This window comes from Anabrus simplex, chromosome 3 (assembly GCF_040414725.1).
Source record: "Anabrus simplex isolate iqAnaSimp1 chromosome 3, ASM4041472v1, whole genome shotgun sequence".
NCBI classification, from domain to species: Eukaryota; Metazoa; Arthropoda; class Insecta; order Orthoptera; family Tettigoniidae; genus Anabrus; species Anabrus simplex.
In genome coordinates this window covers 132,665,748-133,157,372 of record NC_090267.1, presented here as the reverse complement: position 1 = coordinate 133,157,372, position 491,625 = coordinate 132,665,748, and the positions used below count along the sequence as shown (strand labels likewise).

The window sequence follows — 491,625 nt, the reverse complement described above, 5'->3', positions numbered from 1 at the left end:
ATTCGTTATCATTGGATTAATATTAATTCTTTGGTTATGCTTTTTTATTTATTTATTTATTTATTTATTTATTTATTTATTTATTTATTTATTTATTTATTTATTTATTTATTGCTAGTGGTTTAACTTCGCACTAAGGTTTTTGATGACACAAGGAAGGGAAGGTGATAAGACTGTGATGGTAGCGGCTGTGGCCATAATTAAGATACAGCCTCAGTGTTTGCCTGCCGTGAAAATGGGAAACCACGGAAAAACCATCTTTAGGGCTGTCGACGCAAGTGGTGGGATCAAACGCACCATCTCCAGAATGCAAGCTCACAGCTACGCCACCCAAGCCGCGCGGCCAACTTGCTCGATGCTGTTTGTTATTGTATGTATTCTTTGACTTGGGTAGATGTGATGGTGGTAAGAGAAGTTGTGTGTGTTGTTATTCCCCAGTCATTAACTTTTTTTTTTTTTGCTACGGGCTTTACGTCGCACCGACACAGATAAGTCTTATGGCGACGACGGGATAGGAAAGGCCTAGGAGTTGGAAGGAAGCGCCCGTGGCCTTAATTAAGGTACAGTCCCAGCATTCGCCTGGTGTGAAAATGGGAAACCACGGAAAACCATCTTCAGGGCTGCCGACAGTGGGATTCGAACCCACGATCTCCCGGATGCAAGCTCACAGCCGCGCGCCTCTACGCGCACGGCCAACTCGCCCGGTAACATTGTTTTGATACCGAAGTCTGGAAAGCAAGGGAATTTCTCCTACTATTACTAGGGTAAGTTCGGTGAATATGGATACGAAACGTTTTATCTAAAAGGTAAAGGAGCTCTAAAACGAGTTACACCCATTCTCATTCTAACAAAGCATGAACTAACCTCCCACTCATAGTGGTTCATGTACTGTGCAGCTTCGCAGCAGACTCTGCTACCGCCCATATTTGCCAAACTGATAACGTAATACAGGTACATTTGTTGGAATTATGTGCATAAGTTATTAATGATATGATTAGAGCAACTGGCATTGTTAGTCATTTTGTATTGTAACAGGTGTTTGTATTTGACATAGGCCTATATATCTGAAAAAAGAAAAAAAATGTTAATGTAAGTTATATTAAATTTAAACACTGATCATGAACAAATGCTACCAAGGAAATAGAACTAATAACAATTTGTGCTTAACTACACAATGTAATTAACTACACCAAATTATGTGTAACAGGAAAATAATTAATCTAACAGAACTTATCAAATGAGAGCATTCTGAGACCAAACATTGACAAGAGTTTATTCACTACACTCATCATAAGAGAAAAAAGCAATTTATCTGTTTATTCCGCGTGGAACCACTTTGTGCATGAGCAGCATCACCTAACCCATTTCTGCCCTTCATTATTTGTTTCCAATTGGCTTCACGTCGCACCGACACAGATAGGTCTTATAGTGACGATGAAATAGGCAAGGGCTAGGAGTGGGAAGGAAGTGACTGTGGCCTTAATTAAGGTGAATCCCCAGCATTTACCTGGTGTAAAAATGGGAAACCATGGAAAACAATATTCTGGGCTGCCGACAGTGGGTTCGAACCCACTATCTCCCGCATGCAAGCTCACAGCTGCGCGTGACTAAACACACGGCCAGCTCACTCGGTTCTGCCCTTCATTTCCATCATAATAGTTCCCCTTACAAACAGGAGAGATACAGAGAACTGTGCTGCTTCTTACGGCTTTGCGCTTTGTTGCTAAACCTCCTCTCCTACTGGCTCCCGTGGTAGCTGGTTTCTGGGCTGAAGCCAGAATTTCTTCACTTGTAAGTTCTGTTGAAGTACACTTACGTCTTCCCCGATACTGGCCATCGTCTTCACAAATGAATACGATCATTCACACCCTGTCATTTTGATTGCCTTGTTAAATCTGAGATAAGTACCAAGTATTTTCATCAAGTCAAAAGTCAGGAACCTTCGTTCTGTCCTCGTAAGCCGGAACCCAGATTGGTAACGTTCTAACATGGCCTCTGTCTCAATCCCAGCTTCAGCTAAATTTCGGCACCTCGAATTCATCTTTCGATAGATACCGCTGCAAAGGTTGTCTAGTAACATTATAAGTCCTAGATGCTTGTAATTGGCTACAATAATCATTTCTTACAGCTATTACAACACGCGACATATCCTCTTTATCCCGTTTCTGGTGGATACCCGTTCATTCATTCCGATTTTGCTGACAAATGATCTCTCTGTTCTGGGAGACTACTTCCGAAAATGGAGACTTCAACTAAGTACAACTAAGGCCGAAGTTGCATGTTTCCACCTGAACAATAAAATGGTAACAAGGGAATTTGCAGTTTGCTTTAATAACATCCTCCTTCGCCGCAACAGACATCCCAAATATTTGGGTGTAACACTGGACAGAACACTGTCATTCAAAGAACATCTACTGCTAGAACGACTGCTGCTAAATTGAAGACAAGAAACAAAATCCTACGGAAATTATGCGGTACCACTTGGGGTGCCAGTACAACTAGCCTCCGTTGCTTAGCTTTAGATTTAGTTTATTCTGTCGCTGAGTATTGTGCTCCGGTGTGGATAAACAGTCCTCATGTAAGATTAATAGATGTACAACTGAATAACACCATGCGCTTGATTACAGGAACAATTATGTCAATTCCCACACAATGGCTCCCTATTCTTAGCTACATCCCTCCACATCATTTACGGAGATACAACATTCTGATAAGAGAATATCGGAAGATCCAGATTAACAAACAACTACCTATTCATGGTGACGTAACCGATCTACATGTGAAACGATTACGTTCAAGGCATCCACCTATCTGCACAGCGGAGAACCTTGTGGCTAACAAATTCAATCTGGCTTACAGATGGTCTCGTGATTGGAAATTGCTTGCCCCTCCAGACACTTCAGAAATGCCCTGCATAACTGAGGTGACAGGGTTCATTCAACTTAGAAAGATCTGGTCGAAATTAAATACAATTCGGACCAATCACGGTGTATATGAGGATCTGTACAAGTGGAGGAAAAGACCTTCACCATGTTGCATATGTGCCGGCCCCGTGGTGTAGGTGTAGCGTGCCTGCCTCTTACCCGGAGGCCCCGGGTTCGATTCCCGGCCAGGTCAGGAGCTACCTGACGGTGAGATAGCGGCCCCGGTCTATAAAGCCAATAATAACGGCCTAGGGGATTCGTCGTGCTGACCACACGACACCTCGTAACCTGCAGGCCTTCGGGCTGAGCACCGGTCGCTTGGTAGGCCAAGGCCCTTCAGGGGCTGTAGTGCCATGGGGTTTGGTTTGGTTTGGTTTGGTTTGGTTTGGTTTGGTTTGGTTTGGTTTGGTTTGGTTTGGTTTGGTTTGGTTTGGTTTGGTTTGGTTTGGTTTGGTTTGGTTTGGTTTGGTTTGGTTTGGTTTGGTTTGGTTTGGTTTATGTTGCATATGTGGCACTGTAAGACAGACTGCTAGGCACTTAGTTCAAGAATGTCCACCAACATCTTACAGTGGTGAATTAGGAGACTTCTTTCTAGGGACACCACAGGCACTTCAATACATTTGTAATCTTGATGTAGAATAATAAATAATTTTCACGTATGGCATACGATAAATAAATGCGTCATAATCTGGAAAAAATGAGCTTTTGTGAAACAACGATATGGTATAATAATTAAGTAGCATAAAAAAGTAGAGCCGCTGTGGCTCAGGCGGCAGCGCACCGTCCTCTCACCGCTGGGTTCCGCGCTTCAAATCCTGGTCACTCCATGTGAGATTTGTGCTGGACAAAGCGGAGGCGGGACAGGTTTTCTCGGGTACTCCGGTTTCCCCTGTTGTATTTCATTCCAGCAACAATCTCCAGTATCACTTTTATTTCATCTGTCGTTCATAAATCATTGCCCCAGAGGAGTGCGACAGGCTTCGCCAGCCGGCATAATTCATATCCTCGCCGCTAGATGGGGATTTCTTTCATTCCATTCCTGACCCGGTCGAATGACTGGAAACAGGCTGTAGACTCTTATTTTCCATAAAAAAAAGCTATTGTTGTAAACACAATGAATAATAAGTCTTCCACAGAACGTGTGAAGTAAATGAAATGTAATTTGATGATATCCATTTTACGTGCAATGTCACTGCCCATTTTTGTCCTAGTGATACTTTTCAGAAGTTGGAATTACTGGGAAATAACTAACCCGCAAGCGCGTGCCGTCTCACGTCAACATGTGCTACACTAACCTTGAAAGCAGCTCGTAACAAAATTTCTTTAAAAATAAACTTGCTTTTACAATCTGTTTTATGTCGCACCGACAAAGATTGGTCTTATGGCGACGATGGGATAGGGAAGGGATAGATATGGGAAGGAAGCAATCGTGGCCTTAATGAAAGTACAGCCCCAGAATGTGCCCGTTGTGAAAATGGAAAACATAGAAAACCATCTTCAGGGCTGCCGACAGTAGGGTTCGAACCTAGTAGCTTCTACTCGCTACCATTGTGGGAAATATGTGGCCACATTACCTTAGTGTCCATATTTCACAAGTTTACCTTACAGAAAATCGAGGCATTTTCACTGCGCATCGCATTACCGAAAACCGAGCTCGATAGCTGCAGTCGCTTAAGTGCGGCCAGTATCCAGTATTCGGGAAATAGTGGGTTAGAACCCCACTGTCGGCAGTCTGAAAATGGTTTTCCGTGGTTTCCCATGTTCACACCAAGCAAATGCTGGGGCTGTACTTTAATTAAGGCCACGGCTGCTTCCTTCCCACTCCTAGCCCTTCCCTGTCCCATCGTCGCCATAAGACCTATCTGTGTCGTTGCGACGTAAAGCAAGTTGCAAAAAAAAATCATTACTGAAATTCAAAAATGCGAGGAAAGTCCAGCTAGGTTTAGATTACACTGGGCTGAAAGTCCCCTTCACTGCCGTCGTTACTAAGGAGAAGTTTAGAAACTAAAACTATTTCCCACTCTCTAACACCTGCAACCCCCATCCGAGCGTGTGAAAAGAATTTTAAAAAGAAGAAATACCGAAAAGGTTGCTCGTATTCTGAATTTAGTGAACTAGATATCGATCTTCTTCCTGTGAAATGACAGTAAAGAAAACTAATCAAGTTAACGCTGAAGCTTGCAGTGTTAAACACGGATCAAATTGCGTTTGTTCAAAATATAACATGTTAAACAGTGACGTGATCACTTCCTCAATACTGTTATGTAGAAAGTAATTTAAAAAAGGTCTAGTTTTAAATTTGTGACATATAGACTTAATACTGATATAATCACATTATCCTGCACTTGTAGAAATAAACACTAACCTTATCACTTTTGTTCTATATTTATAGTGATAAACACTGATCTTATCACTTTATTCTGAAGCTGAATCGATAAACACTGATCATGTGACTTTTTTTCTAAATGATCGGTGCGAGAGGAACAATTCCTAAGTTCTTCGAAGAATTCCGCTCAAGATTCAAACTATCGGTGTTGTTGGCGAAGAATGTGGTCCTCAAAGCCTTCAAAGGTTCATTATCCATACTGAGAAATCATGTATATAGTCATAAATGTATTTAGTATACTTTGTCCTCATGGGCAACCTCTTTATGGGGGTTGTGATTATTCTCTGAACTTATCACTTTGTTCAGAATTTGTAGTAATGAACATTCGTTTTATGTTTGCAGTGATTAAACACTGATCTAATTTAATTTTGTTTTATATTTTTAGTCATACATGATTTTGCCACTTTTTCTCAATTTTCAATGCCAGGCACTGTGCTTATGGTCCGGCTCCATGGCTAAATGGTTAGCGTGCTGGCCTTTGCTCATAGGGGTCCCGGGTTCGATTCCCGGCAGAGTCGGGAATTTTAACTATCATTGGTTAATTTCGCTGGCACGGGGGCTGGCTGTATGTCTTCACCATCATTTCATTCTCATCACGACGGGCGTCAAATCAAAAGACCTGAACCTGGCGAGCCGAATTTGTCCTCGGACACTCCCGGCACTAAAAGCCATACGCCATTTCATTTCACTGTGTTTATGACTTTAGTTTTATATTTGCAGGCTTAAATTTCTGTGTAATCAGTTATTTTATAATTCAGTAATGTTTAATACTAATCCAATTAGAGCTTTTAAATAAATTTATTGTTCTAATATCGACCTATTCAGTCCTGCACTAAGTCTGTTGAGTTAAATACCGAACTAATCAGCTGTATTCTCTCGACTAGGGACGCTAGGCGTGTTAACCACTGGTCTTCTTTTAAAGAGCCGTCATTCAACCGGAAGTCAGATGGGTTTTGAATCCCACACTCTGTCGTCAAACATTTCAGCTCCAAACAAATTCTGGAATGTTACCCTTCTGCAGACCACGGCTGCTCCCTCCCTTCTTCTGAAAGTCAAAGAAAGCAAAGTCATCTCCATACAAGCTTTGAAGACCCCTGGAGGAATGCCAGGTAAAGGCTTCTTCTATCCGTAATCTTGGAATAGATTGGTCATCTCTTTTGTCCCTAGGAATTAACCTAACTTATTTTCGGTGCAAAATGAGTGAGTACAAATCTCAGAGTTTTGATTTCCTCTCCTTGGATTGTGATTCCTTTTCGAAATTCCGAAACCTCAGGACAAACTGCAGTCCTGCTTTTTCATGGCCTTCGATTCTTTTCACTGCTGACTGATCTTGTAAAGATTGTAGATAATTCTTCTTTCTCCGTATTTGATCCCGATCACCTTCAGAATCTCAAATAGCTTGGTCCAATCAACCTTATAGATGCCTTTTCTAGATCTACAAATGCCATGCACATAGGCTTGTATGTCTTAATTCGATCCTCTACGATCAGACGTAACGTCAGAATTGCTTCACGTGTTCCTACATTTCTTCTGAAGCCAAACTGATCATCTCCTAACACGGCTTCAACTTGTCTTTCCATTTTGCAAAACTGAGATACTAAACTAATAGTGCGGTAGTTTTCACACTTGTCAGCACCCAATTTCTTTGGAATAGGTACAACAACATTCCGTCTAAAACTGGATGGCACTTCACCTGTATCATACATCTCACACACTAAATGGAATAACCTCCCCATGCTGGTTACTTCTATTGTGGTCAGTAATTCTGAGGTTGTGTCATCTGTTCCAGGTGCCTTGTTCCTATTTAGGTCTCTCAAAGCTCTGTCGAATTCTGATCTTAAAACTGGGTCTCCCATTTCATCAGCATCAACAGTTTCTTCTTGTTCAAGTTTTTAATTATTCGAACCTGTCGCTACATCCAGCTTTACAAAGTGATGGAGAGGATTCCATCATTTAGTTTTTAGATAAATAAGACTGGGCTACAAAAATTGATGCAGACGGCGGAAAAGGTTGTTTTTGCTTGTTGCAGTAGTTCGTGACTTCCAATGAAGTTGATATCTCTCGTGACATACTATCTGTTTTCCCTGAATACTTCCCGAAGTTTATCAACTGGTTTAAGAAATTGCTTTCTTGAAGATATTACCCACAAGTTAACATGAACTTAAGACCCCTTTAATATTAAAATTTTGTTTGAATTCACGTTTTCAGAAGAATAAAAAATATTGTGGAACTTACGACAATATGCTGAAGAAGAATTTACTGAGTTTGGTTATCAGTGAACAATATTCAGTATTAAGTGGTAAATCTCAACTAATCTTAATTCCATTTGCGACTCCTTACTGAGGTTTCGGCAGACTTTGTGTTGCAAGAAATAACTTATTTATTTTTGTTTACACTTTGCTTTACGTCGCACTGACACAGGTAGGTCTTAATGGCGACGATGGGACAGGAAAGGGCTAGGAGTGGGAAGGAAGCGATTTGACTGGTGAGAAAAATGGAAGCCACGGAAAGCCATCTTCAGGGAAGACGACAGTGACGTTATAAACACAAGCTGACAGTTACGAGACGCAAACCGAGCAGGCACCACTATCTCCCGAACACAAGCTGACAGTTACGAGACGCAAACCGAGCAGGCACCACTATCTCCCGAACACAAGCTGACAGTTACGTGACGCAAACCGAGCAGGCACCACTATCTCCCGAACACAAGCTGACAGTTACGAGACGCAAACCGAGCAGGCACCACTATCTCCCGAACACAAGCTGACAGTTACGTGACCCAAACCGAGCAGGCACCACTATCTCCCGAACACAAGCTGACAGTTACGAGACGCAAACCGAGCAGGCACCACTATCTCCCGAACACAAGCTGACAGTTACGTGACCCAAACCGAGCAGGCACCACTATCTCCCGAACACAAGCTGACAGTTACGAGACGCAAACCGAGCAGGTACCACTATCTCCCGAACACAAGCTGACAGTTACGTGACCCAAACCGAGCAGGCACCACTATCTCCCGAACACAAGCTGACAGTTACGTGACCCAAACCGAGCAGGCACCACTATCTCCCGAACACAAGCTGACAGTTACGAGACACAAACCGAGCAGGCACCACTATCTCCCGAACACAAGCTGACAGTTACGTGACCCAAACCGAGCAGGCACCACTATCTCCCGAACACAAGCTGACAGTTACGTGACCCAAACCGAGCAGGCACCACTATCTCCCGAACACAAGCTGACAGTTACGAGACACAAACCGAGCAGGCACCACTATCTCCCGAACACAAGCTGACAGTTACGAGACTCAAACCGAGCAGGCACGTGTCTACTTTGATTCTAAGATTCTATGAAGTGTACAATGAACAGTAGATTGACCCACCCCACTAAAAACGATTTATTCATTGAATTATATGATTTTCAAAATATGACGTATTACTCCCACATTTTTGTGAATTTTAAATACATGTTCCAATTATTTTAAACTCCACACACTTAACATACCAAAATAAGTGTAAGCATTGAGGAATGTCAAAAACTTCTCTTACAGTAAATAAATCATGAGCCTGAGAACTCTGCGATTTAGGCGTCTGCATTAAGGGGCTTATAGGTTGCTCTGCTAGCTTATCTAATAAGCGAGCTGCATAGCCAACAGGGGCTTCTCCTGTCAGGAGCCTAGAAGGCCACTGCACCTTTGCTCGAGATGCTAGTTATTGTTGTTTCAAGTGGCAATACCAAGCTATTTATCGGCCCCTAATGGAGAGATATTTTGTTGTGGCATAAGGTGTGTAGTAGCATACCTAACATTCCAAATAAAATAACGAAATAAAATAGCTTGTTCATTTTCTTTTGGCCTCGTATCCTATGGCGCGTTGTATCAATCCAGAAAAGCTGAAGGATAATAAAATGCTGTTCAAATTCGTCTCACCAGTGATTCACCCCTTTTATGGGGTAGTGCAAACAACATAATAAGGAAGTAATTTACAGACAGAAGATGATGACCACGTTGATGTAGAATAATCTAGAACAATCTAAGAAAATCTAGCCTACATTGTTCAGTGACATAAAGTCATCTATATACAGGGCGTGAAGGCCCATGGAGGAGTGAAAGGTAAAAGCTTCCACCAACCGTAACCTAGGCAATAAGTCAGAGTTGTTCGCTGTACGTTCGGCCGTTTTTGTTCACAGGAACTGCTCTGGTACTCATTTCTGGATCACCTCCACAAGTGGAAATGTCGTTTCTTACAAGTGGAAATGTCGTTTCTTAACTTTTCCGAGTTCCTGTCTTGGAATCGAATGCACGCCTGATCACCTCCAGTAGGCAGCCCCTGTTCAATGACCTTCTTCTTCTATCACTTTTTCCACACCTAAGTGGTGTTGCAGGTGCGAACTGTGTCATAAATGTAGACTTGGCCCTGTTTCACGACCAGATGCCCTTCCTGATGCCCATCCTATATGGAGCAATATATTCACTGTTGCTTGATTTTATTGTGATAGGCAGTTTGGTGTGTTGTGTGTACAGTACACAATGAAGAGAACTGTGTTGACACCTTCACTGATACCCAGTCCTCGAGTCAGAGAAATTACCCAGACGCGATTAAAATCTCCGACCCAGCCGGAAATCGAACACGGGACCCTCTACACCGAAGGTCTCAGTTCTGACCATTCAGGCAAGGAGGCCGACTCCTATTCAGTGACATAATATAATTCAGTAATGCAATGAATTTGTTTTCATTTTTTGTTTCCTTTGGCCAGTATCGATACGAGTACAATATCAATACGTAACTGTTACAATAAGGTCACTTAAAAGCTTTTCAGTCTTTCACACTATTAAACAAGGAATGACAAGTTGCGATCTACAAGAACAGCCTCAGATTCCATCCGGAAGACAACGGACTACACTTCGGCAGCTTAGATAAGTACAGAAACATTTAAATAAGTTAATACGGTCATTATTTGTTTATATTTGTTCATATTATCTCCAGACGGTCTATAACTGGCAAGTTTACGCTACGTGAACAATATTGTACATACATACGCATGATTTAAGTGATTCTATGGAATCTGGGGATGTTCTTGTAGAACAAAACATGTCATTCTTTGTTCAATAGTGTGTATATTTTAAAGGTATGTTATAATGTTATATTTTTATTGAACTTGCGTGTTTGCCAGGTCAGATATTTTTACCTAGATCTAAGGACTGGTTCGAGTCCACTCAGCATACGTGATTACTATTGAGGAGCTATCTGACGGTAAGTTGGCGGCGTAAATCTGGAAAGCGAAGAAGACAGACTGAAAAGTTACACTTAACTGAGTCGACACTGAAAAATATGGCTTCCTTCTTAACATGTTACAACAACGGCAGTTATGGTCATTTTAACGTCCTTTGTCCAGCCGGAAGTGTTGTACAATTTGTGTTACCAGACTTCAAAATAAGTAATGAGTATCAAAATTCAATAACATTGATACAGTAGTCATAAAATAATAGTTAAAATCAAATGTTTTGTCTTGTATTTGGCAAAGTGCCCCGTAAGTTCTTTTGTATATAAAAGGTACAGTAAGTAAATCCTGCTTCTACGTCTGCAGTCGCGCAGCGGATTTATACTGTAAGGAAATACGTTGTAGAATTGAGCCAAAAAATCCGTTTTTCTCAAAATCATGTTAATAACACTTGGTTTTCTTTAGCGTAAGACCATCCATTTCACCCTTACTGTATGTTACAAGCTAACACGTTGCCCTTGCATACCATCAATAATTACCGTTCAGCAATCAGCTCTTCCATCGGGTAGCAATGTTTTGCCCCTCCCTCACCAAGTAACCTATATTCGTGTATATCCATCAGCTTCAACAGTAACTCAATTAAATTTATGTTAGCACATCATAGAAACAACCCTCTGCACCATAGCCTTCTGATCTCTTTACATAGGCCTATACGAGGTGGAGGGTAACTGATGCACCAAATTAACACAAGTAATAGATCCTGGGGAAGAGCCTCCGTGGCTCAGGCGGCAGCGCGCCGGCCTCTCACCACTGGATTCCGTGGTTCAAATCCCGGTCACTCCATGTGAGATTTATGCTGGACAAAGTGGAGGCGGAGCAGGTTTTTCCCCGAGTACTTCGGTTTTCCCTGTCATCTTTCATTTCAGCAACACTCTCCAATATAATTTAATTTCATCTGTCATTCATTAATCATTGCCCCAGAGGAGTGCTACAGGCTTCGGCAACCGGCACAATTCCTATCCTCGCCGCTAGATGGGGCTTCATTCATTCTATTCCTGACCCGATCGAATGACTGGAAACAGGCTGTGGATCTCCAATAGATCCTGGGGACAGTATCAGGAAGTCCCAAGTTTCAGGTCTGCATCTTGCACCGTATCGCAAAGAAAGCAGAGTGTAACGAGTTAATGGCTCGAAACTCAAGACGATGGAATGTAGAAAATCCTGGGAATAAGTGTCAGAACAAATGCTTGTTGGTTATTTGTCCTACATCTCGATGTGTTTAGTGGTAAAAAATTAAAATGTTATGACGTGAATGGCAGCAAAGAACATGTTGCAACGTGATGTAGGGGTAGCATGCCTGCCTCTAACCCGGAAGTTCTGGGTTCGACTCCCGGCCAGGTCAGGTAGTTTTACCTATATCTGAGGACTGGTTTGAGTCCACTCAGCCTACGTGATTACAATTGAGGAGCTATCTGATGGTAAGTTGCCGGCGTAAATCTGGAAAGCAAAGAAGAGGATTCATCACACTGACCATGCGTCATCTCATAATCTGGAGGCCTTCGAGCTGAGCAGCGGTCACTTGTTAGGCCCAAGATCCAGTAGCGATGGGGAATTATGTTTATCATGAGTCAGTGCCATTTGAATGTTTTCTGGCTCTGATTTTCCGTTGCCATTGTTCACTGGTTTCTTACTGGATTTCTACTAATATGACACAGATTTGAGTCCCAACCGATCCTCAGTTAGGATTTTCAGCAGAAAAAATCAGAAAGGGCATCCATCTTTGAACTCCGGACCAAACCTCTAAATACCCTCTGTGAATGGAGGTGGTAGAATACACTGACATCCCTTGCCTGAGGTAAGAGGTGACCGAAGTGGACAACCCCTTAGGGCAGAGTTTCCCAAATATTTTGTGTCTGAGGCCCCCTTAATATATCGCATTCCTGTCCAAGGACCCCCTACCACAGAATATAATACTGAACTTAGTGAACAAAAACATAATTTTGTAATGTTACCATGTTTGGTTCAATTCGTATAATTTCAGACTAATTTTACTTTCCTTTAAATTTAAATGTATCTTCATTTACATAAAGATACTTTATATATGCATATAAATTGTAAAACATTGTGACACTTGGCTAATAATTACAACAGTCTGGATCTGGACACTTACTTAAGGAGATTCACTTGGTACAGTTGTTGGATTAATGGAATGGATGGTGTTGTTTTCCAAAGACCAAGCGTTTTACAAGCGTAGTCACCCGAACAGAAGATCATCCTTAATGTTTGCTGCGCTTCCGTACTTCATTTTCATTTGTGTTAGAACACTCACACAGGTATGTTGTCACGAAAAACATTAAACGCAGTATTTTCTTTCTAGAAATTTTAGGATGTAGGGGATGTCATGGACCCAAAAGTCGATCAGAGGCGTGGAGTTGTGATATAAGGTCTTCACAAGATACAAGATACTGCCGACTTGTACCATTTGAAAATCCACGGCCTGTTTCCAGTCATTTGACCGGGTCATGAATGGAATGAATGAAGCCCCATCTAGCGGCGAGGATAGGAAATGTGCTTGTCGTACTCTTCTGGAGCAATGAAAAATGACTGACAGATGAAATGTTAATGGAGAGTGTTGCTGGAATGAAAGATGACAGGGAAAACCGGAGTACACGGAGAAAAACCTGTCCTGCCTCCGCTTTGTCCAGAACAAATCTCACATGGAGTGACCGGGATTTAAACCACGCAATCCAGCGGTGAGAGACCGGCGCGCTGCCACCTGAGCCACGGAGGCTTCAACTTGTACCATTTATCAGCCGAAAATTACATATACTGTATGTAAGTTATACAACAGGGAAGACATTTGTTCCTAAATTTAGAATAATGATCTATGACTTGTCTGTATACAATACAATTTCGCACTTTAAATGCTTACAATTTACATTATTATTGCAGACCCCTTGGATTTCGTAGCGGCATCCCAAGGGCCCGCGGACCACAGTTTGGGAATGACTGCCTTAGGGGAGTTCAATTGCAGGCGTGGGATAGCGACCACAGTACCTCTAGCTGATTCTGACATTGCTTCCAGTTAATTTTGCTAGGCTGCTCACTTTCATCCCCTAGCCGACCTTTCTTGGTCAACTCTTATTCTCTTCCGACACTGACCATATTAGGTTTGGAAGCCTGGAGCGTCTTTCATTTTCAACCCCTCCGTGGCTCTTACCCTCTCTTTTGCCCATACCTCGGTCTTCGGAGGGAAATGCTATACGTTACAATGTCTAGAAATCGAATCGACTTTTCAAACTACTTTCTTCTTATATCCCAACTATAGTAGTACTGAATATTCTGGTGAGAGAATTGTATAAATACTGTACTTGCATTGGTTTTAATGTTAATAATTAAAAAAGCAGTCCCTGGAAGGTTATTGTGTTAATACAATTCTGAGAAAAATGTAATCACTCATTTGACGCAAACTACGTGTTTCAAATCTCATAACTTCTAAACTGTGCGCCATAATTTAAAAATTTTCCCTTCTATTCTTAGGTATAATCATTTCTTTTTTATCTGCCGGTACACAGTACCTGCACCTTCTAACCCAAGTTAAAAAAAGAACTGCAATTTATTATAAATGTTAAAGCGCTTGGTACGATTTTGGGTGTTCACGAATTGAATTTTCAGTTTCGATTCTCGCAAGTTGGTACCATGCTTGTATGTTTCAAAGGCTTCGTAGTAGATTGGTATCGCAGCCGGAAACAGGAAGTTATATTCACTTCCGTATTTCTAATGACAGACTATTAGTTCTATATCCTCTCTGCAACATGCACGTGTTCACGTGATTTTTAAGTAAATCTACTCTAAGTTAAATCAGTGCAAACGTTCTTTCTTTCTTTCTTTCTTTCTTTCTTTCTTTCTTTCTTTCTTTCTTTCTTTCTTAATCTGTTTACCCTCGAGGGTTTTCTTTCCTTTGGACTCAGCGAGGGATCGCACCTCTACCGCCTCAAGGGCACTGTCCTGGAGCGTGAGACATTCGGTCGGGGATACAACTAGGGAGTATGACCAGTATCTCGCACATGCGGCCTCACCTGTTATGCTGAACAGGGGCCTTGTGTGGGGATGGGAAGATTGGAAGGAATAGACAAGGAAGAGGGAAGGAAGCGGCCGTGGTCTTAAGTTAGGTACTACCCCTTCATTTGCCTGGGGGAGAAGTGGGAAACCACGGAAAACCACTTAAACGAGGCTGAAGTGGGAATCAAACCCACCTCTACTCAGTTTACCTCCCGAGGCTGAGTGGACCCCGTTCCAGCCATCGAACCACTTATCAAATTTCGTGGCAGAGCCGGGCGTCGAACCCGCGCCTCCTGGGGTGACAACTAATCACGCTAACAACTACACCACAGAGGCGGACTACTTTTAGCCAGTGAGCAAAATAAGGAAGACTTAAGAAGTAAAAATTGTCAAATCTACTTGTGATCCTGTAAAACACATAAGTAGTGCCGAAACTATACGTGATGACGAGGATCACAAAACTTAGACCGGATATTCACGGGGTCTAAAGGAAATAGACTCTGATAATAACTGGCCACACCATTGGACGCTTGAGAAAGGGGGAAAATGATTCTGTAAGAAAAAGGAGTGAAAATGAAATAGCGTATGGCTTAGTGCCGGGAGTGTCCGTGGACATGTTCGGCTCGCCAGGTGCAGCTTTTTGATTTGACACCCGCAAGCGACCTGCGCATCGTGGTGAGCCTGAAATAATGGTGAAGACGACACACACACACACACACACACACACACACACAGCCCCCGTACCAGTGGAATTAACCAATAATGGTTAAAATTCCCGACCCTGCTGGGAATCGAGCCCGGGAATTCTGTAGCCAAAGGCCAGCACGCTAACCATTTAGCCATGGAACCGGACAAAGAAACGAGTGGGGGATGGTGACGAAGTGGCATATCGGAGTGTGTGTCAGAAGTGCGGAAGTTGCTGTAATAGCACCTACTTGGTGAGTACCTATACCTTTTCTCCCAGAAATACAGCGCTGGGTATAATGTTTACAAAACTGATCAGAATCATGAGCCTAATGTTGTTAGTTGGTGGACAAATTGATACAATATGTTTTATTTATTTATTTATTTATTTATTTATTTATTTATTTATTTATTTATTTATTTATTTATTTATTTATTTATTTATTTATTTATTTATTTATTTATTTATTTACCTGGTTACCCTCCAGTTTTTTTAATTACTACTAATGGCGTTAGGCCTCGGAAGACCATGCGGGCAGCATTTCTCGCAAGTTGGTACCATGCTTATATGTTTCAAAGGCTTCGTAGTAGGTTGGTATCGCAGCCGGAAACACCCCCGTATTTCTAATGACAGACTAGTAGTTCTATATCCTCTCTGCAACATGCACGTGTTCACGTGAGTTTTAAGTAAATCTATTCTAAGTTAAATCAGTGCAAACGTTCTTTCTTTCTTTCTTAATCTGTTTACCCTCAAGGGTTGGTTTTTCCCTCGGACTCAACGAGGGATCCCACCTCTGCAGCCTCAAGGGCAGTGTCCTGGAGCGTGAGACTTTGAGTCGGGGGAGATACAGCCGGGGAGGAGGACCAGAATGTCGCCCACGCGTCCTCATCTGCTATGCTGAACAGAAGCCTTGTTTGGGGATGGGAAGATCAAAAGGGATAGACAAGGAAGAGGGAAGGAAGTGGCCGTGGCCTTAAGTTAGGTACCATCCCGGCATTGACCAGGAGGAGGAGTGGGAAACCACGGAAAACCATTTTGAGGATGGCTGAGGTGGGAATCGAGCCGTTTCCCCCTCCCTTCTACTCAGTTGACCTCCCGAGGCTGAGTGGATCCCTTTAAGCCATCGTACCACTTTTCAAATTTCGTGGCAGAGCCGGAAATCGAACCCGGGCCTCCGGGCGTGGCAGCTAATCATACTAACCACTACACCACAGAGGCGGACAGATATGTTTTATTTATTCACAAATTTTGAAAGCATGTAGGTATTTCTGGTAGTGGTCATTTTTTTTTTGTTTTGACTTTAAACAGCAGATTTTTTTTAGAAACAGGCCCAGCTATGGAGGAAACTGTGAATAACAACGCATCAGCAACCACCATTTCGAATAAGTAATTACCCCAGAAGTTATTGAGATAACCTACATCAAACCTGTTTGGGTTACTGATGTCTCGAGCAACAACAATATCCAATATTGTTTCCGTTTAATACATCATCCATTATCCGCCCGGTTTAAAGCGTACAACAGTTGATCAGTCATTAATAAATGTTGGCTCTATCCCATCGGACGAGAACTGGAGCGAGCATCGCCCCTTAATTTACTCCCCGTATGAGATCAGAGGCACTTCAAGTTCTTGCGTCACACAGTACGTAGATCATCTGCCACAGCGACATTAGTCATACAAGTTGAAGCTCATACAACAGTGTATTCCCCGTATATAGCCCGATCTCTCTCGCTACTAAAAATGTTACTCTTTTTTTTATATAACAAAAGGTGAATAATAATGTTATTGGCTTTATGTCCCACAGACTACTTTTACGATTTTCGGAGAGGTCGAGGTGCCAGAATTTAGTCCTGCAGGATATATCAACGAAAATAAAAACAAGAACGGGACTGTTAACATTCTGATCATACCCATGAAAGCTCCAATTTTACATGAAATCTGAATCACAAGGATGTAACTATTCATTCCAAAAATCTAACTTGCATTTCCTGGGACTCGAAACGCAGTCACCTTGGTGTGATACCAGTGACTATATCACTCGTCTAATCCCGACACTTCCATTTTTTAAATGCATTTGCTAATTTTGGTGCAGGCTTGAGTGAACTTCAGGGCCACCTTCCTCTGCAGAAGTCGAATTATCATTGTTAGGTTTTTTGCCTCCGTTAGGGAGAATCGAACCCACGAACAGTTAAGTCCATAGTATGGCATATTTTCAGATAGATAATGGCTATATTAAAGTGTTCAGTTTCAGCAGAAGTATTATTTGACCGGTTTACGAACATTTATCGTAATTTATGAAATTATGCTGTTTGATCACAGCCAGTTTATTCCGTGTTGACAAATACTATTTTATGTACGTTTAATAATGTTATTGATTTTACATGGTTTACGAAGACGCCGAGGTGTCGGAATTTTGTCCCGTAGGAATTACTTTACGTGTCAGTAAATCTACCGACACAAGGCTGGTGTATTTGAGCACCTCCAAATACCACCGGACTGAGCCAGGATCGAACCTGCTAAGATGGGATCAAAAGGCCAGCGCTCTACCGAATGAGCTACTCAGTCCGGCTATGCATGTTTAGTCCTCACTAAAAAAAACTGTTGAGATCCTCAACATTTACACCATGAATTCTACTGTTTTCACGTTAAATGGAACTTTCTTTACTACAGATCGCACGTACTTCTTCCTCTTCATGTTGCTTTTCCCACCCTAGTGGTGGGGTCACGAGTGCAATGTGTTTCGAATATGTGGACCTGTCCCAGTTTTACGGCTGAATAGCCTTTCTGACGTGCATCCTATGTGGGGGGGGGGGGGTGTATTCATTATTGTGTATTTCTGTGCTGGTGGGTAGTGTGATGTGTTGTGTGTGATGAAGCTACAGTTCACACTCATTGATGAAATAAATGTTGTGCTCGATATAAGTGTTATGAACTGGGATGCTAAACGTAAGTCGACCGAGCTCAATAGCTGCAGTCGCTTACGTGCGGCCAGTATCCAATAATCGGGAGATAGTGGGTTCGAGCCCCACTGTCGGCAGCACTGAAGATGGTTTTCCGTGGTTTCCCATTTTCACACCAGGCAAATGCCGGGGCTTACCTTAATTAAGGCCACGGCCGCTTCCTTCCAATTCCTAGGCCTTTCCTATCCCATCGTTGCCGTAAGACATATCTGTGTCGGTGCGACGCAAAAAAAAAAAAAGAAACCGTAAGTCGTACACAGTTTACTGTACTGGTAACAAAACTAAATGTTCTAAAGAATATGGATCGACTTTTCGTGACAAAGCTTGTAACGAACAACTATATTCAAGTTCCTCTGGCATTTTCGTCAACCCCCACTGTTAGTAGCCAAATACAGGACAAATGCGCGTCCTGTATAAACTTTACAGACCATCAAAACAGACTGTGAAATCACTAGACCAGGTTAATGATTTGTTGCAGTCCAAATTATTCTGATGCATGCATGATTTTGTTACAATTAATGTGTTTACACTAATTTAAATACACTGCCTTACAAAACAGTCAATCACCCATAAAGAGTGGTTCAAAGTAAATGAAACTACATATGTTGAAAGATCATGTGGCTTTATTGAAAACAAGCCCGTTGGCAGTTACAGGTCGAATGTTGGCGCCAGGTCAGTAGGGTGTCTTACCTGCCATGGCCGCAGTGAATGCCCTTATGTGGTTCGGAATGGTGCCAAAAACAGCTATTGGATCCTCTCCTGAGGCAAGTTCATCCACAGGTATTGCAGCTATCCTTCTAGATTCCGCAGGTTGGTACTGGGACGGAGTCCCCTTCCAATGTGTCATCCCGCACGTGTTCAGTGATGGAGAGGTCCGGGGATCTTGCTGGCCACGGGAGGACCTCAACATGCTCTAGGCAGTCCATAGTCACACGTGCTGTGTGTGGACGTGCATTATCTTGTTTGAACACTGTCCCAGGGTGCTGTGCCATAAGGACGTGCGGACGCAGAATGTCTGTGACGTATCTCTGTGCCGTCAAAGTCTGCCGAAGCACTATTAGAGATGACCTGAACGCATATCCTATGGCTCCCCCCACCATGATGCCAAGGATTACGCCTGTGTGTCTTTCCACAACATGGGCAGGAACTTCCCTCTGCCCTCGACGCTGCCAAATCCGCACGCGATGGTCATCGAAGGTTATGGAGAAGCGGAATTCATCACCGAACATGATGCGACGCCAGTCGTCCTCTGACTATGCCTCCCGGGCAATGCACCTCTAGAAGTGCAGGCGTTGGTGTTCTGGTGTCAATGACAACCGACTCATGGGGCAGTAGAAACCCTATCCGGCGGATGCGGGTCGTCTAGACATTGTATGGGAACTCACGGTATGTTGTAGAGTCTCTAGTACACGTTCGCGGATGGCGGGAGCCCAAGTTATAGGATCCCGCAATGCTTGGCGCACCATACGACGGTGCTCCCTTGGGGTGGTGTTTCTTGGTCGACCCGAACCTGCACTACGTCATTGGGTGCCCTCATATATCCATTGAGTCCAACATCGGGCCACTGTGACATCTGAATTGCACAATTGCACGATACGACCAACAAGCCTCATGCAGCCCGACAATGCGGCCTCTGTCAAATGCTGTCAGTTGGTTGATAGGCTGTCTAACGCGCCTAGGGGGCATCGCGGGTGCTTCGTACGGAGTCCTCTCTGCACGTCTTGATTAACTGTATGACTCACAGCAGATGACTGGTAACAACTTATCAACAATAGGACGGTGCCATCACGAATGCACTCTGGTGGGCGTTCTACACATTACAGATCCTTGTAAAAAATCCACAGCCTGTTTCCAGTCATTTTACCGAGTCAGGGATGTAATGAATGAAGCATATGCAGGCTATTAGTACGATGGGGTCACCACTCCCAAAGTGATATATATATTAATGACTGATAGATGCTATGAAATGATAATGGAGAGTGTTGTTGGAATGAAAGTTGACAGGGAAACTGGAGTACCTGGAGAAAAACTTGTCTCGCCTCCGCTTTGTCCAGCACAAATAACACATGGAGTTACCGGGATTTGAACCACGCTATCCAGCGGTGAAAGGCCGACGCGCTGAGGTCATTGTGGATGAAACATGGATATATTGCTATACTCCCGAGATCAAACAACAATCTAAACAATGGGTTACCAAGGGGGAATCTGCACCAAAAAAGGCGAAGACCGTTCCTTCGGCCGGAAAGGTTATGGCGAATGTCTTTTGGGATTCACAAGGGATAATCCTCCTCGACTATCTGGAAAAGGGTAAAACTACTACAGGTGCATAGTATTCATCATTATTGGACCGTTTGAAAACCGAGCTGCAAGAAAAACACCCGCGATTGGCCCATAAGAGAGTCCTTTTCCATCACGACAACGCACCAGCAGGTGTGGTCGCAAAATTAGTGGAAATAGGATTCCAACTCGTTTCACATCCCCCCTATTTCCAGATTTAGCTCGCTCGGACTACTATTTGTTCCCCAATTTGAAGAAATGGCTGGCGGGACAAAGATTTTATTCAAACGAGGAGGTGATTGCAAACGCTAATGGATATTTTGCAGACTTGGACAAATCCTATTATTCGGAAGGAATCAATAAACTAGAACATCGTTGGACGAAGTGTATAAGTCTAAAAGGAGACTATGTCGAAAAAAAAGGTTTACCCCAAACACGTAAGTAGTTTTTATTTTAGCACGGACTTTTCAAAAGCCCCTCGTACTTTACTAGCTTACAACCTTTTTTTTCTGCTACGTCGCAGCGCTTCCGTATGTGTTTTGTTTGTCTAACACTTTCGTGTGTGATGTCTTTGCTCACTGAAGTTGTTTGAATTAATTAGGTGTCGTTTTCTTCATGTTGCTCATTCGTTTTGTGTAACTCATTCAGTAAATGATATACAGTATTTATTGGTCCAGGGATCATGCTATTTTGCTGTTTGAACTGCCCGCGCTAGTCATTTGGACAAAGATAATGATAATTCACAGACATAGCACTCCCATTCGTCAGTGCAAGCCCTGGACCTCAAGAAAGAAACAAAAGACGGCACGAGCAGCGGAATACAACATAAAGGAGTCCTGTCTACGGCCCGTAAGTACGTATACACATTTCTCTAGAATTTCTCTAGTAACGACGGTATTTCTTAATTTACCGCGGATTTTCACTTTATTGGTGTAAAAGCAATTATTATGTTCCATTTGGAACAAATATTACAATGACATTTCGTGGACACCTTTGGTCTACATAACCTATCTTATCTTTGAACGAGTATTTACCCCATCTGTTTCCTCTTGAATTCCAACTTTATATTCATATTATGATATTCCCTACTTTTAAAATTTCCACTCAAGCTTATTCGTCTTTTAATGTCAACCCAAGCTTCACTCTATTCATAGCTCCGAACTTAGTCGACCTGTTCGTTTCCTTACTCCGAAGTCTTCCTACTCCAAAGTTTGCAACATTGTCGCAACACTATCCTTGTTTTGGAATACCCAGGACAAATCGACATGTTTTCCTCTGGATCTTTTCCACTTCTCGAATCAAGTAATTTTGATGAAGGGTCCCATGCACTAGAACCATACTCCTACTACTAACATTTGTTAAATAAATCCTCCGTTCTCCAGTGACAGTGACAGTGACCACGTAGATCCAGATTACAGTCGTAAATAAGTGTGCGTGCAATTTGAATATGCAATACAAACATATTTAGTCCGATTCCTTGACTCAATGACCACGGTACTGGCTTTCTGTTCACAGGTCCCCCAGTTCGATTCCCGGCCGGATCGGGGTTTTACCTATGTATGGTTAATTCCTTTGGCTCTAGAACTGGATGTTTGTGTTCGTCTCACTACACTTCTTTTCTTACACATACCAGCCACCACAGCGAATTCATCCCTCTAGATATAGTTGGTGTCAGGAAGGGCATCCATTCGTAAAACTGGGCCAGATCCCCCACTAAGTGTCGACCTCAATAATTTGGAATGAAGTCCAGGAATGAGACTATGAATATAGTAAGAATCACGTAATATTTAAGGTATAAATGAAAATGTGTAATTTGAAGTGAGTCCCTAAGGATCTCAATATATATTTTCTTTTAGCTTGGAAGTTTTAAACCTTTCCTGTGTATTTCGGAGATGAACCTCTGGCTCCAAACAGAAGACCTCTAACGACTCACTGATTAAGAAGAATTTCGTACTTTGCGGAAAGATACGGCAAGCGTGGTGCGTGAATGAATGGCTTGTTTCTCACGATTAACTTCCTCAGCCGGATTCGAGTCCATTTCAAAACGAATGGTAGTGCATACTCGAAATAGCATTACCCTAAGATCCCTTCTACGGACGACTATGATGTCTGTTCTCCACACACAGGTCTTATATAGAGACGCAGTGAACATCTTCAACCACCTCTCACCCACGCTGCCTCACTGAGCAACTTACTCGATGTCGACGATTGTTGCGCAGTACTTCGATCTCCAGCAGAACTCAACACATGGGGCTATCCAAGGGTTTCCGTCTCGCTGTAACCATTTGGGCGGCAATGGGTTGTGTGGAACCGATTTTACTTCTGTAAAGGTATACGGCACTTCACCTTTCCGATAAGTACGAAGATAATAATGACATGTGAGAATTCCAGGAGTTCGCCTGTCGACAATCTGGATCCTCCTCACCCCCTCCCCATAAGGCAATTGATGCCAAGACTGAAAACATCGATCCCTTAATATCTCACGGAGATTTCTTGTTGTGTTCTAAAGCTGATGTTAGCTTCGAAACCATTTTAGACTTCACAATGAGTGGCCATGGGATGAGCTCTGGATCATGATAACTAAGTCATTTACTAAAGAACTGAGTTTTAGGCGACTTCAGTTTTACCACAGATGAAAAAGTTACACTGACTGACAGAGCAAATGCAACACCAAGAAGGAGTGGCCAGAACTTTATGCCAATTGCAGGGTAGACTGACGTTACTGAGGTATGCTCATGATGTGAAATGCGCCGCTGTGCTGCGCACGTAGCGAACGATAAATGGGACAAGGCGTTGGCGAATGGCCCACTTCGTACCGTGATTTCTCAGCCGACAGTCATTGTAGAACGTGTTGTCGTGTGCCACAGGACACGTGTATAGCTAAGAATGCCAGGCCGCCGTCAACGGAGGCATTTCCAGCAGACAGACGACTTTACGAGGGGTATGGTGATCGGGCTGAGAAGGGCAGGTTGGTCGCTTCGTCAAATCGCAGCCGATACCCATAGGGATGTGTCCACGGTGCAGCGCCTGTGGCGAAAATGGTTGGCGCAGGGACATGTGGCACGTGCGAGGGGTCCAGGCGCAGCCCGAGTGACGTCAGCACGCGAGGATCGGCGCATCCGCCGCCAAGCGGTGGCAGCCCCGCACGCCACGTCAACCGCCATTCTTCAGCATGTGCAAGACACCCTGGCTGTTCCAATATCGACCAGAACAATTTCCCATCGATTGGTTGAAGGAGGCCTGCACTCCCGGCGTCCGCTCAGAAGACTACCATTGACTCCACAGCATAGACGTGCACGCCTGGCATGGTGCCGGGCTAGACCGACTTGGATGGGGGAATGGCGGAACGTCGTGTTCTCCGATGAGTCACGCTTCTGTTCTGTCAGTGATAGTCACCGCAGACGAGTGTGGCGTCGGCGTGGAGAAAGGTCAAATCCGGCAGTAACTGTGGAGCACCCTACCGCTAGACAACGCGGCATCATGGTTTGGGGCGCTATTGCGTATGATTCCACGTCACCTCTAGTGCGTATTCAAGGCACGTTAAATGCCCACCGCTACGTGCAGCATGTGCTGCGGCCGGTGGCACTCCCGTACCTTCAGGGGCTGCCCAATGCTCTGTTTCAGCAGGATAATGCCCGCCCACACACTGCTCGCATCTCCCAACAGGCTCTACGAGGTGTACAGATGCTCCCGTGGCCAGCGTACTCTCCGGATCTCTCACCAATCGAACACGTGTGGGATCTCATTGGACGCCGTTTGCAAACTCTGCCCCAGCCTCGTACGGACGACCAACTGTGGCAAATGGTTGACAGAGAATGGAGAACCATCCCTCAGGACACCATCCGCACTCTTATTGACTCTGTACCTCGACGTGTTTCTGCGTGCATCGCCGCTCGCGGTGGTGCTACATCCTACTGAGTCGATGCCGTGCGCATTGTGTAACCTGCATATCGGTTTGAAATAAACATCAATTATTCGTCCGTGCCGTCTCTGTTTTTTCCCCAACTTTCATCCCTTTCGAACCACTCCTTCTTGGCGTTGCATTTGCTCTGTCAGTCAGTGTATATTTTTCCAAGCAAGTAAAAAACAAGTGAACAATCCAGTATAAAATAGGTTCTCAAAGTGTTATAAGAGTGTACCTCTCACTCAGTCATGGCTAAAAGTTCAATGTAACTCCCACGAAAAATCCCTAAATAGTAGGTTTTAAAAATATTTATTTCATTTATTTATTCCCGACTTACATTTGTGGCGAAGTTAGGGCTCACGCCCCTCTCTTACACTTAACCACTTGATACAATAAAATTTAAAAATGTAAGCATGAAAGTAAGATATAGTAATTCTATAAATAAGTAATACTATGGACAAATACACTAAGACTAGGTTACAAATCAGTACGGCAATTAGTGTGACACTACTACTACTACTACTACTATTCTTTTTCTACCGCTTTTCCCATATCTGTGGGGTCGCGGGTGCGAATTGTGTCGCACATATGTGGATTCGGCACTGTTTTTTACTGCCGGGTGCCCTTCTTGACTCCAACCAAATATGGAGGGATATAATCACTATTGCGTGTTTCTGTGGTGGTTAGTAGTATTGTGTATTGTCTGAATATGACAAGGAGAGTGTAGGGACATACACATAAACACAGTCCCCGAGCCAGAAGAATTAATCAGAAGCGATTAAAATCCCCGACCCGGCCGGGAATCGAACCCGAGACCCCTGAACCGAAGAGTAATACGCTGAAAATTCAGCCAACGAGTCGGTGATAATAATAATAATAATAATAATAATAATAATAATAATAATAATAATAATAATAATAATAATTTGCACTAAGAAAACGATGTTCTGAGACCACAACTGGAGCGGCACGTTCCATCTTTGCCGTTAACTGTAATAATAATAATATAGGTTTTAATTTGGGGCCGATGACCTTCGATGTTAGGCCCCTTAAAACAACAAGCATCATCATCAGGTTTTAATGTTCACTAACTACTTTTACGGCGACACCGGGATGCCTGAATTTTGTCCCACAGAGGACTGGTGTATCTGAGCACCTTCAAATAACACCGGTCTGAATAAAGATCGAAGGCGCGAACTTGGGGTCTTCAGTCTGAACTACTCAGGCATCTATCTTGGATATTCTTGAGACGTAGTAGAGCTTAAGTGAACAGAACTCATGTTACAATAAGTTACTTCAAGTTCTAATGATAAGTATCTCAGACTGTGAACAACTGTCAAAGATCCGAATATAGTTTAAGTTTAGGCTTGTATCCCTTCACGTTTTCTACGCCCATAAAAGAAAAATACTAGGTTGACTCCTTGGCTGTATGGTCAGCGTTGAGCCTTCCGTTCAGAGAGTCCCGGGTTCGATTCTCGGCCGGGTGGGGGATTTTAATCGCGTCTGATTAATTCTTCTGACTCGGGGACTTCAAATTCAGACAACACACCACACCACCAACTACCATAGAAACACGCAATAATATTTACATCCCTCCACGTAGGGTTGCGTCAGAAAGAGCACCCGTCCGTAAAACAGGGCCATGTGCTACGCATTTGTCACCCACGACCGCGCAAGTGTGTGAAAAGTGGTGGAAGAAGAAGAATAAAAGAAAACTACTAGAATAGTACGTAAACTCAGTCAACCCAGGTCAGCTTTCTATATTCCTCTTCTTCCACACCATTTTCTAATTACCTGAGGTCGCCACTTTGTACGTATTTGACCCAGTTCTACGGCCGTATACTATTCCTGTGACTAACCCCACGTGGAGGGCGATGACGGCGAAAAGAAAGATTGTAAGTTTAACAAGCAGAAGAAATCATCTCACTTGTAACTACTGTTTTGATGGGGTGACAGTACCTCATAGAAATCACTGTAAGTAAGTAAGGAAAGAAGGAAAGGTGTTGATTAAGGCAATCACACAAACGGGACTATAAGTAAAGGTTACATATCTCTTCTGATGGTTATGAGGATATTTAGGGGTTGTAGTAAGGATGTAAAGGAGAGGGCGTAAAAATCACTGGTATTGTGTTCTAGAGTATGGGACCCTCGCCAGGATTACTTCATAGAAGAACTGAAAAAGGTCCGACAAAAGAATAGTTATGGAAATATTGCAAACTTTGGGCTGGGAGTTTCGAGCTGTCAGTGGACAGATAGATGGCTTGGAATGTCATTAGTAGATGAATAAGCTTGAGTGGAGATTTTTTGGAAGTAGGAAAGGTAATCAAATGAAGAAGATAAAGTAGGAATTCAAATACTCGGAAGAGGTATTAGGGATTGGAAGGATTTATTAAGGGAGATGTCTGATAAATTCCCAACTACTTTGAAATTATTTAAGAACAGACTAGGTAAACTAAGAGGGAATCTGCCACCTGGGAGATAGCCCCAAATGCAGATGAATGGTGATTGATTAATTCACTATTGCTAGTTTCTGTGATGGTTTATAATATGATGTACTATATGCAACTGAAGGCGTGTCTTAAGAGGAACACAAACACTCAGTCAGCGAGCTACAGGAATTAATCAGTCGCGGGAATTAAACCCAGGACCTGCTGAATCGAAAGTCAACACGTTGATCAGTCAGCTAAGGTGACAGCTTTCAATATTGCAGTCCGAAAATCATTACAATAGAATGTACCAGTATACACAGCACAATTGCACAGAACTGGATTACTCACCCACTGTCAGCCCCAGCGAAACTGTGATCGTGCGCCCAAGTCACTGTGTATAGCCCCTATGGGCAGGGGACAGGAAACAACAGACTGACCCAGTGCGGATGTTCATTATAAGTACAGCAAGATAATATTTTACAGTATAGGGCCGCAAAAGTATAAGTTTAGAACAAATAAAGAGCATATGTATCGCCTAAGACAGTAACAAAAAAAAAAAAAAAAAGAAGATAGGACACATAAGCCTAAACTTAATATTGTCTTCAGGCCTTCTTGGTGATATTCTTTTAAAATCCAGAATTATGTGATTTACTGTCATTAGCAATTAATCCCTCTCTAAAGAACCAGAGAAACAAGGAAATGCCATTTGGTCTTTGTTTCAGTGACAGCGAAATCCTGACATTCACCTCCCCGTGGTAGAGAGGGGGCAACGACTGCATATAAAAATAATATTTTATATGCAGACGGCTAACAAGTGAAGGGACCGATTATCTCCCGGTAAAAGGAGATCCCCTATACCAAGTGCCAACAGTCTCTTTGAGAGTGGATAAGCGGGTATGGGTAAGGGCACTCTATTGTCCTGGGGACAAGAAATTGTTCCCAAAGGCGAAGGAACTAGTTTGGTCAACAGCATTAAGATACAGAAGGCAACGGGAAACCACTGCATTAAAGATCCTGAGAGATATTCCAATAAATTCGCATGGCACGGCTGCAACGTCAAGATGAGAGCTGGCCGTGTGGTTCGTCTACCTCCGTTTGGAGACGACGTCGTAAGAAGAAGCAACTAATCAGAAAGGTCTATTATTCGAGAAATACTTCTTGATTTACACTATTTTTATTATAGAAATAAACTGTTCACAAACGTAAGTTATAGCGACATCAATAGAAGAGGCGAATAAACGAAGCTCTGGATACTTATATTTGGACAAAGATTTGAAAATATCAACACTTGTTGTTAAGTCCTTTCATCTAGTTTTCATGGTAACAGCACGTTGTAAAGTTATATAAGCTCAAAGAGAAGGTCTATCCTCACCATCTTCAGAGACATTTCGTGCTCTAAATGTCATTAAGATCTGTGTCCACAATATTAATCTTTAAGAATGTTCAGAGAGAAACATGCAAAACACCACAAGCGGTCGCCAGGAGGCCAGAGAGGGATGGGGGTTAGCAAGCAAGAGAAATATACAGTGAGACAAAATGTAATCATGAGTCACGTCTTCACTAGGGCTGCTCTAAGTGAACGAAGCTGATGACCTTTCTAACTCAGTCCCATAAAATAAACAGCAACAAAAAAAAATTATTTTCTTGAAAATTTCATATGGTTTATTTCCCATTTGACGACATCCACGAAAGTAAGCGGGGACTTCACTAGACTGCGCTGTTATACAACTCCCGGCTAGTATAGCGTCCTCGATGTTTGAAGAATCAACGGCAACACATTTTTGGCGGGAACTTCTCTTTTTGTTTTTTCTTATAGAACATGTTTTTGACTCACCTGTTGAAATACCGGGTCGAAGCTGGGCGGTTGAGTTCTGCAGGATGACTGAAGTAGAGTGTTGATATCTAGCTGCGCGCTGCGGCAAGACGGATTTAGCATCCTTGGTCACGTGATACAAGCCATGAGCTCGGCTCTTTTTTAAGTGTGAATGGAACGAAACTAAATGTTCGGTGTCGCCCTTGCCCGTTGTTAGGTTTCAATGACCTTGATGGTGCGGGTGGAAAGATGCCCAGGGAACTGAATACTTCAGGATTCGTTCTTGTTCAGGCTGCGACAACATTTGCGTCTTCTCACGCCGATATGGAACAGGAAACAGGGAGGCGGTAATTTCTGAAACTGAATGGCCACTATTCTAGGTGAAAAAATGCCATATATCACTCATTCCCAAACTGTGGTTCGCGACCCCTGGAGGAGCGCCATGATAATCCAAGGGATCCGCAGTAATAATGTAAGTTGTAAGTATTAAAGAGCGAAATGTTATTGTACCGGTACAAACACAATTCATAGATCATTATTCTAAATTTCGGAACATATGTCTTCACCGTATGGAAATATACTGTATGTAATTCTTGGTCGATAAATGGTACAAGTTGGCAGTATTTGTGAAGACCTTGTATCACAACTCCACGTCTCTGATCGACTTTTGGGTCCATGACATCCCCTACACCCTAACATTTCTAGAATGAAAATACTGCCTTTAATGCCTGTCATAACAATGTATCTGTGTGAGCGTACCTTTCTGCTCTAACACAAATGAAAACGAAGTGCAGAAACGGAACTGATATTGAGGGTGATCTTCGGTTCGGGTGACTACGCTTGTAAAATACTTGGTCTTTGGAAAAGAGCACCGTCCATCGCATTGATCCAAAACTGTTTTTTTTTTTTTTGCTAGTTGTTTTACGTCGCACCGACTCAGATAGGTCTTACGGCAACGATGGGACAGGAAAGGGCTAGGAGTGGGAAGGAAGCGGCCGTGGCCTTAATTAAGGTACAGCCCCAGCATTTGCTGGTGTGAAAATGGGAAACCACGGAAAACCATTTTCAGGGCTGCCGACAGTGGGGTTCGAACCTACTATCTTCCGAATACTGGATACTGGCCGCACTTAAGCGACTGCAGCTATCGAGCTCGGTGACCCAACAGTTGTACCAAATGAAATTGCTCAAGTAAGTGTTCAGATCCAGACTGTTGTAAAAATTTGCCAAGTGTCACAATGTTTTACTATTTCTATGCATATATAAAGTATCTTTATGTAAATGAAGTTTCACTTAAATTTTGAGGAAAGTAAATATTAGTCCTAAATTATACGAACAATATGCAACCTGGTAACATTTTAAAAATTCTGTTTTTTTTTTTTTTTTTCTTCATTGAATTCAGTATTATATTCTTTGGGTAGAGGGCCCTTGGACATGGGTGCCACCTGCTCAGGGCACCTCAGACACAAAAAGTTTGGCAAACCCTGCCATTCCTTTCTCAACTAGAACATAATTTCTCACTGTATAATTTTATACACAATGATATATTTTTCAGATCCTGAAATGTCTAGTTCATAATAGAACAGCGGCATTCTTCTCCCTCCTGGCCTTTTCCCACGTTCCTGGGGTAGGCACATTACATGAATTTAGGTCAGTTTTACGGCCGGATGCCTTTCCTGACGCCAGCTCTACGAGGAAGGATGTGTTCACTACTACATATTCCTGTGGTGGTTGGCAGTGAGGTGTGCTGAATGTAAATGAAGACGTGCATTAAGATGAACGCAGATACCAAGCCCTCAAGCTGCGGGAATTAACCAGACGCTGTTAAAATCGCCGACCCGTTGGGAATCGAACTCGGGGCCCTCTGAGCCGAAGGCCACTACACTACTACAAGAACCGGATGGTGGAACAATGCCATTCCCACATTTGAAATGACCGACGAAGTGTTAATTTAGTTCTGAATTTCTGTTTCCACAAATTGCATTTTCTTGTTTATTGTATTGAGTTGTTCTTGTCAAAAATGTAAATTTAGATCAAATTTTGATAACTATTAAGTTGTACTTTACAAATTGTTATTTTTTGTTTTCATGTGTGTACTTTTACAATACGTATGTAATATGTAGGAGTAGAAGCAGGAGCGTAACGTTAGGGCCTGTAGGGCTGGCAATGCAGGCGGGCCCGGGTCTTGAAAGGGCCCCGCACACTCCTTGAAAAAATGTATATATGATAATATATAAATTATATAAAAATCATCATCATCATCATCATCTGTTTACCCTCCAGGTTCGGTTTTTCCCTCGGACTTAGCGAGGGATCCCACCTCTACCGCCTCAAGGGCAGTGTCCTGGAGCTTCAGACTCTTGGTCGGGGGATACAACTGGGGAGTATGACCAGTACCTCGCCCAGGCGGCCTCACCTGCTATGCTGAACAGGGCCCTTGTGGAGGGATGGGAAGATTGGAAGGGATAGGCAAGGAAGAGGGAAGGAAGCGGCCGTGGCCTTAAGTTAGGTACCATCCCGGCATTCGCCTGGAGGAGAAGTGGGAAACCACGGAAAACCACTTCCAGGATGGCTGAGGTGGGAATCGAACCCACCTCTACTCAGTTGACCTCCCGAGGCTGAGTGGACCCCGTTCCAGCCCTCGTACCACTTTTCAAATTTCGTGGCAGAGCCGGGAATCGAACCCGGGCCTCCGAGGGTGGCATAAATTATATAAAATAATATATAATTCTGGTGGATTTTATGACTTGATAAATTAGGTGATTCAAGTAAACACTAGCATTGCGCTTGTCCTGCCCTGCCGTGTAGGGTGCAACGCGTCCGCCTGTCACCCGGTGGCCCCGGGTTCGATTCCCGGGCGGGTCAGGATTTTTTTAATTGTAATGATTAATATCCCTGGCCTGGGGACTGGGTGTTTGTGACGTCCTTAATATTCCTTTCCTTACACACAACATTCCACACTACCTCCATTCCAGTTACACGCAGGTTCATACAATATGGTGCCAGTAGGGGCAAAAGATCCACATGGGTCGACGCCCTGAACAAATAGCATTTTAAAATTTTAAAAAAATAAAAAAGCATTGCCCTTCGCGTAATCACGTGGGTGCGTGATGCAGTATATTAATTTCCTTAGTAATAGCATTTGATGGCATGCCCCATTTACACATGCGGAACATGAGTTCAATTTATTTCTGGAAGGCTTATCATAGACCAATCGTCCCACCCAAACACGTCCTGTAAAAAGCCTGTCAGAGAATGGAGATTGGCATTTTTAATTTAATTTCCTTGTGATGTTATTGATGAGTTGTTGACAACATTTTTAATGTTCCGACCAGGACGACATCAACCTTAAGCTCGCAAGACCTATTAAATACTTTTCTTTGAAATCTTACAATAATGAATAATCCCTTTGTTCTAAATTGACAATATATTGCATTACTTGTTCCTTTATGGCGTACGATGTACTATATGAATTATCTCTTCCTTCGAGAGATAATTCATTGCCTCGTCCCAGAACTGCGCGTCCAATCTCTCGACTAGTTGGTGAATCTCTTCTTGTGGTTGACCGCCACGCTGAGTTGAGGGGCATGGTTGCTCCCTGAAGTACACCAGCTAACCATTACAGATGGAGGTCTGGGTGTTATGTCCATCATAAAATATGAAGGTAATGTACAATGCGTAGCATATAAAAACATGAAGATATGTCCGGAAATGTGAATGTAATGTAGAATGTGCAGTAATTATGTCCGGAAATGTGAACGTAATGTAGAATATGCAGCAAATAAAAAGCACATTAATATTATGTTTATGTCTCATTGTGTAGATATACAATAGCCGTGATCATTATAAGACGTAATAATATCCTTCAGACAAAAACTGGACAGCTTTGGACTGCATAACCACAATATAATTATCCGAGAGGTTTCCTTTCGACTAAATAAATAATTGACATTTTCAGCTAAGTGAAATTAAATAACTTCAAAATACAAAAAATGGCATGTTCAGACAAGATGGTTGAGGCATTTTATCTCTCTCAACACATCTGCGCTTGTGTTAAACCACCTCACTCGGTTTATTCGAACATGTATTTTTCAGAAACACGCAAACGAAGCGAAGTAGTTTGAGCCAAGGAGAGACTTACATGTAGATGACGTCATGAACTCAACAACTTCTCAGAGACTATACATTTTTCTGTGCGCAGGAAGGGGTTGAAAAGAGGGAGATACAGTATTCGGGAGATAGTAGGTTCGAACCCCACTATCGGCAGCCTTGAAGATGGTTTTCCGTGGTTTCCCATTTTCACACCAGCCGAATGCTGGGGCTGTACCTTAACTAAGGCCACGGCCGCTTTCTTCCCACTCCTAGCCCTTTCCTGTCGCATCGTCGCCATAAGACCTATCTGTGTCGGTGCGACGTAAAGCAACTAACTTAGCAAAAAAAAGAGGGAGAATGAAACAATGCTCCTAAAAATAAAAATACCTGAACCATTTTGTCTAAACAGCAGTGTATGTTAGCATACCAGCGGTATTTTATTCCCAACTCGACCACTGTCTGTTGCATGTTGACTTTAACGAGAACCAAGGATCTCAACAGCAACCTTATCCGTTAATTTTTGCATCCATTTTTTCCAATGACCATGACATTCGTTGAATTTTTCTGTTGATTTCATTCAATAGCGTAGCCAGGATCGGCCGACAAGGGGGGGGGAGGGGGGGGGGGTGTAGTTATAGTTACGAAATGATGGCAGAACACAATCAAGATGCTTGTGCATGGTGTGCGCATGCAAGACTTGTGATTATAAGAACACTGATATGTTCATACTGAGTCTGACTGGCTCAAACGGTTGAAGCGCTGGCCTTCTGACCACAACTTGGCAGGTTCGATCCTGGCTCAGTCCGGTGGTATTTGAAGGTGCTCAAATACGTTAATCTCGTGTATTCTAATGATTTACTGGCACGTAAAATAACTCCTGTGACAAAAATTTCGGCACCTCGGCGTCTCCGAAAACCGTAAAAGTACTTAGTGGGACGTAAAGCCAAAAAAACTAAACCCCAAGGCACTACAGCCCTTGAAGGGCCTTGGCCTACCAAGCGACCGCTGCTCAGCCCGAAGGCATGCAGATTGCGAGGTGTCGTGTGATCAGCACGACGAATCCTCTCGGCCGTTATTCTTGGCTTTCTAGACCGGGGCCGCTACCTCACCGTCATATAGCTCCTCAATTCTAATCACGTAGGCCGAGTGGACCTCGAACCAGCCCTCAGGTCCAGGTAAAAATCCCTGACCTTGCCGGAAATCGAACCCAGGGCCTCCGGGTAAGAGGCAGCACGCTACCCCTACACCACGGGGCCGGTAAATCATTGTCCCCAGTGTTACAATTATAAAAAATAAAGATGAAGTTTCTCATTTCAGATAAATGTTATCATTCTGTGACACATACTCCCAAGTGCTGTGGCCGCCTGAACCAAGCTTTATCGCACTGATGAGAGAGAATCATTTCCGCTATTTCAATTCCTCTCGCTGTTACAAAACATGCTCTGGGATAAGAGAAGATTTCCTTTGCTTGGTTAGGAATTACGAAATGAATGTTAAAATGGGAAAAAACAAGTAGTAGGGGAGAAATTCTCCAGCTTCCCATTTTAAAATGAACATTGCTTACCTCAAAGTTTCTCGAAAGTTACTGTACTTCTTTAGCTAATATTGTATTTTTTGTAATATGTATCGAAATGTTTCACATGTCGTGCGAACATAACCAAAGTACTGTCTTTCGTTCTTTTCCAGATCGGCCCATATATGTGAAAATTCCCAAACATTTCCTTTACGATTACATCATTTACCCACTCCCGTCTCCCTTTCTGGACTCTTCTTCTCGCTAACAGAGGTTTATCTAATGCATAGAAATCACACAGTCTTCAGGAGACACCATCATCTCACAAATACACCTAGTAAATAACTCGGCCGAATACGCAGCCAAAGGACGACAAAGTACGCACGATTTCGGACGAACAGATTGCGCACAGATTCGTCCGAACTCGCAGTTCGCAGGTTTCCGCTTCCTGTGGACGAGAAGCCTAAACGACACAAACGACGTACATCTCCTGAAGTAGGATTATAGTTACAACACTCCGCAATACTCATTCTCTTTGTTATAAGCTACAAATAGCCTACAGTACGCGCACGTATGTCGTTCTCTCTGCACTATACCGGTACAAAAATTTATACGGTAGTCAGAAATGGAGTGGAGCATGGAGATTACTCTGGAATTAATTAATGATATAATAGAAAGGCCTTATTTGTGGGATGTCTCATCAAAGGAATATAGAGATAAAGGGAAGAAAGCCGACAGTTTCCAGGAACTCGAAATTATCTATAATTGTTCCCGCGAGTGCATCGAAAAAACTAGCGTCCATCGGCTCCCAGTACGGTACAGTCAAGAATTGTAAAAAGTTCAGAAAAGTCGGGGATGGGAGCAGACGAAGTTTATTGCTTTTGAAGCAATGAGCAGGATGAGGGCAGGAAATGTGCCTAATAAAACTGCATTTCTAAATCATAACAAATACAGTATAGTCAATACGCGACAATCCGCAAGATATCGAGAGACAGCTATTAGAGCTCTCTCTAGCGGATTGACCTGAGAACTACTGATTCTGTCATAAGAGCACGTGTATTTGTGTGTGAAGTTTTTGGTGTTATTTATGCGTTTTCAGTGAGTTGGCATAATTAAATAGTAGCGTGTGTCATTTCTTGATATCTTCTCTCAACATGAGGAGAAAGGTATGTGCTGTGTTTGGCTGCAGTAACTATGAAGTAGAGGAGAATGCGCGGTCTTTCTTCCGTTTCCTTCGTGACAAGAAAATGTAAATATTGTGTTTGCATATATATATTTCCAGTGACAAAGAGATTTTTATAGTACTCCATAATATTCTGACCTGCTCGACCCATATTTCAACTGGCTTAAAATATAAAACGCATATTTTATTGTATAGTGCAGCAGTTAACCTTTAATGCCGGTGTGTTGTTGTATGTGTAATCTGTGGGTTTGATTTAATTCAGGAAAATACATATGCATATGAGTGTGGCTGGTTGTGTTACAAGTTACCCCATTTCGAATGCCGTAATGAGTTGTCAAGCACTGAAAAAATACGGGCGATTTAAGAAATGTACATATTTTGTTGAAACAATATGACGATACAAATTTGTTTTACCCTAATGTAATGGCATTATGGAAAGTATTGCTTATAGGTTAAGTTTGAATGTTTTTGAGGCTAAATTTAAAGATTTTCTTTCTGTTAGTATGCTTCAAGTTAAAAGGAAAATTGTCCAGCTCTTAAATGTAAATTCATTGTATCGTGTGTGTAAGGAATGTTCCGATATTTTTGTTGACAAGTGTTTTAATATGATGATACAAAGCTTTTGAATGTGAAAACAGAAAAACTAGCCGTGAACGTTCAGTTTTATCACTACTGATCTGCATTTAGGGCAGTCGCCCAGGTGGCAGATTCCGTATCTGTTGTTTTCCTAGCCCTCTCTTAAATGATTGCAAAGAAATTGGAAATGTATTGAACATCTCCCTTGGTAAGTTATCCCAATCCCTAACTCCCCTTCCTATAAACGAATATTTGCCCCAATTTGTCCTCTTGAATCCCAACTTTATCTTCATATTGTGATCTTTCCTACTTTTAAAGACACCATCTAAACTTATTCTTCTACTGATGTCCTCCCACGCCATCTCTCCACTGACAGCCCGGAGCAGTCGAGCAGATCGTCTCCTTTCTCCCAAGTCTTCCCAGCCCAAACTTTGCAACATTTTTGTAACGCTACTCTTTTGTCGGAAATCGCCCAGAACAAATCGAGCTGCTTTTCTTTGGATTTTTTCCAGTTCTTGAATCAAGTAATCCTGGTAAGGGTCCCAGGCACAAACCATACTCTAGTTGGGGTCTCACCAGAGACAAATATGCTCTCTCATTTTCATCCTTACTACAACCCCTAAATAATCTCATAACCATGTGCAGAGATCTGTACCCTTTATTTACAATCCCATTTATGTGATTACCCCAATGAAGATCTTTCCTTATATTAATACCTAGGTTTTTACAATGATCCCCAAAGGGAACTTTCACCCTACCAACGCAGTAATTAAAACTGAGAGGACTTTTCCTATTTGTGAAACTCACAACCTGACTTTTACCCCGTTTATCATCATACCATTGCCTACTGTCCATCTCACAACATAATCGAGGACTTTTTGCAGTAGCTCACAATCTTGTAACTTATTTACGGCATTACTCTGTACAGAATAACATCTTCTGCAAACAGCCTTATCTCTTATTCCACTTCTTTACGCAAGAAAATATAAAGGTCTAATAATACTGCCTTGAGGAATTCCCCTCTTAATTTTTACAGGGACAGATAAAGCTTCACCTACTCTAATTATCTGAGTTCTATTTTCTAGAAACAGAGCAACCCATTCAGTCACTCTTTTGTCAAGTCCAGTTGCACTCATTTTTGCCAGTAGTCTCCCATGATCTACCCTATTAAATGCCTTAGATAAGTCAATCGCTATACAATCCAATTGATCTCCTGAATCCAGGATATCTGCTATATCTTGCTGGAATCCTACAAGTTGGGCTTCAGTGAAATAACCTTTCCTAAACCCAAACTGCCTTCTATCAAACCAGTTATTCTTGCAAACATGCCTAATATAATCAGAAAGAATGCTTTCCCAAAGCTTACATACAATGCATGCCAAACTGACTGGCATGTAATTTTCAGCTTTATGTTTATCACCCTTTCCTTTATAAACAGGGGCTACTATAGCAACTCTCCATTCATTTGGCAAAGTTCCTTCATGTAAACAATAATCAAACAAGTACTACAGATATGGTACTATATCTCAACCCATTGCCTTTAGTATATCCCCAGAAATCTTATCAATTCCAGCTGCTTTTCTAGTTTTCAACTTGTGTATCTTATTGTAAATATAATTGCTGTCATAGGTAAATTTTAATACTTTAGTATTAGTCACCTCCTCTATCTGGACATTATCCTTGTAACCAACAATCTTTACATACTGCTGACTGAATACTTCTGGCTTTTGAAGATCTTCGCATACACACTCCCCTTGTTCATTAATGATCCCTGGAATGTCCTTCTTGGAACCTGTTTCTGCCTTAAAGTACCTATACATACTCTTCCATTTTTCACTAAAATTAGTGTGGCCACCAATTATGCTTGCCATCATGTTATCCTTAGCTGACTTCTTTGCTAGATTCAATTTCCTAGGAAGTTCCTTCAATTTCTCCTTACTTCCACGGCCATTTCTAACTCTATTCCTTTCCAACCTGCACCTCCTTCTTAGACTCTTTACTTCCCTGTTATAATATACTGGATCTTTACCATTCCTTATCACCTTTAAAGGTACAAACCTATTTTCACATTCCTCAACAATTACTTTAAACCCATCCCAGAGTCTGTTTACATTTTTATTTACCGTTTTCCACCGACCATAGTTATTAAAAACTCCCTCATGCCTGTTTTATCAGCCATATGGTACCGCCTAACAGTCCTACTTATAAGACCTTCCTCTCTTTCACATTTATTTTTAATTACCACAAAAACAGCTTCGTGATCACTAATACCATCTATTACTTCGGTTTCTCTATAGAGCTCATCTGGCTATACCAGCACTACATCCAGAATATTCTTCCCTCTAGTTGGTTCCATCACTTTCTGAATCAGGTGCCCTTCCCAAATTAACTTATTTGCCATTTGTTGGTCATGCTTCCTGTCGTTCGCATTACCTTCCCAATTGACATTTGGTAAATTGAGATCACCCGCTACGATCACGTTCCTTTCCTTATCGTTTTCCACATAGCTGATTATCTTATCAAATAATTTTGAATCAGCATCTGCGCTACCCTTTCCTGGTCTGCACACTCCAAAGACATCAAGTTGTCTATTATCTTTAGAAATGAGCCTTACCCCTAGAATTTCGTGCTTGTCATCTTTAACTTTTTCATAGCTTACAAATTCTTCTTTCACGAGAATGAATACTCCCCCTCCTACCATTCCTATCCCATCTCTACGATACACCCTCCAGTTCCGTGAGAAAGTTTCTGCATCCATTATATCATTTTTCAGCCATGATTCAACTCCTATTACAATATCTGGTAAGTATATATATATATATATGTGTGTATTAAATTACTTAATTCTACTCCTTTCCTTACAATACTTCTACAGTTGAGCACTAACAGTTTTATGCCATCCCTACTTGATTTCCAGTTCCCTGTTCCCTTAACACCGCTCCCTAGCGCACCCTGTTTCCCTGAATGTACCTCCCTATAACCCTTCCAAATAAATTTCCTAACTTATATGTACCACTGCGGTTTAAGTGAGGGCCATCTGAGCGCAGATCCCTATCTCCTACCCACCCATTAGGATATAGAAATTTCACTCCCAGTTTCCCACATACCCACTCCATAGTCTCATTTAAATCCCCAATCACCCTCCAGTCAGTATCCCTCCTACACAGTATTCCACTGATAACAATCTCCGCTTCCTTAAACTTCATCCGTGCTGCATTTTCCAGATCCCACATATCCCCAACTATGTTGGTACTTATACCTGCTTGTCTTACGTTGTTTGTACCAACGTGAAACACTACCAACTTCTCCTTTCCCTCCTCCTTCTCTTCTACTTTCCTCAACATCTGCCTTAACCTAATTCCTGGATAACACTCTATCCTGGTACCCTTTCCTCCACACACTTTCCCGACATGTCTAACGATAGAATCCCCCATGACCAGAGCCTCAACCCTACCCACCTCATTTGATCCCCTCCCCTCCTGGTCAGTCCTATCTTTCCTGACGACTGCAGAAGCTACTTCCTCCTCCCTTTTCTCCAACCCATGACCCTATTCCACCTGTCTTTTCCTATCCACTACTCCACATTTCCCTTTCCTACCTCTTCCCTTTCTCCTACTTCCAAACTTCTCGGCAACAGTTCCCTGTTCCTCATTTTCCCTCGGTTGTTCTACCTGCAGTGACTCGTACCGATTTCTCATCGACACCTGTCCTGAATTTTGATCCTGAATGCAGCCCTTAGCCTGCAATCTCCTTCCCCTTAAAACATTAGACCACCTGTCTTCCACAATTCCCCCATTTCCTTCCAATCGCTCTATTACACCTACTGTATCCTGTACATTGTTTGGAGGCCTACCGTACTTTCCTTCCTGTCCTCTGAGAGAATCCTAATTATCTCCCTCAAGCTCTCCAACTCCTCCCTCATACTCCTTAATGCCTGGCCACACCCACAGTTCCTACACTCGCATTGCTTAGCCATTTTTTATTAAATAATGAAAAGAAAAGGAAAAATAAGATAACTTATTCTGTGCAAAATAAAATTGAAAGGAAAGAAATATTGTCTAGGTTAGTTTATAAAGAACACACGACAGTAAGTTATTTAATATAGGCTACTACTACACTACAGTACTACTTAGTTGTGCTATTTTTATTCCTACAACACGCTAACACGATGAAAATTGCTGTTAATTACTGGAAACACAGAATAATACACAAGAATTACACAATTCTGAACTGCAGTTAATTCTACCCTAATTACAACAGAATTTTAGTAAGAGAGTTACTACAGATACCACAGAAACGGTACTATACTAAACAAATATTTCACAGTAATAGAATAAACACACTACTTTCTAATAAGATGCTATAATACACTACAATAATTTTAAACTACGTTCAGACTAAGTACAGTCAGGAATTCTAAAGCTAAAAAAGTAATGTATAAATGAAAGATCAAGCATTTTCCACAGCAATCCATTTCACATCGTGATTATATGTCTAATTTCAGTCTTTACATAATAACCTATTAAATAATCCTTCATTCATTTATCCAAAATTGCTTTAGCAACTTTGAAGTTAATATCTTAGTAACACTTTCTTTCTAGACGTAATTTATTTATCCATTTCCGTATATACATTTCCATTGATATTTGAATTTAACGCGAATTTTCAGGTCAAGCCACTAGGAGCGCCACTTGCGACTTGTCTCCCATTTTAACAAGGCTAAATCCGGAAGTGTCGGGTATTGTCTCTATTGTATTTGATCATAACAAGAAGCAACAGTGGGAATAACAAAGGCCGAATACTCTTCATCTTTTTTCTTTTTGCTAGTGACTTGACGTCGCGTCGACACAGTTAGGTCTTATGGCGACGACAGGATAGGAAAGGTCGAGGATTTGGAAGGAAGCAACCTTGGTCTTTATTAAGGTACAGCCCCAGCATTTGCCTGGCGTGAAAATGGCAAACTACGAAAAACCTTCTTCAGGGCTCCCGACAGTGCGATTCGTACCCACTATCTCCCGGATGCAAGCTCACATCCGCGTGCCCCTAACCGCATGGCCAACTCGCCCGGTAATCCTCTTCATCTGAGTCCATTGTTCTTGTTTGAAAATACTAGACACCACCTAAAAGTATTACCACAAACTGATATAATGAACTACCTGTACATATAGGGTGATTAATTTAAAAGTTCAGAGCGGAGTGCCGAGGATTAGGCGCGCTGGGAAGCGGAGACAGCGAGCGCAGTGCCCGCAATGACAAGCAGATGTAGTCGGCTCAAAGAAGCGGCATGATTACGCCTATAGAAACTAAACGAAACTGAATTCACCGGCTACATAAATGCTCTGGACAAATAAGTAAATGAATAAACAAATAAATAAATCTACTACGAAATTAAACTGAACTTACCAGTAATAAATAAATAAACAAATAAATAAATCAATCGACTAGGAAATTAAACTGAACTCAACAGTATTTACAGACTATGCTGAAAGTGATCTCCTTCAGCTGCAATGCAAGCTTCACATCTTGTAATGAGATTTCGAAACACACTTTGTAGTTCATGGAAACCGATAGAACGCACTATGTTCCTAATTTCAAATTTAATTCTTCTGCGGTTCGAGGAGTATTCCTGTAAACTTTTCCTTTAAGATTTCTCCATAGATAAAATCTCATGTGCTTAAATCAGGCGAACAAGGGGCCCATAAGCCTTTACTGATGATCTGATCATCATCGAACACTTCCCGTAACCGTCGCATAGAGCTATGCGCCATATGGGCCGATGCACTATCCTGCTGGAAATAGCCGTACCTTTTCTCTTCTTCAGTCAGTTCAGCAAGAAAATGGCTCCAGAGTGTTGTGAATATAACAGTCAGAAGTAATCGTGCCCTGAAAAAATATAGGACCCATAATTTGTCGGGCACTGATAGCGCACCGCACACCGACCTTCACATCATGCAGAGGTCTCAGCTGTAAAATGTACGGGTTGTCTGTATCCCAGATTCTATTGTTCTGTGAATTGACATATCCACTCAAATGAATCCAGGCTTCGTCGCTCATAAAAAAAGTTCGAATCCACAATCCCGTCGTGGACACTATTCATTAGTTTTGCATTGAAATCTGTAGGCAGTATGTTATGGACTGAATGAGTCCGATAAGATCGTAAATGTAACAATTTTGTTGCATTACGTGCTGAAGAAGGTGAAATACCACTTTCCTGAGCTACTCTCCGAACTGACTTATGTGGACTGGCCTGGAGTCTTACCTGTATATCTTCTAACCTCTCCCGTGTGAGAGCTGTTCTCCTTCGCTCCTTTTTTTTTTTTTTTTCTTACGGAATCAGTACTACGCCACTTGTAAATGAGCTGATGCACGTAACGTTTTGATGGTACTGTCCCACTGGGAAATTGTCTACGGAATTTTCGAAGGCACCTTTTAACTGGTTTCTTCTTCTTGTGCAAATACTCTCGACCAAAAATATTATTTACTCCATAGTGTATTTAACCATCGTGATAATAACTAGACCTCGGATTTGAAGGCAAATGCCTATTTCGTTCCTTACGATATAACATGATTTTTAAAATATGTTGACGTTTCATGATAAATCCCTTACATTAATAGAGATTTATGGTGCCTAAAAATGCCTATTTTCTACATTTAAAATAAAATTCAACTTCTGTAATTTTTACAGTCACACAATGGACATTCCTGGAATGAGCAGAACAGCAGAGGGTGGTTTTTGTTTAACAGAAATGTGCTCTTTCCAGACAACTGTCACCAAAGGAATGCTGAGTGAAGGTTGTAGGGTGTAGGTGGAGGAATAGCTCAGAAGAACAACGAGCAGGTAGTAAAGGACGTACAGTGTCGAGTGGCGGGGTGAGTGGGAGGATTATCTAGGAAGAACAAGGAGCAGGTAGTAAGAAGAGACATACTGTGGCAAGTCACCAGTGAAAGAACGTCTGTTTAAGTGAATATAGTTCATCATGCCTAAAACGAAATCATCTAAGAGTGCGCTTATACAACACTGGCTTGTACAATTTCCAGGGATGACTTTTGATGGCAAGATTATTTTCTGCCAGTACTGCAATAAACAGGTATGTGCATATATCTTAAATTTCATATTAATCTAAAACTGTTTTCATATTGGCTCGTCTAATTAATTGTAGAGACCTAGTCCAGGTGACCTGGGTACGATTTCCAGTACCGGCAGTAATTTAGAAATCTATGAGGTCTGGAACGGTGTTGACCCAGCATCGTGAGGACAAATAAGAAGCTACAGTGGGCAGGAGTCACGGAGGCAAGACAATACGGCTGACGGATGTATCGTGCTGACCACACGCCACCCAATATCTGCAGGCCATGAGCTGGGCAGCAACCGTTATTGAAAGCCAAGGCCCTTCGTGGACTGTAGTGTTCTAGTTCGTACTTAACTTTAGAGCAATAATGGCTTAATTTAAATAGTTCAAAATTACAAATTTTATTCAATAGCTCACCTTTTCTATTCCTCATCTTAGTCTCCAATTGGCATCACTTTATTGTGTTTTAGATTTCACATGAGAAAAAATGCCACCTTCAGCAGCATGCAAATACTGCCAGTCACAAAGCGAAAGCAGCCATGAAAAGTAACATTAGACAGACTCTGCTCACACAACTATATCTCCTACAACCCATAATGGTTTCTATGCTGATATGTGTATAGTAGTGATGGGCAACGCTCTCGCTCGAGACTGACGTCGCAGATCTCGAGACTCTCGCGAGAATCCCGAGATCGATCCTCCTGTAGCGCAAGCTGTGCGACGTACCGGTAACTACGACTGTAAACTTGATACCGGTAGTATATCATTGGCAGTTATTGAGTGAAATAACGTTCTCTTATGAAAACGTGTGAGCCAATACATTTTGTTACAAGCCTGGAAAAGTACAGCATGTTCAACTATGAACCCCTTAATACTATTAACTAAAGTGGAAACAGAATGTCAGTATCTTAAACTGTTCACGAGTTATGGTCAGGTGGAGGTTTTAGCTGAATAACTGGTATAATTTGTTAATAATTGTTATTACGATGTAAACCTACCTGGATGCCACACAATCGTTGTCGGCAGGGTAGTTTCTTGTGATTTAGACCGGGCCGGAGGTGTTCTGTGACGATTCCTCTTCATTTATATTATGCGTTTGTAAGTGCCGGATCATCCTAGAAGTATTTTTGCCGATGTATTTTACTTCTTTTGAATAAGCAACACAGTGGGCTGTGGTATGTGACATCTCTTAAAAATAACCGACATCCACGACTTACGTTGCTTTTCGGACATCGTCTTCAAGTTGTCGCGTACAATTCGACACAGTTCACATTCCACCGTCATATATCGAAGTACCTACCTAATTATGACGCGAATACTCTATAGTAATTTAGATTGCACATTCCACTCATGCGTAATGGTGGTTGCATATGCAGCAAGGCGCATCTTGCCTCGTCTCGAGTACGAATAATGCACGCCTCTAGTATCCTGTTACGTGTACCTACAGTAGCCGTCAAGTTCTGTATTTAAACCACTCATTCGTGTACCTACCAGTGCATACAATGCCCGAATGCGTATCCTTTATAATTATGTTATACTGCGTCAAAATTGACCTCCGTATAAATGAACGCACTACTCGCTTGTTGACACGTATTTACGAAAATGAGAAGGCCCGTGGTTGGCTATTCGCATATTCGGAACAAACAACATTCAGCTCCGACTACCTGTAGGCCTACGACACGCTGCTCGCCGCACATTTAGAGGACAACGCTCTCGAGATTTCTCGAAAATTTTTCGCGAGAAATAATGCCTGCGCTAGTCTCGAGAAATCCCGAGAAATCTCGAGACCTCGTCTCAGACTGCCCATCATTAGTGTATAGAGCCCTAGTTGCAGCAAATATCCCCTGGAATGCTGTGCATAATCCGGTTTTCAGATATATTTTTTTTACAGAAATACACCAAGCAGCACATCCCATCAGCATCTACATTAAAGAAAAACTACTTAGATATGTGTTACAGTGAGGTCATTTTGTCAATCAGGGAGGATATTGGGGAGTCTTGCAAATGGTTGTGTGTGGACGAAACCACCGACCCTGTGGGCAGGTACATTGCTAACCTTGTGGTAGGAAAACTGGAACCCAATCATGCATCTACCGCTCACCTTCTTTGCTCTAAACAGCTTGAGAAAGTCAATAGTCAAAGCATTGCATACTTCATCAACAAGGGGTTGCAACTGTTGTATCCTGGGAGTGTTGATGATTCTAAAGCCCCTCTCCTTGTCTCCGATGCTGTTTCCTACATTATTGCTACTGCACCTCTCCTCAAAACTTTATATCCTACTTTTTCATGTTACTTACATGGCCCATACCTTACATAGACTCGCAGAAACAGTTAGGGCCGAGTTTTCTGCAGTAAATACTCTCATGTCAACAATGAAGAAGGTGTTCTGTAAGGCTCCATTAAGAATAGCCATCTTTCGAAAGAAACTTCCCTCTATTCCCCTTCCACTACAGTCAATCATCACCCGTTGGGGTTCCTGGATGGAAGCTGCCCTATATTATGCAGAACATCTTGAGGAAATCACGACTGTGATAGAATATTTGCCTTTAACGGACAACTCTGCATGTGTGTCGCCTGTCAAAGAGCTGTTAAATGATTGTTCCAGTGTTCAGAGAGACATTGCGTATATTCAGACAAATTTTTCATTTCTTCCAGTCACCATTACAAAAATGGAGGGAAAAGGAAACAGTCTCAAACAGCAATTTTCTGTAATTGAGGAAGCTGAGAATAACATACAAAGTGCTAGGGGCAAGGTAGGGGATACATTAAGAGACATGTGGTCTAGTGTACTGCAGAAGAACCCAGGTTATTCAGTGCTGGAAAGGGTTCATCAGGTAATGGATGGGGAAAAGGTAGACTTACCAAGTTAAATTGAATTGAAAAATGTAGGTAAATTTTCCTATGCCCCTCTAACGTCTGTGAGTGTGTGGCGCCCTTTTTCTGCTTTCAAAATGATTTTAACAGACAAAAGACAACCTATGGAAAATTTGGAGAAGATTATTGTTATGTACTGTAAAGCAAACTACGAATGAAAGTACTGTAGGAATGTTCCTCACAAATAATAAACACATACTCCATTCGCGGGGATTCTCTATTGCGGAGCCCCTTTCCAGTCAGTGCAGCATATTGTTCAGGATGGTGGTGGTGATTATTGTTTTAAGAGGAAGTACAACTAGGCAACCATCCTCACATTGTAGAGGAGTGCCCTCTGAGGAAGTATGGTGGACCTACCCAAGATGTCATCAGTGCTACACCCCCCCCCCCTTTTCTTAGAATGGCTACAGCAACTGGACACTGATTTGTAAATGTGAACGCTACCAACATTCTTGTCCTTGTATATAGTGTTAAATTTTCTTTTTCTTTTGTATACTTGCCATACGATAAATAAATAAATAAACTGCATCCTCTACAGCTTCAATGAAACTTTTTCCAGATCAATGGACAACTTGAACCTCCAATTCAAACACAGCAGATTTCTTTTTATAGGGGTATCTGAAAGACAAGGTTACAGTCCCAAGATCAACAGCAATGCAGTACTTCATACCACAATAATGGACGAATTCCTGTGAACGTGTCAAAGGATTTTTGTTAATGTGAAGGTAAGTCGATAAGCGTGTATAGACCACGACAAACACATGGTAGACTATGAAATGTAGCACTAACACAATTCCTGTGATTATTATACACTGTAGTTTTCAATAAATGTAGTAAATGTTTAATTTTTTAAATCGTATATACAGTAAAATACCAGTATAACAAAATTTGGGGGACCTCAAAAATTAATTTGTTATGAAGGAATTTTGTTGTACTGAAATGAAGTCAATTCTTAAGAACTCTCATAGTATTGCTAAACCTGTTGAAGAACCTACGTGATTTCTTTATGAATTTATGAATTTACACGTAAAAAACCTTCATACTGTACTTATTCAATGAGAGGAAAATTAGGATACATATATCTACACGAAGTAATGATATAAAGCACAGGTACTTGCAAGAAGTTTTAATAATAATAGAATTTAATGCAGCCAATCGCTAAGAAATAAATACAATATCGTACATTGCTCATTCACTATAAAATGAGGTCAACGACGTTGTTCTTTCCGTACACTCTCGAATATGGTACCGATCGCATTGTTTCTTGCACAATTTGCAAGTACAGTCATTAGTAGGGTAGTGATGTCTTGTCGCATATTTTGTGATGGAATCCGTGCATAGCGAATAGCGTCATGTCACAGGTCGTAATTTGGACGTTGTCAATCATAGCATCCGTGGTGTAAAACGTGCTCCATATTTCTTTCTTCTTGTCGTGTAGTTCCTTTAACGCACTCTGATACACAGGTATTGAATATAATGGCATCCATTCTCGAAGATCATCTATACAGAGAACCTTTGTCTCGCCAGCTCATATACCAACCGTGAGGGGGAAAATTTAGATACGCTCAGTACTCTTTTGAGATAAATTGCCTTGATCTTTTCCAATTCCAGAAGATTGCTCTTAGAAAGATGGTCCCATATTAGATGTAATTCGTAACTCACAATAGGCGAGATCTTCACTCTGAATACTTTATCGCTGTATCCACTGGGAGGTTCTTTATGCGTAAGATGTCGTGCATTGCTATTGCCGCAGTTGTGACCTTGTCCTTGTGAATGTAGTTCCTGTAGACTGTAGCATCATTCCGAGGTATTTAAAGGATGCGACCGTCGTTAATCTTTCGTTCTTATAATAAATGGTATCATGCGATGCATTTCTTCCCCCTCGTCTGAATGTCGTAACTACTGTCTTATTTGCATTCAGCTGTAGGTCGTTTCTGCTGGCCCATTCTACTAATCTATTGAAGGCTGCTTGCAGATCTGCACGAGATGATAAATTAATTGCCATGTCATCCGCGTAAACATATATTTTTCATTACTGGAACTTACTGTTGTTATTGCGCCCACGGTCGCTATGTTAAACAGGATTGGACTCAATGGGTCCACCTGAAGCACTCCAGTCGTTTGTTCTATTGAAATAGATTTTGTCAGATTGTCCTCAATCTGTACCGTACGTAATTTTCTGCGAGTATGTTTCGTATCAGAACTAAGAGAGGTGTCATCACTTTCCAAGACATGCTCCGGTCTCTCCAACAGTAACATTCTCTTGACTGAGTCAAAGAACTCTGAAAAGTCTATGAAAGCTACATGTAATTTTCCTTTTGGGTTTCTAGTCATTTTCTGTATGTCATCTTGTAGACACTTAACTGCTTGTAGAGTAGATCTTCCCTTGCGAAACCCAAATTGCTCCTCAGGCATTTTACAGTCCACGAGGTCAGTCAATCTATTTATGATAAGCTTTGTCAGTATCCTGAACGGAATGCATTCTATAGCGATACCCCGATAAGCATCTCAAATTTTACCCTGTACGGGTACATTATCTCCTCAGCTTTATTATTTTTAAAAGTCTGATTTTCTTCTGAACACTCCCAGACACTCCCTCATTAAGAGGCACATCTTGTTCTTCCACCTCATCATCACACGGATTCCTATCACTTCTTCAGTGATTTCCTTCTCCACTAACACATCACAGTCCACGTTGACATACTCTGCAAGATTTGCACTTGTTGGCACATCCAAATTTTCACACAAATGCTTCCAGTTCTCCTCCAACTCTTCACTTTCTACAATGTCTTCTCCATAACCTACTCCAGCTTTCCTAAAGCAGTTCTTGATTATCTCTTCTTTCAATGATCTCCATGCAGCACTAATATCTGCATTGCTTCCAATAAGTTGACATTAATGTGTCTCTTCCTCTCTGAGGCAGTGTTGTATGGCATACGCCGGACCACACGAGCTCGGTTATGCTGCTTCGCCACGTTAACTATCTCCTGATCCAGTGGCTGCAGAACTGAGATAGTATTTGGAGGCAAAAATTAAACTTACAATGCTCCAAGTGGCGAGGTACGAAATTGTCTGACGAGAAGAATTCTCCTCTTTTCGGCCTTTATCAGACGTTCCAGGCACAACCACCACTCTTCAAAAATCGTCATCCATGCCTTGCTGTGCTTATATTCACGGGGCAATGGTGTAGTTCCTTGAAGCACCTTGGCTTCCCAAACTTCCCAATTATGAGAGGTTTCAGGCTCAGTTCTTTAGAGCTTCTGCCCACAAAACATTTATTTCTAGTGATGGGCAGTCTGAGACGAGATCTCGAGATTTCCCGAGACTAGCGCAGGCACTATTTCTCACGAGAAATTACGAGAGCGTTGTCCTCGCGTTGTCGTAGGCCTACAAGTAGAGCTAGACGGAGCTGAATGTTGTTGCGCCGAGTATGCGAACAGCAGATATGCCAACTTTCAAAAGTAAAAAAATCAGGAGAAATTTGGCAGCGAATCACGATGCATTTCGACACATCACTGATGGCAGAACATTTACTAATTCATTATAATTCAATACATTAACAATTCCATTTGGCCCACATATATATATTTCATCATTTATATGTGAATACTGGACATACCTGAAGTGTAGGAACATGTGACACCTCATCCTTCACCATGGTGTTCGCATTATGACTGTTGTTTAACACACCCATAGCTGACTTAGCCCTCTTCAGAAACTAGGAACTAAATTTTTGCTCAAAGCACTTGCCTTGGTGAACTGATTTCAAGGTTAAAAGTTTCACCAAAGTTTGTTCAGACAGCAAGGAACTGAACTGTTTTTGTCGTTGTGACTCTGCTAAAAATCCTTTCACATTCTGCATTACTATGTGGAATTGATAAAATAGCAATCATCACCTTAGAAAGCGTCATATTTAAGTACACTACCAACTGATTTCATCTGACATACCAATGTCCCTTGAACATCAATTCTTCCTTTTGCCAGGTCTGTTTCATCGAGTTGAAACAGGTAAGAGTGCAGAATATCAGTTTCTCTAAGTGTACCATTTCACTAATCAGAATGTTTGGGAACTTGATAATGAAAAATATAAGGCTAGAAAATGATGCCTTACTTATAGCAGAAATATTTGCAACTTCTGCATTTATTAAAACCTCATCTTTGAATGGAAATTTGTATACCATGTAGTCACATAATGAATACTTTTCTAACAGACTTCAAAGTGTTCACTAAAACAAACGCCAGAGTTCCCTATCATCCTTTTGATTTGCTGGAGTATGATAATCTACATCAAGGAGAGAAGAGTAGCTTTTAATAACGGGTGGTTTCACAAACCTTGCCATTACATTCTTCAATAGTTCCTCCAAAACTGACCTCAATAAGAGGATCTGCGGCATACTTGACTGAAGATCTATGTTTGGATTCTCAAAGATATCCATAAAGCTTGAGAGAAAAGGTAAAAAGATTTATGTACATTTGATGAAAGGAACACGAACAGTCGTTCCTCATGTGACAATGCATGCCATCAGTATTCATTTTTTTAGTGAAACTGATGACTGGGTTTTCCTTTTAACTGAGGAGTGTGGTGAAATGTTATGACAATGCTTCACCTTTTTAGACAAACAAGACACATCTGCACTTAAACTGTGCTTAGGAATTTTGTAAGTCTTGAAAGTTCCCATATGAGAATCTTTACTCTGCTCCTGAATGAAGTAACCAAAGGGACCCACCGCAGCAAACTCCAATCTATACACCTACTTAGTGATAACTATCGAGTAAGCACATGCTTCAGAATTTTCCTGATCTCTGTGTTGTGTAAAGTATGAAATTCCCTGAACTTATCTTTCCTCTTTGTACTCCTTTACAGATAATAAAATATATCAATTACAAGTTCATTAACATTTACGGACAAGCACACCACACCATTATCTGTAGCAAGGTTAATTAGGTGACAAGAGCAGCCCAAGATGATTATGTTACGACTTACCCGCTTCAAACATCCTGCTACACCATTCTTAAATCCTATCATTACTGGAGCATTATCAGCACCAAGAGCTAGACAGTTGGAAAATTTTTTTTATTGAACATCTCCCTTGGTAAGTTATTCCAATCCCTAACTCCCCATCCTATAATTGAATATTTGCCCCAGTTTGTCCTCTTGAATTCCAACTTTATCTTCATATTGTGATCTTTCCTACTTTTATAAACGCCATTTAAACTTATTCGTCTACTAATGTCATTCCACGCCAACTCTCCGCTGACAGCCCGGAACATACCACTTACATGTAATAAATATCATTTTTGGTCCGTATTGATGATATTTGATTGAAATAACTTAATGTTATTATTTCAATCACATACCACTTAGTCGAGCAGCTCTTCTTTCTCTCAGTCCTTCCCAATCCAAACATTGCAACATTTTTGTAACGCTACTCTTTTGTCGGAAATCACTCGGAACAAATCGAGCTGCTTTTCTTTGGATTTTTTCCAGTTCTTGAATCAGGTAATCCTGGTGAGGGTCCCATACACTGGAACCATACTCTAGTTGGGGTCTTACCAGAGACTTATATGCACTCTCCTTTACATCCTTACTACAACCCCTAAACACCCTCATAACCATGTGCAGAGATTGGTACCCTTTATTTACAATCCCATTTATGTGATTACCCCAATGAAGATCTTTCCTTATATTAACACCTAGATACTTGCAATGATCTCCAAAAGGAACTTTCACCCCATCAACGCAGTAATTAAAACTGAGAGGACTTTTCCTATTTGTGAAACTCACAACCTGACTTTTAACCCCGTTTATCAACATACCATTGCCTGCTGTCCATCTCACAACATTTGAGGTCACATTGCAGTTGCTCACGATCTTTTAACTTATTTATCACTCTATAGAGAATAACATCATCCGCAAAAAGCCTTACCTCCGATTCCAGTCCTTTACTCATATCATTTATATATATAAGAAAACAAAGTTCCGATAACACTGCCCTGAGGAACTCCCCTCTCAACTATTACAGGGTCAGACAAAGCTCCACCCACTCTAACTCTCTGAGATCTATTTTCTAGAAATATAGCAACCCATTCAGTCACTCTTTTGTCTAGTCCAATTGCACTCATTTTTGCCAGTAGTCGCCCATGATCTACCCTATCAAATGCTTTAGACAGGTCAATCGCGATACAGTCCATTTGACCTCCAGAATCCAAGATATCTGCTATATCTTGCTGGAATCCTGTAAGTTGAGCTTCAGTGGAATAACCTTTCCTAAAACCGAATTGCCTTCTATCGAACCAGTTATTAATTTCACAAACATGTCTAATATAATCAGAAAGAATGCCTTCCCAAAGCTTGCATACAATGCGTGACAAACTTACTGGCCCGTAATTCTCAGCTTTACTCTTTCCTTTATACACAGAGGCTACTCTAGAAACTCTCCATTCATTTGGTATACCTCCTTCAACCAAACAATAATCAAATAAGTACTTCAGATATGGTACTATATCCCAACCCATTGTCTTTAGTATATCCCCAGAAATCTGATCAATTCCAGTCGCTTTTCTAGTTTTCAACTTTTGTATCTTATTGTAAATGTCATTGTTATATATAAATTTTATTACTTCTTTGGCCTTAGTCTCCTCCTCTACCTGGACATTATCCTTGTAACCAACAACCTTTACACACTGCCGACTGAATACTTCTGCCTTTTGAAGATCCTCACATACACACTCCCCTTGTTCATTAATTATTCCTGGAATGTCCTTCTTGGAACCTGTTTCTGCCTTAAAATACCTATACATACCCTTCCACTTTTCACTAAAATTTGTATGACTGCCAATTATGCTTGCCATCATGTTATTCTTAGCTGCCTTCTTTGCTAGATTCAATTTTCTAGTAAGTTCCTTCAATTTCTCCTTACTTCGACAGCCATTTCTTTCCAATCTGCACCTCCTTCTTAGTCTCTTTATTTCTCTATTATAATAAGGTGGGTCTTTACCATTCCTTATCACCCTTAAAGGTACAAACCTGTTTTCGCATTCCTCAACAATTTCTTTAAACCCATCCCAGAGTCTGTTTACATTTTTATTTACCGTTTTCCACCGATCATAGTTACTTTTTAGAAACTGCCTCATGCCTGCTTTATCAGCCATATGGTACTGCCTAACAGTCCTACTTTTAAGACCTTCCTTTCTATCACATTTATTTTTAACTACCATAAAAACAGCTTCATGATCACTAATACCATCTATTACTTCAGTTTCCCTATAGAGCTCATCTGGTTTTATTAGCACGACATCCAGGATATTTTTCCCTCTGGTTGGTTCCATCACTTTCTGAATCAGCTGTCCTTCCCATATTAACTTATTTGCCATTTGTTGGTCATGCTTCCTGTCGTTCGCATTTCCTTCCCAATTTACATCTGGCAAATTCAGATCTCCCGCTACAATCACATTTCTTTCCACGTCGTTTCCCACATAGCCGACTATCCTATCAAATAATTCCGAATCCGCATCAGTGCTACCCTTTCCTGATCTGTACACTCCAAATATATCAAGTTGCCTATTATCTTTAGAAATGAGCCTTACACCTAGAATTTCATGTCTCATCTTTAACTTTTTCGTAGCTTACAAATTTTTCTTTCACCAGAATGAACACTCCTCCTCCCACCATTCCTATCCTATCTCTACGATACACACTCCAGTGCTGTGAAAAAATTTCTGCATCCATTATATCATTTCTCAGCCATGATTCAACTCCTATTACAATATCTGGTAAATATATATCTATTAAATTACTTAATTCTATTCCTTTCTTTACAATACTTCTACAGTTCAACACTAACAATTTTATGTCATCCCTTGGAATGCAGAATTCCCGAAAAGTTGAGAGCAAGAGATTGACAATGTTCGTTCAAGTAGCACCCCCTTCTAAATTAGGCACAGAGTAGACAACTCTGAATTTCATTGAGTTCAGGCCTAAAAAAATGTTGCAACAATAGGACATAATTTCAAATTGCTCTTATTGTTACCATCAGTAGCAACAGAAAATGCATTCACCTGCAAATGTGATACAATTTTCGCCCTTTCTTCCATGCACATTTCCGTAATGATAGCCGGTTTTAGTTCTAGCACACCCATATCGTATAGCGATTTCCGTATCAGGAAACATTTTGCAAAACCAAGGTCCCGCGTGATTGGCACAATTTACAGGCAGGATATGTTCTATGATAAATTACTTATATAACGCCTCGGCATTCATCACAGGATTTACATTTTAGTTTTTACATGAAAATTGAAGTTTCTGGTTTCTTTCTACACACTGGACACTCCCCTTGTGTATTTACTCTTTCTTGCTATTTGTTTTACGTCGCACTGGCACAGATAGGTCTTATGGCGACAATGGGATAGGAAAGGCCTAGGAATGGGAAAGAAGTGGCCATGGCCTTAAGGTACAGCCCCAGCATTTACCTGGTGTGAAAATGGGAAACTACGGAAATAACATCTTCAGGGCTGTCGACAATGGGATTCGAACCCACTATCTCCCGGATGCAAGCTCACAGCTGCACGCTAGTAACCGCACGGCCAACTCACCCAATTGTATTTTCTTTTGCATACGCTTCAGTATATCGCACCTCCCACCATGCGCAACTGAAAAATCACACCTATATATAGTACAGAGTGTGAATGTTGGTCCCTTCCTGGATTCACTCAAACATGGAAACTATTCCCTATAAGCACTTTTAAACATGGCATCAAATTTCTGTTTGACATTTTGCCAAAACAAATATTAAGACAACACAAGCATTTCTGCAGGTCCTGGCCCGGGTAGACTACTATGGCGTGCTACTTCTGAGGTTAGGTTACACGCTTGACTCGCTTGCAAAGAGAATGACTGCATCAAAGAGGACTGTATTATAGTCCAAAGAGAAGAAGATGACTAACCATCGTGCCCTGTACTGCCATCTGGTATCATTAACAGAACTACTATCCACCAGCCATATATCGATAGGACAAGGAAATTCACGGGAGTTTAAAATAATATGAAAATTACAGATACTGCTCTGAAAATAGAGAGATCAGTCCCGCCGATTGGGAGAAACAATGAAAAATTGGAGTCTCCCGCTTAAATCAGGAGACTTGGCACGTCTGGAATAGCAAACCACGAACCTTCTCCATTCCGTAAATATGTGCGAACAAGCGACTAGAGCGTTCATTTCTAGCAAGGTCTATTTTTACACAGTACAACAGCGATAAGTACACGAATGAATAGGCTAAATACAGAAACTGATGGCTGCTGTAGGTACACCTACTTGGATACTAAGAGGTGTGCATTATTTGAACTCAAGACTAGTCAAGATGCGCCCTGCTGCATATGCAACCACCATTACACACAAGTGAAATCTGTAATATAACATGCTCGAGTTTGCTCCAATTCTTTAGACACGTAGGCATACATCGTAATCAGACCCCACATCCAATATCATATTATGACCACTGCTTGTGTGTACCGATAAATTGGTGACATAGGAAATAATTCCTTACAATGTTATAGTGTATTCGCATCATATGTACAGTTAACACTACCACTTACAATACTATAGGTTGAACTTTCTACTACCTTAACATTACAACTGATAAAGTGAAGTTAAACCATCACTACTCTACAATAACGACAGAAAATATGACAAGAAATACTACTACTTTAACTTTCTAAATCCAGCATCATTACACACACCCACACACACACACCCTTACGTATTTCCATTAATTAACGCTACGGCTTACAATATGAACTTGCTACTTACTAGCTTAACACTATAAGTGATAAACACAACTACCCAACATAAGTACAATAAGCAATTCCATGGACGGAAAATATTAGAAGAAATACTAGTTTAACATTCTAAATCCAGCAGAAAATAACAAATTCAGTGTCAGTTGTTTACAGCTTTTACTTTTCACTTCATACTAGCACTAGTAATCTTCTGAAACTATTTGATACCGGGGAGGGAATCTATCAAAGACTGCTGCAGGTAATTTATTCCAATCCCTTATGTTCCTTACACTACTGTCAGTGGCCATTGCCACCGGGATATTTCCCACTTGCGATATTTTTGTTAACAATAATTAGATACCTCGATATATGACAGTGCAATGTGTAAGTGTGTCTAGTTGTACAACATGAAGACGATGTCCGAAACGCAACGTAAGTCATGGATGTTGGTTATTTTGAAGAGATGCCCGCTGTTTGTTCACAAGAATATACGTCAGCAGAAATACTTCTGGGATGATCCGACACTTAAGTTATTAACAAATTATACGGGTTATTCAGCTATTAAGTTCACCTGAAATAACTCTAACAGTTTAGGACACTGGCATTCTGTCTTCACTTTTGTTAATGGTATTAAGGAGCTCATAGTTAAACATGCAGTGCTTTCCTAGGCTTTTGACAAAATTTATCGTCACACACGTTTCCATATGAGAACCGCTAATGATAACTATCAAGCTTACACTCGTAGTTACTGGAACGTTGCACAGCTTGCAGCTCATGACAATCTGTCTCAAGAGCGCTGCCCATCACCCCTGCAGAAAGAATTGGAACAAAGTTGGGCATTTGAGATTACACATTCCACTCGTGTAATGGTAGTTGCCTATGTAGCATAGCACATCTTTCCCAGTCTCAAGTTCGAATAATGCACACCTCTAGTATCTACAGTTATTCACAAATTACGCATGGTTAGACAGCTGATGTCCACCCCAAAATGAAGTTTAAAATACCGACACAGTTTTCACTTTCGTTAATGGTATTAAGGGGTTATAGTTGAACATTCAGTACCAGTACTTTTCCAGGCTTTTGAAAAAAATTGTTGGCTCACACGTTTCCACATGAGAACGTTATTTTACGCAATAACTGCTGATTATATACTATCAGTTTACACTCGTTACTGGGAGGTCCCACAGTTCGCGTATAGGAGAATCGGTCTCGAGTCCCGAGGTCTGTGACGTCAGTCTCTAGAGTCTCGAGTGAGAACATCGCTCATCACTACTTCCCTTGAATTCAAGGGTTTCGTTCGACATTAATTTGTAGAATAATGCAGTCTTGTCTGCATTACAAATATCTGCCAGCGAATATTCCTTCAAGGCAGCTGATAGTGTCTCCATCCGCCATGAAGGTGCAACTTCCTTAGGGAGACTGTTTGCTTTACCATTTCTCACTTTGCTGCATCTAGTGTGTTTCATATTTGCTAGAAACACCACAGTATCACTAGCAGGAAGCAGAATCCATGAACACTGGCAATACCTAGTGATGGGCAACGCTCCCGCTCGAGACTGATGTCGCAGATCTCGACACTCTCGCGAGAATCTCGAGACCGATCCTCCTGTAGTGCAAGCTGTGCAACGTACCAGTAACTACAACTGTAAACTTGATAGTATATCATTGGCAGTTGTTGCGTGAAATAACGTTCTGATATGAAAATGTGTAAGCTAATACATTTTGTCAAAAGCCTGGAAAAGTAGGCCTACTGCATGCTCAACTATGAACCCCTTAATACCATTAACGAAAGTGAAAACCGAATGTCAGTATCTTGAACTTTTCACGGCTCATTTGAGGCGGAGATCTTAGCTGAATTACCCTGCATAATTTGTGAATAACTGTAGATAGGATGTACACCTACTTGGATACCAGAGGCGTGCATTATTCGAACTTGAGACGGGGAAGATGTGCTTTGCTACATATGCAACCCCCATTACAAGAGTGGAATGTGTAATCGAAAATGCCCGACTTTGTTCCAATTCTTTCAGCAGGGGTGATGGGCAACGCTCTCGAGACCAATTCTCGTGTGCTGCGAGCTGTGCGACGTCCCAGTAACTACGAGTGTGAGCTTGATAGTTATCAGTTCTCATATGGAAATGTGTGACAATTTTTTTCAAAAGCATAGGAAAGCACTGCATGTTGAACTACGAGCCCCTTAGTACCATTAACGAAAGTGAAGACAGAATGCCAGTATCTTACACGAGTTATGTCAGGTGGACTTAGCTGAATAACCAGTATAATTTGTTAACTGTTATTAGGATGCCTCACATTAGTTGTCGGCAGGGTAGCTTCTTGCGACGCAGACCGCGCCGGAGATGTTTTGCGATTATTCCTCTTCATTTATATTGTGTTTTTAAGTGTCGGACCATCCCAGAAGTATTTCTGCCGACGTATTTTACTTCTTTTGAATAAACAACACAGCGGGCTGTGCTATGTGGCACCCCTTCGAAATAGCCAACATCCACAACTTACGTTGCATTTCGGACATAGTCTTCAAGTTGTCGCGTACAACTAGTACAATTTCACATTGTTCCGTCATATATCGAAGTACCAAATTATGATGGGAATACTCTATAACATTGTAAGGAATTATTTCCTTCGTCACCAAAATATCGGTAAACACTAGCAGTGGTCATATGTTATTGAATGTGGGGTCTGATAACTATGTGCACCTATCTGTCGAAAGAATTGGACCGAGCGAGTTGGCCATGCGGTTAGGAGCGCGCGGCTGTGAGCTTGCATCCGGGAGATAGCGGGTTCGAATCCCACTGTCGGCAGCCCTGAAGATGGTTGTCCGTGGTTTCCCATTCTCATACCAGGCAAATGCTGGGGCTGTACCTTAATTAAGGCCACGGCCGCTTCCTTCCAACTCCTAGGCCTTTCCTATCCCATCGTCGCCATAAGAACTATCCATGTCGGTGCGACGTAAAGCAACTAGCAAAAAGAATTGGAGCAAACTGAAGCATTTTAGATTACACATTCCACTCGTGCGTAATAGTGGTTGCATACACAGTAAGGCACATCTTGCCTCGTCTCGAGTTCGAATAATGCTCGCCTCTAGTATCCAAGTACGTGTACGTACAGGAGCCATCAGGTTCTGCACTGTACTGTACCTACCAGTGCATAAAATGCCAGAATGTGTATCCTTTACAGTTGTTATACTGCGTCAAAATTGACCTCGGTAGAAATGAACGCTCTAGTTGCTTTGTTGACACGTATTTACAAAATGGAGAAGGCCCGTGATTGGCGATTCGCATACTCGGCACAAACAACATTCAGCTCCGACTACATGTAGGCCTACGACATGCTCCTCGCCGCACAATGCGGGGTCAATGCTCTCGAAATTTCTCGCGAGAAATAGTGCCTGCGCTAGTCAAGAAATCTTGAGACCTAGTCTCAGACTGCCCATCACTAGCGATACCGACAGTTGGTGAAAAATCATGGCTCATATAACCAATTAGTACACATTAAACGATGTCAATGCCGATGAAACTGCATTGTTTCTTTTAATGCCAAGACCAAACGGACATGATTTTAAAGGAGAGAAGTATAAGCCGGGAAATCCTACAAGGGTTGGGGTCATTGCACTGTGTTGCAATGCACACTGAAGCGCGAGATTTTATCCCCTTGTCATCAGGAAGTTTGATAAGCCAGAACGTTTTAAGGGCATCGGGCGCTTTCCATGTAAGTATAGGGCAAATAAGGTTAACTGCATGCAGAAAGGGGGACAGAATATTTTGTGATGCAGCAAGGTTTGGCATATCTGAATTACGAGTTGACGGTTAATTCGAAGTACGATTTTAGCATCCCAAGAATTCTGAATCAACAAGACTTTACTGTAAAGACTTTCAGTACTGGTACACCAAAACTGAGCAAGACAATCTTCACGTGCTGTTGTGTAGGCGTTTGCTTACATCCCCCAATTTGTAATAAGGTTCTTTCGCCTGTGTGTTGTACAGTGTGTCATCAATAAGGTTCTTCCGTCTGTGTGTTGTACAGTGTCATCTGGTATTATTTGTATAGAGACATGTGCAAAATACCCAGTGATTAAAACAGAATGAATTTCAATTATGTTTAGAAGAAACAGGTACATTTCAATTCGTTATACTGAAAGTTCGAAATTCATTACAATGAAGTAAGTTAAATGGGGAACTGGCGTTCATTACAATGACATTTTACTGTATAAATATAGGGCCATCTTATAAACACCAAAGTATATTTGACTATACATACCATTCACACCTGTTAAATCTGTTTAATCTCTAACAAACTTAATGAAACAATGAAAAATGATGCTACACAGGCAAGTTATTACAAAACTGCAGCAATTTTTTAGTTTAATGTTATCTGTAAATGAAATTTGCACTTTTTTTACCAGTTTAATGCCTCACTAACACATCGATGAAAGGATGGGACACAGCTAGGATTGGAAAAATAGCAGCAGAGGCCTTAAGGTACAGTTCCAGCATCTGCTTAATGTGAAACCATGGAAAATCATCTTTGGGGCTGATAACTAGATTCGAACTACCTCCCAAATGCAAACTCACAGCTGTGCGACCATAACTGCACAACCAACTCCCTCAGTGCCAATAGGAACAACAACAGTTTATTCAAAAGGCAGAAAATAGTTAAGAAAAGAGTTCAGAAATCTAATAAATTCCAGAAAAATAGGTCAAAACCAATAGTATCCAAGAAGCAAAATAATGAAGTTATGGAAATATAAGAGATAAGTCTGAAACCTTGATATTTTACACAGTCCATAGTTGAACATGCAAAGCAAAATCATTACGACAATCTTATAATAAGAATCGAAGTTGTAAGAATAAACCAGAATTAAGCTTTCGTTATAAGTTTATTGGAATATAATATACAATGTCAAAACCAAATCAACGGTACGACTTCTGGTAGCGAGCACGAGCACCTGGGCCACCAAACTTCTTCGGCTCACATCGTCTAGGATCTGCGACGAGCAGAGTTCGGTCATACTGGATCAATATATCTTTAATCTCCTTCTTGGAAGCTTCATCAACATCTGAAATACAAATATAACACAATAAACAGACCTTGTCCAAAAACCAACCTTTTTAATCTGACTTAATACAATGACAAATGTAACTTCCACACGGCTGGATTTTAGTTTTAAAAACTTATGACCCATGTAGTCAGTCATATTCATTGTTCCAAACCAAACTACCTGTACTTCCATCTCAATAGAAGACAGGAATAGGTGCCTGGTTTTTTCTATAGCAAGCCTCCAAATCGTAACTAACCAGGAAGACAGTAGTCACGAAAGGTTGACTTGCACATGAGCTAACCACTGGAAGTGTCAGGATTATCACAATATAAACACAGGAAAACGTTTTGAAATTTAGGGAGACAATATATAGGAATGAATACCTACCACTACAATGAACAAACATACGTACAAAACTGGTTATAGCAACATCCAAGAAATTGTGTTATTACAAACTAGTGGTGTAACAGAGGTGTACGCTATCAGTCGAGCGAAAAGGAAAATATAATATATAACAAAACTACACCTGTGTCGAATGGGAGGCATTTGGGTCTTGAGAGGCTACGCAGAATGGTCCAACCAAAGGGCTACTAAGCTGTCTTATCTTTCCCACTCAAAAGCGCTGTGCTCCGCAGACAATTTGTGTTACATACCACTTGCGCCAGGTAAAAATATTTCTCCTTAACCCCTTAACTGGGGAATAGTTTCCTAACATCAACCAGCCAGTGGGTAATTATTCAGCGCAACGTGCACTTTTGGAATGGACACAGTAGCGAGCGGCAGATGTAAATACAAAAAACAAAAACAAACCCCATGACACCAAAGCCCTTGAAGGGCCTTGGCCTACCAAGCAATCTCTGCTCAGCCCGAAGGCCTGCAGATTACGAGGTGTCGTGTGGTCAGCAAGACGAATCATCTCGGCCATTATTCTTGGCTTTCGAGACCCTGGCCACTATCTTACCGTCAGATAGCTCCTCAATTCTAACCACATAGGCTGAGTGGACCTCGAACCAGCCCTGAGGTCCAAGTAAAAATCCCTGACCTGCCCCAGAATCGAACCCGGGGCCTCCGGGTAGAAGGCAGGCACGCCACCCCTACACCACGGGCCGGCGTAGATGTAAATACTCAACAGAAAAATATATTTTACTTGATTTATTTATACTGAGTGATATAGTAGAAATTCAATAGCATTATGCTATTACAGTTTTCCTTGTAAACCTGTAAATATATACATAGTGTGTTCATACAAAAGTGTTCCTATCATTATTATGATGACATTTTTCAAGTTTTCAGATATGCATCAATACGTTCTACATACTTTCTGGCTCCTAGGTCATTTAGAAATTGCACACAGTGTGTTAAATACGGAATCAAGGGCAAGCACAAAGGGCCACGTCACATTCCTCACAGTAGAAGACAGTTTCCCGTCGCCTATGGTTTGACAGACACACACACACACACACGCACGTTTTCTTGAGCGATTCCTACATCCGGTCGGCGGATTCTCAGATAATTCAACGTCTTTCCTAACCAAGCCATTATTACGTCACATGGAACAGTTACCATCATATACAGACCAATTTACAAAAAAGTTGTCAGAACATGGACAATGGAGTTCGCAGAATAACTGTATCCTAGTAACGACGACGACAACTCGCAAATTTAGTTATTTCAATGTACATATACACAAATTTTTTACGAAGGAATTGGCGTGGACCGTACGAGGCAACACGAGACAGCTATTGGACTGCCGCCTAGGTGTGAACTACCCGACTGGCGTGAGACTGGATAAAAATGAATAGGACAGCAATAATCACATCTAATATGAATGGAATTTCTTTTAAATTACAATAGTAGATGGCAGAAGCTATTAAGAATAGTCGGACGCCTATAGGAAGCTAACCTTACGTAAGAACACATTTAGAAGTGTACCGGGAGGTACAGCCCAACGCCATGCATTTAAATCTAGCGCCTAAAAGAACTCGACTGGTGAAACTGAACCAACTTAAAAATTTACTCAGAAGATGTCACCACTAAAATATGATGTAATTTTGTTATTGTGAAGTTTCCCGAACTGACTGCATTTCTACTTGTTTTGTTCGCCATTTATCAAGAAGTTTGGACATTCTTCCATAGATGTCACTATTAAAAACTATGATCATGTACCCTGGTGCAAAGTGAAAGAACTTTTGATTTAAAGAGGTTTTGTATAAGTTTTTTTTTACTAATTGACGTTCATTTATTTTTGGGTTGGCAATATTTATCTTTTCTTTCCACCAGTTTTGAATCTAACCAATCAATTTCTGTAATTAATTTTCTACCAATCACAGTCTTCTTCGATTTTGAGTGTAACTTTTAAATTAACAAATAAAATTGAGAGGGTGTGGCTGGTTTATTCGTGAAAGATCTCTAACCTTCCATGAGGGTTTATAAACTGCAGCTTTTCACGTTTCTTGGCCAATTGATCGTCATCTTACCGAGTGTGTGTGTCTCAAAGCAGGAGGCGGGCGGCCTCTTCGTCAGCTGCTAGAACTTCGATGAGGTAATGGCCACGTATCTTTCTTTCTCGCTAGCTCCGCAGTTTAACCCGAGGGAAAGGTCCGTATCGTCAATTATGTAACCTTTTCTAAAATTGTAACTTTCTGCCGGCTAATGTAATAACTTCATAAAATCTTCAACTGTAAATCGGGGATAGTGATGTACCCTCTCGAGCTCCCCTTCATCTTGGATGATGTGCAACGTTTCGTTTCTGCAATGTGTTAAAGTGATTTCCATGCGTGCTACCTCAGTAGTTTGGGAATAGCCCGTTTTGTTTGACAAGCGCCCTATAGATTTTTAAACTTTTTTTGGAGCTGTCTTCGACTCCATTCAAATTGTACTCGGGCCATTTAACCTGTTCTTTTTCACTAAGGCCCTGTAGGTTGAGTACTAGATACCTCTGTGTAATAAGATTTCTATTTGTAAATAGTGCCTTGTAAGACCAGAGATTATTAGAGTTTCATGCTATGTTGCCTTGAGTAGGCTTGGAAAACAGAGCACGTTAGCTCTTTTTCAAGTGTTGTAAAAGTGCCTCTGAGAGGCCTGCCATTGTAATTTAGGGAGCAAGTGCTCCATGTATTGAGGGATTTCTGCCCTTGAGTAAATTTGTGCTCTTTGTAAATTTGAGCTAGGAGCCCAGGAAAAGTGAAGTGAGGGCTTGAAGCCCATGATCTGTTAAAACCACTAATCTTGGTTTTAGTTTCTCAATCTGGCTTAATGTTTGCTACTTGTACCTGTAAAAATGGTGAAGTTTGAAATTGTTGAAAATATAACCTTCAGTTTGTTTTAAATTCAATTCTTGACATTGTAGTTAGACCCATTCATCCCAGCATCTTTCACCTCTGCGATCCACGAAAAACCACGGAACAAGTACAAGAATGCCTAAAGGTGTCAAACCCAGTTAAGGGGTTAATAAACTCAATGGAGACATCTTCCCATTAGATACAGACTATAGATTTATTGTTCATAATTTTAAAACTGACACTGTACGTCCAACCCTCGTCTAGTTTCTCAATGGGTTTGGATATGAAACAAAATGTTTATTTTTTTATTTTTACAATTCGCTTTACGTCGCAGACACAGATAGGTCTTATGGTGACTAGGTAGGAAAGGATAGGAGTGGGAAGTGGCCGTCATTGTACAGTCCCAGCATTTGCCTAGCCTGGTGTGAAAATGGGAAACCATAGGAAAACATTTTCAGGGCGCCGACAGGTGTTAGAGCCCATTATCTCCCGGATGCAAACTCACACTTGCGGCGCCCCTAATCGCACTTTTAACATACTTTGTACTTACAACTCCCCCCAGTCGTACGAAGACCCTACCCGAAGTTTTTAACAGGCCATAAACCGTAATTCAGAGGATAATGGTGGGATTATTTTCATTTGAAAAGCGATGTTTCTCGACCTTGGAATATGCGTGTGCAATGCTTATCAGCGGTGGTTCCTCCACAGCGCACGAAGAAAGAAGCACAGGCAGTGCTGAATCGGACACTGTGCAAGATGGATCTGTCGCACTGTGATTTTCGTGCAACGACTTTTTAACGATTATAAAAAAATATGAAGAGCCGAAGAATGCCATTCTTCTTTGCTGCACGCTTTGGGAGAGGCTTCCCCTTCTACGGCCACAGTTGGAAATTGGTTTTGCTAGTCTTCAAGGGATCGTTAGTCAACTGAAGATGAACCTCAACCTGGTCTCCCAGCAACAGCTGTGACTCGAGAAAACATTGATGCTGTTAGGAAAATGATCAAAGAAGATCTACATCTTACATTTTGCAGCACTGAAGGAACCCTAAATATTGGGTCAACAGCAGCACAGACCATCGTTAATTATTTAGGCCATATCAAGAGATGTGACCATTGGGTGCCACATTCCCTGACGAGAGTGGACCGACGTTTCATGCTAGAAAAATTCAATGGAAGGCAGTCCCAAGGCACCTATAATATCGCAGATGAAACAATGATCTACGATTATGACTCGTAAACGAAGGGATTGTCTTCTGTGTGGTGCTTTCCAGGGGAGGAACCACCCACAAAAGCTTGATGAAATCGGAGCTCTGGAAAGGAGATGGAGGCATATGGAGGTCACAGCACCCGAAGCCCAAGAGTGGGCACCCTCTCCTGCATCATGACAATGCATCTATATGCATAGCACTGCCAGAACAATGGTCTTTTGGAAAAGGAAAGAGTGCCAGCGTTACCCCCTCCCTATTACCCAACATGGCTCCATCCGACTTCTTCCTGTTCCATGAGACTAAGAAAAAAATTAGTAAGCAGCAGTTTTCATCAGACGAGGCCATTGCAGCGCACAAGAGCGCACTAATTGACATCCCAAAAGAACCTTCGACCGAGATGTTTTCTAAGTGGTTTCAGAGAATGGCAGAATGTACATGTGCTATTGGAGTATTTTGAAAAGTTGTAATTGTTTTTTGCAAATATTTTTCTCACTCCGCTAAAAACTTTCGCCATAGCCATGGTAGCAGTTTTTTTAAGACTGGATACCCTTTCTGATGTCAATCTCAGATGAATTGAGATTAAATAAATTGTGACGATAGCAAGAAGGGAAAGTGTGAAACCTGGTGCCAGCATACAGCCTACACCTGTCTAATAGCATCCTCTGGGAAAACGAGACTGCATTCTTCTACAAATTAATACTGAACAAACACTAATTTTATGGAAATAAGTATTTTCGAGGCAAAAGTTCAAAAGAACAGGCAACTGCTCTTTTGTGCAGGAAGTTCATGCAGACAAACTAAAGCCTCTCATAATTTGGAATGCTGGTAAGCCAAAGTGCTTCAAGGAGGTGCAAGATCTGCCCTGTGATTATCTGAACACCAAGGCATGGATGACATCCACGATTTCTGAAGAGTGGTGGTTGTGCCCGAATGTCGGGTGAAGCCCGAAAAGAGGAGATTCTTCCCACAGGCAACGGCTGCTCTCATAATGGTGTGCATCACCATTTGGAGTACATGAATTTTATTCTTGTATCCAAATACCTCTATTCTGCAGCCAATGGAGCAGGGGGATAATTCAAGCAGCATTACCGACCTCTTGTGGTCTGGAGAATGCTGTACAACACTGCAGCTTTCACGGCCAGCGTCATAAATACAGTTGAACCTGCTTTATACGTAACTCTGTTCTGCGTAATTCGTATTTGTACGTAATTTCCTTTAGGTCCCGGCAAAATGTAATTTAAAAGCATGTTAATTATACCTTATTTATACGTAATCCGTTTATACGTAATTCGCTGTTATACGTATTGTCAGTGAAATATAACTGAGTTTTGCGTAAGAGTAATGAGCACGTGCTTTTTTAAAAAGAAACTGCTGTATTTACGAAGTTTCCTCTTTGTCAGCGTAGGTCGAGGTAGACCTGTCAGGTTCCGGTGCTGCAACAGAACACAAAGAGTTTCGCCGAGTGACACTGTTGACCCTTACTTACTGGCGGCATAACACAGACTAACCGAGCGAGTCCCTTTCGCTCTCTATCTCGCTCCTCCTCTACCTTCAGTCGTTTTTTACCTTCACAATGCTGCCAAAGATTAAGATACATTACATTCGGTGCGGAAACAAAAGAAAATACAGTAAATTTGTTTCAATATGAGTATTTCTTTCGTGGGAACAACGGAGAAGTAAAATGTCCACGGTGCCAATATCTGGTGTTTACTGTTGATCAGTACTTTTGTCATTCAGTTTCATTTGATTAGCCATGGAGAACATAAAAAGGAAAAGTTATACCCTAGATGAAAAAATAAAATTTATACGAGAAGTGGACGCTAATTCACACAAAACAAAAACTGAAATTGCTTCAGAATTAGGTATTGCTGATACCACGCTATGCACAGTCATCAGTAAAAGAAACTTTATTTTGGATGCGTTCTTAAAACTGGGTTCAAAATCAGCAAAGCGCAGCCGTCAGCAAGAAGGAAGGTGCGCAGATTTGGAGAAAGCACTTTTCACATGGTTCCAGCAAAAGCGGGCTGCAGTGACATGCTGAAGGCAAAGGCGATAGATTTAGCTAAAATGATGAGTATCACTGCGGTTTTAAGGTTTCATCAGGATGGTTGCAAGGATTTAAAGATCGTCACAGAATCACAGGGAGAACAACTTGCGGTGACTCAAAAGCTGTGAACAACGTTGCGATGCAACACTGGAAAGAAGAGGTTGATTTATTTATGACTGGACGAAGTTCAAAATAATATCTTCTGTTTTAATGTATTTATTATTTGCAAGGATTTACACATGTAGGTCTATTGAACTGGTTCCTCAGTTAAATATGTGATGTATTGTGTAAGTCTGATATCTAAGTAATTCTGAGTTACAAATAGTTTTTTCTCTTCCCCTTGATATACGTGTAAGTCAGGTTCAACTGTAATTTCAGCATTTTCCGGGCTATCTGCCATCGTTCAAGAGCATAGGATGGTCTCAATGCATTTGGCATTTTCACAGGTCCCGACTGACTTCGACGGCTGTGAAGCTAACAGTGGAATGGAGCGATGTTGCAATTCCACCCCCATTATACAGTGCAGGCTACAATGCTCTGCTTGCCTATCCAGGGCACCCACTAGTAACCTGAATCTGTTTTCCCCGTATTAAATGTAGTGAGAGACAGTACATAAGAGTGATGCTTGAGCACATCTATCATACTCTTGAATCATCATCTTGAAACATTTTGCACCAACACTTCCAATGGCGTAAGGAACTCAATTTATCATAAGTCACACCAGCTAGACCTTATAAAGTGCCAATCTATGGAGTAGGTTATCAGTAATCCCATCAATCACAGCCACTACAAACAAATCAATTACTCCTCAAACCAACACTTCTGTTCAGCAGGGACCTTATTCTTGAAGCTGATGAGAGTGAGCTTGCCAGTTTCTAAACACCCATAACAGAAACATATGGATTAGTGTTCAGCAACTCTGAAAGAAGTTCCCAGTTTCTTTAGCAAACGGAAGTGTCGTTCGAATACATATGCTGGTTAGCTAAGATGCACAGAAACAAGCACCACTGAGACATTCCATTCTTTGAAGAATTCTTTTCTGTGATAATCTCGTTTTTCCATAATTTGTTAATATGGAGGCGAAATCTGTAATAATTACGGGCAGTCCATAATAGTTACCAGCTCTACATTATGAAAATTTCATAATTAACTTTTAAAGCACTGTGCGTTTTTAAAAAAAGAACATGAAGATAAGAGTTATTACCTTTTTAATTTATAACACACCTCAAAAAGTTTTGCACCACCCGTATTTTGATTTCATGAAAGATTTTGCTCTAAAAGTTATTGCATGAAAAACAGACATCCGAATGGCTTATAACACTAGTTGTTGGTGGACGTGGAGGTCCAGAAGAGTACACTGTTACTGTCACCTGAGGACACAAGAGCACATTTGTGTCTTGTGCAGTATACAAACATGCCTCAACAAGCAATTATCGCTTGTGACCATACGCGCATAGTGACATTGTGTCAGCAAGGCCTGTCTGAAGGGCAACTGCTGGCCTGGTTAGTGTACAGCACAGCAGTGTTGTCAGTATCAGTTGACAGAAAATGTAGATCGTCCTTGCAGCAGTCATCCAAGGTCAACAAGAGCTGACAACTAACGTGCAAATCCTGGATCACAGGAACCTGGAAGACAAACAGTCTATTCTATAGAGACCACATACACTCAGGAGTTCCTCGACGAGCACCTACACGTACATTCCAACACCGTGGTACCAGGTACAGATGGGTAAGGGAGCACTCAGACTGGATTCTGGAAGAATGGCAGCAGTTCCCCTTCACGGACGAATGCCAAATGTGTCTTCTGATGCTGGATAATCATTTGAGGAGGGTTTTGGAGACTTAGTCCTGCACGCCATCCAACATGCCCATGAGGGGGCGGACCTATCATGTTTTGGGGCGGCACTACAAAGGACGCCATTCATCGACGTAAAGGGCAAAATGACCGGTACACAATACCGGAACAGACTCCTCAGGCCCAATATTCAACCATACCGACAACATTTTGGTGACAGATTCGTGCTGCAAGATAACACACGCCCACATCGATTGGCTGGACTGGTCTACAGTATCTCCGGACATTAGTCTCGAACGTGCCTGGAATATGCTGAAACAGGCAGGCTACAATGAACGAATCCACCTCTCACCTGGCCTGAGTGCTGTCAAAGAGTGGAACAGGATCGACCAGGTCAGCCTCAACTGCCTTGTGGACAGCATGGAACGACGCGTCCAAATCATGCTCCAGGGTGGGGTAACACCATACTGAGAGAGAGAATCGGATTCCTATGCTGATAGGAGGATGCATGCTGATGTGTTGCGCCTGTTGCTTTTTCTTTATACCAATCATGCTATGCTTGACAAAGTGTGTATTTGCATCTCTTAGATTCCCTGGAGCCATCAGCAATCTAGAAACCTGGAACTACAGGCGAAGTAAAAAGTTTGAGTTGTGTAATATAATTTTAAATTTTGGTTTAATGAGAACAAAGCAGTTGCAAATGTAAGGCGCACGACACTAACGCAATACTAGATATGTTGCACGCCTCGTGTACTGCCACCTTTCAGTGGTTAGCGCAAGTACGTCTTTCATACACCCTCCTTCACTACCACACACGTTCACTCTATTTTTCTCTCAAAATACTACCTGTTGCGTAAGACTTGCGCAGCATCTACATATCAGCCTCATTTGAACATGCCATTCCAGTCTTAAATCGGATGCTTAATATTGATGTGACATTTCCTAGCGTTTTCCCAGGGTATTTTCTGCATTTTTATTTTCCTCTATTCTCCCCACGTTTCCATAAAACGGATACTCTGCTATCAGTCTGCCCCAATTGCTGAAATCCAGGACAAGCTGGCCTTGGGACATTGGGCTGCTTATTGCTTCATCATTGGCCGAAGAACAGCCAATCAGCGACCGCCCCTGCAGTATGGCAGACCAATGGGTGAGCAGCACACCGTAGACTACACTATGGGGTGGAATTGCAACACCACTCCAATGTATTGAGCATTTCCCAGCCTTCAAAGTCAGCTCAACCGCCAAATAATCAATGGTCAAAGAGTGTGACCAGAAAACAATGTTTAATAACTAGGGACCTGAAAAAAAAAAACGCAATTCCAATAAATGCGATATTTGAATCTTGCACCGAATCGAAGCCTACAGTCATTCTAATGTGGAATAAAATCATTTTTACGCATAAACAGAAGTGCAACAAAATGCAAATTGTGACCCGAAATGCAAAATTAGTATGAATATGCGATTTTGGTGTGAATTCTGCAAGAAATTGCTATTTTACAGGCGGAAACAACATATTTCGGCAAAATCGTCAGAAATACTCTAAATATGGTGCATAAATCTTCCGACCGTTCCGATTGATGAATAAAAGTAGCCGATCGATTGCTGCTTGCTGACTGATATTTACAATGGGAATAGCACGGGGAATAAGATCTGTATCGATTATTATCAAAATGTAAATCGAACGTCAAAGAAATAACGAGATAGACGCAGCATTGTTTTCCTGTTGTTCAAAATTGAAACTAGTGAAGACTAGAAAGTCGAGCGATTGTTAGGTTATGGGGTGCACGACAAAAACTGCGCACGAAACAGCTCAGCAATATCCAAAGGATGGTTTATATGCCACAGATTCAGCGACAGTGTTTCGCAAGTATTGTAATTACCGAGTTGGGTGGGGTGGAAATAGCATTGTGAAACATGTTAAATATGAAAAAATAAACAACACTTGGGTAAGTGACGCGATAATGAAAGTTCACCCCCTGCTGCCAGTACGTCTCAAAGGAAGCAATCTTCTGTGCTTACACAGATAGTTGTAAACGACGAAAAATTTCCAGAGATAACTTCTCAAAACGCACAGATGAAGTCTTTGCCAAAGCAAATATACCTCTGGAAAAGCTGGAAAGCAAAGACCTAAGAGCCTGGATTACTGAGTTTTCAAATGAAGAGCTGCCATGTGTGAGAAGTCTGCGTGAAGTATATTTACCGGGTAAGTTTTTATTTCATTGATCGGGTACGGTTTAGGTATTACGACATCAAAACCACGCTCAAAACTGAAGGATACTGAATTTGAGTGCGATTTCCATATCAAAGTATCCTACCTGTACCCAACTGATCCAGTAATTTTTAATTATTTTGTTATAATATGATGTCTTTCTTCCTTTCTAGAAGTTGCATCTGACCACCAGAAAAGAACAGCAGAGGCTCTAGTGGGGAAGAACATCAACATACTCTGATGAAACTACAGATAGAATGGGCCGTTGTGTTTTTATCATCATATTCCAAGTCCCAGCTGGATCAATTTTAAGTTAATGGCTATTGAACACTCGGAAATGTACTAATTGTGCAGCTGCAAGAAAATACGGCATAGGCCTAACTAAAGCAAATATTCAGCGTTACCGTGAAGCAAAGGTAGCTTAAAAATGTGTAGCCTACTCGAAGAAAAATGCATTCAGTGGCCCTCAACAAGGAGGCTTTAAAGAAGTCAAAGATGAAATTGTGAGGTATGTGCACAAAAATGCAAAGGTGGAATTGCCATACCGCGGCACTATGAACTCGTTCGTTGATTTTCAATGTACGTGATTGAGACCTATATGTTAATAAACTTAACCATGATAGGTTAATATTGTGTTTGGTCCGTATTGACTGGTCTGAATGTACAATATAACTATTTATTATAGTTTATTTAAATCCGCCTTGATCAATACACTCATTAAATGAAAGAAACATTATTTATTAAACCATACATGTTTCGGGAAATCTCAACCACTGATGAAGGGAATGGTTGAGATTTCCCGAAACATGTATGGTTTAATAAATAATGTTTCTTTCATTTAATGAGTGTATTGATCAAGGCGGATTTAAATAAACTATTATAAATAGTTATATTGTACATTGAGACCTATATATCGCTAGCCGCTGGAGTTGGCCGAATCCGGCAAGCAAGACGTGCGTATAGCAGCAGCCAGTTATATCCGATGCTGAGTGAAAGTAGCGGTTTTATAGTAAGCAAGAATATTTTCCTAATGGACCGTCATATTATACAGACGCGTGGAATGTGTATTGCCAGCAAATTTCAACTAGTTCCCTTCGATGTTATGATGCCAATTTAAGTTAATAGTTATTAAACCCGATAAAATAAAGCATAATTGTACAGCAGCAATAAAAAATACGGCATAACTAAAGCCAATGTTCGACGTCTACAAATGGTCTAAAAATGCGTACTGTATAAGAAAGACATTCATATGATTTTACAGAGCACTTTATAAGCCTCATTAAATTCTTTTGAAGGAAAAAGTGGGGGTCGTCTTGGATTTGGAGAAATATGGTAATATATTTTTTCCAAATGAAATTAAACGCACACTTTTATGTAGAATCGGATTTCGAAAAACAAACAAGTAAGCCGTAGTGTGGATATTATCCGCGAAAACGCAAGTTTTGAACAAACTGATTGCCATCTCATACAGATTTAAATGTGTATGGGGGTTTTACCGATTTTTACAACAACAAAAATCGGATATAACGACAATCCGCTATAGCGAGAAAATTTTTCACCGTTATGAATTCTCGCTATAATGGACTTCTACTGTATTTGAAGTAATTTACTTTTTGGACAGTACGTGATTGCAAGAGGTTAGAAATAGGTACTGTATCATTTCAACGAACTTCATGCATTTTTTAAAGTGTTTTCAAGATTGCTCATCATTTTAAACTCAAGCTCAAATTTAATATAATACTTTGTGTCCAGAAAATCCCTCGCGTTGTTCCTTAGATCCAGACACGTAAGTGGACATCAGTGTCCCCTATCAGCGGCTTGCCACGACGTACTTTTTCATCCTGCTCTCTATGGCCCTTTACGGTTAGATAAAAGCCTATAAAATGTTGTTGGAACGATCTCCATACCAACCTTTCTAACACGTTGCTTTACATCACAGACTCCACACAGGTCATTACAATATCCGTATTCTCGTCAGAACACAAAGTAATGCTATCAAATGAAATGCTCTATCAAATTAAAAATAGTTTCTCACTTTTCACCACCAGTACTATGCTGGCATTCTAGCAATGTCAAGCTGGATTGACCTGGCCACAGACATGAGGTGGAAAAAAAAAAACCACACACACACATTCCAATTAGTGCTTTATAGTAGGGATCAAATGAACCTGTGTCATGTACCAGCAGTTCTTCAGAACATGTACGAACAAGAGGAAGGGTGTGCTAAAAAAAGTTACCTAACTCCAGTCTACTTCCTGCCAACATTCAGGCTGACTGTTCTACTTAAGACACAGCAGTAATCTTATCTATCAAAGATTAGGGACAGCAGAAGAGAGAGCACAAACTATGGTCAATGTACGGTAATTATGTTGATCAATTTTATGGGCTTTCGATATTATAGGCTTCACATTTTGTTTTCTGTCAACCCTGTGATATCAGGGCAGCTAATTAAAAGGGGGAATCCTTCCTCCGTACATGACTCCCTCTAGTATCAAAGCGATTGTTCGTTTACTAAGTCTTGAAGTTAATCATGTTCACAATTTCCCTTGCCGATATGTGCTGATGATCACTTTTCTTCAACTGAAAACAATCACTACAAAAACCACCACCAACAACATTTAATACAATTTAACAATATTTCAATGTTAGTGATGCTCTCAGTGTAAGCAAGTAAGAAATTCAGTCTTTATTAATGTTGATACGGACTAATCAACAAAAGTTAAATTTGTTATTACAGCCAGTGTGGAAAAACTGTACAAGAGGAATGATTGAATGTATTCTCTAATATTTTCATGTAGTGCATCAAAAAGACAAACATTTGAGAATTAAATTTTAAGCCTCCCCCTAAACTACATATTACTGAGCACGGTTAAAATTTAAAGCCTTTTCCTTGTCTTTACATACAAATATTCATTAACTTCTGTTCAGCCATTTTCTAGTGATGGACATATAGAAGAGATGACTGAAAATTAAAAATTGTGTTTCCTTCTTACTGTAAACACGACATACAGAAATACCATTCATATTCAATTTTGAGCAGTGTACAGAAAAATTATTTTATACATATCACTTAACTAATGCAAAATGTCAGGTCTACAAGGGTTAATACAGAGTACCAATATATTCTGCAAGGTAGAGCACATTCACTCCGAGTGGTGGAAGTAATTTCTGTCACATGCTTTCTTGTTTATTGCAGCAAAAGCAGCAGGTGGATCAGTCCCCAGCACATATACCAGATACACTTCCTCTAATCCAAAACTGAATTATGGAAAGAAAGAAAAAGTAACGCCTCATTAACAGGGCACAAGTTCAATACCGACCCCCCTAGCAGAGCGTGTGGGAGACTACACTCCTGTTAGCAGTTATGTAAGCTGCTCCTTGTGGGAAATCACTTGCTGGGGCAATGACAGCCCTCGTCCAGGTAAATCCCACGACAAAGGGGCTCTGAAGGAATAGGCCCACCCAGGTCTACTGCTCAGAACTGGCATCCCAAACTTTCAAACTATGGAGGTCTAGGGGCTTAAACCCTCAGGTTAGTAGGTGTGAAGCAGCTAATGTCCCCTGGGAGCACCCCTTTTTAGGAGCTCTTAAGGTGCTGCAGTTGATAATGACATTAAGAAAGGTTAATGTATCTGTATCAAATTAGGGAATACCATATTGGATTATTCAGACAATAGCAGGGTTCCTTCACCAGTCTACTTCCAAAACCATATTTATTCATACCTTGTTCGGTAACATATTTTACTACAAAAGTAAGGTTACTACTTAGGGCAGAGTGACGAGTTTTCAACGGCTGCAATTAACCCTTCGATCTCTCCTGGACATCATGACAGGATTTTAAAGATTTTCTTTAATGCTAGGTTATACAAGTATATCATGAACTAGTAGAGAACAATGATTTACATTACCAATTCCTGCATGAGAAACAGACCACAAGTGCATAACAAAAATATGATTTATACTTACATTTCTGGTAGTAGGAAACTAATGCTTTTGATATAGCCTGTCGTATGGCATATATCTGCGCTACATGACCACCCCCATTCACTCGAACACGGATGTCAACACCAGAGAATCTTTCCTGAAACATCAAACACACACCATGAGAGAAAACTTTCCTAAATTTACCTTCGAAGAAAATTCCTTCTATACCAATACCAGCTGTGTAACATAACACATTAGCAATGTTCCAGATCAAATTTCCTTACTCTTCATAGTCACGAAGAGCAAGTAATGGGCACCTGGTTGTTGCTATGGCAAGCGGTTGGAATGAAGCTATCAACAACTGTAATAGCCACACTGTGTTCACTTGCAAGACAAGACAGCCATTTTTCCCTTAGTCATCTGCAACAAGCACTGTATCTGGAGGGCACACCCCATTTTCCCACATTTTTATAGCCACAAAAAGGAGGGAGTTCCAATATACGAGAACCTCTCAGTTTTGTGTGCAAAAACACTTAGGCCTACACAACGCTAAATGGTGAACATATGAACATTAGGCATACATACTATACGCGCACTTTTTCTTGAGCCCGGAGCTCCCTAGTGCTGAATCGGTAGACCTCGGTTATCTTCGACATCCATATCGGCAACCTTTGAAACACAAACTATGAATCGCTTATTCATCTCTGTGAGACATCTGGCGTACACTTTGCAAACTAGTACTATTGTTGTTTACACAGCAAAGCCAAACTATATAATTCATGCTAGTAACAAGATTTGCATTGAAAAATGTTATATAATGTTAAATAATGTGTGACACAATTGTTGACATAAGATAATTAATGTTTAGAAAATTCATATCGATCGATCATATTATCGATTCAATTCAGATTTCATTTCCATCCAGTTGGCAGTATAACTGGAACTGGCAGCACTCCCTCCTTGCTCCTCACCCCGTAAAAATCGGGCTCAAGAAAAAGTGCGCATATAGTACCATATGTATTTGTACAAATGACATCTCTGCATAATACATGCATTCCAAGTCTCTTCATGGTGTCAATTTTGTTTTACAATCGGCTTTATCTAGCACCGACACAGATAGGTATTATGGTGACACGGATAGGTAAGGCCCAAGAATGGGAAGGAAGCGGCCGTGGCTTAAGGTACAGTCCCAGCATTTGCCTGGTGAAACCGAGGAAACTACAGAAAACCATCTTCAGGGCTGCCGACCGTCAGGTTCGAACCCACAATCTCCCGGACGTAAGCTCACGGCCGCATGCCCAACTCGCCCAGTTTTCAGGTTGTAAAAATTAAAAAAGGGGGGAGGGGTAAATATCCTGCGATTGATACCAAAGTGCTTAAGTTTGTAACAAAAAAGTGGTTTTGCAGCAACTCTTGAAATTATTGAACTAAAAACATTAGAAGTGGCAAAAGATTTGAATCCAAAGTAGACAACACACGCGTTTTAATTTTACAACACATCTAGTGAGAGTTATGCGAGGAGAAATATGCAGAAGAAAAAAAATCAACATGTTAAAACATGCGAGGGACTCCTTGGAAACAACTTGGCAAACGAAATGGAATTCGATGAGGAGCTATCAATATTAATGGGGCTTATGGAAGAAAGAAGGTAGAGCTGGCTGAGTCAGCAAAGAGGATGCATCTGGATATGCTAGGAGTAAGTGATATTCGGGTAAGGGGAGATAACGAGGAAGAGATAGGAGATTATAAAGTGTACTTGACGGGCGTTAGAAAGGGAAGGGCAGAGTCTGGGGTAGGGCTGTTTATCAGGAATACCATTGCACGTAACAGTTTCTGTTAGGCACATAAATGAGCGACTGATGTGGGTAGATTTGTCAGTTGGAGGAATTAGGACAAGAATTGTGTCCGTGTATTCACCATGTGAGGGTGCAGATGAGGATAAAGTTGACAAGTTTTATGAAGCATTGAGTGACATCGTGGTCAGGGTCAACAGCAAGGATAGAAAAGTGCTAATGGGCGATTTCAATGCGAGAGTTGGGAATAGAACTGAGGGATACGAAAGGGTGATTGGTAAATGTGGAGAAGATATGGAAGCTAATGGGAATGGGAAGCGTTTGCTGGACTTCTGTGCTAGTATGGGTTTAGCTGTTACGAATACATCTTCAAGCATAAAGCTATTCACCGCTACACATGGGAGGCTAGGGGTACCAGATCCATAATAGACTATATCTGAACAGACTTTGAATTCAGAAAATCTGTTAGGAATGTACGAGTTTTTCGCGGATTTTTCGATGATACAGACCACAATCTGATCTGTAGTGAACCAAGTATCTCTAGGCCTAGGGTAGAGAAAGTGAAATCTGTCTGCAAACGAATAAGGGTAGAAAATCTCCAGGACGAGGAAATTAGAAGTACATGGATATGATTAGTGAGAAGTTTCAAACAATAGACAGTAAGCAGGTTCAGGATATAGAAAGTGAATGGGTGGCATACAGAGATGCTGTAGTAGGAACAGCAAGGGAATGATGAAGTGAGAGCAGCCTGTAGATTGGTGATACAAAGCTAGAACAGGTCGATAACTTCAAGTACAGTAGAAGTCCAATATAGCGAGTACGGCATATAACGAGAACTCCGTTATACCGACGACTTTTTTCTGTCCCTTCAAAATTCCTATATTAAACTGTGTATCGTCCTTCGGTTACAGCGAGAACCCTATCACTGGCGCATCCGTTATTACGAGCGATGATGCGTGCGCGCGATTTCCGTTATCGATATTTATGCACCCCAGCGATGATATTGCATGCGATTGATTACCTTCGGCATCATTTCCTCGCTATGTGCACTAGCGATTTCTCTCGTCGACATTCGAAGGCGATGTCAGAGTCGATTAGTAATACCCGTTGACAGTTGTTCCGTAAAGAAAATTTGAAATGAAAGAGAACATATTTTCGTAATAAATGCGTAAATAACGTGTCCGATAATGGTTGTTAACTTGTTAAAAATTAAGGCTGACTAAACGACCGCTTAATTTTGAGGCTAAATACTGCACTTAAGTAAGAATGGGATACACCTCGTGATATGGCAGAGTGCTTAATTGATTTCAGAGGTTAGTTTATATTTTGTCGCATCTGGTTAAATTACGGAAAGGCTATTATGAAAATTTATAGCGAGAAAGTTATAATTTCTCTACTGGCGCGTGAAGTGTGTTTTCATCATACGTATAGTACGGTTAAGTTAGGATACGTGACGCTATTTGAATAAGAAAACTGAAACGTTTGCAACAAAATGCGATCGATCATCTCCGGTACGGTATAGTTTTTTCACTTTGTGCCTTTGCGAGCTCTCTCGTTGACATTCAAAGGCGATGTTGGAGTTTATTAGTAATACTCATAGACTGCTGTTCTCTAAAGAAAACTCGAAATGAAAGAGGATAACATGTTTTCGTAATAAATGCATAAATAACGTGGCCGATAGCAGTTAACTCGTTAAAAATAAAGACTGAAGTAAACGATATCTTAATTTTGATGTTATATACGGAAATTAAGTAAGAATGTGATACACTTCAAGATATGGCAGAGTACATACATTTTTTGCGAGGAGGTTATTTCTCTACATGCATTTCAAATATGTTTTTTATGATAGGCTACATATACGGTTATGTTAAGTGACGCTGTTTGAAGAAGAAAGCTGAGGTGTTTGCCACATAAATCTCTGGAGTGATACCGTATTTTTCCGAATCCAAGACTCCTCAGAATCTCGTGCGAAAACTCAAGGGATGTTGCATTCGCGGCCTAACAGTAAGATAATTGATACCACTAGCAACTACGCGGTGACCACGCTGCTTCTTTTCACACGCGCAGAACTCATTGACAAACGACCGCCTCTTTACTACACATCGCTAGCCGCGACAACCGGTTGTGCAGTGCCTGTGTGTTTCTCAAACCTGCAGGATGGCATCAAAACATGCGACCCTTCGAATTCTTAGAAAAGCCATGGCTACTCAGTGGCAGAGTCATAACGCGTCTATTGTACTTGATGCTTAGTAAAATTAAGGTTTATAGACAGCAGGAATATTTTCGTGATGGATAGTCGTATTGTAAAGATACGTGGAAAAGGTATTGCAGGCAAATTTTCAACGGGTTCTAGTCGATATTATGATGCCAATTTTAAGTTAATGTTTATTAAACACTCGGAAATGTATAATAATTGTGCAGCCGCAAGAAAATATGGCATAGGCCTAACTAAAGCCAATATTTGGCGTTAGCGTGAAAACAAAGAGCTAAAAAAATGCGTACTGCACAAAAAATGCATTCAGTGGTCACAACAAGAACGCTTTAAAGAAGTCGAAGGTGAAATTGTGAGGTATGTGCACGAAAAACGCAAGGGCGGAATGGCCATACCGTGGCGCAATAAACTCGTTCGTTGACTTTCAATGTTCGCGATTAGGCCTATACAACGCTAGCAGCTGAATTTGGCCGGACCCGACAAGCGAGACATGCGTGTAGCGGTAGCCGATTATACCTGAAGCTGCGTAAAAGTTAACCGTTTTATAGATAGCAAGAATAATTTCCTGATGGATCGTTGTATTGTAGAGACGCATGGAATAAGTATTGCCGGAAACTTTTCAACAAGTTCTCTTTGGTATTATGATGCCAATGTTAAGTCAATGGCCCTCAAACCCGCGGAAATAAAGAATAATTGTGCAGCTGCAAAAAAAAAAAAAAAAAAGTGACGAAAGTCAATGTTCGGCATTTAAAAATAGTCTAAAAATGCGTAGGCCTACTGTACAACAAGGCATTCATATGCAGAGGTGCCAACTTTTGAAGCGGGTTGTCAGTAATATCCCCCCTACTGCCACTCCACACACACTATCAGAAAATTTTCGAGTCAAAGTCAAACCATGCTCCTCTCCACTCGATGCCCCTTCTAACAACAATATTTTCTAAATTATATAATGTTTATGCAATAAAATTAGCACATTACCTTTTAATTCTATGATAATACATTCCTTGTAGCTTGTTCCGCACCCGGCAGCTGATTTTTACAGTAGGTTTTCTTGAAGCAGCCTTCCCTTTGTGGTGACATTTTCGTCTTGTGAACAATAAACGATTCCAGTGTAGATGTGCTATGTAGGCTACACTTGACTTGTCTGATTTTCCCAACAACACTGGAAACTCTTCCTGTGGGCGAGTTACTGTCAGGTACACTTAATACTGTAAACATATTACTTGGAGAAGAAAAGAGTAGAGCTCCTTTCATTCACAGTGAATTTCACAACGTTCACGAGTAGCAAAAGGAAGTAACAATTGAACAACTTTAACTCACAGCTCACAAGCAGTGAAACGAGAAGGGTTGAGCAGTAATGCTCGAAAGAACTGTATATTTTTCTTTATTTTCTTTCTATCGTAGAATTAATTTTTTCGTGTTAATGTCACTTTTCCGTAATAATTTCCCCTTTGACCGTAAAGCCATAATCGTGGGATGAAATCCGTAAAAATTACGGACAATCCGTACTAGTTGGCACCTCTGCATATGATTTTATACACTTCTTTTCGAGCCTGATTTAAATTTTTTGAAGGGAAAAGTGGGGTTCATCTTGGATTTGGAGAAATACGCTACTATATTTTTTTCAGAAATAAATTAAACACACACTTTCACCTAGTATCGGATTACGAAAAATAAACACGTAAGCCGTAGTTTGGATATCATTTGCGGAAACGCAAGTTTTGAACAAACTCATTGCCATTTCACACTGATTTTAATGTGCATGAAGGGTTTGCCGACTTTTATACAAAATCGGATGTAACGGCAATCCGTTATAGCGAGTGAATTTTTCGCTGTTGTGAATTCTCACTATAATGGACTTCTACTGTATTTAGGTTGTGTGTTCTCCCAGGATGGTAATATAGTGAGATTGAATCAAGGTGTAGTAAAGCTAATGCAGTGAGCTCGCAGTTGCGATCAGTAGTATTCTGTAAGAAGGAAGTCAGCTCTTAGACGAAACCATCTTTACATCGGTCTGTTTAGACCAACTTTGCTTTACGAGAGCGAAAGCTGGGTGGACTCAGGATATCTTATTCATAAGTTAGAAGTAACAGACATGAAAGTAGCAAGAATGATTGCTGGTACAAACAGATGGGTACAATGGCAGGAGGGTACTCTGAATTAGGAGATAAGGGCTAATTTAGGAATGAACTCTGTGGATGAAGCTGTACGCATAAACCGGCTTCGGTGTGGGGTCATGTGAGGCGAATGGAGGAGGATAGGTTACCTAAAAGAATAATGGACTCCTATGAGGGTAACAGAAGTAGAGGGAGACCAAGACAATGGTTAGACTCGGTTTCTAACGATTTAAAGATAAGAGGTATAGAACTAAATGAGGCCACAACACTAGTTGCAAATCGAGAATTGTGGTGACGTTTAGTAAATTCAGAGGCTTGCAGACCGAACGCTGTAGGGCATAACAAGTCTATAATGATTATGTATGTATGTATGTATGTATGTATGTATGTATGTAAAACATGCACCATCTGTGTAAATTGGCCATTAGCATGAATAGTGATATAGCAAAGCAGTAGTGACTATAAACGTGATGTATTGATGGTCTCCCCAAACCAGTATAAGATCGATTTATAGTTAAGTCATACGTGTAATGAAACGCACAAGGCATACAGCACACTGTGAGTACAGCAGTAATTGTTAGAACAAAACCATTACTAACTAATTTGCTGTGCAAGTTAAATATTTTGAATTTATATGTTTCAATAACACTGATCAACACAGACTACTGGAGTTCCATTAATACTAGCTTGTTAGTAGTTTATCTTGTGTGCTTTAAAAAGAAGCTGTTGATATTGTTTTTCACATACTGCTGTTACAAAACAAAATTGATAACTTCAGTCCATTTCTCACCGGCAATAATTACTACATACACTACTGCACAGTCATTGCCTTACACATATGCAATGGGGAATTTGTATCCTTTGCAGAAACTACAGTATTCTGCACTCAGTTATGCCAACTTTGCATCTTTATTTCAGTTTAATAGTTTTTGGGATAAAGACTGGTACTCATAAATTACACAAGCATTCTTTCCCTCTTATTCTTATGTAGTCCCACATCAATTCCAGAAATAATTTTAAGTTACCGGTATTTGATTTTTACGAAGATATTTCGGTAAGCGTAGACATTTTCTCTTGCTATGCTAGGTCAGAAACTAGCAATACCGGTCTAGAAAGCCAAGAATAATGACCGAGAGGATTTGACCTCTAGTACTGCCTCACCGACCATCGTGCCAACCACACAACACACGTTAACATTGATGCTTTCACTGCCCATAGTTGTAGACATGATATAAGCTTTTGGACTTATGCAGTGTCAAGAAAACAAGATGAAACTCTTGGTTTCGCACAACCTTTACTCTGAGACTTCCAAGAAAATATTGTTCGAAAGGACAACTACCATAATGAGGGTTTGAATTTAAGAATTTTAGTTTGTCGCTGCGGTACGCTTATTCATCGCCAGATAGCACGTATGCAAGCACTAGCATTCCAAATGGGAGCCGACTACACTATTAAGCTCCAATTAAGATGTTCCATCACACCACGTGTGCGTGAGACGTAACAGTTAGGTCAGACAAATGTGATATAAGAAATAAATAGAAAACAAAATAATGAAGTGCTACGAAAGACATCCAGGATAGAAGAGGACAGATGAAGAATGGAAAGAAATTTCATAAAACCAAGATAAGGCATCCGGCCGACCATCTCCAGAATGAATTTAATTGAGGGATGTTGCCGTTATAGGTGGTTTAGAAACAAATTTCCCAGGACCTTCTGTCCATACCACAAATGTGTCAACATACCTCCACCAAATCATAGGTTTGACAGACACTGAAGCAGTAGCCTCCTCAAAAATGAACCCAAAAAAAAATTGGGCACTACTGGAGAAAATGGACTTTCCATAGTCACCCAATCCGTCTGTTCACAAAATTGCCCACCCCACAAGAAATAGCTGGAAGTCATGCAGTGCTGAAACAGCGTGTTCTCAGAACAGCAGCTCAACGAGACATAACGGAGTCGGTACTTTAGTGAACAAAGACTCCACATCGAAACTCACCAGAAGCGCATTAGGTTGACAGGTTATGGTAGACAACTTACTGACAAAATACAGTCCGTAATGTATGATTCAGTACGCCCTACAAGTACCTGAAGTAACTTTCTTAAGTATTTAGCCAAAGATTACACAGTAGGGTTGAGCAGACCGTAAGTTAGTTGTTCTGAAACATTAGGAGCTTGAATGGATTGTTTCCGAACAGTGTGCCAGGATACGGCACTGTAACTGTGCGGTAGAGAGAACTTTGTGAGGCAACATGACATGCTCCGCATCAACATGAATGTGCCTTTACCGGGCGTACTGTGTGTAGTTACAGCCAGCATAAAGCTGCACGGAACATGAAGGAACACTCAAATTAGCGCCCAATAAGCATGTTCAAAGGCTTCTTTTAGGTTAAGATATTTTTGGTCAATATGAAATACACAACACGATAACAATGGCAGTATGGGAGTTTAAAAGTAACTAATCCAAGGATATATCTTTAGCTAATATACTTGAGGCTCTATTAAACTCTACCAGCACTCCCAATAGGTCTCCCAAGCCGTTTAACAGCTCACACACTGGCAGAGCCTCCGGCTGATACAAAATCGACATAGAGTCGAACCTTGTTATCTAAACCCACCATAACTAATTCCTCAGTAGAACCTCGATAATTCGAAATTCAAAGTCAAAATCCTGCCTAATTCGAAGAAGGTCTCGTTCCCGGAAACATGCGATACAGTTTTGCATGTTATTTAAATTGTTTAATTTGAAATACGGATAATTAGTAATTCGAAGTACAATGTCGGCCCCATTACCGAAATTTAGACTTTTAATTCGAAACTGCCTTTACATTTTAAAACAGTAGTATGTTGCAAAGTAATTTCAACTCGAAATTTATCCGCGTCATAATAGAACGCGTGTTCCGGAACGTGGAGTGATACCGTAGCTTTCTGCATTTACACTCACTTCGGTGGACCTAGAGTGCGCTTCATGATTACTAAAGTAGAATGAAATCAGAATTCTTTTGTATTCAAACTTTTAAGGAACGCCGTAATATCACGCAACGGGCAGTGTGTGGGAAAACAGAATCCGCGAACACTGGCAATGCTGACAGTTGACGAAAAAAAAAAAAACGTGGCTCATATAATAAATTCGTAGGCACCGAACAATATTGTCATTGCCGATGAAACTGCATTGCTTTATTTTAATGCGAGCCCAAACGATCATATGGTTTTAAAGGAGAAAGTGCCAGCCGGCGAATCGTACAAGTGTGAGGGATTGCGGTCAGTGTAGTGCGTTGCAATGCACATGGAAGCGAGAAACTTTATCCCCTCGTCATAGGAAAGATCGATAAGCCACAATGTTATGGGCGTCAGGCATTCTCCATGCCAGTACAAAGCATCTGAAAATGCAAACAGTACAGAAATCCAAAAAATAATGCATTAGCACAAGGGAACCAGCATAATTTATCCTCATCTTTGAATTGTGTGATATTTTTCTTTCGTTATGTGAGGTTATGTTTGTAAGTTATTTACCCAAGTGCATTATTTGAACATTGTAAATGCACCTTGTTGGATACATGTTGGAAATAGTTTTTTCCCATGGCATTTGAAAGGTTTAAACCGTGAATCGAGGTGATTGCATGTATTAATGAGTCTTAGAATACTTTGTGGCACGGCAAGTGTTTACATTTCTGAAGTACAAGAGAAGTGCCATGGCGGGAAATCGTACAAGGATAGTCATAGGAAAGTTCAATTTTAAGGACATCAGGCACTTTCTGTGTAAATACAAGGCCATGCAGTAACGGGCCTTAGAATATTTTGTAAAGCAGCGAGGGTTGGTACTTCTGAATTGCGAATTGACGGTTAATTCAAAATCACGTAATTCAAAGTCCGATTTGAGTCCCAACGACTTCGAATTAACGAGGTTTTACTGTATTTCTGTATTGCCCAAAATTAGATCACACAATTTTTTTTATTACTCAAAGCAGAAGTTTACTTCCTAGAAAAAGAAAAACTGTAACTCAAAATTTGAACATTAACTGAGCAGTACAGCATTTGCGTGTCACTGTTCCCAAATGTTGGCCGACCTCCCTGGTGTGCTGACCATAGGCAGCTGAGACAAGAGGTAAAAGTGTGCTAATGCTCCACAGGCCATAACCCTACATTACATCAGTACCAGGAAAACTTCCAGCGCCACTTCAACCAATCATTCGGTGTCTGCTCAGTCCTGCAGGCGTAAAGCATAGAGAAAAAGTGAAATATCTAATTCCCAGATGGAAATTCTCCATCTCAAAAGTTCAGTAACTAAAGAAAATTTAGTTACGTTGCGCATTCCTATCTACGAAATATCACTGTAAAATTTGTCACAAATGGAACATAATAGCTTTTACACAGTTTAAGTCTAAAATCTGCAGTAAATTAAGAAATATTTTTGGAGAATATTTTGTATACCTACTTTACAAGTACTTTTGGTGCTACGCTCACAGTAACACGTATGTCTTTTCAACAATTTTGTATGTTATGTCTGTTCTTAGCTTTCGTTTCGTTGCTTCAGTTGTCAATGACATTTCCTGAATTGTATCGCGATATGCAAGATTTAATAGGCAACAAAAAGCTATGGCCAATGTACGTAAGGAATTCTGTGGATTAGATTTATTGGTCCAGAGATCATGCTATTTTCGTACAAACAAAAATAAAAAATATTTATTGGTCCAGGGATCATGCTATTTTTCTTTCAACAAAAATCATTTTTGTGGTACTTATGATATTTCTCTGCAATGTGCAGCACCAAGTTGTTGAATGCGTCCTTAGTTGTTTTTCTGTAGAGTTTCAGCCACATCACTATAACATGGTCATTTGTCTCATTGAAGAACGAAACAACATCGTGAATGCTGTTGACCTCCATTTTGCTGTTTCAACTGACCGCTCCAGTCATATGGACAAAGATAATGAGAATCCACAGATAAAGCACTCCCATTCCTCGATGCTTGCCCTGGACCTCAAGAAATTAACAAAAAACGGCACCAGCAGCGGAATACGACATAAAGGAGTCCTGTCTACAGGCTTTAAGTATGTATTCATATTTCTCTAATGACAGTATTTCTTAATTTACCGCAGATTTTCACTTCATTTAAGTAAAAGCAATTATGTTCCATTTGTGACAAATTTTACAGTGACCGTAGATAGGAATGCACAATGTAACCAAAAATTTAGCTAGCAGAGTGATACGATATATCGAGTTTCAATACGAATCTGAACTTCATTTCCAAGAGACGTAAGACTATGAAATACAGAAGAGGTTATTCAGAGCATCACACAATATATTTTTCAAGGTTCTATCAATCACCAATGATTTGCAATTAAGGCCATCACCCAGGTGGCAGATTCCCTATCAATTGTTTACCTAGCCCTTTCTTAAAAGTTTCCAAACAATACCCTTCATAAATTATTCCAACTCATTTCTCATTTTATAAACGAGTATTTGCCCCAATCTGTCCTCTTGAATTACACCACCTTCATATTATGATCTTTCCTACTTTTTAGTCTACTGCTGACATTCCTTACCGTTTCTTACCTGACAGCTCAGAACATACTAGTTAGTTGAGCATCTTGTCTCCTTACTCCCAAATCTTCCTAGCCAAAACCTTGCAGCATTTTTGCAAAATGCTCTATTGTCAGAAAATACCAGGAACAAATCGTGTCACTTTCCTTTGGTTTAATTCTACTACAGACAAAGCATTACAGATCAGTTTAATCAAACAAGCAACAGAACAGAATGAAGTGAAAGATGTGATTGAATACCTTTCCCAGGAGAAGAACAGGCTCTTGTAGTTTGTACTGTAGAACTCTAGGTTCTACCATCTCCAAAGGCCTTCCATTGACTCTCAGTGTACCATTACCGCGCTTGCAATAGGCAACAGCTGTAGCACTTTTCTGGAAAAAGAAAAAACTTCAGACAATATTCTACAAACTACTTACAAACATATCAGCAAGTGGACTGTATATCAATAGTAATTTTTTTTCCCTCATTGCTGACCATATTTTCATAAAATTTGTGCAATTAAATCTTAATATAAGTAGCACTAAAGTTTTTGAGTTTCCTCCAAACTCCACTGAAGATTTGTTCATTTTTACTCAAAATATGGACAAATTTCCAAAACCATCAAAAACAGAAATGGAAACACATCTATAATACTTGATTCCTACACAACTTTTCATATATTACAGTCTACCAAATGGCAGAACACTAATCTCCTTGGCAATCTATGGCTGAATTTTAATTATTGTCAGATGAACACCAAATGTATCACCAGAGATCTTTTACATGTCAACATCAAACATGGAATGTCTTAATAGTTTCTCCCCACCCAAAACACCTTACTACCCAGGCAAGTCCCGCAAGTATATGAAGTCATTAGATGTGCTGGCATGCTCTGGCCTTGTTCCAAATGGAAATATTCTTGCCCTTCAAAAATCTAACTACCTCTGCCAGGTTTGAACTTATGATCATGGGACCTGGAGGCTGACACTACCACTGATCTACATAGGGAGCCAACTTGTCTATTGCTGTGCATTCAAAAATGGTACTAAATTGTAAGAGGAACGTAATTTACAATTTATGCTTGCAAATAAAGCATAGACCGTTTAGAGATATAGCAGAAAATTGAATCTTCTGTCATGCTCCTGTCACAAAACACCCAAATACATTTACTGCCATCTGGATTACTAAAACAAGTGTTTTTATAGTCTACTCCAAGATCTTTCCATACTTTTGTGTTCTTCCCACTCAAGTCTCAGACTAAGCCCACCAAGTAGGAATCCTAACGCCTGTACTTCAACAATAATTTTCTTCCCAATAGAAAAAGTCATTGGAGTATCAAAATCATGAAAATACAGGCTATTTCCAGGCTGCGCAAAGTCCACGAACCATCACAACCTGTACCTGTCTGGGGTCCAAGAACTTTGTCCTCTTCTCGGTCATAACAAATGCGAGAATGAACATCATTTCACCAAAACTCAGTATACACACCACCTCCATAGTATTTAAACTTTGCGTAGGTGGTCATTAAATTTAGGACGTCTACCAAAATTCCTGCACGACACTGAAAGGAGTTCAAAACCCATCTCCATAGTTGCCAACGTTTAGAAATCAAAAATAGGAAGATTTTAATTCTTGGATTTCATCACATATCTTGCACCACGGTCTACGTGAAAAAAGGACAGGATAAAAGGCATACAGTTAGTGTGAATTGACCATTACATTTAAAATCTTAAACTAAAAATTAAAAAATGGTTACAAGGAAAAGTACATAAACTCAGTTCTACACGAAAGTAAGTTATATCGAGAAGTTTCTACAAGCGCACAGAATATAAGTTAAACTCAACTGTTGTCACCTAAGACCAATACATGACTTAATCAGAGTTCCAATACGCGCACAGATTATAAGTTCAGCTTGATAGACTCAATGTCCATTATAAAGACTAATACATTAGAGTTCACACGCGCACAATTTATAAGTTCAACACGACTGTCAGAGTTTAAGTCCCACAATAAGACTTCGAATATTCGAAGATAACTTCTGTCAGCACTTCGACGAACACTGAAGCATGGAGAGTCAGGCTGGACAACCAGCTATAACTATGTGATCGGGTCTAGTGATCTCAGCTTATATTCAGTTCGGGGCTCCTACGTCATCATATAACGTGATCTCTTTGAGGCTGATTATCTCATGCATCCCTCGACGGATTTTCTCGATATCCACAATCTGAGACGTTTATATTATCCTCTTCAAAATGACGTATCGCTCAAGTCGCTGCGATTAATATTACATAAGTTTGAAAATTTTTCCACATCGAATGTTCGCGAAGGCGTGACGTTCATATCCAGAACATACCAGGCCATGCAGGCTACACATGGCGTCAGGCGGGTAGTCTATCCTGTCCCTGCAGCTACGTCACACACACACACACACACACACACACACACAGCTGTCGCTGACTCGCCTGCTCGCTCCTCCGAACGTAAACAAACCAAGTTTGCTCAGAACGCCTTGCGTGATGATGGAATACAATTAATATTCAAAAAATACGGCATGTACAGGTCGTAACCGGTACAATATGAATAATAATACAGTCGAACCTCGAACCTCCATTACTCGAATTTTCAGGGGTATCTCGAAATAACTTAAACTTTCCGGCCGTTTGTCATATTATTCACGTGTATTTATTTCTCTATTACTCGAAATTCGGTTACACGAATTTCTCGAAGCAAAAATTTCCTCCACTGAAGCAAAAAATACGTAACTCGAATTTTGTGCAACATGAACTGTGCAATATGGCATTATGGTTTGTGAGGAATAGTTAACAAGAAAGGGGTACAGTGAAGCTGGGAACTAAGATGATGGGAATCTAAAAACTCTAACTTCTAGTGATCGGAAAAACCCAACTGTTTCTCGGGTATCAATTAACGTTACGTAAGAAAACAAGCCCAGAAGTCGCGGATGACCAGCACTATTTATGAAACTCTGCTGCATGGTATTGACGAGAAGTTTCAACGTGACCGCAACAAATAGAAGGACAGTTTTTTTTCAAAGATGTTAACGGAGCTATATTTCTTGTTTCACTTCTGTATCCTGTCTTCTAAAAAGTTACTATAATAACTTATAAAGTGATGCCGTAAAATAAGAGTTCCTTTGCATATTTTAAAGTACTGTTAAGAATAATGTATTCAGTAAAAGCCCGTAGGTACATATGATTCAATTATGTGCTATACGTGCTAAAATACGGTATTATCTATCTCGAAATTTCGATAACTGGAAACAAAATTTATCTCCCGAGTTGATCCGAGATATGGTGGTTCCACTGTATTTATATCACACCGACACACGCAACAAAACACGTATTTATTAGACTGTAAATTGAACGGAAATGTAATTTTTTAGGTACCGGTATCTCTAAACACTTGGAGATAACGTGTGTTATGATTTTTGGCCATAATGTGAAGAGAAAATACCAGAAACAGTTACCGACACAACTTCCTAAAATACATTCAACTCATTAAATTTATGAACTAGGAATGAACAAAAAGGCACTGAAATACGAGAAGCTACCACATACAAAACAGATCGGTATGTCTCATACATTAACATACGACTTTGACACGGGCAAAAGCACAGAAACGCTAGAAAAAACATGTGGCCTACAACTCCAAAGAAATTACGCACAGAAACGATGTTGATAGCGCGCGAACCACATAATGAGAAACTCATTCTTCGCCCCGATTAAGTGAGTCGCGAGCGCGCGCTAGGTTTTTCTAGCCTCTCTTGCTAGTAGGACGAGTGCCATCCCGTATTCCTAACCATAAAGCACACATGCTGCTGTAGCGAGCAGGAAACACGACACACGTAAGCGACGGACAATGCACTCGCGAAATAAAGCATCAATAAGTACAGTTGAAAATGAGGTTGGGTAAATTATAAAGCACATAAGAATTTATCCTAGGGGAAGTGTATTGACCGTACTGGAGGTTATATTCAAAAATAGGAATTAAAAATAAATCGGAAGACGAGTTAAAAAACGGAAAGTTTCCGAGTAAATCGGAAGGGTTGACAGGTATGCATCTCCTTAAAGTTGAGTCCTAGTATAGGAACACCCTGGCACTTCTGTATAATTAAAAATAAAAATTCAAAGAGTCAGTGCTTATATCCTCTTCTGTCCAAAGTAGTTTATTGCTTTCACTGAAGACAGTTGATTTGTATTTTAGTATCTTGGGAAGTGAATAGAATTGAAACCTGAAAATTTCCGTGTTCTTCTACGAGTACAGGTGTACGTTCTGAAATTAAAGACCGTACACTGGGTAGTCACTTTGTTATCACAATGCAAGACTGCCTACTCTCTCAAGTCGATTCTGAGAAATACAGATAACTCACTCTAACCCACACTCTACATTCTCTCATGGCACTGCCTCGCTGACTGACTTGCTTCCTTCCTTAAGGGGCCCATAGACGTGCAGTATTATTGCGCAAAATGGGTTGTACAATATATTGTTAGCTGCCTATAGATGTACAATATTATTGCACAAAAATAGAGTTTGTACAATAAATAATCGTGTGGAGACAATATTGATAGTTGTGCAATGTAATGTGCACAGCGGTCATGACATACAATATGCGTTGCAATATATAGTAGTCAGTCCATGCCGGTATTTTATTTGGTGATTATATTGAGTCACACTGATCTTTGCTGCGTTTTAATCGTCGTGGGCGTACGTGCCAAAAAGAAGCAGAAACGGAAAAGCACAAGGGCCAAACAGTGGTTTCTAGAAAGAGAAAAGTACACTCATGAAAATTTACTCAATGAACTGAGAAAATGGGAACCAAATGATTTTCGAAACTTTCTGCGCATGAATGGTGAATTGTATGAGGAACTCCTCGCTTTGCTCTTGACGTCCCACAGAGCCGGAAGGCCATGGTACACTTCGATAAACTCTAAAATAAACTTTTTCTCCTCCTTTTTGCCTGCCATCACGATACCTTCTCCAACGCTTGTTGATACCAACTGGCGGGAGGGCGGGATATTGCACAATATTGCCAACACACAGCACAGTATTTTGCGATTTGCGCAACATATTTCAAACTTTCTTGATTTCGTAGAATATATTGCACAACCCTTCAATATTAAACACACTACCAATTTTATTGCGCAACGTCTACGGGCCCCTTTACTTCCTTCACCACGGAGTCTAACACTGACTGTGTCTATGTACGTATACTGTTGGACAACCGTCTAGAAATATCTACTTCTGGAAACGTTCTTGCAACACTCTGAACACCCTAAACGAAACTCAAACAAACCACGGCCGACTTGAACAAACATACATGGACAACCGAACGACCGGCCTCTCGATTGGAGTAGATCAAACTCGAATGTTCGACTACCGTACATACGAACAAGTCCATAACATTCCTAATGGTTCTACATGTATCTGGACAATAAATAATTACTGGAAGTTTCCAGAAACCTCCATATGTATCAATGATAGTGGATTATACCCAATATTTGAATATTAGTGTTTTCTACAGTTTCCAACTACACGGATTTTGAGGTTAGACGTATGCACAATACGTATTTGAGGTTATTTACAGTGTATAGCCGTATCAAACCAGTCTATGGACTGATGACTCAACAGTTGTACTTATATTAGCAATAATAGTTGAAGGTTTTACAAGAGTTAGATTATGTGTAGACTGGCGTACATACGACAATTCAATATCAGGAAAGAAGTTGTCGACATTCGCCCCACGGACAAAGGGATTCATCAAGGTCAACGGAAAAGAAACTGCAAACAAGGTCTTAAACATCATAGGCTCAGCGGAACTTTGTTCATCTGTATCTTTTCAGCACCTGCCACAGTCTGTCTTCAATCTTCCACCCCCTCGCAGCTACCTTTTCAGCTGCGTGATTAAAGGGCGTAGAACCGGTCATCTCAGAAGAATCTAAACTCAAACTAAAAACGGATGGTAATTCAGTTCGGAAGGCCATTTTATATTTAAAAAAAAAAACGCTATTGGACCGACATTCATGACGAGTCTCCTACCGCTCACCGCTGACCTGACACAGACTACTCAAACATGGTGTTTTTCCACCGCTCAATGCTGATCTTGACTACTCGAACATAGTGTACACATAATTCGGTAACATCATAGAGTAGAACCTTTGTGTATTCCTCACCTGCAGCCCCTGTGCTGTGGGCACAGCTTACAGTACAACAATCATGACACTACCCAATGTCTAGCAGAGAAACCAAACTGAGGACACTGCAATCAGCCTCACTACATTTTGCAATGCCGCAACAAGCAAGCGCCTCCACAGTGCCACATTTGTGGGTTACATCATACAACTTAAGTCAGTGTAAGGTTTGCCCAACCCCACCACCAGACTGCCCTGACCTCATAGCCCCCATCAGAACAATAGACCACACCACATCAAAGAAAGACTCCTATCCACCCATCCACCACCACATCATCCAATTTTTCACCCTATCTTTGATGAATATCTTTCCATACCACTCACCCCTAATTATTTCCCAACTCCAAGCTGCAGCCTATTTTTTTTTTTTTTTTTTAGCAACAGGTAAACCACCTCTTTTATCTGTCAATTAAACATAATCATATGTTAAATACTCTCAGCCAAGAACTTCACTCTCAGAGCTCCACGGCATCTCCCTGGTATTCTTTACTCTCCGATTCACCTTTCATTCACAACGGCAGCTGATCTCCAACTGAGCATGCAAGTCAAGATGGCGCCATTTTATAACCACAGACTGTGTTACAACTCTGCATGTGACGTCACATATTTAGCACAAAATTTGCCTTAACTTGTGCTATTACATAAAAAAAGTTTCAGATTTGTATGACTGTAAACCATACCAATAATTTAAATGAAGTACAATTTACGTGGTAGAACTAAACAACAAGCATCTCAGGAGACTGCTACAACACACTGCAGACCCTCGTGACTATGTTGTTTTGCTACTAGCAGCTTCATTATATGTGCTGGCTCCAGTCGTGGTTGTGGAGTGAGTGCTATGGTACTAGGACTGAACCAATATAACATGACACATGTAATAAAAGTATACTAGTATGTACAAGTGTTTGAGTAACATATGTGTAGATGATACTCTCTAAAAGAATTTGTGAGGAGTTCATTATATACTGTATCAGCTTAAGCAGAAAATTTGATACTTGGTGTATCAGGTAACAAAGCTATGTTGATATGGCTGCAGGGTTGATTGTTGGAACTGTGCAGACTGAATATGAAGTTTTAGAATTCTTCTGGAGTTGTAAGTAGACACTGTGCATGGTGATATGAATGGGTGGAACTCTCAGTTCATAGCGGAACAAATGGGACATATTAAAATTGAAAATATGGTTGTGGTTGTACAAAACCCACACACATTTTGTAAGAAATGACTACGGATTCAAGAAGTGAACTCGTTGGTTACATGCAATGTGAACCATTTTCTTTAGCTAAGGATTGGAGCAATAATAGTAACACTAAGCTTTACTGTATTGTCACCTGTTTTGTGGCAAAGCTGGAAAAGATAGCTCAGCGTTGTCTGTCCCAGCCTTGGTGGGTGATTGAACGGAACATAATATTGGTAATTTCAAGTTAGTGTTACAAAATATCAATTCAAAATTGCGTAGTGTTCTGTTCCGACAATGCTCTAGTCATGATTGGAAAGCAGAATGGAGTTGCTGCTTTTTTAAGGGAAGCACAGTTATTGTGTTTGTACAGGGTTGCCCATGCCATTTGATTAACTTGGCTGCGGAGAAAGGTGCAAGCAGTTTGCCTGTTAAAGCTGATGAACTGTTAGTCGACATCTTCCATTATTTAGAAAAGTTTTGTAAGAGGAAGGAACGCCTCAAGAAATTCCAAGCGCTTCACAAGGAAACGAAGAAGATACTGAAACATGTTTGCACAAGATGCAGAGATGCCAACTATTATGATTCAGTCGTAATAACTACAAATTACCCATCACAATTCCGCCTTTACGAATCCCACATCACAAATTACGATTTTTTTTGTTGACTTTTAAATCTAAGTGTAAGAAGTGTTTAAAATGATACACAAGGAATGCCATTACAGCTTGATTTCTCAGAATATTATTTTCAGATTTCTTAGTAATAATTTATACCCCCCGTTGAAGAATATTTCGAGTTTTCATGCGCCGAACGCAGTGTGCTTCCAGTACAGGAAAAATAGGCACCTGTGAAGTAGCATATCTTGCGGAGTTGTCTTTGTTTGTCACACCATCAGACTTCCTCGCAAGTATGCAAGTTCTGTCATTGTTTTGGCGACAAAGTGGTGATACTCCGTTTCATTGTGGATACCGTGTGCGTGACTGTTTAAGAAGTATGTATAGCAATTTTTGTTGCCAAATTTACATATATTGCTCTTTTAGGATATATGCAAATCATGTGTAACAAAATTTTGAAATAATGAAGCGATTTCCTGTGTAGGAAAATACACGTGGTGATGTTACAGTGATTAGTGATGCTAGTAATAAACCAAAATTTTAAGGAGGAATACTCAAAAGAATGGCCCCATTTACTGCGTTTCTCAGAATCTCATTCACACGAGTTTTGTAGTGTGTGTAGCCGCGATTTTTCAGTTGCGCATGGTGAGGAAGAACAAGACTAAGTTCCGTGCTAATATGAACACCGAACTGTTAAGTGCTCTGTTAGTGAAGAGGATGCACATGATATCAAAAGGAAAAGCATGTCACCAGTGAATGTTTACCAAACAGCAACTAGAACCTGCTAAGGGAGCAACTACAGTACTCAACAAAAGAAATGATCCTTCAACCTCCACTCAGATATGTACTGCAGATCACCTGTTACTTCAGCACGTAAGAATCATGCACTCTTTATATGCCAGTCTTTGAATAGGTGGTTCATTGATTTTTCAATGATATGTAAGTTAATGAAATTCCAAAAAATATATGTATTTGGCAGCCCCCCACCCCACCCCGGCGCCCAAACAGCTGAATTACGAATTGCCTTTCTTGAAAGTTGGCATCTCTGAAGATGGCTATCATGGCAATCCACTACTTGGTTTCTTTCTTTCAAGATGACGTGCTTGTTAATGCTCAGTGTGCATCAACCACCAGCTTAAAACATCTTTTATAACCCTCAAAGCCGAGCCTGGTAGTTCCAAAGACCACGAAAAGAGGAAAGCTACTGAGTCGTCAGAATTGGTCACCCCAAAAGATTTGCACATATCTCAAAATCTGAGACTCCTGTGCTAAAGAATAAGAACATTATTCAAAATCAAATTTTTTAAAATTTATTTTTTCACCAGCTGTAAATAAGGAATACTGTGCCTTCCCGTATGCTGTCATTCCTTTCTTTGAGAATCTCCGTTCTACACTTCAGATGCCCCCCCTCACATTCATAAACTAATGACGAACCTGTTAAAACAGCTGCTTTCCAGATTTGTTAAACCAAAAGTGATCAAAAGTTCCCTTTTATTAAAAATTGAGAATTAGAGAGACAATGATGAACTAGTCATTGGTGTTGAGACAGTGAACTTGGTGAAGAAACTTAATGATAGAGATAAATCAATGTTCTTTTCATCTGCCTTGGGTTACATCTGCACAGCATTTGATTATATTATTAACAAGTTCCCATTTAGAGCCGTATACACCAGCATCAGTTACTTTTGCTGTTATCTTAGATTTCCAAAACTTGGATGTCATTATGTCGGATAACGCTGACCTCCGTATTCACCACAGAATTTATCATCTCGGTTTTTCCAAAACTAAGTTTTCGTTTCTATAATAATAATGCCAATTGCTTTTACGTCCCACTAACTACTTTTTCGGTCTTCGGTGACGCCGAGGTGTCGGAATTTAGTCCCGCAGGAGTTCTTTTACGTGCCAGTAAATCTACCGACACGAGGCTGACGTATTTGAGCACCTTCAAATACCACCGGACTGAGCCAGGATCGAACCTGCCAAGTTGGGGTCAGAAGGCCAGCGCCTCAACCGTCTGAGCCACTCAGCCCGGCAGTTTTCGTTTCAATCTGAGTTTGAACCGCAAATTGCTCATACTGACATACGGAAAACAAATGACTACGTGCTGCTGCCACTATCGAAATATAAACAAGTTTTTGATTCCATTCGGGATTTGCATATAATTTGCATAAATTATGTCCCCTGTTGAGCAGAAACGAAGAAAGAAGACTAATGACTTTCCAAGAGTGGATTGTTATTTAATTTGGTGGCAGAAAGCATTAACATAGAGACAAAGCCTTCACATTGCATATTTCACTCAAAATATAAGGCAGGATTCCTTAATTCATCATTAAAAGTCACCCAGTCGTGTACTGTACAAGATATAAGCTATAATCGAGAATTCATTTTAGGCCCACCTATGTGCTGGGAATTCCCGATTGTTTGATCATGGATAACACTGACAGTGTCAGCTTTAGATAACCTAAATGTGTCTGAAAATCTGTGTCGCCCTAATCCTCGAAATATGTCGCACATACTTTTATCCACCTAGGATGTTTATTAATTGCATAATAGTGGTCATTTTACTCGTTGCTGCGATTTTCTCTAGCAATTAGATATTCCAGCAAGCTACGAGCAGCCATCTTGGAAGCCTATCTTAGATGTTTAGTTTAATTTTGGCGGTGACATTCATATTGTGACCCGCAAGTTTAAAGTGCAGAAAAAACACTGTGTACAATGTTCCCAGTGTAAAGCAAAAACAGGTGAGCACTCAAGATGTAACTTTGTGTATTTAATTTCAGGAGTGATCATAACATGTATTTGACTTTTATTAGTATTGTTTGTTATCTCCCCCTTGCCATCCTTTTTAACTATGTCTCAAGACTTTGCGATGCATGCATGTGTTGTTAACATTTTTCTGCTTTAGGATCTTCTGGATTTCTCTTTTTGAAAGTTGACAGGTATGAATACGGATAGGTATTATAGCTGTCCCTCGGAAATAGATTGACACAGGCTCTTATTGGAAGGAAATGGTATGCTGCAACCATCTTGAAATTCTGGGATGATTCATTTTTATGTACCAATACCCCTGATGATTTAGACACTTTTGTCAATTGTTGCACGATATATTTTCTAATAACAATAATCAGGGGTAGAAAAAAAATAGAAATAATTCAGTAGCCAGCCTCTTTTTATCAGGAGCCAGGGCTCTGGTAAAGAAGCAGGGGACTGGAAATAATAATATTGCATTGAAAATTATTCACAGGTGTTCAGGACTCCATTTTGAATATTAGGTCCCGAAATGTTGCATTATTAGTGATTTTGTGGGTAATATTGGTGTTAATTGCACATAAGAAGAATGAGGATGTATTCATGATGGCCATCTTTGTTTCCAGAGATGTTGTGGTTAGAGGTGGGGACGGAGCGAGTAGAACTGGAGAGCAACTCGGTTCTTCAGGTTTTCGTGACGTCACAGCAGAGCACCGATTCAACTCGAATACTCCGTATAGCGCTGCGGGTGCTTCAGTAAACCTTCCAGCCAGGCTAGACTCGCAACACCACTGTGCTGTTGTTCAGACTCCTGACTGAGACGTCTGTTCCATTCGTGTTTCCTTATACTTTGTTTAAAGTTGTTGCGTTATATTTTCTACCAATATTTGTAATAAGAAAGAAGCAATAATGCCATGACAGTCAGTATTTTACTAGCAGTCCAGTTAGAAAATCCGCTACTTCTAAAATTTGCAATTAAATCTATTGTACAAGTGGAGGAACGTCAAATTTATGGAATCACATAAAAAGGGCGTATCTTAAGGACATGGTACAAATACAGTTGCACATCGTGAAAGTAATTCCATTCCTAGGTATGGATGAGAAAGTGCAGGAAAAAAAATAAGTTGCAAAGGAGTTTGTCTACTTTTGTATGCGAAGACAAGCAGTCACTGAGGGTTGTAGAGGATAGAGCCAGACCTGTAGCTTAGATCCTTTCCAACAGAGCAAAAAAGAACGAGGCCACCATAGCTCAATTGGTAGAGCTACCAACGCGAACTCGGGAGGTTGTGGGTTCGGATCCCACTGGTGTCCGGTTGGCCTTTTTTTTTTCTTCTGTACTTAACATCTCTTCGACACGCACTAAAAGTATGCATCACGACCTAATAGGTTGAAAGTTGATTTCGGTTACAACGCGGTCGTGAAATTTCAATATTCATTGACCCTTAAGTGAACTTGCTCTTGATTTCTCAGAATATTATTTTCAGATTTCTTAGTAATAATTTATACCCCTCGTTTAAGAACATCTGTGCCCGCATTGGAGGTGTTTTGCATGTGCTGGACAAATTCGTTCAAATTCTGCAAAACGAGCTGAAACTCTGATATTTTTTAATGGAAATTCCTCCTATATAACACCTGTTCCATGCAATACAGAACACTAACGATACTTCCCATACTGTCTGTGTACAACGTATTGTGTCTTGATTTTAATGCTTGTCACAAGATGAAGAATTGAGTTCATTTGTATACTTATTTCCATTACTGATGTTATCTTAACAGATTTTTCATTAAACTCTTTACCACATAGTTATAAATGAAATGTTTGACATTATACGAGTTTAGGCACATTTCAAAGCACTAGATTTCGTTTCGTCAATTATCACATTATGGAATACGGTACGTTTATCCATATGCATTTATATTTATTGTATTTATTTATTAATTTGTATGTTTATTTCTTTATTTATGTCTACTTGATATGCCTCATATTGAGCACAGGGTTGTAATTACACTGTGTTACGTTATCTGTTAAATTTATATTACATTATAAAAATTGTGCAAATAACCAATAACAGATAGTACCACTGATAATAATTGATAATCCTCTTTATGAATGTAAACTGTAGCTTAGAAGGTCAATATAAATTTTAAATTTACCGCTATAATGTTGTACTCGGTTTAACCGAGTAATGACGTCACAGTACTTGCTCCGAACCGAACCACTCCCACCACTAGTTGTGGTATAGACTGGTTTCTTTGACTTTACAGCAAAGCATGGAACTTCAGATAGGTGAGAAAAGCATGGAAGTTACAATGCAAAGATGTTATTCTCATGACAGAGCTTGGCCTGAATTTGCAAAGATAGATTACAGCTACTAAATTAGAGGAGTTGTAACATCCATGCTTTGTAATGTAAATACACTCATTGCAAATATAACTATGTATTGAATAGGTGGAAAACTTTTCTGTTTATAATTTATATGCAATCTGGAAACATTTTCTTAAACAGAGCACCAGCATGATGAGCAGCAGTTAACATGATATTATGTTCAATTAAAAATTAAGTGGACAAGCATTCCATTCTTACTATATCAAGGTCGGCTCCAAAGGTAAAAAACCTAATTAATTTTCTGACTGCCATCCTTAAATTTTGTATTGGAGACGTCATTAACAGAGTTAATGTGATTTACTAATTCTGTCCTTCCTCCATGAGAAACGTTTATATCACACAAGTACATGGAACAGAATGCATATGTTTCGCCTTTCCGTGATCGTATAAGAATGGAAATGCTGCAGAATATGCCTCCCTAAATTACTGATAACCTAGTTTCTTAATTTAACTCACTACGAACACCACTAAAAATACTAATCACTTACAAATTCGTCGCACAATTCCACGAGTTTCAGAACTACTGCCAATATTATTCAAACCCACACACAAACAAAGCCTTTCAACTGCTACAAAGCACGACACAGTTACTCAAGTTGTTATATATAAATTCACAGCCTGCAACTTGTTTGGGAACATCTCAGTGATGAAGTAACATTTGAGGTAGAAAGGTGACAAAAGCACGGCGATAATTAATAATGAGATTACTGATACATTTACCGGATGAATTTCAAACACTGCATCTCGTATTACCAGCTACTATCCAAATTCAAACAAATCCGATTTCACCGCAGAAAGTGAAAACAAGCGCTGACATTGAAAACCCGTACATTTTACGGAAAAACTGGAATACCTGGCAAGCATGTGTATTGAATTCTAGGAACGACACACCATTTTAAAAGATTTACCCAATAGCAATTACTGTTCTAGAAACTGTTGCACAATATATTTTCTAATAATAATCAGAGGTAGAAAAAATAGAAATAATTCAGTAGTCAACCCCTTTTTCGCAAACATGAAAACCACACGTTAGACTAGGATAAAGCTAAGTATTGCTTTAGAAATGTGTCTTCAGTAGTCTAGTCTATCAATTTGTATAAGAATGGAATAAAAACAATTTATATTTTAAGAGCTACTAACCCAAAAGTCACCAGTTGCCTTCACAGTCAGTGTCTTTTCAAATTACACTACATGTCCCTGTTCAATTTCCCACCAAAATACCAACAATCAATACATTTTGTTGCATCAAAGTCTTTTATAGATGGTCCAGAGCAAGCTTGGTTCGCAGTTTGTCGTTAATAATATTCAATACTCACATGATGAGGTCGATACAGAAATTGTTGCCACTATACTGAGGAGCTTTTCCTGAAATCAGAAATCGTCTTTTCACAGTCCTCGATTTTTCAAGTAGAACATTCAGCGGAAAACCTTTCCCAAACTACTTTGAACACGTACCACTCGCTCAGTATGTCTTCTACGTTGTTCTCAATTTGAAGTTGTTTTGAAAAATGAGTGGCAAGAAGCTGTATTCACTGTTGCCATAATATCCCAATGGTTTTCCTGATGGCCAGGAATGTGTGTCAAAAACGCCAGTGGCACTTTGAATATCCATATTTTGAAGAAATGTGTCTTTCAGAAAGTTAATCCCACTTGCCAAAATATGTTCCTTATCACTCGTAAAATTCTTATCAGGCACACCTGATAAATGTATTCCACTGAAAACTCCTGAAAATGTTGTAGCAGAAACAAACTTTTCTCCCATTGAGCTCTTGGTGTTCTGAAGTCGCTGCAATGAATTAATTGCATTATTTACCTGCACTCTTACCTGCCTTAAAATCAGATCATGCCTCTGAAATACAAGCGAAAGTCTTTTGAATATACTCAGAGAAGTGAATTGTGATGACAAATTTAAAGTCCTTTATGTTCTTTAGAACACCTTTAGTCATGATTTCTTCTCCACCTTACCTTTCAGAAATATTCTGTAACTGCACCACCAGACATTCCCAGTCTTTGACAATTACATGCAAAGCATCTAATTTGCTTGACACCCATCTAACTTTGTGAAACTACTGTAATTTTAGATATTTCACATTCCAGCAACTCTTGAAATATTCTTCAGTTCATGAAGTCCTTTTGGCGAATGCCGATAAGACTTATATAGTTTCCTGAGTGTAGAATCAATGATTTTAAGTTCCACATTTTTTTGGTGAGTGAAGAACGATGAGTTGTAGTCGACATGCAACACAGGGAACGTTTTCTAAGTTCTCAAATTTGTCAGATATTTGTTACCAAATCATTACGGACACCAATTATACATGGTGCTCCATAAGTCCCTATACCTATTACCTTTTTACCATTGAACAGTTCCCCCTAACCGAAGCAATTCTGTTTATAGAGGTTCCACATAGCCATCACTTGTTGCATCTTCCAATGACACAATAAAGAAATGTCTCCACCTTATTTTCTTTTAAAACACAAGTGTAAAGTATCAGCTCATCAGATTTATCTGTTGATCCATCAAAGTAAGATAATGACATCTGAACTTTCCTTAATTTCACAGACCAAATCTTCACGAAGATCTGAGGCAATGTATAAAATAAATTCTCCGCATTGCTCATCATTCACATACTTCCCTGCACCAGTAACATTCAACGTGCTTAACGATTCAACCAAACCTTCAAAATCACGATTGAGGCGCTGGCCTTCTGACCCCAACTTGGCAGGATCAATCTTGGCTCAGTCCAGTGGTATTTGAAGGTGCTCAAATATGTCAGCCTCGTGTCAGATTTACTGGCACATAGAAGAACTCCTGCCGGATTAAATTCTGACACCTCGGTGTCCCCGAAAACCGTAAAAGTAGTGGCACGTAAAGCAAATATCATTATTACTGAACCTACAAAATCAGTGCAGGTCTGTTATTTTTTGCAATATGATAAGATGCCATTAATAATGCATTCATATGCTGTAACAATAGCATTCATTTTCTTTATGCACTTAGCTAAAGGTGAACATTCCGGATTTTTCTGAAAACTTTCAGCCTCGTGACACTTCGAGTGAGGATAGGATTTTTCATGGGTTCTTATGTTTCCAGTTTAAATGGTCGTGAAAACTCTAGAATTTTGGTCGGCAATACTAGGAAAGTTACTGCACAATTCACACTTGGCAATTCCTTCTTCACAGCGCAGCCAAAGTAATTCAAACCACAATTGCTGAAATTTCCATGTGACTGATAATTGAAATTTAGATGTATTTTTTAGCGTGGGAGGACTTTCACCTCGCTGCTACTCTGTGCTGCGGGAGAAGAGCACAACAGAGCTTGCTTAGAAGTGCACACCATCACGTAACACGTTATAACAGAGACAAGAAGCATTGGATTTAAACCAAATTTTTACACTTAATGACAAATGTAGCCAGTGATAACATACGTTACTGAAACCATACTATCATATTTTTGAGACCATGTTTACCTTAGAAATTAAACTTGGTGTGGTAAATTTTAAATCATTCCTCTATGCAGATAATAATAATGTTATTTGCTTTACGTCCCACTAACTACTATTTTAAGGTCTTCGGAGACGCCGAGGTGTCAGAATTTAGTCCAGCGGGAGTTCTTTTACGTGCCAGGAAATCTACCGACACGAGGCTGACATATTTGAGCACCTTCAAATACCACCGGACTGAGCCAGGATCGAACCTGCCAAGTTGGGGTCAGAAGGCCAGCGCCTCGACCGTCTGAGCCACTCAGCCCGGCCCTCTATGCAGAGACCAGTTTCGAAGTCTGGGCACCAGTACAGTGATACCTTCCTTTTGCCCTGTTTATAGCACACCACACACCTCTTCTGTGGCCTAGCTTTGTTTGCAGTTAGAGGGATCCTCTGTAAACAGTGCCTTTCAGTGAGACGAGACAGTGTTGTCCACTGAATGATGACCGGAACATTTCTAGTTACATCACTCCCACACCTGGCTAGAATTCCCTCAACTAAATCTAACCTGAACTTCAAGTGGTCAGCCCTGTTGTTCTGGAGGTTACATTTATATATTACAAAAGAGTTGAAAACTGTAACATTTAAAGGCCTCCTAAAACGTTTTATGTACCATTTGCTCATTTTTCTTTTCTTTCTTCAAGTAACTTTGCAGCATTTTATCTTTGAGGTCAACTCCACCCAAGTATTTATTGTAGTCAATTGCACAAACCGGTTTAACGTACAGAAAACAGAAAAGGAAATTACAAAAAAGTGTGAAATTTGCAATACTAATCAAAATAATAGAATAAGCAATCTAATTTCTAATAAGTTACTATAATACATTACAATAATTTTTAAACTGCGTTCAGATCCTAATTACTACGCACAAATAGAAATGAAAATTCCAATTAGGTCTTAAGTTAGAAATTTCAAGAAGTACCGGTACTCAAGGATTACCAACAAAGTTAAACACGTAGACAGCTTAACATTAGTACTACTTTATCCTAGTATGATGTAATAGAAATGAAACCTGCCGTTTGCACAAGAATACACACGAATACAACAGGCAAGGTAAGGTACTATCTAATATACCGTATCTACACTACCATTCTCAACTGAAGTGTGGTTATGATTATTACAGATGATGGATTACTACTGTATTATTCTCCCCACTCCGCAGGACGGAAAATAAGTGTCCTTAAATATGAGGTTTACAATAATTTCTCAAAAGTATTTCCGTGTAAACTACGCCTACGCCGAACAAGGTTGTTTACGCTCTGCATCTAACTGAGAAGCCTAGGTCTTGTACAGAGGAAAAAAAAAAAGGGGGCCTTCACCTTTATAGCCTTCTACTGCTCGACGTACCACAACACTTAAAACTTTAAAGCCTCTGTTATACATCAATTGTATTTAAAAGTTGTTTCTCTATTTAGAGATCCATTTTACTCTGTCACAAGACAACTTCCAAGATTTTAATGTGTATATTTAAGATTTTAAACACAATTAAGACTCAGCATTAAAGGTTGGCTTTCCTCCTCACATCAAGATTAATCAATCATGTCTTAAATACGTCATAACAAGACAAATCATGTTTTTAAACTTTAATGTGGAATTTTTGTCAAGGACTATCTTACTTATAAGTGTTACACTTGTCATTTGTGTGTCATGTGTGAATATTGTATCGTATATTTTGTTCTTTTGCTCTTTTTAATGATCGGCTGTTGACACAGTGTCGAAACATATTAAACATGTTGTGATACATTGCACAATATAATTGTATTGTATTGAAAAGGTGGAACCCTTAAATTCAACTTATTGACATTCTGATATATCAAACTCTAGAACAAAATGTTTTAGACACCATCTAGGTAGAATATATCAGTACATAATGTACCTTATCATGCACAGAACAACCATAAAAGAGTTGTGTACTTGCATTATGAAATAAAAGAATGTTGTAAATACAGTACATTAAATAGAACGTCTTTTAGAATTACAGTAACGCGGTTGTCTACTTCTGGCAGCTCGGTAGCCTTCATAATTCCTGTAATATTTCCTTGTGGTAACTTACAGGAATATGTATAAAATCTGCCATGGTTCACCGCACAGCAAACAGCTGTCACGGAGTGCATGAATGGAGTTGACACCAGAGTCGAGTGCCTTCGCAACACCGTTCACGACACATCCCTACCGATAACTTATGATCTGTAATGGCACTCGATTTTTCATGTCCACATGAAGGGGTACTTGTTTGACAGCTTACGACGATGTGTCTCATGACCGTTAAGACAGCTCTCACGCAGAACTGAAACGTCAAGTTCCAAGGTACAAAGCGCCAATTACAGAATTCAAAACTCTGCCAAAAGTGGTGAAACATACAACTCTCCACCGAGAATACAAGAAAGATCTACATGATTTACTAACCGAAATAATGTAACTTGATATAACTTGGAAAGAATTCTACAACGTGGGTAGGTGAACAAATCATATCCATGACATTTCATTATAATAATTGATTTTACAGCAATTAAGAGTAAAATTAGCGGTAAGTTAATAAATACTGTTATCTACATCAAAATGCTTCAATATGTCTTTTATTTATGTAACAGAGAGTGTGTGTGTGTGTGTGAAAAGTCTTTGCTCACTTAACTTCTTTGAGCTTCTTGGCTTCGCTTTGCTCGATGTTATTCAGTGAGGCAAGTTGTTGAATTGTGCCCATAACTAATTAATGAATATAATTATTTTTCTTTCAAGAAATATTATTTTTGTGTTATTTACGATATACTTTTTTTCACCTTTATTCTCCAGTTTGAACAGCCCGCGTTAGTCATGATGGACAAAGATATTGAGAATTCACAGGCAGCATTCCCATTCGTCGGTGATGCATCATTAATACTGTATATTTATTGGTCCAGGGATCATGCTATTTTTCTTTCAGTAAAACTCACTTTTGTATTACGATACACTTTTCAGCACAACCATAGTCTGCCCCGCAATGTTAGCAACACGAGGCACCACGATGTGGCACACGCGAAGTAACTATCCTTTGTTTAATACTTAGGTTTCCACTAGTAGTGCTGAGATAAGTAGGGTGAACAGAATAGCACTGCTGGGTTTGATATGGCTATATATTTTTTTCTTGTCGTGCAGACAGTATGCACCGCAGCAGAAGAAAAGAGCCTCTCGAAGAGAGTGTCCCCACAAGGGCTACATTTCTCTAGTAATAATGGTATTTAACAATTTACCGCTAATTTTACTGTTGGTTTGTAGTTAAAGCTAATAAATGACCATTTCTTGCCGTAAGCCCTGAAATTAGAGGAGGAATTCAGAAAGTGTAAGGTTACTGCTGTCCAACGGTATGATGCTTCCAAACTTTGCGGCTTTTTCTTTTTTTTCTTCTTTTTTTGGCTTTACGTCGCACCGATACAGATAGGTCTTATGGCAACGATGGGACAGGAAAGGGCTAGGACTGGGAAAGAAGTAGCCTGGTGTGAAAATGGGAAACCATGGAAAACCATAGAACCCACTATCTCCCGAATGCTGGATACTGGCCGCACTTAAGCGACTGCAGCTATCGAGCTCGGTGGCTTTTTCTTTAGCAGTGGTTGGTAACGTCAGCCAATGCCAGTGATACTTGGCAGAAGCAATGGATAATGGTGCCTGGACCACAACTTCAGGTTATAAAAGTAAATATACTTCTAGGGGCGGGTAGGCTGGACCCTGGCAGGCGTACTGAACACATCTGTCCTCCACAATCATTCCTAGATAAGAATAGCAGCAATGAAACTAAAATATTATGTAATAATCCTCGAATGGCAGACTATTTCTACCAACTTTTCACCTCATATTTCCTGTTTGAACTGCCTGTGCTGGACAAAGGTACTGAGAATTCACAGGCAGCACTCCATATGTAGACGGCACGAAGAAGCGGAATGCCACAGAAGTGAGTCATTTCTACAGCAAAAGTCGCTGTAGTTAGTTACGTATCCATCAACGAGCTACTTTTCTCCAGTGATAATGGTATTTATCAGTTTACTGCTAACTTTACTGTTGATTTGTGTGAAAGCAATTTTTTTTTCCATTTAGGTCAAAAATTGCAATTAAATTTCATGGATATAATTCGTTCACATAACCCCCAACTCATAATATATTTATTGGTCCAGGGATCATGCTATTTTCCTTTCAACATGGATCATGTTATTTTGCTGTTTGAACTACCCGCGCTAGTCATATGGACAAAGATAATGAGAATTCACAGACAGCCCTGGACCTCAAAAAAGAAAAAAAAAAGACGATACGAGCAGCGGAATGCAACATAAGGGAGTATGGTCTACAGCCCGCAAGTACATATACATATTTCTCTACTATAAATAACGAAAACCTGTAAAGAAAACAATGGCCAGCCTCACAACCATGGTTTTGGAGTTGGGCAGGTTTGCAAATATTTCTTGGAATTAACTGAGCTGACATGTGCACCACAGGTAGGGCATCTAAAACTAGCCTGAATGAATAAAATTTAACTTGAACCACACAATGATATGTGAATATATAAAAAGAAGCTTGGGAGCAAAGTATTTCCAATTATTTCCCTTTAATGCAATCTAGAATTCTGGAGGCACTTCTTAAGTTCAGTAAATGTTATCCTGCATTCTCAAACTAGTGAAAGTGTACACAAAAATGGCATCAATGGAACTGAACTACCCAAACACATACCGATGTTTCTCCAGTTCTGGACATAAAGGAAAAGCAGAAAAAGATCACAACCTCCCGGAAAAAATGTAACATCTTAGAAATGGTCTAATTTATCAGATTTACATGGTCTCAGTTTTAATTCTTCTATATATGTAAAAATACCTCTGGGATGGGATGGCAGCGAGTCCCTGGCAAGTATAAGGATGGTTATCTATGCTACTCCAGAAATAGGCTAGTTTCAAGCCATTTTCGCATGATTTTTCATCCAGGATTGCTCGACGGTATTACCACCTTCAAGTACATTACCTTACAGAAAATGTACAAACATCCCAATATGAAACCTGAAGACTTCAATGCCCATTAAAATACTAAATTAAAAAAACAGGCTGGGACAGTCAATAAATGAGGATACAACAATCCGAAACTTCAATTTAAGGTAAATTAAACAACGAGCAACACAGAACTGCAATTCCTAAATTATCATGAAACTTCAATTTAAGATTAAACAACGAGCAACACAGCACTGCAATTCCTAAATTACTACCATGCAGTCACCTTCCCTTAAAATTCCCACGGCTAATACCACCTGGCTCAAAGAACTGTCTTAGGATAAACTTTGCAACACACCTCAGGATAAACATTTGTATTCATTCTTATCATGTTCGGGATAATAAGTCATCATAGGTGCGGCAAAGAACTACATATACAGCAAAAAATCAGGGCACATGCAGACTACACAACTAACATATCGCACATTACAACTCGCCACATGTAGCAACAAGCATGGAGAAGTACCAGAGAATTGTTGAGCTCACCTTTCTGCCAAAAACTTGGACTGACTGAATCTGTTCTTTCGGCTGCTGAAATATAAAAAGAGGTGAAATTAAAATAATTGCATCATCACGCACATCCAAAATGTAAATACACACATATTACGCAGCTAACCTTCTGCATTTTTGTGGACATTTCTACTCAAGAATAACGTCGCCCCGCTCACCTCGTGGAAAGGAAACCGATGACACAGGAAGTCTGGAAGTTGCGCTTTCAGAGTGAATGTTTGAATTATCTTCATTTAAAGACGAAAATTCATTTGAATCAAAATAGAAAAATTATATAAATAAACCATTTAAGAAAAATATACGAATTTCTAAAAGTAAACATTTCACGAAAGTTTATGAAGTATCTAATTTGAGTTCGAAGAACAGAGGAAGTGCTACATACTCCACAACGCCGGTTAAAGAAACTTTCAATTCTTGCGTGCTATCAAAGTTAAAATTAAAGATACAATATATCGACGCGTTGCCAGAAAAATGATCTTAACATTTTCTTATCTCTAGAATATCTTTATTAAAATTAATATATTGGTCTACAAACTCGGTAACGTATTGGGGGCGTGATCACCACAAATGGTTTAGCATTTCTCTTATATGATCCTTGGGTTTAGCTGCTGCCTTCACACCCGGGAGGCTGAGATTCGAATCGCGGCCGATCCGGGATCGAGAGTTTCATTTTAAATTTACACTAAAGTACTGTATAGGCTTATTGTTGCTAATATATGAAGGCTTTCGTGGAGCCCTCTGAGGGGTTTTTTACAACTTGCTTTACGTCGCACCAACACAGATAAGTCTTATGGCGACGATGCGAAAGGAAAGGCCTAGGAATGGGAAGGAAGCGGCCGTGGCCTTAATTAAGGTACAGCCCCAGCATTTGCCTGATATGAAAATGGGAAAAGATGGAAAACGATCTTCAGGGCTGTCGAAGGTGGGGTTCGAACCCACTATCTCCCGGATGCAAGCTAACAGCTGCTCGCTCGGTACCGCACGGCCAACTCGCCCGGTACCCTCTGAGGTTGCAGGGTCTGTAAAATATAATATTCACGGTAACCCCTGCTTGTAAGAGGCGGCTAAAAGGGGTCTCTGAGGCTTTCAGCTTGGGAGCGTGGGTTGGCGACCACGAGGCTCTTGGCTGAGTCATGGAATTGCTTCCACTTATTTGTGCCATACTCCAAACTTTCATCAGTCCTGTCTTACCTCTCTTGGTCAACACTTGTTCATTTCCGACCCCGACGGTATTACATCTGTGAATGCTACGAAGTCTTCCATTTTCACGCCCTTTGTGACCCCTGTCTTTCTTTCACCGATTCCTTCATTTGTCGAAGTGTCAGACTTCACCCTGTGATCAGTTTGTTAAGCGTTGATGGTTGCCCAGTTGTATTTTCTCTTAAAGCAATAATCACCACCACCTTCTCACTGTCATGGATAATATAAACAGAAATAGAGATAATTACGAGGTTTGGGTTGAAACGGAGATTAACTAAAGACATCATTTCTAGGGAGATAACCAGCTATACACGAATAATAACTGTGTATTTTATTGTACAATTTTATTATTTGTTGAAAATTGGTATCTAAACGAATCTTCGTTTTACACCAGTAATGAAGTTGCACTGAATTTTAAACATATTATTTGCAGTCATGAAAATATTCTTTTTGTAACAGTAAATAAATATTCTTTATTTACAGAGAATTTTCCAAGGATTATGACTGAAAACACAAAACTAACAGAACAGTTCTAAACAAAATTGTTTTATGATATATTTCCATCCCGCTGAAGTTCAGCATTATGTTTCTGACAAAGTGATATTTAATATCAGATTTATTGTGTATTTTGTATGTATATTTCTGAACAGAAAAAGAACTTCGAATTTTAAAATATATTCAAATTACTTTTAATAATGACTACTGGGGATGATATCATGTCATCATGCATACTACAGTGAATCGTAAGTTATGATCTTCATTTCCGTGTTGACGTTTAACAAATAACATAGAGTTTGAGGAATGTTCCACCATTCAACACATTGCAAAAATATATCAAAGCTTCCATGTCATTATAAGTGTCCGTATTGTGTTTGTATATATTTTCAACCAGCACGTGTAATTCCAGTGTTCCGTGTACTATGAACACAAGACTGTTAGAGCCAGAACTGGGAACTTTCTAAACTCCACGTTCTGCCTGCCACGTGTACATTGAATTTCAATGTAATGTCAGGCAACTCATTGATGTGTTTCCATGCAATAGGCACATGGTTCTTCGTTATGATGATTGTTATCAGATTCTTCTTGATTTAATTTTCACCAAAAACTGATGATGACTCCAAGGGAGACGAAACCGGTCTTCTTATAATTTAATGTATTTTTCCAATGCGTTGAATGGTGAAACATCCCTCAAACGCTATACTACAGTGAAAGTGTATATTTCAGTATTTTCTTCAATGATTACACTAATGCGAGTCCCAGTGTGCGCGCAGCCACTGGCCCCTGCCGGGTGCTAAGACACTATTTCGGATCGGAGCGGTGTCGGCTATGTTCGGCATTGCGTGACGTCACGCGTTGTGCTGGATGGCGGTGAACACTAGTCCTCCCGTGACGACTTCTGCTGGTTGATATGTTCCTACACTACGCGGCGCTGGTGTAGATAGATAGTGACAAGGTCTGTCTAGGGAGGTCTGGTCACGCTACCACAATCCTTTGCGCTTGTGGCCATATTGGATCTTAAATACCGTTGTTATGTGGGCGTGCCCGATGTAATGATGTGAGTTATTACTTGTATTTTGAAGGAAAATGGGACTGCGTCGCACCAAATTGTCAAAATAAGACAACTGACGGAATTAGAGCGTTTCGCTGACCGAGAGATAAACAAAGGTGAGCTCAGTGGGTACAAAACTGTAGGCGTGACAAATGACAACCTACAGATAATTCTGTCTTGTGCGAGGTTCGTGAAGTTATACATTCGTATTATATTCGTATAATATGTTTATATGAACGGTGTTTTATATTTATAGGTCGTATTATGTATTTTCTTCTAGCATCATTTTGAAAAATCGCAATTTGAACTAAAGAGGGCAGATGGACGGAAACTACTCAAGTGGAAATCCATCCCAACAATTTTCAACATCCCTAAACCACCCAAGTCTTTGACATATAATAGGAAAGCTCGCCCCACCCCCCACAAAAAAGAGAATTGTCTATCAAAACAAGCAAGAAAAGTAAGAGGAAATGTGTAATAGTAGTATTGACGTTTATGAAAATGTCCTTTTCATGTGTCCGGCTCCCTGGATAAATGGTTAGCGTGCTAGCCTTTGGTCACAGATCCCGCGTTCGATTCCCGGCAGGGTCAGGAATTTTAACCATAATTGGTTAATTTCGCTGGCACGGGGCCTGGGTTTATGTGTCGTGATCATCATAATTTCATCCTCATCACGACGCGCAGGTGGCCTACGGGAGCCAAATCAAAAGACCTGCACCTGGCGAGCCGAACTTGTCCTCAGGCGCTCCGGGCACTAAAAGCCATACGCCATTTCATTCCATTCCTTTTCACGTAAACTACTGACAGTATCTTTCTAATCCTACAGGCAACGTAGAAATGTTTCACAGATATTTGAAATGCTTGTTCCTGTTCATTTGCCAATTACAATCACAACAAACAATAGGCCTATTACTTCAAAACAACAATTTGTGTCCAGCTTGCCATCATTACAACAATTGTTAATAGCAGTTTTACACGGTATTGTAGTTATTATTTACAGCTAAATTTCATTCATCTTAAATGCTCTCTAGAATACATCATACGGCTGGACAAATACTTAAAGATCACCAACACTCGCTTCACTCTCACTAACCATCTACTGTAATTTAACTACCGTAGTCTAACATAATATCCTAATGTATAACTCAACTTAATAGTGACTGAATTTCTATTTCTTATGGAATCGTGTCTACCAATGGCTTTAATTTTCTTAGGTATTATTATTACACTAGCCTGCAAAAAACCTTTTTTGTGCGGTAGAAACGAAAATAGGTAGATTTTATGAATTTCTTAACGCAGAATTCGATAAAAAAAATAGTTTTGGCGTATCACGTCTGGTTTAGTGGCAATTTTACAAAATGTTATTTTTTCTTACGTAAAATTGTTGATACTTAGTATTGATATTAAATTTGATGCATTAATGTAAATTTCAGCTTGCAAAACGTAATCATATTTTTCATGCATTAAATACACACAAATGCTGCTTTTGTAAGCAAGTAGATGGTTTGTATTATATTTTTAATATATATTGAAATTCGTGAAACTGAAGCATAAAGCGCCTATTTAGTTTGGGCTGTACAGTTGCTTTTAAATTAATATAACCGTACCTTGAATAAAAATTACATGGTTAAACATGCATAGTTTTGTTACTTACATTATGTGCAGGTTAGATTCACACCTCCGTCTGTTCCCGTTTGCCGTTGAATTTCCGGGTTCTTCAAGTTCTTGAATGATCTCTAGAAGGGTCGTCTCGTGCAATAGACCTACAGTAATCGGCCAACATATTCACAACCCAACGTCCCTGATAGCGTCATTCTGCATGTTTGAGATCCTGGTGAAACATTTCACCTTGTTCTTCACTGACAGCTCTTAAATTTGGAGGGAAATGATCCAGATGCGAAGCTAAGAAATGAAGCTTAAACTCATATTACAACCGAGTTCCTTAAACTTTACCAACATTTTCCTCACAATTTCTTTGTATTGAGAGTCCTTAATGTTGCCAAGGAATTTAGTCACTAGGTACATCTTTGAATGCGTTCCATGCCTCTTTCTCAATTTTGGTCATCGTGTCTGTGAAATGGTTATCCTTCATCATTTTACGAATCTGTGGTCCATTAAATACGCCTTCTTTGATTTTTGCATCTGATAATGAGGGAAATTTAGTGGATAAATATTGGAAGCATAGGCTACTTTTATCTGATGCCTTGGCATACTGTTGCATGAATCCTAATTTGATGTGCAATTGCGGAAGTAGAATTTTTTCACGGTCAATAAGACTTATATTCAAGATATTTTTGGATCCTGGTTGTAGTTGTTTCCTTTCTGGCCAATTCACTGTATCCCAGTCCGACGCGTTGGCTGAACGGTCAGCGTACTGGCCTTCGGTTCAGAGGGTCCCGGGTTCGATTCCCGGCCGGGTCGGGGATTTTAACCTTAATCAATGGCACGGGGGCTGGGTGTATGTGTTGTCTTCATCATCATTTCATCCTCATCACGGCGCGCAGGTCGCCTACGGGTGTCAAATAGAAAGACCCAGTGGCGGCTCGTGAAAAAATCAGCCTACGTGCTACAAGAAAACCACTGAATAAGCTTTATTTAAGTCTGCATATTGCCATGATGACCAACATAATTCAAACCTGTTATTAATAATAATAATAATAATAATAATAATAATAATAATAATAATAATAATAATAATAATAATAATAAAGCTTTTCTCACAATTTATAACTCAGAACAAACAAGAACAAAATTACATTGTAATGCAGGAAAACATTTAGGGCCAGTCAAAGATTCTTTGACTCACCAACGAATTCCTTATTTTTGATTCCAAAAGGAAGATGGATATTTTAATAAGCATTGGTTGGTTTCCTTAATAACAACATTATCATTGCGATAGATTGCCTCCACTTACGCTTTACTTTCGAGACTGACGTTGCTTTCAATCCCAGGCGATACTAATCTCTAGTGGCAGAATCGCTAACCACTTACCACGTTCAACGTCAGGGTAGCAGGAAACATCGTGCAATTCTACCCCCCTTGCGGGAGAAAAAGTAACTATTGACGGGATCAGTGAAAGTTGAGCCCGGTTTATGGTATAGTCCACCGGCTACGGCGTGTGTTGCAAGCTTGGCTGCGCCTGCGTATTGCTTCCTTCAGGCTACAAGCCAGAGCTCATTTCAGATGAGCACGGACTAAGTTTCCCGGGAGAAGAGAGCTAGGTGTTCAACAGATCTTGTCCTGATTTTCACCAAACACAAATTCATACCGCACTCAAAACAAAGAAAAGGCACCAGGATAATTGTACTGTACATAAATAATTCCGTACAGTTCCAAGCTACGTGCTGGAGCCCGGTAGCACGTATTGACCGGCCGCCACTGGAAAGACCTGCACCTGGCGAGCCGAACCCGTCCTGGGATATCCCGGCACTAAAAGCCATACGACGTTTGTTTTTTACTGTATCCCAATGCTTATCCCATTCGCATAGGAAACAGGGAAATTTTGCATAGCCTTTTTGTTGTCCCAGCAACAATCCAATGATCTTCAAATCACCGCAAAATTGCCACCCATGCTCGTGAAATTTTTTTCAAGCACGAACTTTAAAGATCTCGTATGTTTCAGACATTTTTGTGGGGTGTGCAAGTGGTACGGATGCCAGAACATTCGTATTACGAAGCAGGACAGCCTTTAAACTTCTTTCGGAAGAGTCGATAAAAACACGCCAGTTACTAGGATCATACTCTTTCTCTCCCAATTGACGTAGAAGATTTGAAACATGCGTACACAATACAAGTTCATCTACTTGAGTATAATACTTTCGGACTGTTATCTTTGTAAGGAAACTGCTTTATCAGTCCTTCATAAACATTGCATAAGGGCTAGGGCTTTTAACACGTCTATTTATTCAAGTGGGCTAAGATGAAAGACAAACGCTCAACTGTCTTATGTTCAATACTACATACCTCGCGGTCTATTGCGTATCTGGGGGGAGTTCGTTATGAATTTACCCGGAAACCTCCAACTACAAAATGAAAATTTAGACAGCAATAAACCTATAATAAAATGCAAACAATAACAAATCAAATCACATAATTGTATTCTAAAAAAGTTGCGCGAGAACATCTCTCAACATTACATCTTATGAATTCATGCAGATACTAAAACACCGAATTGCGTCAAAACTAGACGTGATAGAAAAAATAATAGCATCATTTTCGGAATCAGGGCAGCGATTTCCATAAGAATTACATATTTTCTATTTTACCGCAAAATCATGTTGGCTAGTGTTATTATTATTATTATTATTATTATTATTATTATTATTATTATTATTATTATTAATGTTGTAAATATTTTTATTATTATACGAATGAATGTGTAACAATTTGATGACTACCCATAAACAATAATAAAATATCATCAATAAAATGTATAAATAAATAAATGAATAAATAAAATTGAAATAAAAACTCAATAAAAATTGATCGAAATGTCCGTAGTATGGGCGCATGAGTTCACCAGAATGGATCCCTCAAATTTTGATAGAGCATGATAAACTTTATATGCCAGGGCGTGTGCATAATGCTGCGTACTGGTACATCTGCTGCAGGTCTTACCTAACCTCCTGAAAACGACTAAATAGGTAGGAACTGCACCTAGGTTCATCAATAACTCCACTGATTCTAAAATAGACAACTATATTCTTAACAAAATCCGTGCATGAGCACCTCATCAACACACAAAATTATACATATAATACACACAAAAGATTGCTGGAAGACTGCATATTTACAACAAGAAGAATGAAAACAGTGGGAAAACGAAAGCGAGAACTAAACTACCATTTGTAGATAGTCCGATGAACAATGTACATACATGTAGATAATTACCCTTCACTGTCTCTGTATCAATACTACTTGCCAATTCTCATAATCAGCACTTCTAACATCACACAGATACTGTACCTCGTAATACTGTGTTCACAGACTTTAACACTTGTTGTAAAGATAACATTTGAGCAACACACGCTTATCGATCCTCAACATTAATTATGGAAAGTCTGAGATAGCTTTCACCAACATATAATGCCAGACCGCCACAAGTGCTACAATACTTAATGCGCAAACACTCCACAATCAGCCACTTTCCACGAACATAACAAGACTACGCTCCACGAACGTTTGAAGTCCAGTCCATTTCAGCCGTGTCACTCCAGTACCGTTTATCAGCACCACTTCCTTCCCGTGCAGTGTGTCAGTTGTGGTTGAAGTAGTACGGTAGTGGTTCCTTTCCGCTGTGATGTCGAAGTTTATATAAAGACCTCGGCATTCCCCGTCCTCTCACATGATACGTCTTGATTGGTCCTTGCCAGCCAATCATGAGTGATGCTCATGTCAAGACCATACCCTGAACTTCTTCTTGCTCCCAAGACAATAACAAACTCTGGGGCATATTACATGAGTCATCAAACTTTCCTAGTACCACAACAAGCTCATCTCCTCAGACTGGGATATACAGGGTGTTAGGTGTATACGTGCAGATATTTCTTGTAGCAATAGAGAACGATGTGACGAACCACTATATATCAAACTTTTAGTAATCCGCGGAAGTTATTTTCGAGAGCAAAGTGATATGATGTATTTAGAATAGGTAGTATGCCTCGTTCTGCGAATGAATAGCTTTCCGTTGACAACAGGCAAGTCACGCGCCATCCGTACCAAACTGGTTCTACTGTAACAGCTGAACGCTACCTTTGTAATGCCACGAGATGTTACGTAATATACTGGCCAAACTGGTTTTATGTTTACGAGCATTCTGAACTACGATAACAGCTGAAGGCTGCTACCTGTGTTCACCATGTTACGTTAAATTCTCGCCAGACTGGTTTTGTTGTTAGTATTTAGTTTCCGTCAGACAGCCCTAGTTATCGGTTTCGGACCCTGGAGCTGTATCGAATTGTCAGCGTTAATACTGGTTCATTTGCTGTTACGTCACTTAGGGGATTGGGATATCTGTGGTCGTCAACCCCGTGGTCTAGTGAGTATGGAAATGACCTGAAAACCTATGTCTTTACGCCAACGAAAGCAAGCATGGGATTGAATTGAATTAGGCAAGCACAGCCAACGTTTTACTTCAAACGAATAATGGACATGTTATACAAATAAATAAATTAAACGTACCTACACTTCGTGCCTCCTGTCGGGCTGTGTGGCTCAGAAGGTTGAGGTGCTGGCCTTTTGACTCCAACCTCGCAGGTTCGAACTTGGCCCAGTCCGGTAGTTTTTGAATGTGCTCAAATACGTCACACTCGTGCCGGAAGATTTAGTGGCACGTAAATAGAACCCCTGCGGGACTAAATTCCGGCACCTCATCGTCTCCGAAAACCGTAAACGTAACGCAAATACCATTATTATTATTATTATTATTATTATTATTATTATTATTATTATTATTATTACTGACTACTCGCCAATAATGTCTGCCTAGAAAATACTTCTCATCGTTTATAACTATGGATCTCGACAGTTGTATAATGTCCTAATTATGATGATTTTCAAAATTGGCTTTAAGTCGCACCGACACAGATAGGTCTTATGGCGACGATGGGACAGAAAAAAGGTAGAAGTGAGAAGGAAGCGTTCATGACCTAAATGAGGTTCAGCTCCAGCATTTTCCTGATGTGAAAATGGGAAACTACGGATAACCATCTTCAGGGCTGTCGACAGTGGAGTTCGAACCCAGTATCTTCCCAATGAAAGTTCACAATTTCGCGCCCCTAACCGCACGACCAACGTATTCCAAGCTCTAATGCCGGGCTGAGTACCTCGGACGATAGACCGCTGGTATTCTGATCCCATCTTGGCAGGTTCGATGGAGGCTCAATTCGGGGTTTTTTGAAGGTGCTGAAATACGCCAGTTTCGTGTCTGTAGATTTACTTGCATTAAAAAAAGTCCTGCGATGCAACATTCCAGCACCTCGGCATCTCCAAAACCCGCCAAAGTAGTTATTGGGACGTAAAAAATTACATTATTATTTCGTGCTTGCAAACGAAAAGCATATGTGTAATGATAAAATAAAGCAAAATAAATGTGGCCAGTCTGACTTGCTCAAACGTTTAAAGCACTGGTTTCTTGTTTCCAACTTAGCAGGCTCGATCTTGGGTCCGTCCGGTGGCATTCGAAGGAGCTCGTCAGCCTCGTGTCGGTAGGTTTACTGGCACGTAAAAATAACTCCTGCGGGACTAAATTACAGCGCCTCCAGAAACAGTATGAGTAGTTAGTGGGACGTAAAGCAAATAACATTACCGGTATTATTATGATGATGATGATGATGATGATGATGATTATTATTATTATTATTATTATTATTATTATTATTATTATTATTATTATTCAGTCTTATTATTATTGCTACTACTCAAATTGAACTTCTTCTTATTACTCTTTTTTCTCGTTTGATTATTATTATTGTACCGGCCGGTACACCTCCACGCAGATTATTTAAAATTTGCGCCAGTTGAAACTCCTCTGCTGGAGGAAGTCTGAACTTTATCTACGGTATTAATTTTCTGCTTTCTCAGAAGATGTCACTACCTGGAAATTTTGGAGTTTTTGAACTGTGTCATTTTCGACGTATTTTTGTTTTGCTTGTAGTAAGAAGTGTGAACTTTATCTTCTAGAGGACACTACTGAAGATCAACAATAGTGCACCCTAGTGCGGAGTGAAAGAACTGTTTTTTTGGAGAAAATTTAATTTCAAAAGTTTGTTCTTTGCTAAATTTCTTTCAGTCATTGTTTAAGTTGGCAATATTAACCCTTTCTTTCCCCTTGTTTTGAATTTAGCCAATCCCGAATTTCTTAAATTAATTTTCCACCAATGATGTGTTTCTTCTTCATCTTGTGTAGGGGTTTTCTTTAACCACCAATAAAAGATTGTGGGCGGGTGTTTTCCTTCCTAAAACGCCTCGAACTTTCCGCGAGAGTATATAAACTGCTGATTTTAGGGTCTCTGCGCCACTTCTGTTCAATCTTTTCGTGTGTAAAGTACATAGCAGGGGGCGGGAAGCGCCTCTTTCTTCGGCGGCAGTCAACAACCAGGTAATGGCCGATTAATTACTTCTTTTCTTGCTTGCTCAGCAGTTTAACTCTCGGGGCGGGTCCGAAGTTTTTCCATTATGTAACCTTCCTTAAAATGTAAAGAAACTTGTATCTATTCTATCTTTTAAACTACATATTGGGATAGAGAGTGCTTAACCCTCTCGAGCTCCCACTCATATTGTTTTGAGGTGAACTTATTTTCTCAACCTATTCTTCCTTAACATTATGTAAATTTGTTTCTTTCTAAAGTCACCTCTTTAGTATGGGATTAGCCCTTGCATCAGTGGCCTAGAGCCAAATTAGGTTTTGAAACAAATACATTAGGAGTGCAGATCGCCTCCTCTCAAATTGTTATTTTAGAGGTCATGTAATTATCCTTTTATCGCTTAATAGACCTCAGTAGGTTGGGTATTTTACCCCTGTGCTTACGTCCTTAGAGGACAGTTTGAAAGTAGAGTTAGGTGTGGCCTTGTGATAGGCTTAAAACTTTGAGAGCGGATCGCTCTTTTGCAATTTGTTTCTGCGTGCCTCTAGGAGGTATTACTGTGTTATTCGGAGCAAGTGCTCCTGGGCATGATTGGGGTTTTCTGCCCCTTTGCTAAACCTTATGTACATGTAAATTCGGGCTAACTGCTCGAGAATTGGAAGTTCGGGGCCCGAAGCCCAAAACCTGTAAATACTATTGTTGCTCTTTGTTGACTTGCTACTCTGTACCTGCCATTCTTGTTATTTTTGAGTTTGAAAAGAAAATATAACCTTGTTAAATTTTAAATTAATTTTACTTTCGTAGCTTGAGACCTGTTCACCACCCCGCACCTTCTTTCACCTCTAACTACCACAAAAACACGGTAACAAGTGGTAGCAGAGCGTGGTTGAATGGGTCTCAATTTAGCCCCTTTTGACGGCTAAACATTGTTTTGTTCCGAACTCTAACCATTTTCTCAGTTGCTGGAATTTTCTGATTTTTTCAAAATTGTTCTGTCATCATGCCCGGCCCTCGTGATGTTCTCCATCTTAACTATTTGCGCAAGGAGGAGTTGATCTATGAGTTAACTATCAGAAATGTGCAATCTGGAGGCACGGTTGCGATAGACACCAACAAGCTTAGAGAGTCCCTTGATTTGCCCATTTCCATCCCCAATTTGGGAGAGAAAGAAATTGACGACTCTCTTTCCACGATCGTCGAGAATATTACTGGGCTAGCATCTGTAGTTAGTTTTTTTGATGAAAATGATCCTTCTCCTAATCAGATTAAGCGTGTGCAAGCCAGGCTGTTTCATTTTTCAAATAGAGTTAACGATCTGTTGTCTCTAAAGTTGAATGACGTTCAGAAGAAGGAAGCTAGTACGCTGCTTGAAAATATTTCTGAATTATCTAGCAAGGTCACTCAATTGTTAACTGGGGAGGTTCCTCCCAAAAGCGATCTACCCACCACAGTGAATGTAGGTAGCGAGGAAGAGCCTCCTAAGGGAGAAGTAAATAGGAAAACCATCGCTGCTCAAACAACCTCTGCCCCATTGGACGAGTCTGAACGCCGTAACTCATTAAATAATGTACGTTCTGAATTAAGTTCCTTGCCACTGAAACCTTTACCTACTATGTCACCCGGGTTCAGCAGTTTGCCTCATCCATTGGCAATGTTGCTCAGAGGTATCTCTAAGTTTTCCGTTAATACCACCAGTGAAGTAATTTCCTTTTTAAGATTTTTAGTTGAATTTCAGGATCATGCCCTTGTGTTTTCTCTTTTCCATGTCAAATTTTGCAAATTATCTATCCCTATGCAATTGGCATTCTCTCTGACAAAATAGTAAGAGCCATTGCCGAGCAATCATCTATTGAGGATTTCCACGCCCACTTGCTAGCTAACTTCATCCCGGCTAGGGCCAGGTCCTCCCTTATTCAGAAGTACTATTATCGTGTACAGCGTTTGGATGAAAACTTGGCAGACTTTATCCAAGATATTAAATTCTATACTAGGGTGTTTGCTCTTCATTTTCCTGAAGACCAGATTGTACAGGCTATTGTAGAAGGAATTTCACCATCCTATAGGTCATATTTGTGTTTCGCGGCGTGCCCGCAAACCTTCTCGGAACTTGAAGCATTGGCCGTTTCAGCGGAAGGGGTTAGATACGCCGATTCCTTGCGTGTCGCGAAAGAACCCCCACCTTCCTTTAGTAATACTCGGCCTCCACCTCGCCGATCAGTCACTCCTCGTAAATGTTACGCTTGCGGGTCGCCTGACCATCTGCGGAACAAGTGTCCATTGATCAAATCTAGTAGGGCAAATAATGGAGCTGGTTCATCACAAGGCTGTTTTAAATGTGGGGCTTTCTCACATATCGCCAAGAATTGCCCAAATTCAAATAGCACACCCTCCTGCTCAACTTCTGGTGTAAATTCCACCAATGCCAATAATAAAAAATGACTAGTGGCTTCGGCTAAGTCGACTAATCCTTCTTCCCGAGGCTCAGCCCCTGGTAAACAGGTCGAAAATTCAGGGAACGATCAGTCTTCAAATTCATCTTTTGAATGCCCTAAAGAGTGTCTTAGGATTGCGGCGGATACCCCCGCACCGGTCCCCTTTCTCAAAATTGAGGTAAATAACGAACCAATAACAGCTCTATTAGATTCAGGCAGTGTTTGTTCTATTATTTCGGCCGAATGGTATGCAAAATTGAAATCTGTTTGTAAACTACCTGACTATGACTCATCTCCTGTTCAATATGTTTCGGCTAATTCATCCCCATTAGAAATTCTAGGTTCTTTACAGGTCAAAATTCGTATTTTTAAATTTACATGGAAAATCAAATTGTTTGTGGCCAAGCACTTGTCTTGCCCCATTATATTGGGAGCTGACTTCATTTCCTACACTGGTCTTGTGCTCGATCTCCAGAGTAGGTCGTGCTCTTTCAAATTTGCGTTTAATTGTAAAATCCCATTATTGAAATGTAATTCTGTATCATGTTCATCTATTTCGCCTACCCAGGATGAGATGTTGTTAGACCTTAGACATCTACCTGAGGAGCAGGCTGATAGTATTCGTAAGTTGTGTCAGTCGTTTCCAGAGGTGTTCTCTGATACTCTTGGTGTTACTGACCTTATCGAGTACAAAATTGAGGTCACGGATTCGATTCCTGTCCGTTTTCCACCGTATAGGCTATCTCCACCTAAAATGAAGGCTCTGAAAGAAATCATCGATCAGATGTTGAAGGATGGTATTATTAGGCCCTCTAAGTCGGCGTATTCGTCGCCTATTTTTCTAGTCCCGAAACCCCAGGGGGGCTTCAGGCCTGTCATTGATTATAGGGCTCTCAATCGGAAGGTGGTGTTACAATCTGTGCCCCTTCCCGACCTTCATTCTTGTTTTTCATGGTTCCGTAAGGCCAAGTTCTTCACCATCTTGGACTTGAATCAAGCCTACAATCAAATTCCTCTAGCCGAAGAGTCTAAACATCTTACAGCGTTTGCCACGGACTGGAATTTATACGAATACAACCGCGTGCCTTTCGGGCTCCCCACGGGAGCAGCTGTACTCACTAGGCTGCTAGATAGGGTCTTCTCCGACATCAAATTCGAGTACTTGTACCACTACTTGGATGATGTCGTCGTATTTTCAGAGACTTTTGAAGAACATCTAGATCATCTGCGAGAAGTTCTCGATCGCCTTCGTAAGGCTGGGTTAACTGTCAAGTTGTCCAAGGTTGCCTTTGCTAAGCCCTCTATGTCATTCCTAGGGCATATTGTGTCACATGATGGTGTAGCAGTCGATCATTCGAGAACACAGGCCATCCGTGATTTTAAACCACCTAAGGACATCAAAGGTATCGCCAGGTTCATTGGAATGGTGAATTTCTTCAGGAAGGTCATTCCTAAGTTTGCTAATAGAGCGGCGCCCTTGAACCTTCTTCGTAGGAAAGGCATCAAATTCGAGTGGGGACCTTCCCAACAAGCCGCTTTTGAAGATCTTAAATTAGCTCTCTGTAATGCCCCTGTCCTTGCTATGCCTGATTTCTCAAAGAAATTCATTGTCCAAACCGACGCGTCGTCGTCAGCAGTAGCTGCAGTCCTTCTTCAAGAGACTGAACTAGGGAGGCGACCCATCGCCTATGCATCTAGGACCTTGTCATCTCAAGAAGCCAAGTATTCTATCTATGAGCTCGAAGGTTTGGCAGTCTTATTTGCCTTAGAAAAGTTCCGTCTCTATCTGGAACATGTCAAATTCGACCTGGAGACAGATAATCAAGCCTTAAGCTGGGTTTTAGGTAGGCCGCGTCGTACTGGCCGCATAGCCCGTTGGGCCATCCGTATTTCTGCCTTCCAATTCGATGTCAGGCATATCCGAGGCACCGAAAATGTTGTTGCTGATGGACTCAGCCGAATGTTTTCCAACGACGTCGAGACCCACGAACCGGTCGACAGTTCATCACCTCCCGAGTCCATACTATCTGGTGTTAATGCCATCTTAACAGATGCTCCCATGCTTTTTAGGGATATCGAGAAATACCAACGTGAAGATCCGACGCTGGCTCCGATAATGGAAACCCTTTCTTCTGGGGAACATGTTGTCCCTTATGTTCTGAGGAATGGTGTTCTATGTTGCCCTTCGAGGCATGATAAGATGATGAAGGTTGTCGTTCCATCTGTTCTTGTGCCTATGATCTTCAAATACTATCATGAGCCCCCATTAGGGGGGCATCTTGGAATCTTTAAAACTCGTGAAAAGATTCGTGAAAGGTTCATCTGGAAGGGTATGGACGGTGAAATCCGTGAACGAGTAAAAGCTTGTAAATCTTGTTTGCTTAGTAAACCAACCATGTCCACCAAGGTAGGCCTTCTGTCTTCGCATCAAGCGTCGCGCCCCATGGAACGCCTGTATATTGATTATGTAGGACCCTTCCCCCAGTCAAAGGGAAATGCCAACAAGTTCATCTTTGTATGCGTAGATGGTTTTACAAGATTTTCCTGGTTATTTCCGACTAAGCTGGCTACCGCTCAGTCCACCATTACTTGCTTAAATTCTATTTTTGCCTCTTTTGGTCCGTGCCAATATATTGTGTCTGATAATGCTAAGGCGTTCACATCAAATCTTTTTCGTAAATTCTGTTTTGACTTGTCCATCTCTCATGTAACTACTTCTGCTTATTACCCTCAACCATATCTGGCTGAACGGGTTAACCGTAATCTCAGGTCCGCGCTTATTGCCTATCATCATGAAGATCATTCCAGGTGGGACACGTCCCTGCATTGGTTAGCTTTTGCTTTGAATTCGGCGGTTCATGAATCACATAAATTTACTCCAGCCTCTTTGATGTTCAAGTTTGTTCCCAACACGCCGCTCTCTAACCTCTGGTCCCTGAGTGACATTCTACCTGAGACAATAGATCCGGACAACATTAAAGATCTTTGGAAGAAGGCTAAAGCCAATCTTAAAGTCTCTCATGAAAAAGTTAGGGAAAGATATGATCGTGGACGGAGACCCACCCATTTGAAGGTAGGTGACCAGGTGATGGTCAAGAATTTTTTCCCCGCGGGCAAGCTTGCCCCCAGATTTCACGGGCCGTGTATCATTCTAGATTTCCTTACGCCGGTCACATTATTATTAAGCAATCCAGCCACCGAGAGGATATTTAGGGTTCACCTGTCACAGGTGAAACCGGTGTAATTTCTGGGTTAACTTGCTTCATATAATCGTGAAAGGAATATGAAGGTTTTTTTTTTTTGAGTTTTCACTTTTAAGGCATTCTGCCCCTTCTATAATATTTTGTTTCATATGTAAGTTTTTGTAAACCTTCCCCGCACGGTTAAACTGCCATCCTATCCTTGCCACGGCCATTACCACGCTCCCGTCTCCTGCTCCACTACACACAGTGGCTCGCATCTGAAATGAATTTCTGCACGCCGCTGGCCCCTCAACCGCTCCACAAAGCCTGTGCCCTCAAAAAATGATGATGGTTCAACAATTCTGCCGCCTAGCTTTAATGTTTCAGTGCCCCCGCAGCCGCGCGGCGCCGTGCTGCGACTGGGATAGAGGAAGGGCCCCCTCTTCCCCAGCGAGGACGACATGTGCATGGCGAGCCGGAGCCCTCCTCCCGGCCAAGGCTGATGTGCGGCGCACGACCTGCTACTGGTCCGCAGCCTGTATATGTTCACCGCGGGCGCGGCGTGCTTCAACACCTCTACTCCTCTCATAGTGCGGGCGAGCGGTATCTCAGGGTACTTGAGGGGTCCGAGCGGCCTCCTCTGGACACAATCTGCAGCGGCTGGTCTGGCCATCCAATTTAATTAACTACATGGACAATTACTATCAGCAATTACTACACCTGAGAATTCAAAAACAATATCTGGTGGACTTAGAAAATTTTTCCTCAACTTTAAAACTAAAGTTTTCCTTCTCAATTCAACCTTCTACAAACATTAAGACAGTACTTCCGCTGTTACTACAAGAATTTTTGAAACTGAATCAAACTAAATTTCAACCATTTCGATAAATGCTTCTGCAATCAATCTTCGTATCCACATCATAACTTGGACCTTGTTTTCAAACAAATTTCATGTGTCACCACTGGAGGAACCTTTGGGGGGGGGTCTGTACCGGGCGGTACACCTCCACGCCGCTTATTTAAAATTTGCGCCAGTTGAAACTCCTCTGCTGGAGGAAGTCTGAACTTTATCTACGGTATTAATTTTCTACTTTCTCAGAAGATGTCACTACCTGGAAATTTTGGAGTTTTTGAACTGTGTCATTTTCGACGTATTTTTGTTTTGCTTGTAGTAAGAAGTGTGAACTTTCTCTTCTAGAGGACACTACTGAAGATCAACAATAGTGCACCCTAGTGCGGAGTGAAAGAACTTTTTTTTGGAGAAAATTTAATTTCAAAAGTTTGTTCTTTGCTAAATTTCTTTCAGTCATTGTTTAAGTTGGCAATATTAACCCTTTCTTTCCCCTTGTTTTGAATTTAGCCAATCCCGAATTTCTTAAATTAATTTTCCACCAATGATGTGTTTCTTCTTCATCTTGTGTAGGGGTTTTCTTTAACCACCAATAAAAGATTGTGGGCGGGTGTTTTCCTTCCTAAAACGCCTCGAACTTTCCGCGAGAGTATATAAACTGCTGATTTTAGGGTCTCTGCGCCACTTCTGTTCAATCTTTTCGTGTGTAAAGTACATAGCAGGGGGCGGGAAGCGCCTCTTTCTTCGGCGGCAGTCAACAACCAGGTAATGGCCGATTAATTACTTCTTTTCTTGCTTGCTCAGCAGTTTAACTCTCGGGGCGGGTCCGAAGTTTTTCCATTATGTAACCTTCCTTAAAATGTAAAGAAACTTGTATCTATTCTATCTTTTAAACTACATATTGGGATAGAGAGTGCTTAACCCTCTCGAGCTCCCACTCATATTGTTTTGAGGTGAACTTATTTTCTCAACCTATTCTTCCTTAACATTATGTAAATTTGTTTCTTTCTAAAGTCACCTCTTTAGTATGGGATTAGCCCTTGCATCAGTGGCCTAGAGCCAAATTAGGTTTTGAAACAAATACATTAGGAGTGCAGATCGCCTCCTCTCAAATTGTTATTTTAGAGGTCATGTAATTATCCTTTTATCGCTTAATAGACCTCAGTAGGTTGGGTATTTTACCCCTGTGCTTACGTCCTTAGAGGACAGTTTGAAAGTAGAGTTAGGTGTGGCCTTGTGATAGGCTTAAAACTTTGAGAGCGGATCGCTCTTTTGCAATTTGTTTCTGCGTGCCTCTAGGAGGTATTACTGTGTAATTCGGAGCAAGTGCTCCTGGGCATGATTGGGGTTTTCTGCCCCTTTGCTAAACCTTATGTACATGTAAATTCGGGCTAACTGCTCGAGAATTGGAAGTTCGGGGCCCGAAGCCCAAAACCTGTAAATACTATTGTTGCTCTTTGTTGCCTTGCTACTCTGTACCTGCCACTCTTGTTATTTCTGAGTTTGAAAAGAAAATATAACCTTGTTAAATTTTAAATTAATTTTACTTTCGTAGCTTGAGACCTGTTCACCACCCCGCACCTTCTTTCACCTCTAACTACCACAAAAACACGGTAACAATTATTATTATTATTATTATTATTATTATTATTATTATTATTATTATTATTATTATTATTATTATTATTGTTATTATTATTATTCACCTGTTCATACTTTCGTCTTATTCCTCTTTTTACTCTCCTTTTAAGTCGTATACTTGTTATTCATATTTGATGTTTTGTTATTAATATTATTGTTATTTTTATATTATTATTTTTATTATTTAGTTTAGCTTCATGTGACACAATACTTTTTCCGTCTTTAATTCAACTTTTGTGTAGTGTGCCGGTATACTTCTATGTTTCTGTCCTGTGCTTCAAGACAGTGCTGCAAGATCTGTGTTTGTTTCCCCAGCCCGGGTGTGTTTCGTTTCTCATGTGACAGAGTTACATCTTACGTTCTGTTACATGTTTAAGTTTGGCCTTGTGATAGATCGCCTTTAATATGCTCTGTAGCCTTTAAAAGTGTAGCATGGTCAATGACCTCAGTGCTTGTTTTGTTCACAAATCTGGACTAAGAACTCGTCTCACTCGGCACAGCAAGTTCAAGGCCAACTACTTCTATCTGTTTGTTTGTTTATTTATTTACCCACGTATGTATGTCAACATTTTACTATGTCAACATCGTACCACGAACATTTACTCAATAAACGGGGTGTTTGTGGGGGGGGTCTCTGTCCTGGGTGGTGTGTTCTGCGGGCCTACTCTGGGGTCCGTGTTGTTGCTGCGGTTATCTCTCTGTGCGTTCAGGTATTTACTAACATGTTCAATTCAATTTACTGTATGTACAAGACATACGTCCAACTTGAATTATTTCATCCTCACAACTCTACTTCCTTACTCCATGGCCCAAGAGCTACACGTATAGCTGACGGCCTACCCACCCCTCTACGAGTGTGGGAATGAAATAACTAATTTGATTGAATTTTTTTCATATTTCAGTAGTGATGAATATAAAACAAGCATTTTTTGAATTTTTATACGTGTTAATGATGATGATGATTGCTGTTTTAAGGTCATCGGCCCTTAAAAACGCGAAGTGTCTTCTGTTTTAACTCGAGCTCGATAGCCTCAGTCACTTAAATGCGGCCAGTATCCAGTATTCGGGAGATAGTAGGTTCGAACCCCACTGTCGGCAGCCCTGAAAATGGTTTTCCGTGGTTTCCCATATTCACACCAGGCAAATGGTGGGGCTGTACCTTAATTAAGGCCACGGCCGCTTCCTTCCCACTCCTAGCCCTTTCCTGTCCCATCGTCGCCATAAGACGTATCTGTGTCGGTGCGACGTGAAGCAAGTAGCGAAAAAAAAAAGAAAACAACATGCAGTGTAGGATTGAGCAACTGCCGAAATGCGTTCAAGGTCAATGTCTAGCGTTTTAACAAGCACGTCTTCCGCACTCGCGCATTGAAACTCTCGATTATAATTTTTGTTACCGGTACATAAGTTTCCCTGCTCGGATTTATGAGAATATCGACCTATCGAGACTCAAAATACTATAACGATACTGTACTGTACTCCCAAGCCATTACGTTGCACAAATGGCGTAACATCTGACATACCAAAGTAAAACTCGTAGCAATTGTTCAAAGTGATCACCCTGGGCTTCCCTGCAGGCTTCACTTCTCCGAATCCAGTTGCGACGCATTCGAGCCAAGACACCAGGGTTGTGTCCGACTCGTTGGCTGAACGGTCAGCGTACTGGCCTTCCGTTCAGAGGGTCCCGGGTTCGATTCCCGGCCGGGTCGGGGATTTTAACCTTAACTGGTTAATTCCAATGGCACGGGGGCTGAGTGTATGTGTTGTCTTCATCATTTCATCCTCATCACGACGCGCAGGTCGCCTACGAGAGTCAAATGGAAAGACCTGCACCTGGCGAGCCGAACTCGTCCTGGGATATCGCGGCGCTAAAAGCCATACGACATTTCATTTCATTTCATCTCACCAGGGTTGTTCAGAATATCCTCTGCTGCTTAAACAATACGTTCACGGAAGTCGTCCGAAGTGGGTACTTCAGTTCGATATAGTTTGTGTTTCATGTTCCCCCAGACATTAAAGTCAATTGGAATAAGATCTGGAGATCTGGCTGGCCAATTGATAGTTCCACATCGTCCTGTCCACCGTTGAGGAAATGTCTGCACCATCGTGTAAAATCCACGTGGTTCTGCGTAGTCGAAGCGACACGTCCTCTGAAAGCTCAAGTAACGTACTGTATCTACAGGAGCAAGGTAACATTAATAAAAAAGATGATTAGTCCACGTAACCGACTTCCTACTACACCCATCCAGGTATTAATTCATAACCGGTGCTGGAAATTGCCTTCTCCTACTGAATGGGGATGTTCCACAGCCCATGAGTGGGATATAGTGGGTTCGAACTCCTCTGTCGGCAGCCCTAAAGACGGTTTTCCGTGGTTTGCCATGTTCACACCAGGCAAATGCTGGTGCTGTTCCTTAATTAAGGCCACGGTTGCTTCTTCACCATCCTAGCCCTTTCCTGTCCCGTCGTCGCCGTAAGATCTATCTGTGACGTGGCGACGTACATCAACTCGTAAGAAAATGGTAATCAGCTGTCAAAGACACTGCACCCGTTGAATATGGTCAGGATGCACTAGTTCTTCATGCAGTGTCCTACGTATGGTCAAAGTTGGTACACCAACGGCACGTGTTATACTACGCGTACGGCGCCCGGGATCATCGTTTACTATTGTTAGGATGCCCGGCTCCATGGCAAAACGGTTAGCGTGCTGGCCTTTGGTTACAGAGGTCCCGGGTTCGATTCCCGGCAGGGTCGGTATTTGAACCATCATGGTTATTTTCCCTGGCATGGGGCTGGGTGTATGTGTTGTCTTCATCCTCATTTGATTATCATCAAGGTGCGCAGGTCACCTACGGGAGTCAAACCAAAAGACATGCACCTAGCGAGCCGAACCCGTCCTGGGATCTCCCGGCACTAATATCCATACGCCATTTCATTTCCATTGTCAGGATGTCTTCTTCCGCGTCTAGAATTACACGTGGCCGTTGAGGCCATCGCTTCTGAAAGCGTGATGTAACACAACTTGCATCGCGAATACGCTGCAGTACAGCTAGTATCGTTGCTGGATTCGGCACCCGTCTGTTGGGAAGCCTTTTCCGATAGATTCATGGAGGGCGACCCGTGTTCTGTTCTGCCACACGATACACTAGCAGCATATCATGGTATTCGTGGTATTCATACACTGGAATTATTTAAATACAACGACGTTGCGCAACACATCTGCGCAGCGGTTCATCATATATTCGCGGGCGTTTGACTGTCGCGACCGATCGGACCTTGAAAAAAAAATAGCCCTCGTACTACTACGAAGTAACTCGCGTACTAGTACGGACGATAATTCGCCTCTCTGACAGCTGTTATTCAGATCAAGGTCAGACAGACAGCTCATACCTCTAGTCCGGTGGTTTCATGTAGGGGCGGGAACCCGTCCCACCACACCCCCGTCGCTAGGAACAGCACACGACCAAACCGGCACGTGACAGGTCTAGTGAATTTGTCAAACTGCTTACGTGAAATATTCTCCCACAGTGTGATTTCAATACCATGGATTCTTGGGAGACCAACTCGCCGTATGCAGAAACACCCCGTGTTGACGTGTACGTAAATAAAGTTTCTTACGTAAACGAAAGAATGCGTGGGATAGGATTTCCAAGTGAGTAGTATCAGCATTGAATTGTCAAAGCACATCGAACGTTTTGCTTCATATCAATAAGGGACATGTTATAAAAATAAATTAATTAAACGTATCTCCTCTTCGTGCTTCCAAATGAAAAGAACTTGTTTAATGGTAAATGAAAGCATTCTGCTTTTGCAGTGCCTATTAAACGTATCAAAATAAATGTTGCCAGGCTGAGTGGCTCAGACGGTTCAAGCTCTGGTTTCATGAACTTAGCAGGCTCGATCCTGGCTCAGTCCGCTGGTATTTGAAGGTGCTCAAATACGTCCGCTTCTGATCGGTAGAATTACAGGCACGTAAAGAATACCCGTGGGCAAAATTCCTAAACCGCGCGTCTCCATTGGCGCGTAAACATTTATTATTATTATTATTATTATTATTATTATTATTATTATTATTATTATTACTGAGCGAGTTGGCCGTGTGATTAGGAGCGCGCGGCTGTCAGCTTGCATTCGTCGTAAAGCCACCTACCAATATTATAATAAAAACTGTGTTAGTCCATTATTACTAACTATTACTAAAATAAAAGTTAAACGCCCCACTCAAACTCCGTAGCTGGTAATCTGTCAGAAAACACTACAGAAAACACTGAACTTTTAACAAGTCCGAATTATTATTAATCTTATAATTGCGGACATGTCTCCGGAATTACCGAAACATGTACTTACAAATTGTTTTACGTCGCACCGACACAAGTAGGTCTTACGGCGACGATGGGAGAGAAAAGGGATACAAGTGGGAAGGAAGCGTTCGAGGCCTTAATAAAGGTACAGTCCCAGTATTTCCCTGATGTGAAAATGGGAAATTACGGAAAACCATCTTCCCGGCTGCCGACAGCGGAGTTCGAATCCACTATCACCAAAATGCAAACTCACAGCTGCGCGCCCCTAACCACACGACCAACTTATTCTAACCTCTAATGCCGGACTGAGTAGCTCGGACGATAGAGCGCTGGTCTTCTGATCCCACCTTGGCAGGTTCGATGGCGGCTCAGTTCGGTGGTATTTGAAGGTGCTCAAATAAGCCAGTCTCGTGTCTGTAGATTTACTTGCACTAAAAAACACTGCGGTAAAAAATTCTGGCATTTCAGCGTCTCCGAAAACCGTGAAAATTAGTTAGTGGAACGTAAAGACATTATTATTATTATTATTATTATTATTATTAATAATAATAATAATAATAATAATAATTTTAATGTTATTTGTTTTACGTCCCACTAACTACTTTTTAAGGTCTTCGGAGACGCCATTATTATTATTATTATTATTATTATTAGTAGTAGTAGTAGTAGTAATATTATTATGATTACGGAAGTTCTAATTAAGCGGGCCCCACTGTCGGCAGCCCTGAAGATGGTTTTCCGTGGTTTCCCATTTTCACTCTAGGCAAATGCCGGGGCTGTACCTTAACTAAGGCCACGGCCGCTTCCTTCCAATTCCCAGGCCTTCCCTATCCCATCGTCGCCATAAGACATATCTGTGTCGGTGCGACGTAAAGCAAATAGCAAAAAAAAAAAATTAAGCGGGTCCATTACAGTCATCACTTTACCTATCGGCACTTACTGTCCAGTAATAAGCTTTCTGTCCGCCTGTGTGGTATAGTGGTTAGTGTGATTAGCTGCCACCCCCCGAAGGCCCGGGTTCGATTTCGAGCTCTGACACGAAATTTGAAAAGTGGTACGAAAGTTGGAACGGGGCCCATTATGCCTCGGGAGGTCAAATGAGTAGAGGTGGTTTGATTCGCACCTCAGCCATCCTGAAAGTGGTTTCCCGTAGTTTTCCACTTCTCCAGGCAAATGCCGCGATAGTACCTAGCTTAAGGCCACGGCCGCTTCCTTCCCTCTTCCTTTTCTATCCCTTCCCATCCCCCGCAAGGCCCCTGTTCATCCTAGCAGGTGGGGCCGCTTGGGCGAGGTACTGGTCATTCTCCCCAGTTGTATCCCCGACCAATGTCTCACGCTCCAGGACACTGCCCCTGAGGCGGTAGAGGTGGGATCCCTTGCTGAGTCCCAGCGAAAACCAACCCTGGAGGGTAAACATATTAGGAAAAGGCAGAATAAGCCTTCTATTACAAATGCCCGGCGGCAATTCCACAGTAGCTCTTTTTCCTTCGAGCAATGTTCACGATGGATGAAACTACAGTTTTTGAAATTTGTCTCATTAATAACAATTTCACTGAATACTTATAGTCTTTTCTTTCAGTGCCCACCGTCCTTTCATTGACCTGAAAAGTTTATGAATAAGCATAGACAACTCGCATTGTCTATTGTCAGAAGTTCATCGTAGAGTGTCGCAATAACAGCACAGAAATTTTGCGCCCATTTTTCATTACTTATTAACTATTTCCTTTAATTTTGTCAGCTTGGATCACTGAGTAATGCCAATGACGTCTTATAAATCACACACAACTACACAACACTTGATTCGCATGCATGTGGTGGTACGGATCTTCGACGTCACTGTAAGAATTCTGTGTACTTTTCACACAGACTACCCTAGACCGGTTTTCGAGTACAGCAAGTGGCCAGGCACGTGAGTCAACCTCTCCTACTTGCCAAGCTTTTAGGGGAAGTGCACAACAACATGTGTTGGCCTGCGATAAGAAACAAGTTCAACAAGCCCTATACTCTGCTACTGTACTTCCACTACGCGTGGACAGAATGACGTAACCGGCGTATCCTACTACGGCCGTTCAAAACACATTAGCTCCTGAAATATTTGGCTCAGTTATGGGCAAACTAATAGGACAAGGTAAAAAGTACATAGCATATATTGTGAGATGTATTTTTCTTTGCCGACTAGCTTAATATCTGCACGTATACCTCTAACACCCGGTATACATGACTCATAGAACTTCCCGACAACAAGTACATCTCAACAAACACTGGGATGTCCGCATGAGTCATACAAATTACCAGAGTCCAATATAGCAATGTTTTCCACTCGTGCAAAACAAATTACTCATACCTACATACGTGGATATCTGCCAGCTTACTAAGATAAAAGAAAAAATTTACAAATGAAATAATAATAATAATAATAATAATAATAATAAATCGAATACTGACAATAATATCTCTTTCTACATACAGTGCGAGGGTGTGATATATGCACTATCACAAATGTTAGGACTCAGCAAAGAGCCCCGTGGTCGCCAACCCACGCTCCCTAGTTAGGAGCTCCGGACGCCCCTTTTAGTCGCCTCTTATGACAGGCAGGGGATATAGGGGGTGTTATTCTATTGCCCCACTCACAGGGGGAAATGTATTTTGGGTTGTGACTACGAGTCCCTTAGCTGAGTCTTGACATTGCTTCCACTTACATGTGTCAGGCTCTCACCTATTCTAGCCCATCCGACCACCCCTGGTCAACACTTATTCTTTTCCGACCACGACGACATTAGCGCATTCGAGGCCTAGGAAGTTTATCATTTCCACGCACTTTGTGACCTTAATCTTTCTTCTGCCGATACCTTTATTTTTCGAAGTGTTGGACCCTTCCCATTTGTTTTCATCTGATTAGTGTTTATAGAGGATGGTTGCCCAGTTGTACTTCCTCTTAAAACAATAATCACCACCACCACCACTTTGTACTATATAGCTGCATGGCTTATCAATAAATTAGTGAAGAGTAGCTAAGAACATCACTCTTGCTGCATATGTGCAGGTTTTTTTTGCCTCAGAACCCAAATAAATACCACATGAATAGATAATAACAGTTACCATACATAATTTAATGCACTCAACTCAAGAGGCATTCAGTGTTTGTCAACATACTGGGGTAACCTTTTAGAAACGCAGTATCGGTTATTACTTTCTTACACTTAAGAAAATGGAAATTGCAACACCATGAAGACATTAGTTGTTTGCATTGTTTTTCAAGATATGGAACGATGCCATATAGGTATGTAAACGATCAAAGTTTCAGACCCATTGGATTGTTGCTACAGGTCTCCCCATGTGATTGGTCGCGGAGGAATACGAATACGAATACGAATATACGATTGTATAACTTCAAGAACCTCGCAGAAGACGGAATTATCTGTAGGTTGCCATTTGTGACGCCTACAGTTTTGTACCTACTGAGCTCTCCTTTGCTTATATCTCTCGGGAAGCAAAACTCTCCAATTCCGTCAGTTGTCTTATTTTGACAATTTGGTGCGACACAGTATCCTATTTTCCTTCAAAATACAAGTAATAACACACAGCATTACATCGGGCACGCCCACATAACAACGATATTTAAGACCCAATATGGCCACAGCCGCAAAGGATTGTGGTAGCGTGACCAGGGGCCTGTTCCACGAACGAACTTTGCAACTTTTCAACTTTGCACTTTTCACTTTTCAAATTTTGCAAAGTGCAAAGTCTTTCTGTTCCACCATGGTCTAGGTTGTACTTTTCAGTTTTTTCGCAAAGTGAAAAGTCTTTGCGAATGAGTGATACGATCGAGTTTATTCCATGAGCAAACTGTATAGGCCTAATACTCTACGATTTTAATGCTTTACTTTTCGCGGCGAATTTGACGGTATAATTGTCGTACAGTTTACGTTTTTATCATGGGGAGAAAAGGTTATTACAAGTAGCTGGCTGTGCTGGAAGTTGTCAAGGAGAAACGTGACATACTTTTTCGACAACTTTAAAGATAACCTCTCAAATTATGACACATCAATATTAACGAGAGTAGGCTGCCGTCAACACATTCACACACAGAAGGAAATTCACCCTTCATTAGAAATGCCGTCGCTATATTGAGTGGATTATCAGGCCAACGTACTGTTAGGAAATATTACATTTACTATAACATCTACGACTTTGGTAACAGTTCGCAAATAATTGTTTTGATGTCCCATGCATTGGTGTTACACCGTGCAGCTGGGCACCATTTACTAACCAATGTAAGCATATAAGAATTTGTTCTTTTCCGGAAAGGGATTGACTTCTTTTTGTTACATGTTTCAATAAATGTCCGATCATTTCAAGAATATAGTGAGCCTGTGTTGGGGTAATACGAAATCACTCGCAAAAGTCCGTCGAAGTGAGGTTATGAAAATTAATCTCGTCTTTGTACGTTCTCTTATTTGATTCTTCATTACTGTCCTCACTTGATGCTAATAAAAGCTCACGTCGTAACGTGTTTATATCACTAAACCAAATTCTACGCCGAGAAACTAGTGTACATACTTGTTAATTAACATATGAAAAGGGAATCATCTCTTTGCAAGATTTATGAAAACTTTTCACTTCATTTCTTTGCACTTTGCATTTCTGTACCAATGGAGGAACATAACAGGCTTGAAAAGTGAAAAGATTCCTAACTTTTCACTTTTCACTTTTCACTTTGCAAGTTAAATCTGAAAAGTGATGGTGGAACAAAATCTGAACTGAAAAGTGCAAAGTGAAAAGTTGCAAAGTTCGTTCGTGGAATAGGCACCTCCCTAGACGGACCTTGGATAGTGATCAGATATTGGTGTTCTGTGGTGATCAGCTATCTCGGAACATGTGATTCTTCTTCTCTTCATGAAATATTGTGTTGGTCTCCTTGTGATTTTTCGCCCAGTCAATATTCTTATGGGAGTTATAAAACACTGTATAGATATCTGTATAAATATAAATAAATAAACAAATGGGGGAAAGGAAATGGGTTGGGATATAGTACCATATCTGAAATACATATAACCGAGCTCGATAGCTGCAGTCGCTTAAGTGCGGCCAGTATCCAGTATTCGGGAGATAGTAGGTTCGAACCCCACTGTCGGCAGCCCTGAAAATGGTTTTCCGTGGTTTCCCATTTTCACACCAGGCAAATACTGGGGCTGTACCTTAATTAAGGCCACGGCCGCTTCCTTCCCACTCCTAGCCCTTCCCTGTCCCATCGTCGCCGTAAGACCTATCTGTGTCGCTGCGACGTAAAACAACTAGCTGAAATACTTATATGATTATTGTTTGGTTGAAGGAGCTATGCCAAATGAATGGAGAGTTGCTATAGTAGCCCCTGTGTATAAAGGAAATGGTTATAGACATAAAGCTGAAAATTACAGGCCAGTCAGTTTGACATGCATTGTATGTAAGCTTTGGGAATGCATTCTTTCTGATTATATTAGACATGTTTGCGAAATTAATAACTGGTTTGACAGAAGGCAGTTTGGGTTTAGGAAAGGTTATTCCACTGAAGCTCAGCTTGTAGAATTTCAGCAAGATATAGCAGATATCCTGGATTCAGGAGGCCAAATGGACTGTATTGCGATTGACCTATCTAAGGCATTTGATGGGGTAGATCATGGAAGACTACTGGCAAAAATGAGTGCAACTGGACTAGAAAAAAGAGTGACTGAATGGGTTGTTATATTTCTAGAAAATAGATCTCAGAGAATTAGAGTAGGCGAAGCTTTATCTGACCCTGTAATAATTAAGTAGGGAATTCCTCAAGGCAGTATTATTGGACCTTTATGTTTTCTTATATATATCAATGATATGTGTAAAGAAGTGGAATCAGAGATAAGGCTGTTTGCAGATGATGTTATTCTGTACAGAGTAATAAATAAGTTACAAGATTGTGAGCGGCTGCAGGGTGACCTCGATAGTGTTGTGAGATCGGCGGTGGGCAATGGTATGATGATAAACGGGATTAAAATTCAGGTTGTGAGTTTCACAAATAGGGAAAATCCCCTCAGTTTTAATTACTGCGTTGATGGGGTGAAAGTTCCCTTTGGGGATCATTGCAAATACCTAGGTGTTAATATAAGAAAAGACCTTCATTGTGGTAATCACATAAATATGATTTTTAATAAAGGGTACAGATCTCTGCACATAGTTATGAGGGTTTTTAGGGGTTGTAGTAAAGATGTAAAGGGGAGGACATATGACTATGGTAAGACCCCAACTAGATTATGGTTCCATTGTATGGAACCCTCACCAGAATTACTTGATTCAAGAACGGGAAAAAATCCAAAGAAAAGCAGCTCGATTTGTTCTGGGTGATTTCCGACAAAAGAGTAGCGTTACAAAAATGTTGCAAAGTTTGGGCTGGGAAGACTTGGGAGAAAGGAGACGAGCTGCTCGATTAAGTGGTATGTTCCAAGCTGTCAGTGGAGAGATGGCGTGAGAGGACATCAGTAGACGAATAAGTTTGAGTGGTGTCTTTAAAAGTAGGAAAGATCACAATATGATGATAAAATTGAAATTCAAGAGGACAAATTGGGGCAAATATTCGTTTATATTAAGGGGAGTTAGGGATTGGAATAACTTACCAAGGAAAATGTTCAATAATTTTCAAATTTCTTTGCGATCATTTAAGAAAAGTCTAGGAAAACATCAGATAGGGAAACTACCACCTGGGCGATGCCCTAAATGCAGATCAGTAGTGATTGATAGTGATTGATTGAGCACTGCATTTTACACACGACAGAAAACACAGGATGTTTGAGAAAAAGGAGGTGCGCATGATAGACTTGACTAACTTATAGTGCGGTAACGGTATCATATGCAAGAGATAACATGTGATTCTAAATGAGATCTGATGTGACTTAATTCGTAATTTGTCGTTTTAATAAATGATTTAAAACCGTTTGTTCTTTATTGTGAAATTTCAGGACTGGGCATTCTGTTTAATGACCGACGATTTGGTTTATGCGCGATTTGTGTTTCGTTCAAATTAAAATATAGTATTCCTTGTTTTGAAAGCAATATGTGACAAATACATAGAGGATATAGTATTCCTTGTTTTGAAAGCAATATGTCAATAATACGTAGTGAACATTTTATATTTCAAGCAACGTTTAACAGCTTCACTTTAGAAAATGATTTAATGATATTGGATATTCCAAGAAGCGCTTCATATTTTAAATTTCGTGTGGCTATTTCTAGCCGACTGCAGCCCGTTGTAAGGCAGACCCTCCGATGAGGGTGGGCGGTATCTGCCATGTGTAGGTAACTGCGTCATTTTGTGGCGGAGGATAGTGTTATGTGTGATGTGTGAGTTGCAGGGATGTTGGGGACAGCACAAACACCCAGCCCCCTGGCCATTACAATTAGCCAATGAAGGTTAAAATCCCCGACCCGGCCGGGAATCGAACCCGGGACCCTCTGAACCGCAGGCCAGAACGCTGACCATTCAGCTAACGAGTCGGACTCCAAGAGCGCTGTATTATCTCAATGATAATTCTGTGTGTGTGATACACTTAATAATATAACTTATTGCAGCCAATGGCCATATGTTACAATAAATAAGGAAAAATAACTAGTCGCATAATTCTTTCAAGGACTTCCTCTTCGGGTTCTTATCGAGATGGTATCGCAGTATTATCGCAGAGAGAGCATACACATTTCACGGTAGGTGTATGAAACTTGGTTGTGCGACAAACTTTATGGTGAAAACCATGTACCGCAAATCTAGTAACGAGATGACATAATTCGTAGTTGGAAACTGACCATTCTCTGCTAATCATAGTGTCAGTAGAGTAAAAGTCACTCCAAATCTCGGCTTTCTTCCGATAATGCTCTTGCAGTAGTTCGTGATAAGGCGTCGTTGATGGTAGTGACAGGCTGAATCTCAGATCTTCCAAGAACATTGGTTCTCAACATAATTCATTGACCAGTCGGGATGGCGTCCACTTAGAAACACAAAGCATCCTTTCAGAAAAGTAACCTTAAGATTCTCGATATTTTTTAAATTTGATTTAGTGAAATGTTCCCATATTAACTGAAGTCCATATGTGATTATTGGTTTTATTTTCAACTGAAATAACGCTAGTGCAGTTCTCAGAGATAATTTTTGCAGGTGCTGAATATCATGAATAGCAAGAATCGCTGCCGACAACCTCTCCTTAACATGGATAGTGAAAGTTGTTCCGTGAGTTTGAAACGTTATGCCTAGATATTTAAATTTGATTACTGTCTCCAGCTCTTGACCCTCGTACGTAATGGTCTCGGACCCACTGCGTCTCCCACCTCGTTTGAATGTCATCAATACTGTTTTCTTTTTGTTTATATTCATTTCGTTGGTTCGAGCCCAAACTAGTTACTTGTCGAAGGCTTCCTGAAGTGCATCTCTAGAAGCCGATGCGAGGACCATATCATCAGCATAGATGTAGGTTTAGATAGATAGATAAGAAATGGGTGAGCCCTGTTTTTGCAGAGCTCCACACGTAGGTCTATGAAGACCCTTTGTGCCCTAGATAGATGTAGGTTTGTACTCCATTCGTCTTAATTGCTTGCATCACATCATGGTCGCAATGTTGAATAATATAGGACTCACGGGATCCCCTTTTAATACCTCAATTGTCTGATCAATTCCTGTAGATATTGATGCAGAGTCGTTAATTTGAAGTCTGTTTTCTGCCAAAATGTTATTAATTATACGAACTAAAGGGCTGTTCTCACCCAATAAATTTGTTAATTTATCCATTAGTTTTATTCGGTTAATTGAGTCGAAAGCCTTAGTGTAGTCCACAAACACCGTAATCAACTTTTGTAAACACTGAATTGCATTGAATAGTCGATCGACCTTTTCTGAAGCCAAATTGCTCCTCAGGAAGAAAACTTTCCAATAACTTCCTGTTATAAATTTGGTTAATAGTTTCAAAAGAGTGCATTCCAAGGCGATACCCCTGTAAGCATCAGGATCACAAGGATCCCCTTTCCCTTTGTACAAGAGCTTTAGAGTAGAGGTTCTCCAATGATCCGGAATACAACCCTGCCGTAGGCATTCATTAAACAGAAGTGTCCACGATTCCAGAAGAACAGGAGCCGCACTCTTTATGTGTTCATTCTAAATGTTATCCCGTCCGCAAGCTTTCTTCATATTCAGCCTGTCGATTATATATTTTACTTCGTCTTGTGTGAATAGGAGAGAGTTATCAAATTCCAATATCTTGTCAAATCTCTAAGCAGGTCTTGCATCGTTAGGTCGGAGGACCTTGAAGAAGTGTTCAACCCAAATTTCCATCGGAATGTCGCGAGGGAATTTCCGTATTCTTGGTCTGAGTACACTGTATGGTTGACGTTTAGCGTTTTCAATTTGTTCCTTACCTATTTTCTCATAGTACTCTGCCTTCTTGAGTTTAACGAGATTCTTATATCCCTTTCGTTTCTGAGCATAATCATGACGAGTAACATCTGTTGGGGAATATCTAACAACATGACGGTAGTGTAAGGCCTCCTGTCGAGTTCTGTAGCAGGTAGTATCGAACCATGGATTTGCCTTCCTCCCAGTTTCAACTATCGTCGTTGCATTGTGAATAACTGTCTCCATTTCTTGTGTCGCTATATTAATGTGACCATCTCGTAATAGATTATTAATTGAAATGACTCGTTCTTTATCTGAATTCATGAGGTCCTGGATCTGGAGGTCATATTACAAGGGGTATGTAGAAAAGTCGTTACTACTGGTAGATGTTTCCTCTCAATTCTGTTGAGGATCATTTGATTGACAGACTGCACAGAGTGTACGCTAGACAACACCAGGTCTATTGTGCTGCTTCCGTTGGGACATTTATAAGTTTTCTCTTGTTGTTTGTTTGATACATTTAGTTCCACAAATATTTGTGTTTGGTGTTTGTTTGTAGTAATCTGCGATTATTGGTATTTATTTACCATTTTCACACTGAGTAGTTCCGTAGGCGTTCGCTAGATTGCAACCTGTAATTTAAAACTGCGTGAAAGAAGAAATATCTCTTTTTTAATATTATTATTAAAATATCAGTGGATTTATTGATACAAGTACTTACAAAGACGGGATATTAAAAAGAGTCGTAAAGTCGGCAGCGGTCATAGTCTACTAGTGCCGGCATTTGAGATGGTATTTCAAATAGCAGTTTAACGGTTCCACCTTTCACGAAGGTAATTAAATTCTTTAAACAACGCGATACTGTTGTAATTTCGTTTAAAGAAAGGATTTCATCAGAACATACGGTATTTCACTGGCAAAATAGTTAACAGTCGTTGTATTGTTATTGATATTTGCCGCACTTCGTATTCAAATATTGGCATTGTTGGCTGCAGTCGTGAACAACGGGTGTAGTGTATCAAGAAAATATAAACAAAAATCAGTTGATTCTTCTATTCCGGCCATTTGTAGTTCTGAGTAGGCAGTTAAAGTATCCGTAATGTATATTCGCACCTTCAACCTTTCAGCATTTATGAGCGGTTAGCTAATAAACAAGTTCCTACATTCCAATAATTGCAATTCAAGTCCCTAGCGTAGTTTACACGGAAATACATTTGAGAAATTATTGTAAACAACCTCATATTCTTTACCATTTAAGGACACTTTCATTTTTCGTCCCGCGTAGTGGGGAAAATAATACGGTAGGGTTCCACCATCTGTAATAACACATAATCACACTTCAGTTGAGAATTGTAGTGTAGATACCGTACGGAATATTATATCGTACCATACCTTGCCTGACATATTCGTGTGTATTGTTGTGCAAACGGCAGGTTTCATTTCTATTACAGCATAGTAGGATAAAGTAGTACTAATATTAATCTGTCTACGCGTTTAACTTTGTTGGTAATCCTTGAGTACCGGTACTTCTTGAAATTTCTAAAATACCGGTAAGGCCTAATTGGAATTTTGATTTCTATTTGTGGTTAGTAATAACCTTTTGTAATTAGGATACGTGTGAACGTAGTTTAAAATTTATTGCAGTGTACTATAGTAACTTATTAGAAATTAGACTGCTTATTCTATTATTTTAAGTCGTGTTGCGAATTACAAACTTTATTGTAATTTCCTTTTCTGTTTGTACTTAATAATAACCTGATGTAATTAGAACACGTCTGAACATAGTTTAAAATTATTAGAGTGTATTGCAGTATCTGAACGTAGTTTAAGATAATTGTAGTGTATTATAGTATCTTACCTATTACAAAATAGTGTGTTTTCCATTATTGCGAAATGTATGTGTAGAGTAGTATCTGTGGTATCGGTAGTAACACTCTTACTAGAATTCCGTTGTAGTAATTAGGGTAGACTCTCTGCAGGTTATAATTGTGTAATTCTTGTGTATTATTCTCTGTTTCCAGTAATTAACAGCAATTCTCATCCTGGTAGGGTGTTGTAGGGAAAAATGTACAATTAAGTAGTATTTTAGTGTATATTAGCCAATATTAATTACCTTATTGTCGTGCGATCTTTGTGAACGTTCCTAGATAATATTTCTTTCCTTTCATTTTTATTTTGCACAGAAAAAAGTTATCTTATTTTTCCTTTCCTTTTCATTATTCAGTAAAGAATGGTTAAGGAGTACAAGTGTAGGAACTGTGGTTGTGGCCAGGTATTAAGGAGTATGAGGGGGGAGTTGGAGAGTTTGAGGGAGATAATTAGGATTCAGTTGCCCACAGTCTTGTAACTCATTATTACTCTGTACAGAATAATAGCAGCTGATCTCTGATTCCACTTCTTTACACATATCATTGATATATATAAGAGAATATAAAAGTCCAATAATACTGCCTTGAGGAATTCCCCACTTAATTATTACAGGGACAGATAAAGCTTAGCCTACTCTAACTCTCTCTGAGTTTGATTTTCTAGAAACATAGCAACCCATTCAGTCACTCTTTGGTCAAGTCCAATTGCATACATTTTTGCCAGTAGTCTCCCATGATCCACCCTATCAAATGCCTTAGGTAGGCCAATCCCAATACAGTCCATTTGAGCTCCTGAATCCAAGATATCTGATATATCTTGCTGGAATCTACAAGTTGAGCTTCAGTGGAATAACCTTTCCTAAACCCAAACTGCCTTCTTTCAAACCAGTTAATAATTTCGCAAAATAATATAATCAGAAAGAATGCTTTCCCAAAGCTCACATGCAATGCATGTCCGACTGACTGGCCTGTAATTTTCATCTTTATGTCTATCATAGCTGCTTTTCTAGTTTTTCAACTGTTGTATCTTACTGTAAATGTCCTTGTTCCCACAGGTAAATCTTAATACTTCTTTAGTATTAGTCACCTCCCCTATCTGGACATTATCCTTGTAACCAACAATCTTACTGCTGACTGAATACTTCTGCTTTTGAAGATCCTCACATACACACTCCCCTTCTCCATTCATGATTCCTGGAATGTTCTTTTTGGAACCTGTTTCTGCCTTAAGGTACCTATACATACCCTTCCATTTTTCACTAAAATTTCTATGACTGCCAATTATGGTTGCGATTGTTATCCTTAGCGGACCTTTGCTAGATTCAATTTCCTAGTAAGTTCCTTCAATTTCTCCTTACTTCCACAGCCATTTCCAACTCTATTTCTTTCCAACCTGCACCTCCTTCCTAGTCTCTTTACTTCTCTGTTAAAATATAGCGGATCTTTGCCATTCCTTACCGCATTTAAAAGGACAAACCTATTTTCACATTCCTCAATAATTGCTTTAAACCCATCTCACAGTCTGTTTACATTTTTATTTACCGTTTTCCACCGATCATATTTATTTTTAAAAAATCCCTCATGCCTGTTTTATCAGCCATATAGTTCTGCCTAATAATCCTAATGTTAATACTTTCTTTCTTTCACATTTATTTTAACTACCACAAAAACAGCTTCGTGATGACTAATAACATCTATTACTTCGGTTTCTCTATAGAGCTCATCTGTTTTACCAGGACCACATCCAGGATATTCTTCCTTCTAGTTAGTTCCATCACCGTCCGAATCAGATTTCTTTCCCATATTAACTTGTTTGCCATCTGTTGGTCATGCTTTCTGTCGTTCGCATTTCCTTCCCAATTGACATTTGGTAAATTGAGATCACCTGCTACAATCACGTTCCTTTCTTTATCGCTTCCCGTATAGGTAATTATCTTATCAAATAATTCTGAATCACTTCCTGCGCTACCCTTTCCCGGTCTGTACACTCCAAAGACATCAACTTGCCTATTATCTGAAATGAGCCTTACACCTAGAATTTCATGTTTCTCATCTTTAACTTTTTCGTAGCTTACAAATTCTTCTTTCGCCAGAATGAATACTCCCCCTTCTACCATTCCTATCCTATCCGTACGATGCACAATCCAGTTCCATGAGAAAATTTCTGCCTCCATTATATCTTTTTCATCCTTGATTCAACTCGTATCACAATATCTTGTAAGTATATAAATCTATTAGATTACTTAATTCTACTCCTTTCTTGACAATACTTCTACACTTCAGAACTAACATTTTTATGTCATCCCTACTTGATTTCCAGTTCCCTGTACGCTTACTACCGCTCCCTAGGCCACCCCATTTCCCTGAATGTATCTCCCTATAACCCTTCTACCTAACTTACATGTACCACTGCGGTTTAAGCGAAGGCCATCTGAGCGCAGATCCCTATCTCCTACCCACCCATTAGGATCTAGAAATATCATTCCCAGCTTCCCACATACCCACTCCATAGTCTCATTTAAATCCCCAATCACTTTCCAGTCAGTATCCCTCCTACACAGTATTCCACTGACAACAATCTCCGCTTCTTTAACCTCACCCGTGTTGCATTTACCAGATCCCACACATCCCCAACTATGTTGGTACTTATACCTGCTTGTCTTACGTCGTTAACAACGTGAAACGCTGCCACCTTCTCCTTTCCCTCCTCCTTCTCTTCTACTTTCCTCAACATCTGCATTAGCCTAATTCCTGGATAACATTCTACCGTGGTTCCTTCTCCTCCACACACTTTCTCCAAATGTCTAACAATGGAATCCCCCATGACTAGAGCCACAACCCTACCCTCCTCATTTGATCCCCTTCCCTCCTGGTCAGTCCTATCTTTCCTGACAGCTGCAGAAGTTCCCCTTTCTCCATCCTATGAGCCTGTTCCAACTGTCGTTTCTTATCCACTACTCCACGTTTCCGTTTCCTACCATTTCCCTTCCTCGTACTTCCACACTTTCAGCAACAGTTGCCTGTTCCTCATCTTCCCTCGGTTGTTATACCTACAGTGAGTCGTACAGATTTCTTACAGACACCTGTCCTGAATTCTGATCCTGAATGGAGCCCTTAGCCTGCAATCGCCTTCCCTTTAGAACATAAGACCACCTGTCTCCTGCAATTCCCTCTTTCCTTCCATTCCTCTTTTGCAGCTACTCTTTCCTGTATATTGTTTGAGGCAGGCTTCTTTCCTTCATGTCTTCTGAGAGAATCCTAATTATCTCGTTCAACTCGCAAATTCCTCCCTCTTACTCCTTAATATCTGGCCACACCCAAAGTTCCTACACTTGCACTCCTTAGCCATACTTTACTGAATAATGAAAAGGAAAGGAAAAATAAGATAACAAGTTTTGTGCAAAATCTGCCACATAGGCGACCGTCCTAAATGCAGATCATTGATTGATTGATTGATTGATTGATTGATTGATTGATTGATTGATTGATTGATTGATTAATTGATTGAGCATGCGTTCTAAAAATTCTCCATACTCACAATGTGTTGCTGCTTGTCTTAACCTGTAAGTGAAGCTGACGATCGTCTCCCCTACCCTCTGTATGGCGCTCCGGAATTTTTATGGTCTCTGCAGATTATTGCGACTGGCGTCAAAATGGTCCGTCAATTTCGACGGGATTTCGCTGTATGAGAGAGTTTTCGGATCGACGGGACTTACAAGGAAATTCAAAGCGTCGTTGAGTTCGGCGCCCATGTAAGCAAGTGCGGACTCTGCGTGCTCGTCTTCTGGAACCTTACTCAGACCGACCTCCCAGGTGATCCACTTGAAACAGTCCCCTGTAGTGGACCCGTCGGCGGCGCGGTAAGCTGGCATCGAGAACTCTGGTGGTCGAGGCTGTGCTAGTGACGCTGACTTGTTCCCCGGTGGCACCTAGCGCGCTGGATTTCCTGAGAGCGCTGGCGATCATTCCAGAACGAGCCTGAAGAAGTTCCACGGATACTCCTTCTGCCATGATGAATGAGGATGGTTCACTTGTGCACTGATATACTAACCCGCGTGATGTTGAACTTCTTCGGTAGCACTTGGTCGCGTTGTGGTTAGGTTTCGGACGAGTTTCACTTCACTTTTTCTCGGGTACACGGGACGTTATTTATCAATCCTATTTCTGACACCACATTTGTATTTGTGGATTGATAAATAGTAACCAATCGGATTAGTTATATACCGATATATTTAGAGGACAAGGTTTCAGTTAAGTGCGACAGCGTACAGACCGCGCAGTCGAAACAAAAAGTAGGCGTTGTTAACTGCAGGTCTCTGGTGTGCCTGTAGTATTACAAACCGTTGAGTTTAAAATTACTTTAGAGTATAATTAATTTGTTTCTATGAATGTGAATACACAACACTATTCGATTTCGTATGTCCTGTCACGGTCGCCAAATATTGCGAAAATTATAAATCTGGATGATTATGAATACCTATAACTTTATCAATCATAGTAGCCGACAAAAGGATGGCGAAAATATACATCAAATTGACTCATGTTTTCCACAGATACCATTACTAGCCAAAGAACTGCGAGTATGGATACCACTGTGTCTCACCAAAGAATAAATGAAATGATCAGTCTAGCAGTCCAGTCACTCAGCAAGGTCACACCAGATTATACCACACCAAACTTCGGTCAAGTCCTCATACGTCACTTAATTTAAACAGCATGCAACACCAGAAGGGAAATTATTATGGTGTGATGTATCAACAAGCAACATTCGCCCATATATTCTTCAGCAATTTAGGTACGGTATTCAGATTTCCAGCAACACAATAGTAGGGCACACCCTGGTATTAAGTGGTCAGTAAAATTGATTGCGTCTAGGTTTATTTGGAAAGTGTAAAACAAAATGTTCGTCAGTGGGCAAAATAATGTACAGCGTTCCAAAAGAATGTTGAAAAGTTTGGAATGGGAGGACTTAGGAGAAAGGAGACGAGCTGCTCGACTAAGTGGTATGTTCCGAGCTAACAGTGGAGAGATGGCGTGGAATGACATTAGTAGACGAATAAATTTGAGTGGTGCCTTTAAAAGTAGGAAGGACCACAATATATATACCAGGTGGCTCTCGAACGCCATACGTTCTATTTATAAATGCCCCGCATGCAGGAATGATGAATGGGATATCTACCAAGTGATTTTCACAGGGGAACTACTGCCAGCGGACAGGTTACGTCAGAATATGAACAGATAAGGAACGGAGTGTCGCTCGCAGCATCTTACTCAGCGCTGCTGGTCTAATGCACCCCTTGCATTAGTAAAAATCGTTTTCGACCGCATAGTTCTAGGCTAGTGTATGGTACTGCCGCACTATATTTGTTGTCTGCATATCGGCAATGGCTAGTGTGATCATGAGCGGTGAATACACAGACATTATTTTAAGCTGGACAACCTGGTCGGTGTGTAACGGAAGCTTCAAACAGACGTACGCCTTCTAGACACATATTTCGCCGAACAGTATTAGTTTTTGTTCCATACAATCAACTCTTTTATCGAGTTGAATGTCTATACGTGTATAAATTAATAAGCTATTAGATTTCATTTACTGCATTTTTGGTGTGTCTACTAACAGTAGGCGCGGTAGGGGTGGGATGAGGAGGGACAGTCGTTCCCACCCACACTTTGTAAAGTAAATATTAAATTTTATTCCACTTAAGCCAGCTGGAACTAGGAATTATTTTAAATGAGCTATTTGTACAAGTCTTGTTGCCTTATATGCTAAATCTTCCCATTATTGTATAGCGCTACGGCAAGTAGTTGATACTTTGCATGTGCTGTGAGGAAGGGTAGTAGGGTACATATTTTTTTTGCCGAGAGTAGTATAATTGGATGGTTCTGGCGCCTCCTCCGCCGCCCGCCTCCTCCTCCGCCGCCGCCGCCGCCGCCCGCGGGAAATTTGAATTTTGGCGCGAGATTTGAATTTGAAAACAAAGCCACGTGCTTTTTGACAGCTGTCATCGACAACAACGCATCGCTAACCTCACTGCTGCCATCTTGACGGGCCTAAACCTCACTAGTGCCAACTTAACCTAACTAGCGTGAGGTAAACAAAGCCACGTGTTTTTTTGACAGCCACGTGCTTTTTGACAGACAACAACACATCGCTAACCTCAGTACTGCCATCTTGACGGGCCTAAACCTCAGTAGTGCCAACTTAACCTAACTAGCATGAGGTAAACAAAGCCACGTGTTTTTTGACAGCCACGTGCTTTTTGACAGATTTGTAAACAAAGCCACGTGCTTTTTGACAGACAACAACGCATCGCTAACCTCAGTACTGCCATCTTGACGGGCCTAAACCTTAGTGGTACCAACTTAACCTAACTAGCGCGAGGTAAACAAAGCCACGTGTTTTTTGACAGCCACGTGCTGTTTTGACAGCTGTCATCCGCCATCTTTGAGCACTGTGCTGCCCTCTATATCGCAGTAGATGTAAAATTCGTCACCTGTCATCGGCAGTGCTGCCATCTTGACGGGTCTAAACCTTAGTGCTACCAACTTAACCTAACTAGCATAAGGTAAACAAAGCCACGTGCAGCTGTCATCCGCCATCTTTGAGCACCGTGCTGCCCTCTTTAGCTACTTACCTTTGACAGCTGTCATCCGCCATCTTGCATCGCAAACCTCAGTGCTGCCCTCTATGTGGTGGCGGCAAATTCTAATTGCTTTACAAACCTATGCCCTTTTTGACAGCTGTCATCCGCCATCTTTGAGCACGGTGCTGCCCTCTTTCGTCACCTGTCATCGGCAGTGCTGTCATCTTGGCGGGCCTAAACCTCAGTGCTACCAACTTAACCTCACTAGCTCGAGATAAACAAAGCCACGTGCTTCTGTCATCCGCCATCTTTGAGCATCGTGCTGCCCTCTTTAGCTACTTACCTTTGACAGCTGTCATCCACCATCTTACATCGCAAACCTCAGTGCTGCCCTCTATGTAGACAAATCCACGTGCTTTTTGACAGCCACGTGCAGCTGTCATCCGCCATCTTTGAGCATAGTGCTACCCTCTTTAGCCACTTACCTTTGAAATGTGGTACGTCATCTGCCATCTTGCATCGCGAACCTCAGTGCTGCCCGGTGGCGGGAAATTCTACGTGCTCTACAAATTCACGTGCAGCTATCATCCGCCATCTTGCATCACAAACCTCAGTGCTACACTCTATGTGGTGGCGGCAAATTCTACATGCTCTTGTTTGGAAACAAACCCATGTGCTTTTCTGACAGCTATCATCCGCCATCTTTAATCCAGAGAGAACAGCGCTGCCCTCTATGTGGTGACGGCAAATCCCACGTGCTTTACAAACCTATATGCTTTTCTGACAGCTGTCATCCGCCATCTTTAATCCAGAGAGAACAGAGCTGCCCCGGTGACGGCAAATTCCACGTGCTCTTGTTTGGAAACAAAGCCATGTGCTTTTTTTGACAGCTGTCATCCGCCATCTTTAATCACCGTGCTGCCCTCTATGTGGTGGTGGTAAATTCTACGTGCTTTACAAACCTATATGCTTTTCTGACAGAGCTGTCATCCACCATCTTTAATCACCGTGCTGCCCCGGTGACGGCAAATTCCACGTGCTCTTGTTTGGAAACAATGCCATGTGCTTTTTTGACAGCTGTCATCCGCCATCTTTAATCACCGTGCTGCCCTCTATGTGGTGGCGGTAAATTCTACGTGCTTTACAAACCTATATGCTTTTCTGACAGCTGTCATCCGCCATCTTTAAGCTGTAAATCCCCGATTCTCGTGTTAGAAGTTGTAAAACAGATTCTTAATCCGAGTTGTCAGGAAGGGCAACCGGTCGAAAACAATAGTGTATGATGTGAGAGGCTAGATACTGCTAGTTTTGCATCAGGAAGGGCGACTAGTCTTAAAACAAATTCTTGTGATTTAAAATCCTAGTCAGGAAGGGCATCCGGCAGTAAAACAATAGTTCGTGATTTAAAATCTAAGCTAGCTGTAAATCCCCGATTCTCGACAGATTCTTAATCCGAGTTGTCAGGAAGGGCAACCGGTCGAAAACTATAGTGTAAGAGGCTAGATCCTGACAGTTTTGCGTCAGGAAGGGCGACTAGTCTTAAAACAAATTCTTGCGATTTAAAATCCTAGTCAGGAAGGGCATCCGGCAGTAAAACAATAGTTCGTGATTTAAAATCTAAGCTAGCTGTAAAACCTCCAATTCTCAACAGATTCTTAATCCGAGTTGTCAGGAAGGGCAACCGGTTGAAAACTATAGTGTATGAGGTTAGATACTGCTAGTTTTGCGTCAGGAAGGGTAACTCAACACATTCATGCGATTTAAACACATTTTTATTCCCAAGAGAATCGAACCCGAGACTACTGGGTGAGAGGCATGCACGCTAAACTAAACTGTAGGCTATGGGTTTGTTCTACAGTCCTTGAAGTATCGGCACAGTCATTCTGAGCGAGTTGTGGAATGCGTGTGTTAGCTGAAATTGTACACGTATCTTCCGGCTCAGCCTTGAACGAGGACACGGTGTGTTGATAAGCGGCTTGTAACTCGCGAACGTCTTCTTAGCTGAGTAGCATGTAAGCTCTTAAAACACAGTACCAATTAAGGTTGTAAAATATTCTGAAATAGTCCTCCTCTGTGGTGTAGTAGTTAGTGTGATTAGCTGCTACCCTCGGAGGTCCGAGTTCGATTCCCGGCTCTGCTACGGAATGTGTAGCATTTAGCCTTTGTAAGTTCCTAACGTAAACTATCATGATTGTACGGAGAGGTTGAAACACACACACACACACACACACACACGCACACACACACACATACACACACACACAGTGCGAGCATATAGCACACCCCTATCGAAAGAGCCTGCACGGTGCCGGCATGTAGGCTTCTCCTGATGAAGGAGCCTGCACAAGGTTTAACGCTCCCCCTATCAACAGCCCTTACTTAATGCTGGCTTTCTTGCACACCCCGCCTCTTAGATCATACACCATAGTTTTACGACCGGCTGCCCTTCCTGACTAGGATTTTAAATCGCAGTATACGCGATAAATCTGTTGTAGCGGGTTTTATAACTAGATATCCCTGTACCGACACATAGCCTACTCCCACTGAAGAAGCCTGCACAAGGCTTATTGCCTCCATCCGACAAATGAATCACCGTCAAGTCTTGTACTCAAAAAATCATTTTCGAAGGAGTCTGCACAAGGTTTAACACCCCCTATCAACAGCCCTTACTTATTGCTAGCTTTTTTGCACACCCCGCCTCACACCATAGTTTTATACGACCGGTTGCCCCTCCTGACTAGGATTTTAAATCGATATCCCGACATAGCCTACTCCTACCGAAGAAGCCAGCTTAACACCTCCATCCAACAAATGAATCACCCTCAAACACTCTTCAATCATTCTCGCTACTTCGGAAGATAGCGGGTTCGAACTGGAAGCCGTAAATGTTAGGCGAGGGACCTGCGCGATCGTCATAACATGATCTAGCTAGATGCCCTTCCCGACGGCATAAGTTACCAGGATTTGAATCGCGTACCCCGACTAGAAGAAGCCTGCACATAGCTTAACGCCTCCATCCGACGAATGAATCACCCTCAACACTCTTCAATCATTCTCGCTACTTCAGAAGATAGCGGGTTCGAACTAGAAGCCGTAAATGCTAGGCGAGGGGGGCCCTGCGCGATCATCATTACATGATCTAGTTTTAGCTCGATACCTACAGGTAAGGAATACCGCGGATGTACCCTCGAGAAGTCGAGGATCGCGCGCTAACTTTCCAAGGCTCGAACTCTTAAATTCTGACACCTCGGCATCAACAGGAGGTTCGAATACGTCAGCCTGCAGGACTATAGGTGGGAGCTCTTGTTGCATAAACACTTCGTTCCGACTGTACCGCAGTTGTCAGCGATTTTTTCACATCCGCTTGGTAACAAGCAGAATATTTAGCCGCTGCAGTCTGCGCGAAGTGCTCACAGTTTTCTGTATGCGTTTATTACGTACACACACACATCTCCCGTCTGCTGTGAATATTATTCTTCAGCCTTTATCTTAAGGTAAGGTAGAACTGTTAGTTACTTTTTTTATTTGCAAAGCAACTTCTACGCTAGACATCTACATTGATATATGTTTGTTCTTTTTTAGGTACCGTTCGAAAGTACGCAATTTTATTCATCCCAGTAACAGTCTGCAGCACGTGCATTTTTTTTAAAAGGTATGTTTTCGAACTTTGAGTTGTAAAGATAACTAGGTTAGATGATGCACCCTACACTACATTCATATATGTTTCTTCTTTTTTTAGGTACGACCAGAATATTATCATTCGAGTTTCAGGCTTGAACGCACGCATTTTATACATCCGAGTAACAGTTTGCAGCGCGAAGATTTTAAGGTATGTCTGACCTCTATTCGTTGAAACTTGGTTTCTTCTAAAACATCGTAACTTTAAGCTATTGATAAATAACTGTTCTCTTTAATCCTCACGCTATAGACGAGGTGCGTACATAGCTATGTCTGCCCTCAACAGGCTGAAACTTGGTTTCTTCTAAAACATCATAACTTTAAGCTATTGATAAATAGTCGTTCTCTTTAATCCTCATACTATAGACGTGGTGCGCACATAGCTATGTCTGCCCTCAACTGGCTGAAAATTGGTTTCTTCTAAAACATCGTAACTTTAGTCTATTGATAAATAGTTGTTCTCTTCAACCCTCACGCTATAGACGAGGTATAATTTCAAACACGTACACATAGCTATGTCTGTCCTCAACAGGCTGAAAGTTGGTTTCTTCTAAAACATTGTAACTTTAAGCAATTGATAAATAGTTGTTCTCTTCAATCCTCATACTATAGACGAGGTATAATTTCAAACACGCGCACATAGCTATGACTATCCTCAACAGGCTGAAACTTGGTTTCTTCTAAACATCGTAACTTTAAGCTACTGATAAATAGTTGTTTTCTTCAATCCTCACGCTATAGACGTGGTATAATTCCAAACACGCGCACATAGCTATGTCTGTCCTCAACGGGTTGAAACTTGGTTTCTTCCGAACATCATAACTTTAAGCTATTGATAAATAGTTGTTCTCTTCAACCCGCATACTATAAACGTGGTGCGCACATAGCTATGTCTGCCCTCAACAGGCTGAAACTTGGTTTCTTCTAAAACATCGTAACTTTAGTCTATTGATAAATAGTTGTTCTCTTCAATCCTCATACTATAGACGTGGTATCATTTCAAACACGTGCGCATAGCTATGTCTACCCTCAACAGGCTGAAACTTGGTTTCTTCTAAAACATCGTAACTTTAGTCTATTGATAAATAGTTATTCTCTTTAATCCTCATACTATAGACGAGGTATAATTTCAAACACGCACACATAGCTATGTCTATCCTCAACGGGCTGAAACTTGGTTTCTTCTAAAACATCGTAACTTTAAGCAATTGATAAATAGTTGTTTTCTTCAATCCTCACGCTATAGACGTGGTATAATTTCAAACACGCACACATAGGTATGTCTGCCCTCAACAGGCTGAAACTTGGTTTCTTCTAAAACATCGTAACTTTAGTCTATTGATAAATAGTTGTTCTCTTCAACCCTCACGCTATAGACGAGGTATAATTTCAAACACGTACACATAGCTATGTCTGTCCTCAACAGGCTGAAAGTTGGTTTCTTCTAAAACATTGTAACTTTAAGCAATTGATAAATAGTTGTTCTCTTCAATCCTCATACTATAGACGAGGTATAATTTCAAACACGCGCACATAGCTATGTCTATCCTCAACAGGCTGAAACTTGGTTTCTTCTAAAACATCGTAACTTTAAGCTATTGATAAATAGTTGTTTTCTTCAATCCTCACGCTATAGACGTGGTATAATTCCAAACACGCACACATAGCTATGTCTGCCCTCAACAGGCTGAAACTTGGTTTCTTCTAAAACATCGTAACTTTAGTCTATTGATAAATAGTTATTCTCTTTAATCCTCATACTATAGACGAGGTATAATTTCAAACACGCACACATAGCTATGTCTATCCTCAACGGGCTGAAACTTGGTTTCTTCTAAAACATCGTAACTTTAAGCAATTGATAAATAGTTGTTTTCTTCAATCCTCACGCTATAGACGTGGTATAATTTCAAACACGCACACATAGCTATGTCTACCCTCAACAGGCTGAAACTTGGTTTCTTCTAAAACATCGTAACTTTAGTCTATTGATAAATAGTTGTTCTCTTCAACCCACATACTATAGACGAGGTATAATTTCAAACACATGTACATAGCTATGTCTACCCTCAACAGGCTGAAACTTGGTTTCTTCCGAACATCGTAACTTTAAGCTATTGATAAATAGTTGTTCTCTTCAACCCGCATACTATAGACGAGGTATAATTTCAAACACGTGCACATAGCTATGTCTACCCTCAACAGGCTGAAACTTGGTTTCTTCCGAACATCGTAACTTTAAGCAATTGATAAATAGTTGTTCTTTTCAATCCTCATACTATAGATGTGGTATAATTTCAAACACGTACACATAGCTATGTCTGTCCTCAACGGGCTGAAACTCGGTTTCTTCCGAACATCGTAACTTTAGTCGTTCTCTTCAATCCTCATGCTATAGGCCTAACTCACAGCCATGTCCAACCTCTATACGCTGAAACTTGGTTTCTTCCGTAACTTTCACCTAATCTCTATCGGTCGTTCTCTTTTCAGATGTTCCCCTGCTGCGAGGAATGTAATGTAACATTTGCAAGGCGTGATAACTTCATGCGCCATATGAAATCAAAACACCCTAGCATAACATCTGCTTTATGTAAAGTTTGTAGTGTGTATTTCGCTAACGTAGAGCGATATGAGGATCACTTAGCAGAGGTACATCAAATATCTACTTGCCCTCAGGTAGTAGTAGGGAAAAAGCGTGCAGCTACTGATGTAGCTGTAGAAAGTACTAGTAGTAAAAAACTTAGAAAAAATCATGAACAGATGTTCCCCTGCTGCGAGGAATGTAATGTAACGTTTGCAAGGCGTGATAACTTCATGCGCCATATGAAATCAAAACACCCTAGCATAACATCTGCTTTATGTAAAGTTTGTAGTGTGTATTTCGCTAACGTAGAGCGATATGAGGATCACTTAGCAGAGGTACATCAAATATCTACTTGCCCTCAGGTAGTAGTAGGGAAAAAGCGTGCAGCTACTGATGTAGCTGTAGAAAGTACTAGTAGTAAAAAACCTAGAAAAAATCATGAACTTCAAACTATTCATTGCGAGCACTGTAACACTGATGTTCCATCTTCGCATTTTCAGGGGCACTTACGGAGTAATGCGCATAAAAATAATGCGTGTAGAAGTGGTAGTAACGCAAACATCGAGGAAATTAATACAGCATTTAAAAGTAGGATTGCTAGTTACCGAATTCGCACCAGTCAAAAGTTTCAGTGCACTTCAAACTTTTTAAATTGCGTTCAACCGGATGTACAACAGCTTCTTGCTAAATCTTTGTCCAATCATAATTTATTTAAAGTTAATTTTGAACTTTTCGCCTTGTACATTAAAAGCACGGATGAATCCGAAATAACGGACATTAAATCATTTAATACGAAGAATTTTGTCATAAGTCAGTCGACTAATTTTGGTGATGTACTTAGGGATGTCTCTAACATTATTTCAACTAAGAGCGAGGAATTTCAGGAAAAGGAATCAGGGTGGGCTTTAGTTGAGATAATGTATCTAGAAGTTAACATCAATAAGTACAATCCTATGCGTGGATCTTCGCACATTGAGCTGCCGACATGGATTCAGCAAAGAAAAGCTGTTGTAAACATCCGAAACAATGACGAAGCATGTTTTGCATGGGCGGTGATGTCAGCTTTAAATCCTGTGAAACAGAATGTAGCGAATAGAACATCATCGTATCCACACTATTCAACGCAGCTAAATTTCGATAGTATAGAATTTCCTGTGCAGATAAAGGATATTAAGCGCTTTGAGGAACTAAATAACATTAGTATTAATGTGTATGGTGTAGAGAAAAAGTCTGTAGTAGGTCCTCTGTATTATACATGTCATAAGAAGAGTACTCACGTTAATTTACTCTATATTGAAAACAGTGTGAATAGCCACTTTTGCTGGATTAAAAATCTGAGTAGACTTGTTGGTAGTCAATTGTCAAACAGGTGTAACAAAAAGTGGCTATGTGATGGATGCTTGCAGTATTTCAGAAGTGAAGATCAGTTAACGAAGCATTCCAAGAATGACTGCAATCATGTACGTACAGAGATACCTACTACAGGCAATAATGTTTTAAAATTTACAAATTTTCACAAACAGATGTGGGTACCGTTCGTGATTTATGCAGACTTTGAAGCCATCCTTACGCCATGCAACACATGCTCACCTAATCCTGACAACTCTTTCACTAATACTACGCACATGCATGTCCCGTATAGCTTCGCGTATTACATCAAGTGTAGTTACGATAGTACGCTTAACAAGTTAGAGCTGTATCGAGGACATGATGCTGCTAAAGTATTTTTAGAAAGACTTGAAAGTGATGCAGTTCGTCTCGGTCGTATTCTGAATAGTAATATTCCTATGAAGCCACTCACCGAAATTCAGTTAAATGATCATGAACGTGCTACAAATTGTAGCATTTGTAATGGGGAATTTTCCGAAAATGACCCTAAAGTTTTTGATCATGATCATTTAACTGGTTTCTACAGATGTGCCGCTCATTATAGCTGTAATCTTAAGTATAGAGTTCCTAAATTTATCCCTGTAATTTTTCATAACTTATCTGGTTACGACTCTCATTTCATCATTTCACAATTTGGAGCTTCAGATGAAAAAGTAGATATAATCCCTCAGAATAAAGAGCGGTACATTGCGTTTGCAAAGTCTGTAAAAGTAGATGCTGAGCATTCTATAAAACTGAGATTCCTTGACTCGTTTCGCTTTATGGCGAGTAGCCTCGATAAACTTTCTAGTCATTTACAGCCTGAACAATTTACAGAAATTCGACGCGTTTTCCCTGAAGAAGCGCAGTTTAATTTACTTCGGCGTAAGGGTGTTTTTCGTTATGAATATCTCGACTGCTTAGACCGCCTCGAAGAACGTGCCTTACCATCGAAACAATCCTTTTACAGCTCGCTGAATTCAGCAGATATTAGTGATGATGACTATTTACATGCACAACATATCTGGGAGCAGTTCCACATTCAAACGCTGGGTGAATACTCCGATTTATATTTAAAGACAGATGTACTTTTGTTAGCTGATGTTTTTGAAAATTTTCGCTGTGTTTGCATGAACACCTACAGCCTTGACCCATGTCAGTATTTTACTGCACCTGGGTTAAGTTGGGATGCGATGTTGAAACACACGCATGTGAATTTGGAACTGCTGACCGATATCGATATGGTGCACTTCATAAAATCATCAATTCGAGGAGGTCTGAGTCAGTGCAGCGGGCGGTATTCGAGTGCTAATAATAAGTACATGCCGAGTTTCGATTCCAGTCAGGAATCTCGGTATATCGTTTACCTCGATGCTAATAATCAGTATGGGTGGGCGATGAGTCAGCATCTACCGGTGAGTGGTTTCCGCTGGCTGACGCAGTGCGAAATTGATGCTTTACAGCTACACGCCCTAGGTGATGAAGCTGATAAAGGCTATTTCCTCGAAGTTGACTTACAGTATCCTAAAGAGTTACACACTTCTCATAATGACCTACCGTTCTGCCCTGAAAATATGAAGCCCCCGTACATTGCATCAACGACGAAAATGCTCATTGCTAATTTATGCGATAAATCTAAGTATATCATTCATTACCGAAATTTAAAACAGTGTTTGCAGCATGGTTTGAAGTTTTCCAAAATTCACCGCGTACTAGAATTTAATCAGTCACCGTGGCTAAAGCCGTATATCGATCTGAACAATAATTTAAGAACGAATGCGGTTAACGAGTTTGAAAAAGATTTCTACAAGCTCATGAATAACAGTGTCTTTGGTAAGACTATGGAGAATGTTGACAAACGCGTTGATGTAAAATTGATTACAAACTGGGATAATATTAAGAAAAGGTATGGTGCTAACTATTTAATAACTAAACCAAATTTCCACAGCTGCACCATCATACATGAGAATTTAGTTATTATACAGATGAATCGTGTCAAGGTTAAGTATGACAAACCTACCTACGTCGGCTTTGCAGTACTTGAATTGGCTAAAACACTCATGTATGAATTCCATTACGATTATATGATGAAGAAGTACGCGCATAATGCGCAATTGCTCTACACAGATACCGATTCGTTTATTTATCAAATCAAAACTGATGACTATTACAATGATATAAAGCCGGACTTGGGTAGGTTTGATACGAGTAACTATCCTGCAGATAATCAATATCATCTACCGCTAGTGAACAAAAAGGTTCTAGGTAAAATGAAAGATGAATGTGCTGGGAATATTATCGATTCATTTGTAGGTACTAAATCCAAGTCATATTGTATAAAACTCTTAAATGAATTACAAATAAAGAGATTGAAGGGGGTTAAAAAGAATGTCGTTCAGAATCAGCTAAGTTTTGAAAACTATAACAATTGCATTAAAAGTAATCCGCCTGTTTTGCATAAGCAAATGTCTGTCATTAGAAGCAAGAAGCACCAGTTGTACACTCATTTAATTAGTAAGGTAGCCCTTAATAGCGATTATTGTAAACGGTTTGTCATTCCAAATTCTACCAACACGCTAGCCTGGGGGCATAGTAGTATTGATAGGTACTACTTTACATAAACATTATGCTAGAGGTGTGTGTACTTACGTTACGCTGTCTTACATCACAATTCACTGTAGGGGAGAGGTACGCTGAGAGCGTAGTACGGCAAGTTTAAACTTGTACATTCAAGAATTGCATCGAGAAGTACGCAAACATCACTAGGGTAAAATGATTCGAGATAAAACTTGTACATACAAGATGTAAATAAATAATGTAGAATTAGCATATTCTTTTATTTTAGGTTAGGTATTACCTTCCTCCCGCTCCTTATTTGCAGGATAGAGTTTTTGTTTATTACTCATAGAAGAAAGAAGGTGATGAGCGGATTCGTAAGTATAGTATCGTCTTGTTCGGTAAGTATCTCGAGAGCAGAATTTTTTTTGTCAAAAAAGCACATAGCTTTGTAAAGCATGTGGAATTTGCCGCCACCGGGGCAGCACTGTTCTCTCTGGATTAAAAGCTTTGTACCGGGGCAGCACTGTCCTCTCTGGATTAAAAGCTTTGTTTCCAAACAAGAGCACGTGGAATTTGCCGTCACCGGGGCAGCACTGTTCTCTCTGGATTAAAGATGGCGGATGACAGCTGTCAGAAAAGCATATAGGTTTGTAAAGCACGTGGGATTTGCCGTCACCACATAGAGGGCAGCGCTGTTCTCTCTGGATTAAAGATGGCGGATGATAGCTGTCAGAAAAGCACATGGGTTTGTTTCCAAACAAGAGCATGTAGAATTTGCCGCCACCACATAGAGTGTAGCACTGAGGTTTGTGATGCAAGATGGCGGATGATAGCTGCACGTGAATTTGTAGAGCACGTAGAATTTCCCGCCACCGGGCAGCACTGAGGTTCGCGATGCAAGATGGCAGATGACGTACCACATTTCAAAGGTAAGTGGCTAAAGAGGGTAGCACTATGCTCAAAGATGGCGGATGACAGCTGCACGTGGCTGTCAAAAAGCACGTGGATTTGTCTACATAGAGGGCAGCACTGAGGTTTGCGATGTAAGATGGTGGATGACAGCTGTCAAAGGTAAGTAGCTAAAGAGGGCAGCACGATGCTCAAAGATGGCGGATGACAGAAGCACGTGGCTTTTTTTATCTCGAGCTAGTGAGGTTAAGTTGGTAGCACTGAGGTTTAGGCCCGCCAAGATGACAGCACTGCCGATGACAGGTGACGAAAGAGGGCAGCACCGTGCTCAAAGATGGCGGATGACAGCTGTCAAAAAGGGCATAGGTTTGTAAAGCAATTAGAATTTGCCGCCACCACATAGAGGGCAGCACTGAGGTTTGCGATGCAAGATGGCGGATGACAGCTGTCAAAGGTAAGTAGCTAAAGAGGGCAGCACGGTGCTCAAAGATGGCGGATGACAGCTGCACGTGGCTTTGTTTACCTCATGCTAGTTAGGTTAAGTTGGTAGCACTAAGGTTTAGACCCGTCAAGATGGCAGCACTGCCGATGACAGGTGACGAATTTTACATCTACTGCGATATAGAGGGCAGCACAGTGCTCAAAGATGGCGGATGACAGCTGTCAAAACAGCACGTGGCTGTCAAAAAAACACGTGGCTTTGTTTACCTCGCGCTAGTTAGGTTAAGTTGGTACCACTAAGGTTTAGGCCCGTCAAGATGGCAGTACTGAGGTTAGCGATGCGTTGTTGTCTGTCAAAAAGCACGTGGCTTTGTTTACAAATCTGTCAAAAAGCACGTGGCTGTCAAAAAACACGTGGCTTTGTTTACCTCATGCTAGTTAGGTTAAGTTGGCACTACTGAGATTTAGGCCCGTCAAGATGGCAGTACTGAGGTTAGCGATGCGTTGTTGTCTGTCAAAAAGCACGTGGCTGTCAAAAAACACGTGGCTTTGTTTACCTCACGCTAGTTAGGTTAAGTTGGCACTAGTGAGGTTTAGGTCCGTCAAGATGGCAGCAGTGAGGTTAGCGATGCGTTGTTGTCGATGACAGCTGTCAAAAAGCACGTGGCTTTGTTTACAAATTCAAATCTCGCGCCAAAATTCAAATTTCCCGCCAAAATTCAAATTTCCCGCGGGCGGCGGCGGCGGCGGAGGAGGAGGCGGGCGGCGGAGGAGGCGCCAGAACCATCCAATTATACTACTGCCGAGGTCGTGGTCACTGGGTTGTAATTCACCCGCGTGCCGCGCGCATTCGTCAGTCTGGCAGTCTCTTTAGTGTCTGTTAGTTTCTTAGTGTGTATTCTAATACTAAATTACTTTTAATTGCATAATCATGCCGTACATCTATGTAATTGTACCGGGCGACCTGTCCGTGGGGTTACGGGCGCGCAGCTGTGAGCTTGCACTCGGGAGATAGTGGTTTCGAATCCCACTGTCGACAGCCCTGAAGATGGTTTTCCGTGGTTTCCCATTTTCATACCAGGCAAATGTTGAGAATGTATCTTAATTAAGGCCACGACCGCTTCCTTCCCATAAGTTCTATCTGTGTCAGTGCGACGTAAAGTCAATTGTAAAACAAGATATATTTAATTGTAATTGTGATTTCAGTGCGAGAAAGTACCAACTTTACTTTCTTCTTCCTTAATCTGTTTACCCTCCAGGATTGGCTTTTCTCTCGGACTCAGCGAGGGATCTCACCTCTACCACCTCAAGGGCAGTGTCCTGGAGTGTGAGACGTTGGGTCGGGTGAAACAACTGGGGAGGATGACCAGTGCCTTGCCCAGGCGGCCTCACCTGCTATGCTGTAAAGGGGCCTTGATGGGGGATGGGACGATTGGAAGGGATAGACAAGGAAGGGGGAAGGAAGCGGCCGTGGCCTTAAGTTAGGTACCATCCCGGCATTCGCCTGGAGGAGAAGTGGGAAACCACGGAAAACCACTTCCAGGATGGCTGAGGTGGGAACCGAACCCACCTCTACTCAGTTGACCTCCCGAGGCTGAGTGGACCCTGTTCCAGCCCTCGTACCACTTTTCAAATTTCGTGGCAGAGCCGGGAATCGAACTCGGGCCTCCGAGGGTGGCAGCTAATCACACTGGGTTGTAATTCACCCGCGTGCCGCGCGCATTCGTCAGTCTGGCAGTCTCTTTAGAGGCGGACACCAAAATTTACTTTCACCGGAGTAAATTATTTCGTTTGTATTATGTTATTTTATATGTAAATGTAATTAATCTGCCCCGTGGATTATTAGTAATAATAGTTTTTTGGGATTTTGATTCAATGTTGTATAATAAAATTTTCACCAAGTCTCACAAACATACTATGGGGCATTTACTTAATAAATAACATAACACAAAGAAATAATTTAGGAACGTTGGTATTAGCTCCCGTTGAAATACGATTACACCTGAATATGTTTTTTTACAATTGGCTTTACGTCACACCGACATAGATAGGATTTATGGCGACGATGAGACAGGAAAGGAAGCGACCGTGACTTTAAATAAGGTACAGGCCCAGCACTTGCCTGGTGTGAAAATGGAAAGCCACGGAAAACCATCTTCAGGGCTGCTGACAGTGAGATTCCAAACTACTATCTCCCGAGTGCAAGCTTGGAGCTGCGGGCCGGTAACCCCACGGCCACCTCGCCTGGTATAATTAACTAGTAGTACGACATGATTATGCAATTAAAAATCATTTAGTATTTGAATACTCAGTAAGAAACTAACAGACATTAAAGAAACTGCCGGACTGATGAATGCGCGCGGCGAGTGGGTGAAAAAGTCGGCAAAAAAATATGTACCCCTACTACCCTTCCTCACAGCACATGCAAAGTCTCCACTACTTGCCGTAGTGCTATACAAATTGGTTAGCCGCGACGAACAGCAATTTTTGCGCATTTCCGTCAATAATTATGTTAATAATTAAAGAAAATAAACGAAGGAATTAACAGATAAGATAACAAGGTTTGTACAAACAGCTTTTTTTTTAAAATAATTCCTAGTTCCAGCCGGCTAAAGTGGAATAAAATGTAATGATTACTCCACAATGTGGGGGGGGGGGGCGACTGTCCCTCTTCGCCCCATCCCCTAATCGCCGCTACTGTTTGTAGACACGCCAAAGATGCAGAAAAGTAAATCTAATAACTTATTAATTTATACACGTGTAGACATTCCACTCGATGGAAGAGTTGCTTGTATGAAACAAAAATAACACTGTTCGGTGAAGTACGTGCGTAGAAGGCATACGTCTGTTTGGAACTTCTGTTGCATTCCGACCAGATTGTCCAGATTAAAATAATGTCTGTGTATTCGTCGCTGCTGATCACACTAGCCATTGCTGATATGCAGACAGCGAATATATTGCGGCTGTATCATATACCAGTCTAGAACTATGCGGTCGAAAACGATGTTTACTAATGCAAGGGGTGCATTACCGGTAGCGCTGAGTAACATGCTGCGAGCGACGCTCCGTTTCTTATCTCTTCATATTCTGACGTAACCTGTCCGCTGGCAGTAGTTGCCCTGTGAAAATCAGTTGGTAGACATCCCATTCATCATTTGTGCATGCGGGGCGTTTATAGGTAGAGAGTACGGCGTTCGAGAGCCACCTGGTATAATAAGAGATTTTTCTGCACATTGCTCAAAATTTAAAAAGGGTGGTATTTCTGTATCAGCCGTGCCCACAGTAACAAGGAAATGCACTTTTTAATTTTCCGTAAATTCTGTCGATCAGTATGTATGTATGTATGTATGTATGTATGTATGTATGTATGTATGTATGTATGTATATATGTATGTATGTACACGCATCACGAGAAAACGGCTGAAGAGAATTTAATGAAAATCGGCATGCAAAGTTGGGGAATATGTCGCTTCAATCTAGGCCCAAAATAATTGTGTTCACGCTGAGTGAAATGGTAGTTTAGGGAAGGCCTAAAATATAATTCTCAAATATGTATGTCATTAGCGGTCTGTCTTAATGAAAATCGGTATGCAAAGTCGGGGTAATAAGTAAATTTAATCTAGGCCGTAAATAATTGTATTTACGCTGAGTGAAATGGTAGTTTAGGGAATGCCTAAAATGTAATTCAATCGTCGCCATAAGACATATCTCTGTCGGTGCGACGTTAAGCAAAATAGCAAAAAAATGTAATTCTCAAATATTTATGTTACTAGTGGTCCTATCTTAATGAAAATAAGTAGGCAAAGTCGGGGAATAAGTTGCTACAATTTAGGCAATAAATAATTGTAGTCACGCTGAGAAAATAGTAGTTTAGGGGAAGGCCTAAAATTTAATTCTCAAATATTTATGTTATTAGTGGTCGTATCGATAAATACTACATAACTGAAGTTATATAGTATTTAATTTTCCATCATTTATGTCTTAGACATTGTTACCGTGCCGGCTATGATCACAGAGATATTCATGAATTCGGATTATTTATTGTTACTAACGCCGAGTCACGAGAAAACTGGTTAACAGAATGTAATGAAAATCGGCTTGTAAAGGCGGAGAATAAGGAACTACAGTCTACACTATAAATAATTTTATAAGACGCCCTAATATCATAGAGTCAAAAGAAAACTAAATGTAAAGGCCTACAATATACACTGACTGACAGAGCAAATGCAACACCAAGAAGGAGTGGTCAGAACTTTATGCCAATTGCAGGGTAGACTGACGTCACTGAGGTATGCTCATGATGTGAAATGCGCCGCTGTGCTGCGCACGTAGCGAACGATAAATGGGACACGGCGTTGGCGAATGGCCCACTTTAGAGATGGGTAAGAGTAGTTCACCGGAAGGACTAGTGTCAGAACTGCTCAGTCCCTGAAACGAACAGTTCTTTGGGAGCAGTTCTTTTAGTTCCTTTAGTTCTTTTAGTCACATCGCTCCCAGGCGGCTGGGCTGCCTACAATGGCCCGTGACCAGCATGTGGGTACGTTAAATCTGCTCGCACTTCACACCGTAGCAGCCGAATGTACCTTTAAAAATCATTTTAAAGGGCATAGCAATGAGGATACTGAGAAGAAAATTATTAATGGTTGGATTTTCAATGCATTTTCTTTAAATATATACTGTACAGGAACAATGTTACAATAACTCTGAAATGTGGCCATCAGTCACAAAATACGATCATAAACCACGGTATTAATTAATTACGTTATCATACAGGCTTACGTTAATAGAACAAAATATACCACAAATAAAATCACACGTATGCCGCAATAGGGCCTAGGTCTAAATCCCATTTTGGAACTGATATCAGAAAGAAATAAAAGACTAAGTTAAAATTTAAGTTAAAATTTGTAAAAAAAATTGTAAAACTTGTAAAAAACAAATACACAGTATGAACTATCAAACACTTATTTTTGAGATGTTTGTCCGCGACCAGAATCACAAATTATGGTTCAAAAATAAAATTTGATTGACATTTTTCGATGTCAGTCGATTCCTCCTTTCCGTTACTGTATTGCCGGCTTTGAAGAATATTCGTTCGCAAGGAACTGATGTAGCAGGAATGCAGAGCCTCTTCAGCACAAGACTGTACAGACGCGGATACACCTTCTTTCTTCCATCCCACCACTGCAGCGGGTCATCATCAATCTCCAAAAGTGGCTCGTTCAGGTATTTGTCAAACTCGATGATACTGGCTGATGAATTTGTACTATTGGATGCTCCCCTCAAGGCTGTTGTCTCAGCGATATACTCGTCCCACAAATCGTTTTTTTTTTTCTCTCGTGGCTTTGATGTTTGAAGCGCTGAGTCCACAGTTAAAGCACTGTCAGATGCAATGTTAACAGCATTTAGTTTTCCGATTATTGCTTTCTTCATGTCGTTGAATAACTGTCCATCAGTATCAAAAGCCCTGTTCTTGAATCGCGGATCTAAAAATGCCGCTTGACAAACCAATTCATTTTTTTTCCAACTCCTGAAACGATTATTTAACCCATCAATCATTTTTTCTACCATTGCCTTAACTTCTGATCTGAGTTCTGGGTTACATGCCTGTTTTTCCAGCCGTTTTTAATTATACTAATGAGAACCAAGGTTTTAGACAAAGCCAGTCGCTTTTCAGCACTTACTTCTTCAGTGACATTATAAAATACCTTTAATACATCCACAGCCTGTTGCATCACTGTCCATTCATTGGCAGTGAAAACAAGGTCAGGGTCTAATTGTAAAAGTGCAGTTGCTGAGATAATGGGATTTTTATTCTTCAGAATCCTATCCAGCATATCGAAAGTCGAATTCCATCGTGTGGGAACTTCTTGTTTTAATTTCAATTGAGACATGTTCATTTGGTTCTGGATTTCGTGAAGCTTTTCCATGTCCTTAGAGCTATGTTTAAAGTGTTGCACTAAAGCCTTGGCTTTAACAAGAATGCTGTCAATTGTTTCTAACCCACATCTAACAATGAGATTCAAAGTATGTGCGAAACAACCCAAGTGCCGAAAACCTGCGTCAGCAATTGCTTTTTTCATATTCGCAGCATTATCACTGACTACAGAAGTAACTTTGTTTTCAATACCCCATACCACGCACAAATCAACTATTACTTTTTTAATATTGTCAGCTGTATGAGGGCTTGGAAAACATTCACAAGATAGGAGGTAAGATTTCAAAACAGTTGATGGCTGCACAATGGAATGTGCAGTTACTGCAAGAAAATTAGTATTCTCCACGGAGGTCCAGCAATCTGTCGTTAAAGATACTGCAGTAGCTTCACGCAGTTCACATTTGACTCTATCCTGAACTTCTGAATAAATGACGGGCATCATGCTTCTTGTTAAGGTTTTCCTAGTTGGCAGTTTATACCCTGGACAAAGCATATGTACAAATTGGATAAATTCATCTTCTTCAACAATACTGAAGGGATGATATCTCTTTACAATTAATTTTAGTAACTGCTCATTCAGGGCTCTGGTTTTAGTCACTGGAAGTGGTTTAATTACATCGACGAAACTAGTGATACGTTCTTGAAATTGGGATTGCTGGACAGATTTGTTGGAAGTACTGGGTCCAGGCTGGGGTTCACTTGACTGAGACTGGAGAAGTTGTTGCTGATGAGTGGAATGTGGATATGGGTGGGGAAAGGATGCACTGGGGGCACTGTTAATGTCACATGATACACTGTTGAGGTTTTGAGCGCTAACATTGTTTGTAATACCGGTATATGCACTGTTGTGGATTGTTGGATGTTTATTCTTGAGGTGTCTCGACATGTTACTAATATTTCCTCCTTTCACACTAATTTCTGCTTTGCAGTATCGACATACGCCTTTACTTTCTGCATAGTTGAAATGCAGCCACACAGCACTTCTTCTGTTGGACATCTTCACCTGTGACAAAGAAATAAAGGTCTAAGCTTTGAAACGTATGAGAAGGTTAGGACCCTACTTATTTATTTTTCACCATAAACTGAAAAAAAAAAATCTATTTCTAGAGTCCACTCATTCTTAATGGTATTTTTTTCCTAAGTGGTGGTTTGGAAACCGTGGTGTAGGCTCCGGGTTCGATTCTCGACCAGGTCGGGGATTTTTACCTGCACCTGAGGGCTGGTTCGAGGTCCACTCAGGCTACGTGATTAGAATTGAGGAGCTATCTGACGGTGAGATAGCGGCCCCGGTCTCGAAAGCCAAGAATAACGGCCGAGAGGATTCGTCGTGCTGACCACATGACACCTCGTAATCTGCAGGACTTCGGGCTGAGCAGCGGTCGCTTGGTAGGCCAAGGCCCTTCAAGGGCTGTAGTGCCATGGGGTTTGGGGGTTGGTTTGGGAAAGCATTTGGAAGTAATCAACCATGGCTTTTGAAGAAGGTACTTTTCTAGCATGTTCGTGGAGGGAAATGGAAAACTACGGAAAACCCTTTAAAGAACAGCCGATGGAGAGATTCGAACCCACAGCGCCTCCCGAGTCCGGGTTACAAGCAAGCAGTGCTTACCGTCACGCTACACCGGTCGGTGATAAGCTGTGAGTTCTGTGATTCCATATTATTAATATTTTGATTATGAAACTTGGGCTATGGTTTCAAACCCTCTAAATATCGCATAACGTGCGTTTGAATTATGCCTATTTTAACTTTGAGTACTTTACATCCCGAACACAAAAATGTAAAAAAAAAAAAAAGTGTCGATACTTATATAAATTTTACATTTCACTAGAAACTTCTCTCCGCGCACTCCTGTGAGTCCCGAGCCAACCTTATGGTTAGTCTTACTCTAACTCCTATTCCTAGTCTCATCAGGTCCCGCTCAAATCGCATATAAGACTCTCATTGGTCGGTTGGAACTAAAAGAACTACAGCTCCGTAGCTAGTCTCGTGACACGAAAATGTAAAAGATTATGTCGACACTTACATAAACATACGCCAAGTTTTATGGATTCACAACTGGTATCACATAATACAATCAATCTACACAAGTAAATTTATATTTCACTAGAAAGTTCTCTCCGTGCACTCCTGTAGAAGAGTCCCGGGACAAACTTCTGGTTAGTCTTATTCCAACTCCTACTCCTAGTCCCATCACGTCCCGTTCAAATCGTATACAAGCCTCTCATTGGTCGGTTGGGACTAAAAGAACTACAGCTGCATATCTAGTCCCCCGACAAGAAAATGTACACAAATGATGTCGACATTTAGGGCCTACATAAATATACGCCAAGTTTTATGGTTTCGCAACTGGCATCACACAATACAATCAATCAACACAAGTAAACTTACCTTTCACTGATCACTAGCCAACCTTTATGTTCTGATTAGTCTTACTCATACTCTTAGTTCCACCATGTCCCGCTCATATCGCATGCAAGTGTCTCATTGGTCGGTTGGGACTTAAAAGAACTACAACTCCGTAGCTAGTCCTTCCTTGATACAAGCGTCTCATTGGTCGGTTGGGACTTAAAAGAACTACAACTCCGTAGCTAGTCGTTCCTTGAAGAGTTACTCAACCCGAGGAGCAGTTCTTTAGGAGCAGTTCAGTCAGGAACTACACATCTCTAGCCCACTTCGTACCGTGAATTCTCAGCCGACAGTCATTGTAGAACGTGTTGTCGTGTGCCACAGGACACGTGTATAGCTAAGAATGCCAGGCCGCCATCAACGGAGGCATTTCCAGCAGACAGACGACTTTACGAGGGGTATGGTGATCGGGCTGAGAAGGGCAGGTTGGTCGCTTCGTCAAATCGCAGCCGATACCCATAGGGATGTGTCCACGGTGCAGCGCCTGTGGCGAAGATGGTTGGCGCAGGGACATGTGGCACGTGCGAGGGGTCCAGGCGCAGCCCGAGTGACGTCAGCACGCGAGGATCGGCGCATCCACCGCCAAGCGGTGGCAGCCCCGCACGCCACGTCAACCGCCATTCTTCAGCATGTGCAAGACACCCTGGCTGTTCCAATATCGACCAGAACAATTTCCCGTCGATTGGTTGAAGGAGGCCTGCACTCCCGGCGTCCGCTCAGAAGACTACCATTGACTCCACAGCATAGACGTGCACGCCTGGCATGGTGCCGGGCTAGAGCGACTTGGATGAGGGAATGGCGGAACGTCGTGTTCTCCGATGAGTCACGCTTCTGTTCTGTCAGTGATAGTCACCGCAGACGAGTGTGGCGTCGGCGTGGAGAAAGGTCAAATCCGGCAGTAACTGTGGAGCGCCCTACCGCTAGACAACGCGGCATCATGGTTTGGGGCGCTATTGCGTATGATTCCACGTCACCTCTAGTGCGTATTCAAGGCACGTTAAATGCCCACCGCTACGTGCAGAATGTGCTGCGACCGGTGGCACTCCCGTACCTTCAGGGGCTGCCCAATGCTCTGTTTCAGCAGGATAATGCCTGCCCACACACTGCTCGCATCTCCCAACAGGCTCTACGAGGTGTACAGATGCTTCCGTGGCCAGCGTACTCTCCGGATCTCTCACCAATCGAACACGTGTGGGATCTCATTGGACGCCGTTTGCAAACTCTGCCCCAGCCTCGTACGGACGACCAACTGTGGCAAATGGTTGACAGAGAATGGAGAACCATCCCTCAGGACACCATCCGCACTCTTATTGACTCTGTACCTCGACGTGTTTCTGCGTGCATCGCCGCTCGCGGTGGTCCTACATCCTACTGAGTCGATGCCGTGCGCATTGTGTAACCTGCATATCGGTTTGAAATAAACATCAATTATTCGTCCGTGCCGTCTCTGTTTTTTTCCCCAACTTTCATCCCTTTCGAACCACTCCTTCTTGGTGTTGCATTTGCTCTGTCAGTCAGTGTAGAAAGCTCATAAAATTGATCAACAATAACATTACATTGACCATTGTTTGTTGTGATGTGCTTTTTGTCTTCTGTTGCCACTCATCTCCGACAGATAGGATTACTGCTGTGTATCGAGTTTTTTAAATTTGCTTTACGTCGCACCGACACAGATATGTCTTATGTCGACGATGGGATATAAAAGGGCTAGGAGTGTGAAGGAAGCGGCCTTGGTCTTAATTGAGGTACAGCCCCAGCATTTGCCTGGTGTGAAAATGGGAAACCACGGAATGCCGTCTTCAGAGCTACCGACAGTGGGGTTCGAATCCACCATCTCCCGGATGCAAGCTCATAGCTTCCCTCCCCTAACCATATGGCCAGCTCGCCCGGTCGTACCGAGTGTAACAGCCTGCCTGAATATTGGCGGGAAGTAGCTGGGGAGTTAGATAACTTTCTTCTTTAGCATGCCATTCTTCTGGTTCATAAATTTTCTGATATTACTGGTATGTAACACACGGGTTCATCATATAATTCGAGCTATTTAATCCCTACTCCGAGGCACTAATTGGAATGAGGCGTGTGCATATTAAACGGAATAATGGCAGAGGAGTGTCCACGACAGTCTACGGCCTGTTCATCCAGTTCTGGAACTTTGGACTGTTAGATCGGCACCGTGGTACTGTTCGTTAAAAGTGAGAAAATGTGCGGTTTTTCATTTGATCAAGTATTTTATATGATAACATTGCTTTTAATAGCTGCATTCTTACTGACGTTTTTGTAATGACCTATGTTGGTTTCAGTTAGGAAAACCACAAAGTCAGTCTTTCTGAGAATCCCATAGCGAAGTACGGATACATCAGCTAGTATGAATATAAGGCTGGAATCAAAGAGGACAAATTCGGGCAAATATTCATTTATAGGAAGTGGAGTTAGTTATTGGAATAACTTACCAAGGGAGATGTACAATACATTTCCAATTTCTTTGCAATCATTTATGAAAAGGCTAGAAAAACGACATATAAGGAATCTGCCACCTCAGCGACTGCCCTAAATGAAGGTCAGTATTGATTGATTGATTGATTGATTGATTGATTGATTGATTGATTGATTGATTGATTGATTGATTGATTGATTGATTGATTGATTGATTGATTGATTGATTGATATGAAGCAATGAGTTTTAGTATTGATTTATAGTTCTTTCTGTGTGTATCACTGTGACCGATTGTTTGGTTCTGAAAACAATGTCAAAGTATGTCGAAATATAATTCAGATAAGAAGCTTAAATTAAAGAACTAGGCAACTCCACACTCGTTTTTTGATAGAGCTACTCAGAAATAGACCAGTGGCAGTGTTAATGCAAATTGTCGTAGCAGTGTAAATAGTGTCTATGATCAAAAGTCAATCTATTTATGACGTTAATTTATCAGTAGAAATATTGTAAAATTGTGCAGGGAGTGATATAAATGTACAGGCATCACGAGTGCACCAACCTTTGGCAGGTGGGAGCGGAAAATGTGTTTCTTGCTCCCCTCATTTTGCCCACTATGCATTTTGTTATGTTCTAAACAATCTTTTAAATATATCTATTCAATACTTAAAATTATTTTATTTGGATATGCACTAGCTGCACAGCATGGCGTAGGCTATCTATTCATTGCAATGAAAAGTCGCAATGAGAAGAACAGCTGTTCTCTCCATAGGTTAGAGTATAGATCTCTGTGTCGTTACGCTGATGTTACCAGCGCACTCAATGTTTTCTTTTAAATACACTACAGTCTCCCCCACTTAGAATCGTGTTACACACTGAATTTTAAATAAACACTTTGAAGCTGTGAACTTATCAGATAAGAAATATAGACTAATTAAATGAGAGGGAGAACGGATAAGCTATGGAATTTTGAAAAAGGAACTTCACTTCTCACAGAACAGTCAAGAAGAAAATAGTTATGTATCTGAGTTGGTTCATAAAACAAAATCACGCAACCGCGCAGGCAGTCGAGTATGTCTCGATGATCTACGGACACGTACATTTGCTGGAACATTGTTGGATCAAACTTATCTGTAGTCATCCGAAGATCAATATAAAATCTCTTTTCGTCTCTTCTAAGCTGTTCCAATAATGTAGCCTGTGGTATTCTCCACTAATATGACGCTGTCGATTTATATCATGAACATATTTCTTCTTCTTGTTCCTGAAATTAAATTTTGTATAAATAGTTTAAGAGTATTCACGTAACTCAGGAAAAGAAGTTCAGTAGCATCCATGTCCGGGTTTCTACGTTTATTTTCCAGATAATGAACAACTTTGTCGACAGAAGTGTGATTAGATATTTTCCTTTCTTTTAGAACTTCGTACAAATCGAGTAGCGGTTTGCTGAGTTAAAGTTGACGGAATGCTTTCAAATTAACTAGATATGTTTCCTGTACCCTCATCTTCAGTATCTGAATGAGGTTCTGCGCTCAATTCTTCGTTTTAATTCAGGTCATATTATACCTCTCGTACATGTAGAGGTGTAAGGTTCGTGACTGTTTTAGCGTAGGCAAGAAAAGGTTTAAAATAGTCCATATGTTCCGCCCATCGCCAGTTTTTATAGTTCGCTGCATCCCGCTATGTAGGCGGGAGAGTGACGCTCCGGTGAGAATGGGATTCATATCCCGCTGTACTCATAATAGTTCGCGACGGGATCGCTCCCGCTCCCGCGTCCCGAGTTGCTGTCTGCAGACCTTAAAGGGCTGCATCTATTAAATAAAATGTATCTTTAAAATAATGTTGTGTATAATACGCTCGGAGATTTAAATCGCAGCGTTCTCTTTTGGCATGGTTCCTTTCAGGCCATACTAAATTATCCGTACCGAGCTCGATAGCTGCAGTCGTTTAAGTGCGGCCAGTATCCAGTATTCGGGAGATAGTGGGTTCGAACCCCATTGTCGGCAGTCCTGAAGATGGTTTTCCGTGGTTTCCCATTTTCACACCAGGCAAACCAGGCTGTACCTTAATTAAGGCCACGGACGCTTCCTTCCCAGTCCTAGCCCTTTCCTGTCCCATCGTCGCCATAAGACCTGTCTGTGTCGGTGCGACGTAAAGCCAATAGCAAAAAAAAAAAAAAATCCGTATTATGAACATTGCTCCAAAAGTGTATTACAGACGCAAGGGCTGCCTTAAACCAGTCTTTCTGATTTATAAATGATTTGTATTGAAATCTATGGTCGAACAATGGTGTAAGTCAGGTTTTCACCCTTATGCCTAAGATTATGACTTAAGTCACTTTCATTTTAAATGACTAATATTTTATGTCCCCAGATAAAGTGGTTTAAAAATAATAGATACATAAATTCGAACTCTTTACTGAGGAAATAAACATACGAATGCACTGGCACACAAGCCAGTAAGCCTACATTACTTTAATAAAACTGATGTCAGTATTTTATTCTATGTGTAGGCTACAAAGCGTATTTCCTCTTCATGTAGCGCATCCTCCAATGAACCTATTTCCTCAACAGTATTACTGATAATCAGAGTTTGAAAGTAGGCATGCTATCTAGTTCAGAAAGCTCATCATATCCCTTTTATTTTCCTTTGTCACTGGACGACGAGCTGAGTAAAGGTCGGTTTGTACACCCGTATGAATGGGTACCTGATGTTGGTTATAGTATCTTATTTGTTTGATTTTTGTCTAGACTACTGCAAGGAAGCACTTTCGAAGGATACATCGTCTTTGAGTAGTTTAGAAATGTTCCCTTGAAAGGTTCTTCCCTAACAAATCTTATCCACAGGTTCGGACGTTCTAGTGCATTGAGCTAGAGTAAAGTTATTGAACTTCCCGCAAAAGTTTCAACTCTAACGAATTATTAATTACCGGTAATAGTTCCATAAATTCGATCCAAACTCCCACATAAATGAACTGTACTCTTAGATTCTTCATTACATCACCACACACATTCATACTTTCTTCAGCCTCTCCCAGGTATTTCTGTGGTCACTGGAGCCACCCAGGCTCATTTTAGCCATGGCTAGGGTTTAAGGCCGGATGCTCTTCCTGACCCCATGCGATTTTTAGATGAAATGAAGTGGCGTATGGCTTTTAGTGCCGGGAGTGTCCGAGGACATGTTCGGCTCGCCAGGTGCAGGTCTTTTGATTTGACTCCCGTAGGCGACCAGCGCGTCGTGATGAGGATGAAATGATGATGAAGACGACACATACACCCAGCCCCCGTGGCAGCGAAATTAACCAATGATGATTCAAATTCCCGACCCAGCCGGGAATCGAACCCGGGACCCTTGTGACCAAAGGCCAGCACTCTAACCATTTAGCCATGGAGCCGGACATTTTTAGATGAAATTCTCAATCTAGAATCGACCGGGATTCGAATCTCAGCCTTCCAGGTGGGAAGCCTCTAGTTATGCCACTGAGTTAATCACAGCTCCTATTTATCTCTCTATCTGGTAGTAAAATATTTAATAATGCTCTGTTGGTGTGTTAAAATTGCAGTAATTTAGCTGCTGGTTTTCTGCCCGGACGGTCGAAGCTCTAATCGCCTGCGATCCTGGGTTGTAATATCCCCCCAAAAATCGCATGGTATCAGAAATTAAATGGCGTATGGCTTTTAGTGCCGGGAGTGTCCGAGGACTAGTTCGTCTCGCCAGGTGCAGGTCCTGCACGTCGTGACGAGGATGAAATGATGATGAAGACAACACATAAACCCTGCCCCCGCACTAGAGAAATTAACCAATGATGGTTAAAATTCCCGACCCTGCCGGGAATCGAACCCTGGACCCCTAAGGCCAAAGGCCAGCACGCTAACCATTTCGCCATGGAACCGGACGCATGGTATCAGAAAGTGCATCTGTCTTTAAACTCATCATCATCATCATCATCTGTTTACCCTCCAAGTTCGGCTTTTCCCTCGGACTCAGCGAGGGATCCCACCTCTACCGCCTCAAGGGCAGTGTCCTGGAGCTCCAGACTCTTGGTCGGGGGATACAACTGGGGAGAATGACCAGTAACTCGCCCAGGCGGCCTCACCTGCTATGGTGAACAGGGGCCTTGTAGGGGGATGGGAAGATTGGAAGGGATAGGCAAGGATGAGGGAAGGAAACGGCCGTGGCCTTAAGTTAGGTACCATCCCGGCATTCGCCTGGAGGTGAAGTGGGAAACCACGGAAAACCACTTCGAGAATGGCTGAGGTGGGAATCGAACCCACCTCTACTCAGTTGACCTCCCGAGGCTGAGTGGACCCCGTTCCAGCCCTCGTACCACTTTTCAAATTTCGTGGCAGAGCCGGGAATCGAACCGGACCTCCGGGGGTGGCAGCTAATCACGCTAACCACTACACCACAGAGGCGGACTATCTTTAAACTTCCGGCCAAAACCAAAATTATCCAGGGTAGTTCCGTTGGCCCTAGAAATATCTGGTATACGTCAAAGAAAGTTGTGCTACTAGAATGAAAGAACCCTACAAGCATCAAAAATGAATATAATATTGGTTGATATGTATGTTAGGTATTCAGCCCGATGGCTGGTTGGATCCTCCACAGCTCTGCCAACAGCTGTAATAGATGGCCTAGGCATCACTGAAGGGGCATAAGTAGTATAATAAGCGGGTTCTGCGGCCTCCTCCCGCGGGAAATTTGAATTCTGGCGCGGAAATTTGAATTTTTGGCGGGAAATTTGAATTTTGGCGGGAGATTTAAATTTGTAAACAAAGCCACGTGCTTTTTGACAGCTGTCATCGACAACAACGCATCGCTAACCTCACTGCTGCCATCTTGACGGGCCTAAACCTCAGTGGTACCAACTTAACCTAACTAGCGCGAGGTAAACAAAGCCACGTGTTTTTTGACAGCCACGTGCTTTTTGACAGACAACAACGCATCGCTAACCTCAGTACTGCCATCTTGACGGGCGTAAACCTCAGTGGTACCAACTTAACCTAACTAGCGCGAGATAAACAAAGCCACGTGTTTTTTGACAGCCACGTGCTTTTTGACAGACAACAACGCATCGCTAACCTCAGTACTGCCATCTTGACGGGCGTAAACCTCAGTGGTACCAACTTAACCTAACTAGCGCGAGATAAACAAAGCCACGTGTTTTTTGACAGCCACGTGCTTTTTGACAGACAACAACGCATCGCTAACCTCAGTACTGCCATCTTGACGGGCTTAAACCTCAGTGGTACCAACTTAACCTAACTAGCGCGAGGTAAACAAAGCCACGTGCTTTTTGACAGCCACGTGCTTTTTTGACAGCTGTCATCCGCCATCTTTAAACTACAGAGCACCGTGCTGCCCTCTTTATCGCAGTAACTGCAAATTCGTCACCTGTCATCGGCAGTGCTGCCATCTTGGCGGGCTTAAACCTCAGTGCTACCAACTTAACCTCACTAGCGCGAGATAAACAAATCCACGTGCTTTTTTGACAGCTGTCTTCTTGACGGACCCTAACCTCACATTGAAGGACAATAGAGCGTCGCTAACCTCACTGCTGCCATCTTTACGGCGGTAAACCTCAAGGCTGCCACCTTATGCATGTTATAGCGCGGAATTTAAAATCCAACAACAGAACGTCGCTAACCTCACTCTTGCCATCTTGATGGGCTTAAACCTTACTGTTGCTACCTTGGTTATACGCTTTTGTGTTAGTTTACTGTTAATCGCTAAGCTGTTCGCATCATCGAAGTAGAGAGTAACAAATGTCAAGTAGATTCAAAGAAGAATCTGTTAGCAGAAGATAAAAGTCCGTCATGGAAAAACCTATTTCTAGGTATATTTGCGAAGAGTGTGGAAAAGCATTTTCCCGAAGCTATCACAGGAGACGTCATGAGATATCATGTAGGACAATTTTTCAATGCAAACATTGTAGAAGAGAGTTCAAGAACGCATACAACGCTCAACGTCATGAAGCCGCGTGTAATGTAGCTTCATCGGGAACAAAATACAAAGAGCTCAACCATATTCCAGCGAACACTGATTTATGTTTAAAAAGTACACCTCTGCGAGAGGTTTTTAATTCTCCGTTGTTGTCTAGGCCTGCTGCAAGTTCTGTTACTAAGCACAAACTTCAAGATAAAGAGAGGCAAGATCATGATTATGATAATAAGGATAATGATGTTGATCAAAGCAGTAGTAAAGGGAAGGTAGAAGAAGAAGAAAATCTTAATGTTTCATTACCATTACAGCTTGATGATTTTACTTCATTTCCTAAGCCTACTACACGTTCTGTCGCAGTGCAAACATCTCAAGAAGAGATGCAAGGTAAAGAAGAAGGAAATTTCAACGCTTCATCGCTATCGAAACAAGTTAAGTTTGTACCTAGAAACGCTACTGCTGAAGCACGTATTACATCAAAACAAGTCGCTACACATCAACTGTCTGCATATAGACTCAAAGTTCACAACGAGCCTCTGTTACCCTATGTAGATATAAGCTACTGTAAAGACCCCAACGTACTGGTAAAACGTTTGCAGCTGCTAAGAGCCTATCATGATGCTGGTTACACACAGTACAAAGAAGATATTTTTGAAATAGAGCATGAATTACGTCGTGTAGGTATTATTAAGTAAGCGCTTACCCTCACCTAAGTCATCCATCTGCAGTATATAGTCGATCGAGTAGCTATATTCGTATAGATTATTTCCCAACATTCTCCCTTCCTTAGGGTGTTAACTCCGCCTCTAGTTGTAGAGCCGGTCTCAAGCCCGGATAAAGAGAGGAGAGGCACCCTAGCCCTTTAGCCCATTAGCCCTTTAGCCCTTTTTGCCCATTAGCCCATTAGCCCTTTTTCCCATTAGCCCTTTAGCCTATTAGCCCTAAAAGGAATGTGCGGTAATCTAATCTTCTTAGAACAAAGGTATCCCCTGACATGTTCTAAACACATGTTGTATCGAGTACAGTGTTCTATTTTAGTCTTGATCACTTATTTAGTGTTCTAAACACTTCAATCAATGTTCCGATCACATGATAAAGTTAACGGCATATGTTTTTCTTATGCTATCATGTTCCTGATTCTGCAAACCTAGGTATCAGGTGGAAAATTTTTATCCGTTTTGCTCTACGATGCACCGTTTTCGAGATATTTAACATTTTGCATTTAAGCCCCAAATTTAATGAATCGAACCTGCACGGCACGTTATACTCTCTACCATAGCTAGACCTGATCATGTTACGAAGACTTGCTTCAATACAAACTAAAACAGAGCGAATGCCAAAGGGCCTAAGTAGGAACCGAACCGTTGATCTCATCATTAGACTATGTTTTTCTTGTTCCTCGTACTGCAAACCGAGGTATTGGGCAGAAAATTTTTTGTCCGTTTTGCTCTACGATGCACCGTTTTCGAGATATTTAACATTTTGCATTTAAGCCCCCAAATTTAATGAATCGAACTAGCATGACACGTTAGCCTCTAAGCTAGCTTTCTTCATAAGAGCAGCAGCCATCTTGCGCAAGCACCCTTAAGGCGTCTCATAAGGAGTCGTGTATAGCCGCCATCTTGCGTCCGCCATCTTGCGCAAGCATCCTTAGGGCGTCTCTAGTCATCTTGTGCAAGGACCCTTAAGCCACCTCATAAGAGCAACCGCCATCTTGCGCAACCATCCCAAGGGCGTCTCATAAGAACCTATGTATAGCGGCCATCTTGCGTAAGCACCCTTAAGGAGTCATGTATAGCCACCATCTTGTGTAATTAGCGTCGAGAGATGGCTGCCGTAGAATTTTTCTTTTTAAATTATCCGCCACCATATTTCAAAGGTATGTACCTAAAGAGTGTAGCACTGAGGTTTGCGATGTAAGATGGCGGATGACAGCTGACAAAAAGCGCGTGAGTTTGTTTACTAAACAAGAGCACGTGGAATTTTTCAATTTGCCGCCACCACATTTCAAAGGTATCTAGCTAAATATGGCAGCACGGTGCTCTCTTGATTAAAGATGGCGAATGACAGCTAACAGAACTTTTCAAATTGCCCGCTGCTACATGTCATAAAGAGGGCAGCACGGTGCTCTGTGGATTAAAGATGGCGGATGACAGCTGACGAAATTACCCGCATGATAGCAGCACAGTGCTCTATTGATTAAAGATGGCGGATGACAGCTGTCCAAGAAGCACGTGGCTTTGTTTCCAAACAAGAGCACATAGAATTTTTCAAATTGCCGCCACCACATTTCAAAGGTATCTAGCTAAAGAGTGCAGCACTGAGGTTTGTGACGCAAGATGGCGGATGACAGCTGTCAGAAAAAAGCACGAGAGTTTGTTTCCAAACAAGAGCACGTGGAATTTCCCGTCACCACGAAGAGGGCACCACTGTGCTCAAAGATGGCTGCTGTCACGTAGAATTGTCTGCCACCACAGGTATCTAGCTAAAGAGGGCAGCACGGTGCTCAAAGATGGCTGCTGTCAAAAAGCATTTTTCAAATTACCGCCACCACATTTCAAAGGTAAGTAGCTAAAGAGGGCAGCACTGTGTTCTATAGATTAAAGATGGCGGATGACAGCTGTCAAAAAAGCACGTGGATTTGTTTATCTCGCGCTAGTGAGGTTAAGTTGGTAGCACTAAGGTTTAGATCCGCCAAGATGGCAGCACTGCGGATGACAGGTGGCGAATTTACAGCTACTGCGATAAAGAGGGCAGCACGGTGCTCTGTAGTTTAAAGATGGCGGATGACAGCTGTCAAAAAAGCACGTGGATTTGTTTACAAATTCGACAGCTGTCAAAAAAGCACGTGGATTTGTTTATCTCGCGCTAGTGAGGTTAAGTTGGTAGCACTAAGGTTTAGGCCCGCTAAGATGGCAGCACTGCCGATGACAGGTGACGAATTTTACATCTACTGCGATAAAGAGGGCAGCACAGTGCTCTGTGGTTTAAAGATGGCGGATGACAGCTGTCAAAAAAGCACGTGGCTGTCAAAAAGCACGTGGCTTTGTTTACTACATGCTAGTTAGGTTAAGTTGGTACCACTGAGGTTTAAGCCCGTCAAGATGGCAGTACTGAGGTTAGCGATGCGTTGTTGTCTGTCAAAAAGCACGTGGCTGTCAAAAAACACGTGGCTTTGTTTACCTCGCGCTAGTTAGGTTAAGTTGGTACCACTGAGGTTTAGGCCCGTCAAGATGGCAGCAGTGAGGTTAGCGATGCGTTGTTGTCTGTCAAAAAGCACGTGGCTGTCAAAAAACACGTGGCTTTGTTTATCTCGCGCTAGTTAGGTTAAGTTGGTACCACTGAGGTTTAAGCCCGTCAAGATGACAGTACTGAGGTTAGCGATGCGTTGTTGTCTGTCAAAAAGCACGCGGCTTTGTTTACAAATTCAAATCTCCCGCCAAAATTCAAATTTTCCGCCAAAATTCAAATTTCCCGCCAGAATTCAAATTTCCCGCGGGAGGAGGCCGCAGAACCCGCTTATTATACTACTGGCATACTAGGGAAATGAGGAGTGAGGTAGTTTCCCGTTGCTTTCCTCACTGAGTCAGAAGTTGTTATTACATATCAGTCTGACAAGCCCACTGAAAAGCATGTCCCAACCGACTCTGTGCGTGATATTTTCACACCATTCACAACAGGGACTGGCTGCTTAAGGAATGGTATTACTAAAATTGCTCATGCCTCGGTCACCTTCATATTGTCAAAGCCATGAATGAGACTGACACAGGTTAATGAAATGCGTAGCTTAACTGAACTTTTAAAAAGACTTGCAATAAAGAAAACTATAAAATAGTACTGCCTATTCTCCAGTATATTTTCATATTTCATTTAAAAAGGAATTATGAAGTTGTCTTATAAATTGTTAAGAGTTCTTTTTGAAATCAGTACAATTTAGAGAAAATTGCACCTAAGGAAAAGGCCTTTGAAATGTACCACAGTAGTCTCAAGTCTTATAAATAACCACTTCAAGTTTAGAATCCTCAAAACTTAACAAGATAAATATAGAGTATACCGTAAGTCTTGCACAAAAATAATAGAAATTGAATATATTTTCTATAACATACATTTATTTTTCAAAATATCGACCAAATTCACCATAATATGTAGTGTACACTAGTAAACTACAGCTTAAATAAAATTATTGTTGTTATTGTGCCTTTTAAAAGGCTCATTATAATGTTGTCAATGGCTTGATGTTCCTAAACAAACACAATGGCGCTACAGCCCTGATGGGCCTTGGCCTATCAGCCGACCGTTGCTCAACCCGAAGGCCAGCAGATTACGAGATGGCGACGAATCCTTTCGGCAGATATTCTTTATTTTCTAGACCGCGGCCACTGTCTCTCAGTAAGATAACTCCTTAATGGTTCTCGGGTAAAAGTACGTGACTTGGCCTGGAATCGAACCCAGGGTCTCCCAGCAAGAAGCAGGCTCTTACTTGTTAGTAAGAGTGAATTCTGTCTAATATAACCTGTATGGATGTGCCTGACTGGGACTTGGATTAAGAAGAAAGCGGTTACGTTCTGTACGATGACACCATATTAACATTCACTGGATATGAACAGGGGATAGGACGATGAAAACACTGCAAGGATGACCAAGAATATAAGTTTTCTCATTTGTATTCCCTAGGCTGACTATCCCTCTCCAATCCTTCAGATCAGACTTCAATTAATGACAATTGAATCCAGTCTAGTTTCCGTTTAAAATAATAATAATAATAATAATAATAATAATAATAATAATAATAATAATAATAATAATAATAATAATAATAATAATGCAGTACTTTTGTATCCATCTCTTAGAGCAAAGTGTAGCTCCCAACTAAGTCCCAGTCTCATCTATGGCTGTGACAATATGGAAGGTGCTGGGGTGTGGGTGGTGCTGAGTAATGAGTGCTAATGACATTCGGAGTACGAGCGGTGCATCTGAGTGTTATGAAAGGTTAGTCATGCATAGCACTGTCCTGCCCAGTGAGGAAAGCAATGGCAAACTACCTCACTCCTCATCTTGCCTAGTAAACCTCATTTTGGTACTGCCATTAGTTTTTGTGGTTTTCCTATAACTGTATAGCCTTTGGTGGTCTATTTGAGAATCCAACCAGCCTCCGGGCCGATGACCTAACAGACAGACAATAATACTGATCGATGTAGCTACGTGGTACAGATCATGTAGCTGTAATTTTGTACTCTGGAGATGGTGTGTTCGAACCGCACTGTCGACAGTTCTGAAGGTAGTTTTCTGTGGAAGACAGATCTCCGGCATCGCTGGGTTTTTTCATTATTATTATTATTATTATTATTATTATTATTATTATTATTATTATTATTATTCCGGGGATTCTGTGGAGCGCAGAGGTGTAAGAAGGTGCGGGCGTGAACGGGTGGACAAAGAAAAAGATCAAAGTATAATTTAAAACTCTAAAATTTGAAATTTTATTTCTTTCCTTTTTTCTCTTTTCTTTCAGATTTTAGGCTTTGGTAAACAACAACAAAACAGGAGCTCGTTGGTTCAAATAACAAGAAAGAACAAAGTTCAGGAACACAATAAGTAGTAGAAACGAGCTTGTAGCACATAAGTTACATATTCAAAAGAGCGCCATTGCTCCATTCAATTAATACTCTAGGAGACTACTCTCCAAAACTTATTACAATCAAGCCTCTCCAAGGCACAATCTAAATTTTACACTAGATCATTACACAACAGATGTACTGTTTTACCCACTCGATAGTCTGCGTTACACTTAAATAAGAATAGTTAAAATTGAACAGAGGCAATAAGTGTCCATTCTACATGGCCTTAGTCATCAAAAGAAACAGGTTTAAGAAAACGGCCATAAACAAAATGCTAGGAGGCGAAACACTTTGCACTCCTTTTGAAACACACTTTGAAACACATAAAATCCTATCTGGCTTATGGCCCGAAGTTACAGAGGCTAAGCCTGTACTGCAGAGGTGACTAGATGGTGACAAAATTTAAGTTCCAAAAACAGAGTTCAAATTTAAAGTTTTACAGAATCATAGTCACCCCAATACCAAGTTGAATGGGAATTACAAGAGGGTGAACACTCTCTATTCCCCAAGTTACATCTTGAATAAAGTCCTTAGACTTGTTTGAGAATTTACATTTAAAAGATGAGGAAGACATTTATATTAAGAAAGAATTTCGAAACCTTCCCCTCAAGCCAGCTTTTTGAAACTATCACATAATTAAAAGATGTCTGCCATTACCTTGAGCTGGTGGGCCCTCCGACGACGGGCAAGTCCTTTCACCTGCCTCCACTACGTACGCACTCTAAACCTTTTTGACTGGAGCGATGGAAAAGACAACATGGCCCAAAAAGTCCCAGCTTTTATAGCGTAGGGTAAGGTTCCAGAACTCTCACTAGGCCACTGTACTCTTAGATTCTTCATAACATCACCACACACATTCATACTTTCTTCAGCCTCTCCCAGGTATTTCTGTGGTCACTGGAACCACCCAGGCTCATTTTAGCCTTGGCCTAGGGTTTAAGGCCGGATGCTCTTCCTGACCCCATGCGAAAGCCACTTCTAGGGAAAGAAGACAAAGCAGAACGATGGCAGGAGCATATCCAACAGTTGTATCAAGGTAAAGATGTAGATAATTTGGTTCTGGAACATGAAGAGGCTGTTGATGCTGATGAAATGGGAGACCCAATTTTGAGATCAGAGTTTGACAGAGCTGTGAGTGACCTAAATAGGAACAAGGCACCTGGAATTGATGATATTCCCTCTGAATTACTGACTGCCTTAGGAGAAACCAGCATGGCAAGGTTATTTCATTTAGTGTGCAAGATGTATGAGACAGGAGAAGTCCCATCCGATTTTCGGCAGAATGTTGTTATACCTATTCCCAAGAAAGCCGGTGCTGACATGTGTGAAAACTACCGCACCATTAGTTTAGTATCTCATGTCTGCAAAATTTTAACACGTATTATTTACAGAAGAATGGAAAAACAAGTTGAAGCTGAGTTGGGAGAAGATCAATTTGGCTTCAGAAGAAATGTAGGAACACGTGAAGCAATCCTGACTTTACGTCTGATCTTAGAGGATAGAATCAAGAAGGACAAGCCCACGTACATGGCATTCGTAGATCTAGAAAAGGCATTCAATAATGTTGATTGGACCAAGCTATTTATGATTCTGAAGATGATAGGGATCAGATACCGAGAACGAAGAATTATCTACAATCTGTATACAAATCAGTCTGCAGTGATAAGAATCGAGGGCTTTGAAAAAGAAGCAGCAATCCAGAAAGGAGTGAGGCAAGGCTGCAGTTTGTCCCCTCTCCTTTTCAATGTTTACATAGAACAGGCAGTAAAGGAAATCAAAGAAAAATTTGGAAAGGGAATCACAGTCCAAGGAGAGGAAATCAAAACCTTGAGATTTGCCGATGATATTGTTATTTTATCTGAGACTGCAGAAGATCTCGAGAAGTTGCTGAATGGTATGGATGAAGTCTTGGGTAAGGAGTACAAAATGAAAATAAATAAGTCCAAAACAAAAGTAATGGAGTGCAGTCGAACGAAGGCAGGTGATGCAGGAAATATTAGATTAGGAAATGAAGTCTTAAAGGAAGTAGATGAATATTGTTACTTGGGTAGTAAAATAACTAACGATGGCAGAAGTAAGGAGGACATAAAATGCAGACTAGCACAAGCAAGGAAGAACTTTCTTAAGAAAAGAAATTTGCTCACTTCAAACATTGATATCGGAATTAGAAAGATGTTTTTGAAGACTTTCGTGTGGAGCGTGGCATTGTATGGAAGTGAAACATGGATGATAACTAGCTCAGAAAGAAAGAGAATAGAAGCTTTTGAAATGTGGTGTTACAGAAGAATGCTGAAGGTGAGATGGATAGATCGAATCACGAATGAAGGGATACTTAATCGAATTGGTGAGAGGAGATCGATTTGGCTAAATTTGACGAGAAGAAGAGATAGAATGATAGGACACATCTTAAGACACCCAGGACTTGTTCAGTTGGTTTTTGAAGGAAGTGTAGGTGGTAAGAACGGTAGGGGTAGACCAAGGTATGAATATGACAAGCAGATTAGAGCAGATGTAGGATGCAATAGTTACGTAGAAATGAAAAGGTTAGCACATGATAGGGTGGCATGGAGGGCTGCATCAAACCAGTCTATGGACTGATGACTCAAACACAACGGTTCTAACAGCAAACGCGGTTCCAAGCATCACAGCTCCATTGAGGATTCCTTTTTGCGCTTTGCTCTTGAAAAATCGGTAGCCTTCGGATTCAAAAATCTCTTCATCTGGGTACCTTGTTTCCTGTAGGGCCATTATGGATATCTGATTTTCGTGAAGAGCTTTGGTGAGGGTTTTCAGCTTGCCAGTTTGTGTAAGCGAATTTATGTTGAAAGTTGCTAGGAAGGTTTTTGGCCTGAGTTTTTGACTCTTCGGGGTACACCGAGACGTTCCGACTCGTCTCTTGCATGATGTCGAGTCTCCCCCGGAATCCGAACGAGACTCGTGCGCCGCGGCGTTCACGACGAGGGATTTATCCTAAAGCAGACCCTACACGGTCAGTAATACTGATCAGTAATACTGAGTCAATAATACTGACAGTACGCATCAATATTGTAGCGACCTTACACAATCATTATTACTGTCAATATTTTGGTCAGTACCAGTGCACTAGCTTACCATTGCGGCATTCTCACTTTACAAATAAAGTCAATAACCGTCACTACGGAATGAGATTTATAACATGAAATTGCGGTATTCTATCAAAATGGATCGTAAAAGACGGGCATTTTGTAGCTATCATATTAGTACTGCACGAAACGCAGTTTTAAACGTAAACGATGGGTTAAAGATTGGCTTAGGAAAAGCGAAAAGTATTCTCATATGAAGTGTTGAGGGAAACACAATATACCGAAGCAGAAGATTATCAGAACTATCTCCGAATGCGTGAGGGTACTTTTTCGAAATTACTACGAATGGTAATAAGGCAAAATACAAACATGCGGTGCTGTTTATCGGTGGCAGAGAGATTAGCGGTGACAGTGAGGTATCTTGCAACTGGTATAAATTTTGAAGATTGGTAGAGCCTTTTGTAATAAGGCAAAATACAAACATGCGGTGCTGTTTATCGGTGGCAGAGAGATTAGCGGTGACAGTGAGGTATCTTACAACTGGTATAAATTTTGAAGATTTAAAGTTTTCTGCTATAATGTCACCAGTTTCCATCAGTACAGCAGTTGTGAAAACATGTAAAGTATTGTATTAAGTACGTTTATTCTGGCAGCGTTTCATATAGCTCGATAAACTTTTGCAATAGGCCTGCTTGACGGTTCCACAAGCACCTCTACTTGGCCTTGGTGAGAAACGCATTTGTCGTCCACCGCTGCTCCGTTGATACTGACAGAAATAATGACAAGCGCACTCACACGGTCAGTATAACTGTCAGTATCCCACCACTCTACAGTACTGACGCTCGCAGATCAGGAAATCCGGATCTGCTTCAGTACTGGCCTTCATTCCATCATTCCAGTCCACACGCGATCAGTATTACTGTCAATATTTTTCGGTACTGACAGTATTACTGACCGTGTAGGGTCTGCTTAAGATTTACCCCCAGGGGTATGTTTCTTGAAATGTTGTGCCATCATGCTTTTTGACTTGACTTTGCTTTGGACGGGTATCCATCCCTTTGCAACTAGGGTTGTTAGCCCTAGAGGTTGCCTCAAGATGTTTTCTGGCTTCTGGTCATTTACCAGTCTTCGCCATAACCCTGGGAAGGGACCAGTTTTTTTTTTTTTTTTTTTTTTCACGGTGGTATTTTATTTCCCTACTACCCTCTGACTGCTGGCGGCAGAGCCAGCGAGCTTCCCCAATTCCAATGGGACGCGCCCGATGGAGGTAACCGGTAAATCCCCACACGGGTATTTTTTTTTTTTTTTTTTTTGCTACGGGCTTTACGTCGCACCGACACAGATAGGTCTTATGGCGACGATGGGATAGGAAAGGCCTAGGAGTTGGAAGGAAGCGGCCGTGGCCTTAATTAAGGTTCAGCCCCAGCATTTGCCTGGTGTGAAAATGGGAAACCACGGAAAACCATTTTCAGGGCTGCCGATAGTGGGATTCGAACCTACTATCTCCCGGATGCAAGCTCACAGCCGCGCGCCTCTACGCGCACGGCCAACTCGCCCGGTACGGGTATTATTATTATTATTATTATTATTATTATTATTATTATTATTATTATTATTATTATTATTATTATTATACATTTGCATATGTCCACTCCGGGGCTGAATGCTCAGCGTACTGAGCTTCGTTTCAGAGGGTTCCGGGTTCGATTGCAGGTCGGCTGGGATTTTTGCTAGTATGGTTAATCCCCCTCGCTGAAGAGCTGGGCGTTTGTGTTCGTCTTAATACACCTCTCTTCAACTACAAATAACACACCACAGTAACACGCAGTAATGAATACAACGCTTTACACAAGGTTGGTATTTGAGGATGCTCATATATATCAGCCTCGTGCCCATACATTTGTGGCACGTTAAAGAACTCCTGCGGGACAAAAGTCAGGCACCTTCATGTCTCCGAAAATCGTTAAAATGAAATAGCGTATGGCTTTTAGTGCCGGGAGTGTCCGAGAACAAGTTCGGCTCCCCAGGTGCAGGTCTTTTGATTTGACGCCCTAGGCGACCTGCGCGTTGTGATGAGGATGAAATTATGAAGACGACACATAGGCCTACACACAGTCCCCGTGCCAGTGAAATTAACCAATTATGGTTAAAATTCCCGAACCTGCCGGGAATCGAACCCGGGACCCCTGTGATCCAAGGCCAGCACGCTAACCACTTGCCATGGAGCCGGACTCCGAACATCGTTAAAGTAGTTAGTAGGACGTAAAATTATTCCTTTTTTTTTTTTTTTTTTGCTAGGGGGTTTACGTCGCACCGACACGGATAGGTCTTATGGCGACGATGGGATAGGAAAGGGCCAGGAGTTGGAAGGAATCGGCCGTGGCCTTAATTAAGGTACAGCCCCAGCATTTGCCTGGTGTAAAAATGGGAAACCACGGAAAAAGGGCAAATGGCTGTAAAACTTGTTCAAATCCACATATAGTTCTGATACCAAGAAAGTTGGAAATATGTTAATAATAATAATAATAATAATAATAATAATAATAATAATAATAATAATAGTCCGATTCCTTGGCTGAATGGTTAGCGTTAAGGGCCCCGGATTCGATTCCCCGCCGGGTCGAGGATTGATTTTAATCGCATCTGATTAATTCTTCTGGCTTAGGGACTGGGTATTTGTGTTTGTCCCAGCACTTTTTATATTCAAAAGACACACTACACTGCCAACCACCACAAAAAAAAAAAGCACGCATTAGTGACTGCATCCCTCCATATAGGATTGGCGTTAGGAAGGGTATTTGGCCGTAAAACGGAGCCATATCTACATGTGCGACACAGTTCCTACCCGCGTCCACAAAGGTTGGAAAATCGGTATAATAATAATGATAATAATAATAATAATAATAATAATAATAATAATAATAATAATACCGAGCTCGATAGCTGCAGTCGCTTAAGTGCGGCCAGGATCCAGTATTCGGGAGATCGTGGGTTCGAACTCCATTGTCGGCAGCCCTGAAGATGGTTTTCCGTGATTTCCCATTTTCACACCAGGCAATTGCTGGAGCTGTACCTTAATTAAGGCCACGGCTCCTTCCTTCCCAGTCCTAGCCCTTTTCTGTCTCATCGTCGCCATAAGACCTATCTGTGTCGGTGCGACGTAAAGCCAATAGCAATAATAATAATAATAATAATAATAATAATAATAATAATGACGATGATACAGAGCGACATGTCTACGTGTTACAGATAGCTTAGTTGTTAGTTCGTATTCAGGAGATGGTGTGTCCGAACCCCACTGCCGGCTGTTCTGAAGACAGTTTTCAGTCGATAAGTTTTCGAGGTCGCTGGGTTAGGACAGGGTTTGTCCTAGGAAAGACTCTGCCATGATATTTGATGTGAAGAAGGGAGTTAAAAATAATCTGGCATCGATTATGCTTTTGAAAGCCAAAGGCTTCATTAAAAACGAAAGATGCTACCGCAGCCATTCGAACAATTTAAATCAATCACATTTTTCGGAATTTTGGCGACAATAGGATAGGATAGGATAGGATAGGATAGGATAGGATAGGATAGGATAGGATAGGATAGGATAGGATAGGATAGGATAGGATAGGATAGGATAGGATAGGATAGGGAAAGAAACAGCTGCGGCATTTTCCTGATGTGAGAATGGAAAACAACGGAAAAACCGTCTTCAGGACTATCAACGGTGGGACACAAATCGACTATCTCCCGAATGCAATCTTTCCGTATAAGTACACGCCAGCGAACTGGCATTGTCACTGTGTTATTTGTCTAATAGAAATCGTACCACGACCTAATTTCTTTTCAGAATAATCGCGTTACCACATAATATTTCTCAAAATCGCTGGAAGCATCCAAATTGGCCGCCTTTAAACTGCTCAGAGAAAATTCAAGACTACCTGTGTCCTGTGGTCTACTGTATATCAGTCCGAGCAGTAGCGCTAGAATTTGAATAGGCGAGCATGTTGTAAACTACAGCAATTACGCAATGCTCCATGTGTTGCAACTTGCAGCCAACAGATGGTGTTCAAGCGTCAGGTAGATACTTGCGCCAGCAGTGGAGGGGCAGTGAGCACACCGCGTTTTGACACCTTGTTTGAAGTTTCTGTGGCGGCAAGCAAACACTGGACAGTTCACCGGCGGAAGTGCAAGGGTGCGTGTTTAAAGACGTAAGACGCGGTGTGTTTCAAGTTGTGACAGAGTCGCGAATGGACTATAAACACTGAAGTGACAATATCGTTTGATAGTGTTCCAAGAATTTATGTCACGTACGTTCTCTGAATAGTGAATCATTAAGGAGCGGCGAGTCAGCGTTGGAGAAAGACATTTTATTATTAGTGAATTAAGTTTATTTACATGCATCAACACAACACATGGAACTGAAGGTAAGTTCTATTTATTTTAAATCATGACTACAGTTACCTCTTGCGAAGCATTCTTATGTTATATTGGTCTGAAATGCAATACCTTTTTAAAAATTAATACTGATGATGATGATGATTGTTGTTGTTTAAAGGGGCCTAACATCTAAGGTCAGCGGCCCCTAAAAAAATTAATACTAGAGAGTTTTAAAAATATCTCAGTTATACTTAATAAAGGACATTTAAATTCTACATTTTCCACGGATTATGAACAATTCTCTCGCGGTCCGGTGGTATTATTCTACATCTTTGACGTCTGATAACGCGATTTATTTTTGTTTCCATATCCCTTCGTCTTGGCAGTGGAATTATTTGTATTTTGATTTATATGCAAAGTTTTTTTGCTATTTGTTTTGCGTCGCACCGACACAGGTAGTTCTTATGGAGACGATGGGATAGGAAAGGCCTAGGAATGGGAAGGAAGCGGCCGTGGCCTTAATCAAGGTACAGCCCCAGCATTTGCCTGGTGTGAAAATGGGAAACCACGGAAAACTATCTTTAGGGCTGCCGACAGAGGGGTTCGAACCCACTATCTCCCGGATGCAAGTTCATAGCTGCGCGCTCCTAACCGCATGGCGAACTCTCCCGGTATGCAATGTTTTGTAATGATGATGATGATGATGATGATGATGATGCTTGTTGTTTAAAGGGCTCTGGCGCAATGTTTTAAGAGTTGAAGAGCTTTCAAGAAATAATCGGCTGCGAAAGGGATACACACTTTACCAGGGTTACACTAAATTCGAATTGCTGCACTGAAAATCTAGTATTCTGTGAGTTCGTTCATAAGTCTTGTTCTTTCTGTTATTCTAAACATTCACTTCTTATTGTTCCAGTTTACAAATACAGCAGGTAACTTACAATGTCCTCGTAATTTTACTAATCAAGCAACAACGTAATGTCAAGAAGGATAACTTATCTGTCACTGTGAATCTACTGAAGGTGTAGGTTTTTGTTACCTCCTATATCCTTCTTAGTTTTATCTTTAGCTCTTTCTTCGTTGAACCATCAGGTTTAATCAATTTACAAAAAACATTACTTTCCACCTGAAATAAATGTGTTGGCAATTCGTTTTTAACCTTGTATAAGCGTGATAGCTAATTGATTTATGGATTATTTTATAGATTTATGGAATCGTTTTACTTTCCTCATAGATTCGTAATACACAGCCACAGTAGGTGTGTATTATGTTCAAATAGCAAAGGACAATGATTGGAATACGGACGACAGAGACCCTCCGCTGGTGACACGATTGTGATTTTATTTGTCTGTCTGTATGTCTGTCTCTCTGGTTCTCTCTCCTCGAAAATACAGAATTAGTAACTTTTTTAAAGTTCCGAGACAACTTTCTCAATCCATATCCCACCTAGGAATACACACATTACAGGAGACATCCCGAACTTAGTCCTGCAATAACTACAATGCGCTGCCCATAACACCCACAATGTTTAAAATAGCTAAAGATAAGTGGTACAGCACAATCCTTGCATAGATTGTAAAATGATTTGTAGGTGTACGCAGGCCCCGATTTCAAGTAGTTAGCGCCCTGGGCAAACAATATTTAGCCGCCCGCCCCTTTGCTCGTTCTAAAAAATAATTGTTTACAAATTAAATATTAGAGTTTTCAAGATTATGAGTTTTAAAACAGCACATTATGCAAATACAGTTTATTCTCATAATTAAAGTTATCGAGCCAAATTAAGATAACAGCCAAATAAGAATGAGGCTGTTTTTATTTTTATTTTAAAAGCCGTTGGTTCAGTTTGATAGTTTGTATGTAAGTAAATAATTTTAGAAGTAAGACACGTTTTCTTCATAAAATTTAAATATATAGATTAAATTCAGGTTTTAAAGAATAGTTTAAAGTGTTTTATATAGTTTAATAAAATAATTGGAATAATTTGTGGAATGTAAAAGTAATTTGAGTGTAATGAATTTAAGACGTAATTCACGCAGGCCATAATTACTCGATCCGCCGGCCGCCACCCCTCAAAAACTGGCGCCCTGGGCAAATGCCCAGTCCGCCCATTTGTAAATCGGGGCCTGGGTGTACGTTTAATTGCTGTTGTGGTATGGGAGATTGTTGTTTTAACGATCACTGTAACGATATTATCTGCCCTTCTTTACATAAAGCGACTACCGGAAGAATGGAAATCAAGATTGTTATTTTAGGCGACTCTTGATATCGTGATCATGGTCACGGGACCTCTAGTTTTACGTGGAATCCAAACCACAAGGTCGTGACTTGTCATTTCAACAAGCATTGGATGGTAATCGAAGAATAAAGGTATCGTCTAAAGAAAGGTTTTCTGACGCGGAAAATGGAAGACAACTTAGGCTCCTATATTTTTCAACTAATTTCAGGAATATCTGTGGTCGCTTGGGACATACTGGCTCATTTTGGATTTTAGTTAGTGAGGTGTGAGACCGGATGCCCTTCCTGATGACACTTGTTTCTTTCAGGTGAATATTTCAATCCGGGCTTGAGCATTCTCAGTCCTTTAGGTCTCGAAACCTTCATACTGTGGGAGAAAAAGAACGAGTAAGTACCAAAGGACGTTGGACAGGAAAGTTTAAAGAAAGAAGGCTGGCACAAGAAGATGGACTCAGCTAGGCCCCTGTGGTCGCGTAACAACGTCTAGCTAATTATGAGACTCTTGGTTCTCTGTTGCTGTTGATGATGATGATGATGATGATGATGATGATGATGCTGTCGGTACCGCGAGGTTCTCCGACGTTCCGCACTTTCCGCTAATGTGTTTTATCTGCAATGAGTGACGGGAGACCCTCCAATCAGGATGGTAGCTATCGTATGCCTCGGGAACCGAATTTCGAACCACAGATATGACGCAGGTAGCAAACTCGATGTTTTTGCCTACAGGAAAAGTCAACAGGAGTTCTGTTTCCAAAATAAATATACTATTCGAAAGCCACGCCGACAGTTCAAGATTTTGCGCGTGCGTTGGGTAGACGCTCGTCTTTTGTGCTTGAAGTTGCAGAATCGAAACCCAGTTTATTTGAGAGTGCTGAAGTGGGGGAGACCATGCCATTTAACTTAATAGCAGAAAAACTGCGGCGAATAGTCGTCCATTAAGACCGATAATGGTTGAAGCGATCTTAACTTCTTCATCTTCTTAATTACATCCAAGCTGAGGTGGGTGGCCATTTGAGGGGTTTTAAATGCGATATCTACTTGGAGACGTATAACTGTGAGCTTGAATTCGGGAGATGATGGGTTTGATTCTCACCGTCAACAGCCCTGAAGATATTTTTCCATGGTTTCCCATTTCTACATCTTTCAAATGCCGAGACTGTATCTTAACTAACGCCACGTGCACTGCCTTCCCAAGTCTACCCCTTTACAAATACAGCGTCCCTGAAAATCTATAACATGCGTGAGTGCGACGTTATATAGCCTACCTCCCAGGTGTTGGCTTCCAATACGTTTTAAAACATTCCGACATCCTTGGCTGTCTTTAAATCTGTGGCAATTAAAGAAGAGTTGTCCGGCTCCACGGCTAAATTGTTAGTGTGCTAGCGTTTCGTCCAGGGGTTCCCATGTTCGATTCCCGGCCGGGACTACGTATGTGTGCCATCTTCATTATTAGAAATGAATGTAGGTAGCGCCCCATACTCACAGACGTGTAGGTCGCCTATACGGTGTCAACTCGAAAAAGTTGCACTACGCTTCTTCGGAGTCCACTCGCCATTATTATTATTATTATTATTATTATTATTATTATTATTATTATTATTATTATTATTATTATTATTAATAAACGGTAAAGAAATAAACGGTAATTATTCATATTAGTAGTAGTAGTAATTATTTTACAATTTGCTTTACGTCGTACCGACACAGATAGGTTTTATGGTGACGATATGATAGGAAAGGCCTAGGAGTGGGAAGGAAGCGGCCGTAGCCTTAATTAAGGTACAGCCCCAGCATTTGCCTGGTGTGAAAATGTGAAACCACGGAAAACGATGTTCAGGGCTGCCGACAGTGGGGTTCGAACCCACTATCTCCCGGATGCAAGCTCGCCTGGTAGTAGTAGTAGTAACTTTCCCGTTTATGGGTATATTTACTGAAACTAAACGTGTGACTCAGGGTTATTTGGGAACTACATTACAAGATCATAGATTTTAGTTGGTATGCTTTTCATCTGTTGTCATAGCAACGAATCTGCCTTTATCTGGCTTTAGTCAAAACGACTCATAGTGCAGTGAACAAACCTATATAATCGAGTGAATTAGTCGTGCGGTTAGGGTCGCTGTAAATCTGCATTCGGGAGATGGTGAGATCGAGACCCTTTTCCGTGCTTGCATCGCCAAAATCCTTCTATGTGTTAGTGCGGTGTCAAACCACTAAAAAAGGCCTATATAAAGTGTTTTTAATACTACATTATGTAGTCTTGACCTTCGTTGACCTTAGCAACCTAAGCAATGAGATTATTCATAGCAATGAATGATTAGAAATGGCTGTAATCTTGAGTGCATATTTTAATTCACTGTTAAAACTATTACCGTTAAAGCAAAATTAATTATATCATTTTTCATATAACGAAGCAGACTTCTTTGGAACGAAAAAAAAAATCCACAACCTGTTTCCAGTCATTCGACCGGGTCAGGAATGGAATGAATGAAGCCCCATCTAGCGGCGAGGATAGGAATTGTGCCGGCTGCCTAAGCCTGTCGCAGTCCTCTAGGGCAATGATTAATGAATGGCATATGAAATGAAATGATATTGGAGTGTGTTGCTGGAATGAAATATGACAGGGAAAACCGGGGTACCCGGAGAAAAGCCTGTCCCGCCTCCGCTTTGTCCAGCACAAATCTCACATGGAGTGGCCGGGATTTGAACCACGGAACCCAGTGGTGAGAGGCCGGCGCGCTGCCGGCTGAACCACGGAGGCTACCTCTTGGGAACGAATGAAAAGACAATTTCTAGCATTCAGACAATAGATATTCTAGTATAAATAAATAATTTTGTTTTAAAATGCCCTTCTCCAACGCGTAAGTTACATCCACAAACACATTCAAATGTTTCAGTTTATTTATCCTAAATCTCCTTGTCAATTAGCATTTTAGCCATCGATAAGTACAGACTCCCGTTCGTGCAATGATAAAAGCATATATTTCGTAAAAATAAATATGAATTAAGTTACATAAATATTACTAGTAATGGAAAAAAATTATGTATGTCATAAACATACTTTATGCTCTCGTGGAGACATTGCCTGGGCTGTGATTAAATTCCTCCTTGACTCTCTTATAAGTATAACTTTGCTGGCGTGACCTAGTGTTTACAGTGCACTGTGTCTTCTGATATGAGGTAGGACACAACTGTTACTTTCACTGACCTAACTCAGTCACATCATTGGTTTTGACAATACGAAAGCGACTGAGTTATGACTGATGTTAGTAATGCCATTCCTTAGTTCCTGTTATGAATGGTATCAAAATGTTATACAGGTTATATAGGCAGACTAGTACCTAATATACTACTGGCTCAGTGAGGAAAGGAAGTGCTTATGAGTCGAAGTTGATTTGCAAAGCAAAGCCATCTCCGTCTCCGAACAGGCTTTGAAGGCCCTTGGAGGAGTGGAAGGTAAAGGTTTCCACTAACCGTAATCTTGGCACAATCTTTCTTTATAGTTTCACCCTGTACATAAGGGTGTAGGCTGAGTGAACCCTGAGTGAATCTCAGAGCCATGAACTGTCAGTCATGCGCCGCTCCAGAAATGCACATCTCGTTTCTTAAATTTTTCGATTTCCTATCGGAGAATCGACCCCACGTTCTTTCGGATGAATCGGTTTTTCCGAAGTTAATTTGAAGTAAGCAATGTAAGGTCAATTCAATGAGGTTGAATCGACCTTGTGACCTCCAACATCGAAGTAGTTAAACCACTCACTTACCGGCTGGTAATTTACTGATCAGCAGCAGCCTAGCTATGCTGAAATACCGGATCCGGATTGATATTTGCAATTAAAAGAAGCTCATGGTGTGGGTGATCATATGAAGGAGAGAACATGATTTGCTGGCTTATTGAAAGGAGACTAGAGATCTAGAGGCCTCTTTGGGTGGTTCGGTGAACTTGTTGACTACGGAAGACATACCGTATTTTACAGTAAGCTATTATACTAATTGGAAAGGTAGGTATATACGATTTAATCATTAATATTTTAGACAGTGAGGCTACTATAATTGACTGAAAAACTGCCTACGCATAACAAAGGACGTAGCTAGTATGCAGTATCTATCGTAACATTGCGAACAAAACCTTTACCAATAAATTGACTAAAAGCCTTTTACAGAAGAGGCTATTGATGTGGTGTTCGCAGACTCCGGTTCATTAAAGACCCTATATTTTCTATGCGCATGATCTTCGAAAAGCTTTTGGAATGTAATATGCCTTTAGATTTACGTAGACTGCCAAACAAGCCTTCGACTGCATTAAGGAAAGACAAAGTAAACTACTGACAGGGAATATGCCACCTCGGTGATATCCCTAATTGCAGACCAGTGGTGACCGATGATGACATTCAACTGATGTCATGGCAGAGGTTGGCATCCCGAGCAAATTAATATGATAGACAAAAGAGGCGCTATCAGACCCAGTGAACGGGATTGAAATACAACATTCTTGCGTGTCTTTTCAACTTACAATAGAATCAGGCAATTACTATTTAGTAGCAGTCTGTAAAAGGTCTGTAAGTGTTCAGCCCGGAGGCTGGTTGAATCCTCAGAGTGGTAGTGGTGGTGGTGGTCTAGATTATTGCTTTAAGAGGCAGTACAACTAAGCAACCATCCTCTATATAACACTAATCGGAGAGAAAAATGGAAGGGATACTACACTTCGAAAAATGAAGGTATCGGCCAAAGGAAGACGAGGGCCACGACGGGCATGAAAAGGAAAGACTCCCTAGACCTCGCAACCTAATACCGTCGGGGTCGGTAAAGAACAAAAGATGACCAAGGGAGGTCAGATACGAAAGTGAGGAGCATGGCACAAGTAAGTGGAAGCAATGTCAGCATTCAGCTCAGGGCCCCGTGGTCGCCAACCCACGCTCCCAAGTTGAGAGGCCTTGGGGCCTCTTACGACAGGCAGGGTATACCGTGGGTGTTATTCTACCGTCCCTACCTATAGGGGGATGGAACCTCAGATGGTGCCACCAAACGCTATATGGTTATAGGAAAACCGCATAATGAGGAGTGAAGTAGTTGTTATTCCTCACAGGGCCAGAAACTGATGTTGCAGCATGACAGGCCCTCGACACACTAGTTGTGCTCTGAATGCCATGAATCAGCCATAAGTGAGACCGAGACTTCGATGGAAACTACATTTGGCTCCGGCCTGTGCTGAGAGACAGCCATGCAATAATAGCGTACCCATCAAGAGATAGCAACAGGTGGCCTGTTAAAGATAATAAGAGATATTGTTGTCAACCCCGATGGCTCGATTTTTAATCTGTGAAGCAGTATGCAATGTTGTTCCCGGATAGTTATCTTGAATGAAATGCATAAAAGAACAAATAGAAATTGTAGACACTTTTTATGAGAAATGGGAAGATGATTTACAGTATTGACGGGTAAGGTAACAGTAACCATTCGTTTATGGATAAGTATTATGCTTCAAATATTTAGGCTCTGCAGTTACGCACAAAAATGACGTCACAGTGGAAATAAGGGAAAGAACAGCTTCGGGAAACTAATGTCTGAGTTGTTGTTATTTTGGCTTTCTCTAACGATCTTAACGTCGCACAAATATGCACAAGCACATTCAGGTTTTCGGTGATGCTGGGATGAGGATGAAGCATTACGATACAGGACTCTAACAGCATAGCAATCTCTCTCAGTACGTCTGGTCTCTGAATAATGTCATGGCGGTCAGATACATCTCTAAAGATTTATAAACCATAATCAAGTCCATAGTTTTTTTTTATAGTGAATACCTGATCGAACAGTGAACATCTTAAAAGCATGGGAGAGGAAGATATTAGCTCTGTTTGTTACAAAGATGTAAACAAACAAACAAACAAACAAACAAACAAACAAACAAACACCTTGGCCGTCTGTACAGGATGTGAGTTCAGGTCTTTGGCACCCTGGGCATTCCCTTCCTTAACTTGACCTCTTCTATCTACCAAACTAAAAACCAAAAACGTCTTCAGGCTTTTCAATCGTTCACATCAGCTTGGCAACGGGATTTTCAAATTATAGTTTAATGATCATTATCACGAACATTTTCCGTCAGCTTCTTCGCTTCCAGACCTCACGAATACACTCCTCGGTCTTCGTTTGCTGGTATACTGTATGTTGTAAACACTTACGAACATCCTTAGTCACCAGCTTCCTAAAGTGAAAAAGGAAATGTACAGTTTAACGTGACTGTTGATATATACTTTTATATTTGCCAGTAGTTTAACGTTGCGCCAACTTCCATACTAACGCAAGCTTGCATTCTGGATATGGTTGGGTTCAAATCCCACTACTCGCAGCCTAGAATATGGTTTTCCGTGGTTTCCCGTTGGGGCTGTACCTTAATTAAGACCACGACCACTTCCTTCTAAATCTCAGCCCTTTCCTGTTTCATCGTGATCGAAAAGCCACTAGCAAAAACAGATAATTGTAGGGAAATTAGTTAAAAAATCCTTTTCTACGCAAAATTCCGGCACTGCCCTCTCTCTAAACATCTATAACAATTTAAGAGGCGTTAATTAATTATATGCTTGCAAGGCTAAGGTGTCTTCAATGTTTCAATGTTATTGTCTTCCATAGCCATAAATGGCAGGTAAATAAAAGACCCTATAAATCACGAAAATCTTATACTATAGCGGTCAACAGCTATTGACAAGAAAGATCATAAGATTATTTTTGTATTTGGTGCTGTTGTGGCAATGGAGTTCGTTGTTTTAAGGATGCAAACAACGGGAGTATAGAATAAAATATATTTAGTTTTCTCCTGAAAGATTAAGGCCTCTTTTCCATCTAACCAGAAAATGCAGCATTTACATGTGCAGCATTAAAAGGAATAGACTACAAATGAAACATCTTACAACTACTAAAAATGCAGTTCCGGTATTATAATAAAGAGAAGTACGTTATGATGATGATGATGATGATGATGATGATGATGTCTGGCTCCATGGCTAAATGGTTAGCTTGTTGGCCTTTGGTCACAGGGATCCCGGGTCGATTCTCGGCAGGGTCGGGAATTTTAACCATCATTGGTTAATTCCGCTGGCACGGGGGCTGGGTGTATGTGTCGTCTTCATCTCATTTCATCCTCATCACGACGCGTAGGTCGCCTACGGGAGTCACTTCAAAAGACATGCACCTGGCGAGCCAAACTTGTCCTCGGACACTCCCGGCACCGAAAGCCATACGCCATTTCATTTCATGATGATGTACATAAGTATCGGCTCTTCTTTACGTTAATCAAAGAAAGAAGACTTCCGACTATATGAAGAATGAGAATACCATGCAAAGAAAGAAAATGAGTAAGACACGTAGGGAAATGGAAAAATGGTTAGACCTCACAAAGTTAATACCGTTGGGATGGGAAGTTGATAAAAAAGAGTCAGGCAGGACAGATTGACGAGAGGAGCTTGGCACAAGTATATGGATGCAATTACACACTCAACTGGAGTAATATTGTCTCGCAGGTTGTTAACCAAAGGGGGATTGTAGTGGAGTTTATATGCTCTTAGAAGGAAACGTAATAATGTCGAAGAGGTTGGCCAAGAGTAGATAATGGAGATGAAACAGAGGTCTGGCACAGAGGAATATAAACAAAGTCAGACGCATCTCCTGAACATGTTACCACTCCGTGGTGGAAATGATTTCATCCTACAGTTGCATTCAGACTAAACATGATCATTTATTGCTCGGCTGAGTGGGTAAGACGGTAGGATCTCTGGCCTTCTAAACCCAAGTTGGTGGTTTCGATCCTGGTTCAGTCGAGTGGTGTTTGAAGGTAATCAAAAACATCAACCTCGTGTTGGTAGATTTACCGGAACGTAAAATAACTCCTTCAAGACAAACTTCGCGCACCTTGACGTTTCCGAAAATCGTAACATTAGTTAGTGGGACGTTAAAAACAAATTATTTATTATTATTATTATTATTATTATTATTATTATATCTGACTCCATAGGTGAGTGGTCAGCTTTTTCGACTTCGTTCCTCGGGATCCCGAGTTCGATTCCCGATCAAGTCGAGATATTTTAATATTAAATGGTGTATCACCTTGGCTCGGGGATTGATGTATGTACTGCACCCAACATTACTGCAACTCATACGTCGCACACAACACTCCCTTCTACCACACAAACACTCAGTTTCCTATAGGCGGCAGACACCTCTCACTCCTCATCAGAGGGTCTGCCTTACAAGAGATTATTATTATTATTATTATTATTATTATTATTATTATTATTATTATTATTATTATTATTATTACAAGGCGAGTTGGCCGTGCGGTTAGGGGCGCGCAGCTGTGAGCTTCCATCCGGGAGATAGTGGATTCAAGCCCCACTGTCGACAGCCCTGATTATTGTTTTCCGTGGTTTCCCCATTTTTACACCAGGCAAATGCTGGGGCTGTACCTTAATTAAGGCCACGGTCGTTTCCTTCCCACTCCTAGGCTTTTCCTATCCCATCGTCACCATAAGACCTATCTTTGTCGATGCTACGTAAAGCAAAATGTAAAAAGACTTATTATTATTATTATTATTATTATTATTATTATTATTATTATTATTATTATTTACGTGATCAAAAAGAAAAGAAAACAGCTCTGTGATACCTACGTTAACGTACGGTAATTCTTCCTTGTACGAAATGCATCTAGGAATAGGAATATTTAATGTCTTCTCTTTTGATATTCCGTGCAGCTTCATCTCGCAGCAGAGAAATTGCTGCGTGGGCGTTGCTATCGCAACTCACTGCATCGCTCTCCGGGGGGCCTTGTCTTATCTGAGTGGCGGAGACTGGTATCATCGCTACTACACTGATGTCACCTTAGCCTCCCTCTCTTTCTTTCTCCCATTGTGCTAACACTACATCTCTTCTAAACACTCAACAACCAGAACCGTAGAGGAAAGCAACAGCTCTTATAATAGGACTGTTTGGGTTGGAACTCAGCAGGAAAATCAATTAAGACCTCACAAACTTTATGGTAATAGTTAGGGAAATAATTTTAAGGTGGAAAGTATGGTCAGAAAAGGAGGGGAAAAGTTCTGAAAGTACATACAAAAATGTGCAAGAAAGGTGATGAAATCAGGTTAAGAATCAAACCAGTTACATAAACTTTCCCTCTCCCATTTACTGAATTCTAATAATTAATAAACTTGTTATAGTGGATTACACACCACATTTAATGTTTTTGACAGCAAGTCGCTGGTGCTTTGAGCTCAATAGGTCCTTGTATATAGAGAAACATCTACAGAAACCAATGGAGCATATCTCGTCAGCACTCACAAAGGAAGTCAAAGTTGCAAAGGTTTCACTTCACATCTGGACTATTCTTCAAATTGAATTCAAATTTGTTTTTAGCAAATCCATCAAGGTTCTCCTTAACACTCTTCAACTTCTTCCAAACTCTGAATCACAACTTCTCCTTCTTTTTAACTTTCGGCATGATTTTGATGATGCTTGTTGTTTAAAGGGGCCTAACATCTAGGTCATCGGCCTCTGATGGTATGAAATGAGACGAAATGTAATGACAATTTAACAGTCCAAAATCATCCACTGACCAGAATTCAAAATGTGATGACGAAGAATGAATGGATGGATATGAATTCAAAACAATCAGTTGGATCCAACCGCAATGCCCCACATTCCCAGAAACTAGCGTTAAACAAAAGTATTACTGACCAAGGAACTGTTTCTAAAGCACAATCCTGAATCGATGATGCTTCTAGTCTAAAGGGGTCCAAAATCCAGGTTATCGGCCCCTCAGAATGGTACTTATTGCTAGGAAAGTAGAACCATGGTATTTGTCATGTTGCGGTACTAATCAAAAGTGGCGTAGACTCGTGGTATTCCACACATTATGGTACTACTCACAGGTAATGTGATACTCACATGTAACGCAGACCTATGGTGTTTCTCTCATTGCGGCGCCATGTACAGGCAACGCAAATCTATGGTGTTCTTCACATAGGTGTACTAATCACAGGAACTCGTACTATTTCGTGGTGTTCCTCACATAGTGGGTATTAAACATAGGCAAGGCATGGTGTCACACACCCATGCTGCTCATATAGTGGTACTAATCACAGGTACTGTAAAACTCATCCTGATTCACACACTGTCGCTGCTAATCATAAACTGACTGTGTCCGGCTCCATGGCTAAATGGTTAGCGTGCTGGCCTTTGGTCACAGGGGTCCCGGGTTCGATTCCCGGCAGGGTAGGGAATTTTAACCATCATTGGTTAAGGGGCTGGGATCATTTCATCCTCATCACGACGCGCTGGTCGCCTACGGGAGTCAAATCAAAAGAGCTGCACCTGGCGAACCGAACCCGTCCTGGGATCTCCCGGCACTAAAAGCCATACGCCATTCAATTTTTTTTTCAAACTTATTGTGTTCCTAACATAGTGGTACTACGCACAAGTAAAGGTGACCCATGGTGTTCCTCGCGTGGTGGTACTAGTTACATGTAGCCTCATGGCTCTAATTCGATCATCCCTTGGTCGCCCATTTTAGTCGCCTCTTACGACAGGCAGGGTATACCCACAGGGGGATGTGTGTTTGGTCCGTGAGAGCTATTTTATTTCGCTCAAGTCCACCGGCAAGCCGGTTAGGACCCCCCTATTCGCTACCTGGGACGCGTCACATTGGAGTATCACCTCTCCCCATGCTACGCCAGCGTAGTAGGTTCGAGGTCGGCATGATTTTGTGCTGTGAAAAAATACATTCAGGTTTGGACTGGTAAAACACTAACACGGCCAACAAGAGAGTACACAGTCAATGGGTGGAACCGTTAAATTCATGCCAGTACTAACCGAACTTGGTTTAAACTGTTGCAGCATCATTGTTTAAATTTTAATTTGATTTCATAGCTGCAGGTTGGCCATTCTCGCTGGGATATGAATTACTGGTGGTTACCATAAATTATATTGTAATATTTACTTATTGACAAAATGTAAAAAATCTCTTCAAGAAGAGAAAAAAAGGATTCTGTATAATCTTTTAAAAAATACGCAGATAAGAGAGGGAAGAAAAGGTGCTGAAGCATGAAATAGGAGGGAAAAGGCGGAAAAATGTAATCTCACAATAAAGGTGCAAAAGGTGCAACAAATTGTGTTTATTTCGCTTCATTTCATGTCCCCAAACACATGTATTGACCTGTCTGTGCGAAAATAGCTATACTTTTGCAAAGCCTTAAAAGCCTTTCACCGAGCTCGATACCTGCAGTCGCTTAAGTGCGGCCAGTATCCAGTATTCGGGAGATAGTAGGTTCGAATCCCACTATCGGCAGCCCTGAAAATGGTTTTCCGTGGTTTCCCATTTTCACACCAGGCAAATGCTGGGGCTGTACCTTAATTAAGGCCACGGCCGCTTCCTTCCCACTCCTAGCCCTTTCCTGTCCCATCGTCGCCTTAAGACCTATCTGTGTCGGTGCGACGTAAAACAACTAGAAAAAAAGCCTTTCACTAGTAATAATCATTCAAAATAGACTCAAAATAGAAACTTGGCACGATGATCAACATCGCTACAAGCCTGCCGTTGTTTCATAGGCTTTCCATAGCTTAACAAAATGAATGAGTCTAAACAGGAATCCGGTAGTTTCCCCGTTTATGCCAATAAAATATTATATTGATAGGATGTACACTCAAGTGCACAAAGATTGGCCGTTGCGGAAGATGGCTTTCATTCACAATCTGTTCTTTGAAATGGTATCAGCATATTCTGCAGGATTCGAAGTATCAGCTCTTCAGCAAGGGTTTCATCGCGTAGCGTGCAATCATATGGCCCTCCATATGCTCTGATGCTGCAGTCCTCCCTCGGATCGAACCCCGACTTCGCTATCCTTGAGAGCGATTCGAAGACCTATCCCTTTCCCACATGAATGTCGCCGGAAACCTGTATGTGCTAGTGTGACGCTCAATCACTATAGCCCATTCCGTGTTAAGAAAACAGTATTGCTTTTATGGACCTACAAGGAGTGAACACACCCCCTCTTAGACACTCATAATTCCTTGTGATTAAAGAATATTATAATGTATTTTATATTGTATTATGAAAGAAGGAAAATGGATGAGGCATGTTTTTGCCCATGAGTTATTAAAATAACTACTTAACATTCTCTATTGTATAAATACATTCGCAGGGAGGTAGCACAATGGCGGGAACAGCCATCGCTTTGTTGCCTTCCTTAATTTTCCTTCTGAGTTGCTCTGGTACATGCAACGCGTAATCCGTTACGCTGTGAATCGCCGGCCCCTATCATTGTTGGAGATAAGTCATCTACTTATTTATGTGCGTGTTCTAATATTCTTGTCTTGTACAGCAATTGTTAGTGAAGATGTGCAGCGATACTTCACGTCATGACTTGTACTGATACAGAAATTCGCTATGATTTTGATCTGTGCTTGGGTTTGTTATTTAGCTCTTGATTCTTAATAGCATTTTATTTTTGCCACATTTTTATCACTTATTCACGAGCGCATTTAATTGTTACCATTCTTTTCGTGCGGCGATATGACGGCACAGTTAGTAACCGGCGTTGCCTGGGCAAATTTATCAAATGCAGTTAACTGCGTCCCCCACCTCGAGCTATGAAAATTATCTGTTGTCTATTTTATCTCGGTTTGCCTTGAACTTGAGGGTTTTGTATGTGCAGTAAAAACCTAAATAAGCCCCCCCCCCTTAGATGTTCAAAAATTGCAGCTTAGTTTCTTCCTTCTTTCATTTTGAACTTCAATGCTGAGCTGCACGAATACGAATATACTGTATATGCCACGGTTTTCCCGTAATGCTGTTGAGTAGACCCGTTCGATATGGTAACGATGTTGTCATAAGAGCAATACTGTTTTATTAACGTGGAGTGAACTATAGCAAAAATAAAATGTTCTCTGTCTCTCTCACACACAGTCATTTTATTTTTATGTTTGCAATAATATCTCTCCCCCCCCCCCCCCCCCACTATTTTCGTTCTACAAAATCACTTTTTGAGTGCTATTAGGAAGTTGAATCTCTGTTATAGCAGACAATGTAACCTACTTCGTCTCTTCCTGTTCTAAGAACGTGATACTTGAAACAATAAATACATCTGCTAACGTTACAGAAGTTATTACCGTTCGTAAAACAATCGTAATTCAACGGTCTGAACAAAAAGAGGAACAATTCGTGCAAGTTATTATATTGCCATATTTCACCACCGAGTGATTCTAAGAACTACCTGCAGCCTGGACTTACTGGCTTAAGATGGAGTGCAACTGTGGAAAGCAGACGGACGAAGATAAGAAAAGTAATACATACTTTCAAAACCGAAGATCTGTGTAAATTAAAACATAGAAGAGCTCTCCAAGTAGCAATGGATCTTTCAGAGATTCAAGATTTTTCTAGGTAAGACTCCAGAGTTTAATGAAATGAAAATATATTTTGTTCCTTTCTACAGATTCGAAAATTAGTTCTAAACAATGGATTATTCTATACGACCTACAAATGCTTATATTCCTGTCCTGACATCTTGTTAATATGGAGTCCCAGCTAAGCGTGGCATTTATTGCTTCCACTTTTTCCTATCGCGCTAGATTAACCTTTTCTCACCTAATTCACAAGATCGTAATGGATTAGACTTTTTTAATGGCGCTAACGAGTCGCTATTACCGCATGAAATCGGACTGCAATGATTGTGTGGGTCTCACATAGTGTTTCTCTTATTTCTTCTATTGCTATGGTTGGCCAGCAGGTGTCAGGCTTAGAATTTGTCGATCAGAAAGTAGAAAACGCTGTTTAATGTGTGATTTCTGCCTGTTCCTCTCCAAGAAAAAAACACCGATTTTTAACGTTCCACACACAGACATACATAATGTTGAGAATGACCTGTTGGAAGCAGATTAAATGGAACATTTGACTGAATCTTTTTCATTAAAATGTATTGTAGTTATTTGGTATTCCCTCTCCCAAAGAATTATATCACGAAATATTTAAAAGATTGTACTTTTATCGTTCTTTTCGTGCGGCTTCTTGGCTGAATGGCCAGCGTAGTCATCTTCAGTTCAGAGGGTCCCGGGTTCGATTCCAGGCCGAGTCGGAGATTTTAACCTTAAATCTTAGCTTTTAAATAGATTTAAAAGATTAGCTCGGGGACTGGATAGTTGTACTGCAAATCAGATACCACACACAAAATACTATCCTCCACTACAAAAATCCACAGTTCTAGCAAGCAACTCAATGTTGAAACATCCTAGGGATATGAGCTACGAATTTTAGGTAAATAAAACATAATAAAGTATACGGTAATAATAATAATTATAATTTCGTGTGGCTATTTCGAGCCGAGTACAGCTCTTGTAAGGCAGACCCTCCGATGAAGGTGGGCGGCATCTGCCATGTAACTGCGTGTTATTGTGGTGAAGGATAGTGTTAGGTGTGGTGTGTGAGTTGTAGGGATGTTGAGGACAGCACAAACACCCAGCCCCCGGGCCATTGGAATTAATCAATGGAGGTTAAATTTCCCGACCCGGCCGGGAATTGAACCCGGTACCCTCTGAACCGAAGGCCAGTACGATGACCATTCAGCCAACGAGTCGGACATAATAAAGTATGAGAAAAATTATTAATTTATTCTTAAAATTTACAATCGTTTTCTTAATCATCGTTATCCGGTCGGTTAGATTAGCAGTTTTCAATGCATTGTTTCACTTTAGCATCACTACAAGCGCTAATGTGTGTCAATGCATTGTTTCACTCCAGCACCACTACAGGCGCTAATGTGAGTCAATGCATTGTTTCACTCCAGCACCACTACGAGTACTAATGTGAGTCAATGCATTGTTTCACTCCAGCACCACTACGAGTACTAATGTGAGTCAATGCATTGTTTCACTCCAGCGCCACGACGAGTGCTAATGTGAGTCAATGCATTGTTTCACTCCAGCGCCACGACGAGTACTAATGTGAGTCAATGCATTGTTTCACTCCAGCGCCACGACGAGTACTAATGTGAGTCAATGCATTGTTTCACTCCAGCACCACTACGAGTACTAATGTGAGTCAATGCATTGTTTCACTCCAGCACCACTACGAGTACTAATGTGTGTCAATGCATTGTTTCACTCCAGCACCACTACGAGTACTAATGTGAGTCAATGCATTGTTTCACTCCAGCGCCACGACGAGTGCTAATGTGAGTCAATGCATTGTTTCACTCCAGCGCCACGACGAGTACTAATGTGAGTCAATGCATTGTTTCACTCCAGCGCCACGACGAGTGCTAATGTGAGTCAATGCATTGTTTCACTTAAGCACCACTACGAGTGCTAATGTGAGTCAAGGCATTGTTTCACTTAAGCACCACTACGAGTGCTAATGTGAGTCAAGGCATTGTTTCACTTAAGCACCACTACGAGTGCTAATGTGTGTCAAGGCATTGTTTCACTTAAGCACCACTACGAGTGCTAATGTGAGTCAATGCATTGTTTCACTTAAGCACCACTACAAGCGCTAATGTGAGTCAATACAGAGTTTCACTTTAGCAACACTACAAGCGCTAATTTGAGTAAATACAGAGTTTCACTTTAGCAACACTACAAGCGCTAATGTGAGTCAATGCAGAGTTTCGCTTAAGCACCACTACGAGTGCTAATGTGAGTCAATGCATTGTTTCACTTAAGCACCACTGCAAGTGCTAATGTGAGCCAAGGCATTGTTTCACTTAAGCACCACTACGAGTGCTAATATGAGTCAATGCATTGTTTCACTTAAGCACTACTACGAGTGCTAATGTGAGTCAAGGCATTGTTTCACTTAAGCACCACTACAAGCGCTAATGTGAGTGAAGGCATTGTTTCACTTAAGCACCACTACGAGTGCTAATGTGAGTCAAGGCGTTGTTTCACTTAAGCACCACTACAAGCGCTAATGTGAGTCAAGGCATTGTTTCACTTAAGCACCACTACGAGTGCTAATGTGAGTCAAGGCATTGTTTCACTTAAGCACCACTACAAGCGCTAATGTGAGTCAAGGCATTGTTTCACTTAAGCACCACTACGAGTGCTAATGTGAGTGAAGGCATTGTTTCACTTAAGCACCACTGCAAGTGCTAATGTGAGTAAAGGCATTGTTTCACTTAAGCACCACGACGAGTTCTAATGTGAGTCAAGGCATTGTTTCACTTAAGCACCACTACGAGTGCTAATGTGAGTCAATGCAGAGTTTCGCTTAAGCCCTTATAACTACATTCGGTGTGGACATATTTTAAAAAAATCAAAAAACGCCTAAGCGTATTGAACCATTGGAACACATACTGAAATTATTATGTAAATAAGTTGATTTGGCTAGGTTTTGAATAAAAAAGAAAACGAGTAAAGAAACAAGCGAATTTGGGCTGTTTTCCGGCACCGCATTTAGGCCGGAGGTGATATCCGATATTTTTTAAAAGTTTGATAGAGATATCCAAGACTCATAATTTGAAACCTTTTCGGGCCCTTTAGCCCTTCAACTTTCGGCTCAAAGGAAATTGTTTATTTTTACGTTTTTCATTGTATGGGGAACCTCTACTTTGGCTGCTAAGAAATGTTTTCAATATTAAAACACGCAGTTCCTATACACGGCACGGCCGCCTACCCTCGTTGGAGGGTCTGCCTTGCACTAGGATAGGATTAGCCACACGAAATTATTATTATTATTATTATTATTATTATTATTATTATTATTATTATTATTATTATTATTATTTTATTCCGCTTTGTGGCACACGCTGCTAGGCGGAAGGTTTTTACATGGCTGCACACCAATATAATATAATGTGTTTAACTTCCCTTCAATTGTAATCAGTTTTAAGTTTTAAGACAATTTGGGCCGGGCTGAGGAGCTCAGACGGGGACGGATGTAGAGTGAGTCTTGGCCCGTAGATGACCGCGGTTGGCCCATAGTCCGACAGCTCTGCATTCCGACGGGCCAACCGAGCAGAGGAGGGGTGGCCACGGCTCTACCATGGTTCTACACCTCTGTATTCGAGAGACGGAGAGGGGTGGGAATGGTTTTCCCTGGTTTTCCATTCTCCTGCACTAAGGCGAATGCCGGGACAGTTCCTAGTACAGTATAGACCACGGCCGCCAACTCTCTCGCCTTCTCCGCACATCTCCTGGCCTGAGTCACCGTCTAAGAGGCTAAGAGGCCCGCCTCTCCCTTCAGGAGGAAGAGGAAGCTCAGACGGTTAAGGCGCTAGCCTTCAGACCCCAACTTGACAGGTTCGATCCGGGCTCAGTCCGGTGGTATTTGAAGGTCCTCAAATACGTTAGCCTCGTGTCGGTAGGTTTACAGGCAGGTAAAATAACTTCTACGGGACTTAATTCCGGCACCTCGACATCTACCAAAATCGTAAAGTTGGTTAGTGAGTGGGACGTAAAAAAAAGGAAATTATTATTAAGAGAATTTGGGGCGCGATGCTGATATGTTACCCTGAGAATGAGTTCTTTTAACGTGTGAATGGTGTGAGTCTCTCGCATACAACCACTCTAATATGACAGCCGACTGAGCTGGGATGTTAGTACATGATGTACAGCATACTGTAATTCCTAAGGTAAATCGAAGAGTAAAATCCTAGTACGATTTCGATCTTGGCACGTTTTTATAACGAAGAACCGCATCTACATGGGTAACAGAAAAGAAAGGACGCAGGGGAGGGCCGATGACCTAGATGCTAGGTCTATTTTTACAACAATCTTATTCGTCATGATTAGGAGGAAGATACTCAGATGAATGTCTGACTGAATTATCGCTCAATGTTAATTGTATTTAATTTTCAGTAAAATTGGCATATTGTATTTCTAAACCAAAATCATAACCCCCATGACGCAACAGCCCCGAAGGGCCTTGGTCTACCAAGCGGCCGCTGCTCAGCCCGAAGGCCTGCAGATTAGGACGTGTCGTGTGGTCCGCACGACGAATCCTCTCGGCCGTTATTCTTGGCTTTCTAGATCGGAGCCGCTATCTCACCGTCAGACAGCTCCTCAATTGCAATCGCTTAGGCTGAGCGGACCTCGAACCAGCCCTCAGACCGAAATAAAGATCACTGATCTGGCCGGGAATCGAACCCGAGGCCTTCGGGAAAGAGGCTAACACGCCACCCCTATACCACAGCGCCGGCATCATATTTCTAAACATCTTCCGAATTTTTCGAGCTCTATCTTCCGAAATATAATTTTTGAAATGTGGCAACACTGCCTACCATATTCATTCCTGCCATCTCATCGCTGTAGAATTTACGTTCGTATTCGAAAGTTGATGTGTTTCGATCCTTGTGTGGACTACTTCAGTTTCTGCGCAACCTTTGAATTAGTTTGTGTTTAAAATTGTCTAAGAATGAGTGGAATTAACGTGGTCGAGAAAACCGGAAATTTCAGCGAAAATCCTGTCCTACACAAAATTCGCAGGGGTAGCCGTTTGAATCCTGGATGCAATCGTGAAAGACCGATATCAGTCACGACGTGAGCCAGTGACGGCTGTGTACTACGTTATTTCATTCAATAATTCATTTGAGAACACAATTTGCAGCTTTGGTTGTCGAAGTTTCACCAACAGTCGTATTGATTGGTAGGTTCCGTGACAATGGCAGACATTCCTGCTTCAGGCAGCCACACGCCAGTGCGTGCCCGCTGTGTTAAACATCATTTGCATCCAGTTGCTATGGTGACACGACGGCGCGGCGGCGAGGAATTCGACTACGCGTCGTGCTCCGACTGGCGATCTTCAACCGCTATTGAAACAACCTTCTCTCTTGACTGAGCCCATAACATTACAAAACTCCAGAAACTCGATTATTAATCCAGCGAAATATTTGTATGAAATTAGGGTCAGGTAGTAGCCTCATATACCTATATCATCGATTTTTTGTTGCTGGCTTTACGTCGTACCACTTTTATAGCGACGATGAGCTGGGACAGGGATAGGATTGGGAAGGAAGTGACCGTGGCCTTAATTGCCATGTGCGAAAATGGGAAACCACGGAACATCATCTTAAGGGCTGCCGACAGTAAGGATCGAACTCACCATCATGTGACCTGAACCGCGCAACCAACTTACTTGTTGTGTACAGTTTACACCAAGAGAAATTGGTCCCTAAAAAGCAAATATAGCAAACGTAAGGCACACCATCGATGCCAATTTGAATAGCTGTATATGGAAAGAACTGAGCTCCACCATCAGCCATCTTAGATATCTCAGGCATACCTAAGAAATGAGACGTGATGGAATTTCCCGTTGCTTTCCCCACTGATCTAGACAGTATTATTACATATCAGTCTGTCGAATCCACAACTAACCAACCCTATGAACAACACATTCACGCCACTTATAACAGGGCCTGTCTGCATTAGGAATGATATTACTATCATTGCCCATACCTCAGTCATTTTAATATTGTTAAAGCCAAGAATAAGACTGAGATTAATGGAGGTAACAAGTTTGTTCCATTCCATACCAGAAGACATAGTGCGTTGTAAATATTATGTTTCACCATAGACGGATCTATGCATTCATATATACCTAAGTACATTCATGAAAGTCATAGTGTAATCCTAGACCAATTGGGTTACTAATTAGTAATTTCATTATTCGAACTTGGCACTATTATACTTACCCGGTATTATGAAAATAGCCTTACAATCTTAAAAGGAAAATATTCTCATTGCCCCTCGCTTTTTACAATCATTTTTTGGGTTCGGCACTTCGTATGGATTCAGCCCATTTTTCGGCCGGATACCTTTCCTTACGACAACCCTGTGTGGAGGAATGTACTCACCAATGTGGTGATTTGTAGTGTAATGTGTTGTAAGTAAGTTAAGAAGTGAAAGCCACTATACTCACCAGTCATCTCGTAATAAAGCTTCATTCCGTATTCACAATGCTGAATTATAACAAAGTAAGTTTTTTTTATGCATCTTCCTATTCAGTACATATTCACAACTCCCTGAGGGGGTTATAAAGTCATGTCATAAAATGCATACATGTTTCAACCCTGTTTGTGGATCATCTTCAGTGATAAAAGAAAATCAGCTTTAAAATTTTACAAAAGTACTAGTGGTACAATTCTTTATTGAACTACAGACTCACAGCATTACAATTGTAGACAATCATAGTAGTTTCACAAGACAATTCCATGGCCTTACACGTCAAAAGATTGAACATTAACGTTTTCCAATCCCACCATTTTAAACGATAAGCTTTCTGTATGTCCGTCTCTGTGGTTTAGTGGTTAGTGTGATTAGCTGCCACCCCCGGAGGTCCGGGTTCGATTCCCGGCTCTGCCACGAAATTTGAAAAGTGGTACGAGGGCTGGAACGGGGTCCACTCAGCCTCGGGAGATCAACTGAGTAGAGGCGGGTTCGATTCCCACCTCAGCCATCCTGGAAGTGTTTTTCCGTGGTTTCCCACTTCTCCTCTAGGCAAATGCCGGGATGATACCTAACTTAAGGCCACGGCCGCTTTCCCTCTTCCTTGTCTATCCCTTCCAATCTTCCCATTACCCCCAAGGCCCCTGTTCAGCATAGCAGGTGAGGCCGCCTGTGCGAGGTACTGGTCATTCTCCCCAGTTGTATCCCCCGACCCAGAGTCTGAAGCTCCAGGACACTGCCCTTGAGGCGGTAGAGGCGGGATCCCTCGCTGAGTCCGAGGGAAAAGCCAACCCTGGAGGGCAAGCAGATTAAGAGAAGAGAGAGAGCTTTCTGTATAATAAGCTCAGTGATATTTTCATTGTGTTTTTAAATATTTTAACTAAACATAAAATAAACTTGTGCCTTTGTAAAATTTTAAAGTTGATTTTTTAAATCACTGAAGATGACCCACGAATAGGGTTGAAACATGTATGAATTTTATGACATGATCTTTTAAACCCCTCAGGGAGTTGTGAATATGTATTGAATAGGAGGATAAATAAAAAACTTATATTGTTATAATGTAACTCATCAGTCAGTCAAGGAGACAGACGCAATCCAAAAGGAATATAAAACATTAATTAATTACCATACACATTTCACTATGTACCTGTAGCGACTTTCTCGATACGACAGTGTTAACTTTGGCGATCGTTCAACTCCTCGCAAATCACGAAAAATGCTGCCAACATACACCGAATGTATCACCGGAGATCTTTCACATGCGGATGTCGTACGACTTGGAGTGCTGAAATGACTTTCTTTCGCCTTCACAAATCCTATTACTTACCTCTGCCGGAGTCCAAGAGCTGACATTCTACCACTAATCAAGAACGGGAGCTAAGAAGAAGAAGAAGAAGAAGAAGAAGAAGAAGAAGAAGAAGAAGATACATCCATTTCCTTGTTGTTTATTTTAAGATATGCCTGAGTACCTGAATTTCGCCCTGAAAGAAAGATTCCTGAACTTGCCAATATATCTCCTGATACGGGAAATTTCACATTTTAGTACATTTAAATGCCAATCGACTATGCTACTTTGAGCACAGGAAGCAAGCGCTAAACTAACTCTGTTATGTAGCGTATCCTATCTACAAGGGCTTTTTCCTGTCGAAACGGCATACCGGAACCTCTATATGCAAACAGGACAGACCCCATACCACCAAGTGTAAGAGGGCCAGGAGCTTTAAACTCGCCATTAATAAATAAATGCATCTCCGATAACCGTAAGAGTAGCAAATATTATTATTATTATTATTATTATTATTATTATTATTATTATTATTATTATTATTATTATTATTATTATTACATAAATAAATAGATTCATAACAATACCTTTTCGGGTTAATGAAACGAAAATATCTGTGGAGGTCCCGCGCTTACGTATCTTTCAGTACAAATGTTTTGAAATTATTGAGTGGAAGGAAGTGTTTACTCGTACGAGATATCGCATATCGACTTCCTTGTTTCGATTCTTGAAACAGAGCATTCTTTCACCTGGTGTCTGCATCGATCTGTGTGCCTTGTGCTAAGAATAAATACGCACACTAGCAAGAAGATTTCAATTGAATGAAAGGGATGTCATTCGAACACGAACCTTCAAATTCAGAGAAGAAATGTCCAAGGAAATATTTAATACTGGGCACACTCTGAATACAGTATCTATTTATTTCAGTGAATGTGAAAGAGGATTTCCCTAGATGTTCCCTATCGTGATTCTAGAAATGTCTTCCATGTCACTGGAAAACGTTATCCTCGCCGTTATTCATAAAAACAAATATTAGTCCTCCTCTTTGTTTTATCCAACTAAGTTTGTTGAAACGAGGCTGCTTGAAAGTCTCCATTCTGCAAATAGACATCACACCACCAAGCGTATGAGAGGTCCAGGAAAGTTAAATTCGCAGCAAATAAATAAATAAATAAATAAATAAATAAATAAATAAATAAATAAATAAATATAAAAGCAAAGACCTGGAATTGAGCCGACGAATATGGCGATATGTCTAAAGCCTGGAATCTGTTTTAAATGTTTTATGAATTGTATTGTATTGAAAATGTTGTTTAAGAATCCTGAAACTTTCTCTGTTTCCATCCTGAGAGTTCCAGCACCTTATTTTCCAGAAAAGAAACGCACTGCAGGTAATAATAATAATAATAATAATAATAATAATAATAATAATAATAATAATAATAATAATAATAATGAGAAAGAGAAAGAGAAACATTATGAGTTCCATCATGTATCTCGCCTACATGTGCTATGGCACACCTGGCATCCCATCGCTTCATTCTCTGCTGTAATAAACAGTGGCGCATTCCATTGTATGTTCCATTTGAGGATGAAGTGAGTCAGAACGTAGCTTATCATATTATATCAAGATCTGAGATAGTGTTATGGACGTAATACAGGTATGTGGGTTTAAAATAGGATTGTTTGTGATTCATGTATGCGACGTGAAGAATGTGCTTTGTCAACCTGTATGAGTCATGTCCCAAGTGCTATGCGTACTTCCCTACCTCTCAGCTATTTCCAGCCACCCCCCTTGTACAGTAATCCAATCTCGCGACGCGGATGTTGAGGGTCTTCAGGTCACGTCTGTTACTGCAGGGCGGAAGGAAGTTCTCTCCCCTCTTCAATCTCAAAGGACTGGAGGGTGCTGATTCATCAGCGAACAGATTTGTGACCATCTGGGAGACCATCATACTGGGGTAGGAAATCGCCAAGGGCTGTGTGGTTCTTGCTTTAATTTCCTGGAATAATCGTATTTGAGTGCATCATAAACGGAATCCTCTTCTCGTCACTTGGTTCTTAATTACAGTGGTTCAAAGTTCGTGAGATATTTATTCTACAGTACAGCGCCAACATGAGTTTGGCATTGTTTCCACTTATTTGTCGCTCACTTCCCCTGACACCTCACTGACTTCGTTGAAATCATGTTCAAAAGCCCAAGTTGGTGGGTTTGATCCTGGCTCAGTCCGGTGGTATTTAAAGGTTCCCGAGTACGTCAGTTTCTTATCGGAGGATTTACCGACACGTAAAATCAGTCATATCCGCCTCTGTGGTGTAGTGGTTAGCGTGATTAGCTGCCACCCCCGGAGGTCCGGGTTCGATTCCCGGCTCTGCCACGAAATTTCAAAAGTGGTACGAGGGCTGGAACGGGGTCCACTCAGCCTCGGGAGGTCAACTGAGTAGATGTGGGTTCGATTCCCACCTCAGCCATCCTGGAAGTGGTTTTCCGTGGTTTCCCACTTCTCCCCCAGACAAATGCCGGAATGGTACCTAACTTAAGGCCACGGCCGCTTCCTTTCCTCTTCCTTGCCTGACCCACCCAATCTTCCCATCCCTCCACAAGGCGCCTGTTCAGCATAGCAGGTGAGGCCGCCTGGGCTAGGTACTGGTCATTCTCCCCAGTTGTATCCCCTGACCCAAAGTCTGAAGTTCTAGGACACTGCCCTTGAGGCGGTAGAGGTGGGATCCCTCGCTGAGTCCGAGAGAAAAACCGACCCTGGAGGGTAAACAGATTAAGAAGAAGAAGAAGAAGAAGAAGAAGAAGAAGGAAATCAATCCTGCGGAACTAAATTCCGGTACCTCGACGTCTCCGAAAACTGTAAACGTAGTTAGTGCAACATAAAACTATGTAATTACGTATTACCACCGAAGTCCATGCGTGAGTGAGCATGAATTGCGTCTCGGACCATCGAGTAACCCCCACGCTGGCCAATATTTTTCTCCTTGGAACATGAATTCCTAACCAAGTACCGCGTAGATTGCAAAAAATGACCATTTGCAAACACCTCGTATATATTACTTCTTCCACTCCCCTATCCAGTACTGGATGTTGGCGATTACTTAAGGGAATTTCATTTGATCAGAGGCTGCATATCCATTGAAATCCGAATGGTTTCGTCTCCAAGAGTGTACAGTCTAGCCTTACATAATTTGTTCGTGCACCTCCAGCATTGTTAAGCTGCGTTCACACTAAGCGCAATTTCCTCGCGTGTAAACGCTCCCCCACCCGTGAGTAATTGCGGAGTGAGGGCCCTCGCCGCGAGCCGGAGCTCAGTCGGTTTTTGTCCACGCATCAATCGGTTTCGCTCGTCGAATTTTGCTCAGCGTAAACGTGGTCCCAATAGTTGCGCGAGAGATGAATCAAGAACAGTGCTTGCAGCTCATCGAGCTCTATAAAAATCGAGATTTTTATGTGGAATCCGAAAAACAAAAACTATTTCAATCGCAATAAACAAGATCTGTGGAAGGAAATTAGTTCTCAACTAAAATTTCCTATTTCTACCGTGAAAGGGAAGATGAAAGCGCTACTGGGATCATATCGAAACGAAAGATCGAAAGAAAATAAGAGCAGAGTCACTGGATCAAGTATGCAATTACTATTGGTTTATAATGCAAAATTGTGTCAATGTATTTCTTTTTTGAACCTACCGGTACCTATTTTGAAGCATTCTTGGGTCATTGTGAAGAACTTACACTGACCGGCACGAAAAACGCAACACTTCTTACATTTCTTACAAAAACTGAAATTTATTTTAACTTTATGACACGTTTATGACACTAATCTACTATATAGCCTATGATGATGAAATTTTGTAGTGGCTGGAGGGACAAAACAAGTTTCCATGTTGGCTGCAAAACCAGTACTGAAGCTTTCAGGATTGTCGAAGGCGGCTCCACTCGCGCTATTTTTCGCTCTGAATTGCGCTCTATTTTGGGTAGTGCGAAATTTCACTCGAAGCGAGTAAGTTTCGCCCGAGCGACTTTCGCGAGGGAGTTTCGCTAGTGTAAACGCAGCTTTATGTTGTCATTTTTAATATTTTCACTTTACAAACATACAAGGTACGCTAGGATGGTTTTGTTTTTCTTCATCGCTGTAATTAGTGTTTATATACACATAACTACGCAATTTTAGAAGCCACTGTCTGAAAAAGGCTAACTATAAAAACATATCCATACTATTTAATAAACCGTGAATCGAAATATAGCCACTATTCTATGCTAATTTTTTGAGTGAAGATCGCAAGGATGGAGTGATATTTCGGGGTATACTTAGAAGTTTAATTTAATTTGATTTAATCTAGCATGCAACAGACCATATACATCTCCATTCACCGAAAATCTATACAGGTACATGACATATTTTACAATTTTATAGGCGATAATCGAACCCGAAGCCTTATTAACCGATGGCCACTACACTGACCATTCATGTGGTGGTGGTGATTATTGTTTTAAGATGAAGTGCAACTGGGCAACCATCTTCTGTTAACACTAATCAGAGAGAAGACATGGAAGGTATCCGACTCTTCGAATAAGGGCGTGAGAAATGAAATACTGCCTAAGCCTGTATACCTAATACCGTCGGGGTCGGAAAAGAACAAGAGTTGACCAAGGGAGATCGGATAGGTTAGATGAAAGTGAGGAGCCTGACATAAGTAGGCCTAAGTGGAAGCAATGCCAGGATTCAGCGAAAGACCCCGTGGTCGCTAACCCACTTTCCCAAGTTAAGAGCTACTGGGCCCCTTTTAGTCGCCTCTTACGACAGGCAAGGGATACCGTGAATGTATTCTACCGCCCCCACCCACAGGGGTTACTGACTGACCATTCAGTCAGTACATCTTGTCATAATATAGGGTCCCAGATTTTCAAAATGGAAAAGTCGGACACTTCGTTACATTAACACAAAATGTTTCACTCCCATAGGCAGTACAATATAAGGTGGAGTTATATTTGAATGTTTGCAGTTTAAGGTGCTTTGTATTGGCTAGGCTTAAAACTATCATTAGATACAATCCTTGCAATGGTGTATGACGTATTTTCTTAGTGAAAATGAATGTAACTAGTTAATGTTAAGTACTCACTTAAACTTTAGCTCAGAATTTTTACTTAAACTACTAAAATATAATTTTACAAAATTATACCTTTGTGAAAACTGGGTGTTATTGTCCTCAACATTCGCTTTCCAATGGGCAGTCCCAGTTAATAGCTTCCAAGTGTTTGAAATCAGAACATAACATTTCAAAGAAATGTAGGAAAGTAAGATACTTTTAAAATGTTGTCAACATCAGAATGTACCTGAAAGTCTTAACTTGGAGTCTATTTTTATCTTTTGCCCCCACACTGATCATCTATGAGAAAATCCTCTTAGTGGGAGCATTTGAGCGAGGCAGACTCAAGGCAGAAGGATAGTAATACTTGAATACCATAATTACTGTTCAAACCTTCTTTTATTTAAGTGCGGAAAAGTATGGGAAAACTGGACAAGGCTGGAATTTAAAAATTACGCTTTAGATATTTCAGCTCATTTAGTGAAAAACGGGACATTTTGTACCCCAAATAGACTTTGTTAGGTCACCGGGACAAAAATTGTAAAAAATGGTTTCAGTTAAACGGGACATCTCGGATCCGTATTTATTAAAACTAACTGTTGAATTTGCTATTTAAAAAATATATAGAATTACTGTAGTATAAGAAATAATGCATGTGGACAGAGGTCTGAACTACTGTAATGTAATTACATGTGCACAGCAGGTGTTGGCCATATGGGTAGTTGGCCCCCAAGCGAAACCGAATATTATGCTAAATACATGTTAAATAGAAATACCCCCCCCCCCCCCCCAACGTTTACTCTACAACTGGAACTGTTTGTACGGAACGAAATGTTTGTAGACTTTAGGAATTGTAGCGAATAGGATCAGATTCGGATGTAGGGTGCTTGGCGCCCGTAACGCAGCCCATTTTGTTGCTTTCTTTTATTGAATTATAAATAATACCAATAATAAAACTTAATATTTAAGGATTAAGTGTAGTTGATTACCGATCTACACAGTCGGCATTTATAAAGTTAGATATGAAGTGAATTGTTGAAAGCATGTTTTTATTAAATTTTGGATGTATTAATAAATTATTAGCCTGCGTAAAACCATTAATTATAACTTGAATATCTAAGTAACTCATTGACTTGGAAAAATCTTCTACGTGTGAGCAGCGGAAGTACAGCGCGCGTGTTGCCTCTTGGAAAGGCATTGATGGGCGTCAACGTATGTGTCAAGATTGGTTTGATTAATGTTCTATGGCCTCCGGAAAGGCCTGGTGCCGGCTTTTTTAATTGACGCCCATGGTAACCTGCGCGTCTAGGTGTATGCTGCTGATGATAGTGAAGTAGGTGGAGGGTGTAACCCGGTGCCGGCAATTAGCCTACTCCTGTCGAATAACACGAAATGGTCTGCTCAATTATTAACGTCCCCATCCGACGGACGAATCACTATCAACAGCTTCATACGCCCTCACTCCATATGAACACTGCGGATAGGTTTCGAATTGAATCCAGGCTTTTCGCACGCATTCTAGTGATTGGAAAATGTATACCACCTTCTCTTCTCTTACCGTGACTGCCAACATTCTGATGATGAAAATTTCTTCTACCAACCGGACACGAACCATGGTGTGAGATCATAAAAACTTGACGCCATAATGAGCATGGCCACCAGGCGGGCGTCAAGAATGATCAATTATTTGTACTGTTTTGTCCTTTTCTTTTTTTCTTTACGTCGCACCGACACAGATAGGTCTTATGCCGACGATAGGATAGGCTTAGAAGTGGGAAGCAAGCGGTCGTAGCCTTAATTAAGTTACATCCCCAGCATTTGCCTGGTGCGAAAATGGGAAACCACGGAAAACCATCTTCAGGGCTGCCGAGAGCGGGGTTCGAACTCACTATCTCCCAGCTCCAGGTACACAGCTGTGCGCCTCTAACCGCATGGTCAACTCTCCCGGTGTTTTGTCCTTTTATTGCTCTCTTTACTTGGTCACAAATTTCATATTCTATATTAAAAAAGTTACACACAAATAGCGTATTACGATAACATTGAAACAGCATTTGAGATAGTGAAGAAATCGGTATGACATTCTGTTTAACGGTGTTCAAAATTGGAAGTACCAAAATCTTCTGCTTGTGTCTATATGTTTAAAATTTTGAATGGTCTCTCTCACCATGATCTCAACGTGACTCTGCACTGTGATCCTGCCACAATATTAACACATCACACTCATATTTCAAACAAGATGGCCTATTTGGAGTTGAAATATTCATGAAGAAATCTGACAACCCACTCAATGAAAAAAATGAAATGAAATGAAATTATTAAAATTCCCGACCTTGCCGGGAATTGAACCCGGGCCCCTTGTGACCAAAGGCCAGCACGGTAACGATTTAGCCATGGAGCCGGACGAAATCAAAACACTTAAGACATTTTCAAATATGTTAAAACATTTTCACTGGTCTAAAGTATTTGCCATATATAAGTACGGTAACTAAAATGTTGGAGTGATTATATTTTGTTTTAGACTAGGTCTGTGTTCGATTTTTGCCGTAACTACTATGCAAATTGACATGCTAATGTATACTGTATTACCATCTTAATGAATAGGCTCTACCAAGCGACCGCTGCTCAGCCCGAAGGCCTGCAGATTACGAGGTGTCATGTGGTCAGTGCGACGAACCCTCTCGGCCATTATTCCTGGCTTTCTAGACCGAGGCCGCTATCTCACCGTCAGATAGCTCCTCAATTCTAATCACGTAGGCTGAGTGGACCTCGAACCAGCCCTCAGGTCCAGGTAAAAAATCCCTGATCTGGCCGGGAATCGAACCCGTGGCCTCCGGGTAAGAGGCACGCACGCTACCCCTACACAACGGGGCCGGCATAATAAATATAATACATACAATAAATATTGATTTATTAATAGAATGCAGTATTTAATTTCAATTAAAAAGTAAATGAATTAACATTAAAATATCATCACTTTATAGAGAAGTAATAATAATTTATTTTGTTTTGACGAACCATGCCTCCCAAAATATGGCGTGGTCTCCGGCATTTATCAGAATTTTCATTTCCCTAAGTTCTAAGCGACTAGCCAATTATTTTGAACAGAGAAAGTGAAACCGTTCATATGTTACAGCCTGTGAAGGCTGCTATTGAGTCTAAATCATCTTTTGTCAAGCCAGTTCATCAGGAGTAACTAAATGGCTTCCCTCTTTTGTCGTACAAGGTAGTCTAACGGTCTTGGCCTCCCCAACCCCTTCCATTGAGTGGCGTCACGCATTGCGTCAACCGGTCACCGACAAGAGTGTATAGAGGGGAATCTGAGATTTGATTAGAGTGTTTGCTAGAATAGTTTAGGTGTACGCAAGACTGTTGACTCAGCGTTCGATTTGCCAACAGTCTAACGGTTGTATTCTTGTGAGAGGATTCAAATGCTGCGTAACACACCTGGCTTCATAGCAGCGCGTGCTAAATGCGGGTACCACAAGATAACGATGAGCTAGGGCGATTTCGGAGACACTGAGCGAGTTGGCTGAGCGGTTCGGGCTGTGCAGCTGTTACCTTGATTCCGGAGATGGTGGGTTCGAAACCCATAATCGGCAGTCCTGAAAATGGTGTTACGTGGTATTGCACTTTCACACCTGCAAAGGTACCTTAATTAAGTTCACGGCCGCTTCCTCCCCAATCCTAGTCTTGTTGCCAAAGACGTGTCTAAGTAAGTGCTACGTAACACCAGTAGCAATAGATTCAGGGACTGTCCTCTATCCATCTGTGTCTGGTGATCCTTTTCGCAACATTGTTCACCGGTTTACTTTCTTTGTAAGTGCTGCCCCCAAATTCATGTTTGTATGCAGCGTGTGAAGACATGGATGAAACAACATTATTCTTGGTTTTCTAATTTAAATGCACTATCTTGATCCGGGCTACCTGAGAAGAATTAATATTAAATGTATAACTACTGTATATCCAACTAGCAGTACTCTTGCACTTCGCAATGAGTTTTAAGAACAATGTTCATGGTACATAACATTTTTTTTGCAAGGTGCTTTACGTCGCACCGACACAGATATCTTATGGCGACGATGGGATAGGAAAGGGCCAGGAGTGGGAAAGAAGCGTCCGTGGCCTTAAGTTAGGTACCATCCCTACATTTGCCTGGAGGAGAATTGGGAAGCCACGTAAAACCACTTCGAGGATGGCTGAGGTAGGAATCGAACCCCTCTCTACTCAGTTAACCTCCTGAGGCTGAGTGGATCCCGTTTCATCCCCTGTAGCACTTTTCAAATTTCGTGGCAGAGCCGAGAATCGAACCCGGATCTCCGGGGGTGGCAGCTAATCACACTAACCACTACACCACAGAGGCGGACTAGAATAGAAGATTACCACCTTACCTGTCACATACGCATAACACTTTTACAGAGTTTGATGTAAAAAGTTAAGTTGAGGTGATTAAATTCATTAACTTACGTTTTCGTAATATTCGTATTTTTCATTCGACACTATAACATTAGCGTAAAAGCATCCAACATTTGACGATAAATATTTCGCCAGTTTTTGAAGGAAAACCATTTGCCATCAGTTTTATTACTTGGCTGCCTTGGCCAGATACTACACTGTTCACTTGCGTTGACTTCCTCCTTGGCTGAACGATCAGCGTAGTGGCTATCGGTTCAGGAAGTCCAGGCTTCGATTTCCGACCGGGTCGGAGATTTTTAACTTTGAATAATTCCTCTAGCTCGGGAACTGGTTATTTGTGTTCGTCTTAATACACATCTTCCTTCATATACAATACAACCACTCTACAAACCACCACAGAAACACCCCAATAAATTGGGGAAAACTTCAGGAAGAAAGAGAACTATAATGATTGAAGATTATTTTCTTCTTGTTCTTCTGCCATTTTTTCCACACTCTCATGGGTTAACAGGTGCAAACTGAGTCACACATGCGGACTAGGTCAAGCTTTACGGGCGGATGCCCTACCTGACTCCAGTCCTACGTGAAAGTATTTCTACTATTGCGCGTGGTGGACGTATTGTGGTGAGTTATATGTGCATGATGCGGTGTGTATTGAACAAACATAAACATTGAGTCCCCGAGCCAGAGTAATTAAGTAGACGCGGCCAAAATCCTCGACTTCGCTACGAATCGAACCCGGGACTCTCTAAACCGGAGGCTATTGCGCTGATCATTCAGTTAAGGAGCCAGAAAAACCACAGTGTTGAATATGAAGGGTAAATTAAATCTATAATAATAATAATAATAATAATAATAATAATAATAATAATAATAATAATAATAATAATAATAATAATAATAATAATCCGATTTCAGGACCACTCTTTCTTGAGTAGTTCTTACCCTGCACTCCACAGTATTCTAGGTAAACGTGGAGTATTTCCTCCATTACAATGAAAGCGAAGTTAAGACCTGAAAGAAACGGAAGGCGAAGTAGGTTTCCACGCATCCGCCGTTCGGAAGGTTAACCAGTTGCCTTCCTTTCTGACCGCAGGGTTTTTTGTTTTGATTGATTACAGTGAGATCAAGATTGATCCTTTCATTTGTTCCTCGTTGGCGGTGAAATGAGACACGGTGACTGTGACAGGAACCCAGACAATGAACTTCAGTTCAGGGATCTCCTTGAAATGAGTTACCTTGTGGGTTGGCCTTGCTTTCGATGTTTTGCCCTGCTGATTGAGTACGGATTTAGGGTGTCCACATTACGAGCTGGAGTTCCAATATTATAAGATAGGATCAAGGTGTTTCCATGGAAACAAAAACAAAATTCTGCGAATCGCTCAGAATTATAGCGCAGAGTGGTTGAAGCTAGCCGCTAGCAGCTGTCAGACGGCATCGAGTGGCTATCAGAGCATCACATCGCATTGCTACCTGCTGGCCAACAGCTGACGGCCGGTCATACCAGCTCCTGTTTTGGAAAACAATGACCTAACTACAGAGTGAAACCAAACCAAACCAAACCAAACCCCAGGGCACTACATCCCTTGAAGGGCCTTGGCCTACCAAGCGACCGCTGCTCAGCCCGAAGACCTGCAGATTACGAGGTGTCGTGTGGTCAGCACGACGAATCCTCTCGGCCGTTATTCTTGGCTTTCTAGACCGGGAACTACAGAGTGATATTTCTCTATTAGATAAAAGCACATTTTCCTCCAGTTATTTATATATGAGGCATGTTCAAAAGTAATCGAAGTCTGAAAATAACTCTTTAGAGGGTTTACCTGCAGCCTAGACAGCTTTCTGTCCTCCGAATTTCTCCCCTGCCCTATTAACGCAACGCTGCCAACGTTGCTTTCCGTGCGTTTGCCAAGGCTGACGTCATATAGTTTATATCACTATCTCACCTTTTATTGTGAATTATGTAGAAGAAGAAGAATTCAAGAAAGCTCACACCCAATTAACTGTGATCGATATATTGTTCAAGGTCAGGCCTCATCTCAGATAATACAGTATGTAATAATAATAATAATAATAATAATAATAATAATAATAATAATAATAATAATAATAATAATAATAATGACGTGCGGAGAGGCCTGATGCAGGTAGGAAAAGAAGAAGAATACTGATTTATAAATGCATGTAGATATATTTTGTTAGTAAGCAGGTCCATATCAAGTTGCATGTTCGTAAATGTTCATAATTTAACTTTAGTTTCTTCTTCTTCTTCCACCGCTTTTCTCACTTCTGTGGGGTCGTAGGTGCGAACTGTTTCGCACATGTGGATTTGGCCCTGTTTTACGGACGGACGCCCTTCCTGACGCCAACCCTATATGGAGGGGTGTAATTACTATTGCGTGTTTCTGTGGTGGTTGGTAGTCTAGTGTGTTGTCTGAATAGGAAGAGGAAAGTGTTGGGACAAACACAAACACCCAGTCCCAGGGCCAGAAGAATTAATCAGACGCGATTATAATCCCCGACTCGGCCGGGAATCGAACCCGGGACCAAAGGCTAACACGCTAACCATTTAGCCATGGAGCAGCAAAATTTAACTTTAGTTTATATTCCAAAAATGGCTTTCACGGCCGTACCCAAAAGCTGGTTCTATTCCAGAGATTTTAGTTCATAGTTTAGTTATTTTCTTGAATTTACCGGCAGTTGATATTTTGATCTTTTAACATCAAATTCTGCAGTCGAAAATAACACTTCCATAGTGGCCTAATACGTTACAAAATGTTAAATTTAATTGTTTAAATGCTAGATTATTAGTTTTTAAATGCAAAAAATCCCCGAGTATCATTATAACTTACAAATACTATTCTACTAATTTGTCCCTTCCTGGCTTTTCTACAAATTAGTTGTGGTGAACTCATAGCATTATGTGTTTATCTATTCCGTTTTGCCAGTGCACGGAGGCCGACGGGTGTGGTGCTAAACAAATGAGTAGTATAGTAAACATTCTCCGAAACAAAAGGACAGCAAATTATATTTTGTGAAATTGCTCGAAATAATGGAGCATATATAAACAAAGTATCAGAATGAATGATCATTACTAAAGTTAGGGAGAAATGCGAATGGACCTTAAACATGCAGCAGATCAGTCCCGAGAACGGAGTATTGAACGACTTCTCTTAATAGCTCTGCTAACAAGTGAGGAAAGACGAGATATTTACATATCTCTTCACATCAGCAGGTCCAGACAGTGATCATTGTATCTTCTCCGTAGGTCTCTAAATATTTACAGGCTTCAAGTATTCGTAATTGCATTTCCTTCGCTTTACAAGCGAGCCTTACGACAGATTAATAGTCGGTGTAGAAATCATGCTGTTGATGTGTTCTTTCAGTCTAGTCTGAAATTCGTGGTAGAGTAAAGAATCAAGTATTGCCAGTCAACTGACGGGGAAGTTACAATTAAACCCCTGGACCACAGCTGCAGGTTGTAACTTCAATTCAGTCCTAGACTGGAAGAGATATTTCGGAACATGACATGAGACGGTACCCCAGCAATTTCCTGGAAGAGATGAAAAGAAATAACTCTCCGGATGGCCACGGTCAATGCAAACCTGAAAATCCTCAGTGGGGGTTCTTTCTAGTTTACCACTCATCCATGCAGGCAGGTTGAATTGTGTAGAACTGTTTACGTTTCATTTTAGAGAACAAACGTTTATCAAAACTCTGGTGTATCACGCAAGTAAAGGGTTTAACTTTTACGAAAATACTGAAATGATTTCTCCAGTACAGACCGAAATAAAATTGTACTGCTAATCGTTACGCTGGCATGTACTTGCCACGAGCATTATAAATAAATAATAAAATACAGTAAGTTATATACAGTACTAGGGCTATATATTACTTCAAAATGAATCGAATGGTTAAGACATATACTTCATTACCCTTCTTCTATCTGACCGAGCAAGTGGCCGTGCTGTTGGGGTCACGCGACTGTGAGCTTGCAATCGGGAGGTAGTGGGTTCAAACCCCACTGTCGGCAGCCCTGAAGAGGGTTTTCCATTTTCACACCTGGCAAATGCTGGGGCTGTACCTTAATTAAGGCCACGGCCGCTTCCTTCCAACTCCTAGCCCTTTCCTATTACATCGTCGCCACAATACCTGTCTTTGTCGGTGCGACGTAAAACAAATTGCTCTTCTGTCTGATACACGAAGTTTCCAAACAAATCGGTGATCCGAACGTCTCAGGGTTAGGCCTACCTTGTTGGTTCTGAGGTTACGAAATTCCCACAAGGGCTTTCCTGGCTTCTACAGCGATGACTTTGCACTTTTCGGGTTATTTAACATGCTTAAGTGAACTATATAATTTTCGCTAGTGGCTTGAGTCGCATCTCATTACCTCCATATCTTGCTTTTGTATTTTACAGATATCGTATCCTTTGCGATATCATAGGTCAGTGTGTTATGGCTGCTTAGTATTCTCCTATACCAGGATTGACGTGTAGTTCGTCCCGATTAGACAGGTGACACCTCATTTAAGGGAGTATTGCCAAAGCATTTCTTTCTAGCTTACCTTTGATTCGAGTTATCTCTGGTCGTCTGACTGTAATAAATTTTGAGAAAAGATGGAGACGTTGATCTGTGAGGTGGCTTTCATCTCGTACAGATGGTACTATAAACGATTTAAACATTATCTTAAATGGCTCTCAAAGTTTAGAATCGTGAATATGACTATTTCAATCTCGAAGTATTTATTCTACTTATCCTTTCTGTGGGTGATGTTTGTTCTGGTCATTCTCGGTCTCGGCTTGCCATAGTTATGCTAGTTTATTTAGAGAGAGATCCCTTGTTTAATGTATTCTTCTTTTATAATTTTGCTGCAGAATTGTTTCACTGTTCTTCCTTTCTGTTCATGTCTCCTTATGTGTACTCGTTCCTGAAAAGAGCGAAAGGTGGTACCGATCCGATTACACGGGGTGATGGGTTTGCTTGTTGTTTTGGTTGGAGACCTTTTATTTCTCTGTATCTTCGATGTTTTAGCTCTAGCTTATGTTCTGCATTGTGATTTTACGTTGATACTGTACGATTCTTGTTCGCCTAGATGTACGATATGTATACGTGTTATGCGGCGTGTAAGTTATTTACGTTTTGTGTTTAGACTGGGTGAGCCAGGCCTCTTTGCGGCGACCCAGGTTTCTGATTGTGCTCTCAGGTCAAGCTCACGAGCCGTTGACTGAATCATGTCATGCTGTAACGATTCTTGTCGTAACGAGTCTTGCTGCTATACTTTTAATTACCCTCTGCTTCGTGTGTTTGGTCTCTGAGTGTGTGTGAGTGTGGAATGGTTATCGGACCTGTGTTACTTTTCAGTATCTTGTTGATATTTGTTTTTGTCATTATTCTTATTTTATCTCGCCATTGTTTCCGGCTTCCTCAGCCGGTTAATATGTTTATTTCAGGATTTTGTTCTCATTTTACTTGCTTTCTAACTCATGTTTATTTATTTCTGTAACCCCTTTCTTACCTTCTTGAATTCCATATTTGTTTACTTTTCTGCCGGTCTTAGTTCACTGGCGTCTTTGATTTATGGGGATGTAGTCTCTATGGGGATTGTCGTAATCCATAATTTATGAAATCTTGACGTTGTCTGGGGGCTGTTAGATTTTATAGTGTGAAAGCTGTTACTTTCACCTCGAGATAGTTAATGGTCCTTTTTGGTAAAGAAATACTTTGGATCACGTTTTAATTCTGTTGTCACTGTCTGGTAAAAAAAAAAGTATCGCAAAACACGATATCTTTGTTGCGACGGTTCAAGGTACAAAGAAAACAGGTTGATAAGTCAAGTGATTTTTGCTGTTGTTGGAGTGTCGTTGCATGTTATGTATGTGAGTATTTGACTCTCTGTATCCCCATTAGTTTGTTTTTAATGGTAATCTTCAGACCGTTTCCCTCTGCTTTTATGTTAATAAACTTAATTCATTGACCTCTGCTCTACGTTATTGTCTCTCTGCTTTGGCGACGTGCCTTTTACACTTTTTTTCATCAGTCTACGAGGCCCGGATTCAACTCTTAGCAGTTCTTAGCCAGTTTCGACCGATCCAAGAAAGGTAGGTAGTATAGGCTTTACGTCGCACTGACACAGATAGGTCTTATGGCGACGATGAGATAGGAAAGGCCTAGAAGTTGGAAGGAAGCGGCCGTGGCCTTAATTAAGGTACAACCCCAGCAATTGCTTAGTGTGAAAATTGGAAACCACGGAAAACTATCTTCAGGGCTGCCGACAGTGGGATGCAAGCTCACAGCCGCGCGCCAACTCGCCCGGTACATATTTTTCAGCATGAATTATACCCGTACAGAGAATTAAATCACAAAACACTCTACTAGCAGCGTCAGATAATTACGTGACAGTAACTCTTAACTCTTTTATACAGCTTTAAAAATATATATAATTTGCTCTACGTCGCACCGACACAGGCTGCCGACAGTGGGGTTCGAATTCACCATCACCTGATGGCAAGCTGACAGCTACTGTACGTGACCCAAACCGCACAGCCACTTGTTCGGTACACAGACTTCTCCCACGCGGTAAGAACACGATGACCACAGTTGGTAATTCAACGCAGTTTAACGAGGAAGAAGGAAGAGTGTCGTAGCTCGGATTTGGACATATCACACGCTTCGTTGCACGAGTTCGAGTTTAGTATTCGCAACTCATATTTAGTTTGTCTTTGCCAATGATGCGTAGGACTGATCTGAAGTCGCTGAAAAAGGAGCCGGTGGTGTTCCCGGCCTTGGGACAATCTCAAATCAAGGACAAGTACCCGAAATCTTGCGACATTTCTCCTCTAATGGAGAAAGTGGAAGTCGATTCCATGATTGATATAAAACAAATGATTTAGGTATTCATCACTAGCAACAGATGCAAGGCAAGACAAACGTAATTTCGTGAACAGGCCTTTAGTTATCGCGTGTTATCCAAGAGGATTGCCGCAAAGCTCATCTCATGGTCGGAAAATAATGCAGGACGCGTGGACAGCTGGAGCTCACCCTCAGCCAAGGCAGCTGTTGAAGGAGAAGGAATGACATTCTTCATATTATTCGAAACTCACACTGTCTTCAAGCTGTACTTGATAATGGGCAAGAGCAACGAATGGATTGTAAGCAACCTTTAATGAAAGCCATTTCAATTATATGATTCATTCATGGGAATGCATCAAGGAATAGTTCGAAATGGTAGAAATTCTGCAGATAATAGCATAATAATTCTTTAACTTGCCACAATGAACATTTCTTGAATATTTAGAAGAATATTGTTGAATCTTGCCGCGGAATAAGCTTCGCAAAGAGCTCCTGCTCTGATGATAATACAATACAAACAAAACAAACCTTTGGCTCAACAGCCTATCAAGTGCCTTGCTGCGCCAGGACGGCTGCTGCCCATCCATATAGCCTGCAGATTCTGTAGTGACACGTGGTCAGCGTAACGAACTCCCTCAGTTGTACTGCTTGGCGTTTTTGACCGGGTCTACTGTTTCTTGTATCAGACAGCTTCTCAGTTAGTCTTATGAGGCTGAGTGAACCCCGTCACAGCCCCCACCCGAGAATTAAAATACATGGACTGGCCAGCAATCGAACCTCCGGTTCAGAGAGAGGGGTGGCTCCATCAGAGATGTAGCGCCGTGGGGTTTGGTTTTTAAAAGAAATACAAACTTACGGGAATGAGATTATGAATGGAAGGAAGTGGGAGTGTATTAATCGTTTTCCGTCTCTCTCTCTCTCTCTCTATCTCTCTACAAACACCACCAACTGAAGATGGAACAAATTTATAACGAAGGACACATACTTCCGTGAACGTACTCTCCTTTTTTCAGGTCACAGCATTATTTCTGCTGTTTCAGTGTTTTTTAACTTCATCAGTAGATGGATGATGTAAGTTCGCAAGATACTTAGTCTCAAACACTTTATTTTCCAACCCTGGGCTTCTATTATCCATTGATGAGAATTCTATGTTTATCACTACTAATTTTAGGTTATAAGGTAAACAAGCACAGTTAAGACTAACTAACAAACTAACTAACGAACGACCGAGTGAATTGGCTGCACGCTACTGGTCGTGTAGCTGTAAGTTTGAATTCGAGAGGTGGTGGATTTGACCCCCACCATCGGCAGCCCTAAAAATAGTTTTCCGTGGTTTACCATTTTAACATCAGATAATTGCTGGCACTCTACGTAATTGCCAATTTCTTCCAAGGTCTAACCATTTCCTATCCCGTGGTCCCCGAACACCTGCCTGTGTTAATACGACTTTAAAGAGCTAGAAAGTTGTACATTTTTTTTAAAATGGGTAGGATGTGTCGCCTACACTGCCGCAGATGTTTCGGGCGTGCCAATTTCGGAAAGAAATTAAACTCGATTTACAATGAAATCGGCAATTGCTTTACATGGTGTGTCACAGTTCTTCGGTTACAGAGATGTATAAAGAAGGCAAATATTGTGCATAAAATCAGTTGTCATAAATCTCCTGCATCCTCCTTGCGCGTTAAGTACCGTCGTTGTGTCTCAGTCACCCTCTGTCGGCGTTGAATGCGATGATGAATGAAACGACGTCGTGGTACGCGCCACTACTAACGACACTTCACTGCAGCTTCAGGAACTATGCATGCGTAAGTTGTAAGGCAACGTTTACGTACAAGAAGTGAACGTTCTCACAATGGATAATATTTTAATGTACATCAACAAAGCGAGCCTCCGTGGCTCAGACGGCAGCGCGTCGGCCTCTCGCCGCTGGATACCGTAGTTCAAATCCCGGTCACTCCATGTGAGATTTGTGCTGGACAAAGCGGAGGCGGGACGGGTTTTTCTCCGGGTACTCCGGTTTTCCCTGTCATATTTCATTCCAGCAACACTCTCCATTCTCATTTCATAGCATCAATCATTCATTAATAAATCACTTTGGGAGTGGCGACCCCATCGTACTAACAGCCTATATCTGCTTCATTCATTACATCCCTGACTCGGTCAATGACTGGAAAACAGGTCGTAGGTTTTCATTTTCATCAACAAAGCCTTGAGCTATAAACATACAAGTTGCTCGACTAAGCAGTATGTTCTGAGCTGTCAGAGGAGAAATGGTGTGGAATGACAGTACTGTAGTAGACGAATGAGTTTAAGTGGTGTGAAGCTTTTAAAAGTAGGAAAGATTGTAATATGAAGATAAAGTTGGAATTCAAGAGGACCGGGCGAGTTGGCCGTGCGGTTAGGAGCGCGCTGCTGTGAGCTCGCATCCGAGAGATAGTGGGTTCGAACCCCACTGTCGGCAGCCCTGAAGATGGTTTTCCGTGGTTTCCCATTTTCACACCAAGCAAATGCTGGGGCTGAACCTTAATTAAGGCCACGGCCGCTTCCTTCCCATTCCTAGGCCTTTCCTGTCCCATCGTCGCCATAAGAAGTATATGTGTCGGTGCAACGTAAAGCAAATAACACCAAAAAAAAATCAAGAGGACAGATTGGGGCAAATATCCATTTATAAAATGAAGAATAAGGGATTGGAACAATTTATCAAGGGAAATGTTTGATAAATTTTTACGTTCTTTGAAAACATTTAAGGCGACACTCCGGGAAAAAGATATTTTTACCTAATGCATAGATTTTCACGAAACTGTATGGGAATGTTACCTACATAAAAGTAGAGATATCACGAACATTTCTTTCTATACAATTAATAGTTTTTCCAAAGTAATATTTTCTTTTGAAAATTTTCATTCCATTTTTTATGAAATTTAATTACCACGTTAATGTAAATTCGTAATTAGGTAGTTAATACTTCTTTTAAAAGCTTATTTTTTTTTTTTTTTTGCTATTTGCTTTGCGTCACACCGACACAAATATGTCTTACGGCAACGATGGTATATGAAAGGCCTAGGAAATGGAAGGAAGCGGCCGTGGCCTTAATTAAGGTACAGCCCCGGCATTTGCCTGGTGTGAAAATGGGAAACCACGGAAAACCATCTTCAGGGCTGCCGACAGTGGGGCTCGAACCCACTATCTCCCGATTACTGGATACTGATCTTTTAAAAGCACTACATATCGATTTTTCTGTACATAATTTATATAAGGAGATACATCGTACTAAAGTCTGTGTTATTTTTACGTTCTAAAATTTTGGACTTAAAATTCTCCAGTACTTGAAAAAATTCTGCAATCGAAAATTCCATGCGCAGGTTTCTTAATATAGCTGTGATACATATACCATACAAATTTTGTTACATTTGGCAGAATATTATGGGAGAAAATGGAATTTAAATGTGAAATTACAATTGGTAAACAAAGCATTGTTACAGTGATAAATTGTTTGAATTCAGAGGAATAAACTCACGACAAGAAAGAAGAAACTCAATCCTTTCAATTTCAGTCATAACAAAAATTTCACCAAAATGACCAAAATATCGATTTTTACCTCCGGAGTGTCGCCTTAAGAGAGGGCTGAGTAATCAATAGACAGGGAATCTGCCACCTGGGTGACAGCCCTAATTGCAGATCATTGACGATCGATCAACTTTTAAAGTATGACATAATTTTGACGTCATACGTATTCAGGGTACAATCAATCAATCAATCAATCAATCAATCAATCAATCAATCAATCAATCAATCAATCAATCAATCAATCAATCAATCAATCAATCAATCAATCAATCACCACTGATTTGTTTTTAGGGCAGTCGCCCAGGTGGCAGATTCCCTAACTGTTGTTTACCTAGTCTTTTCTTAAATGATAGCAAATAATTCGAAAATTTATTGAACATCTCCGTTGGTAAATTATTCCAATCCCTAACTCCCCTTCCTATTACCGAATATATGCCCCGGTTTGTTCTCTTGAATTCCAACTTTATCTTCATATTATGATCTATCCTATTTTTAAAACACTACTTAAACTTATTCGTCTACTAATGTCATTCCACTGACTGTCCGGCTCCATGGCTAAATGGTTAGCGTGCTGGCCTTTGGTCACAGGGGTCCCGGGTTCGATTCCCGGCAGGGTCGGGAATTTTAACCTTAATTGGTTAATTTCGCTGGCACGGGGGCTGGGTGTATGTGTCGTCTTCATCATCATTTCATCCTCATCACGACTCGCAGGTCGCCTACGGGCCTCAAATCGAAAAACCTGCATCTGGCGAGGCGATCTTGTCCTCGGACACTCCCGGCACGCCATTTCATTTCTCCACTGACAGCTCGGAACATACCACTTAGTTGAACAGTTCGTCTCCTTTCCCCCAAATCTTCCCAGCCTAAAGTTTGCTCTCCCAAACAACCTGTATACCATTCCTTGGGTTTCAGCTTGCCTCCTTAAAGAAGCCCAGTTACGATGACGCAAGGGAAAGTACTTATCGAGTTAGAAGCACTTCACGGCATTTTACTTGCTAGGACAGATTAAAGCGCACACGTAACACAGAAGACATGCAAGCTACATCAGTGCACGAACCATACACCATTACTTAACTGTCCTAATGTTTCAGTATGAGGTGCCTATTCAACAGGAGGTGGAAATGTAATATTTAGTTTCCGTAAAATTAGTGAAAGTTCTGAGATAATTAACATCTGCGATAAAGTGCTTAATATTAATATTAAGAGGCCGGATTTTGGCATATTTGCATTTCGTTTTTAATTTCAAGATATAATATGCCCATAAAAATAAAGGTGATTCATAACATTTGAAATCGAATTGCCAAGTTTTATAGTGCATATAAATGCATAGGTCTATATACGCAATACGCGCATTTTCTTAACATACGAGCATATAAATGCATAATTCCAGTTTTATTGGTATTTGTTTATTATAAAAGAACAGACCTACTGTATATTGATATTCAAATCGGTACAACGTTGCAGCTTCAGGAACTAGTAATGAGGAAGTTTATTTCGATGGCGCTTTGGTATCCGGTTGTGATGTTGGAATAATAGAACAATAATGTTTTATGATACCTGAAGTAGCAAAGAGGAGAGATCCTTCCTCTATGCTTGCCAGGTACCAACCCACCCGCCCCAAAATGCATTCTTACTTATATACAAGAATTAAACCGTGGCAGCCTGAAACTGCTATGAATTTATTCGTTCATATCGTCTTGTTACTAGTCGGACCTTACCAATTTGACCATGGTCTTGTCCAGATCAATATTTTGTACCTTTAACACATTTTTTTCATCATTATAATCATGGTCAGACTACATCTTTCGTGCTATTCAATAGCTGTGCATAATGCACCGACATTGGCAAGCCTGTTCAGTACATTGTGAGACGTCGCCATGTTGGATCTTTTACCTCCCTTGTATGAAGACCTGTAAACACTAGAAATCATGCCAGAAGAAAAAAAAAACCAGCTAAATGAATTTTGCTCCAGGAGTGGATTTATGGAGGACCAACATTACACATAGGAGGAAAAATTAGAATTTTGCCGAGTACGCACTAGTGCATATAAGTCCAGATATTGCTGATTTTAGTGCATAGATGTATGCATATTTTTCAGATTTTTGTGCAAAGATGCATATACATTTTGCTGTTTTTAGCCCATATGAATTTGCCCTCTACTCGTTACATATTCTTGCGCATCCATCTTCGAGTTCTTTACTCATCGCTTAATTTCACTGACGCGTTTTTGTTCCCAAAGCACTTCCAGCGCTGCACCTATGCATCGCATTTCCATCTTTTCAGTTGATCTCAGAAGCCGATGAAACAGATAGACCATGGCCGCCACAAGTTATCAGATTGAGAATATCCGTAATGGAGGTTATGATATTAAATAGTTGCTAGAAAAGTTACTGAACATTCTACGGATTGAAATGAAAGTTCTAGCGATATAATAGAGACGACCGAAAACACGCAGACGTACGTCATTTTATCTGTAGTGCCACATCACTGCGATACTGACTTATCCCCCCTTTCAAGAAATTCAGTAGAGGAACAAATGTAAGAAAATCCTATGCATTTATTTTGCATTATAATTAAAATTTCTGGTGAACTAACCAGAGGCCCTATATTTAACCCATTTTAGTACAATACAGACATATGATCAACCACTTATATTTGTTCTTCAATATACCGTTCTGTATTCCTGTGATTCATCGCATACATCGGCATCCACAGAATATAATCAGTGACGTCACTAATGTAATTCAGCGCACATTTTTGCGATGAGTTTTTAAACACGCACATAATCGTCTGGCCCGAGTTGCGGACCCTCTGAAGATGTGCCATCCAAGTGGTCACCTACAAGTTTCGACATTCCTATTGTGCTGCTGTATGGCAAGGAAAGCAGAATTCTCAAAGAAGGTTCCTATGGCTGTGTTCCGGTTCTATCATTAAATTGTCAGTTTACTGCTATTCGGTTGAGAGGATCCCGAGTTCGATTTCTAGTCGGTCCAGGGAGTTTAGCCGCGTCTGGTTAATTCATCAGGCTTGGGTTTTGGTATTAGAAATTGCAACACATGCCTCTTCTTATACACAGTACACACTACCAACTATCACAGACACACGGAATAGTTAATAAATCCCTCCACATAGAGTTGGCGTCTGGAAGGACACTTGGCCGTAAAACTAGGCCAAATCCTCATGTAGTAACGATCCCAAAATCATTCTGAAAATGTTTATTTATTTATTTATTTATTTATTTATTTATTTATTTATTTATTTATTTATTTATTTATTTATTTATTTATTTTACTTAGGCCTATCTTATAGCTGGTGCAGGTCTTTCTATTTGACTCCCATTGGCGACCTGTATGCCTGTATGTGGGATGAAGGTGATAATAATGGTCAAACCCGGTATCGGCTCATAGCCTACTTTTGTTGAATAATACCAAGGGAACAGTTCAAGGCTCATCCGTCGTAATGCCCACATTCCATATGAATACTGCGGAGAGGTCTGGAATTGAATTTAGGCTTTCAGCACGTAATATAGTGATTAGGAATTGTATACCACCACCTCTCGTACCCTGCCGGCCAATATTCTGATGGTGATTTTCTTTTTTCTTTTTTTATCGCCAACGGATCTCGAACCGGCTAACCACGGCGTCGGACCATTGTAGACTTTACGCCTTAACGATCAAGACCACCGGGCGGGGAGGAAAAAGGTGAGGAAGAAGAGTGCCTGTGGCCACGGCCGACTGGATTCCTCGCTGCGCTCCTAACTAGCTAGAGCGACGCATCAAGTCGGTCGTGCTGTGGCTGAATTAATTTTGTCGGTTGACACCGAGTGCGCCGCAAGAGATCTTTAACGTACCAACAACAATGACTTGGTGAGCTAAGATTTTTGGCCGTCCTTCAAAAATTGACTACCTCGGCCGGGATCGAACTCAAGAACTTGGGATCATGAATAGGACAATCTACCACTATTCTTCGAGGCAGGTATTAAGTCCTTATATATATATGATCAAACTGATTTCAGCAAGCTGCTCGGTATCGCCACCGGATGGTATGAAGTTGTTCATAACATCTGGATCGAAAATGTTAACGAGTCAGCGGAAAATCAACAACTATGGAAATATCTTTTATCAGTCTCTGGCCAGACCAGACCCATGGTAGCGTGTCTGCCACTTACCGGAGGAATGGGCCTTGCGTCTCTTGGCAGGTGAGGATCTTCTTTACTTTCCTTTCTGGGTCTCTTCTGGTGTGTCTATAGACAGCCATCCTCCTTTTCTTTTCTTTTTTTTTTTTGCTATGGGCTTTACGTCGCACCGACACAGATAGGCTTATGGCGACGATGGGATAGGAAAGTCCTAGGAGTTGGAAGGAAGCGGCCGTGACCTTAATTAAGGTACAGCCCCAGCATTTGCCTGGTGTGAAAATGGGAAACCACGGAAAACCATTTTCAGGGCTGCCGATAGTGGGATTCGAACCTACTATCTCCCGGATGCAAGCTCACAGCCGCGCGCCTCTACGCGCACGGCCAACTCGCCCGGTCCTCCTTTTCTTAATCGTGGTTGAGATCTTATTGAACTCTTGATTTGGTTTGAAGCGGAATGTGAAATTGTTTTCTGTTGCTTTCTTGGCGCCCAGGATCTCCTTATTAAACTTTCTTTTCTTCTCTTTCTTTTCTTTTTCCACGAGTCCCTTCGTGGCTGCTATCTCTGCCACGTACATGAATTCTAGTTTGACTGCTGTACTCAAATGTCTGAATTCGGCCTGATAGTAGAGGAATTTGAATTTGTACATCTTCTGACGCAGCCTGAACGCCACCTCCATCTTCCTCTCCCTTCCTTAGACTTCTGTCTTTTCGTTGATGTTCGGAACCAGAATCTCAACTAAGTATTCCATTTCTATGTTCTTTTGACATTATTGTTGTGTTTGGTCCTCATTATCCATAATAATCCGTGATAACTTTGTTAATTATACATTATTATATGCTTATACAGACACCGCCAATTCTGAGGAATGATGATAAAATCTAATGACTTTACTGTGGAAAGCAAAATATTCGTAAATAAACTGAACATTCAAAATGGTGGATCAAATTCCGAGAAGAACCTTGATCCCTGAACCCCCTTTAAATATAAGTTCTTGCCGCTCTACAGTCTTTATATACAACACTGGTAAACAATGCCTTTGGTTACAGATAGATAGCCTTTTGTCCGAAAAGTTAAAATATATATGATATTACTCATTGTTGTTATGGAACGGGATTCTTCGGCATGAAAAATGTTCGAGGACAGCTGTGGGTCTACTGTATACCTTCCCTTCCGATTTGATAATTTCATTGAAATATCAAGTGAGGAACACACGGAAGCAGCACCTGTTATCATAAGGAAATTACACAACTTCACTTTCTATGAAACACATTTTCAATAAGCATACAGTTTACACCGTAGATAATGAAATGGTGTCTGGTAAAGGTGCCATGTCGTAACGCGATTGAGCACAGAGTCAACACATGCAATTTGTGTGTTCCAAGCGTTTGATGAAGGAGTTGAGAAAAGTGGGACATTGTAACGAGTATTACTGTATTTATACTGTGTAATCTTTCTTGAATCGGCCCTGTGCCAAAGATGATAATGTATCATTAATGAAACGGAGTGCTTTCCTTTCTTCCTCGAGGCTAGAAAGAAGGAAGGAGAAAAAGTATTAAGACGAATCGTTCGTGAAATATCACCGTCACTGAGCAGTAGTTTATTTCTATTCCTCTACAATGATTTTACTTTGCCAAGAAATAACCACACTCAGTATCGCTTAACTTCATAAATCTTTGATTCAAGGCTAAGTAGCTAGGCTGTTGTACCATTAATACCCAATTTTAAAAATATATTTTTACATTTTAGTGAATCATATTAGTATGGCTACAAATGCGAAATTGTAAACAATTTCTTTAAATAATCAGCAATTAGTTTCAGCGATATGACGAGAGGTATTTCCTTAAACTCCTGTGGAGTAACATAGGGCCGAAACCAGGTGTGCTGAGCCATTCGGTTTAAGTCACTCCAGTCATAATCCATTTGTCTACTCTCCTCTTCACCGATCTCCTCCACGTCCTTTTAAGTTCTGCTCTCCTATAAACCCAACACCTCGTCCACGTTGGGGGAGGACAACGGTACAGTGTTGAGAAGTGCCTGCGGGGGTGAATGCGTGTCCTGGTTCCACTATGATAGCTGCGAAGGCCCTATAAGAATCCAGAAAATGACGGCTAACGGGGTTCTGATGAAAGCCTCAACGGTAGTGAAGGCGGAAAGTGTGGATCTTGGTACGGCTCAGCTGGCAGAGGAGGCACCCCAGCTTTCCCGGGTAAATAGGACAGCAACCACTCCCCACAGTGATATGGGTCGTAGTCAGAATTCAATATTGGACCTTAAGGGTAGCAATATGTACTTTAATAATTATACATACCTATATGCATGTATGTTAATAATACATTTGAAGACACAATTATTCATATATTATTCAAGTTCTTTAGACTTTTTCAATCGTGAAATTACCTTGCTACCACACTGGTACATCGCATTACCGAGTGTGGACATCTAGTCTGAAGAAACTCATTAAAGGAACTCAAAGCAGTTAACGTCTCAGAGGATGTATTGGACAGCCTTGAATTTCACAATGATGGTACCAAAACAGTGAATGCAGTTCTGTGGCTTACAGCGGGAACTGAATCTTATAATATTGCGACTTACAACCAGCACCACTCAGGAACTTTGCCGGGATATTTGGACCACCTCCGCAAGAAAGTGGAAACTAGTGCAAAATAAGTGCCTAGAAAACATCTTTGGGAAGTATTTGTTTGCATTTTAACTAAGTAGGGCTACGTTAAATGTTTACTCTAATCATCCCTACACTATTACCGTACTGGAGTTTTTTTTTCTTCCGCGTGTGCGCCACCGACTTTGTGCGACCGGAGATAAAATTAACTGAAAGACTGATGGATAAATAAGTGTTTGTGTTGGATTCAGTTGGATAATTCTTGCATTTAATAAATTTAAAAAGTCAAAGAATCCTCGCCAGGCTGAGTGGCTCTGACGGTAGAAGCGCTGGCCTTCTAGACCCAAGGGTTCGATCCCGCCCCAGTGCTCAAATACTTCAAACTCGTGTTGGTAGATTTACCACACTGGGACAACATTTCGACATTTTGCATCTCCGAAAACTGTAAAAGTATTTTGTGATTCGAAAAACCAATAGATAAAACTATGTACCGTACCGGTATGCCTGTTTGTTTAGGGAAGTGATAACCGAATGGTGTCAGGCTCCATAGCTAAATGGTTAGCGTGCTGGTCTTTGGTCATAGGGGTCCCGGGTTCGATTCCTGGCAGGGTCGAGAATTTTAACCACCATTGGTTAATTTCACTGGCACGGGGCCTGGGTGTATGTGTCGCCTTCATCATCATTCCATCCTCATCATGATATGCAGGTCGCTTACGGGTGTCAAATCAAAGCACTGCACCTGGCGAGCCGAACTTGTCCTCGGACACTCCCGGCACTAAAAGGCATACGCTTTTTTTTTTTTTTTTTTTTTTTTTTTGCCGAACGGTATTGTGACTGGTTTCTCACCAAAGCAGCCACGGTTCGAATCAGGCCAAAACAAGTAGAGTTTTTGAAGTATAAAGTCACGACTCCGTAATTCGGATTCGTAGTAAAGTTGGAAATATACTGGCTATGATCACGATATCGACAATGAAATATAATTACAAACTTGCTGGTTGTTTGTTTGTTAGTAAGTAAAGCCATCTCTATACAAGCATTGAAGGCCCTTGTAAAGGTAACCTCACCGGGCGAGTTGGCCGTGCAGTCAGAGGGGCGCGGCTGTGAGCTTGCATTCGGGAGACAGTGGGTTCGAATCCCACTGTTGGCAGCCCTGAAGATGGTTTTCCGTAGTTTCCCATTTTCACACCAGGCACCTTAATTAAGGCCACGGCCGCTTCCTTCCAACTCCTAGGCCTTTCATTCCTATCCCATCGTCGCCATAAGACCTATCTGGGTCGGCACGACGTAAAGCCACTAGCAAAAAACAGTAGACTAATCTCGTACCCGTAGCCTCGGCAAAAAAATTAACCTGGTACTCATTTTTGGGTAGGCTGAGTGAAATGAAATGGCGTATGGTTTTTAGTGTCGGGAGTGTCCGAGGATATGCTCGGCTCGCTAGGCGCATGTCCTTTGAGTTGACTCCCGTAGGCGACCTGGGCGTCGTGATAAGGATGAAATGATGATGAAGTCGACACATACATCCAGTCCCCGTGCCAGCTAAATTACCCAATGATGGTTAAAATTCCAGACCTTGCCAGGAATCGAACCCGGGACCCCTGTGACCAAAGGCCAGCCACAGAGCTGGACGGTAGGCTGAGTGAACATGAGGGCCATGTGCCTCTCCAGGTGTAGAAATCTCGTTTCTTACATGTTTGAGCTTCCTGGTGGAGTACGAACCCACGTCCTTCCGGATAAACCGAGCACGACTTAACCGTCTCGACTAGGCAGCCCTTGTTTGATTGTTTGTTTGTTTGCTTGTTTGTTTGTTAAATGATGTAAACTATGCCACGACCTACATCTCTTTTTTTTTTTTTTTTTTTTTTTATCATCCGTTATAAACTCTCTTATCCTAGAGGAAGACATGAATTTCTTATTTCCTCTATTTTAACTTCCTTTTACTCTGCTCATAATGTGAACGGAAGATTCCCTTTTTCCCTGGGCTTTGTAACTGTACATATTAGTTCAAGGAATATCATATCACAAGCTACAGCTGGATGGCTCGAGGCGTCCCATGATGAGATGGTGAAGATCTCGGATAATACGATACCAATTCACAACAGATGCCTTCGGGAGCTTGTCTATACCGCTGCTTAGGTTCTTATCCTTGGATGTGTGTGTGCACACAATCCATTGACATTATCTTTGAAGTACCTTTAAGCAAGTAACAAATCCCCCTTAAAAAGCTTACTGACCTATAGCTTGCAGCTTAGGTTACGTAAAAAGAGATCATCCTTTCCTGTTGATATGTACAACGGAAAGATCATAACTATAAATTCTCCTTCTGTTTATCATAAACAGAGACGGAACCGATGAGTTTCTTTGTTGAGCCACCTTCTTGAGTCCAAAATCACGAGTTCGATCCTGGTGGATCAAAGTAAAACTGGGGATATAGCGGACATGGTCACGATATTGACAACCAAATATAAATGCAATCTTGCTGTTTGTTTGTTTGTTTGTTTGTTAGCAAGCAAAGCATTCAAGTAAGCAAGGAAAGCCTTCTACCTTGGACGTAGAATATGACTATCGTCTCGTTCCAGTAATGGATCCCTCGGTAAAAATCCGTGTATTATAAAAATGTGTTCACCAGATTTCCTTCAAAAATGTCCAATCTATCAATAGTATTGCCAACGGCCGTAGCCGTGTTGAAACACCGGATCCCGTGAGATCTCCGAAGTTAAGCAACATTGGGCGTGGTCAGGAGATGGATGGGTTGCCACGCGCTCTTGGTGGGGGGTAAGGGAATGGAGGAGCGGAAAGGAACTGGCCACACTACCGCACGTAAACTCCGGCTCAGGAACACCTCTGCGGAGGTTCGGACCTGCCTTCGGGCAGAATAACCCTTACCTTACCGTATCAATAGTATTGGTAAAATCGACGCTCGGTACGTGTCGTAAAAATTGTACAACTCGGGACATCAACGTGATAGTGCGTACCGCGAGGTCACTGGTTTCTCCAACACGAGATATGTCGATAGTTATAAGAACATTTGTGTGAATTGATTAGATCTGTGAAAAACGGTGAAATAATAGAGAACGGCGTAAACATTTCTGAAATTCCTCAATATCTTAACGTAAAGAAGGTTCAAGCCCAATGCAAAGAAGAAAAAGAGTCGAACAAGTACAAAATGACCGAGGCTAAGCATACGAGAACTCATAGACTACGAAAGAAAGCCTGGACGGTCGAGCGTGGTGTGACGCAACTGAGTAAACTCATCCAACACCCAACAGACACGCGACATATTCTAATCCAAAAAGACCTGCGACCATGGCTCCTACACAGCCACCGCCCATACTGTAAATCATATGTACCCACTGTTCCAATCTGGAACTTTAAACATTCTTCTTTTGCGCCGATGACCTAGATGTTAGGCCCTTTTAAATGACATGCTTCTGCGTTTTCTTCTACTTGTGCTTTACGTCTTAGACTTAGCAACAGGTAACGTATGTCACCAAGCTTTTTAAAAGCTTCCAGGGAAAATTATGTAAGAAAAGCAATGAATGTAAGGGTATATACAGGATGGACCATTTTAATCTATCGGAGCAAATATCTCGAAAACTACACATCGGATCAAAAAAATGGGTAATAAAAGTTGTTTGTTTCGGTTTTCCAGTACCGAATCGAATGTTTTGATTTTGTTATTGATGCAAATTTATTTTTAGATTTGATTAATAAATTGATTTTCCATTGAAGATTTTGAAATAATTTCCACTCCCATAAGTGGGGATGGGGTGCGTAGGTGAATAATGGTGCCCCAGGATACCAGTTTTGAAAATATGGTTTACATTTACTTTTATTTTTCTGATATCATGTGTTTTATTCGAAATATCCCTATTTTTGGGATTTTTTAACCAATTTATTTTTTTGTCGTTTACAGCACCATCTGTCAGCCAAAATGACTTTAATCATAGGTCAGATTGGGGTAATATTTTCTGGGGAATCCAAATCTGCAATAAAAATGGGGGTTCCTGTTTAAGATTTCCTTCTTTGGTATCATTGGATGTCCCCTGCCGAAACAAACAACTTGTTATTATCCATTTCTTTTGATCCGATGTGTAGTTTTCGAGATATTTGCTCCGATAGATTAAAATGGTCCACCCTGTATAACTCTAGCCATATATAGGGCTGTGAATCTTGGGGGACATACTGACAAAATAGAACCGACTCCAATGATTTAGGAGAGATAAGTTTAAAAAAAAATATTTGTCTATGGTCCAAAATGTGATCACGGAACTGGAGAGTAATAAATAGTCTGAAGATAGAAGTCCCTAGATGCTGTAACTGAGATAAATGTTAGAAGACTGGAATAATTAGGATATGTTATAGCACTAAATAAGCTCACATATTTTCAGTAATTCAGAACTAAGCGACATTTCAGTAGCACTGAAATAGCTCATCAGCTTTTCATTAGACAGTGATTCACTGAACTCGTTATCACCTTTGGAAGCGTTCTATATGTACAGTACATGGGGCTCGCCCTTTTTCACTAGACCTTCCATATCTTTATACAGAATTATGGTAAATGAAATAATACTAATATCCTCCTTTCCTCTCAGGGAATTTTTCATATTTGTAAAAATCAAATAGAAGGTATTCATAACTTCTTTCTCCTGCATTAATTCTATAGACTTCTCAATATTAAATAAGTACAAGGAAATGGACCTTATAGAGGACAACTCTTCTCAGTATCTCGGCGTGACCTTACGAAGAAACGAAGAAAGTTTTCGTCCAGCACCTAAGAGAAAGAACAGGTGCAACGATTGCAGCAATGAGCGAAATGAAGAGCCTTCGTGAGCTGTTTATAGAGAAGGCAATAGCCCTTTTTCACATCAAGATCCCTCCCATAATGATATACATTAGATATTATCTGGGAGCACTTCTCAAAGAGTTATCTAGCTTTGATAGAAAGCCTTAATATGAGGTACCTCAAGAAAGCTATATACTTAGCAAAGAACGCCCCATCACGGTTAATCTATGAACTCACACGACAGTAGTTCTACATAAGAGGAACTGTGTCTGAGGATGCTACTGCCTTTCACAACCACAATGTCAAGCTTTGATTCAGGCGCTACGTGAGAAAAAAAGCGAAGATCAGGATAGACGCCATGATGAACCTAAAATGGATGAACTCAGGCTACGAACAACGACATCCCATGCCATGTTTTGCGGTCCACAGATTTCACTGCAAGCTGGGCCAACAGAAAGACTTTCCATGAATCAGACGCAAGTTATGTATGCAAGCTTTGTAGGAAGAAGTGCGACCGCATCACGCAAAAATATGCACCAGAAGAACCATACCTTTGGCTGAACTGTGTTCATAACATTAAATTGTATGTATGCACATTGCGTGATATTCTGTTAATAATAATATTTAAATAAATATGAGCAGTAGCCCATGACACTAACTGTATAAGAATAGTTCCTTAGCTATACCATATACTGTATGCATTTAAGTCTAATTTGTTGGTTAATTAGCATACTTGTGTAAGAAAAAGGCAGAGATATAAATTATCATCAATATTGCCCATACTCATTATTAACGACGTGCTGGATAATGAAGGGGACAGGACCAGCCCATGTCTGAAAAATAAGGACATTCCTGGCGTGATTTTCGCAGACGACATCCTTATGCTCACTCGAACATGGGTATGAAAGCATTATAAAGAAAACTGCTGAATATTGCAGAAAACGGGATTTTAAATTTAATACCAAAACAAAAGTAATGGTATGTAAAGAAAGAAAAAATTGACGAAAAAAAAAGAAATGTGGTGATTAGTAGGTGTAGTATTAGAAGTGGTCAATAAAATAGAATACTTAGGAATTATAATAACATCAAATGAGATGTGGAATGAACAAACAAGACGAGCTAAAATGAAAGGTCTGGCCACTCTATCTAGCACGGTGTGTTTGGAGAGGAAGACGCCAAATAGTGAGTATAAGCTTCATTAAGAATATTTTAAATGCACTTGTGATATCAACAGCATTGTATGGGGCATTGAAGTAGGTAGATAAGGACTAGGTGTAATAAGTGATACATTCTGTAAAATAATACACGAGTCTACGAGAATGTACAGCTAATAGCGGAGTTAGAATACAATGTGAAGATATACGTAAGTATGAAAGCAGATATAGCTAGAAAGGTAATCAGATAGCTTAAGATTAAGAAGAGGAGACGGGAGGGAAATATTGAATTTAAACATACCAACACCAGATGAAACATTTAAATGATGATTATTGGTTAATGAAATTTAAACGGATGCTTGGCAGAATAGGAGTGGGAGACTACCGGGATAAAGGGATTCAGAACGAAGATAAGAAGCTGAGCAAGAAATTAAGATTAGAGTGAAAGATATTGAGAAGCAGATGATTATGACAGGATGTAAGACGAAAAGAATACTATCGGAATTTTGCGAAATTATCCAAAAATTATCAAAAGAGAAAGAAAGAAAGGAAATAAATAAATAAATAAATACATAAATAAATAAGTAATAGGATAATGAGGTGGCTAAGAACAAGGGCCACAGAGAGAAACATAACGAAAATCATTGTTTATTTTGTGAGAAATAGTGGCAAGGGCGCATCTGTTGAGAGTTTGTAGGGAGATTGACACACTAGGAGTTAAATATCTGGGTTGTGAATATAAAACAAAAATACATTGTTAAATTATTGTTATTGTTAAATTATTAAACTAAGAGTGGATTGCTCAGGGAAGAACAGAAAAAATATCTCCATTAAAAATATATCTGTCAAAAGGAAATAAGAAAAAATAAAATAAGCGCTAACGAAAATAATGAAGGGTAAGATTCATGTTTGTCCTAGAATATGTAGTATTGTATTACATCTAGGACAAAAATAAAAATAAAAACGGGGTGATAATTTCTGGAATGGATGTAATCACTATTAGGTCTAAGTATAATATTTAATGACAAGTAGCTGTAACAAGGATAATTTAATGCATGTATCACATACATGGATTGTATTAAATGAAAGCTTTCTCCCAAGTTTCAGGCGATCCGGAACTATGGGATAGGCGTATGCTATTCTAGTGTAAGAAAAGAACACAAAAGAGTAGTCTACTGAAAAGAGAGAGAGTACAGAAGTAGATACCCAAAAAACGTCTTGTAACTCTATAAATAGATGCAAACGGAATATCCTTGTGTTTCATATCCAGACCAAAGTAAATCTAGCAGCCCAAGTCGTGAACCATAAACTCCTACGACTTGATGTCTACCAATGGGCAGTGTAAACGTAAATGACCTGGTATCTTGAAGGTTGCCAATACGACCGCCTCACTTGCCATGCTAATACATGCGGTCAGAGGCCAAGAAGTGAATCAACAGCATGTGGAAAACAGAATGAGGCCTCACGCTCAGCCAGCAACAGGAATACCTCTACAATAATGACGTACTCTATTATTTCCTGTTTCTTCACCGCAGATGATTCATTAACCACACCATTTGTTACCTGTGTACTCATATCCTGCCGGGTTCTAGCAATCAGCTGTTCTGTTCCAAGAATTTGACTGAGCAGCATTAATCACCTTTAACAGGTCTGGTAACCTTGATTGATACTGTTCCTGAGCGGAGAGATGATCCAGCAGTCTAGCCGCTCTCATATCGGTGGGAGAGGTTGGTTACTACGGGGCCGCTAGCTGAGTCTGGCATGGCTTGGACATACTTCGTGACGTTCCTAAGTTTTATCTTTCCTATCTGACTCCGTTGGTCAGCTCTTGTTCTTTTCTGATTCCGATAAGTTAAGGTCTGCGAGGCCTTGGGAGTCACACTGGTCTTAACCATTTTTTAACCTTTTCCCGATACCTCCATCCGTCAAAGGGTCACTATTATCTTCTTGATAGAGTTAAGATGGATGCCTTTTTCATAAATGCTATCTTTAAAACAATAATCACCACAACCACTATCACCAGAAATAATAATAATAATAATAATAATAATAATAATAATAATAATAATAATAATAATAATAATAAAAGAAAATCATCTCCGTACAGGCTGTGAAGACCATTGGAGGAGTGGAAGTTAAAGGCTTCCACCATCCGTAACCTGGACACTAAGAGGGATAGAGTGGTTAGCTCTATGCCTGACCAACTTTTACCTCCAGGAATTAACCTGTTACTCATTTTTGTTGTAGGATGAGTAAACTTCAGGACCATATGTTTCTCCAGAAGCTGAAATCTCGATTCTTAAATTTTTTGATTTCCTGGCGTGAAATCGAACCCAGGTCCTTCCGAGTGAAGGAAGCATGCCTAATGGTACCATTATGCAGTCCTTCACGCAGTAGCCTAGTCCCTCGGCTCACAACTTTAATGTCCTTGGTTCCAGTCCCGGTGACTTTGGGTGGAATTTTCAATTAAGGTCAGTATTTGATAGCAAAAATGGCAACTGTCTTAATCTACTGATCAAGACTGAAATTGATCGCGGGTGTTCCGATCACTCCTCCTAAAATAAAAAAAGCTATGCTGAATATAATAATATTCTTTTCTTGCTATTGGCTTTACGTCGCACCGACACAGATACGTCTTATGGCGACGATGGTACAGGAAAGGGCTAGGACTGGGAAGGAAGCGGCCGTGGCCTTAATTAAGGTACAGCCCCATCATTTGCCTGGTGTGAAAATAGGAAACCACGGAAAACCATCTTCAGGGCTGCCGACAGTGGGGTTCGAACCCACTATCTCCCGAATACTGGATACTGGCCGCATTTAAGCGACTGCAGCTATCGAGCTCGGAATAATAATAATAATAATAATAATAATAATAATAATAATAATAAGGATTTGATCGCGCAATTCTGTCAAATTGTGGGAATGCTGATATCGGCGTTTTTTCCGCTGTTCCAACATGTCCCACAGATTTTCAATGGGGTTCAAGTCAGGTGATATTGCAGGCCAATCGAGATGTAGTAGGGTGGAGGAGTGTTGATAAATCTAGTCACATATGCGTCCAGCCCGATGAACTTTGCTGTTGTCATATTGACAAATCGGGGTATCAATAGCACTCATCATGCAGACGTTAACTGAAAGGCAACACCTGATCATCCACAATGTTTAAATAAACATGCTGGTTCGTGTTAGTGGTCACCTCAGTGAGCGAGCCCAATTCATGATACGGAAAACATCCCCAAAGCATCACAGACCCACCTCTGGCTTGAACACATCCAGGATGAAATGCTTCATTTGCCTTCGGTGCACTCGACGACGTGTGTCATTGGAATACAGGCAAAAACGTGATTCGTCAGACCACATTACGTTCCGCCAGTCAGCAACTGTCCACGTTCGATGGTTTCTAGCCCATTGAAGACGCTGAGCTTTATGTGCCTGTGTGAGCAATGGCCTCTTGCGAGGTGACAGACTTCAAATGTTAATTGCATGCAGTTCCCGTCGCAATGTTCTCTCACTAACAGGTTGGGATGGACGTTCATTCACTGACTGCAGCAATTCCTGTCGGGTTTGGAAGCGATTTTGATTCACAAGCCGTGAAACGCGTCTCCGGTCCCTCTCAGTCAGGATCATTTTCGACTACAATTCTGACATCATGTTTCGTGGCCACGCGTAGTACACCACTGCTTGTAGACACGTTGAACAGTCCACTTCGAAACACCAACAAATCCAGCAACTTCACACACCATGTTGGCGTACACTGTCCGCTTGAAACATCAATGTCTCGCTGGTCGCAACTGCCTTATGCTCACGTAGTGGCAGTGCGCGTGCGGTGGAGCACGGGACTAGAGGCAGTGCGCGTGCGGTGGAGCACGGGACTAGAGGCAGTGCGCGTGCGGTGGAGCACGGGACTAGAGGCAGTGCGGGTGCGGTGGAGCACGGGACTAGAGGCAGTGCGCGTGCGGTGGAGCACGGGACTAGAGGCAGTGCGCATGCGGTGGAGCACGGGACTAGAGGCAGTGCGCGTGCGGTGGAGCACGGGACTAGAGGCAGTGCGCATGCGGTGGAGCACGGGACTAGAGGCAGTGCGCGTGCGGTGGAGCACGGGACTAGAGGCAGTGCGCGTGCGGTGGAGCACGGGACTAGAGGCAGTGCGGGTGCGGTGGAGCACGGGACTAGAGGCAGTGCGCGTGCGGTGGAGCACGGGACTAGAGGCAGTGCGCATGCGGTGGAGCACGGGACTAGAGGCAGTGCGCATGCGGTTGAGCACGGGACTAGAGGCAGTGCGCGTGCGGTGGAGCACGGGACTAGAGGCAGTGCGCGTGCGGTGGAGCACGGGACTAGAGGCAGTGCGCATGCGGTGGAGCACGGGACTAGAGGCAGTGCGGGTGCGGTGGAGCACGGGACTAGAGGCAGTGCGGGTGCGGTGGAGCACGGGACTAGAGGCAGTGCGCGTGCGGTGGAGCACGGGACTAGAGGCAGTGCGCATGCGGTGGAGCACGGGACTAGAGGCAGTGCGGGTGCGGTGGAGCACGGGACTAGAGGCAGTGCGCGTGCGGTGGAGCACGGGACTAGAGGCAGTGCGCGTGCGGTGGAGCACGGGACTAGAGGCAGTGCGCGTGCGGTGGAGCACGGGACTAGAGACAGTGCGCATGCGGTGGATCACGGGACTAGAGACAGTGCGCATGCGGTGGAGCACGGGACTAGAGGCAGTGCGCGTGCGGTGGAGCACGGGACTAGAGGCAGTGCGCATGCGGTGGAGCACGGGACTAGAGGCAGTGCGCATGCGGTGGAGCACGGGACTAGAGGCAGTGCGCGTGCGGTGGATCACGGGACTAGAGACAGTGCGCATGCGGTGGAGCACGGGACTAGAGGCAGTGCGCGTGCGGTGGATCACGGGACTAGAGACAGTGCGCATGCGGTGGAGCACGGGACTAGAGGCAGTGCGCGTGCGGTGGAGCACGGGACTAGAGGCAGTGCGCGTGCGGTGGAGCACGGGACTAGAGGCAGTGCGCGTGCGGTGGATCACGGGACTAGAGACAGTGCGCATGCGGTGGAGCACGGGACTAGAGGCAGTGCGCGTAAGGTGGAGCACGGGACTAGAGGCAGTGCGCGTGCGGTGGATCACGGGACTAGAGGCAGTGCGGGTGCGGTGGAGCACGGGACTAGAGGCAGTGTGCATGCGGTGGAGCACGGGACTAGAGGCAGTGCGCGTGCGGTGGAGCACGGGACTAGAGGCAGTGCGGGTGCGGTGGAGCACGGGACTAGAGGCAGTGCGCGTGCGGTGGAGCACGGGACTAGAGGCAGTGCGGGTGCGGTGGAGCACGGGACTCGTTCGCTGCGCCATCTACACAGGCTTAACGATCCTTCTGTGCTTGCGCACTAGGGTGACAAATTTTTATTCTTACTTTTTTATTCTTAGTTAAGTCGAATTCTATTATTTGAAACTGAAAATCCACAGCCTGTTTCCAGTCATTCGACCGGGTCAGGAATGGAATGAATGAAGCCCCCATCTAGCGGCGAGGATAGGAATTGTGCCGGCTGCCGAAGCCTGTCGCACTCCTCTGGGGCAATGATTAATGACTGACAGATGAAATGAAATTATATTGGAGAGTGTTGCTAGAATGAAAGATGACCGGGAATACCGGAGTACCCAGATTATTTATTTATTTATTTATTTATTTATTTATTTATTTATTTATTTATTTATTTATTTATTTATTTATTTATTTATTTTACTAGTGGTTTAAGGTCGCACTAATACGTCAAAGTTGTTAACGTACAGCTTCAGCATTTATCTGGTGTGAAAATCGCAAGCCATAGGAAACCATCTTCAGAGCTGCCAATTATTGGATTCGAACGTACCATCTCCTAAATGAAAGCTGACACGCAACCCTACCCTCACGGTCAACTTTCTGAGTTGATGATTATTTAACCACTCAACTGCTTCAGGAGTAACATAAATAAGTTCCTGCCCGTCAACTTGGTAACATCTGAGAAGACATTCAAAGGGACAATGTGGCGAATATTTAATGATAATAAATAACATAAATGAATCCAAATGTAAAATTCAAAACAGAAAGTACAGACATGTCTAAATGCTATTGTTCGGACACGGACACACAAGTTAAAATATGACATGCTCGTTCAAAATACGGACATGACAACCCTTCATTTTACAGCAAACTAGATGAGATTCTCGATGGCGATGTTTTGCAGCGCTCTGAAACATGAGAAGGCAAACAATGCCCTGTGGCGACGGGCCTTTGTTATAAAGTACCTGTGTGGCGTAGATTATGTATTGTTTATTAATACTGACCTCGGTGTATCAGGCTAATGAAATCAGAGGAGGCACATTTCCATATTGTATCGTTGATGCAACGAGCGAGCACCGTAAATCCTCGCCGGATTATCAGATTAACATACCGATATCTGTACCTATGGAAGTCGTTTCGATATTATGACCCTGCTTTAATTATAACGCTGAAATATCTATGGTGCTGTTTGTTAAAAAATAAATTATTTCCGGTGCCATTAAAGATTCTGGCCAAGTAATTTTCTCATGTATTTATCCCATGTCGAAGTTCTATCGATAAGCATGAAATGGATTAATGGTTAATGTTGGTTACAATACATTATCTGAAGTCCAAGTTTCCAACGATGCACAAGAAGATGGCGTATTTGCGCTGTAAACTATAGCAGTCGTAATTGAAATTATACATATGCACTTGACGACCCTTTCTAGACGCCATGGCAACAATCCAGTATACTGTACTTTTTTAAATCCTGTCTCGTAAATTCGGTATTGTATTCATGTGTGTGTAATGAGGAGTGTATGTGTATGGGGTGGGATGGGGGGAAGAGATGGAGGAAGGAGAATTTTCCAGAGATGAAATGCAAAATAATCTCTATAGTAATTGACAGTGATCCAAAACCATTTTTTTTTCAGAATCCAGGGTTACTCGCCACTCTAAACAGTGCTTTGTTGCTCTGAGGTATCCAGATCGATTCCCGTAATAGTCGCTGTTTGAATCTTTCCTCAGGTGCCTTGTTTTTTTTTCCTTTTTTGTCTCATACTAGTGCTGGTAGTGGATGGTTATCGTGCTATCTTCTTGTATGCTAGATTGTGGTTTCACTCTCGGCCAAGTTATGTGAATTCTTGAAGAAATGAATATCCTTAGTTCACTATGTGATTTATATCGATTCGTTAAGAACAATGGTGATCAATCGGGTATTATTATTATTATTATTATTATTATTATTATTATTATTATTATTATTATTATTATTGCGGCGTGATTAGCAGAGCTACTGCCTTTCAACCTGCAGGGGTGAGGTTCGAATTCCGGTCAATTTTGAATTCAGAATTCAATCTGAAAGTCACTTGGCGTCAGGAAAGAACTGGTATTTTTGAAGGTGAAATAAAGTTCATTATATTTGTTTACAACTGGTTTGTTGCCCAGGTGGCAGATTTCCTATCAGCTGTTTACCTAGTCTTTTCTTAAACAATTTCATAGAAGTTGGAAATTTCTTTTTAATTCCCTTGGGAAATTGTTTCAGTCCCTAATTCCTCCTCCTATGAACGAATATTTATTATTGGCAGTACACGGCGCATAGACATGAAAGCTTACAGATATAACAAGGAAGGATTCGTCATCGATCCCACTGTGCGATTCGAGTACCATACAGGGCAGCCAGAGGAAGTAGCCCGCAACTCGATGAACAGAACATCTTCGAGCCGACAATCCATTTCTACAAGCAGAAGTACCAGCTTTACAATATTAAAGTCATTGCATTGATGACTGGAGCATGTGTGGTACCATCCCAGACTTCTTTATAAAATTCTGGAAAGAGTTTCAGCTGCCTATGAATAGCATCGATTAAATAGCCATTGCTGCGATTCGAAGATCTATGAACATACTCCGATCTCATTTATACGGACATGTTTGATTTCATGACATAATCATACCATCCCCCCTAGATGATATATCGATATGTAATGTATTTCTTTATCAGTTTAGCAACCCGTTGATGCGGAAAGTTCTTGACAAAATCAATAAATTATTATTATTATTATTATTATTATTATTATTATTATTATTATTATATCTAAATAAATCTCTAATTACCCCTCTGTTGTCTAAAATTCTGTTTTATTTTCAATACACGTCGGCCCCGTGGTGTAGGGGTAGCGTGCCTGCCTCTTACCCGGAGGTCTCGGGTTCGATTCCCGGCCAGGTCAGGGATTTTTACCTGGACCTGAGGACTGGTTTGAGGTCCACTCAGCCTACGTGATTAGAATTGAGGAGCTATCTGATGGTGAGATAGCGGCCCCGGTCTAGAAAGCCAAGAATGACGGCCGAGAGGATTCACCGTGCTGACCACACGTCACTTCGTAATCTGCAGGCCTTCGGGCTGAGCAGCGGTCGCTTGGTAGGCCAAGGAACTTCAAGGGCTGTAGTGCCATGAGGCACATAGTCTTTTATTACTTGTTAAAATGCAAAATTTCAACCATAAATTCCAAAGCGCATACATACATACATACATACATACATACATACATACATACATACATACATACATATATACATTTCTTCGTCAACGCCTAACTTTTAGGAGGTCTCTGAAGACTGTTACAAATGAGACAAAACTGTCATAGGATAAACAGTCCAGACAGACGAACAGACAGAGAGAGGTATTGAGCCGAATCCTAGGCCACCTGGCCACTGCGCTTCCTCACCTGGCGCGTGGCGTACATACGCCACCCGCAGCAGCTGTTTTCAGGAAACCGCCCTCCCTCTCTCGTACACACATGTCTCTATCGCCCTTCCGTCACGCACGTCGCTTTCTGTAGTGCACACATCCGCCCTGCCGCTGGGGAGGAACTTCCAATTTTGTCTTCCCGGCTAAAGATGCAGCAGCAGCTAAAATTAGTAATTTGATCACCAAAGTAGATTGATACTTCACTTCTTTGATCATCTATAAACTTAAGTAGTGTTCCTCAAGGTGAAGGTGTAGCGTTCCTATTTCCTAAGGAGAGACCTCCGCTACGGATTTTAATCCAGTCTTTGGACTGGAACAGGGATCACTCAACCTCGAGGCTTGAACTAAAAGGATGACCGGTATGGGGTCAATCACAATGGCAACGTGATATCCCAATATGTGTAGGGCATCTGACTGGACAGTGGTTGTCTTGGTTTTCTAATATAAACGATTATAAATCGTAACACTGATTTTTAAAACACAAACTATAACGAACTATCCAGTTTATATTCCTGCTTCTTTTGCTGAGAAATGTCTCACTTTCCTCACCGCCTTTCCCACACCCTGGTGAAGTCGTGGGTGTGAAATGTGTCTCACATGTGGAATTGGCCCAATTTTACGATCGGAGGTCCTTCCTAACACCAACATCATGTGAAGGCATATTACTATTACGTGTTTCTGTGGTAGTTGTGCGGTATGTAGTGAGTATATGAAGAAGTGTGTATTGGGACAAACATCTAGTCCCCGATTAAGAATAATTAACGGGATTCGGCGAAAATCTCTGATGCGGCCAGGACCCTCTGAATCGAAGGCCTCGATGTTGACCATCCAGCCGAAGAGTCGGGCTAAAAAATATGTCCTTGAATTTAAATAATGTTATGCGGTCTTATGAAGTGCTGTATTGCCGTAATTTTGACACGAACGTAGTACAGTAAAACGTTTTCAAAGCGGAACTTGAATAAAGTAGAAACTTGTCCTCTACAATCAATCAGTCAGTCAATCAGTCAATCAATCAATCAATCAATCAATCAATCAATCAATCAATCAATCAATCAAACAATCAATCAATCAATCAATCACTACTGATCTGCATTTAGGGCAGTCGCCAGGTGGCATATTCCCTATCTGTTGTTTTCCTAGCCTTTTCTTAAATGATTGCAAAGAAATTGGAAATTTATTGAACATCTCCCTTGGTAAGTTATTTCAATCCCTAACTCCCCTACCTATAAACGAATATTTGCCCCAATTTGTCCCCTTGAATTCCAACTTTATCTTCATATTGTGATATTTCCTACTTTTAAAGACGCCACTCAAACTTATTCGTCCACTGATGTCATTCCACGCCATCTCTCCACTGACAGCTAGGAACATACCACACCGAGCAGCTCGTCTCCTTTCTCCCAAGTCTTCCCAGCCCAAACTTTGCAACAATTTTGTAATGCTGCTCTACGGAATATTTCTCGGTCCCGGCGAATCTTACGGCGTTATAATATTCTTTGGTTTGTATAATGCGGAATCTCCTCAATGCGGAAACGGAAAATGAAGGAATTCTTTAAAGTCTACTTGTACAATGCGGAAGCTATTAGGCACTGATGTAGTCCTACGTACAGGGTGTTGGTATGATCAATGTCATTGTTTGGACAACTGATGTACGTGTTTGGAGAGAGAGTGATAATACGGAAGGTGGAACGAATGAAGTGCTTAAAAATGCATCGCCAATATCCAACTAATGTCAAGCAAAAAACGTTCTCTGCGAGGCAAAGAACTTCATTGGAAGTGATGAACAACTTACGACACACCACATTCTCGAATCAGCTACAGCCCTTCTATCAGTGAGAAAGGCGGAGAAAAAGGAGGAGTCGTAGGAAGGAAACGAGCAAGAAGATCCGAACCCACCCACAGTGTTTTTGTGAAGTAAACCAATTTTGCATTACATCTAACTCTTCCACACGTCTTGAACTAACGTACTCAGCTCAGCACTGCATTCAGAAAGACACGATTCGATTTTTTTTTGGTGCCACTTGCTTTACTTCGCACCGACACAGATTGGTCTTATGTCGACGATGGGGTAGGAAAGGCCTAGAAAGTGGAAGGAAGCGGCCGTGGCCTTAATTAAGGTACAGCCCTGGCATTTGCCTGGTGTGAAAATGGGAAACCACGGAAAACCATCTTCAGGGCTGCCGACAGTGGGGCTCGAACCCACTATCTCACGATTACTGGATACTGGCCGCACTTAAGCGACTGCAGCTATCGAGCTCGGTACACGATTCGAAAGAAGAGCAAACAAGTTTATTTGTTTGATCTGTGGAGGAAAGCGTATTGTTGTGAAGTACGTACTGTATAAAGGTGCATATATTCAGTGTTCTGAAATAGTATAATACTGTATAGAGTTGTGATAGTGCCAGAATGATATACTGTGTATCATTCTGTATGTAATAATAAAGCGCAGTAATAATAATATAATAATAATAAGAAGAAGATGAAGAAGAATAAGAAGAAACAAATCAGTGTACTACAGAACTACATACCGGTACATCAATCTAGATATCCAAGCGTCATGTGTAGACAGGTACAGGAAAGCTCTAAGTAATATTTAAAATCACTATTTTCTGTTTTAAGGCAAAAAGCCCGATGTTTTGTGTAATGCGGAAACGTGTCTAATTCGAGGAAAAAAATGTTGGTTCTTTGCGATTCCGTTTCGAGCAAGTTTTACTGTAATAATATTGTGCTATCAGCTTTAAGAGACACTGTACTGCTGGAAATTTGCCGTTAAAAAGGGGCTTCCTTTTTTGTGTCATTTAATCTATTGGAGATGGAGGTCTCAAATTTAAACACTCTCAAATGCCAACAGAATGAATCGACCGGGCGAGTTGACCGTGCGGTTAGGGGCACGCAGCTGTGTGCTTGCATCCTGGAGATCGTGGGTTCGAACCCCACTGTCGGCAGCCCTGAAGATGGTTTTCTGTGGTTTCCCATTTTCATATAAGACAAATGCTGGGGCTGTACCTTAATTAAGGCCACGGCCGCTTCCTTCCCATTCCTAGGCCTTTCCCATCCCATCGTCACCGTAAGACCTATCTGTGTCGGTGTGACGCAAAGCAAATTGTAAAAAGATTTAATCGAAATTCTATTCCGCGACATTAACACAGGAGGCGAATGCCTAATCAACTGAACTATGCAGTCGAGAAATGGAACTTCTATTATTACACAATGAATGCGGTTTTCAGAGAATAGTACGTTAAGTACGTACCTCTTCATTCCGGAACCGATTATGATCAGAACAAATATTTCTGAATTCTTGGTTTGCCCTGACTTACACTAATTAACTGATAAGGGGCACCAACCAGCCCCACTGGCTTGCAATTACCAGCTACAAATTTAGTGGTTGATATTCATTGGGCACAATATCGGTAAATGAACAGAAAATCAAAAATCAATCACGCAGAGAATCAGTCATATGAGAGCATCCACAAGCTGGCTCGTGTGAGTCGTAGGTGATCTATTGTCGGTACGACGAAGTTTCACGAGGAAGATTACGCCAGCATACAAAGTCGCGTTGGAGGTGTGTATTGATTATGCTCGCTTATTGCGTAGCGTATTCTCGCCAGCATCTTGAGTCGTTACTAACCAGGAAGTTGATTCATGTTCAAGGTGCGCGACCGTAGACGGTTGGAAACATTCACAACCTCTTTGGTAGAAGGCAAACATCGATGGGTACAGTGGAAGATCTAGAGGTTTGATCCGAGGGGAGGAGGTCGTCACGGATCTGTTATTTATTTATTTATTTATTTATTTATTTATTTATTTATTTATTTATTTATTTATTTATTTATTAACGGCCGTAGCCGTGTTGAAACACCGGATCCCGTGAGATCCCCGAAGTTAAGCAACATTGTGCGTGGTCAGGAGTTGGATGGGTTGCCACGCGCTGTTGGTGGGGGGTAAGGGAATGGAGGAGCGGAAAGGAACTGGCCACTCTACCGCACGTAAACTCCGGCTCAGGAAAACCTCTGTGGAGGTTCGGACCTGCCTTCGGGCAGAATAACCCTGACCTTATTTATTTATTTATTTATTTATTTATTTATTTATTTATTTATTTATTTATTTATTTATTTATTTATTTATTTATTTATTTATTTATTTATACTTGCTATTTGCTTCACGTCCACCAACACAGATAGGTCTTATAGCGACGATGGGATAGGGAAGGTGATATCATTTAGGAAAACAAACTAGAATACACCAATATTTCAATATTTTTAAATATTCCAGTATTAATAAATATAGCCTGCAAATCCCTTAAGGGCCATGGTCTCCTGCATTCAAGGACAAAGCTCGGTTCAATTCCTCTGAATACGTCCTGAAGATGGTTGTCATGCAGCACTACCTATGACTAACACTTATTACATCATACACACATACAATCATTCAATGAGAGTGACATACCGCTGTCACTCCTATGGTAAGGCCTTTAACACGACGACCAAGAGCGCCTTTCGTACCCTTAGACGTGCCGGGAATCGAACCAGGGCCTCCGGATAGGCATGCTACCCCTACACTACGAGGATGGACCGTTTGAAATATCACGTTTAGAAACCTAAGTGCACATGCTCTGAAACTTGTGTAAACGCACGGTAAAAGCTTTTTGTCGCAAAGATACTATAGATCTTACGGCGACGATGAGATAGGGAAGGGCTGGGCTCGGAAGGAAGTGATCATAGCCTTATTAAGGCAGAGTCCCTGCATTTACATGGCGTGAATATGAGAAACCACGGAAGGTCTTAATGGTCGCCGACAAATGGGTTCGAATCCACCACGTTCCGAATGCAAAGTGACACTTACGTGACTCAAACCGCGTAGCCAACTCGCTCGGTGACGGTAAAAGAAAAACATCATTAAATTGGCATAAAGCCACAAAATTAGGTATTCTGCAGGATTAAAATATAAATATGCACATACAATTTTAAGCGTACTAATGGAGCCGTCCATATTAGAACAAGGATGTCACTAGAACACAAATTTACCAAACAGCGTCTCTCAAATAATGCGTACTGGTTCTTTGAAAAACAAGAGCATGCTTGAAGCGGTAAATGATGATTCAAGACCAGGCCCCCACCAAAATACAGTACGTTGATTTGACACCACCAAGTTGTCAATAATATCATCTAAAAGAAGCTGTAAGGAATAAAATACCCTGGCGAGCCATGATCCATAAAGTGTTCTCGACTGAATGGATAAAGTTATCACGGTATATCACACCGGTGACCAAACAAACGAGTCAAGTAGTATTTAGGGCTGAGGAGGAGGGGTGTGGGGGTGGTGCCATCATGACCTCTGTGCCGCCAGTATAAAAAGCCCGCACTGAGTTTGACGGCGAGTTCCTATCCCTCTCGTTGTAAACAGTTTAGTTTTATGATGTCGCTCAGGTACAATATTATTCCTCCGATACACGGCAATAAGTTAGCTAGAGAGAGAGAGAGAGAGAGAGAGAGAGAAGTCAATAACTACAGGCAATTTACATACATGGAACATGGACTTTGTAAAGAAGGAGGAGAGATGTCTGCTTGCTTGTAATAACAAACCAAACCCGTGCTGCACACTGGCGCTTCTATCCAGTCAGATGGTCTGCAGATATTGGAAATTAAATGGCGTATGACTGTTAGTGCCGAGAGTGTCCGAGGACATGTTTGGCTCGCCAGGAGCAGGTCTTTTGATTTGACACCCGTAGGCGATCTGTGCGTCGTGATGAGGATGAAATGATGATGAAGACGGCACATATACCCAGCCCCCGTGTCAGCGAAATTATCCAATGATCGTTAAAATTCCCGACCCTGCCGGGAATCGAACTCGCGGCCCCTGTGACCAAAGGGCAGCACGCTAACCATATACAGCTATTAGAGTGTTACGTGGTCAGCCTGAAGGCATCCTCGTATGGCTTAGCTTCCATGGCTATGTCCGCTGCCGCTCGTACCATGCAGCTCCTTAGTTGGTCTCAACGAGGCTGAATAAACCCTTGGACTGGCCGGGAATCGACCCCGGGGCCTTCGGGTAAAAGGCATGCACGCTGTCCCTACACCATGGAGCTGGCTGCTCTTAACATTCTTAAAAGTCAAAATATCTCCTCACGGGGAGTGACTTCGGATTGAGCGCCACAATAACATCAGAACCATGATCGCTAACACCCTTCGTCTCAACTTTCTCGAAGTATGTTATATGAAGAAGTACACTGCATTATGGTGCGATTATCGATCCAACTATACAATTCAAATCTTTCAGCCTACTGACGTTGATATGTACCGTCCGCTTTTTCTTTCAATCATATCATATAATCTAAGGCAGATTGTTGGGATGGGGCTCTTCTTTGGCGCGAGAAGTAAAATTCCGACATCATTTGTAAACTTGTGACAGAATTATAGACTGGACAAAAACTCCGAAGATAATATCGTGACGTGCATTATTAAATATTCTGTATCCATAGTCCGACACTATCTGTATGGCGCATATAGTACAACATTTCTAGCCTGTTGCTTCTGCAGCCTGCGCGTGTTTGTAGTTTGATTCAGTGTAATTGTTCTCTAAGTGTTCGTGTATTTCTTAAAGAGAAAAAAAAAATGATCGTGTACTATTCTGTGTCATTCGGCAAACCGAAATATCTTGGGTCAGATACGTAAATGTTCGCCTCTGTGGTGTAGCGGTTAGTGTGATTAGCTGCCACCCCCGGAGGCCTGGGTTCGATTCCCGGCGCTGTCACGAAATTTGAAAAGTGGCACGAGGGCTGGAACGGGATCCATTCAACCTCAGGAGGTCAACTGAGTACAGGGGTTTCGATTCCCCACTCAGCCATCCTCGAAGTAGTTTTTTTCGTGGTTCCCTACTTCTCCTCCAGGCAAATGCCGAGATGGTACCTAACTTAGAGGCTCTGAGCTTGTATCCGGGAGATAGTGGGTTCGAATCCCACTGTCGGCAGCCCTGAAGATGGTTTTCCGTGGTTTCCAATTTTCACACCAGGCAAATGCTTGGGCTGTACCTTATATAAAGGCACGGCCGCTTCCTTCCAACTCCTAATCCTTTCCTATCCCCTCGTCGCCATAACACCTCTCTGTGACGGTGCGACGTAAAGCAACTAGCAGGTACCTAACTTAAAGCCACGGCCGTTTCCTTTCCTCTGCCTTGTCTATCCTTTCCGGTCTTCCCAATCCCCAACAAGGCCTCTATTCAGCATAGTTGGTGAGGCCGCCTAAGCGAGGTACTGGTCGTCCACCCCAGTTGTATTCCCCAACCTAAAGTCTCGCGCTTCAGGACACTGCCCTTGAGGCGGTAGAGAAGGGATCCCCCGCTGAATCCGAGGGAAAAAGCTTCGCTGGAGGATAAACTGATTAAGAAAGAAAAAAATGAACATCCACCTATGTCAGGAATGGAATGAATGAAGCCTCAATCTAGCGGCGAGGATAGGAATTGTGCTGGCTGCCGAAGCCTGTCGCCCTCATCTCGGGCAATGATTAATGAATGATAGATTAAATTAAATGATATTGGAGAGTGTTGCTGGAATGAAATATGACAGGGAAAACCGGAATACCCGGAGAAAAACCTGTCCCGCCTCCGCTTTATCCAGCACAAATCTCACATGGAGTGACCGGGATTTGAACTACGGAACCCAGCGGTGAGAGGCCAGCTCGCTGCTGCCTGAGCCACGGATGCTCGAAGGAAGGAAGGAAGGAAGGAAGGAAGATACGTAAATAACAAAATCAACTATTGCCATTGTCATTGTATCTATATCATGTTTACTTGGCTCAAATGCCGGTATTAGGAGGATCCTTATATCAGTGAAATGGAATTGTTCAAAAGACAAAAAGAACGAACAGAGCAGAGAAACTATAAGAACTATTTAATTGGATAATTTCTCATTAGGAAATGAATTTTATTCAAGACCTCATTGGACTCATTGGGGTCAGCACTTCGTACGACTCATTGGCTGAATGGTGAGTGTTGAGGCCTTCAGTTCAGAGGGTCCGGGGTTCGATTTCCGGCCGGGTCGGGGATTTTAATCGCGTCTGATTAATTCTTCTGGCGCGGGGACTGGGTGTTTGTGTATGTCCCAACACTTTTTTCATATTCAGACAACACACTACACTACCAACCACCACAGAAACACGCAATAGTGATTACATCCCTCCATATAGAGTTGACGTCAGGAAGGGCATCCGGCCATAAAATAGGGCCAAATCCACATGTGCGACGCAGTTTGTACCCGCGACCCCACAGGTGTGAGAAAATAGGAAGAAGAAGAAGAAGAAGAAGAAGAAGAAGAAGAAGAAGAAGAAGATTGAGGTCAGCACTTTATGATGTAGACTTGGTCCAGTTTTAGGGCCAGATACGCTTCCTAACGCCAACCCTCTGTAAAGAGATGTAGCCTATTCACGGTTGTGTGTTTCTGTTATGGTGGGTAGTATGATGTGTTGAAGAACACAAACACCCAGTCCCCGAGCCAGAGAAATTAACAATACGCACTTAAAATCGCCGTCCCGTTCGGGAATTCAACCCGGGGCACCTTGAACCGAAGGCCACTACAGTACACTGTACATTAAGCTAATAAGCAGCACGTTATTCATAAATGAATGATTTGTTTAAATTTTCAGATTATATTTTACTGAAGAAATACTCTCCAATGTAAAACATACGTTTGTAATCATGGCGTAGTTTGTTTCTGCATTTACTCAAATGTAATCAATGTATCATACAAACCTGAAATGTGTCAGCATTTTGGTGCTAAGTTTTAATGACACACGTATAATCCTTACGCTTTCTCCTACATTATGCTAAGTGTTGTACGTTCATACTCATTATAAATCAGGGAATGAAACTTAGTAATGTGTCCCAGTTCCCTTTGGAACAATATGGCAGACTTGATGATTATTCTAAATTAAAAATCTGCGGTCGCCTGAGTTGTGGTGAAATTGCGGTTCTTGTCTCGAAGAAGAGAAAATACCTTTGTGGTGTTCATTGAAATGCACTGAGTGAACTCTATGAATTATCGGTTGACTCATTGTTTAGGAGTCCTTTTTGTTCCACGTTTTATGGAGAAACATAACTGTGATCTACCACAAAAAGGATTCTGCTATTGTCTTGCAAACGTGGCGCAAGATGATTACTGAGACAAGAAACACAGCGAGACAAAAATATTTTACAAGTAGAATGTTTGCAGTGTGCATATTAAACGCAAGATTTGAACTTATACAAGACACAGATCTTTTACCGGAAATATTTCTGTTCACGTCACTGGAATGGATTAAAATAATTAAATAATTAAAATAATTAAAATAATGAAAATATATGCCGTGTAATTTTGGTGGCGAGATGCTATCAAGGTGGCAGTAAATATAATAACTATGCGAGTTCTTCCAGACAGATATCAGTATGGATTCCGTTGTAGACACTGCAACGAGTTAGAACATGTTCACATGTTCTGGGATCTTGTCATCATGGAGAACTTGCAAAGAATATCCGTCCCCACTTAGTCAGGAAGATAAGAGGAAGTGGATTAAATGAGTCTAGTTTGGATGTACATGAATTTGAAAGTCTTGTTATAGGAGACTGTGTTCGTCGACTGGACGTTATGGCAAATAACAGTAAGAAGGGATGTGCTGTTGTAATTGATCCGACTGTTAGATTTTAGGCCAATGCTGAGCGGCCACATAGTGATTTTGTTTAGACATGGGCTCACAGTTCCCTACGTGAAGCTGTTACATATTTGCGGTTTTTTACCACATGTCTGTTCATATTTGGACAAGGCACCGCGAGAGCTCGGCCTGCAAATAAAACGAACAAAAATGTACCCGATATTTTTAGGTTCTGCGGGAGCAGTCCCCAGTCGACTATCACATTTCTGCAATATACATCAGATAATAATAATGTTCGACAATATGATATATAATTAATAGAGAATGGCAGCCACTGTAATCAAATGAGTGGTGACGTAAGTATGCAAGCATCTATATTATTATTTTTTTTTTTTTTTTTTTTTTTGTGCTAGTTGTTCTACGTCGCACCGGCACAGACAAGTCTTATGGCTACGAGGAGATACAACGGAAGCGACCGTGGCTTTAATGCACAGATCCAGAATTTACCTGGTGTGCAAATGGGAAGCCACGGAAAACAATCACTCGAATTCAAGCTCAAGCTACGTAATCGAAAACGCGCGGCCAATTTTCTCGGTCAATCTATAGGTTGACATGACAGTTGATACGGTTATCATTTCCTCGGGACCTACAACTTCTTTTCGTGTAATCTGAACCGTCAAGACGTAACTTTTCAGTTCATAATCACACAGCTGCAGCAGCCGAGATTCGAACAGCGACCGCCTTGATGAGATGTCAGTAACTGCTCCTTAACGAGAGAAATAAGATAGGGTACTTTTACTGAAAGGGACTACCTAGCCTGGGTGGTAGGGGCATTGTCGGTCCAAATGGTAGAATGTGGCTTCAATTCCTCGTCAGTAAGTCAACAAAATTGAACACGTCTCGTTATATTATGAATCAAATATTGTTTAATTTGTTGTAAAATTAATTATGAGTATAATATTCTCCCTTTCTCTCTCTCTCTCTTTTTTTCTTGCATTCAGTAGAATTGTGATGTAACATTACACTGACTTCATGAAATCATTTCATCGGATTGTTCGAGGAACGTGTCCTTTTCTTCCTGATTCTAGATATGGCCACCGTAATGTATGATTTATTATTATTATTATTATTATTATTATTATTATTATTATTTTACAATTGGCTTTCCGTCGCACCGACACAGATTGGTCTTATGGCGACGATGAGAGAGGAAAGGGCTAGGAGTGGAAAGGAAGCAGCCGTGGCGTTCATTACGTTACAGCCCCACCATTTGGCTGATGTGAAAATGGGAAAGCACGGAAAACCACGTAATGTATGTACAGTATCTTTATGTGAATAGGGTCTATAGTATGTTTTAGACAACCGTCCTTGTAAGCACGGTCGGTTAGTCATGCTATTCTCAGGACAGTGGGTTCGATCCTCTGAAGTCGATGGCATTCAAATGCGAAAAAAAAGCCCTGTCGTTGGCTTCTGTCCCATTAGTAACCTCACGCTGGAGAAAAATTCCTACAACCTGGCGTCTTTTAAAAACTACAGACATTTTAAGTTCACTGTAGAAATAACAGTCCGTCCCTGTAGTGTAGTGGTTAGTGTGATTAGCTGCCATCCCCGGAGGCCCGGGTTCGATTCTCGGCTCTGCCACGAAATTTGAAAAGTGGTACGAGGGCTGGAACGGAGTCCACTCAGACTCGGGAGGTCACCTGAGTAGAGGTGAGTTCGATTATTCCCACCTCAGCCATCCTGGAAGTGGTTTTCCGTGGTTTCCCACTTCTCTTCCAGGCAAATGCCGGGATGGTACCTAACTTAAGGCCACGGCCGCTCCCTGCCCTCTTCTTTATCTATTCCTTCCAATCTTCCCTTCTCCCCGCAAGGCCCCTGTTCAGCATAGCAGGTGAGGCCGCCTGGGCGAAGTTCTGGTCATCCTTCCCAGTTGTATCCCCCGACCCAGAGTCTGAAGCTCCAGGACACTGCCCTTGAGGCGGTAGAGGTTGTATCCCTCGCTGAGTCCGAGAGAAAAACCGACCCTGGAGGGTAAACAGATAAAGAAAAAGAAGAAATAACAAACATTGGCGGTAGGCTGTCACTACTGTAACGGCCGCAGGATTTCGAGGGTTTCGTAGACTCACGTATTAGAAATAAAAGACAAAGTGGATAATACATTTTATTCAGTAGAATGTGGTACACTAGGAATGTGGGTAATAACTCGGTGTAATAAGGGTCTCAGCAATTTATGTGTTCTACCCAAACACTAAAAGCGTCTTAACATTTTCTCTCCATGTAGTCGTTGTTGAGGAACGCAATTCTACGTTAATACATTGTTTTAGTTAGATTGAAGGAAACGAATCAATGGTAAAAAGTACGTAAATTAATTAAATACTGTTAATATCGATACTTTCTTAAGATGAATCACAATTTAAGTGTCTCACTTAGAATTTATATTGAGCAAGTTGAGTTCTGATTCCCACATTTGGCTGCATGTTTCATTCCTCCACCTGCAGTGCAAGTCATGTGTCAGCGCACGCAGGTGCTAAGGATGTCGAAATGTACTGTAGTTGAGTAAACGTGTTCCAAGCAAGACAAGACGAAGGGATAACTACATAGTTTGACTGTAGTTGAAAATACCTGTCCATTTTGACATAACATAACTGGACAGTTAGAGTTAACCTATTAGAAACGGTATTTACTTGCTTCTGTCCACTTGTTTCCTTAATGAAGGTTACTTAAGAACTTCCTAAATTACTACCAAGATTGTTTCAACCTTAGTTGTCTTTCAATCGATTTTCGTCTTTTCGCTTCCTTTCTTCAGGTTTCTATTTCTTTTAATTTCATTTTCTCCTTCACTTCATCAGATTGTACGTCTCCTTCCCCCTTCCCTTTTCTTAACTTTTTTTTGCTCTCTCTCGTTGCTAACATTCTTCTTCTACACATTTTCTCCGTCTCGACCTTGGTAATAGTATTATTTATTTACCACAATTCTGCGCAGAAATGTGGAAGATGTAGAGAAAAAGGTACATATAAAATGTTCCATAGACGTATCTTAAGATGAGATATTATTTACAATATGTACATAGTTTACAAAATACTTAAATAGTACTGTGCAAGATATACTGTACATGTATACTTAATTTCTTACCGCTCGTTCATTCTCTCTATCGACAGTCAGCTAATCACCCATTCATTCAATCATTCCTGTGCTCATATACTTCCTTTCACTCTACCAGTCTGTCATTCACACACTTCTGTGCTCACATATTTCCTTTCACTCTGCCAGTCTGCCATTCGCTCATTCCTTTCATCTCCTCCTCCTCCTTCTCTTATGCTTTTCTCATCTACCCCTTTCTCTGATTGCTAACCTCCTTTTTATTCTGTTCCACTTTATCTTATCTGCCTTTTCCAAAAAAATTAAGTTACCTATCCTCCTCAGTCCGTATGTAGCACATGCTCTACATGTGGTTTTGTCTACTTACAATAAAACAAAATAATTTAAGGAAAAAAGTAATAATGGTAGGAAAGTCAACTCTGAGTCCTGATGTAGCATATATGCTACACAAATAAAACAACTTAGTGAAACACACTAATTTTCGATGGTGAATTTTTAAAAATTATATGAGCAAAATATAACGCATTGAATGTATCAACAGGCTCGGGACTGAAGAAGCTATAGGAAATAATTTAAATTCACCGATTGACAATATCATAACAACAACTATTGAAAGTATTCAAGTTCGATTTGAAATGATCAACGTTTCGCCTCATTGTGATACTGAACTAATTAGGTGGAGATACCACACGTCTTCAGGGCGCCAGCTTGAATAATGTCAGTTTTGTTTATATAATCATGTCAATCGGTGATATTAAATAATGGTGCTTACTGCCGAAATCCACCTCTGGTGAGATACAATACTGTGTCTTTTGGTATGGGCTAGATCAACTTTGTTCCTTTCAGTTTCCTGTCTCAGTCTCATACTCGAGTTTGGCAATTTGATAGTGACTGAAATATGAGCATTTTACTAGTAATAACATTCTCTCTATAGGGGCCGATGACCTTCGATGTTAGGCCCCTTTAAACAACAAGCATCATCATCATCATCATCATCATCATCAACAACAACAACAACACCATTCTCTCTACAGCCGGACTGTGATAAATGATGTGATAGTGTTGCCCATGGAGTCGGTTGTGTATACATTTCAGTGGGCTTGACAAACTTACACAGGGCGTCCCTGAAAAAAGTTCCAGTATTTACAGAGGAGGCAGCACGCAACAAACGAAGGAAATCCTATAAACACTGGCCGCTTGTGAGTTATTGACCGCTACCACAATGATCACCATGTCTTTGAGCTACTCTTAACAATGTGTATTCGAATGTCACCGATATCCATTGCAATGCCGCCTTCCACCCTACATGGCATGGAATCACGCATTTGTTGGAACACCCATGACTGTTGCCGGATTGCATCAGAGGCATTGAATACGAGTTCTCTTAGTGTATCCACATCCTTACTCCGCATACACCATGGTCTTTACATGTCTCCAAAACTAAAAATCTAAGCCAAAAAGGTAAATATAAACGCGCAGGCCAAAGTATTGGCCATCCCGACCAATCCGTCGCTCATGAAGACCCATGTTAGGTGTCGTCTAACCCTAAGATGAAATTGACTTGGTGCCCCTTCATAATAAGGCCATAACACAACACAGTACGACAGTAGGTTTACGACCAATGTTTATGTGGAAAGTATTTCCGTCTTTTATCGCATACGACCCTCCGTAAATTATTGGAACATCGTGATCAATGGTGGTATTGGTAGCGGACCATAACTCCGAAGATACTGGGTTTGCAACCAATGTTTATTGGACCTTTATTCCCCTTCGTTTGCTGCGTGCTGCTGTGATAGTACATATATCACACCCCCGAATTATATGTAGAAGTTATAGATATTATTGTCAGTATTCGATTTATTATTATTATTATTATTATTATTATTATTATTATTATTATTATTATTAGTATTTCATTTGTATATTTTGACATTATTAATGGTAAGCTGGAAGATATCCACATATGTAGGTATGAGTAATTTGTTTTGCACGAGTGGGAAAACATTGCTTTAATAACTCTGGTAATTTGAATGAGTCATCTGGCTACCCCAGTGTGTGTTGTGATGTACTTGTGTCAGGGAATTCCATTTGTCATGTATATATCCCAGCCTGATAAGATAAGCTTGTTGTTGTACCAGGAAAGTTTGGTGATTCATGAAAACTCCCCAGAGTTTGTTATTGTCTTGGGAGGAAGAAGTAGTTCAGGGCTTGGTCTTGATTTGAGATCACTCATGATTGGCTGGCAAGCACCAATCCAGACGTCTCATCTGAGAGGAGGGGGATGTTGATGTCTATAAAGGTTGATGATACGGCGGCAACCAGATGATTGTATTAGGACATGGTATGAGAGATTGTATGAGAAACAGTGTAAGGGTGATTGTAAAGGTGAAGGTAAAGGAACGAGAAGGAAGATAACTACAACTACAACTGACGGACTGTACGGGAAGGAAGTGGTGCTGATACACGGTACTGGAGTGACACGGCAGCAATGGACTGGACTTCAAACGTTCGTGGAGCGTAGTCGTGTTATGTTTGTGGAGAGTGCTTGCGCATTAAGTATTGTAGCACTTGTGGCGGCCTACCATTATATGTTGGTGAAAGCTATCTCAGACTTTCCATAAATTTATATGTTGAGGATCGACAGACGTGTGTATATATCTTTACAAGTGTTAAAATATGTGAACACAGTAGTACAAGGTACAGTATCTGTGTGAAGTGATAACTGCCGATTATGAGAATCGGTAAGTCGAATTGATATAGACTGTGAAGGGTATTTATCTTCATACATGTACATTGTTCATCGGACTATTTACAAATGGTAACCTAGTTCTCGCTTTCGTTTTCCCACGGTTTTCATTATTGTTGTGTTGTAAATATGGAGTCTTCCAGCAATATTTTATGTGTGTATTATATGTATAATGTTGTATGGTGATGAGGTGCTCATGCACGGAATTTGTTCAGAATATAGTTAGCTATTTTAGAATCAGTGTTATTGATGAACCTAGGTGCAGTTCCTACCTAATTAGTCGTTTTCAGGAGGTTAGGTAAGGCCTGCAGCAGATGTACCAGTACGCAGCATTATGTACACGCCCTGGGATATAAAGTTTATCATGCTCTCATCTAAATTCGAGGGATCCATTCTGGTGAACTCTGGCGCCCATACTACGGACATTTCGGTTAATTATGCTTATTAATTTTATTACGTTTTTAGAAATATTTTTATTTATGATATATTTTATATTTTTATTTATTATTATCATCAACTTATTACAATTGGCTTCCCAACGTGTGGCTGAATGATTGGTACATCTGTTAGGCTTATAAGCGTAGGTGCACTTGTCAGGTGTGGTTGGAATTCTGCGAACTATGTCAGTGAAGTGTTTTATATGTACGTGATATGTATGTTGGAGTATGAAGAAATGTTGTAGCGAGTCGAGTATTATAAGACTGAGAAGTAGAGAGGTTGTTAAAGTTGTTGGTACTATGAATCAGGATAAGAGAAATCAAAAGAATTCCACCACATTGAGTTTATCTAATTTAAGTGAGAATAGCGAAATGGCTGATAGTAGGAAAGATCAATCGGCAACGATAGGTGAGGAACCGAGTAACCCGTCTCAAACTCAGAATGTAGGGGATCAAGGGGCGACCTTAACTCTTAGTATGCTTCAATCACTATTTAATCAGTTCAGTAAAGAGTTAAAGGGTGAATTTAACAGTAAGAGTGACGTATTGTCCAGTAAAATCGATAATAATAATGTTGAATTGTCCAGTAAAATCGATAATAATAATGTTGAACTGTCCAGTAAAATCGATAATAATAATATTGAATTGTCCAGTAAGATTGATAGTCAGAGTAAAGAGTTGAAGAGTGAACTGAGTTTTTTAAGTAATGAAATATACAGTATTAATAGTGAATTAAATTCAGTTAGTACGGAATTGTCCAGTAAGATTGAGAATCAAAGTAAGGAGTTAAATTTAGTGAGTGTTGAATTGTCTAGTAAAATTGATAGTTTAAGTAGTGCTGTGAATTGGTAGAATAGATGAATTGAACCAGAAGTTTGACCATCAAAGCAGAGAAATTCAGGAAGTCAATAATAAGGTTGAATCTCAATGCTTGGAATTGACTGAGAAAATTGAATGCCGATTTAATGTAGTTAGGAAAGAATTTGTTGAAAACAGCAAGGAATGTGATAAAAGAATAAAAATAGTGGAAGATAAAGTCGAAGAAATAGACAGAATGAAAACCAGTCAGAATGTTTTAGTGAAGCGAATAGATGAGAAGAATGAGAAATTGGAGAAAGACCTTAAGTCAGTAAAAGATGACCTCAAGTCAGTAGAAGGAAATGCCAGAATGGTAGTTGAAGAAGGAATTAAAGCATGTCATGTAAAGTTAAGGCAGGAGATCAGTCAAATCCAAGTAGGTAGCAGCATATGTAATAGGTACGTATCTTGTACGAAGGACTCTGAATTACCCAAATTTAATGGTCGGCAGTTTAATCCGATGGAATTCTTGAAAACGGTGGAGAAACGGTTTTCCAAGAATCTTGACGATGGTTTGATCGAGTGGAGTATGGTTGATGAGATGTTGGATATTGCATTTGTTGGAGAAGCGAGATCCTGGTTTCAAGTTTATAGACAGGGTATTTCGAGTTTGGAGGAATTTAGGGAGAAATTTAGTTCTAAATTTTGGAGTGAAGCTATTCAGGGAAGGGAAAGAGATCGCGTGCTATTTGGCAAATATAGACCTCAGGAAGGTGTGTCTATGACGGAATATTTCTTAGCGCATGTTCTGATCAGCCAGAATATTGAAGGTCTAGCATCGGAGAGAGATACAGTCCGCCAGATGTTGAGACATTTTCCTGAGAAGGTCGGATTAGCTGCATGTATGCAGAATATTGTTACGATTAAGGAATTAGAGCAGCTGTTAGAGAGGTTTGATGCTTTAGAAGGGCAGGGGAGGACTAGGCAAAGTGAAGGTAGAAATTACGGGGATAATGGGAGACAAGGTAATCAGGTAGCGGGAGATAGGAATAATCAGAATTTCAGTCATTCTAGGCAAGGGAATCAGGGTGGTAATTCCGGAAGGGGAAACAGACACTCTAATCAAGGAGGTAATCACCAGGAATATTATGGCAGAAGACCTAATCAAGGGGAATCAGAAAGTAGGGGGCGTACGGATCAAAGACCTCCAGATCAAGTGCCGAGACATGATAATAGTGAACAGTCCACGTCAAGTAATTTAAACCGGAATCGGACTTCTTAGTTGGGTCAGATAGGCAGTCCGATACCGAAATTCCTATTCACGTGATGAAACAGGTAAGTTACGAGGTAGACGTGAAAAAGGAATTATTGCATGACCATGTGTTTTGTGTTCAGGGAGATTTTGAGTATAGGGGGCGTGATGAAGGTAAGAAAGCTGTGTCGGATGTCTTACTTTGTGCTGGTGGTGATGGTAATAGCGGTGTTGCGATCGATAATCTTGTGGAAGTTTCTGAAATTGAAAGTGAAGTTTTTTGTGAAGTTGATGAAGGTTGTTTTGTGAGTGAAGTGTGTTCACGGAGTATACATCATGAGGATGTTTTTGTTGATTTAAGTGTACGTGAGGAGAGTAAAGTTAGGTCCATTATGTGTGAAAATGGTGACTTTAAGAGTAATGAAACTTCTGATAAGAGAGTCGAAAGTAGCAGTGTTGTTGGCATGAAAGTGGTGCAAGTAGGAGCTGATATGGAAGGTGGTGAAGATGGATTAATTGTTGGGTCATTAAGTAGTAATGACAGCAATTTCGAAGTGTATTATGGTAAGAATTTCAGTAATAGAGTGAGCGTGTGTGAAAATGGAAGTGTGCGTGAGATGAAAGAAAGTCTTTCCAAGCGGGTGTGTAATGTTTTATTTAATGCTAAGAATTGTAAGAGTGATTTGAATGACGTGCTGTATGATAGCGATGTGGAATGTGTGAAAAAGTATGTGATCTGTTTGCTTGCATTAATTATGGTTTTGTGGAAGAGTAAACATTGTAAGATTCCCGAATATTTCAGAAAGAGGGATTTCTTTGTTATGAATGTCCTGAATGAAAGTTTGTATGATTCTTGTGTGACTGGATGGTATGAATGTCTGTGTGTGAGATAGATTGTGTTCTAGACGTAGTTAGTTTTATTACGGTACGCATTCCTCGCTTATCGATGCTGATGTTAAGTTTATGTATAGTTTTTCATTTATATTAGGGTCCGTATACTGTGGACAGTAGAATAGGCAAGTGTGCTTATAGGCTCCTAACCACTGACAAAAAGGTCCTTGGGACATTTAATATCTATAGCCTTCGCAGATATAAGAGATAGGATCTGCACCTTGGATGTATATATTATCAATATTAATGTATGTGTACAGTAGCAAGAAGGGATTGTGTTCAATGCTATATGAAACAATCAGAGTTGTGTGTATATAGCCATATTATTATTATCATTATTATTGTTTGGACAAATTGTATTTCGTGTGTGCGAATACAATGCAGTAGACGCAATGTATATATCATTATTACAGTAAATTATGTGTTCAGTTATGCCATTATAAGGTTATGTATGAAGTTCTGTTTTATGGTGAATCATAATATATGATATCATCGATTCACCAAGGGGGCGTTATGTGATAGTACATATATCACACCCCCGAATTATATGTAGAAGTTATAGATATTATTGTCAGTATTCGATTTATTATTATTATTATTATTATTATTATTATTATTATTATTATTATTATTATTAGTATTTCATTTGTATATTTTGACATTATTATTGGTAAGCTGGAAGATATCCACATATGTAGGTATGAGTAATTTGTTTTGCACGAGTGGGAAAACATTGCTTTAATAACTCTGGTAATTTGAATGAGTCATCTGGCTACCCCAGTGTGTGTTGTGATGTACTTGTGTCAGGGAATTCCATTTGTCATGTATATATCCCAGCCTGATAAGATAAGCTTGTTGTTGTACCAGGAAAGTTTGGTGATTCATGAAAACTCCCCAGAGTTTGTTATTGTCTTGGGAGGAAGAAGTAGTTCAGGGCTTGGTCTTGATTTGAGATCACTCATGATTGGCTGGCAAGCACCAATCCAGACGTCTCATCTGAGAGGAGGGGGATGTTGATGTCTATAAAGGTTGATGATACGGCGGCAACCAGATGATTGTATTAGGACATGGTATGAGAGATTGTATGAGAAACAGTGTAAGGGTGATTGTAAAGGTGAAGGTAAAGGAACGAGAAGGAAGATAACTACAACTACAACTGACGGACTGTACGGGAAGGAAGTGGTGCTGATACACGGTACTGGAGTGACACGGCAGCAATGGACTGGACTTCAAACGTTCGTGGAGCGTAGTCGTGTTATGTTTGTGGAGAGTGCTTGCGCATTAAGTATTGTAGCACTTGTGGCGGCCTACCATTATATGTTGGTGAAAGCTATCTCAGACTTTCCATAAATTTATATGTTGAGGATCGACAGACGTGTGTATATATCTTTACAAGTGTTAAAATATGTGAACACAGTAGTACAAGGTACAGTATCTGTGTGAAGTGATAACTGCCGATTATGAGAATCGGTAAGTCGAATTGATATAGACTGTGAAGGGTATTTATCTTCATACATGTACATTGTTCATCGGACTATTTACAAATGGTAACCTAGTTCTCGCTTTCGTTTTCCCACGGTTTTCATTATTGTTGTGTTGTAAATATGGAGTCTTCCAGCAATATTTTATGTGTGTATTATATGTATAATGTTGTATGGTGATGAGGTGCTCATGCACGGAATTTGTTCAGAATATAGTTAGCTATTTTAGAATCAGTGTTATTGATGAACCTAGGTGCAGTTCCTACCTAATTAGTCGTTTTCAGGAGGTTAGGTAAGGCCTGCAGCAGATGTACCAGTACGCAGCATTATGTACACGCCCTGGGATATAAAGTTTATCATGCTCTCATCTAAATTCGAGGGATCCATTCTGGTGAACTCTGGCGCCCATACTACGGACATTTCGGTTAATTATGCTTATTAATTTTATTACGTTTTTAGAAATATTTTTATTTATGATATATTTTATATTTTTATTTATTATTATCATCAAATAGTTACACTGCCTCCTCTATAAATATTTGAATCTTTTTTCACGGACACCCTGTCTGTAACAGCACATTCTGACTCGGTAAGTAAAGTTACTGGAAACTATCTCGCTCCTCATTTCCCTAGTATGCCTCTTCAACGACGCCTATGCTACCCATAACAGCTTCTAGTGGACCTATTGGGAATCCAACCAGTCTTCGTGCTGTGAACTCAATAGACATTCTGGGAGCCAAAAACAGGCATTTATAGCAAGTGGAGGTATCCCCTCTAGTACACTGTCATTGCAAAGTGCTTCAAAGGAAGCTTACAGCGGTCTCTGAAAGGTGTGGCATTTCAACTTATGAGCCTACTGCCGAACTGGCATGAAACGCTGGTAATTTCACGATTGAAACAGCTTAAACAGCTTCAATAACTTCAAATTTTATTGGTAAGATGGGGAGATTTTAGAGGCAGGTGTACGTTATTATTGACTCATCGTGTATATTGGATATGTTCAGTTCTCATCCTGTGAGAGCCTCCGTGGCTCAGGCGGCAGCGCGTCGGCCTCTCAACGCTGGATTCTGTGGTTTAAATCCCGGTCACTCCTTGTGAGTTTCGTGCTGGACAAAGCGGAGGGTGGGAGGCAGGTTTTTCTCCGGGCACTCCGGTTTGCCTTGTCATATTTTTTCATTCCAGCAACACTGTCCAATATCATTTCATTTGTCATTCACTAATCATTGCCACAGAACAGTGCTACAGGCTTCGGCAGGCGGCACAATTCCTATCCTCGCCGCTAGATGGGGGCTTCATTCATTCCATTCCTGACCCGGTCAAATGACTGGAAACAGGCTGCGGATTTTTCTTTTCAGTTCTCATCGTGTTGAAACAGCCAGACGCTCCAGTCCGTTCAAATTCTGGACGGATGGATGTTGGACAACAGATAGGGAATCTGCCACCTGGGCGACTGCCCTAAATGCAGATCAATATTGATTGATTGATATTGATTGATTGATTGGGTCCAGAACACGATGATATTCTATGGACCTTGCACTCTGTATTTGTCACCATTCCTCTTCATTCAGTGTTTCTGTGGTATGTTGAACGTAAAGAAATATAATAGTAATAATGATAATAGTCTAATAGCAATAATAATAATAATAATAATAATAATAATAATAATAATAATAATAATAATAATAAGAAGAAGAAGAAGAAGAAGAAGAAGAAGAATACTGGTTTTAAGTTCCACTAACTACTTTTACGGTTTTCGGAGAGGCTTAAGTTCCAGAATTTTGCCCCACAGAAGTTATTTTTATGACCGACACGAGGGTAGTGTATGTTGTTGTTGTTATTGTTGTTGTTTGAGTCATCAGTCCATAGACTGGTTTGATGCAGCCCTCCATGCCAACCTATCCTGTGCTAACCTTTTCATTTCTACGTAACTATTGCATCCTACATCTGCTCTAATCTGCTATGTTAGCACCTTCAAATACCAGGACGGGATCGAACCTGCCAAGTTGAGATCAGAAGGCCAGCGCTCTACTGTCTGAGCCACTCTACCCGGCACCTAAGAAAATGTCGCGTGACTGGACTTGGCGTTGTGTTCGTGTGCATCTACGAAGGAAGACACCCACCGTGAAGATCCCTCGAAGGTCGTACTGTAGCTTCTTTCCGTGAGCTCTGATAACAAGGACGGGGCCACACCCTGGTCTGCAGCGAGGCAATTGTCCCAAGGTCCAACAAGACCTTGAGGTAGAAATTCTCCTCATTGTTTCATGTAATTGTGGCTAACTAGTAGCTCAAACAGCCTGCCATCGGATATACGCGTGCACAATGTTCCATGTCCATCATCTCAAGAGAGAAATTCTAAAACTCTACGCTTTCTATCCAGTAAAATATCTTCTAGGTTACAACGGTTATACAGGGTGTATCAGAAGTGACTGTCTGAGTAGGAACGGTGGCATGTTCACGATAGGAGAAGCAAGAAAAACCTCACTGAGTGGAGAAAATTATCCTGGACGCGCAACTTCGACGGTGGTTTGACATACACGATAACCGAGCAAGTGGCTTCGTGGTATGGGTCACGCAGCTGTCAGCTTGCATTCGGGAGATAGTGGGTTCGAGCGAGCCCCACTGTCGGCAGCTCTGAAGATGGCTTTCCGTGGTTTTTGCATTTTCACACCAGGCGAATGCTAGGACTGTACCTTAATTACGACCACGGCCGATTCCTCTCCACTCCTAGGCCTTTCCTATCCCATCGTCGCCATAAGACCTATCTGTGTCGATGCGACGTAGGCTAAAGCAAGTAAAAAAAAAAGTGCTGCACAGAAATGGCACCAATACATGTCCAGTAATTGTGTTGAATTGTTAAGTTTGGTATAGTACTACTTTGCCATACCTGCACGTAACACAGCCGTAGAGAGACTATTTTCGGTGGACGGAAGAGCGAAATAAACCACAGTTGAAAATGAAAATCCACAGCCTGTTTTCAGTCATTGGACCGGGTAGGACTTAAATGCGAAAATGGTATTTGGATGAAAAGGAAATCACAGGAAATTATCAAGTAACACAAAAATCACAGACACCATTAGGAAAAGATGATTAAAATTCTATTGTTACCTGATCAGGATGGATAACAATAGGCTAAGAAAGAAAATACTAAATCTCTTAGTATCTCTAAAAAATCACAACTGGCTTACAGAAATAAACAAAGATCTTCAGGAAATTGGTATAAATGAAGAAATCTTGGGAGACAGAAAACAATTTCAGAAATCTCATAAACAAACATAAATTTGCTGATCATCCTAAAAGACAAGCTACAGGATGGATGGAAGAACGCAAAAAGAGCACAGCGAAAGGATGAAGATATTTTTGGAAGACAAGAAGAAACGTTGTGTTAAATACGTTCACACGCGCTCGTTAGTTGGGCACAACAACTCAAAAAAATTAGGTTAGTATTGTATTTACGAGGTCCGACTCGTTGGCTGAATGGTCAGCGTGCTGGCTTTCGGTTCAGAGGGTCCCGGGTTCGATTCCCGGCCGGGTTGGGGATTTTAATCGCTTCTGATTAATTCTTCTGGCTCGGGAACTGGGATTTATGTCCGTCCCAACACTCTCCTCTTCATATTCACACAACACAACACAGCACACTACACTACCAACTACCACAGAAACACGCAATAGTGAATGCATCCCTCCATATAGCGTTGGCGTCAGGAAGGGCATTCGGCCGTAAAACAGGGCCAAATCCACCTGTTCGACGCAGTTCGCACCCGCGACCCCACAGGCGTGGGAAAAGCGGGAGGAAAAGAAGATTGTATTTACGAGGTCTAGAATGTCTTTTATTTTCTCACAGTTCATTAGCCTTCCCATTCTTTTGTGGATACAATCATTTTTGTTTCGATTGATCGGAACTTTTTATCTCCCGTATGGGTGGATCTGTACTCCCTGCAGGTAGTAAAAGACTATTAAGAGGTGAGCAACTGAGGAATCTTTACTCGCTTTCTCGTTTTCTACACCCAAAAACATATCCGTGATTTTATGCTTTCCCGTGTCCCGGAGAAAATGTCCTCGAGCGATTAAAAAAATGTAAATACAGTCGAACCTCGATATCTCGAACCTCTATTACTCGAATTTTCAGTATCTCGAAGTAATTTCGATTTCCCGTTTGTTTGTCCTATTCTTAACGTATATTTATTTCTCTATTACTCGAAATTCGGTTACACGAATTTCTCCATGTCTCGAAGCAAACATTTCCTCTCTTGAAGCAAAAAATACTCTGTAACTCGAATTTTGTGCAACATTAACTGTGCAATACGACATTTTGGTTTGTGATGAACTGTTAACAAGTAAAGAAAGGATTGCAGTGATGCTGAGAGCTAATATGACAGGAACCGAAAACTAAAACTTCTAGTGATCGGAAAATCGGCGAAGTCTTGCTGTTTCTCGGGTGTGAATTAATTACCGGTCACGTACAAAAGCAACCCCCGAAGTCGCGGATGACAAGTTCCGTTTACGAATCTCGGCTGCGAGGCATTGACGAGAAGTTCCTATCCGAAGGGAGGAAAGGGTTAACCGTAACCAAGAGAAGAGGCTAACGGATTTTTTCCAAAGGTGTTAGCGGAGGTATGTTTCTTGTTCCACTACTGTATGTACTGTATTCTGTCTTCTAAAAAGTGACTATAGTAAGTGTTATAATTAGAGCCCGGACTTCCATGCACTAAAAAATCTCGAAATATGCATGCATTCATGCACTATCATATAGCAAAACATGCACAATAACGTGGAAATATGCAGTATCAAAATTCACTTCAACATGGTTACATTTTCAGTTCCTCTTAAAACATTGAACAACAACTCATTTTTCCAAATTGTCTTGACTTTAGCTCATCCGTTTATCTGTCAGTACATCCTTAAACATAGAAAAACTGATCTTTCTACGTCACAAGTGACAGGTCCATACTTAAATGAAAACATTTGGAAGAATGTGAGGTCAAATTGTACATCTTTTGCGTTTTCACCACACAAAATGTATTTTATAACCTCGACGAAATAAAAATCAGGATGTGACGGATCACTTTGTTTAGCTTATCTCTAGCTGCGCACTGACTTCTCCATGCGATGATTGTAGACACGTTTGAATGTCTTCAATAACAGATAAATATTCGACAAGGGATAGACCTATAGCTTCCAACTTTGTTATCGCAGCAGGCAATTTCCCAAAATTTTATTTTTTTACCTTATACATTAAATCTTACTGCTCATGCTTTTTGATGAATTCCACTTGCGCATCTACTGGAACACTGTCTATGACCTAAAATAGGAAAAATTAATTCAACTAAGTGATATTATGCCTAATCAGTGTCATTAAGTTCATTGATGGTAAATTGGATTATAGGATCTGTACGGTATGTACTAACTTTGGTTGTCATGTAGGATGTAATGAATACATTCTATTTTTCTCCGTATCTCAATAATAGACATGTAACGTGGAAAAATGGTCCCAAATTTTGAAAATCAACATTAATAAAAAACACTATCGCGTAACTTAACATTATATATGCGCCAAAACAGAAGAAAAGCCATATTATGCAATATGAACGTCCACATATTCGCTATTAAATCCAAAATCTTCAAAAATATGCATTATGCATATATTTTCTCTTAAAAAGGTCAAAACATGCAAACATGCACGGAAATTTTTTTTTTTTTGCTAAGGGCTTTACGTCGCACCGACACAGATAGGTCTTATGGCGACGATGGGATAGGAAAGGCCTAGGAGTTGGAAGGAAGCGGCCGTGGCCTTAATTAAGGTACAGCCCCAGCATTTGCCTGGTGTGAAAATGGGAAACCACGGAAAACCATCTTCAGGGCTGCCGATAGTGGGATTCGAACCTACTATCTCCCGGATGCAAGCTCACAGCCGCGCGCCTCTACGCGCACGGCCAACTCGCCCGGTAGCACGGAAAAAGAACGGTTATTTGGAATCATTAAGTCATAAAACGAATATTTTCAAAGTTTGAGAAGTGTAAACAGCTTATTTAAAAACATGCATTTGCATGGAAATCCGAGCTCTAGTTATAATTAAAGTGATGTAAAATAGAGTTTGTTTGTATATTTTTAAGTACTGTAAAAAATAATTTATTCAGTATAAACCCATAGATACACATGATTCAATTATGTGCTATACATCCTCAAAACCGGTGTTCTCTATACCGCGAAATTTCGATAACTCGAAATAAAATTTAGCTCCCGAGGTGATTCGAGATATCGAGATTCCACTGTACTATAAAATCAATAGGACCTAGGATGGCCGTAGGGAAGTCTGGCAGCCGTCTCACAGATGTTGAGCTATTATCACTTTTTGTGTTTTTGAAGAGTGTCACATCGATTTTCCGCGAGAGACCTTCGACCCCAATGTTGAATGACGCATCACGTCAAAAGTATTTTCATGAGCACCTGTCGGTGCACTGCGTACCTGCCTCGCTTCCCAGGTTCATGAGTTTTACCTAATACGGACTCTGCAATCCTTATCCGTGTTATGAACAAGAGAGCGCAACATTCGTTGCTATGATATTCACATCTCGCTGTCGCTGCGTGTTTGTTTTACACAGAATCATGTTATTGACAGCCGGTGCATATCTATCCATTTAATAACAGTGGTAGAATAATAGTTATGGAATGTAAACACGCATAGCCTGAAGCTTTGAGCTGACTAAAACCAAGCGCAAAATATCGCATGCGCTATAATTCATCGTTACCAGCTCTTAACGAACGTCCCCCGCCGCGATAGCTATTCTTAAAATTATAATATTTCATTACCTTTCTTGGCTCATTTTCAATCCAGTCGGGTTAGTTTGGTCATGTTGCTTGCAGGGACGTAGTGTGGGTGGATCATTCATCCTCGAGGGCGAACTTAGAGCAAATCATAGAAGTGTGGACAATTCTGAGTACCGTAGCATGACGTGTTTATGTGAAGCACTCTTCTTTGAGGTGGAATCTAACCTGATATACCGCCAGAGGCACTCAGTTTGAAATATTACACTCAATGTCTGTTTTTAGAAGTAGTGGTTTAAGTGAAGCTGTCATCCGGCTGAAACTTCGGACTGTTAACCATTTCCTTATGTTCTTTAAGCCAATTTCCTTTCAGGGATCTTTCGTCTAGCGTTCAACAGTAGCCTACTGTATATCACAATGAAATGAAATGAAATGAAATGACGTACGGCTTTTAGTGCCGGGAGTGTCAGAGGACATGTTAGGCTCGCCAAGTGCAGGTCTTTCGATATGACACCCATAGGCGACCTGCGCGTCATGATGAGAATGAAATGATGATGAAGACGACACATACATCCAGCCCCCGTGCCAGAGAAATTAACCAATGGTGGTTAAAATTCTCGACCCCTGAGACCAAAGGCCAGCACGCTAACCATTTAGCCATGGAGCCGAACTATATCACAATTGTAACGATCGACAGGAAATGCGGTCTATTGCAGTGCTCAAACAACTTACTTGTTCTTAAAGTAAGGACTTCATTATTCTCGTTTATATATGGTATTTGATTTTGAGTGGGTATGGGCCCAACCCTCACGCCGTCATTGGCTGTTTGAGACGAAATTGCTGATGGGTAAAACAACGAAGTATGGAAAGCAGCGTGAAACTGTTGCAAGAGTCAACAACCAACTGGCTACATCGTATTCTACTCATATTCCTTTAGAATGAACGTTCTACGAGGGAGAACAATTTAAATAAACAAAGAAAACAGAAGATGAAGTAAATGAACTTCTCGAACTAATAAACCTACCAAGGAAAGTTTCAATGTGAAACTGTTGCAAGAGTCGACAAGCAACTGGCTACATCGTACTCAACTCGTATTCCTTTAGAATGAATGTTCTATGGGGAAGAACAATTTAAACAAACAAAGAAAAAAAAAAGAAGTTGGAGTGAATGAACTTCTCTTACTAATAATGAGTATGGATATATCCTGCCAAGAAAAGTTTCAATCACTTTTTATGCGTGACTCAGGGATAATGATTTCTAAGGACGAGGTGGGATGACTTGCACTCTTCGCCTGATGCTGTCTCCCACTCAGCAGGAGATGCCACTCTTAATTCGTTTTACAATTAGCGAACCGTGCCGCTGATATGGATCTGCACCAGTAGCTGTTGGGAGCTACCGCCATTTCGATCATTAGTGATGATTAAGAAGGCGGTGTTCGGCGTCCTTTAATTGATGTATAGAATGAATGGAGTCTATCACTTCGTCAAGTTCCAAAATGATCTTGCATTTACAAATCAGTCTCGGACATGTTAAGACATACCCAGGTGCACCAATCTCAGTAAATATTAGACGACATGAAACCATGATAAAACTCTTACCGTGGTATCGTCCATGGCCATGTATTGTCACATAACCCCTGCACCGCTGCTAAACCTTGGCTTAGAAACCGCGGTTTTTTGACGCTCGTTTTTCTCGCTGCGATTCCCGTCGGAAGCAATTCAAAATAGTATTCAGTATGCAGTGACGAGTGTCTTTAATTTATCAGTTGTTTACGTTTCGTCTAGAACCTTCAACTGTCTCTGTATTTCGAGGACGAATACTATATACTTCTATTTATATAAATTATTGTACACTTGTATAAAAGAGTTTTATAATAATGTATCTCTTTGTCAGAATCATTGAAGTCATTGTAATCATATATTCTGTTACACTCCCTTATTTCTAAGATTAATTAATTCTGTATAGTTCTCCATTTTCCCTTCCAGGAAACTGTTGACTTACGTGAGCGACAGTACTCCGAATTCTAATGCCATAACCTCTCTTTGCTCTCTGTGTGAGGGGAAGTTTTATGAACTCTGGTGCTAAAGATGCAGTTGCATCTGAGACTTGATGTATTATTCGGCTTACATTATTAACTTCGCCGATCACTTCATGAAATGATCCCATCGCACAAAATCGTAGTGCAGTGAGAAGATTATTTCTTAGCGGAACATGGTCATTTCTACGAGTAGGGAACTCGGTTCTGTCACCTATTAATTGTAACACGGACATCACAGTCTCCTCCTGCAACCGAAACTTGTTTTAGAACGAAGAGTCTTCAAATGGATTGCTCCTATCTCGTTCTCTCCATCCATCCTCCAGATACTGTAAATATAAGAGGTGTGGTGGCAAATCAGTTTTAACGATCAGATCATGGCACTGTGGATGCATGTAGTGTGAGGTTATATCGCTCACTCACGATCGGTAAACTTTTAAATCGGATCACGACACTCTGGATGCACGCAATATACAACTTACCACGGTATGAGTAGTACCGTGAGGTTAGGGTCGCGGAACTGTGAGCTTGTTTTCGGGAGATAGTGGGTTCGAATCCCATTTTCGGCAGCCCCAAATATGGTTTTCCATGGGTTCCCAGTTTCACACCAGGCAAATGCTGGGGCAGTATCTTAATTAAGACCACGAACACTACCTTCCCAGTCTTAGCTCTTTCCCATCCTTCCGTCGCCGAAAATCTTCGATGTATTAGTGTGACGTTAAACAAATAGCACGACAAATTTAAAATGCTTAGGGGTCTTATACACGAGCCTCCGTGGCTCAGGCGGAAGGGCGCCGACCTCTCACCGCTGGATACTGTGGTTCAAATCCCGGTCACTCCATGTGAGATTTGTGCTGGATAGAGCGGAGGCGGGACAGGTTTTTCTCCGGGTACTCCGGTTTTCTCTGTCATATTTCAATCCAGCAACACTCTCCATTAACATTTCATTTCACCTGTCAGTCATTAATCATTGCCCCAGAGGAGTGCGACAGGCTTCGGCAGCCGGCACATATCCTATCCTCGCCACTAGATGGGGGTTTCATTCATTCCCTTCATGACCTGGTCGAATAACTGGAAACAGGCTGTGTATTTTCATTTAGAAATAAGAGGGGGTTTATACACTACAGTCGAGTTTGTTGAACGGGTATGGTAGACCTAATGCACTTGTACTCTATTACGAGTAGAGCGGTAAAATTATAATGGGTTGAATATTCATATGATCTTTAATTCTATATGGTCTGACACTGTGGTTGGCCGACTCGATGAAAAAAAAAAAACACCATCAAAATGTTGGTCAGTAGGGTAGGAGAGGTGGTGGTACACAATTTCTAATCACTAGATTACGTGCCAAAAGCCTGGATTCAGTTCCAAACCTCTCCGCTGTGTTTGTATGAAGTGAGGGCACATGATACTGGTGATGGTGATTTGTCGGTCGGATGGAGATGTAAAGCCTTGAGCAGCCCCCTTGGTGTTAATCGACAGGAGTAGGCTATGTGACTCTCCCTACCTCATTATCGTCATCATCCCACACCCAGGTGCGCAGGTCGCCCAAGGCAGTCAGATAGAAAGACCTGCACCAGCCGAGCCGAACATGTCCTCAGACAAGAAGCCTGGTACTAAAAGTCATACGCTAAATAAATAAATAAATAAATAAATAAATAAATAAATAAATAAATAAATAAAGTTGCAGGAGGTCCGCTGTCTGTAATTTTGTTTGTTTTGCCAATTTTTCAGATATTTATCCCTTTTATGTCAACTCAAGACCGTATCAGAAGTTTTTATTTTTCGTGTCTGTTTGTTTGTTTGTTTGTTCCACCATCACGCCGAAACGGCTGGATAGATCTCGACCAAACTGCACATTTAGATTATACTCATTCCGTGGAAGGTTTTCATGTGCATATGATTAAAAAATCTTTTAATGGACGGGGGGGGGGGGTATAGGAAGGCCAAAACAGTTTTCTTCCATTTTCTCTTATACTATTGATTTTATGTAAAATCCAAAGACTGTACGTGAAACGTCCCTTCATTATAAACAACTTTGATTATGTTCATAATTTCGATAACTCTTCAAATAACGGAGAAAATTACTATTTTCTGCGGGCCTCATGCTCTGCATTGAGTGACCAACAGACCGACAACAAACCTATAGGTTACCATGGCGACGTCTCTGACTGCTTGCCAGCAGGGAAGTAGCCTGTTGCCATTTTCGTCATCATTCATGTAAACTCGTGGTTGTTCCTTGGGTAGAAAGCAAGAGAGATGTCAATCGGCCATTCTGCGGGATATTGGCGGAATACCTTTGGAAGTTACGATCGTCCTAAAATAGCACTAAGGGGCACTGTTAATATTTGAACAGTACCGCGGAGTGTAGCCCATTATTTCACACCGTAAGTTGTTTTCTGGCATTTGCTATAATTTTTACTGTATTTCTATTCTACTTCTGTTTTCTGCTTTAATTTCTTGCCTCTGCCTTGCCTCTTTAGGCTTAAGTAATAACACCAGAAGTCATCTTCTTATCTGTATACCTAACAATCCCTGCGCCTAAATTTCTCCTCTGTTACCGCTTTCTTATATCCGTAACTCATACCATCACAATTTATTGGGGGACATTTTATTTTCCAATACATCCACTTGGTATTTACATATTTGTCCTATTCGGCTGTCCTCAGTTATAATCCTATTTTCTGTTAATTTCAACTTTCTTAACTGTATTACTTTCTTCTTTAATTACTCCGTATGTATGCGAGTGCTAATCCCGAAACCTGGACACGCTTTTCTTTGAGAAAAAAGTCCAGAAAATATCGAAGTACGTATGTAATTTTAATGACGGTGCAGACCTTCGCTTCGGGATAATTGGTGGCTAAACAGTAAGTCATATCACAAAACACATAGCACAATCGCCGTTCAATTCAGAGAGATCTACAACTTTGGTCCTATGACTTATTGTTGTGTCTCGATTGTTGATACGTTAGATAGCGCTGCATTTCTCGATTATAATCAAATCTCTTCAACACGATTGTGACTTGCATTAGGAGAAGGGGCCTGCCTTTATAAAGAAAACTCTTCATCTCTATTGTGAATGGCTGTTGCCAAGTCAGCCTGCCGCTACAGTAGAAACTCCCTAACTCGATTGTGATTGGCAGTAGGAAATGTGGCCTGCTGTTATCCTCAAAACTTACCCAGTGTTTACCTTACATCGGAAACAACGTATGGCGTCCTCCCTGTTTTGTTTCTCGGATAGCGTCGAGACATGCAATTTAATACAATCTTACTCACTGCTTTTACAGTAATTTACGGAGAAATCCGTATACAATGTAGAATACCGTAGCGAAGCACGGATACATTTGCTAGCAAATAAATAAAAGTACTTCAAATGTTACTGAGGGAAGGAGACAGATACCCTTCGTTCCCATTCAGCCGTAGCCTATGACTAGAATGCACTACGATCAAGTGCTCATGCGTGTGTCATTTCCAGATTCTGTCAGGTTATCAGCCCAGAGGCTGGTTGGATCCTCAAATACCACCACCAAAGGCTATGCAGTTATAGGAAAACCACAAAAACCAATGGCAGTACCAAAATGATACGTACTAGGGAGGCCGAGAAGTGAGGTAGTTTGCCATTGCTTTCCTCACTGGACCAGGCAGTGCTGTTGTAGCACAACTATCCCTAGGAGCAACACCTTTCATGACACTCAGACGAATGTCATTGCTCCACTCATACGCCAGCAGCTTCCATAATGTCACAGTCATGGATGATACTGGGACTTCGGTAGAAGCTACACTTTTCTCTGGCCTGTGCCAAGAGATGGATGTAAAAGTACTGTATCCATCAAGAAATGACGGCAGGCATACATTTCTAGATTACTTTGGAATAATACGAATACATTTCATATTATTTCCAAGGGAAAACTTTCATAATTTCGATGTTTGGCCCCTTAAAAATCAATCTTTAAAATCACCTGTATAATGAAAGGGGGCCACTTACAGAGATATTACACGAAGTGGTTAGTGTGATTAGCTACCACCCCCGGAGGGCCGGTTTCGATTCCCGGCTCCGCCACGACAGTTGACAAGTGGTACGAGGGATGAAACGGGGTCCACTCAGCCTCGGGAGTCAACTGAGTAAAAGGGGTTCGATTCCCACCTCAGCCATCCTCGAAGTGGTTTTCCGTGATTTCCCACTTATTCTCGAGGCAAATGGTGGGATGGTACCTAACTTAAGGCCACGGCCGCTTCCTTTCCTCTTCTTTGTATATCCCTTCCGATTTTCCCATCCCCCACAAGGCCCCTGTTGAGCATAGCAGGTGCGGCCGCCTGGTCCTCCTCTCCGGTTGTATCCCCCGACCAGAAGTCTCACGCTCCAGGACACTATCCTTGAGGTGGTAGAGGTGGGATCCCTCGCTGAGTCCGAAAGAAAAACCAACCCTGGAGGGTAAGTGGATTAAGACAGAAAGAAAGAAAGAAAGAAAGAAAGAAAGAAAGAAAGAAAGAAAACATGACTTCCTATCGTACCACTTGACGACGAGGCTGCTGTGGTAGTTATACTGCATATTCACCACCTCGTACAGTACCTCACTGTGACCTGCTAACCGAGGACGAACTCACGAACGCGCAGTGTTGTTCAAATATTCATCGGGATAATGAATAAATAAAATCAAACGTATGTTCATGTGTGGTAGCAAAGCCTTTGAAACAAAAAGACTGTAGAAGTGAGAAATTTTATGTGCGATTGAAACTGAGTATGTAATGGCATGCGTTGCATACAAAGAACGTCATGTTTTTGTTCTCTAGAAGTCAATGCAATGAATATCTAGTGACCTTCAGGCACTCTCAGGGAAGCAGACTCATATACTTTGGCTCTGTTTTATTTAAATAGTCATTCCCTGAAGTGAAGGTCTGACAGTTGCCTTAAACTCTAAAAAGATATAATGATCCCTTCTAAGACACACTCTGCCGAGGGCAGGCGACTTCTGCCGTGTAAACTGCGTGTTACTTTGGTGTTGTGTGTGAAGTGTGAGTTGCAGTAATGTTGGAGCAGTAAAAATATCCAGTCCCCGAGCCAAGGGATGCACCGTTTAAGATTAAAATTCCTCGATCAGGCCGGGAATCGAACACGGGACTCCGAGGACCTAAGGTCAAGACTCTGAGCTTTCAGCCATGGAATCGGACAAAAAAAAAAAAAAAAAGAGATTATGTCTGAAATGAAGATGAGTTAAAATTTAGCTTCATTTGCTATAGATTCGAACAGAGCCAGGGTGATGGAATCTTATTATAAAATTGTCCGACTCTACGGCTAACTGGTTAGCATGCTGAACTTTGGTAGAAGGTCCCGAGTTCGATTCCCGATCGGGCCGGGTTTTTAACCTACTTTGGATTATTTCTGTAGCTCGGGGACTGGATGTATTTGCTGTCTTCAAGATTAGATTTCATCCTAGGTAGGACCCCACCCTCACATACGCGCTAGTTGCCGTTGGGTGTCAAATCGAAAGACCTGTTCCAGGCCTCTCCAAGACCATGCGCCATTATTATTGGAAAACTAGTAATTGCTTAAGAGTTTTTAAACACTAAAATACTCCACTTCTTGTTCTTTCCGTTCGTCTCATGAATATCATCCTCCTACTTCTTTTTCTTCTTTTCTACCCCTTTTCCCACACCTGTGAGGTCGCGAACTGTGTCAAGCATTTGTGGATTTGGCTCTGTTTTATGGCCGGATGCCCTCCCCGACGCCAACCCTACATGAAGGGATGTAATCACAGTTGCGTGTTTCTGTGGTGGTTGGTAGTGTGGTGTGTTGTGTGACTATAAAGAGGAAAGTGTTGGCACAAACACCCAGCCAGAATAATTAATCAGAGGCGATTAAAATCCCCGACCCGGCCGGGAATCGAACCAGGGCAGGGCCGGATTAAGGGAGGGGAGGCTAAAGGAGCCCTGGCCCTTGGCCGAACCTCAAAATTGTATAAAAAGGCCTGCTGCTCCACCTCCGTGCATGTATATGAATATTTACGCTCGCAAAATATAGAAAACGCACTCTATTTCTTCCTTCTTATCAGCTGTCCGCGTTAGTATTGCATCACTGCTAGAATAAATTACCGTCCGGAGACACGAATCCTCGCTACTTACGCACTGCAATTACACTACAATGTCCTTCGTTATCGGTTATCTCATAATACCACTTGTACTAGCTTTTTACATGTTGATTTAGTTTTAAATTTTAGATTTTAAATTCATGTAATGCCAATAAGATAATGGAAATGATATCGTAGTAAGTTATATTTTGTATGTCGATTTGATAGTGACGATGAGACAAATGTAAAACATGTTTCGGTATTATGAAATATCAACATGAAAAATAGAGAAAAATTGTAGTCTATTTCAACACTTCCCTATTCATCAATTTACGTGATGTTACGAAGAAGGGGCCCCACATTTTTAATAGCCCAGGGCCCCCAAACACCTTCATGCGGCACTGAACCCGGGACCCACTGAACCGAAGGCGTCAACGCTGACCATTCAGTCAATGAGTCGGACATCAACCTCCTACATCTCTGATCCCATTTTTTGACAATACGTATTTTAATGGCTAGTTAGTTGCCTTTTAGTGAAGAGGTGTATGCTACGCTCAGAACAGGTAGTGTGCGCAACTCTGTTCTGTATCTCGTACAATTGTTGTTTGAGTTGCATTATTTACTCCCTTCGTCAAAGAACAAACAAATAATCAATTTTTTTGTTTTGCTAGGGGCTTTACGTCGCACCGACACAGATAGGTCTTATGGCGACGATGGGATAGGAAAGGCCTAGGAGTTGGAAGGAAGCGGCCGTGGCCTTAATTAAGGTACAGCCCCAGCATTTGCCTGGTGTGAAAATGGGAAACCACGGAAAACCATTTTCAGGGCTGCCGATAGTGGGATTCGAACCTACTATCTCCCGGATGCAAGCTCACAGCCGCGCGCCTCTACGCGCACGGCCAACTCGCCCGGTAACAAATAATCAATATATTCGTTTACCTAATGTTTCATATCCTAATTGGATGAATCTTTTAAAATGTTGTGGAGTTCTTTGTATGAATGCCGGCCCCGCGGTGAAGGGGTAGCGTGCCTGTCTCTTACTCTGAGGTCCCGGGTTGGATTCCCGGTCAGGGCAGGGATCTTTATCTGTATCTGAAGGTTAGTCCGAGGTCCATTCAGCCTACGTGATTACATTGAGGAGCTATCTGACGGTGATATGCTGGCCGCGTTCTAGAAAGCCAAGAATAAGAGCCGAGAGGATTCGTCGTGCTGACCACACGACACCTCGTGATTTGCAGGTCATCGGGCTGAGCAGCGGTCACTTGGTAGGACAAGGCGTTTGTTTTTTCTTTACATGAATGTATTCTCCAGGATGAGCCAAAATGGTCACGGTTAATTAAAAACTAAAGAGGTTATAGGGGGGAAAACCACCAACTGAAAATTTGTTTTTTCTGAAATGTACCTGTTAATCTCACGGTGTCCAGCTCCATAGATGATTGGTCAGCGTCTTGCCATTCCGTCCCTGGGGTCTCAGGTTTGATTCCCGGTCGGGTCGAAGGATTTTAATCTTAAACGATTACTCCACTTGGCATTTGCGCTGTACCCAACATTCCTGGAACTTATAGACCATACACAACACTATCCTCCACCACAGTAACACGCAGTTTCCCATACATAGCAGATGCTGCCCATCCTCTTCGAAGAGTCTTGCTTACAAAGGCTGAACCTGGCTAACAATGGCCACGCGAAATTATTTATCTCATGGTGGTTCATCCCTTAGAAGAAACCCCCTGCTTTCATCGGAGCGAAGAAATTGCTAGTTATTTTGCTTTACTTTCGGGGTTATTGCCCTTTAAAACCAGGAAACAAATTGTAAGTCTATTTTAACCAATTACATAACACAAAATCAAGTATTTTACTTCGTGAGAAATCTTCTTCTTCTTCTTAATCTGTTTATTGTCCAGGGTTGGCTTTTCCCTCGGACTTAGCGAGGGATCCCACCTCTACCGCCTCAAGGGCAGTGTCCTGGAGCTTCAGACATCGGATCGGGGGATACAACTGGGGAGAATGATCAGTACCTCGCCCAGGCGGCCTCACCTGCTATACTGAACAGGGGCCTTGGTGGGGGATGGGAAGATTGGAAGGGATAGACAAGGAAGAGGAAAGGAAGCGGCCGTGGCCTTAAGTTAGGTACCATCCCGGCATTTGCCTGGAGGAGAAGTGGGAAACCACGGAAAACCACTTCCAGGACGGCTGAGGTGGGAATCGAACCCACCTCTACTCAGTTGACCTCCCGAGGCTGAGTGGACCCCGTTCCAGCCCTCGTACCACTTTTCAAATTTCGTGGCAGAGCCGGGAATCGAACCCGGACCTCCGGAGGTGGCAGCTAATCACACTAACCACTACACCACAGAGGCGGACTTCGTGAGAAATGCTCAATGATAATATACATATAGGCTGTACGACAATAAACTTCCTCAAATAACTACAGATATATTGAATACTTTTATGAAGCGCACGTTTCCCAGTGTATGAAACCATTTGCATTCCCAAGAGAAGAAGAGTATCATACGCATGGATTAGCCTTCCAAGAAGACGAAGCTCGGATAACTGGAGCTTGGATAATCGAGGTTCCAATGTAATCTAATAAGACACAAGCTATCACAGTAGGGAAGCAAAAGCAGCTAAATGCCCTAAGCAAGAGGTCATTCCCTTTACTTTAGCTATGTGATGTAACTATACCATTTCGTAAGTCCGTAAAAAATATTGGGATTATCGTAAGTGATACACTAGACTGGAACGAGCACATAACAAGCGTCTGTGGAAAAATTCACTCGGGACTTCACCCTCTCAAAATTCGTTGAACACTTCTTCCACAGAGTATGAAAATTAAACTTATCCAGACCCTAATATTTCCCATACTTAATTATTGTGATGTAATTATTGATGCCACCATGGAAATTACAGAAGGCAATGAACACATGTATTAGATTTATATTTTCAGCTCACATCTCCCCCTATTATAAAATACTTTCCTGTTTAAAAATTGTCAAAGGACGATATATTCACATACTAACTCTCGTATTTCGTCTGTTGAATGAATCAAAACCCCAGTTTACATCCTCAAAGTGTAATTTAAATATAATCACGATCGATTTCTACACTCCCAAAAACTGTGCATCGTTCAATGATATATAACTGCTTCTTTCAAGTGTCTAGAGCAAGGTTATGGAATTCCCTTCCAGTTAGTGTTCGAGATTGCACCTCTTTCGTTTCTTTTAAGCGGTTTTCCGGAGATTACCTATTAAATATCCGGCTCCATGGCTAAATGGTTAGCGTGCTGGCCTTTGATCACAGAAGTCCCGGGTTTGATTCCCGGCAGGGTCGGGAATTTTAACCATCATTGGTTAATTTCACTGGCACGGGGGCTGGGTGTATGTATATTCGTCATCATCATTTCATCCTCATCATGACGCGCAGGTCGCCTACGGGAGTCAATTCAAAAGACCTGCACCTGGCGAGCCGAAGTCCTCGGACATATCGTGGCACTAAAAGCCATACGCCATTTCATTTACCTATAATATACAGGGTGAAGCAAAATTCGCGCACTCGGGCGTCGCAGCGCGGCTCCTCACATGCCAGCAATTAAAAAAATCTCTCACAAAAGTTCGTCCTGCTAGTATATCAGGGAGAAAAAGGACGTTGAAGAGTGGCAATCTGGCAACACTGTAACCACATGTAGGTTAACTACCTTTGTTAGCACATATTGGTCGTGCTGTACAGTTGGCGCAGTGGAAAGAGTTTTGGGTTAGCATACAGGAGGTCGAGGGGTCGATCCTGGGTTGAGGCGTATGTGTTTTGTATTTCGTAAATGTAGTCCAGATGGTATGGTATCTGGCATCTTAATTGTCAACAGCGATTGCAGCGGGTCCGCTAGAAACCGTTTGCACTTACATGCTACGATCCTAGGAATGGATGAACATTCGTTTTCATTGGTCAGCTTTGAAAGATACCCTTTCCACGTCGTGGGCGTGAATTTATTCGCACCACTTCATCTACTAGATGCGTTACAACGTGTTCAGCGTTACTAAATTTTGTAAATGTAGGATACATGTGACCTATGAAACGGTGTCTTACTGTATTACAGTATGTAATGTCCGATGGAAATTAGCAAATAAAAAATGCGCCTCAACCCAGATCGAACCCTCGACCTCCTGCATTTTAACAAAAACTCTATCCACTGCACCAACTGCACAGAACGGCTAACGCGTGCTGACAGAGGTACTTACCCTACATGTGGTTACAGTAGGACACGTCTTAAATACCGTGCTCTGGAAGTGGAGAAACGAGTTTCTTACCCTTATAAGTCAAGCGGAACATCCGGTCAGTTGAAGAATACAGCGTACTGACTGCCCTTGGGGAACCTGATAACTGACACGTTCCAGTATTAAAGTTTCCAGCATATCATAGACCAGTTCTGGGCATGCAACATTTCTCAGGCCACCAAACTGGTAGGGATGTTGGACCTGATTCTGAGTAAACAAAACTACTCCCTGGTTCGCTCTTCTCTTGTATCTTTGTTGACTTCTGTGTTCATTCAACCCAAGTTATCAGGTTCCCCAAGGGCTGGGCATTTCGACTGCTTAGTGTCAAACAGCTTCACACCTATGGTCTTTGAACTCCCGCTTCTGTATCAGAATCGAAACCGTCCATTGTCACTATTTCAGATTATTTATTTATTTATTTATTTATTTATTTATTTATTTATTTATTTATTTATTTATTTATTTATTTATTTATTTATTTAATGCCTTCATTTGTAGTGAAGTTAGGGGTCACGACCCTCTCTTATACTTACCATCATAATAATGAATATAAACTTCGGAAAACATGATAATTAAATAATTGAACATCCTAACCACACTCATTCTTCCATTCATACTGACATTCATACAAGCTGGATATACAGGGTGAAGCGAAATTCGCGCACTCGGGCGTCGCAGAGCGACTCCTCACATGCCAGCAATAAAAAAAAAAAAAATAAAAAAAAACTCTCACAAAAGTTCGTCCTGCGAGTATATCATCATCATCATCATCTGTTTACCCTCCAGGTTCGGTTTTTCCCTCGGACTTAGCGAATGAATCGAGCCCTGATTATTAAATGACCTATACACGTAAGCGATCTTTGTCCTTCATAAGTATTTAAACAGAAATAAACATAAATATTTATTTTTTTCTAAACAGAAATAAACATGTTTGTACTTTTCTAAATATTTGAGTGTGATTCGACAGAATCTGATGTTGTTAATTTAAGAACGAAATATGTCATTATATTTTAATTACGTTATTTCTTTTTCAATTTTTTTTTTTTTTTTTTTTTTTTTTTTTGCTAGTTGCTTTACTTCGCACCGATACAGATAGGTCTTATGGCGATGATGGGACAGGGAAGGGCCAGGAGTGGGAAGGAATCGGCCGTGGCCTTAATTAAGGTACAGCCTCAGCATTTGCCTGGTGTGAAAATGGGAAACCACGGAAAACCATCTTCAGGGCTGCCGACAGTGGGGTTCGAACCTACTATCTCCCGAATACTGGATACTGGCCGCACTTACGCGACTGCAGTTATCGAGCTCGGTGTTTTTCTTTTCTTTTTTCAAGTATTATATTGTTTCTTTTTCAAGTATAATACTTTTACCATGTTTTTTTCAGGCAGTTTATAAATTTACTACTCAAAGTTAGTTTCTGCAGACTGAAGAACTTAACAGTTATAAATTATCATCATCATCATCATCTGTTTACCCTCCAGGTTCGGTTTTTCCCTCGGACTTCGCGAGGGATCCCACCTCTACCGCCTCAAGGGCAGTGTCCTGGAGCTGCAGACTCTTGGTCGGGGGATACAACTGGGGAGTATGACCAGTACCTCGCCCAGGCGGCCTCACCTGCTATGCTGAACAGGGGCCTTGTGGAGGGATGGGAAGATTGGAAGGGATAGGCAAGGAAGAGGGAAGGAAGCGGCTGTGGCCTTATGTTAGGTACCATCCCGGCATTCGCCTGGAGGAGAAGTGGGAAACCACGGAAAACCACTTCCAGGATGGCTGAGGTGGGAATCGAACCCACCTCTACTCAGTTGACCTCCCGAGGCTGAGTGGACCCCGTTCCAGCCCTCATACCACTTTTCAAATTTCGTGGCAGAGCCGGGAATCGAACCCGGGCCTCAGGGGGTGGCAGCTAATCACGCTAACCACTACACCACAGAGGCGGACTAGTTATAAATTAACTGAGTGGAAACTGAAAAGAAATGGCTTTAGATATTAGTCAATTCCTGTTCATTTGATGTAAAATATGCAAATGCAATGTTTGAAACGCTTATTTTGTTACAAATATAGGTTGTTGACATGTGAGTAAACTATATTTTATTTCTAGACAAGTCATTTTCATTACATAAATGTCGTTTGTTGTGCTCAGGAAAATCTATCTGCTGTTATTTTTCAATAGGCACTTTGAGTGCATTTCAGTTAAGACATTTCAGCGACTGAAAGAAGGTACCGGGGCAATTGAAATCATCTCTACTTGCACACTATTGTTAGAATGTGATGAGAGATGGCTCAGAAGGAGACTACAAACGTTAAAAATAAAAATAAAAAAAACAGAAACGCTCCATTGCTTAGATAAATGGATAAGAGTGCCTGCGGTTGAGTCAGTACATACAAATATCTTAAAACTAAAAGCTAATAAATATTCTCATGTCATATTCATGTTCCTTGATCTCTGTTTACTTGGAATTGACTACTTTTGTTAAGGAAACGGACAAGTTTTATTTCTTTGTTGAACAGTTTGATCATCCTTGAGGATCTTGTGGATAGCTTTGCACTCTCTGGGGGAGAGGGGAAGTTACCGTTCAAAACTCGAAATCTTCCATATTTCTTCCCGTACTCAAGTACCGGTACCAAAGTGTAGCTGCGAGCTGTGTTTCTGCAGTGATTGCTCTTCTCATATGGGTATCCTGCTTTGTGTTCAATAATGCAAGCCGTTTTTAACAATCTGGCTGAAAATTTCGAAAGTATTTTCATTTGTCTTACTGGGAATGTTTTAAAAGATTCATATGAGACCACTTGTCTCTTCCCCGTAACCACTCCGTAGTCCACGCACTCTTCCTTAAAACAGCCGTAGTACGCACAATAACAGCAGCAGCAACTTTCGAAACACCATTTCCACGACGAGTGTGAGACCGAGTTCTTCGTGCTGGATGTACTGTATGTGTGTGCAGCGAAACAAAAAGGAACGTAGTAGTTCGCGAACCAATTTCACGAGCTAAGTTTGCCGGAACAAGTTCTTATTTATGTAGGTCTATATACAGCACTTAATACATTGTTCGGGTTTTTATTTTGTTTTCCTGGTGGTTTAACGTCGTGCTATAACATATCACAGGCTTTCGGCGAAGCAAAGTTGGGAGACGGCTAGATGTGGCCTTGATTAAGGTACACTCCCAGCATTTGCCTGGTACGAAAATGGTAAACCATGGGAAACTACCGACGGTGCGATTCGAACCCAACATCTCTCGAATTCATGCTCACTGCTACGCGAACCGAACCGCGTATCCAACTCGCTCGGTTGCTTTATTTCTTCTTATCACGATGATCAGTTACCGTCACCAAATGGTGCACGGTTTGAAATAATAGCACATAATTTAATTAGAATAGGCCTATAGTATATTTTCAGAAAGGGAAGCCAAAGTCGGCCGTGATAGAATTATTTCGTTTCTGTTATGAGAGATATCTTTAGCTGAATGGTCAGTGTAGTGGCCTTCCGTTCATAGGGGCACCGGTTTCGATTCCCGGATTCCGGGATTTTAACTGCGTATAGTTAATTTCTCTAGCTCGAGGACTGGATGTTGTGTTCTTCGTAATACTACTTTTATTTACATACATTGCATTAAACTACAAACGACCACAGAAACACGTAATAGTAAATACATCCCTCCACATAGGATTTGCGTCAGGAAGAGCATCCAGCCGTAAAACTGAGCTAAATCCTTACATAGAAACTGGAAATGCTGAAATATTAGGAGTAAGAATCGAGTGAGAGTTATTAAAATTGATAAAAATGTCGGAAACTGGAAACTGTCGTTCACATTATGCCAAGAAACAGAAAAAAAAAAAGGCAGGAAGAAGAATGACAGGTGTCCATGAGTGAGCAGACCGTGCTTTATCGTAAATGGTGACAGTGGCTTTCAACCAGAAATAAATAAATAAATAAATAAATAAATAAATAAATAAATAAATAAATAAATAAATAAATAAATAATAATAATAATAATAATAATAATAATAATAATAATAATAAGGGTTAAAAGCAATCGGAGGAGGTCAGTTTTCGAAAATCCTACTTATATTATTTGGTTGCTATGAACATATTCTATAAAGTTATTACTAATAAGTAATAATCAACATTTTTATTTATTTGATTACTGTAATTTCGGACTGAAAATCTTGTCGATTTGCTCCTTAAAACAACTATCACATTTGAATGCGTAATAGAATTAACCATATTTTAAGGAAGGTTCTAAGTACCTTAATTTAGTTTCCAAATGTTCTATGTACCAACATATTGTCTTTCAGAAACACAATTTCCCTCTTTGCTCAAGAAATAATGGATACAGAAGTGTTCTCAGCAAGAACTTCTTTGGATACACACCCTAAGCTTGAGCATTAGATGTAGTAAAAAAAAAAAGAAAAAAGAAAAAATCTGCTTTCCAACAACCCTGTCACGGCTGATTGCCGTGGAGAGTAAAATATCATACTTTCTGTAAAAAAAAACAAAACAAAAAAAATAAAACAAAACACACAGTTTTTTAAGATTTTTCATCATGGTCGAGTACAATGGTCAATAAACTTTATTAGGACTATATTTTACAAAGTATCTGTAGTCTTATTGCTATTAAATTCTACTTTGGAGAGTGTTGTTCGTAAAAAATATCACTGCTATTTTGTACTAGTTCTAGTGTAGACCTATCCGTCGTTGACTGGTAGATTTTGTAATTGCAGCAGTAATATCATCTAACGGAGATGACTCAATCAATCAATCAATCAATCAATCAATCAATCAATCAATCAATCAATCAATCACCACTGATCTCTAATTAGGGCTGTCGCCCAAGTGGCAGATTCCCTATCAGTTGTTTTCCTAGCTTTTTGCAGAGTTGTCTAAGCAGGAATATTGGGACTCACACGAAAGATGATGGAATGTAATGATTGTTGTCCATAGTGTCAGAAGTGCAGGTTAGCATTGAATTGCCAGCAACACAATTGGTATATTTACCTCCGAGGTTACAGTGGGTGCAGCTTCATGTTCCAAGCCTTTAAAGCATTCGATCATCAACTGAAATAAAGGAGTGGTTAGCGCATCATCTCTCCTACAAACTCAGTAGGCCGCCTACTTAGGTACGTTCAAAATTTACTCAGTGAGCTGAGCATATTAACTGAGAATAATTGAATATGTACACATGAGACTGATTTTTGTGATGGCGATTGTTGGTTTATAGGACAAAACAACTACATTCCCCAACACATTAGGTGGCTATGATCACAATATCAACAGTCTCTTGTAAAACTAATTCCAAAAGAAAACTGTGGGAGCAATTGTTCTATTTGATTTATTTAGTTTTTAAAATGAAGATTGGAAATTTTAAGTGTAATTTTTTAAACTTTGCAGGACACAAAAAACATCTTAACTTACACACTTCAGTATTAAATTGCAATTTAATGGTGATCTCATGAAACAGAACACACGTACTTGTAACATCTGGTATAGAATTTTATATTTGAACGCGTAATAGAATTAACCATATTTTAAGGAAGCTTCTAAGTACCTTAATTTAGTTTCCAAATGTTCTTTTTTTTTTTGCTAGGGGCTTTAACGTCGCACCGACACAGATAGGTCTTATGGCGATGATGGGATAGGAAAGGCCTAGGAGTTGGAAGGAAGCGGCCGTGGCCTTAATTAATGTACAGCCCCACCATTTGCCTGGTGTGAAAATGGAAAACCACGGAAAACCATTTTCAGGGCTGCCGATAGTGGGATTCGAACCTACTATCTCCCGGATGCAAGCTCACAGCCGCGCGCCTCTACGCGCACGGCCAACTCGCCCGGTCCCAAATGTTCTATGTACCAACGTATTTTAAATTACTAGCTAACAATAATAATGTAAAAACGAAGGTTAAACGGAATGAGAAAAAAACAGAAAAAGTAGAATGAAATAACACAGATACAACCAATTGTTGACAAATTTGAGCAATAATTCTTCTCAGGTAAGAAAAATGTTATCACATAACCTTTTTCCATGAACACGACTTTTCCGTTGTTTCTCTTCGCCCCTTTTTCGTTTTCTTAAAATGTCACAACTCATTTCAATTTACCTGCGATAACAATAATACACTGAGAAAGGAGTGAAAGTAAACAAGGCAAAATTGCACGTGTAAACTGAACAACTGCACGCACAAGTTTGTTTCGGGATTCCTTCCTGCATTTTCTTCCCCCAGTTAACAGAAACTTAGGTCCCTCTATGACAGCTATTATGTTAATTATAAATATGTTCAGACAATGCAGTATAATACACTGAGTGGGAACACACTGGATGTAATGTTAACCCGCGAGTGGTCGCTAAATGAGATTTTCTCTCACATTACTTCACAGTGATGAAAGGGAGGTGACTGTTCCCTCTTCTAGCTGAGTTTATAACTGTAGTGATGTGCGCGAGTAACGCTTGGACTCGCGAGAATCGAGTCTGGCGAGTCCAAGCCTCGCCGAGTAACCCGTGCGAAGTACTCGAGTCTCCACTGTGACGTCACGATCCATAACAGTGACCTGTTGCCGAGCAGTCGGAAGAAATGCTCCAATCATTAAGTACTATTACAACAGCTACGTAAATGATGACCATAACGTGAAACACGCGAGTGTATCACCGTAACTTATTTGTTTCGAAATACCATTCGTTTAGTTTGTCACACAATGTTCTTCCTTTTCTCCTTCGTCTGTATTTAGTTGGGCACACTCATTACAGCACCTATGTAGCGTAACGGTTAGTGTTACTAACTCCCATCCTTGGAAGCCTGGGTTCGATTCCCGGTACCGCCAGAAACTTTAGAATGTCCGAAAGGCTGGTATGTGATTGAAATGGTACATGCAGCTCACCTGCAATGGGAGTTTTCCCGAAAGGAGCTGCACCACCTCGGGATGAGGATATGAGTTTGCATATTTGCATTATATCGCCCAGTAGGTTAGCCTTTGGTAACTTGAGATACGGAGTAAAGATTAGGAACATGATTTACATATTCATTGTAGGCTTCCTTCCCTCTTCTTGTCTATCCCTCCCAATCTTCCCATCCCCCACCAAGGCCCTTGTTCAGCATAGCAGGTGAGGCCGCCTGGGCAAGGTACTGGTCAATCTCCCCAGTTGTATCCCCCGACCCATTGTCTCACGCTCCAGAATACTGCCCTTGAGGCGGTAGAGGTGGGATCCCTGGCTGAATCCGAGGGAGAAACCAACCCTGGAGGGTAAGCAGATTAAGAAAGAAAGACAGCAATCTAGCTGTATCCCTATTTCTTCTTCTTCTTAATCTGCTTACCCTCCAGGTTCGGTTTTTCCCTCGGACTCAGCGAGGGATCCCACCTCTACCACCTCAAGGGCAGTGTCCTGGAGCTTCAGACTTTGGGTCGGGGGATACAACTGGGGAGGATTACCAGTACCTCACCCAGGCGGCCTCACGTGCTATGCTGAACAGGGGCCTTGGCGGGGGATGGGAAGATTGGAAGGGATAGGCAAGGAAGAGGGAAGGAATCGGCCGTGGCCTTAAGTTAGGAACCATCCAGGCATTTGCCTGGAGGAGAAGTGGGGAAACCACGGAAAACCACTTCCAGGATGGCTGAGGTGGGAATCGAACCCACCTCTACTCTGAGTGGACCCCGTTCCAGCCCTCGTACCACTTTTCAAATTTCGTGGCAGTGCAGGGAATCGAACCCGGACCTCCGGGAGTGGCAGCTAATCATGCTAACAACTACACCACAGAGGCGGACCATCCCTATTTCACATTAAAAATATCTTAACATAGTCGCTAGTTACGTAGATTCATCTAAACACACTGCAGACAATTGACAGTGCGAGACGCAAGGTTCGGTAAGGGGCGCAATGTTCACACAATTGTAGAGGTCAGATATACCACACACAGCTTTAAAAGCTTTACGGTCAGGTATTCTTTGTATAGTCACGAGCGTACAATAATGCCCTTTATAATATAAATAGATTAGTCGAAAATGTACGTTTGTCCTGCCTGATCTCTACAATTTCACACTGTGCGCCGGTAAAATGAAATGGCGTATGGCTGTTAGTGCCGGGAGTGTCGGATGACATGTTCGGCTCGCCAGATTCAGGTCTTTCGATTTGACACCGGTAGGCGCCCTGCTCGTCATAATGAGGATGAAATGATGATGAAGACAACACACACACACACACCCCGTGTCGGCAAAATTAACCAATTATGGTTAAAATCCGTGACCCTGCCGCGTATCGAACCCGCGACCCCTGTGATCAAAGGCCAGCACGCTAACCATTTAGCCATAGAGCCGGACTGTAGCTCATAAGCACCTGAGTCCACACATTCCTTAGTTTACGTTGCAATATGGTTTTGTTGTGTAGGCCTATACATTCATGTAAATACGGCATAATGTACATCAGTTTGTACATTATATCACTGTGCATTATTTGGAAACGGACCCAATACTTGTCCTTGGCCTACCTAAAATATTAAGCATCGTGTTGTTTCCATACACGGCTCGCAGATAACGCTGCCAGCGTCCTCGGCCTCGAGTCCGGACTCGAGTACCTCGAGTTTTACGATCCCAGACTCGAGTCTTCGCGAGTCCATTCGCAGCCCATCACTATATAACTGTCGTGAGTAGAGCGATTCACATTTGAAGGGTAAGCACCCCCTCCCCTAGTCAGAACAAAGGTTCCAATGTGTCCGTGCGCGCTGCGTGAGAGTTTCATCGCGCGACTAATGACGTTGGTGTTATGTTGAAGTGGAGCGGGAAACTTACTCCTCTTGTACGCGTTAGTATTTGTATTAAGAGCACTTCTTGTTTTTGAAAATGTTATTGTGTTCAGAAACCTTGCTTTGTATGTAAATATTACTAGATATAATGCATGTGTGAAAAATTATTTTTTACATCTTCAGGACGGAAGTTATTTTGATGTACATTGCATAAGTTATGTTATTTTAAGTAGTAATTTGTGTCTTTAATAAACAGATAATCATGTCCGGCTCCATGACTAAATGGTTAGCGTGCTGGCATTTGGTCACAGAATTCCTGGGCTCGATTCCCGGCGGGGTCGGGAATTTTAACCTTAATTGATTAATTTCGCTGACATGGGGCTGAGTGTATGTGTTGTCTTCATCATCATTCCGGAGGTGGAGGGGCTGGTCCCAACCGTCGGCTGTCCTGAGAATTGTTTCCGTGGTTTTTCATTCTCCTGCACTAAGACGAATGCTGGGACAGTTCCTTCATAGGCTACGGCCGCACCCACCTAATCTTCTCCGTAAATCACATCACGAACACAAGTCTCCTTGGCCTCAGAGACGGCGTAACCGTCTAGGAGGCCCGCCGTACCCTCTCGGGCTACCCATCCCAACCAACCATTAAATTTATACTGTACGTTCGACAGAAATAATTGTAGCTTTATATTAAATATTGACGAACAAGAATTTAACCAACTCTCAATATAATACTAATATTTATTTGTGTTATCTGAAAAGTCTGTAATAATTAATACCTAGATCACTAGCCAGTGGAAACATTTTTAATAAGATAAGTGCTTTGACGCACTTAATTTATTGAAATCGGACATTGCATTAGGTTTGTTGTGGTACTTACAGTATTTATTATGAAGCTATTAGAAGAAAAAGCTCCCTCCACTAGTGTATAACTGGTAAACGGCGACAGCAGTTGTGTATGCAGAGTCCAAGACGTGGGCTACCACTAGACTTAGGTTACCCCTTTGCGATGGTTGCTTTAGTGAATGCCAATCCTTTTTAAGCGTTTTGAGCTGCAACGAAGAACAGTTGCCTAATGGATAATGTAGGATAAACAGGGGAATAATCACCCATACTACACGGCCTTAAGAGTAAGAGAGAAAAGGTTGCACATAACCGGCCATTAACAAAAGGCAAGGAAGCGAAACTCCGACACTCCTTATAGAAATTACTAAAAACCTAAGTGGGCTTACAGCCCAAAGATACAGAGGTTAATCCCACACTACAAGAGGGTTATTAAAGGAGGAACCTTTAAAGCCAAGACGAGATTTACAAAATTTAGTTTGAAAACTTTAGTCACTCAATTGCAAGGTTGAATGGGAGACGGCAGAGGGTCACCACTCTTCTTTCCCTTACATTACATATTTCCCGGTAGGGAATAGAAACAGAGTCCTCAGACTTCGCCGAAAATCCTACATTTAAACCACCAGTTTACAAAATTAAATTAAAAGAAAACGTCTAAACCCTTCCCATCAAACTACCCGCAGGCGCTCTCACATGTTTAGGAAAATTCTGGCATTGCCTTGTATCGCTGGATATTCTTCAAGGAGGCTGCGCCCCTGCCTCCTAGGCCTCCGTCAAGTCACACTCCCAGGCACTGGAGCAATTCAGACAAGACGGCCCTGAAGTGCCATGCTTATGTAGTTCTGTAAGGGGAAGCTTCCCGATTAAATTGAACCACACTTTGCTGATAGGCTGGATTCCCGTACACGACCCCGGTTTTGATTGGCTAGATAACATATTTACAAGCATCTGACATTTAGATTACAGTAGAGGAGGAACCAGCTGAAGTGTTGACAACTTTGGTACATTTAAATAAAAGTCTTCAGAAAAAAATTACCAATAACAAAAATGAAATTTCCTAAGTTCTAGGTTTGTTTTTAGTGCGTGAGAGTGAGCTAGCAAATCGATGTTAGAGCCATCTAACTGTAGAAGACGAAATTCTTTGGAAGTATACAAGTTCAAGTCGATTGGCATAGAAGGCCGTAGAGAAGGCGCGCAGTTTAAATAGCCGGGGAGCCGCTGGTAATATTATTATCTTCATACACTTAATACACACTAAACACATCACGCTACCATCCACCACAGAAACACGTAATACTAATGAAGTTCCACCACACAGTGTTAGCGTAAGGAAGGATATTCAGTCGTAAAACTAGACCTAACTGCGGTACGGGCTGACTAACGAATTTAGTAATAGGACAGGAATAATAATGTTACTTTCCCGCTGTGGGTGGGGCCGGTAGAATACACTCACGGTATCTCTAGTCTGTCGTAAAAGGAGACTAAAAGGGCTCCCAGAGGCTTTCAATTTTTAGCATTTTGAGCCTGACATTGCTTCCAGTTATTTGTGTCAGGCTACTCGCTTTCATATTTCTCATCCGACCTCCCTTGGTGTTAGGTTTCCCAGGCCTGGGGAGTCTTTGATTTTCAAGTCCTTTATGGTGCTTGTATTTCTTTTATTCTAAGCATTGTTGGAACTTTTCAAATTATACTTTGGATGGTTGCCCAGTTATACTTCCCCTTGAGTCAATAGAAACTTGATAAATTGCATTTCTTCAGACCGTTTACAAATGAAACTGACTAATTAAAGGATGTTGCACATGAAATACAGGCATTAGTGTAATTAACCACCAAACACACACTTTCCTTGAAATACAGTATACTGGTGATTCAAATTTTGCACAATGAATGATGATGACATTACGTACATAATAATAGTTTGTATGTAGTTACGATAACAAGATTTTGGGCGTTTTGTTCACAGAGAACTTTGCTCTGCGTCTTCAAACTCGTCTGTTCATGAGCAAGACTTCTCTAAAAATGAATGAAGTTTTGAATCACTTGAACTTAAGAATGCTTTACCGTTGTCTATAGTAAGTGGTACCCTCGTTCGCCACTAGGTGGCTCCCTATGCGCAGTGCGAACCATCCCGTGACGAGGAGAATATGAATTTGGAAAAAATCGGAAAGAAATAATAATAGTGAAAGGACACCTATATAAATCCTTAATGGCTGGCAACCACGTATTACTTAAGTGACAGAGTGCCCCTGTTGAAATACGCATTTCCACAGCTTCCCGTATAATCCCAGACCTGTAGTATTTAGTGTGCGTAAAAGCTTGAACATCGGGTCGGCGGATGCAGGGTAAGTGGTCACGGCTGGCCCGTGGTCCAACAGCTCTGCACTCTGACCGGCCAACCGAGTAGACGAGGGATGGCCACGGCTCTAAGCCTCTGAAATCGGGAGACGGAGAGGGACGGGTCCCCACCTTCGGCTGTCTTGAAAATGGTTTTCCGTGGTTTTCCTTTCTCCTGCACTAAGATGAATGTCGAGTCAGTTCCTAGTATAGGCAACGAACGCCTATTCCCTCACTTTCTCCAAGCATCTCCTAGTCTGAGAGACGGCATCACCGCCTAAGAGGCTCACCTCCTCCTTCAAGGAAGAAATAAAAACGTGTTAGTAGTAGTCGAACAACTTGGAACGTGACATAGACAGGGAGTGCTCAGCTATTGCTGATTTGCCTGGCTGGTTGAGACGGATATTATGTTGGTGTTCCTTGATACGAGTACCAATGGAACCGGAATGTTTGGCCAATGTATACCTTGTCACAAGTACAGGGAATTTTGTACACCCCAGGGTGTATTTTGTATTGCTTATTACTAAGAGTGGTGCAGCCTTTGTAAGGCAGACCCTTCAACTATGTGCCTAAGGAAACAAGATCTTGCACGGAGAATATTTTACAGGCAGATAAAATAATACATAGTAGTACACATTGCCATTCAACATACTCACTATTTTTATCCAAGCTCTTCTTCCTCTACATCAAGACATCGATGTTTGTTAAGACAGAAATCTGCTTCCATTTTCTGAAGCCACGTCATGCTTCATCGTGCCTCGAACTTTATCAGCGATCCGAATAGATGGAAATTACTGGAGGCCTGGTCGGACGGTCATCGCTCAGCTCAGCTCGACAAGGTTTTCCTTTTTCTAGGTGAGATAAAGAGAATAGAGCTGTGTTCGCATTTTTTTTTTGGGGGGGGGGGGGAGTGCCGTGAGGCTCCGCCCCGCCTCACAGCCCGTGGTGACCTACCTGTCAGGACAAATGACCGACAAGCGAGTACTAACGCAGGAACATAGCCTAGTACAAGAGTACAGAATAACTTGAGGTGCAAAGGCTAGTCTTCTGCCAGCTACTTCCACCCCTCCGTAAAGGAGAAGTTATGAGAAACCTCCCTAAACCCACCAGGCAATCCCATATCTCCTTTCGGCACTGGTTACCCTGTCGCGGTCATACCAAGACATCCCCAGCGCTAGACCACTGCCGCTCAAGAGCCACTGTCACCCCCGGTTTATGGCCGCCTGCAAGGCTTTCAAGGTAGAAAATGGAGGAGATAATAAAATTTAAAAAATGTTGACGCGCGATCGAGAGAGAATAATTAAATAAAAAGTAGTCTTGCAAACGACCATGCGGATGGCCAGTAATGTGAAAGCTCTTCCCAAGGGAGCTACTTCGCATACCCCCTTCAAAGTAGGATATTATTGCAGCCGCCATTTATAACATTAAGGACGGACCGCATAGAGAATGTGGTGCCGCACCATTGTTGTCACAGCGGTGGTGGTGAATATTGTTTTAAGAGAACGTACAACTGGACAATCATCCTCCGATAACACTAATCAGGGGGGAGGGGGAGTAGAGGGGATCCGACAATTAGAAAAATAAAGGTATCGGTCAAAGAAAGAAAAGTCCACTACGGGTATGACAATGAAAGACTCCCTAGGCCTCGTGACCTAATACCGTCGGGGTCTGAAATGAACAAGAGTTGATCAACTGAGGTCGGTTAGGACAGATGAAAGTGAGGAGCCTGGCACAAGCAATGTCAGGGCTCAGCTAAAGACCCCGTGGTCACCAACCCACGATCCCAATTTCAGAGTCCCTGGAGCCCTTTTAGTCGCCTCTTACGACAGGCAGGAGATATCGTGGGTGTTATTCTTCTGCCCCCACCCACAAGGCAAGTTCAAGTTTATTAAAGTTCTTCCACAAACTTTATGTCTGGTAGAGGATACAAAACTGACATGGCGAGCATCACATCTCGACTAGTTTTCATCTCTGGTCTTCTGGAGGTAATTCCCGTAATATTAACGTTGTTACTGCTGATTGACTAGATACTAAGGAGTAGTCCAGGGCAAGGTATGTTGCGGAAATTATATCAAGGGGGTTGTCAAGAAAGGTTACAGATTTCTGCACACAGTTATGATTATGAGGGTATTTAGGGAATGTAATAAGGATGCAAAGGAGAGGGCGTATACGTCTCTGGTAAGACCCTAGTGTATGGGATGCTCACCAGGACTACTTGATACGAGAACTGGGAATAATTCAAAGGAAAGCAGCACGATTTGTTCTGAGTGTTTTCCGACAAAGGAGTAGTGTTACGAAAATGTACAAACTTTGGGCTGGGAAGACTTGGGAGTAAGGAGACGAGATGCTCGAGTATGTAGTATGTTTCGAGCTGTCAGTGGTGAGTTCGCGTGGAATGATATAAGTAGACGAATAAGCTTTGGTGAGTTCGCGTGGAATGATATAAGTAGACGAATAAGCTTGAGTGGTGTTTTAAAAATAGCAAATAAGTATGAAGATAAAGTTGGAATTCAAGGGAAAATTGGGGCAAATATTCGTTTATAGGAAGGGAAGTTAGGGACTGAAATAATTTGCCAAGGGAGAAGTTCAACATATTTCCAAATTCTTTGCAATTACTGTAGAAAAGACTAGGGAATGTGCCACCTGGACGACAACCCTAAATGCAGATCAGTGGTGATTGATTGATTGATTGATTGATTGATTGATTGATTGATTGATTGATTGATTGATTGATTGATTGATTGATTGATTGATTGATTGATTGACAGGCAGGAGATATCGTGGGTGTTATTCTACTGCACCCACCCAGGAGATTGATCAATTGATTAATTGATCAGTGGCATATGCTGGGATCAAGACGTGGGCTACCAGTAGACATAGGTTACCTCTTTTCGTTGGTAGGTTTACTGAACGTCAAGACTTCAGGTTTTGAGCTGCAACCAATAGCCAACGGAGAAGCCTGCTGTGTTGTGAAATCTGCTTCACAAGCTACTGCCCTGGCCTCTGCTGCTGCCGATACTCAACCCATGATCAGTGGAGATGGTAGCCGAAAGTTTAGCAAATTAAAGCCCGGCTTTGTGGCTAAACGGATAGAATGTTTGCCTTTGGTCCGATGGCCCGGAATCAATTTTCAGAATCAACTCCCTCATACTGTTAAATCCCCTGGCTTTGGGACTGGGTGTTTATGACGTCTTCGCCATTAATTTTATCCTCATTAGGACACCAACAACCCTACACAGATGCCATGCACCATTATTATTATTATTATTATTAAATACAAATGCTGAATTTTACAGCGGTCGTACCCATCGTTCACTTGTTTTGTTAGCTTCCTCGGGAGATCAGTGATGGTGTCTGACCCATGATCGCGGGTTCGATTTCAACCAACAAAAGAGAACCAAAGACTGCATTTCATTTTATCAGTTGTACCTATAAAAATATATTGTTCCTATAACAGCAGCCCTGCAGTGTCTTCCTACAAAGATGTAGAAGAAAACGGGAGTGAAATACCAGCACTCTGTTTCCTATATTATTAAGTCAGAAGTATGAGATGAGGAAGTATATCCGATGAGTAATGCATGGTTGATAGCAATAGCGATCTGACGGACCGAAGCCTAGAACCCCCCCGGTCCCGCTCCTACCTGATATACAGCAGCAACCCGCTAAGGGTGAGTAGAGGGGAGAGGGACGAGATTCTGGGCTGCGATATCAGTCTCCGATGCCTTGCTCTCAGAAATACGTGCGACGTTTTTTCTTACTGCTTTCAAGTTTCGAAAATGGAACAATGTGTCAGATGCTTACATTATAATGTGCTTTAGACTTCCATCAATCTCAACTGAAGTTTGGGCTTCACCGATAGCCTTGGTAGCCCTCAGTATACGCCACTTGGCGACAGGTACCTGAGAAGTTGCGGCGTCTCTAAACAAATGTTAACATGGAACTCTGCGGCAGAGACATTGAGCATTACTGCTGCAGAAAAGGTATATATTGATCTGCAGTTTCTCTAATTTTCACAATTGCTGATTAATTTAGCCCTTTCAGCCCCAAGTTTTAAAGAATGAAGATAAACAATTTAAAATTTGTAAACATAATGGAAAATATATTACAAAAGTGTTTTTGTAATACAAACTGAGAAATTTTATTTTCAAGAACAAAAAAAAAAAAAATGATAACTTTTGGTATCATTGGGACGTAAGGATGAGCAATGATGCAGGAGTGACTGCATTTATGTACCTGTATTTCCCCTGTCAGGTGTCCGACTCATTGGCTGAACGGTCAGCGTACTGGCCTTCGGTTCAGAGGGTCCCGGGTTCGATTCCCGGCCGGGTCGGGGATTTTAACCTTAAATGGTTAATTCCAATGGCACGGGGGCTGGGTGTATGTGTTGTCTTCATCATCATTTCATCCTCATCACGACGCGCAGGTCACCTACGGGTGTCAAATAGAAAGACCTGCACCTGGCGAGCTGAACCCGTCCTGGGATATCCCGGCACTAAAAGCCATATGACATTTCATTTTTTCCCTGTCACTGTATTTGTAATTTCTTACAATACAACATATGTTTTCAAAGATAAATACAAATGCCGAAATAAAATATTTATTGGAATTACATCAACATAGAAGTAAACAATTGAAAAATAATAAAATACAATAAGGAAACTCTGCCCATCAATATCCTTGGAACATTTTTCCTGTAAACTCTACAGTCTGTAGTATTGAATTTTAATTTTAATTTCTAAGAAATAGGGTGTCCTTTTTATGCAGATCTCATTATATAATTGTCACGTGAAATATTTAAGCTTAGAACTTTGGTCGGTAAAGTCCTATCATCTAAGGTTCAATATTGTGAAGGGATTCTCGACCGGGCGAGTTGGCCGTGCCGTTAGGGGCGCGTAGCTGTGAGCTTGATTGATTAATTGATTGATTGATTGATTGATATGGCACAGCCATTGGTTTTTGTTGTTTATCTACAACCACAATAAACTTTGGTGGTGCTATTTGAGGAAACAACCAACCTCCAGACTGAGATTTTGTTTCTATTTGCTTTACATCGCACCGACACAGATAGGTCTTACGGCGACGATGGGATAGGAAAGGGCTAGGAGTGGGAAGAAAGCGGCCGTGGCCTTAATTAAGGTACAGCCCCAGCATTTTCCTGGTGTGAAAATGGAAAACACGGAAAACCATCTTCAGGGCTGTGGGATTCGAACCCACTATCTCCCGGATGCAAGCTCACAACTGCGCGACTCTAACCGCACGGCCAACTCGCCCGGTGACAAGATTTAACACACTAAATTTTTAGTTTCGTGTACGCTCATACATTAACATTCAAGTTGTTTACAAAATGCTATCTGATAACCTGTCTGAAACATATGGAGGCTGGGGGAAAATAGCTGAAAAAACAAACGACAGCAATTTAGATCAAACTAAGGGAATACGCTGTGTTATCTCACTTCTAGAGCTTTTCCCAGAAATAATTATAATAAGAAGGAAGGTCATCATCTCATTTGTGTAATTAAATATTCCTTAGTCAGACCTACAGCAGGGGTGATCAAGATCGGCGGCAGCCAATCGGAAGGATAGATCTGACCATTAACTTGACTGGTGTAGCTGTTATCATAATGATCGGTCTACTCAATTCCAGGAAACCTTGGAGCCTCGCCTTCTCCTGTCTGGTATATTTTAGCCACGTGTCCCATCCCGCGGTGACGCAACATCAGATACCGATGTAGGTTGTCTTCTTGACGGCAGATAAGCTCTCAAAGAAGAGCGTTGATCCCACACGTCACGGCGGCAGGTACAGACAAGATATGTGGACACCCCTTTAGCACGATCTGCTCTAAGAGCAATTCTAAAGCATTATTGTCACATATGGATATCAAGGAACCCCTTCACAGGAGTAGACAAAGCCCTTCTTCTACCAGGGATGTCTTATCTCACACTTCAAGTCAAGCGGTGGCCAACGTGCTGGGCCGTTCCGGGGTACGAGGAAAATATCACAGAGCCCGGAGTTTTAGCACTAACAGGTTAGATTGTTAAAACAAAATACATGTAAGTATCATATCGTCATTGCGCCTGCGAAAACCGCTATAATGTGATCATATTTTTGGAGAAATACTGACCCGCAGCACATCGAGAATTGTTTTTTTTTCTAGTTGCTTTACGGCGCACCGACACAGATATATCTTTTGGCGACGATGAGATAGGAAATGACTAGGAGTGGGAAGGAAGCGGCGGTGACCTTAATTAAGATACAGCGCCAGCATTTTCCTGGTGTGAAGATGGGAAACCACGGAAAGCCATCTTCAGGACTGCCAACAGTGGGGCTCGAACCCACTATCTTCCGAATGCAAGATCACAGCTGCGCGCCGCTAATTGCATGGCCAACTCGCCCGGTGGTGGTTTTCTTTGGACTTCTTCCAGTTCTCGGATCAAGTAATCTTGGCGAGGGTCCCATGCACTGGAACTGCTTTTACCAGCGACTGAAATGTCCTCCCCTTTATATCCTTACTTTTTCTAGTGTCGCATACATCATCGGACGTTGGCGATCCTTTCGGCTAACTTATTTTTGTCGGTGGCTGCGCGGAATAGTGGAATAGTTGATTGTCCGAATCAACATCCTTACTTTTTGTGTATATAATTTGTTTATTGTTTCACAACAAAATTGAAAAGAATTGCTACAAAATTGACACACAAGTAAAGGTTGACAGTTTACCAACTTAACTGCGGTAATAGCATTTTCTGAGATTCACTAAATGAAAAATTACACGTGCATTACAATTGAATAGAAGCACGCCATGATTATGCAATTTAAAAAAAAAGTCATTTAGTATCTGACTACACAGTAACAAAGCAACAGACACTACATAGAACTGCACAGACACATTGACTGCCAGACTGTCGTATGCGCGCAGCAAGCGGGTGAATCATACCTGTGTCCATGACTATCCTTCCTCACAGCACATGCCGCACGCTGCTGCGTGAGTCTCCACTATTTGCTGTGGCGCTGTAGGAATATATTAGCCGCGACGAATGACATTTTGTATGTATTTACGCTAAGTAATTTTTTTAATAACTAAAGTAATCAAAGGAAATCATTAGATGATAAGACAACAGGGTTTGAATATTTTTTATAATTTCTAGTTTTTAGCGACTAAAACAGAATATATGTAGGCCTATGTATGTATGTATGTTGGATATTCAGCCCGAAGACTGGCTGGATCCTCAACAGGTTCACCATTAGCTGTCATAGATGGCCTAGGCGTCACTGAAGAGGCGTACTAGGAAAATGAGGAGTAAGGTAGTTTCCCGTTGCTTTCCTCACTGAGCCAGAAGTTGCTGTTGCACATCAGTCTGCCAAGCCTTCTGAAATGCGTGCACCAACCGACCTTATGAGCGACATCTTCACACCATCCATAGTAGGGACTGGCAGCATAAGGAATGGCATTACTAGCGTCACTCATACCTCAGCCACTTTCATATTGTCAAAGCTAGTTGCTTTACGTCGCACCGACACAGGTAGGTCTTATGGCGACGATGGGACAGGAAAGGGCTAGGAGTGGGAAGGAAGCGGCCGTGGCCTTAATTAAGGTACAGCCCCAGCATTTTCCTGGTGTGAAAATGGGAAACCACGGAAAACCATTTTCAGGGCTGCCGACAGTGGGGTTTGAACCTACTATCTCCCGAATACTGGATACTGGCCGCACTTAAACGACTGCAGCTACTGAGCTCGGTTATTGTCAAAGCCAAGTATAAGACGAGACAGATCAATGAAAGTAACAATTTTATTCTAGCCCATACCAGAAGACATAGTCCACTGTAAACACTACATCTTGCCAGCAAAGGCCTCTAAAACAGAATAAACAATTAGTATCTTCTCTTCAAAGTTGGGGGCGTCTGCTCCCCATCTCGCCACCCTCTCTGCTCTAATCGTCGCCAATAATAATAATAATCAATACTGATCTGCATTTAGGGCAGTCGCCCAGGTGGCAGATTCCCTGTCTGTTGCTTTCCTAGCCTTTTCCTAAATGATTTCAAAGAAATTGGAAATTTATTGAACGTCTCCCTTGGTAAGTTATTCCAATCCCCAACTCCCCGTCCTATAAATGAATATTTGCCCCAGTTTGTCCTCTTGAATTCCAACTTTATCTTCATATTGTGATCTTTCCTACTTTTATAAACGCCATTCAAACTTATTCGTCTACTAATGTCATTCCACGCCATCTCTCCGCTGACAGCTCGGAACACACCACTTAGTCGAGCAGCTCTTCTTCTTTCTCTCAGTTCTTCCCAACCCAAACTTTGCAACATTTTTGTAACGCTACTCTTTTGTCGGAAATCGCCCGGAACAAATCGAGCTGCTTTTCTTAGGATTTTTTCCAGTTCTTGAATCAGGAAATCCTGGTGAGGATCCCATACACTGGAACCATACTCTAGTTGGGGTCTTACCAGAGATTTGTATGCCCTCTCCTTTACATCCTTACTACAACCCCTAAAGACCCTCGTAACCATGTGCAGAGATCTGTACCTTTTATTTACAATCATATTTATGTGATTACCCCAATGAAGATCTTTCCTTATACAGTATTAACACCTAGATATTTACAATGATCCCCAAAAGGAACTTTCACCCCATCAACGCAGTAATTAAAACTGAGAGGACTTTTCCTATTTGTGAAACTCACAACCTGACTTTTAACCCCGTTTATCAACATACCATTGCCTGCTGTTCATCTCACCACATTTTCGAGGTCACGTTGCAGTTGCTCACAATCTTGTAACTTATTTATCACTCTATAGAGAATAACATCATCCGCAAGTGAAGTGTTTTCAACAATATCAACAGTGTTTTGGCTCACCATGTGACTGCACTAGCTGTTGAACTGTGCTGCGAAGTTATTGAGAGTCTGTCACGTACTTCATACACTGAACTCAGGAAGTATTACACATCGCGCGTGAAGCGATAGGTATGTGGTGGAGGTTGTCACGGACCTGTAATGTTGCGACATGCCACCCTTAACAAACAGGTAATAATTGGCGTAACTTCTAATCGGAATGACATCACAATCAACACTGGCAGCTGCTCGCCATTGACTGCTGGCCTGTGCAACATAATATACTGCGTTTAGAGCTTCTGGACAAACTAAGTTATGTAACTTCTAAAGGAAAATAGAAACCTAAAATTAAAAATATGACAATTTAAAATTTTCATTTCGTAAAATAATTTAAACTGTCCTGATTAAATTGATCTATCACGTGTTAGGAAACGTTTTTCCTAATTTTTTACGTCGCACAGACAGAGGCCTTATGGCGACGATAGGATAGGACAGGGTTAGGACTGAAAGGAAGCGACCGTGGTCCTAATTAAGGTACAACCCAAACCCCATGGCGCAACAGCCCCGAAGTGCCATGGCCTACCAAGCGACCGCTGCTCAGCCCGAAGGCCTGAAGATTTGCAGATTACGAGGTGTCGTGTGGTCAGCACGACGGATCCTCTCGGCCGTTATTCTTGGCTTTCAAGACCGGTGCCGCTATCTCACCGTCAGATAGCTCCTCAATTTTAATCACGTAGGCTGAGTAGACCTCGAACCAGCCTTCAAATGCAGGTAAAAATCCCTGACCTGGCCGGGAATGAAACCCGGGGCCTCCGGGTAAGAGGCAGGCACGCTACCCCTACTCCACGGGGCCGGCTAATTAAGGTACAGCCCCAGCATTTACCTGGTGTGAAAATTGGAAACCACGGAAAACATTCTTGAGGGCTGGTGGTTCGAACCCACTGCCTCCCAAATGCAAGCTCACAGCTACGTTTTCTTGCCCATATGGATTGTACTGAAGGCCTTGAAAATGCTGTTATCGTTTTTTTTTTTATTGATCTGCATTGTCCTATTGGATTGAAAATATTAGAAGTGGGTTTTTCTAAATGAGAGATACACAAGCCGTGTATATTGCGCTAAAACGCATTTAAAAATATTCAATTAAAAAAATACATGTGTTACAAAAAGGTAAAGCCAAACTTTCAGAACACATTCCTCACACATAGAAGAAGGAAATATGTTGTATGAACATGGGTCCAGTAATGCTTTATTTCCATGTTAGAACTCATTTTCTACAATTGTACATAGTACATTACTCCTTTTTTTAAATTTTACAATTGGCCTTACGTCGCACCGATAGAGATAGGTCTTACGGCAACGATGGGACAGGAAAGAGCTAGGAATGGGAAGGAAGCGGCCGTGGCCTTAAATCAAGGTACAGCCCTAGCATTTTCCTGGTGTGAAAATGGGAAACCACCGAAAACCATTTTCAGGGCTGCCGACAGTGGGGTTGGAACCCACCATCTCCCTGATGCGAGCTCACAGCTGCGCGCCCCTAACCGCACGGCCAACTCGCACGGTAGGCACAGGAACAGAACGTACCAGCACACCACATGAAACTCTTTCTAACAAGAAATGCTCAAAATGCCATCCGTTAGAATTGGTCAAGCCGCCGTCGCATTGAATCCCACATGCGCTGATGTATCCCTTCATGCATTTCGTAAAAAAAAAAAAAAAAAAAAAAAAAGTGATGACATTATTTACCTCTGGTGTGCTGATGTATAGGCCTATATTAAAATAATATTTTTGTAAAAATAGTGTTAAGTTAAAGGATGTCGAAATTTGAATAAAACTCTCTCAGCTAGGAAGCCCTCCTATTCAAATTATTTTACATCCTATGTTTAAAAACGTATAAATCTTAACAGCTATTATACACTCTGCGCACTTCCAGCTACGTTATCAAATTATATTGTATAAGGATGGAAAACAGTCTTGTCACCGGAGTAAATACACATTTTTTATTAAAGTTGAACGAGACTAATGTTCGTTGTACTTACTGGGTTTTTTTTCTTTTGCAATCGGGAGGTAGTGCGTTCGAACCCCACTATCAGCAGCCCTCAAGATGGTTTTCCATGGTTTCCCATTTTCACACCAGGAAAATGCTGTGGCTATACCTTAATTAAGGCCACGGCCGCTTCCTTCCCACTCCTAGCGCTTTCCTATTCCATTGTCACCTAAGACCTATCTGTGTCCGTGCGACGTAAAGCAACTAGCAAAAAATCTTACTGTTTTAACCCACGTCTAAGGTCTATAGTAGCTATCTTGTGAAGGAGGAGGATAAGTTATTGTATTTAAGTCTTTCCATGTTGCAATAGGGCATATTTGCAGTATTTTTTCCATACAGGCGACGGACAATAGTGGAATTCATTTCCGAACCAACTGCCCGACATGTAGGCATCGTAACCCACTTGTCTTGATTTATCAGCTGAGCACCGAGTGAACAAGTTGCATTAAGAGCAGTTTCAAGTTATCTCTCACTGATGATCCCGTTACTTTCGGCACAGTCGTAGAGTAACTTACTGAATAACACTGAATTAACTGCATAAGTAAAGGATGGTGATGTTCTTCGACTGGTGCAGTGGCCATTGGGCGATGAACAGTTCATACGTTCTTGAAGGTCTAAGGTCCTCTCGACCGTTATTCTTGGCTTTCTAGACCGGGGCCGCTATCTCACCGTCAGATAGCTCCTCAGTTATAATCACGTAGACTGAGCGGACCTCGAACCAGCGCTCAGATTCAGGTAAAAGTCCCTGATCTGGCCGGCAATATTTTAATCGAAAACAATTCTCTTGGCTTGTGAACGAAGTCTTTGTGCTTTCCCCAACATCCCTGCAACTCCTGTAACACGCGCAACACTATCCTCCACCACAACAACACGCAGTTTCCTTTTTACACGGTACACGGCGCCCACCCTCGCCGGAGGGCCTGCTAACAAAAGCCGCAACAAAATAGCAATACACTCACGAAATTATTATCCTTATTATTATCTTCCAAAATGAGAAATGCAGTCTGATGCAAGTGATCATAGAAGGTAAGAATAGTAGAGAAACGTGGACGGAGAAAGTTATCCTGGATGCGGAACCTCACACAGAATTTCGACATCCACGATACGGGAACTTTAATACGGGAAACACGAAATAGGGAAACGTACTCCATGATGGTCGCCAGTCCTCTGTGAGGGTACAGAAGAAGAAGAAGAAGAAGAAGACGAAATGACAATGTTAAATAGATCTGTGAAAATAAATTACATACCGGTACGTATATAATCTTACTGAATGAAACACGCAATAGTAAATACATCCCTGCACATAGGATTGGTGTGAAGAAGGGCATCCGGCCATAAAACAGGGCCTCCGCATGCGCAACACAGTTCGCACCTACGACCGCACTAGAGCGAGGGATGAACAAGATATCTTACCGAATATATGTTGTCGCTTTCATTTGAAGAACGCAGTGCAACTGGTTGACCAGATTACTAGAGAAAAACACGGTCAATTCCATTGGCAATATCATTTATAGTCGACTTTTTTCTTTAAATGCAATGCGACTTATATGTGTAGCGAAACACACTGCTCTTATCCGAAGTAAAGTAGAATACAAAGTGTCTCGCAAGTGACCCTTGCTCGACTTAAACTGCAGTCCGTTCCCCAGAGAGACTCTGTTGTATATGGAGCTCAACAATAGCTCTGTCAAGTGTACTTCAGCTAACGAGGGCGGACTGTTCACATGTGGAGTAGTCTAGGATTCTTTACCTAACATCAACTTTTGGTTCGAGCTCAGAATAATGGGAGTGACCCATTTCATTCCAATCAGTGACTAAGGAATGTCGAGAGCATGTTCCTGATAAGATATAGTAGGATATGTTTTTGTTTATGTAACCTCTTCAGCTTGCATGCTCTGTAATAGCAGAGATAACACTGTATGATCGTGAGTCCTAACGTAGATATTTTCCACCTGTAGCGTACATTCTGTATGAATTAAGGATGATGATAGGATAGGCTGGTTCATTTTCGTGTAGTATTTTAACGTCGCACCTTTTCAGGGAACCGAGCTCGATAGCTGCAGTCGCTTACGTGCGGCCAGTATCCAGTATTCGGGAGATAGTGGGTTCGAACCCCACTGTCAGCAGCCCTGTGGTTTCCAGGCAAATACCGGGGTTGTATCTTAATTAAGACCACGGCCGCTTCCTTTCCACTCCTAGCCCTCCCATGTCCCATCGTCGCCATAAGACCTATCAGTATTGGTGCGACGTAAAGCAACTTGTAAGAAAAAGAGAAAAAATCCTGTTCAGGAAGGTTTCCTTTGCTACAGTGCTATAGGAAGGGACTAGAGGTGGACAGAACCCGACCGTGGCCTTAATTAAGGTACAGCCTCAGCATCCGTCTGGTGTGAAAAAGTGAAACCACGGAAAAACATCTTCAGGGCTTATGACAATCGAGTTCGAACCCACTGTCTCCTAAATGCAAGCTAACAGTTACACCTCTCGAGCAACATAGCCATTTCCCTGTAGGAGGAAGCCTGACATCTGGTAGCCCACCCAGAGGAAAGAGGATATTTAAGAACTTAGGAACAACATGTACAGTAACAGAAGGTCGTTCGTTCGGTTTATATCCGAGCACTGTGTCGATGGCATGCAGGATAACGTCTACGGGAACAAATTGGGCACGTCGATGTCTTCATTAATCGTAAAATTAGTTAGAGGGTCGTACAGTAAAACCCATCATATTAATCAGCTGGAAATCTTTAAAAAATGAGTCCAGAAATCGCCACGAGAAGTCGTTTTTCTATGCGGTTCTTACTTTCCGAGACCGAGGCCATTATTATCGGTAGTTTTTTTTTTTAGTCGCTTTAATGTCGCACCGACACAGATAGGTCTTATAGCGACGATGGGACAGGAAAGGCCTAGGAATGAGAAGGAAGCGGCCGTGGCCTTAATTAAGGTACAGCCCCAGCATTTGCCTGGTGTGAAAATGGGAAACCACGGAAAATCATCTTCAGGGCTGCCGACAGTGCGGTATCCACTATCTCCCGGATGCGAGCTCACAGCCACGCGCTCCTAACCGCACGGCCAACTCGCCCGGTGCATTATTATCGTAGGATACTGGCTTATCAGCAAGGCATTTGCGGTCGAGTTTCGACCAATGCTTATGGGAGTTTCGACCTTAAAGACATGTCGCTGTGGTTCAGATAAGTCCTGTTGCTATAATCACGATTTTAAATTAGTGTCATTGTTCGCACTTGTTTGAACCGGTAACTATTTTTGATACTTTTTAAGCTGCTACCTCTAGGTCTAGATCCAATGAGATTAATATAGAACGTGTAAAGTTACTCGGACTTGCAGTTGCTGTATGTTTAACTCTTGTTTTCTCCTGTTCTAGGTAAGGACAATTACTACGACTGTGATTACCGGGGAGATGCTGACGTCATTGATGCCGTGAGTCAGGTAAAGTGTTCAGTAAACTTCTTCCTCACGCCACTAGTGACCTCGTCTTTCCTTTTCTTTTTTTTTTCTTTTTTTTTACGTCGCACCGACACATACATGTCTTATGGCGACGATGGGATGGGAAAGGCCTAGGAATGGGAAGGAAGCGGCCGTGGCCTTAATTAAGGTACAGCCCCAGCATTTGCCTGGTGTGAAAATGGGAAACCACGGAAACCCATCTTCAGGGCTGCCGACAGTGGGGTTCGGACCCACTATCTCCCGCACTTAAGTGACTGCAGCTATCGAGCTCGGTCTCGTCTTTCCTCACTCCACTTTATTCAGCAAGTAATTCAATCAATGTGTACAGTTATTTTTTCTCGGTTTGCTCCTGCTTCCATCTTTGACTCTTTGGAAGAACAGCGCAAGGAAAGTGATCAGTGATGACCAAGAGCAGAGGCGCCGACTTTTCTGAAATATCGGGTGAAGACACGGCAAGATAAATCAACAACTGATAATTGCTATATTTTTTAAATTGCATTTTAACACAAACAATTCATTTAATGTAATTAATTAAACTGGTTAATTCGTGAACACAGCGAGTGAGTGGCTTCGCGGTTTGGGTCACTTAGCTTCGAATCCTACTGTCGGCAGCCCTGATGAAGAGTTAGGTTGATAAGACACATCTTGAAAACAAGCAATCTGCTTTAATCGATGAGGTGACTGTTGATCATAGCCACGGGGGCGTCCGGTTTTATGCGGAATCCGAAATACAAGAACATCATGTTTCATTTCAAAAATCCCACGTGCATTGAGCTGTGGCCGCCTTTGCGATAATCCACTGCCGTGCTACTCGGCTATCACTCCCCCGACACACTGAAACAGCCAGGAATTGTTCAGTTAGTTATGGAGAGAGTGGTGGGAGGCACTGAGCACAGTTGAGTTTTTATTTTTACAAAAAAACAGATAGGTGTAGTGATTAGCGTGATTCACTGCCATCCCCGGAGGTCTGGGTTCGATTCCCGGCGCTGCCACGAAATTTGAAAAGTGGTACGAGGGCTGGAACGGGGTCCACTCAGACTCGGGACGTCAACTGAGTAGAGGTGGGTTCGGTTCCCACCTCAGCCATCCTCGAAGTGGATTTGCGTGGTTTCCCACTTCTCCATGCCGGGCTGAGTGGCTCAGAAGGTTAAGGCGCTGGCCTTCTAACCCCAACTTGGCAGGTTCGATCCTGGCTCAGTCCGGTGGTATTTGAAGGTGCTCAAATACGACAGCCTCGTGTCGGTAGATTTACTGGCACGTAAAAGAACTCCTGCGGGACTAAATTCCGGCACCTCGGCGTCTCCGAAGACCGTAAAAGTAGTTAGTGGGACGTAAAGCAAAATAACATCATTGTTATTATTACCACTTCTCCACCAGGCAAATAATGCCGGGATGTTACCTAACTTAAAGCCACGGCCGCTTCATTCCCTCTACTTTACCTACCGGTATCCCTTCCAAACTCCCCCTCCCCAGACAAGGCCCCTGTTCAACATAACAATTGCGGCCACCTGGGTGAGGTACTGGTCTTCCTTCCAAGTTGTATCCCCGACCCAAAGTCTCACGTTCCAGGACACTGCCCTTGAGGAGGTAGAGTTGGGATCCCTCGCTGAGTCGGAGGGAAAAACCAACCCTGGAGGGTAAACAGATTAAGATGGAAAGAAAGAAAGAAAGAAAGAAAGAAGGAAAGAAAGAAAGAAAGGTCTTATGGCGGCAATGGTATAGGAAAGGGCTAGGAGTGGGAAGGTAGCGGCCGTGGCCTTAATTATCATTTATATCTTATATTATTATAATTTATTATTATTATTATAATCATGACGCCCAGGCACCGGAATTTTGTTACGCAGATCTTTTACGTGTCAGTAAATCTACCGACACGAGGCTGGCGTATTTGAGCACCTTCAGATACAACCGGATTGTGGTGGGATCGAATCTGCCAACTTGACCTAAGAAGACCAGCGCTCTACCGACTGAGCTGTTCAGCTTGCAATAGAAGTACATGAATGAACAGATGCGCCCCGCATCTTGGCTGAATGGTCAGCGTAATGGCTTTCGGTTCACAAGGCCTGGGGTTCGATTCCCGGCCGGACTGGGTATTTTAGTTGCTTCTGATTATTTTTTCCTGCTCAAGGGGTGGGAATTTTGTGTTCGTCTTAATACATATCTTCATTTACGTACAACACATTTCACACCGAGCAAGTTGGTTGCGGGGGTCCGTACCATGTAAATGTGAGCTTGCATTCGAGAGACAGTGGGTTCGAAGTCCACTGTCAACAATACTAAGGATGATTTTGCATGATTTCCCTATTTTCGTATCAGGCAAATGCTGGGAGTGTAACTTAATTAAGGTCACGGTCGCTCCCATAAAATCCCATCCGTGAGAACACCATTGTTCAAAATAAGCACTATTTTCAAACATTCATCTTTTGAGAGGTGTAAACACAGTCTTCTTTCTTCTTTATCTGTTTACCCTCCAGAGTCGGTTTTTCCTTCGGACTCAGTGAGGGATCCCACCTCTACCGCCTCAAATGCAGGTACACACAGTCGATACTGATAACTAGTTGCTAACATACAGTACGAACCATGAATGGTGGCCTTTGACATCGCTGAGAACATTTAAGAGTCCTTGACTAAGCTTGGTCTCCTGGAAATCTCGGAATCATCGTGCTAGCTGTCAACTGAGAATTACGGCGACTTTTGCACTGCGGCCACGTGTGGAGCAGGGGGATCGTCATGGTGTAGGCATGCCCCTTTCCTCTCTTCGCCTGACTAACGCTAATGAATCAGCGCGCTGAGGAAACACTACACCTGCAACTATTCTTCCCGGTGTTGATCGAGACAGGATCTACATTTACTCGACCGCAATCGCTTGTCCAGCTGGGCTTGTATTCGTAGCCGGTGCTACCAATCAAATGGAGGAATGAGCGCCAGCAACCTGAGATGCGTGCTCTGTGGGAACTAATTCTGAGCTTTCAAGGTCTTCTCGGTATTTCGTGTCGCAGTTTGCCCGCGCTGTTAATAATAACAACAATCGCCGTTGTTGTTCGTAACTTATTGCTCTTTATTTTCTTGTTCTAGATGGAGTAAGCTAAGTAACATGTGACCTGTTGATCTTTAGTTTTGTTTCTTCATTTGGATGTCGGAACTGTGCAGTTTCAGGCTCGCCAGGCTGATTGATTGAGAAGGTAAACGCTGGTTTCCGAGCCAAGTTTGGGGGCGGAGCGGACAACGACGTTGACGTTCGATTCCGCCTCAGACCAGTTGTACTGTATTTGAAGGTACAGAAATACGTCAGCCTTGTGACGGTGAATTTATTGACACAAAACAGACCTTCTGTGTTATAAAAATATGACCCACTGTCGGCAGTCCTGAAGATGCTTTCTATGGTTTCCTATTTTCTTCTTCTTCTTAATCTGTTTATTGTCCAGGGTTGGCTTTTCCCTCGGACTTAGCGAGGGATCCCACCTCTACCGCCTCAAGGGCAGTGTCCTGGAGCTTCAGACATCGGATCGGGGGATACAACTGGGGAGAATGATCAGTACCTCGCCCAGGCGGCCTCACCTGCTATACTAAACAGGGGCCTTGGTGGGGGATGGGAAGATTGGAAGGGATAGACAAGGAAGAGGGAAGGAAGCGGCCGTGGCCTTAAGTTACTGTAGGTACCATCCCGGCATTTGCCTGGAGGAGAAGTGGAAAACCACGGAAAACCACTTCCAGGATGGCTGAGGTGGGAATCGAACCCACCTCTACTCAGTTGACCTCCCGAGGCTGAGTGGACCCCGTTCCAGCCCTCGTACCACTTTTCAAATTTTCGTGGCAGAGCCGGGAATCGAACCCGGGCCTCCGGGGGGTGGCAGCTAATCACACTAACCACTACACTACAGAGGCGGACGGTTTCCTATTTTCACACAAGGCAACTGCTGGGGAGCTGAGGACACGTTCACTTTCTTCCGAATCCTAGCCTTTTCCTATCCCATCGTCGCCATAAGACCTGCCTGTGTCGCGCGACATAAAACAAGCACAAAACGGCCATACAGTAAACGTAGTCAGTGTGACATAAAACTCGTCAATTATTATTATTATGCCTTTCTTTCTTTCTTTCTTTCTTTCTTTCTTTCTTTCTTTCTTTCTTAATCCGTTTACCCTCCAGAGTTGGTTTTCCCTCGGACTCTGCGAGGGATCCCACTTCTAGCGACTCTTGGAGCATGGGACTTTGGGTCGCGGGATATAACTAGCGAGGAGGACCAGCAGTACCTCGTCCAGGAGACCTCACCTGCTATGCTGAACAGGGGCCTGGTGTGGTTGCTTTCACAAATCAGTAAAGGATCGGGCGAGTTGGCCGTGCGCATAGAGGCGTGCGGCTGTGAGCTTGCATCCGGGAGATCGTGGGTTCGAGCCCCACTGTCGGCAGCCCTGAAGATGGTTTTCCATGGTTTCCCATTTTCACACCAGGCAAATGCTGGGGCTGTACCTTAATTAAGGCCACGGTCGCTCCCTTCCAACTCCTAGGCCTTTCCTATCCCATCGTCGCCATAAGACCTATCGGTGTCGGTGCGACGTAAAGCAACTAGCAAAAAAAAAAAAAAAAAAAAAATCAGTAGAAGAGGATGTTTATTTCGTTTTAAAATTATATATTATGTGTATTATTTCTCGAAAGCGACCAGACGTCATAAAATTATAATTTGATACTTTTGTATAGTGCGGAATCCCCTCAACGCGAAACGGAAGGGGAAAATGAAAGAATTGTTTAAAATCTACTTGTACAATGAGCAAAATATTAGCCACTGATGTAGTCCTACGTACAGGGTGTTGGTATGATCAATATCATTGTTTGGACAACTGACGCACGTATTTGGAGAGAGTGATAACACGATTGGTGGAACGAAGTAAGTGCTTAAAAACGCGTCGTCAATATCCAACTTGTATCAAGCAAGAAACGTTCCCTGGAAGGCAGAGAACTTCATTGGAAGTGATGAACAACTTACGACATACCACATTTTCGAATCAGCAACAGCCCTTCTAGCAGTAAGAAAGGCGGTGAAAGAGGAGGAGACGGAAGAAGGAGGCGACCAAAAAGATGAAGGTCGAACCCATGAACAAGCCCACAGTGCTTTTATGGCGTAAAGCAATTTGCCATTACATCTAACTTCTCCACTTTTCTTGAACTAATGTACTCAATTCAGGACTGATTTCTGAAAGACGCGAGAAGAGGAAACAAGTTTCTTTGTTTTGTGGTGGAAATGACTTTAAGGAGCGGGTATCTTGTGTTCTGAAATAGTGTAATATAGTGTTGTTATAGAGCCAAAATGACATATTGTGTCTCATTCTGTATCTAATAATAAAGCGCAGTAATAATAATTAACATATCAGTGTACTGTACGTACATCGATCTGGACAGCCGAGCGCCATGCGTAGGCAGATACAGATAAGCTCTAAATAACATTTAAAACTACTGTATATTGTATCACGTTTTGTGTAACGGTGGTGCTGATTGGTGTTTTAAGGCAAAAAAACGATATTTTGTGTAATGTTGAAACTTATCTAATTCGGAAAAATAAATTGGTTCCTTGCGATTTCGCTTTGAGCAAGTTTTGCTGTATATTGTAGAAAAGGGCCAGGAAGCAGGAGCAGAAGAAGAAAATAGAAATGTCTTAAAGACGCTGTGCACTCATTTGAAGTAGTCCTTGCTCAATGACGAAGCGGAACTTTGAAGTTCAAGTCGGTGATTAATCAGCGATCAGTCATCATGTCCGCCCGCAGGTAATTGAAGGTGAATCAACATTGTATACCTTGGACCGTCTCGAAAGTAATGCTGACCGACGATCGCGAAGGCCGTGGCAATTCTGTAGAAACTGTTCAAGCGCGACCGTGTTGCTATCAGCTGGATACTCGCCAAGATGCCAGACGACAGCTTACGTCAAAATGCTTTGTTGGGCCTAATAATCGGCTTTGTGTTTGTCTCCGGTCAATCGAGAAGTGAGCACAAATTGTATTTTTAAGAAATCTATTTCACACAACAGTAATTCTTTTTCACTTCTTCACCTGTCCGGCTCCATGGCTAAATGGTTAGCGTGCTGGCCTTTGATCACAGGGGTCCCGGGTTCGATTCCCGGCAGGGTCGGGAATTTTAACCAGCATTGGTTAATTGCACTGGCACGGGGGCTGGGTGTATGTGTTGTCTTCATCATCATTTCATCCTCATCACGACGCGCAGGTTGCCATACGGGTGTCAAATCAAAAGACCTGCACCTGGCGAGCCAAACCCGTCCTGGGATCTCCCGGCACTAAAAAAAAAGGTCATACGCCATGTCATTTACTTCTTCACCTTCTCGATGAAAAGTTCCATTTCGACTTCCATAATGTAAATAAAATAGCGAGTTAAGTGAAATCGAGATTCAGTCTGCAATAGCTAATGTTATCCAATATATTACTTCATATTATGGATCATATTTCGTAGTTGTGAGCATGCATTCGGGAGATTATGGAAGTTCCATTTTGAGTCATTCTCATTCTTTGTCCAACCAAGGTGGCAATGGCGTAGTTGGCTTACCCCGAAGGACATGGGTTCCTGTTAGGTAGATGAGAAATGTCTGTAAAATAGAGAGGCTTGGAGTTCAAAAGCAAGCTTGCAGTTTCTCGTGACTGTTGATATCATGATGATAGCCACGATGCTTCTAATTTTATATGGAATCCGACCCACACGGACGTGATTTTAATTCTAAAAATCTATCATGCATTGGCTAATATTCGAACCACGCCCGCCTTAGTTAAAAGTCAATGACTCAAACACTTGGCAGTTACGCCCCCTAGCTGGACTTACTTTAGCCTATTGTAGGCCTATATATGAGCACCAGCTTAATACCTGGCTACACCAGTTTGGTGTAGAGGTTGCGAATAGTGGAAGCCTTTATTTTCCATTCATCCAGGCGTTCTTACGATCTGCGCGAAGATGTTTTCAGAATGAAGAAGTGGCTTCTCTCCCTTCTAGGGCTGCACGAGCCATGGAGTAGTTTCTTTTTTTTTTTTTTTTTTTTGCTAGTGGCTTTACGTCACACCAACACAGATAGGTCGTATGGCGACGATGGGATAGGAAATGCCTAGAGTTGGAAGGAAGCGGCCGTGGCCTTAATTAAGGTACAGCCCCAGCATTTTCCTGGTGTGAAAATGGGAAACCACGAAAAACCATCTTCAGGGCTGCCGACAGTGGGATTCGAGCCCACTATCTCCCGGATGCAAGTTCACAGCCGCGCGCCCCTAAGCTCACGGCCAACTCGCCCGGTCATGGGGTAGTTAATTTGTATCGTCCACTTAGATACAGTCCGGCTCTTCCGGTTCTACGATCAAATGGTTAACATGCTGGCAGTGGCGGCCCGTGAAAAAATCGTCCTACGTGCTACAAAAAACAGGCTAAATACGCTGTTTTAAATCTGCATATTGCCATGATGAACAACGCATACTTCAAACTTGGTAATAATAATAATAATAATAATAATAATAATAATAATAATAATAATAATAATAATACAACTTTTCTCACAATTTATAACTCAGAACAAACAAAAACAACATTAATTTGGAAGCAGATGAATTCTTCGACAACTGTCTACGAGATAAATAAATCATTCTAGAAATATTGTTTTTACTAACCTAATGGCGCAACTTACATCGGTGCAAATAGAATCGTGGGAATATAAATCCCCACTAAGAACACTAATTTAATTTCACTTTATATACACTGCAGTGGATAAATAATTTGATAAATCTCCGTATAAACTTGAGCACTAACACAATGACAGAAAAACACGCACCAGTAATATAACCGCGAGATTAAAAACCGCACAAAGCAACTGAAAGGGCTGCCGACTGATTCATTGAGACCTCCCCTATTACTAGAGTAAATGTCCGGCTCCATGGCTAAATGGTTAGCGCGCTGGCCTTTGGTCACAGGGATCCCGGGTTCAATTCCCGGCTGGGTCTGGAATTTTAACCATCATTGGGTGTATGTGTTGTCTTCATCATCATTTCATCCTCATCACGACTCGCAGGTCGCCTACGGGAGTCAAATCAAAAGATCTGCATCTGGCGAGTCGAACATGTCCTCGGATACTTCCGGCACTAAAAGCCATACGCTATTTCATTTCACCAGAGTAAATTACATTGTAATGCGGGATCACATTTAGGGTCACTCAAAGATTCTTTGACTCACCTACGAATTCCTTATTTTTGACACAAAAGGAAGATGTGTATTTTAATAAGCATGTGTGAGATAGATTGCCTCCGCTTACGCTTTACTTTCGAGCCCAGACGATGCTACTCTCTAGTGGCAGACTCGCTTACCACGTTCAACATCACACGGCCGACTTGATGCGTCGCTCTAGCTAGCTAAGGAGCGCAGCGAGGGATCCAGTCGGCCGTGAACATCAAGGTAGCAGGAGACATCGAGTACTTCTACCCCCTTGCGGGAGAGGAAGTAACTATAAACGGGATCAGTGAAAGTTGATCCCGGTTTATGGTATACTCCGCCGGCTAGGGGGAGTGTTGCAAGCTTGGCTGCGCCTGCGTATTGCTTCCTCCAGGCTACAGGCAAGGGCTCACTTCACATGAGCACGAGCCTTGTTCCCCGGGAGAACGGCGCTAGGTGTTCGACGGATCTCGTCCTGATTTTCACAAAACACAAATTCATATCGTACTCAAAATAACGAAAAGGCACCAGGATAATTTTACTGTACATAAATAATATTCCTCACAGTTTCAAGCTACGTGCTGGAGCCCGGTAGCACGTACTGACCGGCCGCCACTGCATGCTGGCCGTTGGTCCAAGGGGTCCTTTCTTCTATTCCCGGTCGGATCATAGATTTTAACCTTCATTGGTTGATTTCTCTGGTTCGCAGATTGGGTATGTATGCCATTAGATTGCATCTTAGGTAGGATCCACCCTCACAGAGGCGCAGGTCGTCCATGAACGTCAAGTAGAAAGACCTGTACGAGGCCTCTCCGAAGGCTAAGACCATTAAAAAACGTACTTAGATAATATGAAAATGAGTTTTCTAGCTATTTCTTTTATGCCGTGCCGAACTAGACAAGTCTTACGGTGGGATGGAATAGGACAGGGCTAGGACATTAAAGGAAGCGAAGTGGTCTTAATTAAGGTACACGCCGAGAGAGTGGTTTCGTGGTTTGAGTCACGTAGCTATAAGTTTTCATTCGGGAAATAGTAGGTTCGAAATCCACCGTCAGCAACCCTCTTCACACCAGGCAAATGTCGGGACTGCCTGCCTGTGTCAGTGTGACATAAAACAAATAATAAAAATAAATACACTAAGGCACAACCTGGTGTGAAGATGGCAAACCACCGAAAAAACATGTTCAGGGCTATCGACTGTGGGATTCGAATCCACCATCTCCCGAATGCATGCTCACAGCTATGAGTTATTTTTTAATGTGTAGTATGATATTGGATAGAATTAGCTATTGAACCTTGATTTCACGTAACACGCTATTTTATTTACATTATGATCGCCCATTACTTTCGTTAAGTACTGTAAATGTACTCGAATACTCTCTCGCAAGCCCTCGATGAAAGGCATCAACGTCTTCCAGTTATTTCTGGTACTTTTTAGTCAGTAATACTGAGAGTTTAAAGACTTAATCTTTTAATGGAGTATGAGACATGAATATGAAAATAGAGTCATTTGAGTCTGAGTCTGCTAACTTCAGGTTGATTACACAATCTTCTATCTTCATGTTACTGGTCGTATGACATTGGTTTTTAAGTCCCACTAAGCACTTTAAGGTTTTAGGAATCTCCAATTTTATCCATCAGGAGTTCCTTTACGTGCTGGTAAATTTGCCTACAGGAGAGCATCTTCAAATACCGGCGGACTAAGCCGGGATCGATCCTGTCAAGTTGAGCTCAGAATGCCAGCGCTCTACCATCAGAGACACTACCCCACCCGCCCGTCGATAGCCTTCTGGGAATCACTTCATGTGACTACACTGAAATTATAAAGTTAGAGAATGTTGCTGCGAACAACCAACAATTGACGATGAATTACGAAGGCGGACCCATGGCGTTCGACCGAACAACGTGGAAGAGAATCATCTAGGAAGCTCGTCAACCCATGCCACCCACAACAACATAGGCCTACTGACTTCGAGTTTAGCCTCGTTCAGGCTTAGGCTAAAGTAATAATAATAATAATAATAATAATAATAATAATAATAATAATAATAATAATAATAAGAAGAAGAAGAAGAAGAAGAAGAAGAAGAACTGCTTTGTTAAAATAACACTACTTCTTAATAGGGGATGCCTGACCAATGTGGTAAAGGAGGAAATGCTTCGGTTCGATCCTCATTCAGGAAGTCGAAAAATTCAGAAACAAGATTTCGACTTCTGGAAAGAATCGTTCTGGAAAAAATAAACTTTCAGTATCATCAAAATAATAACTAAAAAAAAAAACACGGCACTTAACGCCCTTGAAAAGACCTTGGCCTGCCCAGCGACCGCTGCTCATCCCGAAGGCCTGCAGATTACGAGGGGTCGTGTGGTCAGCACGACGCATCCTCTCGGCCGTTATTCTGAGCTTTCGAGACCGGATCAAAATAATGGTTACCTTTATTTTCTAGCTCAAACCTATATGCCTCATGGTTTCGTTCATTACACCTATGCTCCATAATGTATACCAACAGATTATAATTCGAAGTAAATATGATGTTGAGTGACACTATTTGTAATAACGATCCTGTGAAATATTATTTCTAACGCAAATCTGTTTTATTTAGATTATGCTTTCAGAAAGAAGTAAACGTTATTTCACTTCGTCTGGTCTTTGCTTTTCAAGTTAATTTACACACTTCCGGTCTAGAAAGCAAGAATGTCAGCCGAGAGGATTCGTCTTGCTGACCACACGACACCTCGTAATCTGCAGGCCTTCGGGCTGACCGGCGGTCACTTGGTAGGCCATAGCCTTTCAGGGCTGTTGCGCCGTGAGGTTTGGTTTGGTTTGGTTTCATTTACACACTACTATTTACTGAAAATTCGTAACTCTAAATACGAGGTTGGTACGAATGCAGCTGCACGCCATACAAACCACTGCGTTCGCCTTCATCCTACGAAAGAAACGTGAATAAAAGGAGAAGCCAATTTAGCTACGTAATTCTTTTACTGCCTCTCGTTGAAAGAGACGGCTGCTCTTATAACGTGTCGTGCACAAGGTTTCTGGAACTTGCTGCGGAAGAAAATATCTGTGCATTTCTGTCAACCAATATCACGGTGACTTACAGTAGCAATTACGCCTTGCTTTGCATTCTCTAATTATAATGCAAAACACGTTCTTTGCTACAGATTAAATTACTGTATTCTTACATCGCTCTCTGACTTTATTACTCCACTGTGAACGCTGAGTGGATTTGGAATATGTGCTGTGATACCTTGAGCCGGCTTCGTGGTGCAGGGGTAGCGTGCTTGCCTCTTACCCGGAGACCCCAGGTTCGATTCCCGGCCAGGTCAGGGATTTTTACATGGACCTCAGGTCTGGTTCGAGGTCCACTCATCCTACGTGATTAGAATTGAGGAGCTATCTAAGGGTGAGATAGCGGCCCCGGTTTAGAACGCCAAGAATAACAGCTGAAAGGATTCGTCGTGGTGACCGCACGACACCTCGTAATCTGCAGGCCTTTGGGCTGAGCAGCGGTCGCTTGGTAGGCCAAGGCCCTCCAAGGGCTGTAGTGCCATGGGGTTTGGGGTTTGGTTTGGTTTGGTTTGGTTTGCGTTGCCTGGAGGAAACAGACGTGAAAGTAGTATGAATGTTTGCTGATAAAAATGTATTTTATATTGCAATCGAAATAAAATATATGATGGCTTGCATCGATAATATTACGAACACTTTATACAATTTCGCAAGAGTCCATTATTAGACAACATTGCAGAACAGACATGTTTACAAACGATCTCAGCAGTCCTGTCAGGAGAGGCGAATAGTTGTTTCTGCACTTTTATTTAAGGAATTTGCGTCCTGGTGGTTAACACCCCTGTCAGCAGCGCCGGCCGAAGTGGGGGGGGGGGGGTATAGTTGTAAAATAATGAAAGTACACAATGAAGGCGCGTGTGTGGTGCGTGCATGCATGGCTTGTCATTTTAAGGACACTGGCAAGTGAATTATCTTGATATGCAGATTGCAGTACACTACATTAAAATACAGACCGAGAACAATACGATCGAGGTCAACAGTTTTACAGTGAATGGCATGTTCATATTACGATCTAATACATTCAACAGATCTATTGGTTCTACAATTATGTTTCTGAATATTTATTTAGTATATTGTGTATTGTCAGTTTATTTTCTTTTTTGTAAAATTTCCATGGGGGGGGGGGGGGGTCTAACCCCTAGTAAACTCCCCTTGGCTACGCCCCCGAGTCCCCTGTGCAATTTTTGGCTGTAAGATCTATCTCACAACCCATATGTTTTGATATAAACATGTCTAATGAGTGGGGGGTCATCTGTAATTAGCGATACAAAATGTGTGCCGCGATGTTACCTACCCACCGTGCAGGCTCTGGTGTCAAGTATTGATGGATGGCCATGACTGAGAGACATATATAAGGCCTCATCTCACCAGACTCTAGAGAAATTATTATGTCATTCGTGCCAGTTTCATAGACCTTGAGTCAGTTTTCGCCGTTCATTGCAATGAATCCTACACTTGTGGACTCCAGATTCTATACTTATGTGTCCCAAAAGCGATTCGTTAGATGAAAATATATTAATAGTTATCAATTTGAGTTTCATTTATTGAAAAACATATTTATGATGATTTTATTTCCTCAAAGGGAAATTTTACACCATTGAAAAAATTACTTACTCTTTGCTTACAAAATCAAGTTGCCGCTCGGACAAAGAACACTAAAACTATAAGCATGAATGCACTATGTTCCAGAGTCTAGAGTTATTATTGTATAGCGAAAATTTGAGACCAAGAGAAAAATGTTACGGACCGTAGACGCAGTTCTTAAAGGTGCTACATGAGGCCCTTTATTACTGACAGAACAACGTCTGATATTACATCCTTCAATGTAACTTGGAAAATTTTCAGTCTGTTAAACACACAAATTCAAATATAATATATAACAAAATAACACACCTGTAAAAAATACACACTCTTAAACAAAGAATGTCATGTTTCGTTCAAAAAGAACATCCTATGTTGACACAGTTGCGGAAGATTACGGACGACAGCAGCTAAGTACCCTCTGGAAAATTTCCATAATTTACTAAAGTTACAGTAGGGGACTAATACATTCATTATTTGTACACATGTCTTCATAACATCACCAATTCATAATCACTGACTAGTTTACGCAAAGTAAACAATATTCTACATATATGCATATGCTTTAAAGTGATTTGATCGAATCTGAGGATATTCTTTTAGAACGAAACATGTCATTCTTTGTTTCATAGTGTGTATTTTTTACAGATATATCATGTATGAACTTGTGTGTTTGACAGACTAACAAACTTTTAAGTTACATTTAACTAAGACGACAATGTAAAGAACGCCTTTCTTCTTAACAAATGACATCCTCCTTCAACGCAAATCTCTTGCAAAAACCGACGATGAAGCGTGGAATCGTTTCTCTTGCTCCAAACAGAAGACCGATGATGTTAATGGTGTCGAGATGGTATTCTTGGTTATAGAATAGGATCGTGCTTTCGTTTATATGTTTCTTTTCGTCATTCTCTTCTTCAGGCTACATTCATATATGCTTTTGTTTGTTTGTTTGTTTGTTTGTTTGTTTGTTTGTGTGTGTGTGTGTGTGTGTGTGTGTGTGTGTGTGTGTGTGTGTGTGTGAGAGAGAGAGATGGTGGTGGTTGTACATTTTTCTTTTCTTTTGCTGGTGGTTTTACGTTTTACGTCGCATCGACTCAGAGAGGTCCTATGACAGTCTTGGATTGGGTAGGGCTAGAATAGGATTGCAATATTAAAACAGTCAAAATTCGGGTCATGTAAAAAAAAAATAAGAAGTCACATTTTGTTGGGTAGGGTGAAGAAGGGCCTGGCTTTGCCACATGCTAGAACGGTGGATTTCATGCTGTTGTTGTTGTTTTTTCTTTTGGATCATGTCGTAAATTCGCACCTAAATGAGTTTTAATTGTTACGCTCGATTTAACCGTATTGATGCCCAGCCTGTTCCTTTCGTCCCTCTAAAATACAGTAAATTCACAAGCGAGAAAACACACTCTACCGGAGCATTAGTCCCGGGGAGACGAAGAATGAATTGAACTACAGTCGAACAAAGCTGATACAGCCACATTGTTTTCTGTAATTGATGTTCTAAAAATTGGTACACACTTATCCTCGATGCCAAAATAACGTTCTCAAGTGAGGACATTTCGATGTACACGGACTGACAGAGCAAATGCAACACCAAGAAGGAGTGGTTCGAAAGGGATGAAAGTTGGGGAAAAAACAGAGACGGCACGGACGAATAATTGATGTTTATTTCAAACCGATATGCAGGTTACACAATGCGCACGGCATCGACTCAGTAGGATGTAGGACCACCGCGAGCGGCGATGCACGCAGAAACACGTCGAGGTACAGAGTCAATAAGAGTGCGGATGGTGTCCTGAGGGATGGTTCTCCATTCTCTGTCAACCATTTGCCACAGTTGGTCGTCCGTACGAGGCTGGGGCAGAGTTTGCAAACGGCGTCCAATGAGATCCCACACGTGTTCGATTGGTGAGAGATCCGGAGAGTACGCTGGCCACGGAAGCATCTGTACACCTCGTAGAGCCTGTTGGGAGATGCGAGCAGTGTGTGGGCGGGCATTATCCTGCTGAAACAGAGCATTGGGCAGCCCCTGAAGGTACGGGAGTGCCACCGGCCGCAGCACATGCTGCACGCAGCGGTGGGCATTTAACGTGCCTTGAATACGCACTACAGGTGACGTGGAATCATACGCAATAGCGCCAAAAACCATGATGCCGCGTTGTCTAGCGGTAGGGCGCTCCACAGTTACTGCCGGATTTGACCTTTCTCCACGCCGACGCCACACTCGTCTGCGGTGACTATCACTGACAGAACAGAAGCGTGACTCATCGGAGAATACGACGTTCCGCCATTCCCTCATCCAAGTAGCTCTAGTCCGGCACCATGCCAGGCGTGCACGTCTATGCTGTGGATTCAATGGTAGTCTTCTGAGCGGACGCCGGGAGTGCAGGCCTCCTTCAACCAATCGACGGGAAATTGTTCTGGTCGATATTGGAACAGCCAGGGTGTCTTGCACATGCTGAAGAATGGCGGTTGACGTGGCGTGCGGGGCTGCCACCGCTTGGCGGCGGATGCGCCGATCCTCGCGTGCTGACGTCACTCGCGCTGCGCCTGGACCCCTCGCACGTGCCACATGTCCCTGCGCCAACCATCTTCGCCACAGGCGCTGCACCGTGGACACATCCCTATGGGTATCGGCTGCGATTTGACGAAGCGACCAACCTGCCCTTCTCAGCCCGATCACCATACCCCTCGTAAAGTCGTCTGTCTGCTGGAAATGCCTCCGTTGACGGCGGCCTGGCATTCTTAGCTATACACGTGTCCTGTGGCACACGACAACACGTTCTACAATGACTGTCGGCTGAGAAATCACGGTACGAAGTGGGCCATTCGCCAACGCCGTGTCCCATTTATCGTTCGCTACGTGCGCAGCACAGCGGCGCATTTCACATCATGAGCATACCTCAGTGACGTCAGTCTACCCTGCAATTGGCATAAAGTTCTGACCACTCCTTCTTGGTGTTGCATTTGCTCTGTCAGTCAGTGTATATTAATTCATACAATAGATGTGTGCAAAGCTGTTGCATAAAGCAAAAACCATCACATATTTTTAATTTTGATGAAATCAGGGTCATTTATGTATTCCGAACAGATACAATTCGGTACTGTCCCGGAACGTGAGCTGAAAAAGCAAGCGCTTTACCATTTGGGCCATCTGAATTCTCATTTTAAAATTCCCACATACATCAGAGGATATTCGAACCGTTGTTGCCTTGATGAGAAGCTAGAATGGCAGTGGTTGGGCGGATGAGGGATTAACATGGGATGGATTTTGATAAATTCACCACCGAAATCGAAATTCAGAGCAGACAGTTTCGGAGCCACACAATAAGTGCTTTCAAATTCAGTTTTGTTCTAAACGAATTTCTATGAAAAGTGTCAGATGCTACAGTGTGAAGTAAAGCCTACCCGCACGCTTGCAGGTGTGTTCTCTATTGTGCGTGGTTTTGATAGATAACGGCTTTGTTTACCTCGGCGTCTAGATTACAACGTGACTCATCCTCCAGCAGAACAATTAGAACGCCGTTCTCTTACTGCTATCACGAGGCAACACAGACCAAGTGACCGACTCTTTGGCTGAATGGTCAGCGTACTGACCTTCGGTTCAGAGGGTTCCGGGTTCGATTCCCGGCCGGGTCGGGGATTTTAACCTTCATTGGTTAATTCAATTGACCCGGGGGCTGGATGTTTGTGCTGTTCCCTGCAACTCGCACACCACACACAACAGTATTCTCCACCACAACAACACGCAGTTATATACACATGCCAGATGCCGCCCATCCTCATCGGAGGGTCTGTCTTACAAGGGCTGCACTCGACTAGAAATAGCCACACGAAATTAAAAATTAAAACACACCAAGTGATCTTAAAGGAGCAGTGGCGAAAACTCGAAGTGGGTGTAAAGAACTCAAGTCTCGTGTTATATTGTCCCCCTCTTTCTCATATTTTCTTAAAAGCTATAATAATAATAATAATAATAATAATAATAATAATAATAATAATAATAATAATAATAATAATAATAATAATAATCATCATCATCATCATCATCATCAAACCCCATGGCGCTGCAGCCCCGAAGGGCCATGGCCAACCAAGCGGCCGCTGGTCAGCCCGAAGCCCTGCATATTATGAGGTGTCGTGTGGTCCGCACGACGAATCCTCTTGGCCGTTATTGTTAGCTTTGTAGACCGGGAACGCTATCTCGCCGTCAGATAGCTCCTCAATTGTAATCACGTAGCTTGAGTGGACCTCAAACCAGCCCTCAGATCCAGGTAAATTCCCTGACCTGGCCGGAAATCGTACCCAGAGTCTCCGGGTAAGAAGCAGGCACACTACTCCTACACCGTGGGCCCGTTGTTAATAATAATAATAATAATAATAATAATAATAATAATAATAATAATAATAATAATAATACTTTTAATGTTATTTGTTCGGGGCGTCGACCTATATAGATCTTTTGCCCCTACTTGCACCATATTATATGAACCTGCGTGTAATTGGAATTGCGGAAGTGTAGAGTGTTGAATTGAGGAAAGGAACGTTAAGGACGGCACAAACACCCAGTCCCCAGGCCAGGGATATTAATAATTTACAATTAAAACTCCCTGATCGGCCGGGAATCAAACCCGGGGTCGCCGGGTGACAGGCGGACGCGTTGCCCCCTACACCGCGGGGAACTATTATTATTATTATTATTATTATTATTATTATTATTATTATTATTATTATTATTATTATTATTATTATTATTATTATTATTATTATTATGTGTGGCTATTACTAGCCTGGCACAGCCCTTGTAAGGTAGACGTACCGACGAAGGTGGGTGGCGTCTGCTGTGAAAAGGAAAGTGCCTGTTACTGTAGTGGAGAGTAGAGGTGTGTGTCAGTCGCAGGAATATTGAGTGCAGTGCAGTTACCCAATACCCGAGCCAGGGTAATTAACCATTCACGATTAATATGGCATGCCCTCACTGGGATCCCGATTTCCGAGACCAGTCAATTTTATTTTACTTAAAGGCATTACCTATTAATCATCCACAGCAGGTTGCACAAATATTGCAGTAACTTTGAATTTTGATTTTTAGGGAGAAGAGCTACGAAATGCTACACTTCACATTTTGGTTAAACAGAGACTTCTTTGTTTTTTTTATCTTTTTTTTATCTGGTTACCATCTTACGAACGCAAATAGGACTTCGGTGGCTTCAGGATAAGGAGGTTTTGTCCGTGGTTTTAGTGGCGGCATTTTTCTGGTGTAAAAATGGGAAACCATGGAAACAAATTTTCAGGGTTGCCAACGAGAGCATTCATATCCACCATCTACTAAATGCAAAGTTACAGATACACGTCCCCCAATGCATAGCTTATTTGGTGTCAAGTAAATATTATATAAATATTGACTATTCAGCCTGAAGGCTGGTTTGATCCTCAATAGCTCCACCCGTACGGCCTGGCGTCACTGAAAAGGCGTTCTAGTGAAATGAGGAGTGAGATAGTTTCCTGTTGCTTTCCTCACTGAGCCAGAAGTTGCTGTTACATATCAGTCTGCCAAGCCCACTGAAATGCTCTCACCAACTGATCCTATGAGCGAAATTTTCACACCATTTATAACAGGGACTAGCTGTATATGGAATGGCATTACTAGCATCGCTCATACCTCAGTCACCGAGCTCGATAGCTGCAGTCGCTTAAGTGCGGCCAGTATCCAGTATTCGGGAGATAGTACCTGTAGGTTCGAACCCCACTGTCGGCAGCCCTGAAAATGGTTTTCCGTGGTTTCCCATTTTCATACCAAGCAAATGCCGGGGCTGTACCTTAACTAAGGCCACTGCCGCTTCCTTCACACTCCAGGCCCTTTCCTATCCCATCGTCGCCATAAGACCTATCTGTGTCGGTGCGACGTAAAGCAACTAGCATACCTCAGTCATTTTCATATTGTCAAAGGCAAGGATGAAATTGAGACAGACAATGAAAGTAAGAAATTTGTTCTAGCCCACGCTAGAAGGCATAGTGCACTGTAAACACTAAGTCTCACCAGCAAAGGCATAAGCAAATATTATTTACATTAAAAACATTCACCCCCTTTAGGACTTTCAATCGTGAAATTACCAGCGTTTCGCTCCAGTGTAGCAGTGGCCTCATCAGTTGGATTGCTCACCTCTGAAAACTCAATACCAAGATATTGATTTATTTATTTATTTATTTATCCACAAAGCAGAAGACACAGCTATACTGAGAATCTCTCACTTGTATTGCCAACAGACGAATTAACAAACATACATTTTCATAGTAAAATATAATAAACATAATAAGACTAGATACATACAAACAACAACAGTCTAAATCGAAAATAATATAAATCAAATACTAAAGCTAGCTGACTTCTTTTAGTGGTTTGTTGTTATTTCTTGATAGATGCAGTATTCTTGAATCCGTCTCTTGACAAGGGCCAGAGCAAAATGTTTCCACCGAAGTGTGTCTCATTTATGGCTGTGACAGTATGGAAGCTGCTGAAGTATGGGTGGTGCTGGGTGATGGCATTTGGAACACGACTAGTGCGTCTGGATGTTATGACAGGTGCCACTGCCCTGCAGTACCACACTCTAACCCAGCGAGAAAACGAATGGCAAGCTACTGTTGGGAGATCAGAAGAATGCACATGCCTGGTGAGGCACGGGGCGAAGGGGTTTTCACCAGCAGAGCCAATGACGCAATGGTTACCATAGCAACTCCGCTACTACCCAGGGGACTTTATATTATCTTCTACTGGCATGTCTTCGCTCTTGTCAGTTGTAATCCAGCAAACTGCAAAGTGTGAGTCAATATTTTCGTGTACCAGATAAGAGCGGATAAGAGTCGATCTGTCTGAGCAGAGCAGGAAATTCGTGCTTGCAGGTCACATTCTTCATTCTTGCATTCTCTCATCTCTACACAGTACCTCACTCTTCATCCAGCTTGAACTTTTCATTACGGCGCCAGCATCGGTTTTTTGCTGTTTCTCTATAAGCGCATAACTTTCGGTGATTATATTTGAGGATTCAACCAGCCTCTGGGTTGAAGTCTTAACAATAAACGTTCCACAAACGTACAGGTTTTTGGTGATGGAGAGTTGGAAAATTTCTATTATTGAGAAGGTAATGGCTGTCGCATGAATTAAGGTACAGTCCCAGCATTTGGTTGGTGTGAAAATGGGGAAATCATGGAAAATCATTTTCAGGGTTGCTTATGGAATTCGAACCAACCGTCTCCCGAATGCAACTTCACAGATATGCAATCCGTACTGCACGGCCAGCTCGAACGGTACTACTTGAACTGTCAGGTGTATGTTTCAGCTTGACAATCTTTGACAATATACCAGACAGAATGAAGTGTGTTCAGTTTAGCTTCTAGGCTGAAAGTCGATTTACAGGCAAAATACCTCGTAATATGTGTTGGGTATTCAGCCCGAAGGCTGGTTTGATTCTCTGCAGCTCCACCAAAAGATATCATAGACAGCCTAGGCGTCACTGAAGAGGCATACTAGGGAAATGAGGAGGGAGGCAGTATCCCGTTGCTTTCCTGATTTCCTCCTAATTCTTCCAGGGTTGACAATTGCTGTGGGTATGGCCAAGTTTTAGGGCTGAATGCCCTTCATGATGCTAACCCTGTGTGGAAGGATGTACTGTATTTACTATTGCTTGTGCCGGGCTGATTAGCTCAGGCGGTAGAGTGCTGAGCTTCTGACTCCAAGTTGACAGGTTCGAACCTGGCTCAGTCCGGTAGTATTTCAGGGTGCTCAAATACGCCAGTCTCGTGTCCTATATTTACCGACACCTAAAAGAACTCCTGCGAGACAAACTTCTGGCACTTCGGCGTCTCCGTAAACCGTAAAAGTTGTTGGTGGAACGTAAAACCAATAACAACATTATTATTATTATTATTATTATTATTATTATTATTATTATTATTATTATTATTATTATTATTTATTACAATTTGTTTTACGTCGCACCGACACAGCACAGGTCTTATGGCGACGGTGGGATGGGAAAGTGTTAGGATGGGAAGGAAGCGGCCGTGGCCTTAACTGAGGTACAGCCCCAGCATTTGCCTGGCGTGAAAATGGGAAACCACGGAAAACCATCTTCAGGGCTACCTACAATGGAGCTCGAACTCACTATCTCCCGAGTGCAAGTTCACAGCTGCGCGCCCCTAACCGTACGGCCAACTCGCCCGGTAACATTATTATTATTATTATTATTATTATTATTATTATTATTATTATTATTATTATTATTATTATTATTATTATTGCGTGCTTCTGTGGAAGTTGGTAGTGTGAAGTGTTGTGTGTAGATGGTGTTGTGTATTAAGACGAGCCCAAACACGAGCTACGGGAATTAACCATAGGCTACACAGTTAAAATCCCCGGTACGGCCGTGAATCAAAGCCAGTATTCTGACCATTCAGTCGACGATAACGAACATGGACATTCACGTACTAAAGTAGCAATGAAAACAAAGTCATTACGTTTTAAAATAAGCGGCAAGTTAAGACCGACAGGAGATACGATCCACTGCGCTCTACATTCAAACATTACCATACACTAACATTCCACCTATGACAAGGTCATCAGCTAGCCGTGCGCTGTAAAGTAGAAGAATAATCAAGCAAGCTTGTAGTTTTATGTGACTTGTTATCATGTTCATAGCCCCGGAACATCCTGATTTACGTAGAATCCAGACCGCAGGGACGTGACCTTTCGTTTCAAAACTCTCAGGACTCGAACCACGACCGCCGTGCTGAGAGTCATTCTGAACATCAGTACTGCCAAAATAATATAATTGTACTAAACTATATAAAATATAATGTATTTTCTTCTTCTCCTTCTTCTTCTCGAATTGGTCACCTAAGACCGCGCAGAATCAACATTTTTCGGCCTTCTTTTTTGCCCAGTAGTTCTTCATCTTCAATGATTGTGCACGTCTCCGGTCCTCCGACCATGCCGTTCGTGTGGGTTTTCTTGCTTGTTCCTCAAATTCCCGTGTTTGAATGACGTTTTGTATTTTCTTTCGATCTTGTAGATTTGACGATCCTAATTCAGCGAGGTCTTTCTCTAATAATTAGTACCACTTGGGTCTAGCGGCCTTGTTTGTAGACATTTGTAAATTTGATGTGAAAGTCTGTAAGGGTTAATTCGTTCCAAATGCCCTGCAAATTGGATTCGTCGTATTCTAATTGGTTCTCCCCCCCCCCCCCCCCGGACTTAGCGAGGATTTCCACCTCTAACGTCTCAAGCGCAGTGTACTGGAGCGTGAGACATTTGCTAGGGGATACAACTATGGGGAGGACCAGTCCCTCTCCCAGGCGGCTACGCCTTCTATGCTGAACAGGGGGCTTGTGGGAGATGGGAATGTTGGAAGAAATAGGCAAGGAAGAGGGAAGGAAGCGCCCGTGACCTTAAGCTAGGTACCATCCCGGCATTTGCCTGGAGGAGAAGTGGAAAACCACTTCAACGATGGGTGAGGTGGAAATTGACCACCCCCTTGTACTAAGTTGACCTACCAAGGCTGAGTAGATCTCGTTCCAGCCCACGTACCACTTTTCAAATTTTGTGGCACAGCCGAGAATCGAACCCGGACCTCCCAGGATGGGAGTTAATCACATTAATCACTAAACCACTGAGGCGAACAATAGTTATTATAAGACAAAATTATACTAAAAAATAATGAAGCTGTCTGGCACTGAAGAGGTTACAAGACTTGCAGTGACTGTACCAAACTGCAGAATAAAATAAGCAAAACTAGCTTGTAAATCGACGCTTATTGTAATCGTAGCCTCGAGACCGCCGGGTTTACTTTGAATCCAAAACACAGGGACGTAATTCTATATTTCAAAACTGTCACATTTATGGCTGAGATCCGAAACATAGCTGCTTAGATGAGAAGATACTGGCGGCTTAATTCAGCTATCTCGGCCTCAGACGCTTGAAGAACCCTGCTCTAATTTTTTCTTGTAGGGAACAAATGCATTTTTAACTCTTACTTTCTTGAATATTAACCTGTTGTTATATCGGGTAAGACAAATAATAGCGTTTGTCAAGTTGAGTTTAATTTATGTCTCTCTGTTTGTTTGTTTGTTTGTTTGTTTGTTTGTTTGTTTGTTTGCTTGTTTGTTTGTTTGTTTGTTTGTTTGTTTGTTTGTTTGTTTGTTTGTTTGTTTGTTTGTTTGTCTACTTCAGCCTCACGCGGAAATGGAAAGAGGGATGTTCATGAAACTCGGTATTCAAGTTTAGAATAAGGGTGAGTGGGTTTTTAACAATAATTTGTTCAAAATAATTCAGGAATAATAATAATAATAATAATAATAATAATAATAATAATAACAATAATAGTGTAGTCTCAGCTACCGTGTGCAGACATTTTAATTTGACACCATCTGTCTGTCTACTCGTTAATTTCGACGTTCCGTTTTACACTAGGCCTACTAGATGGCAGAGTAATCAAATCTCTCTTGGGCATCTATGGCTAAGTTTTTAATTAATTTTGTCGGGTAAACACCAAATGTGTCACCAAAGATCTTTTACATGCCTACATCGTACGACATGGAGTGTCGAATGGATTTTTTTCCGTCCTTCAAAAATCCGACTACCTCCGCTGTGTTTGAACCCGCTATCTGGAGGCCGACACTCTACCACTGATCCACAGAGGCAGTTATAATTCAGGAGGGGATCTTCAGAGGGTGCGTAAAACATAAAATTACTGTAGATGTATCTCTCTTTGTTTCTTTCTTTCTTTCTTTCTTTCTTTCTTAATCGTTTACCCTCTAGGGTTGGTTTTTCCCTCGAACTCAGCGAGGGATCCCACCTCTACCGCCTCAAGGGCAGTGTGACATTGGGTCGGGAGATACGACTGGGGTGGATGACCAATACCTCGCCCAGGCGGCCTCACCTGCTGTGCTGAACAGGGGCCTTGTAGGGGGATGGGAAGCTTGGAAGGGATAGACAAGGAAGAGGGAAGGAAGCGGCCGTTGCCTTAAGTTAGGTACCATCCCGGCATTTGCCTGGAGGATAAGTGAGAAACCACGGAAAACCACTTCCACGATGGCTGAGGTGAGAATCGAACCCACCTCTACTCAGTTGACTTCCTGAGGTTGAGTGGACCCCGTTCCAGCCCTCGTATCACTTTTCAAATTTCGTAGCAGAGCCGGGAATCGAACCCGGGCCTCCGGGGGTGGCAGCTAATCACACAAACCACTACACTACAGAGGCGGACTACTGGGGATACACGCTTGTTAACACAGAAGAGAAAGGAATAAAGCACTGCCTCTAATTCAAAAAACTGTAGTTCACAGTGCCAAAGCAACTGTCAGTAATATCCTTTACATTTAAACTCAGTGAATATATTCTTGATTAAATAATAAACAGTGTGTTCAGCTTTCTACTGGGATCACATTTGCATTCTGCCCTACCGCAGTGCGCTTCGTATATTTGAACAATGCCGTGTATAAACATTTACATGAACTAGTAAAACAAAGGAAATATTCTCATGTATGTGGAAGAAGGAACTGTGTGTGTGAAGACCATGGTAGCAGTTCATGCGCACATATTCTGCAGTCCTATCACATCCTTCAGCTGGCGTCCATCACGTTCGAGTGTTGGACTGTCGCCAGGTTCGCGCGCTGAGGACTAGGCTGAGGCTTCTGATATCGGCCATGCCACATGGCTCGGGTGGTGCTACATGTGAAAGATGAGGAATTTAAGGAACGCCGTGTTCGTATGCAAACCGCCGAACATTATCGTGATGAAAGTTGCATAAACGGCAGGGGCTCCACCTCCACTAGCACACTATTTCCGTGATGTGATCCTGACATGGCAACTGTCGTTTCACATTAGAGCACGTGACCAGATGTCCGACATTTCGCACGATACCACTTCTTTTAAACTCCCTATCTTGCGGACCGCGTAAAGTATCCTGCTTTTAAATCTTGTCCTGATAGAAGTCCTGCGAAATGTAATTTGAACTCTGTCTTGTCTATTAGTTATGCAATAAAAATAGTGCCAAAACCCGTTAAAACTGTTTTACTTTATCCATTGTGAAGGTGGAAAATGAAACATTTCCTGTTTCTGTTTCGATTAAAATCATCAATTTGCAAGCTACGACACAGAACAGAGTAACAATGTGGTGTGATCTGGGAGCAAACATGACTATACAGAAAATTGAAAGCAAATGTGTTTTCAAATCGGATTTGTTGATCACAAAATGTAATCGAAATTACAGATGTTCTAAATTCTATTGCCTCATTCCTGGACAACGACAGTTGTTGGAAGTTATACATTCAGCTCAGAATTATGAATAATTGGTTCGCTGATTGTTGAAGAAAATCATATTTATACATATTTATTATTCATGTTTATCATTTGCATTCAGTGATGAAGAAACAAGAGGTGAATTATAACTATTATAGCTACAATAAATGGTAGAACGAAATGGAAAGTAAAGAATCGAGTAAGGGTAGCATTATCAACAGCGAATCCACCTCAAACTCAATGGACTATATCAATACCTAAAAATGTATGAATGTACTCTCCTTCAGAACGGGGTTAGATTATTTCATGTTATTAACAGTTAGGAATACATTATGTATCTTCTTCTTCTTAATCTGCTTACCCTCCAGGGTTGGTTTTTCCCTTGGACTCAGCAAGGGACTCCACCTCTACCGCCTCAAGGGCAGTGTCCTGGAGCGTGAGACATTGGGTCGGGGATACAACTGGGGAGGATGAACAGTACCTCGCCCAGGAGGCCTCATCTGCTATGCTGAACAGGGGCCTTGGTGGGGGATGGGAAGATTGGAATGGATAGACAAGGAAGAGGGAAGGAAGCGGCCGTGGCCTTAAGTTAGGTACCATCCCGGCATTTGCCTGGAGGATAAGTGGGAAACCATGGAAAACCACTTCCAGGATGGCTGAGGTGAGAATCGAACCCAACTCTACTCAGTTGGTCTCCCGAGGCTCAGTGTACCCGGTTCCAGCCCTCGTACCACTTTTCAAATTTCGTGGCAGAGCCGAGAATTGAACCCGGGCCTCCGGGGGTGGCAGCTAATCACACTAACCACTACACCACAGAAGCGGACACATTATTTCTCATTAGTAATAATTTATTACCGACCTCGACCATAATTGGTTCATTCCGCAAGTACGGGGGCTGGGTGTATGTGTCGTCTCCATCATTGTTTCATCCTCATCACACCGAGCTCGTTAGCTGCAGACGCTTAAATGCCGTCAGTATCCAGTATTTGGGAGATAGTGGGTTCGAACCCCACTGTCGGCAGCCCTGAAGATGGTTTTCCGTGGTTTCCCATTTTCACACCAGGCAAATGCTGGGGCTGTACCTTAATTAATGCCACGGCCGCTTCCTTCCCGTTCCTAGCCCTTTCCTGTCCCATCGTCGCCATAAGACCCATCTGTGTCGGTGCGACGTAAAGCAACTTGCTTGCATCCTCATCACGATGCGCGGGTCGCCTGCGGGCGTCATATTAAAAGACCTGCATCTGGCGAGGCGAACTTGTCCTTGGATATTCCCGGTACCAAAAGTCATTCGCCATTTCTTTTTCTTTTTTTCTTCCCGAGCTCGATAGTTGAAGTCGTTTAAGTGCGGCCAGTCCCCAGTTTTCGGGAGATAGTGGGTTCGAACCCCATTGTTGGCAGCCCTGAAGATGGTTTCCCGTGGTTTCCCATTTTCACACCAGGCAAATGCTGGGGCTGTACCTTAATTAAGGCCACGGCCGCTCCCTTCCCACTCCTAACCTCTCCTGTCCCATCGTCGCCATGGGACTTATCGGTGTCGGTTCGACGTAAAGCAACTTGTACAAACAAACAAACAAACAAACAAACAAACAAAATGTTACATACTCTATTTGTCAATTTATCTTGTGCTAATATTGATTACTGTTTTATGAACTACGATATCGCAAGTGGCAAAACGTAAGTCCGCATTTCCCTTGACCACTTTCAGGAACAGATTCTGCTTTCTGTGTCTGAATTCCATTGTCGAAACTATCTCGAAAACTGAAGGAAAATGTGTTCTCAATTCTGATATGTTGATCACAAGATGTAATGTGAATTACAAATGTCCTGCTGTCCTACATTAGAGGCTTTCGGCAGTACTCACCAATCTAAAACCATCGTTGTTAGGGTAAAAGAAGATACGTTTCAAATTTCGTGGCAGAGCCGGGAATCGAACCCGGTCTTGGGGGTGACAGCTAATCACACTAACCGCTACACCACAGAGGTGGAATGTCCCTAACTTTGCCAGGACCAATAAATTATCTATCTATCTATATACGAACAAGTTGAAATGTGAAAAAATTGTCACCGTGCACTTGAATGTAAGATTTACTGCTATACCTGTAATAAGTGCCGCATTCAGTAATAGACTTAAGTTTCAGTTAGCGAGAGTGTAACGTTTTTGAAGTGAGCCAAAGAGGCTCGCTTGCAATGCGGGTCATCACATCTGCGCGGAACGTGTCAACAAACAGCACTACCCTGATAAGACGTAAAACGAAAATACACGAACCGCCTTCAGTACTGACATAGAGTAAATTGACTCTGAATGTGACATTTTCTGTTGACAGTCTGGAAGGAATATTGCCAGGGATTTTGGGGGTGGGGGATAAAAGATGCCAGTAGTCACCATGTAAATACTATTACAGCAACTTCCATACTTTGAAGATACACTCGGATATACCTTCGTCGTCACCATCCCTTCCTGTCCCCAGCAGAAGGGATATTTTTTCTTTTTAACGAAACTGCCCAACGTTCAGGCCAGTCATTATCAGAATCGCTTCTTTTCGACTCCGTGGTGTTTTATTCTTCGTGATTCCCTTCAACGCCTGCATTTTCGTTGCTAGTTTTGTGTTTACAGCATCACAAGTAGATTTGACAATTTCTACTTCTTCCGCCTTCCTCATTTTACTTACTGACAATCTTACTAATTTCGAACGATTATTGCACTGATTTAACTTACAGTAGATGAATTCAAAACTCACGTGAACACCTGAATTTTGCAGAGTGGATACTGAACCCTTGGTGGTCCAAGGTCTTGGGTTCAATACAGAATTGATTATCTGACACTGGAAACAATCGGGAGTGAACACATATTCCTGATTCCGGCTGCGTTACCATCCTATGAAGCGTATGAAACATGTAAGCATGGTATCAACTTGCGATAATTAAAGCTTAAAATTCAGCTCGTGAACAGTACCATCTGCTGGACTATTTATAATAAATTTCTCTGTCAAAATATCGCAGATTGTAACAAATATATGGAGAAAAGAAGGTGCCGGTTTAGCGCACCCCTGCGTACCGGCAGAAAAAGGCACTGGATGTTACTATTCCCGAATGTCGTTTCTGCTAAAAGCAACGTCAAAGACAGGACAATCGCTATTATTATTATTATTATTATTATTATTATTATTATTATTATTATTATTATTATTATTATTATTATTATTATTATGTTATTTGCTTTACGTCCCACCAACTACTTTTACGGTTTTCGGAGACGCCGAGGTGCTGGAATTTAGTCCTTCAGGAGTTCTTTTACGTGTCAGTAAATCAACCGACACGAGGCTGACCTATTTGAGCACCTTCAAATACCACCGGACTGATCCAAGATCGAAGCTGCGAAGCCCGGCTTATTATTATTATTATTATTATTATTATTATTATTATTATTATTATTATTATTATTATTATTATTATTGACTCATTGACTGAATGGTCGGTTCAGAGGGTCCCAGGAACGATTCCCAGCCGGGTCGGGGATTTTAATCAAGTCAGATTAATTCTCCTGACTCGGAGACTGGAGTTTGTGTTCTGTGTCTTCATATTCAGACAACACACCGCACTACCAACCACCGCATAAACACCCAATAGTGGTTACATCCCTCAACGTAGGGTAGGTGTCGGAAAGGGCATCCAGCCATAAAACAGGGCCATATCCACATGTCGACACAGCTCGCATCCGTGTGGGGAAAAACGGTAGAGGGTTATTATTATTAATTATATTATTATTATTATTATTATTATTATTATTATTATTATTATTATTATTATTATTATTATTATTTATGTCCGCAATTTGGATATGAAAAACTAACAAAGGGATTTGATTAATAATATCTACGAGTATTATTAAGGAACGTTGTTCAGACCTTTGAAGCACTGACTTTCGGAGGCTAGATTCTGGCTTAGTTCGGTGTTAATTGAAGATGCTCAAATAGTGTACGCCAGTCACATGTCGGTAGATTTACTAGCATGTAAAAGAGATTCCTCAGGGCAAAATTTCAGCATATCGGCGTCTCCAAGGAACCGTAAAAGAAGTTAGTCGGAATAAAACCCAATCCATTGTTATTTCTTATATTCTTATGTTTCAATACAAAAAAGCGCCTATGCCAGATGTTCTAGGAGATGAATTAAACTCAGTAACGCATTTGTGTACTCTGCTGAGGCTAACTGTTAATAGCGTTAATAGCGGTAGGATGCAGGAAATATATATCAAATCGCAAATAATTTTGTTTTCCTTCACGGCATGTCAGACGTGTTCTGCTCATAAGTACGTAAATTTAATTTGTATTTAGCGATAAAAACAGTATTAACCGAAATATGTGAGAATTAACTTTTAAACCTTCCCCTAATCTAATATTTTTTCTCGTGAATAAAATCATTTATAACTTAGATTAAAGTGCCTTCTCTATTGATCTTAAATATAGAGTTCCACTAAAGTTAATCCAGCCGTCTTCTCGTACACACATGCATACAAAACGAATTAAAAAAAAACCATTTCATTCTTATTCTGGAAATACATACCCATTTTTAAACGTTCTGGCAGAAGTACAGCCAAAACTCTTATTTCTGTACAGAAAGATGCTGTTCCTTGGTGGAATGGTCAACGTGATGGTTTTCAGCTTCGAGGGCCCCGGGTTCGAGTCCCGGCTGGGTCGGGGATTTTAACTTTGCTCAGTTATATCTTCTATCTTGGGGACTGCGTATTTGTGTTCGTGTTAATACACATCTTCATTCATACACAACACACCACAGAAACACGCCATGGTAAATACATCGCGCCACGTAGGGTTGACGTCAGGAATGGCAACCGGCCGTAAACGTGGGCTAAATCCATACAGCGTGCCGATCTCCGTTAATAGGAAGAATAAGAATAAGAATAACATATATTAATATTCTTGTGTCCCCTGAAAAATTCACTTCCTGTGAATTGGGTCCTTCTTGAAGTCATAGGTTCAATTGTGCTCCAGAAACACGTGTTTCTTAAAGTTCACACCTACTAGGTACAGAAGGCTGTTGTGAAGTAACAATTGTCGGCGTATAGAAGTTGTCCTTGACCTTCACCTCTGCACAAATAAACTACAGAGGCTTGCCGGACAATTAACATTCAACTGATCAAATTCAAAGCCTGTGCTTATATATTTGCCCTCTTGAACTGAGGGCAAAGATCACAGTATCCTCCAAGACTGGAAAACATATTGAAATACAAGACTTGGCTTGCGTGACGGGAACTCAGGAAGGAGGATTCAAGATTTACTTACAAACTTGCTAATATCTTATCCCATTATTAATCTGTAATAAATGTTTGGAATCTTATTGGGCGTAATTAACGTTCTTTCGCAATGAGTCATAGGTTTATTTACGCAAGCAATCATCTTCTTCTGCCATCCTGAGTAGCTGAGGGTAGAAGCACTGACCTTCTAAGTTCTTGGTTCAGTCCGGTGGTATCTGGAAGCGCTCGGAGTTCGGACCTTCTTGAAGTCAAAGGTTCAATAATACTCCAGTACAGACACCACATCCACATAGGTTTTTAAAAGTTCACACCTACTAGGCTAGGTACAGGTGGCTGTTGTAAAGCAACAATAGATTTATTGGCACGTAAACGAACTCCTGGCCCTTCCTATTTCATTAAGTGCCTTGTTTCTCTAACCAAACTCCCGTCACCGAGCTCGATAGCTGCAGTCGCTTAAGTGCGGCCAGTATCCAGTAATCGGGAGATAGTGGGTTCGAATCCCATTGTCGGCAGCCCTGAAGATGGTTTCCCGTGGTTTACCATTTTCACACCAGGCAGTACCTTAATTAAGGCCACGGCCGCTTCCTTCCCATTCCTAGGCCTTTCCCATCTCATCGTCGCCATACGACCTATCTGTGTCGGTGTGACCTAAAGCACATAGCAAACTCCCGTCCTCAGCCCTGGACTGGTTTAATAAGTGGAGCTCCTCATCCTATCCCATGAAATACTCAAGAGTTCGACTCTATTCTCGTAAAATTTGAACATTCTTATCTCACTAAGTAACTTGTTTCTCAAACCCCACCCTCGCCCTCAGCTCTTAAACTTCCCGCCCAGGTTACGAGCAGTGTGAAGCGCTACTGGCGACCATTACTCCAGCTGATGGTTATCACCGAGATTAGTATCACAAACACATGTCTGAGCCGAGCATGTCTGCCTCACCGGCAATAATTCGAGGTTAACGTTCAACGCGTAATTTTGATATATATCTCGTAGTTATTCGCAGCACAAAGACTAAATACTGTAATAAACCAATAATCTGGAATGTTTAAACATACAATGTAACATTTCTTTGTTCCGTATTCTTATGGTGCAAGAACAAAATAAGACATTCCTCAGGGCACTTATTTTGTCAGGAAATTTGTTCACCTGCTCAAAAACCAGTCGGACGAGTAATATGAGACCTGTGAAGAAATACATGGTTATTCAAAGCTCATTTCCGAACACATTTTGATCAAAGAATGGCATCTAAACCGTGGGTCTGTTTAAAATGTTCACATTTTCTTCAATTTTGCTTTACGTCGCACCGACACAGAGAGGTCTTACGGCGACGATCGGATAGGAAAGGGCTAGAAGTGAAAAGGAAGAGGCTGCGGCCTGTGGCGGTTTTGGTCACGTAGCTATGAACTTGCATTCGGGGGATATTGGGTTCAAACCGTACTGTTGGTAGCCCTGAATATGGTTTTCCGTCATTTCTCATTTCCACACCAAGCAAGTGTTGGGGCTGTTTTTTAATTAATCCTTCCCATTGCTAATCCTGTGCTATCGCATCGCAGCCATACGATTTGTCTATGTCGGTGCGACGTAAAAAAACCACAAGAAGAAGAAGAAGAAGAGAAAGAAAGTGAGCCTGGCACAGGTAGGTGGAAAAAGTGACATATTCAGCTAGAGGACACGTGGTCACCAAACGACACTCCTCTTAAGTTGGCATCGCGGGAGGTTACCCGATTTCAACGTATCTTACATCTTACGTATCTACGGCCTCCGCCTACTGAGGAACTAGAGCAGGAAGGAAGGGTCATGTCCTAGCACAAACCAGCTGTTCAAGTGGAGAAGCTGCGAGAAAACAGCTTCTAGGATGGGATTCTAGCTCATTTATCCTCACCGATAAGAGCTGATTTGAGTGGATCTGCAAAGTGTACTTTCAATTGAAATGAAACCTTTAAGTGCTCTTAAATTGAACTTTTAAGTGCAATAATGTACAGGCAGGTGATACGCCGAAGCGCACATATCAACATGTTTATTTACATCACTCGCTCCCTCCGTCCTACAGACTTGAAGGTACAGTCTCGAAACATACAGCGGTAGTGGTGGTGTTCAACTGGGCAACCATCCTCTAGGCCTATTACCAATCCAATAATCAAAAGAAAAATTAAAAATATCTGACACTTCGAAGAAGGAAGGCAGCGGCACAAGAAAGCGAGGGTCAACGAAGGGCGTGAAAATGAAAGACTCCCTCAATCTCCCAAACCTAATACCGTTGGCATTGGAAAAGAACAAGAGTTAACCAAAGGTGGTCGGATAGGAAATATGAAAACGAGGAGTCTGGCACGAGTAAGTGGAAGTAATGCCAGACTCAGCTAGGAGAACCTTGACGCCCCAAGCTGAAAGGCCCTGGTACAACTTTTAGTTGCCTTTTGCCACAGGCAGGGGTACTGTCGATGTATTCTACTGCCCGCATCCACAAAGGGACCGAAACACACACACAATGTTAGTCAATGTTATTTTTAAACTTTCATTCCCCACCCTGATGGGGTGAGGTGGGCCATCTTAAGGGCAACACCCTGTCTCTGGCCGGAATGTTAGTCAAATTAAAGTGAAGTCTTAATTTATACGTGTTTGAATTTTGAATGAATATTACAGTCACTGTACAGGAAATTTAGGAATCCTTGCCTCGAATCTTATATTTGCAAGGTATAGAAGTCTGTCTACTTTACCCATCCTAGTCTAACTTAACCTAATGGCACGTCCATGGCAGATGGTTGACACAACACACACACAGGACACCACAAACACTGAGTGAAACAATCTACAATGCGTCTACCTACTCACGTTGAAAGATATCTCACTATCGATAGTGCGTTTCAAGGTTTACATTTCCTCATCGTGTCGTGCGTTTCGAATCTGTTTACTTCAGATATACAACGTTACAGGGAGCATTTTGCAGATTCACCGACTGAGTACACCCCGTTTCAGACCCTTAAACCAGTTTGAAACCGGAAATCGAATCCTGACCAATTTTCGATGGTAGTAAACAAATGAACCGCCTCTGTGGTGTAATGTTTAGCGTAATTAGGTGCCACCCCCAGAGGCCCAGGTTCGATTCCCGGCTCTTCCACGACGTTTGAAAAGTGGTACGAGGGCTGGAACGGGGTCCACTCAGCCTCGGGAGGTCAGCTGAGTAGAGGGGGTTCGATTCCCTCCTCAGCCATTCTCGAAGTGGTTTTCTATTGTTTCCCACTTCTCCTCCAGGCAAAAGCCAGGGTGGTACCGGTACCTAACCTAAAGCCTTCCTTCAAGGCTCCTGTTCAGCGTAGCAAAGTCTGACGCTCCAGGACACTGCCCTTGAGGCGGTAGAAGTGGGATCCCTCGGTGAGTCCGAGGGAAAAACCAGGGGTAAACGGATTAAGAAAGAAAGAAGTAAGAAAATGAAATCAAAGGATTCAATTTAATTCTAAAGGAAGCGCGGGTCCTCCTCTGTGGTGTAGTGGTTAGTGTGATTAGCTGCCACCCCCGGTGTTCCGGGTACGATTCCCGGCTCTGCCACGAAATTTGAAAAGTGGTACGAGGGCTGGAACGGGGTCCACTCAGCCTCGGGAGTCACATGAGTAGAGGTGGGTTCGATTCCCACCTCAGCCATCCTGGAAGTGGTTTTTCCGTAGTTTCCCACTTCTCCTCCAGGCGAATGCCGGGATGGTACCTAACTTAAGGCCACGGCCGCTTCCTTGCCTCTTCCTTGCCTGTCCCATCCAATCTTCCCATCCCTCCACAAGGCCCCTGTTCAGTATAGCAGGTGAGGCCGCCTGGGCGAGGTACTGGTCATCCACCCCAGTTGTATCCCACGACCCAAAGGACACTGGCCTTGAGGCCGTAGAGTTGGGATCCCTCGCTGAGTCCGAGGGAAAAACCGACCCTGGAGGGTAAACCGATTAAGAAGAAGAAGAAGAAGAAGGAAGCGCGAACTGGTCTTCATTCCTTGAAGCATAATCTCGGTGTTTACTGGCGCTGCTATCTGAATTTTTTATTATTATTATTATTATTATTATTATTATTATTATTATTATTATTATTATGTTTTTTTGTTTTGCTAGGGGCTTTACGTCGCACCGACACAGATAGGTCTTACGGCGACGATATGATGATGATGATGATGATGATGATGATGATAAGAATAATAACAAATTCTTAGGACAATGATTCTATTCATGTAAATGGCATATGGATTAAAAGAAAAACTACAGACTTGTACATAGCAACCGATAAGTTTACTGATGCCGTACGTAGGAGACACTTGAAATTCTTTGGTCACAGCTGTAGGATTGACAATAACAGATTTACTAAAAATTAAAAAAAACTATTAAATAGAATCACTTCATAGAAGGTCAAGAAAAACTGGTTGGAAGAAATTTAGCAAAATTTAGAAGAAATAAACGCTACAGACGATATCATAAAAAATCGTAAACTCTTTGGAATTCTGGTTGCAAATCACACATTCGTGGAAAAAGGTAAAAAGACCATTGGAAAACAGTCGACAGTAGAACGAAGAAGACATCAAAGTGAATTAATTTAGAGATTTTGGAAAAAGAAGAAGAACTCATACCCAGCTAACAAGTTCAAACGCGCTCTTTTATTGGGCATAAAGAAGGAAGAATAAATAATAATACTGTTTTTTTACAGCCTACTAACTTCTTTTATGGTTTTCAGAGACGCCGAGGAGCCGGAAATGTAAATCTGCCGAGCACTTTCAAATACCACCGGACTGAGCCGAGATCGAACCCGCTAAGTTAGGCTTAGAAAGTGAGCGCTGTCAGCCCGGTGTTATCTGCGTTATAAGCCATTTGCAAAGTCAAAAGAATAAGGTAATTAAGTGGTTTTAACAACCGCGCGAGATCTAGTCAAGGTTAAAGGAGAGTGTCTGAGAGAAAACTAATTTACTTCGGACCATTAGTTACGGAAGTTAATAGCGTCTATCAAAATAGTCACAATGAGATAAGAGGGAATTGTATTCCGCCTCCTGAAACTTGTTAACCTTCTACTCGTCTGCTTCATCTTGGTCTCCGTTCCGTTTATTGATATCTTCCGATGGACCTGTGTTCCAATTCGGTTTGTTTTTTTTTTTTTTTTTTTTGCTACGGGCTTTACGTCGCACCGACACAGATAGGTCTTATGGCGACGATGGGATAGGAAAGGCCTAGGAGTTGGAAGGAAGCGGCCGTGGCCTTAATTAAGGTACAGCCCCAGCATTTGCCTGGTGTGAAAATGGGAAAACACGGAAACAATTCGGTTTCCAACACTCCTTTCTTTGTATAAAATACGTTGTTCTTCTTCTTTTTTGCAAGCTTTTTTACGTCGCACCGACACAGATAGGTCTTATGGCGACGATGGGATAGGAAAGCGTCCGTGGCCTTATTAAGGTACCGCCCCAGCATTTGCCTGTTGTGAAAATGGGAAACCACGGAAAACCACCTTCAGGGCTGCCGACTGTAGGGTTCGAACCTTCTTCTTCTTCTTCTTCTTCTTCTTCTAATAATAATAATAATAATAATAATAATAATAATAATAATAATAATAGTTTTCACGTCCCACTAACTACTTTTACGGTTGTCGGAGACGCCGAGGAGCCGGAATTTTGTCCCGCAGGAGTTCTTTTATATGCCAGTAAATTTACCCACACGAGACTGACGTATTTGAGCACCTTCAAATACTGTACCACCGGACTTGGCCAGGTTCGAACCTGCCGCTTTTACCACACACTAGCGGAGTCGCAGGTACGGTTTCCCCCTTAGAAATGGTCTTGTCCCTGTTTTGCGGCCGGATGTACTTCCTAACGCGAACCCTCTGTGGAGGGACGTATTCACTATTGCGTGTTTTCGTGGTGGTTGATAGCGTGGTGCGCTGCGTATATGTGAAATGGTATGTATTGAGACAAACACACAGTTACTGAGTCAGAGAAATTGGATACCGGTACTTATCAGTGGAAAGGAGCAAAGTGCTAAATTTATTCACAAGTTATTGAGAAGAAATTGTCGCTGACGAACAATTTAATCGATTTATTTATTTATTTATTTATTTATTTATTTATTTATTTATTTATTTATTTATTTATTTATTTATTTATTTATTTATTTACAGTTGATTGAAGATATGTTTTTTTAATTTATTTTGTTACAAGTTGCTTTACGTCGCACCGACACAGATAGGTCCTATGTCGACGATGGAACGGGGAAAGGGCTAGGAATGAAAAGGAAGCGGCCGTGGCCTAAATTAAGGCACAGCTCCAGCATTTGCCTGTGTGAAAATGGGAAACCATTTCAGGGCTGCAGACTGTGGGGTTCGAACCCATTATTTCTCGAATGCTGGATACTGGCCGCACGCAAGCGACTGCAGCTATCGAGCTCGGTAAAAGTTAAAATTACTACATTGAGAAATAAACAAACAAAAAAAATCACAATTTTTGGAAGGTGCTACGTCCTGCAAACATTTCCTTTGGGCTTTGTTTAATTTATTAGTCACAGATCTGCACTTTATATTCTTTACGTTCTTTCTTGGCTAAATACGAAATCGAGGCCTTCAAACCGTTCCCTTTCCGATTGATATAAAACGTATAGAGGAGCTTACGTCTAACATTGCTGAGTGTGTGTCTTTTACCTGTTTCCCTTTTTTAGTCTTCAACCTTACAACCAATCTCATTCTCAGTGTATGATTCTTTCAGATGATCGCATTCTAATTCTGATGAGTCATAGCTGATAGCTGACGCTTACAGCTTTGGAAATATGGGATTTTTTCGTATTGATAATCATATCTTCCTCAGTTTCAATATCAAAGAAATTCACTCCACTCATAGGAACTACTCTGAACTGTCTTAACGTCCCTAGCTGCACTATTTCATGGAGATCGCTAGGAACATATGCCTTTGTGAGTACCTTCCTGTTTCCAATGGATATAAAGTAAAATCAGAATCACAAGGAAGGAAATTATGACCACTACTATACTAAAAAACAACCCACTTGATAACAGAAAAAGGAACACCAATAATATGAATGAATGGCTCGTTGTACCTTTCTTATGTCAAAACTTGGGGATGTACGCAATATTTTGGTGGCCTTAAGAACTCTTTGCAGTCTTCTCTGGACCTAACCCCGGGAACTTATCAAGTCTTCACCGCCTACCAGTCAGCAGGGAATTACGATGAAGAATAAATGTATTTATTATCTCGGCTTTAAATTAGCCATCATTTGAATAATGTTATAAATTATTTTATTTTAATAAGATTTATAAAAGTCCGACTCATTGGCTGAATGGTCAGCGTTGAGGCCCTCGGTTCAAAGAGTTCCGAGTTCGATTACCGGCCGCGTCGGGGATTTTAATCGCCTCTGATTAATTCTTCTAGCCCGGGAACTGAGTGTTTGTGTTTGTCGCAACACTTTCCTCTTCATATTCCGACAACACACTACACTACCAAGCATCACAGAAAAACGCAATAGTGATTACATCCCTCCATATAGGGTTGGCGTCAGGAAGGGCATCCGGTAGTAAAACAGGGGCAAATCCACATGTTTGACACAGTTCACACCCGCGACCCCACAGGTGTGGGAAAAGCGGTAGAAAAAGAAAAGAAAAAATATGATTTTATAATGGTGTAATGCTTCTTGACTTTTTCCGCCTTTCTAGCGATAAATCCAAGGTTTTAAAAGTTTACACTTTGCAACGCCGCGGTCTTCGGTTCAGAGGATTCCGTATTCGATTTCGCGTCTGGTTAATTGTATGCCTATTAGTATAAATATGCACCAGGTGGAAATGTGTACATCAGTTTGAATAAAGCTTTCGAAATCATTTTTTTAAAATCTATATTTCACTTAGGTGTCTACATCCAGAAACGCTATTTCGTTTCATCAGAATACTTTCCTAGGCCCACGCGTTTTTTTTCCTTTGTATTAAGCTATAAACCAAAAGGAAACATTTATTAATAATCTAATGGCGTTCAATGCAAGAAGGTGATAGAGAGCTAAGATATAGAGGATAGCGCGATAGTTTTAATTCATTTTCCTAATTTGACTTCTTTTATTCTTGTATTCAGTCGTAAGACTGGTCTGTTGCCATGAAATCTCTCCATATGGCACGACCATTGGCAGCTGCCTTCATTGTTACGTAACTTTTTGTGCCCGTATCGTCCATGATCTGTTTTATAAATCATTTCCTCTTGGTTTCTTCCAATAATGCAGCCCTCTGCTATCATTTTTATCAGCAGCGATTGTCGTAGGCTATGTCTCCACCCTGACGCGTCGGTTTTTAATTGTTCTGAGCCGTGATTTCCTCTGCTTCAACATGTGTAAGACTTGGGAATTGGTATTTTCTGTCCACAGTATTAAACATTCATCTGAAGCACTAAGTCTGCTGGTATTCGCTTTTATTTAACGTCGTCGGTAAAATATGAACAAGATATTTTTGAATTCTATTGCCGGTGCATAATATTGTATGTAACAAGAACGTAACTGAACCGAACATCTTTGTTTCCTGTTTCCTTCATTCCCGTTCACTGATGTTTTTGATAACTGAATGTTTTCGAAATTTTATTTATGTCTATCCGTTTCCGACAAGGAAATAAGATCTGAAATCCCACTGGGTTAGTGGTGGTGATTATTGTTTTAAGAGAAAATTCGACTGGGCAACCATGCCCTCTTAACACTTATCAGAGGAAAAAAGGAAGAGTTCTTATCGTTGTAAAATGAAGGTATCGGCAAAAGAAAGAGCAGGGCCATGTAGGGCGTGAGAATCGACTCCTTAGACCTCACAAATATAACACTGCGAGAGTCGGAAGAGAAAAGGATTATTTTTTTGCTAACTGCTTTGCTTTACGTCGCCCCGACACAGATAGGTCTTATGGAGACGATGGGACAGGAAAGGCCTAGGAATGGGAAGGAAGCAGCCCCAGCATTTGCCTGGTGTGAAAATGGGAAACCACGGAAAACCATCTTTAAGACTGCCGACAGTGGGGTTCGAACCCACTATCTCCCAGATGCAAGCTCACAGCTGCGCGCTCCTAACCGCACGGCCAGCTCGCCCGGTGAACAGGAATTTACCAAAATAGGTCGGATAGGAAAGGTAAAAGGAGCAGCCTGAAACAAATGGAAGCAATATCAATACATTTTGCTGTACGTTGCACCGTCTTATGACGACGATGGGATGGGAAAGGGCTAGGAGGGGGGAGGAAGCGACCGTGGCCTTAATTAAAATACAGCCCCAGCATTTGCCTGTCGTGAAAATGAGAAAGCACGGAAAACCGTCTTCAGGGCTGCCGAGAGTGGGGTTTGAACCAAGGACTTTAATATTACTTATCGGTTCAAACCCACTATCTCCTGAATGCAAGCTGATAGCTATGTGACCCAAACCGCACGGCCACTTGCTCGGAGGTAACAATATCAAACTCTGCTAGATTGCCTGCCGACTTTGAGAACGCCCGACGAGCCAGTTTTAGTCGCCTGTCACAACAGACTGCGAATACTCTGGATGTATTCTGCGCCCCCTTTCACAGAGGGAAAACCCACTGAATTTTTCTCTTAAGCATCTATATAGTTTCAAGACGAAAGGTCAGTACTCAAGCGCTTACTACGAAAAAATTAGTTTCTACTATCTTTTTACATCGCACCGACACGGATAGGTCTTATGACGACAATGGGATACGAAAGAAATAAGACTAGGAAGGAAGGGACCGTGGGCTAAATTTATCTCTAAAGACCCAAGGGCAAATTTAGACTTTTTTAAAGTTTGGTGTGTTTAATGGACTATTAGGGAACAAAATATGACAAATGTGAAGGAAAAAATGTTGAGGGAGCAAATATATTTACCATATTTTTTGGGGGGGAGGGATTTAGACATTAACATTGTTTGTTTTCTGTCCAGTTTGATCTCAAGGGGAAAAACACAATATACCTGTAAAAACAGTATTATGGAAAACGTTTTTGGAGGGAAGTTCTAGGGTTATTTTTGGAATGTATCATATATAATACGTCGAGCACTATAGGCTACCGAGTTATGTCATTTACATGGCGCTGCCACGTATAGGCCTACCTTTCAATAGAAGCAACAGAATCATTAACAGACATAAAAGACAGAATACAAACGGTCATGCCGAGCTGAGTGGCTCAGACGGTTGAGGCGCTGGCCTTCTCACCCCAACTTGGCAGGTTCGATCCTGGCTCAATCCGATGGTATTGGAAGGTACTCAAATACGTCAGCCTCGTGTCGGTAGAATTACTGGCACTAAAGAACTTCTGCGGTACTAAATACCGGCACCTCGGCGTCTCCGAAAACAGTAAAAGTAGTTAGTGGAACGTAAAGCCAATAACATTATTATTATTATTATTATTATTATTATTATTATTATTATTAGCAACAGGTCACCATAAGTTACACGAACTGTCTGAGTCAGAAAAAATAAAACACCGGATGTATTATAATATATGATACATGGAATCGCTATAGATTAAGGTACAGTCCGCTTGCGGCCACGGCCACTTCCTTCCCACTTCCAGCCTTTTCCTGCCCCATCGTCGCCATAAGACCTATCTGTGTCGGTGCGACGTAAAGTAAATTGAAAAAATAAATAAATAAAAATAAAAAAGACAAATTGACCCAATTATTCATTTATAAGAAGAGGAATTAGGGAATGGAATAATGTATCCAGGGAAACGTTCTTTGAAATTGTTTAAGAAAAAGTCTAAGGAAACTACTGACAGGGAATTTGCCACCTGGGTGACAGCCCTAACTGCAGATAAATTACAGCTAAGCGAATTAATTGAAAAAGTAAATGATAATATGGTAACTAGTTAGACTGATACTTTTATGCCCCGTATTAATAGACACGATGTCCGACTCGTTGGCTGAACGGTCAGCGTACTGGCCTTCGGTTCAGAGGGTCCCGGGTTCGATTCCCGGCCGGGTCGGAGATTTTAACCTTAATTGGTTCATTCGTACGGCACGGGAGCTGGGTGAATGTGTTGTCTTCGTCATCATTTCATCCTCATCACGACACGGAGGTCAAATAGAAAAGACCTGCACCTGGCGAGCCGAAGCCGTCCTGGGATATCCCGACACTAAAAGCCATACGACATTTCATTTCAATAGACACGATCATGTTTTGGAGTTTTGTCGGGGAAAGTGTCGGTGGGGGGGGGGGGGAGCGGGAGGAGGGCTCTTTCCAGATTTTTCTTTCACACGGCAGCAAAATCCCAAAATATCATGTTGTTAATATTACTTCATCGTACTAAATAAATATAGCATAAGAGCCATTCCCCCTGATCTGCTTATAGCGGTACTCGATGAATATGTGGGTGACATGAAATTGTTGTCCTTATGCCACAAGGCAGATTGTTATCTTCAAAATCCGTAATGTAGAGTAGAGCAAATGACAACATTGTTGTGAACATTGAACTACTTGTGAGCTTCCTTGGCTATCAGGTCGTGTCACCTCAGGCGACAGTCAATTATCCACCTGATGAACATCATTAAAATGAAGTGGTGCGCACTGATGTCGTGACCTGGCAGGTACAATACCGTTTATCGTGGAGCATCTAACGGGAAACTTGATAACGATCTTACCTGACCACACAAGCACACACTGTACCTTCCTTTGGTCTTATTGTCAAATCTAAATGGCGGTTTACTTCGAAATATGTTAGCGGGCAGTTGTGGAGATTCTAATCCAGGGAATTTGCAACATTTTTAAGAGTGTAAGAAATAAGTACGTGAACACCATGAAATTGAGTAGCTAAGTTAATTAATTAATTAATGTGACAAATACTCTGATCTATTAATTCAAAATTCTGCACGGCCAGCATTTCAAATATTGTACTTCAAATCATAGAGCGGTAGGTAAGATTAGACTATTGGTAGCAAAGCAACTTAACGTCAAAAAATGCGAAAATATTATACTGGGTGGACAGCGACACTATTATTCCGGTTCGCAGAGCTAAGTTTGAATTGAATAAAGAATCTCAGGAGCATTCGTGCTCGGGAGCACTGTTTTCTTACTCGCATGATGAGAGTGCCAAATGTCATTTAAAAGACCGCCATGCTGAGAACATCTGCGACCGAGCACAGTAGCTAGTTTTAATAGCCTTTTGCATTCGGAAAGCGGAGGGGTAGATCTCCACTGTCGGCTGCCCTGAGAATGGTTTCCGTGGTTTGTAAATTCTCCTGCACTAAAGCGAGTGCCGGGACAGATTTTTTTTACAGGCCACGGCCGCCATCCCTTACCTTCTCCGCATCTCAAATCACCATTACAAATCTCCTTGGCCTGGGAGAGATTGTTACTCTCTAGGAAGCCCATCGCAACCCTTCAAGTATCGGAGAAAAAGCTGTAAAGAACAAAAATCCTGTTCTAATCCATTCGAAAAGCAGGAAGATAATAAACGAATCTCCGTTATTTCTGGAGTCACTTCTTTTTGGCATAAACTACGTCTATCGTTTCGTTCCACTGCTGGGCCCTCCGATAAAAATCCCTGTGTCTCAAAACAGTGTACACCAGGCTTCGTACAATCATTTCAAAACTATTATCTAGAGAGAAAGAGAGAGAAAACGCACAAGGTATAGTTGCCCTAGAACAAGGAGTACCGTACGTTAACAGCATCAAATTGTTAGGAATGTGCTTAATGTAATTTCAATGTTCACATTATTTATCTTAGGATAAAATACACTTATTTTTTAAAATTTTGAAATTCCCCGGTTGTACAGTTATCCCCAATGAGGAATACTTTATTTTTCTTTGCATATACAGTATAAATGGTGATTTGCTATTGACAATGAATTACGTAAAACATGTCCGGTTCCATGGCTGTATGTGTCGTCCCAACACTCTCCTCATCATATTCAGACAACACACAGTACCAACCACCACAGACACACGCAATAGTGATTACATCCCTCCATATAGGGTTGGCGTCAGAAAGGGCATCCGGCCGTTAAACAGGGCCAATTCCACATGTGCGACGCAGTTTTTTTTTTCTTTTTCGAACCCGGGACCTCCGGGTAAGGGTCAGGCACGCTACCCCTACATCACGGGGCCGGCATCTCATATGGAAAATATAACAATGAACGATGGCAGATTGTCAAACTAAGCCATTAAGACAAAGTCGTTGGAAAATATTTCTTACTACCGGAATTATGTTCATTCATGTCATATTCTGAGATAATGCTATATGTAAAAAAAATTATAAATACTATACAATTCATAAATATCACTTGATTTTGGTTTTGATAAATTACAGTTGATATTAAATATACATCATTCAAAGTTCATTCTACAGAGGTTTCGGAGGTACGGGGACATGAATGTGGCAATTATAACAGTTTAAAATTTAAGGTACAATTACAATGCACGTTTTACCCTTTTGATACGGTATATAGCAGGATATTCAGTAAAGAGAATACCAGTGTACTAACTACATTGTTGATTTAGAGTCTGGTATATCTCATTGACTTAGAGTCTGGGATAATTTGTTCATAAATGTAATTCGTCGCTGGTTTTTTTTTTTTTTAATCTGCTTTTTATTGACAATATCAAACACTACTTACATACTAAACGAGATACACAAACTTCTTATTGTTTTTTAAAACAAGAATATTAGAACAAACTTAGGTTAATTCGGCAAACAGAACGTTGATAAGTTGCATCTAAACAAATAAATTAAAATTTAAGACAGGAGAACATCAAGTCGTTCACAGCAGAAAAAAAACCCACACAAAAACTTTTTTCCTTTTGCACACTAGGAGCAAACTTAATTATGCCTGTCATTCATTATCCAAATCCTTGAACAGTACCCAGTTATACCAACACAAAACACTCTGCAGTTAACATAAAATTGGCAGATATTACACAAGGGACATAACAGGAAGGCACTCAGAATTTAAAAAGATGTGTTCCAAAAGCTTCTTGAAGACACTTCTGTCTGACCATCTTCCATCGTTCTTTCCTGAGATGATCCAGAAATCCTGGTAAAGTCACACTTGTATGCTGAGCGTACGCCTTGATGTTGTAGTGAATGGCTCCGGCTATTATCCATATGCAAGCGTTTCTACTCTCGTTCTGTGCGTGATTTAGTTCCAGATTCAGCATCTCTCTCACTCTATCACTGGTTGTTGTTGTCCCTGATATCCTGTAGATAGCGTTCAGTGTCCATCTCCAAACTAGTGCCGCATTGCCGCATGTGGTAATTCGATGCACGAGACTGTCCGTCTGATGACATACCAGGCATTTATCATCAGATACTTGTCCATGCCGTTTCAATTTCTCACCCGTCGGGATGATTTCATTTGTGTATATGTAGAGCGATACCCTCCATTCAATCGGGATCCATTTGTTCCAAATATTTTCCCAGATCTGCTTCCAGTCACGATGTGGGTATTTCTGTTGTACGAGTGGAATACATTTAGATTGCTTCAATCGGAAGTTGTATATATTCTTAGCCTTATCCAACTTTCCAGCTGTAATTTCTGTTTCTGGAAGTTGCTGTAGAATGGAGAGAGCGTTCCGGAAGCAGCTTCTAAAGGGATCTTGTTGTTGCAGGTTTGTTGTTACACACAAATTGAGCACTGCACTGTCAAATACATCTCCTCTTGAGTACAATGCTCTAATGATATGAGACAGAAAGAGTGCCGCGCATTTCTTTTCGACTGCAATTAGGCGCAAGCCACCATCCTTTTCAGTAAGATGAAGTTGATCTCTTCTTATTCTGTATCTGTATCCTTTCCAGAGATAAAATCCAATTGCCATTTCAACACGTTGGCAAATGACATGTGAGGCGGGCAGAATTTGGGCAAGGTACCAGAGCTTCGACAGCGCAAAGATATTTATATGCCAAACTTTTTGGAAAATGTTGAGTCGTCTTGAAAGTTCCTCCTTTAGCTGAAAGCGTAGGGTGTTTAGAGCAGAAGTCCCATTAGACTCTATCGTCTCCGAAATATCGTTACTGAAGGTAATGCCCAATATCTTGCAGTGGTTAACAATTGGAATCCGGGAGCTGGCAAATACTTGTCGATTGGCATTTGAACCTAACAGCAATAATGAGGATTTGCTATAATTCACTTGTGCCCCAGACACTGTACAGAAGGCCTCGAGAGTCTCTTGCGCATGATTAGCATCTTCGTCATTGGTCAACAGTAGGGTAATGTCATCCGCGTATGCGCGTACTGTGAAGCATTCGTTGTTAATACTTAATCCGGTTAAAGAATTTTTCAAACTTTGAATCAGGGGTTCTATTGCTAAAACAAAAAGTGCCATTGATAATGGGCATCCTTGTCTAATTGATTTGTGTATCGAAAATTTTGCTGAGAGAAATCCATTTATCATAACTCGGGAGGACGCCTTGTGGTATATGCGCTGTATTGTTTCTATGATACGGTTCGGAAATCGAAACTTTCGTAGAACTTTCCAAAGATAAGAATGTGCTATCCTATCGAAGGCTTTGCTGAGGTCAATGCTAGCCAGAGCTCCTGAAGCAGTGTCACACACTGAATGATATATGATGACATCACGTATTGCCAGGAGATTATGGAAGATGTTTTTTCCAGGTATAGTGCAAACCTGTCCATTAGTAATTAATGAAGGGAGGATAGTTCTGATTCTGTTCGCTAAAATCTTGGCCAGTAGTTTATAGTCGGTGTTTAATATTGTAATAGGTCTATAGTCACTGATATACGTGCAACTGGAGAGTTTGGGAATTAGGATGATAATTCCCTCTGCAAATGAATCACTTATGTTGTGACTGAAGGCATAATTAATAACTTGTGTCAGGTCGTTACCAATAATGTTCCAAAATTTCTTATACCATTCATACGGGATCCCATCATGGCCTGGCGTCTTATTTGATGCAGTATGGTCTAACGCGCGCTTCACTTCTTCTTCGGAAATATTATTAGTAAGATGTGCGATATCATCTCCTTCTAGATGACTCTGGAGTTGATGAAGATATCTGTCAATATCGAACTCTGAGATGCTGTCTTCTGCAAAAATTTCACGGAAATATCTCTCACTTTCTGCAAGGAGCTGTTCCTTTGTAGTAAATATTGTCCCTTTACCATTATCCCATCGATTAATAAATTGCTTATTGGCTGACCGTCTAATTTTGGCAATGTGGTAGAGAGAGATTTTCTCTCTTTCGATGAGGGAAGTGCCTTTTACGTGCTGATGGAGTTGTTCTAGGCTGCTTTCTTTAATACCTAAAATAATTCTCTTAATAGAATTTAATGCAGAAGAGACATTTTGGCCTTGCTGTTCCTTGTGATGCAGATCAAACATAACTCTGTCATAGAATTCAATTTTCCTACTTGTATCCTGGTTGTGCTCATACGCTATTGCCCGTCCGAGAGCTCTAATGGCAGGTTTAAGTTTATATGTCCACCAGTCCATCACGCTACTATAGCGATTTTGCGCTAATTTGCATTGGTGATAACAATCCGTGAAACGTTGGACATCCTCAGTATTGTTGAAAACAGACCTATTCATCTTCCATATTCCTTTCCCCACGATGCATCTGTCACTCCTTGTTGTCTTCATCATAACTAGAACGCTGTGGTGATCGCTAAAGGCGACGGGAATCACCTTACAGCTATCGAGGACCTGTACTTGCGCCTTCGATACGTACATCCTATCTATCCTGGATTTCGACTCCCCACGGCAAAATGTAAATTCGACATGTGAGCCGTGTAGCTGCTGCCACACATCCTTGAGCTGCATAGACTGTATTAGTGTCTGAAGGCCTGGACAAAAGTTAAAAGTACCTGTTTGGTCTCGTGGGTGAAGAGTGCAGTTGAAATCACCTACTAGAATAATTGCACCAGGTGTCACTAAATGGGGCACTATTTCATTTGTAAATAATAGGTTTCGGTCCTGTTTGTACTGTGACCCGGATGGGCTATATACGTTTATCAATCGTGTGTTATTATAGGTGGCAGACAGAAACCTTCCCGTAGGGTCCATGATGACATCAGTGAGCTGAATTCCTTTCCTGTATACTATTGCAGTTCCTCGGAAGTTATCACCTACGTTCGTTATATAGTCATAGTTATATAAGAAATGGAAATTTGTCTCATTAACTTCCTGGAGGAATAAGATGTCAATATCATATTCCTTCACGAACCGACTAAGCAGCGCTTGAGTTGTAACACTCCTTGCTCCATTAATATTAAGGGTGGCGTAAGTTGTAAGAAGATTCACCATAACAAGACAGAGAGGGAAAGCAAAATGCCAAGAAGCTGTATTCATGTTTAAGTAGACGGTTATTTATAGATACGACAGGTAGTGGTTGGTGCAGTCAGTTAGGTACAGACGCTTTAGAATTAGACCCTTTCCGCTCGGCACTCTTCTTTCTTGTATGTAGACGTGGGTCCCTATAGCTTAAGGAAGTATGTGATGGTTGACTGTCCTTCAAGCTTTTGGCCGCCGTGGATGACGTACTGTGTGTTTTATTTATGTTTCTCATTCGAGGTGAAGACATCTTACGTTGCTTCTCTTCGCCAATACACGCTTCAGTTTCCACACCTTCCTCTGCCATTTCTGTATCTAGTAAGTCCCGATCGGGTGTATCTGCACTGCCCATAATTTCGGTTTCCATCCTAGAGGGGAGAGATGCGTTGTTCGTGGTCTGGCTAAGATCCAGAATTAAAGGGGTACTTGGAGTATCTATCAGGTAATTCACAGACTCCTGGGCAGGCGTGGAGTTCACTGTGGCCAAGGATATGGAAGGCACGTCTTTAGTTGCATTAATTTGTTCATGGATTTCAGGAGGTAGGGATTTGGAAATGCTATGTTCCAGCTCAGTCTTCATACGTTTATTCTGACTCTCCGTGACCGAAGGAAATTCATTCCTATCAATAGCCGGGTTGTGTGCTGTGTTTTCCTCATTGTGTATATCTGCCCACGGTGCTTGTTTACTGGCGTTGTTGTGTGGCTCGCTTAGCGATGGGGAAACTGGTATAGTGGGGTCTAGTTCACTGACGGAGGAGTTAACAGGTGTGAGTGTGTCATTGTTTACATTTCTTCGCTCTGCCAAGCGATTCTGGCGAAGCGGACAGTCTGGTTTCAAGTGACTGGGCGAATTACAAGCAAGGCATGTTCTAGTTTGGCCGTCATAAATAACCTGTGCACGAAAGCCTTCAATATATAAGAAGGAAGGTATTGGGTCTTTTAACTCCATTCTAATAGCACGTATACCGTTGCGTACTTTGAAGGGGTATTGCTGTGACCACTCCTCGTCCCTGTGTTCTACCACTTTCCCGTATTTACTTAATACTAATGAAATGGACTCTATAGGCACTTCCGGGGGAACATTTAGTATTCGAACATTCTTTTGAACCCTGTCGGCTGGCATCACAGTAACTTTTCCTATACGACCATCACTTAACATTATTTTCTGAATCCCTGAATAGTGACATATCAAACGTTCGTAAATCACTGTTGAAATTACCTTAATATATGCTGCGGTTTCCAGATTGTCCAGCTGGATCATGTCGATTTGATCTGATGAGAGTTTCAGCAGTGACTGGATCCAATTATGTACATCCCACGCCGAAGGCTTATTCTCACGTTCAAATATGCATTTCAGAGTATTCCTCCTTACAAATTTTGTTGCCATGATATTACTTATCTTTTCACTGTTTCACTGAAAACACAATTAAACGAATTCACACAAGTAGAACTCGAAATAAACTCGTAGTTTTCTTAACAAGCACACTGTTGTGACACGAGCGACTAGCAGGAGAATGCAGAGCAGACAACCTTCTCTCACCGCTAACAGCGGCCAACTAAGTTCGCACCCGCGACCCTTCAGGTGTGGGAAAAAGCGGTAGCAAAAGAAAACAGAAGATTAAATACTTAATTTAAAAAGTTGTTTTTAAACTTTACTTTTTTTTCTACAAAGTGTAACACAAAAACAGTTATAGTCAGCTATGTGTTAAAGATTGATGTACGCTGTCGCGGGCTTTTTTTGCACAAATTATGCTGAACAACTCTTCGTTCGTTCGTAATCTGTTTACCCTCCAGGGTCGGTTTTTCCCTCGGACTCAGCGAGGGATCCCACCTCTACCGCCTCAAGGGCAGTGTCCTGGAGATTCAGACTTTGGGTCGGGGATACAACTGGGGAGAATGACCAGTACCTCGCCCAGGTGGCCTCACCTGCTATGCTGAACAGGGGCCTAGTGGAGGGATGGGAGGATTGGATGGGACAGGCAAGGAAGAGGGAAGGAAGCGGCCGTGGACTTCAGTTAGGTACCATCCCGGCATTTGCCTGGAGGAGAAGTGGGAAAACCACTTCCAGGATGGCTGAGGTGGGAATCGAACCCACCTATACTCAGTTGACCTCCCGAGGCTGAGTGGACCCCGTTCCAGTCCTCGTACCACTTTTCAAATTTCGTGGCAGAGCCGGGAATCGAATCCGGACCTCTGGGGGTGGCAGCTAATCACGCTAACCACTACACCACAGAGGCGGACTGAACAACTCTTACTCTCATATAATAGACGTGTCTTCAACGGTTCAGCCAGTGTAAGCTAAACATGCGCAAGGACGGCGGTTGTTTCTTCGACTTACTTCACTTAAATCGTTGTCCGACTCGTTGGCCGAATGGTCAGCGTACTGGCCTTCTGTTCAGAGGGTCCCGGTTTCGATTCCCGGCCGGGCCAGGGACTTTAACCTTCATTGGTTAATTCCAGTGGCTCGGGGGCTGGATATTTGTGCTGTCTCCAACATCCCTGCAACTCACACACCACATACAACACTATCCTCCACCACAATAACACGCAGTTACCTACACATGGCAGATGGCCGCCCACCCTTATCGGAGGGTCTGCCTTACAAGGGCTGCACCTGGCTAGAAATAGCCACACGAAATTATTTTATGCTTAAATCGTTACTGTAACATAAAAACACGTATGGTGAACTATGTTGAAAATAGATAATATACTGTCACGGACATTTTTATAGAACATTTTGTGCTGAACAATTCTTGTCCTCATAGTATAGCCGTATCTTTAACGGTTTAGCCAGCGTAAGCTTAAAAGGCGCACGAACGGCTTGTTTTCTTCGACTTGCTTCGCTGAAATCGTTACCGCTCAGCTTCCTTTGGTCATATATATTAATGTGTATATGCATAAACCTTTTTCGAGAAATGCTTAATAAAATGGTGGAAACCGCACCAAAATTCATCCAGTGGTTCCAGAAATTAGCCGTCACAGTAAGACAGACAGACAGACAGACAGACAGACAGACAGACAGACAGACAGACAGACAGACAGACAGACAGGATCGAGGACTTCATTTTATACTAAGCAGAGATGAATATTATGAGTCCACTCACCTTCCATGCCCCTGTAAGTATAGTCGGTCTGGAAACAGACCAAAGCAAAGGTAGTTTCGTCCGAGAGCTGATTTTCTTTTTTACAGAGTACTGTTGAAGAGCTGCTTGGCCGAGGCGGTAAAGGCGTGCTCGGTTCGCCCGGAAGGACGTGGGTTCGAATCCCCGTCAGGAAGTCGTAAAATTTAAGAAACTAGATTTCCACTCCCGAAGGTGCACATGGCCGTTCACTCAGCCTACACCAAACATTAGTACCAGGTTAATTCCTGGGGGCAAAGGCTGCCGGGCGTAGAGCTAACCACTCTACCCCATCAAGTGCCGAGGTTACGGATAGTGCAAGCCTTTACCTTCCGCCCCTCCAAGGGCCTTCATGGCCTGTACGGAGGTTACTTTGCTTTGGCTTTTACACAATGCTCACCGCATTATCTTAGCTGCACCTTGATTCATTTTCACTAAATAAGTATACTACAATTCTGAGAAAATACGCATCCGAAATACTTGAAATGACCCACATTTTCCAGGTTTGTATTTCCGACATGACATTAAATCCTCTTAGCTTACTTCCCTACTGACATCCCTTAAAATTGAATAAATTATTAATTTCATCACTAATCAATCAATCTGTTAGAGAACGTTCAACTCGAGCTTAGTTTAAATTTATGGATAAACTGATATAAAAGTATCTTCCACAACATTCGAACGTTCTTCTTTTTTTTTAATTTGTTATTGTTGTAAAGGAAGCCAGACTTTTCAGTGTCGAATCAGTTAACCTAACCTTTTAAGTTTTACAGTCTGTCGAAGCACAAAATACAACATGTATAACACTATAAAATGCCTATAAATGTGTTCTTTTACAGGTAAATTATAGTGGTATAAATTTTGAATTTAGTGCTTCGACAGACTGAAAAAGTTGAACGTTAGTGATAACTGTCCTGCAAGATAGTGGACATGAACGCGCACTATCATCCACCATGAAGTCGATGAGTGACCCACGCTCCATGGTACACAAGATTTACTGCCACGCGGATAATGGTTCTAATAAATGACCCGTTAGTTGAGTCTCTTATCGGGCGGTCACTCATTATGATGGTATCTCTGCTCCAGCCATGTCATTACCTTATTGCCCATAATTCAGTGCCCCCCACAGATCTCTTTTGGTTTACAGTTGTGATGTTAATGTGTATCTGTACAGGTAATAGTAGTGGCATATGTTTCCATCCTTTTGTAACTGGACGTTTGATCCTTTCAAAAGAACGCACTGTACTGTTATATCAGGAGTATTCAATCGAATACAGTACATGCGCCAGGGCTTGCTATGATCACTTGTGGCAAGGACACTAGATGGCAGCGGATAGTCAATGATGATGATGATGATTATTATTATTATTATTATTATTATTATTATTATTATTATTATTATTATTATTATTATTATTATTATTGAAGCTTGTAGGTTCACGCGACTCTCTTAACATCGTGAAAATAGTCACGAGACATCCGGTTTTACGTGGAATACGAACTACAAGGACGTGATATTTCATTTTTTAAATCCACCTACATTGATCGGGATTCGAATCGTGACCACCTCGATAAAAAGCCAAAAACTCTGCCATTTGGCTATCACACTCCCTTCTTCTGCTTATTCTTATTATTCTTATTATTATTATTATTATTATTATTATTATTATTATTATAAAAGTCTATTGGAGACTCCATATTGCACGATATCGGCATATAAAAGACGTCTATTGTCACATTTATGTGTTTATTATTATTATTATTATTATTATTATTATTATTATTATTATTATTATTATTATTATTATTATTATTATTATTATTATTATTATTATGTCCGGCTCCATGGCTAAATGGTTAGCGTGCTGGCCTTTGGTCACAGGGGTCCCGGGTTCGATTCCCGATAGAGTCGGGAGTTTTAACCATAATTGGTTAATTTCGCTGACACGGCGGCTGGGTGTATGTGTCGTCTTCATCATTATTTTTGAACTTGTTCAGAGCCCAAGAGAGGTCGGTCTGGTTCCTTTGCCATCTGGTAGAGTAAAACAGAACGTCCAAATTTACATACATGCAGTCTAAATAGCATCAAATTAAATGCTTGCACATTGTAGTAGAGACCATACATTTATTATTATTATTATTATTATTATTATTATTATTATTATTATTATTATTATTATTATTATTATTATTATTGTTGTTGTTGTTGTTATTATTATTATTAGTATTAGTATTAGTATTATTATTGTGGGCCCGTCTGGTGGCCGTTATCATTAAGGCGTTGAAGTCTAAACGGTCTGACTTCGTTGTTAGCTGGTTCGAGTCCCGATGGTCGAAATTTTCACCATCAAAATGTAAGCCGGCAGCGTAGGGCAGGTGGTGGTATACAATTTCTAACCACTAGATTGCCTGCCAAAAGCATGGATTAAATTCCAAACCTCTCCGTAGTGCTCATATGGAGTGAGGGCATATGACGCTGTTGATGGTGCTTCGTTCGTCGGATGGAGACGTGAAGCCTTGAGCAGACCCCTTGGTGCTTTCGACAGGCGTAGGCTATGTGCCGGCACCGAGTTTCACCCTCTTCCTTCCTACTATCATATATAACGCCAATTACTTATTAACTCATTAACTCCTCTGATGAGGTTGACGTCAGGAAGGGCATCCGGTCATAAAAATCCGCCACGACTGATTCATCTTACCTCTTTACCCGATTCCGTAGAGAAACGAGACAAGGGTTGGACAGGCATTATTATTATTATTATTATTATTATTATTATTATTATTATTATTATTATGTCCGGCTCCATGGCTAAATGGTTAGCGTGCTGGCCTTTTGTCACAGGGGTCCCGGGTTCGATTCCCGATAGAGTCGAGAGTTTTGACCATAATCGGTTAATTTCGCTGACACGGGGGCTGGGTATATGTGTGGTCTTCATCGTAATTTCATCCTCATCACGATGCGCAGGTCGCCTACAGGTGTCAAATCAAAAGACCTGCATCTGGCGAGCCGAACTTGTCCTCGGACACTCCCGGCACTAAAAGCCATACGCCACTTAATTTCATTTCATTTTATTATTATTATTATTATTATTATTATTATTATTATTATTATTATTATTATTATTATTATTGCCGGCCCCACGGTCTAACGGTAGCACACCTACCTCTTATCGGGAGGACTCGGGTTCGATTCCCGGTCAGGTCAGGGATTTTTACCTGAATCTGAGGGCTGGTTCGAATCCATTCAGCCCACATGATTACAGTTACGGTGAGATGGCGGCCCCGGTCTAGAAAGCCAAGAATAACGGTTGAGAGGATTCTTTGCACTGACCATGCATCACCTCGTAATCTGTATGGGTTTTGTTTTTGATTTTGTTTGTTTCACACGTTAAACAGGGGCAGTTACTAACTAGTCTGAATGTTCACGTTTACCGCAGAAATGCTCGTTGTTTGTACTACAATCATATTTCGACTTTCACAGCATACACACAGAACATTAAACCTTACAGATGCCGAAGTGTTCTACAGCGATTACAACATCCTCAGTGGAACGTAGTAAGCAAGCAATACTCTTTTTGATATTTTGCAAATTGCAAACAGTGCAAGAACCATTGGCATAGATATACCAAGCACATTTCCTATTGCTAAAAGGACACGCTGGCATAGAACGGAACAAAATACCAGATCAACCGCAAAGCAGAACATCTCAGATGAAACCTTCCTTCCTGTTCCATGAGCGGACTTTATACCATTCCTACATCACAAACCTCACAGTGATTGGTCGATTAACTGAAACATAACGCAGGAGATTAAAGGACGTCACTACCTCACACACCAACACGACGCTGGTTTGACAAATTTTGTCTTTAGGAGACATCTTACGTCCACCATATGCATCCGTCTCGGACATTGCTACTTCTTAACTCGTCTTCATCCAATTAAAGTAGTAGATTCTCTGATGTACGACAAGGGCCAAGAGGAAATTACCGATATTAACTACATCATTCTCGGTTGCAGTAAATATCGACGTACGCAAAGTGTTATATGAAAAACTGGCCCTTATTCACGTCAGTTATCCTACAAGTATTATATACTCGTATTTACCCTTTGTATTTAAAAAAATCTGACAATAACATTTACCTCGCACTTGCTGAGGTTTTACGGATGACCAATTTGATTTAAATAAGAATGCTCTTTAGCATGTGTTGCGAACTGACTAAAAATAATTTTCTTTCCTTCTTTATTGTGATATTTCATGTATTTTATGTACTTTACGTATAGTCTAGTGCTATTTTATGTATTTATATATTTTGTTTTGCTGGCGGCCAAATAAAAAATACGATAGACTATTATCTCTTTCTATTTCTGCGTTTTTTAGCTACAATAGCTGTGTTTTTCAAGTAGCTCCCAGAGGAGGGAGTCGCTGCCAGCACAGCCTAGTGTTTCGCACCACTTCTTAAACGTGTGTCATTTACGGTGAGAAGTAGCTCCAGAACTCTCGGGCATACATTTCTAGAACAGCTGCTCTCTGCCCCGTATTCCCAAGGGGAAGTAGCCGCAAACAAAGGCATGGCGGTTACTGAGGATATTGGCAAACCCTTCTTTCTTTGCGTATGAATAGACGTCGTCTCACTCAGGTGTTCCATCTTGTTAGTTGTAACTCGTACTATATGATTAATGAGGTCACGCGCGAATAGAGTTATGAAGAATATTCTCATACTTGGTTGGAAGTGTTCATCCTAAAACATTAACATAATAACAAATAATAATAATCATCATCCTGCTCCTTGTCTGAATGGCCAGAGTAGTGGGCTAGACTAAGTACTGTAGCTCAGGGACTGGGTGTTTATGTTACCAGTAGTCTGAATACACACTTGTTCATTCACGACACATTAGTTTGCACTACCACACAAGCACCAAATAGTGCACACTGCATACATCCTTTCATATATGGTGTACCTTGAAATGGTAACACTAGTCACAATGAATTAGAGTTTATATATATATATTACTGTAAAAAAGCCTCCGTGGCTCAGACGGCAGCGCGTCGGCCCCTCACCGCTGGATACCGTGGTTCAAATCCCGGTCATTCCATGTGAGATTTGTGCTGGACAAAGCGGAGGCGGGACAGGTTTTTCTACGGGTACTCCGGTTTTCCCTGTCATCTTTCATTCCAGCAACACTCTCCATTCTCATTTCGTAGCATCTATCATTCATTAATATATCACTTTGAGAGTGGCGACCCCATCGTAATAATAGCCTATATATGATTCATTCATTACATCCCTGACCCGGTCAATGACTGGAAAACAGGTTGTAGGTTTTTTCATTCATATATTACTGTAAAGTGGCGAATTGTTTATTATGTTCAATGAATTAAATATAATGATATGTATGTACACAAAAGAAAAGAAAATTTATCTCTGTATAGGCCATGAAGGCCCGTGGAGGTTTGTAAGGTAAAGGCTTCCACTATCCGTAAACTCGGCACTTGATGGAGTAGAGTGGTTAGCTCTACACCCGGCCACCTTTGCCTCCATGAATTAACCTGGTATTCACTTTTGGTGTAGGCTAAGTGAATCTCAGCTCAGGGTCATATGCACGTCCGGAATCGAAATCTCGTTTCTTAAATTTGTCGACTTACTGACGGGGAATCAAACCCCATGTCCTTCCGGGTGAACCGAGCACGTCTTTACCCCCATGGCCAGGCAGTCCCTTGATAATAATAGCTAGAATAGGACAGATATCAGCTTGCATTCGGGAAATAGTGGGTTCCAACCCCACTGTCGGCAGCCCTCAAGATGATTTTCCGTGGTTTCCCATGTTCACACCAAGCAAATGCCGGGGCTGTAGCTTAACTAAGGCCACGGTCGCGTCCTTCCCACTCCTAGCCCTTTCCTATCCCATCGTCGCCATAAGACCTATCTGTGTCGGTACCGCGTAAAGCAAACTGTAAAATAAAATTCCCCAGATATTATAATGTAAATATATTGTAAGGATAATGTTACTGTCAAATCTATGTGCAACGTGTATTTTAGAATGGGGAAATTGCCAACCGCTGGAGTAACTAAGATGGGCAATTAGTAGATATTATAGAATGCCCTGGTGCAACCCACGTTACTGTAGTACACTCGCGTGAGATGGGCCCATTACTTAATTACTAGGCGCGCTTCTCGCGTAGGACGATGAAAGTAGTGCCGGAAAATTACCATCTAAAGAGGTTCTCTTACGTGACAATAAATCTACTAACTTGGTACCCCGGGATTTTAAAATAACATTGAACGTAGGAGACGTGCGTCTAATTAACCACATTACGTAGCCGATCTCAGGATAGTTTTGCAAAAATTATTATTATTATTATTATTACCCTTCCTTTTGTCGTCTTCTTCTCTTTTTCTTCTTCCCTTTACTCACTTTTCTGCCTCTTTTCCCATTTTCTTTCATATTCTTATAGTATTCTACTACCCCTCCACAATCATTTTGATACTTTTATGCTTTTTTCTTCTCACCCTTTAATTTACTCCGGGTTCCTTCTTTTTTTCACCTACTATAACCCTCCTGCCCTCATTTACTTGTGCTCTCTTCTTTTTGTCCCTTTCTCTCCTCATAGCGCTTTCCTCGTCATCCTCCCTTCTTACGTTCATCATCGTTCCTTGTATTTTCCTTGTTCTTCTTTTATACCTTCCCCCTTTTATTTTCACCATACACGTTCTTTGCATTTTTGCTTTACGTCGCATCGACACAATGCAGCCGTGGCCTTAATTAAGGTACAGGCCCAGCATTTGCCTTGTGTGAAAATGGGAAATCGCGGAAAACCATCTTCAGGTCTGCCGACAGTGGGGTTCGAACCCACTATCTCCGAATACAAGCTGATAGCTGTGCGTCCCTAACCGCACGGCCACTTGCTCGGATGACACGTTCTTTAGATACAGTGTGGCTGCATTTCCAATTCCGGCCAAGGCAAGTGAGATTTTGAAATGAAAATTCATGTCGCTTGGTTCGTATTCCAGTAAAACTGGAGGCCCTGTGGCAATGATTATGGCATCAAAAATCACAAGCTTGCTTGCTTGCTTGCTTGCTTGGAAGATTATATGGATCCTCAGAGTTCCATTATCATCTGTCAATGAAAGCCCGGAGTAAATGAAGGAAGCGATGTGTGAAATACAAATACGTCAGCCTCGTGTTGGTAGTAGATAATAACATTATTATTTTTTATTTGTGGTATACATAGTGTGAGTAGTTCGAAGAGGGGAAGGAGTGAAGAATAAAGTGGGTGCAAGAAGGGGGCGCGGTATAAAAAGTTCGCGCACCACTGGTCTACGATGACCAGAGGAATGTCTCCCAGACTTGTTTTAATAGGATGCCATTTGGAGTGTTACAGACACCCTGTAACCTCAGTGACATGGCAACAGCCTTCGTTACTGGCAGTTAACTTGGAATTTGTATATCGTTAAACCGCAGCTGAGAAGCCTTGTAAATCCAGTCTCCTCCCCAGGAAGCCCATTCAGAGGGAGTGAGGTACGAACAAGCCAAGTTCCGGTTCTGGTTCAACATTGGGGAGATCGTTTTCCGAATGTATTCTAGGTTAGCACAATAGGGTGATTGTTTATATTCAAACAGGTTTCCAAACGAAGTTCAGCGGCCCTGACTTGTGAGGAGAGATTCTGTAGCAAGAAGCTGTTTCTACCTCCAGTGGCCGAGGGGAATGAAACTGCTTAGAATGACTCATTATTTACACCCACAAAGCCCTGCGGTTTAAATGGGTGTATAGTACAATAGTTGGGTTACATGTGTGTTATCGAATTGGTCCGATGGTTATAGGAATTTGAAGATCGACCAATTAGTGGGGTCGAACGGTCCGACGTAATATATCAAAACTAAGGATCGAAGAAGCCTTATCACCCGGCCTATCAACTGTCCTAATAAAATGACACAGTACAATATAGTAAATATATGTAGCGTCTTTTAGCCTTGTCAAATAACGTATAGGCTATATGTAGTGCCCGTAGGTTAGGTTTGCCACTTTTGACCTGAATGCGTCTTGTCACCTTTTGAATATTTAAATCCCTCAAAAACGACTAACTTAAAGCCCCTCTTACTTAACATGTAAAACATTGGACACTTCTGCTAGTGCTCTGAGACTGTGTGAGAACTGACAGTGAGTATAGTGAAATGAGGTAGTTGTTGAGGGGTTAGGTTTTAGTTTAGTAACCCATCCGGTAATGTCTACCTCTTACTGCCAACTACGTATCCGTCTGACCAGTTCAATCGCAATCTTTCGTTATGGAAGACAGATATCTTTGGAATGTTTTGACTGTCAGACCAGTTCGGTACTACCCGCGTTACGTCATTGTATACCCACAGTATACCGGGTGCTCCACCAGCACCGTGCGATTCACTTGTATGCATCCCTTCACATTTACTACAATTCTGAAAAGCATCGGTTCCTCTCCCTAAACCGGGGTAATATAACGAGATGTGTGTTTACGGGCTAGAAGACAGTAGGAACCGTGAGCGTCACTATTAATTCATTAAGGGTACCCGTAAAACGAGTACAGATACGCAGAACACATACTTTAAAACAGGAGGTGGACGCACAGACCGGGAGCATGGTATTGTATAGGGTGGGAAGTGGGCGCTCTAGGTCAAGTGTCGCCGTAGCTCACATGGCAAGCGGGCGGGGAGATATGTGATAGTAGACAGTGCTTGAGGTAGGAGATTCGAATCACACATACGACTTTTTTTAACAGCCAGATGCTTCGGATGTGGTAAGGTTGCATACGTACTAGCTTCCAAGGACTGATTTGTTTATTTGACCATGTAAAAGACCGTATGTACGAGATTTCCATTTCCATGTCCCAGAAGTTCACGCAGTCTACACCAAAAATGAGTGTTATTCTTCTTCTTCTTCATCATCATCTGTTTACCCTCCACGGTCGGTTATTCCCTCGGACTCAGCGAGGGATTGCACCTCTACCGCCTCAAGGGCAGTGTCCTGAAGTTTCAGACTCTGGGTCGGGGATACAACTGGGGAGAATGGCCAGTAACTCGCCCGGGCGGTCTCACCTGCTATGCTGAACAGGGACCTTGCGGGAGGTTGGGAAGATTGAAAGGGATACACAAGGAGGGAAGTGGCCGTGGCCTTAAGTTAGGTACCATCCCAGCATTTGCCTGGAGGAGAAGTGGAAAACCACGTAAAACCATTTCCACGATGGCTGAGGTGGGAATCGAACCCACCTCTACTTAGTCGACCTCCCGAGGCTGAGTGGACCCCATCCAGCCCTCGTACCACTTTTCAAATTTCGTGGCAGAGCCCGGAATCGAACTCTGGCCTCCGGGGGTGGCAGCCAATCACACTAACCACTACACCACCTAATATAGTAAAATTATTTGTTATCAGTGCCGTCATGTTGCTAATATCTCCTCTAATATCGTTTCTTTCCTATCTTTACTATACTCTAGTATTGATTCTGTCCTATCCCTGCCAACTTGTTGGTATAATATAATATAATATAATATAATATAATATAATATAATATAATATAATATAATATAATATAATATAATATAATATAATATAATATAATATAATATAATATAATATAATATACTGACTGACAGTGACAATGCAACACCAAGGAGGAGTGGTTCGAAAGGGATGAAAGTTGGGGAAAAAACAGAGTCGGCACGGACGAATAATTGCTGTTTATTTCAAACCGATATGCAGGTTACACAATGCGCACGGCATCGACTCAGTAGGATGTAGGACCACCGCGAGCGGCGATGCACGCAGAAACACGTCGAGGTACAGAGTCAATAAGAGTGCGGATGGTGTCCTGAGGGATGGTTCTCCATTCTCTGTCAACCATTTGCCACAGTTGGTCGTCCGTACGAGGCTGGGGCAGAGTTTGCAAACAGCGTCCAATGAGATCCCACACGTGTTCGATTGGTGAGAGATCCGGAGAGTACGCTGGCCACGGAAGCATCTGTACACCTCGTAGAGCCTGTTGGGAGATGCGAGCAGTGTGTGGGCGGGCATTATCCTGCTGAAACAGAGCATTGGGCAGCCCCTGAAGGTACGGGAGTGCCACCGGCCGCAGCACATGCTGCACGTAGCAGTGGGCATTTAACGTGCCTTGAATACGCACTAGAGGTGACGTGGAATCATACGCAATAGCGCCCCAAACCATGATGCCGCGTTGTCTAGCGGTAGGGCGCTCCACAGTTACTGCCGGATTTGACCTTTCTCCACGCCGACGCCACACTCGTCTGCGGTGACTATCACTGACAGAACAGAAGCGTGACTCATCGGAGAACACGACGTTCCGCCATTCCCTCATCCAAGTCGCTCTAGCCCGGCACCATGCCAGGCGTGCACGTCTATGCTGTGGAGTCAATGGTAGTCTTCTGAGCGGACGCCGGGAGTGCAGGCCTCCTTCAACCAATCGACGGGAAATTGTTCTGGTCGATATTGGAACAGCCAGGGTGTCTTGCACATGCTGAAGAATGGCGGTTGACGTGGCGTGCGGGGCTGCCACCGCTTGGCGGCGGATGCGCCGATCCTCGCGTGCTGACGTCACTCGGGCTGCGCCTGGACCCCTCGCACGTGCCACATGTCCCTGCGCCAACCATCTGCGCCACAGGCGCTGCACCGTGGACACATCCCTATGGGTATCGGCTGCGATTTGACGAAGCGACCAACCTGCCCTTCTCAGCCCGATCACCATACCCCTCGTAAAGTCGTCTGTCTGCTGGAAATGCCTCCGTTGACGGCGGCCTGGCATTCTTAGCTATACACGTGTCCTGTGGCACACGACAACACGTTCTACAATGACTGTCGGCTGAGAAATCACGGTACGAAGTGGGCCATTCGCCAACGCCGTGTCCCATTTACCGTTCGCTACGTGCGCAGCACAGCGGCGCATTTCACATCATGAGCATACCTCAGTGACGTCAGTCTACCCTGCAATTGGCATAAAGTTCTGACCACTCCTTCTTGGTGTTGCATTTGCTCTGTCAGTCAGTGTATAATATAATATAATGGCCCTATAGGAAACAAGGTACCCAGATGAAGAGATTTTTGAATCCGAAGGCTACCGATTTTTCAAGAGCAAAGCGCAAAGAGGAATCCTCAATGGAGCTGTGATGCTTGGAACCGCGTTTGCTGTTAGAACCAAGATCCTTAAATCGGTTGCAAATTTCGAACCTGTGAATGACAGATTGTCTATACTCACAATTAAGTGCGCGAACAAAACCTACGCCCTAGTTAACGCACATGCTCCTACAAACGATAAGAACAAGTCTGATCCAGACGAAGTTGATAATTTCTGGGACCACTGGATGAAAAATTAAACAAAATTCCCAAACACCATGTCAAGCTACTTTTGGGTGACTTCAATGCCCAAGTAGGTCGTGAACAGAAGTACAAGAAAGTTATAGGAAATTACCCTGCTCACAAAAGAACCAATCCCAACGGCAAAAGACTGGTGTCCATTTGCGAAAATCACAACCAGCAGGTCATGTCGACCCACTTTCGCCATCTACCCAGAAAGCAAATGACTTGGCGTTCTCCCGTCCAAGCTCTCGGAGAGTTCCAAATTGGTCATGTTGCAATCTCCAGGAGAAACAGCCCTGAGATTATGAATGTCAAGGTAAAGAAAGGCATCAATGTGGCCTCAGATCATTATATGTCTCTTATCAAATTCAAACCAATTCCCGCAAACACAAGGAAGACAACTAAACAGATCACACGCTTCGACAATGATAAACTTCGGCAAAGGGTCGAGGAGTTCCAGGAGAAGGCTAGACCAAATGACTGTGACTTTAACAACGCCAAAAGTCTCCTTGTTGGGGCCGCCAAAGACGTTGCAGAAATCAAGAGAAGCAAAAAGCATGCCTGGTGGAATAATACCTGCGAATCAGTCCTCCAAGAAAGACTCAATGCGTGGAAACAGTACTACTCTACGAAATCAGAAAATGATTGGGAAATCTACAAAATCCAACGTGCCCAAGCAGCTAGGGTGTTCAGAACTGAGAAACGTAAATACGAAAAATCTCTCATTGAAAAGATAGAACAAAACTTTAGAAAGAATGAAAGCAGAGAGTACTACAGAGCCTTCAAACGCAAACTCACTGGCTATAAACCAGCATCTCTATGCTTTGAGCGAAAGGACGGCACACTGGCGACGTCAAATGAAGAAAATTGCAGCATTCTGGCAGATTACTTCAAGAATTTACTTAATTGCTCTAAACCTCAAAGCGCCATTGACACCAAGGAACCCTTACTCAGGTACCCAGATTCCAGACCACCCGACAGAGATGAAATCAAGCGCCACATTGCCCGTCTCAAAAATTACAAAGTGCCGGGGGAAGACTCAGTAGTAGCAGAACTATGGATATATGCCCCAGAGGAATCACACGATATCTTGCAAAAGCAAATAGAAGAAATTTGGAACAAGGAGACACTACCCGAAGATTGGAAAATAGCTTTGATCCACCCATTACACAAAAAAGGCAGCATGAAGAACATCAACAACTACAGAGGAATATCTTTGCTACCCGTGACTTACAAAATTCTATCACTTGCCATCCTGGAGCGTTTGGAAGCACAAGTCGAACATCAAATAGGTGAATACCAAGGAGAGTTCAGAAAAGGTCGTTCAACAGCTGAACAGATTCAAAATCTCAAAACGATCATCAGATATTGTACACTAAGGTCCAAGCAGTATGTGTCTGTCTTTGTGGACTTTAAGAAAGCGTACGATTCCATTGACCGGGAAGTCCTGCTAAACATCTTAAATGAATTTGGAGTTGATTTGAAACTGCTGGCATTAATTAGAGCCACCCTGACCGATACAAAATCCAAGGTGAAGTTCCACGGATGTCTCTCGCATTCCTTTGACATCAAAACAGGAGTCCGACAAGGTGATGGGCTATCCCCGATACTCTTCAACTGTGTTCTTGAAAAGTTCATCAGAACCTGGCGGGTGAGATTACAGGAAACCAACTACAGTCCATTGAGAATAGGAACCAAATCCAAGGGGATCGCAACAGACTGCTTAGCATTTGCCGATGATATTGCTGTTCTCTCAAATGACATAGAAACCGCTAGAGCTCAAGTTGAAATTTTAAAGGAAATTGCCGAACAAACTGGTTTGCAGATATCGTTTGAGAAAACAGAAGTAATGACTAACATCAAAGAGGCTCCACCAAAACTCCATATAAAATACGGGGACATCACCCGAGTAGACAAATTCAAATACCTGGGTGAGATCATCATGAAAAATGGACTGGACAAAGAAGCACTTCAGGAGCGAGTACGCAAACTGGAAATAGCCTACCAAACATCCCGCACAATCTACAACAAAAAATGCCTTTCCCAAAACACCAAGATACGTCACTATGAAACAGTTCTGAAGCCAGTAGTTCTATATGCAGCCGAAACCCTGTCTCTAAATGCCAACAAAGGACTCCTTGAAGAACTGGAGAAAAGAGAACGCAAAATTGTGAGAGGAATCTTGGGATCAAAGTACAGAAATGGAATCCATCAAAAGAGATCCAACAAGGAAGTCTACAGCAAAATAGAGAAAATTACCGACACAATCAGAAAAAGACGGGCACGATTTTATGGTCATCTGAAAAGAATGGACGGAAGAAAGTTAACTGAAGAAATCTTTCACTTTTTTGATTCAAACCCCAAAACCACAATTCCCTGGTTTAGAAATACCAAAGAAGACCTGCAAATGCTACATATCTCAGCTGAAGACGCCCTCAATAGAGATCTCTTCCGCAAGAAAATATTGACGAACGGGCTAAACCGAGACGAGCAACCGAGGAGAAGACACGGTGCCCCTTGGACAGAGGAGCGTAAGCAGGCCCACTCACAAAGAATGAGGGAAATTTGGGCTCTAAAGAAGGCCAAGTTCAGTGTCAAATGCAACAAGACTTAACGTGGTCCTTGATGGCCCCAGCGAATTATATAATATAATATAATATAATATAATATAATATAATATAATATAATATAATATAATATAATATAATATAATATAATATAATATAATATAATATAATATAATATAATATAATATAATATAATATAATATAATATAATTTATGCCATCATGTTAGTATTATTTTCTCAAATGATTTTGATTCTGACTTGTTCTTATGAAGGAAGGTGCTCGTATCTCCTGTCTCATTTCATTCACCGGTAACGTAATGCCCGACGAAGAACTCATAGTGTAACATCGTGTAGCAAGAAAGGAAAGCCTTTGTACCTTATAAATTTTATGGTACGATTACTAAAAATTTTAGACGCCAAGAAGTGTGGTCAGCTATTATTTTTTTTTTTTTACAACTAGCAATTTCCCGCTGGCTCCGCCCGCAATGTACAAAGTATGGTGTTCGTTACTATCCTCAAGGATGTATTTCCGATGTTTCGAGTTAATGAAATAAAGCACATGATCTGCTGTGGTAATAGAATGTAATATTATGTCAACAAAACACTTCAAAATACATCACAAAAAGAAATTGAATTAAACGGTCCTTGGAACAACATTACACGCTAAACTGTTAAAAAGTCCTTCAAAGATCTTCGTCATGGAGACAAATATACTCATAACTTTTCTCAGAATCTACCAGTTTAAGTAGTTAGTGCCTCAAAGGAAAGAGCTTGATCCACTGAGTGTTTTTATATCAAAACAAACTGTGTACCTGAATTAGAACGAAATATATGATTGCTTCAATGAGAAAAAATATTGAAGAAATGAGACGTAAAATTGAATGTGCACTCATAACTTTCCTCAGAATCAACCAATTTAAATAGTTAAGAGCTAAAATGAAAGAGATTGATCCACTGAGCGTTCTTAGGCTAAAACGAACTCCGTATCTCAATTCGAACCAAAGATATGATTGTTTCAAAGATACAAAAAATTGAAAAATCAAATAATTTGAGGAAGGCGGAAGTTAAGTGTTTTATAGTACCTGGTGACAAATCTGTGCATGAATACCTTTCAGTTAAAAAAAGAATGAAGGAAATCGACCTGATAGAACGGCCGAACTGACTGAAGTTTTCGTAATTTTTTAAATATATAGATTTGCTTTACTTCGCACCGACACAGGTAGATCTATTATTATTATTATTATTATTATTATTATTATTATTATTATACAAGTTGCTTTACGTCGCTCCGACACAGATAAGTCTTACGGCGACGATGAGAAAGGAAAGGGTTAGGAGTGCGAAAGAAGCAGCCGTGGCCTTAATTAATGTACAGCCCCGGCGTTTGCCTGGTGTGAAAATGGGAAACCACGGAAAAACCATCTTCAGGGCTGCCGACAGTGGGGTTCGAACCCACTGCCTCCCGAATTCTGGATACTGGCCGCACTTAAGCGACTGCAGCTATCGAGCTCGGTACAGGTAGGTCTTACGGCGACGATGTGATAGAAAAGGGCTAGGAGTGGGAAGTAAGCGGCCGTGGCCTTAATTAAGGCACAGCCTCAGTATTTGCCTGGTGTGAAAGTGAGAAACCACGGAAAACCAACTTCAGGGTTGCCGAAAATGGGGTTCGAAGCCACTGTCTCCCGAATGAAAGCTCACAGCTGCACGTCCCTAACCGCACGGCCAACTCTCTCAGTGATCAGATGATTTGATTTTATATGTGTGTATAAGAGCTATTTTGTTGACTCGAGTGAAGAAAATACGTACTCCTGTCTTACAGCAGCCCTACAGTTGCATCAGTATAGTAGAGTCTCGGTATTTCAAGTCTCGATAGGTCGATGTTCTATAAATCCGAGCTGAAAATTTGAACTAAACAAAAGTAATAAATCGTCAGTTTTCAGTGCGCGAGTGCCATATCCGAAGCCGAAAGCTGACCCTAACACACGAGTGTTAAGTCATGGAACAACATTTTAAAAAATAGAGTACAGAAAATGCGGAGGAGAAAATGTGGAAGACGACCAGCCGTTGAAAAAGACTTCCAGGTTGTGAAAGCACCGGCGAGACAGACATCGTGAAATGATTAAAAGGTGATGACCAGCTGGAAATTACAGATGCCTCTATCGTACACATTATGGGTGCACCAACACAGTGTGAAAACGACGAAGGTGGGCAGATATTGTACCACTTATGAGCCATAGCGAGGGGCACGCTGCCCTAGAGACTGAGACAGCTATGCGTTATGTCGAACAGCAGCCCAAAGCTACTTGCTGTTGTATAGTGGCCTGACGTTACTGCTCGGAAGCGGTGCAGTTCATTAAAACAGAAGACATTTGACAATGTTTTAAAATGTAGTGCAATGTGTGTTTTTGTTTTCATCACTACTGAAGTAGGCTCTACAATGTTTAACGTGAGTAAGTTTTTTTTAATTTTCAAAAGACACTTGACAATTAATTTTAGTGTAAGGCAATCTGTTCTGTTTTCTAACTACTGTGTTTTGTAATGTTCAACATAACTAAAGTTTTTCACGTACACAGGCGTTTTCGTGTTATTTCGTAAGTCCGAGTTTTTCTGTAGTTCAAAGTAGTCTCCGTCCCGCCGGCCTCGAATTACCGAGACTAAATACCGGTAATAATATACACCTGTTGTGACAAACTACAACATGATATTAAACTTTTGTTACGGACTGACGTGCAGTCTTTCATTGACAAAAAGTAAATAAATCTCCGTGTATCAGCTCTTCGACCAATCTCTTTGACTATTTAGTTGATTTAGTGGGTTCGAACCCCATTTTCGGCAGTCCTGAAGATGGTTTTCCGTGGTTTCCCACTTTCACACGAGGAAAATGTTGCGGCTGTACCTTAATAAATGCCACGGCTGCTTTCTTCCCACGCCAAGCCCTTTTCTATCCCATCGTCGATCCTGTCCTATTTATGCCATCTTGTTGGTATTATTTTCTCAAATGATGTTGATTCTGATGACCAATCCGGTATAAGAATATCAGGAACTTTAACCAATCAACAGCTGCCTAATTCTACGTCGTTTTCGTGATATCGCTTTTATTTTATCGTACCTGCTATACGCAAACCTTTTCTTGAGCCCTGACCCCCCTGTGGGTGGGGGCGGTAGAATAACACCCACGGTATCCCCTGCCTGTCGTAAGAGGCGACTAAAAGGGGCCTCAGGGGCTCTGAACTTTGTAGCGTGGATTGGCGACCACGGGGCTCTCAGCTGAGTCCTGACATTGCTTCCACTTACTTGTGTCAGGCTCCTCACTTTCATCTATCCTATCCGACCTCCCTTGGTCAATGCGTGTTCTTTTCTGACCCCGACGCTATTAGGTTTGCGAGGGCTAGGGAGTCTTTCATTTTCCCGCCCTTCGTGGCCCTTGTCTCCCTTTGGCCGATACCTTCATTTTTCGAAGTTTCGGACCCCTTCCATTTTTTCTCTCTGATTAGTGTTATATAGAGGATGGTTGCCTAGTTGTACTTCCTCTTAAAACAATAATCACCACCACCACCACTCTTGAGGCCTGAGATCCCTAGTGCTGAATCGGTAGACCTCTGTCATCTTCGACATCCATATCGGCAACCTTTGAAACACAAACTATGAATCGCTTATTCATCGCTGTGCGACATCTGGCGTACACTTTACGAACTAGTACTGTTGTTGTCACGGCCGTCTTGATGCGTCGCTCTATAGCTCCTTACGCAGCGAGGTATCCAGTTGGCCGTGGTTGTTGTTTACACAGCAAAGCCAAACTATATAATTCATGCTAGTAACAAGATTCGCATTGAGAAATGTTATATAATGTTAAATAATGTATGTGTGACACAGTTGTTGACGTAAGATAAATGTTTAAAAAATTCATATCGATCGATCATATTATCGATTCAATTCAGATTTCATTTCCATCCAGTTGGCAGTATAACTGGATCCGGCAGCGCTCCCTCCTTACTCCTCACCCCGTAAAAATCGGGCTCAAGAAAAAGTTCGCGTATAGTAGGCTACATGCACTTATTTATTTATATAAATTCGTCAGAAAAGCGCACTGAAACATGTTAACAATACATTTGACCATAAACTGCACAATCAACAGGACGTAACTGTGTTACTCTGATGAAGCCGGCAGCCGACATATTGCGAGACTGTGGCCCAAGTTATTCACTAGCTAATTAAAATAAATGCAACTCGAGCACCAGATTCTCTCTAGATAAACTCTGCAGCTTTCCTTATACCGGGAGGGCAAAATAAAACTCGCCCGGAAAATATTTATAAGACTAACGCGGAGTTGACTCTTGTTAATGAACAAGAGAACTACCCATCACAGGAAATTCTGGAAACCATTATTTCGATGCATCAATCGGTTGCTGTCACATGTCTGCGCGTCCGCATCTCCCGAGTACAGTGAGTGAGTGAGTGAGAGGTGCAGACATGTTCTTTTTAATGCTATTTGTTCGGGGTGTCGACCTGGTCTTTTCCCCCTACTTGCACCATATGATATGAACCTGCGTGTAATTGGAATTGGGGAAGTGTAGTGTGTTGGATGTGTGGAAAGGAACGTTAAGGTCGACACAAACACCCAGTCCCCAGGTCAGGGATATTAATCATCCACAATTAGAAACCCCTGACCTGGCCGGGAATCGAAGCCGGGGCCGCCGGGTGACAGGCGGACACGTTGCCCTCTACACCGCGGAGCCGGACAGCAGACATGCTTAGTGACCAGTCGAATGCAAACACAAAATGGTGTTCACGATTAGGGTTGCCACCTGTCCCGTATTGTACGGAACATCCCGTATTTGAGGTGAAAATTTTGCATCCCTATTATGAACTGTTGTCCCTCAAAAATGAGCGTTTGTCTTTTTGTCTCTAAATATTTTAAAATCTTTTCTTCATCTTTTTTTTTTTACGTCGCACCTACACAGATAAGTCTTATGGCGACGATGGGAGAGGAAAGGCCTAGGAAGTGAAAGGAAGCGGCCTTGGCCTTAATTAAGGTACAGCCTCGGCATTTGCCTAGTGTGAAAATGGGAAACCACGTAAAACCATATTCAGGGCTGCCGACAGTGGGGCTCGAGCCCACTATCTTCCGATTACTGGATACTGGCCGCACTTAAGCGACTGCAGCTATCGAGCTCGGTCATATTTTATTTGAGCTTCATTGAAGTTCAAAGTAGCTCCATTATTATCTTCTCTTTGGAGCCTCAGACGAAGGAAATCCCGTGATGTCTCGCCATTCGCTGATAAAGCTGAACATGCTGGGTTATTTGCCACGTCTTCCTCCATGTACTTCCGTAGGTCTTCCATTCCAATTTCCGGCGTGATTGTTCATGCTGAACATGTCACGTAGAGAGTTCCATGGCATGATAGAGTTAGACACTGCTGGTTTAAAGTCAGCTAAGTCAATTGTGAAGTATGGATGGAAAAAATAAGGTACCGATAGTTATAATAATGTTTTTTTCTGCATGTTTTGTCATTCTTAATGAAACTAATTATAATCTAATTGAAATTGGTACCTAAGGTTTGATTTTCAAATATTTATGAACTGTCCCTTATTTTTGTGAAAAATCCCGTATTTTTAGGTAAATGTCTCTTATTTCTTATATAAAAAAGTGGCAACTCTACTCACGATAAAACAGCGCGTGTTGATTGTCGAGTGTTCTGCGAAGCGCGATTCATGGAAAATCTGTGCGGAACTGTTTGCTCAAGAGTTTAAGACTGGAAGGGTTTTGGCCAAACGTCCAGCAAAGTCTGCAATGCAAAACTTAGTGGGGAAATGGCGTGAAACGGGCTCTGTAGTGAATAAAAACCGTAATTATCCGAAGAGTCCGAAAAGCAGAAAATACTGCTCGAGTGAAGGAAAGCCTGGAACGAAGTCGCAACGCCGTTTATCTGTGCAAGTAGAAATTAAGCGACCGTCGTGTCGATCAGAACGGACCTGCATCTGTATCCTTACAAATTTACTGTTTTCCTTGCGTCACAGCGTCCAGATGAACCTTCGCGTGTTGAGCATGCGGGAGATGTGACAGCAACTGATTGGTGCATCGAAATCACGGTTTCCAGCACTTCCTGTGATGGACAGTTCTCCTGTTCAGTAAGAAGGGTCAATTACACGTCAATCTTATAAATCTTTTCCGGGCTAGTTTTATTTTGCCCTCCCTGTATTAATACATTCAATGGCGTATTGTTAGTGCCTGCAATGCAGGCAGGCCCCCCTTTTAATTGGGCCCGAAGACTTCCCCACATAAATAAATAAATAAATAAATAAATAAATAAATAAATAAATAAATAAATAAATAAATTACCCGAATGCCATTCTGAACGAGGAAATTTACATAACGATGCTTTTGTGGAATAGGTTGAAAAAGATTGTTTTTAAAATTCGTAAGTAGATATCAGGTGAATGCATCCGGCTGCCATTATTATTATTATTATTATTATTATTATTATTATTATGTTGAGTTAAGCACAGCCGTCCCCCGTAACATGTCTCCCTGTGGGCGGGGACGGTAGAATAACAACTACGGCATCCCCTACCTGTCGTCGGCTTTTTTTTAAAGTACCGGGAGTGTCAGAGGACAAGTTCGGCTCGCCAGATGCAGGTCTCTTGAATTGACTTCCGTAGGCGACCGGCGCGTCGTGATGATGATGATGAAATTATGATGAAGACGACACATACACCCAGCCCCCATGCCAGGGGAATTAACCAATTGTGGTTAAAATTTTCGACCCTGTCGGGAATCGAACCCGGGACCCCTGTGACCAAAGGCCAGCACGCTAACCATTTATCCACGAAGCCGGAGACAAAGGCTGCAGATCTCTAGTTACGATATCATGAAAATGACAAGAATATTAGAAATAGGTGGATATTTTTAACCCCCTTGGTTGAAGTTTTTTTTTGTCTTTGCTGCAGTTAAATTTGTCTGTGTGTTATTGACAGGTTTCGTACAATTTTCTTGAGGTGCCGAACTATAATTTCTGCATGCGGGCCCGTGTCATATTCGTTATACCTCTGTCTACTGTACGCTCATGTTTGCATGCGGGGACTTGGGCATTTTCTGGCGATCACTTTTTTGTGTTTACAATACTGTTGCCCTTGTACCGAGGTTATGAGTGGAGTAGAGTTGAAATAGCTCGCTGGACCATTTCTGTAACTTAATACAGCTGTCTCGCCTTACCTTGGCTGGTGAGAACGTGCCTTGTGCGTAACTTCTTATTGTTGTTGTTTCATTTAGACGCTCGCGAGACGTTTATGTCATCAGCCTCATTCTTTGAGAGTCTCTGTGTGTGTATGAATTACATGAACTGACTGTGGAAGGCTGTTTAACGTTTTGAATAATAATAATAATAATAGATGCATAAAGAACGTAAACTGAACCTTTGAACCTTCATCAGTGAGATATATTACTTTACCATATTTTATCGATCGAGTTGGCTAAGTAGTGTGGGTCGTGTAGCTATACGTTTGCAGTTTGCTATAAGTCGATAACTCTGGCGGTGGTTTTCGGTGATTTCCATTTTGACACCAGGCAAATACCGGGGCAGTTCATTAATTAAGTCCACGGCAGCCCCCTTACCAATCTCCTCTCCGGTGCCTGCAGCGCCCGAAGCCTGTTTAAGTCAATGCGACGTTTAATCACCAAACGAAGAAAAAAGTTTGTTGATATAAGTAGTGCCTAATTAAAATCGTCCACCTGCTTTTAAATCAGGGTTGGCAAACCTTGGACCGTCAGGACAAACTATTTTTTTCCCCCTAATTCAACTCTTACTGACAATAATTATCTCATTTGCACTTTATATCATTATTTATTTAATTAATTAATCCTTTATGTTATACAAGATAATGCATTGAACAGTTATTTTCTTGGAATTTCTATTACAGCATATTTATTATTTTTCTTCTTATTTTGAATCTGCCAGTAAATTATAAATATCAAAAACACACTCTCATGCACTTTTGTGTAAATGTGTGATCTTGCTCTGTGCTTCATTTGCGGATAACTATTTACACACATTCGTAAACAAAAATTACCAACCATGAATGTTTAAAGAAAAACGTATTTTGTCCATCTATTATCACATATGCCGGCCCCGCGTTCTAGGGGTAGCGTTTCTGCCTCTCGCCCGGAGGCCCCGTGTTCGATTCCCGGCCACATCAGGGAATTTTATCTGGACCTGTGGGTTGATTTGAGCTCTAATCAGCGTACGCGATTATAATTTAGGAGCTATATGACGGTGCGATGGCGACCCCGGTTTAGAAAGCCAAGAATAGTGACCGAGAGAATTCGTTGCGCTGACCACGTGTCGCCTCGTAATCTGCAGGTCTTTGGGAGGATCACCGGACGCTTGGTAGGCTGAAGCCCATCGTGACTGTATCCACATGACGTTTGCTTTTCTTTTTTAAAATATATATATCGATGACTGAGAAAGAAATGGTTACAACTCAATAAAATGCATTTTTGAGATTTTACCGTTAGTGTATAGACTTCGACGTCTGCAACCTCCGAAAGTGTTACAACAACAAATCTCATGTATTCACACCAGGAAGCACTTCTGACGGTTTTCAATGTTCTGATATTAATCGCTTTGCTTAATTCGAAAGGGTCATGTTTAGTGGTAGCTCTTTTCCAAATTTTAGTAAATGATGTAAGAACTATGTGCACACCAATTTTCATTTTAAAACGTTTGACAATTGTGCTTATAAGAGGAAATCTCTTAAGCTGATAGAATATTTAAACTCTTCCCTGAAAAATCATGGATTTTTAATTGTAACCTTTTCGTTCTCGGCCATCGATATAGGTTTCAATACTTACCAAAAATACGAGCATATAAAATAATTTGTATCTTATAATACTATAGTTGTCAATATTTTGTGTTTATTTCGATGATCCTTCAAATGATTTCTACGAATTTACTGTCCCAAGTTAAAGAAAATACATTGCTCACCTCTGTCCTACATTTCAATTAATTTCTTCACAACCAACACCGCAATCTACCCATTTCTTCTCAAGTTTTCCTCACAGTCTGTCATTAAAACGAAGCAGGCAAACTGTTAATATCGTGATCATTTGTTATTTAAAAGAAATTATTGATATCAAAAGCGGCACCAGATCAAATACTCATAACGGTGTAGTACAGTTAATTACTGCTGACAACAGAAATGAAATTAGAGAACATTATCTAAAGACAAAAGTACAGTATATATTGTACACTGAATTCTAATATTTAAATATTACAGTAATATAAACCAAATGTAAACAACAGTGATATAAAATACTAACACAGAACTGTAAACTTTTATACCTTTAGATAATCAACTAACTACCTTAGTTTTAAACACTGGAAATTTAGTAGCTTCTCGAATAAGCTCAGAAAGGCTATTAAAAAAGTTGACAGAGTAATGTCACAAAAAATGAGTGCCGTACTTAGATTTTGTTGATTTACAGTGTTCTTTGGTAGCTCCTCTTATATTGTATACATGTCTATCAGAATTTAAGTTACGCAGAACGTTGAAATGAACTTCCATACTTTCCAGTTTACCCAGGTATAACCACAGACCTTCCAGTTTTACACACAATTAAACCTTAGGGACGTGACTTTTGCCATTAAGACCAAAGGTCATTACACAAGTCACTCTTGTCAACCAACACTTGCAATTCCATACATTTCGGTAAATAATCCATGTAAACTGTAAAAGACAAGGGTTGTACTGCAGCTATTAGAGTCCTTACTGGAAAAACAAAGTCCTGATTTCACATTTAAATTATTGTTCCAAGAAACCAAACCAAACCCCATGGCACTACAGCCCTTGAAGGGCCTTGGCCTACCAAGCGACCGCTGCTCAGCCCGAAGGCCTGCAGATTACGAGGTGTCGTGTGGTCAGCACGACGAATCCTCTCGACCGTTATTCTTGGCTTTCTAGACCGGGGCCGCTATCTCACCGTCAGATAGCTCACGCTGAGTGGATCTCAAGCCAGCCCTCAGGTCCCGGTAAAAATCCCTGACCTGGCCGGGAATCGAACCCGGGGCCTCCGGGTAAGAGGCAGGCACGCTACCCCTACACCACGGGGCTGGCGTACTGTTCCAAGAGTGTGTTTAACTAACTAACTAACTAACTAACTAACTAACTAACTAACTAACTAACTAACTAACTAACTAACTAACTAACTACCGAGCAAGTAGCTGTGGGGTTGGGTTTGAATTCCACTGTCGGCAGCCCTGAAGATGTTTTTCCGCGGTTTCCCATTTTCACACCAGACAAATGCTGGGACTGTACTTTAATTAAGGCCACGGCCGCTTCCGTCCCACTCCTAACCCTTTCCTATTCCATCGTCGCCATAAGGCCTATCTGTGTCGGTGCGACGAAAAGCGAATTGAAGAAAAAAGAACTAACTTACTACTACTACTACTACTACTACTACTACTACTACTACTACTACTACAAGTTTTCATTCCGTACCCTGATGGGAGTGATTATGTGATTCGGAGAAGGGTGAGATGCATGCGGCCGTGGGCTATAAAAGGACTGACCCAACATTCGCCTTAGTGAGGAGAATGGAAAACCACGGAAAACCATTCTCAGGACAGCTGACGGTGGGGACCAGCCCGCCGCCTTCCGAATGAGGAGCTGTAAGGCCTGACCACTGTTGGCCGGAGTTACTCTCATCATCAAACATGTTTATTCCTCCCGGGGAGGCGGGCCTCTCTCAGGCCAGGAGATATGGCACGGTGATAAAGTGATTCTGAGAAAGGTGAGGAATATGCGCCCGTGGTCCGGCATTCGGCTTAGTGCAGGAGAATGGAACACCACGGAAAACCTTTCTCAGGAGCCGACGGTGGAGACCAGCCGCTCCTATTCCTACTTGCCTAGCTATAAGCCTAGGCAAAACTAGCCGCTGTTTAGCCGAAGCCTACTACTCTGCTCAGTGTCGGGGAGTCTACCGTGCCTGTACGATGCGTTACACAACGCCGCAAGGCTCTGTGCAGTGGGAAAGAATCTCTTTAATGTCCTCTGATTGTGGCTCGTTTTATCATTAGATCAGCGGGTTCAAAGGCTATTGAACCGAATGACATTAAGACAAAAAGAAGAAAAATCAAGAACCACGCGCCATTCTGGGAACAGGAGGAATAACAATGGCAGGTGCATGTTATACAGCTGTCTGTAAGCAGAGAACTCTGGCGAGGAGAGCTGCAAGCAGCACTGGCGAATCAAAGCGTCATCTGTGCCGTTTAAAGAACAAATTGCGTGCGAATTGTCTTCGAGTGAGGAACGAATGCTGCTTGCCTAATGCGTCAGTCGGCGCACGAGACTTGCGTACGACCTTTCTTTTGACCCAGAGGTGATGTTATTATTATTATTATTATTATTATTATTATTATTATTATTATTATTATTATTATTATTATTACAAACGAAAGGGAGAGTTCAGATATATTAACTCCTTTTTGATAGAGCCTAGGCGTACAATAGTCGTGTTTTAACATCAAATTGTTTGCTGAAGTAGGTATTTTATGAGCATACTTGACATTCTCTTTCCCAATTGTCTCATATTTCTTATGGGATTAAAATAGCAATATCTACGTTTACGAGCTGGGTTACGAAACATGCTCTTGAACAAAAGTAGGTAACGTGTTTCAGTTGCGTGAGATTACTAGTGAATGGTGAATGGTGAATTGGGATGGGACAGTATACTTGGCAGCTTCGAGTGTGACAGTACGCCAGCAAATATCACACTCGATGGCTGTTCAAATACGTTATCACAGAGATTCTACCACTCAGCTGATTCGTTCCTTCTGGCCTGTGGCAGGCTGAATAGCACAATTGGATAGACGCTCGCCTACTGAGTTCAAGGTAGCGTTTCGTAATTTAAGATGCTCAAACGTGAGACCAAACCTTCTCACTTTTAAGGATTTAATTGAATCGGTTGGCGAAGTAAGGAACTCAGTCAATTTTAGGCCATTTTTTTTCTTTTTCACTTGTCGGACTGAGTGGTACAGACAGTTGAGGCGCTGGTCTTCTGATTGCAACGTGGCAGGTTCGATCCTAGCTCAGTCCGGTGGTGTATGAACGTGCTAAACTACGTCAGCCTCGTGGCGGTAAATTTACTGGCACGTAAGAGAACTCCTGTGGGACAAAATTCCGGCACCTCGGCGTCTCCGAAAAGTAGTTAATGGGACGTTTATTGTTTTTCACTTTGATATATTAAACTGTCCAAGGCGCACCTTGTGGTGAAAGGAGTTATTATTACTTCTTATTATTATTAATCTGTTTACCCTCCAGGGTTGGTTTTTCCCTCGGACACAGCGAGGGATCCCACCTCTACCACCTCAAGGGCAGTGTCCTGGAGCTTCAGACCCTGGGTCGAGGGATACAACTGGGGAGAATGACCAGTAACTCGCCCAGGCGGCCTCACCTGCTATGCTGAACAGGGGCCTTGTGGGGGATGGGAAGATTGGAAGGGATAGACAAGGAAGAGGGAAGGAAGCGGCCGTGACCTTAAGTTAGGTACCATCCCGGCATTTGCCTGGAGGAGAAGTGGGAAACCACGGAAAACCACTTCCAGGATGGCTGAGGTGGGAATCGAACCAACCTCTACTCATTTGACCTCCCGAGGCTGAGTGGACCCCGTTCCAGCCCTCGTGCCACTTTTCAAATTTCGTGGCAGAACCGGGAATCGAACCCGGGCCTCCGGGGGTGGCACCTAATCACACTAACCACTACACCACAGAGGCGGACGCTATTATTACTTATTAAGGTAAAGTACACAAATGTGTATATATGTTTTAGTTTCTGCTTTCTTTTTGCTATAGTCCATCGTTCTTTTCGGGTAGCTTGTAAAGTGGTATCGTTCGCAGTGACTATCGCAGAGTTTACATACGCATTTTGAAGAAGACTCATGGAAACTAGCTTTCGTGTACATCTTATGATGAAATCCATGGATTCCTAACCGAAATAGGGCACTTCGTATGTTATTGTTCGGTTCGGCCCAGTTGCCGTTTATCATTGCGTCAGTGGAGTAAAATTCTAAGTGAATTTCTGACTTCTCTTCCCGTCTCTGTCTGAGGAGTTCCATCTCACTGGCGGTGGATAACAGGTGACTGTTCAGTCGAAGGTCTTGTATTAGGAACGTTTCTCTTGTCAGCTCATAGACAAGTCTCGAAGGTGAGCGATACGACACTCCAAGGACCTTTTTTAAGAATCTTGCTTTGGCACATTCTAGAGATTTGAGATCCGATACTGTTACATGTTCCCAGATTATTTTTATACAATTTGTAAGCAGTGATTCTATTTTTGTTTGGAAAAGTCTCATAGTTGTTTCGAGAGGGAATTTTGCGAGCTTTTTGATTTCTTACATTATTTTGATAGCAGCTGATGTCCTTTCTCTGATGTGGATTCTCAATGATGATCCGGTGGGTTGAAGGTGAAAGGAGCAATATCTGTCTGTTCTTTATACGGGTGGGAAACACGAGGAATCCCCTCGGCCGTTATTCTTGGCTTTCGAGACCGGGGCCGCTATCTCACCGTCAGATAGCTCCTCAATTCTAATCACGTAGGCTGAGTGGACCTCGAACCAGCCCTCAGGTCCCGGTATGTGATAACTAAATACTCCTTGAACTGCTACCTGTAGTCATAGAAATACTGCAGACCAACATAAAAGCTTGTTTAGGAATACAGCATAAACAATGAACGATGAACGAACTGTACGCTTGTATTACGTAAACATAATATACTTAGCCAGGTACATTACTTATGTCTTGACTCCGCATGTCGCCATCTAGTCTTTACAGCACTAATTATTAGAAGTCAGCTGCTCTCGGCTCTTCCCGCACTCATGACGTTAGCTCAAGGAACGGGACTCTCTCATTGCCCACCTATGGTGTAGAAGAAGGGGTGTTTCTTTTATAATATTTTTTGGGAGTCTTACTTCATTCAGATAGGTTTTCGGTGACGACGGAATAGGAAAGGGCTACAACTAAGAAGGAAGCGGGCATGGCCTTAATAAAGGTTCATTTGGCTGGTGTGAAAATGAGAAACCGCGGAAAACATCTTCAGGACAGACGATGGTGGAGTTCGAACCCACCACGTCTGAATGTAAGCTTACAGCTATTCGGCCCATACAACGTAGCCAACTCGTTCCGTCAAAGTCTGTTTATTTATTTATTTATTTATTTATTTATTTATTTATTTATTTATTTATTTATTTATTTATTTATTTATTTATTTATTTATTTATTTATTTATTTATTTATTATTATCATTGTCATCATCAACGTCACCTTTCCTCGTTTGTTGGAGAACATTCAAGTTTACTTTAGTTGTTGGTCGGAGATTTTTAAAAATAATTTGTTCTATGTCGCGCCGACACAGATAGGTCCTATGGGCACGATGGCATAAGAAATGCCTAGGAGTGAGAAGGAAGCGGCCGTGGTCTTAATCAAGGTACAGCCCCAGCATTTGCCTGGTGTGAAAATGGGGAAACCACGGAAAACCATCTTCAGGGCTGCCGACAGTGGGGTTCGAAACCACTATCCTCGGATGCAAGCTCACAGCAGCGCGCCCCTAACCGCACGGCCAACTCGCCCGGTGGTCTGAGATTTAAAACGCCGAATGCATTTCCTGCCATGCTACACAATACTAACTCACCGGGATTCAAATCCAGGACATTCGAGTATTTATTTATTTATTTATTTATTGCCCGGATGAGTCACTGAAAGCAGTAGTGGCCGCCACATCTGAGATCCAAATTCTCGTCCTTAATTTAAATACAATATTTCTTGATTAGATGTTTCAAAGTCTTTTGAAAGAAATAACCATGTAAACAATTTATTAATAATAATGTGTATTATTATGTGAGAGTGTTTCTTCATTTATACTGCAAATGCACTAGGGTAATTAAGTAGAAATTTAAATCCTCAGTTTTCTGTGGTTTCTCATTTCAACTTCATACAAATTCTGAGATGGTATTTAAAATAGGACTACGGTAGCTACCTTCCATTTCTTTATCGTAGCTTTACGTCGCACCGACACAAATAGGTCTTATGACGACGATGGGATAGGAAAGGCCTAGGAATTAGAAGAAAGCGGCCGTGGCCTTAATTAAGGTACATTCCCAGCATTTGCCTGGTGTACAAATGAAAAATCACGGAAAATTATCTTCAGGGCTGCCGACAGTGGGATTCGAACCTACTGTCTCCCGGATGCAAGCTCACAGCCGCGCGCCCCTAACCGCACTGCCAACTCGCCCGGTCCTTCCAAATTCTAGCATATTCTTTCCTAATTCATATCCCTGAAAGAACGTAGTTTGATCTAACGAACGCAGCCGCATTCGTGAAGGACCACTGGTCTCTCCCAGATTGAGTGCTTTTGTAATAACTCGTCAATAGTTTGCTTCAAGAAAACACAAAAATACTCTTCTGTGGATGAAGTATATTTATCTTCAAATTCATATATTGGCATTGACCCCTTCGGATGTTCTACACGAGCACAGATTTATGTGACCGAAGTCCAGTTACCTAGGAATTTCGGTCTTCATTTACGGTGTATACATTCCTTAAAAGATTCCTCGTCATTGTACGATGCAACGCGTGGACAAGAATGAACTTTAAATGATTTGTTACGGTCTTCACAACGAGACTTAAGTAATTGTAGCAATGTTCACGGTTCACCGGTCGGATCTACCTTACTTTCTTCTGGTCCATTCTATTGTGTTCTTTGCTTTATGTCAGCCTCAACTTTTAATCTTCGTTCATTCCCCTTCGTATTAGGCAGATCTTCCTGTTTTTCGCGATTATATTTGGTTATAGAATTCATCCGTTGCTGCCGGGTTACTGAAAAACGTAACAAGCATAGGGGTTACCAGAGAGAACTAATTAGGTACCACTCGTGTTTAAAAGAAAGAGGCCCTTACTGTATTCTCAAAAGGTAATTTTCCGGTATCTTTCTAATCAATAGGGCTGATGACCAGTAGGCACTGCACTATACAAAGTAATTACAACAACAGTCACCACCATCACCATCACCAGTTGACAAGTTATCATGTCGACTGAACAATATCATCAGCTACGCTTGTCGTCGATGGACTTCCCAATAAAAACCAAAATTATGCAATGTAAGACATAAAACAGCCTATCAAAAACTGAATCTCCCCCAAGCCAGAGGAATAACCAATGAAAGTGAAAACTTCCGACCCGGTAGGAAATTGAACCCGTGACCCCTGGGACCAAAGACCAGCATGCTGACCATTTAGCCATGGAGCCTGATATTTTCCATTTAAATTCTGAGTTCCGAGAAAGTATGCCCAAGTTATTTTCCTGTGACGCTTTAAACAAACCAACAAACAAATAAACAACACAGACCTAAATTGAACTGAGTATATTTTTAACTTCTGTATGCCTAATCCAAAATAAAATCGAATAATAAGCAAACAATGGTTAGTACAGACAAGGTTATAATTGCATTTACCTGTAGATGATCTCACTCAGTAAATCGAGGGAAGGATATTTTAGAAAACATTAGGCTATTTCTTAATGTCGCACTAACACATCGACGGTTTTCGGTGACTGAAGGATGGAAAATGGCTAGGATTGAGAAGGTAGCGGCCCTGACCTTAATTAAGGTACAGCCCCAGCATTTGCCTGATGTGAAAATGGGAAACCACTGAAATCCATCTTCAGGGATCTCCCGTTTGCAAGCTCACAGCTGCGCGACCCTAACCGCACGGTCAACTCGCTCGATTTAGAAAACATTTAGTTAATTTCGAAACAAATTACTTTAAATACAGTTAGCATATACCTTTTCTCATTTCCATCAAAAAGAATTTTGAAAACACGTAAAGAATTTCCATTTTTGTATTCCCAACCTGACATTAACATCTGTTATTATTATTATATTCTTAACACTTTTAGGGCACATAATAACACTGTCTATTAGAATAAAATAATAATAGTAGAAATACAGTAGTTATAAACAACACATTGCACATATTTTGCCATATTAATAAAATAAAACAGTAACATCCGACCTTAATTCCTGGGGTTAGTTGGTAGCGTACTTGGGATTACGTAACAGTCAAGGAAAGTAATCCTTGGACGGAATTTAGAGACGAGTAACGTAAACTTATCACTTTAGAGGCTGTTGGATACTCTGTCGAATTTAGTTACCGGTATTTAAAATTCAGTATTTAATTATAAAACATTTTGATGAGTCACCACGCACATCATCTATGTTTGACTCATGCAATTATTCTTTTTGTTTTGTTGTGTGTGTTGCTATGAATGTTGTAAGAAGTGTGTACGACGGGTGTTCAAAAAGAAACCGACTTTCGCTATTTTTATCGCTTATTATTAGGGCCCGGGTTTAAACCTACATTTTAGGTTTCGTGTATGCTTAAAATAGGTCTTTTAGGTTGTGCTTCGTGGATGCGGACAGTGATGTCTTCTAACAATGTTTTCATGGCCGGGTTGGTTAGTGCGTTCCATGGGACGTTTGCGTTCCAACACCTCGCATCTTCAAGATTGGCACCTGTCGAAGAAATAAGTGTCTGCTTACTGTAGCTGCGCCGGCCCCGTGGTGTAGGGGTAGCGTGCCTGCCTCTTACCCGGAGGCCCCGGGTTCGATTCCCGGCCAGGTCAGGGATTTTTACCTGGGCCTGAGGGCTGCTTCGAGGTCCACTCAGCCTACGTGATTAGAATTTAGGAGCTATCTGACGGTGAGATAGCGGCTCCGGTCTAGGAAGCCAAGAATAACGGCCGAGAGGATTCGTCGTGCTGACCACACGACACCTCGTAATCTGCAGGCTTTCGGGCTGCGCAGCGGTCGCTTGGCAGGCCAAGGCCCTTCAAGGGCTGTAGTGCCATGGGGTTTGGTTTGGTTTGGTTTTACTGTAGCTGCTGGACTTATTTCTCCTAGCTACACTAGCAAGGAGCGGAGCTGCAGAGTTATGCTACTGAAAATGGGATTCCTGGTCACATTTAACGTGAAATAAAAACAGAAATCGTAAGTTACTTCAATAAGCGTACTGGATTTTTTCTCAGAGCTGTTTTTTAGGTTAGTTACGAGAAGTTTACTTGTTTGGCGCATGCCTGACAGAAGACTACTCAATCACCCGTAATAAAGTTTCGATCTGTAGCAATCCATTTTCAACTTAGGCATTGTTTCGCTATACAACAATAATTAAAGTTAGAAAGGTATTACAGCAACCGTTCACCCCACGTTTTGGCTGCTGCACTCTCTTTGGACGACTGGAGTAGTGATGCAAACTAATTTTCCGGTAACACCCATTCATTTGCAGAAGGAAAAACAGCTATTTAGGTTATTTTAGGTGTCAAGCCCGCTTTTATGTATTTTTAGGTACAATGCAATTCACATATTCTGCTTCAAGAAGTGTAAAACGAATACATACCTTGAAATTTATTAATTAAATAGCGAGGAAAAATAGGTTAAACCTTCAAATTTCGGCCCTACTTATTATTATCATCATCATCATCATCTGTTTACCCTCCAGGTTCGGTTTTTTCCTCGGACGTAGCGAGGCATCCCACCTCTACCGCCTTAAGGGCAGTGTCCTGGAGCTTCAGACTCTTGGTCGGGGGATACAACTGGGGAGTATGACCAGTACCTCGCCCAGGCGGCCTCACCTGCTATGCTGAACAGGGGCCTTGTGGAGGGATGGGAAGATTGGAAGGGATAGGCAAGGAAGAGGGAAGGAAGCGGCCGTGGCCTTAAGTTAGGTACCATACCGGCATTCGACTGGAGGAGAAGTGGGAAACCACGGAAAACCACTTCCAGGATGGCTGAGGTGGGAATCGAACCCACCTCTACTCAGTTGACCTCCCGAGGCTGAGTGGACCCCGTTCCAGCCCTCGTACCACTTTTCAAATTTCGTGGCAGAGCCGGGAATCGAACCCGGGCCTCCGGGGTTGGCAGCTAATCACGCTAACCACTACACCACAGAGGCGGACCCTACTTATTATACAACATTTTAATAATTGCCCCCCTCAAAGTAGTCCCCTCTACTGGCATTACACCTTTCCCCATCGTTTCTTCCATTTTTGGAAAGCCTCCTGTAACGCACTTACTGGGATGGCGTGCAGGTATCTCTTCGCATTGTCCTGAATCTCTTCTAGGGTTGGTTTCAATATCATAGTCATAAACACACGTCTCATTGCCTGTTATGATGTTCTGAAGGAAGTTTTCATTGTTACTGACAGTGGCAAGCATTTCCTGGCCGATTTCACTACACGGGTCTGTTTCTGATCGTCAGTCAGCAAACGCGGCGGGAATTTTGCACTGACACGACATATCTCAAGTTTGTCTCTCAAAATTTGATTAAAATATCTTCATGAAAGTTTTGCCACATTTGTAGCAAAATTTCACGCACACACACGTTGTTCTTCAAGCTCATTCGTTCTCATTTTGGCACTATTTCGACGAACAGCTTCTGCACGTGCTCACTTCAGCGGCTGTATCTCGTCAACTAACGGTCAGAGCGAAACGCGGCAAATGGTAGTTTGTTGTCTAAGCCTGCCGCTATGTGCGTTCAGTGGCCGCAGTTCCGTTTCTTTTTTGAATACACCTTGTACATGGATTTATGTGGTAATAAAACATCAGCATTAATGTTATTTGAACAGTCCACTATGCTACTAGAGTCGTAAACATGATCGTCTGGTCCTGGATTAATGAAGGTAACACGAACTTTATGATATACTGTGATATGTGCGATATTTATCTGTCTGAAATGGCTTAACCTATGCATTAGTCAACAATGTGATGGCGGCAGATTTCTTGAACTGGCGCCACTTTTGGTGTAGATGGGTACGAAAATGAAACTATGGTGCTGCAATCTGGTGGAAAAACAATTCAGCAAAGTTAAGTTCGGTGTTTGCTGATTCCTAACCTCTCTGACTGTTTGTGTTTACATTACTGTGAAGCGGACTTCAACCAGTCAGAGACGATTTCTATAATAGGACCCACAAGAGTTGAAGTCTGACATTTGAGCGGCGCAAGCAGTAACTACGAAGTACGCTGCGTTGCCATAGTTACCTCAATCCGCGGCATGTCACCCTTTCATCCAGGCTGAATATTTAATCAACTATGTTGGCTTAATGCTATTTAATAAACTTTGACCCGTTCCTGAGCTCGTGTTAATAATCCCGGCATTTAAGACAGAACACGTCATTGCCGATAAATATGAGATTTCATATTCACTACATTGACAGTAACCTCAACAGTTGCACATGTTAAATAGAGAATAGAACTGTACAACTAGCCGCTGATTAACTTACAAGAAATAAACTAACAACGAAAATAATATTCACGAAACAAACACTCAAATGATTGCATAAACCAGCAACGACTAACACAGTACCAATCTCTATAATATTACAAAAGCGACTGAGAGCAAGCCAACCACTGATCTCTATACATGGATCGCTGATGGCAGGTCTCCGCTGCAGGAGAAAGTACGCCAAGTTGAGTGCGCGGTTCGCCATGTTGGCGTACCCAACCTAGAGCTCTCCTTATGGGGAAGCAATGATAATATAGTCAATTTTAAGTCGCAAGTAATGGCGCTTTGGAATAATTAAAAATATAGAGACATGTTCACTCAAAGCATAAGGACATTGGGATCACTGACACGTCATTCCGAGGTCACTAAATCTCCGGGATAGCAATAAACATGAGTGTATAATAACGGCCGACAAATATTAACTTAGGTGCTGAATACATGCAATTAGCGATCGGTAACACAATACAAGTGAAAACCAGCTTCTGGAAACATTGCTGTAAATTGTATACATGTATTCCACGAAATTATGCATTCTTAAAATGATGTACCTATAAACGTAGCTCACTATACAGGCCTAGATTCGACATATCGTAATCGGTGCTTGATAATGAATTTCTGTTTCCTGTTTCCATGAAATAACGCGCATATTTTCAAATTAAAATATCAGTGAAGCAAATGTACACATTTATAAAACCAGCAAATATTCAAAACTTGTCAATATATCACATTACCTGCAGCTTAATTTACTATTACAGACCTCTTTAATTAAATTCAGCTAGCAAAGCGATATTGATAGTCATCATCAGATATATGTAACACCAGTTAAGAGTCCCAAATACCACGAATTGTATAATGGGATAGCCCCAAACACCCACCACACTTTCCCTTCTCCCACCCATAATTATTACTGATGTAAATAATGTCTAGAATTCCCCCAGACTTCATTTTCTAAGATTGTTATAAGGTCACGTCAATTATTTCATCGAAACCGTCAGTTTAATTACGAGAAATAAGAAAAATATAAGTAAATTTTTACTTGCAGTTAATGTTCAGTAAAATTGAAAACAGTTGGCTCTACATCACTTCTAAGGTGTACAGTTTGTCCATTTCTATCAAAACAGTCTTCCTCTAAGTGATCCGAGCAGAGAACAGCTGTTTTAGGAGGCTCCCAGTTCTCCCGCCTGATACTCCCAATCGATGACCTTAGATGTTCGGGTCTCGAGAAAGGAAACCTACAAAAATTAATTGCCATTTTGCTCCCGGAATATGAGAAATAAGATACAATAAACCTAAAACTCAAAACACTATCCTAGGAAGATTCTTATGTACAGTATAAAACTCCTCGATGAAATGATTTCTCCTTCTATTGATCGGTTCTGTTTGTACATCCATAAGCTGCATACTGCGGTATGTTAATACCCCGTAGAATGTTTCTTCATACATATTTCAGATAAACACATCATCATCTGTCGGCTTTTTCCCTCGGACACAGCGAGGGATCCCACCTCTACCGCCTCAAGGGCAGTGTCCTGGAGCCTCAGACTCTTGATCGGGGATACAACTGGGGAGAATGGCCAGTACCTCGCCCAGGCGGCCTCACCTGCTATGCTGAACAGGGGCCTTGTGAAGGGATGGGAAGATTGGGATAGGCAAGGAAGAGGGAAGGAAGCGGCTGTGGCCTTATGTTAGGTACCATCCCGGCATTCGCCTGGAGGAGAAGTGGGAAACCACGGAAAACCACTTCCAGGATGGCTGAGGTGGGAATCGAACCCACCTCTACTCAGTTGACCTCCCGAGACTGAGTGGACCCCATTCCAGCCCTCATACCACTTTTCAAATTTCGTGGCAGAGCCGGGAATCGAACCCGGGCCTCCGGGGGTGGCAGCTAATCACGCTAACCACTACACCACAGAGGCGGACTCAGGTAAACACGTACATATTTAAATTGAATCTTGTAATCCACAAGTATACTACAAGGCAACGAACCTAAATTCGTAAAATACACTACTATTTACTTTGCAATAACAAAGCACAGAACACTCGTGGAACTACAATCAAGAGGCCTGGCGTCACTGAACTAAGCATAAACAAAGCAAGCGCGCTCCTCGTGGTCTACTGCACCGTGCGCTCACTGCCATCTTACTGCGCCAGTCATCTTCTATTCGGCTTACTGCTACCCAAGCTACCAGCCATCCAGGTATAGAGATCAGTGAAGCCAACCCACGTAGCGACAGCATCCTTAAATGTGGCATCTCTGTTATCGTTGCCATAGCAACAGACCGTTTTCGAGCAGCGCTAATCAACTTTTCCTCGCCGGTGGCGCTAAACGGCAGACTTCAAATCTCGTGGGCCCAGCTGTAAGAAAATTGTGCGGAAATTAATTACATTACTGTAAAGTGGCATTACGTCATTAAGGGGGATGTCAACAATAATACTGTGTTTGTTTGAAAAAATCACTGTGGGCTTGTTTTTCAAGATAGGATTTTCATATTTTGCACATGTAATAAAATGGTATTAATAAGTCTAAATGCTTTATTACAGTTAGAAATATTATACAGTGTGGTCAAAAAGTTGATATCATTTTTAGAAAATCCATTGTAACAAAAGTGCACCTTTCTCCCAAGACCAATGGACATATCACTATGAAATTTTTTGTGCATAATTTACAAACATATGTTAGTTTTGGGAACTAGAATTTTGTATTTGAGTGAAATGATTGTGTAAAAATTAAATTTTTAATTTCCAAAATTTTTCAACCCCATTTTTCAGTTCATTATAACCCCATAATTTGGTTTGTAATAACTGTAGTCTCTTTATTCTAGTTCATAAGGGATTTTGTGTTGCTATAAGCAAGTACTGAAAATTACATTACTCTGGCTCTAATAGCTGCTGAGAAAAGGTACAAAATAGTTTGAAAAATGTGATTGTGAGAAATGAAGGTTTAAAATTTTTCATTTGCATTCAGTATGAAAATACTTATTTTTTAAAGCCAGAGAAATAATGTCCTCCATAAGAATAGTGTTCTTCATCATCCTCTTGCCTTCTCTTCTCTGATCTTGTGTGATGTCTTGCAGACTGCTGTAATTTTGGTAGACTGGCTTCAGCTTTCGCAATCCTCTTCTGATCTATTTCATTCAATATCCGGATAGTATGTACTCCTGGTTCCATTCCTACCTGCCTTAGAACTTCAATTCTGCCTTTATTTCGCTCATTAACCCACAACACAGCATCATAAACAGCAATAGATAACACTTTCAGTCCACAGAATGTGGTTTTTGGACACCGAACCCACACTAGGTTGTCAAAACTTTCATTATTATTTTATGTCTTCCCATGAATACACTTTTTTAGTATTTCTGGGTCAGCCAGAACTCTGAATGTTGGCTTTATTTCATTCATAACTGCCTCAGGGAGTGAATGTTTGTTCGTAAGTAGTTCTATAAATATTGTACTTACACCAGTTATCCTTGGGGCATCCAAAAGCAACAGAGTAGGTTGAAACTTGGTGCGATACATTCGCGCACCCACATAAACATTCATTTTTTCAGCCACTTCTAGAAAAGATATTTCCATGAAAATTTCACTCGATGAAAACAACATCCCAGATATTCAAAAAACACCATTTTCAAAAAATCGAAATATTCATTGTCATTGACAAGGCATTTACGTCATACTATGAAATAAAAGTAATATCTCCTCTAAAACGCAGCGAGTAAAAGAGTACGGTACGTGTATTGTAATTGTAAGCTTACATTCGGGAGGTGGTGGGTTCAAACCCCATCGCCAGCTGTCACGACAATAACATTTACATGTTTATGCCGTTTTTTGTTATAGAGCATTCTTATTCTGCGCGCTGTGTTTTTATGAAAACTGTTAAAAAAATGATGTGCTTTATATTTCTACCATTGAAATTACGACAGCCATAGCATTTTGCCTCATTTTCTTCTTTTGATAAGCCAAACTGTGTACAGTAAGTTATGCATTTATGCCACACGTACTGATAGAGTTAATGTCACTCGTGAACCAACATGACATTTAAGATTATAATTATGGCACAAAATTTATGAGAGCGAATGTTTAATGCTGAAATTGGGTACCTAGTTATTAATGGACAATGCTGTCAGTTGAAACAAGTTATTTGAGAGGTTGAACACTAGAATTAGAGTCGATACGGAAGACTTCCATTAAGCAGAATGTCAAGACGAGTTACTGTAGTAACATTCCTCTTGGCCTCCATGTCAGGTGTGTATAAGAAGCGCAGTCAAGTCGCAGTACCTGATGCCGTGGGCGACGTGTGACCACCTGATGTCCTATTGTTCACTCTCATCAGCATTCCCTGGCCTGCTGGCTCGCGCCTCAATGGGATTGAGGAAAACTGGGATCGAACGAGTTAGTTTGGTTGCACAGTACGTATTGTTGTAAACATGCGTTCGAGAAATGTTGGCTTCGAACCCGTGGTTCCGTGGTTCCGATTTTCACACCAGACAAATCTTGGTTCGGGCTCTACATATGGCAGTTTGTAGAGGGGGGGGGGGGAGCAGCGCCTATACCTGGGGGTATGTAGTAGTTTGTAATATTTTGGAAGATGAATGGCGACTTGTATTCCGCGGTAGAATGACACCCACGATATCCCCTGCCTGTTGGTGGGGGGCGGTACTACCACTTGTACGTAATACCGATTTTAAAATCATTTTCTTGAAAGAAAAACACCTGACTACATTAGATTTTTTCCTTTCCCTGCGAGCCTAGGGAGGGGCTGCTGCCCCCCCCCCCCCCCACTTGCCCCGGGGCATGGGTGCCCTTGGGAGATGGACGGTTACAACCCCACCGTCGGCAGGCCTGAAAATGGTTTTCCGTGGATTCCATTTCCACACCAGGCAAATGCTGGGACTGTACCTTAATTAAGGACATGCCTGCCACCTTCCCAGTCCTAGCTCTTTCCCATCCTTCCGCACCAAAAACGTTACATGTGTTAGTGCGACGTTAAACCAGTACCACAACACACGAAACAATAAAGGAAACTTGTGAATATCTCCGTTAGTTAAGAAAGAAAGAAAGAAATACTGCCTAGTAGAATAATCAGAAGCTATTCCAGAGGTGGTGGTGTTCTCTCTCTCTCTCTCTCTCTCTCTCTCTCTCTGTGTGTGTGTGTGTGTGTGTGTGTGTGTGTGTGTGTGTGTGTGTGTGTGTGTGTGTGTGTGTATAGCCTATATATTGCGCGTTAACGTCATATTAAAACATTAAACATATTCGATGACGCAAGAATGGGAAAAGGGCTAAGTATAGGAAGGTAGTGGCCGTGGTCTTAATTACAGTGACTATATGTAGTCACTGTAGTCTTAATTAACGTGCAGCCCCAGCATTTTCCTAGTGTAAAAATGGGGAACTACGGAAATCCATCTTCAGGGCTGCCCACTAGGGGATTCGAAACCACCATCTCCCAAATCAAGATAATCAACTCCTGTTAATTTCAATGAGAAGTGAAAAAGGAGCAAAATCCTTCGAAGAGTGGAACGTTCTGGCAAAAGAAAGACAAAGGTCTCGAAGGGCGTGAAAATGAAAGACTCCGTAAGCCAGGCAAGCGCAATACCGACGAAATCAGTATAAGAGTCGGTCAGGCACGAGGGGGCGTGAATAGACGAGTGGTATCGTCACTGGCTCTGGCGTGGTTCGAATTTCGGCCAATGGATTTGGGATTTTTTAAATGAAAAAGTGTCATCCCTGTGGATCGGACTCCACATAATAGTGGAGGCCCCGTAGCTATGATTACGAACAAGAGTGCTTGGAAGTCAGGCCGGCACAAATAAGAGGAAGGAATATCAAGCTCTTCTCGGTACGCTGTGATCACCGATCTCCAGCCCAAATTGAGAGGCCCGGGGAAGACACCTTATTAAGTACCTCTTTACGCCAGACAGAGGGTACCGAGGATATATTCAATGACCTTACCCTATAGTACACCAGATAAATTAAAACCTTCATTCCAGCAATAAGCCTCCGTGGCTCAGGCGGCAGCACGCCGGCCTCTCACCGCTGGGTTCCGTGGTTCAAATCCCGGTCACTCCATGTGAGATTTGTGCTGGACAAAGCGGAGGCAGGACATGTTTTTCTCCGGGCATTCCGGTTTTCCCTGTCATCTTTCATTCCAGCAACGCTCTCCAATCTCATTTCATTTCATTAATCATTCATTAATCATTGCCCCAGAGGAGTGCGACAAGCCTCGGCAGCCGGCACAATTCCCATCCTCGCCGCTAGAAGGGGGCTTCATTCATTCCATTCCTGACCCGGTCAAATACTGGAAACAGGTTGTGGATTTTCATTTTTCATTCCAACAATAAAATCATTTCTAGAAAATATCAAGCCAATGTTTGAATAATTCGATGCCTATGCGTCCGATCTGGAATCGAACCACTCAACCACGGCCTTCAAGCCCTTCCCAGATGCGTTATAAAAAGGATTGGTACAAGTTACACCATTCAAAAATCGATCTGCCATTTTTATAGCCCAACTATAACAGTGCATTCTAGTGGGGGGGAATGAAATGGCGTATGGCTTTTAGTGCCGGGAGTGTCCAAGGACAAGTTCGGCTCACCAGATGCAGGTCTTATGACTTGACGCTTGTAGGCGACCCCTTGCGTCGTGATGAGGAGGAAATGATGATGAAGACGACACATACACCCAGCCCCAGTGCCAGCGTAATGAACCCGACACATACACGCAGCCCCAGTGCCAGCGTAATGAACCAATTATGGTTAAAATTCCCAACTCTGCCGGGAATCGAACCCGGGACCCCTGTGGCCAAAGGCCAGCACGCTAACCATTTAGCCATGGAGCCGGACTGCATTCTAGTGTTATAAATACGAGGGCTGTGGCAATATTGATAGAACGCAATATTTAATGAACTAACAAGTACTATTGCATTGCATTCCTTCAATGTAGTCACGCGCAAAATATCAGGAAACTGTAGGGGACGTTGGCAAGGTGTTCTCGGTTGACGAAATCGGCGGCCTCGGAGGGGTTCCTTCAATTTCGGAAACGGATTCATGTCTGGTGAGTACTAAAGGTGATCCAAGACCTCCCAATGCCATCGTTGCAATAAGAACTAATTGTTCACGACATGACAAAGTGCGTTGCCATGCTACACGATAGGGCGATCGCTTCGGAATAAACGTAGACGTTTGTGCCTCATAACTGGACGCAGATGTCGCTGCAGAAATCGGGAATAGTAGTCACTGTTGACGGTTTGTCCCTGAGGCACAGCATTCGTAAGAATAACACCCTCGCAGCCATATGCCACAATGAGCATAAACTTCACCCGTGTTCCTGTCGAAATTTCTCTGGATGCGGCAAACCTGGGTGACGCCATTCATTCGATTGACGCTTTAATTGAGGCTCGTAGGATCGTGCCCACGTCTCACCAATGGTGACAGTACGCTGCAGATATGCGTCTCCTTCGTTGCCAAGTGGATGCCAGCCAGTGCATATCGGTGACATTTCTGTACGTCGGGGACTTGATGTGGAACCCAACGGGATGCTATGTTCATCATGTTAAGACACTTCGTCAGTATGTGCCACACAGTTTGATGACTGAGACAAATACTTTAATACACCAATACCGGACAGCTCTATCTCAACAGCATTGAGTCGAGTGCGAACAGCGATGGTGGTGACATCTAACGTGTTGGTGTGAACTGCATACTCGTCTATGCTACAGTTGAGAGGAATGCACTACACTCATTGGAAATATTTTTGTTAAAATAATAAATTGAATAATCATAATAATTAAGAATGACATTTTAAAATATGAAATGCCTCTTTCATAAACCTCTAAACGAGCATTATGTTAGCCGTGCCTTTCGTTATGTCTTGAAAATTAAAAGCAGCATTTGTTTGAGGATCCAACCATCCTCTGGGGGAAATATTTAACAACTACCTACTCTCTCCAGTTTTTTCTAGCCTGGCGAAGGACGTTGTATGGACTTAGCCTAGTTTTGCGGCCGGATGCCTTTCCTACCACCAATCGTATGTGGAGGGATATATATTCACTACCTCGTGTTTCTGTGGTTGTTTCTCATGTGATGTGTTGTATATATTTGAAGATGCGTATGAATACGAACACAAACCCGTAGCCCCCGATCTACAGGAATTAACAGACGCGAATAAAATCTCCGACTCAGTCGGGAATCGTACCAGGGTCCTCTGAACCGAAGGCCAGTACGCTGACCTTTCCGTGGTGGTGATTATTTTTAAGAGGAAGTACAACTGGCCAGCCATCCTCTATTAACACTTATCAGTAGGGAAATGGAAGAGATCCAACACTCCGAAGAATGAAGGCATCATAAAAACGGGGGGCACGAAGCGCTAACCATTCAGCCAAAGCGCCAGAGCGGGCAGATAACTTAACAACATCCATGATTTATTACAATTTTTGGAAAGAGAAGCTGTAATTAAGGAACAGGAGTTTTGATCCATTCTTTTGACTTCTTTTTCTTCTTCTTCTTCGATAAGGCCGATCTTCCCGAATGCTACAGGAGAACTCAGCTCACGCTGCTCTCTCGTTTTTGCTGTACTTTGAATTTTGTTTTACCTCTGAAGACAGAAATACATAATATGTATAATACATTGGGGTTACGGTGAGTGAACTAGGATGTTCTTGACAAGGAAGAAGTGTTCAGAATTTCCTAAAGTCTCTTTCACAAATTTATGCATGAAGCATTACCATACACACGTATTAAATTAGTTGGACTGGTACTCAAGCCTATGCCTGTAATACACTGAAATAATTGTCTTGCCCGCTTCTGTGGTGTAGTGGTTCATGTCATTAGCTAATACCCCCGGAGGCCCGGGTTCGATTCCAGGCTCTGCCACGAAAATGAAAAGTGGTACGAGGGCTGGAACGGGGTCCTCTCAGCCTTGGGAGATCAACTGAATAGAGGTGGGTTCGATTCCCACCTCAGCCATCATGGAAGTGGCCATCCTTCTCCAGGCAAATGCCGGGATGGTACCTAACTTAAGGCCACGGCCGCTTCCTTCCCTCTTCCTTGTCTATCCCTTCCAATCTTACTATGCCCCCGCAAGGCCCCTGTTCAGCATAGCAGGTGAGGCCGCCTGGGCGAGGTACTGGTCATCCTCCCCAGTTATATCCCCCGACCCAGATTCTGAAGCTCCAGGACACTGCCCTTGAGGCGGTAGAGGTGGGATCCATGGCTGAGTCCGAGGGAAAAACCGACCCTGGAGGGTAAACAGATAAAGAAGAACAATTTTCTTACGCCGGGCTGAGTGGCTCAGACGGTTGATGCGATGACCTTCTGATCCAATTTTGGCAGGTTCGATCCTGGCTCAGTCCGGTGGTATTTGAAGGTGCTCAAATACGTCAGCCTCGTGTAGTTAGATTTACTGGCATGTAAAAGAATTCCTGGGGGACTATATTCCGGCACCTCGGCGTCTCCGAAAACCGTAAAAGTACTTAGTGGGACGTAAAGAAAATTATTATTATTATTATTATTATTATTATTATTATTATTATTATTATTATTATTATTATAGTAAAAAAAATGACTGGATTCGAAACTCATGGCCTTCATTTTCAATTTCAAGACTACCGCGATAACCATTACGCTACAGGCCCACAAGTTATCGTTTGTGAAATTTATGGTACTGTTTAACAATGTGGACCCTCAAGTTTGAATATACTAAGAGTTCCGTATATGTTAATATTATTGTTTTTACGTCCCACTAACATTTCAGTAGATTATTTGATTGATTTTCTTAATATAAGGCTCATAGAATGTAACCTCAACACAGATGCCAGGTCATAACTTTTTTAATACTTGCTGTCCTTATCAGTTCCCATGCCCATTAGCTTGTGGGTAATTTGTTCAGCGCATAACACTTTTCTTGGAATATAACTACAATATAAGATTATTTAGTGACAAACACAGATACATTATAAACAACACGGGAGTGCGCCAAGAATCATACAGATGACAATATGTTATTGAAGAGTTGGTCACACCAAGCCATGTAGGTAGCAGCACTATCGACTTTCTCACTGAAAACAGCAAGCTGTCCGGTATTATCATATTAAAGTATTTGACTGAGACCACCAACCTCTACGGAAAATTCCCGGACAGTTCAGTCAAGGCGTGATTATCTGGGAATTATACGTAGAGGCTTCTGTCTCCGCGCAGCAGGGCGCTCCGTCGCTGTCATCAACAGAGAACGCCTTGCCAATGGCCTACAACGGCTTCCCGACATTTGGCAAAATACACTGACTGACAGAGCAAATGCAACACCAAGAAGGAGTGGTCAGAACTTTATGCCAATTGCAGGGTAGACTGACGTCACTGAGGTATGCTCATGATGTGAAATGCGCCGCTGTGCTGCGCACTTAGCGAACGATAAATGGGACACGGCGTTGGCGAATGGCCCACTTCGTACCGTGATTTCTCAGCCGACAGTCATTGTAGAACGTGTTGTCGTGTGCCACAGGACACGTGTATAGCTAAGAATGCCAGGCCGCCGTCAACGGAGGCATTTCCAGCAGACAGACGACTTTACGAGGGGTATGGTGATCGGGCTGAGAAGGGCAGGTTGGTCGCTTCGTCAAATCGCAGCCGATACCCATAGGGATGTGTCCACGGTGCAGCGCCTGTGGCGAAGATGGTTGGCGCAGGGACATGTGGCACGTGCGAGGGGTCCAGGCGCAGCCCGAGTGACGTCAGCACGCGAGGATCGGCGCATCCGCCGCCAGGCGGTGACAGCCCCGCACGCCACGTCAACCGCCATTCTTCAGCATGTGCAAGACACCCTGGCTGTTCCAATATCGACCAGAACAATTTTCCGTCGATTGGTTGAAGGAGGCCTGCACTCCCGGCGTCCGCTCAGAAGACTACCATTGACTCCACAGCATAGACGTGCACGCCTGGCATGGTGCCGGGCTAGAGCGACTTGGATGTGGGAATGGCGGAACGTCGTGTTCTCCGATGAGTCACGCTTCTGTTCTGTCAGTGATAGTCACCGCAGACGAGTGTGGCGTCGGCGTGGAGAAAGGTCAAATCCGGCAGTAACTGTGGAGCGCCCTACCGCTAGACAACGCGGCATCATGGTTTGGGGCGCTATTGCGTATGATTCCACGTCACCTCTAGTGCGTATTCAAGGCACGTTAAATGCCCACCGCTACGTGCAGCATGTGCTGCGGCCGGTGGCACTCCCGTACCGTCAGGGGCTGCCCAATGCTCTGTTTCAGCAGGATAATGCCCGCCCACACACTGCTCGCATCTCCCAACAGGCTCTACGAGGTGTACAGATGCTTCCGTGGCCAGCGTACTCTCCGGATCTCTCACCAATCGAACACATGTGGGATCTCATTGGACGCCGTTTGCAAACTCTGCCCCAGCCTCGTACGGACGACCAACTGTGGCAAATGGTTGACAGAGAATGGAGAACCATCGCTCAGGACACCATCCGCACTCTTATTGACTCTGTACCTCGACGTGTTTCTGCGTGCATCGCCGCTCGCGGTGGTCCTACATCCTACTGAGTCGATGCCGTGCGCATTGTGTAACCTGCATATCGGTTTGAAATAAACATCAATTATTCGTCCGTGCCGTCTCTGTTTTTTCCCCAACTTTCATCCCTTTCGAACCACTCCTTCTTGGTTTTGCATTTGCTCTGTCAGTCAGTGTATAATAGACTTTGCGGGAGACTGCATTGAATGAATGTAATGCAATTGTATTTGTTAGTTCATTAAATATGCGTTCTATCAATATTGCCTCTACTTTATTTACAGCCCTCGTAAAAATGATAAAATTAGAAAAAAAAATTTTCACCACAAACGCCTGCCTGTAATAATGACGTTCAGAGCTTGTTTGTACTTTCAGTACTGTTTGTTTTGCCGCATACCGTACTAAAATGGCCATTTATCGAAGGCTGTAACATTTACCAGTCTCCTTAAAATAGATGAGCAGATGGATTTACTGTAGTTCTCATGTAAACTCGAAGATCATTGTGACCAGAACCAGAAGCTTCAAGGCGTGAGCTATGGATACAGGGAGGCTAGTTTTTCACAACAAAGCCCTTCGTCAGCGAGTACGTGCTAATCTCTGTGTTCCCACACCTATTCTGATGACGAGGGAAATGAAATACAGCGCTCTGGAACTCGGCACGACTGCAGGCGCGGCGTTCCCTCGTGTCAACGGTTCAAATGACACAATCTTCGGAACACAAGGAATTTTGAGTGTATAAACGACTCTTCCTTTGGGAGGGGGATTACCGCAGAAGCTTACCTTCAAGCTTTCCCCTCGAACGGCGAAGTTTAGAATCCCGTTGGACACTGGAGCGGAATTTTCCACTTGAAAAATGACGTGGCATCAAGAATATCAATCTTAAACCCAGGCGGAAACCTAGCGACCCCATAAATGATTGGGATACTCTGAAGAAAGTAAGACAACATTTTAGAACATGACGTTTGGTTGCCTAAGTCAGTCTGAGTGAAATTTTAGATAACATCCGAAAAGTTGATAAGTAAGTTCCAAATTCGTCTATAGTTTATCAGTAGTTTCATTCTATTAATAATTGGCTGTTAATAATCAACACTCTCTCCCCAGTTGGTGGCTATCCGTGATTGAGAGACAGGAGTGGTCATCCACTCACACATGCATGAATACAATACAATCAGACAATTCATTCATACTGTCATTCAGTTAATTCATAATGTCTATTGTAAGCAAAGAATAACTCTGTTCAGACTCGTGACATAAATAAATGTTGTCCTAGACTAAATAGCAATGCTAACGACTTAAACAAAAATAAAAATATGTTAGAAACTACAATTTAGAGATCGGGTGTAAATAGTGATTAGGCGTAATTGTAATATTTAAGGTAGTAGCGGATACATTAATTAAACAAGAAAATCATGCATGTATCAGAATAATTTGCATTGCAATAAATGATTACTCGCTCCTCAGTTCCAGGTGACCCGAAACTAGGAGATGGGAGTAATCTGTTCTATTCTACTTGGCTGTTAGTTCATCAGCCCGAAGGCAGGTTGGATCTTCAAATAGCACCACCAAAGGCCATATGGTTATAGACAAACTACCTAAAAAAAAATTCGACGTTGGTGCCAAAAGGAAGCGTTCTAGGCAGAATGAGGCGAGAGGCAGTTTCCCATTGCTTTCCTCTCTGCACCGGAAAGTGTTATTGCAGCACGACTGGTTCCACGCACTGGTAGTGCTCCGAATGTCTTTACTTAATAGCACCCATACCTCACAGCCATGAATTAGACTGAGACTTCGGTGGAACGTACATTTTTCTCTCCCCCGTGCTACGAGACAGATGAAAAACTGTATCCCTCGAGAAATAGCTATTTAGGTAATACTGTAAATTAACCAAAATTATAATATTCATTATAGGTAATTTAAAAGAATACATTCAATTTTAATTTTTAAATGGCTGCCTCTCATCCGGAGGTCCCGGGTTCGATTCTTAGCCAATCGAGGGAATTTAATTCTGAACTGAAGACTGGAACGGGGTTTACTGGTAAGGTCAAATCATGAGCTGATACGCGAGGTTGGGGACTCAGGTCAAGAAAGCAAAACAGTAAGGCTGAGGAACTCCTCACGTTGACCACGTTGCACTCCAGTATTTGCAGGCAGTCTGGATGGTAACAGTTATCTTGGCAGCCGTTTTGTTTGGCTTTCGTGACCAACCGGCTCCGCCGCTTCTCTTAGCAAGCAGCTCTTTAGTTGGTTTCATGATTGAATACTGTAAAATCTGTTCCAAGCCTCAGTTCAGAATGAAAATCCTTGGAATAGTGAGCAATCGAATCACCTCGGGGTTCGCGATCGAACAAAATTAAGCCGTTTATGTCAAGAGAGATTGCCTTTCTTGGAGAAGAATTATTGACGAATTTACTTGCTGTCATTTCTTTAACATCTTAATATCAAATCCCGAGTGTACAAATTTATAGTATCAAATGTATACAAATACATAAAATCCTGAGAATAATCGGGAAAATGACTTCCTGGACTTAAAAGGTCGAATATACTCGTTTCCTGTTGGTTTATAATCTTTCCAGCAGATGTTAATGAAATCCTTCATTTAGATTATTATTTTCGACAATAGATTCAATCATTCAATTCACTTAACCGCCAGGCGGCTTTTCGTGTTTATTGCTTTCGAAGCGTAGCGTAGTTCGTGCATCCTAGAAAATGGAGAGTAACGAGGAGTTCGATATTAAATTTAGTGCGTCTGATAGTTCTGAAAATGTTCATGAGGATAGTTGAGGAGAAGATTCTCGTTTCACGGCATTTTACACAGCCAAAACATATAAACAATACCTTTCCTGTCTAATATTTAGTGTCAAGATTTCTTACTTTGTGCTGAAGTCTTGTCTTTATTTCACATGCGAGTTTACAAATAGAGTATTAAGACAATATCAGGAGTATAGTTGCTACTCGCGATTTTAAAATAGTGACTTTGCTAGGGCTTATACAGAGTGGTGGGAAACAATGTAATCTGAGTTGGTCATATTGATAAATAATTTAACAAAATAATGCGATATCGTTGTCATTTTATGAGCTGATGAATTTGGCCAATCAGATCGCTTCGCTAGTTGCTTTACGTCCCACCGACAGGAAATGGCTGGGAGTGGGAAGGAAGCGGCCGTGACAGTGGGGTTCGAACCTACTATCTCCCGAATACTGGATACTGGCCGCACTTAAGCACTTAAGCGACTGCAGCTATCGAGCTCGGTAGATCGCTTCGCAGCGCGGGCGAATTCAAATGGGCTTTGCTAAACCTGCACGTGGCTTAAGATTGGATTGAGAACAGCAATCGAAGACAATTCTTTGCCAGGGGAGGTGTTTGAATACAGACCTCCGAGCTGACAAGATCGCGCCGTAGGTAGTGCACCGGCTGAAACCCACGGTGTGTTTGTATTTGATGTTGATTTCTCGGCGTGGCTCTCAAGTCAGTGTCAGGCTACATGCAGATTTAGCAACCCCGCCTCATAAAGCCCATTTGAATTCACCCGCGCAGCGATTTGATTGGTTAATTTCAGCAGCTGATAAAATGACAAGGGCACGAAATATCGAATCATTTCTTTCAAAATATGTATCAGTATGACCAACCCTCTAACGCTCATATACCCGGTTCATGTTGTTGCTGACCGCCCTGTATTTCATTGCTAAGTTCGTAGAACTAACATTGTTAACTTCGTCGTCGTCTTCTTCTTCTTCTTCTTTATTTGTTTACCCTCCAGGGCCGGTTTTTCCCTCGGACTCAGCGAGGGATCCCACCTCTACCGCCGCAAGGGCAGTGTCCTGGAATTTCAGACTCTGGATCGGGGGATACAACTGGGGAGAATGACCAGTTCCTCGCCCAGGCGGCCTCACCTGCTATGCTGAACAGGGACATTGCGGGGGGATGAGAAGATTGAAAGGGATAGACAAGGAAGAGGGAAGGAAGCGGCCGTGGCCGTAAGTTACGTACCATCCCGGCATTTGCCTGGAGGAGAAGTGGGAAACCACGGAAAACCACTTCCAGGATGGCTGAGGTGGAAATCGAGCCCACTTCTACTCAGTTGACCTCCCGAGGCTGAGTGGACCCCGTTCCAGCCCTCGTACCAGTTTTCAAATTTCGTGGCAGAGCCGGGAATCAAACCCGCGCCTCCGGGGGTGGCAACTAATCACACTAACCACTGCACCACAGAGGCGGACTGTTAACTTTGTCACAGTACTTTAATTAATATTCCATTTCAGCAATTTAAAGTTCATGGAAAAATGTATCACGATTCTGTAAACAATGTGTATGTAAATACGTTAATATAAGAAGTGGAGAACCTTTCGGTGTAGGAGAGAATGCCATGTTCGGCAGTGTTGAGAAAGCGGGGATTGATTTAAAGAATGGTCGCGTCATGTGAACATTAGTATCATTTGTCGTCTGCCATAAGGAGAGTGAAAGGCCGATGCTAATGGCTGTAAACACTTCACAAAGATTTGCTCGCTCTTTGTTCAATGATCATGCCATTTACCTGTAGCGATGTTCAGCACTTAAAGTGCGAGAGCGAAGTGGGTCGAGCGAGAAGCACGCGACGGAATGTGTCTTGCGTCATGGACGTGCGCTTACAAGTGGCCGGCTCACGGTAGCTCTGGTTCATTGTCGGTTCGGGGAACTTGGAGATATATCTTTAAGCGCCTACGTTGAACGAACAGGGTTACTTGCAGGGAGTAGTTGCATCCCCCTAGGAACTCTCATTTATTCTAGATAGGCCTATCTACCTTGAGCCAGAACATCAACCACGCTACCCACAGGGACTTACAAATTGGAACTGTGGAGTGGCGAGCACGGGGCCCTTATCTGAGTCCGATATTGCTTCCTCTCACTCACGTGAGTGGGAAGATAGCCGAGTTACATCGACACTGGCAAGGCGGCCGCGGTTCGAAGACTGACTAATGCATCTGGAATTTTTGAACTGAAAACCCACGTTCAAAAGGGCCGGGTTCCACGTAAAAATGGAGGCCTCATGGCTGTAATCACAATACCAATAGCCACGTAAAAGACTTTAAAGTTGCTTACTTTCTTACTTGTATGCCGTTCGATGCCTCTTGAGTAACCCTTGTTCTCTCACTTTTCAGCCTTTCCTTGCCTTCCCTTTCCCGTGGAGTGGGATTTTTACCTGGACCTGAGGGCTGGTTCGAGGTCCACTCAGCCTACGTGATTTGAACTGAGGAACTATCTGACGGTGAGATAGCGCCCCCGGTCTAGAAAGCCAAGAATGATGGCCGAGAGGATTCGTCGTGCTGACCACACGACACCTCGTAATCTGCAAACCTGCGGGCTGAGCAGCGGTCACTTGGTAGGCCAAGGCCCTTCAAGGGATTTGGTTTCTTTGCTTTGTTTTTACGTCACACTGACACAGATAGGTCTTATGGCCACTATGGGCTAGGAGCGGGAAGAAAGCGACCGTGGCCCTAGTACAGTCCCAGCATTTGTCTGGCGTGAAAATAGGAAACCACGGAAAACCATTTTCAGGGCTGTCGATAGTGGGGTTCGAACCAACTATCTCCCGACAGCTACGTGCCCCACCGCATAGTCACTTGCTCGGTTAAGGGAAAGTGTAAGTAGGCAACCCTCCTATGCTAACGTCAGTCAAAAGGGAAACGAAAACGGTCCGACGCTTCGAAGAACGAAGGAATCGACAAAAGAAAGGAACATAAAGTGCGCAAAGACGAAAGACTGTCTAGGCCTCGCAAACCTAATGCCGTCGGGATCGGGGTCGGGTGTGAAAGTCGAAAACGAGCACATTCACACAGGAGACCCGTAGTCGCCAACCAGTTCTTCCAAGTTGAAATGAAATTGCGTATGGCTTTTAGTGCCGGGAGTGTCCGAAGACAAGTTCGGCTGGCCAGATGAAGGTCTTTCGATTTGACTCCCGTAGGCGACCTGCGCGTCGTGATGAGGATGAAATGATGATGAAGACGACACATACACCCAGTCCCCGTACCAGCGAAATCAACCAATTCTGGTAAAAATTCCCAACCCTGCCGGGAATCGAACCCGGAACCCTTAGGACCAGAGGTCAGCACGCTAACCATTTAGTTACAGAGCCGGACTCTTCCAAGTTGCAAGCCCTTCATAGTCACCTCTTACTACAGGAAAGCGATATCGGATGTGCTCTACGTCCCAATTCCCAGGGGATATTCGCGTGTAATATTAAGAAGGGCAGACAATCTCATTGTTTTACCCCCTACAACTCTACCACCACTTCATGGCAGAATTGGAAAGGTAATATAAACAGATACGTCAACAAAGAACATTGAAAAGTATGCGTATCTAGGAAAACTCTGCATCCAACTTTGGTATGACAACAATGGCGAATGGCGGTCCGGAGAGGCCTGGTGTCGGTCTTTCGAATTGACGTTTATAGGCGACCTGCACGTCTGTGAGGATGAGTCCTACCTACGATGAATTCGAATATTGAAGACGACGCATACATCCAGCCCCCGAGCCACCGTGCCAACTATTTAGCTATCCATGTAGTCGGACAAATTCATCAACTCTCTTCAGGTACATCCCCAGTGGAGGTGAGCTTTATGTACCGCATCTGTTAAACGACATATCAACCATTCTGGCAATCTTAAATTTCTGACAGTACCGAGGATCGAACCCGGGCGTCTAATAGTGCTCACCGTTACACTACGGAGGTGGACTCCAAATTTGATGTAGTTTTACAATGCTCTTTGTCTTCAGGTATGAGCTTGAACCAGTTTGTTACTTTCGTTGCTGTATCTCATTCTCATCTTTCGCTTTGGCGGTGTGAAGGTAGCAGTTGCATGAGCGATGCTTGTAACACTATTGCTTTAGCCAGTCCCTATGATGAACTGTGAGAAGGTGTCGCATAATTATACATTTCAGAGGGCTTAGTAGACTGATATGCAATAGCACGCCCTTTCTCGTCGACGAAAGCAATGAGAAACTACCTCATCCGTCATTATTCTCTACTTCTTTTCCAGTGACACATAGGCTATCTGACAGCAAATCCTGCAGACTTCAAGCTGAAGATATATTAAACATATGATAGTTCTTCTCTGTTTTAAAAGTTTGGTAAGGATGATTAATTTTAATGAGCCCTTAATCGTGTACCCTGAACGTTGAACTGAGTGGAATAGTGCTGAAGGAGAGGAATGGGGTTCGTTTTTGCTAGTTTTTGTTTAACGTCGCACCAACACGTTCAGCTTTTCGGCTACGATAGGATAGGACTAAGATTGGGAAGGAAGGGCCGTGGCCTTAATTAAGGTATAATCCCAGCGTTTGCCTGGTGTGATACTGGCTGTCCGTTCTACGCAATCAACTCGTTCGATGTTGTTGTTGTCATTATTATTATTATTATTATTATTATTATTATTATTATTATTATTATTATTATTATTTGACGCCGTATAGACGACCTGCGCGTCGTGAGGATGGAGCCCTACCTATGATAAATTCGAATATTGAAGACGGTACACAGACCCAGCCTCCAAACCATAGGAACTAGCCAATGGTTAAAATCCTTGTCTCAGCCGGGAATCGAACCTGGGACCCTTGGACCAAAGACCAGCACGCTAACCAACCATTTACCCATAATAATAATAATAATAATAATAATAATAATAATAATAATAATAATAATAATAATAATAATAATAATGTATGTTGGGTATTTAGCCCGAAGGCTGGTTTGATCCTCAACAGCTCCGCCAACAGCTGTCATAAATAGCCTAGGCGTCACTGAAGAGGCGTACTAGGGAAATGAGGAGTGAGGTAGTTTCCCGTTGCTTTCCTCACCGAGCCAGCCGTTGCTATTACATATCAGTCTGCCAAGTCCACTGAAATGGATGCACCAACCGACCCTATGAGCGATATTTTCACACCATTCATAACAGGGACTGGCTGCATAAGCAATAGTATTACTAGCATCACTCATATCTCAGTCACTTTCATATTGTCAAAGCCAAGGATGAGACTGAGACAGGTCAATGAAAGTAACAAATTTGATATAGCCCATACAGAAGACATAGTGCACTGTGAAACACTACATCTCGCCAGCAAAGGCATATAATAATAATAATAATAATAATAATAATAATAATAATAATAATAATAATAATACAATTATGAAATTTGTATCTCGTGTAGTATTCGTGCCGGCGGAATTATTTCCGAGATAGCTGACAACTGGCTCCTACCGTGGTATTCTGAAAGCTACGCTACTCATCTTTTGGTGTTGATTCCTCAAGAGTCTATCCTTCCTGTCTGAGGTCTGGGCCATTCCAGGAAGCGTTCGCGAGTCAATGACACTCCAGTAGCAGCTGGTTGTCCTGCTGATACCATCAATTGCCACCAAGAAATATCTTAAAAGGGAACAATGGAGTCTCCACCTGTCTATTTACTCTTAAATCTTCTACGCCCTGCCTCTGTAAATCGTTCATTGCCCTTTTATATCCATCATTGATAAAATGTGAACGTCCGGAGAGAATATTCATTGTTTATTTTTCTTGCTATGGCTTGCAGTGTTAGGTTGGATGTCATTCACACGTAGATTAAATGCATAATGAAACTCGATAAATATAATATATTTGTGTTTGTGGCAACTAGGATAAATCGACACTATGTTACAAAATGAATGTCGTGGATGGAAGTTGCAACGCATCGCACTACATTTTATACCAGGCCTAACGTAAAAAATAGCGAACGGTTTGGTGTAGGGGTATTGATTCTGACTCTTTTCCTGAGGCCCCGGGTTCGATTTCTGGCCCATCCAGGTATTTTAATTGTAGTACAGAGCTTTATGAAACACCGTTCAGCCTCGTGAGACTAACGGAGGATCAGGCTGATACGAGAGGCAGTGGAACTGATCAAGAAATTCAAGCAATACGGCCGAAAATGTCGTCTCGTTGATCGCGTGGCACTGCAGTATCTGCAGGCCATTTGGTTAGGCAGCATTTACCTTGGCATACCAAGGCCATAATGAGCTGCTGTGCACAGGTTTGTTTGTTTGTTTGTTTGTTTGTTTGTTTGTTCGTTTGTTTGTTTGTTTGTTTGTTTGTTTGTTTGTTTGTTTGTTTGTTTGTTTGTTTGTTTGTTTGTTTGACGTAAAAAGCTTCCCTGATGGTGAGAGAACATATAGACCCTATGTTACTGTACATCTTAAACTGACTTAAAGAGCTCTTCTGAGGTCAGAGTTCAAGCACATCGACACATCTTGCCTAAAGTAAAAGCTCGCCTGTGCATGGGCGTTAGAACATACGAACACCATATCACATCATTGCCCGACATAAAAACTATCTTGTGGTATGAGTTTAGGCCTGACATAAGAGATCTCCTGTGATAGGAAGTTAAAACACATCGGCACAATATCACATCATGCCTGACGTAAACGGCTTCCTTTTACAGGAAGTTAAAACACATCGACACTGTGCTAGATTACGTCTGATTTATCCTCAACCCTCTTTCGGTGCACCGTCAAAGGATCATGGCTGATGAAGCCTCAGTTGGATGTTAACAGTTTGTTAAGCTATTATTGTCCAAGACATGAAAAAGAAAATATATTGGACAACATTTCTCTGTTATTCCACAAAGAAAACGTACAGGAAATTATTGTCAGTCGAGAGTGTACTTTAGTCATAGTCCGATTGAACATGTAGGAGGAAAGACATCCTGTTTGTGACAGCGAGATTTTCTATAAATTTATGTACAGTAAATGATATAATGGAAATGTATCCTATGTGGAGACTAATTTAGGTAATTTGTAGGAATGTTTGTAATTGATTATTTTTCAACTCAGTAGAATCGGGAGACGTCCTCAGTAAGAGATATAGGCTACATCCTTAAGAAAAAAGATAAATCTACTAGTATGTTGATGAATCCTTAGCCCAAAGGCTGGTCATTTTAACAATTTCATCATCAACTGTCACAAAACTTCAAGGCGTCACTGAAGAGACATACTAAGGAAATGCCGAATGAGGTAATATAAAGTCGCTCAGAGCCTAAGTTGGTAGGTTCGATCCTGGCTCAGCCCGGTGGTATTTCAAGGTGCCTAAATACGCCACTCTCGTGTCGGTAGATATACCGGCATCTAAAATAACTTCTGCGGGACAAAATTTCGACACCTCGGCATCTCCCTAACCAGTAAAGAAGTACGTTGAAACATGAAACCAATGCATTATAATTTACGTTGCGTTTCCCACCGATAAAAATGAAATTAAATGCCGTGTGACCTCCGGAGTGGCCTTGTGCAGGTCTTTTTATTTGACACCTGTAGGCGACCTGCGCGTCGTGATGAGGATGAAATGATGATGAAGACGGCACACACAGCCAGTTCCCGTGCCAGGGGAATTAACCAATTATGGTTAAACATCCCGACCCTGCTGAGAATCAAACCTGGGACCCCTGTGACCAAAGGCCAGCACGCTGACCATTTAGCCATGGAGCCGGACTTCCACCGATTAGCAGGTGCGAATGCATATCAGTCTGCCAAGCCTAGTGACAATATATACAGTATACACCAGCCGATTCTGCAAGCGACGCCTACACTTGACTCACCACAGAGACTGAGCAATAAGGAATGGTATTGCTAACGTCGTTCGTACCACTGCCACTTTCATCTTGTCACAGTCAAAGGTCAGGCTGAGACAAATGCAAGTAACACACTTGTTCTTGTCCATAACAGAAGGCAGTAAACATAATACCATACCATAGATGAATATGAATTTATCATCATAATCATCATTATACACTGAAGGTTTTAAGCGCGGGTCTTAAAAATGGGCTTAATTTTCATCCCTGCATGCGAGTTATATTCGCCTAAGCACAAGGATTCTCTGATTTAGAATATGAACGAGATACTCCATAGGAATTAGGAAGAAGGATAGTCGAGTAGCATAGCCACTGGCTTCTAACTAACGTGGCTGCGGTTCAAATTCCGGGCAGTGCACGTGGGATTTTCGAAAAGATAAGTACGTCCTTGTGCTTTGGGTTCCTGGTAAAACTGAGGGTCCCGTGAATATGATCATGATATCTACGAGGTATAGTCACACAAAACCACAAGCTTGCTTTCCATAGCAACTGGTATCCCAAGGAGTTCTTTTACGTGCCGATAAATCTACCGATGAGACTAGCGTATTCAGGCACCACCTTGAACTATCACCGGACTTAGCCAAGACGGTACTCGCCAACTTGGGTTCAGGAGGCCAGCGCTATACCGTTTGAACCTTTCAGCCTGCGTTATTATTATTATTATTATTATTATTATTATTATTATTATTATTTACGATGTGACCTGGTAGGGACCACATGCCAATTTCAATTCATCTTTCCTTGTTGTTTTTCCTCTTCCGATATTTCCAAAATTCCTCCATCATTGCATTGTACTGTATTCTTCTCTCCTCAGATCACTTTGGACCGGGTTTCCTCTTAATTCTTCCTTGGAATCCTTCGATTTTTCAAACTTTATTGTTTTAAATCTCTCTTTCTATAGTTTTCTCTATTATTATTGCCTTGGGGAGACGTAGCTGTAAGCATTTCACTTCAGTTCTTGAGTAAATTAAATAAGGGCCAGGAGGAAAGTATGAGTAACTTATCCGCGGATATTTTAAATATATATTACACCACAGGTATTGAAACAGATAGATCTGTTAACATAACACAACAGGCCTGATACTTGGCACCAGTTCCCCTACAGTCACAAATTTATGAGGAATTTCCTCTTGCGACAGCTACCGTATTGTGCGATTCGGTCCTTCGGAACTTTTGTTCCTTCTTCCTACTAATCGCCTAATCATAAGCAAAAATAAGAATATAACCTGAGTGAAAATCAATAAACATTATTATTTAGAAATTAGAGCCTCCGTGGCTCAGACGGCAGCGCGTCGGCCTCTCACCGCAGGATACCGTGGTTCAAATCCCGGTCACTCCATCGGAGGCGGGACAGGTTTTTCTCCGGGTACTCCGGTTTTCCCTGTCATCTTTCATTACAGCAACACTCTCCATTTTCATTTCATAGCATTTATCAGTCATTAATATCACCTTGGAAGTGGCGACTCCATTGTAATAATAGCCTATATGGTTCATTCATTACATCCCTGACCCGGTCAAAGACTGGAAAACAGGTTGTAGGTTTTCATTTTCATTTAGAAATTGTCAGCAACATTATTCCCACTGTCATACATTTTGCATCCGCCAAGAGACTTCGAGGATATCTCCGGATTTATCCGCATTCGTGCAGGGTTCTACTTATCGCTGCTCGTGTCGGAGTCTTCGAGCAGAAACAGAACAGCATTGACGACAGACAGACCTTCACCCAGATGGCGAGCAGACATAGATTCCTTAAAAGTCATACGCAATTCCTTGAGTTCTACCGACCATGTCTTTACATGAATCTCAACAGGATGAATTATTGATAGATTACTCGTCCAACTCTGGAATGCTTAGTACACGTGCGTGGTAGTCGTACTCGATCCAAGTTCGAGCAGATCAGTTACGTAATCGTGGACCATAGGTCTACATTGAGAATCTATAAAAATACGATTGTCTAGTATGTACGAACTTTGAAAAGAAACCTGGGAAACATCCAGCTCATTAAAAAGTAAGAAGCAAAGTCATCTCCGTACAGGCCATGAAGGCCCATGGGGGTGTGGAATGTAAAGGCTTCCACTATCCGTAACCTCGGCACTTATTGGGGTAGAGTGGTTAGTTCTACGCCCGGCCGCCTTTGCTCCCAGGAATTAACCTGGCACCAATTTTTGGTGTAGGCTGAATGAACCTCAGAGTCATGTGCACATCCGGAAGTGGAAATATCATTTCTTAAATTTTTCGACTTCCTGGCGGAGGATCGAACCCACGTCTTTTCTGGTGAACCGAGCACGCCTTTACTGCCTTGGCCAGGCAGCCCGCATCCAGCTCATTAGGTGCCTAAGAATGACAAGGCGACTGATGCGCGGGGAGATGACCTGCAGATATTGGATATCGGTCAGCGTCACTACTTCCTCAGTCGTAGTGCTTGGCTTTCTTGACCGATTCTGTGCGTAGATTTTAGAAAAACATTCCGTTACTGAAACCACAACATATCTATCTCAGAGATCACCGCCTTCTGGAAAGGTGAATTTATATTAGTGGGAGAGCCAAGTTAATGTACTCACTGCGTAAATATGACTGTTTTCAATATACAACTTTACCTTACCAACTTGCCATGAACTTACTGTAATTCTTTATTTTAATATTATATTCCTCTGTTTTTAATAATTTGTTTTGACAAATATTTAACGCCTCTGGGCATACACAAAATACGTGTCTTCGATATATTCTCCAATTCTTGAGTCCTCTGACCAGCTTTTCTATCAGTCTGATTTTATTTATGGGTATATCTCACAAACTCTGCATTGTACTGAAAATATTTTATACTTGCGTCATCTTAGGAGCAAACCTGAAAGGAAGTAGAATTTGTTAAATATAAAAGTCTCTACAATTTTAGACGAAAATGGAGTGTTTTTATAGTTTCTTTACCTTATTCCTGTCTCCTCTTGGCCAATTCTAGTCGATTTTTCCTTCATTGTTGGAGTCAATTTCAGTTTCTTGACGGGTTTACAAAATCGCAGTAGCATTTTTGAAAACATTCTCTGAAAAGTACGGTTTTATATAAGTATCTCACTAGTCTACAACATGTTTTAATTACCCTTTTGGGTTTCTTCGGTTTTCTATTGCTATTCGTGTTGTTGTTGTTCAAGCAGTGACGCATTCTCGATCATATTCACCTTTCCGATCCGTTTCGAGACTTTCATTTTGTTGCTTATATTTCTAAACTATGGACTGTGAAACTTCTCTCATACTTGAAATATCTTGTCGGCTGAATTCACAATGAAACGTGCCCATATTCTCTCCTTTTCTCCTGGAGTGAGGTCAGCACTTTTCCCATTTCTGGGATCAGCCACGAGGAAAGCATATTTAGTATCACGCAATACACTGGTAGTTAAAACTTAAAATATCTATATATAAAGTTACGGTAAATTACATAATTCTTCATAGTAATTAAAATACCTATTTTGTGGGTAAATCACTACACGCTACTTCACAAACATAGCACAGTCTGGTACAGATTTCCAGCAGCACAGCAACTAATAAAGTAAACAGATCGGATCAGTTATAGGCCTATTATTGGTTAGCTTTAAAAAGTTGTCAAACGAGCATTATTACATTCTCTACTCTTCTTTAATGCTATAAAGATAATATAGCTCTCGTATTATTGAGATTGAACGAATAAGTCAGTTTATATATCTTAGGAGCACCATTCCAAACAACCTGGAGTCTGAAAAAGAGATCAGATGCCGTATTGAGATTTCTACATCATATTTTCAAAAGATGAAGTCATTGTTTTTGTGATGAAAATCCAAACCTTAAACTCAAGCAAAAGCTGTTCAGATGTCAACACTGATTTATGGAGTAGAGACCTGGGCTGTCAAAGATTCCGCTAAGAACAGATTAGAGGCCTTTGAAATGTGGTTACACAGGACAATGCTCAGAATAGCCTGGACATATTTTGTAACCAAAAATAAAGTGTTGAGGAGAGCCAGAGATGATCATGAGTTGAAAAACATCACCAAAGCCAGGAAAACAGCTTATTTAGGTCATGTTCTACGAGGTAGAAAGTACGGGCTTGTACATTTCATGTTATAAGGCAAGCGAGGAGCTAGTAGACCACCGATGTCATGGTTACAAAACATTAAAGACTGAACTGGCGTTAACAACACCGAACAACTCTTCAAGTTAACTAAAGAAAGGGGTGTTTTCCCCAAGGTGATTGCTAACATCTGGGGGGACCAAATATGGCATTGGAAGGAAAAAAAATTATAATAATAATAAGATTATTGAGATAGAGGAGAGTAAATATAATCAAATATTAAAACCACTTGAAGTGCCTGGTGAGTATGTATTAATTTGGTACCCCAACTTTCCTGAAGGCGGTGCCCCCAAATAAAAGATGAACATTTTCATTAATTCCTAAAACAACTTTCCCATGAGGAGGCTGCCACAAGGACGAAGTATATACCTACATTACAAAATAAACCTATGGCTTAATGTTTGAAATGACCATTTTAAAACTCGTATGACGGGAGGACGAGCGAAGCGTAGGCATAAACGCAATATAGCTTCATTTATTAACAAGTATGCTAAAGAAAAAATGTCCACGCTCATAGCAGAAAAAAATCAGTGGCTTTCTTCTTGACGAAAACACTGTCTTTTTGCACTTTCACGCTAATTTTGCAATGGAGCACTTTTACCGCTTAACAATAGCAACAGAGAAGACACTTCAATAAGATAGATGATGAAGGGTTGATGTACTCTCTTTATTCATTTTATACAAATTCCGCATCTGTCGCGATGTTAAAGTCGCCACTCATAATAATCTGCCTATAAAAAAAGACGAAGAAGAGAACAACAGTTGTATAGGCTAAGCAACTCTCAAAACGGACACAATTTATCTAATTTTTCAGCAGCTGGAGGTTTAAAAGGACATCCCCTCTCACATAGCTCCATGTGTGCATCCCAACGGCCTTTGGATGAAGCAGATGTGAAGGCACGTGCGCCTACCAGGGTGGGAACGGCCGTTACGCCTTTCAAGTGCAGATGAGGGGTGTTCCCAGAGCCGTTTAATCGAGTGGTTCCACAGCCGTGGGGCTGACGGTTTCCTGCATAAAAGGAACCACTAAGTTGGTCCTCTAGGGAATTCATACATAGGCCTACAGCACAGAGAGCAGATCGTGTGATTACATTTTCCTTGTTAGCAACTTCACCTTTGGGACAGGGAGAAGTGCACCGCTCTCAAATGTTTTTTTCTTTACTGATACTACTATTCTAGGCAGGACGCGGACTTTGTTAACTGGTTGCTAACCTATACATAAATTCTGATCATGGCCCTTGGATTATAGAAACGAAAGTGCCCTAATTTAATAAATCAAATTAAATTGTATACAGATCAAAATGAGTCTTCGTAATTATATTTGAGACATAGCCTTCTAGAATGTAAAAGATAAATACACATTACCCAGAAAGCGGTGATACCTGCAACACGATTTTCATTGTGGTTGCGGTAGTATACTGTAGGAAGTAAGCGGAAAGTGGGTGCGAAAAAAACCTCGACACTCGTTACAGGAATATTTAATTGCAATGGCAATTCCCATGATGGAAAAAATGTGCATTCATTAGTTTTAGTCATTTTTATCTTTATATCAATCTTTCAAATTTGAGTCATTATATGGCAATTTTCCGAAAATCATTATATTCATTTCTTACTTTCCAGTCATTGTAATTTGTTCTACTTCATTATGAAGGCATTTTCGTGCATTTACGGTGAACAGTCTGCATATCTTAATATCATGAATACTCAAACATCAGAAGTTTCCGTACTCAGCTCGGAGCTTTTGTGCTACAACGTGCTAGCGCACAATTGATGTTCGGTTTCAATCGAAAACTTATGTACGATCACCGTCATGTACTGCAATGCGATATGAGGTAATGTCGAGATCTGTTCAGATGGCCATTAATTCTGATATATTCTCGTCGAGTAACATGTTGTGATTAGCTGCTAGCGAAGTTCGTTTTCTTTGGGCATGTTATACATGTCCTAATGACGTCGTGCAGGTGCTCAAATATTTTGCTTGCAATAAGAACGAATGAAAAATAATTATTTCAGCATTTTTAGATATTTATTATTATTATTATTATTATTATTATTATTATTATTATTAATATTATTATTATTATTATTATTATTATTATTATTATTATTATTATTATTATTATTATTATTATTATTATCGTCATTTGGTTTTATTTCTCAGCTGTGTTCATTCCATTAAAAGTTAAAGATAATGTGGACAACGTAACGTACATATTTACAGTTTTGAGTAAATACACGTTTTCCTTAATATTTTAAAGTCTTTTTCGCTTTAAATAACTTGACGCGATCTTTTGTCATTTTATAGATCGTGTTTGAATTGCGATGTGCTTCTCGTATAAAGAAGCTTAACAGTTCTCCAAGCTCTCTCTACTACTACTACTATTGGTAGATCGGCGTCTCGTTCCTTGTATAATCATTATTTTTGCAAAGGAACACCGCTACAGATGAGAGAAAATCACAGTTCAGGAAGCCAATGACACGCAGTTATCGTTTTCAAACGGCGTCAAATTCCATCGACCCCATTCGGAATCGAAAGAAGGACAATGATTAATTGACTGCGCCAAATAAAGTCGACCCTCTTTAACTGACAGTGACTGACATTTTGTTGGTCACATCTTTCCTCACAGTTCATACAATATTAAAGAATGTATTGACTTTAAAAACCGGAGAAAGAAAACCTGAAAATCAAAGTGGTCCGTTTTTGTACACGATGTTCCTAAGGAGATGGACATAAACAATGTGTAGCCAACATAAGATGCAAAAATTTATGATCCTCATTAAGTTTCAGTATTACGGAGTTAACCTTTCCAAGTTGACATACGCACCGTGACGGGGGCAAATTTATAATATGTGCAGTGTCTGCTAATACAGGGCTTGGTTATCTGTATACAATCATCATTTGTGCGACGGACAGATTACTGTTTGCACTTATGAAAGTTTCATATCAACAGTTTCTCTCTTCTTATCCTTTATCTTGAGTGTTTCATTTCTTGAGCGTTATTGTTGGAAGCATCTTCATGTTATCCCATAATAATAATAATAATAATAATAATAATAATAATAATAATAATAATAATAATAATAATAATAATAATAACGCTTCATAGAAAGGGCGAACTGGAAAATATCCTAAAAGAAGAGCGAAAAATCATGAGGAAAATTTTAGGACCAAGACACACGGGAGAAGGGTACCGCCTCCAAACCCGGAAATCCACAGAAAAATTATCTAATATTGCGGCAGACCTCAGGAAAAAAAGGCTAAAATTTTATGGACATGTTAAGAGGCTTCCAGAAACTAGACTAACCCACCAAGTTCTTGAAAGAGTTGACAAACTGAAGAATTTTCCTTGGATACAACAAACAAAAGCGGACATGAAGAACGCACAAATTCTCTGTGAAGACATTTTGAATCGAAATATATATAGAAAGAAAATTGACAATTGGGAAGTTACTCCAGAGAATGAAGTACCAAAAAGAGTAGGTACCAAGTGGACGGAAGAAAAGAAAAGGATCTTTAGTCAACAGATGAAAGCATCCTGGATCCTTCGCAAACGAAATCATAAATAAAGCTTCGTGTGTTCCGAAAGGGACCATTCACACATAATAATAATAATAATAATAATAATAATAATAATAATAATAATAATAATAATAATAATAATAATAATAATAATATAGGCCGTGTAAGAAAGACGGAAGACGAAAAACAGACAGAGAGAGAGAGAGAGGTGGGGGACGAAGATGTAGATGTCGTGTTCGAGAATGGGAGTTCAACCCATTACTCTTCACAATATCCGAGACTAAGTGACCCTATTCAAGATTCTCAAATTATTTCCAATTAAATCTTAATAATCGAATTGCAAATGAAGAATACTGGATCTAGTTGGTGAGATGAGAACGATCTGGTGAAGTTTGACCAGAGGAAGAGATAGGATTATAGGACACATCTTAAGACATCGAGGACTTGCTCAGCTAGTTTATGAGTGAAGTGTAGGGGTAGACCAAGGCATGAATATGACAAACAGATAAAAATAGATGTAAGATGTAGTAGTTACTCATGGAAACTGAAAGGCTAACACAGGATAGGGTGGCATAGAGAGCTGCATCAAAGCAGTCTATGGACTGATGACCCAAACAACAACAATGTTGATCATTTTTTCTAGATCACCGATATCCATGCGGTTTGAATTCAAACGTATTTGGCAAGAGTCGCCTAGCACGCTCCGCGATTATGTAGAGGGAGTTATTTTTCAGGGCTTCTAAAGAAGACATACCCCTAATATTTATGTAATTCTCAATGCAGAACATTTGCACGAGCGAGGTGGTGATTGCTCTTACTGTAACTTTGTATTCCAGCCGATGACTGTAGAAAAATCCATATTGTAGAAATAATAATAATAATAATAATAATAATAATAATAATAATAATAATAATAATAATAATAATAATAATAATAATAATAATTAATGATGGATAACGCTCTCGCTCGACACTTTCGAGACTGACGTCGCAGATCTCGAGACTCTCGCTAGAATATCGAGACCGATTCTCTATCCTGCGATCGTGCGATGTCTCAGTAACTACGAGTGTAAACTTGATAACATAATCAGTTATTGCGTGTAATAACGTTCTCATATGGAAACGTGTGAGCCAATACATTTTGTCAAAAGCCTGGAAAAGAACTGCATGTTCAACTATGAACCCCTTAATACCATTAACGAAAGTGAAAACAGAATGTCATTATCTTAAACAATTCACGACTTATTTGAGGTGGACATCTTAGCTGAATAACCCTGTAAGTTTGTGAATAACTGTAGATAATATGTACACCTACCTGGATATTAGAGGCGTGCATTATTCGAAATTTAGACGGGGAAAATGTGCGTATGCAACCACCATTACACATGAGTGGATAATGTAATCTACAGTGCCCGAGTTTGCTCCAATTCTTTCGACAGGGCTGACGGGCAACGCTCTCGAGTCCTATTCTCATATGCTGCGAGCTGAGCGACGTCCCAGTAACTATGAGGGTAAGCTTGATAGTATATCATGGGCAGTTCTCATATGGAAACGTGTGTGCCTATATATATATTATCAGAAGCCTAGGGAAGCACTGCATGTATAACTATGAGCTCCTTAATACCATTAACGAAAGTGAAAATGTCAGTATCTTAAACGGTTCCCTAGTTATTTCAGGTGGACATCTTGGCTGAATAACCTTTATAATTCGTTAATAACTGTAGACAAGGATGTACGCCTACCGAATACCTCGCAATTGTTGTCGACAGGGTAGCTTCTTGTGACGCGCACCGGGCCGGAGGTGTTCTGTGACGATCCCCCTTCATTTATATTACGTGTTTTTAAGTGCCGGATCATCCCAGAAGTATTTCTGCCGACATTAGACATAATTTCACATTGAACCGTCATATACCGAAGTATCTAATTATGACGCGAATACTCTATAACATTGTAAGGACTTATTTCCTTCGCCGCTAAAACTTCGGTAAACACAAACAGTGGTCATATAATATTGAATGTGGGGTCTGATAACGATATACACCTACCTATCGAAAGAATTGGAGCAAACTCAGGCAATTTAGATTACACGTTCCACTAATGCGTAATGAAGGTTGCATATGCAGCAAGGCGCATCTTCCTCCGTCTCGAGTTCGAAAAATACACGCCTCTAGTATCCAGGTAGATGTACCTACAGCAGCCGTCAGTTTCTGTACTTACGCTGCATACAATGCCAATCCTTGATAATTATGTTATACTGCGTCAAACAGACCACGGTAGAAATGAAGGAAATGAACGCCCTAATCGCTTGTTGGCGCGTATTTACGGAATGGAGAAGGCCCGTGGTTGGCTATTCGCATACTCGGCACAAACAACATTCAGCTCCGACTACCTGTAGGCCTACGACACGCAGCTCGCCACACAATGCGGGGATAACGCTCTCGAGAACTCTCAAAGTTTCTCGCGAGAAAGAGTGCCTGCGCTAGTCTCGAGAAATCTCGAGACCTCGTCTCAGACTGCCTCATAATAATAATAATAATAATAATAATAATAATAATAATAATAATAATAATAATAATAATAATAATAATAATAATAATAATAATAATCGTACGGCCTCAGCTGCCGTGTATAGGTATTTGGACTTGACGTCGAAATGGATGCGCAGGCTGCCTAGATGGCGTCAATAATCACTTTCATATCCCGATATATACAGCCAGATGCATATGCATGTATGTATGTTTGTTTGTTTGTTTCTTTCTTTCTTTCTTTCTTTCTTTCTTTCTTTCCTTCTTTCTTTCTATATTTTTTTCAGTGTGTGTTAATGTTTCTTCTTCCTTTTTTCTTTCTTCTCTTGCGTTACTCGTATCTTCCTTTTGTTTACGTCAAGCTCCTTTCAAGCTTATCGATACAATTATCTTTCTCTGTTCTCCGTGGCTTGAAGCTGAGATAAATGCGATACCAGAAAGTGGACAACTTTAGGTTCAATACTCACAGAGATCCGCCTCCCACTAGAACTCTGATTATTCCAAAACACTCTTAGCTTCACTCAAGACAAGATCTTTATTTCGATTATTTCATTTTAATCTTCAAAATCTCATTTACATAATGAGGTATTTTCATACCTTGTCCCTTGGAGTAATAATAATAATAATAATAATAATAATAATAATAATAATAATAATAATAATAATAATAATAGACTGTAATGGTTTTCAGAGCGAGCGAGTGGCTGCGTGTTTTGGATTACGTAGTCGTCAACTTGTATTCTGGAGATAGTGGGTTCGAATGCCACTGTCGGCAGCCCTGAAGATGATTTTCCGTGGTTTCCAGTGTTCACACCAGGCAAATGCTGGGCCTGTATCTTAATTAAGGCCACGATCCCATCCTTCCCGCTTCTAGCTCTTTCCTGTCGTATCTTCGCCGTAAGATCTACAGTATATGTACCGGGCGAGTTAGCCGTGCGGTTAGGAGCGCGCAGCTGTGAGCTTGCATCCGGGAGATAGTGGGTTCGAACTCCACTGTCGGCAGCCCTGAAGATGGTTGTCCTTCGTTTCCCATTTTCGTACCAGGCCAATGCTGGGGCTGTACCTTAATTGAGGCCACGGCCGCTTCCTTCCATTCCTAGGTCTTTCCTATCCTATTGTCGCCATAAGACTTGCCTGTGTTGGTGTGACGTAAAATAAATTATAAAAAATGAACTATTTGTGTCGGAGCACATAAAGAAAATCATAAAGAAAAATGTTTTTTTTTCAGCCTTTACTTACAAGCCTATATGACCGAGAGGAGTGGCCGCAGTACGACGACGGAGACTAGCCCTGCATTCGGGAGGCGAGCGGGTTCGAACCCCACCGTCGGTTGTCTTGAGTATGGTTGTCCGTCGTTTCCGGGCTGGATCGGCGATTTTAATCTTAAATGGTTAATTCTCTTAGCTCGGGGATTGGGTGTTAGTACTGTTGTCAACATCCCTGTAACCCGTACATCACACACAAAATCATTCTTCATTACAATAACACGTAGTTTCCCGTACACGGCAGTTGCCACGCACCCTCGTCGGAGGGTCTGCCTTACAAGGACTGTAGCAGGCTAGAAATAGCCACACGAAAAAGAAAATCATATGAAAATTAGCTTATATAATATCTTGTATTGCAATAGCCGAGACCGAGGCGAGCCGGTTCACTCTCAAGCCACTCAGCCCGGCTATTAATTAGAACATTAGATCTATAGTTGATTAGAGCCCGGATGTTTATGATACGTCATCTTTGTATTGAGTGGTCAGATACAATGGTACAATATATACAAACTCTGTGCATGGCACCTCGATTACAAATATATACTTTTTATTTTGCAATATTTGCATTTTTTTATTTTAAGAGCGTTTTCTTTCATTGTGGAGAATTTTTCGGTTTTATTTTGGAGATTTTTGTCTCTTTAGGTCATTTTGTCCCTTTTTTCATATTACCATATAATGTTATGAAATAACATCTAAAAGCCTTAACTAGTAGTTATACAAATATTGAAATAAAACATTTGAGACCCGTTGGTGCTATTTGACAGGAGTAGGCTATGTGCCAGCACCGGGTTTCATCCTCTCCTTTCCTACTATCAAATATCGCGTCATTCATTTCATCTCATTTACTTCTCTTATGAGGCTGACGTCAGGAAGGGCATCCGGTCATAAAAACCCGCCACGACAGATTCATCTCACCTCATACCCGACCCCGTAGAGAAACGGGACAAGGATTTTACACACATTAAGCAGATTTATTCTTGTTCTTTCGAGTCTTTGTTTCTGAACCATATTTATATTTTAAATTTTGTAGAAATTAATTTCTCAAGTTGTCTCTTGTAATTTTTAAAATGTTTTTGTAGACTTTAATTTCACAAATCCTCATTTATTATTTCGTATTCTTTTCCAACTTTTTTCTTTTTCAACCAAGATTCACTGTAATGTGTATTCTCTGTCTTCGAGAAGCATCCAAATAAAAGGTCTATATTATGTACTTTGTTTGTCTAACGTATTACTTTCTGAAGAGTTTGTATCATTAATTTTTTAACATCACTTTTACATTTTCATAATGCGTTTTCTTAATAAACTCATTTTAAGTGCATTTTTAACATTCTTGACGTCATCAACATGATAATGGTTTGTTTTGTGTTCCAGACGAGCCGGTGATGGGAGAGTTCCGGCGCAGTGCCAGCAGAGTGTGGTGGTCGAGCTTCTCTGAGGAAGTGGTCGAGGTGCGGGGGTCATCCAGTAGTCCTAGCAGCAGTCATAAAAGTCAGGACTCTGGCTTCTCAGACCGCTCACATTCCCCCTCCAACCCCTTCCTCAATCACCTGGACCTCACCTTCCCACCCTCCCCCGAACCATCACTCAATCTCAGCGAGCCTCCTCACACATCCACCCCCAAGGCGGCGGCGGCGACACAGCCTCCTGCCAGCAGCAAGAAGGCCGGCCGCCCCGTCAACCTTCTCAACGAATTCAACAGGTGAGCGCCCTTACAGTATTTTGAAACTAGAATTTATTCGCGCTGACTTTTTTTTAGCCATTTGTACAATTTATGAACACTGGAAACCGTACTCGAACGCGTTCAGTAGTTTTTGAGGAATGGTGGAATAGAAGAGAGTGCACAGTAGCGTGTTTTTTCTTTAAATATTTACTAAAACGATAGATAGATAGATAGATAGATAGATAGATAGATAGATAGATAGATAGATGATTTATCTTGCATGTCAAAGTTACGGACACTTGGCCCTGTCTTACACTTCACCAATACTTTTAATACACTAGTAACATAACATCAGAACTTAATTCCTACATTACTATACTGAACTAATTGACCTATACATAAAATATCTAAAAACATAAATTTACATACTGCTTCGTAAATACAAAAATAATGTAATACATACAGTATATATAAATTCATATAAATAATAACAAAATTACCTGATAATGATAACAACTACTAACAGTGACTGTTAAAACTGTACTGTAATTTATCATTCATGTTAAAAACATGGGATAAGGATTAGTTAATTGGGGAATCACAGCTGGGTACTACTGCTACGATTTACTTTTAATAATAGAAACATTAATAATAATAATAATAATAATAATAATAATAATAATAATAATAATAGTAATAATGCAATATAACGTGGTTCCTGTACAGGACCTCCCTGGATGTAGCCGGGATGGAGTCCACTGCAGACCCTGAAACCCTAGCTCATGTTCTTGGTTCATGTCCACGGGGGGACTTGCTTAGGAATGTTAGGCATAACAGAATAAGATCTAGAATTGCAGCAGCATTCTCCCAGGAAGGGCACAAGGTACATGAAGAGGTGGTATGTGGGTGGAAGCAAGCGGAGAATAGATATAATCGCAATTGACCGAGAAAAGGACTTTCCATATATTCTGGACCCCACCATCAGATGTGAGGTCGACTCCAGTCAGCCAGCGGAGGTAGACGTGGAGAAGCGAACCATTTATGAACCAACCATCAGCTACTTCAAAGAATCATACAACATCTCCTGTATAAAGGTTGTAGGACTTTTCATCGGAGCAAGAGGAACCATATCAAAATTCTTACTTGTGTTTTTCAAAATTGTGGGCATTTTCAAGAATCCGTACTGCGATTTAGCTGTCTTCGCCATTAAAGGCTCCACCCAAATTGTTAGAAATCACCTCTACAGTACTGCATACGAGAAAGATTAACTCCAGAAAACACTTGATGGTTACACATACATTCGATATTCAAGTGTTATGGTATACTTTGTCACATTTGGGCAGCCTATCATTGTAGGAAGTACAAATAATAAATTAAAAAATAATATGAAGTGGAGAGAGAGGAAAAAGCGGAAGCAGAAGAAGAAAAAAAGAAGACCTGCTGTCCAATGGAGAACTATTTTGAGCACGTTCGTTTAAAACTTCTATTGTTTAAAATTCCTCTGACCTCTATCGGAAGGAGGTTCCATTCACGGTTGGACACAACCGATTGAAAATACATATTGTAGCATATATTATTGATTGCTGACTTTCTTCAGCTTACCTACATATTTGCGTGGTGTCGATGGAGTCACTCAGGCTCATTTTAAATATTAAATAGACTATGTTAAGTATTATTGCAAGGCCATATCAGTTAATCTCATCCAGACTGACGCCCTTGCAATTTGCGAAAGGCTGCTATCTCCCTTTCGAAGAACCATTTGTTAGCCTGATCTCTCGACCCATCCGATACGTTTGGACCTATGGTTCGGCTATCTGCTTCGTTGGGACGCGTAAGCCTCCCCACCGCAGCAAGGTCAAATGGTTCACAGGGGAGGAGCACACGGCATACACCCATAATAATAATAATAATAATAATAATAATAATAATAATAATAATAATAATAATAATAATAATAATAATAATAATGGCGTATGAGCTCCAGAGAGACCTACGCATCTGTGATGGTGGAGTCTTGTCTAGGATGAAATATAATGTTGATGACAGCACACACACAGTCCTCAAGCCAGAGGAAATAACCAATGATGGTTAAAATCCCCGACTCGGTCGGAAATCGAACCCGGGATCCCTTCGACCAGTTAGCCACGGAGCCGGTCATCTTTAGTAGTGATTCGAGGGATACTGGCAACACAGTGATATGTTCATGACATCCTGAGGTCAGAGGGCAGGGCTTTCAAAAAGCCTTTTCCAGTGGGATAATGTTCGGTTGCACACTTTCGTGACGTGCCCTATCGTCAGATTTATCGCCTGTCGAACATGTCTGAGATCACCTGAAGCATCATCTTCAGCAGGCTCGTAGTTTACACGATCTAGCAGATCAGTTGCAGCATATATCGACAGTTATGTTTCACGATACCATATAAAACCTGTATGCCTCCGTGGCCACTCGCATGATATCAAGTATCCAAGCTAGAGGTGTACCAACAGCGGATTACCGGATATTTGCGGTCAAGCAGATTTGCGGTTACCGAGATACACTTGTGCCCACTTACAGAAATTCCCGAGCAGTCACAGGAGATTTGCAGTCACTTCAACAGGTAATCTTTGCGTGGGCTCTTCGCAATTGAGCAGCTGCTCAAAGTAGTTTGCCAAAAGTTCCACGTTCCGGCGGTTACAGGTGACCAACTCCCCGTCCGTATTCTTAAAGTGAAGACATTGTGGTTTATAACCCGAGAGTTCCTCTTTGAAGGCCCGATAAAAGTTTCTGGTGTTGTACATTTTGAATTCTTCATCTAACTTCTCCAGTCTTGACCGATCGTAAGATCTTTTCACACGTCTGATGGTCTTACTCGACAGTTTCCGCATCATTCTGAAATTTTCCCAGTTTTGGGGAAACAATGTCCTAAAGTTGACGCAGGGTTGAAACACTTTTAAAAATGGGCAGATTTTGTGTTCAACCTCCGATAAAAATATTAAAATATAAATTACATATTCCAAAGCTACATGACCTAATGTGAAATGAAACGAGAAAAATGGTGTTATTGGAGTTTCTGCAATCCTATTGGTTATTTCATAACCAATCTCCAAACTTGAGTAGGCCTACACATAATATTTTGGTCAACTATACTCGTTATATTAAAAGAAGCATTTTGATAGATAGGGCTGGAGGGAGGAGAATTGCATGGTGTTGCCATATTCCTGCATTCCTTCTCCTTCCCTTCGCTTCCGGCTCACTTGTTCGTTCGTTCAGACCGCTGCGTTCTGTTGTACGTAACTCAGAAGTGAGAGATTTGGCAACATCAAGCAACACGAGCCGGCCAGCAGGCTTATCTCCATGGCAACCGCAGAATTATTTTTACTGACATGGTGTTATTCAGCTGTTGGAAACTTCTCTTTGAACATGAAATGGGCTGAATGGAGGAATTTGAATATGTCAGTGTCAAATGATCCTGGATTCGATTCCCAGTCGGGTCGGGGATTTGTAGCGGTGTCGGGTTAATTCCCCTAGCTCTGGAACTGGGTGTGTCTTTGTGTCAACACACATCTCCTCATTTATACGTAACACCAATTACCACAAAACGTGCAATAACGATAGCATCTCTCCGCATAGGATTGGCGTCAGGAAGGGCATCTAGCCGAAAAATGGCCCAAGTCCACATTTGCTATATATATATTGCACACTCAACACAAGGACGGTGTGAAAAAAATACGTGGAAGAAGAAGAGGTAGACTATACACCTCTTGTATGCTATTAAAATAACTGTATTTACTGAACACAGACATAGGTTATCAGACACAACGTTCCTACACATTTTAAGCATACAGAGTAAATGATCACAACGTCCTCCTTACGTGAAGCAACAACTATAGGCATTATTATTATTATTATTATTATTATTATTATTATTATTATTATTTGACATTTTTATTTAAGTCGCACGGACACACAAGGATCCGTAGCTTTGATTAAGGTACAATCCCAGCATTTGCCTGGTGTGAAAATAGGGAAACTTCGGAAGACCATATTCAGGGTTACCGAAAGTGGAGTTCGAATCCACTATCTTCCGAATGCAAGCTGATAGTTACGTGACCCAAACCGCCCAGCCACTCTCTAGTAGTAGGGCGTAGCTCCCTCTGTACATTAGTGGAAGATTGTTGGCCTCCGGAACCCAAGATCGCGAGGCAGAGGTAGTCGGATATTTTCAGGGTGGAAAAAAAATCCGTTCGATACTCCATGTCGTACGACGGCGTCATGAAAGTATCTCTGGTGACACATTTGGTGTTTACCTGATAAAATTAATTAAAACTCAGTTCCACAGGCCTAATTTCTCCGCCATGTGATAAAGCAGAACGGAATGACAAAATTGACACCGACCGGGCAAGTTGGCCGTGCGGTTAGGGGCGCACAGCCTTGAGCTCGCATCCGGGAGATAGTGGGTTCGAACCCCACTGTCGGCAGCCCTGAAGATGGTTTTCTGTGGTTTCCCATTTTCACACCAGACAAATGCTGGAGCTGTACTTTAATTAAGGCCACGGCCGCTTCCTTCCATTCCTAGGCCTTTCCTGTCCCATCGTCACCATAAGCCCTATCTGTGTCGGTGCAACGTAAAGCAAATAGAAAAAATTGATACCGAAGCAGCCTAGATGACGTATTATCAAAATGTCTGCGCATGGTAGCTGAGGCCATACTATTATTACTCGCACATCATTATTATACTTTTATTTATTTTGCTGATACCTCCATTTTATTCATAGAGACATGGAATACTAAGAGACAGGCTTTAAGACACCTAATCAGAATGAATTGGAGATTTCCAGTAACATCAAAATTAACTGCTATAATGTGGGGTCTCTCTCTCTATCTTATACTGTATCAATCTAACGCACAGTTGGAGAATGATTGTATCCCGGCCGAGGTTCGAATTGCTGCCATCTGTGGTGAAGAGCTAGATTTAATGAGCTACGTGTAGCTATGCACTGACAATGGGCCCGAAAACGAGGAGCAAAACGTAAGTGTCAACGTCCTAAGCTAACAAAGGGAGGCGGCTATTGTTGCTTTGTGATGAGAGCAGTGAAAGTGGTCCAGAAGATGGACACAACCTACCACACGTTAGTTCAATCCCCTCCTTCAGAGACAGCCGGCAATACCCTACACGTACATACGGGTTCGTCGCGCATTCCTATCTACGAAATATCATTGTAAAATTTGTCACAAATGGAACATAATAATTGCTTTTACACAGTTGAAGTCTAAAATCTGCGGTAAATTAAGAAATATTTTATTTTTGGAGAATATTGTGTATATCTACTTTACAAGAACTGTTGGTGCTACGCTCACAGTAACACACGTATGTCTTTTGTTTATCTTACACTTTCAACAATTTCGTGTGTGATGTCTGTGTTCACTGAAGTTCTTTGCTTTAGTTTCATTGCTTCAGTTGTCAATGACATCATTTCCTGAATTGTATCGCGATATTCAAGATTTAATAAGCGACAAAAAGCTATGGCCAATGTACATAAGAAGAATTCTGTGGACTACCGGTAGTGATTTATTGGTCCAGGGATCATGCTATTTTTCTTTCAACAAACATCATTTTTGCGGTACTTACGATATTTCTCTGTAATGTGCAGCACCAAGTTGTTGAATGTGTCCTTAGTTGTTTTTCCGTAGAGTTCCAGCCACATCACTATAACATGGTCATTTGCCTCATTGAAGAACGAAATAACATCGTGAATGCTGTTAACCTCCATTTTGCTGTTTGAACTGGCCGCTCTAGTCATATAGAAAAAGATAATGAGAATCCACAGACATAACACTCCCATTCCTCGGTGCTAGCCCTGGACCTCAAGAAATTAACAAAAGACGGCTCCAGCAGCGGAATACGACATAAAGGATTCCTGTATACAGGCCTTTTCTCTAATAACGACGGTATTTCTTAATTTACCGCAGATTTTTCACTTCATTTAAGTAAAAGCAATTATTATGTTCCATTTGTGACAAATTTTACAGTGACATTTTGTAGATAGGAATGCGCGACGTAACCGTACAAATACTGCACTGAGTTGTATACATTTCGACGATAAGTGCATATTGCCAACATAGGACCGTGTTACATAAGAATGGGGCTCTATCGGGGCCACGGCCTCTAGGTATTTTTTAATTAACTATTGGCGTTGGGCCTCGGAAGACCATGCGGCCAGTATTTACACAGTGAGAGAGCATACCCACACCCAGAGGCCACGAAATTTGAAAAGTGGTACGAGGGCTGGAACGGGGTTCACTCAGCCTCGTGAGGTCAACGGGTTCGATTCCCACCTCAGCCATCCTGGAAGTGGTTTTCCGTGGTTTCCCACTTCTCCTCCAGGAGAATGCCGGGATGGTACCTAACTTAAGGCCACGGCCGCTTCCTTCCCTCTTCCTTGTCTATCCCTTCCAATCTTCCCATCCCCCACCAAGGCCCCTGTTCAGCATAGCAGGTGAGGCCGCCTGGACGAGGTACTGGTCATCCTCCCCAGTTGTATCCCCGGCCCAGAGTCTGAAGCTCCAGGGCACTACCCTTGAGGCGGTAGAGTTGGGATCCCTCGCTGAGTCCGAGGGAAAAACCGACCCTGGAGGGTAAACAGATAAAGAAGAAGAAGAAGAAGAAGAAGAAGAAGAAGAGAGAGCATACCATTATAGACTCTTGTGTTGAAACAGATTCATAACACAATACTAAAGTCTGATAAATATTGATACGAGGATGACAATTGAGGTTGGCGGTGGGGAATTTAACTTCACTAGAGAAGAGTACAGATGGTTTTGCTGTTGAGAGTTCTTCTTGCATGTGGCTCAAGTCGCCTATTTAAGATTCGGATCGAGATCGTTTGAGGACTCAAATTTCACGCGTAATCGTCAAAAATCTGAACCCGTATTCTGCTTAGTATATCATAGGGATAACATCCTAATAGAGGGTCAGTGGACTTCCGGGAAATTTGAGTATAGTTGATTACTACACTAGCTGACACAAACACCGAGCGGACTACTGTACTGTGCAGAACTTCAAATTCTATCGCGTTTTCGTAATAAAATACCTTTTTGGCTCCTTTAGGTACACTCAAAGCAAAAAAGAAAAAATGAAAAGTAATCTCCGTACCGACCATTAAGGACCTGTGAGGGGTGGAAGGTAAAGGCAAGACCAACTTCAACCTCGGTTCTTACAGAGTAGTTAGCTCTATTCCTACACCCGGCCACCTTTGGCCCCAGGAATTAACCTGGTACTCATTTTTGGCGCAGGCTGAGTGAACCTCAGGGCCATGTGCACATCCAGGAGTGGAAATCTCGTTTCTTAAATTTTTCGACTTCCTGGCGGGGAATCGAACCCACGTCCTTCCGGGTGAATCCCAGAAAAATAGAACATTCCCAAAACTCGTCAAAGGGGCTGAACCGGGGGAGTTCAAAATAGGAGCTCAGGAGCAAAGTTCGCAAGTATAAGCATTTTTTCACTCAGAGGGAAAGTTTGTCACGCAAAGGTGCTTCGAAACCAGGTGCTTTGAATAAAATAAAATATAAAAAATAAAATAAAACCGGTTTATTCACACTTCAAGTAATACAAATATTAAATAAATACTGTATTCTAAATACATGTTTATGGTTTTCAAGACACCGAGGTGCCGGAATTCTGTCCCGTAGATGTTCTTGTACGTGCCAGTAAATCTATCGACATGAGCTGCAAATACTACCGGACTGAGCTAGGATCGAACCTGGCAGGTTGGGTTCAGAAGGCTTGAGCTACTCAGCCCAGCTAATATACAAACATTGGCGAGGACTAATTTATTTACATTTCTTTCTTTCTTAATCTGCTCACACTCCAGGGTCGGTTTTTCCCCCGGACTCAGCGAGGGATCCCACCTCTACCGCCTCAAGGGCAGTGTTCTGGAGCGTGAGACTTTGGGTCGGGGGATACAACTGGGGAGAATGACCAGTACCTCGCCCAGGCGGCCTCAACTGCTATGCTGAACAGGGGCCTTGGTGGGGCATTCTTAAAACCTAAAAGGCACTAGGCCGATAAAACAGGGGCTATTCCCAAACTATGGGGGTGACTCGTATAAAAATAATTTAATACATTACGGAAAGGAAGAAAACCGGTTACAGAGCTCGATAGCTGCAGTCGCTTAAGTGCGTCCAGTATCCAGTATTCGGGAGATAGCAGGTTCGAACCCCACTGTCGGCAGCCCTGAAAATGGTTTTCCGTGGTTTCCCATTTTCACACCAGGCAAATGCTGGGGCTGTACCTTAATTAAGGCCACGGCCGCTTCCTTCCTACTCCTAGCCCTTTCCTGTCCCATCGTCGCCCTAAGACCTATCTGTGTCGGTGCGACGTAAAGCAACTAGCAAAAAAAAAAAAAAAAAACGGTTACAAAACGTAGTCACCTCCAACCAATATGAAGGGGAGCTCGAGAAGGTAAATCACTCTCTATCCCAGAATTACAGTTACAGATTTTATGAAATTTTCGCATTAGCCGGCAGAATTTACATTTTAGAGAAGTTAGTTACATATTAAAGTTTTGGACCTATCCACCGGGTTAAACTGCGGAGCTAGCAAGAAATAAAGATGTTAAACGGCCATTACCTTGCTGAAGAACTGCTGCATGCTGAAAGAGGCACCTCCCGCCTCCTGCTTCACACACACACACACACACTTAGATGTTGATCAAATGGCCAAGAGACGTGAAAATCCGCAGTTTATAAACCCTCGGGGAAGGTTCGAGACCTTTCATGAATAATCGAGCCACACCCTCTCAGTTTTATTGGACCATACAAAATTTACACTCAAAGTCGAAGAAGAAATCCAGGATTGGTCGGAAATTAATTACAAAAATTAGCGATTGGCTGGATTCAAAACTGGCGGAAAAAAGATAAATATTGCCAACCCACAAATGAATGAACGAAATTTAGTAAAGAAAAACTTATGAATACAAAATTTCTTCAAAGAAAGTTCTTTCACTTCGCACTAGGGTGCATGATCATAGTTTTTGTAGTGACATCTGTTGTAGAAAGTCCAAACTTCTTGATAAATGGTAACCAAAACACGTTGAAATTCAGTCCTGGAGACTTCACAATCACAAAATTAAGGTAGTGACATCTTCTGAGTAAAAGTTTAAGGAGGTCTAGTTCCAAGTTCACTGTTCCTCCAGTAGAGGAGGTTTTATTGGTGCAAGATTTAAATGTACGGCGTAGAGGTATACCTACCGGTACAATTATTATTATTATTATTATTATTATTATTATTATTATTATTATTATTATTATTATTATTATTATTATTAACAAATACATCGCAATTGGGAAATATCCCGGTAGCAATGATCACTTACAGTAGTGTGATAATCAAGTAAAGTTAAAACATAATTACCCAACAACAACAATAAAGCTGTAACAACAAGAGTACAACAAGCAATTCTTTAGAAAGGAAATATTACAAGAAATACTACTAGTTCAAAATTCTAAATCCAGCATCATCATGTACAAATTCGCAGACACTACACTACGGTTTACAATATTATAGGTTGAGCTTGCTACTAGCTTAAGGGGGGAAATCCAGCTTAACAAAGGAAAAAAATAGGTTAATATTCATTCGGTTGTTAAATATGCTACAATTGTTGTTGACAATTGCTGCACATATCCCAGTATTGGCATGCTTCCTGGCAACCATTAGCAACTTCAATAATGTCAGAATTTTAATAATTTTAATATTTTAAAATAAAATATTCAAAATTTCCCGCCTTTTTAACAGTATATCACTGTTTCCCTTATAAATTCCAAGTTTATAAGAATTTTCGTACTTTTCCTTTTTTAAAGTATGTATCAAAACTCCAGCTACAAAATGAACCTCAATCATTAACATATACTGTGATCTGGATTTTTTGTCGCGTTTTTATTCCGAGCACCAGCAAATATTAATAGCTTTTTAAATAAAAATGTTATATAAAATAGAATTTAAATCCTATTGATCTGAATGAGGTACAGATTGTAGTACAACATTATTGGAGGAAACTCTGACGAAATTACACTGACTGACAGAGCAAATGCAACACCAAGAAGGAGTGGTTCGAAAAGGATGAAAGTTGGGGAAAAAAACAGAGACGGCACGGACGAATAATTGATGTTTATTTCAAACCGATATGCAGGTTACACAATGCGCACGGCATCGACTCAGTAGGATGTACTACCACCGCGAGCGGCGATGCACGCAGAAACACGTCGAGGTACAGAGTCAATAAGAGTGCGGATGGTGTCCTGAGGGATGGTTCTCCATTCTCTGTCAACCATTTGCCACAGTTGGTCGTCCGTACGAGGCTAGGGCAGAGTTTGCAAACGGCGTCCAATGAGATCCCACACGTGTTCGATTGGTGAGAGATCCGGAGAGTACGCTGGCCACGGAAGCATCTGTACACCTCGTAGAGCCTGTTGGGAGATGCGAGCAGTGTGTGGGCAGGCATTATCCTGCTGAAACAGAGCATTGGGCAGCCCCTGAAGGTACGGGAGTGCCACCGGCCGCAGCACATGCTGCACGTAGCGGTGGGCATTTAACGTGCCTTGAATACGCACTAGAGGTGACGTGGAATCATACGCAATAGCGCCCCAAACCATGATGCCGCGTTGTCTAGCGGTAGGGCGCTCCACAGTTACTGCCGGATTTGACCTTTCTCCACACCGACGCCACACTCGTCTGCGGTGACTATCACTGACAGAACAGAAGCGTGACTCATCGGAGAACACGACGTTCCGCCATTTCCTCATCCAAGTCGCTCTAGCCCGGCACCATGCCAGGCGTGCACGTCTATCCTGTGGAGTCAATGGTAGTCTTCTGAGCGGACGCCGGGAGTGCAGGCCTCCTTCAACCAATCGACGGGAAATTGTTCTGGTCGATATTGGAACAGCCAGGGTGTCTTGCACATGCTGAAGAATGGCGGTTGACGTGGCGTGCGGGGCTGCCACCGCTTGGCGGCGGATGCACCGATCCTCGCGTGCTGACGTCACTCGGGCTGCGCCTGGACCCCTCGCACGTGCCACATGTCCCTGCGCCAACCATCTTCGCCACAGGCGCTGCACCGTGGACACATCTCTATGGGTATCGGCTGCGATTTGACGAAGCGACCAACCTGCCCTTCTCAGCCCGATCACCATACCCCTCGTAAAGTCGTCTGTCTGCTGGAAATGCCTCCGTTGACGGCGGCCTGGCATTCTTAGCTATACACGTGTCCTGTGGCACACGACAACACGTTCTACAATGACTGTCGGCTGAGAAATCACGGTACGAAGTGGGCCATTCGCCAACGCCGTGTCCCATTTATCGTTCGCTACGTGCACAGCACAGCGGCGCATTTCACATCATGAGCATACCTCAGTGACGTCAGTCTACCCTGCAATTGGCATAAAGTTCTGACCACTCCTTCTTGGTGTTGCATTTGCTCTGTCAGTCAGTGTATAATTATCCGTGAATCAGTAAGAGAGTTATGAAGGAAACCGTGATATATTGTTAAAAAGGCGGGAAATTTTGAACTTTTTATTTTAAAATGTTATAATTAGAATTTTGACATTATTGAAGTTGCTTCTGATTGCTCTTAAGCTTGCCTATCGTGGGGTATGTGCAGCATTTGTCAACAACGTTTGTAGCATAGATAACAATCGAATGAATATTGACCTATTTTCCCCGTGTTGAGCTAGATCTTGACCCTTAACATTCTAATGCTCCCACCCACAGCGGGTTCACCTGTTTATCAACGGTCCATTCCACTGTTAATACATATTTATCGTTGAACGTTTTCTCTTAAAACACATTGTGATTTGGACGTATAGCGAAGCACACGCGTACTGTTAATTTTGAAGAAAGGCATACTCATGATGGGAAAGTGTCCTGTCCGTAAATTACCTTAGGATTAAACGACAGAACATCATTCGTGAGATGATTGCCAACGCTCTCCGAAGGAAAGGACCACAGGTCCATGAAGAGATACATTGCCTTGCTGAAGAAATCTGTAAACGTAAAATCGATATTATCTCCCTTAACAGGAAGAGATCTGAAGCAGAATTATTGTTCCCACTGTTCGGTTTGAAATGTTAAGTAAGCAACATGAGGAACAGGATAAAGAAAGAAAGAAAGAAAGAAAGAAAGAAAGAAAGAAAGAAAGAAAGAAAGAAAGAAAGAAAAGAGGAAAAACGAAAGCCATTTATGAACCCATGATACCATATTTCTTAGACAAATCACAGTCACTGGTCTCTTCTTTGGGTCCAGAGGTACCATTCCATTTTCTTTTGTTGACTGGAGAAAATGTTACAAATTGGGAAAGAGCCTACCGGACAAAAATGTGATCAATATTATAACAAACTCTGTTGCTACCCTCAGATATCATCTTTATGACACTGTAATTTAGTTATATTTGAAACCATGCCGGTATTTTATCAATTGAAACCAAAATGTGTTATTCTGTGTTTTAATTGCAAGCTTAATCAGAGCCGGATTGTTAAATAATAATAATCAGGCATGGTGAGATGTCTCGTTACCTCAATTATTGAAACATCCTCGTAGTTCCATATTTCTTCCAGTAATAGTCAAGAATTTATTTTCTGGATAGCCCTCGCACAGATGGGTCATTTTTACCAATAAAGTAATTTTTATCTAAATACACCAGCGGAAAATGAAAGCCCAACACTAGGAAGACACTAGTTTAGAGAAATACAATGTAGGGTAAGCAATTGTCTAGGTAATATATGGATTACATTTTCCATGTCACAGGATCAAGTATGCACGAGAAGGCATGTGACATGGCGGTACATTAATAACCGCTGTATTCGCCACGATTTTGAATGCAAGCATGCAAATGTGCGTGTATTGTGTCGTGCAAGTACCGTATGTCATTTTGTGGGATGGAGTTTTGCGCCTGTTGCATTTGGTCAGTCGAATCAGCAACGGATATTGGACGACGCTGGATTTGTCGTCCCATAATGTCCCATACTTGCTCAATGGGCGAAAGGTCTGGTGATCTCGCAAGTCAAGGCAAGCGGTCGACAATCGGTAGGGCACGTTGGGTTACAGCAGTGGTTATCCCGTTGTAAAACACCCCTTGGATACTGCAAATGCATGGCAGCACGACCTGTTCAATCACCAGTCTGACACACAGATCCCCTGTCAAGGTTCTTGGGATAGCGACGAGAGTGCTCCTGCTGTCAAAGCTGCTGTAGGTCCAGCGTGTCGACGCCGCAGACAGCTTGGTTCCAGGCGTTCACCTGGCCTCCTTCTTACCAACCTATGGCCATCACTGGCACCAAGACTGGCAATTATTCACCTCTCTAATAAGGTCAATACTGCACGGAACTATATCATTCGTGTCGCCAGAAATCTCGCGCACTTCCCTACGCGCGACGATAGTGCTGGTCACATTTTCAGCAATGACAATGGCAGCAGATGTAATTTACCACCAAGTAGCGGTCTTGCATCTTGCTGTGGGTTCCAGACCATCAATAATAATAATAATAATAATAATAATAATAATAATAATAATAATAATAATAATAATAATAATAATGTTCTGGACCGCCGTCAAAAAGTGCGTTCCGCACTGGAAACGGGTCCTGGCCGGGTAATGACTACGATTGCAGTCCGGCCGCGGGTTCTGTACCGCCAAGACACCCAAGACGACACCACGCTGGATCTCCTCAAGGATTTGATCCATATTAAAAATGCTTATAGGAAAAAATGGCAATGATTTAGGGACCCAACTGACCGGGTGGAATACCTGGACCTAGCCCGGGAAGTACGAAATCGATTGCTGGAAAGAAAGATTGAAGAATGAGAGGAACTTTGGCGTAATCTCTCAGAAAACAAGTCAGATCACGAATTTTGGCGGATTCTCTCAGAAAACGAGTTAGATCGTGAATTTCAGCGGATTGTATATAAGACGTTAAGCATTCAATTATAAATTTCATTATAATACCGTAGCGAAGCACGGGTATCTTGCTAGTGTGAAAATAAATGAAGAACTAGTCTTCATAAGTTTGAAGTTCACGAAATAGCCTGTGATCCTTCATGCTTTGGTTGATTTTGAGCCCATTTCCTTTACCCACTGTTTAATCCGAGCAAATAACAAATAGATTTCTTCTTCATCAGAATCACACGTACTGAAAACTGCGCAGTACAGAGAACAACCACTTGGCCGTTCTCTGTCTGGTGTCCCGAAGCCGTCGAAAGAAATGGTTTCGTGTGACACGACACGACACGACACGACGCGGCGGTGTACCGCATTCTGTCTGATCGAAATCGGCAGAACTGTATGTATCTTTTACGGTTAAGAGGCAGCAGTGTTCATCCATAAAGTTAATACGAGTTTTTCTTATACGGAAAATATTTTATGTGGGAATGTCCGTTGTAGACTCAGGGAGGTAATATCATGCTGAATATTTAGAAATTCGAATGTCCAGTGATTCGTTGGCTATAAACGAAGATTGTGCACTTTCATTTTGTATGTTTACTTATCACCAACTTGTCGGTTGATGATAGCCACAAGCTCTAGTGGCTGGACGTAATGGCAAAGCATGATGTTTACAGAGCATGTTCTTTCACACTTGCTGGATACAGTGGTAGAACGTTATACAGTACCTACAACGGTGTTGTTATGTTTACAGTGCTCTCATGGTACCAGTTGAACACAGTGGTAGAGTATAATGTTTACAATGGTGTTCTTCTGTTTACAGCGTTCCCTCCTCATCCATCGCTGACGGCCCAGTACGATACTGGCTGACCGAGCTGGCTACGGTGGTCGAGCCCGAGTGTACCACCACGCTCCAGAGCAAGTCTTTGGCGGCAGACCTGGGTCGGCAGGTGGCAGTGATGGCGGCGGCCGCTACGGATACCGTGCACACACTACAAGAAAGGACAAGGCTCATCTCCCAAGAGTTCGCCAAGCTCTGCCGGTGAGTGATAATACATAAGGAAGACAACAACCAGGTGCAGGCCTGACAATAATTGCATTGCATTGATTATTTTTCCTCTTTTACACCCTCATAAATGTAATTTGCAATATTACATTTTAACATCCTCTGACGTGATGATTATAGGTGTCCATTGGATCATCAGCTGGCATCAAAGCGAGCGAAAAATCTTTGAAACTAGATCACGCCCACCCTCCAACCATGCAGGCCCACCCTCCAAGTGACACAGACGGCCTTCTTCAAAAGAAGTATTGTTGCCAAATATAGTTTTACTCCTCAGCAATGAGTTTAAGTCAGGTACGAGCCGGTAATGGCTAAGGCAAGTGCTTAATTACAAAGACTGTCGGCTGGAGACACAATTGACGTGGCGACTATATCTCCAAGCACTTCTCTTTATAATAATAATAATAATAATAATAATAATAATAATAATAATAATAATAATAATAATAATAATAATAATAATAATAATAATAATCACCATTACGATTACATCCTTTAATGATTATGCCGAATAAAATGAGACGAACTGCCGATAATTTATCACGTTTCCTAGAGACCTACGCTACGAAGATCATTTCGAAGACTGTTATAATAATTCCAAAAGATGTCCGGATCCATGGCTAAATAGTTAGCGTACTGGCCTTTGGTCACAGGGGTCCCGGGCTCGATTCCCGGCAGGGTCGGGAATTTCAACCGTCATTGGTTAATTTCGCTGACATGGGGGGCTGGGTGTATGTGTCGTCTTCATCATCATTTCATCCTCATCACAACGCGCAGGTCGCCTACGGGAGTGAAATCAAAAGACCTGCACCTGGCGAGCCGAACATGTCCTCGGACAATCCCGGCACTAAAAGCCATACGTCATTTCCATTTTTCATTTCAAAAGATGAGAATTAGTAACGCTACCACTCTTAAGTATAATAAATGATATTTTCCTTCTTTACCACGTGCCTTTCTATACGCTTCTATAAGCATATACTGTAAGTCTATAAAGCCTTACCTTTTCCTCAACAAAGATACACGGTAATTATAATAAATAAACGTACATTTGAATATTAGATTTAAAGACCATCAGACTAATAACGGAAAGATAATAAGTCTCCTTTTTTAAAGAAGTCGAAACATACTTGCCTTTCGTAGGATTAATAAACTGACGCTTAGTGTACATTTTGATTACACACTGATAAAGGATTTCACAAGTAGCCTACAAACTGACATAGTGATGATGGTGTTTTAAGAGGAAGTTCAACTGGGCAATCACTCTCCATTAACACTAAACAGAGGGAAAGAAGGGAAAGAAAGGGAACAGCCACTATGGACGTAAAGATGAGAGAATTCCTAGACCTTGTAAACCTAATACCATCGGGGTCGGAAGAGACCAAGAATTGGCCTAGGGAGGTTGGATAGGAGAGATGAAAGTGAGGAGCTGACACAAGTAAGTGAGAGCGATGTCAGATTCAGCTAGTTGACTTGTGGTTATCAACGTGCGCTCCCAAGATGAGAGCTCTAGGGTGGGGGACTTACGTACATTAGTATTACAAAGCTGTCATCAAGACAGCCGCGGTTTCGAATCACAGACGATGTTCGTGATATTTTTGAAATGAAAAGTCACGGCTCAGTAGTTCGGATTCCATGTAAAGATGGTGGTAATTTTTGTTTTATGAGGAAGTGCTACTAGGTAATCATCCTCTCTGAACAATTAAATTGAGACAAAAATAAAATCAATTTATTTATTCAATGGAGGAATTTGAAAATTAATTATAATAGGACAAACATTATTTTATTAAGCCGGAAAGGTCACAAACGCACCCCTGAGTAACAGAAAACTTAAAATGTATACGCCTTTGATTAATCCACTCTCACACGTAAAATGAACGACGACATCAACAGTATTCGCGCCATCGGCTAGTGTTAAGTTCAAGTGTCTCCTTCAGGCCGAGGTCTTAGGCCGGAGAGATCAGCGCAGTCTGTGAGAATGTGGGCCATGGTAAAGTCGGGACCACAAGAACACACTGGGGAGTCTTCCCTCTTCAAAAGGTAAGAGTGCGCAGATCTTCCATGACCTATCCTCAGCCTACGCAAAACTACGGCCTCTCTCCGTGAAGGCCGGAAAGAGGACTGTCACACGATAGTTGTCATTTTGGAAGCCCCGTGACAATGATCACATACAACTAAAATCTTGCTTAGGTCATGTTTTAAGGTAGTCTCTCGAATGACCTAGTCGAAAACATTTAAAACTATTGATTTTTACATTCATCATTCTCAAGCAAATACACATACTTACATGTATCTTTTCTGAAAAGGAATCTGTTTTACCCAGAGTGATGAATGAAATACACAGGCAGTACAAGTCTAAAAATTACAATTTTGGCCTCTTCTATGCATTTTCATTAACATGTAGATGTGCCGTGGCTCATTGTTCCGAGATCTCAACTAAGGTAGGTAGTACTTTCAATTGTTCAAATGTGGCATCTCCGTGTCGACGCTTCATGCATGTTAAAAATCTTTAGAACAAAATTCTAACAGTCCGGAGTCTGTTTTAATGAATAACAATTGAAGGGATGTTAAACAAATAACATTATTTACTCTCTCTATATAAGAGTTGTTAGGTTGAATAGAGTACATTACGCAGATATGTTTCATGCAGAGTTAAAATGACTGAAGGCTGCATTCGGATCCTCTCCCTTGTTCGAGAATGGTTCTATCATTGAATTAATTGGTCGTAAAAATATATTTCCTTAATCAGTCCTATTCACTTTATATAGTTCGTAGACGACAGCATAATGTCTACAATAAGCTCTCTAGCCAAGGGATAAACAATGGTGTTTAAAGGTTGATTAATTAGTAGAATACTATCCTGGCAAAGATACGGTTTCAGATACGATTCCTGACCGTGGCGTGCCACTGCACTACACATCCTTATCGCACTTACTTAATATGCACTACACAACCTAATGGCTAAAAACAAATTTCGTGCAGTTAATTTGGTTGTGAAAATTCATTGTTCATGATTTGTTTTGTCCTCCTCGAAAGAAAGTGTACAGTAATGTGATTTCAGGCACTACTATTACTACTACTACTACTACTACTACTATACCATTTGTTGTTCGCAGTGGAGTCCTGTTAGTAGTGTAAAGAACTTCAGTTTCTGTCATTAAGTTTGTTGACGAATTTCAGGCAACTGGAGCTAGGCACGATGGAGCACATCGGTCCCCTAGTACAGAGTCTTGTGGGCCACATCTGCGAGTTCCTACGCAAGAACGGTCCACCTGAAGACGATCCCTCGTTGGTGGCTGCTTGCGACAGGCTGCGAATGGACGGTGCGCAAGCCACCCCCGACAGGGATACACTCACGTCTGACGTCACGACGCTGGGCCACACATTCACCCGCGTCGTGGATCAGGTCCTCACTCAGCACATTACGGTGAGTTTATTTATTTATTTAATATATTTATTGTATAACTTTTAGTGCCGGGAGTGTCCGAGGACATGCTCGGCTTGCCAGATGCAGGTATTTCTACTTGACATTCATGGGCGACCTGCGCGTCTGGGTGTGGGGGATGATGATGGTGATGATGAGATAGAGAGAGAGTGAAGCCCGGTGTCGGCACGTAGCCTACTCCTGTATAATAACACCAAGGGGCCTGTTCAAAGCTGTACGTCCCCATCCGACGGACGAATCACCATCAACAGCATCATATGCCCTCGCTCCATACCAACACTGAGGAGATTTTTTGAATTTAATCCAGGTTTTTGACATGCAATCATGCTGATGAACATGTTTTTCGACCAACGGGACTCGAACCGGCTAACCACGGTGTATAGGCTACGACCACAGTGCAGGCGGCGAGCGGAGCGTTGCCGCTATCGAAAATTTGAAGAGTGGGGAGGAGAGAGCGGCTGTGTGGACATCTAGCAAGAGTCAGTCAGCGGCGCGGCGTCTCCCCTGCACGTAGTGATTAGATGATGGCAGTTTCAATTTTCTCGTTTGTCTCTGCTTTTAGAAATGTTTTATCTAAACTGAAGAATTCGACGTAGGACTAGGAGAGAATTTCGTGATCATCCAGTAAATAAATTACGTGAAATGCATGGGGAATTTCATCATTTATATGGAGAACTGAATTGGTTTCCTGCTAAGATGTTTCAAATAAACTTCTATGTCCATTCAAACTTTTGACTTCTTTCTAAAACTTAAGGCGCGACTGCAGAAGCAAGTCACCAACTTCCACAGACCCATAAAAGTCAGATGTAATGACGAACACAAGTTTTCATATTGGCAATATGTGACAAAGGATAATAATATTAATTAAACAATAATAATAGGGCGTAAAATAATAATAATAATAATAATAATAATAATAATAATAATAATAATAATAATAATAATAATAATAATAATAATAATAATATGTTGCATTAAATACAATATTGTTTATGTCCATAACCGTGATTGATTTTTAACTGAATTTATCTCGTATATTTAAGATCGTTTCAATCTCTTTCCAGGCTGCCCTTGTCACTAATAGGTTTTCGAAATTCTTCTCTCTGTCGTTCCAGAGGAAAGTTCAGGTTTTAACTTCAGAAATTAGCACTTTCATCACCTCCCTTATTAATTCACTAACAGTCATTGCGAGCGGCGCAGCTGAAATCTCAAACAGGAGTGAGCGGCTAGCGGCATGCAGCGTTGTCCTTGAGCCAACTTCCCCTCCAAAATGACGCGCCGCTGGCACTATGGCCACATGCATTTGCTAACGCAGGTTTGAGTCTCATCTTTGCCGCCACACAACGCAACGCTCCGCTCGCCGCCTGCACTGTGGCCGAAGCCTTAGACAATATAGACTTGACGCCTTGACGATCATCGCCACCAGGTGGGCTTTTACGGTGAGTATGCACCACACATTAACTGATCCTGGAGATCCGATGTTCATGACTCTTATATTCGACCAACAACTGGTTGAATTGGTTGGGCACTCGTCTCCTACGCTTAGGACTGCGGGGTCATACTTTTTTCGCAGTCGGACCGTGTCACTATACTTTAATAATAATAATAATAATAATAATAATAATAATAATAATAATAATAATAATAATAATAATAATACCGAGCTCGATAGCTGCAGTCGCTTAAGTGCGGCCAGTATCCAGTATTCGGGAGATAGTAGGTTCGAACCCCACTGTCGGCAGCCCTGAAAATGGTTTTCCGTGGTTTCCCATTTTCACACCAGGCAAATGCTGGGGCTGTACCTTAATTAAGGCCACGGCCGCTTCCTTCGCACTCCTAGCCCTTTCCTGTCCCATCGTCGCCGTAAGACCTATCTGTGTCGGTGCGATGTAAAACAACTAGCAAAATAATAATAATATTTCCATCAGACTTATCCACGCAGCTCCTGGGTCGTGCATCAAAAAGGTTATTATTACGGTGGGCTCGCCACTCCCATTGGCTGAATGTTTCTATCTTACTACTAAGATCGTATTCAGAGCAGTAAGAATGAAGACTGAAACCAATTAATAACAATGTTCATTCCATAATAACTAGACTCAAGATAGAAAGACCCTGTTAGAAGTGTTCATTTCAGGGCCTCCAGAGTCAAGGAGAAAGATGTTGAAGACTTAACCGTGGGGAGTATCCATGATCAGTATAAAGCCGTCCCCTTCGTTAAAATTATTCGACTGTTTAGCAATTTCGATCACCTCACGAATGAGTCAGTTCACGAATAAGTGTAAAACGTGTCTCCTTATAAAAGACAGATGGCACATGAGACTTCTCTGGCAGGTAAAAACGCGAGTGTCTGCTATGTTCCTTTCAACCCTCGTTGTTACCTTCCTCTATATATATACAAGTTGCTTTACGTCGCACTGACACAGATAGGTCTTACGATGACGATGAGTCAGAAAGTGGCTAGGAGTGGTGTGAAAATGGGAAACCACGGAAAACCATCTTTAGGGCTGCCGACCGCAGTGGGATTTGAACCCACTATCTCCCGAATACTGGCCACACTTAAGCGACTGTAGCTATCGAGCTCGATCCTACATGTTTGGCAAACATAAACAGATCCACAGGAACAAGGAATCATATATTTCAGCCCCCATGTAATGGCGAGGATAGGGACTTTTCCAGCTGCCGAAGCCTGTCGCACTTTTCTGGGTCAATAATTAATGACTGATGGATGAAACGAAATGATGTTGGAGAGAATCGCTGGAATGAAAGATTACAGGGAAAACCGGAGTACGCGGAGAAAAACATGTCCCGCCTCCGCTTTGTCCAGAACAAATCTCATATGGAACGACCGGGATTTTAACCTCGGAACCAGCGATGAGAGGCCGGCGCATTGCCGCCTGAGCCACAGAAGCTCTGATGATACTATAATGAAGAAAGTCAGTAGGTATCACGTTCCACTCACTACTCTTAAGGTTTTCAGAGACGCCGAGGTACCGGAATTTTGTCCCGCGAGCGCGAGGGTTCTTTCACTTGTCGATAAATCTACTGACATGAGGTCGACGTACTCGTATTTGAGCTCTTTCAAATACCACTGGACTGAGCTGCGATCGAACCCTCCAACTTGAGCTCAGGCTCTGCCACCTGAGCTACTCAGCCCGGCTCACTATACTTCATGGCAAGTTTGGTCTTGATGATCATTATTGTTCTAAGTGAAAGTATAACTACTATACGCGAACCTTTTCTTGAGCACGATTTTTACGGGGTGAGGAGTAAGGAGGGAGCATTGCCGGTTCCGGTTATACTGCCAACTGGGTGGAAATGGAATCTGAATTGAATCGATAATATGATCGATCGATATGAATTTTCTAAACATTTATTATCTTACGTCAACAACTGTGTCACACATACATTATTTAACATTATATAATATTTCTCGATGCGAATCTTGTTACTAGCATGAATTGTATGGTTTGGCTTTGCTGTGTAAACAACAACAGTACTAGTTCGTAAAGTGTACACCAGATGTCGCACAGCGATGAATAAGCGATTCATAGTTTGTGTTTCAAAGGTTGCCAATATGGATGTCGAAGTGTCGAAGATAACCGAGGTCTACCGATTCAGCACTAAGGAGCTCAGGGCTCAAGAAAAGGTTCGCGTACAGTAGAGAACCCCTATAGGAAGAGCTCTGAACCTTCGAAGAATTAAGATATCGATAGAAGAAAATAGAATATTCCCTAGGTCTCGCAAAGCTGATGCCGTTGGCGTTGAAAAAGAACAAGAGTTGACCAAGAGAAGTAAGGGAAAACGATCCCCTTTTAGGACAAAATTTCGGCACTACGGTGTATCAATCCATAGAAACTGATGGGATGTTAGAACACATGAACTATTACTCTTATTCATCACTGTTACAATCATATTATATGAACCTCTACGGGTGGGGGCGGTTGAATACATCCACGGTATCTTGTGTCGTAAGAGATGCTAAAACGGGTAACTTCCAGGGACTCTCTACTTGAGAACATGGGTTGGCGACCACGGGGCTCGCAGCTGAGTCTTTTAATGCTTCCATTTACTTGTCCCGGACTCCTTCCTATCTGACCTCTCTAGGTTTGCGAAGCGAGCAAGTGGCTGCGCGGTTTAGGCCATGTAGCTGTGTGCTTGCACTCGGGAGATAGTGGGTTCGAATCCTACTGTCGACAGCCCTCAAAATGGTTTTCCGAGGTTTCCCATTTTCACACCAGATTGTGGGGCTATGCCTTAATTAAGGCTACTGTCGCTTCCTTCCCACTCCTAGCTTTTTCCTGTCCCATCGTCGCCTTAAGACATATCTGTGTGACGTAAAGCATTGTAAAGAAAATAAGTTTATGAAGCCTAGGGAGTCTTTCATTTTCACGCCCTCCGTGTCAGGTACTTTTCTTTCGCCGATACCTTTTGTTCTTCGAAGGGTCGGACCTATTTCTTTTTCATTTCTGATTAGGGTCAAGAGGTAGTAGTTATCCATTTGCACTTCCCCTTAAAACAATAATCACCACCACCATCGCCACGGTCATATAAATGGGCTACGTTTACACAATCGATCTGTCCTGTCTTGTTCTCTATCGATATCTTACGCTTCTGCTTGTCTTGGCGTGGTCACCAGTATTGAGCTATTGATATAGCATTTGTGTATATGAATATCGTATCTTGCTTCAATCGCTAACAATTTTTTTTTTTTTTTTTTTCAAGTACATTGAAAGTAAAGCGGCCTGGCCTTTGCTACAGTAAACAATTCTTTGTACCGCGCTATTGTATCTTCTTCTAAAGGAGACTGCAGCCTATTATAAAGTTACCTCATTATGCATGTGTTCATTACATGGAATTTTAATTAAATGAACACTGACTTACTAGACACACACGCCCATTACACGTGTGAGTAAGTAAAGAAACAAAACCAGTATTAAGTACACGACTCTAATTATCAGCTCCAATGGCGAAGGAAATGAGGAAAAACCAACTAAAATATACACTTAAATGTTGCTCAATTACATAATATGTCTTTCGCCGCTGTGCGTACTATTCATTACGCACTAATTTTTCCCTATTGAAATTATCTCATTTCCAATCCTTACAAATGAAATATATTCATTTATGAGTTACCGTAAATGCCGCCTTCCTCAACAAGGACCAAGCCGGCCATCTGGAGAATAAGAGGACAACGGCTGAGCTACTGACGTTGGATCAACACATATGGCTGACTGGTAGCTCCTGAACGGAAAACGTTAATTACTCTACTTTTTAAGCAAAAGGTATCCAACTTTCGTCTCGTTTTTCTACAGGACCGGGAATGAAGTGAGATGAATCTGCATAGCGAGGTTTTACGACCGGATGCCCTTCCTGACGTCAACCTCATCAGAGAGTTTAATGAGATGAAATGAATGATGCGATGTATGATAGTGGGAAGTATAATCATTATAAAATATCAAAGCCATCTTATTAACAGTGCTGATGGTAGTGAAAATCCACAGCCTATCTCCAGTCATTTGACCGGATCAGGAATGGAATGAATGAAGCCCCATCTAGCGACGAGGATGGGAATTGTGCCGGCTGCCGAAGCCTGTCGCACTCCTCTGGGGCAATCATTGGCGAAATGAAACTATATTGGAGAGTGTTGCTGCAATGAAAGATGACAGGGAAAACTGGAATACCCGGAGAAAAACTTGCCCCGCCTCCGCTTTGTCCAGCACAAATCTCACATGGAGTGACCGGGATTTGAACCACGGAACCCGGTGAGAGACCGGTGCGCTGCCGCCTGAGCCACGGAGGCTCCACTGCTGATGGTAGTACTTATTATAATTAATCATATACAGTCGTATCAAGTAAATCCGCTACGTTATGATACAATGTTAATTTTTTGCCTGTATTCAATGTGCTAGTTGTTTTAAGATCTTCGCAAATTGGCTGATGATGACACTTAAAATGTGTTGAAACCGGTCCCATTAAACAGGTTGTAACTACTTTTTACCATCTTATTACGGAGTATTGAAAGGTGGATCCTAACCTATAATATTGTACATCTTACAGTAAATCATGGCGTCATCGTGCTGTACATTAAAAAGTTCTCTGTTTTGACCTTGACGTAATTTTATTTATAAGCCTGCCTGGTGGCCATGGTCATTAAGGCATCAAGTCTATATGGTCTGGCACCGAGGTTAGCCGGTTCAAGTCCCGTTAGTCGAAGTAGGAAGGGTGACGGTGAAACCCGGTGCTGGTACATAGCCTACTCCTGTCAAATAGCACCAAGGGGTCTGCTCAAGGCTTAACGTCGCTACCCGACGGATCAATCACCATCAATGTCATATACTCTCACTCCATATGAACACTGCAGAGAGGTTTGCAATTATTGAATCCAGGCTATTGGCACGCAATCTAGTGATTAGAACAAAATTGCATACCACCACTTCTCCCACCCTGCCGGCCAATATTCTGATGGTGAAAACTTTTTCGACCAACGGGACTTGAACCGGCTAACCTCGGTGCCAGACCATATAGACTTGATGCCTTAACGACCATGGCCACCAGGCAGGCTTATAAATAAAATTACGTCAAGGTCAAAACAGAGAACTTTTTAATGTACAGCACGATGACGCCATGATTTACTGTTGCGAACTTCACTTGGAAGATTCACCATTGTGTTCTATGAGAAGTTATGTAGAACTCTAGTCACATTTTAATAAACAGATTGATTTTTTTTAACAATGTGCTTTACGTCACACCGACACAGACAGGTCGTATGGCGACGAAGGGATAGGGAGGGACTAGGAGTGGGAAGAAAGTGGCCGTGGCCATAATTAAGGTACAGTCCCAGCACTTGCCTGCTGTGAAAATGGGAAACCACGGAAAACAATACTTAGGGCTGCCGACAGTGGGGTTCAAACCCACTGTCTCCTGAATACTGGATACTGGCCGCACCTAGGGAATCTGGCACCTGGGCGACTGCCCTAAATACAGATCAGTAGTGATCGATTGTATTGATGTTGCCTTCAGCGACTGCAGCTATCGAGCTCGGAAGAAGAGATTGGACAAAACAAGAAACAATAACAACTTATAATTTTATAATATCTCTGCTTAATCAGATGTAATTTTTTGTTTGCGTTTGTATTATTGTTAAAGTACTTTAGATTAAACAAATTTGCAAAATTCGTTTCAGTCGTCTTGCCGCGAGCGTCTCCTCGATGCCTGTTGCCAGGCTGAATGAATCTTGAGGAGTTATGTAATTTTGTATCGAATTACTTCTAGTTTATAACCGTTGTTTCTAAGATAAGATTAAGAGCTGATCTTTTTCTCATTTGTGGTTAAGTATAAGACAGAACTATGCATCCTAACTTCGCCATTACTAATAAAGACAAATATAATTATAATAATGGTCCGCCTCTGTGGTGTAGTGGTTAGTGTGATTAGCTGCCACCCCCGGAGGCCCAGGTTTGATTCCCGGCTCTGCCACAAAATTTGAAAAGTGGTACGAGGGTTAGAACTGGGTCGACTTAGCCTCGGGAGGTCAAGTGAGTAGCGGTAGGTTCAATTCCCACCTCAGCCATCCTGGAAGTGGTTTCCCGTGGTTTCCCACTTCTCCTCCAGGCAAATGCCAGGATGGTACCTAACTTAAGGCCACGGCCGCTTCCTTCCCTCTTCGTTGTCCATCCCTTCCAATATTCCCATCCCCCTGCAAGGCCCCTGTTCAGCATAGCAGGTAAGGAAGCCTGGGCGAGGTACTGGTCATCCTCCCCAGTAAAAAAATGAAATGGCATATGGCTTCCATTGCCGGGAGTGTCCGAAGACAAGTTCGGCTCGCCAGATGCAAGTCTTTTTATTTGATTCCCGTAGGCTACCTGCGCGTCGTAATGAGGATGAAATGATGCTGAAGACACATACACCCAGCACCTGTGCCAGCGAAATTAACCAATTAACGTTAAAATTCCCGACCCTGCCGGGAATCGAACCCGGGACCGCTGTGAGCAAAGGCCAACACGCTAACCATTTAGCCATAGAGTCGGACATCCTCCCCAGTTGTATCCCCCGACCCAATGTCTCACGCTCCAGGACACTGTTCTTGAAGCGGTAGAGGTGGGATCCCTCATTGAGTCCGAGGGAAAAACCAACCCTGGAAGGTAAGCAGATTAAGAAAGAAAGAATAATAAATAATAATTCATAACACATGAAATTTGTTCATCCGGTAAACTAGTAGCTGATATAGATGTTGATTCCCATAAGGCAAATGAGACAGTCTCTCATAGTGCATTGGCACTGCAGGTGGCTCTATGTAGCCTACACAGTGGCCTCCACGGTATGCACTAGCCATGCGTCTTAGTGGGTGTGCTATTTACCAACTGATGAGCCCAATTTAGCACACTGGGGCAAAATGCTGGCAACCAGGAATGAGTTAGCTGGAAAATTTATAATGTCCAATAATGGACCAACTATATTGGTATTATAAACTAGTAGCTTTCGGTGAAAAGTCTTAAAGTCATATTGACCGATGCTCACAAGCCCGGAAAACTTCTAATCTCAGTGTGATGTCGGCCATGAAAGTTAGAGCTGTTATGTTCAGTTAGAAAATTTTGTAATGGTGATGGCTCTTCCTCTTTCAGAGAAATAGATAACATGTTGACAAAGCACGACTTGGGATGAACATTTTCGTAACAGATGCTCTGCGTTGCCACCTTGATTCATTTAGAGTAACTGACCATGCTTACTTTCCTATCCTCAGTGGCGAAACGCAGTTTTCTGAAACCTACCTCCAAAAATATATTTCTTTATTAGACTTTGAAAGGAAAGTTTATCTGGGATACCAAAGTTGTTATTGACTGGAATAATAACGAATGACAATTACCAAGTGAGTTGGCTGTGTGGTACGTGTCGTGTAACTGTAAAATTGTATTTGTGAAATCGTGGGTTCGAACTCCACCATTGGTAGTCCTGACAATTTGCGTAGTTTCCCATTTTAATGCCAAGAAAATGCTGGGGTTGTACCTTAATTAAGGCTACGGCCGGTTCCTTTCCCATCCTGAACCTTCCCCATCCAATAGCCATCGAAAACCTAAATGAGGTAATGTAATGTTAAATAATTACCCAAAATAAATAAATAAATAAATAAATAAAAAGCACAGGTGTATATCAGTCAGCACATGGTACTAATGATCACCTTAATCCTTGCCTCCCAAATCAGACAAAAACGGAGATAGGTCATCAGCGTTGTTAGCCAAGAAACAAGATGTGAGGGATATTGTAAACTTCCTGACAACACAGAGTAGAATAAAAGAATTTGAGTCAAAACCTTTGAGTACCTCATCTCATGCTATGGTCTTTCCTAATAAAATACTTCTTCTTGTTCTTTATATTGTCCTATAGGGCCTACACACTTTTCCATTAAACTTAAGTGGTTGTCCCATGATTAAAAGATGTTGTTTGTTGCTATTTGCTTTACATTGCACCGACATAGACAGGTCTTATGGCGACGATGGGATAGGAAAGGCCTACGAGTTGGAAGGAAACGGCCGTGGCCTTAATTAAGGTACAGCCCCAGCATTTGCTTGGTCTGAAAATGGAAAACCAAGGAAAACCATCTTCAGGGTTACCGACAGTAGGTTTTTAATCCACTATCTCCCGGATGCAAGCTCATAGCTGCGCGACCCTAACTGCACGGCCAACTCACCCGGTTATTAAAAGATGCAGAATTTTGGCTATATGTAGTGAATGTTAGCATTTAAATTTGTACTGAAAGCATAGAAGTGCAGCCTTTTATGAGCAAAGTGTAGTTAAATCTCCGTTTATTCATTAGTAAGAAATCTCTTATGACTATTTAGCTTATGGCTCCAATAACCAATCTGGTATAAGAATACCACAAACTTTAACCAATCAACAGGTGTCTATCGCCACAGTATTATAGTTTTATTATTATCACTTTTGTGTTATCGCAATTACAAGCACTTGTTGTCCGGCCCCATGGCTAAATGGTTAGCGTGCTGTCCTTTGGTCCAGAGGTCCCGGGTTTAATTCCCGGCTGGGTCAGGGTTTTTAACCTCCACTGGTTAATTCCAATGGCTGGGTATGTGTGTGTGTGCTGTCTTCATCATTAGAATTCATCATAGGTAGGGCCCCATCCTCACAGATATGCAGGTCATCTATATGGCATCAACTCGAAAGACCTGCATCAGGCCTCTTCGGGGGCCACATGCCATTATATGAAGAGTTTGGAATATTGTGAAATTAGGCAAGTTGTGTGGTAGGGCATGTGCAGTCCTATCGTAAATAGTAGAGAACACTGTAAACACACAGGTAATTCTGTTGTTTGATTACAATACAGCATATGTCACTGTCTACTGTCTGTGTTGAGTCTGGGGTGAACTAGGCCATTTCAGGTGATAGCAGTGTATAGAGTGCAGTACAAGCTTCATCTAGTGTTTATGTTTCATGTGCAATGTGTATCTCCCAATTTGACTGAGCCAAAATTGTGGCATTCACAAGCAGAAGTATCTACTTTGTAGCGGTTAGCCAAAGTGCAATGTCAAAATGAGGGAAAGGTACCGCGAGACCAATGATGTGACTGACAGACCGAGGAAAGGTTGACTAAGGGTGACAACGCCATGTCAAGATCAGTATATCAGCATAATAGTGCAAAGGAGACCAAGACCAATTTAGACTGCTCAGCAGTTATGAGATCACTTCTTCAGGGCAACCGGGGCTGTGTATCTGCACAAACTGTTTGCAACTGGCTGCATAGTGTCCAATTATTTGACTGATTTGATGTGTTCCATGTTAAGAGGAGAAGACAGAGGCATTCAACGTCTTAATTGTGGGGGTGGATGAATGGTATAATGTCATGTTCACAGATGAAACATGAACACCACCTAGGCCAGGTAAACATTGACAAAGGGTGTGGAGATGTAAAGTACGAACACGTTCAAAATGTGCATGCATTTGGAGATTGGGATTAAATGTTTTGGGCAGGGATTATGCATGACCGCCATACACCTTTGATACCAATTCAAGTGAAGTTAACTGCCCAGTGGTATACCGATGAAATTCTTTGACAATTTGTACAACGCTTTAGTGATGAAAAATGGTGCTGAATTCGTTTTAGTCAATGGCAATGCTCACTCTCATCGATGTGCATCAGCGAGGAACTTCATGAGAAAGGTGCGTATCACCATATGAATTGGCCAGTTGATTCACTGGATATGAACTGCATTGAGCATGCATGGGACAGGTTGAAGACTGCTCCTTTTTTATCGTCTTCAACCTCCACAGACACTCCCAGACCTCATTAGAGTTGCCCAATTGAATGGGACCTTCTTCCTCAAGATGACATCAATGTACTGATCGCAAGCATGCCACAGTGTGTCAGACATCTTAACAACTTAACAATGGCACAAGAGGCCATACACGGTACTAACACAGAGTGAAGAAGGAAAAACTTTCACTTAAAAAATAGAGACAAATTGTAACCTTTTCATTATTACTGTTTATTTGTGTTAGATATTTGGAAGAAACACATTTGAGTTTGTGAAAGTTTACTTTTCTGGGTTATATGCGTCTGTCATACAATAAACAACATTCTGTAACTTTATTATTGCATTGCATCCGTGATATTCCAAACTTTCTTCTGTGTTGCATATAAATTCATCAGAATAGTACACTGAAACATCTTCAATATTACACATTTGACCACAGAATGCACAATCAGCAGGAGGTAACTGTGTCATTCTGTAGACCAACATATTGGAAGACTAGAGCTCAAAGAGTTTAAATGCAAAATAAAACAGTTTATCTTCCAGCCACCTGTGAAAAGCGTTGATAAAATTGTCATGGCTGCTATTTGAGGGTCTGCAAACATACTCCAATCTCATTTATACTGACCTGCTTTATTTCATCATATAAAGACACAATTTTTTCCCTTGAAAATTATATATTTATGTGTGTAATGTATTATTTTGTCAGTCTGGCAACCCATTCATGTGGGAAGTTGTTGACATAGTCAATAAATCATTATTATCCTTGCTGAAAGATTTGTTCCCTGTTTAGGTTATGAAAGGTCTACCTATGTATTTGATTTGTTTTCTATTTCCATGTCCTATTATCATTACATATTTAATGTTGTAGTTTTCGCTTAAGCCAAAATAAATACAACTCGAGTCCCAGATTCTCTTGAGATTATTACTAGAGCTCTCGCTGTATTACTACAGATTGTGTTCAGTCCTTTTAATCTTGCTTGTACTTGGGAAATTTTCAACCAATCAGGAAGTGTTTAACATAGAGGGTGTTTTATCCAATCCATAATGTGTCGATAGGAAGTTGCTTAGCCCTATATTTCACTGATATTTTGTAGTTGATGTTTCAGGTGCTGGTGAACGTGTTGGAAGAGCCCACCAGCGAAATGGCGCTACGGTCTGCACTCTCCAGTCTGTCGACTCTAGGGCTGGAAGGTCGTCACCTCAGCGGGTTGGTGGCGCAATGTGGAGGTGTCCGGGCGCTCCTGTCTGTCTGTATTGAATCTCGGTCAAGTTCGATACGTACTGCAGCTCTCAGAGCCCTTGCTACTGTCTGTTGTGTTGCTGACAGCATAAGACAGCTAGAACAGGTATGGTACTCATATAATTAACAGAAGTGATAAGCTATAGCCTGGCACCTTTTTTTATAATAAAAATATCTCTATTTTTTTTCTCTTTGAATTAATTGATGGTGATGATTATTGTATTAAGAGGAAGTACATCTAGGCAACCATCCTCTTATCAAAGACAATGAAGAGGCACAACCATTCGAAGAATGAAGGTACGGGCTAGAGCCTTGCAGTGAAAGTGTACGAGTTCATTTCATTAGACTACACCTCTGCATTTCTGCTACTCTTCTAGTTTGATCTGAGAACAGGTCTGCTGCAAGAATGAACAGAGAACTTGTGTGTCAACCTACACTCGAAACTCAATAACAGCCTTGGTATTCCAGTTCACTAAGTTGTTCAGTCACTTAGTCAATGCAAACTGTTGCTTGTTTCTACTTCACACATGTGCATTACGGAGTTATAATATGCAGTGATGGTGAAAAGAAGAAGACTGTACAGATGTGGCACTAATGCGTAAGGCGCTTAAATGTTTGAGTTTCCAACCTGCTCAATTCTGCCCAGACTTGTTCTGCCCATTGTAATCAGACAGCACGGACAGCTCAGTAGACCCATTTGTTCCGTGAAGCAAAGCATCTTTCCAAATTTGATTCTTTTGACCAGAAAGCTTTGAACGAATCTAAACTTCGAAGTATTAAGCGATACCCATCTCTTATAAATGAATTTGATCGAGTCTGTACGTTGTTTTGGACAGCTATAGTACTGCTATCGGCAAAAGATAGAGAAAAGTCATGAAGGAAAAAAGTTAGACTCTGTAGATCTTGCAACTCAACAAAGGTGGGTTTGGAAGAAAAATAAGAGTTGACCGAAGGAAGTCACACGTTAACCATGAAAGTGAGGAGCCTGCCACAAACAAGTGGAAGCAATGTCATACTCTGCTAGCGACCTGTGGTCACCACATCAAACTCCTAAGCTAACAGCCCCTTTAGTTGTCTCTTACGACCGGCAGTGGACACAGTGGATGTATTCTACCAACCCTTAAAATGCTAATAATATTTTCTCTTCTTTTCTTTGGGATAGCTCTCAGCTATTCAAAGCTTATTAAATTTTCATGCCCTTCATGGCTCTTTTCTTTCCTTCATTTTTCAAAGTGTCGGATTTCTTCCATTTTTTCCCCCTTTGATTAGTGCTAATAGAGGATGGTTGCCTAGTTGTACTTCCTCTTAAAACAATAACACCACCACCACCATACTCATCTTGGAGAGATAGAGAGGATCCAAATGAAAGATAGGAAATTCCTAACATCTTGGGGAGAATATCATCTGATGTCAAATGCAGAGCTGTACACTAAATTAGAAAAGCTCTCACTTGTTACAAGGAAGTGCTGCCTTATATTTTATGGTCATCTATCTCGAATGCCAAACACTAGAATATGTTGATGAATTTTTGATCTTCTCATGACTTAAAAATGTACCACTCCATGAGCAACCGCAGTGAAGGAGGATCTGACGGGTGTCTCTGAAACACTGGTTCAAGAAACAATGGGACAGGATCAGCATGTCAACAAACCCATATTTTTAACATTATAACATCATATCAATTGAGATGGTCCATGGAGGTCCACTATAAACATCGTATATTACCGTTCAACGACAACCTCGTACTTTTTCATCAAAGCGAATCAGAACATCACCATATGCTATTGACTTTTAACTTACATAAACAAATAATTACAAGTCACTTGACCATCTTTCAACTTTATTTTGTTTAACATTATGTTTTAAAAATACGATTCTGAGCGTCATCCTCAATATTATCTAGTTCCAACTGCTAGTCGGTCAACATTATTTTATAGCAATTTTACCACTTGTTTATAACAAACTGTTGCTCTATTCATTTTACTTATAATATTAGTCTTTCAATGTTACTATTGTAAATACTTTCACCAATTATAAACTTCTCACTTATAGCATTGGTTTTAAAACAATGTTAATGTTAATTAACATTAATTAAGGCTTTTTATATATTAGTTTTACCTTATTTTTATGTAAATCAGGTGCCTGATTTTATTTCAAGGTTAAACCCATGGCTGATGATGCCTATATGTAAGGTAAAACATGTACCATTTTAATTAACATGTCAATATAACTCAACAAAGACAAGATTTATTGTATTGATTAGGTGGACAAATTATTAAAATAACTTATTGTTATTATTTCAATCAAATATCATCAATATGGATCAAAAATGATATTTATCACATGTAATAAGTGGTATGTTCCGAGCTGTCAGCGGAGAGATGGCGTGGATTGATATTAGTAGACGAATAAGTTTGAGTGGCGTCTTTAAAAGTAGGAAAGATCACAATATGAAGATAAAGTTGGAATTCAAGAGGACAAATTGGGGCAAATATTCATTTATAGAAAGGGGAGTTAGGGACAGAAATAACTTACCAAGGGAGATGTTAATAAATTTCTAATTTCTTTGAAATCATTTAAGAAAAGCCTAGGAAAACAACAGATAGGGAATCTGCCACCTGGGCGACTGCCTTAAATGCAGATCAGTAGTAAATGATTGATTGATTGATTGATTGATTGATTGATTGATTGAAATAAATGGAATATAATTAAACATACTGTATTATCATTTCTGTAGGTATGAAATACTTCCCTTTTAGTGGTCGAGTAGTAAGATGCATAAATTGGATTTATTATGTCTTAAAACTCACTTTCTTCAATACTTTATTCTGTTCTTGTTCTAATTTTAATGGCCTGCTGGGCTGAATGCTTAAATAGCAAAGAGCACACTTTCTGGGCCTAAATTCAATGCTGGCTAAGTTTAGTATTATTTGAATGTACTCTACACCGGCTTCATGTTAGTATATTTTAATGGCACATAAAATAATTCTAGCGGAATAAAATTTCAACGCTTTGGTGTCTCAAAAGACTGTAAAAGTATTCTTATTTAGTGGCTCTTTTCTTTCTAATTTTTGTCAGTCTTTCACAGTTTTCAAATTTATTTATCTTCTTTATCGTCTGTTGTATTGAGTCCTACTTAATCAACATTTGATTTATGTTTTTCAAATCTGTCAGTAACCAGATGTTTTGTTCCTTCCAGGCTGGTGGTGTCGAGATCCTGGCAGAGGTGCTCAGCGATGAAGAGCGCCCAGAGCCTGAAGTGTCTGAAGCAGCAGCTGTACTAGCACAGATCACGGCACCGTGGGTGGAAGACAATCAGGGCGTTAAAGGACTTGCTGAGCAAATGCCTGTCCTTGTACGCTCTCTTACAAGTAAGTATTACAAAAGAACAAACTATTAGATTTCAGTTACAAATTCTGCTTTTTTTTTTTTTTTCTACTGGAAGAAACTCAAAATGTATTTTAGAAATGTCAAGTTTGTCTAGTGCAAAGAACATCATCCTAGTGTTCACGTAGGCAGTCAAAGAATGTTCAGAAATTGAACTCTTGTTTGCTTAGTAGATAGCTAGGAGAAGTTCACCATCAAGTCCAAAACCTACTTTATGAGTTCAGCTGATGACCATAAATCTTTTTCTCTAATCATCTTGCTCATGGCTGAGCATCGTGCCAATTTGTTCTGGACATGACCTGCTGCTTCTATTGTTGTTGATTTTCTGTATCTCGTATGATCTTCCTGTAAGAGTTCTGGGTGACCTCTGTTACCCGATCAACCCATGTGCTTGGTGCTCTTCCTCTTGGCCTATTACCATTGACCATTCCCTGAACTGTAGCATTCTATAAATCGTTTCGTGATGTGGCTGAAGAACTGCAATATCTTCCGATAGCACAGTAAAGAAAGAGATCTCCTCACGCACAACTCATTCCTGATTGACACATTCGTACTTCTTTGTGTCTATAGTAGGTATTCTTAGCATTCTTTGTGAGCACCACATTTCAAAGTTTTCAATACAATGATGTTCTCTAGCTTAGATAGTCCAGGTTTCACAATGGTACAAGAGATGGAAAACACGAGAGTCTGTACTAAGCAGATTCTGGTATTCTATCTGTTTCTGTCACGTCAGATGATTTTCAACTTTTCCACAGCACAGCATCCAAGAGCTAATCTTCCTTTAATTTACTCTTCACAGTGACCTTTATCACTCAGAATTGAGCCTAGATAAATAAATTCATGTACAATATACAGATCCGTCAAGAAAACAGTGAACAGAAGGGTCTTGCCATAGTCAACCACCATCAGCTTTGTCTTGTTGAGGTTTACTCCAAACCAAGAGACAAGCTCTTAACAATCCTGACCATAAATATGAATTATAAAATTTGTAACCAGCCTTTAATCACTAACTTTTCTCATTCCAGATTCTAAAATATCTTTCAAGAAAAATATGCTATTAGACTGCAATGTTGACATTATTTAGCACCATTTTGTTGTCCAATGAAGGTATTAGGTGTTATGCATGAACAGAATGGATTATGATTTTCTGTTTCTGTTGTGGGTGCATATTGGACAAGTACTAAATTCCAGATATTAAATTCAAAGTTGGATAAGTAAAGCTTTCAAAACAAGCTATCTCTGTACAGGCCCAGAAGGGCCCCAGAGAAGTGGCTCTCTGGTTCTCATTTGTGGTGTAGGCTGAGTGAACCTCAGGGTCATGTGCGTCTCCAGAAGTGGAAGTCTTGTTTTGCAAATTTTTCAACTTCAAACACACATCCTTCTTAGTTAACCAAACCAGCCATTATTGTCTCAGTTAGGCAACCTCCACAAAATTTTCAAGCACCAACTCAATATATGAGACTTGTGTAAATATCAGCATACAGAGAAATCCTTGTACTGTACAGAACAGAGTTATAGTCTCTGTCAAATGGTACGCTCTTTCAGTTGCGATCATGTTTATGAAGTAAAAATATTTTGGCCTAGTGCAAAGTGGTATTTAATGCAGTGAAATTTTCTGCTGAGCACAGCACAATGAATGGTTGGGATAAGACGACAACATAACAGCCACTTTGAATGAAATTCTGAGTAGCCTATCAAAGCAAAACAGTCTTCCCACTTGACTCAGACTGCTGTGACTGTACAGAGATTTTATTTGCTTTTAACAGATCTCATACAGTACATAATAGAATCTAACTGTTGATCAAGTAGGCTAATCCATACTTACTTACTCCTGGGCGTTACACCTCATGTAGTACCTTCATCTTCCAAACAATTCCAGTCCAATCATCTCTGTCTATTGCTTAGGTCTCTCACCTTCTATCGCCCATACTTTTCAGGTCCTGCTCAGTGTTTCTTGCCAACTTTTTCTCTGTCTTCATTCCCAATGGTGTTCTCCTGGTTTTCCATATAAGACCTTATTCCCTTTCCTTTTTCTTCTGACATCTCTATATGGCTAAGCCATCTCGGTCTATTACTCTTTAATCTGAGAGACAACCTTATTTAGATCTTTCAGCTCTGCCACAGTCCTAGTTCTCCACTCTACATCAACATCCTCTACCCTCTCCTTAGAAACTTCTCAACCATCACTGTCAAGGCTTCAGAGTCATACGTTAATACTGATCTCACTAATCTACAATGGAAAGGCTATCAATAACTGGAAAGAAGAAAAAAGGTACAGGGTGTTCTGTAGAAAAACTGACTACTCACACGAGGATGAGCCAAGACCGGCTGGCTTCCCTGACACCCGTGGCCCATCTGGCCAGCACTCTGTCTTCACTTCTTAAATCTGTAAATCTGTGTATACAGTATAAGAAACTAAACTAAATTCTTACCTCATAGAAAATGCTGAAAATGCCGTCCTTCTACAGCTAAACAGGCACTGTACCAGGTAAACACATTTCAACTGACATGATTTAGCTCGGCTACTGTAATGTTGCCTACATGTGCTGTGGGATTAGCTGGTTTTAAATTATGAACAAGTGTGCATTTGTGAGGTTGAGTTTTAATAATTCGGTTGCAGTATGTACAGAAGTCACTAGAACTCAACTTGCTGTGCTAATTTCGGTAGTGATTTTTGCGGCGAATGTTGAAGTTCTGCACCAACTTCGTCTATTTTACCTTCTGTTAACATGGTACATCTTCGAGTGTGTTTCTGGTTTAGTACTGAACTAGTAGTCTCAAACTTATTCACAAGATCGTGAATTTAAGTTCTAGAACAATGCAGTTATCCAGAGAACCTTCTGATAAACTCAGCATGAACACAACAAACTGATTCATATTTATAGTGACATTTATATACAAAAATACATTACTCTAAAGGTAACCGTCTTCCCACCTTTGTGAAAGAACATGGGCTACTGACTACAGCATGGGAAGTGAAGGACAGGAAGCGAGCCAGACAACCAAGTGTGCTGTAGGTGTGGGGGATGCCAGCCAACTTCATAGTTTTTGTAAGGAAACTTGACTATTCTAGGTATAATATTCGGCACTGAAATGTCTCCTCTAGGATAAAAATTTAAAGTGCTTGGTTCTGTATCATCCTATTTTCAGTGACAAACCTCCATGAGAAGCAAAATCTCCTCCAAATTAACCATCTAAACATTGTATTTCCCTTATTACCTGCATCACAGTCCACTGAACATAATTAAAAATGGTGGATGTTGCAGGGTTATCCAATACAACATCGTCAGATGAGACCCTGCTTTTGGCAGCAGCTGCACTCGCCAACATCACTTTCATGGAGCCACGAGCCGTGTGGCCACTTCTGGAGAATGGTACTGCAGGAATCTTGCTTCAGGGTGTGAAACGACATGGTCCTACAGCCTCTGTGTTCCTTCAGGAGCAGGCTGCAACTCTGTTAGCCAACATGTCTGCTGTGCCAGAGTCTCGAAGACCTCTTGCCGACCAACGAGCAGTTGTTGCTCTACTTTGCTTCCTGCAGATTCGCCACTCTCCACTGCAGAGAGCGCCAGAAATTGCAGCTGCTGAGAGACTTCAACATAAGTCTGCAATTGCCCTCTCAAGGTATTTCATCACTTTTATACATACCACAGACTGGATTTTCAAAATGTAATCTTAGTTATTTCCTAGTTTATGGGTTGCTATTACAACAAAGCATACCACACTGAAAATATCTTGATTAAACTACATGATTAAAGGTACAGAGGGAATATTTACAGTGTGATTTACACTGACTTAGCAAATGTCATGGGATAGTCAGCTAATAGCGTGTGGGACCTCCTCTGGCCCTGCGAACTGCAGTGAGATGCCGTGGAAGTGAGTCGACAAGTCCCTGGTAGTCCTCTGGATGTAGCTGACATCAAATCGTTTGCAGAGCGGCCACCAATGCTGGTCTGTTCGTGGGTGCAGGATCCATGGCACGGAGCCTGCGTTCCAGGACATCCCAGATATGCTCGATAGGGTTCATATCGGGGCTCCTAGGTGGCCATGGCAGTCGTTGGACCTCCGCTGCATGTTCCTGGAACCATTCCCGGGCAACGTGGGAGCAATGTGGCGGCGTGTTATCATCTTGAAACACCGCAGAACTGTCTGGGCACTGGAAGGCCAAAAATGGCTGGAGATGGTCTCCGAGGCAGCTCAACATACCGCCTACCATTCAAAATCTCTTCCAGAACAACTAGGAGGCCCATTCCATATCAGGAAAATGCACCCCAGACCATAACAGAGACACCAGCGCCCTGGACCACACCTTCGAGGCAGGCGGGATCCATCGCTTCATGTGGTCTGCGCCATACACGGTGCCACCCATCGGCACGGTGCAGCTGAAATTGTGATTCGTCCGACCATATCACGTTACGCCATTGTTCCAGTGTCCATCCATGGTGACTGGCGACAAATTCGTGTCGTTGTGCCCGATGACATTGGGTTAACAGTGGCACCCGTGTGCGGCGCCGGCTCCCATACCCCATAGAACCCATGTTCCTACGGTTTGTCCACTGGGAGACATGTCTAGCACGGCCTATGTTGAATTGAGCCATGATTTGTTGCACGGTTGCCCATCTGTTACTATTGACAATCCGTCTCACATGTCACGGTCATCGAGGGTGGCTGGACGGCCGGTCGTTCGTCTGTTGTGGACGGTGACACCCGCATTCAACCATTCATGATACACCCTGGATACGGTTGATCGTGTGAAGCCGAATTCCCGCACCACTTCCAAAATCGCACTTTCCATCTGGCGGGCACCGACCACCATACTCCGTTTGAACGGTGTCAGCTCACGACGACGTTCCATGTTACACCTGTCACATGCACAGCCGGCGTGTGGTGCGCAGACAACACACCTGCACATCCGTGCTCCGCTATCCCATGACATTTGCTCAGTCAGTGTACATAGTCTGCTAATGCGGAGTGTACAAATGATTTCTCAGAATGTGAATGGAACCCTTCAGTGCCATTATGAACTACTTGTTTACTTATACTGAAACAGGCACAAGAATCACTGAAATGTTTCCTTGCATCCCAGTAGAAGCTCAATAATTGTAACATCTTTGGGGTTACACAAGTGTTTGAAATAATATATATGCCATGGGCTATAGAATTGTTAAAATGGGATACTGTATATAAAATATTCACTTAAGAGTTGTCACCTCAAGTGCTATCACCACCCTTGTAACAGTAGAAAGAGACACAACTTTATAGAAGCGATATTATTTTACACAAGAGACGAGTAATGGGCCTGTTGTAGCATGTATGTCAAGTCCTAGACAGTGGATATACTGTTACCTTCAGCAGGCACTTTGCATATGTTTTAGATATCTTAGATAAAGTAAAATTCCTGTACATTCTGCTATTTGATATTTTATTTTGAAAACAGATGTACAGATAACTACAGTACAAATGTCTTATGAATCTTTGTATGGCTAAGCAAACCGGAAAAAGAAAGGAAATGGGTATGCTGCACGAAAAAATCTAAGAACTAGTAATGACAAGTTAACCCTTCTGTCGAGGATTCTTTCAGCCCTGCATTTGTGACAGGTTCTGATCAGGATAGTTCCAAGATTTATGGAAACAATAACAATCCCACTACCACCAAGATTTCATAATTTGGCAACATTCCAGTACCTCAGAGAAGAAATACATTAATTTTAAACAAACAAGAATGAGAAATAACGACATTATTGTAATATTCTTTATACTGTATTTAGGGTAGTATGTCTACCCCTTAGTCTTGATATGGGGTTGGGGATTGGAGGATTAGATATGACATTTTTCTGGCATGATTTTAATGGCTGAGTTTCCTTTCTGATGCCAACCTTAGTTTAGGAGCTAATGATGAAGAATGAAATTGGGTAAGGAGGTGGAAAGAATCTGCTTTACGTCGCACCAACACAGATAGGTCATACGGCAATGATAGGATGAGAAAGGCCTAGAAATGGGAAGGAAGCAGCCGTGGCCTTAATTAAGGTACATCCCCAGCATTTGCCTGGTGTGAAAATGGGAAACCACGGAAAACCATCTTCAGGGCTGCCAACAGTGGGGTTCGAACCCACTACCTCCCGGATGCGAGCTCACAGCTGCGCGCTCCTATTCGCACGGCCAACTCGCCCGGTGTGGAAAGAATCAGCTGTGTCGTATGGGTAGGAACTGTGCTGGCAATTGCCTGGAGGTGTAAGTGGGAAACCACAGAAAATCATTCTCAGGACAACCGACGGTGGGGTTCAAACCCACTCATCTTCCAAATGCGCAGCTTGGCTCCATAGCCGTAGAGCATTAACATGCACGGCCACTCCACTTGGTTACTGTATATAGCATGAATCACCTTAAACTACCACCACAAATAATTCCGAAACGAGAAGTGTAACTGATGCACTGTTTTCACAGAATGGGAGTAAATACAGCAAGTCCAACAGAGCTTTGGAAAGTGGTTTTCAAGAACTAAGTTTATGTTGTTCATACCTCCAATTGTCAAAGCCAAAGATCACAGAGAGACAGGTCAATGAAGGTACCTCTCTTGTTCTAGAGAATACCAGAAAATAAAGCACACTGTACATACAATATCTCACTAGTGATGAATCTGGGCTGCTATAACAGAGTTATAATTAAGAAGGTAATGTACATAATCCTGTACTTACAAGGGAACCCTTTTGATTTGGATTATTATTATTATTATTATTATTATTATTATTATTATTATTATTATTATTATTATTATTATTATTATTTAGCATATGGCAAGGAAATTATGAACACTATATTCACAATAACAAAAGAAACATGAATATTCACAACAGGCATTAGTGATTATCACACCTGAATATCTAGTTTCTCAAAATCTACTGTAATACTTTAGCTGTTGGTAACTGCCAACATCCGTTTACAATGTGGGTGTTGGTCTGACCAGGGGTTCTACAACTTCATTCTCAAGATGGCATGATGTTCCATTTATAGAAAGAATCTCTGCACCTTTCATGAGCTGTTCTGATCCTGTTCAGTCTGGTCCATGTCGTGCATGGCAGTTGAGATCTGCTAGCAAGATGTTGTGCAGGTGCAAGTCTGTAGAGTTCTTCCTGCGATCTTTCATCTCCTCCAAAGAACTGAAGTTGGTTGAAGTCTTTACATCAGTATCATGAAGGGGTGGTTGTCACGTTTGCAATCTTCAGAGACTGAGATCATATATGTCGTTTAGGACAGGCAGCTGAGGATTACCACAGATTTTTTTATACTCTCAAATAAGGGCATTAGACTTTTGTAGATCTGGTGGCATTATTCCAGACAGTAGTGGGAGCCAATGAGCTGGAGTAGATCTGTTGGTGTCAGATAAAAGACGCATGCTGGTATTCGGTTGTGGGTCAATATACTTGGAATACAGGCTGTTAAGCCTCACCTAAGTGCAGTACTCAGTAGTAGAGAAAACCAATGGTAAGGCCAAAGAGTGCAGGATGCCAGCAGCAGAACTCCTGTTAATATCTCATAGCTTCTGAATGACAATTGCTTTGAGTTTTCACTTTCTTCAACAAGTTCAAGAGATGTTTCTTGAATAATAAAGTCCAGTCTAAGATAACCCTTAGATATTTTGGAAACCTGGAACGGCAAAACTGATATTCAGTTTCATGTTTGCCAGGTGGTTATTCTAGTGGAAGATAGATACCTCTGTCTTGGCTGCCCTGGAAGCGAGTCACCATTTCCTGAAATAGTTTGCCAAGATGGCCAGGTCTTTTGTTAAGATATGTTCACTTTTCTCAAGATCCTTGCCAAGTCATCCGCCTAGCAGAAGTTTCTGGCTACTGTCTTGGAAAGGTCAGAGTGGTGGCAACAAAATGGACTATTTTGCTGTTAAGATTGTGCTCCCTTGCTGCAGAATAATATATTTGGTGCACATTGACACAGTAAAATAAGTGGTACATTGCTACTAATTTGGCATTTTCAGTTCATCTGGAGAGTTCAAGACCACTTTCTCTTTACTGTTACATGAAAACTAACTGCTAGAGGTATATGGGTCTGCTTAAAGATAGTTGATCATACTATTTTAGAAAAGTTTCTCTTCTACGAGAACAAGAGTTATCCATGGAGCCTGGGCAAGTAAACTGAAGCAACACCAGACTCAACTGAGACCTACTGGTTGCAACACCATATCTCAAACATTGTGAATCATTGACAGACTTATCAGTGAAGGACAAGAACAATCAGTATTACGCTTTAGTAAGACCTGGATAGTTTTGCTCTCTTTTAACATTCAGCTAGATGTAGAATTCATGACACAAAAAGTAAGTGTACTCTTGTATGAAAGATTCAGCATCAAACTTCATGTAACTTGTTCTTGTCTTACCCTGCAATAAACTTAGCCTAATACTCATTTACCTATTAAACCTGTGTAGTTCTATTATGTCAGGAAAGTTGCATGCAACATTTACCGCAATTTGTAGCAAATGATATCATTATTTGAACTCGTACTGAAGGCATACAAAACTGTAGATGAACTCCATGTATCAAGAAGCCAAGAAATCTGTCCAACATCTGTCTATCCTATTAGTTATTTCAGGCCATTCCAACTCAGCATTTGAAGACTAGTGAGCCCTGACAAAGCTCCATTTTCGCCCACGGCTGACCTTCACGTCTCTCTCTCTCTCTCTCTCTCTCTCGCTGTGGCGATGTAAGAACGCACATGTTGGGCTGCTGTCCTTGTCTTTTTTAGCTGATATTAAAAGTTATTTGAGTAATTTAAATGTTTCTTTCCAAGGCAAAAATATGTTGATTGGTGCTATGTGGGACAGAATTCAGGCTTTTAATATGGAACTTCCTCAATTCGAAAAATAATTACAGGAGAGAGATTCTGATGAATTCCCATCTTTAAAACCACGTAACTTGTCCCATCATAACTCTGATAGTAACTGTGAAGCCTTTAAAAAGTTCAACAATTGTTTAGAAATATGAATGTAAATTTTGAGCAGGTTCCGGTCAAATTTCTAAGAGAACTGAATGAGAGTAAAACTAGATCATGTTCATCTGAAGTTGCATTAGAAGTAGGGTTAAGAAGTCATTCTGCTCAAACAATTTTTTTCCTGACATCACTAACTTGGTGAAATTGAAAGAAATGTCAGGTGTTGTCCTGAATGCAGAAGAAAGGATGGTTTTATTTTGTTGTATTATTTTCTTAAAGATTGATTTTTTAAATTCTTGAATATCCTTTCTGTCTATGTCTCATAATATGAAAAGTTCATACAGCCCACTCCCCTCCATCTCTTTCCCACTCACTCCTTCTCCCCTTCGGGGCTCATTCCCAGCCCTGACAACCCTGGCCTGCCCTGCACTACCCTCTTTAAATGGCCTGGCTTATTATATAGCATACTGCAAACAGTTCACTGTATGTATTTTGAGCGAGTGCATTTTCGCTTACTTAATTACTGTGGCGTACCAGACATCTGTATGTTACAAACAAAATTTAAAATTTCAATGTACTCTAATTAGGAAAGTGAGAAGATGTAACTTACAAACATTCTGACACAGGCTTTCTATTTTTCAGGCTGTGTAGTGATACTGAAGTGGCCCGTCAAGTGGTAGACCTTCAAGGAGTAACACGATTGGTGAGACTCTGCAAAGATGAAAGGGAGAGGAACCATAGCGATGGAGTGCTAGTAGCATGCCTTGTAAGTTAAACTTTGCTATATAAGTACCTGCAAATGTCTACCCTTTTTTCAGTTCAGTTCAAAAGTGATGTTATTTCAGCATTCAGTTTGCAAGCCTATGTGATTTTTTTAAATGCCTCCACAATACTTTATTTGTGACTAGCTCTATGGGCTCATTAGTTCCATACCCCTTATTTTTAGATCATTAGAAAGTGAGTGTAACTTTAGTCAACTTGGTCTCTCTCTACTTCTCTTACTCTCCATAACCTACTCTATTTTTCTCCTACATAACCTATCCTCCTCCATTCACCTCAAGTGACCCCACCACTGAAGCTGGTTTATGCATACAGCTTCATCCATTGAGTTAATTCCTAACTTAGCCTTTATCTCCTCATTCCAAGTACCCTCCTGTCATTTTTCCACCTGCTTGTACCAGCGATCATTCTAGCTACTTTCACTCCTATAAAGCAAAATTGGTCTGAAAACAGACTGGTGTAAAGATAGTTTTGTCTGGGAGCCAACTACTTTCTTACAGAATACTGCCGATTGCAACTGCAAGCTCACTGCATTAGCTTTAATGCACCTTGATTAGGGCTGCCATAAGGTTCAGGATGAAATTCAGGACGCCAACATCAACAAGTTCCGAACACAGGCACCGATTTCATGGCAGCACTTGGCTCCATGCATATAATGGTACGAGGATGCAATCGTGTTTTTTTTTAAAAATAATAGTTTATATATTAATCCTTGTTCCCGTGCTCAAGACCAAAAGTTGGCGCCTGTGGTTCCAACGAGTGTATTTGGGTAATTCCATGTGAACTGTCCCATCCATTATCAAAAGACACATTTATTATATGATGTTAATGTTAAAAATGAAACAGAAAAATTACAAGAAATCATACTTTAAGTATGTATGTTCAGTCTTCAGCCCTAAGGCTGGTTGGATCCTCAACAGCTCTGCCTTCAGCCTGTCATAGATGGCCCAGGCATCATTGAAGAGGCGTACTAGGGAAATGAGGAGTGAGGTAGTTTCCCGTATACTTTAAGTAAAATACGTACTTTACAGACCACCCCAAAATTAAATAATATTCAATGTTATTTGCCTAGATTTTTATATAACAGATGGGACATTCCCTTTCAAAAGCATTTGAACAAAATGTTAAATAATTTGCTCTAATTTTTTAAATTCAGGACATTTAGGGACACATGCTTAAATTCAGGACAATCCCGCTTTTTCAGGACGTATGGCAACCATAACCTTGATTCAAACTCACTATACTACCATCCTGGGAGAATACAATCCTAAATACTTGAAATGATCTACCTGTTTAAGTTTTGTATTCCCAACCTGACATTCAATTTCCTTAACTTTCTTCCCTACTGACATCACTTTCGTCTTGGAAAGGATAATTTTCATATCACAGTAATTGCACCTGTTTTCAAGTTCTAAGATATAAGTTGCAGGCTTTCAGCATAGTCTGCTATTAAGACCAAGTCGTCGGCACAGGCCAAACTGCTTACTACATTTCCACGTAACTGAATCCCTCCTTGCCACTTTATACATTACAGTAGATGATCCTTGTAAACTATGAACAACAAAGGTGAAATTTAATATATTTACATATTTGCTTCAATTAGAAAGGAATTTAGTCAGCCTATTTCACAAGGATTCATTAAAACTATGAAGAAAATCTTTTCCACTTACTGCTAATTATCTCATGTTATGTTTTCATTGCAGTCACGTCACAGTTCATCATTTTTCTTTCAGGCTGCACTGAGGAAAATATCGGCCAACTGTGGAACCAAAGTAATAGAGGACTTGGATGCATTAGAATTGGTGGAACCTCGTCTTCTTGATTCTTTCCTGCTCTACTCATCTCGACAAGAGAGTTATGTGTAACTTATTCAAGATGCTCAATAAGATTGTATAAGAGGACAGAAGAAGCAAATTCGGTGTAATATACAATGACGAAAAAATTACTTATGTACAGTATTAAAATATCAAACATTTACCAAAGTGTAAAGATAACTTCCAATATATTATAAAGTGCCATATTCATTTTCTGGTGTCTTCTTCTTTGACTTAGCATTTTCCTGCAGATAAGAGTCTGTTCTTCAGATCGACAAGCACCATCATACCCCATGTTATGTTCAAGCTGAGCAAACTTTATATCAGTGACTCGTGAGTCTTGCCACCATTATCTTGGTCTTTTGCAGGGCCACTTACCTTTGAAGGTATAGTTGTAGGCATTGTAAGCAGCAGTATCAGTCGCTGCTCTCGAATGACGCTGTATTTTGTAAGGCATCTCTCTTATTTTCTCCTGAATGGAAACTAATCCTATCCTCCGCTGGATCATGCTCTGATGTCTATGAACAACCAAAGAGAGAGAGAGTAGACGTCAAGATTAAATTTCAGTAGGTGCTCAGGACTCCCACCACACACTCTCTCTCTCTCTCTCTCTCCTCTTAGCAGCATTAAGCAATACTATATTCTGGAGAGGTTTTTTAAAAAAAATGATATTCGTTCATGGCGTCGACCTCTCTAGATCTTTTGCCACTACTTGCACTATATGATATGAACCTGCATGTAATTGTAATTGCGGAAGTGTAGTGTGTTGAATGTGAGGAAAGGAACGTTAAGGACGACACAAACACCCAGTCCCCAGGCTAAGGATATTAATCATTTACAATTAAAAACCCCTGACCCAGCCGGGAATCGAACCCAGAGTCGCCGGGTGACAGACGGACGCGTTGCCCCCTACATCGCAGGGCTGGACTTCTGGAGAGTTACTCTTCTAATAATGAAGGCTGTTTAAACATTTTTGACTGTGAAATATGCCGTCTCCTATCTGGAGATGGTAATTATTGTTTTAAGAGGAAGTGTAACTGGGTACTCCTTATACTTCGAAAGGGATATCATAAATGGATGGAACTGCTCCCCCATCCCCAGGGAGTCTAAAAGTCTGCTCACACTTACCGGAAGGGAGATGCAGAGAGAGGAAGTTCTGAGAAGAATTTCTGCTTTATGTGATCATACCTACTGGAAGCCATTGGACAATTATTTGTCAAAACGTGTCAGTCAGTTGTGTGCAAAGCATTGGCCCACCTGACCACATCTAATGGACCGCTCATTAGCTTGTGCTCTATTTGCTAACGATGCTGAAATGATCATCATCATCATCATCATCATCTAGGTATTCTGCCTTATTAGCAGGTCTTGTCATGGGATGAACCTCTTCCACTGTTGCCTGTCCTGTGCCAAGTTTTTCATGTCTGAATATTTATTTCCTTGGATATTGTCCAACATTTGATATTTTTTCCTTCCTCTTCCTCATTTGCCTTTCACCATTCCTTCTATTCCTTCTTTCAGTAAACAGTCCCTCCTCAAACAATGTCCGATCCAGTTCATTTTTCTCCTTCTAATGATTTGTAACATACTTCGTTCTTCTCCAACTCTTCGTAATATCTCCTCATTCCTTACCCGGTCTCCCCATTTCACTCGTTCTATTCTCCTCCATACCCACATCTCTAGTGCCTCCAATCTTCTCTCATCTTTCTTTCTCAATGTCCAAGTCTCATCGCCATACAGCGCTATGCTCCAAATGTAACACTTAACAAGTCTTTTACTCAAATACGATGCTGAAAGGCAAGAACAAAATCGGAGTGTTTGGGTCCATGACACTAATTTATCTAGAAATTTAAATGGTGAATTTTCTATGTTGTTTCAATTATTGCATTATGAAGCTAAATTCAAAGGGTGTTTTCAAATGAGCATTGTGAAAATTCAACAGCTCTTTCAATGGTATTCCTGTATAATTTATGACAGTTGTCATATAGAAAAGTGCACTTTTCAACTAACTGAGTCATTTTTTCGCAATCTATTTTAAACTACCAGGAATGTGAATAGCCGCAGAGGAAGCAAATATCACAGACTCAACGCAATTGCAAAATCATCCAAGTACCTTACGAACGTCACCAAAGTTAAATACCAGTAGGAGGAGTGGAAGAAATATTCTCGCCAAGCAATTTCCTCTTCATGGGTGTGGTGTGTTTCCTCTCCAGTAGGTGTAAGTGTGAGTCACCATATCTATTACCCAGTAAAAAATAATATTTTCCTGTCTTCCCTGCCTCCCTTCCTCTAGATGTGAGCCGGCGTAAGTTAATCCATGCTTTTGATCCTGGTCTGAGGCAAGGAATATGGTTCATTCAGCTTGAGATCAACTGAATATCTGTTCAATAGGACGGATAGTAAATCTGATCATGAAAAGCATGCAGTATGCCTGAGGAGTTGTCATACTGGCTATATGACACTCCAATATCTGCAGGCCATCTGACAAAACAGCAATCATCTTGGCAAGTTCAACGTCTTTCAGTGGCTCAATGACCCCTAAGTTATTTTTTTTCATTTGTGTAGGTATTCTTTCTGATTTCTTTTATTGAACACTTCCATATGTGGTAATTTATCTCTTTATCTGTCTTTAAATACGAGGGTCGAGTCATAAGTCATGGCAACTATTTTTTATCTCACAAACAGGAGACAACACGGAAAATCTAAGATACGCATTTGGAAAGGGGAGTTAGGGATTGGAATAACATACCACGGGAGATGTTCAATAAATTTCCAATTTCTTTGAAATCATTTAAGAAAAGGCTACGAAAACAACAGATAGGGAATCTGCCACCTGGGCAACTGCCCTAAATGCAGATCAGTATTGATTGATTGAATGATTGAAATATAGGGCATGTACTTATGCATAGTGCCTGACGACAAATTCTGACTTCAGGAGAATCTCGTAGGAAAGTGACAGAACACTTGTTTTATTATGGTATAGACAGCAAATATACAAGACTATGTACAAAGGACAAGTCTCCACCGGTTACAGACCTTAGAAATAATCACCCAAGGTTTCCACTGTGCGTGACACCTCTCTCCGAAATGCTGTAACGATGTCCTCTTTGTTAGCAAACATTGTCCTCGTAATGGCTTCTTGACTTTGGGGATTAGATCATAGTCACACACCTAACGCTTCCCGCAGCTCTGCACATGGCATTGGCGTGCATTTCTGCCGCGGAGAACTGTTACTTCAATATACGATCGTTGATCCTGCTTGTTGACTTCCATTTTGTTACGCTCTCACTCACACACTAAACTTCGGGGCATGCTTAGACCCACACTGTTGTTTAAATACACCATCCAGTGGCATCATACGCAAGTACATACCATACGTTTCCAAATGCATATCTTAGGTTTTACATGTTGTCTCCTGTTCGCAAGAAAAAAAAATAGTTGCCATGACTTATGACTTGACCTCCGTAGCTTTCCTACTTGAGTTTGGAGAAAATGAATGGTGGTCTTGTTGAGAAGCAGCTGGCTAAAATTCTGTCTCTTTATCCATAGAATTTAGTAGATGGAATATGCCATAGTTTTCTGTTTTCCAATAACAAAATTATGAATGTAGTAAGAAAGAGAGAATTAGAACCTGATTCCTCTTCACATTGTTACAAGGTTCAATGTATCTGCCTTAAGTCAACACTGAAATATCTGCTATAGAACTTTGTTCAATATGGTTGACCAAATGAATGGAAATTATTGTATAATT

The 491,625-nt window shown here is 41.5% G+C and overlaps 2 protein-coding genes across 5 annotated transcripts; one reads left to right on the top strand and one right to left on the bottom strand.

Moving 5' to 3' along the window:
- Positions 1 to 60,617: 60,617 nt before the first annotated feature.
- Positions 60,618 to 109,245, bottom strand: RpS16 (ribosomal protein S16). Of its 2 annotated transcripts, none has more exons than XM_067142708.1 (5): positions 109,133 to 109,245; positions 109,003 to 109,047; positions 87,163 to 87,294; positions 75,305 to 75,419; positions 60,618 to 60,816 (listed from the first exon to the last, which is right to left on the bottom strand). In XM_067142708.1, exons 1-5 carry the CDS (start codon positions 109,151 to 109,153, stop codon positions 60,671 to 60,673), a joined length of 459 nt encoding a protein of 152 aa, XP_066998809.1. In that variant the 5' UTR covers positions 109,154 to 109,245; the 3' UTR covers positions 60,618 to 60,670. The 2 variants fall into 2 exon arrangements, with proteins under 2 accessions (XP_066998809.1, XP_066998810.1); XM_067142709.1 differs by having other exon boundaries at positions 109,003 to 109,044; positions 109,133 to 109,243.
- Positions 109,246 to 191,137: 81,892 nt separating this feature from the next.
- On the top strand, positions 191,138 to 488,089 carry insc (inscuteable). Of its 3 annotated transcripts, none has more exons than XM_067144206.2 (9): positions 191,138 to 191,440; positions 441,747 to 442,074; positions 456,767 to 456,985; positions 460,184 to 460,430; positions 472,819 to 473,058; positions 476,152 to 476,323; positions 479,606 to 479,963; positions 485,923 to 486,046; positions 487,794 to 488,089. In XM_067144206.2, exons 2-9 carry the CDS (start codon positions 441,758 to 441,760, stop codon positions 487,923 to 487,925), a joined length of 1,809 nt encoding a protein of 602 aa, XP_067000307.2. In that variant the 5' UTR covers positions 191,138 to 191,440; positions 441,747 to 441,757; the 3' UTR covers positions 487,926 to 488,089. The 3 variants fall into 3 exon arrangements, with proteins under 3 accessions (XP_067000307.2, XP_068083124.1, XP_067000308.2); XM_068227023.1 differs by lacking the exon at positions 191,138 to 191,440 and adding an exon at positions 266,998 to 267,125; XM_067144207.2 differs by lacking the exon at positions 191,138 to 191,440 and adding an exon at positions 391,904 to 392,001.
- The last annotated feature ends 3,536 nt before the right edge of the window (positions 488,090 to 491,625 follow it).

Excerpts from the sequence above, each read along its gene's own strand:
- insc (XM_067144206.2), top strand. The coding sequence starts at position 441,758 with ATGGGAGAGTTCCGGCGCAGTGCCAGCAGAGTGTGGTGGTCGAGCTTC. Across the intron at positions 479,964-485,922 it reads TCTGCAATTGCCCTCTCAAG|GCTGTGTAGTGATACTGAAG; the intron begins GTATTTCATCAC and ends TCTATTTTTCAG. Across the intron at positions 486,047-487,793 it reads GAGTGCTAGTAGCATGCCTT|GCTGCACTGAGGAAAATATC; the intron begins GTAAGTTAAACT and ends TTTTTCTTTCAG.
- RpS16 (XM_067142708.1), bottom strand. The coding sequence starts at position 109,153 with ATGTCCACAAAAATGCAGAAG. Across the intron at positions 109,048-109,132 it reads TGTCCACAAAAATGCAGAAG|CAGCCGAAAGAACAGATTCA; the intron begins GTTAGCTGCGTA and ends TTTATATTTCAG. Across the intron at positions 87,295-109,002 it reads TCCAAGTTTTTGGCAGAAAG|AAAAGTGCTACAGCTGTTGC; the intron begins GTGAGCTCAACA and ends TTCTTTTTCCAG.